This window comes from Manacus candei, unplaced genomic scaffold (assembly GCF_025592945.1).
Source record: "Manacus candei isolate 608988 ecotype Guabito, Panama unplaced genomic scaffold, ASM2559294v1 h1tg000013l, whole genome shotgun sequence".
In the NCBI taxonomy this organism is placed as follows: domain Eukaryota; kingdom Metazoa; phylum Chordata; class Aves; order Passeriformes; family Pipridae; genus Manacus; species Manacus candei.
This window is the reverse complement of record NW_026138061.1, coordinates 2,175,553-2,752,268: the sequence shown is the minus strand read 5'-3', so window position 1 is coordinate 2,752,268 and position 576,716 is coordinate 2,175,553. Positions and strand designations below refer to the sequence as shown.

The window sequence follows — 576,716 nt, the reverse complement described above, 5'->3', positions numbered from 1 at the left end:
GAAATTTGCTCATTTCCGAGACTGTCCTTTTTTAATGGCGTTTATTTAGAAGCCCTTATTTACTGAGAAGCTTTGAGATCTTATTTAATTTATAGATCTTGTGTAGAACAATACCAGTGGCTCAGGCTGTGAAATGCCACTTTGTTGCTTTTCCCCACTGCTGCCCAGAGTGTGAATGCTCCTGATGGTGCCTATTTGGCTTCAGCATGTCAGATGGACCAGATAGAATGCTGAAGAAAGAAACTGGTGTCCTTCATTTCCAAGGCCTGGCTCATTACACATTCTGTGATGAATTTGCCCTGTTTATAAATTCTGCAGCTACTGCTTGCAGCCATACCTGTCACGAGCTTGAGGAAATGTGAGCAGAGCTAAAACCATCTTCCAGGCAGTTGATTTTTCAAGGAAAATGTTGCATGGAAAACTTAGAAACCCAGAATACATACAGAGTAAGTGGCACGAGTGCAAACAGCAACCTGCTTGTTAAGATCTTTTACACGCTGGAACCAGTTGGACCAGCTAAAATGTGAGGCTGAGACTGCCCCAAAGGATGACTGGGATCAGACATGAGTATTGATCTCTGCCTGAGGCAGCACATTACCCCAGCATGGGACCATGTAGCCACTGTGATGGGTTGCAGTGTACAACAGTCCTGCCCTGCGTACAGCACGGACTGACTGCGGTGAGAGCAGCCTGTCTGAAAGTCTCTGCTGCAGTTGGTGGGAGACAGAGATGTGCTACAAGGAGGCAGCAGCCCAGATATTCACAGGTAAAACTGGAAACACTTCTAGACACTTCATTATTTGCACTTCTGTAAGTATCTCTGTTGGAAATGGGTCACCGACTCGCCCGCTCTCATAACTGACCACATGGAGCTCTCTAAAGCAAGATCACCTTGACTTCGGAGAAGCAGCACACTTTCCAGGGATGAAATTAATGCCATGGCTGAAAGCTGGCTAGGACCAAACCACACAGCAGAGTGCTGACACTAGTGACTACTGCGGCGGCTGGCTTTCTGCAGGGAGCAGTGAGGCTCTTCAGAGCTAACAGAAGGCACAATTCACTGGTATTAACAATACGTGGATTAAGAATTGAGCAATTCCAAAAACTCATATCAGAGAAGTAGCCCTGTGAAAGCCAAGAAAAACCAGGTTGTTCATTAGCAGGGTTTGCTACAGCATGAGAGAGTATTTACATGCAGCCAGGGCAGCTTTGCCCTCCTGGGTTTTGCCGAACACCAGAAGCAGCTGCCTGTGTGCTGGCCCCACACCATCCCGCCGAGCCGCATCTGGAACCACTCAGGACTTCCAGGCAAACACCGTCCTCGGGTTCAGCTTCAGTGCAGCATGAGAGCCACCTTTCTCAGGAAGGTGCTTGGGCAGAGGGGACTCCCCCTACCCTAACATCTCCCCCCCCTCCATCACAGCCACAGGACACACATGTGCTTTGTAGGCCCTGAGGGAAAATAACAGGAATTGCTTAGGAATTGTCAGCTGCTGCTCTTTCTTTCCTCATACCTTCATCACCTGGCATGCTATGGTTAAATCCTTGGCTCTGGACAAGCTGTATCCCTCACCTTTGAACTACTGTGATGTTAAGGTTGTGGTCTCAGATTCACCCCCACTGTGAATTAAAATAATCTTATTTCCCTTACCTAATGGCCAAGCTTCTGGTATAGGGTTGCAAGGAGAAACAAGCTCCATCTGCACCTTCCCTGATCCTGGTCTATACTTGCTACTGGGGAGAGGTACAAAGGCTTTGGATCATAGGTCTGGGTCTCCTTCAGCACAGTGTTCCTCCTGCAGAGGAGTTTCTGGCAGTCTTCTGAGATCAGATTCTACATAATGAAAAGCATGGATGTCCCATATGAACTATCCTCTTCTCCATTTCTGTTGTCTTTCAACCATCACAGCTGTCCTGCGTAGCTTGACTAGACTAACCTCCAAAAGAATTAGTAGTGTTACTAAAGAAAGAGCATCTCAGGGAGTCCTACAAGCTGAGAATACAGGAGGGGATGGCCAAGGTTTAAACTGCAGACAGACCTTGTCTGTGGATTTCCCCAGGAACCAGGTGGAGCCTTGAAACAGATTCTACATATATTCAGACAGCAGCAGCTCTTACTCAGTTGGTTTCTGGTTTCTGACACCAAATATCTCAGCCGAATTCAGTTGTTCTTTTCTCCCTCTGAGGTGTACTGCCTGTTTTAAACATAACCCTGTATAAATTTTATTTCCTTCCCTTGAGCCTCACAAATGAACTGTTTTGCGTTCAGCTGGTGGGGAGAAAATTCTGCTGTGTGAAGCCACATGGGACACTTGGGTCTGCTTTTTACATGGTGGCCAAATGCAGTTTACATTATTTTATGCAACTTTTTAATAGGTTTTCCAAATAGGTGCTTTCAGTAAGGTAAAGAAACTGGATTTGATTCTGGGAACAAAAGATTTGTTCTAGTTTTGCTATGATATAGCTGAAATTTGTTGCATCATTCATTTTTTCTGCAGACATTTAATATAATACATACTTTTGGCTTTTACTATTTAACATGAAAAGGATATTTTTGCATTATTAGCTACCATCCTGTAAAATTCTTTTTTTCTCAGTGTTCCTGACCTGCTGTCTGCATTATCTACTCTCATACACTGAAGTTATAATTTGAGTCTCCACCTTCAGTTTTCCATAGAATAGCCTGTTCCTCACCTGAGGAGGTGTGTCTCTAATAGGTCCCACCTGGAATGTTGTATGGTAGTGCCACTTCTGCTGCCATTAGTGGTTCATCTTTCTGTTCATCTTGGCTTTCAAAGTGGTCCAGACTTTTGAAGTTAGGAGCCAGATGCCAGTTTCAAGACACCTATTCCATTGTGAGAGAGACACCTAAAAATGTAATAACAGGATAGAGAAAAACTCCTGCCCCCATAGGTAGCAGACCTTGGGACTAGAGCCCTTTAATCTACAAGTTTTCAAAGTTTCTTCTGGCGTTATGGACAGATGAGTAGCATGAAGTCATGGGCAATGCTTTTCCTTTCTGCTATCATAGCAGTCTTTCTGGAGAACATTTCACTGTTACCGACAAAACCCAGACAATTAGGGGAACATGCTCTCAGTTTTTTGGGAGGTAGTGTTGGTCCATGGGCAAGGTATGATCCACAGAATTCCAGCAGACAATGCTTAGGTAATAGGATGGGAGCTCTAGGTATTGCAGGAATTAGCTCTTACACAGCCATTCCTCTTCCTAGACTACAAAATGATAAGACAGATCACCACAACTTCCAGCCTCAACTTACAGGTGGTAAAATCAAGGTACAGAGAGCTTGGAGATCAGCCCAAAGTAATTCAGAAAACAAGCTACAGAGTCAGAAACTGAGCCAATCTCATACCAGCCTGTTTTGTGCACCGAGTTTACCTTCTCAACTCTATAAGAGGTCATAGGAAGTTCCTCCTAGAATAGATGACTTCTTGCAGACAGGAACAGGCTCCACTGCAGACAGCCATCATCATCTTCAAAGGCTGGGTCCATGCCTGTGTCTGCCAGAGTCAACAGAAACACTAAACACCATTTGAAAATAAATCGCAAGAATGGTTAACCACGCACATGGGTACGTGCTGCCCTTTGTACCCACTGCATCTTACCCTGGCTGACAATGTTTGCTCACATGAAGAAACACTGGAGGTTCACTGGAGGCTGCATGAGAGTCTGAGACCACATTCTCTATGCTGATAGTCTACCATCCAAAAGCAGGCTTCATCAACATCAGATTTTCCTGCAACCTTTGCAGTTAGGTTTTCCAGATGAAGCCTCACAGATACTAGAGTTTGGAGACAAGAAGGGAAGAGTGGAAGATGGAGCTGCCATCACAGGAAATAATTCTAAATGGGCTCAAAGAAGTCATCTAGCCCACCCTTCTGTACAAATGTAATTTTAAAAACATGTACTTTCTCATATATATTGCCCCTCTCAGAAAGTGACCCCTTCCTTTTTTTTCTTAGTACTCTATTCCAGATCTTATTTATCCTCACTGCTAGAAAACCACTGCTGCTGTCAAGTTGGATGTTTAGTCTCATAGCTTCCTGTCATTCATATGTTTTTGGAGAAAAGATAATTTCTTTCGTTTGTTTCTTTAGCAGGTACACTGCTATTATGTCTGTACCAGGAACATCACTCAACATGGTTATTCACATTTCACATAAACAGTGCAGTTTGCTGCATATTATTGCATAGCAAAGTAACTGGATAAGCACATTATGTAGACTGTGCCATTTTTTATTGTTGTGAAAATAAAATTAATTTATTTTGCAATTAATGCTCTGTGATTATTATTTTTTTATTGAATAGTGGTTTGTTTTGTTTTTTTTTTATTAAATGATCACCTATACCAACTCCACCAGTTCTTCACCTGGAGACTAAAAGATTAATGGAAAAACACATTTCAGGGACTGTGTGGAAGAACCACAACTGTGGGGAGAGTTCCTTTCATTCTACCTTCATTTCTCATAAGCTTTGAAAAGTCATAACAGGAAATAAATGTAAAGGCATCTCAGGAAGCCATTTAATCCATCTTCCTGCTCCAGGGCTGAATTTGAACCGAGAATTTATAAGAAATAATGGAAGGCAGCCTAGAGAATTACTTTCTTCCTGAGTCACCTAAATTTCCTTTCTCTAAAGGATTCCAGAACTTTGGTCTAATTTTCCCCTACAAAAGCCATTTTTGTGTCTAGAAACACTAAAATTATGCTCTTCCTTCTGTTGAAGAAGTTTTTTTGATACTGCAAACCTCCTTGTACAACTAGTATTCTGTCAAGACTATGAAAACATGCAGGTCTTACAAAGCAACATCTTAAACTCTGAGTGACACAACCATGTCCTTAAAAAGCCAGAGATCTTGAGGAAAATTCATGTGAGGGGTCTCCAGGTCATGTTGCTGACTTTACATGCCAAATATTTCTGTCCATAAATCTGATAGAAGTTGTTACAGACCTTCACTGCATCAAGGTATTGACCTAAACAAATGAACAGGGGACCTAGGCAGACATATGAATGCCTTCTGAAATATGATAATAATAAAAGTCATTGAAACCCAGTATCCAGGAGAAATCTGGGTTGCATCTGTAAGAGTAAACTTTATTCACTGATTAAAATGCATAGAGGTTACTTGTTGTAAAGGACTGTAAATGTGGAAAACAACATTCTGGTATTTTAAAAATGGTCAAATCAACAGAATACCAGAAAACTTCCCCAGACTGATGCCCAAATCTAGTAGTTGCAATTTGAACATATTCATGACCTGGTTGAGCAGGGCAGTGAGAAGGTTTGATGAGAATTCAGTATTATTCAAGGTAAGCTGACTGTGAGGACTTTAAGAGACTGAAGGATTTGCTGATGACCAGGAGGTTTGAAACACTCATCACAGACAGAAAAAAAAGGTTCCTTCTGTTTAAAGCACTTGAGTGCAGTTTCCTTAGGCCCTCCTGTGGCTTGCAGGGTCCTTGTCCCAGCCACTTTCTGCCAAGCCTCTCACAGGTAGGGCAGAGAAAACATGCCCACTCTGGGATGCCCATGGTGTCCTGCAAAGACTTCAGTCTTTTTTCCTGAGAATTTTATGTCCCCATTAGGGGTTTTAGAGGGAAAAAAGGAAAAGATTCTGTGCTTGCAGCAGAAAGAAAAGGGACAAAATACAATACAAAAGTGTGAGACAGAAAAATTCTCTCCTGTTTATATGCATACCAATTAGTCTGGTGAAAGATTGCTTCTCCCTGCAAACCTTGTCTCTTCTCACAAACAGTTGGACTATCATTATTACTCTACAGTAATGTAAAATACCCTTTAAGATTTTTTTATTCCATCTGTTACTGTAGGGATTGTAAGGCAAACAAACTGATTATCACCTTGCCAACACTTATCATCAGGTGGCTGTGACTGTTTATATTGCTGTCCAAAGCCAACAAGAAGTACCTTAACAGAGAACAAAAGGTATTGTTTAAAAAGTCAACAGTTACCATTAAGCCCTCATGATATAGATCAGATAAATCCAGTGATATTGTAGTGATCATGACCTCTGGGTTCCCCACCAGGCTCATTTCAACTTTATCTTATCATCACTGTATATCCTAATAAATCAGTGTGTGCCATAAAAACACAGCAGTTAGCATTGCCTTTCCAAAGGCTGCTTTGCAGCTTTTGTTGCTTTAACTGCACATTCCCTAATTGTTTTAGATTGGTTTAACTGTACATTCAGAGATGGGGATTAGATTTTAAAAATCTTTGGAATGAAGTGGGTTCCTGCATATGAATTTCTCCAGCTGTGTTAACAAACCCGAGAGGAAACAGATAGGTGGCAAAAACATACAAGGCTCAAAGCACTGCATTGCTTGGGCAGTCAATTAGCACCTCCAAAATTTATGAATGCCTTAATAAAGTGAACCTTCACATCTCCTGAAGATCAGCTGGAGATCACAACTATTGTGATACGTCAACCTGTAAAAGAGAAAATCTGTCTTGCAGGATATAGCTGTGTGTGTACAATCCCTCTGGTTTTTGGAGGATATTCTGCTCTCATGCCTGTGAGCCCCAAACTCAGGCATTTGTCACTGATTTGCCAGACACTGTTCCTTGATGGTTGCAATGACCAGATTTCCATTTTGGCTTTGAGCTATTTAGGGCATCCACTGAAAAGGCAAGTAAAGAGACACAGGGAAACTTTCTGACTGGAGCTAAACAAAGCTAAGATCAGCCAGATTTGTGGGGTTTGTTGTGAAGGAGAATAAATATTTTTATGTCCTCTTCTAGCATTTCAAGTAATTTAAAGATGGTGCTTATCTTGTTTTCTGTGTTAGTGGAAAATTTTGATGATGATTTATTAATGAGTACTTTGGAATTATCTCTTCTTGTTTTAGGGAGTTTCAAAGTAGAGAACTACAACATTAAATTTAGGCATGAGGTTCTAAGAGTCTAAACTTGAAGAGACTAGGGGAGAGATAAGGAACAAATAATAATAGGTTAACAAACTCAGCTATATGCAGTAAGAATGATTCCTCCATTGTAACCCATTCCTGGAGTTAACAACCCACTTCTGAGACAGAAAAGTATGTTTAAATAGTTTGAACAATTTAACATAAATTAAACAATTTTCACTGAAACAGATGAGATCTGAGAAGATACCCTTTATCCAGCTTTTCTTGGTCATTAAACAGTGACTTAAAGGAGGAGCAGTAGTGGCAGAAAACCGTAACATCTTGAACTACTTCTCTTGAATAAATCTTCAATGTCCTTCAGCACAGAGGCCCTTCAGCAGATTGAGGTTCAACCAGCATTTATATGTAACTAGGATGAAGCTCTATGCAAAAAGCATGATTGAATCCTCAACCCTTTCAAGGCTGGCCCCTGAAGTAGGTCAGGTGGTTCTCTCATCAAGTCTGAAGGATCATGACAAGGAAATTTCCAACCTTGGTGTTAAGTCCATTTTTCCTATCACAGCTATGTCAACAGGCCACTGACCCATTAAGTAGTTTAGGTTGAAGGGACTCAAATCCATGGCTTTGTCTATAAGAAAGTACCTAAACCATCTGGCTAAGTAAGATTCCCTCTGCTTTTCAGTGGGATCTGTGCCCTGATGCAAACAAAACCACAGAATCTAGGGACCTATAAAGAAAGGAGGTTCTTTCCCAGAGTGTTTGGAATGAAATGTTCCACATTCAAGCTAGGGAGGTTCTGGATGAACCCCATTGCCATACATACATGACCACTGAAATGTACATTCTTGGACTTGGCTTCTTAAGAACTTTCTCAGATCTGATCCTTCTGGCCTTTTTGCTGTCCCAATAATTATCAAGAACACAGAGGTTTTTACTGTAATTAAATTATCCACAAATGTTAATGTTATTTGCTTAAATCAAGTTCCTGAAGTCTACAGGGTGGACAGAATAGCGGTAAGAAAGAGCTCAGACTAAATAAATGTGAGGGCAATGAATGTCAGGGTTATTAAGAGAAGCAGTTGGTTAGCAATTAAATTGACTTGAAAGACTTATCTAAAAAAAAAAAAAAAAGAGACAGAAATCTCTAGAGGACTGGATTTTTAGGGGATTTTGACATCCTGTGTTCCCAGACAGGCAGCTGGCAGCCCAATGGATGGTCTTCTCACGGTGCTTTGGGTTGTCTTTTTCCATCAGACCAGGAAAGCCAGAAATTGTAAACCTTACAGAGAGGATGTTGATGTCCTCAGAGATCCTTTGGCTGCACTGTTTCAAAGTTTCAGAGAAATTTGGTTGAATCAGCTCATGTGAGGGGTTGGTTATCTGACTTTCACTTTATCGGTGCATTTGGTTGATCAGTAATCGTGTGACATATCCACCCAGCTGTGTCCTGTGTCTGGTGACCCACAGTCTGAACACTCCTATGTCAACTGCTTTTTATTAGGCACTTATTTCTAGGCTTGATGAAAGGTCTTGCTTTCTTCTGCATGTTATTGTGCCCAGTACTCTTTCGTCTTTGCTGTTGTCTTGCATTCAACAGAATAAATACTTGACTTTTAAATAAATGAGGTCAAATTCTTACTGTGACCAGGGAAAAAGGGAGGGCAATAATGAGAGGATGTCTTTGAATTGGATCCACAGAGGACTTGCAATCATAGTCTTACTCAGAATAGTCAGTCAATTTTTGCTTTCTTCTTAGCACAATGTTTTTCTTTGGGTTCCTGATGAATTCAGGGTCTAGATAAATTCATTAAGTGAACAGATGATATAGCTCAAGATATTATTCCACACTCTCCCCCACAGCTAGTTCAACCCTGAAAGCTCTGTTTGAGCTTCCACAGGAGGTGGCTGGAGCTAAGCCATCAGATCTGCTGAAGGAGCTGAGGACTCTGTCCTCAAGGCAGCAGTGTCTTAAAGGAAAGCAGCAGCAAAGGAGATGCAACAGCCTGACACACCACCACAGAAAACGGAAAATTTGTCTCTAAGTATTTTCTCTTACAATTCTTTTCTATTTGTTTGTTTGGAGATAGAGACACCCTTATTACTAGTGACAAGTGCCCACAGGAATACACCCGGCTCTACTTTAATGCATTTGCCTATGTCAAGGGGTGGTGAGAGCCCAGTGTGGATAAGCCTGTACAAATGGCCAGTCATACACCCAGTTTAAATTTAGATATTTACTTGTACAGCATCCCAGATCCAACCAAATTCAGCACAGTTGCACCCAAATGGAAGCAGCCTGAAGGTAGGGCAGAACTTGAGTATTCAGAGACACCAGTGCATCAACAGGAGCCTGAGGACTGTGCTTTAACAGAATAACACAAAGAGAAATATTTGCAGATATTATTTATGTACTTAACAGCTGGAAGCAAAGAGCTACCACATAACCTACAAATATTGCTGAGTTTGGGAATATCCACAGATAATGGATATATTAAGCCTCAGAGCCCTAAGAACAGAAATGCTGTGGCTGGAGGTGTTCCTTCTGTGCAATGTGAAAGGGGCTGGCCCCGCTGTTTGCAGAGGGTTGACACACATCCTTCCTGTCCCACAGATGTGAGCACAAGGCAGGTTTGATTCCCTCACCTCTGTGCAAGGACCAGCAGTCACAGGTCCCGCAGTCAGAGGCAGTGAAGGACTATTCAGAGCCAGGTGATGCAATGTTAGATTTTAGCCTCCATTTCATTAAACTTTCTTTTTATACTCATCAAAACAACATTGCTGGATACAGAGTTGCGTATCTGAGTCAACAAAAAGCATATGTATGATTTACAGTGCTGTCTTTCACTACAGTCTTTTGTAAGTAAATTCATGCTTGTGATTAGCTTTCCAACAGATGTCTGAAGATTGTCTATTAGTCAAGGGACAAATACAAGATCAGCATCACAGTTTCCCTTGTACAATCAGCATGTCTTATCTCTGCACAGGAGGTACCAGTGCCGACAAAGGGGCTAATCAGTCCCAAATCATGGGGCTTCCTGATGCAGACGCATGACGCTGGGCTCAGACCACCAGCTTTCTCCTCCCAAGCCACAAGATGTGCTTCAGAGGGGTATGATATTCTGTTCATAAGACAGAGGTGAAAGGCTCTATATCCTATTACAGATCCCCTGGGCCAGCTAGTCTCCTTGTTTACATTTTTGTCAGAAAAAATCAAGGATGTTTTTACATTTGTGAATGGAAAGGCAGCAACAGAAGTGCATGTGAAGTGGTGTTCCTTAGTCCCACCATCTGACTCAGTGTTGGATAGCAGCCAAGGAAGGAAGGCAATTGCCAGCTCTCCAGCTGTGAGCACAGGGCCATGCTAAACCAAAGATTTCTCTGGCACCCGATGGAAGCAATGGGGAATCTCTGAGTTCCTGAAGTCACCTTCTGAGCTGATTGCTGTAAACTGGTGACCATGCAAGTCTAAGATACCACACACACAGAACCAAGAGCATGTGCCTTCTGGAGGTTTCAATAAAAAGTATATCTGTGGTGAGCTCTCCAGCCTTGGCTCCAGCAAAGTAGTCCAGACTTGGTGAACTTGACTCATCAGGTTCCCTCTATGCCCTTTGGAAACAAGCTTCTTTCTCACACTCCGATCTGGGATCATTACATCCTGAAATACAAAAGGATGCCCGGAGTCCTATTACTACTGAGGTTACAAGTACTTAAAATAACCTATGAATGATCCTTCTCAGAGTAAATCAATAAGAATAATTCATAGAAAAACAGCATTAATGTTGGTATAATGCTGAGTTAAATAGCACCACACCGTGTTCTCGTTCTTAGTGATTCAACCATCTGTGCTGTTCAACCAGTAGACTTGTTCCTGACAGGGTTTTTGACCTGACTAACTAGCTTTTACCAAGATGAGAGAGAATTGGAGGAGCTAGCACATGCCTGGGAGCACTGCTAGTCTGCGTGCAGACCTTTCTTTGCTTTAGGAGTCAGGAGAATCTCTTTGTCTGTCTTTCATAAGTTTGTATGTAGGTTTTGAAAGAAGAAAAGTATGTGTGCAAGCCATTGCACACCAGCTGGCCTTAATGGCCAAGGACACTCCTAAGTCCACGTTACTCAGTGGGACAGTTATAGCCTAAATGTCTGGCTTCAAAGACCAGAGCAGTGCTGTGGTATTTGCTGCTGTTGCAGGAAGCTTCACAGCAGCCTGCAGAGAAGCACCTCTTCTCCCATATAATCAGAGATGCATCTATTTCACATGCCTTGTGCAGGTGTTCTTTGTCTTACAGACATGTGGGCCTCCTTCTCTCGCCTCTTTATATGAGAAGCCAACATCTTAGTCATAGGACATGACAGACTATGTGCCATAGGTTGTGGGGTCCTCCGGAAAGAGGCCTGCAGGCATTGTCCTATGCATTGTCCTTTTCTGTTCATCTGCCTCATGGTGCAATTCCCCCCCAGCTGTGAGAGTTATGAAGGAAAAAGTTCCCTGAGGGCAGGCCAGAGGTGGAATGAACAGTTCTGGCAGGGCTGACTTGGACCTAAATACAGTTTAAGGTCTTTGATGCCTGTTATCTTTCTGAAGATTTTTAACCCTTTCAGTTCACCCACCATACCATAGTCATTCTCTTGAAGGAACTAATTTAAAACACACTCCCTTCTTTGATCTGAAAACAGCACCCTTATTTTAGTTCTATTCTCAATTATTCATACCCCTGCCTCCTCTTACTGCTGTTCTGTTGCCTCTGCTCCATGTTCTGCCTCCTCCTTCTCTTTAGCTCTTCTGCATCCTCATCCTCATTGCTACCACTTTTCCACCACCTCCCAGAAATCTTCTCCAGCTCCTTCTTCCTGATCTCTCATTAGCCAAAGCGTTTCTCCCGTTTTGTTGTTATAACTGCCTGTGGGCAGGATCACAGCCCAAAGATTTCACTCTGCTGAAGCATGTGGGAGTTTTGCCATTGACTTCCCCTGACTTTCCCAGTGGAGCCAGATTTCCCCTGAAAAGTTTTGATGATTTCTTTATTCTGCAAGCAAAGAAAGACGTGTGTGAACCAGCTCCTCTGTCTGATTCATCAAAGGCCAGCAGTAGCTGATGAGTGAAAAGTAATTAAGATGTGATTATAGAATCAAACTTACAGTTTAGTCCACTTCCTCTAAATTTTCCTAAGTTTTCAAGTTGACTTTGTTTATGTGTAAATAGTTAGATATTATGGAATCCAGGCCATCTCAGCTGTTTTGGTTAGTTTGTGTAAAGTTATAGGAAAGGTACTAGAAATTACGGCTACAATCTGCCACTTTGGCCCAAACATAATCTGCACTAGATTGCCTGAGTTTCTGAACTTCACAGTATCATAAATTTGTGCAATTATAAATGTAGAGGCAAGAAATATGTAAGCTCAGTGAAAACATCTGAATTAACATCATGTAACAATAAATAGATTCCCATAAAACTGCTACAGACATCTCCAGAGAGTAGCTCTTAAACAATAACCAGAAAAAAAAATACCCCATACAGCTAAAAGCTTTATATGCTGTATTACGAGGTTTTTTACCCTTTAAATGATGTACATTGGGTTATGGCTATGAGGTCTTAGGAAAATTCTAAGTGGAACTGTTTAATGCAAAATGTCCAAAGTGCACCCGAGAACAAATGATACCCTGAGCCTCCTTAAATGGAGTCCAGTAAGGTCTCTTTCTTCCTATGAACACTGGAAGACAAAGTTAAATCAACTAGAAAAAAATCTAAGCTATTAAAATACGCTTTTGCTTATAGAAAACTTTTGTCTTTGTGGCTCTTTAACCACTGCTAGGAAAAGACCTTCATCTGCTCCAGTTTAAGTCGATGGCTATGTCCTGATTGACTTAAACAGGGAAATGGCTGGGCCACAAATGCAGAACGGGAGGAAACTGATTGAAAATGGGTTCATATTTCTGTCAGAGCAAAGGAAAATATCTGTAAACAATTTCCTTCTAAGGCCTTTTAGAACCAAAGTGATTAATGGAAAGCAACTGGCAGAAAAGCAAGAGCCAACCCACTGAATGGAGCAAAATAAACAGAACATATACACAACCATCTTTCCAGGGCAGCCAGTGTCTTTCTCACATCTATATTTACTTTTTAATGGTATCTAAATATGAATACATTGAACAAATATAACTTTTTTCTTATTTTCACAGCATCACCTTTTCTACCTTAATTTCCAGCACCACTAGGACTGCTTAACATATAATAAGGCACTTAGTAAGCTTTGGCTGCTTTGAAAATTATTTAATCTTATATTGTTCTGTTGTGACTGTTAAAAAAGTGAGGCACAATGAGTGTGTGAGCATAAATATTAATTGCAAACACATTCTGTTTATCCTGCAATGTGTAAATGAAGAAAAGATAGTGCTTAAAAGGAAAGCAGTCTTTTCTTCTGTTAAAAAAAAAAAGAGACCTCTAATGTTCTTATCTTTCCTGTTCTTATCTGGTACAGAGCACTTTCAATCCGTCAAGACAGTACTCTTCTTGTCTAATCGAACTGCTGAGAGATAAGAGGTTTTAGGGTTTCCTGACCATTGTTTGAACCTTTTTCTTCCTAGCTCAAAGAGGAAAGTCTTGAAAGTCTCTAAAGCTCCAACTGTAACTAATTAGGGAATCTGAGGAATATTCAGTTCAATGGAGAGGTTAACGAAAAGGAAAACTTCAAACCACTACAGAGATGACCTTAATGGGAGATTCAGATTTGAATTAAAGCTGTAGTAAGCTAGTCACTGGATATTCAAGCCCCTTTTCTTCTTGTTTTGGAAAAGTTGAAAAGCATGTAAAGAAAAAACCTCCAAACCTTAAAAGAGTTGCCCATTTGTATCTATTTTTATGTGAGTATTGAGCCATTTTAATGGAGATGAGCAAATGGCTGGGCAATTAGTGTATTAGTTGTGTAGACTTATAGCTTGGACCAAAATGGTGAAAGACGCCAAGTGCAAAGGAAAAATTAATGTTGTTTTTTAAACAACTATAACTAGCTCTTAGAATTTAAGTGCCTCTTACAGTATAATATGACATTTCAGAAAAAGGCCACTACATTCACTGATTTTATTCCTTTCTGTTATAATATTACTTGGCTATGTGAGAAGTAATTTTAACCAAACACAAAAACCATGTAAAAGTGAAATATGCTTGGCAAACACCAAGAGACAGTGAACAATAGATTCCAGATAGTTGGATGGTTTGGATTTTTTTTTATCCCAACTGACTTTCAGTTCCTTGTAGTATTGACTACAATAGACTAACATTTAATTAGAGAACCTTTTAAAATTACCATGTCTCCCTGGATTTAATGGCAAATTAAAGAGGGAACACTTCTCAGAATTTAGTTTCCTGCTTTTAAAATTAAAATTTTCTTGTTCTGTAGAATTTAAAAAATGTCATCAGGCTTTTACTGTCTGCAGTTTGTTATGAATCACATAAAACTCATTAAACACAGCATTCTTCATCATGTTGTGTGTATATTAGTGAAATCATTACAAATATGTTTCAATAAATCACCACATCAACTGCCATAGAAAAGTCAACAGGAGAGTTAAAAATAACTGTTCTTTCATGGTTTCCCACAGTAATGCAACTGTCTCAAACTCTAGGCAATTTATTTATAGTCCTTTTTTAATAGTAGCTACTTAGTTGAATTTCCGCCTTCATATTTGGGTTGTTTCATCTAGACATGAGTACCAGTCCCAGCCTGATTGTTTGGATTCAACTCTAATTTCTCCCAGATTGTCCGTGGAGCATGTACATTACAGAACTTAGTGGATAAAAAGAAACACACACCAAAAACTGTAGCCCAATAACCTGCACAGAGGCAGGATCAAGCAGACTAAATCCTCTTCAGGAGAGGGTCATCTACCTCTTCTTGAAAACATTCAGTAAAAGGTTTTTCACACATAACTTGCCAGAGTTTCAGAGCCCGCACATATTTAAAGTTTTTTTCTTTTCCAATATAAAACTTTTGGTTATGAACAGACTTATTCTCTCACTACTGAACATGGAGCACAAAGATTTTCTATCCTCCCTATAGCAATATTAACATACAAGAAGCATGCCATGTTCTCCTCAACCTTCTTTTTTTAGGTACCCAATTCCTTCAGACTTTCTATATTTGTGCTCTGTGTCCCTTATCACCCAGGCACCAGGCTTGACCTTCACGAGCTTAGCTACATTATCTAAACCTTGCTATGACACTCCCGACACTCCTGAAACACCTCCCTGATGAAGAAAGGCTGAGGGACTTGGGTTGTTCAACATGGAGAAGAGAGGGCTCTGGGGAGACCTCTTTGCAAACTTTCAGTATATAAAGGGGGCTTATTTGAAAGGCAGAGAGAAACATGTACCAAGGCCTATGGTGACAGGACAAGGAGAAATGGTTTTAAACTGAAAGGTTTATGTTGAACATGAAGAAATTTTTTACTGTGAGGATGGTGAGGCACTGCAACAGGTTGTTCAGGGAAGTTGTGGATGCCCCATCATTGGAAGTGTTCAAGATCAGGCTGGATGGGCTTTGAGCAACCTGATCTAGTGCAAGAGGTCTCTGCCCGTGGCAGGGTGGGGCTACGGTAGGTCACCTTTGAAGGGCCCTTCCAATTCAAATCATTCTGTGACTCTATGATTCTAATGAAACCTGGGTAACAAACAGAGAAAAATAGTTGGAACAAGAAAGGTGTTGGTTCACAAGCAAATGACATTTTATGTTCTTATTTAATTTTAGCTCTATCATAATCTCCAAACTCACTCTGCTGTACTGTTTTCATTGCCAATTACTCCAGCTTTACATATGTGAGTTTAATCCTTACCCCAAATTGTACTTTTCACACTCATTCTTGGAGAATTCCCACCTGTCTGTCTTGACTCACCTACCCAATTTGACAGACTCTGTATTCCCACAGAGCCCACTGGGTTGTCACTGTCAAAACTGACGGGGCTCCACTCATGTTGACAAGCCATGGTTCAGAGGTACTGGTGCATCCCACAGGGACTGCAGAAATTCAACTTATTGCAATATTGGTCCCTTATTTATATGCTGTTCCCTTTTACCTGTGCCAGAAGCAACATGCAGGAGCTTCTTTTTTCTACAGCTGGGGAAACACTCCAAATCCCCAATTTTGCTGATGCAGTATAAAACATACAAGCTAATGCTGAACATTTTAAGGTTCAGGAAATGTGGAGCTTATTCCATTAAATGTATAAAGCTACTAGACCTTTAAAAATTGTTTATAGAAACATTTTGGCTGTAGGAGGTTGATCATAGGCACTAAAGGACTTCTTCCTCAATTGAAAAAAGATTGAGACATAAAAGGAATAAGACTTGCTTTTGCTAAATGTATTTAAGCTGCCCTTTTAATAATAAAAACCAGTTGTCTTCAAGAGGGATAACTTTTAAATATAAAAAAATAACACACCACAGGGAGCTGAAAGGAAAAACAAATTTAATTATGTACTCAAGGCCATCCAAACCACCCATCCACATATTAAGTGTTTTCTGGCTACACAGACACTTTGGTTGCCATGGCTAAGCCAATGGCCTTTGTTTGAAAAGTAAACACCTTTGTCAAAAAATTAAAATATTACATGAAGTGAATAATCAGACTGTTATGGCAACATCCTGCTCCCTCTGAAATCAGCAGGCTACTTTCAGCAGGATGGATGTTAAATTTTTTCTTGTCTGATTAACAAAAGCCGGGATAGCTGCAGTGAGGATGTCAGGAGCTGTGCTGAGCTGACAGCTGGATGCACGGACAAAGAGCAACCACCTCTGACCAAGGGGCTCAGGGAGGAAGAGTAGAGGTTAAGTCAGAGGTGGCAGGATTACCAGGGGTAGGCTGTCAGAGCCACTGTGTTGATCCTAGTGAATTGAATGTTGGCTTTAGTTGTACAGACAGTCAAACTCCAGTGCCTGGGAGTTTTTACTGGCATTGTTTTATTTTCTTATATAGATGTAGCTCTTAAGAGAGGACTGTCATTTTATCAATGGGCTTGAAAGCAAACTGTCTCCAGTGCAGTGTGGCAGATGCACATGGCAAAGCAGCCATAGATTACTTCAGCCTGAATGAAATACTGATTAATATTCAGTTTGTGTGTCATCATACGTGTCTGAGCCTGCTGAAATTCAAAATTACAGACATTGAGAGGCCTAAAATTTCAATGAGCAGAAGAATGAATCTAATAGGGCTCTGCACAAAAAGCCTTTCCTAATAACCCTGAAATGAGGGGTTTCAGCCTTTTGCAGTCAGCAAAGTTTGCAGATGGTATGGAGGAGCCTTGCTAAGTGGGAAAAGATGGGTCGCTGCAGCAAGAGAGATGAAATATTTGTTTATATATATATATATATATTCTGTCAATGAAGGCATATATATATATATATATGGTAGCAGGGTTTTACTAACTGAAAACTAGAAGTGATGGCAACTGATACCAGTTTGGTCTTCAAATAGGGATGCTTTGTTATGGTACACACAGTCTAAAGCCTTTTGGAGCAGGCAATCGAAGGGATCAATGCCAAAGCATATTCGCCTGTTATCTGCAACCATCTCTGAGAGGATGCTGATTTCAAGTTGTCATGTACATTTCTTGGTAGTTAATATTATCCTCTAGACAAGAAAATATCAAAAGTGACAAAAATTATGTGGGAAATTGCCATTTATAAAGCTGTGATTTGCAAAAGCAGGAAATACAAAAGTACTGGGATTCGGGGAGAGTGAGATTTTGATGGTTTGTGAGGGTGCTGTACCAGATGAAAGGCACAAGTAGCAACAATAACAAGCAAGAAAAAAAAAATCTTGCAATGGCAGGCATTCAAAAGCCCCCACGCTGAGAGAAAGAGACATCAAGTCCATCTGAAAACTAGCGAAGGTAGATGGATGCCAGCAAAAATAATTACTTTGTAGAGACAGAGACAAATTTTTGGAAACAAACTGACAGGCTACTGGAGGAGTCATTTGTTTTAACTTACCATGTTCATGGAGTCCAAAATACATGTCAATGCAAACAAAATGAATAAATTAAAAATAAAAAACTCTTTACAAACCTAATTGCTTGGGAAGAGCCAGGGAAGCAAAAAGTATGTACCAGCAACAGTGTCCTTGCAGGTCGACATTCCTAAAGAAATAGGGGACAAACTCTAGATAGATACAGTACTGCTATGCTGAAAATGCATGTTAATTCATTAGGACATAGTTTTTCAGCAAGAAAAAACACCTAGAAATGTGGAATAGAATACAGCTAAGATGAACTGCTAGATCTATATGCCTGTCCTGAGTAATCAGTCAACTGGTCACTTCAGAAGAACCTAGAAGAATTAAGGGTATGGAAAAATATGTTGAAATAAATGAATGCTGTTAGGCACTACAACACAACTTTGCAAATGAGACAATATGATGCTGATATGGTAGTGACTGGACCAAGAGAAATACTGCAAGGTGAATATGTCCATGATGGTCAGATGTCTTCCAGAAGCCTAAACCAAACCAAACTGAGGGACATGCCTTTTTTTTTTTTCATTATTTGTCAAATCTGATTCTGCTGTTTAAGAGGTGAACAGAGAGTGAAGGGTTGGCTGGTGTGACTCCCTAGAGACAGGGGGTCTGATAAAGTCCATTCGGGCACATGTGTTCTGCTTCCCCCGGTTTTAAGATTCCATGTTGCCAGAGCTTCCGACAAAAGTAAGGAGCTGGAGACTGAGAAGCACTTCCAGAAGAGACCTTTTTAGATTTGCCTGAATGAATTTTCAGAGTTTTTGGAAGCACTGCACAAACCCTCTGCTGCAGGAAGTCCCTGTTCTATAGACCTCCAGAGAGCTCAGTTTATGTTAGCAAGGGATTTTTCTTAATTCTGTTCCCCATTTGAAAGATTTCAATTACTTGCCAAAATCCTTCTGGGGTACATGTATGGTTTCTTTTACCAGGAAACCAGGATTTAATCTACAGTCATACTTTAATGCCCTAAAATCAGAGATTTGTTTGAGAGAGAGAGAGAAAGAGGGATATTTCATATGAGAGATCTAAACAAATATCTAAAGATCCTGCTGTCATGGTACATACACAATTAGACAGAGATTCCCTGAGGGATAATGGAACATCAGTCTGACCCTGTTAAATTCAGCTTTTGCATTCATTCAGTAGATGCAGTGAAGATGTGAGTATCTTGGTCAAAAGTAGATTAAAATGTCTTGAAACAGCTGGGTTAACCAGGCATTGAACCTTGTATGGAACCAGGAGAGTAATGCTAGATTTGGTTTGGGGTTTTTTAATTCATAATAAATAAATAGTATATTCATAAATAATAAATACTGAAATGTGATTTTCTGGAAAAACAAACCCAACATAGAAAAACATACAACAGACTATAATAAAGATTTCTGATTCTATACTGAAGTATTAAAATAAATTTTTTATTCTTATTCATTTTAATTATGAACACGGCTCCTGGATGTTCTCCTAAAATCCTGGAGAGAAATTGCTATCCCTTGACAGCAAAATATCCTTTGATTTTTTTCACATAAGTCATAAGTGAGTCTGTGTGGGAACAAAATCCCACCTCGCAACATAGGGCTGGAGAACTGATCAGAACCTTTTTTTGCAGTAACTTTCTATATGATTTTTCCTTCTAGGAATATCTGGTAATAACTCTATGCTTTCCAAACCAGGAAACCATAAACAAAGAAGACACTAGTCCAAACTATTATGTGTTATGATAAGTAATAGTCAGAATGTGCATTTGCATTCACACAAATACAGTGGATGAGGGATGTTGACACAAAACATCGGATTTTCTTCCTGTCTATCTAAAATGCGTCCTTGCAAATGAATGCAGAACCATAAGGTTTTGAAGACAAAAAGACTTCTTAAAGCATCTAGTTCCTCTCCATGTCAGTACAAGATTGCTCCTCGATATACAATCCCATGTGGGTTGTTTGGTTTTACCCTCCGTCCTTTTGTCTTACTTCACATCTATGTGAAATATTTAATTAGCAGCAAGAACGTCTGTGAAGCACAGCACTGTGGTACTAGAATGTGGTAGAAGTGACTCTGGCTGAAAGGAGCTCTGCTGGACAGTCCCTCTTGTACTCTTCCTCCGCCTTCTCAAATCCAACCAGAAGATCCAGCCTTCACATGCCAAGATTTTTGTCTGTGAGCACACACAGGTTTTCAAGTAAAGCAGTGCCAAGGAGAGACTGCTGCAATTAATACAGTTCACAGAAATCCAGAACTCTGACTCCCATCCTCAAAGCCAATCCGTCCTTTCAGGAAACGTCACCCCTGGCTTCAGACGCAGCAGAGCAGTCCACGTGTTCCTGGAGTTTGCTCCGTCGCAAACAGCGTGGCTCACATTTCTGGATGCTGTGTGTGTCATGAGCAGGCTTGTGCTGGGAAATTGCATATAGCAATCAGTATCTCCCCGACACCCGACCAGAGCTCTTCTAGCAACTCTGGTGGCAATTCCAGGAATGATCCTGCATGTGAATGGGGAAGTTTGGTCTTCCTGAGAAGCAGGAACCACCGAGGGATTACAAGGAGGGGCAGCATATCTCAATAGGAAAGTATCCAGGAAGTGTCATTTCCAAGAACCAGCTGGTAAACAGTTCAGAGCGCCCTGTTCACATCTGTAACGCTCAGCAATTAATGAGGCACTCATGTACCTATAAAATAACCAATTCAGTCCTGTTTATTTACATCACTGATTGAGCACTTTGTCACTGCCTTTGAAGAGGGAAAACTGGGATGAGCCTCAGATACAAAATTAGGGAGTGCTGGCATGGTAAAACGGCTTCTCTCTCCTGTTTAACAAGCAGTGCTTATGGTCTTAGTTTAATGTCAAAGGTATTTGGAGTGGCCATTAACAGGTAATTAATAGCCTGAAATTCCCCAACGTATGAGAGTGCTCAGGATTATACTGTAAAGCTAGCTCAGAGTTGCTAAAATATTTATCAGGCAATACGCAGCCTCAGAAACCTTTCCCACCAGTTCTCCCGAGCCATATGCACCGGGATGTGCGCAGCTCCCATCCAAAGCACGAGTTTGCACTGGGAAACCCTGTTCAGACAGTGAAATTAAGTTTGCTTTTCCGCACTGACCCAGAGCCCCTGCACTGCAGAGACAGGCGACCTTCGGCGGGGTCCACGTTAGAAGAATACAGCTGCTCTTTTCTAACAGAAGGGAAGAAGGAGGCTTTTATGGCTGTCCCTGAAGAGAGCCCTCTTACAATGCATCGCAGTGTCTAAATAGACCTACGTGCTCTGATCCCACTTGGCAATAATGAGGGACTTGTATTCCTCAGGCTTCGGGGACCAGCTCGCCCGTCGGGCTGCAGATGCCGGCTCTGGTTACAGCGGCGGCGCGCTAAAAACCTGTGACATTTAAGCGGGGATGAAAATTAAAATTGTCTTTAGCCATTGTCCGTGTATTTACCCTTTGCTTTGCTCTGTTTCCATAGCAATAAAAAAAAAAAAAGAAAAGGGATCACATGCGTCCCCCTCGGAGGGGGCGGGAGGGGGACGGACGGGCGGCCGTTCTGCGGGCAACCGCGCCCCGCCGTGGCTCCGCAGCGAGAGCGGCCCCGCACCGCTCCCCCCGACACCCCACACCGCTCCCCCGCGCCGAGAGTGGCCCCACATCCCTCCCCACACCCCCGAACGGCCCCGTGCACTGACTGCACCCGGTACTGAGGAGAGGGGTTGAAGGAATTTGCTGCAAGCACTGTCAGACACCGTCTGGATGCTTTGCACCATCAAATCACAGAATCGTGGAATGGTTTGGGTTGGAAGGGATCTTAAAGATCATCTAGTTCCAACCCCCCTGCCGTGGGCAGGGACACCTCTCACTTGATTGGGTTGCTCATATCATATTCCTGACCAACGTGACCATGAATGTTTCCAGGGATGGAACATCCAGAACTTCTCTGGCAACTTGTTGCACTGTCTCACCACCCTCTGAGTTGAGAATTTCTTCATAGTGTTTAATCTAAACCTACCTTCTTTCAGCTGAAAGTCATTACCCCTCGTCCTATCACCGCATGCCCTTGGTACTTGGTACCACAGGCCTTCCAGGTACTGGAAGGCTGCTATAAAGTCTCCTTGGAGCCTTCTCTTTTCCGGGCTGAACAGGCCCAACTCTCTCACCCTGTCTTCAGAGGGAAGTTGTTCCAACCCTCTGATCATCTTTGCGGTCCTCCTCTGGACTCACTTGAATAGGTGCATATATTTCTTATATAGGAAGCCCCAGAGCTGTACATATTAGCCCAGGCAGGGTCTCATGAGAGTAGAGTAGAGGGGCAGAATTCCCCCTCTTGACCTGCCTCTTCCCTCACCCTGCATCAGATTCCACTTACTCAAAATGGTGGTGCAGAGATAAACATTTCAGTGTAATGCTGAGTCTGTTTCAGGGCCCCTTTGTGGGGCAAAAACTCCACTGACCCCATTCAGTGGGCCAGATTAAAAAAAGTTGTTGCCTGACTGTAAATTCTGCCATCAGCCTTTGGCCCTGAATATTTGATGAACTCCAGGGAATTTCTACCTCTCTGAGCACAAAGACAGTAGTCAGACAAGACCAACAGAGCATGCCAGCTGCTCCCCCACTACCTGTTTACATCCCATCAAATATTTTATTATAGTATCATAAAGGATAATATGTGGTTCCTACAACTTAGAAATTAAACTTCATAGACAAGTTAGAAGGATCGTGAAATAAAGAAAAAGCTTCCCATCAAAATAGGATTTACAATTTTCAGAATTTTTTAGCATTAATCATTTTCAAATTACCAATTAAGCTGATTCTGCAATTTTGTTGTTATAAATTCTATCAAAATTTAGTTGTAAGAGACCTCAGGAGATCATCTAGGTCACTACCCTCCCCAAAGCAGAGCTAACCCCCAAGCTTGTCACAGGACCTGATATCCAGGACACCTTTGCAAACTCCAAGGGTGCAACTTTGAGGGCACCTCTTCCAGTGTTGAACCATGTTCAAGGTGAAAAACTTTCCCATTATGCCCAATTTGAATTTTTCTCTTGCAACTTTTGACTCTTGCCTCCCACCCTTTTACTTTCCTCATCTTTGCAAATCCCCTTTATGTAGGGAAAAGAAGATCCTAGCATGCAATCCCTGACAAGAAGAACAGTAACAGGCATGAGCTTTCTCACTCTCTCAGCCTATGCTATTAGAGCAGATGTTAGATGAATGCAGGAAAAGAAAAATACCAATTGTAAGTGTATCACAGATCTGTCTTTTCAAAACTTTTAACATAAAAAATAATCAAGTTTCTACTAAGTAAAAATGCTCCTTATGTTGATGGTCATTGCAAAGGAGTTCAATGCTTTTAAAGAAGAGAATGAAGACACAACTTTCCTCGATATATGGAAATGATTTAGTGTAAGAATCAGAACCCAGAACTGACTTTTGCCTTGGAGATGTTCACATGGTGGACAGCAACATGGTTGCCTCTGCTCGTGTCTAAAAGTTTGTTTGGGTTGATACACAACTGTCCTGATTTTGTCTGGGATAGAGTTATTCTTCTTCCTAGTAACTGGTACAGTGCTGTGTTTTGGATTTGGGATGAGAATAATATTGTTAACACACTGATGTTTTAGTTATTGCTGAGCGGTTTTTAGACAGCATCACAGTCTTTTCTGCTCCTCACCCAACCTCAACAGCAAGGATGCTGGCGGTGCACAAGCAGTTGTGAGGGGACAGAGCTGGGACAGCTGTCCCCATCTGATCCAAGGGGTATTCCATGCCATACAGCATTATGCTGAACAATAAAACTGGGAGGAATTGCCTGGGGGTTGGTTGCCCAGTGCTGGGGGACTGGCTGGGCATCAGTCAGTGAGTGGTGAGCAAATTGCATTGTGCACCACTTGGTTGCGTATTCTTCTATCATTACTATTATTTCCTCTTCCTTTTCTGTCTAGTTAAACCGTCTTTATCTCAACACACGAGTTTTACCTTTTTTCTGATTCTCTCCCCCATCCTGCTGGGAGGGAGTAAGTGAACAGCTGTGAGGTGTTCAGTTGCCTGCCAGGTTAAACCACAACAACAAAACATCTATAGTCTTCAAATAATTTTTCTTGTTTCTTGGAGAACTATTTCAGACTGCAATGAGCTCGGTGGCGTCAGAGCCAGACTACTGCTGCTATCCCAGCTGACTTCTTCAAGGCTAACATGGGCATCTTTATAGTTCGCAACTTGTAGTAACTAATTTATGAAACATATAAATCAAGTGCATTGGTGGGAAGAAGGAAACTCTGTATCTTATAAAAAAATTATAGAGGCATAAATTATAAGTAATCCATTGTTTGGAATGAATAGAGAATAATCTAGGTTTGGAGCATGTTTAAGTAATTTTTTGGTTTTAGAAGATACTTTCTATTACAAACATAAAACTGCTTTTCAAGAGCATTGTTCTTTGGTTTCAGATACATCTCAAACAAACACCTAGTCAGCACTTATTTCAGTGGAGAGATACGGCATAAGGGCATGAGGAACAGGGTATTTTCAGATTATTGTTCAAATTGAGATCTAATACAGATATTTTTGATAGTTGTGAACAGATCCATAGCCTTTTACTAACCAGAAGTTTTGCACAACTTAGAAGTGCAAGCAGTCATTTATTCTATCTGTATTTAAACAATAAGAAGAGATTCAAACTGCATTAAAAAACCTTTGACCTTCTTTTGAATAAATCAGTGGGTTTTTTCTTCAAACAGCAAGAAATTTTGCTGCAGGACATGATAAATTAGGGAATAGAGTTTATTGAAACTAAAAATAAGTTTTATTAGTTGATCCAGTGTCTTTTTCCAAGGACTGAGAACAAAAAGCACATGGCATTTGTAGCTCTGTGATTTATATGGTCATATATGAATGTAAACATCCTGAAGACCACACACATTTTTGTCAACTCACTACCACATTTTTGATCCTACAGTCCTGTCTGATGCACAAGCTGGCAGCTAACATCAAGCTTTTTGACTTGCTGCACATGTCCTTCTGGGAAAATAGCCATTCCTGGTGAGGGTGTTACAGATCTATGTTTAGGTCTTCCACACAGAAGTGAGGGGAAACTCTAGAGTTACATAAAACAAGAACTCTACAGCCAGAGCTTGAAGAGAGATTGGTGGAAAAAGCAATACAATTTCAGAAAAAGAACAATGCAGGACCAGGGCAGTGGCTGTCCCCCTGTACTTGGCACTTGTGAGGCTGCACCTTGAATCCTGGGTTCAGATCTAGGCCCCTCACTTACAAGAAGGACATTGAGATGCTGGTCCAGAGAAGGCTAACAGAGATGGTGAAGGATCTGGAGCACAAGTTTTATGAAGAGCAATTGAAGGAGCTGGGATTGTTTCCTGGAGAAAAGGAGGCTAAAGGGAGACCTTATCACTCTCTACGACTACCTGAAAGGAGGTTGTAGCCATGTGGGGGATCGGTCTCTTCTCTCAGGTAACAAGTGACTGAACCAAAGGAAATGGTCTCAGGGGAGGTTTGGATTAGATATTAGGAAAAATGTCTTCTCTGAAAGGGTGATGAGGCACTGGAACAGGCTGCCCAGTGCAGTGGTGGAGTCACCATCCCTGGAGGTGTTTAAAAGGTGTGTAGATGTGGCATTTAGGGATATGGTTTAGTGGTGGACTTGGCAGTGGTGGGCTAGTAGTTGGACTGAATGATTTTAAAGGTCTTCTTCAACCTAAGAAATTCTATGATTCTATTATTCTATATTTTGGAGATGGTCTGTAAGCCTTAGGCTTGGGACAGGAATCCTCCCCCAGCTGCCATGCCTACTGTATGAAAACTTATACCAGGAAAAAAAGACAGATCTACTCAAACACATCAGTGTAGTCCAAAATGTCTTTTGGCTCTTGTGTTCAGGAGAAGGGAGAAGAACCTTAACATTTTTTGCCACCTTTTTATGTCAGGAAAGGTCTAGCCAAGGAATTTCTGATCCATGCACTGCCCATGACTGGGGCTAAACCTACCCCTGTTTAGACACTCCTGGCAATCACAGGCTTTGGCACTGTGAGAACAGGCTACCAGGAGCATTTAAGGGTTGGAGAATTACACAGAGAAAAGTGTTTCCTCAATGAAAGAAGCAGAAAAAGACCAAGACAAATAAGCCAGACAGCATGTCCAGCATCATGGCCCATATAAACACACTGCCAGACGTGCACCGGATGCACTGTGATAACACAGTCTGCCTGTGCCTCTGGACCAGAGCACTCATTTCTGAAGAGGGCTTCAGATTTATTTTTTTTTTTGACATTTTTGTTCCTCAGGCCTCCTGCTGCTTGTCTGAAACTGAAAGACTCCTCTGCCTCGTCTGTATATGTGATGGAAACAGATGAGTCCCAAGAGAGAACAGAGCGACCTTTGCACTTCAGCAGCTTGGCAGAGGTGCAGCAGAGCCCTTCAGATCCTCCTCCAGAGCCTGGAGAAGCCCTGGGATGTTGACAAGGTTCAGAGGGGTTTCCTTTCCGGTTCTGCTTTCTGCAAAAAGAAAGTGCTGGTGATCAAATTAGAAAAAATTATGTCACTCCTCATTTGCTGGCAACATACAATAGCAGATTAATAACTCACTGGCACATTTTTCCTTCATTTTCTTTCTTTTTGCCTATTCTTCAAACTTTAACACAATAGTAGAATAGAAGAGAGATGGAAAAATGGTCTGACTGTTTTTCTTTACAAATGACTCTTTAAAAAGGAAGATGTTCCTTGAAAAATCCCAAAGATGATGTAAAAATTCACAGCTGGTTAGGAAATTGGAGTGAAATTGCAGTAAATTCACTATACTTGTGTTCCATCTGGGATTCTTTTCTACTTAGGTATTAAAAATATATATACACTTCTGTAAAACTCTTGTTTCTTTAACCTCATGGTCATTCCTGGAAGTTTAGGGCTATGTTTTTGAAACCCAAGACCAAAATTTCAGTAATTTATCAATAGAGTTACTAAATTACTCCAAAAGCTCAATGTTCACACCTTATCTGTTCTGTCATGAGCCACAATAAGTTGAGCATGTTAAGAATTATGTACTCACTTATACATGGATTAATTTTGGAAGAAGTTGTGAGGGACTTGATCCAATGGAAATAGTTATGATTTTCATGGGTAGTTGATCAGATCAATCACTCCCTTCCTTCCCTCTATCCCTTCCTCAAATGTTCAATCAATTGTTCAGTGAAAAAGACTAAAGCAGAGAGTTTAGGAGAGTGATGGGTTATCAGAAGGTGGTTTGTGTGGCAAAAAGAGTTGAGGGAAAGATATAACAGAACTCAGATTATTCCCTACTTGGAAGAAGTCTTGACCGAAGCCAAGATGCTCATGTCTAGGTCCTCAAAGACTTGTGGAAACTCTGATGGAAGTCAGTCATACAAATAGAAAAATGTGTTTAATCACCTTTGAAGTTCTTGGAGTTAAGGTTTCCTAAAACTGATCCTCCAATTCCATTTGTCCCATTAGAGACCCTTATGTCAAGGAGCCTTGAAATAACACATAAAACTGAACACAGGTGTAAAAGCTACAATAAAGAATTGCCATGTGAAGCCTCAAACTATACTGAATTCAGCTGGCATCCAGACCACACAGCCACAGTCAGCTCAGAGAAGCCCTTCAGCTCCCTCAGAAGCTACAGTGGACAGATCTCATCAACAGTTAAAACAGGAAATACTGCCTGTAGTGGAAATTCACTTCGCATTTGTTGGGAAGTCTGACAGAGCAGAGGTAAGGTGTTTGTAGCACATGACAGCAGTTGGGTCAAGGCTGGAAAAAAGTGATGTTCCTGTTTCTGCAACAGGGAGATCTTTTGAACACTTTAGAGGACACCTCCTATGATATCGATGAAAGTCAATATGGCTATTCTGATTTAAAAACCAGAAGTCTCCATTGAGCTCTAAGAAGCTGAAAGTAGCTGTAACAATCAGGATCACAATGAGAAGGTCTTTTTTCCTGTTGTTGAGCAGCTATGGGCTTTGTTTCAGCATCGCCCATCTTTTTGTCCTGTCCCCCTTGAATGCATGTCAAAAAAGAACCAAAAATAACCATGTGGAGAGAACATACTGCACAGAAAAGAGATCAAAAGGACTTGAATTTCTGGATTTCTAATCCAATTTCTGTTCAACCACACAATGAAGTTGCCCTTCAGTTGCAGCTGTGGGCCAAGTGATGACAGATGCTGTACAAATGGATTGTAAAGGACAATCCTTAACCAACGTGAACACCACCCTCCCCAAAGTAAGACTGAATAAAGGGCAAGAAAAAACATGTGGATAAAGGCAAATTGCAAAGCCCAACAAGACCTTCACACCACTATGCTGAATGTGACATGGCCACATTCTCCTATCTGTGCTACTACAGCCAGGATTTAGGGAGCTTGCTGGTTTGGGTGCTGGAGGGCTGCCTGATTTGCAAGAGATGAGGTCGAGAGCAATCTGTCAGCTATTTCTAAATTCAAACAAATGAAACATAGCATGAGTGTGATTTTAAAGCAGGAGCAATATAAAGAAGTAATTTCAGAAATTTTAGATTTCAACAGCTTTGCCAGTAATTCTTGTCACCTTATTTTGGAGAACAAGAGAATTGACAGAAACAACATCACAAGATTATGAAAGAGAGAAAATTATAATCTTAGAGGTGGGCAGTGAAAGATGCTTATTTTCCCTTATGAAACACAATTTTTGGGATAGAAGTTAAAAGGTCCTGTGAGAACCAGAGGAGTGATGTAGTGACATGATAGAAAGCCTGGACTCTCTTTTGTCTAGTCCTGGGTGGTAGAAAAGTGATTTGCAAAGGTACAAACTATTGGTTTATTCTAAACAATTGGTTTATTCTAGCTGTCTAGCTAGACAACTGGTGTACTCTCTAGGAACTGCTGTTCCATATAAAGTGTTATGAATTATGTCCTCTGGAAAAGGATGGTTACCTTTGGAAAAGGTAGGCAAGCGGCACTGGGAGACCTCTGGAATTGTGGTGTAAAGAGGTTGCTTGGATATCACGTGGAACAAAAGAGGGTAGATATGTAGTGAAGGGAAGGGAAATGAGACAGTGTGGGGAACACAAGCAGGTAGGCTGAGGTCCTGGAAGCTTGCAAACATTGCAATAGAAGGTAGGAGAGACATGAACCCTAATTTTGATAAACTAAACACAGTAATAATTCATCCCACTAACAGCAGCTGGGACCTTTAGTTTGTGCTTTTGGGAGTGTTTGGAAATTTCTCACAGTGTTTCAAGAGACAGCAGATATTAGACGACAAAACTGTATGTAACAGAGCCAATTGAATCTTGAGGGAAAAGAAACAGACTCTTCAGAAAAATAAGAACAAAACCTGAGCCATTACAGTAGTTTGAAATTATTTGGAACAAAAGAACCTTTGGACCAGAAGTGAGGTGTTAAAATGTGCATGGTAAATATATTCAAAGTACACTATGCTGGCACTGCCTTGTATGTAGCATATCTAATATCAAGCATATCTATATGACACTACACAGCTATGGCAGAGAAGCTGCTCTGATGAGTGACTGAAAAGCTGAGAACTTCAACATTTTGTGCTGTTGCAGCAACATAGCAGAGAGGATTAGTATAACTTAACACTGAACTTTTTACACTTTCTTACACTGAAGAACCCTACATAAAATACCATGAAGTGTTGAAAGATCATTTGGCAAGTTGGCTCCAAAATTAAGAAAACAGCTTGGTTTGACTGAAGCTTATCAAGTATTTCAGCAGTTCTTTTCAGAGAACATTGAGACCCTGTTTTCAGTGCAGTTTGTCACTCGTCAGTGCATGGTAACATATGAAGAAATAATGCAATATCAGTTTTGACACACTAATTCCTGTTTTTAAGCTGATGTTATTGGCCCATCTATGGTAGTGGTTTGGAGAAAAGCAATGAAGCAGTGATGAGGCAATACCATAAACCCCCTAATTTTTTAAGTAGAAGACAAATGACTAAACCACATAAAAAAAAGATTGGTTTCTTTTAAACCCCCATTTGTGTCACTAACAGAAAGGAATTTGCCATGGCCATAACATAGCCAGTAGTGGTCATGTATCTGCATGACACAACCAGAGGCAGTTCAACATGTGGACTCCGTTACCTGGAAACAGACTTCACCTCCAAAGGCTGTGAGCAATTCCCAATGAAGTCATCAGGTCCAGATTTTGTGTCAACACATTCTGCCTATCTAGGTTTTCTCTCCAGCCATTGGAGAGACATAGGTGAGACTGACTGGTCTGAAAATGTACCACTGCTTGTAGCACTACTATGTAGCTCTACTTCTTTCTCTTAAGATGAGTGATCTCCTGGAAACAATTATTTGCTGACTGTAGAGAAAACAATGATTACCTTCGATTAGAAATCTAACTTTTAAACAGATTGAAAAAACTGAAGTGATTTCTAAGACTCATTAAATCTTCCATGTGTGAATTGGCCTGAGGACACCTTGTAAAAAGCTTGAGTGAGAGCTGTCTAGACAACAGAAGACTTGAAACTGGTAGAATGGATCTATTGCACAGACAAATAGCAACAAGACCTAACAGTATGGGGAAATCTCCCCATTTTTTGCTGCATAATTTCTTGCATAAAATGCATTTAATACGCAAAATTTCTTGCATAAAATATTCCCTCTACATGGTTGTGTTGCTAATGGCCATGTGCACATTCCTTGAATGGTCCTTGTAGGATATATGCTCCCATGCAGGAAGACGGATATGCACGTAGCATACTGAGATGGTGTTTTAGTCCAGTCTCCCAAAGGAACGAGATTTGCTTCATCGTACTCTGTGTGTGTCTATCCCCACAGCTAACTTTTAATAACTGCTCAATTTTAAGAAAAAATGACATCAAAGTACTAGTTCAAAGAAAATAGACAGATTCTGGGTGCAGAAGGGCTTCAGCAGCACTTGTTAGTTATCAGCAAGTCCAGACAGAGAGCACACATTTCGAAGAGTGCACAGTTTTAAGAACACACATGAAGAGCTTGACTGTGAGAAAAAAATCAGTAAAACATTTCCCCTTCACTGGAGGAGCGGAAGAACCCAGCCATGAAACCAGTTGCATGTATGTTGACTAACTGGAGAGGAATCAAATATAGGGTTCAATATAAAAACTTTCATGCCTTCAAATATGAAGGCATAGATTGTTCTTTAATGCATTAACAATTATGGTTGGAGTACAAAAGAAAAGGTTGTCATTAGACTTGAGAAGAGGAAGCTGTTATGTTTGATAGCTGCCAAATGTTTGTTGATCATGCAAAGCCTGCAGTGCACACCCTACACGATGCACACACGTGCGTGCGTGCGCATATTTAGTTCTCATAACTCTACTGCAGAACCAAAGAGGGAATGACATGAGTCGTGATCTGGGATAAAGTACTTCTACCATCAGGTCTGAAAGTTCTGCTGGGATTTGAAAACCAGACTGTATACTTGTATTATTCTTGGTTCCTGCTGGTGTACCACTTCCAACAGTAAAAAATCAAAGATGGTTGGAGACAAATTTTAACTTCTGCATGTCTTGCTTTGTTTTCTCTTCTTTTGATCAGATCCCAAGAAACCTTCTCTCCTTGCAGAGGCACAAGTCAGAAAAGTATTTCGTCTTGCATTTGCAAATCAGTTAACGATTTGAACAACAAATGAGCCAAAGCCACAATTTTCTTTTCTACAGTGTTATAAAGAGAGATCTGAGGAGTTCATTCACAAGTACTGAGGAAACGAGCATAAGCATTTTTCATCAAAGTGTAACATTTCCAGTCACATTTTCCTTTGAACTCACATCCTCCATTGTGTCTGCAAAGAACTTCAAGAATCTGCAGAAAACAAGGCAGAAAAGGAAAATTAGACTTTTTCTACTTTACAGCAGCGAAGGGAAAAGTCAATATTAACTTGACCTTATTTCTTACTTTACATCTAAGACTAAACTGTGCATCTTGGCCAACATCTGGAAAATCACAAGTTATCCAGGAGAGGATTGTCTGTTGTAAAGTCCTCAGTATTGTAGAGATCATCTATCATTTGTTTTTGTCTAACACCTTTTAATAGAAGTAACAACAACAACAAAATCTCAGGTTTTAGTTTGGTTTCTCTTCTATCATAACTTGAACTCAGACACCTCTGGTATTTTAGGTCAATTGAGCAGGAGACTGTGAAGGAGTGAGAGAAGTAAGTCAAGTTCTGCTACTTCAGACTAATTCAGTTTATCAGTGTCCAGTTTGGTTGAGGCCATAGGGGTAAATCAAGCCGAAGAGTGTTTAAGTCCCACATTTAAGATACTCCTTTTTTATAATAATAATTTGTGAGTTTGTCAGCCACAAAGATAATAACCAAAATAAAAACAAAATCAAGAAGCCAACAGGCATTCCTACCGATATAGTCAGAAAAATTGTTTCTGACACTGTGGTTCTAGCTACCTACTTCAAGTTAACTGTCCTTCCCACAGTTCTTTTTCTTTTGGGGGAAATTATTTTAAGACAAATACACTTATTTCACAATAGAGAAATGATTTAAGACATAAACTACTTGTCAATACTGTGGTATTATATAAATATATTAATCATAAAACTGTAGAATCAACTGGGTTGGAAAAGACCTCTGAGATCATCAAGTCCAACCCTTGATCCAACACTGCTGTGGCTACTAGACCATGGCACTAAGTACCACACTCAGTCTCATCTGAGAAACCTCCAGGGATGGTGAATTCACCACCTCCCTGGGCAGCCCATTCCAATGTCTGATTACTCTCTCTGTAAAAAATTTATATATATATAAAATAAATTTATATACATATATGTTATACATAATTTATATAATACTGTAGTATTATGTAAATGTGCTTATTCAAAAGAATGTTTTAGAAAGAAAATAGCACGAAGCTCTGAAAGGTTTTCTTCACTGTTTTTACTGGCATTTAGATAGCAACATTTAACATGTGACCCAGATGACCAGCAACTTTTACCTTTGGTGGAACGTTATCTGGTATATATGCAGATTTTCCCTTGGAATTAAATGTTTCAACATGTTCCCAGCATTTCTAAGTATTTAGGGAGATCCACAATAAAGGGTGTGATTCCTTCCTAAAACACCACCTTCCCAAAGCAAGAGCCTAAACTTCCCAAAACAAGAGCTTAAACTGGAATTCTAGCTTTCATTTGTAAAAAAAAATAAATTTAAAATCTTACATATCTAGACACTACAGTCACAGAGTTGAAAATCTTGACCCGAGGCAAGAAGCCAGACAAACAAGCACAACTGCTTGCTAGTTAATTCTTTTGTCTTGGTAATGCTTTGGAGGACAACTCATAATTTTTAAAAAGCTGAGATTGACAATACCAGTTTTGGGATACAATATAAACACAGCAAGTGTAAAAACCATCTGCACCATCATGTCCTTGTTATGTTCATAGCAGAATAGGCAGAGAAAGGGAAAGTATTTCAGTGTTGAGAATTTTTGCATAGTAGATTGAAACATAGTTTGGGTGCGAATAATTGCAGTAGGAGGCACGAGCAGCCAGGGTAATTACCCAAAACCCCAGTGGGTTAAACTAGGGACATGCATAAACCATCTGCTGTGCAGATGGGAACAAGGATGGGCCCGTGCCCTGGTCTTCTACAAATCAAGTACTATCTCTGGTCACTGAATAACAGCTGAAAGGATGTGCCTATAGGTCTGAAAGCCACCACTTCCCTAACCCACCATAAGTCTTATATATAAACCTCAAGTAGATAACGTTCCCTAAAGACACCTATCTCCAAAAAGAGCAAGATCTTTGAAAAGGGGAGGAGAACAATCCAGCACACGGGCATGTGCCCATTGGTCCAAATACCTTGATTTCCAGCTCCAGTTTACACCAGTAGAGAATCTGGTGCCATCACAGATGCTATTCCCAAGCCTTCTGTGCCTACTCTGGAGCAAGTGGCAAATTTCTCCAACTCGGCTGACTTGAGTTTCCTGGTCTAGAAGACTGTGATAGTGTTGTATCTCTTTTAGAGCCTCTTCTTTAAAAGAAAGGTGCTAAACATATCCATAAGCAAATATAAATAACAGGGAAGACACTGATGAGAGAGCATGGCTGAAAACAAGGCAGAAAAGTTACAAATGAGGATAACGCAGCAGGGAAGTCTGCAGCTGGGAGAGGGAGGAGGGGTGTGTGAAGAGAAGATAACTTTTATTTGAAACACATGTGTGTTGGTTAATCACGGCTGGAACCTGGGATCGGGTGAGACTGTAGTGGAGAGGGGGTGGCAGACACAGGGAAATTATTTTTTATTTCAAACAGATGTATTAACAATGGCCTTATGCTGATGAAACTCAATAAAGAAGAGATTTAAAGAGGAGTATACTGTGATGGGAATTTGTAGCTGAGAGGCAGAGGGGAAAATGATCATTTGCAATAGACGTATGTAATCACTGTGTGCACTCAGTGCCGAGACGAGGGTGGGACTGCAGCTGCCAGAGCAACTGAAAGGAAAAGCCTGGCTGCTGCTACAGCAGAAAATGGGAAGAAGGGATAGGCTGGTTCAGCAGGAAGGGAGGAGGAAACATGTGGTAGAGGATGTATTTTTGTATTTACAAATGAATCCTTGCAAAGCTAAAATTGTTACTTTAATGTGCCACATTAAAGAAAAGTTCTAAGGCCTGTAACTGTTTTCTGTCTCATTGCAGGATTTCTTGTGCCTTCTTAGCATTTATAGCCTGATGCCTGAACATGAGCCTTGTGTTTTCATCAATAAATTTACTATCATTGTCATTCAATGTGAAGTTAGAAGTTGCTCTTCACTTTTTTCTTTTTTTTATTTGCTTCCTTGTTTTTTTTTTTTAACACTATGTTAGAAACTTATGTTCCTGATTTGGTTTAAGGTGAGAGTTGTTGTCAGCTTCACCTCTCTGGGGAGTCTCCATTCGCAAGCAGCAAGTGATTTTACTAAGAAACATAAACAGATATTACCATGAGTAAATGAAAATCAAATTCAGTACAGGCAAGACTTGAATAGTTTGCCTATAACAGCAGTTATAAAATTGGTGAAAACCATGATTATGTAGATAACATGTTCAAAACTAAATAAATATCTACAGCTAATTTAAGTTTTCATTTGGAGAATGCCAGCAGACAGAAGGAAGTGAAAATATCTTCCCAGAGTCCAGAGGGTACCCAGAAGTACACATCCAGATGAGCGCAAGGAGTCTCAGCTTTCATGACGGTCAGTGAAGATCTCATCAAAAATGTCACTGCAGACTAGGACAGGATGCCTTGCCATTTGGAAGTGTTTCGGTCAGGATGAGATGAATCCCACTGTATCCCCATTGACCACATTAACTTTTGCTTTCTCACAGTGATGTATTTTGCAAGATATACAACACTAACCCTTATTTTCAGGCATCCAAGGTCTTGGATAAAAGAGTCAAGTTTCGATAACAAAGAGCACATGCTCAGCTACCATGGTTTGATGGATATGTTGACTTGTTAGCCCTAGAAAATTCATTGCACCCCCAACTCTGTCATAAAAATAGCTGAATTTTCAAGAGCTTTCAGATAGGCCACAGCCTTGAAACTGCATAAAAATAAAACCGTGATACAATTAATGTTGCTTTATTCTCATACAGGGGTGAAAAGTGCATTTTTCTTATGATTTGCCATTGACTCAATAAACAGAAAGAACTGAAGGTGCATGATGCTGAGCTGCCTCAGGAATGGAAATAGCTGCTCTGACCTTCCAGGGTGCAGACTTCCCTTTTGGGAGCTCTCTGTTTTGCTCTGTGCTCTAAAGAAAGCTCTCTGAAGGCTTTTTTTTTTTAATAATATAACTTTTTTTTTCCATGCTTTTGGATGTCAGGAAGAAAGTACAACTTATGAAAAAAAAATCAGTATTTAAAAGAGAATTCCGAGTATGATTTTTGTCCTGTCCTTTTAAATAGTGCTGCCAGCTTGCAGCAAAAGGCAAAGTAGAAATCCATGGGAAAGAAAACCAAACTTATGTTGGAGAAAAGCTGTTTGCTATCAGCTTCTGCTGGTTTCAATCCACTGCATGACTAGAACAAGGCCATTTTATGCTCTAGGTTTCCTTTCAAAATCCAGACACAAGGGAAGTGCTTGTCAAAAATTATTAACATCTTAAACAGGGTTTACTATAGACAAAGACATTAAGATACATTTGAAAACGCCCACATACATTATAAAAGTTGGTGAATTATGCTTTTTCCAGTGCTCTTTTAGGACAGAAAGGAGAAGTGTGTATTGCATATTTCTCTTGGGACAGATTCACTAGCAGTGATTTGACCAGAATGAAGTCTCCTTCACTTCTGCAATGTATAATGAAGGAAAACTGAGCTGTAAGTTAAAGATGAAGGCAAAAGCCTGACCCCAGTGAAATGAATGGGAATTCTGCCATTGATTTCAAAGTGGCCAGTGTTTCAACCAAGATATAAACTTTATTTTGTTCTGCCTCATTCTGGGAGTTACTCAGGAGCAGTGCTATGCATGAAATTGATTTTTTTTTTTGGTGCTCTGCCCAAACTGAAAAAAAATAAAAAGAAAATAATCTTCAATCAACCAAAACCCTTTGTTTGCTTTGTTAAACCAAGAGAAATTCAAAATGCATTTTTTGTCAACAGAGGTATTTCTTCTGACACAAAGTGTATTGTTTGTGGGACTCAAATCTCTCAGTCTTCTGTCTTCATTTATTGTTGAAAGCAGTTTTTCAAAAACCCCAAATAAATGTCTTTGTTTAAAGATGTCAAAACAAATTGTTTAGGATTTTCTAATCCTCTATCACCCAATGCTTTTGTCCAAAAACAGTCATCAGACTCAAACCCGATTCCTTTGTGTTCTTCAGGAACATTTTTGGTATAAACTGCTTTTCTGGGAGAAAAAAACCCCACAATACAAATCTCTTCAGGATTACAATATGGTCAGGACTACAAAGAGAATTTAGATCAGTTTTGAAAGTATGATCATATTAAAACTGCTTTACCTGGTAATGAATTTCAAATAATATTTTCAATATGAAAAGTTGCCGTTCATTTTTTGTGTGAGCCACAAATAAGAGAGGAGTGTAGGTGAAGTTTTGATGCAAGCAAAAGAATCAAGTACAGTCAAGATCAGGGTGCCTCTAATTCTGAAAATATACTCAACTCTAATTGCTTCAAAAACTTTTATCAAAAATCTTCAACTTCATTCAATTATAGACTTGAAGGAGCAATGTCACAGTAGCACCTGGACATGGACATGGTCACAGCACCACAACACAACACAACCACAGGCATGTGAACTGGCAGAGTTTGAGGGTTTGGGGCTGATAGGGATTTTTGCCCCCCCCCCCCCCTTTTTTTTTTTTTTGGTTTGTATGTCGGTGTAATGTAGGTTTGAGCAATCCAGACTTTAAACTGCTCTAGTAGAAATGGAAAGTCCTAACCACAGATTAAATCATCTGTATTGTATTATGAATAGTCAGCTCTGTTGAGTAAGGACATTTGACTTTGCAATGTGGTAGATATTAGCAAACACTTAAGAGAAACCACAAAACTTCATGTATTTGCCTGGAGTAAACCTGCAACATCTGCTCGAACCCTTCTGGGTCTACACTGTTAAGAACATAAGTCAGTTTGTTGGTCATTCCTCTGAACTTGAAGCCAGATGAGCAAATCCAAGCCATTTCATGGTACAATCACTCTAATCATTTCAGCATGGTTACTAGAGTTTTTTTACAGAGGACATGAGCTTCAGAAAAATATTAGGCAGCATTTGCAACACTTCCCTCCCTTACAAAGATTAAGTTGTGTGAGCTACAGAGCTCTGAGAAAAAACCCTGCTTATCTGTCTGTCTGGTTTATCATTCATTTATTAGGTCACATTCCCAGGCCCTGTAGTCCAGTTTCACGTATTTAGCACTACTGGCTTTTTTGTTCATGAACATGTTGTATTTTCACTCAAAGGAATTGCTACTATATATATATATGGATTACAATTTATAAGGATAATTTTTTATTGTATAATATTTTCATAATTGCTATGAAATTGCTACAAATACCTCTACTGGGTGGAACTGGATTTGTTCAGTTGGCAAGGTCAGCCCTGACAGGTGAGTGAACAGGGATTGTTTTCCTTGGCTGTTGCTGTTTGTCAGATGTTGTGTTTCTAAAGTCACAGGTAGACACAGAATCATGGGACTACCATCATAACAATTGTGAATGTACAAGCAGCCAGTCATATTGCCATATTTATACAGAACCACTGATATCTGTGTCAGCCTGTGAAATTTTAAAGGCAGCTCCTGATTCTACATACTTCACAATCCAAAAAAAGCACAAGGTGGTAAGGGATGGTCATAGCCAACGGTGCATGGCAGGAATGAGAGAAAAGCACCACAGGAGACAAAACCCAGATTTTTTTGGTACAGTTTCAGCTGGTTTTTTAGGTACTGTTCAAATCTCCTCTTTTATTCTGCTGATTTCTTTTGGAACATTTAGGTTTCCTCATCACACAGACATAACTTAATGGTAATGGGAACAAAATTTGTTGTCCTATTAAGACAAAAAATGAAGTTCTCTGACTACAAAATGACAAGTTTTTCCAGTTTTGTGTCATTTTGGAAATAATAAATTCCAGGTGTCTGCATACAACTTTCTGTTTTGAAAGGAGGTAGATAAAGTGATGTTTCTTGAAACCTGAGTATTGATGTATTAAAGACATATTCTTAGGGGAAATTTTAAAATCAGGTCCAAACACTTCATATGGGAATTTGGTCAAGGTTTCTGCAGGGGCCGAAGACAGATTAGAATTCGATTTGTAAAGAAAAATCTTTCTTTATGAAGTAGAAATTCCTACCCCTTCTTAAATTTTCTTCCAATATAGCAAAATTCAAAAAATTGAAAAAGTTAAAAATATCTTTTTTTTTTTCCCTCAGGAAGAAAAAACTGGGAGAGGAAAAAGGAAGAAAAAAAATTTGAAAACTCCAATATTTTTTAAACATTTTCTTGCAACTGAAAGAATTAAGTTAATGTACAAGTGTGTTCCACAAATGCTTTTCCTCTCAATAGCCACTTTTGGAACTCTGTGAGCAAGTGGGTGTCTCATATAAACAATAGCAATGACTGGACATGAATGAAGTTGAATAAAGGTTATCTCTTCAATGTTCATCAAGATCAAAAGAAGTTCTTATAAAAAGTTGGATATCTTTCAGTAAGGTGAGAAATCTAATATTTTCCAACTATCTTTTGTCAAAAGTAGGCAATCAGGACTATTTCTTTCAATGCTTTCCAGAAAAAAATACTTTTGGCTCAAGTTTGAGCAATGGGATTTTTCCAAAAAAGAATTGAGGGAAGTTGTGGATAACTGGCCATAAATTTGGGTTAAAACAAAAGAGGTCTGTCAAACAATTATATCATTATACCACTGCAATTACTGACAAAAGTTGAAAATCACAAGTACAAAGTAATGATCAGTAGGATCAAAAGAAAACAAGCAGGAGGGCAGGAAGGACCCAAATGCATACAACATCCACACGCGCTGTACAGGAACAGCAGCAGAATGACGTGCTGAAATGGTGGTGTTGAGTCAATGAGTGGCATCCTGCCAAGCACAAACCTCCAAGAGAGTTTGCCCTTAGTCAAGATAAAAATGGAGTGCACTGGTGGCTTCTGTGCAGCAGCTGCCATGGAGATCCCCTGAGGACAACACAGGAGAAAAGCCCTCAGGAGGTGAGGTGGTGCGGGGTGTGTTTTACTGCCCACACAGTGTGTGTGACTGTGACAGAGAGGTGGCCAGGACAGTTTGTCTCCTCCCTTGGACATTCATGAAATGCCAAGAATGGAGAAAATATTGATTTGAACTGCCAATCCTGTTGATTTTGCAATAGTCTTGCATGACTTTTCCAGAGGAACATCTGAAGAACTGACCACAAATATACACATGTTCTGGTCAGTTTTGACTTTGGTAAGATGTCTCCTGCTCTCACGTCTCATACCTGTATTTCTGTCAACTGAGGAAACATATTTCAGCTGTCACAATTGCTCCTTGACCCTTCACAACTACAGGAGGAAAAGTGGAGGCCATTTTATCCCCACTTCATTCCCTGTAGAAGAGAATTCAGCTGGAGCACGTGCAAAGGTGTATTCCAGATCCTTTTGTTATTTTGCAGCAGACCTACAGTAATAATTTTTCTTCTGCACAGGAAAAGGATACGAAAACATGACTGCAGTGAATCAAATGAGCAGCTGTTTACTCTCCAGTTTTGAAGGCACCTCCCAGTTTATTGCTCATTGTTTCTGGACCACTTTTATCTGTTCTTATCACCCCTTCACTGCCACGAGGGAATCATTGCAGACAGCATCCACAAACCATACTTTCCTCATTCCTCTCACAGCTTCTACTAAAGCCAATTCCTAATAGCTTACACAGAAACCTGATACATCTTCCTCTGGTGAAATGATCCTTAAATTAAGCCACTGGAGGTCTAAAAGAGAAAACAAAGAAAACTCCCCCCAGGAGGCAATACAGAAACAACGCTTGATGAAAAAATGGAGTAGATGAGCAGTCTCAAAATTGGTGATAGGATCTGCTCATTGATTGCAGATAGCCACAGTATTTGATATTGTGCATGTGTGAGCAGCCCACAACACAGCATGTTAATATGAGGGAATATTGTACACATGTGCTGCCTGCTGCGGGAGTAAGTTACAGGCCACCTAAGCATAATGGAATTGCCCTCCTCATCTCCTAAGGGCACCCCCACTCTTGTTGCCAGTCACCACCTCACTCAAGAGCTGTACCTTTAGCTGCTGGAGGGGTTTAAGGGCCCTTCCAGTTCAGCATGATTATCTCAGCAGGTTTCAGTTTAATTTGACAGATCTGCTCTCTTTCAAAGGAAAGAAGAAAGTTAACAACTGATCAACCACTATTCACAATGCAGGTTATTCACTTAGAAAAAGACTGGAAATAGAGTTTACATGCATGAGGATCAGGCACCTCCTTCAGTGCAGGTCTCTCTCAAATGTAGGGCAAAATTTTGTAAGTACTCAGAGTCAATATAAGACATTGCAGAATTCTTTAATGCATGTTCAGTTCTTCTTTCCCTTTTTAAAAACAAACAAACAAACAAACACAAAACCAACCAACCAAACTCAAAAAAAACCAACCAACAAAAAAACCCCCCAAACAACTAAAGCAAAAGCAAAACCACAGTGATGTTTGTTCTTCTTCTCTTCCTTTAGAATAAAGTTTCCACAGCTTGATCTCCAGTCACATGAGGCTTCCTGCCTATGAGGTCAGGAATGCAAATCCCCATTTAAGGTTTATAACATTAACCCATTAACCTGCAAATCGTTTTTTGTACAACTGGTACAGGACATACCTTTGGACAGAACATCCTTTTTACTTTTTACTTGTATATACTTTGCTTTGCTTGCAGATCAAAAAATAATTAGGAAGTCATAAAGACACTACCTGGAAGGTTTCAAGGTCTATTGCTGTAAATTAACCAGAAATCTGCCTCTCTCAGATGTCCGAAAGTTAGATTTGAAGTGAGTGCCTGTGTGCTCTTTATAGCCAACAGAGGAGGAACTGTCTGCCAGTCTCCAGAGGGAGGCCTATGCCAAACTTGTGTCTAAAATCATATGTATTAGGGCCAGATCCCACCCTAGGTCTCCATTTTAATTTTAGCCCAGCCCAGAGAGCTCATACATTTTTAAGACACTGTTAAAATCAGAACTTCTCCATTTCTTGCCCCATGTCCTGTGTATTTTACCTTGTTGTAAAAGACCATTTATAAAAACATCAGCTTCCATTTACACAGCATTAAAAGCCACTAGATTCTCAAAAAACTTAATGAACTTGAGCTTTAAAAGAAAAGAAAAAACCTTTTCCTAGGGATACTGGGAATTCGTAAGCACTGAAAGTTTCTGTAATTTCATCTCTAAAGTTACATATCTTACAGGAAAGAATCAGAATCTTCTCAATAGTCCAGTGTCATGAATAATTCATGATAAGAAACTTGTCTGAACCTAAACTACTGTTCTCAACACACCCTAACTTTGTCTGGTTTTACAGTCCAACTGATCTCAATATCTGGTTTTGTCCTAATTCCAGTGGAATAAATCCACATTTCCTTTTCTGAAAGGTTCTAGGTTACATTCTGAGGTTTAGGCTGCCTTTTACTTCTAATGGCTGTGGCAGACTGAAAAATACCAGAGCACAAATCAGATTTCTTTAGGGGCAAACACAATGTAACCAAATGTTTAAAGAAATTGATACCTGAGCAGCAACATGTTTTTTTGCTTCTACACATAAAAGAAATTTAGGGAAGGTCTGAAGTGAGACTTGGGTATCTAAAGCAGAAGGCAGGTACAGTCCAGATGCAAAAAGCCGAAACTATCTAAAAAATCGCTTCTCAGTTGGTTCTGTGTTATCTTTGGTTGATCTGAGAGCATCAGGTCTGTGCTGCTCTGCTCCACAGCATTGCCCCAAAGGAGTGGTCTGTGCGGGCCTCCCCCAGCCTTGGGGACACACATCAGGTTCCTCCAAACTAGCCAGCGTACAGCTTTAGTCCTTTTCTAGATGAGGACTGAAGAGAGACACAAAAGTATGCATTTCTGAAATCAAGACAGTCCTCTACATTTGGCCAGGATAAGTGGGAATATTCTCATCTGCAATGTAGCACACTGAGCAGGCAAAGCACTTCAAATCCTTTACTAGTGTGTTCATTAAAAGCACTATCTGTAAAGTCCTGGTGCTCATCAGTGCTGACACTCTGATTTTGAGATACTATTCATCTTCCAAATACAAAAGTCTCCAACCATTATTGGTAGGTCCTGTGCTGAGCAGCTGAATTGGAGACACCTCCATGCCCTGGGAGCTGCAGACAAAGGGTCAGCCAAGCCAGGCCTTTTTACTTAGAAAGATTTTCATTAGGAGTTGAACTATTCTTGGACACATTCACTTGCTTTAACCAAACAGCTATGTTGTGCAATTTCCCTTTTCCAAATGCAGCTTCCACGCACAGCCTTTTATCAGAGAAATGCTGACGCAGTTCCTGTTATCACAGACCCAGAGGAGGATTCAGTGGTGCATATGCATAAAAAAAGTAAGTAAACTGTTAGCTGGTGTGGTTGGGCTTTCATGCAACAGTTAACATTTAAAAAGTGGTTCTCTTTACCCAGTCACTTGTGACCATTATAAGGGTCCTCTTAGATGAGTTTAATTATTGGTAATAGCTCTTTTCAGAGAGTAATTGGGTTGTATGTTTAAGTACTAGGCATGTGTTCGTTTGTTAAACTTTTATACTTGCTTTAGAAGAACGAACTTCCTTGAGAAGGTTCCTTTTTTTAAATGTTTTTTTCCCAGGCTAATGAAAATCTATAAATGTGCTAAAACATTTTTGGTATGAGAGGTTATTTGTTGGGATCCAGGCAAAGATAAAATGTTTATATATTGAGACCAGTACCTGGAGTTTTGATAACCATAATAATCATTACAAGGCTTAATAAACCTTCTGCTTTAGGGCACAAGTTAAGTGGCTCAGTAAAATCATCATTTAATTCATTGAAAATATTTCCAGTAGCTTCAGATGGAGTTGTTTAAACTTCAAGTCTGGCAGACTTTTTTCCTCCCCAATCTAAATTATTGCTGAGCTGGAGAGCAGCTTTACCAGAAGATAATGTTTCTTCATTTGCAATTACCACTACTGATTACTCAGTAATTTTCAGTGTTGAAGACAAGCTTTTGAGCTGGATGAAACAACAGCTTTATTCAATAAAATATTTTTTCTAACTCAGAATGATAAACTAGGAAAATATATCATGAACTAAAGCTATTTTCTACTTCATGGATTAGCTTTTTTCATAAATATTTATTCCTCATATATTAAGCAGAAACAATGAGTAAACAAGAGATTGCATGATTAATTTCTAGAATAATTTGGAAGTTATAACATTATGCCAAAAAACAACTATGTTTTTTTCACAGTAGTTGGACAATACCATTGGAATAACAAATAGTAGTACTTCCTAATCAAAAAAGATTAAATAATTTCATTAGTATTCCCCGTATTTTATCAAAATAGACTCTGAGCTCTGTTAATGTGTATGGACCATAGGAAGATGCTGAGTGTGTTGCTCATAGAAACCCAGGAGTTGATGTGGGGAAACTGTGAGACTACATAATAAATAAAAGCTCTTAAACACAGAGTCAGTTTCTGGCAGTGTTAGTGTCTGGCTTATCTCTGTTTCAAGCTAGTTTAAAATTTCTGTGATTATAGCACATGTTAATAATCCAAGCCCTGCAAATGTGCTTCCTGCCAAAATAGAAAGACACTGCTTCTTTGGTTGGTATCAGGAGACCAGACCTTACCAGAGCACAGGAGGCAGGACCCGGGTCACTAGCCCAAGGCAGCTTATGCTTGTTATCAGTGTCCACACAGCCCTGTTATACTAAAACTAAGCAGCTTTGAAAGACATTAAAAAGAGATGTTTGCCTGGTTTTTGCTGTATATTCAATTCAACCATTTGTCATCTTAGCCCCATTAGGATCCCAATTCTTGATCAGCTTAAAGAGACATTTAATTTCCCTTTAGGCCCACACCATGTTATTAAAAAAAAAGCCAACAAAAAACCACCAACAAAAAAACCCCAAAAATCAAAAACAAAACAAAAAAAACAACCCCAAGGAAATACAAAGTTACAGATAAAACTTTTCACATTCATTAACATTCATGTTCAATTGCCTTGCAAAAATAAGTTAATAACCATAGAATCATAGAATCATCAAAGTTGGGAGAGACCTACAAGATCATCCAGTCCAACCATTCACCCAGCACTACCACTGTAACCCTTAAACCACTAAACCATATCACCCAGTGCCAGATCCAGATACCTCTTAAACACCCTCAGGGATGGTGACTCCACCTCCCTGGGCAACCTTTTGTCATGCCTCATCTTGTTACATATCCATAGAATGACAGAGTGTTCTGTGAAGTCCTCCTGACAGAGTAGGTTTTGTCATTGATGTTTAAGTAATTTTTTTTCCTGGACTCTTTTAAGTAGAATGCAAAATGAATTAAGTAGCATAAACGCTAAAATGTAGATTATATTTTAGTTTTTTTTCTCCATAACTTCAGATAGAATAGCAATAGAAATTCAGGATTTACTTTGACAGTCAAAATAATCCATCTGGGTGAATCTGTGCATTTATGCTATTCATAAACCAGGATGGCTTCTGAAATCGTAATCTTTGTAATCCCACAGTTTCTACCACAGTGGTATGTGAACACCTCCTAAAGTAGTTTCAGAGGTAGAAAAGGGCAATCTTCATTCCTTAGATGGGAAATTGCAGAACAAACAGTTGCTTTCTGGAAGCGTCACCAAGCTGATACCCTCTTTAAAAATGTATATAATTTTAGGGCAATCATCTGAACACAGTGTGTATAACATGGCCTAGGAATCATACCAGTATAATACATATATTTTCATTTTTGATCCTTACTCTAGAAATTATCTCCATGAGGTGAGTCTAAACCACACTGTATTAATATTTCTGAACTCTCTGTTACACCAAATTACTGATCCAACCCAATATTCTCCAATTATAAAATCACCTATTACATTTATGATCCTAGATGATGATATTTCCAGCCAAAAGGAGTAAGATTTCTATCAGCATTTATACCTTAAGAAGCTCATGCCTGAACAAGATTAGCAGAAATCAGGTGTATTCTTAGGAAGTGCTGTTACAAACAACCTTCACTAACACAGACCTTTCTGCCACCAGAGCGTCTTCTTCTCTCTCCAGCCAGGAGGAATTTTTACAAAAAATTCTGATATACAAAATAGCAAGAATATAATATTACTAAGAATTTGAATATTATAACAATTGTTGACATACTAAATATTATGCATAATTCATAGGAAATGTTTAATATCTAAATTGAAGTTCTAGTCAGTGATGCCAATGCACTGGGAACATTGGCCTCTGCTTTTGAGTGCCCTAGAAAAATCTCAGGACAAATATCTCCAAATAGTTATGCACAACATGAACATATTTCAGTACCTGACAGGGATTCATGGTGCTGCTGCCCAGGCAAGGGTCAGACCCAGAACAAAGTGTTCACTTACACAAAGTCTGAATTTGGTCCCGAGACTCTCTCAACTACACTTAAAAAATTTCTACAGTGGTTTACTAAAACAAAATCAACAAGAAAAAAACCACAAACCTCAACCCTAAAACTAATCAAATCAAATAGAAATTCAAGTAGAAGAATTACTTTCAGATTTAAAGAAAACTCAGGCAGACAGCAATCCAGACTTTTTAGCCTGAAGGCAGGGGCTTATTCATCTTCTGCATTTTAATGATCGTTTCAATGGAAAGCTAAGGAAATTATTGGTTTTCAGCCCTTCTTCTATAATACTTTGCAAAATTAGTATAGTTTTTAGAAATCCTTTATTAAAAAACCAGCATGCCACAGCCACAGCAACAGCCCCTTTAACAGACTCACAGTCAGCCTGTTTACTGTCAATTTACCACTTGGAAAACCAGTCATCTAGCATTAACTATGAATCACCTTCAAATCTTTGTGGTGTGCAAAAAGAAGCACACTTGTAGTCTATGCTCTCTAATATCTGATTTTTATGGTCAGAGAAGACAGTATCAAGGAAGTTCCCCATGTTCCTGTTCTCAAAAAGGCAATACACCACACTGTAGCAGAACAATTACATGAACCGATTTTTTTTCCTTTTTAATCTTCTTCCGTGAGGTCCACCTGGCTAGAATCTATGAAGATATTTTTGCAAGAGAAGTGTCTCATCTGCTAAGAGTTTTCAGGAGGGAAATCTTTTGTGTTGTTCTGTTTCTGCTGTGCTTGTCTGTGTTAAAATTTAAATTTTATTTCAACAGTGTACCATAGTGTAAACCCTAACCAGTTTTCTGCACCAATGAGGACACTGTTGCACCTGCAACACGAGGAAGGAACACGAGTTCCTGTGTCACCTGCTCTGGGTGACCCCGCCTTGGCAGAGGGGTTGGACTGGATGATCTCCAGAGGTTTCTTCCAACCCTAACAATTCTGTGATTCTGTATTCTGAGTGTCCCACCCTGAGCATCTTCGGAGAGAAACTTTTCCTTTCACATATATGCTATTCCAGTTTCTAAGCAGTGGTGTTGCAACCTGTGGCTGATGCCACAGGGAAAGAAAATGACTTATTTTGTCAGATCAGACAGGAGTGACGTTTATTTGATTTAATATAATATGGACTCTCTCCATCACCTTAAAATAACTAGATAAGATACCTAAACATCTGAAATATTTCTGTAATAATTCCTTACTATAGACAATGTCTCCCAGCTGACCTTTTCTCTCCTCCTTACATCATCATGGCTGGGCTTCGCGAATGAAGATTTAGGAAGGCTCTATCCACGTTTGTTACAGGCACGCTGGTGACTTATGAGGCCAATACGAGATAGCCTCCTTACAAGCTGGCTATTATAACTCCATAGTTTGGAATAATTTGGAATAAGTTGTAACTGATGGAGACTACAAGACCCAACACTTCCCCATCTTTGAAGGCTGTCAGAAAAGAAGTACCTTCACCTACCCACTCTGTGGGATCTGCCCTGCGTGTCAGGGAAACCATTATCATTGCTTGGCTAAGGTTTTGAGGACTCCTACAACAGCCACCATTACATATTTTTCTTTTTCAGTCAAGGAACAACTTCTCTGCTCAATTTTTTTTTTCCACCTTTGATCATCCCTCCTACTCCTCCCCCTTCAATCCTTTTTTCACAGGGTCAGGCAGTGAACTACATTAGACATACAACTGCTTCCTGTGGATCAGTCCAGTGTTTTGTCCTCTCCTGGGTCCTCAGTTCATAGAAACAGAAAATGTCTCAATTTTGAGTCACACTAAAACAAAATACAAAAGGTCCTCAGTTCATAGAAGCAGCAAAAATCTTAATTTTGAGACAACTTAAAACAAAAAGCAGAACCAGGTGCCCTTAAACTAGCATGGTTTTGGGAATTGCAGAGAAGCTAGTTGCTTTCCACACAAAGTAGGCAATTGACGTAATAATATAGGGGAATATGATATGTCTTGTTTTTTTTCCCCATAAGTATTGGTATTGAACAGCTAAGGGTGGCTGTAAAAAAACCCTCTCCAAACATGCTGAGAGAGCTGAACTTGCACAATACTCTTCTTATTTGTCAGTAAACCAAACAAATGCACAATATTCAATATGGAAAGGTAGGTCTCAACTAACTGGCAAGCCAAAGCAGGAAAAAGGTCTGTTATTTCCCCAGAAAATAATCTCAGTTTTCCCTCAAAACTGTGTTGAAGTCAGGGAAGCACATGAGAAAACCCCTGTACTCACTCAGTTTACTGTGATCTCTTCAATCCATGACAAATCTGAGATCTCTTTCAACTACCCTGTTACATAGAAACCATGGACTTTCATTCAGACAGAGAGAAGACACAGTCATCAAAACATTAAGCTCTCATGAAATCTCCATTTCCTTATAGAAACGACCGTATGGGATCTGAACACTGTCCAAACCATACAGCTGTTCTGGACCTAGATTTGAAAATTTGAACTCAGAACTACCTCTTCTTGTTGAACACTTTTATGTTGACACAAACAACATATGTTATGTATTTGTCTCCTTTCCCCCCTTTTAAGTTGGTTTTTCTGATCAGTGGAGCAAAGATACAAGAGGAAATTCATCTGCTGTACATAAATGTCCTTCATGGTATTTAAAGTCTTTACCAGATCTGCATGGGTAGGAAGATAAGTATGAACTTGAACATACAGCTTTGGGAGGACAAATCCTGAGGTAAAAAAAAGCTTTTTTTTTTTTTTACCTTGTTTGATAGAAATTAAGGTTATCAGCTCAGTTCATCAGGTTTAAGTCATATTTTTCACAATATCATTTATAGTCACAAATCTCAGCTTAGAGGTAAAATTTATTTTTATTGGGAACTAAAAATACTAAACACTCACAAGAAGGTAGTTGGGTTGATATTGCTGTATTCATTTCACATTTGCTAGGCTTTGAAACTGTTACACTTTGGCTCTAGGTCTATTTTGACAAGCCATCCAAATCCAGAATAAAACTATCCAAAGCATGGCAGAAAAAACAAACAAACCGAAAAGAATGGAAAAAAATTTCTACCTTTCCCCAAGTTTATGAAACCGATGGTCAAAATAATTGTTTACAAAATTAAATTCTTAGACAAATTATTAAAAATATCAGAAATATACTATAATACTTTTTTTAGGTTAGATTAGGGATGCCAGCTGAAGAAGTGAAGCTGTTCCTTTTTACCTGTACTTTTAATGAGCTGATATTGAAGAATTTCAAGAAGTGTTTTGATGATTCTTTGTTTAGAGTAAACATGGAGTTAAACGCAGTAATTTGTGTACATTACATAGTCACTGGTTTGAGCAATTATTGAAGGATTTGCTAAAATATCTGCAGGTAATACCTAAAATGCTTAGATTGTTGAAATCTAGATGGAAGTTTTTGCAGAGACCTTATAAATATGTATAGTCACTAACTAAGCCAGAACAACATTGCATATTTACAGATAAACCTAGACCCTCAGTGACTGGAAAGAAGTGCTTTTCCTGTAGTTTCTGAAGCAATAGTTTATTTGGAGACATTTGTCTTGGGGCAGTCTACAACTGCTTTGGTGCTAATTATTCCTTGTAAAAAGTGAAGGATGAAGTCAGATAATAAAGGTAGAACAGCAGCACATATGTGTTGAAATAGCTGTTCTGTAATTTGTCACTGTTATGGGGAAAAAGCAAAGCTCCAACCTTCGGCAAGGGAGGTAAAAGTCATGGCATATAACTTTCATTCCAAGGTTTTAATCATAGAATCAGAATGATTAAGGTTGAAGAAGACTTCCGAGATCATTGAGCCCAACTTTTGGCAGAAAACCACCATGCCAACTAAACCATAGCACTAAATGCTATGTCCAGTCATTTCTTGAACACTTCTGGGGATGGTAACATAATTCCCTGGGCAGCCCATTCCAATCTTTGACAGCCCTTTCAATGAAGGAATTCTTCCTGATGTCCCACCTGAACATCACCTGGCGCAGCTTTAAGACCATTTCCTCTTGTCCTATTGCTAGAAGATATGGAGAATGCAGGGAGTACTTTGACGTATTCATTATGCAAGTGATGAAGCTTATTCCACTCTGCATTTGCCAACCAATTTCCCCATGCAGACAATCCTTCAGCAGCTGCAGATGAGCCTCTAGCTCCTGACTATCTTGAGTGGATCGTTAGAGATCTTGGATGCAACTTTGGTCAGGCTACAGAAACAGGTTTTCGGGTAAATCGTGATTCTGGATCTCTTCCACTTTCTGTTTTGTGACAACTAGATAGCAAAGACTAAAGACCTTGTTGAAACATCATGGTTCTTTTTGACCAAGGTAGAGTCTTGAGGCAAACCATGCCACCTTGCCCCAAAAACGGTAGTGATGCCATTTGCCAACACATTATCTGAAATATATTCAGAAAAGAATATGGAATAGCCTAAGGAGACCATAAAGTTAATTCCAAAGCTGAGACTTCATAGGATGTACAATTATGAGTGCATTCAAAAGGGTATTAGAAGATAAAACAGGTAGATCCCATTTGTAGTGCAAATGACACCAGGTGTAGAGGCCTCAGAAGTGTGGACAGATAAGTAGACCTGTGAATATGAATGCTCTCTGTGATTGGTTTTCTTGACAAACCTTCTAGAATTCACTTCTTTCTACATTTGTTACTCAACACATTGCAGATAATTCATCAGCATCAGCTATTTCTCCCCTTCAGATGCCCTAGTAAATGAACACATTTAAAGTCAATAAAGAGTAATCTTCCTAGAATAGAGAAAAACCAGTTTCTTGCTTGTAAGGAACAAAATTATTTTTCACATTCCAAGTAGTCTGTTTTCTGTTTTCAAATTGGCAGGCATGAAGTTGAAATCATGTCTAGATGGGTTACATGAGAACTACAGGAGTTTGGAGGTATTTTATTAGGGAAAAGAAAACCAAAACCAATCAAAAGTATAACAAATAGAAGCTGTCCATATCTACAACATTTAAATTTGGGAAAAGTGTGAAATAAATATGGGTTAAAAAAACCACACGATCAAGAAAATCAGGCTAGGAGCTGTGTTACATTCAGCTTTTTCTTTATTCTTGACTTACAAGTAGGTACAAGCTTTACTCAACTTTGTATTGAAAAAAAAAATCTATATTAAAACTAAAGCAAGGACTAGCCCTGCAATAATAACTTTGCAGCACTTCTTAAAGCAAGTGTAATTGTGGTTTTACACTAAGAATGATGGAATACAGTCACCATGGTTAGGACACTGGATACATAGAATAGAATCATAGAATCATTTATGTTGGAAAAGACCTTTGAGATCATCCAGTTGAACCCTTAACCCAGCACTGGCAAGTCCACCATCGGACCACATCCCTAAGTGCTACATCCATGTGCCTTTTGAACACTTGCAGGGATGGGGATTCTACCACTTCCTAGAGTGGCCTGTTTCAATGCCTGACCACCCTTCAGTGAAGACATTTGTCCTAATATCCAAACTAAACCACCCCAGCACAACTTAATGCCATTTCTTCTTGTCCTATTGCTTGTTACCTGGGAGAAGAGATCAAACCCCACTTGGCTAAAACCTCCTTTCAGGTAGCTGTAGAAAGCAATAAGGTCCCCCCTGAACCTCCTTTTCTCCAGCCTATTCAGCTCCAGCTCCTTCAGCCACTCCTCATCAGACTTGTGCTCCAGACCCTTCACCAGCTTCATTGCCCTTCTTTGGAGTCATTCCAGCACCTCAGTGTCCTTCTCATAGTGAGGGGCCCAAAACTGAACACAGGATTCAAGGTGTGGCCTCAGCAGTGCTGAGTACAGGGGGATGATCACTGCCCTGGTCCTGCTGGACACAATCCAGGATGCTGCTGGCCTTCTTGGCCACCTGGGCACACTGCTAGCTTATTTTCAGGTCCTTTTCTGACAGGCAGCTTTCCAGCCACTCTTCCCCAAGCCAGTAATGCTGCATGTAGAGTGCAAGAGCTCTTTATACTAGTGTGTAGGAAATTGAGCCAGGCAGGCTGGAAAACAGCATGGCAGGACAAGGGGAATGATCACTCTTCTGTCCCTCAAATGGAAGAGTAAGAAATGCACAGCCATTGGAAGCAGGGACAGATGACCTGGGGAGAGTACAGGGATATAATTTTAATGTGTAGGGATCGGATCAGGAAAGCCAAGGCAAAACTGGACCAGGACTTGGCAAGGGACATGAAGAATAAGAAGAAGGGGTTCTATAAGTACATAGTCAGAAAAGAAAGGCAAAGGACAATGTACCTCCCCAATAAGCAAGAAGGGTGAATTGGCGGTGACTCATACGGAGAAGGCTGAGGTATTCAATGGGTTCTTTGCCTCAGTCTTCCCCGGCAGTCATGCTTCCCACTTCTCTCACATCCCTGATCCTCTGGGTGGGTGTGGGTGAAGTTCCTCCCACTATAAGTGAAAAGTGGGTTTGGGACCACTTGATGAAGCTGAATAGCCACACTTCTATGGGACCTGATGACTGTGACAGTTTTCACCCTAGGTCTTCCTGGAGACCAGCTTGTAACCAGGAAGGCACTAGGGTAGTGACTTAGGAAGTATTCCATGCTATTCCTTTCCATAACACAAAATATAAAAAGGCGCAGATAAGAGAGTTCGCTCTCTTCTCTCTTCCAGTGGCTGAAGGCGACAGGTGTCTCCATAGATGGGCTTTGCTTATGTAGGCCAGGGCCTGCTACTCAGACCCGCCATTATCTCTGGTCTCCCTGGGAGGCATGGGGGAGTTGGCTGCTGCCTTGCACAGCTCTGCTGTGCCGATCAGGGAAGTATTTAATTCGTTTTTATATTTATTGACCAGCTCTCTATTAACGGGTATATTTAGGAGATATTTGGTTTTAGGCTTCTTTTTATCCCTGTTTCCCCCTCCCTTTTCCCTTTTTTCCCCCTCGGGAGCTCCCTGTCGTGGATAATATATTCAAATTGTATATATATAATTGTAAATATATATTTTTGATAGAATTCGGTTTCGTTCAAACTTCTTTCAGTTTTTTTCCCTGTGGTTCATTTTTTTTGTTCCCTCTCTGGGAAGCAGGCCTTGTTGTCAAGTTTTGGAGACTTGGTGGGAAGCCAGCTCGAAACTTGCACAATGACAAATATCCCTGGGTCCTGAGAGAACGAGCTGATGTGGTTTCCAACTACTCTCCATCATATTTATAAATTCATGGTGGTCAGGCAAAGTCGTCGGTGACTGGAAGAAGGTAAACATCACTTCCAATTTTAAAACTGGGATTGTAAAGCATGAAGAAGAGAAGGCTTCAGGGAGACCTCATTGAAGTCCAGTACCTTAAAGGGCATTTTAAAAAGGAGCGAGAGAAACTTTTTATACAGGCAGATAACAACAGGACAAGGGACAATGATCTGAAACTGAAAGAGGGCATGTTTAGACCAGATATTAAGAAGAAATTCTTTACTCAGAGGGTAGTGAGGAACTGAAACAGCTTATCCAGAGAAGTGGATGCCCCATCCCTGGAAGTGTTCAATGCCAGGTTGAATGGAGCCCTGAGCAACCTGGTCTAGTGAATGACATCCCTCTTCAGGGCATGGGGCTGGAACTAAATAATCTTTAAGGTCCTGGGCATGGGAGCTGGAACTAGATAATCTTTAAGGTTCCCTCCAACCCAAACCATTCTATGATTCTATGGGGTTATTGTGACTCAACTGCAGGACCTGGCATTGGCCTTGTTGAACCCCACACAGTGATCTCAGCCCATCAGTTTGTCCCAGGTCCCCCTGCAGAGACTTCCTACCCTCTGGGAGATCAACACTCCCATCCAACTTGGTGTCAACTGCAAATTCACTGAGGGTGCCCTTGATTCGCTCGTACAGATTGTTTTAAACAGGGCTGGCCCCAGTACTGAGCCCTGGAAAGCACCACTTGTGATCAACTGCCAACTGGATTTAACCCCATTTGACACCACTCTCTGGGCTGGGCCATCCAACCAGTTTTTTACCCAGCAAAGGGTACACCTGTCCAAGCCATGACCAGCCAGTTTCTCCAAGAAAATGCTGGGGTAAATGATGAAAAACTACCAAGCAATATAAGCAGCTAAAACAACCTCTGCAGATCCTTGGTTAGATGAATATCATGTCCTTTATCTAAGTATATATATACAGCAATTAATTTTCTTATTAATCCTCCAACATGTTCATGTTCTCTTTGACATTTATTATCTTTTGTGTGTACAGGAAATACTCATAAAGTGTGCATTTATAGACACTGAATAGATAAGTACATTTCCATGCTGCACAGCTTTCCCTGCAATATTAGCAATTGCTGTCACATAAAAAGGACAGTTGTTAAACATTAACAGTGGGATCCCCAGGAATAGGGACCACACTTTTTAAAAAATGAGAAGTTTGTTTCCTCCAGGGGAACTCAGCATTCTCACCAAAACATAATAACAGAAGGGGAGGGAGGGAGAGTTGTTCTTCAGCAGTAAAAGTGTCCTCAATTCCATCTGTATGAAAATACAGACTAATATTATTCACATTCATGAACTATGTCTTTAACACCTACAATCACTGCAGTCCCTCTGTTGTGGTGGCTGATGCTCTTACACGCTGCTGTCTCTCTGTAGGTTTGGTTCAGGTTCCAGTTTCCCAGCCAGATCATTGCCAACAGTACTGACCTGATCTCCTAATCAAAACCTTTCAATTCAACACCTTCATCTACCCACATTTCCTAGCACACAAGCCATACTACCTGTCCTTCTGCACCCACTTCCAGTGGTTTTCTCTCTGGTTTACATCACATGCTACCCAATGAGCCCACTCTTTTCAGTGAGCAGCTCCCATGCTGCCCTAACTCTGCCAAAATTTGAAGTTATGATGTCAATAAGGCAGGTTCCAGCAGCGTGCACCTCATGGCCAGATGTGGACTTTTGCATGTCCCCCTTCATAACTATCTGAGAACATATCCTCCAAATGCACTTAAAACATAGTTAAGGTGGGACAGTTAATAAAACAGCATGTTTGTGTTTTCTCAGTACGTTGCTAAGGAATGCCAGAACTAGGACTATTATCTAAGCAGTCACTATGTTTACAAGGAGAAGAGCAAAATGACTGAGGTCTTTCTCCCAAACATCCTAAAAAGACACGATAAGAAACAACAATATCATCATTTGCTTTCAGCACATTAATTTCTCCAGTGTTGCTGTTACGTAGACATTAAAATCTTGATCTTTGCTGAAATTTACCATTTAAGCTCGAACAGTATGGACCTGGTGAAAATTCTGTCATGAAATTTCCATTTGCTTTCAGGTGCAGTTACTTATTTAAAGCCAATTAAAGCTTTGAACACCTCTTTTTCAAATGCAAGTCACTTCAAAAAGATATACTGATTTGCAACCTGAAACACAATGACCTGACGTCAGTATTCAGGCACTTTGCATTCCAAAGCATTGTCTTTTGTGTTTAGAGACCTCATGATATTATCCCAAGCCATAGACCAAGCAACCAATTTAAGATTTAAAAAATAATAACACATCCATTAATTTGGCAATTTTAACATATAAATCTACACATACAATGAAACAATAATCTTCTGATCTTTTGGACTAACTCCTAACGGGAAGGGTTTTAGCTACGGATGAGAACATAGAGAACACAGTGCAGAGGGATTAATGAAGTTATTGTTTTATACAGATGTAAAATCTATGAAGATCTTCGTTACATGCCAAAATATCAGTTAGTGATTTTCCTTTTCACTGGCTCCTCTTTTCCTTCCCTTCCTTGCACATTATACTTTTCCATGTTCTCACCAAGTTTTTGTCCTAGCAGAGCAAGGGAGAGGGCAGAGCAGCCTCTGCAAAGAACCATTCAAACAGTATATTATGTGTACAACTCGCTAGCCAGCTGGTAGCATATAAACCTCTGAGGTCACATCCAGTCCATGCATACATGGCCTCAGAGCATTGTCCAAAGCCTTTTCACTGACCTCAAGGCACTGGTTTGTGAACTAAAGCAAACGTAATATCTGTAGATAAACCTTTGCCATCCACCCTTTGACCATATTTGATTCATTGAGGCATATTCCCCCACCCAAAAATCTTCAAGCCAAGTGAAGAAACAGTACAATTAAACACATGACAAGCAAAAATTATTTGGATTTTCAGGAGAGAAAAATCAAGAGTTGTGTTTGCTGACTAGCTTACACTGTGTACTTTACAAACAAAACCTCAAACAGACTGGTCATTTCATAGAATAATAGATAACACTGGCCAACAAAGCTGCTCTCTTGAGAAAAGGAGCACTGACTAGATGAATCTTTTCTTACAACATGGAGACACAGGGTAGACTTGAGATCTTTAACCTTCCCTCCTGGACAACCACTGAAAAAAGGCATCAGGGACCTCAGTTTATTATAAACAACTCCTCCATATTACACTGCACCTAACAATACACCACACACTGCTGCTGCTGCACTGAAATGTCATTATTGGTTACCAGCCCAAATCCCTCTGTGGGACCTGACCATCTGTTACAGAGAACAGGACACAGTTTGATGCAGCGTTATCTGCAGACAGGAAAGCAAAACCAGTAACAGCAGAATGAGGTGGTTCATAAACCATGAAATACCTATAAAGCAGGAATGTACCAACTTGTTCTTTTATTTCATCACCTTTCAACTGTGGAGAAGAGATTCTTGCCCAGATCCTCAAAAGGAGCCTGTGACATCTTTCAACGTTTGCACCCAAGTAATGTGAGCATATCCATATGTCCCAGTTTTTCTCTTCCCAGACTATTATCCAAAGCCTGTGATTTGCAACTGATACTTTGAGAGGGCACATCTTCTTCCAGAGGTACTATAAATCCCTGAAGCCAAGTGAGGTAAAGAAGCTAAGTAAGTTTCAGCCAAAACTGATAACTGCTTCCTTTGGATCTTTGGAAAGGAGGGAAAGGAAGGAATGATATAGATGAGTTTGCTGAGTTGTTTCTTATAACTTAAAATGTGCATTTTAAAAATTACTTTGGAACAGTCATCTTTAGCAGACTGGTAGCTTTTTTACAGACAAATGGGTAACATTAGAATAATGTTAGAATAATTATCAAGAAAATTGCTGTCTTGGAAGAAGAAATGTTTACTCAAAGCAGTCTCTTCATGCAAGGAACAGGAAATCAGATTTCCTTGACTGTATTTTCAAGGATACTCCTGTACAACTTTTCCAGCTCAGCTAAAGCCAAAACTACAAAACCAAAAAAATGTTATCCAGTTCAAAGCCAAGATAATGGGATATGGAATTGCAACCAGATTTTGTGATGATTATGGCACAGTAAGTGTCAAATAGGATGAAGTTTTACCATCATTAATGTGCATTATGGAACTTGAAAATAAATTACTCAGCTGATTCATGTAGAATAAAGAAACAGTGTTTACCTCCCATTTTTGTTTCATTGGGTTTGAAAAAATTCTGCTTTGTTCTTGATCCATAACCAGGCTGAACACTGTTTTCAGCTGATTTGGGTTTTTTCTTCATTATTACAATTTGACAGTAGCATGCTAGAGTTCGTTTCTCAGTTATATTGTTGTATGGAAAAGTCATCACAGACTCTGTGACCGCATACTTCTGAATAGACCTTCTCTAAGCAGGGTGCAAATGTTTTATCAGCCCTCCAAAAGTTATCTACTAGAAAACAGTATTCACTGGCCTGCTTTAGGCATGATGTGCATAGGTTTTGAAATGTCTTTCTTTACTCTGTTTCAAATTTGCCCTTTCTAATCCTGCCTTTTCTGATAAGAAAATGGCAAGAATTGCTCAGAATCCCTGCCAGCTGAGCGACCTACCCTGGCTTCCACAACCTCTGCGGGACTCCAGCCTCTCATCCACCCCAGGAAACCCTTGCAAGGCATAAAAACACATCCCATAACCCTGTAGCAGGATTCATTCACAGAATCTGTGGGGGGTTTTGAGCTTATAGCAACAACAGCAAAGTATTGCTCACATCAAGTACACACTTTATTTGTACAGGCTGTCACAAAAGGGAAAGAGTCCTTGCTCAATCACAGCTGTGCTTACTTTACATTTTTTCTTTATTCTATTTTTTTCTTCACACTCATTCATTTAACTGAGTGATTAAAATAGTGCTATAAGGAATTTTATTTCAAATATAAAATTGCAAAAAAAATAAGTCAACAGTGCTGGGTGAATGCTCTGCTTCCTGCATACTGTATTCAAATTAAATTGTAGATGGTAGAGGGGAACGACAACTTTATTATCCTTGCATTACTCCACTGAACACTTCAGTGTAGTAATTTGGAGTAGTTTCACTCCAAATTTAGTTTAGATTCATCTGGTGTCCATCACCTGTGTGATTTCCACCTTTTGTTCAATTAGGTCAAGTCTTTTCAATATTGACTTTTTACTCATAGGATCACAGAATCATAGAGTCATCTAGGTTGGAAAAGACCTCTAAGATCATCAAGTCCAATTATAAACATAACATTGCACCACTAAAACAGTGGTACCACCTCTGGCATAATGTATTTAAGAAGGGTAAGAAAACTCTGCACAACTGCAGCCAAAGAGCGGAGAATATGTGAGAGAAATAACTCCGCAGACACCAAGGTCAGTGAGGAAGAAGGGGAAGGAGGTGCTCCAGGCACTGGAGCAGAGATCCTCCTGAAGGCTGTTGTGAAGACCATGGTGAGGCAGCTGTACCCCTGCTACCATGGAGGTCCATGGTAGAGCAGAGATCCACCTGCAGCCCGTAGAGGACACTACGCTGCAGGTGAATGCCCAAAGGAGGTTGTGACCATGTGGGAAACCTGTGCTGAATCAGGCTCCTGGCAGGACCTGTGGCTTTGTGGAGAAAAGAGCCAATGCTGGAGCAGGTTTGCTGGAAGGGCTTGTGACCTGTGGTAGACCCACAATGGAGCAGAGTATTCCTGAAGGACTACACTCCATGGAAAGGAGCTCACACTGGAACAGAGAAAGAAGTAAGAGGTCCTTTCACAGAGGAGGAAGGAGTGGCAGAGACACGTGATGAGCTGACCCCTGCTCCTATTCCCCATCCTCCTGTGCCACTGGAGAGAAGAAGGTAGAGAAAATCATCAGCAAAGTTGAGCCAGAGAAGGGAGGGGTTTTGGTTTTATTTTCCCATTACCCTACTCTGATTTGTTTGGCAAAAAGTCAATTAATTTTTCCTCAAATCAAGTCTGTTTTGCCCGTGATGGTAATTGGTGAGTGATCACTCCCTGCCCTTGTCTCAATTCATGAGCCTTTTGTTATAGTTTTTTCTCCCCTGTCCAGCTGAAGAGGAGGGAGATAAAGCAGCTTTGGTGGGCACCTGGCATCAAGCCAGGGTCAATCCACCACATCAGCTTTGGGTGTCCCATTCACCTGTCATATATGCAAGCCCTTCTGCCTTAACAGCCATTGTTATCCAGGCTATTTTGCCAAGGGCAGACCATAAGGGCATCCCTACAAAAAGTCTTAACTTCAAGAGGTGTATATTGTGTCACAAATGCTTTTCCCTGTGCACTGCTCAGGCTAAGAACACTGCTGTCATCCTCTAAAAAAGTCAGAAAGCATTTTCTGTCACTTGCTCTCCAAAATAAGCTCAGCTAGCAGAAACAAAAGACAACTACCATGAGATTTAATGCAGCAGATGCAGCTTTAGAAGTATATGAGTGTTTTTAACAAGAATAACCGTTGGAACAATTTACATATTTGTGATGCATCATCCATCTGTTCATATCAAGACAAGCTACTATTCTTAGAAGATACACTGTGGGTCAAACTGAAATTATAATACAGGAAACTGATTTTTCTTAGCTTTTGTTGAAGAAGTCAGAATAAAGGAGACTAAGTACAACTGCCATATGTTTACATTTTCCAAATATGTACTATCTTCCACCTATAATTTAAGTAAAATCCTAATTGAAATTAAAAGATTTGGACCCTTTTCCTAGCCTGCTGCACATGTAGAGGACTGCCTGCATGCTGTGCTGATAATATGTGCTTGTCACATAAACCCAAAAGGCCCTCCTGAAGTCTGACTACAAAGCCCCAGGTCAGCAATACTTTTTTTTACAGCCCTTCCGAGATGTGTCGTGTTCACTGTGTATGTGTACATGTGCTGTAGAATGCATATTTCTGCCTAGGAAATCCCACCCAAAGTTATGGGAAGCCATATCACAACAGCTATTTCCACTCTAGGGTAACCGACGTTTTTTAATTCAGTCCTATTCTTTAGGAAGAAACTTTCCTGAGATTGCAGAAAATGCTGTCAGCCATAGGCAAACGAATAAAAGAGAGTACTCCATGAAATGGGTAGAAATTTGAAGGACAGCATGATGTCATTTATATAGGCATAAACCAGGAAAATGAATTAACAGTTAACGGTTTAAAAAACCCCAAACCAAACCACCTTTCTTTCCATCCCCTTGCTCAGCAGACCATGTTTCTCTTCATCTGCTTATTGATGAGTCTTTAACCTGACTCCATTTCCTCTAGGTTGGCCCTGATTAGGAGAGTGAAAAGTTTTAAAGAATAGGTGAGGGTACTCAGACAGCTCTGTTTCTCCAGAGTACGTAGACATAGCTGTCTGACTGGGACTTCTTGTTTGCTCTCTGTGGGTTTTATTTAAACCTTCAAGTGTTTCATTCCAGCTGTGCCTGAAAGCGGAGGGGATGGTTTAGTCCCTTTAAGCCAAGTTCATGTGTGGTATCCGCTCCTACTTTCTCTTCTCAAAATGGGAAGACAGCCAAGGGACATCTAAGTAGTAGGAAAATGATCTTCAGGGATGCTTGAGCAAGGATCCATCAAAGTAAAGAGCCAATACAGCTGGAAAAAATAGGAAAGAGCAAGACCTCACTGAAAGCCAGATGTTCAATGCACATTTGCCTTTCTATTTTTTTTTAATTAGAATTTTTTAACAACAACAGAAATGTATGCTACTTTTTTCTTAAAATACAGGCAGGAAAGGAGACTGCCTATGAGTTTAAGTTAATGTGTTTTATTGTTCTAATTCCTTTGAAACAAGTATAGACATAAAATGTTACTGATTGGAGAAGAAACATATGCTTCTTGGCTCAACAATGCTCAATGCAGTCAGTGTTAGATTTTTTTCTATGTACTTTCACAAGATGCCTGTTGGTTTTGAATTAGTTGCATTGTAGATTTAAATTTATATGAAGGGATTTAGCAGACAAAACAAAGACCCTTTACAAAAAAATGTTTTCATGCAGATTTTGATGGAAGAAGAGATATAAAATGATGGGAAAGGGTGTAGTTGAAGAATAAGAAGTCTATAGGGAAAGTTTCCCTGCATGGTTTAAAAGCTTGGTAAATCCAGCACTGAACTAATTTACAAGGAACTGTGTCTGAAGCAATGCCAAAAGGAAGAAGAAGGGGGAATCAAATGTCAAAAAAACCGAGAGTCCTATTGAAGAACTCAGTTTGGGATTAGAACGGTAAAAGAACTTGGAAGTAGAGATGCCTCGTTTGGGCCAGATGTCTCAGTGTCTCTGTACAGGTGTGACTAATATTTCCCCTGATACACAAAAAACTTAAGAAGAAAGAGCACTCAACAGGGATTTGACAGTTCAACTCTTGGCTCCATTATTGACCTTTTCTGTGTGTACATCAAGTCCTGATTCTCCTCCTTTACGTCAGTCTCGGCTTCGAGCTCTCCTGGAAAGAGAGTGTGTCCTGTCATGTTTGCAGCTATTTGGCTATTGTATTGATGGGACATGTTTTTCAGAAGCACAGCTTAACTCTTCTATTCAGAAAAAGAACTGATAAATTTCACAGTTTTTAATCAAGAAGCAGGCACAAAACTGGACCGACCTCATCTACATGGACAACAGCAGTCTGTTTTTATTGAGACATTACTAGTGGAAATAGTTACTGAGGATTGTTGATGAAAGAGATGGGGGGAAGCAAGAAACAGTTTTGAAAGCCAGGAAATGTAGCCTGAAAGGCACATATTTTGAACTCAGTCACCTTGGGACATGTCTGCTTAATCACGGAATAAATTAACATTTTCAAAAATGTCAATTAGGAATTTTTGTATAAAATCTACTGGCAACACCTCCAAATTTTGTATCAACACAGACATGACAAAAATTACACCAAAAACTGGTTGAGAATAAGAATCACAGATATGGACTGAAATCAAATCAGGTAGCATGAAATGCATCATTTGGAAAGAGTTGAAGATAAAGAAATATGTACAGTTTTTATCAGTGGATGACAATGAGGTGGTGGGTCACTGATATGGAAAGGTGATGCAACTCCAGGAAGCATGGAGGAACTATTTTAGGCACACATAAGGGAGTATTGACAAAAGTGGTTCAACTGCTGAAGGCGTCACCTTTAGGAGACTAGAGGTATAGAATCACCAGGGTTGGAAGAGACCTTCGAGATCATCCACTCCAACCACCCACCCAGCACTACCACTATAACCCCTAAACCACTAAACCATATCACCCAGCATCAGATCCAGACACCCCTTAAACACTTCCAGGGATGGTGACTCCACCACTTCCCTGGGTAACCTATTCCAGTGTTAACCACCCTAACGGTGAAATTTTTTTTTCTAATATCTTATATCTGAATCTCCAATGTCTCAGCTTAAGACCATTTCCTCTGGTCCTCTCATTGCAGGCACAGCAGAAGAGACAAGTCCCTACCTCACTACAACCTCCTTTCAGGTGGTTGTAGAGAGCGATGAGGTCCCCCCAAGCCTTCTCTTCTCTAAACTAAAAAAACCATCTCCCTAAGCCATAAGGTTGAGACATGTTTTCTAAACCTTTCACCAGCCTTGTTACCCTTCACTGGACATGTTTCAGCACCTCAGTTTCCTAAACTATCATTCTCCTTTTTGGAGAGAAATTTAATGAAAGAACAAGAGCAGAAGCAGGAATTTGAGTGATATAGGGAATATATGGCTTGCATGCCAAATAGCAGCTAAAGAGCTTAGGTAGTTTGCTCTTGTAAAGGAAAAGCCCCCCCCCCCAGCCCCCAACACACACCACACAACACACACACACCCCCCACACACATACACACGCTCCAAGTGAAAAGACCTACTTGTATTAAAAGCAGTGTCATCTTAAGAACAAGGATATACAGACTAGCAGAGAACCAGGCAGAAATTAGAAATCAGAAGAAAAGAAGGTTCCCAAATGCTAGAAAAGGGAATTTTTAATAGGGTAGTAAATAAATCATAGTAAAAATAAAAAGAAAATTACGATATGTATGTTATCTGTTTTTAAGATAGGATTCATTGCATTTATCAAATGGAATTGAGGATGACAGGGACCAAAGAGAGAACCCAAGGGATCCCATCCCAGATTATCTTTCGGCTTCCTGCCACAGCTTCTTTTGTCCTCCAGGAAATGTTCCACTATCATTTTATCTTCAAAGCCATCCAATTCCTAAATTATCACTGGCTTCCTTTCAAGACTTTTATAGCCCTTTCCTCAAGCTGTATGACTACCCTTCCAATTTGTCCACCCTGAGATCTTCATAGTCTTCCTACTTTGTCTGAACATTTCCAACTTCAACCCCTCCACCTTTTAACTCCCTCATCCAAAGAGAAGGAGCTTCTCATACCTTCCCCTAGGACCTATACCCTAGCTGAGGCCTTTTTTTTCCTGTTCAATAACTCTCAGACTAAGCTCACATTTCCCTGAAGAATCACCCGCCCACTCAACACCTTTAATCTGTCTCAGGTGATCTAGCTCCTCCAAAAAGCTTTTTTTTTGGGTGAAGAGGGAAGACTTTCTCAAGGCTTCTGGTCCTGAAGCCTTCAAGGTCTCTTCTACTTCTAAACACCATCTTTTCCTTAGGAGTAGATTCTGCTTTCCCAAGAGTTCTCTTTGTTCTCCAAAGACACTCCCAAAACAAGCAGTTTTGGGCCTTCATGCATCCTTTCACAACACATGGAATGGGAATCATTGGTGTTGGACAACTCCACTAACTTCAGAGAATCAGTATCTTATTACTGCACATTAAGTAGTTAATTTTATATCAATGATTGGTTGTAACACTCATTGAAAAATACATTTTTGTTTCAGCCTCTGAAAATGAAAATTTGAGATATATTTGATATAGAATAATGTGAGTCACAAAATTTTTTTATCCCTCATCTACTGACAAGCACTTCTGGTAGATTCTAAATGGCAATCTTGCTAGAAAGAGTGATATGGTTATACTTGGAGTTTGGAATCATAATTATTTTAATTAAGATCAGTTATTTGTAGTAACTGAAGTTCTACATTCTAGGGTAATACATAACTGAAACTAGAAGTTTAGAGATCTCCTTTTTATACATACAGTAAGCTGTGTACAGTGTTAAAAGACTTTTGAGACTATTCTGATTCAAGTGCTCCCCCATATCCCAAAAAAGCATTGTACATGGTGGGTACTGTGAGATTCAGAAAAAAAAAAAAAAAACTAAACCCAAAACAAAAAACCCTAAACAAATAAAACCAACCAACCAACCAAAAACAGGAAAAAAGAAAATTATGGTTGAAAAAAAACGAGGAAGAACAATGGCTCTTCTCCCTCCCACCTCAAGGAACAAACAGGCTCTCCAAGGACTGACTGCAGTTCTAACAGAGAGTTTGCATAGGTCATAGTTTCATGTGCACTGTAATACATGATGTACATTTTGCACATATTTGTCAGAAGTCTTTAGCATGCCCTTGCATAGCTCAGCCCTTTAGTCAGACATTTTATGACATGAAAAGAATCACTGTCTTTACAATTACTGATTTTGGTCTCAGAATCAAAGTTTCCAGCCAGTTTCTCCAAACCTTGCTTCTTGAAACCCCCTCAATCCTGTTAGTGCTACTGCCTTTTCATTACACTTGGGTTACCAGAGCTGTGATTTCACATAGTGCTAGTACTTTTCTGTGCTGTTGATACATTCAGTGAAAAGCTAATTAGTCCCTAGAGAAAGAAAAAAGATAGAGAGGAATGAACAAGATAATAGCATCAGCCCCACACCAGTAGGTAGGACACGACACAGGGACACTTTTTGTCATCCCATGTAGGCTGGAAGTCTGGGGAAGTCACCTCATTTCTCAGGAGAGCAGTGTTTCTGTAGGCTAGAAAAAAATCATAGTGATACTCACAATGATACTACATTTTCACAACCCGTTGGAGAAAAAGAACTGTTGTTTGAGAAATTATTATGTACAGTTGTAAAAACTGGAAAATGTTCATATTTTATTGGTACAGCCAATGTAAAATCAACCATCCTTACACTACTCTGTAAAAATATGAGACATAAAGGACTTCATCTCTTGCTTATGTAGCAGGTATAAGGCATAGACCTATTGTCTTAAGGAGAAAATAAATCTTCCCCTCAAGTGGACAGTATGAAAAAGGGATGAGGAGGGAAAGGAATCAGTGAAGCCTTTAGCAAATATGACAGCTTTACTAGAGACAAGTAGATAATGCGGGTGAAAGAGAAACAAACAAAGTGTCTGTTTTGTTTGTTTGTTTTCTTTGCTGGAAGATATGCAAAAAGATAAATCTTTGCTGATAAATCCCTCTTGTGCTTTCTGGATTCCAACTCTTGCAGGATTTGAAATTTCATGATTGTATAATTTAAGCACTTTCTAGACATCACTGAGAATGGATGGACTAGTCTCAAATACTTAGCTCATGAAGATTATTTTCAAGTACAAGATTCCATGGAAGATACCAATAATTCTATGCAATCAATGCACACACCCAGCTTACCTGTGTGCTATCACTTTCATCAACCAGGGCAGTCCTGACAATTCCAGCTACCCTTTGTAACTCTGAAATCTCAGAGTGGCTTTTCCAAAAGTCTGCTCAGTCATTAGGGTATCACTTTTAAAACCTACATTACTTTCTTCTTTTTTTTCTTACTTAAAAAACAAACAAACCACAAAAATCACACCAACAAACAGATTTTTAAGATGTACTCACAAATCTCAGTGCTCATTGGGCAAGCCCTGTACGATTTCTGAGATGACTGACAGTCTCTCACATTAACAGGTCTAGCACTGAACCGTTCATTCAATAATCCAGTGTATTCACACACTTACATCCTGATAATCAGACCAGCTGGCAGTACACATAAGTGATCACAAAATAGATCTCAAATGGTATAGGATTTTTGACTGTGGGAAAAACATCAGTGATATCCTTAAAATGACAAAACATTTTAGTGTAGACAGTATAAATGTTTTCATCCTTCCACTTTTAGTGCAATGTAGCATATGCGAGCAGTGCAATATTTCCAAAGTGCAAAATCTTAAGTCACTGCATGGAGCACATCCCCATGGATTGGCTCACTCCTCCTGCTGTATGATTCTCCCTTCCAGCACTGAAAGCTGTCACTTACCATACAGATTTGACTCTCTTCAGTGTGATCACACAAATGTCGTCTAAATCATCACTTGAACACCTGGAATCTCTGGTAAGAAAAACTGTTGGTGATTCCCTTAGAAAACTCTCCTGGGATGGATAAGTGACCACAAATGATGGGAGGGCAAAGACAGATTTTTCTTTCAATTGCAGTGCTTCATGGCATGTGTTTGAGAACATGCTAACATACTGTAACCAGAGCCACAATTCTATGGTGAAGTTGGTGCTTTAAGCAACAGGAAAAAATATCTGCTCAGACAAATGGTATGCTTAATACTTAAACATCAGTTTCGTCCATAATCTAAGCTCAGCCAATCTGTACAAGATCCTTTCCTGCCCATGGTGGGGCTGAGGCACAACTGAACTGTGAGAAGCAGTCCACAGAATTTCTGCCCAACACTTAGGACCTTAAACCTTCCCTAGAAAGCTTTATGGTGTTAAAAGTTATACCGTGGCACATTCCCAGAGATGCCATCGCCTTAGTGAAGAGGTTACACAAACTCATCAGACTCCCAAATCCCTGAATTTTGTAGACGCTGCATCCTGTCCACCAAGGAACTCACCTTTGCACATGAGGTGTCAGGAAGTCCTATACAAGGTTTTACCACAATTTAATACATAGATGTGTTCTTATTCTCATGAGACAGCAGCCATTCTTTCAGTCATGGCTAGGCTTCACGAACAAAGATTTGGGAATTCTCAAAATTCTTTCAGTATAAGAATGTAAAAAGCAACAGTCATTAGTGTTCTGCAAGTGTTCAAGCTGCCAAGGAATGTTTAATTAGCATTAACTGCCAGCAGTAGCTCAGCTGGGGCAGGAAGTGTCACCAAAATTTACATTAAGAGTTAACCATTGCAGCTGGTTTTGCCCTCTGCTACCCTGGAGGAACCCAGGTCTTCCAGCAATTACACTTATCTGAGCTGTTTTTTAATTTAAATATGCAAATATGGGGAAAACTGTATGAAGACACATGAGGCAAAAGAGAGCAACACTTTCAGAAGCTGGAAAAAACCCCATTGTTCCAGAGAACTCATGCCTTTGGTGTGGGATTGTAAAGTCCATTGTCAAAGCAACACTGATGTAGCAGTGCTAAGGTTATTATGTTCAAATCCCTTTATTAATCTGGATTTATGTGCCTAAAAGTTATCCATAAACTATAAAACAAGATATTCCTCAGTAAAAGGTAGATAAGTCTGAGATTTCACCTCACTCTAGGCAAGTGACCCTCCAGTCCTCACAGAAAGGGCAACTCTTTCAGGTAATCTGGTGTTAATGACCAAAATGTTTCATCATCCAAAGAAGAAAACCATAAGTGGATCATAATTAAGTAAAAATAGTAATTTCCTATGTTAGATCAATTCAGAGGTTACCACTTATAATTTTAAACTACAATTATCAATTTATAATGGAAAGTCAAGTATGTCTAAGTTACCACATGGGAGTATCTCTTTCACAGAGAACATGTTTTAAAATTATTTTATTGTGTAATAATAAAACATGACTATAGTAAAAGATTCACATAACAGAATATATATGCACAGCATTTTACAAATGTTAATTTAAACTCCATAATTTTCCTTTTTCTTCTTAACATTTATTGTATCATATGCAGGGGACAATTTTGAATAAAATTACTATTAAGGAAATAAAGTTTTACTGAGAGCTATTTTTGGTTAATATTTGAAAAGAGCCATAAGGATATGTTCGTCCTCATTTCCCAAATAGAGATTTAGTGGGTCATAATAATGAGATTTATTACTACAGGATTCATTTGTGCACAGGGGGTCTCAGATGCCCCAACTATAGCTGAGATCCTAATTGGACTACGAGCACAAATCAAGCTCCAGAAAGCTCCAAATATAAAAATGTGAATTTCCTCTGCCCTTTATATTTCTTTCCCCTACAGCTTGCTCAGAATTCCCCTCCTCTGGGCTCCTTCACAAGATCTTGGCTCAGACTTGCTACAACTCCTTGCTTGCCTCTGCTTTCAGATTTAAAAAGTTTTAGGTATTATTTTCAGCTATTCCTTATGTTGAATATTGCTATCCTTTTCACCACCTCTTGTCTGTAGAACATTTTGTGCTTTTATACTCTACATTTTCTCATGGGAGGGTTTCTGTCCCAGCAGGAGTGCTGGTGCAGAAATACCCTAACATTGCTAACACTGATGTTCAGCTATATATTTAACTAAACAGCTCAGCAATGGTTATTTCTATCAGCATGAAATCACATTGGAAAAGCCCATTAACACTAATAAAGATTTCCTCTAGATGCAGGAGTCAATGATATAATTACTAAAATAAGAGGTGTGAAATCTTTTATTCATCTTTTATTCATACTCAAAGCTAAACTAGAAAACAGAAACTTTCTAAATGGTCACCTATTCTCTCTCAGATCTGATGGGGGGTAGGGAGGATATACTGAGTATTCATTGACAGATATTTTTCCCGTATTTGAAGTCTAACTGCAGGTTCTTTTGAATTTTTTTTTTCTGGAAACCCATGCAATCAGCCAGCCTTGACACAAAGTGAAGCAGCGGACTGCACTGTGCTATGGAACATGCCAGTGATAATTGCACTCCACTTCAGTGCTCTCAAACCAAATATACCCTTTCAAATGGTTTCCTGAAAAAAAACCACCATAAAGACTCGTCTAAAAAAAGGGATGAAAACAACAGTGGTCACTTGAGTTTCTTTCTTATCCCCAGCTAATTTCCCAGAGGCAATTTCACAAGAGTCAAGAGACACTATAAATCATGAATGTGCAACCACAGGACCACGACTCTGTATTGTAGCTTTGAGAGCATCAATCTCTCTATCTGAGCCAGGACCAAGCAGTCTTGGAGGAGTACCAAGAACACAACCTTTAATCATGACCTAAGATCACTTTTCCCTTTTTCCTGATTTTTCTTCTTTCAATGAAAAAAGCTGTAAAAACTCCACACTTAAACAGAATTTTGGGAAAAGCCGCTGTTAACTTTTTTGTTGTTTTTGTTTCTGGTGCTTATTCTTCTACTATTAAAGTAAAACAAATAAATAAATCAGTTAAAAAATAAGGCTATTTTAAACCAATCTTACAAACTTGGACATCTTTCGACATTCAAAACGTAGTTTTCTCCATCAAGCAGAAGATCCTTATTAGCTATTTATACATACCCAGGCTGAAGAAAAGTTTAAAGTTGGGAATTTTTGTCCCGTTATTTTGCAACACATACAAACAAATATGTAGTATTTGCCAGTTTCCAAATAATGGTTTTCTGCTGTTTATAAATAATTCTATTCTTATTTCTGGTTTTCTAGGATTTTATGCTTAGCTTATGCTCTTAGGAGCAGACAGCCTAATATAACTTGCCATATTGTTTCTCTCCATGAAGCAGATGACCCTGAAAGGCATCAGTAATTCCCACTACAGATTCCCTATTATGATGATGCATCTTTAGGAAGCAACTGATACTTAGAGTAACGTTTTTTTAATGTTATGTCTTAAAAAAAGTCAACTTTTGTCATGTACCATGATAACATATATCTGTGTCATTGGTTATAGGTCTAATAAATAACAATGATGTACAATAAAGAACATAGATGTATGGACTTAAAAGCATGTTTCCAGTTTAGGGACTCTCTTCCTTCTTATTATCACTGTTCTTTCCAAAGGTTAAATACTTTGCAATAGAGATCATTGGGAACACTGCAGATGGCTGATGGTAGAACTGCTGCAGTGCACTTTCTCACTTGATAATGTGTGGCTCCCCTCAGCACCTTTGGAGCCATGTTGTTAACTTTAATTTGGCTCAGGTAATTTGGGCCCTTACTGCTGCCCTGTTATATTAAAAAACTATCTCAAAAGTGTGTAATGTGTGTGGTTAAACTCATAAATATAATACATAAGGAAATGTTAAAATTTGTGCACTTTCTGAAAAATGTACTTTTGTCAACTAGCCAATACCCAAATAATGGAAGAATAAAGTGTAATAGAAATGAATGTACATACAGTAGCTTGAACACATTATTAGCTTTTTCCTTCCGAAGAGATTAGTCAAGGGCCAGTTCATTACACACAGTTTAGTACTAGTCATAATTATGGTTAGCCATAACAGCTAAAATTCTTTCCTCTCAACACTTTGAACTAAACACATTAAATTCCTTGCTCCTACCCTATTAAATTTTTTTTTTGTCTGAAAAATGGAGCAGGCAAGTAAATAATGAACACAGGGACCAAACGGTTGCATCGTGCTAAGGTGTCACGGGGTACCTTGGGTTATTATCACAGCCAAAGGAAAATCTACCTCCCAGAGAACATGAAGTGTGTTGTAAAGAGGATTTGGGTTACAACACCCAGGACCATAGTGCACAAAGGCCTCACTTACGTTCTAGGTAATTCAAAAAGCAAGAAACACCTAAAATTTTGCCTCCAAAATTGCATAGGCAGTTAGGTAATTGTAACAGAACACTGTCCCTGGGTGGGGGATACAGCAGCTTGAAATTTGTCTTAGAATTTTATTAGTGATAGCCTGAGCAAATAGGATCTGCTGATCAGTGCAAGGAGGGTCTGCTGTTCTTAGTGTTGAAAAATGCTGAGACCAGTTTGACCAGACTATCAGACCCCACCACGAGGACATGCAAGACACGCTCCCTGACTGGGGCTGGGAGCAGCAAGGATGTGCAGGCCCTGATATGGAGCTGAGAGTCAGGAGTGTTGAGCAGAAGAAACTAAAGTGTTGCTTACACCTCTTTTAGCACAAAGCATATTTTGCTGATTAAATGTGATAACACATAATCTAAGAAATGCATATGACTGACAGTCACTTTATACTCTAAGATGCCAGTCCCACTTTTGCACAGGGAAGACTTTTAGCATACCACTCTAAGGTGTGTGAAGATCCTTCTTTTGAATGGGAACACCCCTTGAAGTTACTCCTCAAACTTGAGGAACAGGTGTTGGTATGGGTAAGTAATATGAAGTTCTACTTAATAGAGCTTTATTAAAGTTTTGCTAGCTTTAATATAATTGCTTCAATATTGGTTTAAAAATAGTGCATTATACTAGTAGCTATAGCTATACATACTCTTTAGCAAATAATTCTGATTAAGTTCTTTTTTTTCTAATCTTTATAATTATTGTAGTCAATTAAAATAAGTAATTTAATAAATTCATATAAATATATTTGGTTTGCCATCCTTAATCCTGCAGGTCAAAATTGTTTAAAAGTTCGGTTACGTCTGTTAATCGTTTATGTCTGAAGGATTATACAAAGTCTGGGGCTAAGATTTGACCCAGCCACACCTGGGCTCGTCTCTGAGGAGTTTAGAAAGCAAGAGGGTCCTTTCTGCACCTTGTGACTCCACAAGAGAATTTCTCTAATAAGCTTTGCACGAAGCACCCACTCTGCCTGCAACCCATATTCAGCACAAAACCTCACAATCACAGACAACCCTTTCTGCCGCAAAGAGAGATTTTGCTGGCCTTTGTAGGCAGCAATCTCACTGAGGCGCTATGACACCTCAGCAATGTTATTTTGGGCTCCTATCTCCCAGAAAAGGTGTGCTAAACCCTGAGCTGAAGGCAAGCCCGGAGAAAAGCAAGTCCCATCCCCTCTCTTGAAGCTGTGCCTGTCCAAAGAGAAGACTGTCTCCTTTGCCCAGGAATATGATTATTTTTTAATTAATTGTTTAACATAATGCACTCCACTGACAGATGGGACATTTGGGTTATATCTGCTTGATAAAGCCTGAAAAAGCCACAGACATTAAGCATTATTCAACAGACTGGAGTAATGAGAATGGGTACTGGGGTGAATTATGAAGATTACAGTTAGCTACCTGCATCTTCTCTTTTCTTACAATGATTGTGCAAATAATTTGGGAAAACTCCCCATGACACATATTAATGTTTCTGGATCTTGTCAGGAGAGGGGTTTTAGCTACACAGCTCCATTACCTATCATTTTATCTTTGATATATTTTCCCATCTGCCTAAGGGACTTCCAAATAGATGTGATCCTGAAGGCAGCTTATAAAGCCAGGCCAGGCACAGAGGAAATCATGTGTCTCAGGTCAATGAACACTTATTTGTGGAACAGTGCATAGAAGAGGGAGGGGGACAGACTCTTTGAGGAGGTCCTGCCATCAAAAGTAGTAGTTGAAGAAATAAGACAGAGAGCAAATCAGAGGGCTAAAGCACAATTACGCCAAAATTATCATTGATTTAAACTGGTCTTCTTATCATGGAGGCGGGTCTGAAACAAGTAAAGTTCTGCATGCTGTCATCACAATTATGTCATTTCACAAAGCATGATTAGCAGGTTCTGCTTTTATATCCAATCTACAGTTAGGTCTATCTGAAAAAAATACTATCTTGTGATTTTCAAATTGTCTCGCTTAACAGAGAGGTTGACCTCACAACAAATCGACATAGTACTGGGCATACTGACTAAATTGGTAATAAAGAAATTATGAATAAGGAGGAAAGAAACTGAATTTGAAGAGATCCCAAAACATGAAAACATGGGATCCAAGGTGGCGTCATCTTCCAAGAAAGCAAAGATGAAAGAGTTAGTTAAGAAGTAGCTCCATAACTAGGAAGCAAAATAACATCTTCATAGCATTTCAGCTGCAAAGAGACTACTAAGGGACTCTGAAGTGTTAGGGTGTGTAGGGTACATAGATTTCTCTTCATTTACTTTGTCTCTTCTCAAGACATTTGCAGCAACATCTTTTCTATTTCAGCTTGTGAATACTTTCCCTATTCTATTTTAGTGCAAGTTGCGCTGGGTTGCGGGTGTCTTTTTGATAATAGGGAAGTTGGGATAATGGAAGTTCTTCACAGCTAGTCATGAAAAATCCCCTTTGGCAGTAGGTAAGGGACAAAAGATACAAAACAGAAAGGAGCAAAACATATGAAACAGAAATGGCAAGGTGGGACTGATTAAATCGAAGGGCGAATTAGGATTTCTGGAATTAAACAGGCAAATATAATAAATCTCATTCTAGCAATCAATTAGGCAAAATGAAATAAGAATATTAACAATGCTAAATGCAATTAAAGAATTAATTAAAAAATAATTACTATAATAATAATTATTAATTATATAGATACAGTCAGGTAGATGTTCACCCATCTCTGCTCTGGTTCTTTCGCTTGTGAATGACTTTTTTTCCCCTGCACACTTTTATTTTCCCACTTGCATGTTTCTGTCATTTTTGACTGAAAAGCCTTTGGGACAGAAGCCATCTTTCACATTCTGACTGAAATCCCTGGGCTACACTAGAGTAATGTAAAATGAATAATCCCACCAAATTTAATAAAAAAGTTTTTTACCTCTGTAGAAACCATAATTAAAAGGGCATTTCAATTATAAAAGAGAAGGAACTATTTTATCCTGATTCCATAGCTGTCAAAACAAAAATTGCCTTGTCTTTCAATAAAGCCAGAGTTACCCTTCATTTACTTGAGAAATAACTAGCTCTGGATTCACTGAAAAGATGGCCTTTTCATAAAAGGAAAGCCTAAACACAGGGTCATAGATTTCCTGTGTTTGTGTTTTCTGTCTAAAAGACAGAAAAGCTAGACAAGGTTGCAGAGGTCCTCATACTGTATCCTTGCAGAAATATGGAACATGTTGGAGTAAAGGGCCAGGTTTACTGACCCGTGCAGTATTTCAGTCTTGCATCTACCATGTTTGCAGGCTCCCAGATGAGAGTGAACTGGCAGGAAGCTTTGTAAAGGAGGTCATAATAGTAGGATAATTTGGCCAACATAACTGTGATCTTTCTGTATTCATATTCTACGTTATATTTTTATGTGCATGAAAATACATAAAGGAATTATTGCTCCATTACATCATCTGGGTAACCTTTTCAACCCAACATTATCCATTCAAGATTCAAAAAAAGAGTTGCTGAGAAATTTTTTTGGGAAAAAAAATCAAAATCCTAGAGAACTGGAGAACAATAAAGACCAAAATATTTAGAGTAAAAAGTCCTAACATTAGCTCCTTCACCAACTCTCTCTCTGGTACGCTGGTAGACACTGGTTGTACAATGAGGATTCTCCAGTTTACTAAACAAGTTTCGTTCGACATGACAGGCAATTGTAAGCCATCAACACGTCCAAAAAATCAAGGATATTTTCTGGATTTTCTTAACCATGGTATTTTCTTAACTTATGATACAATTTCCAATCATATCCAGGCCTAGAATTTTTTCTCTTCCCCCTGCTTTGCTATAGGATCCAACATTTGCTACTATTTGCTGTTCTCCCTTTCAGCTGACCTCTCAGTGGTCACCATATCTATACCTCCCTCTATAAGGTAGCAGAATTACCCTTTGCTTTGTCTTTGTTCTGCTCCCAATGGACAGACAGAATGATTCCTTATGCCCTTTGCTAGTTACATCTCAGTTTTGTGCCTTTCTGGTTTTATACCTCCCTTCCCTTTTATTTTTTTATTTTGTAATTTTTGCCTGACAGACTTTCTAGGTTTTGTATACTTCTGCTTTATAATTGGGGTGAACAAAGTGGTCATGATTTAGTCAATTTGGTCCCATAATGGCCTTCAATTCTCCCTCCAATTTGGGATGAGTTGTGTTTATGTCCTTCACCTGGGGAATTACTGACATTAATGGGAAAAGATTAACAGTCTCTTGCTAGCATTTAACTATCTCGTCTAATCCCAGTTTCTCTTATAAATGCAGCCCCTCCCCCTGAGCCCTCATTATGGTGTATCCAGTCAGCTACTATTTTGTAATGCATCTTTTGCCATATATATATATATATTTGTGCAAGGGTTTATTAGGAAACTGTCAGCCTGTTGATTTCCCCTTTCCCATCTCTCCTTTCACTTCTTGAGCAAACGTTTCAATCACCTGTTTTTTTATCAAGCAGTTAAGTAACTAGTGCCCCTTCCCCCTTTGAAAAGCTGGTTTCAAGATACAAGAATGTATGCTGCTGGTATCTGGTATTAACCTAGAACCCTTTACAAACCACCAAAGGCAGGCACAAACTTCAATAACATTTTCAGATGTTTACAGGGTCCAACTCTGGGACATTGTAACAGGCTTGTTAATAATTTGGTTTCCAATGATCCAACAGCACCAGCAAAGTGCAGACGCCCACAGTGTTCCAGGTTGCACAGTGGAAGAACCACACCATGGCAATTAACTGGCTGAAACAACCCAAATCGGTATTAGCCTTTTCCTCAGGGAGCTTTGGAACTACTCAGGAATAGTGTTGTCCCATTCTGTTAAGGGGTAGAGATGGAGCCTCCTTCCTGTGACAAGCTGAATCTTGAAATGGGTACAGAAATGGAAGCAAGATCAAGAAGCTAGAAAGTACAGAGAAACACATCTAAAAGACATGAGGATACAAAATTAGCAAATTCTGTGAGTCACTAACACAGTATTTATAAAACAGAAAACTTACAGGGTTTATGAATTTTTAGGTATATTTCTAGCTGTTGATTATAGATAGGTTTTACTAAAGCTGTAGGTATAGAAATAAATACAACAATTTGAAAGCTTTTGTATTCATGATAAAAATAGTGGAATTGACAATACATTTCATGCGGATTCAAGAAAAATATAGGACCCTTGTGTCCCTAGAAAGGACACCAAGCACATAAAATGTCCAACTTCCTTCTTTGCTTCCATAGCTTCTAAACAGTGGACCAATTCCCACAGTCTTCATCTGTCTGTTTCGGGACTCTTCCACAAACTTATCGTTGGAATAGTCGTTACACATGAGCTCACTGTTCATTGGTCAGTCCATCAAACTGATACACTTTAGGGGGATCTTTCAGCATTTCAATATCTTTCAAGTAGGTTCCTTAAAAGAATTATAGAACTGTCTTTCCCAAATAAGAAAGCCTTTCTGGTCAAGCATTTTGAGTGCCTCTTACTTTATTTACTTGCAAGGCAAGCTGTGAAACCATAGAATTTGTGAATTAGGCTTTCATTGCCATCTACTGCATTCCTAAGTGTCTTAATCAAGGCATAGCCTGCTCGTACTTGCCCATAAATACTCTGTATATTGAACATTTAAAAAACTGTTGGAGTGTACTGTCCATACTCAGTACAGAAAGCAATTAATTATGAAATTTGATACACTTTCTCTTGTTTTCATGAGTTAAGCTATTGTGCTATATTTCCCCATGTTACCTTTTAATAACAGTAGGTAAAATGGTGAATTTTCTCTTTCCTTTTCCCCTAGCAGTTAACCAAATCCCACTTCCTAGCCAGAGAGACTGCAGAATTTGCACAGTTAAACTGCAGTTGCTTCTCGTATGGGTGAGCTCCAGAGACGTTATGAGAGATTTGAACTGCAGGAGGAGTCAGGCGCAGAAGGAAAACAATCTGTCTCAAGTATTTTCCTACCCTGTTAGTTATTAGAAAAACTTACAAAAATTATTAAAAAATCTTTCATTAAGTTTTCCATGTTGTTTTTTATCTGTGCTCTCATTTTTTTTTAATTGAAGAATTTTAAATACACATTCTTTTCAGTGGTTTTAAAAAAGGCGACAGAAAATGTCACACAAGTATGTTAACACATAATTTGTTCACCAAATAAATTATATGTACTTTATAAAGTAAGAGAATTTTCAAACAATATGCAAAAATTGCCAGCTTTCTATAACAGAACTCTAACATAAATTAGTCAAGAAGAGGATACTGACATCATACCTTTGAGATTGTATCACTTAGAATGGTTGGCTTTGTTAAGTGAAGTTTTACTGTAAAATATTTGTCATCATAGAAACTAATGATGCAAAAAGGCTTTTTCCACCTCCTTCCTCTCCCATGCCAGCCAGCAGAGTTCTTGAATGAACATTTAGCACCCTTTTGCCTGTCTGCTTGTAATAGGACCAAAGAACTGATCTCCCTGAAGTACATAATGGCCACTAACACCCCCATTATCACAAATTTTGCAGTTTTCAACCTTCTTTCCCTATTTATCTTCCATTTACATATGCCAAAAGTCTCATTTCCCATAATTTCGATATAGCTCAAGGAATCAATTTGGGAGAAATAAGAGGAAAAGGTGTTAATATGTCAGAGTCAGATATTTTAATTTTTTTAATAGTTTTATTTATTTAATATAGAGTATAGATTACACATGAAAGACTCATAGGTGGCTGTCTGACCCTGGAGGTCACTGATATTTAAGACATCCCAGCATAGCCTTGTTGAGGTCTATATCTCTCAGCACTTGCTAACTTATTGGAAATGTGTGAGGCTGTGCTTTTTTGACACCTACAACTTCCTCGGTAATTATATCACATGTAAGTCCAAATAACATCAGAAGAAGAATAATTCTTTCACCAGCCTCAGAGAGGAGCCAAATCAGGTCCGTGATCCTTGCATTCAATCTGCCTCCAACATTCCTTGCTCAGCAGTTCAGGCCCTCATCCAGAATATGGAAGTCAGGAAAGCAAAAAAATATGCCCTGGCCAGAAAAAAGCAAAAAAAATAAATTGACATGCCACAATATGAATGGCTGCAGGAACTCAATGTAGGACTTTCCTGTGCCCAGGCCATTCCACTTGAATGGTCATATGCTGGGGTCTAAATAAATATTCAGCTGGGAGTAAGTAAGCTGTACTGTAGTGTTACGTTTGATCCACTTACCAGGTGCTGTGTAATCAGTTTAGTCCCTGCTCCAGTGACCCACTTGGTATAATACTGTAAGGTTTGTGTATGAACAAGGCCTTTAGCCCCTTCCTGGTGACTATTCAGGAAAAAAAATTAGCAGAATTTATTAGGAAAAATACAAAATCACAAAATCTCACTTTCTGGTTCCCAAAATAGCTAAGCATTTCTCACAAGGTTGAAAAAACTTTGCCAGAATTATTTGATATTTAGGGATTATTTCAGAAAGATAGGAGAAAGTTTCCTAAAACCAGGAGGTTGGACAAAAGGGGGAAGGAGATATTTCTACATCTAATACTTATTTAAGAAACCTGATCCACTTCCCAGTTGTCTGCATGCTTACAGAAATAGAAATTACCTTAGTAGAGTCAGGTAGTCTACTTCCATGTGTGAAGGGATATCGATGATTTGCTCCTTGGAAGATGGGATTATGGCACTTAATTTGAGCTGATAGTTTATGGCAGGACTTGGCTGCTCATATTGTATTGCCTGTAAGCGAAGGTCCCAGCATTGAGAAGGCAGTGGAGAGCAAGGTTGAATTCTATCAATCAGGTGAATATGTTCCATGTTAGCCACTACAACGATATCCTTCCAAAATCAATTAGGCTTCTGTACTCAGCTTTGGTCTTGGAAATTTTCCCATGCATATGTAGAAATCCCTGAAACTGCATTTACTGTGTATTAGTCACCTTAAATGTAATGAGGTACCTAAAATTAAATGCTATTGAATTGCAACGCCTAAATCATTTCAAGAGTCTAGTCTGCCCCTGAAAATTCTGCTATCAAATAATGAAGAAATTTAGAACAAAACTGCACCTCTTATAAGCCAGACTGGTACTCCCTGGATTTTTCTGCCTTATGCCAGCATGAAAAGTCCACAGGGAGAAGATTTTTGTTACCTATTTCAGAGACCTGAACAAAAAGCAATTATTAATAGCAAAAGGTTAAAAAAAATCAAACAGACCCAAGCCAAATAACTATCTAATATAAGACAAAGAGTGGCAAAGTGGAAGAAAGCTGATTTTCTGAGGTAAGAGAATAATACACGATGGGAGCAAAGGGCCAAAGGAGGGTGTCTTTAAAAGGGAAAAAGTTTCCTGAATGCAAATTTGAAAGGCCTTGGAGTTCTGGGCAATCGTTGTCATTCCTCCGAACAGCATAAAGCATCTTTGAAAGAGAAAAATAAAATGGGAACAGTAAACGAGCAGGATTGAAAACGTTCCAGGATCAGTGAGTTTGTAAACCATTTGCAGGAAGTTTGTTACTGCCACACTCTCCCAGAGAGAGTTTGCACCTCAGGGTCTCCTCTGAGCTCCTGCCAGCACTTTCGGGGATAGACCCTTCCACCCAGCAAAACTGCCTCCCAGCCAGCAGTGCAGCTGTGTGCTGGTTAACAGCTGTCTGTGCAACAATGTGGATGTCATTATTAACTAATTGCAAATTCAGTAGATGACTTCCAAAGAGAGTACAATAGTCTATGAAAATGCTGAATAGTCCCAGATTCACAACAGACAAAAGTTCGGAGCCACACTGAGTGCATATTGAAAGCAAGCTGTTGCCAATCATTTTCTGAGCACAGATTTTTATCTAAAGACATACTATGGTTTTGTTCAGACCTAATTTATGCAGCTTGCTTGGCAGAATACAATAAAGGAGAGCTGTGTTAAAAAACCCCAAGATGTTTAATACTCCTTGCTTATTTTTTTCTCTAAATCCTGCTATTGAACGAATCTTAGTTCTTTTGGAGCTGTTTGACAAATCCATATGAAACGTAAGTATCCCTTCCCATCTTCTTTCAGATAAGCACTATGTTTCGGACAGCTTGGAGCAATTTGTATATGGTACTCAGAATGATTTCCACTAGTGACCAGTGCTGAAAAGACTCTGGTTTAGGTTCTGGTGGTGCTTTTTGTGATGAGTGCTTTACACTCAACTTGACCTTATGTGGTGGTTTGAGACCACCACAAAAATCCAAAATCCAATTTCCAGGCTTCCCCCACCCCTTCCCACAATTTTACCTCAACGTCGAAGAGAAACTTTCAGGCAAGAGGTTTCTATAGGGGAAAAGGGGAAGTATATATACATTTATTACTGTACAAATAAATACTGTACAAGCTAACAGCAACTATATACATAATATTACACACTTCTATCAGTCCCTTTAAGCTGCTCCCTTTAATTTTAGTCCAGGAAAAGCTCTTCAGGCTGATAAGTAAAGCAGTCTTTCTCTCGTGGGAGTGTTCAGGGAAAAGGGTTCACTCCCTCCACCAACCTCCAGCTGTTTGCTGAAGTCTTTTCTTCTTCACGAAGTCCAAGAAGATAGCTCTGAGTCCTTTCTCCTTGGTTCCGTGCCATCTCTGCTGTGTCATTCTCTCTCTCATACCTCTGTTCCGTGCTGCTGTAGTTCAGTCAGCTTATCACACACACACGTCTTGGAATCTTCATTCCTTCTCTGAGTTTTCGGCTGTCCTCCATTTTAATCACTGCAAGGACATCCTCCATGCCTTTCTCTGGTCCGTCTGCAATTTTGCCTGGGGTTATCTCCCTGGCACCGGGCTGCATTCCACCCGTCCACTTTGGCTCGGCTCCAATGCCAAGCCGAGCCTCCACTTTACAGTGAAAGGGAAAGGAGAAGCCCCCTCCGCAGTCTAACTGCAAAGGGGGGGGAAAAGGGCCTGGCTCCTCTCTCCCTCTTACCTTCAGGTGTTGTGAATCCCTTCCTTCACAACACACACTCACTCCAATGCTGTCTCCAACCCTGGCTTAGGCAGAGCTGGGGGCCGCAGGGCCCCCTTCCCCGGAAGGGAAGAAAGGGGGCCCTGCCACCCCCTGGGCCTTCTACACCCACACAGCAACAAACACAACAGCAGCCAGACAGACAGACTGATTGCCAACAACTTCCACTGGTTGTGTATATATGATTTTTCACAGGAGCGAACAAAACGAGCAGTGATCGACCCCCTAGGGAAGACTGTCCTGGCACCCAATCACCTCTAGGCCCCCCAACTCCTGGGGGGGGCAATTTTCAAACCATGACAACTTAACAATGGCTCAACTCTTTGATGCAAAAAAGGTTGTTGGGAAAAGGAATCGCCATTACACTTAAGATAAATTTTTAACCTGGCCGATGAATAAAAGTGATGACAAATTTCCCATTAAATTAGAACCCAGAGAGCTTTGGTGCAGAAGTGCAGGAAGTTTTGAATTGCATAAAACTCAGTTTCACTTCTAACAAAAAAAATCTTCCTTCTGTGTAGTACTTGCCCTGTGACGGATCAAAAGGGGAAATGGTCTCACAAGGTTGCTACCATTGAAGGGGCACTGCCAGGAACACATTAGGTGTCTTCACTCTCAGACTATACAGAAGCCTTGGGAGTTACTGAGCCCCTTAGGCAGGCACAAACCCAAATAAGTAGCTGGGGACCTCAGTCAGTTTATGTCCCTTGACTATTCTGTGCAGGCATATATGTCTTACAGGGATTAGAAGTTCCCAGTGAAAAATTAAAGCAGTACCACTTGCATTGAGCCAGGTGGAGGAAGAATTATAAAAGCATTCAGTTAGCTGATTTCTAAAATGCTTTAGGGCCATTCAGTCAATTTTCAATTTTAAAAATGTTTTAATGCAACTGGATGCTTTTCTCAAGTATCCTGTGTCCCCTTATAACTATGTGAATACACCAGTAGGGTAAAAATAAATGTGAATTGTTTAGAGGATACTTCAAAATTTAAAGGTCAATCTAGCAAACATCTATTTCTTCCATTAGATGATACTGTCTTTGGGATTCCCACCTTTGAAAGTTGCTTTTTTTTTTGTCTTGCAGTTAGCCCTGAGCATACAGTGTAGAGCATAAGAGTCTGTAACTTACCTGGGGGATTTTTTTCCTGGGGTAAGCAGGGACTATTGAAGATGTGACATTCATCTGTGTCATCTTCTGGGCAGAGAGGAAGAATCAATAAGGTTTTGCCATGTCTCACTATTTTGCACTTCATTGCAGCTGCAGTCTGGAGCAGCCTGGTCTCCCTAGGGCAGTGTCAGCTTCTGCTACATCCTCTGGGACAAAAAGTGCTATACTTAGAAAAATACAATCCAAATCAGGGAAGGCAGAGACACCACAACTTTTGCTCTGACTTAATTCAAGATGAGTTGCTACTTTGAGTTATAAAACAGGTTTTTTGGCAGGAGCTTTGTAAGGCAGCAGGTGGGAGAATGTATGGGGTCAAACCTGATCATTAGAATTCTCTGTCCTAAGAAGAGAAAAAAAAAGGAGAGAAAAGAGGAAGAAGAAAATTAACAGGAAATAGAAAAATTCCTCTTCTTGTGGTAGTTTAATTTAGTCCTTCTAAAAAAAAAGAGGGGGAACAAAAAGAAAGAGCCCAGAGCAAATAGCCTACCATAGACTTGGAATGACAGCAAATAACCTCCATATGGATATAATATCACATAATTGCTAGGGCAACAATTAATGATTCTGTATGCAATACTTCAAAACCTTTTTTTAATTAAAAACATTTCTTTGTGCAAGTTATTCTGCTTTTCCCTTTCAAATGACTTGGCTTCTCTGTGGCCTTTAGAGAGAGCCATAAATCCAATTTGTTTTCATCTGGCAACAAAGAGGAGCTGCAAAAAAGAAAACCTTCCTTCTGTGAGGATGGGAAGTTGCTCTTGGATAAGTGTTAACATAGAGGAGTAATCCAAATGCTTAAACACACCCCCCCCCCTGCCAAAATGCAGCAAAGATTACCATTTATTCCAATGAGGTTTAGTTCAGGGTCCTAATGATGTTGAACTCTGCTAACCTTGGGCTCGGAGTTTCTACCCAAAGCCCAGCAAAGGCTCCATTCACATACACTGTGAATGTTGTGAAGTGAATTTCTTCCACTGCTCTCTGCTATATGTAATGTGTTCCTGCCTCCTAGGAGCACGTAAGCCTGCCTTCAGGAGCTGTAGCAGTTTGGCTTGTAATCAGAGATATTTCCCAGCACCAGGTATGAAACCTTCCAAAACCTAAACTCTGAATGATGTGGGGAGATCTACATTGCAGGAAACGTGTGGTTAGGGAGATAAAGAAGATTGTATATTATCCCACAGCATCTTGTGCTTTGACCTGCACAAGAATGCCATACTCACAGCAGAAATGGGCACAAAGTGAAATTGCTCTCAGCTGGTCAGGACAGGGTCCTAAAATGAGTTAGGGGATTTCAGCACCAGAAAGTACAGTGTACAGGTCATGATCACCTCTGTGCAGTCCTCCCATCTGGATAGGGAAGAATCCATGTTTTATGACTCCAGAAGTGCCAGCTGCATAAGGAAAAGCACCACCAGTAAACCCCAGGTGATCCAAACACTGCAGCACCAGACACATCACAGAGGAACCTGCAGATCTCTGCTTTCCTGGGTACTTGTGGTCTCAAGTCTGAAGGGCCAAAATCTCCCTTCTTTAGAAGATCTCCTGCCCCTTTCCAAGATATAGAAAAGGACAAGGACTGTACTCCTCATTGTAAAAAGATTTCAATAAATATAAAATTGTCTTAGCTCATCCTTATATTGCTTTTCTTTGACAGTCCTATGCTCATTTCAGTGGTAAAGAGAGTGGCAAAGTGAGCTGTCAGAGCACTGCAGGCACCAGCACACCACCCATGGCTCTGTCAGAGACCATATGAGAACATCTGGAAGGGCCTGCCAGCTTCCCTGAATTGTGTTTGGTCACAAATACCACTAGGAAAGCAAGCAGCAATCTCCTTTGCCGACCTTAACGAGGTGCCAAAGATAGGAAAGAATATGGCTTTTATTTTTCAGCATAACTTAATAGTATGTAAGATATGAACAAGCACAAAATCAAGGTGATACTGGAGTGAAATACAATACTATGACATCAGCTGTTTTTCTGGTATGTGGTTGACAGGCCAAGACAGATTTCATTTAAATTGTGTTGGAAGCAGCTTTGTAGAGAAGGACTTGGGGGTCCTGGTGAACAACATGCTGTCCATGAGCCAGCAGTGTGCCCTTGTGGCCAAGAAGGCCAATGGCATCCTGGGATGCATTAGGAAGAGCACTGCCAGCAGGTCGAGAGAGGTGATCCTGCCTCTCTCCTCAGCCCTGGTGAGGCATATCTGGAGTGCTGTGTGCAGTTCAGGGCTCCTCAGTACAAGAGACACATGGAGCTCCTGGAGTGGGTCCAGTGGAGGGCTGCAAAGATTATTAAGGGACAGGAGCATCTCTCTTATGAGGAAAAGCTGAGAGAGCTGGGCCTGTTCAGCCTCAAAAAGAGATGACTGAGAGGGGACCTTATCAATGTAAATAACTATCTGAAGGGAGGGTGTCAAGAGGATGGAGGCAGGCTCTGCTTGGTGGTGCCAAGCAATAGGACAAGAGCCTCTGGGCATAAACTGATGTACAGGAAGTTCCATCTGAATATGAGGAAGAACTTTACTGTGCGACTGACCACACACTGGAACAGATTGTCCAGAGAGGTTGAGGAGTTTCCATCACTGGAGACATTCAAGAACCATGACCATGACTTGAGTGTGGCTGTTGATGACTACAGGCTGTTCAGAAGACAGAAGAAGAAGGGAAGGTGGAAGAGTTGTCCTCTACATCAAGAGGTGGATTGAGTGTTGAGTTGTCTCTGAAGAACAGCCATGAACAGATCAGAGGCCTGTTGGAAGGAATCAGAGACCAAGGCAACAAAGGGATCCTAGTGGTCAGTGTCTATTATAGGCTACCTGACTAAGAGGAGCCAATTGACAAATCCTTCTTATTCCATCTGCAGGACTGCAGTGATCATGCATTGGTGGAGTTTGCAGTCCTGAGGGATAGGAGTCAGGTAAGAAGTAAAGTTAGGTCACTGAACTTTAGGAAAGCAAACGTAACAACTCTTCAAGAACATAGTCAGTGGGATCCCCTGGGAGACTGCCCTCAGGGACAAGGGAGCAGAACAGAGCTGACAGACTTAAGGAAGTCTTCCATAGCAATAAATTAATTTAAGGACACCTGGGTCAGGGCACCATCTGTTATCAATACAGGCTGGGGGATGAACAGATGGAGAGCAGCCCTGCTGAGAAGGACTCGGGAGTACTGGTGAATGAGAGGCTCAGCATGAGCTAGCAATGTGCACTTGCAGCCCAGAAAGCTGAAGATGTTCTGGGCTGCATCAAAAGCAGCGTGGGCAGCAGGGTAAGGGAGAGGATTCTATCCCTCTACTCTGCTTTGGTCAGACCCCACTGGGAGGGCTGAGTCCAGCTGTGGGGTCCCGAGAAGAGGGAGGGCATGGACCTGTTAGAGTGAGTCCAAAGGAGGGCCACCAAGATGATCAGAGGGATAGAGCACCTCTCCTATGAGGAAGGTCTGAGAGAATTGGTTTTGTTCAGTCTGGAAAAGAGAAGGCTCTGGGTTCTAATTGCAGCCTTCCAGTACCTGAAAAGAGCCTATGACAAAGATGGAGAGAGACTTTTTACAAGGGCATGTAGTGATAGGACAAGGGAGAACGGGTTTAAATTGAGAGAGACTGGGTTTAATTAGATATTAGGAAGAAAATCTTTACTGTGAAGGTGATGACTCACTGGAACAGGTTGCCCAAAGAGGTTGTGCATATCCCATCCCTGGAAGTGTTCAAGGCCAGGTTGGATGGGCCTTTGAACAAGCTGGTCTAGTGGAAAGTATCTCTGCCCCCAGCAGAGAGATTTGAACTTTAGGGTTCCTTTCAACCCAAGCTGATTCTATGGTGACCCACTGTGGTCCTTTCCAACTGTACCCATTCTGTGATTCTGTATTTTAATCCCTCTGGATTTGATATCATGTCCCAAAGATGTATTTTTCTCTGCCTTGGAAAAATACTGCTTTTCCCAACAGATTTTTGGTACTATTGTATGGACTGTAGTGTCTTTGAAAGTATTGAAAGGACAGATATCGTGTTACAGAAAGAGTGGAAAGATGCCACCATGAATGTTCACAAGGTTAGGGTAATTAAAAAGAGAATTTTAAATCATGCCAGGTGTTAAGTCACAGGAGAGAGGAGTAGGGAGTTAGGCACAATGTATATAAATGCAATCCATTCTGTGGATGTACTCCAGGTTTAGATATTTTGGAAGTAGAAAGAAAAATTGAGATTAAAGAGTATCTGCAGAAGAGTCACATTGAAATTCAGCAGCTTCCTTATGGATTTTGGATCACAAATACAAACTTGTGTCAAGTGAATTGCTTCGCTGAGGTGTTGTTTTGACAGGATCTGAAGAATCATGGACTGTGATGTATGAACAAAGAAACAGATTACAGACTCACAACACTAATTGCCAAGCCTCCGGTTACCAGTCTTCACATTCTGATGAATTCTGTAGATTTATAATGGCCAAGGGCCTGATTCCCATTTGCATTACCCAACGGCATGAAGTGAAATAATAGTAGAATAAAGGGACATGAATGCAAGTGAGAATCTGGCCAAATACCTGTATCTTTTGAAGTTTTGGCTGGCACCCAGAAATAATCGTGAGACTGAATATTCCTGGTTATTATCCAGTTGCTGTAACCCAGATGTGCTCAAACACGGGCACAAGCCTACAGCTGGGGAAAGGACAATCCCTAAAGGGATGACAAACCTGGCAGGACTTTATTGATTATGCTGGTGTTCAGCTGGCAAGACAGAGATATGGGATTTTGTATGAGGCATGAGGGTGATGAGAAACAGCTCCTTGGACTGGTCTTCATCTCCCTTACAAGAAATCCGATGGGATCTCAAAAACTGATCAAACTTCCACATTTTTCCCTAGGACAGATGGCCTTCTCAAAGCACTGGAATCATTTTGCATCATATTAACAAATTTATCACAAAAGACTATTACAAAAGTCACTCCACAAGGTACAGCAAATCTTTCCCCATATTTGTGAAATGCTTCCAAATCAAATTGCTTTATACTATCCTGTGCAATGGCCTTCACAATAATTACCTGTTCAAAAGTTGTTTTTTTCCCCATCTCTCTTAATGAATACAAAAATTGAATCTTCCAATCTCAAGCAGTAGCTGCATATATGCAGCCCTCCTACAGGAAAGCAGAATTTTTTTCTTCAAGGTAAAATTTTTATGAGTTAAAACCAACGCTGAGCTCATAGCTCTAATTGGTAAGGCTCACATTACCCTTCAGCATGACCAGACAAATGTAGATTTATATGCTCTACTTGGCTTGTGTTTTAGATCTGAAGAAGGGCCTGCATATAGGAAAAAATATTTTTCCAATTATATCCAGTGTGGTGATGATAGATCTAGCTCTCTCTACAAACCTTCATTTGAATCCTTAGGTCACCACAGCAAAGTGGGGATTGAGTGCACCTTCAGTAAATTTACAGCTGACAGCAGGTTGGGCGGGAGTGTCGATCTGCTTGAGGGTAGAAAGGCTTTACAGAGACACCTGGACTGACTTGATCAGTGGGGTAAGGACAATGGCATGAGCTCCAACAAGGTTAAGTTCCAAGTTCTACACTTGGGTTGCAGCAACCCCGTGAAGCACTAGAGGCTGGGGAGAAGTGGCTTGAGAGCTGTTTGGCAGAAAGGGACTTGGGGCTGCTGGTTGACAACCGGCTGAATATGAGCCAGCAGTGTACCCAGGTGGCCAAGAAGGCCAATGGTATCTTGCCCTCCAAGAAAAGTATAGCCAGCAGGGCTAGGGAAGTGATTGTGCCCCTGTACTTGGCATTGGTGAGGCTGCACCTTGAGTACTGCATTCAGTTTTGGGCCCCTCAGTTCAAAAAGGACATTGAAGGGCTGGAGTGTGTCCAGAGAAGGGCAACAAGGCTTGTGAGCAGTCTAGAAAACATGTCTTATGAGGAACAGCTGAGGGAGCTGGGCTTGTTTAGTCTAGAGAAGAGGAGGCTCAGGAGGGACCTCGTTACTCTCTACAATGACCTTTAAGGAGGTTGTATTGAAGTGGGGACTGGTCTCTTCAGCTGCGCCTGCTGTGAGAGGACCAGAGGAAATGGCCTTAAGCTGAGACAGGGGAGATTCAAATTAGGTATTAGAACTCTTTTCACTGTTAAGGTGGTCAGTCACTGGAATAGGCTGCCCAGGGTGGTGGTAGAGTCATCATCCTTAAAGGTTTTCAGGAGGCATCTGGGTCTGGTGCTGGGTGATATGATTTAGCGGTTTAGGGGTTACAGTGGTAGTGCTGGCTGGATGGTTGGAGCGGGTGATCTTGAAGTTCTCTTCCAAGCTTGGTGATTCTGTGAAAGCAAGATCTTTTTTAGTGTTCTCGAACAATGTCTGCTTTTCCAGGAAGGAGTACTTTAAGTCTTTAAAAAAACCCGCGTGACTTCTGCTGGTCTGTCTTAAGCACTTGAAGTGAGCTTTTTCCTGTTATGCAATGTTTGAGGATCACTTTTTGCTGCCTTCATCACATTCAGAGAGACTGGAAGACGCATAGTTCTCTTTCCACGCATAATGTCACAGAACAGAGACAGGAGGTGACCTTTCAAGAGCTGAACCATGTCTGGATGTACTGACTTGTCTGCGTCAGAGTCCCAACCCCAGCTGGAACACTGTACACAAGACCTATAGCACCAAACATCAGCCTACATATGTACACCAAAACTCACTGAAGATCAGTTTATCTCTTAGTTAGCAACAAGAAAAGCAGTGACCACAACTATTTTTCAGGGAGAAAAGCCTCTGGCTGATAAAGCATTTGTTTGTTCTCCTTACATCCATTCCTGTGAGTGCTTACTTCTGTTGTCCTTTGCCATGGTGACACACACTATAATGTGAAGCACTTCACATTAAGGACTGTGTTTCCTATTTGTCTGTTTGCTCTTTGTGCCCTCATAACCTTAGTAATGACAAATTAATCTCAGCAGTCCCTGCAGATAAGCAAGTATATAAATGTCCATGGACTACATCAGCCTTAATCCAATAAAAAAGGACCTTCATGCATGTCAGGACCATGTCAGTGATAATAGAATTCTTTAATCTCATGTTAAAGGAGAGCATAGGGTGGCCATGATGCTTAGGTTTTCTTCAAACTAAAGGAAAAAATTAATACATGTCTTCATGAGTGACTATAAGAGACTGATGGGAATTCACAGCATTAGCTGTAGTGACTCTCAATGTTCAGAAAAACTAAGTCATAGCTTTTGGTCAGCAAAGGACAGACCTAATCCCTTAAAGTGGTGAGTTTCCGAGACAGTTTACGTGGATCACACTGAAAAAACAATGTCTTGTGGGGAATACTGTCCTATTTTTAGGAAACTAGCCTGACACTCAGTAGACCTTACATATTGGAACACCGGGAAAAAACTCCTCTAGCTCAGCAATAGTAGGTGAGTATTTTGTTGGATAGCTTGGGATTGCTTTTAGAGCGCAACACGTAATGTCAAATGCTTTCCCATACCCTACAATAGTATGGCAATGATTTCTTCAACTGTGCTGCAGCACAGTGGCTGTACTGCATGGTATCCTACAGGCTGTGTAACACCAGCTTCTAAGGGGAAAAACCACATGATGCTCTTGCTGTGTTTGTCCTAGCAAAAATCTAAGAAGAGAAAGTAGATGGCAATTGTATTGACAGTTCAACAATTTCTCCACAACTAAGCAATCATTAAGGTAAATATGCATAGATTATATTTTCAAAAACTATTTCTTCATTTACATTAAACAATATTCTTCTTATGGAAACAGATGCAATTATGAAACATGGAATATATGAAACAGGACTTCTTTTTTGAAAATCCTGAGGGTCTGAATGAAAGCCCTCTTTAATCCGTGGCAATCTCCTCACTGACTGCTGTGTTTACTCTAATGGATTTTATTTTGGGAGTTGTTCTCACATGGACTTCTGGTTTGACCAACTATACCTTATAAAAGATTATTTATTGATGGTGAATATCACTAGGGTGGTAGACAAGTGATCATATATTCATATTTTATTTTTACAAGTCAGGAGACCATTTGCAATATTCATACATACATAAATAGCAGAGAAATTCAGATCTTGGGTTTTGACCACAGTCCATGTCTTGTTTACAGGGAGCTATCACACAAAGAGAGCTGGACTCCGCTCTCCTGTTCAGAGGGGAGAAAGAGCAGAACTTCTCACTTTTGCTGTAAGATAAGATCCATATTCCCAACAAGAGTTAAACGGGTACATATGGCAAGTTTAACAACCATCAAAGAAGACCCAGAACAACAGAACTTCCATATTTCTGGCAACAATTTATGTCTAAGTTACTTTATAAGATACCAAGATATCAAAATTATCTCACAAGGTGGCACAACCTATACTTTGATTTTCAGCCTTCCATATAGTTTCACAGACAGTTGTTCCAGGCACTCCTGTGACTGTGTAGCACGGCTGTATATTAACTCTGCATGCAGATAATTTGACAAGGATTATATCTTGATCTTAACTGAAACTAAGATTGTCAGAAAGTCCCATCCTCTCTAGCTACTGGGAGGCACTCGCAGACTTGACATTATCTAGAGAGCTGGACATATCCTTTCATGATGGAAGGAAGCAAAAGAATGAATAAAAAATTGCCTGAAATAGCTTTACTTTCAGACAGTCTTTGCGTCCTCTGTTTTAAAGTGGTTTAGTAATGAAGAAAAGCAGGCCTAAAACTCTGCTTCATAATTAACATAGGATCTTAGAGGGTGGAAATCTTCTAGAAGTCATCTGCTCAAGACAAGACTATACTATTAGACTTTTCTTACCATTAGAATATGTTTCCTAATATGTATCCAGAACCTTGTGTACTGTCTTTTAAGCCATTTACATCCTGTCTCCTGCACAGTCATGAAGAATAAATTAGTCCCTTTCCCTTGTTAGCAAGCTTCTACAACTTGTCTTTCCTTGTCCCTCCTTGTCCCCAAGCTTCTCTTCTTTAGCTTGATAACCTTGGTTCTGTTTATCCTTCCTCATGGGATAAATTTAACCCTGCCAAAGTGAAAGACCTCGTTATTGTTCCCTTGAATTTTGCCCTATCATTTTCTTGATTATTTCTGCAGCTTGTCAAGATCATTTTGAATTTCAGCCCTGTCCTCCAGTGTACTTCTAGACTCCACATGACTTACAAATTAATAACCACACACTGTATTTAATCACTGCTATAGCAACAAAAAATATGAACAGAATCAGATATACAGGAAAAACCTCCTGAATATTCACTATCAACTTCCTTTTTTTTTTTTTAACAGTCAACCATTGATAAAAGCTCTTTGAAGGCATTTTTTCAAACAGTTTTGTGCCTCATACAAGTTCCGTAGAATCATATCCTCTTATTTACTAATGAAAGTGATGTTTGAAAGAGTTTCGGATCCCTCTTACTGCTTATATGACACTTACAGCTTTCCCCAGTTCCCAAAGTCTGCTTCATATCATATAAAAATGTGACTGTTTTGACACGAAACTTTATTGACAAAGATATGCTGGATAATAGCAATTTCTTTGAGCATTTGTACATTCATATCTGATATTTATCAGTCTTTCAGCTTTTTCAAGTGTTCTCAGCTTGTTTGATTATGAAATTCTTTCTCCAAGAAATGAAGTTAGACTGATAGGTTCCCTCTTAATTTTTCTTTTTGCTTTTAAGTTCCATATTAAAAAAAGTAGATACTTTTTCCCAGCCTTCTGCATCCTTCCCCAGCTATCACACATTCTTAAAGGTCATTAACAATGTTGCAGAGATTGCTTCATATTATTTTTTGTTGTATACTGTGTAATAAGAGCAAAACTAAGTGTGGAAGCTTGTGCTAAGGCTGATTGTGTCTCCATATGCTCATTACAAAATGAACAGGAACCTGGGATCACTAAATCTGTGCAACCTGAACTATTTTCTCACTCCTCTCTATTCTGAACATTTTTTTCTCCATCTGTGACCAAGGGTAGGAAATAGCCCAGGTACCTGCACCCCACATCTTTAAGTTTCCTTGAAATGTTGCAGCAAGCAAGCTCTGCTCTCACATGTAGCTCAGAAGCCAGTGCATTCCTCCTCCAAGTCACTTCTCTTCTTTGCCTAAAAGGTGGTGAATGAACCATTGTCCCCCAGTTTGCCACAGAGTCCTAATCATTGGACTCAAACTGTTCTGGGGCATATCTGACAGGGTGAGTCTTCCTTGGAAATCTCTCAGTTTTATATAAAAGGAATTTATTTACTCAGGTAGAAAGATAACAAAGAGTTTAGTCTATTGTAGTATTTATGGCAACCCTCCCCTAAAAATGGGGAAATCCCTGCTTTAATGTCTGATCATATATTTATTCAAAGGTTTCTTCACATAAAATATACAAATATCCTTGAAATATGGAAAGACTCTAGGGATAGTTGTCTCATACCCAGCAAAGAAACGCGAGACTGGCAGGAAAACGCACTCCCCTTCAGCTCAGCCTTGACAGGAGGTGAGGAATAGTGGTCAGTGTGCCATCACCAAAGAAAGGTCTCCCTCATTACAGTTGAATATCCTAACCATTGCATGTCAGCACACTAGCACCACACATTTTTTCATCCCCTTTATGAAAAGTGAGGTCTCCCCATCTACCCATATGTAGTTTTGAACAAAAAGCCATGGGCAGGGATGTATAGCCAGGGAGAGGCACGAGCTGTTCAGAGTGTTCCAAATCCAGCAAGGAGCAGGAATTGAGTCCTTGTTCTCCATCTTCCTATAGCCAGCAGCTCTTTCCATGGGCTGCACCACGTTTTGTGGTCACACTTAGAGGCCCTCCCATGCACACTGCATCCAGACACAGTTCCAGGTTTTCCAATTACAACTAGATGGCTGAAAATCAGTGTAATCTGACTCAAAGCAGAAGAGCATTCAAAACAAAACAACAAAAAATGCTTTCAACCTGGAGGTCAGACTTTCACTTTCTTCTTTTCTTTTTGACTTCTCTGTTTCTCTCTCTTTGTGTCTTGATATAAGCTTTTACTTATGCTTAACCTGGCTGTCAGTTCTGTTGTAGCTTCCATTTCATTTTTTCTCCATAACAGAGATCAAAATCGTGTTCAGAGTGTTCTCTCAGTGTTCATTTGCAGACTTCCCAATGCTGTCTTTGACTCACACCCCCGATACAGACGTTTTTCCTAGCAGACTTGCCCCACACACAGTGCTCTCCTATTATTCCTGACGGGTTTGCTCTTTTCTTCCTCCTTATGAATGTCACAACATCCCTGTGCTCATTTCCTTCATCTGCAGACAGAGGCCAAGGCTGGCTCAGGTGCAGCTCTCTCACAGGGCTTGCCCTTCCTCCTCCTCCAGCCTGATTCATTCAGATGTCACAATCCAATGTTTATGAAACATCGCCATGGCAGTGAGTCAAACGTTACTGACACTGCATCATCGAGTGAATCAGGCAGGAGAAGGATATAAAAAGGGAGAGCTACTATTTATACACAGACATTATGGTAATCAGCAAAGATGAGAACACACAGGGAAGGCAGTCACTAGATGTCATATCCATCACCTTGGGGTATTCTCCAACAGGTACCAGGAACAGCAGGAGTGCTTCCCCCCTGCTCACCAGACTCCCCACACAGCATTTGTTTAGGCAGCTTGTGTGTTCCTGGGAGGGAACACAGTGAAAAAGCAGCTGGCTCAAATAACCGCAAAAACCACTGAGTGTGGCTGAGTGCAGGGAGCACCTCAGCCAGAGGCAGGTTGTAGGAGCACGAGGGAGGTGTCCTTCTGGACTCACAGCTGTCTTGTTTCGTGATATCTGGCTCTGAGGGGTTTGCTTCAATTTGGAGTGCTCGCTGGTTGTGATAGAGGGGGTGTTCTCATGTTAAAACATGTAAGTTTGTAGGGAGGAAGGAAAGGGAAATCCCTTTCAGAATTTGTTTTTCTCACTTAAAGTGGTGTCATAGTGGAGTAACTCCACCTGACTCCATGAAATTATCACTGAATTACACTGGGACAAGCCAGAACCAGACCAGTAGTCGGTCAAAATTGCTGTTTCAAATTTCATCCTTCACCTGTGATACAAGACACATTTGTCTCATGGTGTTTGTACAGCATACAGTGAACTGGATGTCACAACTCAGAGGTCCACTCTAGTTCCAGGTCTCTATGCTTGTTACCAGGAGTATTGTCAAAAGAAAGGAGAAAAAATAAAAAGAAAAAGCGACAGTCAACCTCATTTTCATCCAGTCTTATGTGCTCTTTTGGGGTACATCTTTAAGCTCAGAGCAGCTTCCCCTCCAAAGCACTTGCAACTTTACAGGGCTGATAAATCATGCTTGTCAAACAAGGGTTTCCATTAGTTAAAAATATCAGTTAAATAGATAGAAGTTAATTTTTTTTTAAAATTCAAATAGAGGAGATTAAGAGAGTCTTTTTGATGATTTTGCCTGATGCAGACACTAAAAGAGCCTGATGGAAATTGAGATTTGACTTGATAATAGTCCAAATCAGAAAAGATTACACGATATCATTGTTCTTTGATTATAAAACAACAAACCACATGTGAACACACAAAACCAAGTAGAGTTTAGAGCTTGAAAAGAAATAATATTTTGACTCTGACATGTATCAGTGAGCATAGAAGTGGTTCATTCTGAATTCAGATCTCGTATTTATTTAAAGAAAATCTTCTTGGATAAATAATACAACATTCATGTGTTCAGGCAAACAACTTCTGTCCTGAATTCCAGGTTGAAGAGCTCATTTAAATGCAGCACAAGCTGAGATTGGCTTGAATGGAGTTTTCATTGTTTACAATAGGACTATAAGGTCTGTCCCATCAGTTTATACTAAATTATTTTAAGAAAAATAAGTCAATTGGAACAAAAAGCTCTTCTTCATCAAAGTTAACAGAATTAGACCTGCTATCTTTCACATCGTGGGTTTCCCCCTTGCCCAGTGCCAACTATAATAAACTTTTGTTTTATGTTGTTCATCCCAAAGTGGTACAGCAGGATGGATGCCAAATGGAAAGAAATCTGCCAGTAGGCAATTAAGTGCAAATGTTCTGGGTGAGAATTTAGATAGTTATGAACACCCAGCTATACCTTCTGTTGTGAACAGAGCAGAAACAAAACCATGCTGCATAACTTTGAAAGTGCAGTACTAAAAAGGCCACAAGGCACTGACCAAAATAGCTCTGGCACCTCTGCAGAGGGCGGCAGATGTGCGGCGTTCCCACCTGCAATCCCCATGCACTCCAGGCTATGCCAGCCAGCATCTTTCTGCTGTCAGAGTAGAGGCTGCAGATGAGCCTGAGGAGCAAAAAAAGGTACCTGCTCATGGGCAGTGTCTACAGTTGCAGCTTCACAGCTACATGGTGGAGTTGCAGAGGTTCCTGCCAAGGTGTGCTCTGCCAGAGGGCAGTAACTGCATGAAAACAGACATAATGTGAATTTTCATTCTATTACCTAACTTGTGTGAGGCAGCGTGATGCTTCTATGAGCAGGTTTAGGATATATCCATGTGGTGATTTACTCTACCTTTGTGTCCAATGGATAGATGTGAGCTCCAACGTGGAAGCCATGGAACAGAGAACCTGGTCAGCTGGCCCTTCAGGGATGTGAGATGGGGACCACCTCTACTCTAGTGCTGTTAGTAAAACTACTACAGCATGGCAGGGCATGGAAACTCTTAGCTGCACTGTTGGTGGGACTGCTTTATTTCTCAGTTCTTCAGGGTTTTTTCCCCTATCACAGGACAGGCTTCCAAGAGCAAGTGGACAGGCAGTCAGGTAGAATGCCACTAGAGACCATGCAGGTATGGTTGAACGCCTTGCTACAGTGAGTCTTTTTACCATCAATATGCATCAGTCAGGTCTCCAAAACAAAAAGGGACATGAGTGGAATTTATGGCCCCCCCTCCTAACATTGAGGCGTGCGGGTATGTTTCTGTGTATACAGGAGAGCTTTTCAGTTTTCTGAGCAACACGAGGAATGCATCTGGCAGAGACATCCTTCCTGGGAACACTTCAGTGAAGGGCATCCTACTTGATAACAGAGGGCTGTAAACACTGGCAGAGATCTTGATCTTGATGGAGGACTTGCAAGGTCAGCTCCCGAGAAGGAAATGAAGGAACTCACAGGCACTCAGGTGATAAGAGACTTCAGAGTACTCCAAAAAAGCAAAAAGTGCACTCCAAGAAAGTGGATATGGACACTTAGATGTGTACAGTGCTTGTTTAATGCTTATCTTTTCATAAAAAGGAAATTCCTACTGATATCAAACAACTTGGGACAACAAATTTTATCAGTGAAAATAAAGACTATATTTAAAACATTTGCATGGGGTGTTCAACTTGTTACAATAAAACATCAAATTCTCGGTACAAAGTGAATTCTCCTCAGAGGCTGACAACAAAATGTAAAAGTTTTTCTCAACTTCTGAGTCTTGGTCACATCCACAGAGTATCTTCTGCAGCATCTCTGTCTCTCCACAAATCAGCTTCCTACAAAAATCTGTCTTTTAGGTCTCTTAAGGAAGTCAAAAAGAAGGATTTTACTCAGGTTTGTAAGACTGTTTTACCAGGGTGTTGTCTCCAGTGTTGATCTCAACTTTTCAGGCTTTTTTCTCCACCAAATTCTGGGATTTTTTTACTTCTGTTTGTTCAGTTACATCAGTTGAATCATCAACACTTGCTCTGATGCTGACTTCCCACTTTCCAGCAGCCAGATAGAGGGAGTCCTCTGGTAACCATTGTTTTTCACTGTGTGTTTGCACTCGGTGAGGTCTGGTGCTATCAATTTCCAGACTCACTTGACCTTCTCTAGCTGCTCTAAACCTGGTTCTGCATCTCCAAGCTCCCAGAAGGTCTTACTTACACACCTCCTTCACACCTAAGTGTTTGGTTTGTAGGTTTTTTCTTATGTGCTTTGTATAAAATTGTTAGCGTTATCTTCCTTTTATTTACCTGGACTAATTTTTCTCAGATATTGAGAAGAAGTACAACTCTATACCATTTTAACTAGTTGTATAGGTTTTTCTCTTTTTTTCTCATGTAATAAATATTGTGTGACTTCAATGAGAAACCAACTAAGTCCTCAACAGAAAGTTAGTGAATTAGTTACTGTACTACAAAAGCAGTGAATATTTTGCCTTACTCAATTTCTCCCTAAAATTCAGGATTTTTAGACTTCTATGAAAACCACTTCATTATCACTTCTTTAAGCTGAAGATTTCAGCTTAGTTCCCTATTTCAATTCTCCCAGTTTGGAAAACAGTCTGTATGTCTGTATGTCTGTTGCTGCTTTTCTTAGTACCTCTTCAACATCTGTGTCTTTCCTGGAAACAGAATAATTACAATCATGCTCTGAATCCCAAATTCTGATCCATTATAGACTTGCAGAATGGCACAGCAATTTCAGTTCTTTTGCCATCCATTCTTAAAATCTTTTGAAGTCTATTTGCCTTTATAATTGCTTACGCTTTCAGAAAATGATCAACAATACCTTTTCAACTTTTTTGCCAAGTAATATTTGATGATCCCACGTTTGAACATCAGTGGTATTTTTCTAAATGTGGGTTACTTTGCTTTGACCTTCCCTCTGCTTGTAGACACTTATAATTGTAAGATCATTCTGAGCCTTTTGGGTTTGACAGTCCTAACCCACTGCCTTAAGTGTTTGTGTAATCATAAAGCTGAAAATTAACGGAAAGACCTGCCACAGAACCTGAGACAAGCAGGACTAGGAAGTCAGAGAGAATGAGTACTACCGAGACATAGAAATCACCTAAAAAACAGACCTTCAGCTCAAATTGCTACATAATAGCTATTATTTAATTCCTTTATGCTATACTTGATGTTCTTAATTTGATTATTTTATATAATTGTTCTTCTTTTCTCTTTCAGTTAATTATTTTTGTCTACTTTTAGTTATATTAAATGATGAACAAGTCTTATGTCCTTATGAATGTAATTTTCTATTAATCATTTCATTGTAACTGTTCCTCAGGAGTAATAGTGTAAACAAAAAATTGTAAGGAACTTTTAATTCAAGAAATAAAAAAAAAAGTGCTGCATTCTCGTCGTATGTAACAGATCATAACTTAACCCATATAGCCTAATGTTTCGGTAGGATGATGTTTATGCACATGGAGCATTGTATTATCCTGAAAGTATTTTCATATAAACACAGTTCAGTGGATATCCAGTGCCAAATTACACGCAGGTAAGTACAGTACGTAAAATATTGTCACATTAATTTGGTGGTCAAGTAGGCTCAGAATTTCTCCTACTGTGAAGCTCAGAAAAGCGATGCCTGTAACACCACAGATCACCCATGCCTGTCATAAAGCACCAGAGATTCTCTTTAAATTTGTGTATTTGCCCATTTTTCTCTCTAAGAAACAGACGACATGTAACAAACTATGGGGCATCTTCTATTCATGACTGATGAATTCAATCTTTGTCTCCCTGACATTGCAGCTCTGATTTAGTCCATTGATAAAGAAACAATTTCTGAGAACTGCAGGTTCAGTGTCAATTGGAGAAGCTGGTGTGATCTGTTGACTTAGATTCTGCAAGATTGGAGACGTTTCCCAGACTACCAACCTTTTCTTTACTGTTTCACCAAGGAATCACTCCCTTCAGTGATGAAGGATCTAGAACAGGCTGAAATTTTTGTTCCATGCAGATCTGCACACAAATTGTATCCATACAGGATTGGGGCAGGGAATATCCAGCACACAAAGTTTGCTTTACAATGAATGTGGACTGGCATGCACTTTTCTTGAACCCCACTTGGAGAAAGGAAGAATTTCAAAGCTCGGTTAACAACTCAGAGGAGGTGATGTAATTTGTTTTGGTGATATTTCTCAGTTACCACCTATTTAAGGTTGGCAGTTTTAGATGATTTGTGGTGAACAAATGAACTTTAATAAAACTTCCTTTTTTAAAAAATAACAGAATCACGTACAGCAAGTTGACAGGGAAAATATATAAGTTTAATTGGGGAAAGTACTCTGGTTATAATGCTGGCTGGAATACCAATTCAGTTTTTAGTAAAAGACTATCATTTGTGCACAATTGTTCAGCATGTAGAAAAGCTGCCAGAAAAAGCACATTTGAAAACATTCATTTAGGAAAAAAAAAGATATAGCCATATGTGTCCAAATTATTCAGCATTTACAAAACATAGCCAAGTATTCTTTGTTTTAAGTTCAGAACCCACAAAGAACACAAACTGATGGATTCAGAGCCTCAGCTATGCCACCTTCCTATCTTGAACAGCTGCAAGGAAGACAAGCTTGTGAAAAACTAACTGCTGAAGGTAATCCCATTGCTGAACCAGTTGCTTAAAAGCAGGGCAGCGGTCTGCAGCTCTCTGCTCTCTCTCTGAGGAGCTGCCCTGCTGTGTTCAGCTAAAACAAAAGCTTCTCACATTCTTCCTCATCTGCCCGCATCTTGCTCCTGGTTGCTCTGCTTTCTTGCCTGGGCTCAGGTCATTGTGGAACCCCACTACTGCCTTATTCCCATTGTGTCCCCAGCCACCTTCCACTCCCTGCCCCCTCGTTGTGTCAGATTCGTGGTCTTTTGATGGGACGCATTCGGCTCAGGAGAGGAACATTTTCTAACTGAAGAACTCATGAGCTTCCTAGACTTTTCAAGTCTCTGAAGAGATGTATTCACAAGAACATCTCTGTGTCCTATTATTTAAGACACAGTAGTGCAATATTCAAATCCTCAGCCTCCTGCTTCCCTTCCTCAGCAGCTCCTCAATTCTAGAATTACCTAAAATTTCAGAGGCTTCTCTCAGTGAAATTACCCGGATACTAAACGATCTCTTTCCAGTCACACCCAGAATTGCTTAATTCTTGACAGTGTTGAGGAGCCAGGCACTGAATTCATGTCTGAATTTTGTCAAAATTTATAGTCCAAGCTTCTCCCCCATGTCTAGCAGCACAGCACTGCCTTTTCTGGGTGCATGCTGCCAGACAGTGCCTAACAAAATGCAGAGAGATAAGGAGGTTCTACACACCTCCTCTGCTTGACCCCAGCAATCAGGTCGCTCAGCTAAGACATGGGAAGATTTATCAACAAACTAAAGGAACTGTAATTTCTCTGGCTCTACAAAAAAATCCCCATGGTGTCAGCACCACCCAGCACAGCATAACAGCAGACTTGCTTCTGTAATACGTGACGCTGTCGAGAGCAGAACAGCCACCTCATTCACGCAGTCTGCATCTGACTCAGTGGTGCAATGCAAATCCTTAATCCTTTATAACTCACAAGCTTTCCAGTAACTGCAGTGTATCAGAGCATAGGAAATTCTCCCACTGGCTGACCTCAGCCTTTCCTACCGAGACACTAGCACAGCTCCCTGTCATCATGCCTGAGAGCCACAAAGTTCTGTACCACTTGTCATACTTCTGCTCTTTCTGTCCCAATAAATATTTCATGTTTTTCTATAAAATTAAATCTGTGCAGCTTTAAAATAGTACTCTGACTGTAGCAGGGCAAGAAGTGCCTTGGAGCTAGGTTCTCCAAGGTCTATGCCCTTTCATGGATCTAGGCCTCCATTCTGATGCCTTAGTGCATTTCAAAAATGATGTTTCTGACTTCATAGGTACAATTCAGAATGGGAAAATAGGGCTTAATCTCCTTATCTCTTTTTGGAAACCTGACTAGGCAGTAATTTGGACTTCTTGCTTTACATTTCATTTGCATCATTTGCATTTTCACTCAGATTCTTTCAGGATCTGACTATGGAGCATTTTTGAACATGCTATCCATGCATCTTTTCACTCTGTAGACCAATGCCTAAACACAGTGAGCCAGGACAAAAGTGCTCATGTTCATCTACATGACTGAAGGTGCATATTGTTATACCAGGCTGGCTTCAGCAAGAAATCTTTGCTTTCTAACTCTTTTATGTTGCCACGTGAGATACCCTACAGGCAACTTTTCTATCAGTGCAGTTTCCTGCCTATTTCAGACAGATGTGAGGTTGAGACATTAAATCTCAAAAGGAGTAAATCTTGCATCCCATTATGCAGATTTATGTGAAGACATATGCATTAAATGCCAAATTAACGTGCTGAGTTTTATACACAAAGGCATGAAAATAAACGGAGGTGTTCCAGCTTTCACTTCTAAGGCTGCTGTTCAAGCTAACATGGGGACGTTTATGAGAGAAATGTTTGCTGCAATGATACTAACATTCTTAATTAACATATTTATTGTAATCCTTCCTCTTGTTTCATGTAACTTCTTCCTCTGCCTTGCGTTTTATCTTCTTTTAACTAGATTTCTCAAGATTTCTCATCAACAACCAGAGAGTATTTTTGTTTGCAGTATGAATGAATTTTCAGTGTTAGATTTATTTAGCTCTATACTGCTGTGTATTTGGTCTGATTGTTTCTGGATTTAATATGTTTTTAGTTCGGTCTTATTATCCACTGCTTTATTATCCAGTGCTATGACACCTACAATTATAGGTATCATAGTTAAAATCATAGAATCATAGAAGTTGTTTGGAAGAGATCTCTGAAGTTTGTGGTCCAACTTTCCACCCACAGCAGGAGTATCACCAAGTAGACAAGGTCAGCTGTAGCTTTGTCTAATATTGCATTGAAAACCCCTAGAAGAGACTTCACAACCTCCCTGGGTAACTTGTTCCACCTCTGCTCTAGCCACACAGCAGAAAAAGACAGTAGCTTTCCTTGATCTGCAGACCAAGATTCTCATCGTGTATCTCAGTATGAAGTTTGCTCTGTTTGCAATGAGAATGCAGAGGTGGCTCATGTTCAACCTGGCATCCACCTCCTTGATCTTGCCATTGAGCCTGTCAGTTCCCAAACTACAGCCGAGCAGGGAGTTATTCCTCTAGATGTTCAGGTTTTCTTTGCTGGTCCTCATGGGGGCTTTGCTGGTGCAGCCAACTTTAGTGAGGTTGCTATGCCAAGTGGTCACATCCATCAGTCCCCTTGGCTGAGGGCTGTCACAGGTTTGCTGAGGGTGGACCCGCTGTCCAGGCTGCTGGTGATGCTGAACAACCATGTGCTTCAGTATCAACCCCTGGTGTGGTCTCCCATCTCTGATGCAATGAGATGCGCTGTGAGACTTCACCATGGTAACCCAAGATCCAAAGCCTACTGAAGCAAAAGAGAATATTTTCAGTGATTCTGCCAATGGTCTACTGTTTGTGATCCCCACATATGATTAAGATTGGTCTTGTAGGTCCAAGCTGCCTTGGCACAGGCAGCAGCAGCAGCAGTTTCAAGCAATTATTCTCATGATTAAGCCACAGACAACAGTGTGTAAGATGTGGGGCCAGAAATTTTACTTCTCTGGGCTAAGGGCCAGGTATTTGGTGACTAGAGGCATCTTGTGCCAAAACATATCTTCACCTATTATGGAAGGTGATAGAATGAATATTTCACTAGAGCTTTGCTATTTCTCAATGAAGTGTGGAATACTGTAAGATTACATTTTGTTCATTACCAGATGAAGTACTATGCTACAACCACCAGCGTCAGTTAAAAGGGAGAGAGCAAGATCACATCATAAATTAATAAGGGAACAGCTAATGCATCATAGTCCAAACTGTCCTGCTTTATTTTCAATAACAAGTTAGTTTTGATTCTTCATATGTATGGATAAATCTGAAGTAGTATATTTTCCTTGAAGTGATTAAATTTTATGATATGGGGAAATTTACATTTTCCATGAAAGAATTTTTTTTTTTTTTGAGAAAAACCTCATTCAGTGGGGACAGCTCTGTGCTATGCTAGGGACTATGAATTAGTTGTTCCACTTCAATATTCTCTACACTTAAGCTCATATGCTTTGAAAAGATGTCTAAGTTTAAAAGAATGAGGTTCTGCTATTCTGCACATGAAATACATACATATCTGTTACTCATTTGCCATTAAATAGAGCATGTGGTGGAGTGCAGCAACTCTGCACAAAATTGTACATGCCTGCTTTCATTGTGAACTCCATTTTCTGTGGCAATTGCTCGACTTTAGTAATAACAATTTTTTCTATTCCCCTAGGAAGGAACAGAAGAGAGAGGGACACCTGACAGTGAATTAGCAACATGAGTCCTTGAATAACTCAGAAACAGGACCAGTTCTGAGGACAGTGATTTGTTGGGATTGGTCCATCTGGTGGCTGAAATTCAGTTGTGTGAAAGTTCAGCAAAAAGTTGAGCAAAATAAAGTTAAATTCAATAAGGAAATCCAACTGATAAAAGAGAGCAGCCAGACCACATGCCAGAAGACCAACCTGGAGGAAGAAAAAAGAGAAGCAAACTCGCCAAGCCTAGGACACTCTCCAAGGAAAGACTCACAGGAAGAATGAGGTCAGAATTGGAGCAGGGTGTGCAGAGTCTAGGAAAGGGGTCTGTAACTTTTCTAGCACTTTAAAAAAAAATAGTAAAAGTGAATGTGCTTGAGAAACTCTTGTGGTAGTACTGTTTGTCTCATATGTCCAGCACACAGCCACTGAAAGTGCTGATCAAGAACCAGGATACACCCAGCTTACCACTGGCCTTAGGGCTGTAGAGTACAAAACAGGCAGAAAGTTTCACATTCCAAAACCACCTTGGAAACCTGAACTAAACAAAACTGACCTGGCTTTTCCCAGGCCCACTTGGCTCACAAGTACATGGGATTCAGCTATGATTCACAGAGCACTGGTATTCATCCAGAGCCAAGCTGCAACTTCTGCACATCATGTTCCCTGGATGGATACACGATCTACCCCAGTCAGTTAACAAACTGAAAGCATCATTCAGCTCATTGTTCCACTGCAGCAAAGCTGGGTGAGGCTTCATGGACCTGTGCCAGTTTACAGCCACTGCACTCTGGCCCCACTGAGTTCACCAGAGTGAAAGATTTTATTCTGTAGCTTCAAATCAGCTAAAATTTTTGATTATTCTCTTATTAGAAACATTAATTACTGTAAACAGTTGTGACTAAAGCCAGAAACTCTTAAAAAATATTAGTAAACCAGAATATTTCAAACTGCTGCATCAGCATTGTAAACAACCACAATTACATTAACATGTACTCCCTTCTCTATGCTGTCTTCTCTTGGAATGTCATCTCAGCCTAAAGATCTTAGTGCTGTCCATAAACTGCTTCCTTGGCACTTTGGTACTTTTTGGTAGTGTTGTTCAAAGGGCCATGTTCTAGACCATAATCAAAACCACTACAACAGACTTTTTGCTTTACCGTAAATTTATCCAGGCAGCCAGGAATGGACATTTCTCAGAAACTGGTCCATGGTTGCAGGAAAAATCTTGGAACATGCACTGATCTGAAGGCATTCTTAAGTCCTATTCTGTGGAGCCATTCATGGAGTAAAGAAGTTGAAACTGGGTATGAGTCTCCCAGATTAGTTTTATCAGAGACAGTGGGGTTGCTCAGAATAGTTTTGTTGTGGTTTTCTTTTTCAGTTTTCATTTTGTCCATTTCCTTTGGAACATAGGCACGGCTGCAAAATACTGCTTATATGCTACACAAGAAAAAATTACTCTTCTCTCTACATATTTTTTCCCATTTTTAAACCATCAGAAACATTAAAGTCTACGGCATCCAGGTGTTTCCTACAGCAACACATACCTGATATAGATCTCTGCTGCCACAGACTGCCACTTTTATATCCACAAGGCAGAGGAAAGATCTGGACTAATGATACTGTTTTGCACAATGTTAAAATCTATGCTCTGGAGAAAAAACAGCTGCAATATAAACACCAAGCTGGTTGCCAGTTGGCTCTGCTTGCTGAAACAAGAGCATATTCCTTCTAATGTAATCTTTACTTCAGGAAGGATGAAAAAAAAAGACACAACTAACATCAAACAGTGTGAAGTATCCCTGTGTTATACTTTCCAGCTAGCCAGGGAACAGCACTGTAAAGTTGGTTATTAGCCTTTCAGACTTAAATACACAGACACAGACTAAATTATAAGACTGCAAGCTTTTCAATAAAAAAAGCAAGAAACACTTTTCTATGTTCCCTGTCTTGTCTCTCAAAGGACCACAGGGGTGATTTCCCTTTTCATTCAGAAATAACCTGCAATGGGCAATTCCTTACAGATAGTAAAAGCATCTTGTTTGACAGGTGGTTTTGGAAGGGACAGAGGATGTTTGTAAGAATGATGAGTAGTTGAAAATGAGGACATGGGTGTTGAATCTGTTTCATGGGTTTTCATTCCAATCAGCTCCAGGCTGCCTCTAACAGCTGAGGCTCACCACATATACCCTCCATCGCCTGAGGCCTCTCTGTAAAGTGAAGCAGAGCATGGTTTGCTGGGACAAGTAGGAGATAACCCTCAAACCTGCACTCTTGACCCAAACTGCCATGCACAACTGAGCAACTTCTGCTGTGAAATATGTCACACAAACATACTCACATCCGGAGGAGGAATTTGCAAGAAAATTGGGAAGTGTATCTGTTTCAAATCAGTGAAAATGTTGGTAAGAGGAAGCTTTATTCCCTGTCTTTATAATATTTTTCTTTCTCTGCTTTATTTTCTTCCTCTTTGTCCCAACAACAAAATTAATGCTGTTCTCTTTTTCCTTGTCATAGATTTTTTTTTTTTTAACACAGGAAAGGACTGTGAAATAAAATTTTGATTGATAACTAGGTCTTCTTTTGTACAAGGGAGTCACATGGCTAGCTGTGATTTTTAAATAAAAACTCATTTGAAAGATTGCATGCAAAGGGGAAGGAAAGGTATATTCTCTTTAAGTTAATGGTTTTTTTCTTTCTTTCCAGGCACTGAATAGCACTTTTAGCTATGGCACAGACATTGCCATGCATGATGTCAATGCATGATTGTGGTCTTCTGCCACAAGTAACAAAAACAAATCTGCTGTCTCTCTTCTCTTCTGCTGAATCTTTGTGGTATGATTTTCACCTTCTGGGGCTTTTGTTACCAGAAGATTTCCCGTACTTAGGAAGAATGAATACACAATATGTACCCCAAAATACTGAATGCACATTAAACAGAAGGTGAGACTTGTCAATGACACTCAAAACTGAAGATTCATGTCAAACACCAACAGCTTGAAAAATATTTTCAGAGAATTGTCAGAAAAAATTATCAGGAGAAGACTCCTGGAAAGGTCTTATTGCTGAGGGATTCAACAGCAATACCAGCTTAAGGAATTTCATTTCTCCTCCTCACAAAACTTCTCCCAATTCTTCTGATTTCAAAATAGCTTTGGAAGACATAGAATGCCAGAAATAGATTTCATTGTTAATTGTACCCCAAATACCTGTTATAGTGATAAACTTGCTTAATGTGAAATAGCCTGCCATATGCAGTGGTGGACACTATTCCACTATATATTCATGCAAGCATCCACTTCCTTTTGGAAAAAAATTTTTCTCACAGTACTAGCTGGTCAGTCAGCCACAGGGCCTGGGTAAGGAGCTTTTTAGTGTCTTTAAAGAAAATTAAATGTAGATTACCTCAACTTAAAACAGAAAAAGGAAGAAAGAATAATAGGAAATTGCCACCAACGTCTGAAAGCTTTGTTTTGTGCAAGCCCATTGAAGTCACTCTATTTTCATCAAGTTGACTTGTTGGGCTGTCTCTTCATCATGGAACTAGCTTTGAACAGGCCATTCAAGGCAGTTTGCCAAAATTTTAAATGTCATAACATCCATTAGTGCAATTGTGAGTGGGTAAGGTGGTGGTTATGAACTCACAACCCTTCTACCCTCTAATACAGTTCATATGTCTATTGTATCAAGGGGATTCATTTCACCCACTTGCAGTTTTGTACTTATCTGAGCAGACAGAAGTAATGACCAGTTTCCTTTAGTCTTTTAGTGCTATCATACTGGCCAAAATCTAAGGTATCTCTTTATTTTCAAAGTATAATGAAAAAAATGGATGAAATAAAATAAAATAAAATAAAGTCAAATGAACTTTGTGTGGCAGTATTCAGACTACATCCATTGCCTCATAATTCCTAGGCTACAGAACCACATTGATCTGCATTTAAGAGACTACAGGAGGTTATTAAACAGCTGTTTCTTACTGAGAACTTTAATCTAATATAAAGAGTGAAGCATTAAAAAAATAACATGTATCTATGGAAAAATAACAGAATCATGGAATTCGTGAGTTTTGTGCTCTTGTCTGCTTGTGGCCACTGAAATGCAATGATACAAAGATGTCTTACTAGAAAAACGTGAGTATGACATCAGTGTTCTTACAGAATCACAGAATTGTTTAAGTTGGAAAAGACCCTGGAGATCATCAAGTATAACTGTTAATTCAGCACTATTAAGTTCACCACTAAATCATGTTCCTAAGTGCCACCCCTACACATCTTTTCAATACCTCCAGGGATGGTGACTCCAGCACTTGCCTGGGCAGCCTGTTCCAATGCTTTAGAACCCTTACAGGGAAGAAATTTTTCATAATATCCAATCTAAACCTTCCCTGGTAAAACTTCAGGCCATTTCCTCTGGTTCTATTGCTTGTTACTTGGAAGAAGAGCTTGGACACACCCTCCCCCCCCCCCCCCCGCCCCAGCTCCAACCTCCTTTCAGGGGGTTGCAAAGAGTGAGAAGGTCTCCTCAGAGCCTCCTTTTCTCTGGGCTAAATACCCCCAGCTGCCTCAGCCACTCCTCATAGGACTTGTGCTCCAAACTCTTTACCAGCTTCGTTGCCCTTCTCTGGACATGTTTCAGCCCCTCAAAATGGCCTTGCTGAAGCAGCCAAGTCAGGTGGGCGGCTTCCATCAGGCACAACCAGTGCTGTCTCCTCCTGTAGAGCCCTTGCAGCTTTGCTTACAGAGATTTAAATGGATTTCAAATTTCAACATGAGATGCTAAAATTTGACATGCTGTGACCTGTGAGCAGCTGGAAAAAAAAATGGCAAAAAAGTGATATTTTAATGGTATTTTTTAAATTTTATCTAACTGGAAGAAAAAAGTACCAGAAAATCTGCATCTAGGAAGCTTATGTTCTCTAGTCCTGTGAGCTCTGGAGGAACATCAGAAACTGTGAATGTATTTATGAACTCTTTTCTTGCATAATTTGGTTACATCTCACCTGTGCTTGAAGTCCACTCAAAGACCAGACTCCTACTCTATCCCCCATACTGTGTTCTCGCCCCTCCTGCAGCATCCATGTGCTAATGAGTACCTTCCACCCCGGGGTCATGCCCTGAGGTAGAACTGTGGTGTCACACACTGCCATGCACAGTCATACTCAGGACAGTCCACTGCCTGCTCCTGAGTCAGCTACATGGACAGAAAACTGGTGAGGCAAGTAGACAAAATGATGCTCACAGCTGCTCCAGGTCATCATCTTCTGTGTAGATGATGGTTGACTGCCACAACTTTGTGTTCCACAAGCACAGAAGAAAATATGGTTGAAACTTTCTGGCACAATATGTGCTAATACATAGATGAGGAGACAGGGTTACAAGTGTCTTCTGACTTTTCAATGGCATCTGAGAGTCCTTCAGGTAAAATCAGCAGTAATTTCAAAGTTTTTGGTTGATTTCACATAGTTGGCAAAATGTTTGGAGTACCTAAGGTACTAAAAACCTTCCATCTGTACAGACTTGATGCACACTATCTTCCTCTGGTGTGATATGTTTTGGAATTTCAAGATGTATAGTGTGATTTATGCTCTGTAGAAGTTGTAGGGGTATTCACTAGTCAACAACAATTTATTGTACTCCCATATGGAAAAATAAAATTTGGAAAGAGATAAGAGAACCATGATCTCAGAATGGGGCCTAATAGAAGATAAGGATCATGATTTCCCATCCCCCTCCTAAGGGATTTCATTCAGACCTTCATTTTGGATATAACTCACAGAATATGCATGAAATTAGGGCCAGTTCCATTGAAGAAGAAGAGGGAATTGGGGTTGTATCCCTGGAGTAAAATTCAATCACTCTGGGCTTGTGTAGCTACACTGTACGTGGCAGTCCCAGGCATCATTGATCCCAGCAGGAAGGGGAGGATGAGTATTTCAGAGCAAAAGGGGAAAGAAATCAAATCCAGATAGAACAAGATCACACATTTCAATTTGCATCTGTATCATCTTTGGAGTTGTGGTTGCAATTATTGAACGGAGATGACTGGAAATGTCTTTCATACCAAAATGTCTTGGTTGCACTGAGTTTCTCCTTTAGCATGTCAAATCAATTAGCTGGTGTTTGGACAATGCTTTGAAAAGAGGAAGCAAGATATTACATACAAACACACATGCACATGTCTAGTCACACAGCCTTCTGTGCAATTAGTATTTGTAAGGAATGGAAATTGATGTTTTAACTAGAAGAAGAAAGATACAAAACAGATATTTAAGGCTTAAGTTTCTTTGCAGATTTTATTAAACATAACAGAACAAAGAAATCAAGTCACTCGGAAAAGAGAAAAAACAGCAAAAGGAATAAGAACAATATACTGAAAGATAAAGGGTTTTAAAAGTTTTCATTTTAAACCAAGTTTAAGACTGTACAGGTACCAAACTAAATCTGCAGCTCACTACAGTATTACAGACATTGGAAAGTAATGTTTCTGTATCTTATTTCATCATTCCACTGTGTTACATCAATTTACTAGTCTGGTAGTACCAAGGCAAATGTAGCATTTTGCTTTACTTACCATGTCATAGTCAAAAATAAATGGCAGTGTGAATAACTATTAATCCAGAAGTCAGTACAAGTCAAATAATGTAATAAAAAATATGTAACAGTTCTTGATTACACGTACATAGATATCTTTTTTTTATCTCTCTATTCTCTCCAGTTTCATTACCATCCATGGCTGCCTATGTAAGAGTCAGGATTTAGCTAGGTGAAAAGTATGGTGAAATTTTAAAAGAATAAGTTTACTACAAAATACCTTAAGATTCAAGAAGACAAGGCAGATCTTTGAAATCTGTTACATTCAAGATGCTCTTGGTTGGCATACTCTAAGGTCTTACACTGCAGGTTCAAATTAAACCTCTGGCTCCAATGTTATAAGTTTTTCCATAGTGTTCCATTTGCTGCTCTCTAAAAATCTATGCCTGGCAGTACAAACACATATGTAAAAGGAAAGCATTTGTCTCTTCTGACAAGTCACTCTAGGCTGATAAACATCAATTTATAATTCAGATCTCAATCAGAAAAAAAATATTACCTTGGAGAAATATTTATGCATTTTCTTAATTTCATGTCATAATGACAAATTGTACTAAAGGTTCTCAGATAATGAGGGTGTGCCTACTACATAAGCACTTTAGTTTGGCTCAGGAGGACACTTCTGACGTGAACATCCTAATAGCCCCCAACATCACTTACTGTGTTTCACATCACAGAGCAGTCTCAGAGCACACACCATATTCCCCAAAGGAAACAAAAGCAGAAGGTGTGCTCTGGCTGTTAATGAGCTTCCAGGTCATGGGACCAGGTTAGAGCTAGCTGGAAACAGCCCCCAGCACAAGGACACACCTCATACAGCAGGTCTGCAGAACCATTTCTCTGCTTATTTGCTCCTGCTAGGCACCACTACTAGCTAACGTGGAAAGCCTCAGAGTATCACTTTAGTTCCTCTCACATTCCCATCCCTCTGCATAAGGTTGTATTTACTAATTCATATCCTATTAATGTATATTTTCAAATAGCCTCGGATCCCCAGTGGAATCCCAGGATATAGCTGCATTAACTGCCAACACAGAAAACAAGAGCTTCTCCCTGGAGAGGTTCTAATGAGCTAAATAGAAGACAGAGGATTAGATGGAGATGAATAGACCAGTGACCAAGAAGTGACAGTGCAATAACATGAGTCAAACAGGGCTGATCAGAGAAAGAAGCCACCTTCTCAGTACTGAAAATCAGATAGGTGATGGAGATTAGGCCAAAAAAAACACTGAGAACAAAGAAAAAATTGTATTTGATGTGCTAGAGAAGTTGCAGCAGAAAGGACAGAAAGAGAGGTCAAAGCTATGCTTTAGAAAAACACATTTTACAGCACTAGTCTAGATGGATATAAATGGTTCAAAGCTAAAGAAACCTAACACTGTACCCAAAATGCTGTCCAAGTTCTGCATGACCTATACTAAGGCACAAACCTTTGGCACACGATAACAATTCCTTCTTCTATCGAGAATCACTTCAGAGATGGAAACATCCCCTTTAACACTTCCATTACCACAGATATTCCATGTCAACAGCGGAACTATAATCTTAAATAAAAATAGAAATGTCCCTTGTCACTTGAAATACTTGGACAGTGGTGCTTTCAGTTGGAGAAGTCTTGTGACATAAAGGGACCTGTGAACACTCAAACAAAAAAGACTATGTAGCAGACAAGTGAATGAGGATATTGATAGCGTTGTTATCACCACAGTGAAGTGATTTAGAAGGCATGAATTTAATGTACCAGCTGTTCCATTTACTTTTCCTGCTTTCAACACAGCGCACATAAGTAAGGACACTAGGGAGCTGTCTTCTCCTGCCCAGAACAGTAACATGTCCTGATCTATGAACAAGAGAAAACAAGAACTGTGAAGACACTGAGCTAGCTTGGGTTTCCTCTAGTGACTGAGCCTCCCTTAAACTCACAGCTCTTCAGCAAAGGACATCTTCAGCAAAATGAGCACTTGCTTCAAGTGCTCAGTATATTTCCAGGCTCACACAAAAGAGCCTTAGTACAAGCAGGAATCAGGACTGTAAGTGCAAAACACTTTACTTGGTAGTATTTCTTATTTTCAGTGAACAGCAATGAAGAACCATATTATCCTGTGCACATTCAGCACAGGAAACATTTTTCAAATGGCCAAACAGCTGCCAAAAGGAAGTAACATCATTCCCCATTTTGAATCCAGACAATATATATGGTCTGTCTTTTACATCTGCAGAAGTAGATCATTGGCCTTATCAAATCAGATTTATTGCTTTGGGGGTTTTTTTGTACTTCGGGCAAGAACTATTGATTTTAATTTATGAGTTAAGGATGAAATTCAAGTTTGTCCTGCAGTCACAGCTGTGCTGCAGCTGGTATCAGGATGCACACTTAGGCACTGGTTCCCTGGGTGGTCCCAGAACTAGTCTCTGCAGAGGTGACACAAGGGACTGAACCAAGAAATGGTGATCAAACTCGCTGCAAGCTTCATAGCAAAACCTTTGCCTAATTTCTGCAGGAGAAGTCCAGATGGGAATTTCAGGTAGTCCTAGAGATTTAGTGTTAGCATCTAGAATGGAGAATCTGGCCCAGGCTGAGGACTTCTCCAGGCAGTTTCTGCTGTATAATTAACAAAAGAGTATACAGATATTTGTAAATAGTCAATAGAAACTATTCCTGTAGGTGCAGAAGGGGTCATGTAGTGCATTCATTTGTACATAACCAAGACAGAATTTTTAAGGACTTTGCTATAATGTGTAGTGCAGAGTCGTGCCTGTAATGGAGTGGTCACACAGACCTCATAGCAGTCTACAGCATCCTCACAAGGGGAAGTGGAAGGGCAAGCACCGATCTCTGCTCTCTGGTGACCAGCAATAGGACCAGAGGGAATGACATGAAGTCATGTCAGGGGTGGTTTAGGTTGGATATTATAAAAAGTTTCTTCACTCAGAGGGTGGTTAGGCACTGGAACAGGCTCCCCAGGGAAGCGGCCACAGCACCAAGCCTGACAGAGCTCAAGAAATATCTGGACAATGCTCTCAGGCACATGATGTGATTCTTGGCAGTGTGCTCTGCAGTGCCAGGAGTTGGTTTTCAATGATCCTTGTGGGCACCTTCCAACTCAGGATATTCTGTGATTCTGTGTAGGACCACAGACCCGCATAGTTGCATGAGCAGAGCAGAAGGAAGGTTCAAGGAATCTCACTCTGTCTGGCTGAAGATTGCCATTGCAAGGACACTCTCAGCAGAGACTCCCATCACCATCTAGGCAGTGACTGGCCTTCCTGTTCAACAGATTTCACTTCTTGGGTGAGGGTTACCCTGTCCAAAGATCTCAGTAAATTAATTTAGCAAATGCTTTGTCCATGGATGATGGTGTAACAACTTAATCTTTCTGGTTGTGTCCCCTCTCATCCTGGCAGCTCCAGTGATTCACAGGAAGCACTGCTCTCCCTGGCCTTCTGCTTTGCACAGCCAGGCTCTCTACAATACACCTCTGAAACAGGTAAAAATTATCAGATATCTTTTTTTCTTTTATACACCTTAAGGAATTTCTACTCTTAATTCCTTTGTATGTACACAAAGTGCCCCACCCAATTAAGTCACTCACCCCAAACTCACAACAATAGCCATAGAAATACATACATAGCCTGAAACTGAACTTTTAGCTCTAGTTCTGTGGTTTGGACAAAGATGATTATTGCTTTCACTGATATTTGATGAAAGTGTTTATCTACCTCCTATTTTCATCCTTAATGAAAAGGTACAGGACTATTAAGCAAGTTTCACCCAGTTCCATCACAACAATTCAATGAAAAGTCCAATAGAGCACTTCTTGGCCAAAGTCCAGTTAACATTATGCTGGTTTACATTACTGCATTATTCTAACTGACAAAGGATAATGCATCAAGTTTAAAAATTAGTGAGTAATTCTGAATTTCTTTGGCAGCTTTAACCAGAATACACCAAAGGTGTTTGTTGTAAACATTAGGATCACTATGGATTGTTACTAAAGTTAGATACAGATTAATTCATCGAATCTATTGTATAGGATATGGTTGTCCAAAGCAGTATTTTAGCTAAACTATAGCAGTAAGAGCTGGTTTGACTGTGAAATTTGCTTGTAAAGCAGCAGGGTAAGAGGAATTCATTTCTGAAGTTGTCTGTGTACGGGTGGACTAGGTTCACTGCACTCGTCTTTGCAGCAATATTAAAGGCTCCCTGTCCAAAAATCTATCCTTCTCCCATGCTCCCACTAGCACTCAGAGTCTGAAGAACATAAAGCTTCCCAGAAATGTCTTTTTGGTATCACACTTGTTAATTACAGCAGCAGTTTCACAGTTAATAGCTGTATGTCTGTTGTCCTGGCAGCTCTCATTGGTAGCAGTGGTTCCGGTTTCGTGTTACACTGTCCAGCACAAGAAATCATCAACTCTTAAACGCTAGTGTCATTAAAACAAACCAAAACAAAACCAATAACAAAAACAAACAAGCAAACAAAACAGTAAAAACAACCCACAAGTTTTCTAATGCTAAGTCTTAAAGCACAAGTATATGAAAACACAGTACACAAACATGATAAAGTAGCACAGAAATGTCACATTGGTGGCTGAATTCCTTCTGAGACGAGGTTCATAAAACCTTTATTTACCATCTGATGTAAAAATTACAGGTTTGATTTTTCTCTTAGAATCCACTGTCTAATTTAAAATCTGTTTCTCATTGTGTTATTTTGCATTTTAGAGAGTAGTCACACAAAAATAAAATTGTCAATTAATAAAATGATACATAACCTTTTTCTGATATCCCTAGACAGCATATGTATCTTATCTTCCTGAGCACTATGCATCTATTATAGAAGGTAAAAATCCATATACTTCCAGAAGATCGATTCCTATGTCAGTGTAAAGTTGCAGACACCTCAAAAAAGAAAAGTAAAAAGAACTGGGATCTGGTAGAAATGAAGGAACCAAAAAAGATCTGTCCCATGAAAAAGACAGAAACTATATCAGCACAATTGCCACCACCACCCACGTACTAAGGGAGTGTACATACTTTTGTAACAATACCACTGATCATTGGAACAGCCAGTTGACCAACAATACTGTAATTAATAACAGATGATCACACAAAACACTATCACAAACAAACAAAAACTCCAGGGTGCTTGATATATGTAGCTTAAAAAGAAGCCTTAGAATAACTGCTAACATGCCACGATTTGTTTACTGTTGAATTTTAACCATTAAAAGATACCAAGTACTAAGCCAAAATAAAATCTAAGAAAAGAGTTATCTGGTTTTTCTTATTACATTTCTGTAGGAAGTAATTTTCCCACCTTGAAAATCTAGTTGATTTTTTAAATAAAAATGTATGCATTCTGCAATGTGATAAAACCAGGATCTTCCACAGGGTTTAATGAAAACAAAAATATCTGCCTGAATAGCAGGTTACAAAGGAATTCACACTGGATTTAAATTAGCAGCAAATTCAAAACATGAACTTTCTTCAATTTCTCATATTTTCCCCAAGGGTGCTATCTTCACTGGACCATGCTCTGTTCTATTGTCTTTATGTTACTGTCATCTCTGGTTTGGACCAGAAATTTCATCCTGAAAACAAGCACCTTTTCTCCCAAAATCACATCTACATATTGGTCTATTCCCACACACAGAGGGGAAAAAATGGGAAAGAATATCGACTTTATTGATTTCACATTGCAAGGCATTTTCCACAGAAAAATCTGACTAGTTCCTAGAATTAGTTCACAGCAGGTGATAAAATAGCGTCATCACCATTAACTCAGGGTCTTCCTCTGGGCTTAGCAAGCAGCCTGGCAGAAGTACACGCTTTTATAACTAAGCTATAAATCATCAAGGCAGGCAGCTTAGTAATTGTTTACAGCTGGTCATGGAAATTAGCTATTGCTCTGAAGAAACAGCAATTTTTCCTTAGTAGAGAAACAAGGAAAATGGATTTTTTTTCCCTACACATAAGACACATTGTGTGACCCTCTGTGACTTTACAGCAGTATCATATTGGCCTAACTGTTTATGTCAGCTAGTTGACAAGGATATCAAACTGGTGTGCTCAAATAAGGAATGGCCCTGATGGAAAAATCTACCCTGAGTATGGGGAAAATTATAGATCTGATAATAAAAAATCAGCAAGCCAAACAGTGGCATGCAGTAGGTAAGAGAGCTGATGTAGGTTCTACCTTCACCCCATCACTGGTGTCCAACTAGAAATCATATAATTATTTAATACAATCAGATTTTACGAAGGATATAGAGATAGAAGGAGGGAAAGGAGGGCCTCTTTCCCTTTATGTACCAGGGCACAGTGTCTTCTTGTCGCTGATGGTCACTTCCAGTCCAAAGTATTGGCATTGTCATTCTAGCCATTGTAACGGAGGATGACAGCACAGTAATGAGCTTGAAGCACAGGCAACCTTGCCTATGGTGCAATTCAAAGCATCACTCAGGCCCTGATGGCCAGATGTCTTCCTGATCTTCCTCATCTTCCTCTTCTCCAGCCCGGGGGCATGCATCTCCTCTTCAAAGGTGCTTTCCACACCTTTATGTTTATTTCAAGAGAATGTTCAGAAATGTTGGTCTGGGAAGGGGTCCCAATCAGACATGCCTGAGTGTGTATCCTTATAGTCCATTTCTCAGCTCTCACACTCCTTCACTGCATGGGAAGTACAAAATGAACAGCTCTCAGGAGCCAGACTACAAACTTTAAGGAGCTCATCAGCCACTCTCCCAGCTCTTACCTTTCTTTCCAAATAGAGGTCAATGTCCTGTGCTAAAAGTTCCCTTTGTTTGCAATGCAGTGTTATTTAAGTAAGAGAGAGAGCACAGAGGCATATCTGCACTATGAATGCATGTTGGAAAAGAAAAGGGTATGAGATCAACTCACTGAAAATGCAAAGATTCCCAATCTTTAGTAGGAAGTATTGCTAGTACAAAAAAATTTAAATTGGTAAGGCTCAGAAGCTCTAGATAAGTTGTTGAATAAATGATGTGAAAGCCAGTCTCTCTTGCTCATTGTGTCCCTGCATGGTGGATCCTTTCCTCATCCCTTCCTCTGTGCTCCATCATTTTTCAGTGTTCTTTTAGCTTGAATAACAGTCACACCATCCTCTTGTTGTACCTAAGAAAATTTTCTCTTCACAATCCATTTGGCCCAGAAGCTTACCCCTTCTCCTGAAGGGTTTCCACTGCTCTAGCCAGGTTAGGGCAAACAGATAAAACCCCACCAATGGAGACGGCACCATCTTTATGAGAGCATCCAGAACACAGTACCTGCACAGCAGGTTTCAAAACAGCACATGAAACAGCTACTGCAAACCTTCTGCCTAAAGACACCTTCATGTAATTTTAAAACACTGTAGCTAGATACGTCAGTGGCAGCTGAAGGACCACTTTCCTGGGTTCAGTGCAGAAGCTGAGATAATTGTATATTTTACACAAAGATGAAGCTCAGATATGTTCCCCACTTGCAGTGATTTAGAAGTCATTAAAAATTACACCAATGGAAACCACTTCGATCTGAATGTTCAGGCTTGTCATATACAAAACAATTTGGTAAAACCTTGCATTTAGGGAAAGTTATCTAAATCACATAACTTGGTGGTAGTTTGTGCTGCATATGCAGGAATTACTACTTCTCAGTTGACCTGTAGTAACTTGTTTAGATCATGGTAACCTGATCACACATCAAGGTCTCTACACAGCATAAGAAATATGCAAAGGCTTGTAATCCATTCTGGTATAAACGTGAGGAAAAACTGCAGAAGTCACTAATACAAACATTCAGGAGTTGTACTGAAATTTTACTGACTCTCCCATTGTTCTCCAAGCAGAAGCCTTGCAAGGACTACATCAGGATGAAATTAGGAATTTGGAATTCATACAGTGAGCTTCTCAGGGAAAAAAATGAGATGACGAAAGGGATGGATAAGATCCAGTGCTATTAGACAGTAAAATAGGATATGCAAACATATAGCTCTGTAAAATAAACATGAAGAGTGTCTGCAAATATGTGTAGCCAAATTAGACCCATTGGCTAAGCATTGGAGGAAATTTACCACAAATAAATTATTCTTTTAGAAGACATGCTTTAATAAACATATATTTACAATGAGTTCAAAATTCAGTTACACAAGAAAAAAAATAAAAAAAAAACAAAACCACTACTATTCACTCAGGCAGGCTCTACAGAGCTGAAAAGATGTCCATTTTGAAAACTATCTGAATGTTGTCAGTGTAAGCAGTGTGCTGTGTCCTAGAACAGATCCTATTGCTCCTCAGTTCCTACTGCTTTCCAGATGTTCCCCTGACTGCTCCTTCTGGCAAGCTCCACGACAACACTCACTCTCTGCACACTGTCTTGTGTGCAGCACTGTAAGCATCACCCCAGGTACCCCTTCATGCTGCTCCCTGCCCAGCTCAGCCTGATGACCCAGCTAGTGGGCCAGTGGGCTCTAAGCTCAGCTTATCTGGAGAAAACTCTATAGGCAGGTGGCTTAGGTGAAGGCAATATTGTGTTAGTAGAATAATATTGCTCCTTATAAATAGCCTGGTAGGTAATTCAGAGTTGTTTGGGGTATTTATGTGTGACATTGCCTAAGGTGTCACAGCACACCTCAGGATGCAGGTCCATCCTCATCTCTAGTGAGCTCTCTACCTGAAGGAGGCTGAATGAAGGTGCTGATGTCCAAGCAGAGAAGCCGACATGTAGGTGTGAAAATGTGGCCACCGCTTAAGTTGATTTTTTTCTTCAGCTCTGAAGTAAAAGTGAAAATATCTACTTGTGGCTGGTTGGAAACTACTTACAGCCAAATTATCAGGATAGAATGTACATATTTTAACAGCAAGGATAACTAACACCCGGTACAACTGGTTACTGGTGAATCCATCCCATGTGTAACTTTTTAAAATCTAGTTATTTTGTGAAGGACAGGCAAGAATTCAAAGGAGAATTCATTCAAAATGGACTTGAACCCTACTGTCCTCGTTGGTCCTTGTGGGCCCTCCTGGCCATCAAATGTAAGAAGTCACTCAACATATTAATGGCAGAAGCTTCAAGATTGTGGTTTGAATGTGATGTCAGAAGAGCAGGAATACAGTTTAGAAAAGGATAATGTGAAGTTTTCCAGGCACTCCCAGTAGAAAGGCAGGTGGGTTCAGGCTGGCTGCTGACAGGGGGAGTGGCATGCAGAAATACTTCTTTGACTCCCAAAACTCCACCCAAAAGTTCAAGTCTTTAATCCAGTCCTTCCAGCTGCTCACATCACTCTGGCGTTTGAGATAAAGTTTTTGCTTTTCTAGGGATGTTACAAAGTAGCTCTTCCCCCTCCTTTCCTAGTTTACTCTCACTGGTTTTTTTTAATTTAAAGTTCCATTTCGAGATTTTGTTTTCTCCAGGACAATCAACTGCTCTATCTGGCTGCACCATTTGACTAGACTTCAAAATAAAATATACTCAGCCGAAAATGACTTCCAGGCTCTCCAAGAATCAGGTGGATCCAGTGCATTCAGGGGACTCTGGCTAGGACTGAGTCAGCAGAAGCACCCGCATGTCTTCCTGGAGGGAGCGCAGCTGCAAAGCAGAACACAAAAACAAAAACACCAACAATAAGAGCTTCCATGCCAGCCAGCTGAGTAATAGGAACATTTCCACAGCACACAGGACACTCTGCTCTTATTCTCGGTGTCCAAGAAATGTGCTATTCAACAGGTCTCCATAATTACCGTGTAATACCTTTACTGCTTCGTGTGGTTTTAAAGACAAAATAGTAGTTTTGTGCTGTTAAAGTAAAAAAGAGGTCCCTAAAAGTGTGGGAAAATGGTATCTTTTTCTCAACCTCTGAAAGTTACAAGCAGCTCCTTTTTCAGTTGTTTAGCTCAGTTATGAGTCTTTAAGGAGCTTCTCAGTCCCTGAGGGGAGTCATGTAATGAAGAACAACACAAATGAACAGCATTTGGTCTTGATGCCTTGAGTGTAGGAAGCCTAGATGAAACTTCTCTTTTTTCACCCCTGAGGCCTGCCACTCTTGCCAGCTGAAGTATTGTTTTCAGACTTGCCACAGGACAGCTCCTGTCCCTGGAGACTTCAAATCAAACCTGGAAGTCCCTCAAAACTGAATCTATACTGGAGTGTGAATGGCCTGATTTTTTTGGCAAAGTCTCAACCTTGTTTCTTTATCCCCACTTTTTTTTTGCTGGGGACATCTTGCTTCCCCTTTTCTTTTCTTGAGCAGTTTTGGGGAAAATGTGTATGCTCAGCTGTTTGTTTCTTTCCAGAAGCACAGTAACTCCACTAATGCATCCTCCTGTCCTGCCTCCCTCTTGATCTTCACAAAGCTGGCCAGACAGCCAATTCCCAAGTACACAGATTCGCCTGGTACCACCACATAGGCCAGTACTTCATTCTCCAATGAGAGTAGTCAGTAAATGCTCATACAAATCCAATTATTTGTCCTCTAAAACATCTGGAAGTCCCATGACCTATTCACGAGACTAAAATTTCATATATATTTCATTATTTATCCCATGAGAAAAAAATTGCTGTCATAATTCTTGTAATTCCCAGTGAAGCTCATCAGTAAGTCGATGAAATTCATGAAAAAATACATGGTAAAATCACTGGACTGACCAGGCTGTCAACTTTTTCTGCCTATATAAAAGAGATTTCTGTGTCTGTCTCCTCACAAAAGCAGTTTGGTTTATCTAATTTCATGAAGTACAGTGTAAAGCCACTACAATGATGAGAATAAAACCAGTAGATCCAAAAAACATAGGACTGCAAGTGCTTTGACTACCCTGTGTATTGCTAAAAACAAAGCAACTTCCGAAAGCATCAATTATTTTATTGTGTCATTTGCAAAACTATTATTTATTGACTGTCATAGGATTATCTGCTAATCTGCATATTCCTTGCAGTAGAACTGAAAATATTTAAAAATAAATGTATGTAGATTAAATTCCTCTGTGAGGTATTTCAATGAGAATATTGAAATACTTACTGTTCGGACTATATTCTTTAGGTTGTTAGCAGAACGACAACACATATTCCAGCCCCAGTGAGCTAAAATCCAGTGTCCCTAAAATCCATTGATATCCCTGTGTGTTCTTCGGTCACAGTGACAGAACTGTACCATAAATTACTTGGTTCTAGAAATGAAACAAGTTAGCCTGCTGCATAAGTTTGAAGTGCATGAGAAAAAACAAGACTGCAGCACAAATGTTTGTTCAGCTCCCATGGTTATTAAAAACATTGACCTAAAAATGAGGCGTTTGCACTGGAAACAGCAGCCAAACCCCACAAAGGAGCAGAGCATATGTAGCGGTCAGATTGCGCATTGCTCTCTGCGAGGTCATCGCTGCAGGGTGGGGGAGCCAACATCTGTGATGCAAGATAGACCCCTTGAAGCGCAAATAGCTTTGGCATATTTTAGGAAGAGAGAGACATCTCCTGGAGAAACTGTAAATTTGCTACTCATTCCTCTGTGTGTTTAATAACATACGAAAGAAGTTAGAATTATCTGAAATATAGTTATATACTACACAGGAGGAGTTCTCCTGGTTCCATGTTTTATCATTTCAAATTGATTTGAAAGTACAGTGTATTTGATATCAGGGGGAACATAACGCTGTGTGTACAAAGAAAAGAAAAATGAGTTTTAGGATCACTTATGGATCTGTGGAAGGAAACACTAGGGCCATACCCTCTCTGAATTACCTTGTCTCATGCCAGCATTACTGCAGATCATGAGAGTAATATTAATGTTGGGTCTGGAGACAACCAAGGAGCAACAGTGAGAAGTTACACAGGTGCATGTGGCAATTACTGCAGCATTTCTAGAGATTTACTTTGGAAAAAAATGAACAGGCAAAGACAAGGGGACAATGAGTGCAAAGTCCTTGCTGGTCAGTTGTGAATGTCAAGGATTTGCACCCAGATCCCTCCCACCAGGGTTTAGACAGAATCAAGTTGCTGCACTTTAAGGACCCTCAAAATTCAATCTATCATTGTAGGCAAGGGAGACAGAGAGGCAAGTCGGCCTACCTATGTACTGATTTCTGCCCAAGATGCACCAGTGTGTTCAGTCATCCTCCAGTGACACCATCTTGCCTTCACTAGGGCTGTAGCCTTGGAATCCTCTCTCTGCATTAAGTTACTTGGCTAAGTATCTAAATCAAAGTGTGATAAATCTCAGCTTTTGCTGTCAGTCCCGAAACAAAAGCACAAAAATGCAGTCACAGGAACAGCTGCAGACAGAAAGTTAGTGCATCTTTCTTTGAGGTTTAGGTTGATTATGATGTTTATTTATACTCCCTAAAGCCAATGATTAGATAAAAACACATTAAGACTAATGCAGTGGTATTCATACAATTTACCAGACCTGAGTGAATCTGGATTGTGGATGAAACTGTTTACAATGAGTTCAGAATACTATTGTGGGAATAATTTATTAAGTAACAGCTTATTTTTCCAAGTGCTTTCAAATTCATGTGCACTTCCAGACTGCTTTGAAAAGTTCTGTCCCTCATCAAAGTTCCAATCAGGCTTCATGGCCTTGATTTGTTACAATTTTTTTCAATGAGTTTCCAAGATACATCATCCTCAACAAATGGGGTCTCAGTTTCCTACTTGCGGTTCAAATCTCTCCAGTTTAGTCACACACTGTGCTTTGATTTTGGCACTCACTGCCACTCTCAAAAAAATACTTAAAAAGCCACAAATGTGTTGGTTGCATAAGACAGTTTTCTACTACCTCTTGACACACAGTGATGTGGCAGAATCAAGGTAGTTTGTGTGCAGATTGGTCTCAGGGTGGTGTGTTGCAGCCCCTGAAAAGGATATCCATGTATTGACAGTGCAATTCCTACTCTGCCTGTATCAGCATCCTTGAAAATTCTTCTCGTGGATACACCTAAGGTGGTACATCCAAGTAAGAGACTTTGGCCAGACCCTGCTGCCTGGTTGTGACCCAGACTCCTGAAAAAACATTTCTTCCAGCCTTATATGCAAAACCAGGCTTCAGCATAGCCAGGCTATGCTGGGGAACACAGATGAGACACACGGTCCTCCTAAGAAGCTTTTGGTCCAACTGATTCTGCTGCCTTTCTGACATTAGTGAACACATAACTGGGATTTAGCTTAATTATACAGGATCACAGAATCACAGAATGGTTGAGGTTGGAAGGGACTTCCTGGAGTTCATCAAGTCTAACCCCTTGCTCAGGCCGTGCTGTCTAAAACAGGTTGCACAGGACCATGTCCAGATGGCTTTTGAGACTCTCTGAGGAGGGACACTCCACAAGTTCCATTTATTGCTTTTGAAATGAGAGGTTATGTTAACAAGGATTATGTCCATGTTTATGAACTCAGGAACATCAACACCAGCATAGCTGAGTGGGCAGCTAATTGGAACAGGGAGAGAAAGAGTGTAAAGGATTGTGTAGCCAGTGGGCAGGAACTTTTAAAGTCAGCTTTGTCTCTGGGGTGTTATTCAACTACACCATGAGTCTGAATGGGAGTCAAGTTCCTGAAAACAATAAATCACAACCCTATTCAGGTATAGAGGTGGAGATTTGCAGAGAAGAATACCTGGGAGTCTACAGCATGCATTCAGCTTGTTGGTACTGCAAACTGTGGCCTTGAAGTATTTCTAGAGATAAGACAGATGGGGGCATCTTGGAAGGGAGAGAACAAACCTCAGAAAAGACTATCCTTCAGGCTCAGTGGCTGGAATGAGCAAGCACCAAGAAACCTCTCCTCAGTATGCCTTAGCTCTTCTTCCCCTGTCAATCTCCCTCAAAGCCCTCCTGAAAGATGAGGACTTGGAAAGAGAAAGAAATAGGGAACAGTACCTAGTCCTAGCCCTTCCCCCCTTTGTTGCTCGTTCTACCAAAAAGACTAGCTTCCCTTTCAGCCTCTGTCATGTAAAACAAGAAGCAAGGACTCCTCCTACGAATAACAGTAAGTTCCTTTGATCCCTCATCCCCATACAATTCTTGCAGCTTTCCAGTATCCCCTTTCAATGCAATTGACATCTTTTTCATACCAAGAGTAAGGTAGATGTATCTTTGGTGCACAGAGATACTAGTAGGTTTACGTATAATTTACTGTGAGAAAAACCCAAAATACTGATTCTGAGAGTGGCAAAGCTGAGGCCATACAAGCAGGGCAATTGTACTGTAACTCTACCTTTTCCATTTTTTTTTCCATGAGCTTGACATCATCATGTGGCAGAAAATGAGAAAGTACAAGGCCAGTGTAACTCCTGGCAAAGAGATATAGCAGTTAATGAGTCTAGAAGAGAGCTGGATCATCAGGTTTGAGTTCTGATAAATTTTCCAGGTCTGACCTTTCTTCTACCATGCACAGGTTGACTGCTGGCTTGCCAAATACATTTGGTCTTCATGGATATTACTTTATTGCTAGACCATGTGCCATGGGTTAGTCCAGCAGACAGTGAGGGACAGTTCTTTGTGGGCACAAGCAATATATTTATCCTACAGGAGAGAGAGGGTCAACCTACTACAAGAGCTTCTTGCCTTCTACTTCAGCACACTTCCAACCCTTCCCAAAGCCAAGATGAATTTTTCTGAAGTGCTCTTTTTCCTCTGATTTTAGAGCTCCCCATTCCCAATAGTTCTTGCACAAATCTTAGTGGACCATTCTTGTTGCTGTTTTTTATCAATCAACAAAGAAAAATAAAGGTACCAGGTACTGCTCATTTCTCATTCCTCTTCCCAGGACTTTAGATCTGTTCCATAGTAACAGTCCTAATAGCAGTTTTGCTATCTGCATTAATTGTCAGTTTGGGGTTTTCTTTGCTAGAAGAATAGAAGTGTGAAGGATATCGCAGTGATGCATGTGGTTGGCTTTCTTGCATAACCATTTATCATTTGCACTTTATGACCTTTTGATTAATGTTTTATTCTACTTGGCTTGTAAGAAGTTGCAGTGGTTTCCAGATTTCATGTCTCTATGAGCCATTAAATGTCATACTGGCTTTCCACTTCTCTGCCTGATAATGATGGATTATGGTAGCAAAGCCTCACAGTGAATTAGTGCATTGGCCATATTGACTTGTAATTCTTAACGGGCCTGTAAATGGAACAATCTTGTTTTTCAAGACTTTATGAGTGACAGGACACTTTTAAACTTTATATAGTCTATGAGATAGTATGCATGTAAGTTTGATAAAGCCATTATATTGGACTACAATATTTTCCAGAACTCCTGATTGGTTCTGAATAGTCAAATCATTTTCTTCTCTCTGAGAACATACAATAAAAACTCATGTTCTCAAGAACTTGCCAGTGATTTCAGAGTCAGTCTTTAATAGCAGAGGAGCTGTTGCTTTCAGTGGTCAAGAAGGACATTTCGTACTTCACAGGTTGGAGATCAGCAAGCAAATCTCTTTCCTCAAAGTTCTGCCAGATCTCATTCAGATGAGAATGAGAAGTTTGGTCATCTGGAAACCACAGTCCTGACCACCTATGAACAATAATGGTATCATAACACATTGCTGCAAGGAAATACATTAATCTCAGTGTGTGGTTGTGACCCCATTCATTCATTTGTGTCTGCTCACTGGACTTTCTAGTTTTCTGTACGGTACAACCCAACTCTGCACACTGAGCACCACACTCAGTAGACAGGTAAGGCATTACCAATATATTGCACACTGAGCACCACACTCAGTAGACAGGTAAGGCATTACCAATATATTGCACACTGAGCATCACACTCAGTAGACAGGTAAGGCATTACCAATACATGGGTATTTTAATCCATTTCCCACACAAGCTTCTTGGTCCAAGTGTCCTCTTGGAGAGTAGGTAGACTGCTAATTATCTTTAAATTCAGAGTTTTGATTTTCCCACTAGCTTTCTCATGAATACTCATTCTACATACACCTAGACCCATTAATCTTTAGATTTGGCCAGACAAGTGCAACAGTAGGTCCACTAAGCCAAGCTTGCTACCACCAGCCAGTGAGAGAGGGGTTGTATGGGATGGAGGTTGTTTTTGCAGGCATAGGCAGGTGATACTCCAGAGGCACTGCCGTCATTTCTGTCATCCACCCAACAGCAGCAGAACAGCAACAGCTATTAGACCCTCATGTCTCCCTGGCAGGAGGGGCTGGGCCCAGTCTCTCATCCTTGTTAAGTTCAGGAGTCTGAAGTCAGCTTCATTCTCCCCAAAGACAAGCCTTGACTCATTATGTATAATTGAAACCATTCTAAGGGCTATAGAGTTGCAATGAGAAGTAACATGAAATATTTTACCAGTCACACTGAATACACTTCTCTAGAGTGATCCCCCCAGTAATTTTGCAATGGTGTTTGCTCTAACTGAGCTGATTCTTGGGGACAGGTTGTTCCCAAGTGTTGGACATTTGGTTCATTAATTTAATTTCATGAAAAATATGTCATATCACATGTCACAGAAAGAGAAAATAGCTTTCAAATCTACTTTTGAGCCCATTGGTTAACTGAAAAAATACTTTGTGGAAAAGTATTTCATGAGACCCAGTACTTTCCCTCTAGGACCAGCAAAATCCCACCAGAGCTGATGTCACTCTGAACTGGTGAAGGACATGTTCAATCATCACTGAAGCCTTCCTATCCCTGGGTAAATCTCCCAGCAGTTTCTTTAATCCTGCTTCATTGCAGTGAAATCTGTTTTCCAGGCAGCACTTCATTTCTAATGGCTCTTTGCTTGGTGTTAGATACAAAGGATAAAGAACAGTGGACACCATGAAGGAATACTGCCAAAATCCTGTTCTGACCAAGCATGATCTGAGAATTTATCAGGTTTTCTGGTACATGTTAACTACTTCTATTCATTGCAAATTCAGAGAAACGAAAATAGCATTTTTCTACTTATAATAGGCTCTCAGGGGACAGTGAAGAGCAGTGTCCATATCTGTGTGTCTGTCAGAGGGTCTCCATAGTGCCTCTCCAATGTCAGTGTCAACTGGCTATTTCACAGCTCGTGCAACTGCCCAGTTGTGGGCTCATATTTCCCCACCTACTGTGACACAGGCAATTTTGAATTTCAGGCACAATGTATCAAGAGTTTATTTCTGAAGTTGAAAAGTCTTAGTTATTTCTTATAACTTTACAGCACCTTGGAGTTTCTGGATATTTTTAGCAAAACATAAATAAAACCATGTGATGAAATACAGAAGAACAAATGTGATAGAAAGAAAAAGAAAAATTATGACAACCTTGAATTTGATACGTAGAAACAATGCCAGAAAATGCTTAATACATCACCAGGAGAAGGAAATAAGAAGATATTTCTTTATGTGTTTGACATGTTTCCATATTTGTGTCTATGTTTCTGTGCTATACGTAAATGGATCCATGATGCCCAAGTCATGGAAGAACCAAGAGTACAGTAGTCACAAAAACATGCACTAAGAATCATATTGCAGAGTTATATTTGTTTCTATACTGTGCTCCCCAGAACTCCAGGCTTTTGACTGGCATTCTAGTTCAATTGAGTGCTATATCTACACTTGGCCAAAGCAAATAAATCAAGCTGGGCCCAAGCTGCCTGTATAGAACCATCTGGAAGTCTCTTGAAGGTGTTCCCTTGTGGTCCTTTTCTGCTCTGGCTGTGTGCCAGGGTATAAAGTATTACTGGGCAGATCACCTGCACTTCATGACATGGCACCTGAGTACATACCTCCTGCAGACCACACCTGACCCTGCACAAAGCCAATTTATGACTTTTCATCTGCAGAAAACTGAGCCAAAGACTGGACAAACTGTCGGTTAGTAATCATATCTTAACTGTATGACAAAATGCAATTACATTTTCTCTATTGATAGCTGCCAGAGACAGAGATTTGAGCTATTTAGAGAGTTTAGGTTTCAAAAATGTTGGCACTCGATAATAACAATCTTATTGCTTACTTTCGTATATTTGCTTCTGTCGATACAAAAGTCAAAAAATAACTTTGAACTCCCATCAGCCTGCCTTCTTCAAGAATATTGAATATAAAGAAGCACATACTAAATCTCAGAGGTAATGTAGCTCTAGCCCAGGTCCTAATCTCTTGAAGAATCAAATAGTTTTGAGATGAGAAATGCCACTTTCTAACTGAGCATGAAACTGCAGGTTTGACTCCTTCATAAAATGTGACTATCCAGGTGTGTCAACATTTCCCCTCTGCCTGAGGCAGGATCTATGAATTCACAGTATCACAGCTGCTCGGTTCACTTGCCTAGACAATAATATGTGTCATAAGCTGATTTAGTTGACGTTCACAGTCACATTTCTGTTTCACTGCTTTGAACAGGCAACAGGATACCTTTGAATAGAATTTATGATTTGTAGTAATACAACTTTACAGTTATTTGGGCAATTTTAATACACAGTGTCAACAAAATTCTGTTGTGTGCAGGACAGAAAAATAAATTTCTTTTTTTCTCAAAGTTTTAACTATGAAAAGAATTTTTCATGGGAGTTTCTAAGGTGTCTGTCACTATGGTGTGTCAGTATAATTTAGGAATTATAATGTAGGAATGAACTAAACTAAGATTATCTCACAAACTGCCTTCTCATTGACAGTACCAGCATCATCAGACATGACAGACATTTAATATTACCACCAGAGCAGTCTTAACCAAATTTAGTAGAAACATTGCAAAATCTCCATCCTGCCATCTGGAGTTTCTCAATAAAAACGTAGATCTGAGCATGCACTAATTCAATAGGATGAATTTATATCTCATTACAGGTCAAATCTCAGCGTATTTTAGCAGATTTCTTAAAAGGAGGTACTGGTATTAATGTCCACACAGGGAAAGACTTACTCTGGCTATTCATTATAGAAAAAATTTCTTAAGGTTGAACAAAGAATAGAAGACAAGTCTTCCTCCTCTGGGGTGTACACTACTAGGTCAGCATATCAGTGTCAGGCACAACCCAGCATTTTAAAACAGCAAGTCATTCATCTATATCCAATCCCAGGATTTAGACCTCAAAGTGCAGGAAAGGCAGTGGACCTACGAACGACAGTCTCATTGAGACACCTAATTCATAATCCAGGGGACAGATAGACAACCTGTCTCCTGTCTGTTGGTCAGTTAAGATATCTGTTCACCAACTGAGTCTACTGAGACTTCTTCAGACAATTAATTTTTCCAGCTCTGACAGCAGCATAGGCGCTTAGTTGGCACTGAACAATTCTGCTGTGAAAGCAGAACAGATACAATTCAGGGAGATGTTAGTTACGCCAAAAAACATCAGCAGAAAAAAAAAGATGAAAGCATGTTTGGCCACTCCTACACAGATCTTAATGCTTAAGGTTTCTTCAACCAGAAGTCATACCTAGGCCCCTGGAACCCAACTCTCAAATTTGCTGTCAAGATATATGTGACTTTTTTATCCTCCCCATACTCAACGTCCAAACTTGGATGCAGATGTGTTTTCATTATGTTGGACTCTTTTTCATTTGTTTTCCAAACTTTGTCTTCTTTTTTGCTTTGAGTTCAGCCAAAATCCACCATAAACCCCACATTATCATCTGGGGAAAAGTCATGTGGTGTAAATGTGTTGATGGTTCTGGTGACTCTATCATATTACAAATCAATTTGCTGCACACGTGGAGTTGAAAAATTGCAGCATCAAGTCTAAAACCACTACTGTCAAACATATCCTTGAGAGGCACATAAATTTCCTATGCACTTTTACAACATTCTTAGTCACAAAGTTATTCTAAAAAATGGTAAGTACATTTTGCATCTTACATGGCCCTTTGGTAAGATGCTAATTATTTGTCACAAACTCAGCTTTTGGACTTCTGTGCCATTTTTTGTTTACAGCTGCAAGCCTGATCACAGCAGTGATCCTGCAGCAGTGGGGTTGCAACAGAGAATTTCACTGCAGTCAATTCATTATTTCTTGTTTTCCTTCAGTCTCTGTGAGGTACTTACCTATCAACTCCCATTGTTATCTGTACACTGCCTACAAAGGCAAAGAACACTCTGCTTAGGGATCATCTTTTTATTTTGTATTACTTTGTATTTCTGCACAATGCCTAAATTTTCTCTTGGGCTCAGACTAAGTCCTTCTCATTTTCCCACATTTTAGCCGAGTTCCAGTGTCAGAAACAAACGCATATGGTGCTTTTTCTGTTTCTTTGAGATTAGGCATGTTCTGAACAAGACATTGTTCATTAGACAGTTTTGTGCCTGGTGTTTCCAGCTGGTTTCCTATCCAAATACCAGTGACACATAGGGCTGCTGGGGCTGCAGGATCAGGAAAGGGCAAAACACATTTGGCCTGGTGCAGCCACAGCGCTAAGTATGAGAGCTAAACAAGCCACACAGGACAGCTGCCACTACCCTCTTCGCTAATACCTGGCACCTCATGAAGGCAATTATCTTTGCTAAAACTGTGCTTTGTTTCCCTACCATGTTACTGTAAAGGCACATGAATCTTTTGAAATACCAACAATAAAAGTTTCTAGGTCTCTCCTTGTAATCCTGTGATAAATGGGGAACAGGGGGTTATTATGACTGACTTCCAATGAATTGTTGTACCGAAATCCCTTACATGCTCTAGAAATTCTCTTTCCACCATGGACAATACTACAAACTGACTGAGGTTTACTTCTCCCTGTTCCTATTTCTTTGCCAAATTTAAGCTGTGTGATATGCATTAAGGCCATCTGAGAAATGCTTAGCAATATTAACATATGTTGGCATGACCCTGTAGAAAAAACAGAAATATATATTATACTATAGTACTTTTGAATTTCCAGCATATTTTTGAGACAAAATATACACCAGTATGTTCATTCATTTTTTTTTCTTCCTGCACCAACACAGTTAAAAACACCATTGGTTTCTGCAGTAACTCCAGTAGGATATATATAAACTTATCACCAGTGTTTCCCCACAACACCAGTGGTGAAACAGCTCTAACAAAATTTAGTTCCCTTTCCAGCCATGTCTATAAAAGTTCTCTATAGGTGGGATTAGCAGTATTGACTCAAGTTCCCCCACTGAAATTTGCCCTTTATGCTTTGGCATAGACTTGCAATTTTGGCTTAGGTTTGCCAAATCAAGGGGTTGCACTGAGCCTGGTATGGCTAGACTGAAAATCACATGGGAAATTAATGTCTATATTTTTATGAAGAAATTGTGAAACTATGGGCAAATCTTTTTTTCCCCTCCTGTTTTGTCAGTTTTTCTGGTGTTACCAAATGAAGCAAAACTGCAAAAAGAAGCTTGTATAACTTTCCAAATGAGGGGAAAAAAATCTCAAAGTACAGGATGAATTTGAAACATCTGCAATAATCCAAATGAACCAGTCACAAACTAAAGGGAAGGCCATAGACAGATTCATACTGTCACACTGTTGCTGCAGAGGACAAAGAAAGCATATCCCGGCAGCTGGTGTTGTGAAGAAACAAGGTCACAGATCTCTGCTCCTACTCTGGTGAGGTCTAGGAAGGGACTTTCCTAACAGTCCATGTCAAACAGGAACCCCCAGCAGGTCCTAGAGCCTGAAATGAAAGCTTAGCAGCATGCCTGCACTTTCAGGAATCACGATAAAGGTGCAGCCTTTTATAAAAGCTCTGCCACAGCTGGGCAGTGTGTTAGCTGCACTCCACACTGGACTCCAAATTTGTTATTCCTGCCGATAGCAGCCGTTCCCAAAGCAGAGGTGGGTAGCACGTGGGAGGTCACTCATTCCTCCCAGGTGGCCCTCAGAGCTGTTTCTGGCACAGTGATGAAGCATCAGCTGATCTTCCAGTTGTGCTACTTCCCACTGATGGAAGGCCAGGTGAGGACTATTTTGGGGAATTCAGAAAACCGTTTGCTAGTTACATTTGTCAGGAGTTTCTAGGGTGTAAATTCCCCTAGAGACACACTTCTTAAAAATGCCACAACTTTACGAGAAGTAATAAAGTCAGAGTAGAACAGACCCCAGCTGCAATGGTATGACCAGAGGTATAGCACAGCATGGGCTGCAGGCAATGAACACAGGCAAAATGTTTAGACCTGTATAGCATTACACTAATACAGTCAATAGGATATATGAATATAAATAAACAGCTGCAGCCATTTGTCCTAAACAAACTGATATTCCACTGAATTATTAGATGTCCAAGTGCAAAACTAAAGCAGCTACAAGGGCAAGATGAAAGTGATATCAAAAAATAGGTTGGAAGAAGAAGACTAATGGGATGTGGACTTTCTCCTTTCTTTTATAAATATAGGTGTGTTAGAACAGGAAAAGTGAGAATGGAGCCACCACATAGGGAGCTCCACTTACTATACGTGAGATGGGAGTGATTTTTTTTTTATAGCAGTATTGTAAAGCAAAAATTTAATTTGTTGGGAAATTACAGGAAATTACTAAAACTTTTCATTCTTTATGAATAATTATGTTTTCGTTCTAACTTCGTGATTTGGAGGAGATTTTACTTTTGGGAGGAATCTCTGCAGTTAATGTTCCCACTCTGATTAAAAAAAATTTACACTGAAAAGTAAATAAATAAGTGGAGTCTTGTTTGACTACACACTGACGTATCACAGGGAGACTGTTCCCAGTGATTAATGGGTTTTGGCCTGCTGAATAATTCCATTAATCCACTTATCAGCACAACTTGCTGTCACTTTTCTCAGCATTGGTTTCAGAAGCATATGCAAACTAATTGCCATATAGAACAACAGGTTATGGTGCACAAACTGAGACTGTCTAACCCAATTTAGAAATTTCCATCTAGTTTTTATATTTGTTTTTTAAAGAAAAATCTCACTGTCATGAAAACCCTCCAGGTCCTACAGAAAATGTATTTAGAGAACCATAAAGAACTTTTAACCCACTTTTCCCACAAGGAAAAAATAAGTTTGAAAACTATTCTGTACCCAGTATGAGGAAAACAGGAAATTAAATATTGGCCACAAGACATTTTTCTGAGTTTTATTGAAGTAAGGGTTTTAACAATGTGTTTAACTGTGTAACACATTCAGCAATTGTTAGCATGAAGCTCCTGCTTTTCTGTACGGCATTTACTGCCCCCACTTTAGAAGTCTCCACATCACAAGGGGTGTAAATGTTCTTTTTAAATTTAAATTATGCTTATTAAAACCTTCAGAATTGCCAGCAGAGCCACTGTGATGAAAACCCTCTTATGTATTTTTTCAAGAAGATTTACAACCTACATTAGACACAGCACTCAGCCATAAAATCAAGAGAAATGTGCAGAGCTGACACACTTCCTCTGTGCAGAAGAAATTAAAATATATATCACATGAATGTTGTCATAGTAACATGTGGGAAACATTAAAAGAAGTCAACATGATGAACAGGTATAATTTATATTTCTCTAAAATCTTACCCCACACACTGCTCATAAATCATCCAGCGTGGGTCTGTATTACAGAGATGTTCAACTTTCCATCCTCTAGTTGTACTGTCACAACCCACAAAATAAGAATAAGTGCTGGAAAAAATGACTCAGTGTCAACTGGGTCTTACAATCTGCTCAGTAATAGAGACATGCAAACTTAAAAGCAAAACCAAAAAGGTTGATGTCATTTTTACAGTTTCTAAATGGATACTCTATATTTTGACATCAATAGGATTTACTTGTATGTTTAAAATTAAGTGCATACACAGGGTTTGCAGGACCGAAACTTCAAACAGTGCTTTAAGCACATCTGGGGCAATATATTCCCATGCAGGCTTTTGGACCCCTACATATTCCCTACAGCCCATGTTGCACACTAACAGGAATCACTGCAAGTGCTTCTTGACCCAGCATTACAGACCACTGCTACCTACCATTTCAGATGACAACTTCCAGCAAAATCTTTCAGAAAAGACTAGTGATCCTAAGCATGTCTGGGTTTGACTGTCCCTTCTGACAGTGCCATAAATCTGGGTATTCACATGTGTATCTGCAAGGGAGCTCCTGCAAGAGGGGAACGCAAAACCTACAGTACTTGGAACCCAGGTGAGCAAATCTTTCCCAAATGGTTTAGCCAAATGAATGGTTTCTTTGGAAAGCCTTGGTCTAATTAGCTGTTTAAGACTTTCCTATTCCATAAAATCCATGTGGTTCACCCACCTGGAAAATTAAAATAAAAAATTAGTCAAAGCACCTGTAGCCTCACCTTATAGGGAGTTTCATGTGGTCCTATAACTTCAACAGCCATCAGTACACTGACAGGATCTGGCTGGGGTCTATAATGGTCCCCTCTGAAAATTAAAGTCTACTTCCTATTTTTATGCCCAGAATAATTTAGTCCAATTTAATTTTCATGTATTTTATAGTCTATATTAACAATAAAATAATTCTGTACAGTCGATTTACATAAAAACTACTTCCTAGACTATCAAAAGAATAAAAGACTTAAAAATATCCAACCATTATTTCACAGGCTGTAACAGTTCCTAAAAAGCAGTCAAACGTTTGACACACATACAAAAATATTTGCACTGCTTTGTGGAGGATACTTTGCATATTATTTGATGTGTAATGATAGTTATGACATTTATTTTTAGTTTTTAAATCACTATGGGACTAAAATAATGACAAAGGAAACAATACCACCGGAGATAGAGGAAAGTACCATAAAAGGTCTTCCTTAAACTGACTGAAGTCTGGCTGTTCAAAGCCAAGCATGAGAATCCAAATTCAACTCAACCCATTTGAGTTAATTTGAGTTCTGCTTTTTCAGAAGCAGAAGGGATGGGGTCAGTGAGAAAGGCACTGGGCCAACCTTCACTGGAGCGAGCGGCTCAGCTATGGACTATCAGCAATGTAGTGGAGCTGCTGACCCAGCACTGGACCAAGGACAAGGTGTGGACAACCTAGCCAGTTACAGCATCAGGAGAGGTTGGCAGTGGATTCATACCAGCTTTAACCCAGTGGTGTTTGGGGGCTTTGCACCCAGCTGTAGAGTGAGCTCACACATGATTTTGCAGGGAAAGGAGACTTGCCTGAATTTTCTTTCAGATGGGAGAAGAGAGGACAATCCTACAAATTTGTCTAAGAGCAACACAGGTTATATTGCTGCTTGCTTGTGGTGCCAGTAGCATTTGGCACATATTGCATCCTGAATGCACAGACACCCCAAAAATCCATATTGCATCCTGAATGCACAGACACCCCAAAAATCATCCCAGGAGTACCTGAGGGTTCACCTGCTTTGGGTGGGATTTTTAACACTGACCTCAGAAGGGCCAGGAGGTGTCTTCTGCAGAAATCCACAGTGGTCAGATCAAATCTATTTCATCTACTGTCCTTTCTACATAGTGGCCACCAGCAAAGGTTAAGTGTTTAAGGGTATAAGAGTTTAGGAGTGTAAGAGGAAGGTTAGTTATAAAGATACTCCCTATATTGCAGTGATAAATTTTCTGAGTAAAACCTTAATATTCTTTCAGAAGTTTTAGCCTAAGGTTGTTACATTAATTGTGACAGGATATCTTTAGATTACCTGAAAGGCCATATTCTCATACAATACAAGGACTGTAAGCAGAAGTCAATATTTTTGAAAAAATCTTGAGCAAAGTATCTCAGACTTGTAAACATAAGCTTAACATAATTGTGGTCTTTTGCAAAAAAAACCCTATACTAAAATAATCTGTAAAATAATTCTGTCATTAAATTACTATACTTCTCAGCAGAGAGACCTATGCTTCTATTCACTATATTCTTTTGAAGTTTACAATATAAATTACTTCTACTGGCTTACTATATTTTAAAAAAAAATTAAAGTACCTGTAAGCCTTCCTTACGCTTTTCAGTAGCAACTACTAATATGACTTCAATTTGGGGGACAGTATTTCATAAAGGATTCTTTTTGCTTTGGAAGCACACCATTCTGCTGGGGTTTTTTGGTGTTTTTCTTACCGAGTTCTTATGCAAATACCTCTGAAGAATATGGCACTTCTCAATGTTTTATGCAAAAGTGCAAGTTTTTCATGTGCTGCTTGACCTACGTTCTCCAAAAGACACATCTTTTCCTGACAATCCATACTGAAATAAAATTATTTCCTATGAATTTAATTATGCTGAAAGCAATTAACCACAGCCCTTTCATACCTATAAAAAGGAAAATCCTAGAAGACCACATCACATATACATGATGCAAACCATTAAGCCATACTGATTTATATCATCTAAACTGCTTTGCTCTATTTTGAATTCTTGTGTCCATTTCCAACAGTTTTACAGAACTCCTTTGTTTTTTCATCAGAAAGAAACAGAATTCTGAAATCCTAATTTTCATTCAACTGGATATGTTAGGGAAAAAAATGAAATATTAGGCATCTAATAACTGGGCTCTTACCCGTTGTTACAAAAAAACCACAGAGTTTGGAGAATGTCCAGCCTTAAAATTAATGACTGAGTGTGATCCATAGAGAAATAACTTTAACCACAATTTGGCTAAACCTTAAAGTCTGCATTTTTATTGGTTTTGGCATCCGGAACTCCATTTCTAACGGATTCACTTCTCTTGAGATAAACAGTGAAAGAAAGGTGGCTAGTCCTAAACTTGAACCTTTAGTGGTTTCCTTGCTTTCTTTTCTGAGTTTTAAATAGCATTAATTACAGTGTAAGCAGAAAAGTCTGACAGCATTTCGTTTTGATTCCAAGATGTGAGTCCTAGTGCTAAGAAGAAATTATAGTCAAATGGGACTTATTCCAACACTGACAACAGCTTTGGAATCAGCACTGTAGTGGCTTTTGGCTCTCATTTCCCTTGAATGTGGCTTGTGTAAGCTCAAAAGACCTGTTGAACACAAGACAACCAGTACCTTCAGCAGCCATTGACATGAATCAGATGCAAATGAAGAAATCAGAGTAGTATATAACCTGGTGAAGCCTTGACCTTCTCTTCCTGATGGACAGAAATGCTGAGAAGGTGATAACTGCAGGTAACCACCATGCTTTGTTCTCCATGTCATTTTATATTGCAACAGGACTATGAAAACATCAGGAAGACCTTTGTGACCACCACTTTACCCATGAGAAATGGACTGCAACCACTGAAACAACACACAGGGAGGTAAGTGGACCTCTGCACAATTCTGTCCACCAAACCTGGCACCAGACAGATGAAGGTTTTTCTTTCTCTACAGCTAACAGAGCCATGCAAGCACAAGGTTGGGTATTAATGGGACACTTCCCCCAGACATCTGTTTGGCATCCCATTCCTAAGGAGAAGGGAAGGTCCAAGATTTGGAGATGCTTGTGGTCAAAAGGAATGACAAAAGTCAGAGGATCAACAAAGCTTACTAAGTGAAAGAAAGAGAGAAAGAAAGGAAGAAAGAGAGAAAGAAAGAGAGAGAAAGAAAGAAAGAAAAGAAAGAAAAGAAAGAAAAGAAAGAAAAGAAAGAAAAGAAAGAAAAGAAAGAAAAGAAAGAAAAGAAAGAAAAGAAAGAAAAGAAAGAAAAGAAAGAAAAGAAAGAAAAGAAAGAAAAGAAAGAAAAGATTCTGGCTCCACCATCACTCCAGCTGATGCAGTTTCCAGGGTTCTGGGGCACACTCACTCCGGGGCTTCAAGAGGATACCTTTGTATAGGTAAGTAACTTCTCTCCACCCTGGAGACAAATTTCTCACTTTCTACACAAAACAGTTCTCATGCACAGTCCGTTCTTCTAGACCTTTCTGGAAATGGGTCAGAGGTCTTTGGGGCCTTTGGTGGTCTTGATCGCCCCTACAACTCGTGCCTTTTTCTCAACCTCATTCCTGCACTTGTGCTGTACTGTGTTGTGCTTATCTCCAGGAGACAGAGCAAGGATGTTTGTCATAGAAAAGTGCTGCCTTACCTCTATGTGGCCTCCTTCTCCAGCCACATCCTGTTCTTTCTTACAGCATATTATTACCCGCAATCCTGGGTTGGCTCCACAGCCATCCAGCTGTTGGTGTTTGAGACACACACATTAGCCCCCTTATCCCCTAGGCTTCTACAGTCTGTCACTAAGGGGCTGCAGCAGATGGCAGAAAGTGGGACCTGGGGGACCTGCAGCCTTGAAGTCTACATATGAACTAACAATTCATGGTTTGCCTTGTATTGCCTTGTGCTGCCTGGTATTGCTACTCTGTGGTGAAAATGGGAACTTTTAGGGCATCATTGATTCAGATGCTGATTTAAGATGGGATGAATGATACTCAAAAAAAATTACCATTTACTGCTGCTGCTTAGTACAAATTGTTATTTAATAGTCTTTAATACATAAAGAGAATCAGACTGTGATCTCAGGCCTGTGCTTATATTCATTTGCTCACATACATCTCTGTTGGGCTTGAGGAATCTCACCCAGACTCCCCAGCAAGTGTTGTGGGCAAGTTTTAGAAAATACATCTGGAAAACAGGCTTTTTTAGATCTGCTTTTCACAGCAGTAAAATCATGGAATTGGCAGGTAGGGGATTAGAGTGACTAGGGAAGGTTAGTGGGTCTTCTTGTAACAAACAAGAAATATGGAATAAAATCCTTCAAAAAAAGTAAGAAGAATAAATTCAGAGAGCTGGCAGTTAACATTCTGCAGAAATATATGTAAAGGAAAGGGATCAGGCAAACTGGCAACCCCATTTAAAAATAAAAATAAGGAAAACTAGAAGAGACCTAACCTAAAAAACATACAAGTCCGGCTGCTTCTTCTTATCAAATACCTTAGAGGAAAAGTGTAAACACATCTTTTCTGGTTAATTCTACCTTAGGTAAAAAATTCAAAGTCAAGTAGAGCTTAGAAATTCCAGAGACAGCATAAATAGATGATAATTTCCTTGTTTTGTTCAACATTGTCAAACTACCACTGAGCTTCAGTACCTGTCTAGAGAACCTGGCTTTAGAAAGCTCTACTATGCTGAAAGTTCTACTCCTGTAGGTATGAAGTGCACATAGTAAGCTGGAGAAATAATTTAGGAAAATTAATTAACTAAAATTCAAGCTCTTTTTTTTCTTTCTAAAGATGTAATAATGAATTTATTCAAAAAATGTACCCTCTGACTTCTCCTCCTAGTACAAAAAAGGTATGTAATTATGAAATAAGATTAATTCATTTACAATTTGTAAAGGCAATTCCTAAACCATGAAAGTGCTAGACTTCAGATTGTCCTTGTCACACTAAATTGGCCTCCCTTTGCTGATGTATCATGGTAAAATCCTTAATTACGTGAAGGATTGCTGCCTCATGTAATGTCCCCTATGGATTATATTAATAGTTCAATATATTGTAGACACAGGTGGAAAGAGCCAGTCAACAAAGCAAAAGAATTCTGTAATTTGCACAGAATCCTTCACTAGAATCAGAAATAATCCAGAACAAAAGCACAAGACCAATGTAAGTTTCAATGAATATATCATTTAGAATTTCAGAATTGTGATATCTGCAAGATCTTGAGGCATGTACTTTGCGGAAAGCATGAAACAAACATTTCACATTGAAGTGGGAGCATGAAGGAATACGTAACCACAAAACATTTTCCAAGTGGAAAGGTTCTATGAAGGTTAAAAGAATAACAAACTATCCCCAGAATCTTCATGGGAAGAAAAACACTACATTCAGATTTTTTACAAAAATTACATAAAATTAAGCAGTTATATATGGAATGTTAAAATGAAACAGAACTAGTATCATTCTTTCATACTTAAGGTTATTAGGCATCCTGGCATTTCATACAAAAGGGAAGGAGACAAATCTGACTCCGACTATATTTGAGTCTTTCCTCTCTCTTAAAAGAGATAAAAGTTCATGGCATACTTATAATACTAAAGGTTCACACCAGAACTTCTGAAATCTTCAAAATTGCTTAAAAAAATAACAAAGTCATCTTCATTTTTACAATTTGGAAAGGAAATTAAAAATTCAAAACTTCAAATCGTGAAGCTTAGGAACAGTCCTCCTCAGTCTTCAAGGAAGACTGCATTTTCATGGGATATTTTCCTGATAGTTGAGTGGCAATATATGTTGAAATGAAAATGTCCTCTACTCATCCTATCACATTCCTTCAGCAGAAGAGAAAATTAAATTAAGTCTTGGTATATCGTCTCTCTGTGCCTAGCTACTCATGGTAGGATCACTTTTGCTATTCCATGTCTTTTCTGCTATTCATGTAATTACCCTTTTTCATCGATATGCTGCCAAATATCAACCCCTGCTGATTTGGTGAGGAGAAATGAAGATTGCTCTGCACCCCTGAGAGAAATAGGAAAGGCTGTGGGATGTGGGAGTATTACACAGAATAGGATGGAGACCCAAGCAAAAATCCATGACACTTAAAGAAGTTAAATGCAGTAGTTTGCTGAATTGGGCTGTGCTACCTCTGCAAGAACCATGCTGTAGACAAAATCCCTTTCTTTTTCCATGCCCATCACAGAGGATTGCTGGGGAGACATGCCACAACAGATTGTATGCAACTTTGATCTGTTTGCAGAAGACAGAGAAATATATTAGATAACCAGATATCAAGGATAACTTGCAAAGACCTTCAAAGTCTTTGGAAAACTAGATTTTAGATCTTTTGTAGAGAAACTGTGATGAGCCACACCATGGGGCAGGGACATAGTGATGCTTCAGAGCTGCTTTTCTTTCTCCTTCATTCAGTTTCTGCACAGCTTGTTTAGCCATAGCCTTTATAGATAGATATTAAGAAACTAAAATGTTTCAAAGACACACTTAAGAAATATATCTTCTGTAAAGAGTACTTTAAAAGTGTTCCGGCTTCTGGTTTTCTCTAGTCCCAGCAATATCTGAGTGGCAGAAATCCAAAATATTTCTAAATACCTTTAATTTCTAGAAAGGTAGTATGATATTTACTCCATCATATACATTCTAGGAAAGATGTCTTCAAGACATTTACATTAACCATCAATTTGTATATTGCTTATTGTTTAGAAATGCTTGGTCTTTGTGGATGTTGTCTTTAAGCAGGAAACATTTTGTTATCTGTAACCAGTTTCTAATTAAAAAAAAAACCAAACAACAAACAGTATTTCACCCATGTTAATTTAATACAGTGGGGCTTTTTCAAGTTATATTCTTCTTTTTTTTTTTCAGAATGTATTTTCTGAGTCTGTTCTAGCCTTCTATCACATGCCCTAGCTATAACAGGTCAGAAAAGTTTTGTTGAAATTCATTTTAAAAGCTGAGATTTAACTAAAATCCTTTAACTGAAATACCTCAAGTTTCTTATGCTCTTGGTAGACCACAGGCATCTCTCTGACAGAAACTTGCCTGGCTTCAGAGAGTAATGACAAGGACTCAATGCTTCTACAAGAAGTCAGAGAGGCTCAGGCACATATTTCTTCCCAGCCCTGTCCTCCAGAGCCAAGACCTGGGATCATTTGCCTATGGAGACCTTGGGGCATGCAGGGCTGTGACTCCATGGCGGGTTGGAGTCCCTTGCATGCATGGCTCCCTCGATGGTGCCTCTGGTAGGAGAGATGACAGTGCTGTGAATTCGGCTGCCTGAGAACCACAAAGTCCTGGCTCCAGCCACAGGTCTCCAGGTTCCCATGTTCTGATCACAGAACCAGGATGATGAAGCTGGAAGTAGCTGCACAAGCTCTCCTGCTCCATTCCAGGAAAAATCCCACAATTTCTTGATCATTAAAACTTCACAGCCTACCACATCAGCCTTAAAATCAGAAGATAACGGTCCAGGAACCGGGGAGGATTGTACCTTGCCAGGGAATGTGATGGACAGTAAACTTGGAGACCTCTGGAGCCTGTGCATTCAACGAACACTCCTTTCTTGGCAGTGAGGAAAGAAACAGAAATGCCACTTTTTTTCACACCGTGGGACCTCTGTAAGCAATTTTTGGGTTCAAAGTTTCAGCTCACTAGATATTTTCTAGCAACGATTATTACTGTCTGCCAGCTTGAAATTCTGTACTTTGTCCAACTCTCAATAAACCCGAATTGAAGTAAAACCTAAAAAGTAAGGACATGTAAATGACAAAATATACCTAGAGTGGCAATGTTAGAGTCATTCTGAAGGCAACGGACTGTGTGGGGTGAGAATCCTGTCTATTAATTTTCTTAAAGCAATGAGTGGCTGTTAACAACGTATTGAGGTCTTCAAAGGGCACTGAAATTATTTAGAGACCTTTTTTTCCACCCCCTTTTACTTTTAACATCCATTGGCAATATTAAATGTCTAAAAGGATGCAGAAACCAAATCATGTGCCAGAGTTCATCTATACCAGAAGCAGCAGGCAATTTAGATTACCAGTTTGGTTATTATTAACAGTGCAAAATTGCTGTGAATGAGGCAAAGTAAAAATACTCTCACAGACTTTTCCATTTCATTCCATTTCCTGCATTTATTTTGGAGGTGAATTTTGCTGTGTTTATAGCTGAATCTTACAGATAATTATATACTGCCAGCATTTAGTTTCATTATTTAAGCACAAATCCTTCTAGCACCTATGCAGAAACATAACTTTATTCATTTTGAAGTTCAGCAGGACAACCCCTTGTATATGAAAGCAAGCATATGAATAAATCCTCAGAGCCTTAATTTGTACAAGAAGGATTAGATGTTAGATTAATCTGTTGCTGGTTTAGTGAATGTTATGTTCTTCCCAAAATACCAGATGTGAGGAAGAATGCCCAAAGAACAGACATGACATCACCTAATTATCACTGTAGAAATAACAACAAGTATGTACCGTAATCCAACACATGACAGATATGGACAATTTGATTTAATCTTTTTTGTGAAACCAAAGTAAAATTAATGTAAACTGTAGCTAAATAGCCAACCCATCAGCCAGCGCATCAAGTCCATTCTTAAACAATGGCAGATTGTTTAAGATGAAGATTTCTTCTCTTAAAGTGAGTTTCAGTTCTCCAGATAAAACCAGTTCACTTCAAACTAGGATGCTGATCTTGCCCAGATCAGGTCATACATGTGTTGATCTAGCAGCCCAACTACCCTCATGTAGCACTGCTTCAGCCTCCCCATTGGGAGAAAAGGAAAATGCTTCTGTTTAGAAGTTATGGGGCCATCATGAAACCCCTCTACAACAAGCCTCAAGCTGCTATTTAACTTTTGTCCCCACCATGTAATCACTGGAAGCACCCACTTTTCCTGGACCAAGCTGAGCCCTCATAAGGGCTACTGAGTCCTGGATGCCCAAGAGAGTTAGCCACCCCGCAAGTGTACCTCTCTGAACAGGTAGTGTTGGAAAATGCTAAATCCCAACTGGAATGCAAATATTTTTCTTTGATATTAGCCTTATGTTAGGATTTAAGAGGAGCCTGAGCAGGTTTAATCCTATTTATGCTGAAACAGTGGCCAAGTTGCTACTGAATTAGTGAATGTAGGACCTGGCCTGAGTAACCGCTGTACTGTGAATTACAAAGGAATGATGCAGCTATTACCTTGTATTTCTCTTCAAATGCATTTTTTTCCTATTTTAATTAATGAGTTGACCAACCTCTCTGGTGTGCTTTACTTACAAATGCTATAGCTATAGAGAATTAACTGTCATTGCTATGCCTAAAAATTCCTGATGAGCATAGCATGGATTTGCCAGCTGGTACCAACTTCATCTTCACACTGAGCAGCAGCGGGTAGACTGCGATATCTTGGAAAAGGTGCAGCCCATTTGTGTGCTCTTGGATCCAAGCTGACAGCCCATAAAAGAAAAGTATTTGCATAACCGTGGGGTTAATCCATAACCCAGGTGAGCTTCCAGGTGTCACTGCTGACATGATTATTTTCAAAATCCATTACTTAGTCACTTGATTATACACCCAAAAAGGTGAATACTAACTCATTTTTCCCAGTACTATTCAGCTCAACTTTTTTTTTAAATTTTGCATAATTTGACAATATTTGATAGCATTTTGGAAGTGAGAAATGAAAAGACTGCATTGTAATGATAAGGAAAACATCTGTTGAAGCCTTACAGATATCCAAAGTTGCTTATAACTCTTTTAAGTTTTAAATAACAGGCAGCAGTAAAAGTAGAGATTTGAATTATTAATATAATTAAGGCACTGGTGTTTAAATAGCAGTCAAAATGAATTCCCGTGAGCAATGCAAAAGGGGTTTAAAGCCTTTATTTAAAAGATACATTCCCATTTAAAAGATATCTCCCATTATGATCATCTTCATTTCTTTTGGGTTTGTTTTTCAATTTCCAAAAGCTCGCAGAGATGTTCCTGTCCTTTGGGGAGGATGCCTGTGCACATGCAGCTGCTGTGAACCCATTACACCTGTAAGGTATTTGCTACCTCTGCTTAACTGAGAAATTTGACAAAGTGACTCTGCTGGGGATTCTCTGAAGTTAATGGGAGATTTATTAGCTACTTCAACACCAGTAGGATCAGGCTCTTTGACTTCAGCAGGCATGTCATCTATCTTCACATGAACAGGTTGACAGGACAGGAATTGAAATTTCACAGTCTGTGGTATATTTAGAGATTGTTTAGATTGCATTAGGCTATGAAAAATACTGTGTTGACCAAGATAATCATCCTTCAGATATTGATCTAACCCCTGTCTGCTCAAATTTGTTCTTCCAAATCATATTGCCTGCAGCTGCCTACCACTGTCTTAGAGTAATACTGCAGTGACACTTCTGGGATCCCTGTTTTTTCCCCAGTGAAAACTGACAGTGAAACCCCAGCTGACTTCAACAGTGCAGGATTGTGTGCTCTGGATACCATTTTCAGCACTACATTTCCCACTAAAATGGGAGAGTGTTTTAAGCTACGATGCTGAAAATCAGACAATAATATCCCAACTCAGTCCAATAATACAGTGTTTAGCCTTGGGGCATAGGAAGGAAAATACATTCACAGAAATCATACCTACAATACTACACAGCACTACTTAGACTAGCATACCTGAACAAATTAGTGGAAATGATCAGGAAATGTGCCAAATTCCAAAAACATTGTGACAAGGCTAACATACATGACCATAACAGAGCTAAAATGCCCCCAGGAGACCATTGTACTACCATGACCATAACTGCTTCCAGCACAGCATTAGCTTGTTCCAAGACAGCTAAACTACCTCTGGGTGGTGCTGCCTTGCCATATTTTGATTTAGACACGTTTTTTGACCATTGCTGAACTGTGTCTAAATAAATTCTAGTAGAACAACTCCATAACCAGGATCTCCATTACAACCACTGATTTGGAATGCAACTGTAAACACTTGCGATGGATGAAAAGGGCACACAAAGAGAATGATTATCAGCAGCCCAGAAAACTGGGGACTCTGCCAGCAAGGCATAATGTGGAATAAGACCAACAGTACTCTTAAAGCTGTACCATTGCCTGTTAGGTAAAAGGCAGGCATTGCAAAGAACTAATTGCAGAAAGAAATAATAAAATATCATGTCAGTTCTCTAAGTGCAATTCCTCCAGCAACAGAGAGATACAGATCACAAGACCCGGAGCTAGCACATGACCTGAGCAAACAGGTCAAAGGATGCTTCAAAAATTAAATTTTGTTGGATTTCCATAGCATGCTTTGGCTAAAATGCTATGTGAATTCAAAGCACCTTTTGTCCTGAAGGGAGAGAATGGAATTAAGGTGAATTGAGTTTCTTCTTCTAATACCTTACACACTGCACAAAATAAATATAAGGCTCTACCAAAGCTATACAGATTTGGGATTTTGCAGCATTGTAAATTATTGCCTCCAGGTCAGAGCAATAGGCTGCCTGATCCTTCTTCCTAAGATTTGCTGCTAATTCAAATAACACTACTCTCCTGAGTCATGCTACTTTTCTTAGATATTATGTTTAGCAGATCACATAAGAAACTAGAGATTTTTATCTTTTTTTTCTTTTTTAATTTAGTTTGTGGTAGTCTCATGAATAAGACAATTCAGAGATGGAGCCGGGCTTGCAATGGGTTTTGGTGTAATATTACTAGGTGTTCTCTGAGGTCCTGTGCTAGTTCTAGATCTTGTGATCTGTATTTCTTTGTTGGTGGAGGTGTTGAAGAATTTGCTCTATCTTTTGGCCTCTTATATCCATTTGTGAGGCTCAGGGCCAGTGTCAGCAGCACATACAGTGCAGTTCAGTGCATCAGGTTCACTAGACTTCAACAGCTCATCAATAGCTCGTTCCAAAAGCAGCAATACTCCCCTCAAAACCCTCAGCATACTCCTACACAGCATTACTCTTGATCACAAAACCTTATCTTCACAGTTTGTGCTTTCATTGATTCCATGGCAAGGGTAAGACATCCTGCCAAAACACAGGATTTTCTCCCAAAATCCTTGTACATCAATACAAAATTTTCTTATTAGATAACCTCCTCTCTTGAAGCATTCCTCCCCAACTCATCAATGGCTTGGCAATTTTTGTCAACTCTTTCAAGACACATCTCTTTAGCTTCTACATCCTTCCAAAACAGTGGCAAGGAGGGAATATTCAGAGAATCCTTTATCTAGAAAAAGCAGCAAACTGTGTCAGGGTCAAGTAGATTTTAGAACCCGTTAATAACATTTTTAATAAATCAGTAAGAGATGTAACTACAACACTGGCTCATATTTATTTATGAGTTTGACTTTTTCTTCATTAAAATTAATCCAAATCTGTCATTTTGACATCAAAAAAGAAACTAAAATGGTACTCCAGAAAGTAATTTTAGAAAGACAAAAGTTCATTTTGTATTAATTATTCTGAAACTGGGTTTTAAGTACATGCTATGTTTTCCAAGTATATTCACAGTATCTCATTTCTGATATTTTTGATTTTTATATTTTGCAAAAATGTAAACATTTCCAAGGATTTTCTTTACTGGTTTATATTTGATTAAGTTAAATATTTGAGATAACTAGTATAAAGTTTTATTGTATGTATTAATGAAAAGGTGTTATCCGATTGTAATTTTGGAGTTTATTTGCTGCAGCTAAATAGGTGGGATGCCCAAAGTCATGAAGATGTCACAGCAGAGGCACACAGACTGAGATCAGAATAGAAGATAAAAATAGGCAAACACTTATCAATATAGTAATAAAAATGACATAATACAATTATTTTTCTTCTAACTCAACTCAACAACTCCTCAGCTTTAGATGAGTTGATTGTTGCTTTGTTTTGTTCTTGTACCATAGAGCTGTCAGAGTGCTGAGTAGAAAACAGGCATCATGCTTCCTCAAAGAGTGTTTGATGTCAGAAATGGGTCTTGGTCTATAGGAAAAGGTCTAGAGCTTTTGGATGCGACGAAGAGAAGCAGAGTAAGATACTCAAATACTCTTGGGAGTATTGGAGTATCATCAAATCATAAAAAAAATCGTGCTGGGGAGCAATTCAAGGCTTCGGTCAAATATTTTGGAATTTCTGTCATGCCTTGCCTATCACCAGTCCATCAGCCACCCTAATGTGGTTCATAGAATCACAGAATCATAGAATCAACCGGGTTGAAAAAGACCTCTGAGATCACAAGTCCAACCCTTGATCCAAAACCACCATGGTTACTAGACCAAGTGCCACATCCAGTCTTACCTTAAAAACCTCCAGGGACGGTGAATCCACCACCTCCCTGGGCAGCCCATTCCAACATCTGATTACTCTCTCTCTGTAAAAAATTTCTTCCTAATATCCAACCTGAACCTCCCCTGGCGGAACTTAAGACCATGCCCTCTTGTCCTACTGCTGGTTGCCTGGGAGAAGAGACTGATGCCCACCTGGCTACAACCTCCTTTCAGGTAGTTGTAGAGAGTGATGAGGTCTCCCCTGAGTCTCTTCTTCTCCAGGTTAAACAACCCCAGCTCCCCCAGCCTCTCCTCATAGGACTTGTGCTCGAGACCCTTCACCAGCCTTGTTGCTCTTCTCTGGAGCTGCTCCAGCACCTCAATATCCTTCCTGAACTGAGGGGCCCAGAACTGGACACAGTAGTCAAGGTGTGGTCTCACCAGGATTCAATGTCCAGCTCCTGCCATTTCCTGCCCAGAGTGAAAACAGATGCAGCTCCTCTCACTGACTTTTCAGGCATGCTCAGAGGCTAAAACCTGACATCTCCTGTCCACAGATCTGACAGAAAGCAGCTGTATACCTAATTCTGCCTCCCTGTGGGCCCCAGCTCTGGTATCCTTCAGTGTTTGGAGCCAGCTCACAGATCCTCTAAACATATGGATAACACTCTGGGCCATGATGAGGCCTCCAGTTCCTTGAAGCAGGCACAAAGATACAAAAAGTGTTTAAAGCCTCCAAGAAGTCATGCCAGAGTCTCTGTGAGCCACGAGGTAAGTGGCAGAGAGGAGAGGGCATGTTGCAAGGAGGTGAGGCAGCAGAGACACATTCCTCCTTGGTGGGAGCGCAGTTGGGTTGGGCTGTTGCACAGCAGCTAGAAGAGAGAAGGGGAGGTGGCAGGTCCCCAGATCACGACATGACCAAGTCGTAGACTCAGATCATCCAAATATGAATACAGTGCCACCACTGCCAGGCCTAGCTGAATGAAACCGAGAAGTGGGGTTTAGGAGTTAGCACCCTTGCCTAGGGTAAAGAGAAAAACAGTCTGAAAGAACAGGGACAGAGGTGAAGATGTCAGCAGCCATATGCAGGACTGAGGTTTATAAATACAACCCTTTCTCATTTCCAGCCTTGCAGGTAGAAATCAGATTTGGGCACCAACGGAAGATGCTCGGGCTGTCACAAACACGTGTATAGTACCACCCTCCAAAAGGTGACTACAGTATGCACACATTTCACAAGCAGGACTGCTGTTTTCTTACCACAAGAGGGTCCTAAAGCCTCACTTTCCAGAATAAGACTCTGCTGTTAAGGCCAGTGAATAACTATTCCCACGCTGCCTGTAAGAGGCCACCACGGGGTACAGATTGTCACATACTCAGCACAAAAACCATCCTGCCTGTTATGAATGTGTAAGTCACCCCTGAGACTCCTTCTAAGCCACAGGAGTACGATTTCAGCCACCGCAGGAAAACAAGACTTGATAAAAGAGAAATAAATAGTTTTCAGGGACCCTCAGTTAGAGTTGAAAGGTGCAATTACACAGGACCCATTACTTAAGTGCCACAACCTGAGAGGGACCTGTCCCAGCTTGTTTTGTAGAGTTGCAAACACAAGCAATCACAGATGAAAGAAAAAACACACAGTATAAGCAGGATTAATTTCAGCAAGGTGTATTGCAGAAGTGCATCCACTAGCAGGACAACACACAGAAGTATTAGGGATGTGAAACAGACGATGGCAGCCAAGCTCAGGGCCACATCTCCTCAGCTGGCAATGCTGACATGATGTCCTGAGTGAAAAACAACTGGAAGAAGCACAGACCCTGGCTGGTCCCTCTCTCACCATCTCCTGGGCTCTCTGGGGGAGTCCCTTGCTGAGGAGGCTGTAAGGGCTCCTGGCAAGAGAAGAGCAGAGCAGTCAGGGTGAGACACCCAAAAGAGACACCAGTCCCCTAGGAAAACTCAGTCCCAGCTCCTTGCAAAATACAGACACAAAACTTGACTCCTGTTGCAGGTCCTAGAGAGGCCAGATAGGAGCAATGTCTTAAGCAGTGCAATGCTTGTAGAAGCTTTTCATTTCCCCAGATGTTTCTTCAAACCAGGAGCTGGGTCAATTCCTTCCCACAGCGAGCTGTAAGTGAAAACCAGTACAACATATTTCCTCCCTGTCATTTCTTCTCATTGGTGTCTGCTGGTCTTGCTTTATCTAAAAGGAAGCAGGATCAAACTTCAAAAATAAGTTCCAGGCATTGCAAATAAACTTATTTTTTCCTCCCCAAGTGCACTATTTCTACTACTTTTAATACCAGCCAAGAGATTCTTCTACAACAACTTTTTCCAGTGCTGGAGGGAAAATAATTTTTGACAGAAAATGTGTCAAAAACATATTTCATACTTTATATGTCAAATTGTTCAGCTCCATTCTTATTATTTCTCCCTTAACTTCAGTAAAGCATTAAAAATATTTTTGAGGAAGATTACCACAATTGGAGTCATATGCAATCACCTGATATAAAACAACCACCATAGGTACACCACTGACTCCCTGTGCCCTCTTGAACCTCAGTAACGCTTTTTCAGAAAACCAGTGGGATGGTACAACCTCAATCACACTGTAAAATTTCTCTTGTTGTCCTAACAGTTACAAGAAAGTTATAAAGGGAGAGCTGCAGCAACTCTCAGGACTGCAGATCAGAGCAGATACTTAAGAGTGTTTGCAGAACAGATGAACAATAGACTCTTGAGGAGTAAAAAGAGCAAGCAAGTGGAACAGCCAGCCACGCTCAATACACATCAATCCCAGGAAAAAATAAATGTTTGCACAAAGATGCACAACCAGCATGGTCAGCAAGAGGTTTTTTCATCATGTGTTTCATATATTGACTAATTCCAAGCATTTTTTTCTTGGGTTCACTTCCAGGTGCAAGGACAAAAATCAGCCTACCTCACAACAACCAAGGGCTCATTCAAGCATGGTTCAAAATGGTCAAAATTAACAACTTTTCCAAGGCTTGTGGAAGTAATATTTTTGCCAGACTATTGGTGCAGTGCATTTGCCAACCATTTTCTGCTGCATTGCTTCATATCAAGTATTTACTTTTATTCTAAATATTTTTATTTGTTTATCAATGATTGAAATGTTATTGTGGAGACACTTTGGAAAGAAGTGGGCTAACAGCTCGTAATTAAGTTATTTTAAAGCACCATTTGCTTCAGACTCAGATTCCTGTTTCTATATAGTTTCTTTTACATCAGCTGCCCTCAAAAGCCCTTGTTAAAGGAAAAAAATAAAATTAAAAGTGTCAGTTCCCTCTTTACATTTTGTCCAAATTCAGGAAGTCATGTTTCAACTACCTCTAGCCAGCAAAGAATTGAAGACAGCATTTGATTCTAAATGCTTGGTAATATCCCACTGAAAGAAAAATAAAATATATTCCTATGCACTGAAGTGGATTGTCTATATGGCCACAGAGGGATTTGGCCATTAAAAATATAATGTCTAATTTAAATTAGAGATTTCCCCAACCATGAGGAGAGAGACATAAAACAGTTTCCTTGACCACTCATCCGACACGCCTGCATCAGGCATGCTGAGGGCTCCCTGGATGTCTCTGTCTATCCCTGGGGTGGCAGAGGGACAGGCAAGCCAAGGCTGTCATCTCTCCCAGTTGTTGTCTCCAGTGCAGGATATGCAGATGGACATGTCTCTGCCTAATGCCTGTACATGGTTATATTGTGCTCAAGACCCTCTTTCTGTTAAAAACTAGAGGAGCCACAATAGAAAAACAACAGAAGTAGCACTTATTTAGTGAAATGTTAAAGTGATAGCTGTGGCAAGTTGTGCCACTCCTAGAATCCTCTGGTATTTGGGTGTGGGGTCATTCCCACCAGACTGCCATAGCCACTTCCAACTCTCCTTTATTAGCTTTTTACAGAAGGAACATGATATGAATGATATTGCATTTACCAGTACCAAACAAAAAAATGTAACGTCACTTCTTGGGGTCACAATTTCAGTTCAGAATTATCCTCCACTTCCAATTTTGTCTTCAACTCCTACTACTTTGACCAAGATTCAGAATCCTACAGGAATAAATGTGTTATAGAGAGATATTTCCCCAGTCCATGCTAATGATTCAGAAAGCTATTAAAAGAGGAGAATCAATTGGTATTTACAATAAGTTCCCAAGCTCTTCTGCCTATTTTATTACCTCTAGACACTTTCTGTCTGCTTTGAGATTCGCTGTTGGTTATTTAGGTCAGGTTTATAAGCTAGTCTCATTCCATGCTTCTCTCAAGCATCCTGTGAATCCTGTGCAAGATTCAATTTGCTGAAGATTTATGAGTCCTTCCCATTCCAGACACATATACATCATATGGAAACAATTGAGCAATGGAGAGCTTCAAGGAAGTCCCTCCCTGGCTGTCTCCAGAACAGTGTTACAAACTAATAGCTTCTGAAAATAACTACCATAACAGTACCCCAGTCTTTTTTCCTGTTGATCTTTTTAAATTTAATTAGGCCCATTTTGTCTTTGCATTTGAATTTTTTCTAACCAAGTCCTTGAACATTACCGGGGAAGAAGGGAAGGGAAAAGAAGATAGAAACTGCTCTTTGGTTTCAGCCACTGGCTCCCAGTTAGGGCAAATGGACTGAAATGTCCAAAAATTGAACCCCCTGAGGTTGTAGTCAGAATATTGGCATGTGCATATTCTAGCCCATCATCTCTTTGAATGAAGAGTATAAACATTGCTTTTAAATTATCTAACCTCTTGTAACTGGGTTGTTACCTTGTCCGTAAAGAACATTCAATGCAAAGAGAGCAATACACAAACTGTATTTGTATGGGCTTTGTCCAGCATTCAGATATAAATACATACTAGGGAGAGACTCCCCCATACTCAGACAACAGACCTACCTAGTGCAGCAGCCAGCAGTGATCAGAAGCAGAAAGCATATTAGGAAACAGGACAAATATAAAGTGGTTATTGCCTGGTCTGCATTACAGCCTCAAGCATTCAGAAGGGTAGTATCCAAACCATTATTTTTAGTAACTAAAGACTAGTGTTTAATAACAGTGCTTAATCCTCCTTAAATTTGTCTTTACCCATCTTCAGTTTACACATAGATCTGAGCTAAAGGAATGCATGTCCAAAACACCATAAAATGTACATACTATTCTACAGTAAATTATATTAAAAAGTCTCCTAGAACAGTGGTTTGTAGTTGAAATGTTAATTTTTCACAAGGGCTGAGTCATTTTGTGGATTAAAGTACAACTATGACTCTGGCAGGGCTTTTTTTGAAACAGAATAATACCTCATTGCAATATTTTACCAGAATACTTCAAAACATGTTTTAAAATCAGAATTAAACCTTGTGAAACCACTGCATCTTTTTTATGTAGATAAAATTGATTTTTCTCACTGCCATCTCATTCACAGGTAAAGCAATGACTCACACAAGAGCACAGGAGTCAGTGTCAGAGCCAGGAATAAATATAGGAATCCTATCATTCAGGACCTTGCACTAGACATTAGGTTGCATTTTCTTTTCCAATTTATTACATTGTGAGATTGAAAAAAAATGGAAAGCCTTTAAGTGTGTCCCTGCTTTACAACACAGTGTCCTATGAACCCTTCCTTGTATTCATTATGACTGTGGTTCATGACAACTGCATAAAAAAAATCTATTTTAATTCCATGTGCATAAGACACTCTTTGTGAAATGATAAAGAATCATTTTCTTTCCTAATACCTAACTAACATTTTTTAGTTAGGCTGACCAAAGTTTACCTACAGTGCTATCCTGGCACATAGTTAATACTTCCAGCGAAGCTGCTTTCTGACTGAGAGAGGGTATGAGCTTTTTTTGTCCCAGACAAAGCAAGGGTCATGTGTACCTAACCTGTACAGGCTGGGCCAAAATGGGAGACTCCCTGAGAATTAACAAATGGACTAGCAGGTATGATTCTAATCTCAGTGCAAGAAAGGTTCTGATTAACCTCTCTTAACCTATTCAGAAATGTGTTCTTGCACGTGTTTGATGTGAAAAGCTTATAACAAGAATTCTATATTTGCTGAAAAAGGATATTTGGCATTCTCTTTGGTAATGATGCAGAACATGTGGAACAAGAAGTATCTCAGACTGTGCATTTTTATCAGATTCTTCTCAATTTGACATCAATGAACCATTTATAAAATTTCCTTTGGCATTTTTCATATGTAATTTACCCTGGAATTTCCAGATGCCCTCACTTTTGTCACAGAAAAATCCAGGTGATCTTCTGAGTGCTCTTTTCATTTAACCAACAGTGGATATTTACAACACTTAATCAAAATGGATGTACCATGGTAATTTATACCAGCATTTCCAATTTAACATACTGGCTGTTTTCCAAATAGTAGAGCAGAACTAATAAATTTCATATCAGATTTCCAGTTTGCCCACTCTTTACATTATTAACTGTCGAAATATTTTTGCCAGGAATAACCAACTGCAAGTAGCACTTGCACAAGATTTCACATGCAATAACTTGATCCACACAGTAGTCTGTCTGGTTTTGGAAATTTTCTTACTGTTCAGAGCACCATAGGAGCTATTGCTTTTCTAATTACTACTGAAAGCCTTTCTCACTAAGAGAAGTGAGGCAAAGGCAGACAAGAGTACCGAAAAGGAAATTATTACTAAAATAGCACTGCCTGTGTACATGCTGTACCCTGCTCCTAAAGGCTTATATTTGAAGGTCAAGAGCTGGTATGTCAAAACCTTTTGGCTTTTTCAATACTAGCAAACACTGCTCTGGTATCCCTGTAATATATATGCGCAAAGGTTGCCAACTTTTGCAATTCTATCTCCAGTCTCATCCTATTCTGTAGTTTCCTGCCCGAAGGCCCCAGTGGTAGAACAGAGATCTTTCCCCCATGACTACAGGAAAAAAACATTAAGAGGAAAAACATGTGCCACCAACGAATGGGACTTTGATTCATGGCTGTCATGTATTCGGAAAGCAAATTTTCCAATCACCCGTATTTACTTCACGTTGGCTCAGTTTGCAGAATAGTTTTGTCGCACATGAACTAGGCTCCTTTCAGGGGACATTAAACTACACACACCAGAGCTCTCCAGGCCCTCAAGGAGGCAGGAGGTGTGACCAACTCTGCAGACAGAATCAATTCCCACACACACAGGGTGCCAGTCAGGCCAAACAACAAGACTGAGTTTAGTCCCAAGCAAAAGCCCAGAACCACACAAAGCGCAGATGAAAAGCCTCAGCACCCACTGCTCTATATACTGAACCTCTCTTACTGCTCTGAATTAACTTCCACCAGTAAGAATTACTGATTTAAAAGTGCAATATATTTTGTCATTGACCATTTAACTCAAAGAAGGCAAATAAGGCAACCGATAAACCCACAAAACCATGCTGATGCCAATCAAACTTGCTCCTTTGTCCATCTGCTCCAGCCCTGGGGTCAACAGCCTGGCTAGATCTGCACTGGGCCACTCCCTGAAAATCATCCAAGACACAAATTCAACACTTGGGAACATCCAAAGACTTTAGACATCTGTCTTTAGATAGTTGCAAAAACATTACAGCCATCTGGAAAGAAATACAACTGAGTTCTTCCTTCCTCACTTGGGGCCATTAAAGGAATGGTTAATATTTTGCTACAAAGCTCTTGCAAAATGACTAGTCACTTGTCTCTCTGTGCTGCACGTCCCCAACGGTACTGCTCTGCCCTCCTGCTGCTTTATCCCTGCTCTGTGCAGATACACCAGGTGCAAGGTGGGGGATATTAGAGAACCAGGCAGGAGACCATCTGAACCACTAATTCAGATTTTCTCTTCTAACGTCAGAAGATTCAGCCAAATAATTACAGCACACAGCTGGTGTCTGCTAATACACTTTAAATTTGATAATCTGTCCAGAAGTGAAGAACATTTTTATTCAGTGCAGGTTGGAAAGACAAGGCAAGAGAATTGAATGAGACAAGGTATTTTCTACGTGATCTTTTTCATTACTGTGCTTCAGCTCTATTGACTTTAAGACTAGAACAGCAACTAGGCAAACAAAAGACTTCTTTTTCTTTTTCAGAAGTTACATAATTTAGCAATAATGTCTCTGGTGTTTTTTTTTCCCCAGACTGGCAGGGTCTTAGCAACTCTTCTTTGTCAAAACAATGTCTGCTCTCAACACCAAATTTCCTTAATTGTTCCACCTGAAGCAGAAATGTGCCAATTACATTCTTGTCCTGATTATCAGACAACTCACTGGAATGTGTTGTACCAAGAGAAATTCACTTCTGAAGACAAGCCTATGTGATGAACATTTTAAAGATACATTGATATATACTTATGTATATTAAAAAAAAAAGGTGCAAAACCAACAGTCGTAATAGCATCTGGAAAAGAAAAGACAAAGCAGCTCTGTTCTGGCATGGAGCTTGGTGCTCAGGGCCTCCACATCCTCCTGGAGCCCACCTGATCCATACTCTGCCCTCACAGAGCCACCAAAGGGTTCAGCCCTTAGAGAGGATGCATGAACCAAAGATCTCAAAAACCTTTGTACAAATATTTATCCAGTCCCCAGCATGGCTGAGAAATACAAGCAAATGCTACATTGCCCACTGTACTGATGGGCAGGTAGCAGAGAAACAGAACCAAGGAACAGAAAAGGAAGCATTTCCCATGAAAGCCAAGACTCATATCTGCACAAAGTGTCCCTCTTGCAGTGTCACATATCCAATAGGATGGAGGTCCCCGGTGTTGAGAACCTCTGGTAGGGCTGAGAAGGATCTCCTCATCCTGAGGTTTCACACTATTTAAATGAATGCTGCAAAGGGAGTTTTGATATCAACTAGAACATTTTAAAATTCTGTAGTAAAGTGTGTGCATAAGACTTCTGGGACTCTCTTCCTTATAAAATCCGCTGACATGTAGTTGTAGTTGCATGCATAGAGAGTGAACTCTGTGTGTAGAGAGCAAAATTTACTACCTTATTTTTAAGGCAGTTCTGTTAAACAACATAGTCCATCATGAGAACACTGCTCTTAAACTATGGAGAAGAACTAATCTTTATTTGGATATCCGGATGTAAATTATACTTATTAATATATATTAATATCCACTTTATAGGAAGTGTCATAGGGTCATGCCGACAAGCTGGTGTGTTGGGAACAGCCCAGTGCAGAGTCACTCTCACAGGAGGAACATTAAATGATAACAAATCAATACTCCATCAGCAGCCCTAATACTCTTCCTCCCCAGATTAACCTGCCATGTCTTCAGATGTTCCTACTCAAAATGCTACAGGATGAGAAGAAGGTGAGGATGAAGGCCATCTCCCCAGAAGGGTTGGAGGGAGGTGCCAGGGTGGTATCTGAAGCATCTGAGGGTCCAGCAGACACACACAGGTTACAGGCAGCCTCTGCCAGCGAGGCAGAGGATTTGATGATACTGAGCATTGCCTGTGAAGCACTTGCTTGCTTGGCAAGAAGTTCATTCACTGGGAATAGAGAAGGAGCCTTTCTGTTCAGGCCTATGGAATGTTTTAAAATAGACCAGTGGGATATTAAATGAAAGTAGAAAATCCTACTAAAATATGTGTAATAAAATTGAATCTTTACATGAGAAAAAGATTCGCGAAGTTGCAGTTATTTAAAAATAGGCAATTTTATAGCTGCATGAAAATGCTTAAAGTTACTAAGGAAAAATAAAATAAAGATATTTTACTTCATTATATGATATATTTAAAGGTTGGTTATTAAACAGTCCTTTTAAGTAGCCATGCAAAAACGCAGGACATCCGACGTTACCAGGCACAGAGAAGCTGTAGAGAGGTAAAAGAGATCTTGAAAGCTGCCTGGTCTCTGCTGTAATTATTCAAGACTCAGAGCTGCTCTCATTTCAAGACAGCTGCTGACCCAGTGTTCCCCAGCTTTGGAGGGTGGGCCCCTCCTTAGATGAGACAGTTTTTTCCAAACACTTTTTATAATGCTTCTTTGCAGCACTAACAGTTTAAATCCCTGTTTGCCAGAGACAGCCCTTGTAAGGGGGCAGTTTGTGGTACAAACCAGGTGAGAAGTGAAGCAGTTTGAGCTCCTATTGCTCTGATCAAGGACATGAGGCTCAGTGCACCAGAAACACCCCCTGCCCTTCCTAAAGCACTTCTGCACAGTCTAAGGAACCTGGCCTTGTGCCATGCCATATATCTCCCCCATCATACAAGCTCCTCAGACACACACACGGAGTTGTCATTCCGCCTGCACTACAGGACTTCCATTAACAGCAGGAACCTAGAGAAAAAAAAGGAAAATTTACAATAACAAACACATAAACACAAAGAAGAGACAAGCAGATGATGGCATGGAAAAATATTTTCCACAAAGCAGTAGTGGGACTATTTGTAACCTGGGGTAATGAAGTTAAAGTAGTCAAAAAATATGAAGCTAAATTGAGGAAGTCAACTTCACAAGAAGGAGAAGTCAGGCTAACTTCTCTGATCCTACACATCATGCAGAGACTAGCAAACCCCAAAAGGAATAAATATATTTTAAAATTAACTTATTTCAGATCACTTTTTCCTTTGCTTATCTGTCATGATCAGAGATTGGACCTAAGGCTATCTATCACAGTACATAATATCTTTGTTAGAGTGGCTGAGGTAGCTCCGCAGGCTCTGGAAGAGAGCTCTGCACTGCTTTAAGTGTTAGTGATGGCCATGACATGGATCTTGACAAGTAACAAAAATTTTAGTTTGCTTTCAAAACCTGCTCAGAAGTGAAGTGAAATGCCATTTATCCAGCTAAACAAGCTTCAGCTTTCTTGATAGTCGCTCTGCTCCACTTTCATTATTTATTAGTATATATTACTGGGATATAGGAATGCCTAACAGCTTGAACCAAGAAGGAATTCTCATTATAAGAGGTGTTGTACAAACACACAGCAACAGACAGCTCCTGCTCAGAGAGCTTCTGATCTGACCAGAAAAAAACTGGCACATGCTGGGAAAGGCAAATTGACACACGCAGTGAGAGAAGTTTGCTTTGCAGAGAAGCCAGGAATGGTGACTGAACAGCAAACACCATTTTTACACTTAGGCTCAGGGTTTTCAAGTGTTTTCTGCCTTGCTGGGGCAATTTTAATGCAAAAGATCCCACTTTCCTTTTCCTACCTGGGACCAACCATGATTATGAACATCATTAGTGAGTTGGCTAAGTTTCTCCTCATTCCTCAGTGCTTTTTTGGCCCAATTTCCAGCTGAATTATGTCATTAATTTGTTGAACAGTCAGCTCCTTCAAAATATTTTTTGAATCTTTTGGCTTGCAGTATTCAAATTTAATAGAGGGATAAAGGTCTCAACATAATTAAGCTTCTGACAAGTTCTGTAGAAGTACTAAGTAATCAGAGAGAGGAGAGAGACCTCGTTAATACGCCTACCAAGAGAAAGACAATAGTGTGACCTCAGCTGCTTTCAGAAACTCAGCAATTGCAACAGAAGTTCGGCCTCAGAAGACAAACCCTTAGAAAATTATTTGCTATGAGTTCTGCTGCTCCTGGGACAATCTGGTTGTGCAAATGCTGATATTTGGATGATGTGGCTGACAAAAGCAGAAGAACAGAAAACTCATATCATGTTCATTGCAAAGATATGTCATTTTACCTTCTGTTCCAGGCGTCCCACCCTTTCTCAAAGAAGATATCATGGAAAATCACTCTCCTGGTTGCACTGGGACAATCCAAGCTGTCTAAAGGCTCCCCAGACACGCAGCAATAATTGGTGTTTCCCAGCCATAAGGATAAATATATGCAGTCCTTATCCTCAAGAGAGCCCTCTAATTTATTTTATTAGTGATAGCAGAGTTGATTCCCAGACTGTGAAGGGAAAGGGATACTGTGGAGAAGGTAGCTCTGCTGGATATTGTAGAGCTGGGGTTGTTTAAGATGCCCACTGGGCATCCTTATCTGCTCCCCAGTCAGCTCTTCCTGAATCCAGCCCCTCCATCAGGACCCAGTCCTCACTGCCTCCCACCAAAGCTGGCCCCTTTTCCCTGCCGTGTAGAGGTGGTGGTGGAACAGCTGCTCTTTCCCACATTCCTTGTGTCATGGCTGCCACCATTTCTCTTGGCAGGACTTTCTTTCCTGAACACTGAACTGATCCTGAGTACAACGGTTCTAGGAGACAAACAAAGTATTTCAAAGTATAATTTAGCCTGATGTGGGAATACCTGCTCACATGAGGACAGGGTCTGTGTTTTGACTATGCAATGCTGTGCCTCGCTGCCTTACAGAGCATCCCAAAACACATCCTCTGCAGAGGCAGGGATACGTCCCTGAAAGAATGCTGTAAACACCACATGCAAACCAGCTGTCTCTTCCTCCACAGCCAGAAGGGCTGGATACTGGTATCAAGGCTGCTGACCAACTGTCCAGTGCTCCCACTATTTTCTCAGATGCTTCATGTGCAATGGCGAGGCAGAAAAGGAATGATTTAAAGATGAGACAGCTACAAACGGAAACTCCTGAGGGTCACAGGGTTTTCAGTATTTCTTTTCATGGGTGACGGCACAAAGCATTTGGTGTAGGAAAGCAACCAGAAAAAGTCATGCCTTGTGGGTGAGGTACAGAAGAACTTTGTATATGGGAGGCTTTGGGAGGGAAAGTGAAGGGTTTGTGTGACTCAGCAGAGCAACAGAGACAAACAATGTGACCAAAATATGCTGATTTATTTGAAGCTACAGCCCTAATGACAAAAAAAAATTCAGAATAAAGACATCTTATTGTTGATTCACTCTCCTTTACTGCTCATTCCTTTCCCACTCGTGCCACCGGGAACCTGAAGTCTCCATGACACCAGGAAAATTTTGTGCCTCTGTTTCAGGACAGTGGGACATACTCTGTACTCTCCTGAGTGCAAAATTCAGTACATGGCACCATCTTGTCAGCTCAGCTGACCTTCCTCTGTAAATCATTGTCCTCAGCAAGTAAATGACCATTTTCATTTCTGAAAAATAATGGATTATAGGTAGGAAAAGGATTATGAAAAAATGAAAGGAGGATGGATTTACTTGTGCAAAATATGCTCAGCTGGGTATTACTTTTGTTTTTTGGTGTTTGGGGGGGGGGGTTTGGTTGTTGGTTTTTTGGGGTTTTTTTGGGTTTTTGTTTGCTTTTTACCAGAGTTTAGTTTAGCTCCAACTTTTGGGCCAATCAGATGGGCAGTCCCACAACTGAGGGATTTGAAGTGAGCAGTTCCAGCACTGAGCTTTCTCCCAAAGGCCAGTAGCAAGTGAATGAGCCACTATACCAACAGAAATTACCAAGAATAGAAAGTCTTCCTGCTTTGCAGTAGTTTTGTTTTCCCTCGCAGTGGTACCAGTGATTACCTTATCTGTGCATACCAGCCAGCCACACAATGAAGGAAAAGCTACCGTCCAAGAAATACTCATTTAATAAGTCTTGGCATATTCCATGCAGACACGGGAAGGCAGGATGCTGCACAAGAGTATCTTCCTTCAGACAGGCTCCACAGTGACAAATACAAACCTGCAGATATGAGGTAAACCACATTTCCAGGAAGGGAACATCAAGTAGGAAATCTATCCTTTCTGAGAGAGCTTTGCAAAAATGCTTGTTTCTCCAGTGGTGGAAGTTTCTTTCCAGTCTCTGTTACAGGATTTTGGTCTCCAAACTCATGTCCTGAGGTTGGGGCACATTTTTGAGTACCCATTGAGCCTCAGTAGATGGGTATGTGAACTGTATCCTTTTTTCCATGTCGCAGCTCATTAGGTGTCCCCACGGTATGGCCATTAGAGAACTGAGTGACATCTTCCTCCATAAGACCTCCAACTATTGCACATATTGGGTAACCAAAATTTAACAGTACCAGTGGACCTAGAAAAGCATATGTTGGCAGAAGACCAAATGGTTATGAACTATCTGTCCATGAATAGATTTAGGCTGGAAATTAGAAGCAGGATTCTACTCATTAAGGAAGTGGGGATCCAAAACAACTAAAACGACAGCCTGTAGCTGGACAAGACTGGACACAGAAGCACACGAGGTCCCTCCCCTTCCTATGCTACTATGCTCTTGATTCCATTTTGCAGGGAAAAACAAAACACTCCTGACTTCTTTCTAATCTCAGTGCTATCCACATGCCCTGAAACGCACAAACAGGACTTGCATCTCAACAAGGAAAGCAGAGAAACACAGAGAAATGCTGTCACAATCTAAGGATGCGCTGGACCTTTTCCTCCTGCTGACTGAAGTACAAATGCACTTTATAGCGATCCAAGACCATTATAAAAATACACTGGAATGAGCACTCTGATGCCTGATTACTCTGCTTTACAACTGACTACCTATTTATTGAACTACAATGTCTGTAAGTCACAAAATGCTGTTATTGTATCATTGAAGTGGTCACTTTGCCTCTACTTCATTACTATTAATCTTGGTAGGATATTGCATTTCTATTATTTACCATGTAAATTGCAGTGGTATCTAGATACCCCCCTTATGTTAGGACTCCATGTGCTGAACTCTACACAAACACGAGTGACAATTTTCCCTCTTCCTGCAAGATATCTAAAGCCTACATAACATTGTACCCGTTAAAGCTCAAGCCTTGCAAACAGCTCTGTAGCTGAGAAAACAGAAATATATATATTTCTATTTCCAGAAACATAGAACGGCTTGGGTTGGAAGGGACCTTAATCTAATCTATTTGATTGTAGCGTGGTTAAACAGTCACTTCTGCTCTGACAGCACAGTGCTGAACAACTGTTGGGTTTCCCATCCTCAAAGCTGCTGATCCCAGCAAAGCCTTCAGCAAAGACACTTTATCCTGCAGTGGCTTAGCAATATCATGCTGTCACTCAGCAGAGCAGAGCTCACAGGCAGGACCACCATATGTTTTCAAACTGTTCATCTGACCTCAACATTTGAGCAATGTGGGAAGAGGCTTGAGCCTTCCTGAGCTAAGGTATCGTGTACCTGAGTACAGTGCGTGCACAGGGCTCCCAGCTCTACAGTTACATATGTTTGCACTGCTTTGAGCTGAACTAGCACAACTTTAATTTTGGGGTAGATCAGAAAAGACAAAATAAACAACAAATACTCAAATGCTGAGAGAACAGGGTAAAGCTACTGCTGGAAGTGAGATTCTCTGTCGCCTTGTATCTCACAGAGTGTCTCAGGTGGAGACTGTCTGTCTCCCATCAGGCAGTGTAACACATAGAACTTTGCCCTGGAGAAAATGACTGCACAAGGTTCGGTGGAGATCTGACCCCACAATGGTTTGGCCCAGCAGAGTGAGCCTGAAGCCTTTAAAGCAGCCACATTATCCCACCTGCTATCTGTCAGCAGCAGGTTTTCTCCCTCCTTACTACAGAGGTGAGCTTTAAGTCTAAGCTGCAACTTTACTGTATTTTTACCAGCGGTGATTACACCAAGGCCCACTGTCATCAGGCATTGGCTGTTTAAAGAGAGTATCTTTGAGGAAAAGTGTCTGAGACTGAAACAAAATGCACAGATTTCATGGGAAAAAAACCTTAATGCAGCTCATCAGAGAGGCAGATGGCAGCTTCCCTCCTGACAGGCACCGTGGGGGCTGAGTTTGCTCAACTCCCTCTCACTGTACTCTGATGTATTCCAGCAGCTGTATGAAATTAATTCCAATAAATTAAACCTCTTGCAGGGACAAATGATCCGGATGAAAACTATAGTGCTAGGGGCAATCAGCCATTTGAAACTTGGTGATCTCAGAGACAGGGAAGCAGCACTCTTGTTGGCTGTATCACAGGCACTTGCTGAGGCAGCCAGAAAAGGCTGTCAGCAAAGGAAACCCAATCAGGATCCAAAGCTCCTTCTCTATAACCACAGTAGTGCCAAGCCTGAAATTGTGTGGGATCTGCTGCTCCAGCTTGATCCCTAAATCTATGGGGCCTGATAGGATTCATCCCATAAACCTCAAAGATCTGGTTGATGTCATTGCAAAACCTGCCTTGATTTTTGAGCACTCTTGGGAATCCAGAGAGGTCCCAGCTGACTGGAAGTTGGTAAATGTCCCAATTTTCAAGAATGGCAAGAAGGAGGACCCTGGAAACTACAGGCCTATCAGTCTCACCAGTGCCTGGTAAAGTTATGAAGAAGATTATTCTGGGAAGTATTGAAAAACACCTGAAAGACAATGCAGTCATTGGTCACAGCCAGCCCACCTTCATGAGGGGAAAGTCCTGTTTATGAAAACTAATTTTTTTTTATGGCAAGGCAACCCACCTAGCTGATCAAGGGAAGCCAGTTAGTGTAATCTTTCTGGATTTCAGCAAAACTTTTGATACTGTCTCTCACAGGATCCTTCTGGACAAAATATACAGCCCACAACTGGATAAACACATCATGCTGTGGGTGAGCAATTGGCTCATGGGTCAAGCACAGAGGGTAATAGTGACTGGGGGAACATCAGAGTGGCGACCTGTGGGGTTCCACAGGGCTCTGTCTTGGGCCCTGTGCTCTTCAACATCTTCATAAATGACTTGGATGTAGGACTGGAAGGGATGTTGAGCAAGTTTGTAGGTGATACAAAACTGGAAGGAGCTGTTGACTCCCCTGAAGGCAGGGAGGCCCTGCAAAGAGACCTCCACTAATTAGAGGACTAGACAATCACCAACCCTATGAAGTTCAACAAGGGGAAGTGTCAGATTCTGCACCTGGAATGGGGCAACCCTGGATGTTTGTAAAGACTGGGGAATGAGATGCTGGAAAGCAGTGCCACAGAAAGGGACCTGGGGGTCCTGGTTGACAGCAAGTTGAATATGAGTCAGCAGTGCCCTGGCAGCCAGGAGAGCCAACCATGTCCTGGAGGGCCATCAGGCAAAGCATCGCCAGCGGAGAGAGGGAGAGGATTGTCCCACTCTGCTCTGTACTGGGACAGCCTCACCTTGAATATTGTGGCAGTTTTGGGCACCACAATATAAGATATAAAGCTCTTAGAGAGTGTCCAAAGCAGGACAGCAAAGATGGTGAAGGGGAAGCCTTGAGGGGAAGCCGTATGAGGAGCGGCTGAGATCACTTGGTCTGTTCAGCCTGGAGAAGAGGAGACCTCATTGCAGTTACAACTTCCTCGTGAGGGGAAGAGGAGGGGCAGGCACTGATCTCTTCTCTGTGGTGACCAGTGACAGGACCCAAGGGAATGGCCTGAAGTTGTGTCAGGGGAGTTTCAGGTTGGATATTAGAAAAAGGTTCTTTACGCAGAGGGTGGTTGGATGCTGGAACAGGCTCCCCAGGGAAGTGGTCACAGCACCAAGCCTGACAGAGTTCAAGAAGCATTTGGATGATACTCTTGGGCACATGGTGTGACTCTTGGGGATGGTCCTGTGCAGGGCCAGGAGCTGGACTCGATGATCCTTGTGAGTCCCTTCCAACTTGGCATATTCTGTGATTCTGCACTTCTGTGATTTATGGTGATAAAAAATATACACAGACCCTGAGAGTTGACCTTCCTTAAGCACCTTGAGGAGGCTCCTTGCTATAAATTCACCGAGTCCTTCAAAAGCCACTCCAAGACCAACTCAGTAGGAGGAAGAGTGACTCAACCTATTTGAAACACGAGTCTAAGTCTGACATTCAGCTTAATTATTGCAAATTTAACTTGGAGTGCACCATTGTCTTTACTGCACTTATCCAGCTGGTTATGTGAGTTGTTTGCTCCATTTTAGGGCCACTCCAATGCATATGACAATATACAAAGACTCAGTGTTGAACAATAAAGGAAGAGCATCTGGAGTAGGTACCCATGTGCTGTAATTTCTGTGCTGTCAGCACCAATCTCTTCTCAGTTGTGTGGCAGGCAACCCTTACATTTTGCAGGGGTATTGCTGGATGGCTTTTCTCCTAAACTTTAGGAGTAGGATAATTTTTCATGAAGCTTGTGCCCACTAATTTCAAACTTGTTTTTTGTAAACATCATAGTAACGTGCCCAGAGATACCAAATCTTCAAAACAAGAAAGAATCTCTGTGGATTTTTTCTAGTATTTCTTAATATCAATCTGCATTTCAAAATGTCTTTTCATTTTTCACCTTGATGATTCTTTACAGTTTTAAAGAATTGACCCTTTTATAGAATTTTTATACATTTGAGGCATGAAGTGCCTCAAACAGAGACTATAATAATTTCTCAAAATGAAAACACTAACATAGTGACAGCACACGAAGGAGTCAGAAAACTTGGTGGCTGTCTTTCACCTCCCAGCTCTGCTTCACTTTGCCTGGCTATTAACTGGATACAAAAAAGTTAAGCACCCACTGATGGTGTGTCCTGTCCCTAGTTATACAATACCTTAAGGTTGCTTGACTAAAAGTATTAGCAAGGGCAACAAAGCACTTGCAGCAAAAAGAGAACTTGTTACTCTTTTCTGTTCCTTTTCAGGAAAAGTGAGGCAAATATGCAAATTACTCCTCTTCTAAGGAGATTTTAACTCTTTCCTTTCTTGTAAGACCTAAAAAATTGAGTTGCTGAGAAAGTATGAGAAATGTGCCTCTCAGGGCCAAATGGCCAAATAAAGTAACCTACCACAGAAAAATTTAGCCTAGCAGATCCTTATGGAAGCACCTAAATATAAACTCATAGGCTATTTTTGTTATAATTTATCACCGATAAACATGGCAGAAATCATAAACACAAACCTTTAAGAGGCAGAAGAAGGGGCTTTGTGTATATTAATGTGAAGTAGCATTTTTACCCGAGACCCTGATGGGATCTATCCCTGCTTATGGTATCCTGGCCCCATTTTGTCTTAATCTCTGCAAAATAATAAACGCCAAAAGTCTAGACTACAAACCACCAAAGTATTTAAATGGGTCACAGTTTTAACCCCCAAAGTCTCAATTTCATATATGGATAGGAATGATGTGTGTTTAATCATCTGCTGCTGTAACTCACTCACCTACTGATGGAGGATTTTTTTTATTAGTATAAAGTGAATGTTAACAGTCTTGTTCTTACTTAAATGATCAGAGATGGTCTCTGAAATGACCATCTGAACAAGTGTCAGAATAGTCTAACTGTGAGAAATGAGGGCCCTGGATTTTGAAGCTTGATTATGATCCATTTGAAACTCTCCAGACTGATAATTCATCCTGGCTGCTCATTGGAGTGGGTTCCTCTGGTATCAAAGGAAATGACTGCCCTTGATGTTGAAGTGTCACACAGTGGGTGCCAACACAGCAAAAGAAATATGAGTTAGAGAGACAGTAAAGATGACATGTAATGGGAAATAACCCTGCCCAATGACCCCCATTAACAAATGAGTGTGCAGAGACTAGTGGATAGAGTGTGCCTGTGCAAACAGCCACAAATTACACAATTAATTGCAGTGCCAGACAGGAAAGCTCTTTGCAGCACTTAGTCCTGTTCTGCAACTTGTCCCCTGCCTAGCAGGGAAGTGGTATCGAGCTGCAAGGGATCACGTGCCTGTGCCCCGAGAGCAATGACACTGCCGGCAACTCTCCTTTTCAAGTCTTTTCTATCATCTCACTATTCCTCTCCAAAAAGGACAGGGAAAGCTGTAGTGCTTCTGTCTTTTGGTGTAATTCTCCTTTCTTCTTTTCCCTTCTGTTTCTTTGTTTTATCCTAGGAGTCACTAGAACAGCACCATCCCAGCAGTGGGAGATTTGCCTGCTGTGGGACATTTTTAGGGAAAATGTTTCTGGCAGGCAAATCTGAAATTTGGAGCCCTCCTCAGCTCCTGTCTCTTGAGAGGATGAGTGCCTCACAGAAGTTATTTAACAGCTCGTATCCCCTAGCAGCAAACAATGCTAAGATATATTAAGGGTGAAATCCAGCTATTTCATACCAATGACATGGAGTGGGATCACCTGGTGTGCCAATCTGAGCTGCATCTGACCCCCAAGTCTTAAAGGATTTGCTACTCCACCGAATCTTGACCTAGCCAGGTTCTTTTAATGTTGTCAGTAACACCTGCTTGTACGTGGACATTAAAAAGGAGCCAATCAACCCAGCATGCCTATGGTCATTTCTTCATCAGTTCAAATCCCACTGGTGCGATGCACTTTCCCACAGGTGTTCATAAGCCTGTTCTAATCCCCTGTAATTTATAATTGCTTTTATAAACAATCTACCTTCTCATGGACATTCTAGGACCAAGTTCAATAACTAACTGAAGCTACAGGAATGAGATGTGGAGAGATATTCAGAGGTGGGATCTAGAGCACTAATCCCTTAGGCCTAGCTGATACCTCCTCCTAAATCTGCACGGGGATGGGATTCCACTGTCCTAGGCAGATCAGAACCTGCTCTCACTATGGTCCATCAACCAGGAATTTCTCCTAAAAAGCCCCACCGGGTGATGTTCTCCCATATCCCAGCCTGCATGCAGATAGCACTGGAGGTCACCATGCTCTTTTAAAAGCTGGAGAAGACGGTGTCCTCTGTAACACTCAGCAGCCAGGTAGTCAGAGGACTTACCAGAAAAATAGGATGTCACACAACAGTCATGTTAACCATGAAACCTACCCACATCTTGGTTTTCAGATAAACCCTAATATCATACCTCACTTGCTTTATGAAGTGTGACTTTTGAATAAAGGTATTGTGGACAGTCTGGCAGCAATTCTGGTGTAATTCATCCTCTGACAAACTTCACACTTTGCTACTAATTATTATTCTAGCTAAGTCTAGGGGGAGGGCTCCGAGAAAGAACTCGAAAAGTTTGGTAGGTTAATCACACATGAAAACAGGGAGATAGGCGGAGATTGAGCAAGGAAAATAAAATCTGGAATTGCCTTTATTCCGTTTGATTACTTTTGGGGTATAGGACTATGAGTATCCCTAATCTGTTCTCGATTTGCTGAATTAATTTAAACAAATAATTCCCACTCAGAGAAATAGACGGAATGAGGAAGAAGAAGGGAGAGAGAGACAAGGGAAAGGGAGAGAAAAAAATCACATTTTCCAGAAACTGTGACTTGTTACCTGTAGATACTGCAGAATCTTGCAGATCAATGGCAGGATCTTCAAATACGCAACAATAGTTACAAGGGTTCTGTAAATCTAGCATAATCCTCCTGCCTCTTCTTATGTTTTGGTACACAAATTTACCAAATCTCAAACACTGAGTGCTGGGTGGGATTTAGGGCTAAGCAAGCCACAGGTGGAGGGCGGCTGGGCAGACAGAAAGACAGAATAAGTACAGGAGGGTGGAGTCCAGTGATCTTCAAAAGGCAACTGAAGTACAAACAAGAAACTTAAGCTAACTAAATATTTGATACAAGATTCCAGGATCTATCATTGAGATGCAGGAAAAAAAATACAGAATTTATTAAATTCTGTATTAAATGAAAGTTGACAATAAACAGTAGAATTATGAAACAAAAAGTGTGGGCAAGGGTTTATAATTAAGCCTAAATTCAAGATTCCTATATTTCTAAGCTCATTTCTAACCTTGTGAAAACTGTACAAAATTATTCCATTTACTGGCCTCTAAAATTATTTATTACTGATGCTCTATTCTTATATTATTTTTCCTATCTACTGGAAATATTACAACATTCAACTTACTGACACAATCACAGATAATTCAGTGGAAATTCTGCCTGAATAAAATCCTCAGGACTTAGCCATTTTGACAGCCTGACTGTGGCATTATAAGTTTGACATAAAAGCTAAAATTATATAGATGTAATACATATAAATGATGTAATAACAGATGTGGGGAAAATAAAGGCATAAGAAGAAACAGAAAAATCTCTGGGCTCTTTTCTAAGAGAATTCTCTGTGGATGAAGCTATTACAGGAAAATAGAATTAAATGTGACAAATACATACTTTAAAACACAGGAAACTGGGAGAACAATGTCAAGAAAAATAACCATGAGGTGAAAACATGGAGAAGGACCTGATAAAAGCACCTATGTTTTGCTGCAAGTGTGTCTCTTTGGTCTGCCTGTACCTATTGCAACATGGATGATAATGTTTGCTCCCTGGATGGGAGTTGCAGAAGACAGGCATGTGTGGAATTCCCCAGCCGTCCTCAGGGCATCCGCCTGCCTCACTGCTCCTTTTTATTTTTTATAGGCAAAGTGTGGATTAGTAACTTTGCATGCTCAAAATTGCCAAATTTAATCCACAGAGCCCTAAATCCATACATATCACACAGCATTACAAAACCTTTCTTCTTTACAAGAGTTTGCTGGTGTTTTCATTCCAGATGACTTAAGTAAGTAATTAAAGAGATCATTAGCAAAGAAGTGTACAAAAATCCTTAAGCCTCTCATGACCGGTCTACTCTCTTAACACGTGGAATTGACACTCCTACTGCCCCATTTAACGTAGATTGTTCTGGTCAAATACCATGTTTTCTTCCTAGACTCAAAACCAAAACATCAACTGATCAGCTCTGCTGTGTCTCCACCTTGCTTCAGTAATGAGTCTGTCCTTAAAATGATTTACAGCTCCATCAAGGGCTTCCTAAGTTACAACTTTGGCTAAACCAAGCATTTATTCATTGCTGTAGTGAATTATGATCAGCTTTGTCTGTTCAGAAGCTCTTCCAGGCAGGGACAGTCTCCCTAAAAGTATGTCCTGTACATAGCACATAGGTGTTCCAACGTAGTTTGAGCCTCAGGAGGCTTCTGCAATGCAAACAGTAATAACTGAACAATCTGCTGATGTGATAATAACAGTGTCTGCCATTTGCCTTTAAATAGAAAATTATGGCCTTGTCCTGTGTGAGAAAGGGATGAAAAATCACACTATCCCTGTCCAGTAGCAATACTATCATGTGTCCCCATACCATGTTTCTCAGCAGCTTCCCCGACTTCTAAAGAGCTCAAAAACAATAATCTTACCCTGCTGAAGTTATAAAAGCCCTACTATTAGTTTGGGTAATCTCTTCAGGGTAACTGTGGAAGCAGCCCTACCAGCTCTCTCCACCGCTGTCCACCCTCTCAGCTGGTGACAATCATGTTGTCACCAAGGTAACCAAGGAGGGGCCATGGTCAGGCATGATCAAGAGCCAGGCTGCGTGCAGGCTTGCTGGGCACAGTCCTGACCATAAGGTGCCTGTTCAAAATTTATCCCTCTCTTTGAGCCAGAGCAGCCCTAGCTTTGTTTTTGTTCCTGTCCCCTTCTCTGCGCTCATCCCTAGAGAGCTGAGTCTCATCTCCTCCTCCCATCAAACCTAGTTTAAAGCCCTCTCAATCAGCCCTGTCAAGTCACAGGCTAGAATCATTTTGTCCCTATTGGATAGGTAAACCTCACCTGTCTCCAGCAGACCTGGTGCGGTATAAACCAGCCCACGACCAAAACAACCAAAATTCCACTTATGGCACCAGTGGAATTTAAGTCACTTGTTGTTCACATGGGTTTTCCAGTTCCTTTCAGTATTCATTCCTTCTACCAATGGAATTAAGGAGAACACCACCTATGCTCCTCTCCCTGTAACCAGGTGACCCAGTGCCTTGAAGTCCTTTTGGACTATCCCGGTACTTTTCTCATCAACCTCATCACTGCCAACCTGGACAACCAGTAGTGGGTAATAAACAGAACAGAGGAGCTGCAAGTCAAACCCCTTTTCCATGCTGGGATTGCCTATGCAGAGGGGATGTTCACTGGGAAGTGTGAAAAGGCAGGAAAGTGTGCTGCTGGCCAGATGAGTGAAAGGACATTTTGCTTATGGAAATTGCTATACACTATAAGGTGTATAATGGCTGTGCTGCAAAAGCTCTCTGCAGCAGCAAGGTCTGACTGACAGGATTTTGTACAGCATTAAGGGGAAGTGAAAAGTCTGAACCACAACAAAATGCATTTATTTCTTAACTCAGGCAAAACACCCATTTGCTTCCATTCGACCCTCTCTGTCAAAGTTCACATTGTCCTCATTGAGGGCTTCAGCTGAGTAGACTGCCCCTGCAAGCTTTAGCTCCCAGTGAGGAATTAATGACAGACACTTTTCAATGATTAACTCATACAGTTGATAGTCATCTCCCATTCCTGTAATTAAAGAGATAAAGGTGTTATGGTTAATGAGTGCTTTAGCATGAGCTTAATTGCAAATCCTTTCATCAATGAAGTGACTTATTGAAACACCTGTGGAGCAGTGAATAATTTGTCTTCACTTTGGAAGTGCAAACTCTGAGACATAAAAGAGTTCAGAAAATTCACAACCACTGTCAATATTCCTATGCAGCCACTCGGCATCCTAGGTCTTTTCCAGCTCCCCATTTTGTCCTTCAGGATTGAATATATTTCAGAAACTACAAGACTTTGCCTATTGAGGTGAAGGAGAAAAAAGAAAAGAACCCATGTTGAATTGCTAGTGTAATTTTGTTCCTATTACTATCTTTCTACTCTTCAGTCTCAACAAACACAGTTCAAACAAATTCAGAGCAAACCTTTGAAAAATCAGTATCAGCTGTGTATAAGCCTTTGGGAGAAAAACTGATTTTTTCCCAGTTTTCACAGAAGACATGAGCTTCCTTAGCTGTCATATTATATCTTCAGGATATCATCTAGAAGCATTAAAAGGTCATTTGAATGATCTCTGGTCTGATATACATTGAAAGTGACCACATAAAGCATATATTTTTGATAAAGAAAACAAACTGGAAGTGAAGGAAGAGTACCTCTTGGTGATCATCTCACAGCAAAAAAATAAGCAGGGAAATTTAGACACGTTTCTTTTCTGCAAACAGGCAGCAGTGTTTATGTTTGTTGTCTACCAAAGTCTATTTAAATAGCTGGTCTAAGAAAACTTGTTTGAGCACATTCAAGCTTGTGAGCTGCTTGCAGACTGAACATTTATTTCTGAGATTCAAGCTCTGCCCTTGATCACCTAAGATATTGATTCCTTTTCTGACTGGAAAACTTTGATTTGATTTTTGTCACTAACGTGAATAAGAGCCACGACTAAACAAGTCCTGTCTGTAAGCTCAGGCTGCAGGCTTTCTCACACGCCCTCCACACACAAAAATCTCTTCACAGAAATGACCGTGAAAAGTACATGGTCTGAGTGAGAGCAGCCACCTGGAGCCTCCCGATTAAACCTAGCCAAACACAGGTTTCCAAAATACTACTGAGAAATCATAAAAATGCCAGTGATTAAACTTGTATCCCTCTACAGGCAACTCAGATGGGAAATCAGGGTGGCACTAACACACCTGCCTTTTACATGCAGCAGTTTATCTCAGTGCTGACTGGGATTTAAGAGCAAAAATTGAGGATCTATTCAGCACAGACACTGGAGTAGTTTAAGGCTGTGGCAGCACAAACTGCAGTACAAAACTGTGCAAAACTCCAGCTTATCCAATATCCTTAAACCCTCTAAATTTATTGTAGAAGATACATGTATCCAATGCCTTTTTTTATGAAGAGAAAAAAAGGGAATATCACTGAACAGAGCAATGATCTGAATCTGAAATAAAAGAAAATAAAGGAAGAAAATAAAAAACAACAACAAAAAAAAAATAACACCAAAAAACAAGGGGGAGTTTCACCAAAAAGTTTCATCTATTGCAAGCAGCAGAAGCAGAGGCTGCTGCCTTCAGCATCAGAGGATATGGTCGGCCTTGACCAGACTTAACACTGAACTCGGTGCACAAGCTGCAAAACCAAGGCTCAGAGCTCAGGCTGCAAAGGCATTTTGGGGAGACATGGCACTGGGTCCAGCCCAGCACCTCCCTATTCCCTCAGAAAATCTGCTAGTGGAAGACCACTAGTAACCTTCTCTGTCCTGTCTTTCAGTCTGTCCTTCCCTTCTCTTCAACTTCTTGTGAAAGTTAGAGCCTTTCCTGATTCTGGTTTAGTCACACAAGAAATGACTCCTTCAGAGCATTTAATTAAATTATTTTATCACTTGGAGGTTGCAGGGTTTTCTGGCCTGTAAAAGTATGAAAAAGGGGAAAAGAAGCATGTGACTGTCTTTTGACTAACATACGCAATAGTCTAGGACAGAAGTCTCAACCGAAAGGTCAAGGAGCGATATTCCTTTCACTTCACTAAAAGGCATTTCACTAACCATGGCATCCACCACTGCAAAATGTCACCAGCCACGCAGCCCAGGGTTGTGCTCCTAGGTAGGGCACAATCTGTAATAATAACTAGAAAATAACAAATCAGGTGGAAAAAAACCCCTCTACTTTTATTCTCTAGAGTCCATTGTTTCAACCAGAAGCTGCTTGCTACAGAAACAGTAGCTGGCAGCTCCTACTTTCTGATCCTGCCTCCACAGATGCTTCGCTGCACAGACCTTAGAAAGTTGCTCAGCCTTTCTGCACCTGCTATTTTTCTTCATCTCTTAAATTTTAATTTTATTTTGTGCTCGTGCTTCCCAGTGTAAAAGCCCTGCACTACCCTGCTCATCCTCATCAGAATGCCCCTCCACGGCAGATGAATATCAGTGTTCCTGTTTCAATACAATCGAGAAATTGAAGCATGGAAATTAAATTACTAGTCCACAGAATCAGGCCTCTCTGAATCAAAACAATATCTTTTTGGTTTGTAGAGGTGTCCTCTTGCTACAAGATCATTTCTTTCAATCTAGTTCAGAGATAATAATATCTCTGTAACTAATCCCTATGGTTGTTGTGAGGATCTACTGTTCATTCTGTTGAAAATCTAAAGCAGTATAAAATATATTACTGATTAAAGATGATGACAAAGTCACAGTGAAGGTGGAAAATGAGAGTTATTCCTCTTAATTTTTAGGTTTTCATCTGCAGCAACATGACATGTCTCCTGAAGCCTTACCACCCTCTGTTATTGCTATAGTGCTTTTCCAGGGGAGCTACACAGTGGACTGTGCTTGAGGAGAGGACTTTAAAAGATAAAGTGTTATTTCAGAAGAGGAATGGACCATGAAAATGAGGTAAATTTTTAAGATACAGACAGAAAAAATGATGATCAGATTATAAACTGGAAGGGATAGTAGGAGGATTACCATTGATTTGACATAATTCAAGAATAATGTTTCTGTAGTCAAGAAAATTCTTTCTAAGCTTTCCTGTCCTTCCCTGCTGAATCTCTCAAGGGTTAAATGACCAGTGCAGCTCTGCCATGGGACCAGATTCCAGGGAGCTTGTGTAAGCCCCCAGGGACGCAAAACATTAGAGGCAATGGTTTCAAAATCAAAGAGGGCTGGGCTGTATCAAAATGAAGGGATGAGGGAAGATGCTGGAGCTCTGGTCAGTGATTTTTAGATCCCAAATTAAAAGTGATGCAGAGTTTCTCCAGATGTCAGCCAGCACCTGGGCCTGCTTACAGCAGCTGGCTGTCCCTGCGGACAGGGAGGGGCTGATTTTAGCACAAAACGCTGAGAAAATCAGACAGCTTGGTGTACAGACAGCAAGCAAACAAACACAAAGAATGCACAGCAGTAATGTAAATTTGCCTTTGTAGCCAAATGGGGTAAAAATTGGCCTTTAAGACATAAGATGGTGTTGAACTTGGCTCAGAATTCAGGACGGGTTTGTCTTGTTTACAGCTAAAGTTTTTGCTGGCAAGAACTATGTTGTTTGAAAGCATGAAGAATTCATACCCCCAAACAGTACATCTGTATATTGGAAGTCCTTTAATAACAGGAGTAATAAGTTATTTCATGGGAAATTGGACTTTTTTTCTTTTTTTTTTCTCCCTACTTTCCCCCCTTAATTCCCAAGTATTTTGTAATGACCAAGTACTTTCTTAGAATAAGAAAGTGTGCAGAGACCTTGTATGCACCAGAGGAAGTCTGCCAATCAGTTCAACCATGTAGATATACAAATCCTCTCAGTGGAGACACAGTTTATAAAGACAAAGGAGATGTATATCTAAATGGCCTGCTCATAACAGCAAACTCCTTCTAATGTAGACAAAACTACTGTTTATTTTGTTATTCTGATAAGCACTAGCCCGTGACACAATGCTGAAGTATCAGACTTAAAGTTATTAGAGTTTGGCCTCTAGCTGCTCTGCCACTTGAGAGAACAAATCTTCCAAGAGATCCCAATTAGGAGCAAAAGAAAAATTCAGGCACCAAAATAAGTTAGATTCCAAATAGTTTCATCATGGATGAGATATAGCCTTTCATCATTTTTGGGAACTTCCCTTTTCCAGTTAGAGAATACAGCTGCTTGAATAGTGTCATGTCTGTTCAGCAAGTAGCAGGCACAATATGCAAGCACTTGTAGCATCAGTAGAGACCATTGTTCAGAAAATATTGCCATTGAAATATTGTAAATGTGAACAGAATTAACTTCCTCTTCATCTCTTGCTTTCACACTCTGTTTATTTTACTGCATTGTCTGAATGAAAGCACAGCCTCTCATACACTCACAGGTCCTGTTTCACCTAACAAACATCTGATTGTTTGCTGCTCTTCCCTTCCTTCCCACTGAGCTTCCAGCAGAGATCAGGGCATTAATGAAACCCTTCCCCAAATTGTCCTTTTCCTGCCGAGAATGTTATATAAGGCCTAATTCTTCTTTATATTATTCTCTTCAAAACCCTTTATATTACTCTTCTACTCAAGGAACAAAAGACACTTGTTCGGCAGCAGCAGAGGAGAATCAGAAGAACATATTCTTTCAGGTAATGGCACGTTTCTGTTAATTGGCTACTTGGTTCTTGCTGCAAAAGAGAGTAATATGTCAGATCTCAGAAGAAGTTAATCACATCTGACTAACTATATTCTGTTCTGAATTATGAGTATCATGAAACAACACAGGTTCATGAAACCAATATTCCTTGATCACTTAATTTCTTTTATAGCCTTAACCTTCCAGCTTTCCCATGGTGTTCTTGAAGATTTGAAGCAGTTTTTTTATCTATAATGAACAGTCTTATTCTCTTATTGACAGTAAATATGCATCTCCCTTTTAATTAATTTTAGCACTGCAGGATTTACAGTACAGAACTGCAGATACGACAAAGGAGGTTGCTTGTGTGTGGGAACGGGTGTGCTTTTATCTGATGGAGCACTGGAAAAGGGCAGGGCATAATTCTGTATGGAGTTATTATGACTTCTGCCTCTAATGCTGCACATTTTTTTAATCCTACTGTTTTCATGGGACCTCTATCAAATCCTATTATGTGGGTGGGAATCTTACAATGTACTTCAGTGGGAGGTGGATTAGATCCATGTCATAAACAGTGTTGACGGACAGTCAACATAGTTGTATCTATCACTTACTCATTTTCCAGCATTTGCTAAAAATAGGAGAGACACTGCTGATATGCAGTGGAGTGTGCTCTGCTGCCCTGCTGTCTGTGAAGAACAGGCCGACTGACGTGGCTAGGAAAGCACAGGTCTTCCCTGACTCTATCTTCCCTTTGCCTAACTCAGAGTCACAAAATCACAGAACTGCTGGAGGTGTCTAGTCCAACCTTCTGTTCAGAGCAGGGTTAGGGCTAGAGCAGCTCACTCAGGGCTCTCCTCTTACATGTGCTTCAGTCCCTGACAATCTCAATGAACCTATGTGGGGCTTACTCTAGTTTGTTAATGGGTTTTTTTGCACTGAAATCTGTAACCAAAACTGGTTACACTGCTCCAGATGCATTCCTAAAATTGCTAATTAAAGGAAGAAAAATCACTTCCTTCCTGCTAGCTACGTTTTTGGTAATACAGCCCAGTATGTCATTGTTGCAAGGACACACTTAAACTAGACCCCCAGATCTTTTCTGCAAAACTGCTTCCTAGCCAGTCATACTCCAGTCTGTTTTGGTGAAGTGGGTTATTCTGGTCCAGTTGCAGGAATGTGCATTGACATTTGCTGAACTTCACAAGTACCTGTCAGCACACCTCTCCAGCCTGTGCAGGTTCCTCTGAATAGCAGCCCTGCCCTCCAGGGTATTGATTGCTTACCCACAAACTCACTGAGAGTGCACATCATCCCACCATCTCATTAATAAAGACATTAAACAACATTGGCTCCAGTATTAATCCCTGAGATACCCCACTGGTAACTGGCTGACAGTCATTCCAGGTCACAGATCACTAGCAATCTAATTTTCCACCTACCTTGTCATCCGCTCATCCAGTCTGTATCTCAGCACTTGGGCAATTTTAGTGATATCATGGGCAACTCAGGGAAACCTGATGTATACGAAGATCTATGGGGGAAAAAATTATGAGTGTTGTAGACTAGGAAAGCACAGAAAGGGAATTTGCTTTATTTACAATCTTATACTCCCTTCTGCTACACTCATCTATTGGACAGTGGTGTTCCCTTCAAAGCTTCCTGGGAAACCAAAGTAGTATTTCAAGAAAATTACAACGAACCTTGAATTTTCTTTTTGCTACTGGGGAAAACCTTCTGAGAATAATTCCAAGGATCAGAAGAGAAGCACAAATCCTTTGTGTTTATCAATAAGTGAATCTCAACAAAAGCTGACACATTTTTTATCCAAACATGTCAATGCACTGTGTCCAAATACAATGGCAGTTCGCCACAACCAAAGTCGGATTTCAAACAGAATCCAGAAGTGGTGCAGTGACCAGGACATGGATTAAATTTGCACCCTTAAGACAAGCTTGAAACATGGACTTAGACTACCTACAAATGTCTACTGTCTGACAGACAACTTGAGCCCTCCCACGAAGAACTGTCTGCTATCTTGTCTCCTGATACTGCTGCAAGGGCAGATAAGCGTGTGGCCTACCAGGCACAGTTCAGCAGGGCACATCCCACTGAAGGAAGGTATGCATAGTCTCCCTCCCTTCCCTAACTCATTCTTTAACACACCTTGTCTTAAAAACAATCCCCAAGGAACTCCTGCAGCAAAATGATGGAAACAGAAGTTTTTGCCTTGAATTTACCACTAAAATTGATCTAAAAGAAAGTGCAGAGGTGATGTTTCACTTCCAGGGTCTTTGGCTCTAATCCCAGGGCTTCATCTGGGACTCAGAAGCAGTTTATAATGCCAGGACTTCCAGGCCTTTTGCAATGGAGCCAGAAGCCTTGTGTGTTAGTGAGTTATGGAATTTAATTTACAGACATTCAAACCTATAGTTACAGCTACAGTGCTGCTGGTGCCAGGGCTGCACCTGGGTGCACACCCTGTGCACTAAGGCATTAGTTCCCTGGGTGGTTCCAAAGCTCTCAACTAGTCTCTGCAGAGGTGACAGAAGGGACTAATCAGGCAAGGTGATTGCCTGAGCTTCTGGATACCCTCACAGCAAAGACTTTGTCTAATTCCTTCAGGAGGAATTAGGTGGGAGTCCACGTGGGAATTTTTTGACAGGCCCAGAGATTCTTCCATGCAGTTCTTGCTTTACTTAGATCATTTTATAGGCACTATTTGATGTGTCAATGCGTTAGTATATAGGATGACAAATCTGCCCATGCTGGGGACTCCACCAAGAAGTAATGGCTCCAGAACTGACAGACTTACATATTGATGAGCTACTTCTAAATACTTAGTAGAAATTGTTCCTGAAGTTTCAGAAATGATCAGGCAGAACACCCTTCTGCACATAGTAAGGACAGATAGGGGATGTTTTGCTCATGGTTTAAGATAATCTGTAGCAGGTCATGTAGGACCCCAACCCCAACAAAGTAGGATGGTGGTACAGGGAGTCTCTGATATGTCAGAAGACACTGTTGCAGGGACCCTCACAATAGCCACTCCATTTGCCATGGGGATAGTGAGCCAAACATCACATCCAAGAGACGTGATTTCCCACGGGAGCATTACCCTAAGCCAAGACCCCAATAAGTTAAGGGATTTTCTTAAGGAAACAAACACTCTCCATGACACAACAGATGTTTCACATTTGTTGTGCAGATGTGCAAGGCTTGAAGCCTTAGAGCTCTACAGTTATCCCCATCTAGACCTTCTTGTCCATCACTGCACCAGAGATTGTGAGAGTCTCGCAAATGTCAGGGAGGGATGAACGCTCAGAGCTGCCAGACTGTCTGCAAAAGGGCACACAAAAGTCTGTAAGTCTTGGGTCTTTTGGGCCTGGGGATGTCTGGTTCTTACAAACCCTGGTGAACATTAACAGCTGTTCAGATATATGACTGTTCACAATGATTTTGCAGCTGCTGCCAACAGTGGGCCAAGAGAGCTTCCTGGCAGTAAATGGAATTGGAATACAGTATTGTATGAACAAAATGTAAAAAAATAAATAAATAAAATAATCCTGCCACCAAATAATGTTGGTTTTCAGTAAGATGTAGCTGCTACCCTCAGATAGGGCAGGGGACAGCTGTGAAAGACTAGCAGGAGTCACATATTACACTGCCCACCAACAAGTGGATCTTCATTCTGCAGCACGTGGTGTATTTCCCGATGCAAGACCTTCTCCAGATCTGTGCTCCATGAATTCAACCTCCACTGCCCTGAATTGGTGCTACTGATCACTATGTAGGCTCTTTCACAAGGCTAGAGTTGTTTTTCCAGACTGCTCCCCGCTCTGCTGGTTGCAGTTCCCTACATTTATTCTATCCCAGCCTTGAAACAACATTAAAGAGTCTGGATAAAAAAACCAAACTCATTCCCACAGCTCAAAACAGCACTATCTTTAGGAATTTTGTGTTCCCTGGCCAAGCACACACTCCAATTATACAAGTTTATCACTGTTATCATGAATGCATTTTTACTCTTATATTAAATGTTCATCAATCGTGCTTTTATTGTTATGTTTTAATAATGGATTGCCACCCAGAAAAAAAAGAGAAGCACTGCTGTAGGCAACTGGGAAGTGGTCCAGAGCTACCCTCCTGTGTGTTCTTGGTGCTGTATTTCAGAGGCTCACGCTTATTTGTCTCAGTTCAAATCTAGTGAGAAAGTTGTTCTGTATTTGCATTAGCACGAAGAAACACATTCTGCTAAAATCACCCCCTTCTCCCCCCTGTGTTTTTTCTCATTTGTGTGGTAGAACCAGATTCCCAGAGGAAGTATACTTGGCTAAATAACTGTGTTGACTATCCCACCAGTTTTTAAATACATTATGCAATTTCTATTACTACTCTCATTTTAACAAACTATTTTTAATTTATACTATATAAATACTAAACGAAACCCAAATATTTCAAAAACCACCCAGCCTTTGAAACTATGTTTTCCACTTAGTGTGTTTTGCACAATCTAACTAATATCTCCTACTTAAAGACCAAAATTCTTATAAAAAGATGGAAAAAATTCACTTTCACTATAATACTAATTTTAAAAAGGATTCAGTCTATTCCACCCTGACAGAAAATTAGTCAGCATGTTCCATAATAAATATGATTTTTAATTCTGGATTAGATATTAGTTCTGGGTTAAATATACAAAACCAGATCTAGTTAGTATGTTACCTGTATCAGTGATGTATCAGAAAGCTCCAACACCAAGAGCTTTACATCCAGGTACACTCTTTGGGCAGAAGCAGTGACAGTGGCAGCAGTGAAAGGTACACAGAATGGATAGGGTAAGGTAGGTTAGGGTAGGGTAGGGCAGCCTGTGTCCTTATCACACAACCAAGAGCGTGCACAGGATGGAAAAGCTGATGGGGATGTGGTTTGGCAGTACAGGGTGGTGAGGAAGAGATAACATCTAGAGGCTCCTGCATCCTCCGTGACTTTCTCAACTCTTAATTTCACCCTGAATATTGAGAAATGTCATTGTGAGCTCATATCATAATTTCCATTAAAGAAAATTAAAGTACTTTAAAAAGAAATCCAGTATTCTTTTATCAATTAGTTGATAGGGAACTAGGACACAAAATAAGGATTTGTCCATGGCCAGGCAGTTCAACACTGGCTTTCAGAACTTGCAGGCCAGGGCTTATACTTGAAAAAATACTGACACAAAGACAATTCACAACCAAACAACAATCAAAAAAATTTGCTTAAGGAATCTTTCAGGCAGATGGGCAAAGGGCTCAAACATCTGTCCAAGAATGCATTGTGCAACAGGTGGGATTAATAAAGGATGCTTTAATGTCACAGAACCAATCTCACTTAGATTTCAGTGTCAAATACCTTCACAGTTTCTCAAAATGAAATTTAAATCAACTTTGTCTATGATTTGTAAATACAGTGGTTTTACTTCCAACAGAAATATCTGATTTAGCAAAGAACTTTGGTCCATTTTACAATCTTAGCAGTGAATGTATCTATTGTGTGTACAGGATCTGCTCCTGCCCTGCCTCACACACCTTCCCTGCCTCGCTTGGGTCTGACCTTATTTTTCTTTCAGGAGGTTCCTGCCCATGGAACACTAACTCAGACTGATTACACCAAAATAAGAACACACGTTCAACGTTTCCCTTCTAGACCTGCCTTATAATTTGATCTGGGCAAAGAAGTGCATTGTCATTAGTCCCCTGAATGTGATGGTTCCCATCTTAATTAACTGTAAGGACTTTGTGTCTTATTTCTAGAGCACAGGAGAAACATCCAAGAATCAAAAATACAGTGAGGCTGATTCTTATTTCTCTGAGATCAGTTTTCCATTGCCCTGCCTGGACTTACACTTGATTTACAACGCTGTGAGAAGAGAACTAGCACAGATATTGTGTGAAGCAAGAGATAGAACTAAGTCGTTGCAGAGCTCAAAAGTGAAACAAACAAACAAAAGTGAAAATGGCACCTACACAAGCAAAATAATAGAATAGTATTATAGAGGACCTGGAGGTGAGCACTATTATTTCTAGCATTCCAGCAATACTTCTGTACTCTCTTATTCCTTGATGGAGCAGGCTTTCTGTACATCACAAGGCATTTCTTGGAAAATCCACTACTTCCTCTCTGATGAGGTCCTGCCCTGCCATGGGAGGGAGCAAGGTCCCAACTGCTGGTTTGCAGCTCACATTCACTGCATATTCACTGTGCAGAGCTTGGAGGAACTGTCTGACCTCTCTGCCTTCTCTTGTGATGGCAATGAGAAAGCAAGGTGCTTCTGGAGAACACAGAATTGGGACATCTCTACTGCCTGGAGTATCAAGTTGCTGCTTCCATGAGGGCAGGCAGGTAGGAGAGCCTTGCTAAGGTCCTGAAGGAATCCTAGAGAGCCCTTCTCCTTTGGTAACCAGCAGGACCATGCTGTTTCCCTCTCTTGGGCTGGGGGATGCTCTTGGGAGGCAAACTTGTGCTGAAGTCACAGCACGAGCTCAGCATAATCTCTGCAGGACCAATCTTGGAGAATAGTCTGTTTCCAAATTGCAAACTCCTCTCTTCATTTCCCTTCTGTCTGAGCAATCCATTGCTGTTTTTCACCATTGTAACAGATTGATTTATGACCCTGGGAATTGCATGGAAAGGGGGAAAATGACCTTAGTTCACCTGTGACAGGGTACAGCTGGAGCTCTAGGCTACAGAAGGAGCAAACTAGCTTTTCTAGCTGAACTACTTTGCACAAAGGAAACAAACACTTCTGGCACCTGCACAGCAGCCAGCTTCTCTCCTGCTGTCAGCAGCACGCTGCAGGAACAGATGCCTGGGGACACCCGAGCAGTAAACACCACAGGAGATCCCAGGACAGGAAAAGTCCAAAGACCTCGTGGACAGTGTGTTTCAGAGGCACCATGGCAGCAGCAGAGTGGAAGGCAGGACACCTCCAAGTGAGACTTGCAGGAATGCACAGGATTTGACAGGTTGAGGACAAGGGCATGAAGTCGTTGGACTGTGGGGTCAGGACCACATGTTGTAACGCACAACATATCTCACCCCTACAACATTAAAAAACCATAGGTTAAGACCAAGAAAGAACAGGATAGTAAAAAACGCTTTTGTTGCTTTGACACCCAAACAGATTAATCTGCTTCTGATGAAAATGAAAACCAGAGCTGAAACATGTTGGATGATATCTAGGGTTCCACCACCTTTTTCATTATTTATTATATGTTCAAGAATTGCTGCAATGCGAACCTCTCACCTTGGCATTTAAAACATCTTGGGCTTAGCTTAGGGAGTGGGGGGAGATCGGTATGCAAGAGATAAAAAACCAATTCAAGAAACTGCAAGATCAAAGTAACTTGGAATGAAAAAGTTAAGAAACTAATGCACTGAGAGAGATCTGCAAAGCAAGTGCAGGACACCAAAACAGGACAAACTCTGCTATAGTGTCAACACTATTATATGAACCTTTATTTTCAGAATTTTTTTGTTTTAGTTCTTTCATAAAATTGCTTGAAGGCAAGGCAAAACTTTCTAGAGTTCTGAGCTTGATCTTGTCTTTTTCAAAAGTCATCTTAACTGTATCAGGAAACAGCCCCAGTTGTGAGCGCGCAAGAAACCTGAACGCTGCCTGGCACCAGCTTCTGCATTCACTTGTGCCAGAGTTGTATTTGCAGAAGGGATATGTTCGTTTGCAGCCTGGCCCATACCTCCCTGGCTGTGGGAACATTTTCTCAGTTTACCTAGTTAACATGTGACTTAGGTAGGTGCACATAGAGATTTCACACAGATACTTCTTTCATGTGCACACAAGTAGGTTCCTGCTTTGAAAAACTGAATGCATAAAGCATTTGTTGGCAAGCAGCTATGCATTCATTTTATTTCTAAATACCACGATGTGTGGAAAAACCTGGATAGCTTCAAACCAGTAAAAGAAAAACAATGCTTCTGTAATTTGGAAAATAAGCCATAATGCAACCTCCGGGTTACGAAGATCTTCAGGCACTCTTGACATCCTCATAACCCCACCAGCACCAATGAGCAATGATTGGTCAATGCTGACTTTAAAGCCAACAGGCTCCCTTAACACTGAGAAAGGGTGGATAGCTTGTGAGGATTAGTGGGACTGCCTGCCCTCCACCAGCAATGCCTTTTGGAAGGCATGACCCTGGCCAAGTGAGAGGTCCCCCCACTGTGCAACAGGGACATCCGCATCAGGCTGCTGCATCCCATCCTGCACAGACATAGGAGGGGCTGCCATGGGGGAATTAGTAGTTCAGGCATGTTCCTCAAAAAGGAACTTAAACTTGGCTGCTGAACAGTGTTTGGGATCACTGGAGGAACTGGACTCCTTTCCAGCTCTCTCCTTTTTTGTCGGGTTTCCAGTACTGGCCTTCTGACACTGGACTTCCTTCCTGTCTAGATCCGTCTGCTGAGCTGGTCGGTGTCAGGGTAACAAGATGGGAATGTCATTATCCAGACCTGATTTCTTCCAACTTCTATCATCTGAAACATGTTCAAGGATCACAACCCTGTTGTTTCCAATGTAAAGGAATTTCAGCTGAGCTGGCTTTGAGCTATTGTTGCAACACTAATAATGCAAAAACAAAGAAAAAAAGACACCAGAAGGGTTTGAGCATGTCCCAAAAGTCCTTCAAAAATTACATCTCTGCTATAGAAAAGCACAGACAGTCATAAAGAAGCCATGGCTATAGAAAGGCTCTTTTGTGTCCTTACCTTCTCTGCCTGTGATGGGAGTGGGAGCTGTGTTCCCTGCACCACTATGTGAGTGGTGAGCTTGCATATGAGGCTTTGCAATGATTTTGCTATCAGGAGGACAGTTTATTTATATAAGATGTGAACACTGACCTCTTTGCCTGAAAACAGGGGGAAAAACCCCATGAACAGGTAGGGTCCTCATTCTATCTCCAGTAGCCTCTCCAGTAAAGCTGAGCCTGAAGAACATCCTCAGTGCCACACTCACAACCCTTTCTTCATGGTTCTTCTTGTATTTCTGTTCTTGCATGCATGCACAGATCCCAAATCCCTTCACCTTGCTTGGACACCTCAGACATCACTGCTGCCCTTTATGACCTGGACATGCCTTGGTGCTCCTTGTCCCGGGAAGCCATTGCTGTGTTTTCCAATGCACTGACTTCTTCCAGTTTGCTGAATCGCTTCTTCCATTTGGCCCCTTGACTTTAGCTGAGCCCACAGGCCCCCCCAGGTCAACAGCAGCTATTAGCATTATCTTGCCTAACAATTTGTTTATACAATATGAGAAAGGACACTAATCTAGTTCAAGCTTTTACACACTGCTAAAATACAAACATCAAAAGATGATTATTGGACTTTTTTGAAAGGCTCTGCTTTTCACAGCAGACTCTTTCAGAAGGACAACTGATGGAGAGAGACTTTTGCTAAGCTTTGTCTGTGCTGAAAGCCTTTCTGGTGACTAGAGATGGGAGCTTGGAAGTACTGAGTCCTCTGCCAATCCCACCATGCATCCCAGTTTCCTTGCAAAGAGTCTCACTGAACACTGCAATTGTCGTGTGGATATTTATAGATGATGTCAGAAACATCGCCAGGAGAAGCTTGCAGCTGAAATTAGGAGATTGCACTCTGCTATGCCTTGGAAACTACTAGGGACCAGCAGCTGACTTTGAAGTAACAGTTTTATTTGTTGCAAACCTGAGCATCCAATAGCTGTAAACCAAATTAAACACCTGTTTTTATCTTCTGTTTCTGCTCTTGCTGCATGAACCTGAATTTCAGAAACTACCCCTCCAGGTGTGACTGGCAGACCTGAGGCAGGGCTGGGGATAGTAATATTGCCAGGGGTACCAGCAGAGAAGTCTCAAAGCACCTTTTCTTTCTCACCTGTAGTTCAGCAGCTGGAAGTTGCTCTTGGGGTACACAAAGACTCAGGGTACACAAACACAATTACAAGCCTGCACTCCTAGGACAGAGAAGCACAGACATCAGGTATCAATTGCACTGTCTCCAGGAGGGGAGATGATCTGGGACACTGTTTGCCTTGGATCTGTGCCTTAGCATCTCTTATACTATCTTCTTTCTACTTCTATTTTCAAGATTAAAACATCACCTCTCTTTTCTTATAGCTCCAAGGTGGGCAGGAAAGGGGAAGAGGAAGCAATGGAGACTGCTACAAAGCCTTTTTTGTACCAGGGACCCATATATAACATGCTGGCCTTAGGAAACTTTATTATTTACCTGTGCTGGAATAGGAAAGGAAAATAGCTGGAACAAGCACAGCTCTCGGATACATGCAGTGTAATTGTCTACACCAGGCAGTTCCACAGGATCCCCACTGGAGAACCAGACACACTCAGCAAACACGGCCCAAACGCGCAGTGTGTGGAAGAAGTGTGAGGCATTAAACATTAACTTTCCTTTCTCTATTACCTTTTCACAACAGGACAGAAACACCTGAATATCCTTTCCTTATGAATTTTCTGAAACTATGTTAAAAAGATACATTCCCATTAGAAGCAGCACTGATCCTTTAGTAATTCATAAAGAAGAAACATTAAATAACTGGTAAGAGCCAATTTACCAAGCAGAGGTGCCTGATTTTATAACTTGGCCTGGTCACTTGGGCTTGGAGCTATGCAGGAATATGAGTGCTATGACAACTGGCATCATAGCATTCAATTTTTGCAAGCCTGTCTTTTCCCTCCCATCCTTCTCTCACCTACCTGAAGCTGCTGCAACTGAGCAAGCACATTCATTAACTATGTTTGGCACCTGGGAATGGTATCTAAAAAAAACCACCAACCCAAACATCCAGAGCGTTATACATGAGCTACCTAAATCAGGTAGTGAGGAATTAGCTGGAGAAAAGGATGTGTTGTGTTTTTCTCCTGTGTAGGGATTAGGTGCCTTGTTCAGGTTTAACGGGACATGCTTCTTTTCACTTTGGATTCACAGTCCTGAAAACTTAATTATAGCTTTTCACCTTGCATTAATTAACATGAGAAATGAAGAGACCTCTCTCCAGACTGCTTTTTCTCCACCCACCCATTATCCTTGAATAACCCATTGCCCGTGGATTCCCGCTCTCCCTAGGTGCAGGGTTGCATTCCTACTGGGAGGAGGGACCTGCGCACAGCCTGGGTGAGGCTGCAGATGAAGGAGGATTGGGGCCTCCTTCTGCCTTCCTTTGGAGGAAAGGGAATGTGTTCTGTGTAGCTCAGTGTGAGCAGCGTGGTCTGACAGACTCCACTAAACCAAGGCAAGCTTTTCTGGGGAGAATCCCACATGTAGGTCCAACCCCATGCTGAGAAGGTGAATCCCAAATTGCCCAGCCCACATTAATCTGGGGCATGTGTGAGTACCTGGAAGTAAAACCTTGGTGTCAGAAATTAATGGCATCACTTCAGAGAGGAGCAAGATGCTGTATTTAGGGACCCACATGACTCACATGGCCAAAATGATTGGGACTAATAACTTCATTAGCTATCCCAATCTTCCCAAAGTGTTGCTCCTATATACACCAAATGGTTCAGAACTGCCGAAGTTTTCATTCCAGTTTAGGAAGAAGCCAGAGCTGCTCTGCAAGGAGCAGAAACAAAGGCAGTCCAGGAGGTGCTTTGTGTCTGTAGAGTCACATTGCTGTGGGGCAGCACCTCCAGGCCTGCTGGAGACATCTCCAAACAGGAATGTGAAAGCCTTCTCCTCTCTGGTGCCTAAGCTGGATCTTTGTCAGGCACCTATTGCTTCCTAGGAGGGAAGGGTGCACGGGAAAAGCTGCAAAATGACAAATGTGGACTCCACGGGCCTTTAAAATTCGTAGTCAAAGGGCATAGAAACAGTTTCAAAATGTGCAAAAGTATCTGTCATAAGCACTTAACATCTCCATCCCACAAAGCCGTGAAACAACTTGAATTTTACTTCCATGCTGTTGAAATTTAACTACCTTTGGGCTACCTATTAGTTTTAATCCACTTTATAGAAAAAAATCCCTGTGGGGAAAAAAAAAAAAAGGAGTTGGGGGTTTTCCTTATCTCTTCCCTGCCACCAGTTTCCTTCAACTCCTCTCTACACCCCACTGCAGACGGCAGCTGCCGGCGCTCCGGCGGGGCCCCTCCAGCGCTGGGTGCCATCACACCCTCAGCTCGAAAGGACCCGCGGCTCAGCCAGGGGTGCCCCGAGACGTGTCCCCGCGGGAGGGGCGGGACACTCATGGCCGGGGCGGGACACCCTCGCCCGGCACACCCACCCACCCCGCGGGCGGTGCCGCCAGGTGCGCCCGCCCCGGCGCAGCCCCGGGGGGGCGGCCGCGGCTCCTCGCCCCTCCCCGCCGCGCCGGGAGCTCGCCGCCCCCCGGCTGAAGTCCGGGTCCGCCGCGCTGTGCCGAGCCGGGGGTGCCGTCACTCGGCGCTTCCAGCATGCTCCTAAGATGGCGGTAGCGGCGGCGGGCGGCGGCGGGGGCGGCCGGGCGCAGCGCAGCGGCTGGCTGGAAGTTTTGGTGCGGGAGCGCTGGCACAAAGTGCTGGCCAACTTGGGCGGCGAGGCGCTGGTGCTGAGCGGCGAGGAGCGCCCCGACGGCGCGGCCCACAACGGGCTGGGCGGCGATGGGACGGCGTGCCGCGGGGCCGAGGGCGGCGGGGGGGCGGCCGCGGTGCGCACCGCCTTCACAGACCCCCCCGAGCAGGTGCCCGAGGCCGTCTCCAACAAGAAGCGGTGCGTGAAGGTGCTGAAGCAGGAGATGGGCGGGCTGGGCATCAGTATCAAGGGAGGCAAGGAGAACAAGATGCCCATCCTCATCAGCAAGATCTTCAAGGGACTGGCAGCCGACCAGACCCAGGCCCTCTACGTGGGCGATGCCATCCTGGCCGTCAACGGCACGGACCTGCGGGATGCCACTCACGACGAGGCGGTGCAGGCGCTCAAACGGGCCGGCAAGGAGGTGCTGCTGGAAGGTAGGGGAGCGGGGACGGGCCGGCTCGGTGCGTCCAAGAGCGGGAGGCTCTGGGGCGGGTCGGCTCGGCTGCCGAAGGGGCGGCAGAGTCGAGCCGGGGGTTAGGGGGTAATGCCGCTCATCTCCTGCTGCTCCTCCGGGCGTATTTCCAGCGGGGAGAGCTCACACTCTCTACCCCGCGCCGCGACCCCCGACGGTATGAGTTACGGGTGCGGCCCCTCGGGAAGGGGCGAGCGAGGTGCCGCGGAGCTGGGCTTGAACTTTCCGCCCTCGTATCCACCAGCACAGCCCCGTCCGGGCGCGCCCGGTGGAGCCTCCGCAGTCGCGTCTGGTCGCGGCGGCGGGTCGGCTCCCGGGCTCTGAGCTCCCGGTGGCAGCCTGGCCGACACCACTCCCCTCCACACACGTCCAGGGTGAGCGATCTTCAGGATCTGCCGTCTGGACGTTTTCGCATCTTTTCAGCCCGGGAAAGGTGGAGGGAGTTGGGTACCGTGAGAGGAGGGGTTAAAGACGTAAAGGCCCCCCGTTCTCCCGGTATTAAAGGAAGGGCTTGAGTGACTTTTCCGTAGTTACCTCGAAACGCCCGACACCTCCCTCTGTCCAGTTTCGCCTTCCACCACCCCACTCCCGACTAGGGCAGTGGGGGCTGCAAAGCAGCTTAAATGAAGCTGATGGTGCCTCACGGACACATCAGTCATCCCTGCAAAGCAGTGCCTTTTCCTTTCGCAGGGGTGACTGAAACAGTTTTGTAAGAAGTAGCCTTACAAACCGAGCCCAGAGAAAGGAGCAAACGCTGGTGTGCGTGGAGGAGACGTGAAGCGAGGGTGTCCCCCTAGAACGGGACGGATGGTGGGGAGGGAGTAAGAAGAAGCAGAGCCACATTCCCAAGACCGCGAGTTTATGAGGAGGGAGGCGTGCACAGGCGTTTGATCCCCGTCTCCTCACAGAGACTAATGTACTTGCTCCACCTGAGAGAACGAACAGCTTCAGAAATGCCCTTGGCGCGTGTTTGATAAAGTGATTACATATTTGCCCAGAAGTTCATTTAACCGGAGGTCAGTGGCATTTGAAGCATGCTGCGGTGTTGCCTTCCCCTGTGCCATCGCTTTCCTCCGAGCCACGGGCGCTCCCACCTTACTGTGCCTGTAGCCCTTTCGGTACCGCACGTTTTTTCACGTGTGTCTTTTTGGTGGTTATTCCGAGAAGCAAAGGAGGTGCTGCTGGCGGCTGGGAGGTGCAGCTGAGGATCAGCCGTGAGCAACCAACTATGGCATAAAGTTACAGGAAAAGTTTGAAGGGGAGGGAAGGTGAGAAAATGCATTCTTCAGTAGCGTGTGCTGAGAAACTGTTTGGTTGTCCGCGTGATAGTGAAAAGTGTGGAGGAGTTCGTGCCCCGTGAGGATTTAGGAAGGCGAGGGCAGTTGTGTTTCCTCCCTGTGAGCCCCGCGCTCCCCGCGGGACCAAAGCGCCTCTCGTCCTCCCGCACTGCAGCTGCATCGTTTACAAAGATACCTGTGAAGTCTTAATACGGACTTCTCTGTGGGGTCTGAATTGAGGCTGTTGCATCTAAATTTTGTCACTGGTTTGTTTATGCAGTTTAAGGGACTTCCTGGGGTGGAGACCGGGTAATAATGTTTGAGCTTTGCTGTGATCTAATGAGTAAAGTATACAGTGCTTGTAAGTCTGCCTCCCTCTGTTAGTGCCTGCAGTAACAGCACCTGAGCACACTGCTGCTGTATGAGTCTTTAAAACACATCAGTTTTCTTCCTGTTTAGGAGTGAAGATGAAGCCGTTTCAGTGTGTACTCAGCACTCGCCTTCGCTCCTTTTGACATCGCAGCTGTCTCGCATTTCTTTGCTCCGCGAAGGCTGATGTGCCTCAGTAGCTGTTTCCACGATTGATTTTGTAATTTGTAAATCGAGAGCATATTTCAGTAGTCAGCCTTATGTAGAATTAAAAATTGCCCCGAGAGGGCTGCTCCCTTCAGCAGGGACCCACTCTACGTGAATGGCTTGTGTAAACAGGCAGTTTAAAACAATTCTCTGTGATACTGTTGCCCAATTTGTTGCTCATTCTTTAGTAGCACAGTCTAAAATGGTATTTTTATTACTAAAGGAAGGGAAATCCAAAATTTCTTTTTACCCTTTAAAGTACAAGAGGGCAAGACTTGATTGTCCTTTCCTTCCAGACAATAGGAATTTGCCATTTCCTGACTTCTTAGAGAGTTATATATGGCAAAAAGCAGTGTGTGCTGGGGCAGGGCAAGACCTGTGTGCAGCTCCTCTCTAGACTCTTTCTCCAATTCACAGAGCAAAGCCAGCACGTGTTTCCAGCGTCAAAATGCACCATTTACATTTTTGGGGAGTTTCTGAGATTTGCATGTGACTTCCAGCCCAGGAAAGCTGAATTTACAAAGGCATGGCAAGGTGTGAAGCACAAGAGGCATATTTCCCAGATAGCAGGGCTCTGAGTATTGCCCAATGCACTGGGCATTCCTGGAAAGGGTCTTATGGTTGAAAATTTCCTAGAAGTTATTGTAGGGAAGATGTGGTCAGTGTGGCTCAATACACCCAACCATCAGAGTGCCAGAGTCTGCCCATTATATAGTGTCCTGCCTAAAATCGCTTGCTCAGTGAAATGAGGCATTTACCAGCTCAGCACTAAACTGTAGTCTCTCCTGCATTCCTGTGCAGGGAGGAAGGGAGCTGAAAATCCCTCTGCAGACCTATGCACCCTGTATGGGAGGCAGGGCTGGCACCGGGATGGGTGGTGGGAGGAGGAAGGTCTGCAAAGAGAAGGGATGAGAGAATGCTTCGTTTTAACACTTGCCCCTTTTGCTGCATTGATCTCTGTCTCTGAGCTGGTGGAAACAGAGATTTGCTGAGGGGTTAGGGCTGACATAGCTGCGGTATCTGTGCTGGTGAGGGGAGGCGGGGCACAGCTGTAAAGCCTGGTAGGAGAGATCCTACTCTAACAAATTTAATAGCCATGCTGGGTTGTTCTGTCTTCTCATTTTCCATCCCTGAAGGACATCAGTCTGTTGCAGTCTTCACTTGTATAGTCCACCTATTAAGCTAAAGTTCCTTCTTATAGGTGTGGGGTTGGCCAGGAAGGGAAATAAGATAATAGGCGATACTGCCATAAGAGGAGCTGTAAGGAAGAAAGGTCAAGAGGAGAGGGAGGTGATGGTGAGGAAAGGACTTGAACCCTTAGAAATATTGCTGTCTCCTCGTCTGCAGGAGTGAACTGCTTCTGCTTGCAGGTTTAATTTCCTGTGAGCTTTCTGTCACAGCTTGGGCATGGGTGTGGGGGAGCAAAGCAGGCAGAGTGAGCAGGGACTGGTGTTGAGCTTGTCAGCCCTGGGTGGCTTCTCAGGTGTTCAGTACAGCAGGATGGAGCTTCTCACCAGCATTCAGGAGCAGAAAGAATTTCCTGATGTGAGAGACGAGGTAGCCTCCTTGTACAGTGCTTATTTGCAGGTGTGGAAGGAAGCTAAAATAACCATGGCAGCTATTGTTTATACATATAATTTCCCTGTGCTTCTGTTAATTTGGACTTCTTAAATAAGCACTTTGGAAAATCAAGCGGCCCCTCTTGTGCTGTGTAAAGCACATTACATTCAAGTGACTCTCAAGACACAAAAGGTGTTTGTTTTTATCAAAGCATCCTAGATGAGAGCAGTCCCTTGGCATGCTCTCTATCCGAACTGGTTGTGCTTTACTTGTATTCTCTATGTTTGGTGAAAAAATGAAAAATTGAAGTAGCCTGTGCTTTACTGAGATGTGAAGAAAAACCCCCCACATTAGTGTTATTTGTTATCTGTCTGCAGGGTATTTTTTCCTAACTTGTTTAATGTGTGTGGACGAGCTAGTGATGTTTGTGGTGGAAGGTATGTAGTGGGAAAAGGAGCATCTTCTTAGTGTTGCTAGAGTTTTTATTGGTTTTCAGTGCTTCCCCGTTAACACAGTTGCAAAGTCCCTGGAGAAGTGGCTTTGGCAGCCTTTTTGGGGTTGCATAAATTTCCCACAGGGAGGCTGCCCCCTACATAGTGAATTTTGGCATATGGACAGTAGACTATAGTTATCTTCTGTAGCCTTCTTGGGAGTAATGCACAGCTTTAAAGCAATGTAAGAATATGCATGATGCAGTTTGTACTGTAGTAATATATATTATTTTCCAGACAATATTTCTGTAAGAATTGCAAGGATTCTCCCCTTCCCACCCTTTTAAATTTTTTTGGGGGGTGAAGCAAAGCACTTCTGCCTGTTTGAATTACATGTTGAAATAATATAAAATAGGCATGGGCAGCTTGTTGGCTTTAGTTTTCTATCTTATCTGTGGTTTTGTGTTTCTTTCAGTAGGGTCAACAGGAGATTTCTAGTGTTAACAAAATACAATATTAATCCAAAACCTGTGTCTCTTGCAAGTATAGAGGAAAAATGAGGCACAGGGCGCTTACAAAATGCATACGTGACATTACTTACTACAGTCAGGTCAGGGCTGTAAATCTCAGTGATTGCAAATTGTATGTGTAGTTATTCTTTATACTTTGAGTATAAAGAATGGAGAAAACAGTCTTTTTTTGTATGTGTGTGCAGCAAATATGCAGTTAGGGAAATGCTTTGTATTTAGAGGCTATACCATATTTCATAGCCTGTGTAGCTGCTCTTGGCGCACATGAGTTTAAAAGTGAAATTGAAAGGGAAAGGAACAGGTAATCTTATTCTCAAGAGTTCCAGGTCTATGCAATTCCTGAGAATCTCAGTTTTGATTGTTTTAGCTGCTTGCAGCTGATGGGGAACCTTGAGTGGCAACACTTGATGTGTCTTTCTTTGATTAGATTAGATTACAGGCTAATTTAGCAGTCCAGACAATCTGTATCACCTTTCACAGACAAAAATCAGTGCATCCTCTTTGCAGTAATTCTCATATGAGTCCTCTTTCTCAGTTACTGTAAAGAAAATAAGGCAGTTGTGGGCAACACAATTCCTGGATTTGTTTGGACCACGTGCAGGGTGCCCTGTCAACTTACCCACCTTGGAAATCATATACTAAGCCCTATAGAAGTAACTTACTGCCATCTCCTTAAGGATGTCAGAAGATTAAATGTCTAGAGATCTGGGATTCAATTGCACATACAGATTATACGTGTTAAGTATCATTAGAAAAGAAAAAAGCCTGTTTTAAAATCCCAGCAGTACTTCCTTTGTGGAATATTAAATTGAAATCTTGGTGTAACTCTTTGAAGAATCTTTAAACCATTAGAGTAAAATGGAAAGCTGAAGGCTTTTGCTGTGGTTAATGAAACAGTGTTTGTGTCTTCATTTTCCCACAGCAGGTGCCTTTTCTTTGGAGATGATTTCCACTCTCCCAAGAAGACATTTTCACAAAGGTGATGCCAGAGGCACTGGCCTTTCCTCATCTCTGCTGCGCACTGGGTTTGGGTCAAAAATGATCACTGCATATCTGTCCTGAGAGAGCTGATGAGGAGTGTCTGTAATTCAAAACAGTTTGGGTTTGGGACAGGTGCTGATCCAAATAAGTTGATAGTTTCAGGTGTAAGATAGGAACGATATTTTTTTTTTTTTTTTCTCTCTTAATCTCACTGTTTTTATAATACATGGTGTGGAACTTCTCTTGTTAGTAATGTATCTGTAAATTTGGCTTTAAGTATAGCACGTACTTTTGTTCATTCAGAGTTTGTAAGTGTTGGAGAGTTTACCACATCTATTTGTAACCCTTTCCAGTAGGCATCTAATTCCAGGTTTTAAGAACACATTATTTCCATTCCATTTTTCTAATTTAGATTTCTGATAATAGGATTATTTTGTAGTTTATTCTGTAAAATTATGTTGCCATGGCTACTTATTAGAATTGGTACAGCTACTTCAATAGAAGGGAAATTGGAGGAAACAGTAGTTCAAGAGAGCAATAGCTTCAGTGAACAAAATGTGATGGAGAAAAAAGCTGTCCCAGTACTGCATATGAGACTCTGGCTTTCCAAGTCTGAAACAATTCTTCAAGCATTTCAGAAAAATAGTTAGTGGAGAAGGGATTGTAGTGGTACTACAATAATATAAATTTAACTATTTATAGTGTACAGTTTGTGAGTAGCCCATAGAACACAGCTTTCCTGGCCTTGACATGGTGGGTGGAGGTGAGATTCTGCTCTCCTACCCTCACTGGTGTCACTACAGCAACTGTAGCTGGTGTGAAGTAGGCTTCACTTGGCTCAGCTGTGACACCTCTTCAGACCCAAAGCTATGTTGAGCAGAGAAAAGTACTGCTGTCAGCATAAGGTGTGTCTGCTCTGAGGATCTTTGCCAGGACATCTTTTCTTAGAGCAATCAGGGAGAGCATCTGTAGTGGTTTGAACTAAGTTTTCAAAACTTAGTTCAAACCACTACAGCATCGAACTGTTAGGGCAGATTGGGAAAGAGCTAGGACTTTGAATAGGAGGAATAGTCTTGTTTTGGCAGGAGCACAAAGCTTGTTGTAGAGATGGGAAGGAACATCAGGGGAATGGCAGCATTTGGTACATGCCTTGAGGAGTGTCTCTGCAAGCAGGGAGGGAGTTTAAAGATGTTCAAGGTGAGACATGGCTGATTTGGGCTAGAGAACTCCGTGAGGAGCTACAAGGTATATAGAAAGCATGGAGTGCTACTTGCCACTCACGCCACTTGTTGGAAGGTGTGTTGTGAGCCTCCTTCATGCTCTTAAATAAATATCTGTTGGCTGCTATTTTGCAGGACCAGGAAAGCTGCTCTATGAGACCGTGTCTCTGTCCTTTATAAGATGATTAATGATCCAGCCTTACACTTCTGGGAGAGAGAGCATTCATTGAAATTATGGCATACAGCATCTTGTAGCATCTGAGAGTCCAGCAACACTGAGTAATGAACTAGGACACCAAAGTTTTTACCTAACTTTGCTTGCAGGAGAAGTTGGGAAAAGACAAAATTGGTTTGTTCACCATCCATTTAGCTGTCAAACATACTTTTCTTGAGAACACAACAAACTTGCTTACAAAAGATTTAATCAATTGTGACTAGTTCTTCAGATTGCTTCAATACTAGATATGGCCTTGCTGTAGGGTTAAGTTTGTTCCTTCACATAAATTCAATTAAGGGGCATAATTTCCACATAACTCTTCGGCAAACATGAATTTCCAACTCCTGCTACTGCACAAACTTCTGTTACAGTCTGGCTTTAATTTGAACTGTCTAGAACTTGAACTACTGAACTGGTTACAAATTTTGTTGTGCATATGCTGAGGGCAAAACACAGTCGGTCACTGTCAAAGGAGCACATCTGTATTGTAGCTATTGGGTAAAATTGAATTTTTAATTGTAAGGAAATGAGCCAGAAAAGTAGACGTGGAGAAACTGTCTCTGATTAGAAATGATTAACATACAGCACACTCCTTCTAAAAATGATGTGCAGCTTTTTCACGAACTGTTGGAAGTCATGTTTGTTGGCACAGTTCTAGAAGTCATCAAAACGAAAACTGTGCTTACATTTATTCCTCACTGCTCTGGGATATTTTCTTCTACAGATGACTGTATTTGAGCAGTGAGGCTGCTTCAAGGCAGCACACAGGTGAGTAACTTCTGTGTGTGTGCGTGTGTCTGTGTAAACAGCTTCTGTTCACTTTAATGGCACGCTAAAAATGGTGAATTCCTGCTTTGGTGTAAGTACCTGAAAAACAGGATCCTTTTTCCAAGCATCAGAAAGTTAGAAATATATCATAACATTAAAAGAAAATGTAAAAAATTTTCTTTTAAAAAAGCTGTTATCAGAATATAAATTCTTTTCTGACAAAGGAGGCACAATTTACCTGATTTGATCCAACAGATAACATGACCTCTTGGGAATATTTATCAGCCTCATGTGTCCTTTCGGGGAAATAGGGCCATTAGTTAAGTTTTATGTTCCATTTGCCATAGGCATATACAGCTGGTGCAGTACCTGTTTGGCTTTCGACATAATCAAGTGGTTATGGGAGAGTATGGCAAGCTGTACCATGGGAACAACAGTTCTCCACTTTTGTCTGAGTTATTTCAATAATTGCTATTTCTAGGATGATTTACCATCCTGACATGTTTTAACTGCCACTGGCTCTGATTCTGCAAGGGAAGCAAGAGACAGCTGTGTGAAGATGAAGATGCTAGAGAGGTTTAGTGTTATCCAGCATGTATCTTATGAGGCTGCTTTAAGCTAGTGGTTTTAACTCAGACAGTGAAAGTTTAATCTGTTTATGCGGACTTTGGGCTTTAGTCCCTGCAAAACAGCCTGGAAGAACAGAGCTGGTAGCAGGGCTGGCAGGATGTACTGGCAGACACGATTTCCCTCATAGAAGGTGGCTTCCCGTTGGTCTTACTCTTCCCAGGTAGGAGCCAGAAGCATCCTTCTCTTCCTGACATGATGCCAAATGAGGTATTTAATTTCTCGATGTTCAGAAGTGTTTTACAGGAATAAGGTGAGCAGGGTTTGCCTTCAGTACTTGCTGGTTGAATTATTTTTGAGGGTTTTCTTTTGTTTGATTTATTTTGTGTGGGTTTTTATATTTGGTTGGTTAGTTTTGTGATTCTTTTTTGTTTTTTTTTCTGTTGAGGATGCTGTGGACAGAAAAAAAGGCTTCCAAATTACAATTGTTTTCCAAAGAACATGTTCTTGGTAACACCTGCACCTTTTAACTTACTTGCCCTGTCTCACGTAAGTGCCAGAGTTTCCTGATACCCAGTCTCCTTCATCAGTGATGTGTGGCTGGGATGGAGGAATGTCTCCGGAGAACCAGCAGGATTCCTATCACATAAGTACATACTTGGGCACGGGAAGATGTGTTTATATACATACTCCTCTAATTAACAGTCACATCAACAGGCATTTCTTGTTTGGTGCTTGACCTTCATATGCGCTTAGGGCCAACATGGTTGTACCAAATGCTGGGCCTTTGCCAGGTCTGGAGAGGCTGAGCTGATGCCTGTGTTACCCATTGGGTCTCTCTGCTGTGAGGGTGGCATGGTGGGCTGTCCTAGCTCAAGACTGCATGGAGAGGTTGTGGAGTCTCCCTCACTGGAGATATTCAGGAACCTTCTCTGGATGCAGTCCTGTGCAATGGTTGAGCAGCGAGGCTGGACCAGATGACCCCACTGGTGGTCCTCTCCGACCTTACCATTCTGTGATTCTGTCATTCTGATTCTGTACGTCACCCTGGGAAGCCTTTTCCAGAGCGGAGGATGTGGCTGGTTGTGAGCTCTGTAATATAAAGTCACGAAGATGTGCTTACTGCAAGAGAAGGGGAGCAAGCTTCAAGCTGGAATGACTCGGATGATGGCAGCAGGCCTTTCATTAAGAGCTTCAGGTGTTATTACTGTGCTCTGTCTAAATTAAACCCATCTAGATTTTAGAAGCTCAGGTAAATGGCCAGTCAAATGGTTAACATAGCCCAAATTCTTGAAGTCCTGACCACGCTGATGAGGAGAAACACAAGCAACACTTAAACCTGCTGACAGACCTCAAGGTCCTGCAGATGCCACAGCTAATATGCTTGAAGGCACTGTTGCTCTCCTGGCTTTTGTTACCCTTTCCTTTGAAGGAGCAGTCAGGTTGGGGTTGCAGGCTGATGCTCTTGTGATGTTTGTAAGGCACAGCTCTCATGTGACTCTTGGGAGGAAATCTCTATTCCTGACTTAAAAAAGGGGAAAAAACCCCTCATGGTAACTTCAGTCTTCTTCAGGTTTGTGGAATGCTGGAGAAATGTCAGGCCAAAAAGGCAATGAAAGAAAACCACATTTTAATTCAGGAAGAATGCAAGTGAAAGCAACTAGTTTTAAGAAGTTCCCTGTCCATTCAGTGGATGTCTGTCTGTATAAATAAGTCAGACTTAGGTGATGTATGAGAGTAGACCGGCCGTGAAGAAAGCATTGCAGTAACAAACCAGTGGAATTTCCACTTAACACATTAAGATCAACCCTGAAAGGCTCCATTAAGGAAAGCCATAAATTGAAGTTCTAAGAGATGGCATATAAAATTTCAGGGCATATAAAATTGCCCTGAAACTAAAAATGATCCTTTGTCAGTTTTATGTTTCCCTTTCACTCTGTTATATCTACTTTAATAAACACGTGGGATAGACTATCAAAAGAGCAGCACTTTGACTGTGAAGCCTTGAGGAAATAAGTATTGAGTCTGGGCATATTATAAATTACACCCAATAAAAATAACCTGAAATGATTCTGGACTTTGCCTGTGTGAGGACTGCATTGCGAGGATCATTCTGTGTTGATCTTGTTTTATATATATTGAACTTATCTGCTAGGCATATCTTGAAACATTAGTATTTAATGCTTGAGTTTTTGTTCAACTACTGCCAGAGCTTTCTGTCTATATGCAGATACAGTATTAAGACCTTAGAGAGGTTTCAAGGTTCACTCTCTTAGCAAAACACTGAGGAACAAACACCCTTTGGTTTTTGAGGGAAGAGCTGACTTGAAAACACGCAAGTTTCTGTGGGACTCTTTATGATGTTTTAATGTGAAATGGTATTTTGTATCTAAGAATAAAGCAATTTGCTTTCAAAAGACTGATTTGAACTTGCATTGAAAACCTTTTCTAAGTAGAATTTTCTGTGTGGAATAGCAGAAAATTACCCAATGTACCATCTCCTCATAGAAAGTCTTTGCAATCACATCACATTAATCACAAGAAATTTTCATAGCCAAAAAGTTTTGAGCAACTCAATGTAGTACTTTTCTCCCTTTTTGTTAAAACACATAGTTAGCTTCAAGAAGTGCAGGTTTTTTTCAGTTCTTTGGAAACTTTAGATATGCTGTTCCTCAGTCGCTTTGTTCCATTACTTTTCTATCAATATGCACATTGTATGAAGTGGATAAGGATGTATATTTGGTATGAACCAAGATAGATGTGCTTCCAGTGGAGAAGTCACAAGTGAAACGTTATGTGAATTCCTGTAAGACGTTCACGTTTGATCTTTTCAGTTAGTCATAGTTCTGGGGCTACGCTTCCTTGTTTCTGTGAAACTCACAGTGGAAACCTTGAATACAAAAGGAAATAAGGAAGAAACTTCTTAAGTCTCTAAAACTTGCATAAAATAGCTCTTCTAGGTGTAATTTTAATATCTCCTCAATGCAGCTGTATATTAAGTTGACCTGCTACTTTTTTAGCTTTTACTGTATTAAAAACTTCATGTAGAACTCTATATATGAGGGAATCAAGTGTTCATGAAACCATAAAGGGTACGAAATTATTTCTATGGGGGCAATGTGCAATATGTTATTTATTTCTTTATTTTCTCTATTGCACTGGCTGATGTTGGTTTAGGAATACCTTAAAATGTAGCTGTTTAATTCCAGAGCTGACCTAGCCCTAGTGTGGGCACAGCTGTAAATGCCTGTCAGCAGTATTGCATAGGCACAAGATGCAAGTGGGCACACACATACAGCTTGCATGCATGTTGCACATGCATTTGCCCATATCTAAGACAGAATTTGTTTGTTGTTAGTGCAGTGTAGATTAAGTTAATTGTTCTCTGAAAATGGAAAAGTCTTGATTATAGCTGCCCTGAAGGAGTCTCTGGGTTGATTCATTTGCTGGAATGCTTCACAGGAGACTGCACCTGCAATTTCGGTTTTTCTCAGGGTCTGTGTTCTCCACACAGACCCTGCTGTCTGTGTCCCCTTGTCTGGGTGTAGCACTGTCAATGCATAGACGATTCTTCAGCAGAAATTTGAGTTTGCTACTACCTTCCTGTCATTGCAGTGTATAATGCCAGACCGTGACAGTCATCGGAGAGATTCTGGATTTGCAGAGTACACCAAGCCCATAGTCTCTGCGTGGCTTGCCCCTGAGCCAACAACATAATGCTCCTCTTCCCATTGGATTTTTCTGGATATCATTTGCCTCCTTTCTGGCCTCTGACTACATCATTTAAGATTTGAGGCAACACCAGAAAAAGTTTGATGTTTATCAGCCTGATTATGTAGGAAAACCTGCAGTTGTAGCTGAACAAGTAATTGCATAATCAAAACGTTGGCTTGCTGCCTTTGTCCCGGCTGGCTGATTTGTGTATCTGAACGCTGGCAGATCCTTGCTGGGGGTGAACAGTGCTTCTGGGCAGGCTCTGTCAGCTGCTGATGGCTACCTGGCTAACAGCCAAACCTGATGGTTTTCCTTATCTCTAAAGAGGTGCAAAGTTGTGACCCCAGTTTAAGGGTGATGGAAAAGTGACAAAATGGTATCATCACAAGAAGGTACAAGTCTGCTGTATTTTGTGTCTGAGTTCTTGGGAGAATTTGGATTAGCTCAGGAGCCCTGAGGTTTCCAGGCCTGGAATGCAACCCAATTTCCTTATGGGATTTTTTTTTTCTTTTAAATATAGGTATCATTAGAAAATATAGTAAGTTGAAACTAAGCTGTAATGTTAAACCTGTAATCACAGCTTTGGCAGAGTGTTGCAAAGAAAGCTTTTTCAGTATTACATAAAAAGTACCCAGTTAAAGCATAATAACTGATTCTGAAAAGTCAAGTGAGATGCAGCTCTGCAAAAATAACTAATGCCTTTGAACATTATTTCCTTTATAAATGCTAGGATGAAAAAAAAGTCTGATTTAATGGCACTTCAGCTGCAGTGCCTCTGGCATTGACTCATCTGGGGTTCAGTTTTGGCTAAAGGACCCCTGTGGTGCAGCTTCAGCCCTCTGAACACTCCTGCTTCAGAAGGACATTTGTGTATTAGCCACAGTGGCCAATGAGGCTGGAGAAAAGAGGGCCTGTTAGGCTCAGCTTGCTCTGGAGGCAGGAAGGGTTTATAGAATCACAGAATTGTTTAGGTTGGAAAAGACCCTTAAGATCATTAAGTCCAATTGTTAACCCAGTGCTGCCAAGTCCACCACTAAACCATGTCCCTAAATTCCACATCCACATGTCTCTAAATACCTTCAGGGATAGTGACTCCACTTCTTGTCTGGGAAACCTGTTCCAATGCTTGATAACCCCTTCTGTGAAGAAATTTTTCCTAATATCCAGTCTAAACCTCTCCTGGCACAACCTGAAGCCATTTCTTCCTGTCCCGTTGCTTGTTACTGGGAGGAGACCAACCCCCACTTTGGTACAACCTCCTTTCAGGCAGTTGTAGAGAGAAATAAGGTCTCCCCTGAGCCTCCTTTTCTCCAGGCTAAACAATCCCAGCTCCCTCAGCCACTCTTCCTAAGACTTGTTCTCCAGACCCTTTATCAGCTTTGTTGCCCTTCTTTGGACATGCTTCTTATCCCAGAAGCACCTACCACCATGTCTCTGTTTAGTATAGTAGGTGGTGGAGGGGATGGAGCTGTGCAGGGCACTGGCAGCCCCCCTCAGACCAGCCTTTCTCACAGCTGTCTTGTGCTAGAGGGTCCATGTGGCTAGACCCATGGCTGCTGTGCACAGGTACTCCCTGAAAGTAAAGGAGTACACACAAAGCAAAAGGGAAAACATTCCACTTTATAGGCTGAAGCAGGGTGGGCAGGCAGCAAAGCCAGGCAGAATGCCCCGTTCTGCTCTGCGCGGTGTGTGTAGGCTGAGGTTTAGTGTGTACAGGCTCCTCTGTCCATGCCCTGATCCTGTAACTACATAGATGAGGATGACCTCTGCGTGCATAAGTCTTTCGCATTGATTTCATTGAAGCTAAGTTTGGGTAAGGCTATGCAAGATGAAGATTTTGTTTTCTTTCTCCTATGGGCACGCCCGTGCTGACTGTACTATATAAAGCTGCTTGCTGCTGAGTCTGTCCCCATTCAAGGTGAGGAGAAAAAGTGTTTGTGTTCTTTTTATCATTCCACCCTCCCTCCCTATGCTTCACCAAAACAAACAAGCAAATGGTAGTGATTGCCAAGGAGAGAAGCAGTGTTTTGCAGATCATAGTTTTTTCTGTTGGGAAAAACATAGCCATGTTTAACTTCTTTTTTGAGAGTGACAATATTGAATATACAAATTAAACTCCAGTTTACACAGTTGAGATTTCCATGAGCGCTTCACACAAGCATTCTCAAAGTGCAACGTTTTTGAATAATGACATTTCCTAAGAACAGTCTTTAGGGAAGTGGGACGACCCTTCTGTTTTTACCCTTCCCCCTTTGACGCCAGCCTGTGTCAGCCAGTGCTGGGAGCCAGGCGGGAGGGCTGTGGCCAGTTCTGAACAGATCAGCCTTTGTGTCCCCAGCACAAACATCCCTCTTCTTTCAGAGGGAATGGGCAAAATGGGTTCTGACCCAGCAAGACCAGCTGTTTGCAGCTTGTTGGTCAGCAGGAGAGAGACAAGTGGCTCCTCTGTGTCCCCATTAAAATGCTGCTACAGAGCAAACTGTCAAGCAGGCAGTTAAACAGTTCAAATCTTTACAAGCCAAAGTTTAATATCAACCATAAGGTACTTCAGCTGTGTCACAAGACTGCCCAAGTTGCTCTGCAGAGGTTTTCTGCTCTGGTTAGAGGCTTGGAGCTGTGCAGAAGTGCATCGGTGCCCACTGAGGTTGTTTGTTTTCTTGGCAACTTAGATCTTCAAGTGTTTAGCGGGAATAGCTCATGTGGGAACAACTTAAAAATTACAAAGCCAGTAATAACCTCTACCATTGTTACTTTGAAAGGTATGCCCTTGTGAAATTTAGGAGGAAATCTGGAATGATGTAAAGAGTCTAATTCTGCCCTTTTTAATTGTTTGATGCCTTACATTGATACTGTTCAAGTGCTTGGTATTTTTACTATTCCTAAGTAAACTCAGACTTAAATTACTTCCCAGGGCCCAAAACCTACTCAGCATTTTTCCTGAGCATGGTGTAACTTGCAGCACCTTTTACCTTCAGCACCAAAGAGATGGGATGTCTGAGACTGTAGTTTCAGGCTTTGCCAGGGTCATTGGCATGACTCCTTTGGGTTCATATCAATAATGAACCAGATGAGAAGAAGAGGAAGATGCTTACAAGCCATTGCTATCCAGAGCACTGCTCAACTGCTGCATCAGTTGGGATCCCTGCTGCCTGCCCTTGCACCTCAGCCTGGCACATTAAGCTGTTGAGGTTAATCGGGCTCAACCTATCTTTAACAAAATGTGGAGTATTTCCATCACCAGGGCCAATGCTTTTCACACCCTCAGTGCTGTGTAGGAAGAGTCGTCTGATTTCTGTGTTTGCTGGTTGTGCTCCAGATCTTTCTGCCTCAGTTAATGGAGCCAGGCTTGGAATGTGGGCAGCCATGAAGCTGGAGCCTACAAGAAAATGTGTACATCACCTCCAAATGTCTTTTTCTTTGCAGCAGTGGTGATGGACTGTGAGAGGTGGGCCCAGCTGTTGCCTGCCAGGGTAGGCAGTATTATTAATTTTCAGTAACACTGATTAAACATCGGCTGCTGAAGAAGATTTGTGCTGGAGTCAGAGTCCATTCTGTGTTCCTCTAGCTACCTTGTTAGAGACTGAACCTTCTCTGCTTCTCTGTGGTTGTGGGCTGGGCTGGACTTCAGCAAATAAAGCCAAGTGAAACCTGTCTTTTTAGGTCTAGTTTGGTATGTTTCCTTCTGGGTCATGTTTTTTGTTGTTCATGCTGTAGAGACAACAACAAAGGGAAAATGGAATGATGATGCCTTGGCCTATGCAGTCCAGGCATGATCTTCCCTCTGGGGTGGAGGATCTCTGAGCCAGCACAGTAGGAGACTGAAATGTGGCTCGTGTGCTATCATCACCCAGTGATGTTTATCCTCTGAGGCAGGAGGGAAAATGCCCCACTGTAGCACAACTGCCAGAGAAATCTGTCTCCTCAGTACTTTCAAACCTTGCTGGGCAGCCAGACTGCAGCCCAGGCTTCTAGGTAGACTTTAATTTGGTATCAAGAACTATCATATTAATGGCTTAATTTCTTTTAAAGGAGCTTTGAAGGAGATGTCATTCTTTTTGCACTCACAGAGTACAGAAAAGAGCCCTTTACTTCCTAAATTTTTGATGTTCTTGAGTAATTGTGAGATATGCTAACAGGGAATGTGTTTTAACAAGGATGCAGAGCTAGAGACCGTGTGAAATGAAATCTTAATTAAGGCTTCCATCAAGCTGTAAAAAAGCATTTAACTTTGTTTTGAGAGGTAATGTATGGGATACAACCTTTGCTTTTAAAGAAAAAGTATCTAATTGCTTTGGACTTTTGGTTGAAAGGATAAATCATTCTCCCTTTTCCTCTTTTTTTTTTTTATTTTTCCTTTTGTTTATAAAATGGGCTTGCTTGTATCTTTGAGTGCTTCCTTTTGCTGGCTTATACTGTGCTTTTTTACTGATTGTGTAGTGACCTTTGCTGCCCCCAAAACCTTAATTTCTAATTCTGAGCAGTAGAGGTAATAGACTGAGAAAGGTGTTTGTGATTTTGGTTTTGTTTTCCCCTTTCTCAGTTGTGTTCAGACCTTTAGAGAGGATTCCTCTTACATTGGGCATTTAGGCTATGCTGAGCATCCCTGCTCTCGGAATGGGCAGCAGAGAAAGGAGCAGCCCGAGTGTTCTTGGGCGATGCCATTCTGCTTCCTCACCTACTACAGGGATACTAGCTTGGCTTCCACTTACACCTCTTAGGTGATTAAAGCTATGTGATATAGATTCCCTCCCTTATAGTGTTTTTCCAGCTTTTTCTTTGCAACCCAAGGACAGTTCTGTATGTCTCAGTTCTCACTCAGTTACATGGTTGTCCAGAACTGGGATTTTGTGTAGTGCAGGATATAATCCAAAGAGTAGAAAGTGCTACATACCTTTGCTGCAGGAAATATGAAAAAAAGATATACTGTTTGAGAATATTACTGTGTGATTGTGTTGTATGTTGGCCTTGGCAAGAGTCTTCAATGAGAAAAGCCCATTCTTGTGCTGCAATGTACCTCTTTGTGGTTGCACTGATTTAACTGTGTGCGATGCTATGCCAGAGGCAGATTATTTTTAACTTACATGGGCTAGATGTATGCTCCAGAAAAGATGTCATCTCAAGTGCTTACCTTTTCCCTGATGGAGTTTGCAGAGCAGACTGGAAAGCAGTTGTGTCAGCAGAAGGACCCAAGCACAAGGTAGAAGTGCTGAGGTTAGAGGAAGAACCCAGCAAGATGGTTTTGTCATTGAAGCCAGCGTGTTGTGAAACTGCAGCCTGAGCTGACTGGGACTTTCCTGCCCTCCTCCTGGCCTCGGCAGCTCATTCCTGAGTTCTTCCTCCACCTGAGCTCTGACAACTGCTCCCTTGTGGCCATGCAACATGTGTGTTCTAGGTCTCCAGGTCGGCTTACTGGGTGGCAGCAAGGTCATGGGAAGCTTGAGTCATTGGGGGTCTCTTTTGCAGGATAGCTCATATTTAAGATCTGTGTAAAGCCATTGTGAAACTGCACCCGTCATGCTGAGGCTTGTCTTCTTGTTGTCAACATGCAGTGGCCCCACTGAAACCAACTTCAAACGCTCAGTGATGGAACAGGGCCAGGATCTCTCTCAGTGTGGCAAATTGTGCCACAGCTGAGAAAAAAACCACTTTTTTTTTTTTTTTGAAGTGCTAGACTTTTGAGTGACAACCTTGAATTTTCAGTGTTAATTGTGTCACCTACAAGTTAAAGTGTGCTTCTTACCTGCTTTGTATTCTGCATATCCCAACTTTTATATAACCTTGTGTTGCTGTACAAAGGATGGATATAAATCTTTCATACACACTGTCTCCGGGATTGTGTGTGGGAGTGGGAAATTCTGCAGAAGTTAAAAGTACCTGTCCTGAACAAAGACTGGGTTGATTTGATAGCAAGAGCAATGATCTTACAGCTGAAGTGAGGAACAAGAGCTAGAAAGTTAGACACCACCCACTCCCTCCGATGGGTGAGAAGAGGGACAACCGAGTCGTGTGGTGCCCAGGAGCAAAGCACAGACTGAATTGAACCTCCTGAGCTGGGCATGTCTTAAGTGTTGATTTGCATCAACGCAGGAAGGGAGACTGAAGTCCAGCAGTTTTACTTGTATACACCTTGCTTAGGGAACATGCATCTTATTCATTAATTGGGTTAATGTACAAGTAGTCCCCTAGTTTCATGCTGTCACTAGCTATACATAAACATGTCTTAAAAACTTCAAATTCACTATATTCCTGGGCATGCTAAATTTGGTCCACACTGTGCAGCTGGTCACACTTTAAGTGTACGAATCCTGTGGGGTTTTTTGTGTTTTCTTGGCTCTCAGATTGGGATGACTTGTCCTGTGCTATGCCCAGCCAAGCTGTATTTACTGTGCCTTGAGGCCATTTAAATACATTGACTCTCGTACCCATTTCATAGCTGTCAGAGTTGCTTTCTGAGGTGTACAGCCTTTCCAAATGCTCTAGTTTATTTATGTAAGATTTTCTAACAATACTGTTTCCTTCTGTATTCAGTCCCTGTCCTATTAGTAACAAATTTGATTTTTTTAAACCTGTTGTTTATCACTTCTGTTGTTTATGCCTTTTTATTTTTGAGTCTTGGTGACTCCAGCCTAAGAGTGTCGGTTCTTTGCACCTCCACCAGTAGTTTGCTCCATTGCATGCTCTTCCAACGTAGTAATTAATCTGGCAATGCTACCCAGAATACCAGATGTTTGAATGCTTAAAGACTTCCTTTCTTGAAAAAATATTTTTTAAACAAAAAAATCAGAAACATCCCCAGAAACATAAGAAGCTTACCTTCATTAACTAAGTTAGAAAATTGTATAGAGTTCCAGAGATATGAGAAAAAAAGCCAGAAAATACAACAAAAAGAAACCCAGAAAAAAAATGGGATTAGCAGGCTTGGAAAGCTCTGAAAGGCACTACTTATATTGTGCAAAGGGGTAGTGACCCTTAGGTTTGGTTGCAAGACTGAATGCCTCATACCCACAGGATGGCTTTGCATGTTCTTATTCAGGAGTTACAACATATTTCTTAGCATGAGGCTGATTTACAGGTCAAGGCTCTTCCAAGAGATTTAGTGCTGCAATGTGGAAATGCCATTTGCCATGATCTAGAGACTTCATTGTATTGATCTGGGCTTAGTTAATGCATATTGGAGAACTTGGGGTGTGCTTGCATTGCACTTAAAACTTTTCAAATGGTTGCTACCATGGCATTGACCTGCTTCCATCCCCAGCTGCGTGTTCCCGATTCTTCTTTGCATGGCTCAGTTCTTTATCTGAGTTTCTAGGGGTCTGGTTCAGAGAATTAAGCCAGCAATAAATTGGGGCTGTTGCACTGGCCATGCAGCCCTGAACTGTCCCTTATATGGATACTGGTGTTTTTGCAATCAGTCAGGGAGTTGGTTCACCCAGCTGAACATGAAGAGTGTTCATGTTGTTTCATCAACATTCATCAATGTTGTTTCAAATGTGAAAAAGATTCCACACCTGAACATCTCTTCTGATGCCTTTACTGGCTCTGGCCCTGGTATAGTTTCTCCCCCAGTATATTACCCTCCGTGCAGTGGATGGGTTGGCAAACAGTGATTCATGGGTAGGACTGAGAATTTGGTGTGGCACTTCTTAAACTTGCTAGAGAAATCACAGTAACCAGTTTCAGCAGGAGAGCACATATTGTGAGCAGCTACTAAATGCGGTGCTTTTGCAGGCAACAGCTTTTTTCACATATTTAGACATAGTTCTGATTTGATGTTTTATTTCTTTCTCCTTAACTGATATGTTTTACAGTAACATCAGTTCATCCGAAACTTTCAAATTCTGGGAAAGCACGAGAAACAGTGATTAGCTCTTTTTTTGGGAGGCTGTTTGAATTAATTGACATGACTGAAAAGCACTAGAATGGGGAGGCCATGGAAACCCCTTGCTGCCATAACCCAGATGGCATCTCTCCAAACTCACAATGTGGGCAGACAGACTGCAATACTCACATGTCCCTTTCCATGCTGTTTTATCGTGGTTTTTGAGGAATGTGCACAAAAGCTTCCCCTCTGGGAGAGGACTGATCTGCATCAGCCCTTTTCTGAGGTTTTGTGTGAGGACACAGCCAACAAGCCTGGAGATCAACCCAGCTACATGAGTTCCTGGGTTCAGGTTACCTTTCAAATATCCCTACACAGTGTTAGGTCCAGTGCCCATAAGAAAATACACAGTGGAGGCAGTCAGAAAACCGTCAGGGAGCGTTAGGTGTAGAGCGGATAAATAGTGGCACTGTGTTGGTTTATCTTAACAGTCAATACAGTAAAATCACCTTGTTTTTCCCTCCTCTCTCCTTGTTTTCTCCTCCTTTTCCCAGTCCTCAGTGTCTGGTCCCTTTTGTTCAGAGATGCTGTGGGTTGGTGCCGGTGGTACACGGTACAAGGCGAATGTAGAGGACCAGACTATATAGTTGTGCTTGATTTTTTTTCTGTCCTTCTCTTCCGTATATGAAGATCAAATCTTTAGTTCTGCATCTCTGCATATATTCCTGTAGTTGTTCTTGTTCTTCCAAGCTCTTTTACGTGGCTCTGCAGGCTAATTTGTCTAGACTCACAAGGTTTATGTCATCTCTCCTTCTCCCTTTTTCTTTCCTTTTTTTTCCTTTAAGCTACCACCAAGGTGCCTAAGCAGCAATTTTCAATAAAAATCTTTGCTTTCCTGAAGTTGCACCCTCCATGTGACCTGGGCTGACAGAGGTCTGTGCCCTTTCCTGGAGGGGCAAACCCAGGTCTCAGCTTTAGCGGAGGCAAAGCCAGGTCTAGCTGCACCTTTCTCAGCTCCTTGGAGAGAATAAAGCTACTGAAAGTTCAACATTTCAGAGCCTATCAGTTTTGCATAAGACAGAGAAGGTGGGAGGCTTTGGCGTCTTTCTTGCAACAACAAAGGCAGCAAGAGGTGCAAAATGTGAGCTTGGCTCAAACATTTTTTTACTTTATCTTGAAATTAAGCAGGCTGAATCTGGAAAGGAATTAAGACATTAGTCTGCCTTAAGTTATTTTGGCAAGAGGGTAAGCGTTCTTTGTACCAGTAATGTTCCTCGAGGAACAGCATGGACCTCAGAAAATATGGTTTCATATACCATAGCAATTTGAATATTATAATTTTGAGGTGAGCGAACTTAGCAGAAATGCTAATAAATATGTCCAGTATTGATATCTTTGTAAGTACTGATGTTTACCCCTGTTGATAAAGCTACAAATCTCCTGAAATGGAGATGCAAGTGGAGAGGTGGTGAATGTATCCTTTATACAGAGAAGCGTTTCTGAGAAAGTAAAAAGCACATCTCCAAATCCAGTAAAAATTAGAGATGAAGAGTCATTTGTCATCTAATCCCAGGGACCTGCCAGAGCGCAGCAGTGAAGCTAGCAACCCTCTCTTCAGTTCAGGATTTCTGATGATTTAGCTTGAAAATACCATTCTTAATTTCCATGACAGAAGAATACTGTTTTACAAATGTTTTCAATTCACACATGAAATTAGGTAAATGGAAATTTTTACCATTTATGAAAGCTTCAAAGGAAGTAGTTATGTTTAGTTAATTAGTTTTGCTGTTTAAATATCTACAATCCATCCTTTACTGGCATATAAATTAGTAAAGAATCCATTATGGAAACGATAGCCTGGGGGGAGTGTCTGTCCTGTAAACCCTTTTAGCTGATGGCTACTATGAGTGTATGTGAAATGTCAGCTTTGTTCAAATGCAGGAGTAAAGAATGCTTTTGTAATGTATATTCTCTTAATCGGGTGCTTGATCAGAGGTTTTGCCTTCACAAACCAAAGCAGTAGAGAGAGTGAAGAAGATAGAGTGAAGAAGCCTTGAAAACAAAAAGGAGCCAAAGCATGTTCCTTGCAGAATATTTGAGGCTGATACCTGTAGAGTTTGGCGGGAAGGACATGAGGTCAGACCAGCACACCATTGTCTTCATGTGGTCTGTCTGCATCTGTGAAGTACTCTGTGAAGTGAGCCTCCATCCATGTCTGTGAGGACCCCACCAATTCTCCATTTGCCTTTTCTATCTGCCTTTGTGTCTTCTGGGTCACCACTGCTCAGATGTTTTTTTTCTGGTGCCTTCTCCTTCGTGTCACCTGGTGCAGCATCATTTCACAAGCCCTCATTGCCTCATCCTCACTCAGACATGATTAAGCATATCCTGGAGTTTGGACAAGCTGCTTACACAAATGGATTGGAGCTGTTTGCTATGGCTTTTTTACTCAGAAGTTGAACTGCTTAAAACACCTGTTATTTTGGCCCTACACTTTAAGTTATGAATATTCTTGCTCCATCTGTTCTATGTTTGCTTCACAGTAAACATGTAGTTATCTCTGCCCTTCACAAACCTACAGAAAGTGCAATTTATAGACCCAGTCCATGTTTAAAGATTGGGTCTGTTACAGGCTGGCTAAGAAAACTGTCCTCTAATTCAGAGCAATGGTATTTTCTACTGCTTTATTTTTTCCCCCTGAGTGTCTCAGTTGCTGAAAAAAAACAGGGAGAGTGCCTCCATCAAAGCAGCATATTACAAAGTCAGTATTAATTGAAGGCTGAAGTTGTGCATAGAGGTGTTTGTGCATTTCTCTGCAAAAGTTTAATGTCTTCAAAGCTGAGCAACAGAAATGTGCCCAATTTTAAAATCAGCAGTCACTTTCAAAGATGTCGATTTTAATGGGACTAAAGTACATTGAGGGAGAACCAGTGATGGAAAATGAAAGCAAGAAATAAAGTCTGCAGAAGTTGTTCTGGCAAAGCCTTGCATCTACTCTGTTTTTAGTAATGAAATTAATCTTTCCTAAATGGCAAGGAAATAAATATTATGGTTCATTTCAATGGGATCTTTAAATATGGTTAGTGTTAATGTACTTAATTTGCTCTAAGAATGATTTTTTGATTACATCATTAGCGGAAGATCAATTAGATTCCTTTGAATGCACTATGTCTGTAGGAGATTAAAAATGAAAGAGTATATGTGTTTCCTTGAGTCTCAATCACATGTTGGAACCTAATTCAAAGCCTTCTTAAAGTGATAAGTAGAAAGGAGTCTTTTCATTGACTTCAAGTTTCCTTGGATGAGTCTTCAGAAGAAAAAATCATTTGGACAATTTCATTCTTGTTACAGATATGCAAACTTAATTAATATATGGAATTGGATTTGTGCCTACACATTTTTAAGCATTTTGGTTGTTGTTTAGATGGTTAGGAGACAAAGGGGAGGTTTAGGTTAGATATTAGAAAAAGGTTCTTCACCCAGAGGGTTCTAGAGCAGGCTCCCCAGGGAAAGTGGTCACAGGACCAAGCCTGACAGAACTCAAGAAGTGTTTGGATGATACTCTCAGGCACATGATGTGACTTTGGGGGATGGTCCTGTGCAGGGCTAGAGGTTGGACTCAATGATCCTTGTGGGTCCCTTCCAACTTGTGATTCTGAGAAATAAGATTTTACTGGTGTGAAAACATGTACGTTCTTCAGGTAGGTACCTTTGCTGATGAATAGGATTTTGTACATTTTTTTCTTGTGGCCTCCTAATAGACTGTTGGGAATGGGGCACCCCATATCCTTGGCAGTTTCAGTGCTCTGAACGTATAACTGAAAGACCTCATAAGACTCTTCCCTTATTTGTGTGGCTCTTAAACTGAAGCAAGTTTTGAACAGTTCCGAGCTTCCTCTGTTTACTCAAGAAAAGTTTTTTTGGAACTAGCCCATTTTTTGTGGGACTACTAAGGGTATTGGTATTTCAATCACCATTATGGTGGCTAGGAGAACACTAATGTCAGGACCAATTTGATTGATTTTGTCAGTACTTTTTCACTACTTGAAGTAACAAAGGCTTATTTAGAGCTGTAGGGGGACTAAGAGAAAAATGTCCTGCCTTGCAATAGTTTTCGACGCTTCTGGGAGATGCAAAGTGTTTTGTTGACCCAGCCCAGCAGACAGACCAGAGATGTATTTCGTCTTGATCTCGTTATTGTGAAGGTACGAGATTACCTCTGAGAGGAGGAGAGCTAGAGAGAAAATTGGTCTTGGGGCTTACTCAGCCAGTCCATCTCCAGCTGAGTCATTTATATTTGTCAGTACAGTGTTGCCTTGGGGATTTTTTGCACTTGTTAAAAATAAAGACAAACCTCAGGGGGGTGGGGAGTCTGGACAGCATCGCATCAGGGTATGGGAACAGCGTGGGCATTTGGCCTCCTTGCAACATCCTGTTTCCCCAAGTTATCACAGTAAGTCTTTGCTCTTTTTCCAGCCAGGCTTCCTGAGTCCCTCCTCTCACCATGCCGTCCCACCTTTAACTCTTTTTCTTCCTACCTTGGCTGGGAAGGAGGAGGACATGCCTGCTGTGTGTAAGGCTTTTTTTTGCGTCTGTTCCTGGAGCTGGAGGATGGAGATTGAGAAACTTGCCTGGTGTGAATCCAGAAAATGGTGGCTGGGTCAGGCCACTACCAAACCATAGGTCCTTGGGGGAAGGGAGATCTCCTGCAACTTTGCTGGCTGTTGACATCACATCTTTTTGGGGGCACAGCAGTTGGTGAGCACCCCAGAAGTGCATCAGTGAGGGAAGGCTTCACCTGTGGCCTGGGATGGGTGGTGAGCACACCTCCAGCCACTGTATGCTCTCTGAAGGATTTGTGTTGGCAATATGTAGGAAGCACATAGGACTCCTGCTCAAGAGCAAGCTGCTTTCCAAAGCTGTGGCGAAGATGTCCTTGTCCTGCAGGTCCCCCTGGGCTGAGACTGCCCTTAGATAAACCTCGTTGTAGGTTTAGTTCCATTCATGGACATAAACATCCGTAGGAGTATGACTGTATGCCTGCCACCCCAGGATTCTCTCTTATACTGGCCAATAAGGTGATATTTAGGGGGTGTCGTGGTTTAATCACAGCCAGCAACTCGGCCCCACATAACACTCACTCACTTATCCCTGTGGGACTGGGGAGGGAACTGGAAGAGTAAAAGTGAGTAAACTCATGAGTTGAGGTAAAGACAGTTTAATAGGTAAAGCAAAAGCCACACATGCAAGGAAAGCCAAACAAACCAAGGAATTCATTCAGCACTTCCCATGGACAGGCAGGTGCTCATCCATCCCAAGGAAAGCAGATCTCCATCACGCATAACAGTGATATGGGAAGACGAGTGCTAGCATTCAGAACATCTCACCCTTCCTCCTTCTTTCCCCCAGCTTTATATACTGAGTGTGATGCCATGTGGTATGGAATGTCCCTTGGGTCAGTTAGGGTCAGCTGTCCCAGCTACGTCCCCTCCCAGCTCTTTGTGCACCCTCACTGGTGTGGTGGGGCGAGGGACAGAAAAGACCTTGATGCTGTGTGAGCAGTGCTTAGCAGTAACAAAAACATCCCTGTGTCATCAACACTGCTTTCAGCACAAATCCGAAACACAGCCTCCACAGCTCCTATGGAGCAAATGAACTCTCTTCCAGCCAAAACCACCATGGAGGGGGAAAGTATAAAAATCTGCCTGAGGGTGAGGTGCTGCTCCTTCCTTTTGTATCCCCTTCTTCCTGCCTTTGGGCCGTTGGCAGCTTGGGACTGCTGGAACCAGGCATTGTACCCCAGCCACTGCATGTCATAGCCCCCACCAACCTAGCCCCCACGGATTTGTTTGAAGTCCTTTTTTAAGCTTTGCAATACCCAAAGCTACGCCTGCAATACCTTACAGCAAGCACATGTATTACGTGGAAAAAATACTCTCTTTTAAGTTGCCTAGCTGATAATTTCACAGCATGCTCATTAGTTCTCTGATAGGAAAAAATGATGAATAGTCGTTGTTTTCTCTGTCATTTCTATCATCAAACACTTTTTTTTAACGTGTCCTGGTATATTCAGTCTAATGATATGTCTGGAAGCTGGCATGCACTTTCAGTCATCCTTTTCATTCTCAACGTCTGTTCTTATTTTTCTAAATCCTTGAGATGGGGTGACCAAGAGTGAATACTGTGTTGGAGATGTGAGTGTATTGTTGATGTGTTTCTGTTTTTTGCAGTCCCTGGTTCTGATGTTCTCTGAGCCTTTTCCACTGTCACCTTTTGATTTCTTCACTGAGTTGTAAGAGCTAATGTTCATCTCATCTGTAATCCCTTATGGGGATTACAGATGGGAGTATCTTGATGACTGTCCAGATTGGTTTAAAATAACCTTGAAAGACGTTCTGTCTAGCGTAGGACTGGGAGACAGATAGCATCTCCACGAAGAACAGAAACACCAGCATCCCCAGCAGAGGGAAAGCAGGGGGATTAAGAGTTGATGAGTGAATTTAACTGTCTTTTGAAGAACTGCTGCCAGCTCTGTTTGATAGACATGCTAGAAATAATAAATTTTTTCGCTTCACCCCTGGAATAACTTCAATGACCATGGCATACGGGACATGGGGAGGTTTTATTAGTTCTCTGTGACCCCCTGATGTACTTCTGTCAGTGATTCCCCAACTCAGCCCTTCTGTCTCTGACCAGATTCTTAAACCCTGACACAGACCCTTTCTCTGGTGATGAGGCAGTGTATTTGTTCTTTTGCTGTATTTGAGCATCTAAATTACACCCAGAGGAAACTTCTCTTGAATTCATTGAGTTGCATGGCACAATTTCATCCTCTATCTCTGAATGTCATGAGGAACAAGGATGGAGTTGGAGGGATCTGAGATGAGGTGAATTCCTTCAGCAGACAAATAGAAACCCTCTGAGTTGGAGGCCACGTCATGAGGGCCTTTTGCTTTTAAGCCTCCTATAATTTAAGTTTTTTTAATTAAACTACTAATCCAACTGGAGGGAGGAGGAGGAGATGTTGGCCCAGAGTTGAAGGGGAGGAGCAGGACAACCTCTGTGGGGGCCCAGGTGAAAGTGCTCTTTGTTTAATTGGAACAGGATTTTTTCTTATTTTGTCTCTGGATCTGCAATGTCATCCAAGCCAAGAGTGACAGAAATAACGAATTTTGGTAATTAGAATACTTATGCTGTATCTGTTTATCTTCTTACAAAGAGAAATGTACCAAATGTAATGTCACAGTATATAGCTGCATGTTGATATATTTTGATAATTCAATGCTCACTGTTAGGTAGCTTTCTTTGAGAAAGAAAGCAAGCTATAAATTGAAGATTCAACTTTATAAAACAATGCAGAATAGGATAAAAATATGATGTTCATTTAAATCAAGGCTTCTCACTGCCTTCATTGCACTAGCCAACCTCTTCCCATCATCTCAGACAGTTGAGTGTACTCATCTTTAAGCTTGTGAACAAACTGTACTGCTAATTTATTTGCAAGCTCTTAGTGGCCTGTAGTGGTTTGTTTTTGTTGTTTGGTAACATCTCTTAATTAATGAGTAAACCTGTTGGAGAGACTCATGAGCTTATCTGTTGACAAACATCTGACCCTTCTGACTCTGTTTGACAGCATAGCCTGCCCTGGCTGGGTCATGGTACCTGGTGAAGGTTGGGTTGTCAGCACCCAAATATAGGGAGGAGAAGTGTCCCTTCTTCAAAGTGCCCATAGTCTAAATAAACAATACCAGTGAGGGAGAGGAGGAAGGGGAGGTAAAACAGTATGTGCCAACATGCTGAGTGTTAGCTCCACAACTTTTGTTTTATTTTTTTAAATCCTCATTTATGGCTTTGCCCTTGAAGTAACAGACTTCAGGAGCCCATGTAGCAGCTGGCACCCCAGCTGCAGCTTTTATGGGAGCAGGCAAGGCCATAGGTGGTGCAGTGCCTGAAAGCTGGAAGGCAGTCACCCTTCTCCTTCTCTTTGGGCTAATACATGGGCACATCTCTGCTCACAGTGCCTGGGACTTTGTAGAAAAACCAGATGCTTCCTTTTCTGTTTGAGGTATGTGGGCTCATTACTGGGCAGACCAAATGCCAGTGTTGGAATTATCTCTGGCTTGGTTTTTGCTTCTGCTTTTTTCCTTTTTAGTGATTTCAAAGTAGTGGTTTGAAAATTGCATCACATGAAAACAGCCCTTTTCCTTGGAAAAATGCTGTTGAGAGAGACTTGAAAATAAGCACTCAAATCCCTGCTCCCAGTCTTTCTGCAATTGAAGTAGGTAAATATACTCTTTAGATGCATCTTAGACACTACATAAGATAAAACTCACAGCTCCATTCCACTTACATTTCTGTCTATACCAATCCATCTAATCTTTCTTTTACTCACAACTGGCAATTAGTGTTTTCTTCACGGGAGTTCTACTGTGCTGGTGACCATGGCCGTTTTGGGAGGGTCTGCCAAAATAAAGATATTTGGGTTCTGAGGATGGTGCACTGCCCTCAACCTCATTTCCAGAAGACTTGTGAGGCTTCATGCAAAGCCTCGTGGTTGAGCAGAAAACTCGGACTAAAAGGTGCTTGAGTGTCTGTGCTGGCAAACGGTGCTGATTTGACTGTCCCAGAAGACAAAAACTTTCATCACAAGAAACTTTCACCCTGTACTGTTATGGTACAATCTCTAGATCTTTCCCTTTGGCGTACTGCAGACTTCCTGTGCCCCAACCTGAGATGTATCCCTGTTCACTTCTTGGCGTGCCAGCAACCTTGACAAAGTTTGGTGGTTTAGTAATGAAATTGAGAATACAAAAATAAGGCCTTTCACTTGTGTTTGAAATTCAGTTCATGTCAGCAGTGAGTGAATCCTTTTATCCGATGGTTGTTCAGTGACCTTTGGAAATTAATAGCTTCTTGCTTTCCTTGTAGTTCTCAGTAGATACTTAGGTTACAAGGGATGCTTATTTATGATACTTTTCGGATTTGTCTCAGGATGCTGGGGTGTGTGTTTGGGTTTTTGTTCTTCTCCCTGAAGGATTTCACCTCTTTTGCACTTCTAGAGAGAAATGATCATTGAATCCAGTTTTAGGAATGGCTTATCTATACAAGCTGAGCCATAGCGAGGGCTTGCTGAAGTGCTGGTTACATTAGTAGGGAGACATGGTTATTTATTAAAGATTTGAAAGCTAATGCAAAAATATCATCCTGCTGAACACAGGAGGGGTGTGGGACAGTACCAAAACCAAGGTCCTAGACTAAGGAGAGCTTAAAGTTATGGTAGAATATGCTGTACTGGCTTAGAGGCAGTTGTGGACTCTGTCAGAGAGGGCTTTTTTTTTTTTTTTTTGGAGAGGACCACACTGGATTTGAATCTGATGCCCTTTGTCCTGCCAGTTGCAGATGTGCAGCTTTTTTTCCTGTCTTTCTGAATCCAGGAGGCAGCCAGATGTTCAGTTCCTCTTCCAGTCCTGTTTGCAGCCTGTCTGCTGCCTACACCAGCTCCTGGCTCCCAGACTGCTCACTGGATTATTTAGAGCAGAGAAAAGCCCTGCTGTTGAAGCGTAACAGGTTATGTAAGCGTTTTGAAAGTACACCCTCTAGCACTTAAAGTCTTTCAAGTGTTTTTAAAAAAAAATAAAAATTACAGGCTTGCTGGGTCTTCCTGCCTGGGCCTTTTATATATGTAAAGGTAGAATCCTTTCGTAACATTATGTTCTGCCCTCCCGAAAGGTAAGTGGCCAAGCTCTTTCTGCTGCATTCATCAGTGGCTTTATGCAAAAAACCAGAGATCAGTTGCTGACTAACTTGGAAATGAACCACTTAGAACTGGAATAGGTTGACAGATCATAGGCTTTTTAGCATTTCCTTTTTGAGACAAAGCTGGAAATATGAAAATTAATAAGAACTAAGTATTCTTTTCATTTGTCTGTAAAGTTTTGTAGGAAGTTTTTGCTTGGGTATAGAATTTAAAATGTAGTTTAATTCAGCCTTGCGGCACAAGAACTGCACGTTGTATTTCCAACTGAGAGACATAAGTTTAGGAGCAGACAGACTACTTTAGTACCACCTACCAATAATAATAATAATAATAATAATAATAATAATAATAATAATAATAATAATAATAATAATAATAATAATAATAATATCAACCCTTCAAAACGTCTTTAGTCATTTGATTACCTGCTGTGTATTTAATGTTTTATTCATTTCTTATGCACAGTTTTCCTGTCTCAAGTACCAGATGATTCTACTCATGCCTTGGCTGCAGATTAAACTGAGTTGGATTTTGGGGTCTTCATCACTATTTTGTATATAGTCCTAAGGGTTTTCTGTGAGTGGATAATAGTAAGAGAGCATCAAGCTGTCTGTTGAAATGGTCCAATTCCTGCTTGCTGCATTACAGGCATCATTTTGTTAGCAGTGTGAGGCCAGAATGGCATGATGAACAGTCATTGCAAAGTCAAAGTGTCTGTGGTGGCCATAGATTTCAAAATCCCAGCAACTTTGTAGGTCTTAGTGGATGATGAAATGCAATTGTTAATGTGACTGAGGGACAAAGAAATCCAGGAGTCATTTGTTTCATGGAGGTCGTGTTTCGGCTGAATCATCTGGGCAGGCTTGTTTCTCTCACTTTCCTGCTTTTCCGTTCAAGCTAATGAGATGTAGGTTCAGAGAAGAACCTTATCTGAATAGATTCACTGCATGTTCTGGAAATCTAATGATGATAAAATTCAGCACTTTTATCATATTATCACCTAATGGTTGTTCTAGACCTACCATAACCTTTTTGTACCTGAAGTACCTCAATAATCTGATATCCCAAGCTGAATTTTTCATAAGGATTAGTACAGCAAGTCCTAGATCCATGGTTCCTGTTCCCTAACAATCTTGACCTCAAATGATTCAGTTGTCCTCCTTGTAATCCACGTTGTTCATCTGTCTTGAGGTGAACATTCATCAAGATGACTGTACTGAAGTTTGATATTATGAAGAACAATCCAAGAGATCTCAAGAATTAGAACACCAAAAGCCAACATTTTTCATGCTTTTATCCTAAAGAATGTGTTTTGCTGTTCCTATTTGCCTTATATCAAAAGCCTGAGAAGTTTTCTGGAAGACTTTCGTGTCTTGACTGTAAAAGTTTCAAGGAAGGTCTTCAATATGTCTGTTTGTTCTGCACATTCTTCTGTATTTCAGTTTCATCTTAGGAGTGAACTCTTTGACTTGTCAGCATTTAAAATCACATTTCTTTACAGACACATCTTAAGCAGAGTGAAAATGTAGACTTAGGCAGTGATACCTTTGCAGGCTAAAACCAGCTTGGTACTGTTGTGCTGGTATTGTTGGAACCTGATGAAACAAGTGGCAGGGTGTGCAAAAACCAGCAAGTGACTTCCCTGGGGAAGAGGAAACATCCCTATGCTGTTACTCACTACTGAACTGAGTAAGAACTGGATAGGCAGCTTATGGGTTTTAGTTTTTTGTTTTGTAGGTGAATGTAGTTGTCATTTTTGCTGCATTGAGCAAATAGTGTGACTTGAGCTGATTGATCTTTTTAAAGTTTTTTCTAAAAATGATTCTCTGGTCTGATTGATCTCTAACAGAGACAACTGAAAGAAAAAAAATAAGATCCTATCACATGCAACCTAAATGTGTGATTCACGACTTGTACTAGATTTTCCTGATGGAAATGAGGCAAGGGACAAACTGTCTGCATCTGATTTATACAAACTGATATATATATAGTTTATACATTTGACATTCTTCCTGCTTTGGGAAATAGCTTCTAATATTGTCTTTTAATGTTGTTGTCTTGACAAAATCTTCCAATTTTTTTAAGAAATAGAATTCTCAATTGACACTGTCTTGAGATGAAAATATACTGGCATATTTTACTTGGGTCAGTATTATATTAGAAATTACTGTCAAACTGTAGACGTGATACCTTCTGATATGCAGGCTTACAGCCTGTATAAGTCAACAAAACTTTTGAAAATGTTCAGACCAACTCAGACAGTTGTTCTGTCTGTTGTGGTGTTGACCAGAGTTTATTTGGTTTCCTTTAAAGTTTGACTTTTAAAAAAACGTAGTTCTGCAGTTGAAAAGAGAAACATCAGGGACAAATTGAATAGTGCAAGCAATTCAGAAGCATTTTCTGCACTGTTTCATTGCATCTGGTAATTCTTTGCATAATCTTCTCTTCAGAAATCTTATCTAACCAATTGTATCCAGGCAACATATTTTGAGCCTTTAATCTTCAAAATCCACAGCGTGTGAAACTTAAAAATTTCCTAAAGAGTTGATTAGTGGTAGAACTGGATACAAATGCAGACAGAACAGAGGCTCCTCACGGCACTGACCCAGGCTATAGGTTGGAGCCACGGTCAAAAGCTCCCTGGGCCCTTGGCCTAAATACACAGATCAGCTCTGGTAACAGTGGGAATGACCATGTGTGTGTGTCTCTACTACTTAACTTAGTCGATGTAGACTTTTTTTCTTCCCCAGTTCTTCTTTCCCATCTGTGTGCTGAGGAATTGGGATTTGCCAACACTTGTAGTTCTTAAGGCTTCAAATAGCCGTAGTTGATATTTTTTAATTTTGCAAGTTGAAACAAGGGAAATTCCAATTCAATATAAGGCAGAAAATCTTCAGAATGTGAGGTCAAACACTGGGACACGTTGCCCTGCGAGTCTGTGTAATTGTCATCCCCAGAGGAATTCAGAACTTGCCTGGGCAAGGCCCCGAGCAGCTGGTTCTTGACTGAGGTTGGTCCTACTGTGAGCAGGGGCTGCACCAGGCAACCTCCAGAGGTCCCTTCCAACCTCTACAACTTTGTAACTTCTGTTCAGTGATTAATGAAATTCTTCTGAATGCTGACGGAATGAGCCCAAGATAAGGAAGGTAAATGTAGATTCGTTGTATTCATTTATCATCACTTTCATCAAAAATTGAGCATCTTACTGCTAGTTAAAGAAGATGTTTTCAAAGAAATATGCATGAAACATAAAGAAGGCAGGAATTGGTAGAAAACAAAGTTTTTCTTTTGGTAATTTGCTGGTAATCACAGAATATTAGTGCAAATATTGAAAAGCTAGGGAAATAGACTACTTGTCTTCCTAGAGGAACCTGTGTTTGCTGGCTTTATTCAGCCTTTTCTTGGGATTGGCAGTGTTTCTGTAATTAGATTCTGTATATCCAGATTGTTCTTTATGTCTCTGATTTTGGTAAGCCTGCCCACTGTATGTGCTAGCAAAGCTTGTATCAAGAGGATATTCAAAGTCTTTAATCTTGTAAAGAAGTAGCTTACAAACACATGCCCAAGAATTCCTGCATGCAACAGCAGCATTTCCCTGAAGGCCTCTTTGTTGGTGGCAGCTAAGCTGAGTTCTCCTTTCAGCTCTGGCTGTGACAAGATTCTTCATAGAGAAAATTATATGGGTATTTTGTGACCTTCTCTGGGATTAGTGGGGTTTTTTTCTCTCTGTGTACACCAGTTTCACATTATTGTGTTTCAGAATCATAGAATTATCAAGGTCAGAAGAGATCTTCAAGATCATCTACTTCAACCATCAACCCAGAACCACCATAATCACCCCTGAACCATATCCCCAAGTGCCACATTCAGATGCCTCTTGAACCCTTCCAGAGATGGTGACTCTACCATGTCCCTGGGAAATTTTGCTTGTACTATTTGCTGGGTTAAAAACTGGCTGAATGGCCAGACCCAGAGAGTGGTGGTGGATGATGAAGAATCTAGAAAGTGAGTCCTAAGAGAAGTGGCTGAGGGAGCTTGGAGAAAAAGAGGCTCAGGGGAGGCCTTCTCTCTCTCTACACCTACCTGAAAGGAGGTTATGTCAAGGTGAGTCAGCCTCTTCTCCATGCAACTAGCAACAGGACAAGATGAAATGGCCTCAGATTGTGCCAGGGGAGGTTCACGTTGGACTGGAAGAATTTCAGGAAGAATTTCTTCTCTGAAAGGGTGGTTAAGCACTGGAATGGGCTGCCCAGCGAGGTGGTGGAGTCACCATCCCTGGATGTCTTCAAGAAATGACTGGACAAGGCACTTAATGCCATGGTTTATTTGATAGGGTGGTATTTGGCCAAAGCTTGGACTCGATGGTCTTGGAGGTCTTTTCCAACTTTAATGATTGTATCTGTAAATCTGTAATGATTTATGTCTGTGAGCAAAAAGACTAACCAAAACAGAGAGGATGAATTAATTTTGGTTGAACCTCAGCAGCTGTATTGCGTCTTCATAACTAGTGCTTGGTCAGCTCTGCAGTTGTCAGCGGGGCTTTCGGAGAGAGCACCAGGAAGGGGTGTGTGTTGTGGTTTAGCCAAGGCATGTAGCTCTCTGTAGGAGATTAACTGTGATCTTGTTTCTATTGTAACCAAGAGACTGTCTCAATAGAGGGTCTGTCTGGGCGCAGAGAGGATTTGCTTCATTGTTGGAACAACTTTTGGCCCCTGAGTGTCTCCCCTACAGCTAGGAAATAAATTCCTTGGAGTTCTGCATTTCTGACCATTATCTTTACCATCCGTCCTTGATTGAGATTATGGCAGGGAGTTCAGTGCCCTGTTTTTATTGCCAGGAAATAAAAAAGGTTTTCTATGCAAACTAAAATATGTTCCTTCATGCTCTGGTCAGCTTAGACATCTATATGGTTTTGGATATAGAGTTTAAAAATTTTGGGTTTTCTTTTGGTTTTATTTATACCTTGCCTGTTTTGAGATTGATTTCCTGTGTATTTTTTTCCCATGGCTTTGAGGAGACTGAGGGGAGACCTCATTGCAGTCTACAACTTTCTTATGAGGGGAAGAGGAGGAGCAGGCACTGATCTCTTCTCTGTGGTGACCAGTGACAGGACCCGAGGGAATGGCCTGAAGTTGTGTCAGGGGAGGTTTAGAAAAAGGTTCTTCATTCAGAGGGTGGTTGGGCACTGGAACCGGCTGCCCAGGGAAGTGGTCACAGCACCAAGCCTGACAGAGTTCAAGAAGCATTTGGATGATACTCTCAGGCAGATGGAGTGACTCTTGGGGATGGTCCTGTGCAGGGCTAGGGGCTGGACTCGATGATCCATGTGGGTCCCTTCCAACTCAGCATATTCTGTGAATATCTTACTTGTTAAACACTCACGTCACTCTGACATTTGAAAAGTCAAGTTCTACACTCTCCCCTTCTACATACACTTTTTAACGTTTGGAAATGAAGATCCCAAAGATAACTATTGCTTGACGATCCATATTAATGTGCCTTACCTGCAGAAAACAAGTCTTGAAAGACCTCAGCATATAACTTTAACTTTTAACTTGTCCCTTGAAATTGTGCATATTAGACTGGAAAACATGCAGCCATGTGAGCCCAGGGAATTAATGTGATGAAGACCTTGGGCACAGGTGCCAGTTGTCTTAAGTGGCTATTCAGAACAAAGTGCCAATGTGGACACTGGAGATTTTCACAGGTTGAGTGAGTTGATTGTGCTTTGAGGGTACTAGTCATTATGCTTGAATACCAATTCAGACTAAATGCTGCTATAATGGTGTTCCAGACTAGTGCTTGCATTAGAGAAAATTAATTTATAATAGCTGGAATATTTTTGATTTTGAAATAAGTTGGTTCTGGTTCTCCTGTCCAGCTAAGACTAATAATTGTAATTTTCCCATAAAAAATGGAATAAGCGGGTAGCTGATTCAGTGATGGAGGAGGGTTTGGAGTACAGTTCAGATTTCAGGTGTGTAAGTAAAATCTCTTTATTCTTTTAAACAGAAAAAAACATCAATTAAAACACAGGCAATGCATTATCTGATTCCTGCAAACTTTTTTCCTTTTTGGTAGTGCTAGATTCTGAGTTTAATTCTTCCCTGCAGACAGTCCTCACTGTTCAGTGCAAACTTATGAGTTCATTGGTTTCAACAGTAAATATCTTCACAATAATATTGGTGTTAATAGTAAGAGAAGTTAACAGTTGAATTTGCAGGACTGTGTGTGACTACTCTGTGTTTTGACAGCTTGACTTTTAGTATTGGGTGTTGTTAATTTCATTGGGAAGCATCACTGGTCAGAGCAGTGGAGTGAAGGCAGTCAGAGGCTGAAAATCTGACATCCACTCATGGGCTGGGGAGACTGCCCAGCGTTGAGGTTTGCCTCTTCAGCCCTTAGGTTATCAGGTGTAGGCAGTATATTGCCAGGGCATCACTTATCATTTTTGATTTGTGAAGACAAAAAGCGGGACATTTGAAAACCCTGAGGCTCCCATGAGAGATTTCCAAGGAAAAGAAGGCATCTCTGAGGGGCTGTATGTGAAAAGGTGGTTCCTGAACTGTCGAGATGCATATTAAGTTGTATAGTATATTGGTTGATGACAGGGATATCTGTGTAAATCTTTATGAAAAAGGACAGTGCATAGTTTATTTTTTGATGGTCATGATCTTTTAAATTAATATTTCTATTTAGTTTTGTCTCACAGGGATAATTACTTTAAAAGTTTATTCAATTTCACACCTGCTGAGAAAAGTAAGTCTTTTTTTTATCATCCATCCCTCATTGTCTGTGCAAGATGCGATCAAAATAAACCTGCCCAGAAGAATTCCTGAATGTCTCTGTCCTATCTCTGCTTTTCCAAGCTTTGTGTTGGAAACAGGGTAATCCATACCTTTGATTTGGAATAGGTTTGGGAAGGAATGGGGAAAGAAGGGATGGATGGGTTTGAGGTTGGGGTTTTTTTTGACATCCATTAGTTGGGACTTGCGAAACATAATGAACTTCCTTGCCATCTCTGATTATGGTTTGCAGTTAAAAGAATAATGTATATGCATGTGATTTGGGTATGGTAATGTAATCAAAAAAACCTTATGGAAACTCCAGAGCATTTAATTTACTCTTATTTTCCTGTCTCCCAAGTCTTTGCAGTACCACTTCAGCATTTACAAATTATAATTGAATGATATGACCTTGGATTTAAAATACTGGATTTGATGCAAAATCAAATAGAGGTTGATCAAGTGGAGTCTCTTGGTCTGTGTAAAGTTCATCCCTCTGAACTTTAGCTAACTGCTGGACAGCTAACTAAAACAAGATACTTACTCTTCTTGATTGTTAACAGAGAAAAAGAAAACCTGGCAGCTCCAAAAACTGATTTCTTCCTACTTTACAATAACTGCTGCATGAATTGCCCTCTTGAGAGGACTGTTTCTCTCTGTGAACTACAGAGATTGCCAGTTTCTGACATAGTAATTTTAACTCAGTGGATGCCTCCCGTTATGCCCACGTTGTTGGCTGTTTTCATTTTGCATTTTAAGTTGTATTAGATCACATTAAAGGCCTCCTTCTCCCCCCAGACTTCTCATTTTTAGTCATTTGATTTTGCTAACTTGATCACCAAGGGAATAGCAGCAGCATGTGTCTACCAAAAGCTAACTGTGCCAAAGCAACAGAGACAATTAAATCATCTCCTGAAGTCTTGGGAGCTCAGCCAATGCCTGGTTTCTGCTCTACAAGATTTCCTTGTATTTTTCCTCTTAAAAGACCAAGTCACCATGCTTGGTTAAGCATGGGGATTGATGGTGTTGGTGACTCGAATCCTGAATAGGGCCAGCTGCTGCACTGGGTGCTTGTGGTGCCCAGCTAGTGCCATGCCTCTGAACTGAAGGGCACTTATAGAAAGAAGGGGGTTTATGGCTCTTTAGGCCTCAGTTCTCTACTCAGCTTCCATCAAGGGCTCCATCTGGCCCGGTCTGGAGCATTGCTAAGTGGGGATGACTGTTTATGGGTACTTCTGGCAAGGACTTGACAAAAGCTGCAGGCAGCTGTATGTCTTATACCAGTCAGTTTCTTCCCATTGCAAGGGAACAGATTCCTGCTCAGGCAAACTGTTATTTGGGGCTTGGACTCCCTCTGTTAATTCTTTGAGGAATCCAATGTTCTGTGTTTTTTGCTGTGTATGTAATTGGACTTCCTGGTTATTTGCAAAAAACCTGAAGTCTGACAGCCCCAGAATTAATGGAGCCTGGTTTTCAGTGAATCCTGTTTCATGGTTGATTTACTTCTTAATCTAATTAATCAGCTAGAAATATTATAAGACTGTGGTGGGAACTATGTCTTGTAAACATCAGAGTCCAGTGGCAAGAGTGACAGTTGTAATATCTTAACAGAGGAAAAGTTTTGCTGAGCTTTTATATCTCTTTACCAAAAAATCTGCAAGGGAAGAAAATATTTCATACCATTTTCATTCTGTAGATCTTCTGACGTCTAAGGAGGGTTTGCCTCTGGTTATTTCCTTTAGCAGGCCACTGATAAAGTCTCTCTACTTTGCTGTGTTTGATCAGTATTTCCAAGGAGGTACAATATATTTTCCAAGGTTGAGGTGTGTTTTCCTTCCTCCTGACCCTCCAGCTTTCAGCGGGATTGCTTGGATGTCTGTAGTGGTAGCAACCCAAAAGCAAGACAGACTTTTTTTCATCCTAACAAACATCAGGATCATATATCCCTGCAATGCCAGGCAATACAGAAGGGAGCCAGAGGAGATAGTGCTTTGATTGAAGAGATCAGCATTTAAAGATGATGAGAATTCAGGAGAAGTAAAACAACAACAGAAACCCTTGTGCAATTAAGATGAGAATAAAATAGGGCTGAAAGGTGAGAATATTAGTGAAAGAGGATGAGCAATTACATAGACTTAGTTTTGTGGAATTACTCAGCCCTGACCTGCCTAATTGATTGATCATATGAAACAAATCAGACAGTAAAATAGAGTTGATCTCTGTTCTTCTCCCTAGTGGTTACCATCTGGGGAAGTCCTGTAGGTTTTGTGTCAGACACAGAATACAAGCACAAAGAGGTATCCTTACAAAGGAATATAGTAAGGACATTGAAAGCAGAGGATGCTAGGAAAAAGTCATTTAAACTGAATGCCTGTTTGAGGCTGCTGAAGGACTGTAGAGTAGCAAACAGTATGTTGTGTTGGAGAATATGTAGGAAAAAAAAATCACTGTATGTGTCTCTGTTTCTGCATTGGTATTTCTGTATCTGAAAGATGACAGGAACAAGCAGTGCTGTGTGAGCAGCTGGGCCTTTGTTCTGTGCTTGCTCAGGGTAGTGAGCAGGATGGCCTGTGAGCGGGGCTGCCTGTGCACACACTACCTTTCCTCCAGCTGGAGGAGCAACTGTGGAATTTAAAGAAAAACAGTGGTTCTTCTAAAAGTGATAGCCCATGCAGAGGATTGTGCTTTTCATCGAAGTGCAGAGTCGAATGCTTGACTTCAGACAGCTGTAAGTACAGCAGAGGTCTGCTCCAGCACAGGGGTGAGGGGGAATGGAGACAGCAGTAGGGACCACCTGGTCCCTGTGTGCTTGGACCTGCCTTCCTCTCGTCTCCCCTGTGGGACGAAGAGACCCTAGTGGTACAAGAACACTTTAGGAGATTTGTTTAGTAAGAAGTGTGGGTCCCTTTTTTCACTCAGCCATGTTGTTCAAGAGATTCTCCTCTACCACGAAAATCCTGGTCACAAATTTTGAGGTAAATATACACCTGCTCATTCTTGAGCCTCACAGGCAAGTGTCAGCCACACACTCCTGAGTGTGTATTTTAATAAACAATTTTTTCTGTTCCCAAGTAAGAAATAGCAGAATCAAGGGTGCCATAGGAGTGGAAGATGCATGTCTGGGAGAGGAGCTGTTGGTGGCCCATTGGGTTAGTCTTGCTGGAAAGTGAAATATGACTTAATTGCACAAGGGTTTCTGTTGTTGTTTTACTTCTCCTGAAGAACTTCTTGAGCTTTCCATCTCCTGAGCACAGCAGGCATCTGCACGATTACTGCAGCATGATGCAAAGAGAAGGGGGAGAAACTGTTGACTGGGGGATCCTGACAAACATTGTTTAAACCGTTGGAGAAGTGCAGCAGATTGGACTCCCCAGCCATCACTGCTGATAATGCTGCTCGTAGAGCTTGTCAGCATTCCAGCTTCACATTTTTATAACCATTTAATTACTGCCTGTATTGAATATAGCTGGAATTCACCATTGCAGCTAATGCTCTGGAAGTGCACTGTAGACTATAGGAAAGTGGAGAATTTCAAGGAGACAGGCTGTAATGAGTTTGCTCATCCTATTAGGTACCATCTCAGTAACAGCCCAAATAACCATTCTGTTTGTTTTGTATCTGGGTGGGTTTTTTGTTTGTTTTTTTTGTTGGGTTTTTTTTAGGATACTGCGTCCTTGACTTGATGAAATTTTCTGTTAAAATCACAATCCCTTTCTCAAAACTTAGTTTGACTGTATATTACTAAATATGTTTTATCTTTAACTTTCTTCTAGCTCCCCATACTTGACAGGAGGTAGTGGTGGGCTGTGCCATGGTCTAACATGGACACCTCATTCCCATTTTATCCAAGGCTTCCCTTCATGTGGAGCAGTGCAGACCTACTGCTGCAACTTGATCTGACTGTGGTGGGTGCTGAGCTGCTGTGAAGTGATCTGAAAATACTGATGCGTAGAGAATGCTCTGAGTATTGTAAAGATATTTTGTCAGGGAGGCAATGTTTCTCTGTAATGGTAGATAGAATTCCCGACATGAGCACGTTGGCATCATTCACCACAGTACAACACGTGGCTCATGGGATGCTTCTGCCCTTGCTGCTGTGCTTTCCAATGGAGACAGAAGCTGCACAGCACAGGGGCTTCTTGCAGCACCTGCCCCAGCACAAGAGACTGCTGGGATGAGGGAGGCGCTGGAGTCCAGCATCAGCTGCTGCTCCCTGTGTGCACCTTGTGCACAGAGCTAAGGGAGAGAGGGTACGGACAGCCCGGCCCAGCAGCACTGCTTATCTCTGCCTCATCTTTTCCCTCCTTCCCTCCTTTGCAGAAGAGTTTAGAGGCTGCTGCTGTGAGAGGGAAAGGGTAGAAGCGAAGGTGAGGTGTTTTTTGAGGCAGGGAGGGAAAAGATTGGTACTTGTTGGGATGAGTGAGAGGGGTGTGCAGTGTGTGCCCATGAGAGGGAGACAGGGAAGGGGCTGGGGTAGATGCTGGCTGAAGGGGAGACTGCTGTTGCCAACCAGTTCCTGGCAGAGGAACACATCCAGATTTGGTCCCAGAGGTTGAGGGGGTAGGACCACTGTGATCAGGTAACAACTTCTGGAGGAATGAGGAGCCAGAAATCTCTAGCTGTCTAACAGCACCCAAGGATATGGCATATGTTGAGGAGATGCATGTATATCTGCATATATTTGAAATGTCTATGTATTGCTATATTGGCTTGCATCTATATAGTTGCTCTGTTGTATATTTGTTGCTGCTAAATTATCTCGTTAACACTTTTGTTGAAGAGGCCTTTCTGATCACTGATCATTAATGTCACTACATGCTAAACATGAACCTTGTAAACCTCAAAGTGTGAGCCAGGTCTAGTGTTTGGAAACTAAACTGAGGTGCAGAGATTGTGCTGTCAATCTGGAAGAATCCCATGAGTCTTCTAGTCCTGCCTCTGAAGGTGATGATGATTTGTCCCTTCAGTGGGCTGAAACAAGGCAGTGCAATATAAATAGTGTGAAAAACAGTCTTGAGGAAGCTGAAGTGACCTAGAAACACTCTATTTACTGGCACATACTTCAGAACTGGTCTGCCCTCTTTGCAGTTAATAGGCTTGTACACTCTTTAATCTATCATGCATTTAATAAAAGAGTTACAGAATAACCTTTGGTTAAACAAAGAGTGTATAAAGCACTCCAGTATTCTCAGCTCCTAACTTGGGATATCTATTATTTACCCACTGGATAAGTTTCTAACACTTCCTGTGGTGGAAGAGGTGGAAATATCACAGGCATAAATTTGTCATCAGCTAGATTAACATCCTCTCCTAAGTCCTCATCTTTTTTTCTTATAACCAGTAACTGACCAGGCAGATTGGTCTTATGTTCCTCAAAAGTTTTGCTTTAGGCTCTCAATCTGCCACCAACTTTATTTCAACCTCTTATGGCTTCTGGAAGGGGGGAAATCGCAGAAGTGGTCTTTAAGAGTTGGAGATGAGCACAGTGTACATATTGAATTGTTTATCCATTTCTGACATATTCTGAAATCTAGGGTTTCAGACTTGTCCTTTTATAAACTGGAGCACAAACCTACAAAGGCAGTTAGCCCAAAGGTCAGCTTACTTAAGTGAGTGATCCCTCTAGAAATATATGTCAATAATATTCTGACAACCTTTGGCGTACGAGATGAGAGGAGAGTCACCCTGACTGTGGGGACACAGATAGGCTGGTGTTTGTGATCTGCACTGAGCTGTGATGTAAGGCTGAAGTCAGAGCTCTTTTCCGGTCATTCTGTTTGGGATATCTCTTGTTGAACTGGAGTTCAACTCATGCAGCTACTTGCCAGGGTTAGTTTTCCTCCCACTGCCCATTCTTTCCTTCTTCATAGACTATTCACATCTTCAGCTTTGACCCTTGGACCTGATGTAATTCCCACTGAAGATGAACTCAGTGACTTTGGCAGAAGTTGTAAGTGACCTTGAGATCGGAAGCTCTTTAGGGGAGAAACTGTTCTTGATACATTTTTTCCCTCTGTGCCCATCAGTGCTGCTGTTAAAAAATAAAAAAATTTAAAAAAAAAAAAGAAAAGGAAAGCAGCAGCATTGATATAATCTGATTGAGCTCTCTGCAAGTAGCAAGAGAGACCTGCCCTTGAGCTAAATAAAGCAAACAAGCCTCAAACAGATAGTTATCCCTGTTTTGTATCCCCAAGCCTCTGTAAAAGCATAGATGATCTGGATGGGAAAGCTGTGCTTTCAACTCCTCATTTCAAAGGTACTCCCACACTGGAGCATAAAGAAAACCAGTTATGCTAATGGAAGCATACGTGTCTTATCCTTTGCTTTCAGTCTGCCTTAGCCTTGCAAGCTTGTTTACTTTTGCAACAGGATTATTCCCAGGTCTTACAGGACATTCATACAGGCAAGGGTTTTTTTTTTTTCCCTTTTGTGGGAATTGGCCTGAACATATGAGGCCAAGACAGAGATTGTGAGGTTTAGCAGAGCTGCAGTTAATCTGCACATGTATTGAGGACTCTTCATTATATGTGCCTCAAGGCACATATAATCCTGGGCATCCTTGTCTGGCTAGCTGCTCCTACTTGCTTGAACTGTCCTCGTTTCAGACAAATGCTTTTATATCTATATCTATATCTATATCTAACAGCAGAATTCAAGCAACAATTCCAGTGCAAAAACCTTTTACACCTGAGGTGGTGCTGAAAGTTTGTCTTGATGGATCTCTGCTTGGGAAGCAGCAATAACCACACAGGGAAAATTCTTGCTACTATTAATTGCAAATGCATCCTAGCAACTGTATCACCCTATTCGGATTTCCTTTTCTTCCCCACGTTTTTCCAGTGTTTTTACAAACGGCACCTGCTCCTGCTTTCTGCCTTACAGAGAATACAATACAGCTGTAACAACACTGGGAGATACATGCATGATTTTTACCGTGGGCTCTTCTGCCTGCTTATTTCCTTGTCATGTCTCTATTGTCCCTTGTACTTGATTTCTAAGATCTTTGGGAGGGAAACAGCTTTTTTGTTCTGTGTTTGCACAGCATCTGAGGCTGTCATGCCCATTTGTCACCAGTCCTGGTAAGTGCTCCACTAGTACAAATGGCAAATAAATTTGAGATACAAGCAAATTAGCATTCTTCTCACCGATTAAACAAATGATTTTCTCTGTGATGATTTGAACCAGGATTGCATTTCAATACAGCCCTTTGAAGCTCAGTTTGAAATTGCCAGCTTCTTTTCCAGCCTCTCTTATCAGCCTCCTGTACTAGTTGACCAAAATGTACTTGGCAGGCAGTTTGCAGACTCTGAAAAACAATAGGTTGTACTATTTTAGCCTGGCTTTGACCTAACCTGGAACAGCCAAACTGGCATTTAGCATAGTGAGCAAATGTGTTTTGATGTGCCGAGTCAACTGTACTTGCTGAGAGCAACCTGTGCCTGTCTTGCCCTATGGAGGGGTGGGGGACCATGCTGGCCCCAGCATCAGCACAGTACCAGGACAGTCTCCATAATTCTCTGTAATAGGGCTTGAATGAAGCAGGAAATTACTTTACCCTTAAATTGAAGATTAATGTGATTTTTTTTCTAGGACAGAAAACATTGCTTGTTTTCTGGAAGGATAAAGTGTCCACTGAAACGGGATTATATTTACATTATTATTGCAGGGTGATCTGTGAAATAGGCTTTCTGTTCCTCAGTAAAGAGCCATGACCCCTCACAGAGTTATCTTTTAAGCTGCATGCTAAACCCACAGGGGCTTACGGCTCAAAGCTAATGGGGATTTAACTTCTCACTGAAAGGAATTTGAAGCCTAACCCTATTTAGATGCTCTTTGCTCTCATTGATTAAATGCCCAGTGCACTGCAAGAAACCTAATAGAATCATAACTGTATAAATTTTCCATCTGACAAAATGGATGCTGGGAAACTCTATGCAATATTTATTAGAAAAGGAGTTTGATCTTAAAAAGACATTTTAAATCAAAATGTCAATTCACAGTTCTATTTTGTTTGTAGAGAAAGAAAAGAATTTGAATGAAGATGTATTTTTCAGAGCACCTCACAAAATCATTTCATGGAAAAGAATCAGATTCTGAATTCAGTATTTTTTTGAGGATTTTTACTGCTTCACTTGTTCCCTGTGTTCAGTAATTCATTTTTTGAGATCCTGTCTGCAGAATAGTTTTAGATTATGCTATTTAAAAGTAATAAACCTGCCCCTCCCCTAAGTATTTCCTTTCACCCCAAACTGCATTATGCACTTAAGTTCCAGGAGGGCCATATTTCATCAGGGATCACTGGCATTTTTTAAGATACAGTAACTGTAGCTCCTTGGGGATGAGAATAGAAGAGCTGTCATCTTGGTAAGAACTTTTCACTGCAAAGAGCAGCACATGATGCCATCCATGGTCCTGTGGCAGCACCGTTGGGTTTCAGTCTCAGTCTCTTTGTGTGCTTCAGTTCTGAGAATTTCCTGTGCTCAAAGTGGAGGTGCTTTCTGAATAACTTTTAACCAGTTCTAATGACTAGTGTGCTTATTCTTTAATTGTTGTAGTTTGTTGTTAGGTTTTTGGTGACTTATTCCTAGAGAAAACCATAATCCCTGGGAGAAAAGAGCTCCATTCAGATGGAAGCCAAAGAACTGAGGCACAAGGATGTGGTTAAATGTTTCATTGTCAGTCTCTTTTCATCACCCTTGCTGGATATATAGTCCTGCTTCCTTCATTCCTTGAAATACAAGAGGTGGTGTCATGTGAGTTCTGTCTCCCTTCCTGTGCCTCTGTCTGCTTCAGGTAGTTTTCTCCAGGTGATAGTTGTAGAGCCAAACCTCATTCCAGGTCTGCCACTCTCATGCTGGGTCATCTTGCAAATTACTTTAGATGGAGTAGAGGGAGTGTGAGACTGTGCTTGGACTTCAGAACCAGGCAAAGGTGGTCTTGAGCTATCATTATGCCACAAAAATAAATGAAAATAAAAGTTGCTACATGATGCCCACCTCTGATCAGAAACACTCATCCCAGTTCACCATGATTAATTTAGAGACCTCCTTGGATTTGTATTTCTTTGTCATTGAACTTCAATAGTGTTCATATTCTTTCCTTCCTGCTTTCCTTCCTTCTTACCTTCTTTCAGTACCTCTATGGATAAGTATTTATAATCTCTGGCACATGAGCATTGTGGATATAGCCGTTGGTCTGTCCTGTTGGTAAGGGTACAAACTAAAGGATTACAAAAAATAAGGACTTGCATGGTGATCTGATGCCTTTTGGTGCACAGCCCAGACACAGGAGATACAGCAGGTTCTTTGCTGAATGTGTGCCCTGAGTTTGTTCGTTTCAAAGCTCTCAGTATTGTCTAGTGAAGAATGAAAAGGACGAACTAAAATTTTGCAAGTGATTGCAGCCCTGCACTTTAAAAGAAATCCTGGGAATCTTAGAAGGTCTTGAGAGTTTTCTGACAGGGAGAAGACCATGGACATTGTGAATCCAGTTTTCACTGACACTGGGATCTCTTTGATTTGTTTAAAAAGCAAAAGTCATGAAGGGGTAGAAATTAAGTTTAATGCTGAGAACTCTGCCACTGACTTACTGCATGACTTTGAGGAAGGCATTTTAACTTGCCTGTGTCAGTTTAGCCATCTGTAAAACAGGTACAGTCATACACAGCATAATAATTTCCCTCTCAGTGAGTGCCATTTTCAGTCTATCCTGTAGTACTTAATGATTTGTGTGACTGCTGAAATAACAGCATCCTCTAAAACCGTAATATCCTTACGTATTTTTCACATAATCAGTAGCAGTTGAAATATTTGTTCTGACACTTGAGATTACTCATGTAAATAGAAAAATTATAGCATGCTGGCAATGCCAGACACCTTGAATTCCATCTGAGTGTGTGGGTGATTGGAGAGGGATCTGTAAATACTAACAGAGGCGGGGAAACAAACATGAGCAGCACACAAGAAATTCTGAAACGAGTTATTCCTGAGATTTATGTAAAAAATTTTAAAGTATAATGTCAATTTCAGGTAGGACGTTGCCCTTAGAAATCTAAGTACTGGTTCCACTGAAGAAATGTATTTCACTCCATTTCCCTGCTTTACATGAAGTCACATTTTTCTCTTGTACTTTGAGTAGGGTTACAAGGAGTATGATGACCTACTTCTAATATCAATTGACTAAAACCACTTTTTTTTTTTTAACTTAGGAAACATTCTCCCTTGGAGACAAACAGAAGCTCCAGTTTTGTTATCAGTGGTGACTCACGGGTCCTACAATGCTTTTTCTCAAAATGTGACTGCTAATATCCATGTTCAGCTCCCAAATTGCCAGTTTCAGATGTTTTCCACTGCCATTATGAAAGATCTGCGTAGTTCTAATGGTAGAGTTGATAGTGTCACGTAACAATGTGGCAAATGAGCTGTGTAACATTTTACATAAAACTGTAGTAAGTTAGCTACAGCTTGCAGGTTTAGACAGTAGTCTTTTTCTATTTGTAGTTTATTTGAGAAGGGACACTTGTGCAATGTAACTGCTTCCTGTTCTCCACTGAGTAGTGTTTCTTTTGAGAACAAGTTCTTCAAGATAGCATCAATGTCTCCTTCTAGATCAAACTATAAGCATCTCCCTTTTAACCAAACATTGCACTTCTGGGATTTACAGGATATGTACAAGCTAAAATTTGTTTTTCACATTATGAAGAGAGAGATATATCTGCTTTTATTTCAAGGAAGTACATAAAGTTTTTGAAAGATAGATGAATAACTTATGGGACTTTGCCAGTAAAATTCATGTAATTATCATTAGTTACATATCAAAACTCAGAACTAAATACATCCAATTGATTGAAACAGAAACTTTGAAATTTAAAATAAACTAAATAACTTGAAGGAAACTGCAACACATTCAGTGTTGTAGGTATGTAATGGAGACCTTATAATGGAAATTATAGAGAAACACCAACTGGAAAGAGTCTGCCTTTAGTTTATTATTACTTTACCAGTCTGAAACTTTTGTGTACCAGATTACTGACAGCCTGTGACTGCTTTTGATCACTCCATCAGCTCAAGTGCTGATGTCACGTGTTTAGAGCTTTGATCCAGCCTCCGGTTTCATTGTGATTCTGTCTGACACAAGTTTGTGTCTGTTTAGTTTCTGTTAATCTGTTTTAAACAGAAATACAAAAAAATCTCACCGCAGCATTGAAACTCGTCCTGCTTCCTTGAGCACGTGTGCTGTTAACTTGGAACATCGAGTTGATTATTAGACCATGGAAACATAACTCAGAAGGGAGCTGAAAGGGGATAGTTAGCGGTGACGAGCTCCAAGTGACCTCAGGAAGAGGGGGTGGGAAATGCTGACTGGAGGCGAAGTTTTCAGGCTGTCTAATATTGGCTGTGTGCTATATTCATGCTGTGGAGTATAAAACTGTAGCTTTGTTGGAGGAATGAAAACGGATTAATACTTACAGGCTTTGCAGTTAATGAAATTGATATGCTGCATAAGATAAGAAGATGTGTAAAGCCTTCTCTCCCTAGAAGACATTTGCTAAGGAATGTCAGAAAGAGTTGAAGAAGTGTTTGCTAAAGGGGAACATCAGGCCTAGGGAATTGGTGACTGAATCAGCCCATATCACAGGCAAAGTCTCAGGGAAAGGAAACTGAGGAAAAGTAACTGTAGAATTTTTGATGTTATACAGAAGCTTGGGATGGCCTGGGAATGTAATCTCCAGCTCCTACAGGTGCTGAAATCAGAGCAGAAAAGGGAGGCCCCTGGTGCAGGTGGGAAGGAGAAAGCATCCATAGAGGCTGCCCATGACTCCAGTCTGGACTCACACTGGATTTCCCCCTGCAATTTCTTGACTTCTAAGACATTTTTGGTGGTGAGTTACGTTTTTTGAAACCTGATATAGATAACACAGGATAGCTGGTCACTGTGACCTATTCAGTTATCAAAACCATGAGATTTCACAAAATGCACCGTTGCATGGCATCCCAAGAGCAGCCCATTTTGTCCCATTTTCTCCTGTTTGATGAGGCCCAGACCACAAATCTCCTTGCCTTATTGACAAAGAAATTCTCTTAACCACATAAAACTACATATTGCAAGGCACTTTGAAGAGGAACTGCCTTCATTTTTTGAGTGCAAACATGTGATGGTGCTTATAGCCCTGCTTAACATTGCTTCACCTCTTCTATAAAAGCAGCTGCTAATTTTAATTTACACTGTGAAGTATTCCTTGTATTTTTAAAGTGAAATTGTTGATCTTATTAATCCAGCCTGTTTGTAGCCCTCTGAAAGCTCAAAATTGAAGCCTGTGATTGCTTACCAGCCACCTTTTGGCACCAATTGCTAAGGTTCTCCTTTCAGGTAAAGCTTGTCTTAAAGATGTGTTTGTCTCCTGGATCTTTCTGAAATTATTCTTTCAAAACACTCATTCATGTTTTCCATATAAAAAGCATAATAAGTGCAAACATCGAATTTTTTTAAAAAGGATTTAAAAACAGCCATTTCCTTACAATTTAGGTCCAAGCTGTAAGGACCTTAAGAGATGAATACAGAATATACTGAATTCAGTAGAATTATTTTAAAGACAGCAGAAAATGGGAAATTGAGTATAGTCTCACTATACAGTATGAGAAATGGCCAAAACCTAAAGGAGATTTGTGTTCTCATAAGGTGTTTATTTTAACTAATTCGTATTATCTTCCAGAGGCGAAGATCCGATTCTTTTGGCAGATCAAGAGGTTTACTATTTTCAAATCCCTTTCAGCATGGGAGAAAGCAGATGATGTTAATGGATGTTACTTGTCTGAACGTAGCAAGAGATGTTTGTGTAGGAAATGTAGTGGAAACATTCACAGGCAGGATTGTTGGCTGCTGTTTGGTTTATGCCCACATTAAAGCTGCTGTAAGGGTCATATCTTCATAGATTATCTGATTCATAAACTCTTTTCTTCAAGTATTTGGGTCTTAAGCTGCTGGTGCCATCATCAAAACTATCTCAATTTTATATCCCATTTTTATACATGTGTCTTTACTAAGGGGTGTGCAGTTGGCTTGAGTTTAGTGGAAATTTGATCTCTTATGTAACACCTAGCAGGCAAATTCTGGTATCGTGGTAGGGGACACACTGTGCTTTTCCCCTGTGAAGGGGAATTCCTTGATCAACTGTCTTCAAGCAGATTCAGTGATGTTGTTCCTTTTACTTTCGTACTGTAAACCTACACATCCTGTCCTCATTCCTCGAGTAACAAAAGAGCTTTCCTCCGGCTCGCTGGCTTCTCTTCAGTGGTCTTTGTCTTCCCTCCTAGGAAACAGTTTGAATGTGTCAGAAGAGTCCCAGTTCCTCAGAAAGGCGTCTGGCCAAGAACCTGACCAAGTTGGTCTGTAGTATTTCTCTCATTAAAAGCCTGTTTCTTCCCCCCAAAAAAATCATCTGTGAACAGTAACAAAGGATTAATTGTGGAGTCTTGGGACTTGGCAGAAGTGCATATAAATGAAGTGCTTTTTTGGAAGCTACGTTCCCTGTCTTGCAGATCAAAAAATATATCCAAAATATTTCAATGTGTATCAGTGGATTAATTCATTTGATTGCCACTTCCCTTCCTCTTCTCTTTGTGGGGAGGGGCACTTCGGAGATTGGAATTTTAATTGCTTGACCGCAGTTTCTTATTAGTGGTGCACCAAAAGGGTATGGATCATTAATTAGGACTAAATATTAGGATCTCTGAGGTTGAGCTATAGCATCAAACAAATGAGTTTAGACAACTCTCGACTGAAATTACAGTCTATCAGTAAATTGAGTTATAATAATGAAACCATTAAAATTTTTTTCTGAGTCACTGCATGTTGGTTTCTGTGTTTGCAGAGTACATTCTGGTGGTCTTACAGATATTGGTGGGTTTATATAAATATATATTTAATATTTGTGTATATAGTAGACATATGTATTCTGAAGGCATATACATGTATACATACTTATAGCCTAGTTATACATAATTCAGAGTTGCTATACAATGGCATGCCTTATTTAGTTTTATTAAATGTTTTGGAGGTTTAATCCATTAAGTAGTTTCATTGGCAATGTATAAAAGCAGTTTTCTTGATAGTCGCTTTCTTTTTCAGTCAGTACCTGAATTTATGCTACTGTATCCAAAGGAAAATCTAGCTCTTGAGTGTAGTGGTCTGAAAGCAGAATATTATCCACATTATTGCTTTAGTGTCCAATAATTTGTATCATATTTTCCTGGTTTTAAAACTTGATGATGGAAGCGAATTGTATAACTTCAGTTATACTTTAACTTTGCTGTATCCATGACTCTCAGTGCAGTGTGGAATAGGATATTCCAATATAAACTTGTTTTCTTCTGTGTGGGTTAAGAGCTGGTTAGTGCAAAATGTAACATGTAGGGGGTCACCCTAAATTGCTGTGTATGTAGTAGGGTTACTGGTGCATTGCTATAAAACAGCATGTTCTTCAGTATTTGCATCCAGAATTTAGAAGAAAATAGGAAATAATTGCTCATAAAACTTATGAGTCATCTGAACACTGTGTGCCTTATTTCAGCTAAATTCATAAACTGAACTTTGGTTATGGACATGTTATGCATGTTGATGAAGCAACTGGAAAACAGTGGCTCTGAAATTTAAATAATAACAAAAAAATTTATAAATGGATCAAGTTCTGCCACCTGTTGCACTCCCATATTACATTTGTGCCTTTATGTGTATTCATTTGGGGACTTTTAAAATATGAAACATGTTACAATATGCAACAGCCATAAAGTCTGGACTGTAAAACCCAGCAGAATTTAGCCATGAGTCTAGAGCTGTGCTTATATTTAGTAGGACATAATTAGTAGAAACTACCAAAATCCTTTTTTTTTTTTTTGACAGAAAACCTATATCATTTCATTTTTTTATTCTGGGAAGAGGGTTGTGCTTCTGCTCTCTCTGCCTGCTCCTGCTTCCTCTTTCATGGAGGTTTCTGAAACATTTCAGCTGTCTGCCATGAATTCACTGGTGCATCACATGGAAACTTGGCTTCTTGGCACCTGGAAGGGACGTCTCTTTTCTTCTGTCCCATCTCTGGGGAATTAAATCCACATTTTGTGTTCCTGCTTAGGTTTACAGCCAAATTTTTTACTTCAGCTTCCTTCCTCCCCCTGCCCCTCTCTCTTTTCCTTAATTAAAATATGCTAAGGTCGAATGCATATAGCTGCAACTGAAAAAGGACGAAAATAGCACAGATGAAACAGCTACACTATTGAGACCTGGACCTTTATTTAGCATTACATTTGCTGGCATGTCACTGTAACAGGGTTCAAAAGCTGACAGGATTACTTTTTTCAACAGATTAATTGTTAATCTCTAGTTTTAAAGAGAACAAAATTTTGTTTCCAGTCAAATGTGATTTTTACAGCTTCAGCTGTTCCTCCCATCTGAGTTAATGACAAAGTCGTATTCATTCAGTGTAAACAGGAATAGATTCACCACATCTGTATGTGTTCAGTTTCTCTGCTTATGAGTACATACATGAGGCTATGAGTACATCCAAACTGAGATGCCAACTGCTGCAACCGGTATCTCTATGACACTGGCTAGAACTGCTTATTTTCAGCACCTTTGAAAATCACATAATTTATGGAGTACCCAAGGATGAGCACTTGTTTTGGGAGTTAGGTAACTCAGATTTTTAGATAATGGACTTCAGGTATGTGTCTACAAAAAGATTAAAAAAATAAATCACAACACTTTTTGTTTCAAATAGTTTCTGGAAGCCTCATAGAATTCTGTGCTAATTTCTCCCTGAATAGGGAACAAATTAATTTAAAAAATGCTCAGAATAGGAGCATCGAGCTCAGAATAGGGACAAGGAAATCAAAACACTAGTGTTGGGTAAGACAGCTTTTCTGATAAATCACAAATGATTCTTCTCACAGAGGAATATTGTGTAAAATACCTAAACAAAGAAGTTCTTGTAGCTGAAGTTAACAAACTTTTTAAAAAGCAGAGAGTGAGCAATGGCAAGATGTGCACTAAGCCGTTTTAGAGAAAAGATGGCAATAGATGTTAACAGAGCCTGGACTCCAGTTTTGCACTGATTTCTCTCTTGGTAAAACTGTTATGAAGTGCCTTAAAAATAGTGATACTGCAGTTATCTCTGGTTTTGACAGAAAATCTGTTGTTGTTCTTCTCCACTCTTCTGAATGCTTTTGTTGCTTTCTTTTTGAACTTCAAAACTTCTCTAGGCTTTCCCTTATTTAACGTCCTTTACCACAATGCTGCTTTGTAGTTTACCCGCCCTTTTGTTAATCAGTCCTTCACAGCTTCTTCAGCTGAGCTGACACAGTGATCTGCACCATTTCCTTGAAATGGTCTCTCACAGCATTTTAATAACGTCCCCAAATAATTTCACAGTGCTCCTGCCCTTTCAGTTCATGTCACTGCTGTCTGAGTCCTGGGTACAATCAAGTGGCCACAGCCAGTTAGACAGCCACAGCTGTATGCAGTGGGGATAGAGACTAAACTAGGGCACTTAAATGTGAGGTCTTTTCTTGGCTCAGGTTTATGAAGGAGAAGGAGAAGGAGACTGTGACTGGCAAATCTGCCAAGCATATGAAAAGCAAACGTAATCTTGAACTACCAAAAGAATTAAAAAGCAGAGAAAAATGTTGCAATATTTGCCTGCATAAAGAGAGGAGTATGAAGTACATGTGTAAAAGAGGTATTGATTTTTGAATACATTAAGATAATTGCAGAATCCTACGTTCCCTTTTCCTATCCATACTGGAAAAAATCCTGGAAGAGGCTGAGAAGAGATCTAATCTGACACCTCCACTCTCACGAAAGGCTGCAACTCAATTTTATTTCCCCAAGAGAAATCTAAGAAGTGAATTGGTTTTTATTTACTCCATATATATATATGTACAAGTAGATTAGCTAAAACTGCTTCCCAGCAAGCAGAAATAGCTGTCGAGATCGGTGGTGTGATACCGACAAGCATGAACCAGAAGCAAGATGTGAGTTGGCAGCACTGGAAGTATTGTTGGAACATTTTAGATAGGAGTGTAATAGGTTCACTGTCACTTGATTGAATGTCTTTCTTAAAAAATTCCACGTACCTCAGACAGCCCATGGCTTCTGTACGTAGGAATTCCTGCATGACTACTTACAGGCTGCCTATAGAGGTGGGATGACTCTCCTGGCCTTACACCAGCTGTATGTTCTATTTTGCCTATTCTGTTCTTCTTCCTCATTTTACTTATTGCACCATACTGAGACTGGCAGCAGTCAGATTTCCATCTCCTGCATTTGCACAGCTTCCAATGCTGGGATGCTGGGTGAGCAGAAATAATGAACAACACTGGGAGTTAACACCAGCTCAGAGAACTCACATGAGGATGCAACTACTGAATGTCCATTTATTTATTGCTTTCCTTTTTTTTTTTTTAAATTTCTCTTTTCCATAGTGAAATACATGAGAGAAGCAACCCCCTACGTGAAGAAAGGCTCCCCTGTGTCGGAGATCGGGTGGGAGACGCCTCCCCCCGAGTCCCCCCGCTTGGGCTGTGCCTCTGCTGACCCAATGTCGCAGCTTTCACTCTCCATCCACAGAGACAAGAAGACAATACCACTCAAGATGTGCTACGTGACACGCAACATGACAGTGTCAGACCCTGAAAACAGGTGAGCTGGGGATTTGCCTGGGGTTGGGATTTTGCATTTGTGTTGAATCGTTGTTGACCTTTTCAGCGCTGGGATTGGTGAGCAGGAGCTGGGCTCTGGCCACACGTAACAACCCAGCAAGGGAAGCAAGCGCTGATTTGGGAAGGGTGGGTAGTTGTGTCTGAGACATGTGATGCTGGGTTCAGCTTTTGGGTGTGCTAAAGAAACTCTTCGATGTGGTAATCCAGCATTTTTATTAGAAATAGAATCGCAGGAGTTTGTTTTCATCCTGATTAAGTGTCTGCTTTTGAAGGAAAAGACACTGTACACACTAATTGGTTACATCCTCCAGGCTGGCTAGATCTGATTCCACTAAATTGCATTTTCTTTCCTTTTTCTAATGAATATTATTTTAAAAATGGTCTGTTTTGTCCATTCCATTCTGGACATTAAAGTCAGGAAGAAGAGAAAAGTTCCACTTACAAAGCATTTATGGGGAATTTTTGTGACTTCTTGGTTGGCTTTTTTTTTTTATGATGTTAAAAATAGGATGAGCTTTTACCAGCCCTTATTTATAACATATGTGGAACAGCTGCACAACACCAGCACACTCCCTGATCCTTGCTCTAACAGCTGCTAATAAAAAAGGGACCAGTCAAGTCAGGGATGCAGACTGATTCTCCATCCAAATAATGGCCTTTTTGTTTCTCTACAGTGTGCTGCCTTGCCCAGAAGCTGGGTGTAATGTCTTTGATTCTCAGCACTTACATATAGGCGTAAACAAAAGTTACATTTTCATTTGCAGAGAAGGTTAAGGAGAGGAGCGGAGAACAGAAAGGGGTCTGAGGAGAATGGGTTCCTTTGTAATCTCTTGCACTGCAATTCAGAAACTTTATTAGTATCTGTGTAATTTTCCGTCTTTTTCATATTTGTCTGACCTTTTAATTTTCACCCTCCATGCTTTATTGTTTAGTATTGATTTATTCTCCTTCTAGTCCTCATCTCACCACGTGGTTACCACCATAGTTGGTGATAACTGACAACTACAGAACTGCAATTGTAAAACAGAAATAACCCTGGCAGTCTTTCTCAGTTTAAATCAAGATGTTTACTGATATTGGCCACCTTTTTTACCTATATCTGTATAGTTTAAGATGTTGAGGTTTGACAGCTGTATCACTTACTTGTCTGAGAGTTTGTTGTTCTCTCTGCTATGGAGTGTATTTTAAAAATACCCGTACAGGTCACATTGTTTGAATTGATACAGTGTAATGATACTTTACATGTGTTGGCTTCATTTTGTCATAATTTTTCCCCTTTTCTTTGGACCATATTGTAGTTTTCAGCTTCTGTCACTCTCCTGATCCTTGGTTTGGTTTGGGGGCCAGGAGGGCTGACTCAGAGGGACACACACTTACTGCTCATGCTACTTCTGCAATGTAACTAACTTTTTTGAAGCATGCTACAAATGTGTGTGTTCTTAGGTGTTACTAGGAAGTAATGTGTGGGAGAGCCATTTTGCTTGTTATCATGGTTTTCATTTTGTGTTGCTGTCATTTCCTGTGGAAAGATAGACTTCTGATTGTTACTATGGTCCAGCACAGTGTGGCCTAAGCTGGATTTTTCCATCAAAGCCCACAGTACCTCACCACTGTGGTAGCTGTAGTGTAGTAGCAGCACCTCATCGATTACCATCTTTACCAGTTTCAGGGTTTTTTAACAATTCTGAGTACTGGAACTCGTATGTCCCAGGAGAAATGCTACTACAATGCAGCAATCCCTTCCCACTGGAATGCATCCCAAGACAGTAATCTGATTCCATAAAAATAATTTTATCTTCATTCACAGCGGAGTCCAAACCATGTTCTTACGTGCTTACAACGCTTCTGTTTCATAACCCAGTGACCTGACACACACAGATTTTATAACTGATGGTGTCACTTTGCTGGATGACTTTAGGAGAGCGCTGCTGGCAGACTGCGAAAGCATATGCTGGCCATAGAAGGGCTCCTTTGGATTATAGCTGAGCTAATTTTCATCTAAGAACAAACATGGGCATGAAAAGCCTGAGTTTTCCAGTGCAGCTATTTCTTCAGCGCAGGCTGAGGATAATGTCATAGCAGCATTGTGGAACCAACCTGGACTAGCTGGATGTTCAGCATGAGAAGATACATATATTAAAAGACCTAAAAGGAAATATTTGCTTGTTGGCAGAGAATTATCTCCAATTCTTAGAAAGCTGCAGTGAAATGTGAGTTTAATGGGCATGGAGGCGAATTGTTTTTGCCATTAGAGCTGGTAGCGCTGCATAGGATTTCTTCTTCTCCTGGAAGACTCACACTGGTTAAGAGATTCTTAGGTCTGTGTCTAATCTCAGCTGGTTTGGTCAACTTGTTATGTTGGAGCAGGAGTGAAGTTTGGTGCTTTTAGAGCCAGAGGTTCTCAGATGTCTCCGTCTGCTACGCTACCTGTGGGTTCACTCTGGAGGAGGTAGGGAATTGTCTTCTGTGTCACCTGATTAAAAAAGCTACGATAACAAGGAGAAGATCCTTAATACAAATTAATGCCATACTTAATGTGTAGGAATTTTTTTTAATAATATAGACATGGCATCAGGAGAAAAGATTCAGAGCTGCTTAGTGGCATTTGTGTCATTCTCCTCTAGATGCAGGGCCCATTGTTATATTTTAGGCTAGAAAAAAAGCTTAAAATAATTGCTACCAAAATCAGTTGTTTACCTGTGTTTTCACTAATAAATGACTTCTTTGGCGGCAGCAGTAAAGGTTAATGTCAGGCCTCACAGAGGAGCATCCCCTCCCAATGAAGGGACATGTGGGAATGGTCATAGGTAGTAATACCAATAAGCAGTAAATCTTACTGCAGTGTAGAAAGCTTTTCATCAATTTCTGGTGATGATATTAGGGAATAGGAGAAAAAAAAATAGGTGTCTGAGGTGAAATTTTTCTATTGGTGCTTTTAAAGTCTTGGGACGTAATACAGTACCCGGCACGGGAGACATGACATTCCCTGAAGGAATGAGACCATACTTTGTGGACTGAAAAGATTTTCTTGTCTGCTTTTGAAGTCACCCTAAAATCCTGCTTACACTTCTTTCAGCTAAACCCAGGATGTGTGGGCCTGATCCTGTCAGCATTTAATGTGCACACATCATGTTTTTCCGGTGTCAGGAGTCCAGAGCAGTGTGATCCTTACAGGCAACTGTGCCAGGGTCCAGTCTTAATGACTGAGTTATGCATTGGCTGGATTTGGCCCTCCAATGGGAAAGGTTTGCTTTGGTCTGGAAGCAAGTTAAAATGGGCCAAGACAGATTCCCAGCAGTGTGGTGCCAGCTGTCAGCTGCACACAGTAGCAGCACCATAGCAAGTACGACTACAGCTCAGACTTCACACCAAGGACACATGGAGAAACAGATATGGAACTTTCCTTATCTGTTGTGCATTTCAGGGTTGAACTGAGAATTAAAATCAGAAGGTAAAATTGAGCAGGTGTGTTCTATAGGTGTGTTGAGTTTGCATGGCCAGGTCCTGGTAGCGTGGCAGCTACAGGGGTGGTTTCTGTGAGAAGCTGCTGGAAGCTTCCCCTTGTCTGACAGAGCCAATGACAGACAACTCCAGGATGGACCCATCCCTGACCAAAGCCAAGCCAGTCAGGAATAATAGTAACACCTCTGTGATAACATGTTTAAGAAGGGGGAAAAAAGTTACTGCACAGAAATAATTGCAACCAGAGAGGAGTGGAGTGAGAATCTGTGAGAAAAACAACTCTGCAGCCACTAAGGTCAGTGAAGAAAGAAGGGCAGGAGGTGCTCCAAGTGCCAGAGCTGAGATTCCTCTGCAACCTGTTGTGAAGACCACGATGAGGCAGGAGTGCCCCTGCAGCCCATAGAGGTCCATGGGGGTGCAGAGATCCACTTGCAGCCTGTGGAGGAACCAATGCCAGAGTAGGTGGATGCCTGAGAGAGGTCTGTGAACCCATGGAAACCCATGAGGGAGCAGGCTCCTGGCAGGGACCTGTGGATCCGTGGAGAGAGAAGCCCACTCTGGAGCAGGTTTCCTGGTAGGATTTGCAACCCTGTAGGGGACCCACGTTGGAGCAGCCTGTGCCTGAAGGACTGCATTCCATGGCAGACTGATCAGCAATTGATGGAGAACTGTTGCCCATGGGATGGACTCACACTGGAGAAGTTCATGGAGAACTGTCTCCCATGGGAGGGGAGCAGGGGAAACAACATGTGGTGACCTGACCATAACCCCCATTCCCCATCTCCCTGCACTGCTGAGGGAAAGGAGGTAGAGCTCAGGAAGAAGGGACTGGTGTCGGGAAGATGTTTTTAAGATTTATTTTACTTCTCATTATCCTGCTCTGATTTTGTTAGTAATAAATTCGATTAATATCTCCAAGTTCAAGTCTCTTTTGTCCGTGACAGTATTCAGTGAGTGATCACTCCTGGTCCTTATCTCAACCCATGAACCCTTTGTTATATTTTCTCTCCTCTGTCCACGGGTGGAGGGGAGTGATAGGGCAGCTTTGGTGGGTGCCTGGTATTCAGCCAGGGACAACTGACTACAGGGTGGCTGAGGAACTGCCTAGTATCCATTCATTCTGGGCTCTGCACACAGAGCTGTGTCTGGGCATTACCTGAGCTTCCCAAGACAATGGGGAGGTGCAGGACAGGACAGACTGAGACCTATTTACTCCAAAGGCAGCAATAGAGTTAAGCAACTTCATTATTTTATTTTTTGTTTTTGCATTAGGAAATACTGATTCACTGAAAGAAGTATTTGCAAGATTTATTGCAAAGCTGTCGCTCCCCAAAAATGGTTCCTTTTGCATGCATTCTTTTATAAAAATATTTTTTACTTTATTCAGTAACATGTCAGTAATGCACAGTAACAGGGTCAGTGAGATTTAACATTTTGAAATGTAATTGGTGTATAAGCATGTAATTTATGCAAGCATGAAATAACCCTGTGTGATTCTGAAATGGCATTTCAAAATCTTAAATAGAAAAAAAATTCTGGTGAATTTGCATATATTTACTTTTGTTACAATAAGATGTGAAAACAAAAGTTAAGCTTCTTTTTTAGGGCAAAAACTGAGTTTCAAACAGATTTAATATGACTTAGTAGAAACAAGTCCTTGCATCAAAAAGTGTAAGTCATGAATGCTCACAACAAATGTAAGAATTTACCAGAAGATTATAAAGATGCAATAAAAAGAAAACATCTTGAAGTAAAAGTCAAGGATCTGGGATGCTAGTTCAGGACAGCAGTGTTCAAAAATTTACTTCCTGAATCTTTTTCTGGTGCATTTTTATCTGTGAGGCTCAGTATGTGTTTATAGAGGTGATGTCTGGAGTACTAGTAGAAACTCCATGCCTTTTCAGTAAAACTCTACAAAACATGACCACACATAGTTCAGGACCTGCCAACACTCCCAGTTTCACTACTGAGACAAAGTACAGCTAATTTTCTTTAAAAGGATTACAAGACTTGAAGTGTTCAAACTGGACATGAGGAAGCATTTCTGAACTGAGACAGTGGCCAAACCTTGGAACAAGCTTCCTAGAGAGGTGGTTGATGCCCCAGGAGAAATGCTGTCAGTGTTTAAGAGGCATTTAGACAGTGCTCTTAATAAGAGGCTTTAACTTTTTTTTGATCAGCCCTGAACTGATCAGGGTGATGGACTAGGTGATCACTGTAGGTTCCTTGCAACTGAACTATTCTGTTCTGTTCTGATTCTTTTCTATTCTATGAGGGGATGAAAGACCGAGGAGCTCCTGTATCTCTTCACGTTCCTGCCTGTATAAGTTAAGGGCAACTGAGGGGGCAGGGAGGCAAGTGGAAAAGAATCTAGATGTCTAAATGAAAACATGGTCTCGCTTATGCCTCCACCCTGCCTGTTTCCTGCTTAGTAAACAGGACCATACGTTGATGCTGCCAGGTATGAGCAGCCACTGGTGCACAAAGCAAATGCTGGATTCTCCTCAAAGAGCTGTGTGGTTTAGGTGTGCAGCTTTGCAGCCTGGGTTTTTCTTTGTTGTTGGGGAAATGGTTCCCCTGAGTCATGTGTGTATGGGGCTCGCAGAGGGCAGAGCACTGCCACAAAGTGACCATAGTACCAGAATGATTTACAGCTGCTCTTGGAGAGCATAGATCACATTTATCTTGTTTTCTGCCTCTTAAGATGTAGTTTGATAACACTGGGCACAATCAATGACACTGGCAGTAGCAAGCACAGATGGGGTTAGGTGCTGGGTAAAGGCTGGACCTGGACCCAGGACTGAGGAGATGATGAACTGCTTCCATCACTGTGCTGGCACTGCTGAAGCATGCTGGAGCTGCATCAGTCCTGGGTGGACATCAGCAGCTCTGTAGGGCTTCCTGGGGAGGTGAAAATTTCCTTTTCCTAGTGGGTCTTTTTTCTGTTACTGTGTGTTGTATATGGGCGATGGAAAGATAAAGGACTTAGGAATGCATGGGGTAGAGCAAAGGTGAAGATGTATAATGGGTGCATTACTAGTATTAAAAAATCCCCCTCCACACCTCCTCAAGGAATTGCTCCTTATGTTGTTATTGAGCTGCTCTCTGGCTGTAGACAAAACCTCTGTGAAATGGAGAGACCGTACTTAATTCACAGTGTTGTTGTGAGCTACAACTTGAGATCCTTGGATGAAAGGCACTTAATTATCGTTATTGGTACAGACATGTTTTACTATTTGAATATCAATAAGTCCTTTGAAGAAGTTATTGAGCCTGCTAGAGTCAAAGTCCTGATTTATATCAGGAATTTTTGTTACTTTTTTTTTTCCCCTGGTGGGCTGTGTTTGTTATCTATTTAGATTACCGTATCAGCAATCCAACAGTAAAATAAAGCAACTTGAAAGAGTGTAATTCAAATCCAGAAAAGAACAAAAATGACAATAATCAGGGTGAAACTCTGGTTGACTCGCCCCTCATCATTAAACCACCCTGTTGTTCTGTGCTGTCGCAGTGTGCACAGTCTGTTTGAGAAGGACACTGTGATACCTTATACATCCTTGCCCACAGAGGCTTGTGAATTTAAGGTCAAGATGAACATGGGTTTATAACCTTAGCTCCCAACTGTTTTACTATATTGGATCCAAATCCACCTTTTGTGTGAAGTTGGATGTCTCTTGTGTTCTTGTTTATAGTATTGTAACAGCTAATCTGCTCACAAAATCCGCTCTTTATTGGAAGAGATGAACAAGTAGGTGGCTTTTGAGATTTATCTACTGTTCTCTCTTTCAAGCTGAGAGACATTAGGCAGTTTAGCTAAAAAGGCATTTGCCGTGTCCCCTTGAATACCCGGAGGGTAGGAGAGGGAAGAAGTTGGGGTGTGAGGAACAGGAGTGAAGTTGTGGGATAGGCCATGGGGAAGGCCTCCTCTTCCTCCTTGATATGTTTCATGGCTATGAGACCCTCCTTGGTAGCCAGAGTCAATGCATTTAGGGCTATGTTTGTCAGATGTGAGACCTCTAAGATTTTATTTTTTCTCTTATAACAGAATTTTGGGGCAAATCATTAACTGCTAGAATTAATAATTAATGGTTCGATAATTGGGTGTCTAATGGTCCTCTGTCATCTACATCAGTTGCTTTTTGGGCAGCTCTGTGATTGCTGGTACATTTTGGAAGCTGCAGTCATCCAGCTTGTTAACGGGGCAGTTTTCCAAACCTGTAGGAGCTGGAGCTCTGAAGCCTCTACAGGCAGAAATGGTGATTTTTTTTTTTCCAATTATTAGGAATAGTTGCTTTCCATCATTTGTGAAACTCCCCAGCAGCCAAACAGGTCATTGGTTTTACTCTGGGTCATACCTATTTTTATCTATTTTGTCTATTTTTTTGAAAGGCCACTGAGATCAGACACCTCTGTAGGATTATCTCTTTCATAGAGAGGAGTGGTTTTGCCTCTTCTGAGTTCAGATCACCAGCTTTTTTTTCCCCTTCTTTTTGGAAGAAGGAAGAAAATCCACCAGACAATCTAAAGGCAGTTTTCCACAGAACAGCCTCCAGGGTATCCAGCATATACACAAATACATTAACAAACTAGGTTGAACTTTAGATGTTCATTACTTTTTTTTTTTTTTTACTTTGGGTGTAATCCTTGTTATGTTAAATCATGTTAAAATAGCTTTCTAATGTCCTCAAGACTGCTGTACTCTCTGGGCAACGATTTGAGAAGGGTATTGCTGGGGGAATGTGCCAGTATTTGGAGATACAGTGGGAACTGCTGAGCTTTCCTGAAGGATGTTTGGGATACCAGTGTAGAATTGGATAGTTACAGCATTTTGTGACTGATCTTCAATTTGTGCAGGTCCTGGTGAATCTGGAATTAGTTTTGTCTCATTTTCTTGAAGGAGAAAAAAAAAATGTCCCATCTTTTCCCCTGACATAATGACAGGGGGCTTTCTCCCTTCCCCAGGAGCAGTGTGAGTGCTACAGGGCAGGACAGAAGAGAACAAATAGTTCATCACGTTTTTGTGTGTGTCTGTTTGTAAAGCTATGTAAGTGGTGACATCCACGTTGCTGCTAAATAATGTTGAAGAGCAGTTTTAAGACTCCTGAGATCTTCCAAACAAAGTAAGTTGAGATGCAAGAGTTTCAGTTTCCTGCCATGCTCCCAGTCCCCAGAGTCCTTTGTATTACGACTTGGAGACAGTGACAACCTCAGACCCTTTGTCCTGCCCAGCTGTTGTCCTGTGCTCAGTGCTGGGCTTTCCCTTGCTTATCAGCGGGTCTGCAAATTGGATTTCAGTCTTACAGCTCTGATCTGGCCTGACCTACCATTAATTAAGGAGCAGGAATTTCAGCTGGTGTATTTAAAGCTGCTCCCTCCTGCACATTGTGTAGTCACTGGTATGGCAGCAAATTACATCCTCAGCATGAGCCTTGGGTGGTGGGTTGCCACCATAGGTGCCTCAGCTCAGTGTTGGTAGATGCTGAGGCTGATCTTTAGTGCTTAGGTTGTGGATACATTGCCATTGTAGTACCCTGCATTCTCTTCTAGCTTTCTTGCACATCCATTTCTGCTGATGAAAATTCCTGTTTTACTGTAGTAGGAGTTGTGGTGAAGTTGTTACTTCTTCTCATCACTTATGTACAGCTTTTCCATCAATCCCTGAGTCTATTCGATGGGAAGATGAGTTCACTGCCAGTAGAGAAAGTCCCCAAGGAAGCTGTCAGTATCTTCAGGTGGTGCTTCTTCCCACAACACTCAGAGGCCAGTAATTGATCCCGAGTGAATTTGTGGCTTTGTTGTCTTGGTTGTCTGGCTTCTGTTTTGCTTCACTTGGTAACTAAGCAGTGATTCCTGGGATTCTTGATCATGGAAGCCAAAAAGTAGGTATTTGAAATAATGAGACATTGAGACGTCCTTCTAGATAAGGTGGATGGGCTCTTTCTCTCCTTCAGCAGGACTTTCTCCTGTGACAATTCATCCACAAGTCAGAGCTGATCTATCAGCAGCCCTACTCATTTTTCCTGTTTCCATATCAGTTTTCACCCAGGCTTGTGGATCTGTCCTCTTCTTTCCCCTGGGTCCTACTACAGCACTGCCTAACAGGAACAGTGGCGTTCCTTCTCAGAAGACATCTAGTTCTTCTCCAAGACCACAATCTCTTATTTATGCAGCAGCATGAGACCCTCCACCCTCATCTCAATTTGAAGGGGTCATTTGCCACTATTACCAGCTGCTGTCAGGTGCTCTTTGCTTAGCCCAGATGCATTTCCAGCTGCAGAAGGTTTGCTTTGTTGCAGAAGATGCTTTGAGATTGGCTTTGCTTCAGGTAAAACAGCTACTTCAGGAAGCTGTGGTCAGTGTGTTGACCACACCATCTTCTGGCCTTAAATTTTCAGACAGAATCTTCTAAAGGTTAAATCAAATTCCTGCCATGCCTATGAAACAGTACTGTTTGTGGGGTTTTTTTTCTCCTCAAATAACTGACCCCAGCTGCTCCTTGAAACAGCACTTTTGCCATTGTTTGGTGCTGAATCCACTGTGAAGAAGGCTGGACTGTGTATTCCCAGGTTACCAATTCTCAGCACTATTACAATCAGACCATAAAAGAAAAATTCAAGAAAGTAAAAGATAAGAGGTCTTTTGGGCAATGTGGGCTAAGAGTCCTGCTCCTTAACATATGTATACATTTAATTCCTTTAATATACTATTCAGTTCCTTTTGTACTTGTTTTGGGTGGAGAAGGCAGTGTGTGATGTGCTCTGCAGATAGGTCGGCATCAGCACACCGTGGTGTGAGCAAGTCCATTACAGAAACAAAGCCTTTCTTTACTTGCATGTGGCACAAGTCTGCTGATATCCCTTTTAATAAAACCCAGCTGGTGGCAAATAGAAATGAAATCAACTGTGACAGCTCAGTACCGATATATACACCCTCTAGTTGGACTTCCCTCTAGTCCAGCTCTCAAGGAACAAGTATCTACATACTTTTAGCACTGTAAGTTGAAAGTCATCAAGTAACTATTAATACAGCAAATGCCCCTGTGACAGTGAGGGGACAGAGGAACTTTCACATAGAAAAATTCCACTTGATTACCAAATAAGGCTAGCTTAGTAAAATTGTTTTCACCTCCATTTAGGTTAATCACAGGAAGATGCTTCTTCAGAGTATGCTGGGAAATTCATTGTGAGCCTAACAACCTCTCTGGAATATTTTCCTTGCAGACTAAATGCAAAGTATTCATTTCTTAATTTTAATATATTTTGTTCCTGGTTCATCTCCTGATACTGCATGTGGAATTCTAAAGAACCTTAACAGTTTTTTAAAATTTATTTAATAACAAAACTTACAACTATTTAAATATAAATCAGATTGTGTTCCTCTAAGTCTACCTTTTTCCTGGAAAGGCTCCTACTGTTGTACACTCAAAAATAAAATTACTTACTGTGGTTTCATGTGCAGACAATGATGCGGGAGATGGAGTGAGCAGTTTGGCCTTTGATTCATTTTTAAGTTTGCAGAGTCACTGACAGACTGTTTTATTCCTGGCTATGCCGGTGCAAAATCAAAGTAGCGTGATGGACTCGAATAACTCTGGCTCCAGCTTATCATTAACTTCAAGGGATTTACTCCACACTTTAATCAGTCACTGAATGTATAATCTGACCCAGGAACAGGCATGAAGTGTAACTCAGTGCCTGATTTGGTACTGAGCCAATGCTGGTGGGAGAAATGCTTCCAAGAGTTTTGATAAAAGTTATTTCTTAAATAATGAACACTCCTACAGAAAGAGGCCTTATCAAATGGGGAATGAGTATGGTCTATCAAACGTTTGCTTTCAGCTTTTTCTGATCCTCTTTAAAGTAAAAGTCTGGATGATGAAGCGAGGGATGGAGTTTTCCTCTTACGTGCCAGGTTAGAGCATTTGGAGGCACTGGGTTTTGTGTCACCTCCGTATTTTGCAGGTGGAGAAGGGGATGCTGGAAACACTCCTTGGCTCAGTGAGACTCTTTGAGAAGGAGAGAGAAAATTACTCTTTTATTATAAGGTTTGCCAAATGATCTCTGAGAAAATGTGATATCATTCATATGCATTGCCAAGCTGGAGAGATGCCGCACATCTTGGCAGTCATCTAGAGCTAACATATAATTCCTTTGGGTTGGTATGGGCTTTATCAGAAACAGCTCCATATGCAGTATTTACATAACTGTGGTGGAGTGTGAGAATAAACACAGCTGTGGCATTGCCCTAAATATTTCAATTCAGTGGGGAATTAAGGGAACTTTATCACTGAACTGCAGATAAACAGAAGTCAGTAAGCGGTGGTCAGTTTAGCCAGGGAACAAATCAAAACTACAATGGCTGGACTGCTGGAAATGTTTAAGTGCTTTAGTCTTGCAGTTTACTCAGGTCGCTGGTATTTTTTTGCTTTTCAAAAAGTATGGAAATGCCATCAGTCAGCTGCTATACAGAAAGCATCATCCAAATGGTCTGGTGAATCAAAGCAGCGTAGGCTGAAAGGCAGAAAAGGGAAGAGTTTATAGGGACACAGCACTTTCAGCATCTGATTGCTGTCAGAGCCCATGGGTTTCTGGGAAGATTTTAAGTTTCTTTTAGTATCTCCATCCCAGTTGACTGTGGAGACAGGAGTCCTGGGTCTTCAGTGGAAATCTGCAAGCTCGGTTTCCAAAAGTTTTCTAGTGATCAGGCAGTTGAGGATTTAGACTGTCATCCTTAAGGTGTGTGTAAATAAAAGGTGCCCTACCTAGCAGCTTGCACAGGAGTGATGCTTGCAGATGTATTTCTGGGACTGAGCAAGTGCCATGAATAAAAGATGCAGTTTCAGAGCTGTCAAAGCAGCATTTATTCGTGTTTTGAACTAACTTTTGAGAAGTGTAACATGTATAGTCCAGTCATCCTGTTACTCAGCTCAGGGAACAAGGTAGACTTTCTGCAGTTATTAGTGTATCACCAGCAAACTTTGATGGCTGACAAGCATTCCCCAAAACAGCTCCATTTTAAGAGTTTTTTTTCAAGCATGGCTCAGTAGGTGTGTATGCATATGTATACTAGAATATATACTTTGATATCACATTTGAACGTGTAGGTATTAGAATATGCATGGTTTAGAACCCTGAAACAGAATTGTTAACAGCTGTCTAAATGTTCATTGTTGTAAGTATTGTACAAATACTTAAATAGTCACCATCAAGGGAAATACACTTCGATGAAGGCCCAAGTAGCAAAATAGTTGTTTGTATGTTAATCCACTTGCTTTAAGGAAGAATTTACAAATTGGAGGTAAGCAGTTGCCATTTGAAAGCTCTTTCAGATCTAGATAATTTATTTTTAAACCAAATCCTGCTACAGTTCTAACTTGTAAAGAAATCACACAAGTTTGCTGCTGCTCCTTTGCAACTGAAAGAGCAGCACATTCTTCTGACTCTTTATAGTCTGTGTTCAGCACTTTGTTTACTGCTTGATGTGCAGTGACTTTGTAGGTGGCAGTTCCCGTATAGAAACCACAGGCTTTGTAAAGAGCATTGTTTTGCACCATCCATATGGTGCATTAACATTTTTCAAAACCAGCACAATGCTGGTTCAACAAATGTTCCAGTAATGTTCAAATAATTTTTTTTCTAAAAGAAATATTAAAATGGGAGACAGAGTGCTGAAAATCCTAATTGCTGCTCCTGGCCTTGTCTGGGTTCTTCGCTGTTCTGCTTTTTTTGGTGGTGAAATGGGGATGCTGTCACTGACCTCATTTGTACAATGCTGTAAGATCTCCTGCCAAAAAGTGCTCTGTAGATAATAAGCAACATTTCACTGATTACCACAATGTACTTTGAAAATCCAAGCCTGCATAAGTTTGTTTTCATTGATGGCTGCCTACAAGAACAACCTGAAACTCCATTCGGATGGCAAAGAGAGCAGTGTTTCTGATAGGAAGACAGACCAAGTTGTGGTAGCTGTACATGACCGTAATAATCAGTGAACACAAGTGGCTAAATCATAACTATCAGGGAGATTACTTCTTCTCCCAGTTCAGAAAAAGTGAGAGTGTGATTGGGAGCATGCCTATCTATAAACATAGTTTTCTTATTCACCAGACTGGCATCATCTGACAGGGAATTTTACTTTTGGTACCTGAAGTTGAATGTTTGGTGCATCCTGGAGCAGCTAAATAAGAACCTTTATTTTCAGACAGCGCTGAGCTGCAGCAGCTTTACTGAGGAAACATGCATTGCTGTGCTGGCTTAGCACTTTCTGAAAAATCAGCCCGCTTTTTAAGCTATCCAGTGATTTAGGACCCTGAACAGTTCAGCTGCTGAGTTTGGAAAATCATGACCTTTTCTATCTTTAGAACAGTGTCTACATGGAGACCTCCCCTTCCCAAAATGGACAAACATGAAACCAGTGATCCTTGCTCTCTGAGCCCCAGAGAGCTATGCAGATAGTCACCCTCTGTTCTGCATTCTGCTCTGGTTTAACCAATTAATTAAAACCTTTTAATTGTTAGTTAAGCTCCAAATTGCAGGATTTTGTAATTGCATAACAAACATTTGCATTACAGTACTGGTTTGAACCTCAACCTGAATAAATTCCACTGAACTAATTAATTTTCTGCTGCAGAAAGGAGTCATTGTGTGTCCCAGAGATTGGGCAGCCATACTCAGGACAGAAGTATGTACTTAGGCTCAGATCCCAGGTCGAATTTGTGAGGGTAACATTCGGGGGCAGTCACTGTACCTTTATAATGAAAATGCACAAATGTGATACAGAGTTGAGTGATGGGCAATGACCAGAGCTTGGTTTTATAATTGCCACATAAAGATAAACAAGACTATTACTTTGTGGGTTATTTAACAAATGTTCAAGTAAAAATGGCCCACAAAGGCTATAAAGAGCACACAAAGCCCTACTAATAACTAATAACTTCACTGAGAACAAAGCTGAAATAGCTGCAGCTGCCTGTCAAAGCATTTTTGTTGTTGTTGTTAGCAAAGGTGTTGGCACATGTCCCATAACCACAACGAACAGGATTCATTTTCCTGAAAACTGTGTTTGTTTGTGCATTTCAAGCCACAGTGGTGGGGTGGAAACCCACAGGATGGTCTAGTAGGCATAGTTTTTTTTGAAAAAAACTCATCTCTTTCCACGGGAGTTTGAAAATCTGCAAAAAATGCCTGCCAGCAGCAGTCATATGGTTGTGGTTAGCACTTTCTTGCTGCCACTGTTAGCAGGATCTAAATGGAGCACTGAGGATGCTGGTAACTCCTGGAGAAGGCCAGTTCCAGTAGCCTCTGGCTAATGCATAGTGGTGTCACTGAAACTACAGTGCAATCCTAAGAGAATGTCTGTGCTTGGGAGGAGGAATGGTTTTCATTTATCTCTGTAGGTGTAAAGTAAACAAAATGAAAAAGTCTGATTGTGCCATGATGGCCAGCTAAAGAAGGTAGCCACTTATCCCTGGCTTCTCCCCAGTCATCTTCCATGCGTTTCTGGGTGGCTGCCATGTGAGTGAATGCTGCTCTTGCCTACATATTTGAAACTCCTATTGACATGCTGTGTATGGGGTTGCATCAGCATTGGCAAATCCCCTTCTCAAGGATTTTATCATAATACCACTACAGACCTGGCTTCCGTTAAGATGATACACCTGAAGGTGTATTCAGGTGTTGTAAAGGTAAGTTTTTAGTGCTAGGTCTCAATATTAGTATCGTTCTTCTTAACTCATTGATATCACTAAGTGAGGTAATAAATTTAGCTGCCTAACACTGTATGAACGAATATAATGTTTTTCCCCCCATTTTTCTAGAATTATTGAAGTTCATTCACCTGATGCCAAGCACACCGTGGTGCTCAGGAGTAAGGATTCAGCGACAGCCCAGGCCTGGTTCAATGCCATCCACTCCAGTGTCAATGAGCTCATCCCCAGGGTGATTGCAGAGGTCAGAGACCAGCTGGGTAAAACAGGGATTGCTGGAAGTCGAGAGATTAGGCATCTAGGCTGGCTTGCAGAAAAGGTAATGAAAATATTCTTCTTTTCTTTTCTAAGCTCTCTGTCTCTTGCACTCTGTTCCTGAATTCAGACGTGTCTGGAAGTGGAGAGACTAAATGAGATTCTTGGGTTTGATTTAGCATTCCTTGAAGACCTTTCTTTTCTTAACATGCCAGTTTTTGTGCTTTAAAAAACCCAAACAAATAGAAAACTAGAAGGTCCCCATAGTCTTTGCTTCTGTATGCCAATTAGCAGTGACTTTTCCAGGAGAGCAGAAAGTGTCATGTCAAGTTCAAGTATGGGACATGAATCACAAAAACCGACCAGCCCCAAGCTCACCTGCTGTTATGAGTCCCATGATGTATGAGTTGTCACCTTCCTGCTCCCAGCTTGGGAAGTACCCACTTACTTGGTCCATGGTCTACCTCTCTGCTGTGCCTGGCCACAGGAGCTGGGCATGGTCTGAAGCAGGAGGTGGTGTCCCCATTAAGCCTAGGAGCTTGTTCTTTAATTGCAATCCTGCGTTTGAGCTGAGCATTGTAGAAGGCTAAACTTGCAATGGCAGCTTTCACCCATCTTGCAAAGTCTGAGTATCAAAATGTTTTACACCACAGGGGAAACCTGGCGTTCAGTTCAGAAGTAGTTTGGGATCTGTTGGGCTGTGGAATGACCACCCATTGAATGCATCAGTATGAAATGATCTGGTTTTAAATCAGTAGTCTCAGAATTTGTTTTAGGCACTGTACCAACTGATAAGTGTGGATTTACTTCAGTAACAGTGTTAGAATTGTGCCTAGAAATAATTCCCATCCAGCTACTGCCTGGGCAGCTGTTCAGAGCATCTGTGCCTCTCCAACTGGAGTGTGTGGAAAAATGGCCACTATGTACACACTGCCCTTTCAACCCATGCATCCAGGACAGATGTGGAAAACTGACTGCAATTGCCCTGAAAAAAATTATTTTATGTTTTAATTCCGTTTTGGATTTTGTAGATGAAAATATGGGAGCCACAGGCACAGGTGCCATATTTCTATCTAGTGTCCTTTAAGAAGGCGGCACACCATTAATTGTTAGCAAAACACGGATCAGTCCATGCCACTTGCAGTGACACAAAGATTACAAAACTTTTCAGGCACATTTTGTATGTTTTCCTGTCCTTCCCTCCAGGCTTGCAGAGTAGGGATGACAACACAACTCTGTGGCTTTGTGCTATAAAAAATGTAAAAGTTTGGGGAAATAATTTGGTGTTAAAGCATCAAAGAATTGGTAAGTAAATTTTAACAGTATTAAACTGTACAGCCATGGAATCTTTAATCTTGTTTTCCCTTTTGTATTTCTATAAACTTATGAAAAGCTGAATATAAGAGGCTTTTCCTGTTGCAAAAGCCTCTCCTCTGAAAGGGTAACTGCTTTGTAGCAGGTCACGTAGATCTTGTAAATATAATTTTCACATATCATCTTGAATGGACACATGGCATGCTTCTGGTTTATGAATTTCCTCTTCTTACTGTTAATACACAATATCCCATTCACATGCTTTTTTCTGCTTTTTTTTTTTTGTGGACTGAAATCTTATTTCATGTTACTCATTATAGACCATTTCAAGGTCTTGATGAAATTTAATGGTGAAACTTGGTTTGCCTTTATTAGGGTCATGCTGTGGCTCTGTGTATGTTCCAGTGCATTTACAGTGGCTGTCACCAAAAATTAGCCTTGAGAGATTTGCAGTGACATTGTTACTAAAAATCCAACATGTTTTTCTCACTAAAAACCCTGAAGAGCTGTGCAGTAGTAGTGGAGTGAGGTCAAAAGTTCCCACCCTTCCCTCATGTTGGACACCTGTTGAAAAGTAGAGAAAATTCCTACATACGGTAAAAAGCAATGTGAAACTCCTTTTCTCTTGTTAGTGCTACAACTGGACTGTGGGCTGGAAAGCCTGCATGAAAGAGTGATAACCTGCAGGGTGGGAGAAGAAGGTGCATATCCTGTATATGTGAAAACTCTTTATATACTGTTTCAGAGGAGGTGTTCAAGGCAGCTAGATGATGTGGTGACGACCGATGCTCCTTGTGTGAAACCTGGGTTTGTCAGCAGAGAGGGATTAAATTCTGCAGTGGTTTGTGGGAGCACTCTGTGAATACCAGTGTGGTTGGTTGACCCTGGTGGGACACCAGGTGCCCACCAAAGCCGCTATGCCATTCCCCCTCTTCAGCTGAATAGGAGAGAGAAAATAAAGGGAAGGCTCATGAGTTGAAATAAGGTCAGGGAGAAATCACTCACCGCTTGCCATCATGGTCAAAACAGACTTGACTTGGGGAGAAATTAATTGAATTTATTACCAAACAAGCCAGAAAAGGCTAATGAGAAAATAAACCCAAAACTTGAAAACACACCTTCCCCCTGCCCAGCCCTTCTTCCCAGACTCAACTGTACATGAGATTTTCTCTACCTTTCTCCCCTCCCTGTGGCACTGGGGGATGGGAAGGGGGGTTGTGGTCATTTCATCACACATTGTCTATTCTGCTCCTTCCTCCTCAGGGGCAGGACTCCTCACACTCCTCCCCTGCTCCAGCATGGGGTCACAAAATCACAGAATATGCTGAGTTGGAAGGAACCCACAAGGATCATAGAGTCCAGCTCTTGGCCCTGCACAGGACCATCCCTGAGAGTCACACCATGTGCCTGAAAGTATCATCCAGGCACTTCTAGAACTCTTTCAGGCTTGGTGCTGTGACCACTTCCCTGGGGAGCCTGTTCCAGTGCTCACCCACCCTCTGGGTAAAGAACCTTTTTCTAATATCCAACCTAAACTTACCTTGACACAACTTCAGGCCACTCCCTCAGGTTGTGTCACTGGTCACCACAGAGAAGAGATCAGTGCCTGCTCCTCCTCTTCCCCTCATGAGGAAGTTGTAACTGCAATGAGGTCTCCTCTCAGCCTCCTCTTCTCCAGACTGAACAGACCAAGTGACCTCAGCTGCTCCTCCCTCCCCAAGGAGACAGTTCCCCATGATCTTCTCCAACATGAGTCCTTCCCATGGGCTGCAGTTCTTCACAAACTGCTCCTGTGTGGATCCTTCGTGGGGTCTCAAGTCCTGCCAGGAAGCCTGCCTCAGGGTGGGCTCCTCTCTCCATGAGGCCAGTGGTCCTGCCACGAGCCTGCTCCAGCATGGGCTTCCCACAGGGTCAAAAAAGCATCTTAGACTGCAACTTTTAAGACAGTTATTATGGCATCATATTATGTTACTGACATAGCATATCCTTACAGTGAATTCTCAGCAAAATGAAATGACTGTAAGTGAGATGAATTCCTCTGCTTGTTTGGGGAATGCAAAATGTAATCCATAGATATTTCACTGTAATTTGCTGTGATTACTCTCTGCTTTCATTAAGCTATTTCCTGGTTTGACATTTTTTATATGACTCTGCTCTAAACTTAGCTTTAAACTTCAACCTTCATGATACTACAAAAATAGATTCATTAGGGGAGCCTCCCTCAGTGGGTAACATTAAAATAAATAGTAGGTTATCTAAGGTACTAAGTAATTGAATGCTAACAGGATTCTACCACCTTAACTGAACTTCCCTGTGAAGGCAGCCCTAAATTTGTGGTCTTCAGCCTGAAACATCCATCTTGCAGATCCACTTTCAGGTCCCTGGCTGTGCCCTGGGGTGGGCAGCGAGGATCCGTCTGCAGGTAAAGCGAAGAGCTCTGCATGACTTTAAGAAAGCAAATACTCACTGTGGCCTTCTTATAGATAAGGAGAAAAACAACCAGAAGCAATCATTAGAGATACCATAGTCCCTGTTTTTATTAAGGAAGCAACCTTGTCCTGACCTTGACCTTATGAGGAGGGTTTCTAAAGCTGACCAAGGATTAGGGAGTTGTATTAGTCACCACCGTCCTCAAACTTCTCTTCTAACTAATAGAAATATCAAGTACTGGTTTGTAATGAAGTGTGTGCACTCCTCATCACCCTGTATTTTCTGTATTTGTCTTTTCATTTCAGCAAGACCTGTGCAATTAACAGTTGTGCAAGCATGAGGGAACAGTTACATGTGGGTTTTAATATTTCCAGGCTCTTTTTTTACTGCTCTCTATAAAGATACATTTAGCACCTAAATTTAAAAAAAGCAAGTTAGTAATGTCATCAAGATTGAGGAATTTTTCCATGTGTATGTTAATTGTTCCTCTTCTTCCCAGAAATGCTTCCAACCCTTGTAGAAATGTCTTCTCCAGCTTTCTTTCCCCCTTTTTTAAATACTTCTGTACATCTTATGACTTAGAGAGGAGCTGAAGCAGGAATTGCTGCTTTTCCCCTTATGCTTATCCACCTTCCACTGAGTTCCTTCACGAGGAGCGAATTCTGAGGAGAGCTAAAACACTGAGGAAATTGTAGTTTATTTTATCACTCTCTAACATCTGCTCCAATAGACCAAGATATCATTGGCAAAAGCCTTATCTAAATTTTTGCCTCTTTAATGCAAACACAAAAAGGTGTTCTGGCAAAGGGGGTTTTGCAAAGGTAGCTTTTGCCAATTCAGCAGTCAGCCACACAAGCAAAAGCATTACTGGCTTCAGGGGCAGCTGAAGCTGTAGCCAGGCACCAGCTTCAAGCTGGGTCAGTTAAAAAAAAAACAACAAACTAAATGAAACACTGAGCTGTGCATCTCTCCCTGTCCTCTCTGAGCCAGTGACACTTTAAATGTAGGTTTGGAAGAAGGAGAAAGTGCTTCTGCAGAGACTCTTTTCTTCTCTGGAGGTCAAATGTCTTACAAGCAGTGGACTTTTAAAAATGATCTCAAAGCTCATTTGAGAACCTTAAAAATAGGAAATGCTGCAAGTTGTCTTCCAGAATGTTAATTTTTGAAGCTACAGAAAAAAGGCTCTTATGGGCTTTTCTCTTTAGATTTTAACTTGGTTCCTGTTCATGTTGTTCTGCCTGGGCAGGGCAAACGTGTTGCTGCTCCCTCAAATCTGATGTGGGTTTTAGAGGTAAGAAAAGACCTGATATTGGAGGGGAAATAAGCAAAGCAGCACGGTGAATTGGAGTTGTTTTTCAGCTCCTGACACTATCTCCAAAATGAAAAGTGTGCTAATGTATTACAGGCTGTTCAGTCTCCTCAAACCTTAGATAACCATATCATTGTGTTAGCATTGAAGCGTGAGGCACATCACAGCAGAGTGATCTTCTTCAGTATGGAGCTGTATGTTGCAGTATTATATTTATCTTCCTGCTCTCACTCTAACTCAGAGGAGTTAGTGATAACAGAAATATTGTGAGACGTGCAAGCTGTCCAAACAAGATTTAGGCAAATGACATGGAAGTGTATTGAGGTTGTTTTTTTTCCCCAGTGTGAAGTGAAAATTTTTCTGTTTTACCATTTTCTTTGGAAGCATGTTCACTGGTTAGCAAAATAAGTAGACAGCAACAGAGCTGCATTGTTATTCTCATCACAGACAAAAGACTTTTCAAAGAAGTGGAGAAGATCTTCAGTTTTAAAGTTTTATATAATTTCCAAATTGTAAAAGTGAGTTTAAAATGTCTTTGCATGAGACAACCACCAGCCCACCACATAGTTAAAATATTTTGCCATTATGTAACATTATGAATCTGACTTTATCTGATTTTATTTATTTATATCTGACTTCAGCCACCTTCTCTTGAAGCAAAGCATCTGCTAGGCAGCATTTTAAAAAACATGGCACAGCCATGTCTGTGGTTGTAGCTGGTTCCCCTTAGCACTCTCAGCTCTTCCATCATTCTACCAGCAGTGCTGGTAGAAAACTCCTTACTTTCAGAGGGACACCATTAGCTTTCTGCAGATTTTATGACAAAGGCAGATCCCAGTGCAAGACAAGTCGTGAGAACCTGTGGCCCGGAGGAGGGGATCGGGAAACTGCTGCTTCATTAGGCAGCGTGTAACTCTTCCTGGGGGGTGGCTGCCTCGTCAGGCTGCGCAGTCTGAAACAGCAGCATTTTTGGGAATAAAATCCAAGTTATGCTAATCCCCAGGTCTTTTTTCTGGACCTGGAAAATACCTGTGCATGTTTAGGCTGAGATTGCAGCAGGCTCTGGGTTGTACTGTTCTTAACCCAGTACAAATCAATGTATAATTTAACCAGATAAATAGCCTGCTAGAAACATGGGTATATGGTCAAAAACTTATTACTGAAGTGACTAACTTATTTGCAAGTAAATTACACATTCCTGTAATGTGGTCTTCTTTGAAATGTCTAGTCTCTACAGGGATTTTTTCCCCTCTTTTCTATAAATCCCTGTTTTCTTTACTAATGATCTGGGCAGGTTTGGAAGTATTACCCACCTATAATGCTCAGGAAGAAGAACAAGGCAATCTGGCCCTGGCCTCCTGTTTTCAGTAGTTAGAGAAGGATGCAATTTCTCGTATTGATAATATATATCTGGTCATAATCTTAAAATTAATCTGACCTTTTGGAAATTATACCTACCTCAAATTGGAAAATTGTGTCCTAAATTAGAAATCGCACCTTTAAGTAGCAGCTAATGACTTGCTGTGGAGCACCCACGTCCAAGTGAAGAATCCTGCTTTTTTCCCCATGTCACTTAACCTTGCAGCCTTTCATACCGGAACTTATTTGTTTGTTTTGTAAAACACCAGAACAGAGCTCTTAATTACATTAACAGTCTCATTATCTGGGATAACGATCAGCCTGTTCTTAGGAAAGACGTAAACCTGAAATAGCATGAAGAGTAATTTCCTCTTTCAGCTTCAGCGAGGTTCCTCCACAGGCCACTTTTATCAGCAGTGACATCGTTCTTTTCTTGGCTTTAGGTGCCTTCAGTAAATGGCTACATTAAAGAAAGCTCAGGCTGAAAACAGCCTTTTCATTCACTGTACTGTTTTAAAGGCTTTGCCAGTCTTTATCCATAATACACATGCTATTTTTTCCCATGCCAGTGACTGACAAGCAAATCATAAAATTAAGTCAGATGGACGTGCTGCAAGGGGACTGGAAAGAAGAATAAGTAAATAATGAGGAATTATAGGAAAATGATGGTAAATGCATGAAAGACGTAAACTCGAAAGTCTGTATTTCTGCAGTACGGTTGGCTGTTACAGTGAAGGAAAACCCCTCTATTAGATAATTATGGAGCACAGTTAAATAGCAAGTGAGCACTCCTGTGCCTGTGGTAGCCTTCAGGCACGAGATTATTCTTGCAAAACTGAGCTGCAGTTTAAACTGGGCCCTGTCCTCTTGCCCTTCCCATGAGGGCTGCATTAGTTCTGGTTGTATCCCAGCAGAGGTAAACATACCCTTCCCATACTCCCTCTGCCTCAGTTTTAATCTAACCATCCTTATGGCTGACTTAACTTTTTCCATAAAATATAGTGTATTGCTATCGCTATTCCTATGAACCCCAGGAATGATAAGAAAGTTCCTTTTTATAGTGATCCCGCCCTGAAGCTTTATTTAACTTCTCCCTTCCTGCATCAGGAGGAATTCTGAGCCCAGAGATGTGGCTCCTGCTCTGGCACATGTGCCTGTGCGGGCAGGGGGACATGAACTACATGTGGGACCCATGGTGGCCTGTGGCTATGCTGTGAGACGGACCTCTGCAGATGTCTGGTCAGCAAACCCAGGGCAGGGTTTGAGAGGGGAAATGATAGACTGTAACTTGGATGGAGGAGAGGATGCCAAAAGGAAATGGGGAGTTCAGTGCCTCCTTGGGGTGTGGGAGCTGTTTGTCTCGCTTTCTCCAGCATGGTAAGGTGGTGGGACCATGTCCCAGTGTGGTCCAGAACACATCCTGATGTGGTCCTGAGCACTGGTTGTTTTAACAGTGTGGCTGCCATGACATGAATACTTAGCTCTTTCTTCTGGATAACCCAAACTGGAACTGCTGTTTGGCTGGACTGGATTTTGCTGGACAAGGTGCTTTCTAGATTTTGGTAGATGAGGAATTTTGTTCCTAGATCTTGTTAAGTTTTCAGGATGTTGGGCCTCTATCTTTTGCTTTGGCAACTGCAATTGAATTTATCCAAAAGGGTCCATCTGCCCTCGCTCACATGTTGGGTCAGCTCACCTTTTGGGGCTTCACAGGTTTGAAAGTCTGTGTTTGAACATATTTGCAGTAAAGTTCAGTTGGAAAAAAAGCAGCAAAGGTATAGGTATGATGTGAAGGAAGGCTTTGATCCCCTTCCTTCAGAGCCAGGAAAAGGCTTCCTTTTTTCTCTCAGCCTCTGACAGAAAACATTGTAAGAAAGACAGTGAAGAAATTTGAGACAGTGATGCTTCTTTGTTTTCAAATGTGATTTAAATGCAACATGATCCCCTTAAAAAAACACTTGTTGCATAAGGAAGCAGAGACCTCTACTGAACCCAAATCCAGCCCTGCTGTCAGTGGGGAGCAGAGGGTGCCCTTCCCAGTTATTTTAAACGCTTAAGTACCAAAACAAATGATCTGCTTCTGCCTCAGTGTGTTTCTGCCTCCTCTCACTGATGCAAGTAAGGTGTCACCAGTGGTAGGGCAGAAAAGGGGAGCATCTGTTCTTGCCCAGCTGTGGGATGCAGGGTGGGAGAAGGCAGACCAGCATGAAGTTGAGGAAGGTGTGGAGCTCATCCTGGGCGTTTGGAGACGCTGTGGAGTGGTTGTCCAGGGTGAGGAGGCTTCTATAAAGGCTTTGGGGCAAACTCAGCTGAAACAATGAGCAAGGCAGACACAGTCTGAGCAAGAGGAAAGCCCTGAGCCTCGACCCCACTGACTGCACTGACCCGAACAGCCCTATGGCCACCCTTCAGCCCCTACATCCCACTTCACTTGTATGTAACATGCAGACTTACTCTTACATTCCCAGGGCTGATCTACCCTGAGTACATATCAGTGTGATGTGAGGGGTGCTGGGAAACAGTTTTGCAAGAGCTGTGCCCTTGCACTCTGTCTATTTGCTCATTTGTCTGCATTTCTGTGATTACAGGCTGCATGTAAGAAGCTTGAAAGGAAAGGGATTGTCTGTCTTAGAAAATCCTAGATTTTTCCAAACATTACGTTCCCATCAAGCTGCATTTTCTCTGTTCAAAGTTACCTTGTTCTCATTTGCTGGTTTTGTCTCCTGAAGTTAAAAATCACGTTCAGGGGAATGGAGGGGCCCATTAGGGTGTGTTGACCTTCAGGCTTTGCCCAGTATGAATTTCTCTCACCCCAGTCATCATTTTGTTTTTTTTCTAGCACAACAATACTCCCATTTCAGCTTTTTGATTAATGGCATGAATAAATAGATCAGAAAGCAGCAGAACAGGCCATAAAAAAGCCTCTTCTCTCTGCCCTGCAGCCATTCTTTCCCCAGGTCCCTAAGCTATTCCCTAGGGAAAACTTCTGGCAAAAATAGAGCTATTCTTAGTAAAAATATTTAGAGGGAAACATTTGGGTTTTTTCCCTATCTTTTTGTATAGTATTGCCCCATCCTGCTCACCCACTCAGCTTGCAATCAGAGGTGTACTGTCTCTACCCACAAGTGCTTTTAGGACAGATGAGCTGATTAATGTTCGAGGGGTGTTGCAGAAGAGCAGAGTGTCACTGCTGGTTCAAGCAGAAGCAGCATATGTCTTGTATGCTGTTTTGCTGAACAACTTTTAACAGAGAAAAATAAACAGATTTTCTAAATATATCTTGAGGAGAAGTAATGTTCTCTGTTGGAAAGAGGGATTGACCTTTGGAAGAATAAGAGAGCTAAAAAAAGTAGTGAAGAAGGAAAAGTTATATGCGTTATGATTTTCAACCTGGCAAGACATTCACTCAATGCAATCTCTACAAATCCAGTTCAATTTTAATACTCAACTTCTGTTTATGTAATAAGTTCCTAAGGCTATTAATACCAGCCTTTTACCTTATTATCAAATCCTGTTAAAAATAAAATTATACCCATAATACCATGACAGCCCTTACAAAAATGTGCCATTAGACAATTGTATTGCAACACAGCAACTCTGTAGACTGCAGGGAGGTATTTCTCTTACAGTCTAATTGTTGTATCAATAGCATTTTCAACACCCTTGGTTACTGGGGAAGAAAGAACATGCTGATACCATATGTAAAATAGCATATTTTGAAGTTCTGATTTCAGGGCCTGACTGTGGCAGAAGTGCTTGAGTTATGAGTAAAATCCTTGCAATTACTGTAGTTTAAACAAATCCACAATTGAAAAGGTTTCATGTATCATTCCTCTCCTCTCTCCCACTCTTAAACTAATGATTGTTTTATTTTAGTTATTTTAAGATGGGAAATGCTTTGACAATGGAGTTTTAACTAAAAGAAATAATAGTGCTGATTAAAAAAAAAAATCCATTTATTTCCTTCTCTGAGATTCTTCAGTTCTGAAGATTTATTTCTGCCTGCAGAATTATTCCCTCTGCTTAAATGGACAGTAATTGATAGTGCACATCACAATAATTAGTCTAATGAGTCTCCTAAACCCCAAACCCCACAGCTACCTCTAAGCTCCACATTGTCTTTACTGTAACGTAAATAAAAGCTTTAGGAAAGGACTGAAAAAAACACTGATAGTGAAGGAGCCTCCTTACATTCTCCAAGGGATTTCCTCTACTCATTTTTAATGAGACCTGTATTAGTTGTCATTTGTACCTTCCCTGATGAATAGTTTGGAAGAAAAGCTTTCTCTGTTCACAGTGAAATTTGTGCCAAGTTGCTGACCTTTGCTTTTGGTGAGACCTCATTTGAGTCTTAGTCCCAAGCCCAAACATATTGTTGGATCAATCATGTTGATTTTTGGCTCAGATAGCAATGCACAGCTAATTGGTTGTACTGTGTACACATTAACCTCAGACCCGGCAGAGCTTGTGCCAGGCACAGAGCAAAACTGTGCTGGGGCTGCAGGAAAGACTTACAGTGCTGGCATCTTAATAGAAGGAGACAATTAAAAACAGTAGAACAGTATCCCAGGTTCATTGCTTGTGGGATGTAGGATTTAATCAAAGCTGGAAAAACAAACTGCCTTCTCTCTGTTTGGAAAAAAACCACCCTCAACACCATAAAGGTGCTTTATGAACTGTGAAATAGAGAGGAAAGCCTGAATGTTTAAACAGTAAAACAATGATTCTACTACCTAAAGGGAATCTACTTCAAGGAACAACCTTTGAATGACATTAGATTTAACCTTGTCAGAGCTTACGATCTATTGACTATCATGGCATTGCAAGGAATTTGGGAACATTGGTATTTTTTTATTTTATTAGTGATACCTTATTTAGCAATAGTTTAGAAAAATTCTCCTTTCTTTGCAAGTAAAATTGCTAAGACCAATTGTTGAATTACCACAAACAGCCAGCATCACTGTTTCTGATAATTTCAAAAAGTAACATTTCTCTTGAAGGACCAGATTTTGACCTCATTTTACAATTGTAAATCGAGAGAGAGACAGAAATTATCCTCATGGAGAGATAGACCATAGACCGAACGTCCACAATATCCTTCTTCTGACTGTTTTCCTCACTTAAAGGATTAGGAAAGGAAAGAAGAGTTGGTCAGTTACTACATAAGAAAACAACATTTTCAATTTCAGGGTAAACCCTAAACAACCAGTTGCAGGGGACAGAGAAATAGAGACAGAATAAATTTGATTTCTACAGATCACACACAATTTTGTGTCCTCCTCTTTGTGCAATGAAAACTGATCAATAAGGCTGAAAGACCATTACTACTTCAGATAGAAAATCCAGTGAAATCAAGTGGAAAAAACCCCAAAGTACAGAGAGATGCAGTCTTTGGTGTTCACATTAGACTTTGGATGAAAGATAGGAAACAGATGAAAGGGACAGGGTGAGAAGGGGGATCAGTGGGTATGAGTATGCAAAACAGAATCTTCTAGAAGAACAAAGTTCTTCAGAGGTATGAGAAACTGCCCCATCCTTACATTGTTCCTAGTAGAGCTCCCTAAACATGAAACATTTCTGTGATCTGAAGAGGGTGGACGTGAAAAGTGGTGAAGTAGCCTCACACTCACATGAGGCATTGAGGATGACACATGACTTCTCTGAGAGACATACAAGGGGATTAAAGAAATTAGATACTGTCGTGTCATACCTGACCTCTTGGAAGAACCTGTTGGAATTATACTGTTTTTTCCAACACTAGCATGGCACACAGAAGTCATGACATTTTAACAGCTGTGTGGTACACCATCCTTGGTAATAGCCACTCAATAGGATCCATAGAAGGCTCTGCGGTTGATTTTAGAGCTGTGCTTGCTGAAAGGGCCCATGAAATCAATTTTTTTTTTTTGGTCTAATAGTGTCATGAAGTATTTTTCTCTATTTGGATTCCCAGAGTTTCAGGTGCTCTTACAGTAACAGTAGCCCTTCTGGAAGGAAGCACCTGGGTTTTAATCGCTAACGACACATCACAGTGAAGATTCCCAAAACTGTGTGAACGCATCGTGTTATTGTTGGAGTTTCTTTTGTGTATACATTTCTGCTGAGCAAATGTTGCTGTGCAAACATTCATTTGTTGATCTTGTGCTGAAAATAGTTTCAGACATTGGCCAGAGTAGCTGCCGATATGTAGTGTGGCTATAGCTGCTTTTTTGTACTTCATGCTGGAAATGCCAGTGATGTTTATGGAAATGGCTCTAAAAGGTTCACTTTGAGTAGAAGCCTGCTATGGGAATAAAAGCATACCTATTGGTTTGTAAAATAAAAAGCTTGTACATTATTATGAAGTGTTTTATGGTGTTGTGTCTGACTTCTTTCACCCTGGGAGATTTAGCACTGGTCTCTTCAGGTTGGGGAATACATTAAAACTTCATGTTTGAACACACACATGTATTCATTCCACTTAAAAAATGCTTATTATTGATATGTTCTTTGGATCTCTGAATCACAGGATTAAAGACTACATTAACATTCTCCCACGTAAAATTTCAAAACAGAGGTTTAAATCTGCTTTCCCAAAACTGTAGGCACGTGTTTACAAGGCAAAGGCAACTGGAAGAAGTGGAAGAAGCTGGAAGTATTGCAAAGAGAAGTGTGGAGAGGGGTTGCATAGCTGCATGGGGTAGCGTGAGAACCTTTTATGTGATGTTTTTGTCTGGATGCCCCCTGTTTTTGTGGGTTTGGGGAAAGCTGTCTATTGAGGATAAGCTGACTTGCTGTTGGATTCTTTGTTGTTGCAAGAGTTTGAAACAAGAAAGAGAGCATCACTGATTCCAGGGGTGAATGCTGTGGTTAATAATATAATATTAATAATTACATTAGTATAAGAATACCTAGGGAATAGCCAAACATGGAATGCCATGGTGTGAGATTGCAGCATAAATAGTATCAATAGAAGCAGACTCTGCTCCAAACTATAAACATCTGAGTAGGCAAGGAGAGGAAAGAGGAGACATGGAACCACATATCAGACGATGTGTCTCTGCTGTGATTTTTGTTCTTGTGGGACATAAGCCAAGTGGATGAATGCAGAAAGATGAGTTAGAGCCTGGGAGAAAGGAAGTGTGGGACAGTACTTTTCATAACTCTGTAAGATTAATTCTTCACAGCTGCAAGGAGATCTCAAAGAGAGGAACTTTAGCTTCTCTGTCTTCTTGCCCTTCAGATTAGATAAAGGGGGCTGTCAGCACTCATCAAAGGTTGTGTACCTCATCAGTTTCCATTAGCCTGGACACATCAAGTAAAACTTCATTTTCTAACCCCTTCAAATAACTTAAAACAGCTGCTTGGGTATTTGCAAACACAAGCAGAAGGAATGGGTTGTGTGTACGGGATCACATCCAAGTGAGTGAACAGTTCTGAAAAACAGTGACAAGGAGTCAAACACTAACTGATAGTGGTTACACACCTGTAGCCCTGTGTGGACCTGAAAAGGGGTTCACAGTTTTGGGAACAATAGCATTACAAGCTGCTCTGCTAAGAAATGCAATGTAAGAATACCAGTCTCAGAAGTAACACAGATCTCAGGCTGCTTTTCTACCAGGGAAGCAAATAACAACCATGTTGCCTTGTGTCAGCCCCAGAGGTTATCAGCGTAGTGCCCAGAATTCAGCAGCAGTGAGGGTTATGTGCATGAGCAGATAGCAGCAAATGAAGTTTGCTCCAGATCTCTTCTTTCTTTTCTCCTTCTCTCACTCCTCTGCCCCATCACTTGTCTGCCCCTTCCTCTGATGTTAGCTGGGTTATGCGAGCATCCCTGCTGTCTGAGGGATGTGCTTTTGAATAAATGGTGCTTTTGAAGGGATGCTAGTTGTATGCATGAAAATGTGGTAATAGCTAGCCTGATTTCCATCTGGCATAATTTAGGAGTAAATCTATTGACGTCAGTAGAATTGAAAGGATATAAATATAATTGAAGTCAGATCCTATATTTTTAAGGTTAAGCCTAAAAAATGCTGTAACTTCCTTTCCCCCCCTCCACCTTCCTTTCTTTTCTCTTTCAAGATCTGCCACAAATTTAAATTTCTTAATTGGGATTTCATCTATTTCTGCCCAGTTCAATCAAGGATCTGTCAGTAGGGAATTTTAGGAGATGCAGAGGTGAAGCCTTGCTGACCCCCTACCTATCTTTAGAAAACCTTGCTGGCTGCTGGTTCTGAACAACCGTGGCAGCAGTTGTTCTTTCTTGCCTTGGTCAGTTGTGTCAAGCCATGTATCTGTAGCTATGTTTAGTTCAGAGCACAAACATGAGGCAGGAATGGAAGCTTTTTGGCAAGCAAAGAACATGATTTTCAACCTATTCACACAGAATGGTGTTAATTAATAGATTGTTTTCTGACGAATAGTTAATTGTGCCTGACTGTTTTCCATATGGCTAAGGAAATAAAAAAGCCAATGAGGACATATTATTTAAAAATCTAGAAATTTTGGTATGAAACTACTGGTATGATATCCAGTGCAATCCCATTTGCTATACTTCTAAAATGGGTTATGTGAATATTAGCATATGACCACATAATGAAATACAGTTTCTAATTTTCTTTTTGCAGTGTTACTCAACTGAACTACTTAAATTTTTTTATACAAGTATATATAAGATGTTTAGCCAGTACAAACTACAAAAGAGATCTCAATGAAAAGATAAATATTTATCTCTACCTTAGGAATAAAACTGAGAGAAATAATTTGTAAAATTTCCCAGAGACTTCAGGGCAAGTACATTTCTAACACCAAGGGTGGAATTAGGTGCAGTCACTTGGTAATATTCACACATATTTGTCTTCTTGGAGTTTCCACTTTCTTGTAGGTAATAGCAGCTCTGTGATGTTCGTGTTATCCTCAACCAGTTCATCCTGTAAATGCCTGGCACTTGCTGGCTGGGGTGATTTATTAGCCCACAGAAGGAAAGAAACTTCCATTGATCAAATCAGTTGGTTCGTGAGATTGTATGTCTCTTGTGCCAAAAATACTTTCCCTTTGGATATGTGATATGTTTATTAAGAGATCTAAAAGTCTATTTACTGTTACCAGGAAGTTCTTAATTTTATTAAATTAGGTATTGCAGGAGTAGTTCTTAAATCTGAAATCTTAGTTTCCCATCCTACAGGTACATAACCTGTAGCATGCAATCTGGTTATACTAAGTTTGGAAATTAACTTTATTCCTCTGAAGTTTTTCTTCTAGAAGAATGTTCAGTTCCCAGTAGAATTTCCTGTGAGTAGTTAAATGCTTTTATTACTTAAAAAAATATGAAACACTGAGAGTTAGAACCAGATAAAGAGCATTAGCTTTCAAAATTGCATAGCTTATAGCATGTAATTTGCTGATATTTGTAGGATTTGGATCTGTAGATTGATGGCCCTAATTGGGTATTTTTTAGTAATCTGGATGACATAACATGGTGCAGTACTAAATCCATTTGTCCTGGGTGGCTAATTTAAAGCTCAGCATAGGTAACTGCCAAGTAGAAGATTCTTTATTTGTCTTCCTTATGTGGCTCTGTTGATTATTCATAGTTCCTATTAACACATCCTTCAATAATTGTCCTTTTTTTTATTTTTTTCGTAGATAGTAGATTAATTGAAAGAGTTGTTGCCATAAATCCCTGGGCTGTGATCTTGTCAGGTCTTATAATATAAACAGTATCAGATCTGGGAAAGTGGTCCCTCTTGAGAAGTGTCAGCTCACATCCTGACCGTAGGTGCAAACCTCATAGCTTGAATGCTTTTACTTTAGGGATATTTCTTTTACTGCATCTTCTGAAATAATGAGGCTTTATGAAAGCTGAGGGGCCCCCTGGTGGTCTAGTGGTTAGGATGTGGTGCTCTCACCGCTGCAGCCCCGGTTCGATTCCCAGTCAGGGAACCCCTCCGGGCAGATGGAGCTCATCAGCCCTGTAAGGCCATCCATCTAAGAGAAGGTCACTCTAAACAAACCTACGTCCTGAGGACCTCGCTGCCACCGTCCGAGCTCGCTCGGCCCCAGCAGATGAACCTTAGGATTAAAGGGTGGGCTCAGTTCAGCGCACACTGTGTCTCACTAAAAAAAAAAAAAATCCACTGCGCAGGCTCGAAGGGTAATGACCTTTCCCAAATCTTCGTTCACGAAGACTGGCCCTAAAATAATAATTAAAAAAAAAAAAAGAAAACTGAGCTCTCATTTTTATTATATGTTCCTAGCCACAGAGAAAAGCTTGAAACTATGGCATGTCAGCAAAGCAAAAAGGCTTGATGTATCAGCAAGAATTAAAAATGTATTTTAAATACCAAGCAAACCTCAGATGGATTTTCAAGCCCCACTTGACATCCCCAAGGGGGCTTTGTCTGGCTAGAGTTGGTAGTAGTGGTTTCCTATTAAAGCTACCTTGTCAGTTATTTTTGCAACATTAGGTATGTGTGTGTGTTTCTTCATGTACCAGATAGTTAGTGATGACAACTGTCCAGCAAATCACAGCCCAGTGACAAACTGGAGTTATCCTCTAGCTCTGAACTTTCTCTCCTGCATTCTTCCCACTTGTCTGTTTCCTCTGTGGCCACTGCTCTCCTGAAATTACTTTGGCAGGGTTAGAGTAATAACCATCTTAAAACTACATTTAGCTAAAAAACTCCCAGTTTTCTGCTAGTCTCCCAAAGCATGTAATGATACCTGAACTAACAGTATCCCCAGGACCACAGTGGTGTGTGCTCTAGGATGGACAACAATTTCCTAATGGTGAGACTGGCCAAGGACTACAATAGAGTAGCTGGGAATTTCTATCAGGGAAGGTTTTACAAAACAGTCTAGGCAAATCTTGGGAATAAAGTCTCTTCTCTCCTGAGCAGAGTTCAGCTTAAGCATCTAAATAAGTAGATTTGAATTTCAAATTGTAACTGATTTTCACCAGATTTTTCAGACATCTGTGGCTGTTCCACATTTTTGTCAAAATTAAACCAAATTATTAAGGATTCTACTTGAATTTTTGCTTTTTCAGTAAGTCTTCCAAATATTTCTCAGCAAGTTCAAAATTCCAGTTGATGAAGCACAGCATACAGATTTTAACAGTGGTTTTTGAAGATAATACGTTTTTGTACCAGGCGTGTAGTGAATTCACTCATTTGCTTGAGGTCATTAGTTGCATTGAAGTCTATCAGTATTACTGAATATTGATCGATGACAGACTGAAATGACACAGTATTCTGGACTGTTCTTCAGACAGCATAATAACAATGAGAATGAAACATCTTGTTCTCTCTGTATTGCTCCCCTACTATTTTTCTTCAAGCACTTGTGATTTATTATGACCCTTGAGTAAAGTAGTCAGATCTGTCAGTCTTCAAAAGGTACCAGTCATGATGGACCATTATTTCTGAGGTGGAATATTAGGAAAGACAATTTTATAGAGAAAGGCACAGAACATCTCCTGGGACAGATTTCCGTCACTGTAGTTTTAATGTAGACATCGATGATTACCCGTCCTTCACCAAGCAGACACTGTAGTAATTTCAAATTGCATTTTTCATGTGTCAGCCATCATTAAAAACTGCAAACTGCTTTCAAATCAAAAGTCCACCTCCAGCGTTTGTATTTGATTGGAAGCTGTTGAAAAGTGGTTTTGAGATGATGTTCCGAAATCCACACAGTTTTACTGAATTGAAAGATGACACGTGTGTATCTTTTGAGGCAATGGGTATTATTACTCATTTTTTCTATTGTGGTACCCACTTGATCAGCAGAGGTCAGACTCAGTTGTAAATTACAGTCTCTTCAGAGACACTGAGTTGAAACTATGGTGTCTGCTATGAAACTATGATTCTGCTGCTGTACAATTACTGTTATGCCTCAGTGATGGTGATGAGCTCCCTCAAAAAATGCTTCACCTTGGCCTGAACAGAAAACTCTACTCACAGCAGAACTCCAGCATATTCTATAGCATATATATATAGCATAGTATATGCACAGCATATATATGACCTGTAGGTCATAGCAATGATTATGGTTGGTCTTGCTATTCTGGAACATACCCATTTTCCCCACCACAGAGTAACAATATCCATTCTTGAGTGGTAGAGCTTCCAAAGCTCCCCATCTGTTGTCATGCCTCCTACACAAAGCCACTCACAGGTATGACCCCTCTTCTTCTATGGCTGATCCTGATGTGCAAAACAGCTCCATGGACTAAGTTGAAGATAGACAACCATGCTGCTCTCCTTCTTAGTTTTTCCCATGGCAAGTCTGGCTTTCTGGAGGAAGAGAAGTACAATCACAGAATCATAGAATCAACCGGGTTGGAAGAGACCTCAGAGATCATCAAGTCCAACCATTGATCCACTACTGCTGCGGCTACTAGGCCATGGCACTGAGTGCCACATCCAGTCTCATCTTAAAAACCTCCAGGGAAGGAGAATCCACCACCTCCGTGGGCAGCCCATTTCAATGCCTGATTACCCTCTCTGTAAAGAATTTCTTCCTAATGTCCAACCTAAACTTTCCCTGGCAGAGCTTAAGACCATGCCCTCTTGTCTTAAGGATAGTTGCCTGGGAGAAGAGACCAACCCCCACCCGGCTACAACCTCCTTTCAGGTAGTTGTAGAGAGTGATGAGGTCTTCCCTGAACATCCTCTTCTCCAGGCTCAACAACTCCAGCTCCCTCAGCCTCTCCTCAGAGGACTTGTGCTCAAGTCCCTTCACCAGCCTTGTTGCTCTTCTCCAGACCTACTCCAGGACCTCAATATCCTTCTTGAACTGAGGGGCCCAGAACTGGACACAATACTTGAGGTGTGGCCTCACCAATGCTGAGTACAGGGGAAGAATCACTTCCTTGGACCTGCTGGCCACACTGTTCCTGATCCAGACCAGTATGCCATTGGCCTTCTTGGCCACCTGGGCACATTGTTGGCTCCTGTTCAACTTCCTGTCAATCCAAACTCCCAGGTCCCTTTCTGCCTGGCTGTTCTCCAGCCACTCTGTCCCCTGCCTGTAGCACTGCATGGAGTCGTTGTAACCAAAATGCAGGACCCAGCTTGGCCTTGTTGAACCTCATCCCGTTGGAATCAAACCATCTCCAGCCTGTCCAGGTCCCTCTGCAGAGCCCTCCTGCCTTCCAGCTGATCGACATTCCCCCCCAACTTAGTGTCATCTGCAAATTTGCTGATGGTGGACTCAATGCCCTCATCTAAATCATCAATAAAGATATTAAACAGAACTGGGCCCAACACTGATCCCTGGGGGACACCACTAGTGACCGGCAGCCAACTGGATGCAGCCCCGTTCCCCACCACTCTCTGGGCCCGGCCCTCCAGCCAGTTCCTAACCCAGCACAGTGCCCCTGTCCAAGCCATGGCTGCCAACTTTTTCAGGAGTATGCTGTGGGAGACGGTGTCAAAGACTTCGCTGAAGTCCAGGTAGACACATCCACAGCCTTCCCCTCATCCAAAGGCAGGTCACATGATCATAAAAGGAGATCAAGTTGGTCAGACAGGACTTGCACTTCCTAAACCTGTGCAATGTTTTCCCCCCAGTACTAGGTTTATTGTTCTTTGGGGTCCAGTGATTATTTTGGAAATAACACAGCTGCTCACCTCTCCCAGAATTAAGCTGCGTCTTAGAGGTACAGTTTCTGCCACATTTTAACTTCGCGATTTTTATTTTAAATATGCCAGCTTTTTGGTGATATGTTCATGAGACATGTTTCAGAAAGCAAGTTTAGAGCCATTCTCACGTACAGTCTGAAGAGCCCTGACACTTCATAAATAAGCTATGCATGAACACACAACAGATTCAAAGGTGTCTGCTAATAGCAGCTTCACTTTTATCCTGACTGTGGTGTGAGCGTGCTGGAAGAGAGAGAGATTGATGTGTGAAACCCAGGTGCTGGTAGGTCGAACAGTTGCTGGCAGGCCATGGAGGTAGGGAGTTGTGATTGCCCCACTTGTACAGAGGTTTTTTGCTTTTGTAGAGCAGTTTTGTGCTCACCTCCACTCTCCAAGCTTTCCATTCATTTGTTCAATCAGTATAACTGATTAGAAAATACTGAGGTTAATGGTCTTTCCTTTCCTTTTGTCCTCTTTCCCCTGTGCCTCTTTTATAAGCAGTACTAAAAATATGACCTCTTCCAGACCAGGTTTGTTCCCAGTCAAGCTTTCTTTGAAGGTCAGTGGAACTTCAGCTGTCCACTATCTCTTGATGAGCCTCAGTGGCTAGTGGAGCTGGGCTGTGCTGACCTTCCTCTGTGTCTGACTTGCCTTTTGTTTCTATCCTGGTGACTTACAGGTAGGGCAGGTTTTCCTTGCCACAGCCAATGAGTGATGAAATGTCCTCTTCCCTTTCCTGCTCTTCCTGGCAATTTCTGAGAAGCAATAAAAATGGGGACAGAAAAAAAAAAGAGAAGAAAAAAGCAGCGCACAGGTTTTTCTAGAGAAATCATTTAGTTCAACACTGGATCTTTTCAGGAGTAGACCTTTGCTATTTGCAAAGCCTTGTTATCATGAATTACCACGACTCTGATTTCAGAGAGTGCTCTCATGGTCTGAAGATTCTGCTATAGAAGAAAATGTGTTTTATGCAGGAAGCATCAGCATACTTCTTAAAACACAATAGTCACCTTCTCTAAGATGAAAAGCAATCAACGTCTTAACAAATGGTGTGCGGCTTTTGCCATCTCCTATGCATCCTGCCTGTTTGTTCTTCCCTGGAAGGACTCCTGACATTATCAGAAAGTTAGAGTCCCCTGTCTCACAGCAAAATAGCTCTTACTTATAGACCTTCAAATCTCAACTTCAAATCTCACGGTACAGATTTCTAAAATAAGTGTATTACCATTTTTTCCCTTTTTGAGTCCCCTGGACTTGGATTTCTGTGTATTTAGTTAACCAGTTTCTGTGGATTTTAAAATTTTCTCATGTTGTTGTGTAATATATTTTTACTACAAGTGAATAAACTTTATATGATGCTGGGTTTTTCACTCCCTTACATTCCTTACCTTTGGCAAGGAATCTAAGGCAAAGGAAATGCAGTGTGTTAGACTCTGTCAAGTCAGAAGGATCAAGGATGTACATCTTATACAGTTCTAGAGGATTTAAGGTTCAAGGTGACTGCAAATCATCCTGCAAACCCTTAAGCGCAATAACTGTTTTATATGACTACTGCATTCATACTGACACAACATCTGTGCAACACACGTGTACAAAAAACTGCATGTGTACAGAATAATTATACAACCAGTTTTAACTAGGGCAGCATAAATGATGTCAGTCTGATCCAAATCTGGACTTCTTCCATTTTTTCTGTTGTTTTATAGCCTCACAGAATAATATCAGTTGGAAGGGAGTACCTGGGCTTCGACCCCTCTGCTCTAAGCAAAGCCAGCTAGCTTGCTTAGGCCCTTGCCTAGTCATGTTGTGAGTATCTCAAGGGGTGGCTATTTCACAGTCTGTCCCAGTATTCACCCTCCATGACACACTGAAAAAGTTTCTCTGAATATCAAATCAAATTCCCCTTCCTTCAATTTGTGTATATTGAACGCCATCCTCTCACTCTGCACCTCTGACAAGAATTCTCTGTAGCATGGGAGACATGCAGCCCTCCAGGCTTGTTTCCCAAGTGCCTAGTCTGAAACAAAAGTTACTAGAAAAGCTCCAGCTGACTTCACCAAACTCTGGAACAAACCTTTACTGTAAAACTGGGATCAGGCATTCTCGTTTGGCTGCAGGAAAGGTCTCAAATCACCTGCCATTCCTGCGTGGGTGAGTCCAGAGTACTCAGGTGCTTCTCTTGCATTTAGAAGTATTTAGATATGAGCCGGAGCTGTTTGAAAATCCCATTAGTCCAGCAAGTCGGGACATTGGCTTAAAAATATTGCTGTGTTGATGTGGTTGACTGTGTCAACTTTGAGAAAAGTTGGCTTTTGTCCTGTCATTCTGAAGGATATTTAGAAGGAGTTCAGACTTGAACAGACCTGTCTTGAGAATGGGTGTCTTGTCCGTGCTCAGCAGTGCTTGTAGCTGAGGCTGTCAATGCATCCCTGGGCTCTGCTCAGGATAGCACAAGGGTTGGATCCACGTGGTCCCCACCTGATCTGTGTGGCTCTGGCTGCTTGCATAGTGGTGGTACATGTGTATCATTTGCTGCTCACTGCTTACAGGAGGCAAATATTGTACCCTTTTGGGGATTTTCATGTGTGCATTGACTCTAATCTATATCTGATAATGGCACAAGCCACCTTTGACCCATCATTGAGGTCAAAGACAGAGAAGAACAAAACCAGACACATTTTCATTAGCATTTTTTTCTTTATCCCTAAACACTGTGAACATTATTTCCTGTTTAAAACTAAAAAGTTTAGCAGCAAAACACATCTCATCTACATGTGGTGTGGAAGATGTTGATATCCCCTGCCTATGGCTGTCACTTACATCCACTGCTGCATTGCAAATTGCCTGCCATCAAATGAGCTCACAGAAATATCAGTGTTGTGGCATATGCTGGGGTTTGCAGGATGTATTTCTGCATCCCTGCTGTTCATCTTGCAAAAATCCTTTTCAGTCCCAGCTGTTATTTTCAGGAACTGCCAAGTAGCTTTTTGTAAATTAATCAAATTTATTCTGAACATGGATGTAACCCTTCATCAAAAGACAATGAAAAGGCAAGAAATACATAGCAGAACATATCCCAGCCTGTGTCAAAGCTGGCTTGTCAGCACGGAGAGATTTTAAATAAAGGAGTAGGGAAAGTAGCAAAAAAATTCTTTCTTGGTTGCTCTTCCTGTGCTCTGTGTAAGGGGATAGTGTAGGTCTGGAATTTGGGAGGAGGTGATGGAAAAGGGATTTAAACAAACCACTCACTATAAACATAAACTTGCTACCTTCACAGTGTCTCTGAAAAGGCACATTCTGGACACTTGCTGCAGTTTATAATTTGTTTACTAAACAAGGAATGTAATTGAAATATCCCTTTTGAGGTAATGAAAATATAAAACAGCTTTTCAGAGAAGACCAAGGCCTCTAATTTAATTATCTGTGAGCCTCATAGATCCTTTCATCCATGCCTGGCAGCCTGAAGTAGATGAATAACTGAAATTCAGAGAAAACCCTTTTGAAAAGGAGACCTGGCAGATGAAAGAACAGAGGGCCAAACAGTTCGTAAAAGGATTTATCTCCACTGAGATGCCCATTGTCTTTATGGCAACAAATTATATGTGAAAACTGTTAAATGTGATCCCCATTGAAGGGGACAGGGGTCCCCATCGCTTCAGGCAAAACAAGCTGGCTTCTCTGAAATACTGTTTGCTATGTATCAGAGGAGTTATTCTTTATAAGGGTACATTGTGAGCAGTGGCCTTAAGCACGTGAGCAGTTACCAGAAAACAAGCAGGAGCAGTCCTACAGGTGGCACTGAGCTTGTGTCATCATGTGCAGTCAGTCCTTCACACCGCAGATCTGGCCCTAAAGCAAAGCCTGGAGCAATGCTGCCCCACCTCTGCAAAGGCATCCAGAGGGAGCTGCTCGGTGGGGCCTGGTGTGTCCTAACCCTGCGTGAGCCGCCTGCTTTCTGCATCAGAGCACGTTTGCTTCTGTGTCAGCCAAAGGCTGATGGCCAAGTCTCCATGTAGCTGCTTGAAATACAGCAACTGTTCTTGCACACTTTTTGTCCGCCTCCACATTTACTTCTGTTCCTGCCGTGTGTGTTACAGGAGCACTTGACACCCCAGCAGAGACTGCAGTGTCCATACGGAAACACACACATTTAGGCTGACTTTGCAGAGGAAACCTATGGCTGAGCAAGTCGTGGACACAGGTCTCCTCTGGAGTCATTCCAGGCCCAGCCATCATGTTGTTACGCACCAAAAATTTAGATTTTATCCCTGCCATACATGGAATATTTTCTGAATTTGGAAAGGTAAACCAGAGAGGTGCATATGGGAAAAAGTGGGATTTCAATTTAATGGGGTGAATAATGAGGAGCAAAGAGGTTTGGAGTAGCAAAAAGGATTTTTCACTGCACTTGGGTTTTTTTTCTTACAATATGTTCTCCCTTTTCAGGTTGGTGCTTGAAGACTTTGATCTAGAGGCACAGTGTGTCTAAGAAAGAAAGAAATCAAGTTTGTTTGTGGTATAAACATTTATAGCTTCATTGACTTGAAGTAGAATTTCTTCTGGGAGTATAAGCAGTGACCTCAGTGACACAGGGAGAGGGAACACTGGTACTTGTTGCTTAGAGGTACTTGAACAGTGCCCAGAACATCAGCAAAATGTTTGCTGATTAATTTTTTTCGGGAGTACTGATTTTTCTTTTCCATAGTTCATCTAGATTTGACCTAATGATTTTGACTTTGAAAAAGGGTTGAGTTTGAAAAGTTTTTTAGAGTGGATGGTGATTTTATTTGTCTACAACAAAGATCAATGCACTTTGAATTTTATATGTACAAGTGGGAACTGGAGCAAAGAAACTGTAGTGTAAGTTCCAGAATTCTGCAAAATTCTGGCTAAGAAACTGCCCCTAATCATTATCTAAAAGAGTGCCTCTAAAAGGTATCTCAGATGATACTTAAATTTATTTTTACAGAAGTATTTCATATTATCTTTCTGATATGTCAGATTTTAAAACCTTTAACACTTGAGCAAATCCTTCACTTAGCTGCCCATAAGCAGTATGTTGTTTTGCTTTTGTTTTGTAATTTGCTATTATACTCATGCTTGGTATGACACTTGCTTGATCTGGATTAATTTCCCATGCTGATTTGTGCTGAATGTGCCCTGTAGGCTAATGATATATTTGCAGCCTCTCTTCTTCCTTTGTAAAATCTGCTATTACCATTTACAGGACAGCGTGTTCTTTCTGACACCTCCCAGAAGTGCCAACTGCCTGTTGAACAGCACAACATCAGCTGTTACAGCCTGATCCAAACCCCAACGAAATAAGGGAACAATAATGCAATTCAAGGTTTTTTAAGGAAAGGCAGTATCTTTTATTAGATCAGCTGTTACAGTTGGAAAAAAAACAGACAGGCTTTCAGGCACACAAATCCTTCTTCAGGTCTAAAATAGCAGCAGTATTGCTTACACCAGCATTCCTCATCAGTGAGGCAGCTATGGTCCCAGCAAGGTTTAAAAAATGTGTTTAAAAGTGTGTGTGTATTGCGTGGCCCTTCTCGCTGGGGAGGGCTTCATTGCAGGGCACAGGCAAACATAATTCTCCTCCTTTCCCCTTTCCAGTACACATCCTACAAACATGGAATACACCTTAGAAGGAGAGGTAATATAAGGTCACTTATTCTTGAGAAAAAATCTTCAATACCTTGTGACCAAGCCACATTTTCTCCACAGTCACCCTGGTATGGGGAAGAACTGGAGCAAAGCTGTGGGATTCACTGTGCAGGTGGTAACCTCAGGGTACACGGTGAAAATTCTGTCTCCTAATGTTTACAGCTGTCCAGCAAACAGTTGTGGGACCAGCTGGCAAAATGAGTTTTGGGCTCTTTCTTGTGGTTACTTTACAGGGAACAGTGTTTGCCAAAGTTTCTGCAGTCACAGTTGACTAACCAGCCACTTGATAGCAAAGCTTGTGATTGAAGATACTACACAGGCAGAGTGGTTCTGCAGAAAAGCTGTGAGCAGCTTCCCATAGTCTTTGGATTGCTTGTGATCAGAGAATTAAAAAATAAGAAGTAACACCCCAGCAGACTGCCTGCTTACTTCTCCAGAGAGTGGATCTGAACATCCTGCTGTTTTATCCTGTGAGAGATTTCATATTTATCTTCCTTTTTATTTTCTGGAAATTTTCAAAAGTATGTACTACTTTCTATTTAAAGAGCATAGGCAGGTGCTCCAAATTTAAATGTTAACATTAACCATAACATTTATTTAGTGATAACTGTAACACTCATTTCTATATTCCCACACTAGGAACTAGAGTGTTAACTGTAGTTAATAGCTGTGACATTAGGAAACCGAGGATGCTTTTTGCTCATGTGAATATTTCCATAGTACATGGGCTCTGAGAACTCTGAATTTTGCATTCTTTCTGGAGTGTCTTAATAGGTATGTAAATTATTTGGCTTCTCTGTTCAGCCCTATTTGAAAATGAAAGGTTGTGTTTTAAGAAACTGTCACCACAAAAAAATTGTAAATAAGTGTTGAGGGCTCTGAAGAAATTGAAGAGATTTCAATTTCAGTTATGTTGATGACTTTGATTTGTGACCAGCCAATGGGCAAGTAATGCTGTAAACAGGAATATGATTATTGGAAAAGCATCATTCAGAGGGAAAAAATGCATCTTGAAAATTATGCAAGATAAAAATCTTAGTTTGAGATCTGCTTTGGGCATTGGTGTTCTGGTATGAAGTTATCTTATATCAGTCTTGAAAGCCCTTAAAAGTTTAGAAATTTGTGGGACCTTGTCTTTATATAAAATACATGTGTTTCAAATGTGGTTCTCAATCTGAATCCGTCACATAAAACACATCGTACTTAAGGATCTGAACTACCGTTCCTGGCTGTGCCACTCCCAGTCTGCCCAAATTTTTATCCCTTTTATATGTTTCTCCACCCAACAATGTTCCCAGTGTCACATGCCCATGGCAAGTAGGCTGGCATCAACCATAAACCCGCACAGACAGCTGCTTCTGTATCTCAGGGAAGGTTTAATGGAGGAGTTGTAGACAACCAGATTCTCTGGTGAATCTCAGAATTTGTTTCATTTCATTTGTTTCATTCCCTTTAGGTACCTAGCCAAGACGTTTGAGTTTGAAAGCATGGCTGTGTTACTGTGGGCTCGGGCTTCTTTTTCTTTATGTTTACCAAATGGAAAATGATTGTCTGTGAAAGAGCTTCATTCTTACTTGAAACTAAGGTCCTTTCATATTCTCGTCTATTTTAAGACACTTTTATGCTGCCAGAGTAGAATAATTAGAAACCAGAATCCATACTTGGTCCTCATAGCAGTAATTGTGTAACCACATGGACTATCACACCTCTAACCTGCAAAATATAATTCCACATCTGGATTCTGCAGCGAGTAAAGGGCTCTGATGTCTCAGTCTTTGGAAATCTTCGATGTATGGGTTTGAAATGCGGAGCAGATCCATCACTGAGTCAATGCTTGAGATCATCCCCATGTTTAGGTTGGATCTCTTACAAATAGGCACTTGTAAAACTGGAAGAATGGTATGAAAGAAGGAGAAGCAATGCAAACTTGAACTGCTGAGGAAAAAAGATCTGCTCTCAAAGCACTAGGTTTTGCTACCTGTCACTCTTTAAGTGATGACGTTGCAGCTTTTTTTCACTCATGAAAATACAAACAGCAGCAGCAACATCCAGCATTCAGATTAATGTGCCAGCTACATGTGAATGGTGCACATCATAAATATACATTAAACATCCTTTCATGCATACCACAGCTAAGTAACAGCCAGCTCCACCTCAGTGTTCTTCCACATTTATCAAGTAACCCATGGTAAGGGAAGGCTGGAAATGGCAGTGCTGATGGGACCAGCAGATGACATTGCACTTTACTCCATTTCTGCTGCATCTGGTTATAAATCCATGCGGGAGATGTCAAAAAACCAAAGAAGTCAAACTCCCTTTTGTTCATTTTCTCACCCAGGACTCAACATGTCCTTTGGTCAGGCTTTGCATGATGGTAGCTTTTTTTCTTGTTGCTTCATAGAGACTTTTCTCTTTTTCAGGTGCCAGGAGACAACGAGAAGCACTGGAAGCCAGTGTTAGTGGTTTTGACAGAGAAAGACCTCTTAATATATGAGAGCATGCCCCGGATGAAGGAAGCTTGGTTCAGCCCTCTGCATACCTACCCCCTGCTAGCCACCAGGTACCTGTGCCTTTTTATTATGACCACTTCAGGAGCAGTGGGAACAGCTGAGTCAGCCAGGAACAGGTAGAGCTGGTGCACAGCTGTATTTCACACTTGAAATGTTGTGGTTTGAGAAGCAGGTTCTTCAATGGGCCAATGGGCTGAGCTTAACTCCCTTCTTCTCCTCCATTTCAAGTTCTGGCTAAGGCTGATGGCCAGGAGCACACCAGGATTATGGATGTGACCACTTGGCCTGGATACAGAAGCGGGAGTGCTGAAAAAGCCAAGAGCTTGGTCTCCTGAGATTTCTATCTCACTGTGCAGACCTTAGGGCTTAGCAGAAGCACTTTGATTTCTAGTTGCTCCTCTAGACTGAAACAAAGTGAAATCGGCCCTAAGTTGAACGTGCTGGTGTGGCAGTTCTGCACCACCAGCATGGGGCTTTTGGAGACACTTTCAGCACAGCTTCTCTTCCTTGTTCTAACAAATAAATTCCTGGCTTTTTTTAGCTTAAAATGGTAAGCTTGGAAGACACACTCTTGAAGAGAGGTTGGAAATAATAATTTGCATTGTTTTTGAGGTATCCATCAACACTAATTCAGAGAGAGCTTTCCCATGGTCATCGTTATGCAGTGGAAACTGTCTGTGCTTCTTGATGTGAATCTTAATCATGTTTCTCTGCAAGTATTGTCAAAGGGCTTGAGAAAGAGCTCTTGTTCCATTGTTTTGGCCTTGCTACAGGCCTCCATTATACCATTTTCAATGAGTTCTAATTCAGAAGGGCTGATTGCACATGGCCAAAAGCAGTGGGTCTCTCACTGCACTCTCATTAGTTAATTTTTGTTCTCTGTCTCTTAGTTGTCTCCTCAAATGAACTGAGGCTTTGCTGCTTAGTCATTATATTAAAAAAATGAAATGCAACTCAGTGAATTACACTGATGGTTGTTTGTCCCAGTCTACCCACCCATGATGGAGTTTTCCTGAGAATCCAGCTTCTGACTCACCCTTTGTTACTGTAACATGAGGCAAGAGACACAAGCTTTGCAGCTTGCAGCCTGCTGCATGGTGTCGTGATGAATGTTGAGAATTCCAGGTGACAAGTCCCAGTGAAAACTGGGTAGTGTTGGAGCTAGAGGCTGTGTCCATGTGTATCACTAAGCCTTACAATTTGAGAAGCAAGAGTACCCCAGCAGAAGATGATGCATTTCCTCCCCACTGTTTTGGAGTTTCATTTGTATATGGACTCAAGTCCTCCTTAAAGTGACTGGAGATCCTGTAGTGCATCCTGCCCACATGCTGTCATGTGTAAAGACAACTCTTTGGTGAGTATTGCCAGCCCTCATCATCATTGACCTCCAGATTACTGCATCCAACAATCCAAGTCCTCATCTTGGAGAACCCGTTAGTAGATTATTTTTCCTCAGGAGGTCACATTTGATAACAGACTGGATTGCCTTGGCTGGGGATAGTCATCTCCCTGTATGATGGGATACCTGCCTGAGCAGAGAAACATTGGATTTCAGGATGGAGGGGAATGAGAAGTTGCACAGCACATGTGTCAGGCTGATGAAGGGTCTACAGGCTGGGGAAACGGTCTGTAAGAAAACCAGGATGCAGTTCAGAAAGGGCAAGTGGAACGTTCAGTGCTGGGGAATAATCCACTGCACCTTTGTGGGGTGGAGTATGAGTGACAAAGTAGTTGCTCTGCCAGGAAGCACCTGGACAGTGTGGCAAAACTGCTTAAATCTAAGGTATTATGTTTTTGAGAGGGGATAATAAAGACAATCATCTTGGGTTATAGCAGAAATGTTGCATGTTGGGCAGATGTAATAATCATACCTAACTAGAGACCATGAGTAAAGCCTGAGGTGATACATCACCTTCATGTGAGGAATTGCACTTCCAAAAAGTGCCAGTTAACTGTGGCAGGTCTAGAAGAAATCAATGCAAATATATAGAAACACTTTCAGTAGGGGAATTCTTAAGAAACCTTAGTTGTTTAATCTAGAGAAGTCCATGGAAAACATGTCAGTAGTTTTCAGGTATGAAGATGAGACACAAGTAGGACAGGGGAGCATCTTCTCTACATCCCTCCTGGATACAACAGGAAGTAGTTGACTGCACTTGTGGCAGGAGAGGTTTAGAGTAGGTCCTGGGGAAAAACTTGGTGTGCAGGTGAGGTACTGGATTAGGTTCCCTAGGAACGGTGCACAGTTCTCATCACTGGGGACTTTGAAGGATGGGTGACAAAGCAGTGTGTCAGTACAGTTAGCCCCGCTCTGTGAAGGGGGATTTGCTGGGTGACCTGAGAACTGCTCCAGCCCCATTTCTGTGATTTCTTACTAATATCACTGTGAATTTAATATTCAGGTAAAAAGGCAGCAACTATACAGAAGCTGGCATTCAGAATGGAGTCACGATGTGATAAATACATATAAATACATGAATCCTCAAGATGAGCAGATTACATAAATGGAGAGATTCCCTAAATTATTACCCCTATTGTTTTGGATGATTCTGATTAAAACCCTGCAGGGTCCTGCTTTTATGACCTGTCACACTGAGTACAGTTATACCAAAAAAATAGAGAGGGTTTGCTGTTGGCATTGACTGCTGTGTTCATTCTCAGTCAATGATTACCCTCCTCGTGACAAGTTTTTTAATCCCCTCTGTGCATTGATCAGTGCAATTTAGAACTTTTCACCTGGAAAGTTTGCAGAGTCCATGTTGTAATCTTGGCTGCTTCCATCTTTCAGATTTTTATGAGTCCTTGGAAAAACATTTTTGCTTAGCTAATGCATATTTGAAAAGCTGCTGAAACTGGAAAACTTCAGTGCCAGATACTGTACAGAGTCATGCTTAATCTACCCAAGACATAATGAGCAGAGAAAATTGGAAAGTGGTAGAAGGATTACAATCTACTTACAGTCCTTTAACAGCAGAATTTCAGCATGCCCTTTTTGTTTGTTGATAAGTTTGCCTTCAACCTCTGGATGCTATTAAGACCTAAAAATATTTTCCAGTCAGTCTTTTCCAGCTTTGTGTGGAATATAAGTAATAGCTCAAATAAAACTGAGATCAGATTTAAGTTGTTCCTTTAAATCTCTGCACCAGGAGGCACAGAAGCTGGCACACAGCCCTGACTCCAAGGACCTTTTTGTCATAATCTCTGTTTCAGTGTTTCCTTATGCCTGAATAACAGTGCCTCCCTCTAGCATGGGAATGGGGCTTAGGTAATTACATCTTAAATGTTTGCAATCAAATTCTGTTATCTATCATAGCCAGATATGAAATGAAAGGGAAAAAAAGTGCAGTCCATGTTGGGCTCTGATTAAAGATCAGGTAAGTAGCTTTTGTGTACAGCTGAGGTCTGTAATCAGAAATTATTAAAGCAGTTTAATAGCTAATGACATAAAAACTTGGGGAAGGGGTTTGGGCACTGATTAGTTATCTGGGAAAGTGGGCAAAGGGACAGGCAGAGAGCATTGGGTTTCCTGAGAACCCCGAGAAGGTGTATGAGGTGCCCTGCAAGTTCTCTGCTTGTCTTTCAGAGGCAGTGAGGGTGGTTGTGGCTCCCTCCACGCAGATGAATTGAGAGCATGTGCATAGGTTTCCAAAGAGTACAGCCATTCCAGAGTGGTGTTCTAACCAGCAGAGCTGCATGAGTATCTGCACGTGTAGCATGGTCTCTTCTGAGATAAATCTTGAGTGAGTGAGCAGCTGAAGGCTTCCTTTGAATGTCAGTGCAACTGAATGTCAGTGCTGGTTTCACTGTCCTTTCTGAAGAGGCCTCTAGATTTGGCTGTTGCATTACATTGTTGAAGCTCTTTCCATAGCATTAGGATGAGAAGCAGGTCCCAGTGCATCTCACCCTACACCAGCAGTTCATGTTCGATCCTATCCATCTTGCTATCACACATTTGCAACAAATAATGCTGAAAAGGCCCCCGGAACGTAGAGAGACAAGGGAAAAACGAGAGAATATTAGAAGTAGAAACGAGAGAAGATCAGAAGTGTCTCCCTGGCTCCCTGGAGCGCGCCAAGAGCGGTATTCACAGCCGCTCCAGTTCCCTGTGCTCTGTGCGGAGGCTCGGTCCTGACCAGCCTTCTCCTGCCCTCTCGCGGCTCTCGCTGTGCCGGGAGGAGCGATCAGCGCTCAGTGCTCGGTGATGGGAGGTGGGGGCGAGGGGAAGAGGTTTCTAAGGATATTTTTGCCTTTTAAGGTAGTTTTATGGTCTTTAGGATAAAGTATCTTCTCTGTAAATGAAACATCTCACACGAATGTAACTTTATTAAAGCTTGGGAATCCTTTGATCTGTGCCCAAATACATTAGTACTGACACCTGGTACATACTATCAAATGTTCCCCTGCATGTTTGTCTAGTTCATGCTTAAGTGCATGACTTTACAAAGCACTATCTGTAGTTGTACGATAGAAAAGGGTTTTTTAAATAGTGAGACTCGATTTTTAATAATGAGGGGATAGTAAGAGAAGGCAGGCAAGAATTAATGTTCATGTTAGATGTCTACATACTTTAATTTGTAAAGTATATCTTCATTCTGTCCATATGCTGAAAAACCTACAATGCCAGTGTTATGGATAAAGCATGAAGGTATGGAGGTGGTGTGTGTTTTTAGAGGAAACAAAACATTGGTATCATCTGTTTGTCTTGCATTCAGTGTTGTAAGTATGAGTAAACAACTTTTAGCACAGCTGATGAGTACTGCATACAAGAGAAGGTATGACCCAGGGAAAAGCTGGAATAGTTTTATTTCTGTTGACAAACTTGATGTGATTTTGTAGGCTGCTTTCCTACAGCCTGGTAGCAGAAGGCAGCATGAAAGGGGTGGCCATGCCTATGGCTGGGTAACTGGCTGGGGACAGGCAGCAAGCAGATGTCACTAGAGATTTCAGTTCCTTGGCTCCTCCCTTAATTATCAAGATGCAGTTTCTGCTCAGAGCTTGCACCCTCTCACGCCAAATGAAAGGGAATTCAAGTTTTTGGGTTGTTTGCTTGCAACTCACTCCCCGACTGCAAAATCTGCCCAGAGTGCACTTAGGAGGCCCTGAGTATCAAAGTTGAGTGGGACATTAACTCAGCCCTTCTAGAGGGAAAACAGCCTTGCCAGCCTGCCCAGACAGAGGGCAGGGCAGCTCTGACCAGGATGCTCTGCATTTCACTTCCCAGGAGCTCCTGGGACCATAAAATCCATGAACCTGAGCATGAACAAATCTTGCAAACCTTCCAGCAGGGTATGAAAAAGGGGCACATCTGTTTGGCACCATGTGCATCCCAAATGCCAGCACAGACCATCAGGGAACTGGGGAAAATTTCAGTTATCCTGTGATTAGTGTTTCAGCAACTGAAAAGCTAAAGTTGTGCTTTGTTTGTTCTTTCCTTTCTGCTTTTTCTTTTCCTACTAAAACATCCCTGTTTGATGGCACACTCCTACACTGTCAGCTAACAGGCGACTACTATTCTTGTAGACACAAAACAGTAATTGGAGGGTAAATTAGCATTCAGTAAATGATTAGTATAATCTAATGTTTTATCCTTCAGCACAAGTGTTCTACTACCATGTTACATACTTTATAGTGTCATATGAAGTATATTGTTTGCCTATAGAAAGGAAAACAGGAGACACAAGACAGAAAAAAGCTTTTCAGAAGAATTTCATTTTGTGATTGCCTCAGAGGGTTAGTCTCTGAATCTCAAAGAGTGATGAGTTCCTCTGGATTATTCTTTTCAGAAGAATCAGTGTTGTGTTTCTGAGTGAATTTTATATTGACTGTCCATGCTTCTGCAGAGAAAAAAACCCAACACAAAAGGGCAGTCTTAAAGAAAAATTAATAACTATGAAGTACTGGTTTTCTTACTCAAAATTATTCTGTGTGATTTGTGTTTGCCCAGATGAACAAACCTTTCCTGGTCACAGGAGATCAGCCGGGCAAAAAAATGTTAATTGCAGACAAATGTGAGAGAATTTCACATTACAAGTAGCTGCAACATTTTGCATTTTACAGGTTTCTTATGGGAAAAGTAAGTATGAGACAGTACTTGGTATCTGCATATTTTACATATGCATATATATACACATATTTTATCCAACAGTATTTATCATTGAGTTTGTCTGCAGATGTTTAAGGTTTAGGGCAAATGTTGCTTCACAGTGAAAGATGGATTCAGCTGCCTCATCTGAGTGAGCACTTGTATCTGTGGACCAAACTCCATCATCACAGACCAGTCAGTGATTTCTCTCAGTTCCTCGTCCAAAGGGGTGTTTTGTACAATTCATTAGGAAATTTTGGGACATCCATGTCATCACCTGCATGTCCAGGTGCTTCTGTGCTCACTGTCATTGTTAGAATTCCCTGATGTGTATTAAATCCAATTGTAGGTTGGTTCATTCTGGCCCAGGAAAAGGCTCACCACAGTCAGGGATGGATTTGTCTTTTGCGACCCGTACTGGCACAAGGCAAGGGATTGAAACCCATCTGTTCAGGACGGAGACTAGTCGAGACCTCTCACTGTGGACGAGGAGTGTGGTGCAGGGCTGCCACAATTCTGCAGAGCTCATCACAGAAATCACCACATGTGAGTAACACCTGCAGCGCCGTCCCCACACCCTTCTCGTGACACTCATGGGAGTTGGAGCTCCTTCTGCTTGATGTGATTCATTTAAAAATGTGCCTGTTTAAAATACTGTCCCCTTGGTTTCTGAGCGAGTCCCAGCTGGTGTGCTACCTGTGGCCAGTCACTATGGTGCTGACTTCTGGTTTTATTTTCAGCATGTTGTTTTAGACAAAAGTCTGTAGTCAGCCATGTAGGCTTTCATGTCATGGAGGAATGATGGTCAGAGGTTTGTCTAGAAACCATGAAAAAGAGCATTTTTCTGAGATTCAGGAGACTTCTGCAAGTCTGGCAGGAGTTTCTCCTGCAGAGGGAGGAGGCAGAGGAGGACTGGCACATTCACAAGTGTGAATTGGTCATTTATTCACCCAGCTCTGCACACTTGAGTAAAAAAAAAAACAAACCAGCTCAATAGCCACATTTTGATGGGTAGTCGTTTCCTTCCCTGAACATCAGGGTGTCATTTCTCAGCACTTCTGTACATGCAAAATCGACTGGAATAAAAGTAATCAGCTGCAGGTGCTCTGGAGTGATGCCCTGTCTGGTCAGATATCTGCTGGCCTGGGGTGGCTCTGTGGCTTTGGGGCTGTGCCTTTCTCCTAAATGCCCCCAGGATTTGCAGTCCTTTCCTGCTCACTTTACAGCTGGCAGGGCCGTTAATGTTGAACATTATCTCCACTCATATCCTAAAAATGTGAGAGCAGGAGCCAAAGCACAAATCCACCCACAACAGGGGGCAGTTCTGGTTTCTTGAAGCATCAGGTACAGCCATGTGCTGCTGAGCACAGGGATTCGGGCCGGTAGGCACAGGGAGTTCAGGCTGCTTTGGGAGGGCCCCTGACAGAGAAACCAACCGGAGTGCTCAGGGGGACACGTCCGTCTCCTCAGCACAGTGACATGGATGCCAGTCTTTCTGAAAGCAGGAGAGCATCAGCCCCTTCTTTTATAACAATGCTTTTATCTCAGTGCCAGTGACCTTCCTTGACAGAATTGGTCACAGGAAAGTGATGGAATAGAGAATTTGGGATGTGAACACCAAAACTCTTCATTTTCTTATTTGGATCATGGCCTCTGTTTCTGAGCTGAGAGGAAGATGCAGCCTTTCTGCTGCAGTAGCTATTATATACAATTATCTGGGCCCTTTTTCAATTACCACGACACTAATGAGGACTCAGGAGTGCCTTCATCTTTGCCAAAATACTTTAGGGAAACCCTTTACAGCTTCTAATTTTCTCATGCATTGTGCGCCGCATTTATTGATTTTGGCTGTGTCTGTCAGGCACAAAAAGAAGAGTAGCTGTGACTTTGTCAAGGTTTGGAGGGAGGAAACACCAGTCTAAGCCTTCTTAAATTTCAGTGTACTGGTTTTTTGTCAGCAGCTGGATGTTTGCTGCAACATGAAGAATGAAGTTAGTAACTGAAAGGATGACATCAGTCCTGCTACTGCTGAGCAGAGTTTTAGTCTGTTGTGTTTACGCCATAACTTTGCTTGGACCTTGCACAACAGGATTTCAGTTGTTTTTCCAAACCTGCAGGTTGATAGAGGTTGACAGTTAGAGCATGATTAGCCCAGTTTCAGGAAAAGTTAGTTTTCCACAAGATAGCATTGAGATCAAATGCCAAATGCAGGTATCTGCAGCCAAATGGAATTTGGTGCTTTTAGGAACATTACAGACTAAATTTTGATTTCTTCTGCAGCTTGCACATACAAAAGCCAGGAGTGCCGCCTGACCATCCATTATGAACATGGATTCTCTCTTACAACTGAACCACAAGATGGTGCCTTCTCCAAGAAAATTGCACAGTATCCCTACGAAAAACTGAAAATGTCTTCAGATGATGGGATAAGGATGCTTTATTTAGACTTTGGAGGAAAAGATGGAGAAATTGTAAGTACTACTTTTAGAAAAAGGATTCATGTTACCATCTCTTTTGTGATCCTAAAGGCTCTGGGTGTGGAGAAGCGCTAATGAAAGTTGGACTAGATGATCATTGTAGGTCCCTTGCAACTGAAATACTTTATTCTGTTCTTTTCTATTCACAACAGTTGGCCAGTGCCAGGTTCCAGTACCAGTATTTAGATGCTGTGCTTTCTAGTACAGCATGACAATCTGGTTATAGAAAGAGATGAACTAAAAAGACAGTTAAAATCATAAAACCATACAAAGAGGGATGAAAGATTTGCTACATTCAAGAACAAATTGTACCTCTAAATAGCCAGATATTAGAATTTTTGTATGTATCCACTTCACTTTTTAAATGATCAAGGGTGAAAGAACGTAAGAATGAGCTCTTATTAATTCCAATGGGCCCTTAGGGACTTCATGTTACGACAACAAGCTGTGTTAAAACATTTTTGAACATGTAGTTGCTGAAAAAAACAATTAAGGCTACAGATATAGTGCAAACTGTCTGCTTAGGCCTCTAAGCTGTCACAGTGCCTAAATACAAGGCACATATTCCAATGAGCAGTTTAAATATCATAAATTATGAATGTAAACATGGTCTTCCCTCACAAATTTTTTCAGCAGTTCCTGATCACATTGGGTGCTTAATTCTTCGCATAATTTTCGTTAACACTTTCCAAACTGCTTATTGTCAGGCTTTCAAAAGGGAGTTTGTTACAAGCTCTCAGTAAAATTGATACCGGTGGAAAGGCAATTTTTTTTTCTTTTGGTGTGACTGTTGTTGAACCTGCTGTCTACACTGACAAGCCTGTCATGCTTAGCAAGAGTGTGGTGAGATCTGAACCACGACTATGTAATAAAAAAGACTCAGTACAGTGTCACTGCTGGCTGTGAGAACAGAGGAGCAACTCTGCAGCACCAGCTGAAGGTGCTTCAGCTGTGAACAACAGCAGATGCACTGGGTATCAGACAGTGCAGTCCCACCACCATCCCTGGTCAGAAACGGAGCCTGAGAAGACAGGAGGGGTTGAGCCTCTTGGAAAACTGCTTGTAGCATCTGTCTCAGTTTTCTGCTGCTCACCCAGGTGGATGCAAGGCCAGAGGCACCAGGATCTCATCTGCTCTCAAGATGCTTATTACTTACTTTGAATAACCTAAATATTTGCAGCTGTATGCAAAAGAAAAGCAATATGTTGTAGAGAAGGGCTGTTATTAATAGAAGCCTGTTCAAAATACCAGACAGCAGTTCATCAAGTACTTCATAAATTATTCCTTCTTTGAGCTGTAATCTAATCTAGTAATTCTCAACTTGATTTTTTGTTTTCTGTACTTTCAGCAACTGGACCTCCATTCCTGTCCAAAACCAATTGTTTTCATCATTCATTCCTTCCTGTCAGCAAAGATCACGAGACTGGGCTTGGTGGCATAAGTGGGATCCATCTGTTTCTTCAAAGAGAGACAGAGCAACCATGCTCATGTGAAGTACAGTCAACAGCAGGAACCCGTCCCAGCTAGCAGCAGACACCAGCCTGGGGTTCAGCACTGGGCCTAGGTCATTTCTGCAGTCTTCCAAGGCCCAGGTTTCATTTTGATCAGCTAAAGAGATGGCATGACAAGGAAGACAGGGGATTTCACTGTAAATAATGAGGTTTTAAAATCCCATGTGAGACTGTAAAAGCGTGTAGTACCATACGTGTAAATGTTTCAGAATCATAAATTGTGCCTATTTCAATGTACTTGTTTATAAAGAATAAGTAAAGGGCTAAGCAGACAAGAGCATGTTGGCTGTAATGCAAACTCAAGATTGGCTGAGAAGTTCTCCAAACAAGATTGTCCCAGCACCCAAAAGTAAAAGATTCTTTTAGTTGTAACCTGTGTACCACTTACAGAAAATTTTTATTTTGGAGCTCTGTCAGAACCTGTTGCATGAATGCCCAGCAGAGCATTCAAATACACGCCTTTGGTTGGACTCTCTGAAGCAATACAGCTGTGGTCAGGGAACACCTGGAGGGCCCCTGCCCAGGGCAGTTTCAAATTAAACAATAAAGACGTGCTACATGTACATTCCTAGGGATGGAGCCAAAGTAAGACCAACTCTAGGATGTATTGAGAACTGGCTGTCAGTGGGCACAGGTAGGACTGTCCTGTATTAATGAACATTAGGGATGCATTTTTATAGTGACTTCCCAGAATAGCTTAATGAGTTTCAGTTATCTGTGATCCCCAGCTCAGGTAGAAGATACCTGAATCCATGTCGAAGTGTGATGGAAGCTTCTGCCAGCATATTTCCATGGCAGTTTTCCAAAAGAAGGCCATGTTAAGCTTCCTGTCCTACCCCTACTGTGTCACCTGCTCAGACAAGATGTGTGGTGTTTTCATAGTGGTGTGGGGGTGTGGTCTTCATAGAAGAACAAATGTGGTGAAGGAAGAGGACTTGATTTTATGAGAGTTTTCAGAAAAGTTATTCAAGCAGCTCCACAACAGTGAGGAAAAACACACCAGAGTGGGAACATGAGCTGTACTCCTTAACATGGAACTGCTCCTATGGGCATGACTTGGCAAGTCCAGATTTCTTGCTGGTGAAACGTAAGATGTTCACCTCCATGTCCCTGACTTACTAGTTCCTGTTTTGCACCACAACTTACTGCTTCTAGTCAAAGTATGCAATTCACTGAGTTTGATACTTGTTAATTACCTTGGGCAGCACAAAGCAGGCAGGAACATTGACCTTCATCATCAGAAATGATGCACACACAGTTTGAACCTGGAAGTAATAGAAATAGAAATAGAAAGAAGCAGAACAGGGATGGCACTTACATTGCTCTTCCTTTATAAACAGAACTGCTTCACACCGGGGTGGGGTTTTGTCTGCTTTTAGAGTTTTGCCCTAAATTCACACTTTGAAAGACATGTACAGGAAGTAATAAATTTAAAGTTTGTGGGCATTCGGTTGTCATATTACCACATTTCTTTTATTCCTGAGAAAGCACAGCATCACTTGGCTGGCAAAGAGGAAAATTAAAAACACAGTTTGGCTCCATGTTGTTTTTAAGCTAAGTTTGAGAGTTAAGTGTAAGTCATGCTGTTTATTCGCAGCATAAGAATTAGTTCATTGTGGTTTCCATAGGTATCTTAATCATAAAAACTAACTAAAAATTTAGGATGATAGGCTGAATTCATAAATACAGAAAACAGTCATTGAAGAACAGCTAAGTGCCCCTTTGGAGGAGCAGCCCCTCTGCCAGCACCTCTCACCACTCACAAGCACACCTGGGAGGGGATTCACCTCGCTGTGAACATTGTTTTTACTGTCACGGTACTTGCACTTAAAAATTAATTCCTCATGTAAATTCACAGGGTAGGAAGCAACATGTTACGTAACTTACCAATAATTTCCAGATGGACATTTCTCACTTAGTGACCACTGCCATCCATACAACTTTCTGTGGGCAGTTATGTGGGTCTCCTTTGGCTTGGAGGCTCCTAGAAGAGCATCTCAGAAGCTGAGAGCAGTCGGTACGCGGGGGACGGGTCCTTGGGTAGGAACTCGTGTCACATGATCAAATAAACTGTTACAGCAGTTGTGTAGGTTTTAAAACAGTGAAGGTTTTACAAATTCAGAACATTTAGATCACTGTTCCAAAGTATGACTTAAAAATCTGGACGTGGGCTCCTATAAAAGTTCCAGAGGTTAAAGTGAAAACTTGCATTCTGTGGGGTAGGTAAAATACATCTGTAAACTATACTGCACTATTTCCTTACTCCTTTAACACTTAAAAATCACTGGAATGTTATCCTTAACACGTATGTGCATTGTAAATATTACAAATTCCTATATTAGTACCAACAATTAAATGATACAAAATGTAATCTAAGGTGCTCAGTACTATATGAAGTCTAAGTGAATAACTAAGCAGTTTGCAAAGAAGATTCATATATATATTTATAGAAAAAATAAATGATAATTACAGATGCTATTTCTTCATTTTCAGATTTTGAACTGATTCATATTTGGATGGGATAGACAAATTAAATATGGACCTACTCCACATTTATAAGAGTATAGTGAATATTTATATTTTAGAGGAAAAGAATATATTTAATAAAGTCATTTATTGGATTTTTGTGAGGTGAGCTTACTTTGTACCCAGACAAACTATTTGGAAGGCTGTTCTTTGGTTTTGGGCTGGGGAAAAAGACATTTAAACTTCAGTTCTTTTGTTAAGAGTTCCGTTACTTGAGAGAACTGTTCATTGCATTGATGGAATGACTTTTAAAATTTAAAATTAAAAAACCCTGAAAGCTCACAGGGATGTTCCAGGGCAGGTCATTCAGACTCCTCTGCTGAAGTTACAATGCTTTCTCTGTTGCTTATACTGCACTAGGCAGTTACAGAAGTCATAAAAAAAAAAAGAAATTTCTGCTCAAGCTTCTGCATTCAAGGACTGAGGTCAACATATGCCGTGTTTCTCTTATGAACAGTTATAGAAAAAAAGATGGTTTCCTTCCCTTTAACTTAAACTCTTAATTTAGTGGCCCAAATAGAAAACCTAACTGGAAATTTAAGCCTGTTTTTTCAGTTTGACCTGAGGTATAACAGACCAGCCTCATGGAAATCCAAAAAAGGAATATTCCAGAGTCTCACTCTTTTCACAAAATACCGACTGTAAATTGAACAGTCGGATCAGAAAGTTTGTATAGTGGCTTCACCGTTAGTAAGATCTGGATACGTATGGGAACATAAATGTCATTGGAAAAATGTGATATAAAGTGTTTGTTAAAAAGAAAAAGGAAAATAAAGCTGATCTGATTGCATTCAGGGAAGCATACTGGTGTTTCCTAACAGTCCTGCTCTTCAAATGGAACTAGCATCTCACTTAAGGTACTTTATAAATCAGAAGACAACTCATCATGTGCTACCAAGTAAATCACTACCATGAACATCATCAGAATTGGTCTTTTGCAAATAACAAAACAAGTGTTTTCTTTCTGCAGAAGATTAGTATTCCTTCTTCCCACAGGACATGGGAGCACACTCCATCCAGCTCTTTGCATTCGGAAGCACAGCTGATTGGAAGGAGAGGTTGATCTGATTCCATCTGGAAGAGTTCTCAGTGTCCTCTTACCTATGTTTAAAAGTTAATTGGGAGTTTCTTTTTCTTCAGCGGAAGCAAAATCAGAGCCTAAACAAATGATGTGCTCCAGATCATTAGGCTATCACTGATTTCCAAATTTATCTTATTTTTCATAGAAGTCAAACTGGCAGGTTTATAATTTGATGTTTACTGAGGGTATTTACTATATAGAGAGACCATTAATACAGTGTGTGATATATATATAATATTACATAATAATATGTACACACTGTGTATATTATTACTATGAAGTAATTGAGAATTGTATCTAAAATGGACACTTTTGAATTCAGTGATGACTTTGATTTTAAAGAGCAGATATTAATAATATGCTAGCAAAATTTTGAGAAACTGAGCCTGCTTGATATAAATGGACCCCTAGATTAACCAGAGCAAAAGTTTAATTTAAAAGCATGACGGGGAAAACATTTTAACAAAGGTGATGACCTTTTTCCCCACACAGGATTAGCTTTTCTTCCTTCATCAGAATTTCTGTGCGTAAATAAATAATGGGAGGCATTAGAAAAAAAATTCAGAAGACAAATCCCAAGGGAGAACTGTGAATTTGGAAAAGGAAGTTTGTGAATTTGACAAGCATTTGTGCCCAAGCTAAGTTCTGTGGTAGCCCAGTGATAGCCATCCTGCAAATGCTGTAATACTGCAAGCAGTTCTATCACCAAGGAATTGCAACCACACCAAGTGTTGTCTTACCCCAATCCTGCGGGTAATATAAGCACATAAAAAGGATGGATTATATGCTTATAATACATAATGTTATTATATTATGGTACATTATGTTATGTGCTTATCCTGTAGTATGGATGGATTATGGGTAAACTATAAATGTGTCCTGGTGAATATGACTTACATCCTGATTTGGAAAAACATGAAAGCAAGCACCCAGAGGATGCATAGGGCAAACTGGATTTTGGCTTCAGCAGCCCGAAACAAGAAAATAATCTGAAGTTCAGAGGCAAGAGGTGATGTTCTGTTCTGCATCACGTAAGTTGAAACACATCAGCTGGTGGGAACTCTTGGTGTGAGGTTTTTGAACTACAATAGAGTATGTTGTAGTTATAATTTGCTGTAGTGCTGTTACAGTAGACCAGGTCAAATTATTTTGCATGTTTTTTATAGGTTAAGTGTTTGGACAAGGACAGTTATCACAGCTCAAATGGGGCACAGTGTTACTAAGCCACAGTAATAAACCAGCTGCCACGTACCCTAAAAAACCACCAAGATAAAGAGCAAATGAGACATGGGAGCAGTGTATTAGTTCAGGACTGGGAACCATGCAAATAAACAATACATTAAAATGCTTATGTTTCCCTAACTGCTTTCCTGCTTATTATTTCAGACCAACCTTTGAGTCTGCAGAATTAATTAAAACAATAACTTTTGGGCTCTATTGAACTAGAATAAAACCAGTTCAGGAGTATTAATTACTTTTCTGAAAGGTGTTTGCTTTGCTTATGGCAGCTAGCCTCGAGGATTTTATGAAATGTAGAGTTCCTGTACTTTTGTTTATCAACTTAGGCATAATTTATTAACTACAAAGTTTTTGTAATTACTCATATATAAACCTCTCAAAATTAAGTAGAAAATACAACTTTCAGTGACTTGCTTTAGTATTCAGACAAAAGTATCAGCATTCAGGCTGAAGAGATAAGGCTATAACTTACAGCTTTTCTCTGTTTGGAAGTAGAGACTTCCTTTCTTCACTAAAAGATGTTAAGGAAGATTAATGTCTTGATTAATTTCTTGTTTTCTGTGTTGAATGCGAAGAAATGTGAGCCATACACAGTAATCATTACACTGGAGCAATTTCATGCATGCACTTATCAAATCATTATTTAAGTATCTCTCTTCATTGCAATTCTATTTCACCAAATCAGTAAAACCAGGATGCTGTGGATGTGTGGCATTCTGCAAATGAAATCCATCTCATAAGTAGTTATGTTTGTCCTGGGATAAGATGCACACGGTACTCACTAGAGCCCCCTGTCACAGCAGAACAACTACAAAGGTCTCCTCTTGCAGCTCAGAGTGCAGTTAAACCATGTACACACTCCCCCTACAAAAGGTCTTGTAGAGTTCAGGGGAACAGTAAACAGAGAGACAAAGGAACAGATTAACACAAGATCTTGTTAGACACGAAAAACCTCCTTAGGGCTAGGCTTTACATGGAATAGAATTAAGCAAAGAATAATGCCACAAAATCAGAAAGGCTTTTTAGAGAATGTGTAGATTTTACAGTACTTAGTCTAACCTCCACATGGTTTAGTTCATTTACTTTTTCATCACATTAGATTTCATTTATATTTGTATTGCTTAATCCATTTTCGTGCCAGGGGAATATAGCAAAACAAAAGCAGTGCTTCTCTATCAATCATATTAGTTTATATGATGAACAGGAAATCTTTATACTGAAAGCTGTGAAATCTGTTTGTTTTGGTAGGAACTCCTCATCTCAAAATAATACTAACTTGAATAATTACATTAGTACAAGCCAGGTACATGCCTGAGACTTCAGCAAACTGAGGCTGAATTTAGTCCTTTACTGTACTTGCAACACGTGAAACAGGTAGAAATTCTTTCCATTACATTTCAGCACAGCTTACCAGCTCTTTGCCAGCTCTCACCATCATCATTACTGCTTTCGCTTTGATTTTCTCCTCCTCCAGGACATGAGATCTCAGACCTCTCTTAAGATTTTTTTCTAAGGAGTGTTACAAAGAGCACGCAGGAAATTATACCAGAAATTCAGCTTGTAAAGCGATCCTTTCTTTAATGGGACCTCCCATCAAGTTTCAAAAGACATTGTTTTTTTCCTGCTACTACAACACAGAGATAATCGTGACTCGAATTCTAATTACCTTTGCTTTCACCTGCAGAATAGAAACTGCTCTTAATTAGCTTACGAAAAGTTAATGGCCAATGCTGTAAACAGCTGTCTATACAACAGTGAGCTGTAATAAATAGAGTGGAGGTCTTCACACAAAAAGGTAAACCAAAGAGGCTGTTATCAAAATTAAATCTGTTGGGGTTTTTATTCACATAAAAAACATATATACTGATTGTAAAACATACAAAGCTTTATCAAACCAAGTTAAGCTATATTCCTTTTAACAAACATAATAAATATGCACATAAAATAAAACCTTTTTTCATATGAATTAGAAAAAAAATAATTAAAACTTCCAGTATAAAAAGTTTCAACTCTTGCTACTGTGCTTAAAGGATGAGTCTGTATAATTACACTGACCACCAGTGTGCAGATCTGTATGTGTGTGCCTCAGGCAGTACAATGCTTTTCTTGTAGTCAGAAGTGCTCTGTCCCCACAGTTCCTAGGAAGGTGTGAATAGCATCCACACAGTACTTCTACTTGCCAGTCTTCTCCAAAACCCATTCAATCACCTGGGCAAATAAATGAGAAAGCAAACCATTTTCATAACTCCAGGTCTCAAAAGTAACTTAATAATATCTCAGACATTTTATCAATTCTTTCTTTATCGCCACCTTTATCATCATCTGTGTGGTATTTACTAAACAGCAGAAGAAAGAATAAAGGATAATTTGTGCACTGCTTTATCTACCACCTTTTTTACTGCTGCTTTCCAAGCAGGGCAGTTGTTCAGACCACTGATTAGTCCTTGGCAATTATAGTTTACATAAGGTAATTTCAAAATATTCTCCAATACAGGGAGCAGTGAGCAGCTTAGGAGAACACCAATTTTAACGCTTCTTTTGCAAACAGCAAACATTCACAAAACTACCTGTTTTCTCCCCAGACAAAGATGGTGGTGAGAAGCAGTGTATCAGGACAACAGCCCAGTTCAACACCAAACATCACAACCCATGCAGTTTTTTAAACCTTATCATCTGTAGGAAGCAATTCACAACAGAGCACAGTACAGAACACAGCAAATACTGCTCTTGTAGAATAAATTCTGCGAGGATCTAGCAGTTTTCCTTGAGAGTTTGGGTTTTATTACTTAACTATGCCAGTTCAAATTCTTCCATTTAATTTATGATTTTGAAAACTGTACTGTAATTATGCATAACACTTTTTTTTCCCAATCATGGAGTCACTTCAGTGTATTTTTCAGAGTCAGTTACTTAATTTCTGGAGGGGTATTTACTTGTATGATTTACTCTCTGCTACTGTTCACATAAGTCTCACTTTACACACAAATAAACTCACCGGATATCCCTTGTGCTTACAGTTACTCCCAAGCTTAAAATTACTAATTTTCATTGCTTCTTTTCAGAAGTTTATTTCCTTTTACAGACCCTCTTATTACTTCCTAACCTTTGAAAAGAAATGTTATTTACTTCAACACAAGAAGAGAACAATTCCCTAATGATCCAGGCTTCCGTCTAATGAAGAAAAATCTCATCTCTCATTTTTTTGTTTCAGTGATGTAGAAACATTTATTGCCTTCATTTCCATTTCTCAGTGTGGCACATCATATAGGCAGCTATAACTAGAATACTATCCAAATCCTGAATATAAGCAACTGGAAATTTTGCCATGGGACTACTGATTGAGAGGAAGTTTCTGTGAGATCGGACTGAAACAAGACCCACAGCCAAGGTAGAGTGTTCTTCACTGAAGTATTCTCTTCATCTCTCAAAGCTGTGGACTAAACCATCCTACAACCAAGTTGCCATAGCAACATTTAGCCTTGGCTAGTTACAGAAACAAACAAATGGTCTTACCTGTTTAGCATTGCTATTTGCTGTTTTCTTCATTTCATCAAGAAGTCCCCTAGAAGTTTTAAGATCCTAGATATGAAACAAAAAGCCACAGGAATCAGCACACTTGTATGGTAACTCTAATTTGGGTTATAAGAGCCCCAATAACCAGGGTGATATTACACTTTCATCACCTTGTTCTGAGCAACGAAGAATTATTTAACTTTGCTTTTTTTATGAATAATAATACAGGATCACTGTAGTATTCTTCCTTTTGCTCTTCTACTTGGAATGGAACCATGAACCCATCTGATCTGCCCTACTCACTCATCCCTACATGCAGCCCTTTCTGCTTTTGGATTAGGAGACCTTCCTAATCCAAAGGTCATATTTCAGTGAGATCCTGGAAGCACTCACAGAATGACTGTGCAACTGTGTTCCAAATTGTGAAATGTGTTCCAATTATTTAAGAAGTTGGTGTTTATCAGCAAGATGTTCAGATTGTCCGTGTAAACAATCAGCCCTGTTCAACTGCAACTTCATTTACCTTAAATCACCTCTACTGAAGTTGTCTAAACTTAGTTCACCCAATAGACATAGGCTAAACACATGTAAATGAGCAGGAACAGCAGCTCAGCTTGTGAGCAATAGCTTTTAAACACCCCATACTGTAATTTAACTTGATTTTGTGCCCAGACCAAGTAACATGGCTTAAGCATTGACTCACAAAGTCTCTTAGATATTGTGGAAAGAATTCTCATCTCCTTCCAAAAATGAGGTTGATGCAATTCTACAGGGTGCTGCCAAGCCAGTATGTGTGAGATAGCTGTGCACATTTGCAGTGACTTCTGTGAGCATGTCAGAGAACTAGAATTTCTGAGTCAGTTCTGTAAGCTACTTGTTGAGCCAACAGCCTTAGAACAAGGGAGAAGTTGAGCTGTCACAGCTACAGCTGTGAGATAGCTACAACAGCTAAGGAAGCAATAAAGTATGACTTGACCAAACAGATCCATGCTTTAAGGTGTTATCTCACATAGAAGAGTACTGCTTTATAAGGTTTAAAAACAAATAAGACACCACCAAAATATACTGTAAAACTATGTTCTGCATTGGACAACAAGCCTAAAGGTTTATCCACACATTCTACACACTACTAATATATTGGGAAATATTGTCTTAATCAAGTGTGAATATCCCACAGACTATCTCAAGTTTTATTCAGGAGCAGACTTACTTAACTAAGAACAAAGAACTGTAAGAGCATGTCTTCTAGTTACCTTTAAGTAGAACTTTGATATCTCGAACAGACGCTGGCTGCATGATGCAAAGCACTTGTGATCCTCTGCAATTCCATGTTTCTGAAGAGTCTTAGCAACCACCTCCTTCAGCATCTTGGAAACAGCAGAAACACACTCAAAAGTTCATCCCAATTATTGACAAGAAAAATTGTCCAATGGAAGTAAAAAAAAAACGAAAACAGAAAACCTGATCTTTTTTCTTGCCTCTTTCTTTAATCCATTGCCCCAACACCATCAACCCACTGACCAAATCTGAGCAGTTATTTAACAATCTATTTCCATTCCCTTCATCTAAAAAATTAAGGAAATTTTTACACGTCAAAGCAATGTAAAGGATCATCAAATATTCACATGGAGCTTGGAAGACAAAAAAATTGATATTGGCTTGGATTTTATTTCCTCCAAAATAATAAACAGATAACTTTTCATTAGACTGGTATTTCCTTCTTTGATGCATCCATATTAAAAAAAAAAAAAATCTAAATCAGACACTAAAGTCATATTGGAAAATTTCCTCTGACATTTTTTGTATCAGAGATGTTTAAACTTTACTGTAGGTCTGAATGAGTCACACCAATTTATGCTTACTTGGGCAATCCCAACTTGCCACTCACAGTACATCAGCATTCTTGCAGAGTCCTCTCTGTATCCTGGGATTAATTTAAAGTTAGTATCATGCCAGAAACAGTTTTGTGTACTGTAGTTTAAAAATGGCATTCCTAATATATACAGCTATTAAGTAAACATTATTGCACCAAAGTATTTAAATGTTATCTCAATTAATGGACTTGTACAACTATTGGAATATCTTCTTATTCTCAGAACAGTCTGTTCTTCCACAATGGCTTCGACCCTTCCAGTACAGGTATTTCTTTGGTGCCTTTAGGTTTTATATTAATCTTCTACATTTCATAACTCCATTGATATTCATTCACACCTTTTTTATTCCTAGTTGTTATCCCTCTCAGCCTTAATTCCCTGGGCATAATAAAATACTCCTTTACATACTTTTTCATTCCTTGCTTCTGCAGCACTCTCCACAGTGCCTTCAGGATTCACTTGCACAAACGGACAGAATGAAATTTAATAACAAAGAGAGATGAAGACAGTTCACTTTGAGTTAAAAAATGTAAAAAATCAAGTCCCATGGAAAGAAGTTAAGCCAGATGCTTCTTCACTAAGCAAACAACATAGACCTTTACCCTTGTATGCTTCTGGGATCTCGATTCCTTTGCTGGCTTTAAGGTCTCAGGTTGGGCAGCATTTACACGACTGGCTGAGCCAGCCTTAGTGGTCACTTTGTGGGGTTGGCCGGGCTGTTTCAGTGGCATCCCAGCTACAGCAGCTGATCTTTCAGAGCTCCTCCTTGTTACCGCAACCGCACAGTGACTCCCGCTACTTCCACTGGCCTGAGAGAGGAGGGAATCTGTACTCTCAGATTTGGTTAGCCTAGAAGGAAGTTAAACAAACAAACAAAAAAGATAAAAGAACTTTCAGATTTTTTACTGACTCTTTCGGTGCCATTGCTTCTACTATGGAGGCTGCTGCTTAAAAGAAATAAGTGCATTCTTGCAAACAGCATCTGAAAAGAGCAGACAAGAATACAGGATTCCATTATATAATATTTTTTGTATTAGAAGAACACTCCACTGACTGGATCGGTCTCTGATATACAGACCCATTAAACCTCTGATTAAAAAGTTCCAGAAACAAACTGAAGAAACCACATAACGATGAAAATGAAACTCTTTGGAAGAAGGGGTAGTTTTGCATATGGACCCTTCATCTAGAGAGCCAGGAAGAACAGTGTTTGCTGGCCTCCAGTCTTAGGATAAGAGAGCTTCTTGAAACTACCTCATTTCTTTTGGCTCTGCAGGAATGTCAGAACTCATCTTTAACTACTGGAAGTTGGGCATTATAGTTCTCTGGGAACATTGTAATCCTTGATCCTTCAACTGTAAGAGCGCTAGTTATTCCAAAACTCTAATTCATGAAATGTTAGATACAATCACATTTTCTTTTCTAACTATTCAGAGTAGGTTGCAAAAGATATGAATATTCCTAAAACCATACCTCTGTTAAAGGCTTGGTGTGATTAGACTGCAAAGGGTATCAGACTGGAAAGAAGGATGAAGTGAAGTATTACAGTAAAAAGTGCATTCAGAAATAGTGTTACATAGCAGCTGTTTTTCATTGACACAAAGACTCTGCATCTTCAGAGTGAGGACAAGGTACAAAGGAAAATCTTAAAAACTAAAGTTGCAGAAAAGACTTTAATAAACAAGGCTGACAATAAGATTGAGTTTTGGTAGGTCATCTTATGCCAGCAGTCCTTTGGATTAGCAATTCAATTATTCTGTTTGTACAGTACTTGGCTTTCCAAACCTCTAGTTGTTTATTTGTACTGCAGCAACAGTGACAGTTTCAGCCCTAGATGAGGCTATCTGTCATCTTTTCAAAGGCACTTGAGACTCTGCAAGATACAACCCCGCATCTCTTAAATAAAAGCTGCCTGTGCCACATGGTTTTTGATTAATCTAATGCTATCAATGAGAGGTCACACTTGAGAAAAAAAATGAGTCCACAGAGGAGGATTAAACAACTAGAACATTTGTCTAGATAGTTTCACTAAAACATTTTGAGATGAAAGAAAAGATGCAGTTCACAAGAGACCACTGAAATACTTCATGCTAAAGATTCATTTTATTCAGTGCATTACCTTTTCTTGGGATAAAAGCAATCCAAGTCTTTTGATCTGCGCTTTAGCCTTGATGTCTCTGTTTTGAATTCGCTTTGCAAAGACTCTCCATCAGGGACACTTCCAGGCTCTGACAAGACTGCGGGAGATGGGAGAGGACTCAAGACAACTGGCACAGGGCAGCACTCTTTGGTGCAAGTAGTCTGAGTTTCATAGCGAATAAGACGAGTTTGAAGTTCAGCATATCCCACATCTCTCTCTAAGGCTCTTCTGTCATCTAGACAATATCTGAAATTGAAATTGGTGAGAAACCTGTGAGAGAAAGTCTCTGCTTTATTACAGTCAGAAAAACTTACTTTTGACAATCGTGTGAACTGCAAAACTTTTTTTCATTTGAACTGGTGTATTGTTCTGAAAGATAATTTATAACCGCCCAGTAAATTAACACATACCTTATGGATTTAGCTATACTTAAGTCCAACTCCAACAAAGAAGCTGAATCATATATTCTTTGCAAGTCTTTACCCTGTGGTCTTATAAATAAGATTTCCATGGACATTAGCAGAATTTTTTCCTTAAACAAAAAGTGTTTGCTAACTGCACCTTTGAAGTGAAACCTTTAGCTTTGTCCCAGATAAACAGTGCTGTATGAGAGATTCACATTTTTTAAATGCTAAAAATACAAAAAAGTGTTTCTTATCAACTACAATGAATAAGCAGTTTAATCAATGAAATCAACAAAACAAATTGTATTAAATACAGTGGAGCTGAAAGATACCAAATGAGTATTTCTAGTCCAGTGAAACCTACAGAAGAGATTACAATACAAAACCCATCTTAACTAACTTTTCTCTGGTGTAAATGATTTCCAAGATTCCTTGGAAGAGCTCAGTGTTTCATCACCCAGAAACTTACATGACCTCTGCTGGGGAAAGGTAACAGTATTGTCCAGTATTATTTCATCCTTTTTCTTATGAAGTATTCTGAACAGTGTGAGCTATCACTCAGCCCACCCTCCAAGCTGCTCAGCAATGTTTCCCACTCTTAGGAACTCCAGACACATTCTTTACTTTTGTCTCTTAACATGAAGTCATGTTAAAATGCTAGATCTGATTTCTCTACTTTCTTCAGAGTATCTTCATATTCAGGGAGAAATTCACTTTTCTAATAACTGACTGATGAGTCCATTTCTACAGTTGAGTAAGACTTTCCACTAGAAATAAATTCATTATCTGATAAGAGAGTAAGCTCTCTTAACTTAAAAATTTCAAGGTGTTTAATTTTCCTTATTATATTCTCAGTCCCCTGAGTAGTCACATCCCCTATAAAGATAAAAAAATCTATTTAACTTTACAAATTAAATTGCCATTTTACTCACTGCTTTAATGGCAATTACTTTTTCTTTGCAACACAAGATTCAAGTGTCTGGCACACGTTCATTACACCAAAAATTTAATTTAATCATAAATAGGAACAGCCTCACCAGTCCTGGTCTGCATGGGGGACTTCAATCACCCCAATACCTGTTGGAGAGATAATACAGCAGGGCATAGGCAGTCTGGGAGGTTCCTGGAATGAGCTGATAACTTCCTTTTCTGAGTGAGGTGAGATGCTCTGCTGGACCTTGTTCCCTCCCACCAACAAGAAGGAGCTTGTTGGGAATGTGAAGCTCAAGGGCAGCCTTGGCTACAGTGACCATTAACTAGTGCAGTTTGAGATCCTCAGGGCAGCAAGGAGGGCACACAGCAAGCTCACTACCCTGGACTTCAGGAGATTAGACTTTGGCCTCTTCATGGATCTGCTTGGTAGAGTATCATGGGATAAAGCCTCCGGAGGGAAGAGGAGCCCAAGGGAAATGGTAAATATTCAAGGAGCATCTCCTCCAAGCTCAGGAATGATAGGGAAGAGTTATGCTGAATTATTTACTCTAGCATTTCTGTATGTCTTTCCTCTTCTCCTCAATGTCAATATTTCTGTTTTTCTAAACTATTTTTATACAGCTACATTATATGATGAAGCTTTAACAAATAACTATTTCTGGCTGGCTGGGACTAAACACAGTCCTAATCATATTGATCCTTTTGAACATTCTTACCACTAACACTTGCCTGCTGGAGTTGTTTTCAGGTTCCCTGAACACACAGGTAGCACCACAGCAGGTCTCATAAACCTCCTGACTGTTCTAAAAGTGTCTACAATTAAATATCAAAGTAGGAGCTATGTATGTACTTCACTCATGTGCTGCCCCAGGAATTCGATATGTACTAATGAACCCTATTTTCCCTGACACTTTTAGTTCTGAATTAAAATTTACAGAGACACTGAGAATAGCTACAACAGTACAGCTTAGAAAAAACTTAAATGTTTTTACATTACCATCAAGGCAGGAGTGTTGCAATTTAAACCAGTAACTAAAATAAAGGTAAGAAAGGGAGAGCTGGCACGTACAAAGTTGTTCCAACAAAGAAAAAGGATACATAAAATTTTCCATAATTAACACACATGTTGCTTGAAACATTTCCAATTATACCCAGACTGGAAACTAAAAAATAACTCTGGGAAAAAAAGCCAGGACACTTACTCAAGTCCATGATAATGGCATCCAGCTGCTTTTTCAAAAGGCAAACCTCTGAGCTTCCGAGGAGTAAGCTCTGGTGTCAAAAGAAATGCATTTTCACTGAAAAAAAGAAAAAAACGGATCTATTTTAACAAGCTACAGTCAGGATAAATTATACTTCCAAAAATCAGAAAAAAATGCCATGGTATAGGAAGACTAAACCAGCATGCCAGCTTTGGCAAAGCCTCTGGGGTAAAGCATCAATGGAAAATTAAATGTTTATTGAAGTGACAATGTAAGTTCAACTAACTAATTCCTACTGAGCTATTAATATTACAGAAGCTCTTAGACATTTCAACCAGTTAAGGTCACTGCTCCAAATAACTTATCAATAAACCCAGGTAAATATCATTCCATTTCACAATGGGACACCTGAGTAGTAGAATGGACTGAAAGGAACTGGGAACTGACCTCCCATTTCTCAATCCAGCACTATAGCAGTGAATTCCTTCCCTTTAGCTTGTTGTCTCACCTCACAGTCACCTTTGCCAGACTTTATAACTAACCACTTGTCTCCTGTGATATTTCAATTCCAGCTAGAAACTCTCTGCAACTAAATCACATGAATGCATTTGTTTGAAAGTATTTCAACAGAATAAGCCATAGTGAGACAGACAGAAAGCATTTGCTGCCAGATCCCAGCATACCCTGTCACATCTCATTTATCTCTAAAGAAGGGAAGAGATGAAGGCAAGATGTAGGAGTATCTGAAACGTACATATTGCTTCAAATTTTATTCACACAGACTGTCTCTGTACCATTACCACTGTAAAAATTATCTGGGAAAAACATCCAGGAAAGATGTGATACTGAATCCAGCAAGATGGTAATTTAGAAAGACTGTCAGCCAAAACTGTAATCTATTAAACTTCTATTTAAACTCAAACATGTAAAACAAGTGAACATGCCTTTAATTCATCAGTCTCTCTCAAAATCTCTTAATTCCTTCTGTTGGTCTAACAACTCAGTAGAAGATTCTCAATCTTCATTGCATATTTTCTAACTTGCTTGAATTCTCTGCTCAGAACATCTTGAGGCTAGTTTCACAACTCCAGTAAGTATTTTACAGAAGTCTTAAGAATCCTACAGAAAATCCAAAATATTACAGTACCTTTCCCTCTCAGAAGCATTCCTATTACATATAATGAAGTCTGAAAAAGGATCGAGGGCTGTATCAAATAAGTCCATTACAGATTCTATTATTCAACGTTAAAAAGGTCAACAAACATAATTCTAGTGACTGCAAAGATTGTCTTGCCTTACCTAGAAATCTGTAACACACTGCACAAATAATACAGGCAAACACTATCTGACTCTCACACAGTTTGGCCTTAACTCTAACAGATGTTCAGATCCGGAAAATTACTCCATTAACTCCATGTATCAATCTTCCTGCTGCAAAAGTACTGGTTAATACACTAATACTTACCAGCAGACACACTAAGGATAAATACTTGTGAAGCCACCAGAGTAGATAAGCTTCCTTTAAGGAGCACTTTACCACATAAAAATATAGATAGGAATTCTGGGCCAGAATGACAGGAGACGAACACAGTAAAACAGGCTCAGCTATTGCTTTTCTACACTGCAATTTTCTTCCCACCTAGACTCCCCCCCACTGAAAGAAATCACACCAATAAAATTAAAGTTCTGCCACAGTATTTCTGCTTGGATAGAAATACTATTTTGAAAATGCACACATTTCAGCAGCTTGCCAGGAGTCCACTAGCACGTTTTTTCCACTTCAGGTGATTATTTTGTTATTTAAATGCATAGGACAAACATCATCATCATCTCCAGCCATTTCAGATCCTGAAAGAATTAATTAGTAAGACTGGCTGGAGGAGCAAAACAGTTGATTTCACTGGCAGGTATGTAATGCAAGGATGTTACAAGTTTTAAACTCATATCCAGCTACACCATTCTGTGACTCTCAATCAGTCCTTATTTGTAACTCCCCTCCATCAGCTCTGAGTATGGTCTGCTTTAATATGTTGGATTCTTACCGCTTGGGAATTTGGAGTGGCTGAAGATCACCAACTGGCAGCCCTTCTGGTGTAAAATATTTCAGTAATTCTTTAGCATCGAGCAATGTCAGTGACTCCCGCTGGCTGTCTTTATGCCCCAGCAACTGCTCAGATGAATGTGCAAACAGAGAAACTCTGAAAAAAGGAAAAAAAAAAAAACAAACACTAAAGACCAATCTAAGATTTTTTTCTTTTCTTTAGTAATCTCATGGTATTAAGAAAAAATAAATTAAATAACTGCTAGTCTGGAACAATTAAACTATTGCCAAAGTAAAACGAGTAAGCTTGCTCCTTGAAAACATTCACACCAATGTTCATGATAAACTATATTTGATGCAAATTCTCTAGCATTCTGCTAAAAAGAAGTAATTTCTTCAAGAATTTAGAACCATAAAGCCACTACTGCATGCAAACTTCCACTCTTTTTTAGTGTCTTCAATCAAGTACAGCAAAGTTCTCTCTTTTCTACTGTTGAGCAATATGCTGTACACTGAGAGAGGATAAGAAAGATCATCATTCAGAATACAATGAAATAAACACTGACTATGAAACAGAAAGGTCCTTCAGGAAGGTTTTTGAAAGCTAATTAGAAGGAAGAACTTTACCTGTCTGAGAAAGAAAAGCCATTAATAATAATAGCAGCGACAACCACAAAAAAGCAGAGATCTAATGTGAGAATTCCTCACATGCAGAACTCCAATCTAAGCCATGGCCAACTATGGTATTTGAAAGAGAGAAATGGGATGGAAGTGATTAAGAAAAATACAGTTGGACAACTGGCTGTAAAGGTCTCCCAGCAAAAACATTAAGACCAGCAAAGACTATTAAGTCTTATATGAAGTGAGAACTAAACTTAAATCAATAAGCTGTATTAAGTGACAGAAAGGTCTACAGGTTTCACTTGAACAGTACTGAAGGAAAAACAGAACTAAACGTAAATTTCAAACATAAAGCCAATAGGATCTTCGACTTTAAAATTACTTGAGACATGACTTAAGTACTGACTATCTTGCAAATACAAGGAGATTATAAACACATGCTCACAAAAAATGCTAAATTATCTCTATTACTTAGGGCATGTTGGGAGAAAGAAAAGCTTCTATGTGTTTTTCTGCAAAGGCTACTATTTTCTAGAAGTGTCATTTTGGTAATTCAGTTTTAGAACTATGCTATTTTAAGCTAAATTTCACTTGCATTTAGTCAATCATATTCAAAACAATACTACTTTCAATACCCAGAAAATACATCTTTGGAAATTGACAGAAAATTAGTTTTAGCTGTAAGCAATATTTTCTTTGAAAGATTATAATATACTTGAAAACAGTTTACACAATGGCTATCAACATTTGAAGTTCCTCTACAGTAATGTTCAGTGGCCGCTGCAAAGAAAATCTTCAGTATTTCATTATTACCTCGTTTTTTGTTTGTTTTTTTCAAAGTTTTCCAAATTCTGAAGAACATGTCTTTCTGGCCATTCCAATGGATTTGTCTCCATTAAATCAGGCTCTGCAAGAAATATATGGTGGATAACCCTTAATAAGCAATCTTATTGTTTAAAGAAATATATATGTATAAACTCATATATATATACACATTCCTTTATATATAGATATTCCTTAAGGCATATATATAAATTACATAAATAAATGGAAAATCTGTCTGATGATGCAATCAGAAACATTTTCTGCACAATTTTTTTGTTAAGGAAAAGAAAGGAAATAGGTAAGGCAAGGGTCATTTCAGTTTGCAAAAAAACCCTAGAAAGCTACTTTACTTTTCCTTATATGTTTTCCTCTTTTGGTAAAAGTAACAAATTGACGATCAGTAGGAAAAAACATCAAAAGAGAATAAGCAGCGTATTTCCTAAATAACAATACTCACCACCAGTCACAGTGCATGACATAGTTTTATTGGAAACCTTCTGTAGATCATGGTTAGGAAGACTAGTGTTGCACAGGTCCAAAAAACATTCTCTTGTAAGTTTTAATAAAATTTTGAACTCACTGGTAGAAATAACCGGAGGCTTCTTAGTCAATTCCTTTCTCTCTATAAAAGGAAAAAGAAAAGGTACTGCACCTACTAAGTAACAAAGAACAACTGGACCCTGCTAAAAACTAACTAAACAAGAAAATATCCACCCAAACCCAATAACACAAGTAAGTTAACTTAATATTTACTATTGTACCCTTTAGCAAGACATGGGTGGTTTATTCCACAGACAACTGAGAATAGCTGAAGTCACACGTGAATCCCATTTTTACAGTCCTTTAATTTCTGTATACATGCATTTCTGAGTACATCCAGGTTTGGATTCCCCAGAGACAAATATCTCGGACTTGCTGAGCCTAAATGTGAAAAGCTGCAGTCTGCAGAGCCTCCCACCCACCTATTTTTGCTGCTGGTGCAGGAGTGTGGCTTCAGTGTAACTAAGAGCCTGCACTGGTCTCTTTGGTCAGAATATCAAGGGCCAGGTAATTCTGGTATGATTAGGGATGATCAGTCAATCCCAACTGCTCCTATTCAGTCTTCATCCTAATGGAAATGGATGATCCACTCGAAATTAAAACACAAGCTCTAAAGCAGCCCCAAGCTCAGGGCTGAAGGTGACAGGACTCTGGGAATAACTGCAAGCTGGCAGGGGGCAGGGGGTGGAAGACGAGACTATTAGCAGGAATCTTCTTTTCTTTAAGCTGCTATTCTGTTAATGATAATACACTTATATTATCTTCACAGAATGCCATTTTCTATAAGCCAGCCAATCTCTCAGAAGCATTTTTTCTTTTAATTGAGTCTCCTAGAGCAATGGACTTGGATGGAAAAAATCAGGACACTCAAATGTACTTCTCTGCAAAGTCATGAAAATCTACAGAGGATGACCTTTCAGCTGTTACAAACAATGCTTCATGATAAATCTAACAAATATCCAATACATATTTTTCCTCTGCTGTTGAAGACTTTTGCAATAAAGAATAAATTTTTAAAAACTCTTAAAAATCAAAAACAGAATTCTTATTTTTGTAGAAGACATATCCAGCAGTAAGGGTTTTTGGGGAAATCATCACAGAATTACCACAAAATTATTCCAAAACTATGCTCAAACAGAGTAACAGTGTAACAAGCAGCCACCAACCTTAATTCAGTGTTCTCTTTTTCATTATCTGACACACAATCATGAACATACTACGAAGTTTCTTTTTAAACCTTCACTATTTCTTCACAAAGTGATCAACTCACTTCGGTTTTGTAAACTGAGCCATCACATTCAGTTTGACATAAAGAGCTTTCAAATACTTTTAATGAGAATTACCGGTGCTTTCCCCATTACTTACTGAGATATTCTTTCAAGGCAAACACTTGGAGATGAGACAGTTTCATTTCTCTTTGTACAATCTGCTCTCCACAGAAGCGTGGCAGCGACTGGATAAAGTCAGCAATACAAAAGCCTGTACAGATTAGGAGAAGTTTTTATTAAGAATCTCTCACAGGACTTTGGAATCATTACTTCTTTTTAGAAAACATAAACATTGCAGACAGAGAAATTTCATATTAAAAGGAAACAACCAGACTTTCAAATATGGTTAATCATTAAAAAAAACCCAAACAAACCAATTACAATTGAACATCAGGATAACTTGGAAGAGATGCCTGACTAGCATTTTTGAATTTCTGTACAAAACCAATATGACAACACAATTAACTTAACTAACATTTAAAGAGGGTAAAAAGATCCTAAGTTTGATACTTAGGATCAAAACAGAAAAGAAAGAAAAGTTTTCTCCCAATATGTGGTCAAGGACTTTCAGTTCTCTGACACTGTACTAATGGGATTTTAATTAGGATAAATGGCAAGTAGTCAGTCATATCACACACTGATTTATTTCAATAATAAGGAATTAAGTGGATAAGATGCAGGTCACTGTGTTCTTTTTCTTTGTCAGCATTATTGAAACAAATACAGGAATTAGTAGAGTTAACTAGTATGTGTAGTTGTAACAGGATAACTATTCTAAGATAAATGTCTAGATACATGCTCTTACCTAGTGGAGCAGCTATGATACATCAGTGAAATAGGATTTTCAACTGATATTTACCTAATTTTTTGGTGCGGGCTGGGCAGTCTTTACATCAACAATACATACTTTTTAAACTTTAAGTTTTCAAGAATTTGATTTGCCCTAATATTACCTGGATGTCCCTTTAAAAAACAATTTTCAACTAATCTCACTGACTGTAACTTTACATAGTTGATTTAAAAAATATGGTAGCAGTAAATTCTGTGAATAAATAAGCTCATTATATTTTTTTTTTAATTTGACAAATATTGCTAATAGACACATTTATAAAAAATGTAATATTCTTCCTTGTTTTCTCCATTTTAACACTGACTGGAATGAATAAAAGGAACATATGAAATTGAGTAGCATTTGCCTGCATTCAGATATTCTTAAATAAATAAGCAATTACTCTTACTTGACTCTGTTTCTTCTGCTCTTGTCTTTAACCTTCCATTTACTGCAGCAAGAGTGGCCATACCATTGATCTGGCCAGCTGAATGAATCAGGGTTGCTTTACATCCTCCAGAGCCGTTGCCTTGTAGCAAGAAATAGTATCGGCAAGATTCTCCTTTCAGTTCAACTTCTGGAACTTCACAAACATCAGGACATAACTGTGAAACACCCTCAGAAAAACAGCTTTAAAACAAGCTATAAACCACCATCAAATTTCTTACACTTGCTCTCTCCTCTTCTGTGAGAAATCTTGCATCTTTTGAGGAGAAACAGCAACTACAGGTGATATTTACCCCCTGTAAAGCTACAAACTGAAGAGCATGCAAAATAAATGAACAACAGTAGCAAAGCTGAGCTGGACAATGCTGCTGCCTTAAAGCCAGCACATTACCAGCACCCAACTCCTGTGACTGTCAGGAGGGCCAGCTTTCTAATGCAGACTAGAGTATAGCTGGCAACTCCAACCACCACTCAGAGAAGTTCTTTAACTGGCAAAGTTACATTTCTACCATGAAACAGTGAAGAGAAGTTTCTGTTCTGCTAGGTAAAAAAAGGCCTTTTTTCATATGTGCATTGAAATAATATAAGTGTTCACTGGAAGAACATACAACTGTAGAAGAAAAGGAAATACTATACTCTCTTCCCAAGGACACTGCATTATTCATTAATGGAAGCTTCACTCCCTACTTTACCCTTGTGCATAGTCTGCGTGAGAGATAAAGACATTCTGTTTTTAAACACTGGCATATAGTTTGCAGTTTTGAAAATAAATTATTGTGGGACTTGACAGAAAAAGTGGAAGGATGGGTTTGCTATCTTTTTAGACAGAAAACATTTTATAGCACCTTGGTAAATGCAGCAATTGAGAGAGTGAATACTTCTTGATGTACTAAGCTTTAACAGTCAAATAATTTCATACTTGCAATACTATCTCAATAATTAATGCAACAGGAGCTTAATATTTATTAGCATTATAAATTTTTGTTAGTAACAAATATAAAATATTCCAGTATTTATTGAAAATTTTAAGCTGGAAGCTGAAGGAAAGAGAAGGGCAAACCGTGCTACCTCAATATATAAATCCAGAGAAAGAAAATAGAACAATAAAGTGAAAAAGATTCCAGAAATATTTTCACTATTGTCCCATTCCCCTAGTAATTTGAAATATTTTCCTTTTCCATTTTATCTTGGCATCTCATAGCTGATTCCTCACAGGTAAGTTTTTATTTTTGACTTTAATCTTAGCATTTGAGAACTACCAATTCCAAGAATTACACCTTCCCACAGATCAAAGACACTAAGGATTAACAAATCTTAGTATGGTCAGATTAGTAGCAGCCACTAAAAAAAATCAACACTTTTCAACTAAATAAGCAAACACGTTTAAATGGTCATGTTTCTCCTCCTATTCTAAATTTTATTCAAGAGGCCTAATAAAGAACCTACTGTATGTTACTGATCATATTATAGTTAATATTTGTACAAAACCCTTCCACTGGAACACAGGACAGAGATCTTGCAGACATTGGGGATCTCGCACTCATTTGACTGCATCAGTAGTATCTCTCCAATAAACATAAATACTGCTGCTGCATATGTATATACATATATATATATACACACATATATATGTACATATATATGTGTGTGTGTGTATATATATATATCTGTGTATCTCACACCCTCTCTACCACCTCCAAACATGCAGAGATAATTTTAAATCTATATACTTCCAGTATCCATTCCATAAAGCTTTTTGCCCTGTTATACAACTCTTCCTAATTCCTCTCAATTTTTTCCTACCTCTAGAGGTGAAATAATATCAGTCTGCCAGCCACCCTCATCTGCATACTTGTTTATAAAAGCTATCCAGCTGGCAACAAAAACAGTCAGTCTTAAAAGAGAAGGGAAGCACCTAACTGAAGCAGGCTGGAATTCCATCTGCAGAAGCAAACCTCTATGCCCATGGATTTTACAGTCACCTTACAAAGGTGTGTGAAAGCTGGATCTTAGCTGAGAGACAGGACACAAAAATGGTTTAAAGAAGATGCATTTTCCCCAAAGCTTGTCATGATGTTATTATCCATTTTTTCCTGAAAGTTTGCATAGCTGAACTTGCATTCACTAAACCCTTTTGTGTCAATGAATACAACAATCACTGACCTAATTTCATTGAAGACAAAAAGAGAATCCCAAATGTATAGGAAAATCTCACCATATATATATACACGTACACAAATAGATATACCCACAACAAAATATACCTACCAGTAATGACCTTGGGTTTCCTGGCCATATATTCCTTCCATTTCTTAGTACTCAGCTGGGCAGGAGATGGGATCACTACACTGCTTACATTACATGGCAATGTAAATAAAGCTCCCACCTAAATAATGAGAGCAAGTACAACACATGCAATATTACTGAAACCTGTTTTATATTTCAGTCTTGAGCTATCGATTTGGAATTATTTCAAGTGTACTTCAATTGATGAAAAACATCTTAACACATCTGTCAATTCACATCAATCAAAATGGAACAGCATTTGACATAGAAGCTGCAAAAGTTTTATTTACTTCTTAGTCCAGTTGAGAGATCATTAACCGCTGAATTTCTATTTTATAGATAAAAAGATATTTATTACCTATTACAATTCTTTCAGTATTCTGGCTACAAACACTGCTGTAGAGTAGTATCCAGAATGAGAACAGAATTCACAGATATTAGCTGGCATCAGTGACTCTGCATTCCTTTGAAAAGCAATTTTTTTTCCTTCCTACATATTACCCTTCTCCATTAATCAGATACTGGACTATGTTTATGTCTCTATATAGATTCCAGGTCAATAAGCACTAACAGAAAAAAATGCACATGTATTAGAATACTCAAGCAATAAAACAATGCTATTACAGTTATTAGAAAAGCCTACAGATGCACAATATTTCCAGCAGCAGACTGAAAAAAAAATCCCTATGAGAAACTGTTATCTTCAAAATACATTCAATTCATCATGTGCAGAGTCTAAAAAGTAATGTGACAATGTGTTTTGACTGTTTTGGCTTCTACTTTAAAAAAACTAGTGGAAATGCAAGCTCTTCGACTGTAAAAGATATTTGACCAAATATTCAGTACCCTTAAGTAAAATGAAAATTACCTGGGATATTTACCAATATAAAACCATTCTAGAAGATATTTTTGGTACAGCACTAGAAAAAGGACCTTTTCCTTTTCTGGTTAAGTATAATGGAGAATGGAGAGGCAGGGGAGAAGAAAAGTCACTAAACCCCTAAATAATAAACTGAAATGAAACATACAGTCTGATAATGGGATACCATCTCCATAGCAAATAAAGAACATAAGTTATTAAGAATAACTGTACCAGCATTTTAACATTGCAGGTTTTGTTTTGATTGGCATAGATTTATTTTATAAACACTAAAAAACTTCCCTAAACAAACATGTATCACCTTTTATGTAAAGGTGATATTCAGGAAAAACATCTTCAAAACAATACTGTGGCTATGAATAATCACACTATCATTCCAAGGCAAAGCAGGGAGGGGGAAAATAGGATTGTAAATGTTTCATGAACCCTTTTTATCCAAAATCAGAACGTAAAAGCAGAATATGCACACGTAAAATAAAAAAGCTTACCACTTCAGAGTAGCTAGATATATTTTGTAGGCTGCACATGTGCCTTTTTAGCCTTTTGCTAAAAAAATCAATAGTTCAATTATGATAGCACAGAAATTATCTCTCAGGATATGATTAAAAGTTGCAAAGTGTTTTAGCAGATTAAAACTTAGCTAAGGTAAAGAGAAAAACATCTTTAAAAGCTCTATTTGCTTTAGAGCTAAATGTTGAAGAGGTTTACACAGAGACTAGGTTTAAAAATATTATTCCTGTATCTTTTATAGACAATACACATACTTCCATTTTTCTGCTATATGTAATTAAAAAGAAGTTTTCACCTTCCCGGAGAGAAAAGAAATCTGGTCCAAAAGCAGCGTAGATGTTTTCTTTGTTCTTGACAGGCTCCTGAATGGAACAGTTTAAGGAACCTCATCTTCACAAAAAACTGCATCTCAATTTTGCAAATCAAGTTCAAAGAAGGACTGCAAGTGTTTAAGTTTTTATGCACTTTGATACAACGGTATCATAAAACATACAAAACTCACCACAGATACTTATAGATTCAAAATCATGGAAGACTTATACATCCTAAGCTACTGTTGTTTCCCCAAGACTAGTACCCAAAGCACATACATTTAAAACCAACCTTGAGATCTCTGCAGCATACACACAAAAGAAAACTGCTCTGCTACATCTTGCCACAGATTTTGCCCCTGCACAATAAAAACATGATTTGTGGGCAAATGATCCTATATTGTGAAGCATGCTACATTCATTAATTAGCAAGGCTTCAGGGTTTTTAAACTCACACAGAAAAAAACATTTCTCTATTCTTTTCCCACAAATAGCATGCACATCAATAGACAAATGATATGTGTGATAATATCAACACTATCTGGTCATTGTTAGAGTAATTTAAATTTCAAAATTAAAAAAATCCAGTGGTGAAGAATCACTGACTATTTTGGCAGGCTAGAATGGAATGAGCCCTTGCAATCCCCATCTCTCTGTTGTTTGCACAGGTAGATTCTGATTGTTTTTTTTCTGCTATAGACAATTATCAGTAGTAGCTTAGATCCTTAAAAAAAGGATACAGTTCAAATTCCAGATCTGATATAAAAATGGAGGGTAGATCAGAGAGCAACACCATCTGTAAAAATTCTAGGGCAGGACCATAGTAATGAAAAACCTGAAAAGACATCAAATCAAAAAACCTGTAACACAATGTATGATGTTATCTCAGTATAACTTTCTCAAGTGTTTTGCTAGGGGCATTTCCCTTACAGATAACATCTGAAAGAGGTATAAAAGATATAAAGGAATAGAAAAACAATTCACAATATTATATTAAACATAATTATATAAAAACCAAGGAGGGTATTTAATTCTGTTTAATAAAGCTTACTTCCTAGAATGTCAACCACGTGCATCAAATGAGTTCTAACTCTTATCCAAAGAAAAATAAGTTCTGCCAGGAACAGACAAATGCAATCCAAAATGTATATATTTTAACAATGAAATAACAAATTCATAATTGATACCAATTTTTATAAACACTCATTTTTGTTTTCATCAACAGATACAATTCTGGAGTTCCTATCAACGGTCTACTTCCAGTGGAAAACATGAAACAGTAACAGTGTAAAAAAAACCAAAAAATCCCAAACTTTTAAAATTAAGTGGAAAAGGTTAAATTAATACAGAATTCATAAATTAGATATTTTGAGTATTAAGATTGAATAAAGTCTCAATTTCTACTTGGAAAAATCTTGGTATGGTATTTCTACGAAAAACAGATGAAATTTTAAGGACCTGTTTTGATAACACACATGAACAAAAGAAGCATTCCTCAATCTTATCCAATCCAAACTTTTATGTTTAACTTTCGGTTCTGACTAGAGTTTCCCCAGTTACTAATTTTCTCAGGAAAGTAAAACAGATGAATTCTAAAAGTAAAAGAAAGATCAAGAATAATACTTGCTTCTGGCAAAGCATCAGTATTCCTTGATTGCTGCTCTTTTTTACCAGCAAGGCAAGAACTTAAATGTGCAGTGCTGAATGTCTTTGCTGAAGTGCTTTTTATACAAAATTCTGGAAAGTCAACTCCTGATCCAAACTGGAGGGAAAGAAAGACAATAAATGTGTCAAAAAAAGAGATAAAAATTATTTCTTTTCAGCCAGTTAGATGTATTATTATTTTTAACAATTAGTATTATATTTGTTTCCATCAGATCTGTAAAACTAAGTAAAAGTACTGCACTTAGATAACCAAGTACTAAATCCAAAACCTTAATACTGAAAACGTAAACAATGCCTTTCACAGTCACAAAGTTTTCAGTCTTTGCTGAAACATGAGATGTGCACTTGCAACAATGACTTACAATTACAAAATAATTATTTGTGATAGATAGAAAACAATATACTTTTGAACAATAAGTTGTCTCAACAAATATTTCAGAGGAGAGCAACTGGATTTCAAGTTCAAATCTTGATGCATTAACCTCATTTATCCTTTCATCATGCTAAAAAAGCAAGTTATTCCACCACCCACCCAGACAGATTGCACACTAGTTCTTTGAATTACACTGTCAAAACCAAATCTGGCTTAAAGCTTAAAATGCACTGTACAATACACACTCTAAATGAGAAACATAGATGCTTTAAAAATTACCACAGCTGAAAAAATTATTTTACCTTTCTTTCCCATATCTGAATCTTTCCTCTCCAGAGTTCCTTTAAATCAATAATATTCATGATATCATCTGAAGACACAAAGTCTGCTGATAGATAGTCTGCAATCTTTTGCCAGCTACTGCAAAAATATGGAGTTAATCTTACTGAATTTAGTATTACAAATTAACATGAAGTGCAGTTTGACTGAATTTACCTATCACCTCTTAGCACTGAACGGTCTTGTGTATGTTAAGACAGACATATATAGCTTTGTATTTCACAAAGTAAAAAATATTGCAGAATTTCTCATTCAGGCTCTGTAAAGGAAGGTGTTCACATGTTCCATGAAGGTGACAGCAAAGAACTTTGACAGAAATCAAATAAGACTGGCAATGGCAAGCTGCAGGCAGACCATAGTAAAGCTGGGTGCTAGAAGCTGCAGCAAAGTCAGGTAGCCATCATTGGGGCTATCACTGGTCCCTCTAGATGGTTTGTAGTTAACCTTCTAAGCAGAGTAAATAGACTGCGGCACAAGCATTACCCAAATTCAACAAGAGAGAGAACAGTCAGTATCTGTGGGTTCTAGTGGCAGTCTGTCTTCTAATTGAAATCAGCATCATCAGCAGAACAGGAAGAATAAGTGAGGTAACTTTCACCAGAGATACTCTATGCCCAAATGGCCTCATTTTACATAAAAGGTTTCTCAGACAACTGCAAGAGTGGTGTAGGGAACAGAATAAAGGTCTCTATGTAACCTTTGTTGATCTCACCAAGGCTTTCGATACTGTGAGCAGAAAAGGTCTATGGCAGATTTTGGAACGTTTAGGATGTCCCCCCAAGTTCCTTAAAATGATCATCTCACTCCATGAGGATCAGCACGGCCAAGTCAGATATGGTGATGCACTTTCTGAGCCCTTTCTAATAACCAATGGCGTGAAACAAGGTTGCGTTTTGCACCAACCCTATTCACAGTCTTTTTCAGCTTGATGCTCCAAAGGGCCATGGCAGATATCAATGATCAGGACAGTATCTACATTCGATACCGTACTGATGGAAGCCTTTTCAATCTAAGGCGGCTGAAGGCCCACACCAAGACCTTAAACCATCTTGTCTGGGAGCTACTTTATGCTGAAGACGCCGCCCTTGTTGCCCACATAGAAGCAGCTCAGCAGCGTTTAACATCCTGCTTTGCAGACGCTGCTGAGCTCTTTGGGCTGAAGTCAGTTTAAAGAAGACAGAAGTTCTCTATCAACCTGCACCTCAGGAAGTCCCCCATCACCCCCACATCACCATTGGCCAATCAGAGCTCAAATCAGTCCAGCAGTTTAATTACCTAGGTAGCCTCATCTCCTCGGATGGTAAAATTGATGGAGAGATAGACAACAGGTTAGCAAAGGCATATAGTGCTTTTGGAAAACTCCATAAAAGAGTTTGGTGTAATAAACACTTGAAGAAAAGTACCAAGATGAGTGTTTACAAAGCCATAGTGCTGTCTACTCTCTTATATGGTTCCGAATCATGGGTCATCTACCGCCACCACCTGCAACTCCTAGAACGCTTCCATCAACGCTGTCTCTGTACAATCCTAAACATCCACTGGTCAGATTATGTGACCAATACATCTGTTCTAGAGCAAGCAGTAGTCACAAGTATTGAGGCCATGTTGCTGAGAACACAGCTGCGTTGGGCAGGGCATGTCTCAAGGATGAAGGACCACCGCCTCTCTGAGATCTTGCTTTATGGTGAACTTGCCACTGGCTGCTGCAAAAGAGGAGCCCCAAAGAGAAGATACAAGGACTCCCTGAAACAATATCTCAGCCTTGGTCATATTGATCACCATAACTGGTCCACTCTGGCCTCAAATCGGGAGGCCTGGAGACACACCATCTATAACACTGCTGTCTCCTTTGAGAACACACGCAGGATCACTCTCGAGGAGAAAAGACAACACAGAAAGAATCGTGCCATGTTGAATATACCACCTAAAAAGTCTTTCTGCTGTGCCTTTTGCAATCGAACATGTCTATCTCGCATTGGCCTCATTAGCCACCAGGGTGCTTATAACAAACGTGGATAGAACCCTTCCTAAATCTTCGTTTGTGAAGCCCAGCCATGATGACATAAAAGGCAGCAGAAGCATTTATTCAGTCAAAAGCTGATTCCACAGGATGATACCAATGAGCACTGAGATCAAATGCTCATGGAAGTCCCTGCAGTAAGTTTATCATCCTCCATATACCTCAGAGAGTACTATGTAGTAGGTATATTGCTTATTCTATCCAAGGACTGAACATTCAACTTTTTAATTTTCAACAGTTTTATTAATTTAGGATTAAGCTTAACCACACATTCTACAAAGCAAACTTGAATCTTTTGGGCATGGAGGGGAAGGGAAGTGGAGGTAACTTTGCCAAGTTATTCAGTATCCACACAATCATTCACTGTGTGGGGGAAAAAAACCCCAAACTACTGTGATTTATCATGGCCTTTTTATGTCAATTGGAGGAGGGCAGTAAGGAAACTACTGGACTGAATTTCAACTTGAATTAATAGCCTCAGTGACTCTTCAGAACAATAAATTCTTCAGAAGCATATAGGAAGTAATTGAGCATTTATACTCCTTTTTCAGAAGGGACAAATCAGACACTATTCTTCCTCCCTGAAATGTAATACCAAAGATAATTAAAGTAATGTAAAATTTTAAGTCAAATCAGCAGAGGTATGGATTCATTTAAAAAAAAACCTGGAAAACTAAAATCAATATACAAGTTATTATGTAGCATAGTACAACAACTTGAAAACACTGTATGCACACTAAAGACAATAGGGAAGAGAAAAAATTTAACCTTTTCCTCCTAGAGAAAACAAGAAGTTCAGAGGACTTGCTTTTTTGCCTGCCTCTCTGGTTAGGGCATGTATTTACAACAAATCAGCATGAGTAATTCCTGCCCTCATACAGTAATAGACTAATCTATATATTTTCAAAGTAAATACGTAAAATATTCAAGATGCTGTTTTGATTTAAAACCACTGACCTATGCTAACACAAAACAGGAGTGACCTTGTTTACAGCCCTGAAACAAATGCCATACCCTTTTGCATCATTTGCTGCAATAGTGATCTGTGCAGAGTGCCATTCTCTCAGGTGTTTCAGGGCACCAATAGCAGGTAAGCAGTCTTTCAACTTGGGTCCATCTCGTTCAACAACCTGCAGTATTACATCAACCATCGCTCTGCCTATAAAAACAGTTATATATGACTCAAAGTACCATGATTCAGGAAATTATTCAATCATTTAAAGATAGAAAAGTTCTGATTATCACTGATTGCATTAAAACGGGCTAAAATATCAGCTTCAAGTAACTTCAGTGAGATCTAAAACACTTTCCATGCATTTTTAGCTCATCACTTGCTGCTCCTCTTAAATGAACACAAAACATTTTGCCATTCCCTCAGTGACAGTGGTTCTATACCTTTCTCCTCTCTCACTCAGCACTGACAGATGAGAGTTGTCTCCCATACAACTATGCTACTTCATTTCCCTTCTTTTAACACTCTAATCTCTAGATTTAATAATCTAGATTTAATCTCTAGATATACTTTCTCATAGCACTGAGAGGCCACACATCGAATCCTGTGTCCAACTCTGTCCTTCCTCAGTTCAGGAAGGACATTCAGGTGCTGGAGCAAATCCAGAGATGGGCAATGAAGCTGCTGAAGGGTCTGCAGCACAAGTCCTACAAGGAGCAGCTGAGGGAGCTGGGGTTCTTTAGCCTGGAGGAGGCTCAGGGGAGACATTCTCACTGTCTGGTGAGACAACCTCCTTTCAGGTGGTTGTAGCCAGGAGGTGCTTGGACTCTTCTCCCAGGCAATTAGTGATAGGACAAGAGGACATAGTCTTAAGCTGCACCAGGGGAGGTTTAAGTTGGACATTGGGAAGAATTTCTTCACAGAAAAGGTGATTAGATATTGAAATGGACTGTCCAGGGAGGTGGTGAAGTCACCATTCCTGGAGGTGCTTAAGGAAAGACTGGACGTGGCTCTTAGTGCCATGGTTTAGTTGACAAGGTGTTTGGTCAAAGGTTGGACTCGATGATCCTAGAGGTCTTTTCCAACCTTAATGATTCTATGATTGTCGTTCTTCCTACATTCCTTTGCTATCCCAAATCAACCACTGCAACATTACGTAACCCTAACCTGCAAGGTGATACTTATCTCCAGTTTGTAAAATCTAAATCAATAGTTCTGATATATTTTCCTTCTCAGCTTCTTGACTCCCACCCACAAGCAGTCAGCTGGCAACTTAGATGTAAGCTTGATGTCAACATCTTCCTTTATTTTCATAAAAAACTTCCTGTTGAGTTTTGTGGTGCTTACTACTATTACGACTTCGACGTCATGTTAGGTGGAAAAATTAATTATATCAATATCCACCTTAAGCTCTACTGACATACAGCCTTCCAAAGAAACAAGCAAACTAGTCCATAAGTTGATTTGCAATGCCAACCATGCTCAGTTCTTTAACTACCTGCAAGAGCTGCATTAAGGTAATTCAGCTAACAAACTAATATCCTCTGAATTTTTTAATTTGACTATGATTTTACCACACGAGTTTTTAGAGTAATAACTAAGAAGATAACCTCCAATGAGATTGCTTTTTAAAGAGAGATTACCTGGGGCAGGCAGTTTATCAGCTAACTGATGCAGACTTTCAGCAGCTTCATCATAGATACTGAAAATGAAGAGCAACATGGTTAGAAACAAAATATAAACAAAATCATTTAGAAACCAAAAGGTACAACTAACAAGGACTACCTGATGTAAGTATCTCACATCTTTAAAACTCTGCACAAACATATACCTAGGCAATGAGAAATACTTATCTCCTCTTTTACTGAGGCAGAAGTAAGCCTAATGACATCAAAATAATCTGCAGTAAAACTGGAAGTAGGATTCAAGATGGATTAGCAAGTAATTTTTTTCTGTATATACAAATGTCAGCTGTTAGGAAACTGTTCAGTTACCCTATAAAAATCATCTGTAACTAAAAAAATTAAAGCTATGTTAAACAAAATAGAATTATTTTCAGTAGTAGTAAGGGATTACTAGTTAGCATAGTTAACTGTTGCTTTGGTAGTTACTTTCACTTGTTAAATTTTCTTGATTCCCTTGGGTTATTACTGTTAAATGTCAGATCACTACACTTGCAATTAAAATATTAATATGCATACTCAGTCAGAGACAGTGACTCCCGACTGTTATTGTCATCTTCCTCCAAGTTTTGTATGGCTCCCAGGTATTCATCAATGCTTGTTTGGAGAGAGTCTTCAGTTTTCTGTGTGTCAACATTTACCTCCTCCCAATCAGAACTGCAATACTAACCAAACAAAAAGACGTTATTAAGCAAAAAGAATTTTGAACATCAGAGTTTTAACTTGCTCTACAGATAGGCAGACAGTTAGGGAACTTATATTCTGAAAAAAAAGTGTATCTTACCTGATAATAACCACATATAACATGACTTGCAAAATACCATTTCTTTGCACCTGGAATACCAGCCACTGAACATGCTGCAAAGAGATACAGCAATTATTTAAAATAATAGATCCACTACAATCTATTCTTCCTATTATAATGAACATCTCTGTTGAAAGATTCTCTATAAGTCATTTAATGTGCCACAATGACTTGAGTTCTACTTCCCTTTGGCATTGTAATTAAGTTCTAAACATATTACGATGTAGATAAGTGTTTCAGCAAGTGTCTTAACTATCACTGACCTTCTGACTTTTAATAAGAAAGAAAAACTTTTACCTCTTCTCTCTTCTGGGTAATAATGCTTTCTATTTGCAGGATCTGTATCATACCTGAACTAAATCACACCTTTCATAAATATGGTTCAGAGAGTTCACAAAATGAGATATTCTCAACATTTCTATGCAATAAAAGCACAGAAGTTGAAAACAGCTCAGTGTTCCCATCTCCATGAATTTTAAGAGCTTATAATGGTTTCCCCACACGAATCCCAATAATACGACAACTGTGACAAGCTTTTAACAGCTCAACAATAGATATCCAAAACAAGTAAAGAACTAAGAAAGCATTTATTAAACAAAACAGAACAAAACCTGCAAGGTGATATTTATCACTTATCACATCTGGCCCATCAAAGTACTAAAGCAGATCTTAAGAAATCTACTTTAAGATTATAAAATGACTTAATAAATACTCATGGATTAAGATTCCGAATTGTTACCCAACAGACAAATATTGCTTCCACTGAAAAAATTAGATTATAGGAGCAATGAAAATATCATGCTTCCCACCGACTTGAGAAACAAGCCCTTTTCTACTTTTCCTTGTTCAACTGGAATGAAATTTGTCAACTTTTCAAAACCTTTCCCTTTAATTTCTCATGTCCAGTCTATCTAATCTCCTAATACCTTAGTTGCTGAATTGTCATCAATTCTCCACAGAAAAAGGAACAGCAGGAGCAGTCCCACACCACTGTATTTGGATTTACTTTCATTTCTGACTTGTTTCCCCTCGATCATAAGCTGTGCCTAGGTCAATCCCCGGTAATGCTCACCTTACTGTCCATTGCTATATTTACCTGGGAATGCGCTCACATCTGTGTTTATAGATGTGTTACAGCTTTCTTTCAGGAACTGATACATATCTGCAGCAGTTCCAGCTGGAAAAAAAAAAAAGTTTTTTCTTTTAAATTACTGAATTATGGAAGTTAAATCTTACTTTCCTGGAAATACAGCATAAAGTTTGGTGTAATATTAGAAGTTATGTCTGATTATTTTTTTTAAAGAGAACCATCAACTGCAGATTTACAGGAGTTTTAAAAAGGCAAATTTTGCAAAATTCTCATTAAAGTCCTGCTCATGAATCGCACGACGGAGTTACATGGCAGCGTCGAAGTTTCTGCAGGTTAAAGTCACCAAGAAACCAACGCGGGGTTTAAGCAAGCAGGATACAGGAGGAGTGTAGGAGGCGGGATCCGGAGGGGGTTCAAGGAAGCAGGATCCAGGATGGGTTTAAGGGGACAGGACCTAGAAGGGTTCAAGGAGACAGGATCCAGGAGCAGTTTAAGAGGCAGGATCCAGGGGGCATTCAGGAAGGCAGAATCCAGGAGGGGTTCAAGGAGGCAGAATCCAGGAGGGGTTCAAGGAGGCAGGATCCAGGAGGGGTTCAAGGAGGCAGGATCCAGGAGGGGTTCAAGGAGGCAGGATCCAGGAGGGGTTCAAGGAGGCAGGATCCAGGAGGGTCCGCCCGGCCGGGCCCCGCGGCCCCGGCCCCGACCCCGCGGCCGTACCTGGTCCGGGCCCGCCCGCGGCCCTGCGCTCCCCCCAGCTCAGGAGCAGCACGTAGCGGTCCATGGCCGGGCGGGGACCGGGGCAGGAGCAGGGCCGGGGCCGGGGCCGCTCCGAAGGTCCCGCGCTGCCGCCCGGGCGCCGCCCCTCGCAGGGCAGCGCTTCCGCTTCCCGCGGGCGCGGCGGCCCCGGCGCTCCCGGCCCTCGGCGCGGGGCGAGATGGCGAGTTACACCAAGGCCGCCCAGGTGAGCCGGGGCTTTCGGAACCCGGGGCCGTGAGGGAGCGGGTCAGCAGGCCCCAGTGTCGGTGCTGAGGGTTCCCCTGGCAGGAGCCGCCGTGTGCGGCACGTCCGAGGGACAGAGATCCCCGCAGCGGCCGGGGCTGTGCGCGGCCCGGGAGCTGCCTGGGGGAGCTGTGCCCTTCACCGGGCGGGACGGGGACGTTGGGCATTAAATATCCTGCAGCGATGTTGCAGTTCGAATAGCGATAATGGGTGCTTCCAGCAGGAGATCTGCATTTTTGAAACAAAATCCTCAGGGCCTGTAGCCTTTCAGTGGTGTTACGCATGTACATCGTTCTGTATCGTGGTGCGCCGTCCCTTTAAAGGTTATTTTAAGGGGATGTCGATGGGAATTAATTTCTTCCAGTATTTTTGAGTGTAAAAGAAGCGTTGATTTAATTAAAGAAGCTGGGTTGTGATATCGTGAGCTTTTACTGTTTTAAGTACTGCCTCTCTTTTTCTTCAGCAATGGGCCACTTTTGGCAGAGCCTGGTACCTCCTGGATGCGAAGATGCAGCCCCCAGGAAAATTAGCAGCTGCGACTGTAATGAGACTTGAAGGCAAACATAAACCTATTTATCATGCACTAAGTGAGTGTTGCAGTGGTTGGAAGCAAATTTGCTCTTTCACTTGTATGATTATTCCAATTTCAGTTTTAAAATCAAGCCTGATATAAAAGATTACATTTTTCCTTTGCTTGTAAATTATAAATTAATTAGTTTTCTTTCTCATCTTTTTTCATCATACCCCTCTACAACTTTATGTTGTTTCTTTACCAATGCATATCAAGCATGTTATGAATTTATAGTTTAAGTAGCTGAATTACAGTGGGTTGTGCTTTCATTATTTTAAAAACATCAAAATATGTTTCACTGCATTGATTTCAGATGTAGAGATTTAATTCACAGTGCACATAATGAAACATTGATGCAATTCTTGGTTAGATTTTCTGAATGCTACCTTTCAGTATGCACACAGCACCACAGTCTTGGAGTGCTTCTTCATTCTGAATAAGGTACAGAAAAGTTCTGTCTTCATTAAGTAGTGGGCACAATCTGAAACACAGAAGGTTCCCCCTGAACATCAGGAAACATATTTGTGAGAATGACTGGAAGTGGTTGTCCAGGAGGTTGTGGAGTCTCCATCCTTGGAGATTTTAAAAAAATGCCCTGCTTTTAGCAGGGCGATCTGATGACATGACCTTCAGAGGCCCCTTCCTGTCTTAGACGTCCTGTGATGATCAGGCTGGAACCTTTCAACAATGACTATGGGAGACATAATCATTGTTGAAAGATACTTTCTTGTTTAAATAAAACAATCATGTTACTTTTCTACAAGTTAGAAGATTCAGCAGTAACAATGTATCTGTGCTATTGTTCATTACTTGTAGTACCGTAGTGCCTGTCTCACAGGAATAAGTGTTTTATAAATAGTAAAAGGTTGATCCCTCATACTGCTGGTCCAGTGTTTCCTTTAACACCCATGCAGATTTTTCAAGAGACATTACTGAAACATAAAGGAAACCTTGAAGTTTGTTCATGCATGTGAAATGTACATACTAAAATTATACTTGAACTGTTTCATAATAGAAGGTAGGATTTGTAGTTGTCTAAAAATGTTTTAAATACCAGAGTTCTGCTGTTGCAAATTTTGTGGTATCCACAAGATGTCACTGGAGACTTAAGGCTGTCTGAAAAACAAAGCAGATGCTGAGAGGAAGGTTTTGATTTTTCTCTGGGAAAGATCTTTGACACTTCTATGTCCATGAAGTTATAAAGTCCTGGAAAGTCATTTCAAGGGTAACTGTATTTGGTTTGAAGTATTCTATAAATCAGTACTAAATTCGCATTACACACGAGATTGACATTGAGAGGTAACTACTACTGAGACATTTGATATTCCCTATGAGAGCAAAGTATGCAAAAATTCGTGGTTGATGTACTTAACACTTTTTTTTTTAATGAACTAACAAATCTTTTAGTGTCTTTGAAATAAAAATTCCTTAGACAGAATAACATTGTAGGGATGTTTTTGTTGTTTTGTTTTTAATTTGGTATCCAGATTGTTAATTTGGTGTTCATGCAAGTGGAAAACCGTTGACAGAAATTTCTTTAGATGAGCTTATTCTGTCATCTTCCCAACAAAAAAAACCAAAAAATGCCCGTTCCCTGATATTTATGTAGACACACAGTATTTTTAGAGCTGGACTGTCAGTGAAGATGTTTAAATTGCATTAAAAGAACACAAGATTAAAAAATTGTAAAAAAACTTAAATAAGATGTGAAACTTGCATTGATTAATTATGTGCTGCTATAAAAAAATACATGCTCAATTTAAGCCCTGCTTTGTACAGCTGCTTTGTTATCTACTCAAAAATGTTTTAATCAAGTGAGTCTCTTCAAATATTTGTGTTCTAATATGGTGATGGAAGTGAGAGTGACCTCTGGACAAATAGTTTTCCAGCTGATTGAATGTGTGGTTATGGGTTATATAGCTGTTCAAGATCATTATTTCTGAAATGAAAAACTACTCTTTTCTCATATTTCTGTGATATTTTTGAGATAGTTTGGGGTTTATTAGCACTTTATTAGTATAGAAGATCTAGTAAAATAACTCTTTCAGGCAGGGTGATAGATTATAGACTTTGCACTTAAAAAACTTTTGATGTTAAAGTTGCTGATATATAAGTCTAAACATGTGTATGTGCTGTAACATTCACTTCTGTTTGATTGATGAAAATGTGGGAGTTTTCCCAACAGAGCTATTGGAGGATTTTTTAGGGCTTTTCTCCCTCCTCCCTCCCCCTGCTCCCAACACTAAATTTTTTTTTCTTTTATATATTTAGACCTAAAGTGTAATTATTTAATAGAATTATTTTACTTACCCAAAATGTTCAGTCCTTCAGTAAACATAGGTACTGTTTTTATGAAATAAAATAAATATTTTGCATCATTTGGAACTAACCTTTTTTTTCCCTGTCTTTTTTTTTTTTAAATATAGGTGCATATGCAGCATAATGTGTTGAGTAGAATAATACGCTTGCCTGTAAGCCACATTTCCAGATCTTAGCTAAATAATTGCAATGATTTAATTATGTATTCTGGTGGTATTTTACTTCTCGCCTGCCTTCTAACCTGACAGTACTAAAAAATATTGTAATTAAGGTTGGTATTTAGTTGCTGATTTGGATAGTGTGACTCAAAAAGCTCAGATCTTTAAATTTCAGCTTTATGAAATGTGTGTTTATGTGCTACTACATATGTATCACACACATAATAGTTGTTATTTTGGTTGATTTCCCCTATGGTTGTCTTTAATATTTTCCACTTATTTCTAAACCTTGTAGATGACTGTGGAGATCATGTTGTCATAATAAATACCAGACATATTGCCTTCTCTGGTAACAAGTGGGAGCAGAAAGTATATTCTTCACACACTGGGTAAGATTTATAGTATATAATCAAATGAGCTTGTGATAAATTCAATGTCATATTTTCTTGATAATGAAAGTCTTTTTATAGCATATTGGTTCAAAAGGGAATTCCTACTTATGGTTTTGGGGGGTTTTTGGTTTAGATTGCATGTATTACAATGTTTAAAATGATGCAAACCTTTTTCTTCCTTTTTTTCCTTTTCTTTCCTTTTTTTATCCACAGTGTATTGTTGTTAGGGACATCATCTAACTCAAAAGTAGTTAGAACAACTGAATAAGTAAACAGATTTGGTGAACCAGGTTGTGTCTTGTATGAACCTCTGGACACAATGATCTGGACTATTCTGTTTAGTGTGTAATAAGATATTTCTATTGACACTACATATTTATTTTATATATAAATACAAATAAAATTAATTAGATGATGAAAAAATTGGAAAAACTAGTAAAAAATGAAATGCTCTCAAGATGTACTGATATACACTACATTATTGCATACAGTAGTGTACAATATATTATTCTGGCAGACATAACTTGTTTACAGATGGGAGCACAATAATCAATTACAGACAGTGTGGCAGTGATCCCATCAGTGCTCCTATTTTATACAATGATACTACTATAAATAATAATCTCTAAGTGTCAAAATGTATCCATTTGGGAGATGTATAAATCGTGTTGAAAAAGCTAATTTTGCTGGTGCTAATGTTGCAATCCTGAAATTTCTTTGCTGAATTGCTGAGAAATTCTTGTTCAGAGTTGATGGAAATAAATGTGTGATTTTTTTTCTCCACTCCCCCTATGACTTCTTAAAATTTTCAGTAAAACTGATGTGTAAGTTGAAGCACTTGCCTAAGAATTGTACAGTTAAAACTAATACTTAATTCCATGTACCCTTGGGAAGGCCTTACTGATGCTGGGCTTATTTTCATTTCACTTAGGCTGATACCTAATAATGTAGTTAAATCAAAATGAAACCCAGCTTTACCTGACTTCTATGTAATTTCTTACTTCACTCTATCATTCATTTAAAGCTTATGTATAAATCTGAATTAGTGCAGTTTCAACATATCCCATAGACTTTAGACAAATGGATCCATTGCAATAAAAGTAAAATTTTACAACTGTAGATATGCCAAGTCTTGCTAAGGTTTATTTAAAATAGTAAGAAATAATAAATACTACTCAGTATGGATGTCTTGTATGTCATCCACAGACTAGTTTTGAGTCTTGATCGTCAGGAAATATTTCCAGGTTTTGCATATCTTACTCCCATTGTACTCTGTAGCTGTTGTGGTATATTTAATAAGCAGTTTTAAAGGTATATCCATCTGCTTGTGAAGCACAGGCTTTTTAATACTCAAGTGAATAAGAAATTACAAATGGTGTCAAACTTGGATAGTTGACAGGATAGAATCTTTCAAATAAAATACAGGTTTTGGCCTCATGAGAACAACTTCCTTTTTTGAGGGCTTCTAATACCATTACACTGTTGTTCAAGATGTAGTGATACCTGTGTTAGTTGTTGTGCTTGAGCATGTAGAATTCAGCTTGTATGTTTGTTCTGTTTTTCTAGTTATCCTGGTGGTTTCAAACAAGTGACAGCAACTCAGCTCCACTTGAAGGATCCAACCGCTGTAAGTTTCCCCTTCTTCCCTTCCATTTGTGAAGCTGGTTTTTTTTCAGTTAATTAGTTCCCCTAAACAAATGGGATCAATTACCTGCATCTCTAAAGCTGAATTACAGACATTTGGCTAATCATTCTTAAAAGCTTGACTTGTGATACCATTTTTGTAAGCAACATGTTTTCGGGGTTAGATTGTAATTTGTATTTTCGTTGTTCTTCCGTGGAGTCCAAAGGAGCAAATCAAGCTTGTTTGCTTCACTAATTTTCCACTTATTCACTTGCTTTTAGTTTCTCATAAGTGAACTGCCTCAAATTTGACTTAGCTAAGCTTCAGCTTAACGACTCTATTGCTTTTTTAAGACCCAGCAAGAATAATGCTAGTCTTAAAAATCTTAGAAAGTGCACCTGTGTCTTTCTCCCAGTAAAATTCAGCTGTAGGTTTTGTTAATTGATGCTGTTTTTTAAAATCTGTTTTGCAATGCTGTGCATTCATGGTCTGTGAAAGAACTGGAAATGGTGATTACATTGAATGTAAACCTCTTTACTAACTGTCTGTGTTAGACTGTTATAAATCCTGAACATCAGTGTTCATATGTTTGTACTGATTAAAAAATTGAGGAAGATATGAACAATTTGGTACATTGACTTACACAGTTATGAAATTATGTTTACTAAGGTGTTGAATGGTCGGCATTGGAGTATTGAATAAGTACTAACGTTTCAGAACATGATTTGAGGCCCACAGAGATTAATAGGTACTTATGTTTAATTTTGACTTTGAAATGCTTTCATTTGAGTCACCTTATATATAAAATATAAAAGTGCTTCTTCCTTTTCCTAGAGAAATTTTATCTGCAAAATTCTTGGGTTTTGTCAGTTACTTATTATCAGTGATTTAGAAGTCCTGGATTGTCCCAAGACTGCCTTATTCAAGATGTTGAGCAAGTAATCAATAAAAAAAGTAATCCATATGAACTTGCCTGTTTTTTTTTTTTCTGCTATTGCAGTTTCTGTATCCTACAGTTCAATATTATGTTCTGTACAGAATTTTTTTAAAAACAACTTAAGTGCTTTTGTGAACAACCTCTAAGATAGTTGTAATTCCTTTGGGAACTGCTGGTAGTTCCATGTCTAAAATGGATTCTTCAACCCATTTCATTTGAGCTTCAGGCAGATGCTGTGCACTGGGAGGCAGTGTAACACAACTTGTTTGTTAGGGCATGAGAACTGGATGTTCTATAAATTACCTTCTGGCATTCATTCTGAAATACCTCTTTTCTTGCCAAACTCATAGATGAATTTCTCTGCAAACAGAGGAGGATTAGATGCATTGCCAAAAACTAAGGCATGTTGGACAGAGGCTCAGCAAATGGTGATGTGGCTCAAGACTTGGTCTAATTTAATGAGAGACGCTATTTTTTTAACAGAATTGTGGAGATTCCTCAGCAATTAACTCTATCATTCTATTTAAGATGAAGCGTTCAGATGTCCCTCTCATAAAGATATCTCAGATGTGTTTTTGTCATAATTAGTAGCAGTGAATGGTAATTTGGCAAGATATGCTCTGTATGTGTAGCTGTTGTATTTATTTACTACTTGAATTGTTTTGGCGTGAAATACATTGGGATATGACAATGATGGAAATTGTGATGGTGTTTTACTGACAGGTTTTATTTTTGGAAGCAGCTTTTAAAACCTGAAAAAGTAGTACTGTAAAGAGAACAATGCTTAGCCTAAGTAAGATATGTATCTTGAAATCATGATACTAGTTAATGTGGAGGTTTCGATAAATCACTGTATTTCACTTCTTTTCTCTTTTAATCATTTTAATCATGTTAAATTCAATTCCTGGGAAGCCAGTGGAATTAGACAGGTTGTAGGAAGCAGACTGTATCTTCCTGTGGCATCAAAGTCTTCATTCTGTAAAGTGTTACAGGCTACTGCATTTTCTCTGCCCTTGGACTTAATGACTCCTTATCTCATCCTGGTAGTGCTTCATTAGATGAGTCAACACTGGTTTTGGAAATAGTGCTCTTAGAGAAATTAAGGCAGTAAATTAATGGAGGAGACTACTTCCAAGGAAAAGGATGTTGTAATCTTGCTACATAGAGATTTTGCAATGGATATGACTTATTTTCACTTTATATGAGACTCGAAGAGTGTGTGTTTATAGTAGGACTGCAGTACTGCTTAGCATTGTCTTTACTTACATATATCTGAATTCAAACATACAAATCCCCAAGATAAATATTTTTCTATTATAGTTTTGTTTCTAGTATACAGAGAGACTGTTTTTAGGAAAACCTGGTTCACAGCTAATAAAAAGATTATAATGAGTAATTTGATGCAAAATGCTATAGTTTATGCTTTCGTGGGGGGCTGAAAAGTCATAAGTATAATTGTCAGAATTTAGACAAGGTTACTGTAGTGTCATCCTTGATCATTTCTAGTTCCTTCATAAGATACCAACACACGATGATGAAATGATATTCTCACTTAATGGAAGTTGACCTCATTGTATCTATCCTACTAACTTTGAAATTTTGTATTCCTTGCAGGTGGTAGGTATTGTTTCAGAAGGATTTGTGCAGAATTTGAATGTACATGTGCCTTTTTTCATAGGGTCATTGGATGGTTCAAGTGGAAGGGAGTCTCAGGAAATCTCTAGTCCAATCTCCCACTCAAAGTAATGTTGGCTGTTATGTCACATAACGCTGCTGGAGATTCATCCAGACACGTCTTGAAAGCCTTCCATGGCAACCATTTGTAGTTTTTCCTTTGTTGAAAAGAATAAAAAACCCAATCTGTCCAATCATAAATGTTTAATCTCAAATGTATAATTTTGTCTCTGAGATTGACAAAATATTACTTTTTTTCCCACTGCTAAGTATCTTTTATGTTAATATGGGGCAGGGAATACAAAAAGAGGTCTGCATAGTTCATGTTTTGTATAGAGCTTAAAGTTCCGTGTTCATTGTGCCAAGGTTTTCAGCACTTCAGAAAAATTTGGTTTCATGGAAGGGAAAAAATGACAAAAAAGATACGGAAGTACACAGTCTAACATATTTTTACCTTTAATACCTGTGAATTAAATTGGGTGGCACGAGGAGGGGAGTATCTGTGAATCTGTTTAAAATTTCTAGTATTTTCAGTTGTGTGCTCTTCTGGATAGCTGTGATCTGTTGGAGTGTGCTGGGCTACTTTAGGAAGTGCTTACTAAAAAAAAAAAAGCTTCTTCATGTTTCAGCCTTTTATTTGTCTGACTTAGTTTTAGTGTAAATTCTTGGACCATTCATATGCAAGAGTATTAAATATGTTCTTTAGGTGCAACATAACTATTGTTGTAGTTTGAAATAGCCACTCTGTTCTTCAGTTAATATAGTACTAATATTCTGTATGGTAGGAATAATCCCTTAGAAGATTATTAGGCAGCATTAATTTCCATTGGAGGTTGCTAAGAAAAATCTGATTGAAAGGTATGGTGCATTTTCTTTGCCAAGAGTCTTTTGAAAATAAAGGAAACGTATAAACCCTTTGATGTGAGATGCAGCTGTTTGGAATTCATAGAAGTTTGGGGTTTTCTTGTTTGTTTTTGATAAAACCTGCAGAAGTTTTGTTTAGCTGGAAAACCACTGATAGGCATGGGACCAGCACTTGCAAAATTAGGCTACTAAGTACTTGATACAGAAAGACTAAAAGATGTACTTCTAAATCTCAGATTTGAGAGGGAACAAAAATTACTTGAAAAAGCTTTCTGGGAAAATATTACAGCTCTTCATTAAAATGCCTGCAAAATATGTTTACAGATCTAATCTGTAGAACCAGATAGTAATCCTGTCAGGACAAAGTTTTCAAGCAATTGTTATTCTGTTTCTAATTCGAAAGGTAAGCAAAACTTGGATTGATTTTTTTTTTTTTTTTTTTTGGCTGCATCAGAAACTCACCTCAAAAAAAAAAAAGAAAAGAAATTACCTTTGGCTAAGAACAAGTGCTCAGTGAGAGGACTGACCTTTGCAGTATTCAGAGGTTGTATCACCTTTGACAGAGAAATAAGAGGCAATAATTGTTCAGAATGAATGTTACCTGATAGGGAAGATTATTAAGTGAAGCAGAGTAGCTCAGTGGAAATGTGCTGGGAGGGAGCCTCCGGGGGTGTCAGGGTTCTGGTTTGTTCAGCTGCTGGCACTGATTGGAAGGGGCTTAAAATGTTCTAATTCTCCTTTTGAATGCCCTTTAGCAACTGCTTGCACGTATAGACTTGCTATTGTATCTGCATAATAATGGTCTTTTGAAGAGAAGCTCAGACAGAAAACACAGTTAAATCTTGCTGTTGGTATTTGAGAACGTATTTTCTTTGCATCAGTAAGGGATACTCGATACAATAATACATACATGCTACAAGCCAGTTACTGAAACACTAGATGTAATAGGGTTTTCTTTTATTACTGTGGAATAATGTTTTTTAATTAAGTAGAGCAAAACTTCAAAGTCTGACTTAGCACGCACACAGAAGTTAGTTTGGCATGGGGAAGAGAATATTGTTATGGAACATGTTATCTTGAAACCTCTAGGTGATCTGAATTAGTCTTAGAGCTGACTTGGTCTTTTGGTTCATAATACACAAAAATAAATACTTCTATTAAAAAGATCTTAATCTGTTCCTTATTTGAATATGCAAGGCAAGTTAGTATATTAATTTAAAGAAAACATTCAACTTCTATGTTTTTAAGTGCTGAACAGTAGTGGAAAGCCAAATGGCATACAATGGAAGTTTAATTTGTCTGTGACCAAATGATTCTTATGGCAGCATTGAGTACATTCACTGTTGCTGTACTACTTGTACAACTGTCAGAGCTAGAAAGATGAAGTTCTTTATATGTTTTTATAACATGTGGTGAAAAGAACAATATTGTATACAGAACAGAAAACCATGAACTGATAGAAGGAAGATGTAGTATCAAAGTGTACCTCTGAGAAACTGGTGTATCTCCTGAAATTCTTCTAGGGTTTTTTTGGTGTGCCTTGTAATTAAAAACTTTGTTTTCTCTGGAGCACTGTGTCCTTCCCATGTTCTAGAATTGCTTCCTGTTGATTACTGGACTTAATTCAGCTATTATGGTAGACTTTCTCCTGGAAATTCAGCCAGTTATTTTGTGCTTCTAAGTACCAGGAGTGGTATTGCTCTGTTGATTTTCATCTTTAAAGTATGTTTTATCTGGCAAAGAATCTTTCTCAGAACTTGTTCTCCGTTAGACGTAGTCTGCGAGTTGCACGTAAGCCAAAGCTTGTCACAAAAATTGAAATGTTTAAGGCCCACGGTGTTTCAAATAAATACATTTTAATTTATTTGTACTCATAAAATGTAGTAACATGCAATAAGGGATTGAAAGGGCAAGAGTTTTAATAGAACAGCCTTCAGATTTCTCTCCTACTTAGCCCTTTAAACTGGAAACTAAAAGCATAGTATCGTGTAACTTATTAAGAGCATGTCTATGCCGTGAGTATATTAATTAGCAAACTTGGGGAAAAGGATATTGCAATATTCAAGATGACAGATGTAATTAAAGCCAATAGGAATTTTGTAATTCAAAAGAAACTGGGGCAAACAGCATTCCAGTAGTACAAAAATCTCCAAATATTAATGCTGTAGTGTCTGTATACATCTGATGGTGGATGTCTTTACCTGATGGAGAAAGTTTCATGGTCTTTAGGAGTGAGTATTTATGAGGACATGGAATTTTACACATTACTAGTACTAAAGATAGAGGACGGGGGGAGGAGGCAGTAGGAATCCATACACAACTGAATAAACTGTTAAACTGTGCTAGTTAGTTTTAAACTGAGATCAAGGTTGCCTTGAACCTGTGGGTAGGTAGACCTCTTCACCAGTCTGAAATCCCACAGAAATCACTGGGTTTTATAGCTTTCATGTAAAATTAAACTCTAGTTACTTTAATAGTTCAAAGTAAGCATAATCACATAGAAAACAATAATATTTGTCTTTTATTAGAAGTATATTACAGGCATATAGAAAGATCTGTTGTTATTGTTAATTCCTGAAAGAAACAACACATTCTGATGTGTGTTTTCAGGGAGCATTGAGTCTGGGTTTGGGTTTTGCATGGGTTCAGTAGCAGACTTTTTCTTGCAATTCCATACTTTTTTATCTTTTTTATTTAGGGTTGGTGTATTTTTAATAAAATTTGAGCATGTTCACGTAACATGAGAGCCCTTGCTTACCTAACACCCTGTAAGTATTGCTGGTTTTATCTGCCTTTTCTGCTACACAACCTTACTCTAGGTGCAAAAGCAGTTTGTGCAACCTCAGTTAGGCCTGTGCTTTACTGGCTTCTTTGTCTTGTCATCACACCAGTTAGAGTGAGGGTGTAGGCAGAATTTTGGGCAAGGACTTGGATGTAAACTTTGTCTTTCCAGGAGCTGGGTTTGAATTTGTTTTGGCTCATAGAAGAGTCTTTGAGGCAGAAGTTACTGTGAAGGAAGCTAGTCGTTTTCCAGCACTGCTTTCTGTCCTGGCTCCCTGTATGGTCTTCTGTTCCACAGCTGGACTAATGACCTTGCAGTAAATCACAGTCCTGGGTTGCATCAAAAGCAGCGTGGCCATCAGGGTGAAGGAGGTCATTCTCCCCCTCTGCTCTGCCCTTGTGAGACCCTGCCTGGGGTACTGTGTCCAGCTCGGGGCCCCCAGCACAGGCAAGACATGGACCTGTTGGAGCAGGTCCAGAGGAGGACCACAGAGATGATAAGAGGGATGTAACACCTCTCCTATGAGGAAAGGCTGAGAGAGTTGGAGTTCTTCAGCCTAGAGAAGGGCGGACTCTGGGGAGACCTTATTTTGACATTTCAGTGTATAAACAGCACCTATAAGAAAGATAGGGACAGATTTTTTTATCAAGGCCTGTAGTGACAGGACAAGGAGTGATGTTTTTAAACTGAAAGAGATTTAAATTTAGATTGGACATATAGAAGAAATTTTTTAATGTGAGAGTGGTGAGAAAGTGAAACAGCTGTCCCAGAGAAGTTGTGAATGCCCCCCCATCCCTGGAAGTGTTTAAGGTCAGGTTGGATGGGGCTTTGACCCAACCTGGTCTAGTGGAAGATTTCCCTGCTGATTGCAGGGGTTGGACTAGGTGACCTTCACAAGTCCCTTCCAACCCAAACCGTTCTATGGCTCCATGGTTTCCTGGCAGTAAAAAGTGGGTTTTGCTTCATGTGAGCATGATTTTTCTGTGCAGGGTCTTGTTCTGAACTTATGAAGTTATGAACTTCTTGCATGTGTGAGAGGACAGGGGAAGGCAAATGAGTTCTTGAACAGCGTGGAGATTGGCCAATGTACCATAGGCATGCTTTGGATCATGCTTGTTGCATTTAGCATACTTACCTACAGAAACCATTATTGGGTATATGGTTATCCATGCTCATTCATTATCCATTAGCATTCTTCAAGCCCTGTTTTTATGTAAGTCTGTCACAACCTGAGGTTGTCAGTGCTGCAGTGACTGTACACAATATTGAAAGTATTTTTTCATTGTTAAAACTTGAGCATATAAAATCAGTAATTCTTTACAGAGTGGACTTTTTTTTAATAGGCACATTTTTACTACTGAACTGTTCTCTTTTGGCTAGAAAAATCAGAACATATTCACCAGTCAGAAGTATCTATAACCAGAACAGACCAGCTGTTCTACCACACTGGTTCATTTCAACAGGTGGCTGTGCCACATGCTGCAGAGGAAGATCAAAAACCAGTCATGAACACTGGTTGTTTGAAGAAATAAAACTCTGAACATAATGTTCATTAAAGTATTTTAAAGTCTCTCTTTTCATTGGACTGAAATCATTAAATAACTAGCTCTGTGTATCTGTAGGTCAAAGGTAACATGTTGGACTGTGTGTGTACAGTTTATTAGTCTAAGAAGTTATTACTGGTTCTATCAGAGCCTGAAGTTAAAAGTAATTTTTAGATAAAGAAAAAAATCCCCACAGTTAGGCAATGTGTTGTGAAGTCTCTGGGATTGCTGGTTTAGATCTGATGTATTTTGATCTTTCATTTGCTATAAGGAAAAATGCTGGATAGAAAGGCAAATAAGTGTACAAAATGAAAATTACTAATGGTAAGAGGGCTTTTAATATCTGTGTATTTTCTTGTATCGTTTTGGTGTCTCACTTCGTTTTCAGCATTCAGTGAAGTAAACTGGTGCACTTTCATTTTCTGTCTTCATCTTGCCTTTGTCTAACCCTATATTGACCTAAATAAACTGCAGTTTGCTGTACAAGCATGAATAATTTTTATCCCTCAAAAGCATTAGTTTTCATCTTTGGTTTTTAATAAATACTTATTAATTTTTATTAAAGAAGGTATCAACATTATAGATTATTCTGCCTGACCTATATATTTCTTCTGTCATCTTGATTTACTGTATTTGTCCATGGATCTGTGGTACTGGCTGCATAACACCTGAAAATCTGTCTTAACTACATGGTTCCAGCTGGGAACTCAGTGATTGTCTCTAAAATTTCAATTGAACTCCTTTAGTTAATGTTATAAAAAAAAGCAACTTTGCTCAATACACTTTTCAAAATGTCCAGATGCCTGGAAGGTTTTTTTGTGCTTAGTGCCCTGCATTTCAGTGTGTCTTATTGACATGAGCTTAACATTGCACTAAGTGTGCCTGGGTAGTTTCTGATTTGGAAATAGTTTATGCCCAGGTGGCTTGGAACACACATTTTACCTACAGAATTGCATGTAAATCTACCTCTAAATGCTTTGCTGTCCTTTTTAAAACCCTTTGTGTCTCCTACAGTCATGTGCCTTGTTTTACGTGTACAAATGTTCCCCGTCTGGGTGAATTCCATAACAATGTGTTTTGTATTTAAATTAGAGGCATCTATACTGGAGTCCAAGGGAAAATCCTGTTGAACTTTGTTTACTTTTCATTGAGCATTATTTAGTGTAGATGTACAAATTCTATTCATTCCTGATGCTCAGAAGTGAGATTGTTCATCTGTAACTAATCATTATAAATATATATAGTATGTTCATAATGGAGTGTGTTGGTATGTCAGCTTTGCTTAAGATACAAAGCATTAATTATAAAGCAGTTTCAAACACAGCAAATTACACTGTTAAACTAGTTGCTGGGAACACTTGGGAAATGTGTCAGAGCCTATTTTATTTTTTTCCTCAATAATATGTGTATATAAATGTGCAATACAATATGGAGTATTGTAGAGCTATTGTAGAACCACAAGCTTCTCAGTTGTTTTTGAAGTTGAATGATCATATGCAATCGTCCACAATGCTAAATATAACTCTTAACTTTCTAAGCTGAAATTTTCTATATGGCTGTCAGAGTAACTCTTTATATGATGGGGAGTAAGTATTTCTTCTTTTTGAATTAGTCTAGAGCACCTGCTGAATGTGTTCTTCAGCATGGAAGAAGGTGACTGCAAAATGGTTTAGTGACTAATGGAATGGACAGAGGGAAACACAGCTTACCTTTTCATATTATCTGTAACCTGTCTGATTATTTGTTACCATGTTATCTTTCTACAGATTGTTAAACTGACTGTTTATAGAATGCTTCCAAAAAACCTTCAGAGAAGAACTATGATGCAGAGGCTACACCTGTTCCCAGAGGATGTGAGTAGTCATGCAGTTACATTTTCATTCATGTGGGATTTGGAGGTGAAGAGGGAGTGTTAGCAATAGCACTTGTGTCCTAAGAAGGTAAATGAAAAAAAAATCAAGCTGATTTTTTAAATATATATATGTGTATATACACATAGTTGAAATGTTGATGCTTTTTTCTTTATTATTTCACAAAACCGTGAGATCCATGACATGTGTGAGATTGTCTTCTATATTTAGTTCAGACACTTAGCATGAAGAATGCAGTAGTATTGACAAATTTTGGTCTGTCTTTGGGAGTGGTGTTGTTTTTTAAACTGTGAGATAGTTAAGACTGTTCTCACCTGCCTCAGGTTATTCCAGAAGATATACAGAAGAACCTTCTGCAAGAGATTCCTCAGCCACGTGCAGTCCCCAGGAGGTTAGATGAATATACACCAGAAGAAATTGCTGCGTTTCCAAGGGTTTGGACTCCGTAAGTATCTTAGATTTTTTTTAAAGGACGCTTTGAGTGAATATGTGTTATGTAGCCTCTCACATTATTAGTAAGAAAAAAAAAGTAATGATTTTTCTGTTTATGTCATCTCTTTTTGGAGAGAGGCCATCATTAAAACGAGGAACAGTGGTTGCTAAGCTTTTTGTATTTCTGGCCTTTATTTTAATGAGAAAAGCTTTACTTGAAATCATGTTTTCAACTCTTCATCCAAATGAGTAAAAAACTTCATGACCCAGTTCGAGTGTACATGCTCTATAATGCATAACTGTGGCTCTATGAGCTTTCAAAAGCTTATTAAAAGCGAGTTTTCTTAGGCTTCTCATCCTAGATGAAACTAAAACAAAGTCTTTGCGTCAGTTATGTGTAATCAAGGCACTGTGTTACAGTCTGTGTTGAAGAGAACAGAATCCAGTAAATGCTTTAAGTCCTCTTCGGGGCTGAAGCAGGTTCATTGGGTTTGATGTTTTCTAACCTGTATCAGTTATACAAATTGTTGTGTTTGCTTTTATCCTCACTACGGGATGGAGTTGAAGATGCTGATATGTCCTTGTTCCTATGAGATTTCAGTGGATTAGCCCTGAAGAAATTTAGACTCTGCATCAATGACCAGAATTCTGCAGTACATTAGAGTAAAGCTGATAAGCCTCTCCTGTCATATGGCATGTTATAGTCTTGTATAACTGTTTTTAATGTTAAAACTTATAAAGACTCTCTCATAATAATCTAATGGGGAGCTGACACTTAGCTTAGCTAGCTAATTGGGAGTATCTGTATTGTCAAAGGAAGTGGTGTTATGCTGCCAGAGCTTTTGAAATGCGTTTCTTTGTCCCCCTTCACTGCCACAGTCTTGGTTGAGTTCATCTCCTTAGCACTAGGGCACCTGAAATGTGTTGACTCGTAGGTGTGTGTGGCAAAGGACAAACTTGATACCATCTAATTTAGTCATTGTTGTCAAACTGAGTTTCCTAATATCTTCATCTTAGCATTGAGAAGGCTACTTCAGCATGTTGATCCTTGAGGAAAATCTGCAGGTACAAACACTATTGAAGCTAGAATTCCCCTCACATCATTTCTTGGAACCATTCCTTCTGGAGGGATTGAAAGCACAGGGAAAATAATCATTCCCTTTTTTTGTATTTCTCTCCTCTGCAGTCTCATCCAGACTGATTGGTGGTAACTGCTATCCATATACAGTCTTTTTGCTTCTTGCCAATTATGGAGGTGGGGGAATACCGCTGCCTTAGAAACCCTGCAGCTGCAGCAGATTTGGAGGCTTTCAGCTCAGGGGATCATAGTGCTTCTCCTATGGGAGGGCTGGGGAGCTCAAGTGGGTACTCTGGTGAGAAGAACCAGAGGAATAGGTGCACCTGAGAGGAATGAAATAGTGGGTCTAAAATGAGTGTGAGAGAATGCCAGAGAGAATTGGAGCCAGTGAGGTCTGGATGGAAAAACAGGGGAGTTTGGGAGAATTTCGACACTCTTGAGTGGAGAGACTAGGCCAGAATTTTCCTTTCAGTCAGCTACTCTGTCTAGAGCCACTTTTAAGGGCAGGAAGGCATATCTAACACTGCTACCATACCTTTGCCATGTTGGACTTTAGTCCTACCTTCTTTTCTGTACTCAGGAACTGGTAAGACCTAGCAGAGAGGTAAGAGTGAAGATGGTTATCTGCTGTCTCTCTCCAAGCCTCAGGGCTCATCACTGTTGGATTTCAGGCTTCTTGTTCTGGCCTGCAGCCAGACCATTGTGAATCTCAGATATAAATGTCAGATAGCTAAATTTTAATTTAACCTTCAGCTCACTTTTTTTAGCAGTTTTGATGTTGGGAAGAGTTTCCAATTTGAAATAATGAGAAAAATAATAATGCTTTTCCTGTCTGAGGGAGTAAGTGTATTATTATGATTCTCTAGCATTCAGAGTGCTATGTGGAGAAGGGCTTAGTTGTGAAATAAAAGATAAAGAATTGAGCAAATTTGGTAAAATAACTTTTTGATGTGGTAGGTAAAATACAGAAGTCTGTGAAGGAGACTCAATTCTAGGTGAATTGTAGCGGTCACTGTTGCCAGCAGGAGTGTCTGAGAATAGACAACTTTGCACCAAATTCACTAAAAGAAAGGGTGTATGCATATCTAGCTGTAATAGACTCTGTGTTCTGAGCTTTTTCAGTGTGTGAACCCATGGAACAAGTAGTGTTTGCATTATTCCTTTGAAAGACTGTAGAAGTGACAAAGATTTAAGTATTTACATATTCTTTTTAGGGGCATCTAGCAAAAACATTCTTCAAAAAATGAGTCAAAAAAGGAGACAGATTTGTTCAACAAATCAAAGTGAAGTTAGTTAAAATATCATTGTATAAATCTGATCATTTGAGATGTACCAAAAAAACAACTACCTGACAATATTTCAGAAGAGAAAATGTGAAGGGAACATGAGTTATTTTTTGGAAATCCAAGTATTGCAGAAACACACGTGTATCTCAGAATGAAAAACTGACTCTCTGGGTTCCTCATCATTTTATTCTTTCCAGCTGACAGGATGCCCAGAGAGGTTTTAGAATCTCCAGCCATGGAGATGTTTTGAACTCACCACACGGTTCCTGAGCAACCTGATGTAATGTTGAAGTTAGTCCCACTTGGAGTGTGGTCCTTTCAGATGCAAATTTTTCTATGGTTCTTTATGTATGATGAAAGTAAACAAACACAGATAGTAAAATAGATTAGTATTTTAATAAATTGTGTTAAAAAACCCCAGTGCACTGGTTGCTAGTAGTGCACTAGCACTAGTAGTCCTGTTTGGCTTTTCCTTGGGCTATTGTTTGTTATTCTGTACTAGGATCTTAGTTCTCTGTGTGAGAACAAACACATGGTGCTAAAATGAGTAGGCTGTTCTTGTCCTCTGTGTCCTGCATTCTGCATTTGGGATGTAAAAAGCCTTGTTGTAGACTTGGGTATGTGAGCTTCTGCAGAACCTATAGATAGCTTCCAAGCAGTAAGAGTAGTCCTTACAATAAACCAGAAAATGAAGGATGCAGAAAAGCTATAAACTCAGTTTTTTTCTTCAGATGGTTTTATTAATTCTTCTTGCCTTATGTGACTTTTGTTTTTAATTATTATGTGTCTTCCATGAAGTTCTGAGCCTGGTGACCACCCTGTTTAACAAAGGGTAGAGGTTCAAATAGGAACTAAATACCTCTGAGAGTGATTTTAAAAAAGGAAGAATTACAGGGAAGCAGTGTTTGTGGTTCATCTTCTTTCTACAGAAAAAAAAATAGTTGATATCAGCCTTTTAAAATAGCTGTATGCTGTAATGAAAAAGACCAATTGAAAAGCATAGCTTGCTTAAAGGTATGTAAGGCTATAAATACAGGTAAACACAATTATAAATAGAAAATTAATCTTTAAAGTTTTACAATAAAACTTACACCCAAGAAATGTACCTCACCATATGTAAAATAGCCATAAGATAGATAATAGGTAATTAATGTAAATAACTGAATTTATATGAGAAATTACTAGTTCTAGGATGAAAATACCCTTTTTCTCTTTAATCTGAAATAATAATGTATATAGTTTTCATTTGGAACGTGAAGACAACATGGTCAGTGCTGCTAACAGTCTCATTGGATATCTAAGTGTCTTGCTGTAGATATGTTTTTAAGGGCTGTTTTGCTGGTAATTGGAGACTGATCCACCACAGAGAAATATGCAATATCCACGTGGAACTCTAAAACAGAGAAACAGTTTTTAAGGAAAGCACAGGTCTGGTGTGGAAACCCAACAAATCATTTGGTGTTCAGAGTGGAGAGCTTTCCCATCACCCCTCCTTCCACCACAGCAGAGTTCATGATGGGACATCAAGCAGGATCCTGTTCCATGAAAGTGGAGAATTAAATGTCAGAATATTTCTAGTCAGAGAGGCTTTCTTTGAGCATTCTTTCCTTTTATCCATAATGGGAACCAAACGACTTTCCAACTTGTGCAGAGGTTCCTACTGGTCTGAAGTTAAGTGTGGTGGAAAACCATGTAGATACAAGTTAAATTATGTCTTTTCCCCAGACATATTTCGAGGGGGAAAAGATCAAAAACTGGTTCCTTTGACAAAGTTCAATTTTGTACTATGAATGAAACCATTATTTCAAGTGTGTTTGAAGTTTCAGATTGTATGTCTTTTTAAATGAGTTTTACACAGAAATCATTACAGAATTTACCAGTCACATATGACTAAGCAAACAATTCTGTTCCATAAAAGTAAGGACACATCAGATTCATGGGTGAATTTTCCTGTTATATACCATTTTAAAGTTTTTTAACTGTCTGGGTATATATATGTTTTGAGACAGTTTTAAAGGCAGGAAATTGTTTTTCAAGAAGTATTTAAGTAAGAATGTTACCAGATATATGGAACAGCAGCTCTGTGTTGGTGCAGTAAGATGGATGCATTCCTGAGAGTTTCCCTTAAGAAAGCAGAGCCATCTGATTTGCAGGAGTGTGCTCGGGCTGGTGCTGCCGCATACTGAGCGCCTGTTCCACTGCCAGCCCTCCTGGGAACTCCCCTCTGGCCAGACAGCCCCTCCCTTGTCCTTTCGGGGGAAAAGTTCTTGAACACTTTTGATGTTTTTAAAACTTAATGTATTGTAAACTTTGAAATCTGGTTTAAGAAAACCAAACACCTTTTTGGTGTTTATTTTTCTGAGTAACTTGCCTGATTTCCACCCCCATCTGTACATCCTGCTTTGAGGCAGCGGATTGCAGAACCTGGTCTGAAGCTGTAGTTTTGTTTCAGCTGAGCAGCATGGGCTGGGCAGGGTGCCAGCACTGACACTGCGTGTCATCCCCACACCATGGCACAAAGATTCCTGGTAATTCATCAGCAACACTCCGGGGCTTTGAAAGCAGAGAATCACAATGTTCTCAGAAAGAAAAGTTTGTAGGTGATGAAACACAAGCATGTTGGATGCCTGTGAACTGCAGGTGGCTCTGATAATGCTCATGCACATTCTGTGCTAAAGATAACTGCTACTCCAGTTCCAACCTGGTTTTGTGTCCTTAAAACCAGCCTTGCCAGACTCAGCCAACCAGAAGCCAACTGTCATGTTCCCAGCAAACAAATTTGTGGGCATCGGTAAACGGAAAGGCTTCTGGATTTACAGATCCTCTCAGCCACAGCTGCCCTTTGTGATTGTTTTCTTACAAGAGCTGCAGCAATTGTTGTCTTGCACAATTCTACAATTTCTAGTGTAGGTTCCTATTTTTAGTTACCCACATTATTTCTGGGATGGAGTAACAGAGCTGAAGAAGCCAGGGATATGCTGGTTATGTGGCTGAAATGATGTTATGAACAGTACTTTTATATATGCAAAATGCTGACAGGTTTTTTTATGAGTTTTTTTTGTCTGTTAATGTCTTCAGATAACTTCACAAGGAGCCAACACTAAAAGACATCTCACCTCACTGCATAGAGAAATTATGTTTGGAGTATTTCCAGTGATGTGTTGTGGTTACAAATTATAACTTGCAGTCATTACTAAGTTTATAAAATGCTTTTTTTCCTACTATGAAATATAAATAAAGGAAAAATTATGGGATTGGTTACTCTAGTTATATGGAGAAGTGCAGAGAGAAAGCCATAAAGATCTCCTCCAGAGATGGTGAGATCTTGAGCTATATTTATAAGGACCATCTCGAGTTTATTTATTAGCCTTTAAAAAATCACTACTAAAATAAGTATTTCTCCAGTCTTTTTCTTAGTTACTGCTTAGTTGTAGAATGTGGCTGCAGCTTTTTGGGGTTTGAATTCCAAGTGTCTCGCATGGTAATATTTGGTTCTTATCTTTGGGCTGTGGGGAATAAGTACTGCCCCTCCAACTGGGGTGCTCATCTTCTCTCACAAAGCAGGGCTGGCATGTATCAGTGCTGAGAGAAGAGGTGGCCAACACAAACTTCTGTAAGAAAAGACTGGAGCTGGTCTTACTTTTTCCTAAAAGCAAACTATAAACCAGGAAAAAGCTCTCCTGCCAATAGCCCAGTTCTGTTCCAATGTACTCTTTGAGGAATCCCTCTGGAAGTTTATTTTCTGTGGCTTTTTCGGTTCTCGTTAAGAATTACATTTACTAACTGGATATCATTAACCCCCAGTAAAATCTAGGAACTATCACTGGTGACTTTTTTAATAGTAAGGGCATAAAAATATATTGGGATTTTGTGTAGCATTTTGTTTAACAGGAGATTTGAAGGTTACCAAATCTCACACTTCAGACTACCAGAGCTGGATCTACATTCCGGTGGACAAAAAGCCACACAGATACTTAAGAAGCAAATTTCTCTCCTCTACATGAGGTTTTAACTTCAGGCAGCAACTAAGCACTAACTGAGAAGGGTCAGTAGCTCAATCATCTTAAAAATCCAACAAATTCCTGTTCAGATTGTTTAGCCAATTGAAATTAATTCCTGGCTTTTCTCTGGCATACCTGAAACACATCAGTGCTACTGATTCCCATACCCTTTACCTGAGGGCAGCTTACATTCTATCTAAAATTAGAGTTGAAGGTCAGAGATAATGAATGGGTAACTGGGCCCTTTTACTTGAGCTGCCTGAAGAGGCTCCCAAAAAGAAAGTTCTAAAGCTACTTTTCCCTTCCCTTAAAATCTGTTGATCTCCTGTGCTAAAGTAGAAACTAAATTAATGGAAATTTGACAAGCAGTAGGAAAATGGTTGTAAATGATACTGTTGAACTACTTGCCCAGGTGAAATTACAGTTAGATTATTTTTTAATTGCTCTTTTATAAATGTCTAGATTTCCTTTTTTCACTTCTGGTGCTGACAGCAAGTCTGGAAATTATTTCACCATTTCTTCACCCAGTCCTCTATTTATTTGAAGAATAACGTAATTCTTTGTCCAAAGCCAAGTGTGCAATGCTGTTCTTTCTACAATCGTACAGTTTTTAGCAGAATATATCACTTAAAGAGAAACCTTTCATTTGCAAAAAGCATTGTCATACCAAGATGAAATTTAGGTGTACTTTGCATTGATTTAACTTAAATCATTTTCCAGTCAGAAATAATGTAATCCACGTCAAAATTTGGGAATTACAGTAATTTTTAAACATCTTAGATCAGTTTTGCATATTTTCTTTTTATAGAAACTGGGTTGTGGCCACTTTATTTTAAATTGTAATAAGCCATTCTTAATTTCACTAGGAGTACCTAAATGCATATAACATTGGTTTAGGTAACTTGACTTAAGGACACTTGTTAAGAATTAAAACAAGTGCTAGTTTTATGTAGAAAAAAAGAAAATAAGCTGCAGCTGAGGACCACAAAAGGTAAATCTTAAGTGTTTGTGCAGAAGAGGGTTAATCATGATGGCTGTACTGTCATAGCAGTATCGTCTTTTCTTACTCTATTTTGTTACAAAAAGCAGTTTCTGTAACTGTGGTTTATTCTCCAATCAAAATTAGTTATACTTGTAGAAATGCTTTTTAGCCAAGATAATAGTCTGCATGAGAACTACACCAACATGGAAAAGGCTCTTGTGCCCCAGGCAGAACAAGTTCATGGTTTAGGATAGGCCACAGTGGTTATTGGAAATTTAATGATAGTTTAAATGTCATTAGCTGTTTCACTGATTATTTTACCAGAGGCACAGAGCTACCCCCCCCCAGCTCCAAACTGTTGATATTTGAGTGCAACCACATAATTTGGTTTTACAGAGAATGACAACCATGTCTAATCCTTGTTTTTTGATTTACTAGTGTGGTTAGTGAAAAAGGTGACATATTCAAAAATGCCCTTTAGCTATAGTGCACTTACCTAATATCTATTGACTTTGGCTCAACTTGCAAAGTGTACCTGAAAAATATATATATGTCTTTTGTTTTAGAGTTTACAGTAAATCTTGGCTCTCTCTTGAAGTTTGTCCATAAGAAGGAGTCTTAAGATACTCAAAATTTCATAGTTTATTCATAAATTAACCTTAAAATATGTGCCAGATGGACCTCAAATTTCATGGTGTGTGTATTGTGCATGAGTTTTATACAAAAACAAATTATTTGGAACCCTTTCTTATGAGAAAAGGCTAAAACCCACCTCTTGCCCTTAATAAGGGAATATGAAAGTTGAGCCATAGAACTATCCTGTGTAAGCAAATGACTGTCATCAGTTAGCAATAATTCCACATTCCTATAATTGTGATTTCCATAATTACGAAGAAGAGCATTGCAGTAATACAGATCCAGCGTGCCTCCTACCACAGACTAATTGGATCAAAGAGTGGCTGAGGGCTAAATACTAAGTGGCATGATCAGTCCACAAAATCTTTTCACTAACTGATCTTCCCCTATCTGTCATCTCTTTGAAACTGTGCTGTTTATAAACTCTCCATAACGATACATTTATGACCCAGTGGATATCACTGGTTAACTACTTAAAAAAAAGTAGGGGTAGTTTAGAAGTACTTTAACACCAATTAAGCCACATTTCTTTGCATGTTTTAGATTTTCAGCCAAGTTTAGAGAGATTTTATCCTTGTTTCTTAAAATTCTTGACATTTGTGTAAGGAAATCACGGAGAGCTTCTGTAAAACTACACAGTCATACTGAAGACTCCTTCAGTTGTTTGGGGAACTCTCCACTGTTCAGCAGGAAAGAGGGTGGGAGAAAGTGGAAAAAAAAAAAAACAGTGGGAAAAAAGCTACCATAGCAGCCACAGACCTAAAACTCTCCGGCATGAGTTACTCTTAAAACATTTCAGTAACTGTGAGTTAAGACTGATACTTATTTGGTTTTGTTTTTGATGGATAACCCATGCAAGTGGGAAGCTTACCAGACATAAAATTTTTCAGGTAATAGGGAGCATTGGGAAGACTGTGAATGGAAGAGAAGGATGTGCCTTTCATACAGGATGTTTATTAATTTTTAGGGGGGGTTTAATGTATCTGGAGTGGTTTCTCTATTCATGGAAACAGTAATATCTTAACAGAATTCTAAGCCTATCCTTTTCAACTTTTGCTCTTGTACCACTGCTCTCATCTCTGTCAGTTTATTAGCCTGTGGCATTACTTAGCCCTAAGGCACTGACCTTTTGCAGTGCTGAAGCAAGGGTAAATCCTTTCTGAACACTCTTTGTTTTTGCTGGTGAGATTGCAGAAAGTCCAGGGAACCCCAGCTCTCTGGGTCACGTTCTCCAATGGTGAGATAATTGCCCACAGATGAAGAGAAAAATGCAATTTGAGATCTTCAAAGTTTCTGCACCAGGTGTGCATTGCTGAGTCAAGAGCAGGTATTGACAGGTCACTCACTTCTTCTGCAGCACTGACAGTCCTATTCCTCAGCAGAGGCATGTTTGAAAACATAAGTTAGCAGTCATTAACGCAGGCTTGCAAGCACACAGATTACTGTAGTTAACTCCATGAAATTTGACTTCATACAACTTGTTTTGGAAAGTATTAGACAATGGAAAATATCAACAAAGCAGTGTGGGTAGGGATTGTTTATGGAGAGATGACTGTCGAGGGGTTTTGAGTTTGAAAGAAGATAGGGTCATGTTATCAAGTGCTATTTATCAGCAGCATGTGGTTGAAGAAACTAGGCAGGTGTGTAACTTCTTTTGGAAGAAGAAGGAAGGGCAACGTCTGCCATAAATTATATGGTAGAAAATATATAGCTAATCCCAATGCATTTAGAAGTTCTAAAAAACAAAATAATTTGGGTTAAGATATGTAGTTTTGAAGAGGTATTCTGAATTATTAAAAATTCTGAGTCATTAAAAATTAAGAGAAAATATTTTAAAGGATTGGATTGTAAAATGACTGCTTTACATATAAAATAGACACTGTCATATATTACGCTAAAGTCTTAACCTTATTATTTCTATGAGGTAAGTAATGCTATTTTTCACTTGTCTGCTGTAAGGACTGTATCATAAGGTGTTCTCTTGCTTGCTGAGAAATAAGGTGGTGAAACTGTCCTGTATATTTTTGAAATCAAATTAGTTGCAGTATAACACTGACTGTTGATCCCTTAGATTTGGTGTTCACGGAGTAACACACACACATATACACCCCTCATTTTATTTTTTCTGAGGCTGTTTTACCTCCACAAAACATTGCTAGGCAAAAGGAAGCATCATTGCTGGAATGTGCTGACAAGAATTTAATAAAGATGGAGCTGTGCAGCAAGTCTGTTCAGAGTTGATGTAAATAAATATTCACTCCAGGAGTTGAAAGTTGAACACATTTAACTATTGGAAAGGGTCTCTGTCCTGTCCAGTTTGACAGGAAAAATACCCTTGGAAAAGGACATTTCACATCACACTGAAAAGAATATTGAATGTTCTGTGGAGTGGGGGGTCCCATCGTAGTTGCAACTATACAAGTAGTTCTTTCTGTGCTGTTAGTTTCTGTTTGCCCTCTGAGATATTCAAAGGCTGAGGTCATAGCTTCATTAGCATTTTTTCCAGCAAAAAAGCTAGGTTTTAAATATCATCCATCACTTTTCCCACCTTTCCATTCTGCTTGTGTGGCAACAGAATGGAGAATCAGGGGACTGAGCTAGATTAAAGATAAGCTTGTTTTATGCAGCTCCACAAAGTGGTGTATGTTAGAGTTGGTGGGGGTGGTTAGGGAAGCACATGTATGATCACCAGATTTCAGTATTAGTCAAACAGGTAGTCTAAACTCCATTTGGAATAACTAGAATGAATCTTTAATTAAAGTATTCTGGGGAAGTCCTGCCTTTCTTCACTGACTTTAGAGATGACTTGAAAAGACTTGCGTCCTTGAGCTAAAGTTTGCCATTTTAAATTCTGTCTTCAGTGTCTAAGCAGAATTCACAGTTACAGTTTTGTCTGAAAAGCAATTTTAACTGCATCATTGTACAGAAGGCTAGGATTAAGTAGTTGGGACCTCTGGAGGTTATCTGGTCCAAACCCTTGGCTCAAGCAGGGCCACTTAGAGCCATTTGCCCAGGACTGTCGCCAAGGATGGAATGGAGTCTTTCTGACTCCATTCTTTCTGCTCAGTCTTTCTGAGCAACCTGTTCCAGTGCTTGGTCACTCTCATAGCAAAAAAGTGTTTCCTGATGTTCAGACAGTACTTCCTATGTTTCAGTTTGTGCCCATTTTCTCAGTCTTGTCAGTGTCCTCCACTCTGTCCTCTTCACACGCTCCCTTCAGGTATTTGTATACATTAGTGACATCCCCCAGAGCCTTCCTTTCTCCAGGCTGAACAGTCAGAGCTCTCTCAGCCTGACTGTGTGAGGTGCTCCAGTCCCATAATCCCACAATTAACTTTGTGGTCCTTTGTTGGACTCTGCAGTGTGTTCATGTCTGTCTTGTACTGGGGAGCCCAGAACTGGACACAGCACTCCAGGTGAGGCCTCACTAGCACTGATCAGAGGGCAGGATCACCTCCCTTGACTTGCAGGCAGTACTTAGCCTAATGCAGCACAGGATGACATTGGCTTTCTTGGCAGCAAGGGCACACTGCTGATTCACGTTCAACTTGGTGTCCACCAGGACCCCCAAATCTTTTATGGGTGAGTGGTACCTGAGACATTTGCGTATCTGAATTATCCCCTCCAGCTAATCTTTTGAGTATCTTAATATATCTGAATGACTCTTATTTTGAGAAAGAGTAAGTCAGCTTTGTGATTCAGTGAGATTTCACAAATTGCTCTCAATTTTAAATCACAAAAAATAACCTGGATATATAGGGTATCTTCGGAATCCCGCAAGTATAGCACATTATTTCCGAGAGTTTAAATAACTGTTCCATTTGATCCTTAATTCCACCAACATTTTGTATTTTCTGTGGATCCAGCCTTTAACAGTTTCTTCACAAGTGGACATTTTATACTTTACATACAGTGTACAGTTAGCCTGTGATTTGCATTACATTCAAATAATAGGTATGAAAAGACTATCCAGAGTTACAAATCCTTCTTGGCCACAAGGGCACACTGCTGGCTTATGGACAGCTTGTTTTCCACCAGGACCCAAATTAACTTTGGGGACCACTAAGACCCTTTTGTTCTCCATCATAAAAACTGATCCTATGAACTGGTCGTACGTGCAGGTTTATCTCTTTTGTGAAGTTCAGTGACTGTGGATTGTCAGCATTTACATCAGCTGTATTTGTCTTCTGATAGCTGTGAGTATGGATAAAAGTTGAGAGAATTTACAGAATCACAGAGTTGTTCGGGTTGGAGATCATCCAGTCCAACCCCCCTGCCAAGGCAGGGTCACCCAGAGCAGGTGACACAGGAACACATCCAGATGGGTTTTGAATGTCTACAGAGAGGGAGACTCCATGACCTCCCTGGGCAGCATTAAGGGGTTTAAAAGCTGTAATCAGAGCATAGGACCAGTTCTTCAGTTCCTTTTACTTAGTGGTAACATATTTGTTAAGAGAGAAGCACTCAGCAAATTAAATTAACATCCTGTTCATTACACCAGGCCTCTAAGTATTTTGCCTAGAATTTGCTGAACTGTGTCTTAAAGTTCTTTATGTGGAGTATAAAAATGTTAGTGGGACAGATATTTTTTACTTTTTTGGTGGCAGACATCTACTGCAGAGACTAATGTTGCATATTTTCAGTGAACCCACAACACTTTGCCTTTCAGCACAGATTTCAGGGATTTTACATTCTGCCGCCTATTTCCCCTTGCCTTGGAGTCTGCTGTCAATATACAGCAAAGTTGTGGTTTCTTCCCCCCCAAGAATGTTACTTTAAAAAAAAAACAAACAAGCAGCTATGTGAAGTCTTGCCTTTGCCTGGATTTCTGAACTGTCTCTTCGAGAAGGTTGCATTTTCTTTGTTCCAAATGCATAAACTCAGGGCTTTGCTGAGGAAGGGCAAGAGCACTGCCATCGAAGAACACTCTTGCATGGATTCATGTCATTTATCAATGAGCAGTCATCCATTAGTGTTCACAAGTAGTTCATAATTCTCCCTGAGTAGACAAGGGTTTTGTGGTTCATACTCTTTGTCTGACAAAGTGCCTATAACGCTTTTGCCAAAGGCAGAGTTTTTCAAGGCTTAGCTTTCCTAGTGCCAAGGACTCTTCAAAAGCAGTCCAAAAGCCAAGTACAAGTACTGTGGCAATAGAAAAGGCTTTAAAAACTTTTGTATTTGTTCACACAACTGTTTCAGTATAGAAAATCCTGCCTTTAAGCTTCATTAACTTTGTAAGACTGCAAACTAAGAGTCCAGTGTTTCATGCATTTAACTTTTAAGACAATGGGCATTACAGTTGAAATGCAGACTACAAGCAAGAAAGAAAAAAATGGATTTCCACCCCACAACAAAGTACTGTGAGACCCATAGTTCTGCAGCACTGAAGCATAATCCTAGAGTGAAGTTTTAAGTGAGCTATTCATAGAAAAATGCAAAATCCTTTGAGCAACACACAAGAGGATGAATTGGCCTATGAAAAACCAGAGTAATAACTGTAAACTGGAAGACAAGGATGTCTTTGCCATGCTGCGTTGCCCAAAATCTTTCAGCACTGTCCACCCATCTAGGATGGATGCAGTGATAAAACTTTTAAGTCACTGCTGATAGGTTTTCAAAATCCTGCACTCTTACTACTCCACAAACAGTTTGATACAATTAAATACCTATGCTGGTGTGCGTGGCTGAGATCTAAGTGACAAAATGTGGAATGGCTGAGGAGTTGGAACTAAATGATCTTTAAGGTTCCTTCCAACCCAAACCATTCTGTGATTCTATGAATATGTGCAAGTACTGAAATCCCAGATTCTATGAAGTGTGACTTGACTTTCCGGTGTGTACCAGCCACAAGGTACACAACGTGGAGTATATTCAAGTCCAACATTAAACAAGTATCTAAACAACATATATGGAGCTTACAGCAGTTCTGTCTTGCACAAAAAGTACAAGTCCAAATGTTAGAATATGCCATTTAAATGGAAAACAAAGAAGCCTTGTGATACATCACAGTATGAACACTAACTCTTTTTTATGGTTGTTCTGTAAAATTTATACAATCATCAGATTTTATACAATACACTTGAAATAGCACAGACTGATTTCCAGAGTTGCTTTCACATAAGAACCTACAGGCTCATACAAGAATTGCGTGAATGACTTTGCAATGCTACTGCTTGAGAAATTCTAGAACAGCAACATAAGACTGATTAAGTATTGGATTTCTGTATGGCATCTCTGCAGCCATGTAAACTCTCAATCTCCAAAGTAAACTGCCTGCTTCCATTGCTGTCTGCCTTTCATTTCTATTGATGAACAAAATTCAGCAGTCTGCTGCTGTCTGAATTCAGTTTTTCACATTTGTCATCCAAGCAGAGGGGATTGCAGAACCTTTAAGATTCAAAGTAGGGTTGTTTTTTTAAATCATCAATTTTAGCTATTCCAGCAGTGTTGTGGTGAACTGTGCTGTTAACTTAAAACTTGCCATCTTTTGCGGAGATTGTTCAGTTTTTAAAAGTGGAGACAAATTAGTACCAGTGTTTAAAACACTGTGAGACTGCACTCAGTTCAAGATGCTTTTTGTTTTGCTTGGGAAAGTAGGAGTGGCTTGTAAGAAACACCTTGACCAACTAGTCCTGATGTCTGTAAATTCTTAGAGGTCTTAGGAAATTTCTTTAATTTGTTCTGTCTTTTTTATTTAATCCAGAAAATATTCTTTGTCAAAAAACTTCAAGCACCAGAATAAGGAAATAAAACTAGACCTGGCTGCTACTGCAGCCTTAAAGCAAAGCCACTGTAGTGCCACACATTTCTTAAAACACTTTTTTTTGTTTTTTTCCAGACCTAAAGATTTTCGATGGAAGTAATAGCAGTAAGTGGAGAAGAAGTGCCATCAGGAATGTCTCTCCTCCTTGAAAGAAAAGTCTTCTAACATGGAAGCATCTGTGCATCTCAGTCAACTCTTCTATACTGAATGTTTCTAACAGCTGTTAGCAAACTTGATTTGGCAAGATTATGAAAATGATTGTATTTGAAACAGATAAAAATAGATATTATCTTGTTAATACCACCTGTACTCTGCATTGTATGATCTGGTATTTATTAGTGACATTTGGTTTGATACTATTATTAAAGAATTGATACCTTTTTAATGAATATTTGCATCTCATAGAAACAGTACATTGATTACTAAAATGAAGTATCTCACTCTAAAAGCTACAAAACTTGAATTCTATGCAGCAAGAGCAGTCAATAATTTTGGTCACCAGCCATGGTTTTTCATCCTCAAGCTTTGACCCAGCATAGCTGATTTCACTAAAGAGCTTGTTGAAATAACAGGCAGTAAAGGTGGATTACAGGGAGATACTCTTCCTTTTTTCCACCCTTCAGCACAAATCTGATTTTGATTCAAGCGACCAGAACACGATTACTTACTTTAAAGAACATATTACAGAACAAAGCAGCAACATTTTTATTATGAAAACCAAGTGAGGAAACTGAACTTAAGTGTTGAATGATGCAAAAAAGTCTTAAAAATTACTTTGCTTTTGCAAGCTACTTCCCTGAAATTCCTTACTGCTTTTCTGCATGGAAAACCCTCAAGCCAAATCTGTTGTGTAAGTAAGTGAAGCACCTGTTGTTTTCAGTGTTGTGGAAGATGTTACCTGCAAAATTTGGCAATGTTTGGTGAGGAGAATTTGAGTTTTCTATATTTGTTTTATACAAGCATCATAAGGGAAGAAAAACATTGGTTTGTTTATAATCATATTTCATTACATGAAATAATGGTTTGCTATCAGGCATTTCTTTGGCATTCAGGTGGGCTTATCCTAGGAAACATTTCTACCCTGTGAATATGCAGCCTGCATTTCCAAGTCAGTAACATTTTGTTAACAAGTGAAAGTATTTTTAAAAGCACTAGGTTGCAGTAAATGCTCTTTTCTGTCCAAGGACACCGTACAGAGGGTGTATTGGTAAGATATGGGTGGCATCAGCTATTCATTATGTGCTGAATACTCCAGTCAGCAACTTCAGTTCCTTAGGTGGTCTGGAAAAAATACAAGACACTCCTGATTATTCAGAGACTGGATTTTGGAGGAAATCTTAACTGTCTGTGTCTTACTTTTTTTGGCAAACATACAAATCTTGAATAATACTTTTATAAGTTGGTAGTGCCCACCAGTTAGTTACTTATTATTACCAAGGCATGCCCAGCAAGTGACTGTACGACCAATGACACCAGAAGTATTCTGGTCAGTGGGGTGCCAGTAAATGGCATTTTAGATATAAAGTTTAAACAAATTAACTAACAGGAGGCTCGAAGTCTTTCTGAGACAACACAGGCAGAATTGCTTGAAGGCTGATTTTCCATCAGTGACCTTCTCAGTCACTTCCACAGGACCTGCAGGTCACCCACCATGTCTCGGAGAACACTCCAGACAGTGTCAGTACAACACATGGGCAGGAGTGTGCCAGCCAGGGATGGCACAGGGAGTTCACATTTGGGGTAAATTAATGTGGGTGTTCACAGCCAAGTACCAGTAGGGAAATTAATCCTGTGGCACAGGCATTACCTGTATTTAGCTGTAATAATATCTTTCTGAATGGCAGCTGTGTGTGCCAGGCTCTCCCTGCACGTGTGTGCAGAGAGCTGTGCTCACTTGGGGCCTCAGTGTTCTGTAAAAACCAGGGCTGAGCTCCTGAAGGATGAGGTCCATAAACTGCATTATAGTTTTCTACCACATTCTACTTTAAATGCAAGTGCAGGTAAGGAACTGACTCAGCTCACATTCCATCAACTTTTATCACCTTTCTCCAAGAAAGTAGTGGGAGTTAGGGATGAAAGAAATTATGGGAAAACAAGCACAGCCTACAAAGGTATCCAGCCCCCAGGCAGAGCTTGCCCACGGTTAATCACATGTACAAATGGTGTGTGTTACTAATGAGGTTGAATTCTAGGTGAGATAATTGGAGATTACACAGTAAAGGTACCTGTTATCTTCCTCCTGGTGAACTAAGGGAGCTGCTGGGGTGGCCAGAGGTGAAACCTGACAAGTTTTTCTTAATTGAGAATGGAGAGACCTGCACAGGGATGAGCAGGAAGACAGCCCTGGGATGCATAGACCAGTCTCTCCATTTCTGTATGAGGCTGAATTAGAAGTGTCCCAAACCCGTGCCTTCAGCTTAAATGGCCATTTTGAGCTTAAATGGCCATTTTGAGCTAAGTCTTGCTTTGATGCTTAGTCTTCGGTGCTGTTCAAAACTGTTTATTGAGTCACTTCATAACTTATCTTGTTTATTTGTAGATAAGGAATTGCTCTGTGCTCAAGTGATTGGGTTGGCATTTTTCCTTCCTCTCCTCATTAGCTGATCCAAGTTGCCATCCCAACTACACCTGCCAGTCTTTTGACTTTGGCACGTCAATATGTGAAATCTCACCTCCACAGATGGTACAACCAACTCATCGCACAGTTACTCTCTACATTTGTCCATATATAATTTTAAAAATAAGGCTAAATAATGTTTATACTAAGTGCCCAAAAGTGTTGAAAAAGGGGAATGTATTTATTTCTCATTGCAATCTGTCCCCTAATCTAATGCAACTGTTCAGAGTTAAATGAATACAGAATTACCGTACAAAAGCCTGCCACTTTTATTTGCATACAAAACAGAAATGAAAGAGGTTCACAATAAATTATCAGTGTGCTCCCACAGAACATTCTTGTGTATTTATATCATGTGAGTTAGAAAAAACAACACCCTGTTAACATATGAATTCTTTGCAAAAGGGTAATAAGCTGGGTTCAAGGAAACCTGATTATGATTGTTCTCCAGTGAATTTAGTCGGGTTACTCTGCTAGTAAAGCAATTAATCCAAAACCAACAGAACATAATCAACTAGGAAAAAACTGATAACAAACATAAACTTTTCTGGATGGTTCTACATATACCAACTAGCTGGACGCATGTTTTTATACAGTTTGAATAGTGAACGGAACAGTACTCCAGAGAAAGGTCTACAAGTGACCTTTCGTCATCATCTAGCACCAACCCACTAACAACTAAGCTTCTGGCATGCAAGATAATTACCATTATTTGTTGTGTCAACCAGCCATGTACACTTTTTTCTCCTTTAACATAAGAGCCTGTAAACATCTTCCGTGACAGGTGAGGCACCTGGACAAAAGGCCAAACAGATGCACATAAAATGTTTCCCTTTTTTAAACAGTTCATTGAGAGGGTTTTTTTCCATTTGCCTTTGTGCGTGCTGGAGTCTTGGCGCTCCTTTTGGCTATCCTCCTTGCGAAGCGACTGATTCCTGGGGATCTCAGTTCAACGGCTTCCATCTCTTCTTGAACAGGAGTAAATTCTGGTTGAGCAAGATGAGGTGATGGATAGGACTGGGAGTATGGGGATGGTAAGGGGTAGGACCCGTGAACTATGTACGGCTGTTGCTCACCATCATAAAGGTCCTCAGGGTCATAGATTTGGTAGGAGCTATGTGGCAACTGCACTACTGGGATGTCTTGATCAGTTGGCTCACCGTATCCACCTTAACCCACCACCACCAAGAGTATTCATATGGTTAACACAGGAGAAGGGGAGTAGAAAATTAAAGCATTCATTAGGAAATTGACATTTTATATATAGATATATTTCTATATCGTGTGTGAGTATATATATATATAATCTTTAAATACACATCTTTTATTCACATAAAGGAACAATGAAAACATTTAACAAAATTAATAAGCTGGAGCAATTGGAAACCCACCAACAGACAGCCAAGTTAGTTGGAAACCACCACCAGAATTTGTCAAATGTCCAGTTGTAATACTGTGCTCATTATACATTGCAAACTCTGCCTGCTTTAGCTTATTCCAATTGTGGGCAAGAATACATGATTAACAGGCAAAAGTGGGTCAGCCAATAATTTTTAGCAGTGCCAGGAAGCCAAGTGCATGTACAGCAGCTGTAAGTTCATTAGTGGTAGTCAATATCGTTGCTGGAAAGCACAGAGCAGTTCAGCATCCATCTCTGACCTTCAGCCCAATGAGACCTGAACCAGAATGAGCCTTTCACCTTCTGGATTGGTAGCCATTGTAAGGGATTGGGCCTTAAAACAGGAAATGAACAACAGGGAGGGGAAGTGAGGAGAAAAGGATAGGAAGAGACGACAACAAAAACATTCAGGTAAGTAAAACATACAAATCAGCTCAGGGCAGATTAAACTGTAAACATCAAACAAATATGCTTTATGTGTAACATCTGTAGAGACTAGTGCTTTACTAATTTCAGTTTTAGCTTGGGTGACATAATTGTTGGTAATGGTGTTAACTTCCTCCTATGGCCTCTCCGTGCTATAACGAGAGGGGAAAGTAGGATACAGAGAAGATGTAGAAAGAATCATTTTTCCAGATGGCTTTCACTGGTTAATGATGGACACGTGCATCCCTGTGCCAGGTTACACTACTATGGTTTTAGTAAGGGTCATGCTCTCATGCCACTCAGAGGCACACGGAAGGGGAAGTTCAGCAACACGTCTGAGAAACTACAAATGTAAAAAACTCTGCTGTCACAAACATTTCATGGTGGGGGTTCAACACAGAGACCGCTGAGATGGAGCAGGCTCATACAGCTACACAAACACGTACAGGACAAAACCCACTAGGCAGGATCTGTTTTACAGGCCGGGGTCAGATGGTGGACTTCCTTTGGTCACTGTGCTGGGGTCACCTTCTCTTTGTGCTGCAGTCCCACAAAGTACAGCCACACTGGACATGCAGGTTTTTTGAGAGCTGCCACATTTTAGCACAGGGTTCACCAGTAGCCTCCATCTTACTTTGGCTGTTAGAAAATGCCACCCTCGCCTGTGCAGACAGCAGCTGCCCCAGCTCCTGACTACTCACCTCCCATGCCATAACCAGCGCAGGAGGACGGATCACAGTACCCAGGGGGACCAGAAGGACCCTGTGAGCCTGGGGGTCCCATGTGACCAGGGGGACCTCGTGGGCCCGCTGATCCTGGTGGTCCTGGGCTGCCAGTTCGACTTTCTCCTGGAGGTCCTGCATAGAAAGGGGGAGATGAAACAGTTGAGTAGTGTCTTTCATGAAAGCAGGGATTTGAGGCCACTTTCCTTGGCCTGGAAAACATGGCACTGAGTGTGCTACAAACACTTCCAAGACACAGCCTGAGCAGAGCAGCTGGGCATCCTGGCTCTGACTCCCCTGGGCAAGCTGAGGGAAAGACTGCAGCCTCTGGCAAGGAAGGCAAAGCAGCAGCCCCAGAGGAGACCTGCTCTCCTTCTCTGGTCGCTGCTTCATCTTCCTTGCCAGACATAGCTTTTAGCCAGAAATTTATACTAAAGCAAATGTTTCACCAAGCATCAAACTTCCAGAAAGGCAGTTTCATGGGGGAGGGACAGTCCTGGATGCCTGTGCAGCTGTTGATTTCCCCCACTCCCTTTCCATACAGTTTCTGAGTAATGCTGTGCCTTGATACTGGTGCTCTCATGGCCAGAATATCCTAATTAAGTCAATGCAATTTTACTCCTGTTTCAACAGGACCTGGATATCACTCCTCTGCTTTTTCAGGAGCTAAATATAAATCCCTGTGATTAATGTGCTTAATTACTATACATTTCTTTGTCAACTCATGCTTAGGTATGACCTTAAGTCAATGAGAAAACAAATGCAATTAGTCCAGACTACTTTCTTCCCCTTCAAGAACCCATATCTAAAAATAATACTTAAAAAAAAAATAAAAAGTTGGGTTTGGAGAAGCAGTTTATTACAGGGAAAAGGAAACTACTCAAGTGACTGACAACACCATCATGTGGCACATCACAACATATATTACATAATAAGAAGATTATGACAGTTAAGGTGCCTGAACTGCTGACTTCTGCTGCTTGAGCCTTAGAAGCGAAAGACAGAGCCAGTCTGAGCTGCTTTGCACTTGGGTCAGAGTGGTCTAATGCAGATGCTTCAAATGTAACTTTACCTGTAGATCCTGGTGGGCCTCGGGGTCCTTGCGTTCCAACACCTGGATTGCCTTTTTCTCCTTTCTCACCTGGTAAACCTAAGGAAATAGTATTTGGTCACACTTTGATCAAAAGTGTGGGCAGTGTTTATTAGTTAACCAGGATTACAGTTCCATATGTTATTTTTCATCTAAAACCAGATGGCAGAGAAGGAAGGAGGTGAAAATTAAAAATTATTTGGTTCTTTTTCCATCCCTTCGCTGACAGCCTCTCAAGGGAAACATGTCATTCCTGAGGTCTTAAACATTCCTGCTGCCATGGTGGTTTCATGGAGGTGGTATGCAGAGGCATCAGCCAGTTTCCAGGCTGCACTTCCTGCTGGAAAGCTGCCTCTGGTCTATAGCAAGGTGCAACGACTGTAAGTCAGAAGAATCCTCAGAGCCTCAAAGCTGTTTATAAATTACTGTGTGGCCCAGAAAAGTAAAATTTTTAATTCTACAGCCAATTTTTCTTCAAACGTTCACCCACTAAAGAGTGGTTCAGCACAAGATGGTTCTACACACACGTGGTGAGAGCTGTAGTGGGTTATGGCAGAATCTTGCTGAAACACAAGAAAAGGAGTTTCATCAAAAATCTGTCAACATCTGTCCCCCCCAAATAAAGCCCAATCCAAGTGTTTCCCAGTCATAAAACTCTGATGTTCCAACATACACAGCCAGTGAGTTGTGTTCCTGCACTTGCTCATGGCACTAAATTTCTGTCCTTGGGTCTGATTCATGGAGGTCACAAATCTAGTAATTCAGAGAAAGTAGTGCCTTTTTCCAGCTTTCCATCTCCTTCTGTGCTACCACTATGGCATCCTATAAAAACACTTTCTATATGCAGCCATCACAATAAGCGGTGTCAAACTATAGTAGGTGTCAAAACTATAAATTCCAGACCCTGAGTTTCCACGGATGACTTGGAAACTCTCGTAAAGTCTGTGTTTGATTTGGATAGTTCAAAGACACCAAACTCAGGCTGGTTTGTGGGACTTCCCCCCCATTTTCTTGACCTCCCTCCCAGCACTGGTAATTGCTCTCCCTGCTTCACAGCTTACCCAGTTTCCAAGCCAATATAGGGCACCTTCATCAACACAAACCAGAGAGAAAACAGCTGCTGTCCTGGGAGAAGCGGTATCTACAATTTCAGCTGATTCTTTCCTTCCTCTCTGCTCAGGTAACTGCTAACTTTTAGGGTAAAGCAGCTGGAGAATACTTCATTATTTCAAGGAGTCATAGAGGATTTTTTTTTATCTTCATGAGCTAATGTCTGATGGAAGCAAGTAAGTAAATACAAAGTCTAAGTGGCAAAAAAATTGTAATTAAAACCCCTCACTGGCACAGAATTGCTCACATGAAGTTTATCAAATAAGAGTCTGCTGAACTGCAGGGGATTCAGTATCTGCTGAGGAGTTCTGGGTCTTCTGTGGAACAGGAGGGCAACATATCATGTGACTCAACAAGGTGGAAAACACAGCCCATACCTCTGCAACCAGTAACTCCACACTGAGCACAAAATTTTCAACCAAATCACGATGAGCTCTTTGTCTTACCTCTACAAGGCTCTTTGCCACTGTCCTAGCACAGTTAAGGTATTTCTTGTTTCCCTTTAATGCCTTTTATTTCCTTCAATTGCAAAATTTGGAGGGGAGGGGTGTTTTTTCCCAGATACCTAAAATTTGCTTAGCCCTGTTTTGCTTCAAACATATGGAGAAACTCATCTGTTGCAATGCTCTGCTTGTGCTGCATGCCTTGTAACAAGGTGAAGGTATCCAAATTATCTCTTACCACTCAAGACCTGTAAGGAAAGGCTTGCAATTTGCAAAAGGCAAAGTCTGTATGTGTGAATTGCTTTTTTCTTCATAAGACTGGCCCATGACAACCTCCTGGAATCTACACAGATGTTTATTACAACAATCACTGCTTATCCTACTGTATGATAACATTACTTGGTGACTTCAAAGACAAGGGCCACAATGTTTTCAAATGACAGCCTTCAGGCACTCAATGATTGTTCTTAACACACACAGAACCACATACCCAGATGTGATGTTCACAGAATAAAATGACAGTAAGAAATGCTAAACATGGAACAAATCTACTCAGGCTAAGAATAAAATGTTCATTCTGGAACAAGTGATGAAGCTCTTGCGCAGGACAAACCTCCTTTGAAATCACATGGATATCAAGATCTTAAGCAAATACTGAAGGCCAAGATAAAAGTCTACCTTAGGCCTCTTTTAGTCTAATTTTCAGTAAAGTTTATCCAAGTTAAAGAGAACATAAATGCTGAAGCAAGAATATCCTATTCCTAAGGCAAAATGCTCATGAGTTAAAAATCAAGCACTCTATGAGCTTCCCTAATGGACTCAACAGACTCACAGACCTCTTGGTTTGCTCCTAATAAATGACAGAACATTCAAAATTCACCCAAGTCACTTTTGCTGTCATTAGAGCACGGCTTACAGAAAGCCAACCAGACAAGCCATCACTCTCTATGTGGGTTCACTGCAATGATTAATCACCCTCAGGGATGAAAGTGGGTATCAAAGCTTGTCATTTGAGCCTTCAGATCCCAGGAACTGCTTTCTAGTTTGTGCACTGGACATACTTCAGCAATACCTTCAAATTGTCTCTCCCCCTTCCCATTAACCACGTTTTCATGTCTTGTCCCCATCCAAACTAAGCAATGGCTTTAGTTCAGCCCTGTGGAGATCACAAGCAACTGAAATCAATTATTTCCAACGCTCCTCTAAAGATAACTCTGATAGTATCAGTCATTAAAAACAGAGCCAAACTCATGAACACATTCTCTAGCAAAGAAAATTAAATTTCCATGGTTCCTGCACCAAAAGGAAATCTCAGGTATTGCTTATCTAATTTTGTCTTTAAGAGAATACTGTCCTGCAAGGAGAACTGCAATTCTCCTGAGAGAAGAATATTGCAATTAAGAAAATGTTCACTTTTAAAGATGTTCAGCTGTGACTATAGTGTATAAAACACAGGATTGTCATTTTTTTTTCTTTTTTAATCCAGATGAAGCTAAAATTGGAAATAAAAGTATTTAATTGACTCAACTGGCAAAATTTCCATTTAATTCCACTGGAATTTTGCCATCACAGCTGTAAACATGTGTCTTTTGATAACACATGTTTAACTGACTCTTTCATATGAAGCCAGGAAATAAATACAGATCAAACTGTGCTTGAGAACAGTGACTTTCCCAGTGACAGCCTAGGTATTTATTGTACTTTAATCATAGTGGGATGGGGTGAGTAGCCATAAGTTTTATGCGTCACTTCAGGCCACATAAGAGCCGAAGCCCACCCAATAGTAGAAGAACTGCACTTTCACAGCATCTGAAAGCTAACAGTACCTCAGAATAATTTTTACTAGGGCTTTTCCATTTTTCCTCGAAGTTGAGAAAACTACCCATCTATTACAAAAATAATAGAAAACAAAAAAAAAAAAAAAAAAAAAAAGAAGAAAAAAGCATGCTGAATCCTTGGGGATTTTATATTATTTTGTTCCTGGGCACCCAGAAGCCAGCCACAGACCCAGTTCATAAACATAAAATCAAAACAAAAGATATTTGAACTAGCTGAAATGAAAATAGAAACCAGTGCTGTGAACCAGTTAAAACAGAGATTAAATAGAAATTAAAATTAAAATAGAGATGCGTTGATGTGAATAATTAGCATTTGAGTTTGGGGTTTTATGTATTTATGCAAATAAGTAAGAGAGTAAAATTCTAGTAATTTATCTGAGAATATGTACTGTAGGGGTCTGGTAATACAATGTGGCCTCTCAGCTGGCAACAGACACTGAGAACTGAATCTGTCAGGAGAAATGACTTGTCTTTTCTCCCTGAGGTGGTCTTTCTTGGAAGGACCAGCTCAGTGCTTTATTAGTGAGAGAACACATCCAAGAATGGGACATCCTGGACCTAGAAGTTCAAGTGAAGGTTTCAAACAGAACTCCAAAACACTCTCTGAATCCCAGTCTCTTTCCAAAACATCTGATTAATGCTTGGCAGAGTGACAAGGTAAACAAGGGAAAAGAAGCTATTGGCCAGGCAAGTTATCAGGGAAGTTCACTGGTGTCTCTCACTGCTGACATATTCCAGTAAAGGTCTCTTTGGTGCACGACTTCTGACCAGTCCCACATGCTGCTTTCCGAAGTGCCCCTTTCTTACAGGTTGGGATTGAACAGGCAGGAGAGGCGAGCAGGAAGAAACATCTATCCTCCTGTCCCACCTTTTCTCTTCCCACTCTACCAACACCTTGCCACTCAGCTCAGAGCCAGTAACACATTCTTGCAGCAATCCCAATAATTTGAGGGAAAAAAGCAACACTACTAAATAAGCGGGTGTTGTTTCCTTCTAATGCCTATGACTTCTCAGTACACTCTGCAGCAATGCATTTTCTGAACTTAAAAGGTGGAGCCTGACTTTCAGAGTTGCTGATCTGGCACTGGTCTTGAACATTAAATTGACTTCATATACAACCAAAATGTTGATGACATCAGTGAAAAGAAACACATTGTTCATAAAGACTTCCAAGTGGCTGGCTGGAGATCTTCAGGACAGGACTATACATCGTGTTTGCCAAACAAGTTAAATGCAAACAATGCTTCAGAACACACCAAGGGATGGGGTCTGACTCCATTTACTCTCTTCTCTGTAGTTCTTGGAAAATTAAAAACCCTTCCATACAGAAGAAGAGTAATTTTAGTCTGCTCCTTCCCTGTATGATATGTAATTAGGAAGCAAGTGATAATTGAGAATGCACGAAAAACTTCCAGTCATTTTCCACAAGCATGAATCTGGTTACAATAATTTTTAATTTTCATTTCTGCATTTTTGGGTTAGTTTAGAGAAAATCCTTAGAAACAGATTCCGAAATATCCCGAAGGTCTGTAGCAAAAGTCCTGCTAAATAAAGTGCTATTATATCAAACACATCAGAATAAAGACTCAGTTGCTTCTGAAGAAATTAAATCCCCAAGGACTAATAAATTATGCTATGCCTTTGCCTACTTTCTGAAGGAGCTCCTTCCTCTTTCTTCCCGATTCTGTTTAAGGCTCCAGTTACATGAACATCCTAAAATCCCATTTTTACTCCAAATAAACCAGCCAATTATTTTGTCTTTTAAGTTTACACGTGGATTCTTGATTCTTGAAACAATCTCATTTTAAGCTTTAAGTATTGTAAAACACTCCCAATATTTGGCATCACGTTTCATGAAAATCTGCAGAGCTCTGGCTGGCTGATTGTAATTCTGAAGGATGCTTGAACAGAACTTGCTCTCTAATTATGAAACTCCCCACAAGCACTACCTGTCAAAATCAGTCCCTTCTAACATCAGTTATCTATATAGAGAAGAAAAGAGTAATAAATACTCTTTTCAATGTGTTTTTACCCTATCTGTACTCACTCTGTTGCCAATGCTGCTTCTCAGACATTATCAGCAATGAGTTAACCCACATCCTATTTCATTTAAATTACTGTATCTAAACACTCTGTGATTTCACAGCAGTATAACATGTGTGTCTGGGCCTCAGCACAACAAATACAATGGAAAATGCTGGACGGGTTTCCTTTTTTGTAGCCTGGTATTTTGGTTCTTCCATTCCCAAAGTCCTAGTTTAAACGATCTATTCCCAAGAAGCCATTTGATACATGCTAGTATTAGTGTGGAAGCAAGTACCCTGAAATTTGCATTCAGTCTCTCCAGGTCACCCTTTTTAAAGTCAGTTCCTCACTTGCTTTCTCTTCCAATCTTTTTTTCTACTTGTCTCATTCCTCCTTCTTTCTGGACAGTGTCTGGATTTTGCTCAGCTGGAGCAGGCAGGCATGACTGAGGAGCCAGCACCTGAAACCTTGACTCTTTTTTTTTTTTTTTTTAAATAATTGGAATTACAGTCTCACAGGTTCACTCAAAGACTTTCTTTTCAAAACAATGTTTTAAATGTGAGCATCATGGCTACTGTGAACTGGAACTATTAAGCTCCTGAACTGAACTGTTCCTGAACTGCACAGCCTTCATAGCAATTAATTTTTAAAATGCTAGATAGCAGATTTTGTAACAGCAACACCAATTCACTGCTTTTGAATATCACATACGTCTCTTGGGTTTCTGGACACCTCCTCATGTCACAGTCTTCAAAGCACTTTCACAATTTTAGATCTACTCAGTATTACCTCTGTGAGATTAGTGCTACTCGGGGACACCAAAGATTGCCAGGGTTGCACAGAGAGAGAGTAAATCAAACATGGAGCTTGTTTCTTTATTAGACAATGCTGGTGGAGGAATGGAGAAGGGGATCTAGCCTACACATAAGAATACAGAAGAGAATTCTTGTAAATGTTAAGTGTATTACTTCTCTCTGACCTCACCATTTCCATAAACTAAGAATTTTTTCTTTTCCTTATCAACCTTGCTCCATTCAGACAATTGTGAGTCAGAAATTTCTAGATTGACACATTTCACGTTATCAGAAAAGCTCAATCTTTCCCCAACATGCACCTGTCAGTTTTGCATTTGACGTTCTTCAGCAGCTCCTTTGCTGATATATTTAGAGATTCAGCTCACTTCAGAGTCCTACTAAGCATGATGTGATGGGATGTGCACAGTTAGGTCCCTCCAATCTTCAGCAGTTTAAACATTAAACCTCTGTTTGATCCTGCAAAATCACACTCAGCAAAGCCTGCATGACCTTCATGACAGAGATTCTACAGAGCTTTCATTATGGTCTGTGTTAAACTCACCAACCAACTAGTGAGAAAACTGTTGCTTTGATATAGATAGGAGACAAGCCATCAGAATGTATCAGAAAAAGGAGGTATAACTTTGTATGTGTGAAGTATGAAGCCTACCTCTTTCTCCTGGTCTTCCAGGTTGACCAGGGCTTCCTGGAAACCCTTGCATGCCCGGTGATCCTTGTTCACCCTGTGGCCCTGGAGCTCCTGGCCGACCTGGCTCACCAGGAGGTCCTGCGATGGTTCGTGTTGAGACAGACTGGCTTGGAATCTGGTTCAGAATTGAGTTATATCTTGCCATATGACCTGTCAGGAAAAAAAAATCATAATTTTCAAGTTGCAGTGGAAAATCTGGTTCAGCAAAGTTTGAACAGAGTATTGGCAAGTTCTCAAGGCTGTGGTCTGTCATACTTTGATATTATGTGCATGAAGTTGTGTGCTTGTTGGTGGAGAAACAGGGGTTTAGGAAGTACACAGAAAGTGGAAAAACTATTGTGTGGAATTTTATTTCTTTACTTTGGTAAGGGTTTGGGGTTTTTTTTGTATTTTATGTCTATAAAAATTTAAAATTGTTACAGCAGAAGCTTCTGTATACTATAATAGATTGGAGACAATTCTGGCTTTTCTTAGATGGCTGATGCTAATCAGCTCTACTTGGCTATAAATCCAGTTGAACATAAATCCTGACTGTCTAGCTTAAAACAAACAGATCCCCTTAGATACTTTGAAAAGCATCGTATTTGTAAGTAATGGTGGCAGGAAAAATCCATTCTGGAGATAGAAGCATATGAACTATGGATATACTTGCCCTGGATGAGCTGTTCACACACTTGACGAGCAACAGCACGAACCATTGCTTGGGACTGAAGATCGCCCTGGATAACAACAGCAGCGGTGTCATAAAACAGTTTGTTGCATCAGTTCTGTGTTGAAAGTGCTTAGAGCAATGAAAGACATTTATCATTGCTGAGAGATATATCCTCACAGATGAGGAAAGAAAGCCAAAGAAATTTCAGGATTTCGCTGGTTCCCATTACTGTTTCAGCCAGTAAGCCAAGGTCTGAGAAGATAACCCTAATGAGAGATTTGCAGACATGCTTGATGCCTCATATTTCTCGCCTTCAAAATATGAATGTAGCTATATGTAAGACCAAGTCTGGAAAAGAAGGAAAGTTTTCTTGACTGCAGAGAGAAAACTATTGTGCCTGTAAACACAGCAAAACATAAATTGTTGGAAAAAGCTTTCATAAGACAGAAGGCAGACAGGAAAAAAAGCATGGCTAATGTGAAAATGGACTTACCCGCTCACCCCTTTCACCCTTAGCTCCAGGAGGACCCTATGAAAAGATTCAATACCAAAAATTAATTCCCATTTTGTTCTGCTCAAATTTTCAACACCTAAAACATTGTCTCCCTTGCAGATTCACAGTAAAGGGAGGGAAAAAAAACGATAAACAAGGTTTCACTGTTATGTGACATTGACAGATACACTTCCATTTCAGTACTCAACAAAATGTTCACCTCTGGCAACTACATGGGAACAATTACTTTCTCATGTGTTTGTCACACACTGAATTCAGTTGTTTAAAATGGCAGCAAGGGCAGGCATGCATTTCACATGGCTGAAATTGGTCTAATTATGACAAAATAGCAGTCTGAAATTTGTGACATTTACTGCACTGAGACTCTTCATCCACTATGAACAGAGTCAGCAAAGGGGTTAAACTGCACAGAAAATTAAATATGAGAATGTGGTAGTTTGGTCTAGGCCTTCCTTGGTGACCAGTTTGTAGCCAAGGAAGAGCCCAGATTTACCCAGTATTCCCTACAATTTTTACGTAAGCCAGGTTATGAGAAGAAAGGAGGAGAGGCCTTCGCTCTCTTTCCTTCCGGCGGCTTGGAGGTGCAGGTTCCCTGCTGTTGAGTCTGCCGTGCTGGAGAGCGAGGCCTGGTAAGGCCTTGCCGACCTTGGGAGGCAGAGGTTGCCGGCGATCGTTCTGGAGCCACTCTCGGTTGTCCCAAGGAGGGTAGTGAGATATTTCTTTGCTAACTCTTTTATTGGGCTACTAATTGGAATATATATATATTTTATTTTGGTTTTGTTCCTTTTTCCCTTCCCCCTTCCCTTTCCCTTGTGAAATTGTATATAACTGTAATATAAGTGTAAATATATTTATATTATGTATATATATATTGCTTTAGCTGTCCATCTCTCGTTTCGGTTCTCTTGGTTGTTTTTTCCCTCTTCTCCCTGAGGTTTGGGGGGAGGAAGGGGACTTCTTGTGGTAAGGTTTGGAGACTTGGCAGGGAGCCAGCTTCAAACCATATCAGACATTAAAGATAATATAATACTGTAATGATGGTAAGGACTATTACGGATTGGAACAAGTTGACTAGGGCAGTTATAACTTCACCAATGGCAGTTTTTTGGGGTAGCAAGGAAAGGTCTACCTGAATAGGTAAGCAGCTCACTGATATATGGTTAAAGCACAGCTTAATTCTATCCTGGGAAAGAAGAAACTCATACAAAGACTTCAAGATTATTTCTGAGATCTCTTTTTTATTACTTTACCCTTTGAGAAAGACAGTTATTAAAGCTCAGTAATTTTTCACCCATCTAGCTGTTTTTTCTGAACACAGTAGAGCTCTTACATGACTCATAGGAATATCTACACTCTAGGAAATTTGGTTCAATATCTGGAACATGCATCTGGACAGGAACCGAATAGCCAACATGTTATATATTGATAGTAATAAACACCATAGTTCATCAAATCTCCTTAGTGGATTTCATGATATCACGAAGAAACTATGCAGAACTGGGCATTAGGTTATTATCTTTGCTTATATATTATACATTATCAGTCAATTTAATTTCATTTCCGCTTAACCAAATAAAAATGCTTGCATTGGCCTAAATCTCCAAACCAAATTGGATCTTGAAAAAAAATTTCTAGTCTACAAATAGAGTCAGAAATACATACTACCCAATTCTGATGTCTTTAAAAATTAAATAGAACATTTACTGTCATATATGGAAAAAAACTGAGCAGGTTTTCTAATTAACCAAGTTGTCAAATGTTTAAATATGAATACACAATATTACCTGAACTGTTACAGAGAAAAAAGAGGTCCACTATAAATATTGTCTTTTATATAATTTACACACTGACTTCATAGTTGTATTCCTTTCTTCCAGTCAAACTGTTTTGTTCTGGGTTGTTTTGATAATAATAAAAAATAATATCTGAAAGACAAACTTAATATTGGAGGTTCCTAATACTAATTTCAGTTATAGAGAATGTAATTTTCCACTCAAAGAAACTGACAGTCAAATTTATAATAATAATCTAAAAAAAGCCCTGGTCATTAGTCATTTGTTCTGATGTGAACATAGAGTAACCACAAAAGCCAGATTTTTTTTCATGCAATATTTTCACAGTTTGAAAATCAGAATAATATTTTGGAAATATTCAGGTTAATAAATGGCATACTTGAATTTCCCAAGAGTTGCTAGAAGTGTAAATGAAAGAAAAGAGAAAGTAATTACACAAAGACTACAAATTCACATAGTTATGTTTTTAAGTTCTGTGTTTTGACTCTATAATCCCTATATTCCAAACACTGTATGTAAGATCAACAAATAAATTTAGTTACAAAGAATGAACAAAGAAAGATCAATATGATGTTTCATTTAGCCACTAACTGTAAACAGATCATAAGCTATAAATATTGAGGAGTTCTGTCAAACAGTGAAGCTAAGATCAGAAACCAACTAATATACAACAGGAGATAAAGAAATATTAATTAATTTTACTCACAGGAGCTCCAACATCACCTTGTGGCCCCTGGCTTCCAGTAATACCTGGAACACCTGGAGCACCAGGTATGCCCTGTATGGAAAAAGAGAAAGAAAACAGTGGTGATGACAGTCAACATCCGTGAATCTCGATGAGCAAAAGTCCACAAAGTAGCCAGTACACAATCAGTTCTGTCAGTCAAAGACTGCAGATGCCAAGAGAGAGGACTGAGAAGTACATGCTGCGGGAAAAAGAGCACCAAAAGCACAGCTCTGAGAAAAGCACTTGAGAAAAATAATGTCGGTTGCTTTCCGGAACAGGAAGGAATTGCTGAACCACTAAATCCTGTGATGTTAATACTGTGTTGAAGGGGCATGACTTGGAATGTTCTTTGTAAAAACCACAGGATGGCTTGGAGAATACTCAGCTTCATGTAACATTTTATACTTATCCAGAAGGCATTAACTTTGCCTAGCTGCCCAGTAGTTGAGAAGGCTGACACTGATTCTGAAGGCAACATACATCTTACTTTGAAGGATGAACTTGGACTCTGCTGTCTTCCTTGATTACTCTGTGAGAGTACCTGCACTCACCTCCAGCCTCCAGACCAAGCAAAACGTGGCATTTCCCTTCAACTAATAGTCCTAATTGGAATTTTTTACAAAAAGAAAGTCTTGTTTGAAATGTTAAGAACATTCATTCCCTCTATATAGTGCAGCTACTTGCCTAAGAACAAGCTATCAATCTATTGACAGAATAACCCTCTCTCCTTCCCATGGGAGACATTTTTTCTGGAGCTAAGTAAGAGTGGAAAGAAATGACACTGGACAAGCAGCTATCTGCCAACTCCGTGCGTCATGAGAAAATTAACTTCCCTTGGCCTTGGTCTATCCACTGTAGCCTAGATAACAGTGTGACCTATAATCCCCCCAAAGCCTGCTGACTTTTACAGTAACAAATTCCATAGGCAATACTCACCATTGGGCCAGGAGGTCCTTGTGGGCCTGTGGGTCCATCTTTGCCAGGAAGGCCCTATAAAAGAGAAATAAAGGCAATTTTATCAGCTTCTTATATGAACTTCATGAATCTGTTCTGTTTCATCTAGATGATATTATTTACTTTTTGTTCTTCAGTTTTGTTTTGCTTTGTTGATTTGGTTTTTGTTTGGGGAGGTTTTTGTTGTTTTTGTTTGGTTTTTTAATTAATAACTGTTGGTAGTGGTTTCTTAGAAAAAAAATTCCCTTATTTGCCCTGGGGAGGGTTTATTTCTGAAAAGGAACCATAGTGTCACCAATATTATTAAAAAAAAAAAAATCTAGCTAGTCTCACAATACTTTTGAAATAAGAGGTAATGCAAAATTCTTCATACTGGCCATTTTCACCTCTGAGTGAATTTCACTTCGAATGCTTCTGTAGCAAGATAAATGAGAGGGTTTGCTGTCAAACCTTCCTACCACAAGGTCACGTTTCTACATCTGTTCTCACTGGTTGCAACTATTCACAGTCCCACTGATGAAGTGGTGAAAGATGGCAACTGAGAGTCGATCTCTCTGCCCAGCAATACTGTACATATGCACTAACTATCACTGAGGTCCTGATTCAGGAAGCACCGGGAATGCTCATGTGGTTTACATTATGAACATGCCTCAGAGCTTCCAGAAATGGGAGCCAAAAACTAAAGATAACTTGGAAACTGGAAAGCAAGCAAATCACAAAAAAAAAAAAAAAAAAAAGGACTGACCAGATGTAGAGGAAAATACACTATTAATACAGTATTCTTGCAAATTAACCAATATGCACACTTTGTATCCCTATGCTATAAAGCATGCATTGCATGCATTTCTGACCAGCCTGGTGATAAAGCATTCTTTAATTACTACAGCCCCTACAAAGGAAAAATATGGTCTTGTTTCTGGTTCAAGACCACTTTGAAAGGTAGTTTAAGCTGGAAAGTGTTTGGTTTATTGCTGAAAGGTTTGAAAGTGTTTATGCTGACACATACAGTAAAGAACATTCCAGGTCTCAGTATCTCAGAGAGCTTTTCTGGTTTGTATTTTTTCTGAATCTTTATTTCTGACACAGTTTTAGTAATGACTCCAGCATGAACTACTAGTGTTATGCTTTTCATAATTCAGAAACTATTATTCATATCTGCAATCATATGGCATAAAAAACTGCCTGGGGAATATTATCTGCCATGTACCTGGAAAGGTTTTTTAAAATTCCACCAGAAGGGTGTTTTGATGATAAAATAAGCCACATAGTCAACTCACATTATGTCATCTATACATCCTTAGAGTTGATAAGGAAATACTTTCCTGTTTCACAGGATTTCACCAGATGGTTCCTGAAGCTGCAAGGACCAAAGCAGCTCCCATATCACAGTAAGAACTAAAGCAACTGTAACAGCTAAGCGCCATTGAAGTAAAGATAGTAGTAGAATCTTTATCACAGTAGTTTTAAGAGATACACAGAAAAAGGTTGCAAGCCTAGCTCAAATATGTTTGCAAAGGAAAGTGTGTTCATACTCCAAAACTGGTATTCCTAGAGCTAACAGAGAATGGTATAAGGAAAGAACTTTGAAATGCATTGAAAATGATAAAATAGGGTTTTTAATATTCTCTGGAAGAAGCATTTAGTTGTGAAAAATGCTTTGAAAAATTCAATGATAGCTATTCACATTTTTACAATAACATGGAAGTTCCTAAAGGTAATGCAAGCTAGACTTCTCTTTGTAACAGTAAAACCTTCAGGAAGACCGATACCTGCATATTTACAAGCAGGTTTGACTTTTTAAAGCAAATATGTAAAATCTGCATTTATTTTTGACCAGTTCTAAAGCAGGATGAAAACTGGCTGGACTCTTTCAAGGGCGTAATTTAACTATGAGTAGGGAAATATAGAGCTTTCCACTGACTTCCAGGATCTAGAGTGGATTCCCACAAACTTCTAAAGGAAAACAATGCTGTAGGTCCCTCCCTTCTCCCATCCCAGTCAAAGAGTAGAATTAACGGTATGATCAAATTACATTTTCTTGGAATATATTTCACAATTTCTTTATTCTGAGCAATGTTTTTACTGTTGGCTGCTCAAGAATCACCTCCTGTCCATTCTCCTAAGGTTTATTTCTCTTGGCATTGTGTCTGTATTGCCCCCAGAAGATCACCTCCTACTGTATTTGCTAGATGTGAAAACTGCTATATGTAAATGAAGTCAAAGTGAAACCTGATTTAAGAAAGAGTATGACAATACCTATTCTCTCATGCAAGTAAAAGACTAAAGATACTTATTTGTGCTGCCAGTAGGGTTTGAAGATGATGTTACTCAGACCATCTGATGGCCAGAATGGATCTGACACTCATTCTGAACTTGTGAGTAGTGCATAGAGATTAGTACGTACCAGGAAATTGGCAGGAGGACTGGGAATGTATTTCTTCTGGCTCTTTCTCTCATTATTTTTGGTGTGTGTAATGTAGAAGAAAATAGAGCACTGTGGGAATTCACAAAGATGTATTCTGAGCACTGAAGCCTTAAAGATATTATCTAATCTCCCATTTATTGAATTCTCCTCCTTGCTTAACCATCTCTATTCCAATGGGAATGACTAGAGGAATTACATAGCACAACAGCACTTTCTCTCTGTCACATCCAGGACAGAAATGACTCCGTACAGAGCCACTGAATCTCCCCTATGTAGCTGCATGTCCAAGAGCAGGATGGTACAGATTTTGATGTGTGACCTAGGATGTAGATCCTAGAATCAAGATGTATATTATCTTGGAAAGTTAGCTCAAATCAAGACATACTTTCCTAATGGTATGAAAAAAAAATTATGGAGAAAGAGTGTAGCTCAGACAGAATTTTTATAAGGGATTTTATTCGCTGAAATACAAATGGCATTGTGTGTAAAATCTCCGATCTGCTGACACCATTATAAACTCCTGAGCTTTCAATAGCCTGGAATTTGTTTGGGGGACTTGTGGAGAGGTGATTTTTCCAGTAGGACTAGATACTGGCAAAAACTTAACTGAAGCTACTGAGCCCAGGATTGAAAGAGTTTCCTGTAGGGCCTTTTAAAAAAACCTTGCAGCCTGGGACCCATGACTGCCTGACCCAGAAAAAGCAGAATGTGTCACATGTGCAATTCAAGCTCTATCTTTCAACATGAAATGCTTGGGAGTGTTCAGGAAGAAACACGATCTGTTCTTTTTAGTAAAACCTCTCTATACTGGTAGCTACAAATACGGGCAGCAAGAGAGGACACCAAAGAACCACAGCTCCAGCCATAAAATAAAAATAAATAATTTTCTATTTTATAAAATCTTTTATGACACTCTTTTATAAGTGGAAGCAGATAAGAGGGGAGGGGACTGTTCCTCGTGTGGAGGTTGAGATGTAGATTTAAACCAGTTACCAGATAGGTATAAAACATTATCATGTATATTCAGAATGTTTGCTTTATTATCAGAAAATGGAGGTTTTTTACTCTGAGTCAGGCTTCACACAGTACTTTTATTACATTCCACTTTTTTTCATAGAGTGGGTATGTCATTATGAGAGTGATCTTTGTATGAATTCACAAAACTGACAGGGAAGATGTTCTAATTCTGGATGATGTACTAAAATGCAAGATAAAGCAAATAAACCGGAGACTTAAAAGCAGAAGTCCAGAAATACAAAAAGAAACTTTACAGACTAAGTGTTGAATTACAACATTAAGAAGGGAACAAACAAACCCTTTTCTCAACTGATTTCAAAAATAAAACCAGAAAGTATGAACACTAGAAATCAAAATCAAAAAAGGAAGGAAAAAGAACTGTAAAAGTGAAGTGATTCCAACTACCAGTAACTGGAAGAAAAAAAAAAAATCTTCATTCCAGGACTTCATGAGTCTAATACCACATTACACCCAGTTCAGCAAAGTTCTCAGAGATCTCCCAATAAATACCAGTCCCATGCATAACTCCCATTAAAATCACTGTGATTTAGCCATCTGTTTAAGGACTTTACAGCACTGGTATCACTATAATTAAAATATTTAAATGATCAATAAATACTAAAGAGGAAGTGATAACTAAGCTAAGAATAACATAGAAGAGCTCAGTTCTAGTAGTGTAATAGTTGCAAAACAGCTTGGCACCTTGGCTAACAGGAGGAAGTCCAACAAAAGAAACATTATATGAAAAGGCAATTTACTTCTCAGGAATTTTCCAGTTGCCCTTTGCTGCTGCAGTTATGCCCTTCAAAACTGTGCCTCTCTCAAGCACTGGGTCTTCAAAGAGACTGCGGTGAAATAATTGGTTTGAATCTTCACCCATTAAAAGCAATTTTATGTTGTCATAACTTCACAGGAATAAAATGAGTTACAACACCATAAAATTAGTATAATATAATTATTTGTTGCCATAGAAATAATTACTGCAGGACAACATTGCATAAGGGTCGCACAGAGACAATAACAGACCTCATTTTATGAGCTCTAGGCTGTTCATCCATCTCCTGTGATTAACAGCAGAAGAAAGGCAACACACATGAACAAAGCATTACTACCATATCTATAAAGAACAGCAATTTATTTAATTGCCCTACCTTTTTATAGACAACACTGGGGTATTCTAAAGAATAAGCACCACGTGACCTTCCCAGGATGTATCAAAAGCCTTTGTTGCATTAGCCTTCCTCAGCTTTTCTCTGGAATACCATCTCTCTGCAACAACATGCTGACTTCCACATGTAGGAAAACTAGACCACTTCTGAACTGCTGACTGACATCAAGGCCTGTCTGAGGGCATCCACTGCTACATACAAAGTCAGCTACAGAATAATATAAAAACAAGTTTCCTTGAACTGCAAACCCCTCGATGTCCCCCATGATCAGGAAGGCAGAGCAAGGAGGCACACACCACTCACATGTACAGCATTTACCACCAGGTCACCTCAGCTTGTCCACGACCAAGATCAGACAGATCATGGCAAAAATCCAAATGTTCATCAAGCTCCAGGTCTTTATTAACCTGGAGATGAACAGGTGACACCAAGCTTGGGGAATTTAGGGGGAAATATGCCAATACAGTCAAAAAGAAAACATTAAAAACATGCAAAAGAAGAAGACATCACAGTATTATAAAGTACAAAAAAAGAAGATATATACCTTCATATTTCACCACAACTTAATTGAAAATTAGAAGGCTATTCATCCAATTATTCTTCTGATGATAATGTGTAAATCTTAAGAAAATTTTTTTTCTTGATTTTTAGAGAAAAAAGCATATCTATGTATCATCCAAATTCCACAGTAACTTCAGTGGATTTACTTCTAGACATAAAGATATGCCAATGTTTAAATTCATAATAGAGAGTTCAAATACACATTTTGCTACAGGGATGAGGTTTTTTATAACAAGGTCTAAAAGTAATGCCAGAAAATCAAAGAAGGTCCAGATTTCTCTGAAGTTCAAGTTACATTAACATACTCCAAAAAAGGATCATGAATATGTAAATCTTGTTCAAATGAAACTGAAAAGTCATATTTAATAATGAACTTCTGCTGTAGACAGAAACCTAGTACTATGCTAACAAAAATCTTCCAGTGCCTGACTAATAATGAAAAAAGAGTCTCTTCAAGGAGACAAGGAGGAGGACTTAAATATTTAACTGCACAAATGAATATGATTTTTTTTTTTATTGCTTCCTAGGCAGACTGTAAGTATCTTCAGTTCCTTTACAAGAAACAGAATAAGGTTGAGTAAATTTTGGTATTATTCTTCACCTTCCCCTTTTCCTCCTGTCAACAGTTTCTACAGGTATTGTTCTAAATTCTAATATTGAATTTCCTTGTTGTTGTCTCTGTTACTCAATTATTAGCTAGAAAGCTAACTTACATCATTGCACTGAATTGCATACTAATTATGTACCATTTAACAACCACCTAATTTTAAACATATAAGCAAAGAGACTAATTAGCAGTGCTGAACATGAGACATCTACTTCTATCAAATGCATTAAGCACAGCCATTGTGGATGGCTCCTGTCACTAGTCTAGTATTTCTCAACCCTCATCCAGCAGATGGAAGAATATCCACCCTGCCTCTGACTGCTGTGCTGACTGGTAGAGATGATAAAGGTGACATAAATTAGGATATATCAACCACACTGGGAAACATACCCATTACAGAATGGAAATAAAACACATAAAACATGTAAAACCTTACCCTTTGACCTTGAGTTCCATCTCTTCCGGGTGAACCTGATGCTCCTGGAACACCCTAAGCATGATCAAGGGAAAGCAAGTTGAGTTCAAATTAACAGAATCCAACTAAATCATTTTCCAGTGAAACTGTATGACATGCTTTTGGATAAATGTTTTGGATAAATGGAACTAGGTTCAATAATGGGTAGGGTCATAAAAGATTCAGTAAAGAAGGTATTTCTGTGAAATGAGATGGGTAAACAGACATTGTTGAAATGCACAGGTTTTGAGCCTAAAGAGACCTGATTTCAGTGTTAAACAAGAAAATAACCAGTTCCTCAGGCCCCAGATGAATTGGTCACTGCACACCACCATACCCTGTATTCCTTCACTTTCTAAAGCTCTGTTCAATTCACCCCAACACCACATTTCTCAGCAATTTGGAATACATGCCCTAAACTCACAGTGATGTCAATTCAACATTCAAGCTTAGTAAGAGACAGTTTAGACAATAACTTAGGGAATACCTGCAGGCCAGGAAAACCAAGATCTCCCTTCTCTCCCTTTTCACCTGGTGGCCCCTGCAAATTAAGAATCACACATAGTAAACCAAATATATGGTTACTTTTCTATTTTTAATAGTTCCTTTCCTTTTCTTGTGAAAAAAATAACAAAGCAACCAATAAAAAAAAAGACTATTTTTCCTACTGAAAGCAAACATACAGACTTTTGTTTACAAAACTGCAAATGAAGAATTTAAAAATACAGAAAATAAAATTCATTTTAAAAGAATTCAGAATTAACCTGACAAAATTATAGCCATTATGTTCAAAAAAAAAAAAAAGGTAGCTATTTTCTCTTCAAAGGAATCTGTTTCACTTCAGGCCTCAGAAGTATTTCCTACAATGACGAAACCAAGGGTTTTCTATGGAAAATAGACATGTTTCTACATTACATATGCATGACAAAAAAATATACGTTGCTACATAATAAAGTAACTTCAATGAAATTTTATATAGAAACAATTTCTCTCAGAAATAAATATTCTTATAATTAAAGTATTCTGTATTATTCTCTGATGACAGCATCATCAAGAATATACAGTTTTGGTCATTATATTGTACAGCAGTACCATACAGACTGGATAAAAAGAAGAAAGTGGATTACAATGTAGTAAATTTGAAAAAAAATCTTGCAGAAAAAGATCTGTATCTACTACATTTCAAGGCTTGTGTGTCCCCATCTACTGAGAAGTATATGAAACAAGATAAGTGCTACCAATGTTTCTACCAATGTTTCTTTATGATGAAACTCTGCGACTTATTTCACAACAACATTTCAAACTCCAGGCCTAATCACCTCCTCTGATGACAGATTTTGTAATGAAATGAACATTATTACTTAATTTTGGCAGAGAATATGGTGCTCTTGCTTGGGTATACCTGTCAAGTTAGAACTGATCTGCAATGAGCAATACCCCAACCAGAAAAAGATAAAATATTAACACGTTGGTTTGGTGTCATGTTACGACCCCCACTGCAATTTTTTTTCACTTGTCTTCAGGCTTGGATGCTAATACCCAGGTCATATTGAACCTGTGATCACATACTTTCAGCTGACCAAAAGTTCAGATCAAATAAAAAACCAGAAATGTTGGCATTGAACCCACATTCACTACAGGTCAAACCCACATCTGTGATTTCACCTCAAATGCTGAATTCAGATTCTGATCACAACACTAAAAGCTATTTCAGTCTAGTCTATTTGCTGTTTTAAACATCACAGGAAAGAAGCCTATTGATTTTTTTAAGTCTCACTGGAGGCCCTTGAATAGAAAGCCCACTGGGTCCTTGTGGTCCTGGAGGTCCTTGCGGTCCAGGAACACCAATTTCACCTCGAGGTCCATCTGGTCCCTAAAGTAGCACAGGACATAAGTTAAACTCTTATCATATGGACAAAGGCAGCTTCTGTTTGAAGAATTAAATACCAATAGACTCAAAAATATCTGAAATATGAGTTAATATGTGATTGAGCAGTTAGGGTTCAATTTAAAACTGCCTGGGTCCTTTATAAATACTAAAAAAAATGATTATTTATGTGGTGAAAGCAGAATTCTAAATTTTATATTTTATCAAGGAACAAACAGGACAGGCAATTGTTATGAAAAGAGCCAGACCAAACGCCAATGGCATTTCACTATGTTTTTTCCTCAACAACACCAGAGACAATCTGGAATTAATTTCAAGGCTTACATGCAGCAAAGATAAAGCAAGAACCTGTACATTTATCAAATGTAGAGTGCTGTACAAAGTACCTTTGGACCTGGATCACCGCGATGACCTTTGGCACCTCTGACACCTGGACCACCCTGTGAAGCAAAAGCACAGCAGTCACTGAAAACCGAAACTCTCAAAAACGAAATCCAGAGAAGCCCAAACAGCCCAAACTCCTGTTCCTAAATCAGCATTCAAGAATCAGTAAATATCCTGTCGCTATCCCTCCACTGGGGTAATTAAACTGAGAACATACTTGAGTATGGCCATGCACAGGAACAGATTTAAACACAGATGTGACTGCTTTCTAGAGCCAAGAATGCACACCACGTAAGCATCAAAATAACACTGAAAGCTACAATACGGATGGAAATGTGGTCACGGGTTCCCTTCCAGTTGCTGAAACCTCCTGCACATATGTCTGTTCTCAGCGAAATTGTATTGTCAAAGGCTGAGTTTCCAGGAAGGCCAAGAGCATTCTGGCTTATATCAGAAACAGTGTGGCCAGCAGGACTGGGGCAGCGATTATCCCCCTGTATTTGGCACAGGTGAGGCCGCACCTCACATCCTGGGTTCAGTTCTGGGCCCCTCACTACAAGGACATTGAGGGGCTGAAGTAGGTCCAGAAGAGGGCAATGGAGCTGGTGAAGGGTCTGGAGCACAAGTCTTAAGAGGAGCAACTGAGAGAGCTGGGTTTGTTTAGCCTGGAGAAAAGGAAGTTCAGGGGGAACCTTATCACACTCTGCCTGAAAGGAGGTTGTAGCCAGGTAACAAGTGACAGAGTAAGAGGAAATGACCTCAAGCGGCACCAGGGGAGGCACAGATTAGATATTAGGAAAAATTTCTTCATGGAGAGGGTTGTGAAGAATTGGAACAGATTGTCCAGGGAAGTGCTGGAGTCACCATCCCTGGGGGTATTTAAAAGATATGTAGGTGTGACACTTAGTTTACTGGTGGACTTGGCAGTGCTGGACTCATACATCTTAAAGGTCTTTTCCAACCTAAACAGTTCTATAATTCTTTGATTCTAATGACTCCAGAATACTTTTCAGCAAGGACAACTCTAGAATTTACTAGATCTACCATGGTTTAATTCAGAGCTACTCTTAGGTAAAATGCTCTTTTGGTCATTTTTCTCTTTTTTGCTTTTTTCAGTAATGCTTACATCTGTTCACAATTTATTAACCAACTGTTGCCTTTTTTATTAGTATCATCTGAGACACTGGAGTAGCATATATCTATGGATGGCTGCCATGAACGTGTTTCGCAAAAATATGCTGCGTGTGCTTTCTGTTCTAGGACAGCATAAATTTTTTTTTCACTTTTTTTCATATCAATTTCCCCCTCTTCTCCCACCTGAACATATTGCTTAACCTATTGGAATATAAGCTTTACAGGTATTCTGCCCTTCTTTGTACTCAAAAAGGATCTTGTACAACTACACACCATAACTGAATAGCATTCTATAGAGGCTACAATAAGTACTTACAAAAATAACAGCAGTTAAATTAAAGACACAAAAACATGTAGTATCTATGAGACTTTAAATAGGAATGCAAATAACAGAAATGTTTGGAAATGTTAGAGCACTCTTGCTCTTCAATAAAGGTATCATGACATGGTCTTCATATGTGTCATCACAGAGCAGTTTTCCACTGCCCCTCTCAGCTTCCTCAGTCTTATTGCCTCCATCCCACAGGTCTATGGCCACTACCCATTCCACCATAGCCAGCTCCAAACCTTAAAATCTTATCCCATTCTTCCACGGAACCACATCTCAATTGCCAGTTCCAAAATTCCAGATACTTGTATTTCTACATTCCAGCCCAGTAGCTCCCTCCGTCCTTTCTCCTCCCTCTGCCTTTCTCTTGAGACTACTCTCTCTGAGATTAAAAATTCCTCAGAACAATAACTGCAACTTTTTAACATAAACAAAACCACAGAGTTTTCTCACATTTTGTTCTCAGAAAGAGACTGCATTTTTACTAAGAATATATACTTAAAACCAGCCTGATGCTGAGACATTAAATCATACACTTTGAGACCCATGCTGAGGTTGATACATTTAGCCATGTGCTGAACCCAGCAGCCTTTGCTTGGTAAAAGTACAAGTTCCAGAAAAGCATTTATTTAAGATGAAAATATCAGAATAGCCCCCCTCAGTTTTCTCATAAACTTGTATTGGTGGTTATTTCCCAGCACTACTAAGCTTGTGTGACTAATTTCAAATTTTTCATTTCTTCTGCCATTTCTTCTTCTAGCCAAAAATTCCTGTTATGCCTTTTTCCCTTATTTTGAATAACTTTTTAATAGTCAGTGCTTTCCCCCAGAAACAGCCTTAATCAACTGTTATCAAGACACCTCCTTATTCCTCTTTAATAGTCAAAACCTGTGAAGCACTGAATGCTGTTTCTTGCAATTAAACTTCTGCAATCCTCCAATATTTTTGTTTATTTCACCTTCTTCAGTTCTGCGGCACTCCTTATAAATGCAGGCATTGATTTTGTGTGATATCTTATTTTTACTTTGTGTCAGGAATTTCAGACAGCAGGATCAAATTCTGGCAAAGATGAAGCCATAAAAACAGTATCCCATCATGAAAATTGCCAGATAATATTAACTCTAAACAATACTTTGTCTTACCCAAAATGACCCGTTTACTAAAAGCCTAGAAAATCTTTCCAGAGTTACTATCCCAAACAAATGGAAGCCTTTTCTTTGGAGTCTCTTTAGCCTAATGTCTAAAACTGGCTACATGGTAGAATCCTGATCTCTTAAACAGAAAAATCCTTGGCTTAGAGAAAAGTCACATGACATTTTAACAACTTGGAGCACTATTGACCAGACATAGCACATGTGACTTTCTGACTTTTGGTTGGCACAGAGATGAACGCTGACTTTATTCCTTTGCTCTGCTTTTTCTTAGGCCTTGTACTTTTTTTTTTTTCCCAGAGCTATGCCATCTAACTGTCTGGCAAAAAAACATCACTTCAAACACACTGAGTTCCAAAATCACAGACTGCCTGCCTTGGCAGTGATTTTTCTGCTTGACTTTAAGCCTCCTCTTGCATGGCACTATGCTATTCAAAACATTGTTAATCCTAAATGTAATACATAGAAGTACATTATTTTACTGCTGGGTTAAGCCTTAGCAATTCCTGATTCATATATCTTTTGAACTATAGCAATACACATCCTTCCAGTCAAATAATTTTCAAACAGTTTTCATTTTACTGTGAAATGTGGTCAAACTACTCAATTTCAGTGACATTTTTATGTGAACTATCTGTCTTTGTCAAAGAACACAAATTGGATGCTAAAATACAAAAATTAAAACTTTAATCCCTACTTGATTTATAACCTATATTTAAATAGGGGAACAGAACAATTTCTCCTTGTTCAAGACACATCTCTTCAGTGAATTTTCTCCTGAATTCCTTTCCAGGTTTTTGTACCAGAGGTTGAAGAACCATTCTTGCAGAAAGACTAACCTCTGAGTTGTTAGTAGGATTAATGCCTGCTAGGATCAACAACATGAATGTCTTATGTGCAAGTTAATTTTGTTGTTAAACATGTATCTCATGTAATCAGTGTACTTTAACATTTTCAGAAGCATTTTCCTTTGCATTCCTCACTGGCTCTTTTGTTTCAAAACATGATCTTGGAAGACACAGGACTCAGTATGAGCAGAGAAACACGCAGCTCAAACCTTTCATAGGAGAGCCTCATCTCAAACTAACTTAGCAGGCAGCCCTAAGATGCCAATCAGAGTTAACAACCTAGTTGTAAAAAAAGAAACCACATGATCATTCTATCCCAGTTAAGATTCTTGTTAAATCAAACCAATAACAGGCCACTGTAAACAGAGGCTGCAACTTTTCTAAAATGATAAAAATCAAGCCTGGAATGTGAGATTGAGTTCTCAAAATTTAGTGACCTGTATCTCTATGTCTTATACACTGAGTTTCCACAAGTTTCCAAGAAAGGAGATTTATTCCATATTTCAAAGATCCTACACTGAGATGGAAGGAAAGTGAAATAACTGGCTTCTAGAAAAGACTATCTAGTTCCACTGGTTATGCAAGGAACTTAGATACACACTTAACATTTACACAGTAAAAACTTAATGAGTGCTATTAAAAGAACATCAGAAAGTAAAGGTAAAAGTTGTGCCAGTGTGCATTTCATCATTCACTGGTAAGCTGGAAAAAATTTTAGTTCAGCTTTCACCAAAGCAGATCATTTCATCCTCTCTTCCCTTCAGGGCTTTTGGGTACCTCTCCGCCTCTAGGAGGTCTCAGAAGAACCTACACTTACAGTTGTGCTTTCCAATCAATACTGTACTTACCTAGGGCTTTTAACACAGAAAAGTCTTCTTTCATCACATACCATACAAGTGGCATTGTCATACCCCATATCTTTAATTCATAAGATACTGTAAGCTGAGCATTTCAAAAGGTAAACTCCAAACTACATTTAATACATATATATTATAGTAGACAGACAGAAGGTGATTAAAATTTAGAAAACAAATGGCACTAACTATGACGTATCTACTAATGCTACAGACAGGTAACAGAGTGCAAGGTCTGAAGAATACCACAGCTGCTTCAGGTCTTGATTAAACCATTAAAAATTTGACTGACTGACTATGTAGAAGGTTTTTTACAGCCTAATACTTGACATCTTTGCTATAAATTGAATATAATTCTATCTCTTCACAAACACTTAAAACCCTAATTTAACCTTATTAGTTTTACATGGGCAATACATGTTTTGGAATAAAGGTGGCCAGGGGACTATTTAGTACAGTTCACTAAAAACCTGAATAAAACCTTACCGGTGGTCCAGGAGGTCCAAGAGGACCCTTATTGGCTTCTGAACAGGAACAAGCATGAGGAAGGGCAGGGCAGTTTTCCTCATCTCTCTAAGGAAAAATTAAGATAGGAGAAGAATGATGTCAAAAACTTTAGAAGTTAGGGATTTTATGAATCTAAGACAAAGTACTGTGTGGATGCCTCAAAAGCACCTACTTGATTTAGAAACATATATGTCCTTGACTTTCAATAGGACACATAATCCAAGCAGACTTGGACTTGTTTTGAAAACACTTAACCATCCATTTCAACTAAAACATTTACTCAATAAAGGGGAAAGTAAAAGGTAAATTCTACAGTTATTGGAAGAGATTTCTTACCAAGCCAGGAAGCTCACAGCATTTGTCTCGATTGGCCCATGAGGTAGCACAAACAATGTCAAACATCTGTAACTGCAGCTGTTTCAAAACAAGGGTGATGTACAAAATGACTGTTAGGTGTAAGAGCAGTGCAGAATGAAGCTATCAGCAAGCAAAGCCATCTTTATTTAAAGCACTCAGATTAGACAGAAGAGAGACTATTGACTTTGAGGAGCAAGCCACAAATACGTCACTTAAATGGTAAATCCACTGCTTTTAACCAAATGTGTATTCTAAGCAAGTCATCTGAGCTATCAGATACTACATGAATTGAGCAAGCTGTTCAAGGTTAAATGCTGCACTTGTTGGATTATCCCCCACTCCTTGATTAAATTTCTGATTTTGCACAATGTTGCCTCCCAGTACTTTTTATATAGCAAAGGAGGCATCAAGAGTCAGGCAAAAGAGAGCTCGGCTTCTCAAAACTGAGTAATTCCTCTTAACCCACCGGTCAGCTGATCAGATTTTATCTGCGACAAGGTCTCCTATAGCCTATTACTTACACTGGAGCTGAGCCACAGATAATATTTATAGTTTTCTCCAGTTTAATTTTACTTTAGAATATGCCCTCTCCTGTCCTTATTATCCCCAGGCAACAATAGTTTAATGATGGTGAAAAGTGACAACATTAGACAGAAAATTCCCATCACAGGTCTGGGAACATGGTTTGGACAAGAATTTAATCTACAAGAACACACATATTTGCTAAAAATAGTGGCTGTTAGATACTCAGAAACAATATACTAAATAGGGCTCAATGGTAAGACCAATTGTCTCCTTTACAGCCTTGACTCAATAAAGTGGTCTAGAGAGATGAAGCTTCTGTTACTATTTCTATTCTTTTTCCATGCCTTGTTTATGTGCATATTGAATACAGAGGAGAATGGAACAGAACATCCCATTAAATTAACCCCACATGTTAAAAAATTTGAGGAGCTGCTAGAGATAGAACTCTGGTTTTGCTCCCATTATTATTTTCAGTGGCATTATTTTAAGACCAGAAGAGAGGAATGAATTTAAAGATTTCTTAAAACCGTATTACTTTCAAATCTGTTTAAATGACCTACATATGTGCACCTTTGCTTTCGTCTCATTCTTTTTCTTATATAGGTCAATTACTGTATTTTGAATAAAGGCATACTTTCACATAAATAGACATTTTCTTCACCTTACAGCAGATTAGCTGGTTTGTAGATGCATACTCACACGAGCTGGGTCCATGCTAAACACCTCAGACAGCTGAAGTGCAGCATGAAGGCAGCTTTTGGACCCTTGGTTTGGGTCCACAGAGATCCACTCTGAGTCCAGCAAGTCTGTGTCCCTGCCTATGTCAAATGCAAGCTGGCCTCATGTGGAGCCACTTAAGATGCCTCCCTCTTTGCTATACATCTCTAAGCTACCCATTCCAGGATTCCTTAGCTTGTGAACATGCATGAAGACACTGTTCGGGGACTCAGAATGACCCTGGGCATTTGCATGATACTGCACTTAAGCAAATAAGACATCCCAGAAAGGGGTGCAGCAACACATGAGCTGGTTGTGCAGAAAGCAGCTTGGGTTCAGAAGTGAAGTCGTATTGCCATTTTTTCCCACAACCCAGTCCATCTCAAGCTATTCTGTTATCCTGAACAATGGAAGGCTGACAGTACTAGCTAAATTTATACAGTCCTACATAGGCGTGTATATGCATTCATTTTCTCTGGACTAGACAATCTAGAGATCCATAGAGATAAAATATGTTGTTGTAAATTAAAGAGCAAACAGGCATTTTCTGAATTGCCGTATTCACTAACCAAATGTTGAATGACATGGTATTCTTATTTAAAAATATTATGTGGGTTGCTCTGACTCAAGCTAAACAACAAAACAAAGCTTTCTTTGCTAGTGTTAAACATTTATTTATAATTCTCTGTATTCATAGTGATTTTGCTTTCTAAATATCCAGCCCTCTGAGCAGAATCAGTAAAATGAGATGGAAAAGTCTACCTATCATCATCTAACAAAGCTACAGCTCTGCAAAGATTTTTCAACAGCAGACCGCACTAGGCATTACTTTTTTAACTTTTCATTAAATCTCACTGAAGGAATAAAAAACATTACTTGCTGCATGTCACAGTCAGGTTTCATTGCTCTGGTTAGCTGGAATGTCTAATCCAGAGAAGCTTCACTATTCAGGAATGTTAAAAGGGTTAGGTACTTTTAGTCTAATGCCCTTTCTGTCTTATCTATCTCTATTTCTGCATGTTCATTTTACTGTTGCACACCATATGCATAATTGGGAAAAAAACTCTAGTACAATTACATTCCCTCAAAATTGAAATGTTTGGCAAAATTCAGGTGATTGCACTATATTAATTTAATTAAAAAATACTCTAAAAACCATTCCAACAATGCTAAACACGTGAATACAGTTAGAACAAAACATCTACAATTTTATTCCAAAATAACTGTCTGCTTGTTTTTATTTTATGTAATAAGTATCTCTAAAACTAAGAAGTTTACTTGTTGTGAGAAGAATCTCCATCCTGCCTCCTACTAGAGTCCTTTGATGTCCTTCAATATTTGGACTAGGAAACCAACTCATCTGTGCCTTAAAAGTGACCATTCACACAACTCCTACTCAATATGAATAAACTGTGCAGAATGGAGACTTTAAAGAATGGTATTTGGGTGCTTTCTTGATTTGCTTGTAATTTGGTAATACCCAAAGAGAGCTGAACACTACTATAAAGAATTTTCATCCTCAGCTACATATTTTTAGTCTTACATGAGTTTTACAGTTCATTTGAACAAAATCAAATTTTTCAGTGAGTGGGCAGTCTGACTTTTCTTTTATAGATTCTTAGGTTCTAACAAAAGACACCATTTCTTTCCACTTCTTTACAAAGCCTTCTCTAATTCCAAGATTTCCTAAGTCTGCCCTTTTCTGTTTCTATTGGAATGTGACTACAAGGGTTTCTCTATGTAATTGTCTTTACAGGCTTCACATAATTATTATCCGTAAGTTTGAAGGTTAAAAGCACTTTTTTTTTTTGTACAGAAATATATTCTGAAGGCTTATTTTTTACTAAACAAGAGTATTTTCATATATTAACAAGTAAATACAGTTTTGAAACCTCATTCCTATTCAAATCAAGCCTTGAGTTCAAGGTTCATATTCTCTGTTAACCTCATTCTAGGGTCAAGAAAGTTCAAAGAAAATTAGCGAACAGTATCACACAATGAAAAAGTCAAAAACCCCAAACAAATCTTCTTTAAGACATCTGAAACAAAATAGAAAGACTCTCATTGGTTGTCATGCAAACAGAATAATCAATTACTGCTTCTAGGAGAACAATTTCAGAGGAATGAAAGAGTACTTAAATTTTTGGGGGATATCTTTCACATTTAAATTTTTTTATATTATATAAGAGCTAGATATGCTAAGATGAGAGCTTTTGCTTTTGGGGACTGTCTGTGCTAAACCAGCTCAATTATTTAATTGAACAGACACTGAGCTAGGGGACAAACAGAGAGTAAGAGGGGATAAGAGACATGGGGAATAGTTATCACTCAAAACAAAGTTTAAATTATTCCAGGCAAAGGAGTTATATATTGTATTACTCTACGTAATGAAATCTGAAACACAAGTCATATCTAAACATATCAACTGTGTTTACATATGTGTTTGAGAACGTCTGAACAATGATGATCCCGTGATTTCATTTATTAAAATAATCAAAAATGGATTTTGCCCAAAGTGACAACTATTGCAGACTTCTGCAGAATTTCTGAAATGCTGAAACTTTACTATTTAAAATTTGAGTTCACTTGTCTTCAAATTAAAACTAACTGCAAAGATCCCAAACAGTTTTCTTTAGGATATTTTAAATGTTTTAAAGAATTGTTATTGTTCTACTCACTGGTGCAGAGTTGTCTCTCGGTCCTCTGGATCTCACCATTCTCCCCAGCACTTCTATGCCATCAGAACTAATATTCCCTGCTGCATTAATGGTCTTCTCACTCACTTGTTTGCAGTCAATAATTATCTTGGCTGTAGTCTTGCTGATAACAACATGCAGCTAAGCAAAAGAAAAGATGCTTTAACATACAAAGGAGCACATGGGATATATGTGTTCTTTCCTGGGAAAAGGGGGCACTTTTTTGAAATGAGATCCTAACTCCATGCTTGCTAATGAAACTCATACAATCATCCATAGCAAATAACCTAGATGACCTCTAGAGGTCCCTTCCAACCTGAATTAGTCTTTGATTTTAATCTGTTTAAGGAATTTAGTTAATTTTTCTACTTATGAAATAGCTGCATAAAAATTGTCAATTTATGGAATTTATTCAGTAAGAAAATAATTTATCCCCAACAAAAGATCTACACAATGTTCATATACAACTCAGATCCCACAGAACTCTTGGTTTATGTGGTCAGTAATAATTCCTGGACTTTGTATGATCCTGCTATCAAGCACTGGATTTCGCCAAGACATCCTTTATAGCCAGCCACTTGCATAAGCCAAAAATGAACAGTAAAATTTAGTTTGTAAATTTTACCATGCAGTAAAAGTTGTCTTAGTGAAGTTTTTACACTGAAAAAATCAAATCACACCAAATGCAGTACAGAAAGAAGAACACAGTGACCAAGTACCTTCCTTCTGCCTTGATCACACTCGGTGGTCCCTTCTGCTGAGCAAAGCCACTCCCAGCAGAGAGTCCTGTCATGAGCAATCTCTCAGTTAAGCAAAGGAAAGAACAATTTGGGGATGGGGTTAGGGTAGGAGGAGACCAGATGAACTGCTGGTAGAAATGTAGCATCTTCCCTATAACAGTACACTATGAGTAGATTGGAGCCCAAGGATCAAATGCCACGAAGGAGTCCTGCTTTGCTCCAGGCTCAGCTGTAACTAAATAACTGAAAAGTTACTATAAATCTGCCTTGTTTGCACCTTTCAAACGTGTTTGCAAAAATCATCATTTGAACATCAGAAAAATGCTTAAGAGGAGAATTTCCTAGAGCCTCATATATTCCTCCAAACCACAAATTAAAAGTCAGAATTTTACACCAGCTCTGACCTACCTTCCCTTTCTTGCTCTATTGACTGAAAAGGAAGTACAGAAAAGCTAAGCTCTGTAAATACTATGACCTTAATTCACAGTCCCTTTTTTTTATTTTTTGTTGGGTTTTTTTGTTTGGTTGGTTTTTTTGTTTTGTTTTTGTTTCGGAAAGAGACAAACATCGGGAATAAAAGAGAACAACAAAAGCACCCTTCACAACAAATACATGCTACAATCCCAACACTACTTCACCTGCTTTCAGAAAGAACATTACAAGTCCTCTAGCAGCCAAGAAAAGTTAAATATGGCATAGCCCTTAAAATATTTTTAAAAAATATAACTAATGGAAAAAGGATATTTTTTTTTGCTGGACTTTTTTATTTTGAATGATACTGAGAAACCAAATCTTAAAAGGAAATGCCAATTTATTTCTAAATTACTTTTCAAGGCAGGTGTTTTTAAATGAACTCTAAAGTTCAGGCACAAGGCATGAGATGAAAATTGAACACATCAGCTTCATGATAAAAACTATGATTTGCTTTATGTTAATCCAATATTGCAAAGAGATTTACAATAGTAAGGTACAGGATGCAAAATACACTTCTTTTGGCACCAGTTGATCTCATGAAAGATGATTTCAAAACATGAAAAACTCCCAAAACTTTATTCAGAGTGGGGGTTTTTTCCCTATTACAATTACTAACCTTATGAAAACTCCCATAAAACATCTTCCTTATTTCAGGACCTTCAAAAGTCACAGTTTGAAAATCTCCTTTGTAGTCATAGTTAAAGAAAGTCAGTGTTTTACCACCATCTGTGTGAGACAGAAATTAAGGGCTCTGGGTTAAAGGCCTATACAAGACTTGAAAGAGTCAATTTTGCATTTAACAAAGCAGACCAAAGATGACAGTTCAAATGACAGTAGAACACATTCATAAGTGATATACTGACCTGGAAGTAACAAGTTGTATCAGAGCAATGCTGTCTCCTGATTTGACAAGAAGGACAGGACAGTAGTTGTTTATCTACCTCACCCATGTCTACCTGGTCCTACTAATTCTTTGCAGGACTTGCACAAGAAAAACACATCCTCAAGCCAGCTAAATGCTTAATTCCCACCTATTTCAAGGTGACATACTGGCAGCTATGAAGAACAGCTATCAGAGTATCTTCATCTTTTCAATAGTAAATATGAAAACCCTCTGAATTATAAACCCTGTTTTACAGTTGTTGAAGTCAAATCAAATAGAAATGAAGAGCCAGCAAGGGTTCATGACTGTCTGCTATCTACCAGACTGCACTCCCTCTGTGTGTACTTCGTGTACCACTGGCATATATCAAGATAGATTCAATTAGAATCAGATTCAGAGCACTGGAATTTTTAAAAGCAAATTAGTACCTCACATCAAATTACATCTAGCACAGCTCTTTGGATTTCAGTATCGTTCGCCGCAGTTTAAAGCAGTTAACTCAAAATTTGACTCTAACTCCAAATTCAACTCAGTTAAATTGAATCTAAAAACCAGGCATTAGAAACCAACACCTTCCGGATTCAGGTCGTTTTTCTTGCAGCAGATTGAAACATTGGCAAAAATAAATCTAGTCACAGAATGAATAATTTGTACAGTTAAAGTCACTAATAAAACACAAAATACGTACTATCTAAAATAACTCCAACCAGTGGTTCATATCCTTCATTTAAAATCTCCCAAAGAGCAAAGGGCTCCTGAGGTGTGTCAGGGAGTATACGAAAGAGAAACGTGATGGTGTAATCAGAAGGGAGACCTTCAGGATGCAAATACCTGTAAAAGAAATAGTGTCTTTTAAACTGAAACAACATTAAATCTGATGATTTACTTATCATATATTCACTTGACATGCTTTTTATTACTCTGTATATTTCTTTAGAAATCAAGACTGAGAAGTGATATGAATAAGTGTTTACAAAATCTACTCAACTTGACAACTACTAAAAGAATACTTATGAAGAAAGGAGAAGTTATAGTTTCCCTTAAAATTTACAAAATTGTCCTTAATTATTAACATTTTTTTTAATTTGAAGATGAAATCAGAGCTCGGTTGGAAATAAAGCTAAAATTAATAATATTAAAAGCTTTTAAAAAACAGTAAGACCTTTGCACCTGTCTGATTCAACAGACAATGAAAACAGAAATTGCTTGGAAGACCAATCTCAATAGACATGTCTTGTCATTAAACTGTTTCAAATGGATTAAAATTAGGAGTGACACACTGTTATAGGAAGCTTTATAAAATATGGGGAACAGAATTTATACATTTCGAAGCCAATACATAGGAAAGTGAAGTCAAAACAGATCACATACAGAAATACAATCTGGTTTCCTAGAATTTTTTCAGAAGAGAGAAGAAACTTATGATATAAAAGAAGTATGTTATTTTATGTCATTTCCAAAAATTTGTTATTTAGTACTTCCAAATTAATTTAACCTTTTCTTATCAAATCCCATAGTGGGATGTTTGGACAAGTGTCTGAGACAACTGACTGTATTTTAAAATGTTAATTAGTCTGATTTCTTAAAATCATAGTAAAGGGATCTGAAAGAAGCCTGAAGAAGTTATTTAAACAATTTCTTTTCCCTAAATACATCCCATTCCTTCTAAAGTGCTTCTGGCACATATAAGATGTACAGATATGAATCATGCTGAAAAGGGAGACAGATGTGATATATAATCAATATATTCTGCACAGTGTCAGTAGATGATCAAAAGTGATATTACACTGCCCACTTTGCATAGAGAAAGAGAGGGATATCAACAGGTAAAAGAAAAAAGCCTTACAGTGTGTCCACTGTACATGAATAAAAGACAATTCAATAAGCAAGGTGGGTCAAACACAAGGTTTGGGGATTCAGAGCTCAAAAAGGAGAATAACATTAACGACATTCAGTGCATAAATGAGACAACAAAGCCAAGTGGTATTATTCAGACATACCTGCAGATCATCAAGAGAAAGGTGTTCTCTGAACCATGAAAAGGAGTGAAAGCCTATGAAGCAGTAAGACTGGGCTGGGGTGGCAGCTAGAGAATAGCATATAAATGCAGCAGATCCAATTAGAAAGAAGCAGAAAGGGAAAAAGAAGTGAGAAATGCTAATCCCTTGACATCTCAGTCCATCTAGGCCCAGAGGGAAACAAAACATGAAGAACATGAAACAGCCCCAGGAAGTATAGCTCCAACTGGGACACAAAAAGACTGACATGATATCTAATATAAACCTTCAATGTCATTTCCTGCTGTTTTTTTTTCTTATTTATCTCAGCTAAAGAATACTTGTTGTTACATCTTCCCATGTGTAATCCACAGAGCCACTGCTTTTCTCAGGTGCCACTTAATAAGAAGTGAGGGACTGGACTGAGAGGAACGAAACACAACATTGTGGTAGTTTAGTCTGGGTCTTCCTTGGTGACCAGTCTGTAACCAAGGAAGTGCCCACATTTACCCAGTATTCCCTACGATTTTTACGTAAGCCAGGCTATAAGAAGAAAGGAGGAAAGGCCTTCGGCCCTCTTTCCTTCCAGCGACTTTGGAGGTGCAGGTTCCATGCTGTTGAGTCTGCTGTGCTGGGGAGCGAGGCCTGGTAAGGCCTTGCCGACCTTGGGAGGCGGAGGTTGCCGGTGATCGTTCCAGCGCGACTTTCTGTTGTCCCAAGGAGAGTAGTAAGATATTCTTTTGCTAATTCTTTTAGTTGCTACATCTTGGGTTATTGATCGTGTATATTTTATTTTGTTTGTGCTCCTTTTTCCCTTCCCCCTTCCCTTTCCCTTTTGAAATTGTATATATATTTCAATTGTATATAACTGTAATATAAGTGTAAATATATTTATATATATTGCTTTAGCTGTCTCTCTCTCGTTTTGGTTCTCTTGGTTTTTTTTTTCCTCTTCTCCCTGAGGTCTAGGGGGGGGACTTCTTGTGGTGAGATTTGGAGACTTGGCAGGGAGCCAGCTTCAAACCATATCAAACATACACACTGTCCATCGAAGAAATAAAGAGTTTCCATCACTTCCTCTCTGAGGAAAGACTGTAAAAGTTAAATGGAAGGATTCCTCATTGCCTTAACTCTCCCATGATACAGTCCTTGTGACTGAAATATGTGGCTCCTCCCAGGAAGGTACTAGATGGAGTTCACACAGACTCACTTCAGCATAAAGGGATAATCTTCCTTTGTAACCAGTGAATGGACACAGACTGAAGTAAAAGTGACCAAGGACAGCTAAAGAAGGTTCTCATTCTGACCCCCACTTCAAAGATATTCTGAACTTCATGAGACTTCAGCCTGCATTCCAGAGGCGTCTTTCACAAAGTAATACACACTGGAATCTTCCCAGACCTATGCCTGCATGAGACTGGTGGGTGCTGGCACAAGCCTGAAACTGGCTTATGTGGAAAACCCAGAGTAGCCAGTGGGCTTACATACTTTTACCTACAGTTGTTTTTGAATTAAACTGATTGAGGACTCAAGACACCAGACACTCTTCCTACTCATCAGTATAACATAGATATATACTAGTGCCTCTGCTCTTCTGACTTAAAAATACTAGTCCCTGAAATGAATAATTGACTGCACTGGAAAATTATTTTCATGTTTTTTGTGAGTATTTACATGTTAATACATACTTGGTAGGCTGTGACACCAGGGCATCCTTGTGCAGTCTGTAACATGGGTAAACATTAAATGTACCAGGTTCCATTGAAACCCCTTCCACAGCGGAAAACTCCTTTTCAACCAAACCAAACATTTCCATCATTTTAAATCCTGGAAGGTATCAAAACATTTTATTAATTTAAATTAATACTGCATTACAGTAAACAAAAAAAGACAAAGCCAGTTGTATCAAAGAGTTTCATTCACCAACCGTTTAATACCTGTTAGCGTGAAGGGAAATTTATTGCCTAATATTGTGAAAATCACATAATAAAAATGATTCCATAAATCAGAAACAAAAATTAACACAAAAATACTGTACCTGCAAAATTATTGCCATCTTTAACTACCAATGGGCAGGCTGGAAAAGAAGAAAAAATATATTTAAGGATACAAGAGATGTCCCACTGGGTCAGAACAATGATTCACTCAGCCCTATACCGAGTACTCCATCCCCAACAGCAGCAAAAGGAGATGCTGTTTCAGAAGGGCATGCAAACCTGGCCACCTGACCACTCCATTCAGTTGATACTCCTCGGGATCCACAAGGGTTGCAGCAAAGATATTAAGAGGTACATTACTATGTGTTCCATATAATATCCTATTAAGGATTTCTCAACCATGAATTTGTCTAATCCTTCTAAGAAATTGCCTTCACAAACTCTTCAACAAATTCCAACTTGTTGAAAAAAATTCACTGCCTGCTGCATAAAAAAAAAGTATGTCTTATATTGGGTTTTAACCAAGTGTTTCCTAATTATCCTTTTGTGAGCTTCTCCAGCCTAACCCCATCTCAAGTTCAATTATTACAGCTGGCATTCTCTGTACCTTTTCAAACTCCACAGTAGCTTTCATGAGCAACAGAGACCAGAATTGCACACAGTCCTTAAGATGTGTGCACACATTTTAAATAGCTGTAAGTCTGGTTTATACTTTTCTTCTGGCAGGGAAGAGCACACGCTAATCTCTTTCAGAAAAGGTGCCCTGGGAAATCAATAGGCCTAGAAGAAGTATGTCAACCAAAGATAGCACCCCAGGATACTCATATTTGAAAATCACTTCTAGAATACAAGCACAAGTGACCAATAAATGCTACTGTTGAGTATTCTCATGTTCAGCATTCTCTCTATGGTCAAAATCTCAGAATTGATGGTTCAGAAGCAACATTTTTTGTGCTTACTAGCTCTGATAACTCAAGAGTCTCATGATAACTCACAACCCCGTGCAGAACTCCTCACAATCGCAAATTCCTGTACTTCCTGGCTTATATACAAGGAAATACATTGTGAGCACACACCTAAAAGCATATGAATTATTGACCTCTAACCATTAGGTGCTGCTCTAGAATATATTTCCTTTAATTTTCATAAAGAGATTGAAATGGGTTTTTTTGCAGATTTCAGAGTTTGGGTGTGTTTCATGCTTTTCCTTAGGCTACAACTCAGCTACCTTCTCTCATAATACAAACATGAATGATTGGTTCTCCATTGATAAATTAACCATGTGACTGGAGTATTAATGAATGTAGCTAACTCTTACAGAGGTTTAAAGTAGCCTAGAAAATAAAATATATTAACCTTTTATGATTCTGAACTATGTTTCACATCTGAAATAAATTTTTGACAACCAATGGCTGCATTCTGGATTTACAGCAAACAACCCTTAATTATTTTGAAGTCACAACACTTTCATTTCCTTAATCTTTTATGGAAATAACATTAGAATTATAACATCAGCAGTAAATTATATTAAAAATATCAAGAATACCTCATAATAGAAAATCATCAGTTATAAACCCCCCAGCATTTAGCAGTTATTTTAGAAGCAAACATAAATCAAAGTGGCTAACTTGCTGATGCAGTTTCACAAACAAAAGTGATCAGTTCATCTTCAATCTTTGTAAAGGCATCAAAGTCATCCACAAAGAAGACGTGTCTTTCACTGGGCTTGCTGCCAATATTCACTAACTCTGAATAGTCGGCATCAGCTACTCCAATAGCAAAAAAGCTGAAACCTGTAAAACAGAAAAGAACAGTCTTGTGAGACATTCATTAAGAGAGTGGAAATACAATATGAATACAACTGTATTTGCACTGGCTCCTTTCCTGATTAAATACAAAGGTGGACATTTTATTTTTATCCTATAGCACAAGAAAATTCACTTACGTAATCTAAAATAAAGCTAATACATTCTCTGTGAAATATTTCTTTTGGTTAAGTTAAGTTAAGTTAAGTTTAGTTAAATAAAGTTAAACCTTGAGCATTTTCTTGAAGATATATGACTACTCAGCAGTTTAAAGTTTTAGCATATGTTTAAATGCTTTCCTACACAAAAATATCCATGTATCAAGTATATAATAAATACAAAGCAGAGAAATTAATTTCTTGTAGGTCCTTTACAGATTTTTTTCTGTCTCATATATTAATATATATAATATTTCAAGCCACTGCTGCCTCATGAGTGAACACTGAAATAAATGCATTCTCATTTCATCAACAACTTAACTGCATTGGTTGAATCTGTTCTATATATTCAGCATGAATATATTTCAAAATTTGAGCCTGACTTCAAAGATTTAAATGAAATGGAAATTGTATCCTATATGTTTCAGGAGCAGCAAAATAGCTAAAAGTTTTTCAATATTTTCCTTTCCATAAAAGATGAAGGAAAAAAAACCTCTCTACATCAGGCTGAATCTATTTAATGACATACTAGTCTTGTATGGTTCAGTCCCAAACTTACTCCAGTCAAGCAATATTATCTTTAAGTTTGACTGAAGCCCGGGGCATTCATCACCTTCTGCAGAGCTTTTAGCATAACAAAACTTTGACCTAATAAATTACAACAATATCTTCATGTCTCATCCAAGATCAGCACCTCTTCATGCCAGTTGCTGTCAAACATACAAGTCAGTACCTGCTCCAACCTATCTGCAGCCTCATTGCACAGCACACTCAAGAGGACAATGGAGAGGGGAACTCATCTGCCAAGGTGACACATCCTAGTCAGCACCTGAACCCTCACAATACACCCTCCCCTCTCAAGGCTGTTGCCAGTCTAATAATTAATATATGCAACTGCAAGACTTACCTGACAGCTGAACGATTTTTGTTCAGCTTAGATATAGACTCCAATTTATTCACAAATATAGGGTTTTCTTTACTGCTACTTAAAACAAGTTATTCGAACTCTACTATTTTGTAATATGCTTTATTTATGAAGGCACTGCACTCAGCATCTAGCAACACAACGAGTAGGCAGACAAGCTGGATGATTACATGATCCATGATATACACTGGGAACTTCACAGCTCTCAAAGTTAAAAGCAAATAAAAAGCACAAATGTAATTTCTTGTTAGATTGCTTCACATTAATAGGCAGATCGGTTTTTTCTTCCAACCTTTAGTTTTGTTCTGTGTGGCACACTGTGTCCTTTGGGTTTTGACACAAATCTCTACAACAATTAAATACTTAGACTCACAACACAGTGTGGCTGCTTAAAGCTCTAAAATCAGTGCTTTAAAAAAAAATTCCTAAAGGTAATTAGTGTAACATGAGAGCAATCAGAGACAGTAAAAGAACACATGAAAGAATTTTCAAAGGACCTCTTATATAGAAAACAAAATAGTTCAGTTTGCTTGTAACCACAAGACTACACTTTATAGATGACAATCCAGATTCTCAGGCTCATATTCCCCAAATTCTTCATCCTGGGAGCAATTCCATTGACTACCACATGATTTTTAGCACTGTTGCCAAAATTAAAACTAATGCCATTAATCACCAAATATATCCAGAATCTAACCACATCCTAGTGTTATTCTGTCTTTCTCAGGAATTGCTGTTTTCTTTAAACTTGAAAATCTTCCTGGAGGAAAAGTTACGCTTACCTCATGCCCACACTTACAGAGATACAATTAATGAGAAAAAAAGGAAATGTGAGTAGTTCTTAAAACTACACATTTTACCATCTAGTTGCATTTCTCTGGAGACTTTGTTCACATCATCTTGTGATCGCCCGTCAGTAATGACAACCAAAACCTTTGGAATGCCCCTTCTCATGCCTGCCTCTCCAGTAAACAAGATTTCTCTTGCATGTTTAATGGCTTTGCCTGAAACACAAAAATTGACAATATACTTTCACTGAATGTAAATGCAATTTCTATTGGCTACTTATAACTATCTTCTCATATCTTCTCAGACTTATTTATGTTGGACATAAATAAAAAGAGAAATCTGCTGGGTCCTGGGTAGTCTGTCAATCAGTGCATTCTCTAGTTATTAAAGCCAAGATTTAGAAAAGTTTAATTTTGACCCAAACCTTTGAAAATTTGATGGCTTCAGCCATCCATTTTTCAATTCAGAAGGTGAAGATCAAAAATATGAAATGTGTGGGTATCCTGGTTTTAGCTGGGATAAAGTTAAGTTTCTTCTTTGTCACTGGTACAGTGCTATGTTTTGGATACAGTGTGAGGATAATGTTGATAACACTCAGATGAATTGGTTGTGACTGAGCAGTGCTTACCCTGAGTCAAGGCCTTTTCAGTGAGGCCTCTATCAGTGAGGAGCTGCACCACAAGACTGGGGGAGAGCACGACCAGGACGGCTGACCTGAACTGGCCAAAGGCATATTCCACACCATAAAACATCATGCCCAGTATATAAACTGGGGGAGTTGGCCAGGAGGGGACAATCACTGCTCAGATGGGCTGGCCATCGGTCAGTGATTGGTGAGCAACTGTACTGTGCATCACTTGGTTTCCTTGGGTTTCATTCCTCTCTCTCTTTGTTATCTCCCTTTTCATTACTATTATCATTATATTTTACTTTATTTCAATTATGAAAATGTTCTTATCTCAGCCCACAGGTTTTAGCCTTTTCTGATTCTTCTCCCCATCCCATGGGGGGTGGGGGGGGGCGGGCAGTGAGTGAGCACTGTGTGGTATTCAGCTGCTGGCTGGGTTAGAGATAACAAAACCTTCCTTTCTGGATTGTAGGGCACAGTCCACATAACAACTGACAGTGCCATTGTAGTAAATGGAAAACGTGTTATTTTGATAATACTGAGACTGGATGCAATGCAACAGCTGCAAGAAATTTCTGTGCAGTCTGAGAATAATAAAACACATGGTTTCCAACTAAAACAGATTTTAACCCTTTCGGCACTCATCTTTAATTTCTTCACATCAGAAAGCTATCCTAAGGGATTAATTAAAATGCAACCTCATTCAGTTAACAGACATCTTCCCCCAACCCAGTCTTAAACATCCCACTGAGACTTAACTGACCTGGCTTATAACCAAACAGACCCTCCGCTCTCTCCAGTTTTTGACATGCTCTGCAAACTCCCTCCCACCCTCTCTCCCCTCCCACTTTTCTATCCACTTGCCAAGCTGACGTCACATTACTCCCCGTTCCACGTTCCACTGTCCCCAGAGTCATTTGCTTTTGCCCAGCTGTCTCTCTCTGCCTCCCTGATCCTTGCCATCACTGTTGGTCAGTGGGGTGAAAGTGCACCAGTAGGGGCTGAAGGGCGTAAACTACAGATTGCAAAGACTTTCTAATTTCCGTGCCCAACCTTTCACCTCCAGTGAGGACATACCATGTTCTCACTGGTTTTGCACTGATTAATTAAACCACTTAACTAATGGGAAAGAAATACCACACAGAGAGTAGCAGGGAGAAAATCTGCCTCACAGTCATGACCTTTCTCACCTGTTTTTGTATTTCCTCCTTTGTAGGCTATTCGCTGAATAGCTTCAAGAAGAGTCTCTTTTGTTTTGTATGCATTCAATTTAAATTCTGTCCTGGGATCATCGCTAAACTGAATTATTGCCACCTGTGCATACAGAAGATGTTCATTACAAAAGCACTACCCAGTGCATAAGCAAAAAGTGAATCTGAGCATTTAAAACAAGGATTTATCTTGTAACTTTGCTTCATCCTTCAATTGAAGCCAGATTTTTTTTCTCTTTAAGAAAGATTTCACTAAATAAAGTTCAATTTTATTCTCTGAAACCTTGGCAACCATCTAACACTTTCTGGTTTCATTTTGCAGCAAACAGGATGAGAAAAGTAATACCCGCTTTGGCAAAGCACTCGCAATCAAGCCTCAAAGCAAAATCCTGGTTACAGCTGCTCACACATGTACAGTTATTCATATACAGAACTGCAGGGACTTTATTCAGTCTCCACAAATTAATAGCTGCACTTAAGTAACTCAAGCTAGGGAGCAAGACTGAAGCAAGTAATAGAAAGATTCAAGAACATATTCTGAAATATTGCCTCTCTCAAATACAATGCTACATGAGTTCAGACCCTGTATTTCAATACTATACACTAAACCCCTACAACTCACAAAGCACACATTGAATTTCATATTCTATAAATGGTGCCTCTGATTTAAAAGGAGCTATTATGCTTGAGCTTGTGCCTAGGTTTCTGAAGCACCATGAACTATATTCTTGGAAAATAGATGTATAGGAAACAGTGAAAACTAAGTATTCTTCAGGGTTTGGAAAAGTTGAAATTAATTTTCCAATGCGATCCCAAACGACATATTATACATGTAATACAACAGTAATATATTTGCCAATAATTTGTTCTGGAGCAGATTCAAACATCTCTCTAAACAAATACATAAATAGAACAATCATTGTAAACACTACATTTTATTTCAAGCACTGTAGATTCTGTAGAGCATGTGATTTTAAATAAAAGAATATTTACTTTTCCTTATCAATGCCATTTTTAGCTTATTTAGAAATCAACACCATAGTGAGTACCAACACCAAAAGCATTAACACAACATAATTGTCATTGTAATGATTTAGAGGAGACTGAAATTATACCTAGCCTTCATGCTACCAAAATCCATATCATAAAATTTATCATATGTTGTGCATAAAAAGATATTGAAAAAAGATACTATCCTTAAGCACTTTCTATTTTCACAAGATCTGTGAAGTTATGTCACTTACTTTTTGATTCATTTCACTTCTGGTGCTAGTCTAAAATAACCTGCCAAGTCCACGCACCCTTAATCTCTCTACATTTGATTACCTGTGTTCCATCAGGACCAATCTTATCCAAAGCTCCAACAGTGCTATAGAGAAAGCTTATTATTTTATTGAAATTGTCATCTCCAATACTCCATGACCCATCCACCAGGAACGCAAGGTCAGCTTTGGCTGCTTTGCACACTGAGAAAGAAAAGTAAAAATTTTAGAATTAGAGCAATGCCTTAACTCCTCACAAAATCTCATAAATCACTTAAGAAAATGCAACTGTCATGAAAAGCCCTTGTTTAATGTTAGTTAATAATGCTTTATCAAACAGACCTGCTGGCATTGACTGCAGTGCAGGTGTAGAACCAGCTGAGCTCTGCAAGGAGTGAATTGTCTGCGCTGACAGATCCTATCACAGAATATACTTCAAGCAGTTCTTTAAAGTCTGGCTAGCCATTTTTATTTTTATTTAGATTTTTAAGTAAACTCACACATGAACTTATACAATGCCAGACTCCTAGCGTGACACAGTAAGCAAGATTAGAGAATCTTGACTGCAGAAGTTCCCAAAGAGAAACTAGTCCATTCAAAAAGTTACCCTGAGTTCTGTAGTATCTAATGCACTTCAACTGCACTACATAAGAGCAATGCAAGTTTCACCCACCTCTGTGTTGTTGCAGCAAATGCATTTTAAGATCCACTCCCCACAGGTCTAAAATACTGTCAGAAGCAGAAAAACATTGCATCAACACCTTAAAATTACTATAAACTCACACATGCAGCACTTACCTTCTTTTGCAGGTGGGATTGTAGGTGGTGGAGGTGGTGTTGAAGGTGTTGTTGGTGGTTGAGTTGGAAATGGTACTGGAGAATAAAAAGAAGGAATATTCAAGCATGCTTAAAAGCCCAATATATTCTATCTATAATAAACACAGCATTTTCTACTCCTCTCCACATATAAAATTCATTATCTCTAATCTACTGGTTATGCAATTAGAAATAAATATAGGTGAGTGTGCGCAAGTAATGTCCTCCTCTTCTGAACACCCAAGAAAGGACACTACTATTACAAAACAATTAATGGCTGCATTTCAATGTGAATGATACAATGATACAGCTGAACTACTACTGGAACTGCCCCTTTTTAAGTTTCCCCAGTGTAGCAGACCATGTGACAGCTCTATTATTGACCTAGAATCCATAATTCATTTTTTAAAAGGTCAGTGTCCTTTCCTTTTCTGATCACAACCAGTCCTCAGTAACAGAAGGTTACTCTGTGCACCCTGGAAGGAAGAAAGTATTAGTCCTGCAATCCACAATACAAAGTGCAAAAGCAAGGTAGTGCCTGCACTCAGAGCAGATCACAGTCTGCTCTGAACAAGATTTTTCTGAATTTGGTGAAAGACTTTGTTATGTTTCCAGCTAGAAACACAGTTCCAACCATAACTCTACAGGATTGTGGCTTTGTTGCCTGCAGCAACTTCTACTAAGGTTATTATACAGAGTTTCTGAAAACGTCCTTCACACTTCTGAAAATTAACTTTGTATGACAACCTTGCAGAGACCAAGCTGAATATTCAATCAGATTGACAGGTTTGCTGAATGCAAGAGCTCTATTTCGTGCCTTTCAATACAGGTCAGGTAAATTCTCAGAGACAATATGCACATGCGTTGATTTCCACAACTCTATGTAAGGAAAAGCTTCTGCTTTTGTTCAAGGGCATTTTTCCCGTTTTTATTCAATGCATTCAGCATAAGAAGTTGCAGGTGACAGAATATCAGTCCTTCAAGTAAGACTAAACTTGTTATTTGCTATAACACGTAAATTACATTTATAAACAACTGATAAGAGTTAGATATGACAGCCTGAGAAAAGACACCTACATTTCTGAAAAATTAGTGCAAACGGGATTCATTACAATCCTCATGTCCACATCCAAGTGGACTTCCACTGCAACTGGTGGGGCTTTTCCCACTGGCTTCAATAACATAAAGGGCTAAGACTGAAACACCTACAAGGAACCAATGCCCAGGACATCCGTGGTCGCAGCAATCCAGGACCAGACCCATTTAGAAAGGGTCACAACTGCTGTAACATGATTTGAAAGGCTGCTATCAGCACCAGAGAAGTACAGGTCACCTTGAAGACTTTCTTTCTTCAAAGAGTTTCCCTCTGAAGTGATACAATTATTTGTCTACATCACAAACCATCTTTCTTAAATGGACATGTAGGCCAAGGTGTGTTCTTCCTCATGCTTCCTAACTCCCTTAACTGCAGAGCACCCTAAATGCACTCCCCAAAAAAGCTGGAGAAGCTTGGCTTGTTCCTCACTGTCCTGAGAATGAGCCCTGGACAACTGAGAAGTGGAGTCATGCACCTGTGCAGGTTTTTGCTATGTGAAATCAGAAGTGTGGGAGGAAAGGAAGAAAAGCATAAACATTATCTATCCCGAGAGAAAGGTAACAGCATTGTGGTGTATAGCAATACAGTATGAGAAGAAGGGTACCACTGAGACTGGAAACAGGTTAAAAGAAAGATAATGGTGAAATATTTGTTCTGTTATTCCTGTACTTTGTTTTGCAGTATTTTGAACTCATAAGAGCAAGATATTGCCTTCATAAATAGTTGTGATGTGGGTTCTTTTGTTTCTTAGCCATGTGTTACTGAGAATAATAATAAAAAAGATTGGTTGGTTTGTTTTAAAATACTTAAGTAGATTGGGTATCAACGTCCCATTTAACTGTAAATTATTCAAACACTGGTAAAATTTTACTAAATGACAAGAGCTGCAGACATAAAACCTTCTCTGTTTACTTCATTTTTCTGTCCTTTTTCCCTGAAGTCACAGATATTCAGAGTATCCCCTAGTGGGACTTTTTACAAAGAAAGCTAAACCCTCCCTATTTCATTCTCATTAAGAAGTACAATACAGTTGGTGAATGTGACTTCACAAGTCACAGCAGTGGGGTAAGAATCCTGCACTTCCATGGAGGAGTCATAATGTAGCACATCTGTGGGCAAAGGGCAGAACATGAGAAGCAATGAAGCATTATCACTGCTGGCTGCACTCTGCTCTGTTTTACTCACATGTTGTCTCCATGATGCTTACAGCAGGGCCCTCGATCTCCTGAAGCTGTGTATGAACACTGATTTTATACTCAGTTCCAGGCATCAGCTCAAAGAAACAATGTCTAGGTGTCCCTCCACCAAGATTTACTTCTCGTTGTTTTCCATCTGAATTACAAAAGAAACCATTAATATACTTTACTGTTTTATTGAATAATGTAATTTAAATCCTAAATAAGAAGAGGACGTGACAGCAGATGAAGGGCAAGTGGTTGACATAAATTAATAAACTATATGCTGCCTTATTTTTAGAAATTCACCTCTATGCAGAGGTTCCTGTAAAATCTAATTCTTCATATTAAATAGGAGCTGAGGAACGTGTCAAACATCTTCAAGAAAAAAAGATGAATTTCAGCCCATGCACTGAAGTTAATACAAACACGAACACTGTCATCAATGGGCTTCAAATCCGGTCCTAAATTATCATTCTAATGAGGAATTGCTGCATCATGTAATTCTATGGCAACCTTTGTCAATGCCTCTGCTTCTCACAGTCTGTAATGTGCTTAGTAATTGGAAGAGAGACTGAACAAGATATTGTATTCCACTAGTAACCACTTAACAGGATGGTTAAGGAATAGTGTTTACATGGTTCCAAAATTAATTCTGCTAAATTCTGAATTGGAAAGCATGCTGTCAATGGAAAAGGCTAGGGTACTGGAAATAGAATAAGGCATGTTTTAATGATAAGAATTAAAACTTGCAGCACAATTCAAAATCTGTAGCAGAATGAAGTGAAATACAAGCAACTGATCTCACATTTTACAGTGAATATACAAAAAATGCCAAACAGTCATTCACTGCCAGGGAGAAAACACCTGATGTTAATCAGATGCTACACTAGTATAAAAATAATACTATTATAATATAATAATAATAATACTATTATAAAATTATAATAATAATAATTGCTCCCTGAACGAGACACACACCCAATCTGACAATCAAATCCCATCATGACAGATGCTAATAAGGAACATTTGTTCATACTCTACCTCATTCTGTTCACATTTAGATGCTTTCAGCTCAGTTAAAACAATTCTGGCAGTTCTATATGAAGAAAGCAGAATGTTGGCTAGCTCCCAGACCAGAGGGAAGTCTGTGCTGTCTTGTGCCAGCCAAGGTCTCCGTGATCTGAACAGCTTGTCTGTTTTCCAGACCTTCAAACAAACCCTACTGCCATCCACTTGCCATGCCACAGAAAGGTCATTACTTCTTTGCCACCAAATCAGTGTTATTTTTCATGGTACCTTTAATACATGCGATTAAATGTTACTAACTGCACTTCTCTCAAGTTATCCAAAGCTTTCAATTTATCACCATTTAAAATATCACTGATGGCCCCTTGGGATAAGAGAGGTAGTCTGCTCTAACAGTGACATCCCCATAATGTCTTCTGGCTACACCCGAGAATAAGTGAGATAGAAGAGGCTGCAATCTACCCTCTACATAGTCAGTGATAAAAGCATCAGGACACCTTGTGTGGCTACATAAAAATAGGTCATGTTTGTCCAGATGAGTAATCTTACTACAAGCTAAAATGAACAATCAACAGAATGAGAATAGACAAAACTGGACATTGTTCTGACTCTGTGAGCATGTTCTGGATTTAATCAGCGCTTTCCTTACCCTTCTGCCCTCCTCTCCTGTCCATCCTAATCCTACAAAGCTGTGTTGATGGTTTATTTACAAACTTAGATGTATTCAGTTTATCCTTTATCCATCTTCTGCTCCTCACACCAGTGAAAACCTCAGGCGATCATCTATCTTCTATTAACAGATGAAAGTCCCTTCCATAAAAAGCACAAGTTATCAACATCTGTTTGATGTAAAAGGACATAAATGCTCCTGAAAGTTTCATTGTGTACACAACTCTCTTCTGTCTGTCATTTCCAGTATTTCAGGAGTCACTCTACAGGTCCGACTGCACACAATTTCTTAGCTATGCAATTCAGATCTCTGGATTGGGCTGCAGCTGTTTATCAAATTATTTAGTAACTTACCCACAAGTGACTCTATAACTACCCTGTATGCAGTTGCATGTCTATGAAGTTGCCACTGAGCACACAGACTAGTCATGCGGACTTGATAGGAATCCAGATTTGTCACACCCAGGTACACTGAAAATTAAATATAAAAAAATTAGATTTAGGCCTCTAATATACATAGATAAAAAAATGATAAAATAACTATAGTGAAACACATGTGCCAATTAATTTTTAACAAATAATTTTGATAACTGCTTAAAAGAAGTCAAGAAAATCCAAGACAGAATTTAAAAAAAGTGAACCCCTAAATCAAAAGTCTGGAACTTTAGTTGATTTAGTTAAGCTAAATAATGAACACTGCTAAAAAATTCAGTTACTAAAAATAAGTATAAAAGTATCATAATAGCAGCAGCGTTTCTGTCAAAATCCAATTTTAAATTGAGCTTTAGATACATAAAGACCAAATAATATTCTATATATGGAGCCAGAAAAAAAAATAGATAGCCTTTCATTAAAGAAATTTTTATCTACTATTAGGCAAATATATTTTTGGCTGATAAATAATACCCACTTTATGATCTTTGTCTTGATAATATCTAGCAGATCACTTTAAAGCCTGATATAGTCTCATAAAAAGAGGGACTTTTATTTCAGGAAAACAATTTGCGCATAACTGAGTAAGTCTTCCCTGTGAAAATTTTTTCTGGGAGCTGCACAAACCCATAGTTATAACAAAAAGCAGCCTGTAGAGATCTGAACAGCATGAAATCATTCTTACAGGTTTTGGCTACGCCTGTTAGGGCATCACTGAAGCCTGTTGAGTACGAAGCAAATACTTTAACACTGTACTCCGTTCCACTGAAGAGATTTAGAATGAGAATGGTATTAATATCATCCCCTACAAAGGTCTCCAACGCAGGACCAGGAACTGCAAAAAGTGAAATAAATCAGAAAATCATTTGCTCGTCCACTGAATTAGATACATCCAAAAACTGTGCTCCTAAAGTTACTGCTATTTTTTGGCTCCCTTTTTTTTATCATACACAAAAACAAAGACATTCTCCTCAATTCTTGCATGTATAGAAAACACAACACACTTGGGAAATTCAGCAGTGGGATTCATTAAGGCAGAGCTAGACACTGGCATCTGTTAAGACCCTTTTGTTCTGCTTCACCCAGTTACTACTGCTCTAAATAGGCAGCCAAAGATCTCCTCAGTCTGATGGTGTGCCAGGACCAACAGGGGGCACAGCAGATGCCAGCCAGTAATACAGTCTCTCGGAGGTTCTTATACAACAGCATCATTTAATACTGTGCAAAAATGATAATGAAAATAGAAAAGAATAAAACTTTCCCAAATCAGAATAGCAAACAGCTCTTTTGTCATCTCCCCTAGTTGTTCTGGATACACTTCAGAAGCCAGGCAGCAGTATTGTCTTTGGACAGTGTTTTAGTCCCTTAATGGTCACATATTTGTGTTTTGTTCTCAATAAAGGACCCTGTTTTTCTAAAGAAATCTGAGGGAATTTGGCTGCCTTATCTAGCTGCAATGTGCAGGTGGGTAAAGGATGCAGCACACACAAAATGGGCAATGAATAAAATGTCAAGTGTTTGGGAAGAAACAAAAACTTGGTATTGTGAGGGGAAGGAAGTGAAGAATAGGAGAACACAGAACAGAGGAACAGGAAGAGAGTAAAGATAGTCTCTGAAATAAATAGTCATGGTAAAATGACATAAAAGAACTGATTGAAAGACTTGGGATTGATCAGCCTTAAGATGGAAAGGAAAGACACTTCCACAGTAACAGTAGTAAAAAACTGGAAGAGATGCATAGAGCAGTTTTAAAATCTCTGTCCTTGGAGATATTACAAACTCCACTGGATAAAGTTCAGAAAAACCTGTTCCAAGCTGGCACTGTTTTGTTCAGGGAATTGGACCAGATGATCTCCAGAGATCTCCCCTAACCTGCATCATTCTGTGACTATGAAACTTTCATATCCAAAACTCAAGACACCTAAGTAAATGGCACTTTCAAGGCTGTATCTGTAACTGATAGATTTAAGTACAAAATTATTCAGCAAAAGGTGATGTCAAGACCTTGTACAGTCAGAAGCAACCACCAAAAAAAATCAGTTTAAAAACTCACTGTTGATAGGTTTGTAGACAACTCTGTAACCCATGGTTGTTGATGGTGGGGCATCCCAACTGATGCGTAATCTGTTGTACCATTCATCTGAGACACGCAAATTTCTAGGAGCAGACAGGGGTACTAAAAGGAAACCAAAATGGCCTTTTACAAGTTTATCTCATAGAAGCACATACAGAAAAATCAAGACATGGAAAAAAAAAAGTGATAGCCAGTACTCTCAGATTTACAGGTAAAATTACCAGAGTGAAACCTTTAATCAAAGTCATCCTTTGAATTACCTCAATGGATTAATTACAAACTTGGGTCAATAATGATTTTTTAAATTAATTACAAACTTTGTCAGTACATTTAAAAAAATATATATCTTTTTGGTAAAAATGTAAAATAGAGATAATTATATATTGCATAGTTTCTTCCAATCCAAGTTTTTAATGCATAAATCATGCTCTTTTGAAAACTTAACCGCATCAAATGGAATCAAAGGAATGATTTATAACTGATTTAAGTCTCTGCACAAATAGCACTTCAATTTAGGCAGAAATTACGTAAATTAGGAGAATAATTCAATAAAATTATACTATCATGACTAGTAGTGCATAATGAAATGGTTTTTTCAATATCCAGTAGAGAGGAAACTAAAACTACATCTGAGTAATCGTTTGGTACTTGGTCAGATCTCTAGAAATAATGCAATCACTTTTATAAGAACTTCAGCAGCATTTCTAATGACCTTTAGGAAATAATGATCTCACACAAAAGAAAAGCTAACTGTACAATTGTTGGTTTGATATCATCTCAGCAGGCATTGTTTATTTTCTGTATCAGTTTGCTTGTCCTTGGTGGGTTAGTTATCAAGGACTTACCAGCTTTATTACTCAAAAGCTTTCTGCAAACTCACAGTATTTGAATATAAAATATAACTTGTTAGTTAGAAGAAACCCATTGTTTATAAATCAATCAACTGAGATTTATATAACGTTCAAGACCTATAAATCATGCAAAATAAGCCCACATTTATACTAAAATACATTACTACAGCCAATGAAAAAAGGTAACAAGAGCAAGCCTTTTTTCATGCATATCCTGGCCAAAGACAAGCAGAAAGTTTGTACTTACGAGTTTTGCCAGGAGCTGAGACACTGACTCCTTCCCCATCGGCATAGATGGGAGTTATGGTAACTTTGTATTCTGTATCAGGCAGCAGAGGGTGAAGTAGAAGAGTATTTTGTCTCCCAGGCACCATTACCTGAAGGGTCAGAAAAAGCAGAAACAACCAAACTTAATGACTGGAGCCAAAAAGCTTTTTTATCTTACATCATCTCTGACACTTCATTCCACTAGCATTGCTGTATACTTGCATTTTCAAATATTCTTGATGTTCTACAGTAAAATAAAATAATTACATTATCCATCCTTTAACAGATCTACTGTTGTACCCAACCAAAATAAAAAGGAGAATGTGCCTATGTGATAATACCATTTTATAAAAAACCTATGAGCCACTACAGCTCCATAAACCATATACTACATGGATAGTTAGTACTGCAACAATTTTACTGTACAGACAAAATATATCCTCTATTTTTATTTATTCTATGACATTTCTAGATTTTCTGAAGCTATGCACATTAATAAAGGTTGATTGTTATGTTCTTTGGAGACAGAAAATTCTCCTTCCCTGGAAGGAAGGAAAATCAGTTCATGAGATTGGGAAGCACTGAACTGAGCAAGCAGGAATAAAACATGTTTGTCTCATCTTCATCTAGTCTGGGAACAAGCAAATGAAGGCAGATATCTAGGAGTAGGAATACATCCCACAAGTACAAGAGGATCGCAAACTGCTGTGAAATATGGAAGATCTGCAACACAAGTCCAACCAGAAAACCTGGTAGAAGTAGAGAAGCTCTAGAAATTCCTCCAGGCAGCTTTTGGTGTTCTAGAGTAAATGTTTCAACTCAGTGAATTAAGCACAGCAAAAGGTTTCCCCATAAGCAGCTACTTCTAAAACTCTTCAATAGAATATAGTATTTAGCCAGAGCCTCAAAAACCAGTGTCACAATAGTGGTGGTAGAGGTGCCAAGCAAAGCCTTGCAATCACTTAAATTGTCAGTAAAATTTTAATCTCAGAGAGACTCCAAAGCCTGAGTGGGAGCCACCTGAGTGGGAGCACCTGGAGTGGGCATGATAAAAAAGAGAAACTAGTCCTGTGTTTCCTGCACCGACACCTGTGCTCTGAAGTGATGCTGTTGGAAGTGACAGTGAATTCACAGTGAAGTGTGAATCTATCCCCTGAGCCAGCAACTGCACATATTTGGCAAGAAGTTGAGAGAACCTTAAGCCCATTAATCTCAGGGGGAAAAGCAGAAACTAAGTCTATAAAAGTATTTTGCTGTTTCAAAGAAGACTGATGAATGTGATGATGGCAAAGTTTTGAAGCACATACACAAGAAAAGAAAGGTCTCACCAGTTTCAACACTCCAGGATACATTCAAACTACATCTAATTTTGGCAAGTGATACAAAGAAGGAAATTTATCTAGTTCACACAGGTGTTGAGATTTGTCAAAGAAGTGCTTCATTCTTTGATCAAAACTGGACTTAAACCATCTAAATACATATGCATAAAAGATGTCCCTCTTCCATATGTAAACTCAAAAAATACAAACCAAGTTTCTGAAAAAAAGCCCCAACTTTTTTGGTTTTTTAGGGTAGAGGATGCAAGCATTGAGAACTCTCTCCTTTCCACATGTGCAAATCAGAGACCTCCTGCAGACCAATACAGTTTTCAGCAGTGAGAAACACTTCTGGCTTTAAGGAAGAGAAAAAATTTCATCTTTCCAGTATGTACAGCACACCCAAGAACATATATGCAATTTAGGGCTTGACCTTTCTGTATTCTATTACATTTTCTCGTCCCTGATTTTCAGCCAATTGCATAAAGAATTATAAAACTTATTAATATTTTTATGGAAAGGGAGGCATAACTGAAACTTATATCACTGAAATCAGAGCCAAAAAACTTAAGCATTCACCACAGAACCGTCACGCTATAGTACATTTAAGCCCAAATTCCACAAAACCTTTGGGTTCTGCTTAAAATATGTACTTAAACATATAAGGAGTCCCCTAAAAACTGAACATCTGTGTTGTTTTATTGACATCTGTGTTGCACCTCTCAGGTGCTTGAAGCCACATGATAAAATGCATTCCTTCCATTTAAAGTGTGCTTAATTTTAAGTATAATCTTACATAATTCCTTATTCAGTAAAGTATTTAGGCATGTGATTAATTTCAAAGATGAAACAGGGTTAATCTGTTTGCTGAATGGTAACCAAAGATAATAAGACTTGGGAGTGTACTTAAAATTAAATATTTTGTAGAATTAGAGCCAAGTACCTACCCAATCATATAGTTATATAATTTTCTTTAATGAGGTTTTCAATCAGGTCTAATATCCTTCTGATAGCCACAATTTGAATATCTTTCCTACAGTTTTAATTTAATTTTAAATAACAGTCATTGAACACTGGAACAGAATGACATTTATACCATCCAACTGAACTCGAGAGTTGAAACAGTAAATCTGAGATCTGAATTTCAGAAATTTTGGGTTATTCTCAGAAGAACAGTACAATTTGTGCCATTACACTGTGCAAGTTTTCCACCATATTATATACTATACTAACATATAGTCAAGGTAAATTCATAAAGCATGTTTCCCAGTCCAAAGGGACACCACTGCATTGAAAACTCATTTTCAGATTATAGTTGAAAGATGGCTAAAAAGTAAGTTTCCAGCAGGGTCTCATAAAAGATGAATGAAATCAAAATGTAAAAAACTGATTCATATTTTCCTAGGAAAAAAAGATATTCAACTAACTCCTTTTAATATTTTTATTGATATATTCTGATATAGGGCTAAAAATGTCAGCTGCTAGACATCAAAAAGAATAGCCCATATTTTTGACATAACTGTTATATCAACAGAAGTGAGTTCACATGGCAGACACAGAGGGAGAATGATGTGCAGAGTACTTTTGCATACTGAGCTATTTACTAAGAAAATAACCTTGAAAAATATACAGTTTAATCTTTTAAATGTATCTACATAGAGCCATCCCAAAATTTTATAACTTAGTTTTAGTGGAAACCAAGCACTGCAAAACTAATATTTCCCCAATTTAAAAATAATTTAAAGAGGCACTTGGTCTCACAGAATTCGGAAAGTATCTCAAAATTTGTGAAATCTTAAAATAATACAGCTAGGGCTTCTTGTTGGTTCGTTTGTTTGTGGTTTTGTTTGTTTGTTTGTTTGTTTCCTATATGCTCAAAAGAGTACCTGCAGGAATCTTCATTCTTTCAAATATTTTCCAAAGTCTAGATGACCAGAAGCTTTTTCTGTGCAGGACAACTTCAATTTTGACCATCACATGGTATTAGAAAAAGAGCAAATATTCTTAGGCGCTTAGGTTAAAAAGTGCTGTCCTTACTGTGACATGCTCAGGTCAACTAGAAGTATGAAAACTCTGCATTTGAACTTTAATTACATTGCTTTAGCATAACATAAGACACTTCAGGAAGGAGTAAAACTGCTGAAGGAAAACCAAAATTACTTAGGACTGTCCTGTACAAATATTTAAGTGTCACTTAAACAAGAGAGAAAAAGGCCTAGGAATAAAAAATAAAATTAAACATAAAACGATAAAAAACCAAACTTGGACAAATTTTAAAAATACAGGAAAAAGAGGACAGCCAGCCTGTCTTTTAACTGTGACTTCATTAACCAACTGTGTGACTGGGCCCTGATCTTACATTTGACTGCTGCTACCTGCAGTGCAGCAGGTGCTATACAATTAGAACTTTGAAGTTCAATCTCACAGTAATACCAAACACAGATCCTTTACTAATTGCAACAAAAGTGTCATATAAGAACAGATCACATCCTAGCAATTATTAAACAAGCTTATGAAGGCAATTACAAAAGCCATACAGACCATTCTTACCGCTTCCTCAGAACGGTCACCCTTCGCAGTGAGATAGGTCACTCTGAACTGCTGGACACTATAATCTGAAATGTCCCACGTCACCCTCAGACTTGAGGTTGTTTCATCATCTATAACAAGGTTTCTGATTCCTGTTCGAAAAACTAAGTCCAAAAATATTTAATTAATATTTTCTCAACTCTATTTTTAGATTTGAAATAATTTAGATATTGTGCTAATTATCAACAAGTAGCTGCAAGCTCTGCTGCAGTCATGGTGGGTCTGCAGGTCCTTCATGGGGCAAACCCATACACTTCAGTCATACTTGGGTTTAATAACATAAAAATTGTAAGCACTTATTCAAATAAGTTATTCCATACTGCCATTAACATATATTATCCTATCTGCTTTGTTTATCTTACTTGGATTATGGAGCTTTAGAATAATCAAAACTACAACGCTTCAGAAGATAAATAATCCAGAAACATTATTCCTTAAAGGTCAGTCTAATTCCAGGGAAAAGAAACAGAACACCCAAAACTAAATTCTGAAGAGTTTCCAAGCTCATATTTATAAAGGGAAAGATAAATTCTATCTTAATTTTCCAAATTAATCTGTGTACTCCTACATAATACCACTGGTATCATTCAGAGTCCCTACACTGTGTGATGGGTTGGCTCCTCATCCACACGTGGCAGGTGCAGGAAGTTGTCCACACACAGAAGGGTGGTGCAGGAGAAGTGGTGTCCCTTCCCATCAGAAAGTGGGGTTATCAGCTCCTCAGCAGTATCACAGCTCTCTGCTCCCAGACCTAGTGGTGCCTGTGGGGAGCCTCAGTGCTGTGCACTCAGCATTTAAACTGCTGGCAGTTGCTCTGCTTACCTGCTGTGGTGGGCTCAGAGGTTGTGGCACTGGTAGTAGTCGCTGTGGAAGGCATTCTGGTAGAACTTGCAACTGAAAAACAGTACTCAGCTCACTAACAATTCAACAAGACATGGAAGTCACAGTATTTTTCTTGTATTTCTAACTATGACAATGAAACTATTTGCTCACACATACAAGTATTCCCCACGCTTCAGGCATTTCAGAGACTACAAGGGAATTATTCATTTAGGTTACTTTAGGCCCATATATTTGCAGGATTAGCACTTAGATCTACAGATAAGACACAATTATAAACTCTACAATTAAGTAACAATGCATATATTTTCCCAGATTTCTGGCTGAATTTCCACCTTGACCATTTATTAAGGTTGTCAGATTAATTAAATTGAAAATTTTTTCAGAGTGTTTTATTTCTGTCCAAGTAAAAAACAGAAAGTACACTCAGCAACACTGGGCAACATTAGCATAATTTCAATGGGTAAGGGCTCTTGCTTAATAGAAGGTTCAAGATTAGGCCTGCTATTAAGTTGCTGAAAATCAAATAAATTTTTGAACTTATACATAAGAAATACAGCTGTTTACTTAACCAAGTCATTATCCATAAAAAGAGAATAGAACAATCTTCCTGAAATACTGGCCACTGTTTTGATTATAAACCATAAAATACACTGTACATGACTGTCAAATTTTATCTTTGTTACTGTCATATTTATGTCACAGGATGCCTATGTAAGCTGTTTTGGACCATTATTTCAGGCAAGAGTGAATACACCAGTGAGTATAAATTACATAAATAAAAAAAGTAAAAAATTACATAAATAATAAAAGTAAAAAAATACTGAAAATTCCAAACATCTTAAGTGAACTTCCTGTAAATTATTTACTTTAAAACATTTAACACAAATCTCTTCCAAAATCTTATATATCTTCTCATAAGGAACTTTGTTCAAAGACTAAATATTGAAATGTAAGATGGAACAATATCTACCCAGCTCCAAAGGTTATTAATACCACAGGTCAGACAGAGAGCCAAACCACCATTTTGATTCAAAGCCATCTCCACATAATATTAAACAAGAAAAGCAAAAAATACAGTCAGCAAAGCCCTGGTGCTAAACCACCACATTCTTCAATATTATAGCTACCCAAAGCTAACCATATTTTATATATAAGCTATAAGCATCAAATCTAAATCACTTAAACATCTTTAAAAATTACAATCAAGAGTTTGTCTTACATGTAGCTCCCAGAACAGCAACAACTTCACTTTCAGTTTCATCATCAAAAACTGCCAGTAAAGAAACTTCATATTCTGTGTCGGGCAACAAACCCTCTATAACGTGACTGTCTGCATCTCCATTTATGACAACCTAAGTAACACAGCAAGATTAAAGAACATCAGTTCTGCATTTGATTCATTTACATTAACTGACTAAAATGAAGGAAGGAAAATTAATTCTCCTTTAAAATAAATTATATCTACACTCAGATCTGCCCAAAAAATTTATTAGCCATATTGAAATAAAAAGTATCACAGAGTACATCTGGGAAAAAAACACTTAAGAATATTTTAAATGTATAGTCTCATGCTTTCACCCACAACTAACTAACTAATTGCTAAAGCTGAACACATGCTTTTTTTTTTGAAAAATTACTACAATTCAAAACAGTTATCAATTAAAGCAATATAAAAAGGTAGATTAACTTTCATTCACACCATTCAAGCACTGTTACGACAAATGCATTCAGCATCTCCACAGCCTTACAAAATGCTGTTTCTATACCAGAACTGTAATCCCAGTTATGATTCCACATTTCTGAATGCAACTTGAAAGAATATCTGCTGCAGACTTGGAGATTAGGAGAGATGTCCTGATGAGAAGTTTGCTATATGGTGTGAAGTGTTAAATAGTAATTTTCCTTATTTCTACCTTTGACAGCAGCAGAAGATTCACATGTGCAATGTTAACTGTAAGCAGAAGGTTAATCACTTCGGATTTTTTTGTGTTTCCTTTATTTTATTTGAAGATATCAACAGATGGGGAGGAGCTGGAGCACAAGGGACTATAAAGCAGAGTGCTTTAGGAGCCTGAGCAGTAATTCTGGCAAAATGGGCTGACCAGTTTTGGGAATAGTTTTTAGGTTATGCAGACAGATACTCCAATAAAACAGCCTTTTTCTAGGTTAACACTGCCAAGTTTTTAAAGGTGGTCACTATATACACAACATCAAAGTTAGATTTATAACGAAAATCAAACAATAGATATGTGCTGCAATCTACCGCAGTGGTTAGCAGAAACAGTGAATCCCACTTCATTCTTTTAACTACCACAGGAGATTTCCTGAGTTGGTCCTGGGGAAAAGGGACCCATAACACAATTTGAGATCAGACCTTCGGAACTCAAATACAAAAATCAAAAGCAGAAAGAAATGAGTTGGGGCCATGCCTTCTACAACTATCAAGTAATGAATCAGGCATCCCATGCTGCGCACTTTCTGGCACAGATTTTCTCAGGAAAATTTCAGGAACAAGCTTTGAGTGAAATTAGCTGTATACTAAGTAGATACAGGCAATGCCTTCCTTTTCAACTCCCCAGAGCCTCTAGTTGTGTATCAAATATTTATAAAATATCTATACATTGTTACTGTCTCACACTTAATTTTGGCATACTTTCTGAAGCATCACCCTCCACTCCCTGCCAATGTAGCCCACAAAAAACCATCACAAAGTGCTGAACTTTCAAGTGGGCAGGACAAAAACCAGAAAAAAGCACACAAGTATAACAGCATGCATTCTCTACTGTAAAGGTCACTCTTAAATTTATTCTGGCTCTTTAGTGCTAACACCCCACTGAACCCTCCTTACCCATCAGCAGTGTGGGTGAAGTGAACTGAGAGGTGTGTAATTCACCACCACCCCCTGACCCCACTCAGCTAATTGGCAAGTTGGGTCTTGGAATAAAGACAGAGGGAGTGCATGTTGTTTCTCTGCATGACTGATCACTTAGCTGGGAAAGAAGCTTAAAGAGGGAACAGCCCGGAGGTATTGTGCTATCCTAGACCTGACCCCATTAGAGAGGTCATGCAAGGAGAACAAGAAGGCAGCTTGGGCGTTTTTAATATTTCAACATGCTAAAATATTAGGGCCTCCAGCAGTTCATAGTGAATACAATGAAGAAGTGGAACCTTAGCAGTTCAAATATTTCTTAATAATTTATTCTCACACTCAAAGAACATAGATACCTTGAATTTCACTTTAAAAAGCACATGTCTTAAAGGGGTTCACTGGCAGCTACTCACTGGAACTTAAATAGAAACAAATCAGTTCATCTACTGCAGAAGAAAGTGCTAGAGAATGACCTATGTCCACTCACTCATCTGCCAACTCCTTCTTTTCCCTGCTCAATCCTCTAATTTCTTTCTTTCTTGCATGAATACCTCTCACTAGGTAAAAGGGAGGAAAAAATTAGGCTAAGTTAAATTTACAGAAAAAAATGACACATAATCTAAGCTAAATCGACTGCTTTCTGCCCTAATGGATGACAAAACAATGCATGAGACCTAGGGCCAGGTGGGAAATGTCATCTTTCCCCCTGAGTTCTGTACCCAGATAAACAGTTTGCAGATGTGGCCTCTTCTCACATTGCTGATGCCAAGAGAGCAAGATGTTTGAGAGTCATTAAATACTGAAAAGTACAAAAGAAGCCAAAATGATGAGTAAATAAAGAAGGAAAGGGAAAGAGGAAATGAGGTAGACTATGAAAATTTGGGAAAGTGAGAGAAAGTGTCTGTTTTCTTCTATTTGGAAAAAGATAATAAAAAAGGAAAAGCTAAAGGGATGAAAAATCATTTAAAAATTCCATCTGATGAAAAGGGCACTATGGATGAGACACACAAGGGCTTAAAGCAAAAGATACAGCATGAGGGGGAAAAAGAGACAGAACTGTAAAAGAGGAATAAAGGAACAATATAATAAATTTACTGTCTGTAAACTTTTCCCTTTGTAACATTACATAACTAAGGCTTCACAGGCAACTTTACTGTGGCAAGCACATTAGACAAATTTTGAGCTTTATGCTACTCTTGCTCAGCTACTGCCACCATTTTTACAGCAAAGTGAAGAACATGAACGTCTGAAAACTGAAGTGACATCAAACAACAATGCTAGTTCTGTGGCAGTTGGAACATTACAGATAAGATTGATCATTCACAAAAGATCTCTTCTTTCCTCACTTCCTCTTCAAAACGAAACTGGAATATTGGTTTGATTTTTGTTTAGAGAGCTTTGCAGAGGGGCAGAGTTCTTTGTAAATCAGCTGGACATATTTAAATGGCAAAAGTTGCAGCATAGGTGTCATTAGAATGGAATTTGCTCTTCCTTTTCACCCCCTCAGAAAATTAAGGCAATTTACCTCTTCAGATTCCCCCCCATCCAAAGGAATCCATGCCAATCTGTAAAAAGCAATATTTGATGAGGTGGGCTTCCAGCTGACCCTAAAACTATCTGTTGATGCTTCATCAATTTCCAAATGCTGGGGAGCTGGAACTCTTTCTGCAAAATATTAGACAAAAGAAAAGTGTGAGTAAATTATTCTCAGAGACTTCCATAGATGGCAATGTTAGACACATACCATTTTACCTGCAGTTTGTAAAAAAGAGTATAACATGAGAGGTAGGCAACAAAGGTACTAGAGAATTCTTTACACAGTTACTTGTACTTAGGGAAGTGGGTCTGTAGTTTGGGAAGGGGAGTAGACTCTACCTATTCTAACTGGACAAACCTCCTTGTCCTCTCTTCACTGATGGAGCTGCATTCAACCCTCAGTCCCTCTCCTTTGCTCAGAGCTCTATGCACCATGCTCTTTCCTTCCATCTCAAAGCAAAGTCCCAATCTCTGCCCTTTTTTGGACTCTGTGTCTATTTCCATTTGCACTTTGCATGTGAGTATCAACCTCTGTTCCATACCTATCTTGTTCCTTCCTCTTTCACCTCATCTTTCTCTTTCCTCCCTCAAAGTCTTTCTCTTCCCATTGTTATGTTGGAAAGCATTAATATGTGTCATTGGCTGTTTGTTTGATGCAGAACTACAGTTACAGAAACTATAACTATGCTATACAAACTACAGGAACCTTAAATGCCTTATATTTTCTCCTTTTGATGTAGTTCATCTGTACGTATATAAGGTTCTACCCTTTAGTGCCTAAATAGTTCACTGGTTAAATGTATGATTCAAAACTCATTAAACTTCAGCTGGAGATACAAATACCATCACACTGAATAACGCTTCAGAATGCTGTGGAGATGTTTTCATGATGTCAAGAGATTACTCATGTGAGTAAAGAGGCAATTGACTCCACAATAAGGGAGCAAAGAAGCCAAAAACACCAATGAAAATAACAGAAAGTATTCCATATATCTGAATTCACAGCCAGAGACACTTGCTGTAACTAATCTTACTTTCCAATAACGTAAGAGAGTATAAAATTTCTTCTTGGAAAGCCTTCAAAAGCTCAGCAATACTTACTCGTGGTAAAGCTGCCAGTAAGCGGTTCAGATTGTCCTTCATCATACAGGGAGAAAATTGCAACAGTATACTCTGTAAGGGGTGCCAAACTTTTCAGAGTATGGGTTGAAACACGACCAACTTCCACCTAGAGAAAGCATAACTTGCAATAGATATTGACCACACAATACATTATCAGTGTCTGAAATTCTGCTGGGTAATAATCATACAGAAAGAGAATGTCATGTAATCAGTAGAGAAATTCTGTGAAACTAGTAGCAACTCAGGGCCATAAGAGCTGACAAAATCAGTTAAAATAGACAAACTACAGAAAAGGAAAATTTTGCTTATGACAAACCATGGAAAAGGAAAATTCAGACTTGGTAGCCTAACTCTAGCTAGCATCAGCACTGATGACTTTTTGAGCTATTAAATCCAATCCCTTATCATGGACAAAGACTGCATAAACCGTGACGTTTAACATTTGCCAAGAGACAACATGACAGTTACACCTGGTCTCTCCCCAGGATGCAGTTAACTGACTCTGCCAGGGACATAAAACTCAAAGCTGTATAAACAGCTTATCTGTCCAACTATTCAGTGTCATGTAGCTCAGCACCACAGAGGAAGTGCTACCAATGCAGAGCAAACAAAAAAATGCCACCTGCTCTTTGAACAGACGCAAAGGAAAAGTGAACTGAACATTCACTTGCAATAAAAAGCATAAGTATCGGGAGCCTGAGATGTTCAAATACCACTGTGAGGAGTACAATCAGGCATATTATCTATATTAAGGGTAATCAATAGGAAGAGGTCAAATGATTTCTAATTTAAGTTTTAAGGGACCTAGAAGACACAAAAGACACAAAACATTGCACTGGTATGCTCCCCTCCAAAGCTGCCAACTGTTTCTTCAGGTTCAATACAAATATTCCATCTCATATGGATGAAAGGCCAGATATGTCCCAAAAGAAACATAATCACAGATAACTACTATTAAAGACTTTTTTTTATTTGAGGTCTAAGTTATCCATGACAACTTATTTTGTAAGGGATCTGGACTGTTTTCATAATCAAACCCACTCTTTAAAATTTCTGTATTTTTTCAGATTTCTGCATTAATATTTCTGTATTAATCATTCCACCACATTTTTCATTGTATCACAGAATTTATGCTGCTAAAAGGTATTATAAAACACCTTCAATAACAAGTCATTACTAAATACTGCATAAGCAAATTATTAAATGCAAGAGTGTAAGTTAGAACAACTTGGTATCATCTCAGCACTCTGTTCAAGCCAAATCCTTTTTCTAGGAAGAGAGTTTTCAATATATAATTAGAGCAATAAATGTTAAGGAAATGTGATGAAGCCTTCAGTCTTTTTGAATAAGCTTGAGTCCATGACATGATACATCAAAAGACTTATAATCTGAACTGAACCAAGAATAAATATTTGCATACCATACATTTAGTCAAGATCATGCTCGTACAGACCATTGTTCACTTGAGTAGTTTCCTTCAGTAGTGCCCCAGCAAATGACTGTTCTGACATGTAAGAAGTTCAGAGTACTGTCCCCCACAAACACATATATCCAATACCAACAAACTCTTCTTTGCACCAAGCTGCAGAATTCTCTAGTGAATCTTTTTTTACAGCTTGTAAGCTTGTAATTTTTCTTTATAAACATTATCCTTAATAATTACAGAAGTTTGGGGAGGTTTGAGATTGGTTAAGGAAAAAGAGGTGCTAATAATTTACCTCATTGGTTTCTGTTCCATCTGTTTTAACATACATGATGCGATAGCCATTTACATTTTTGGAAGCAGGATCCCATGTTAGCTTAGCACTACTGTGTCCAACGTCAGAAAATCTCAAATTTGCTGGTGGACTTAGAGGCACTTGAAATGAAAAGAGATAAAACCATGAAAGTGATTCCAAGTTTTAGCTGTGTCTTGAAAATAAATAATACATTTTCCATTCAAAAGTTTTTATCACTAACATTTCCATTAAAAGACCTACATCAACAGAGATATAAAAGTACTTAAAGGCAGGTAAAATGGCTTAGCTCTTCATTGGCACAGAACTTTCAGTTTTGCTAAATGCATCTCAATTTATACTGAAAAACAAAGAAATTATGCAATTGTTCATTGCAGATATCACAGTAAGACCTAGCTTACACAAAGCTTGCAATAAATTTGTGTTAGTATTTGTGAATTAAGTTAATTCAACTAGATCTTTATCCTATATGCGTTTGTTTTTTATGTGTATCCCAGCAAAAATATTTCTTGACCATAGTATATTGGCAAAAAACTTTCTGAATCCTAAAAGTTCCTGACATAAAAGTAAGTTTGTCCAAAAAGTATAACTAGCTCAGAAGATTTCCAAACATGCTATTTTTTTACCTTTACTTGATCTTTTCTCTTTTACTACAGAAAGAAGCTGTTTCCTAACGGCAACCCCAGTCAAAGACATATTTATCTACTATTTATTCCTTGACTGTCATGGGCTGAAGGAAAATGAGGTCATGCAAGAGAAAGTCTCAGATTTCACCCACTTTTCTGTCACACCACAGAAAGCAATTTGTGCTGTCTGTTACTCTCAGCAGTAGGTTCTGTATTAGCCCAACATCTGCTACTTTCCACTGAATTGTGAAACCTCTCCCTATCCATCCTGCCTTCACACACGCACTCCTCTCCAATCCATGTGGACAGATAAATATCAGCACTTCAGAAGCTGCTTCCCTCACACAAGAGCACATGGGAAAAAGCAGAGATTTTAAACCCCTCATATATTATGTGGGATCTTTAGCCATGTATCAATTCAGAATCTGCAACCAGCCGAGGAACAGTCAACTTGGTTCTGAGAATAGAGAAGACGGGAACACACTGGAATTGTACTAAATGGGTTTGCCACACATTCTGGCATTCAGTATATTCCTCTGAGTCTAGTGAAGGGAGTATCACGTGCTGGCTTTCCTTTCTACTTTCTGTCAGTTGTGGAATGCATTTCACTCCACCATCCAGGTCATACAACAAAATGCTTCAGTCTCAGCTCTTTTTTGGAACTAGTCTCCTGACGACTTTGCTCTCAATCAGACAGGCAGTCCTGATGCCAGACTTACGTGATATTTACAGTGAGTCTTGGATGAATCCTGGCCCCAAAATGAAATTAAGCCCCAGAAGGAGCTTGATGATCATATCTCTGTTTGGCATGGAGAAATGTTTTGCTACAGTAACCAAGATGATACAGTGTGTAGAATATTATTTACTAAATACAGATTATCAGATACTACACGTAATACTACAGCAAATTTGGCAGATCACTCTTCAGGCAGATATAAACTCCAGGAAGAAAATACTAAGAAGCCTATTCAGAAGTTGTAAGCCAGAAATAACCACTGAAAGAAAAAAAAAAAACTAAAAATAAAAAAAGTAGTTTAAATCAGAATACGGACAGTGAAGATATTAGTGTTGAACACTGACAGGTGTGATCACAAAGAGCTTTCTTCCTCCTAGATTGCCTCGCTGCCTGATCCATCAAAGCCTGTTAGCAGAGAGCTTAATTGAATAGCTGTATATGAAAGAATCAATCTTTTTTCATATTACAGTGCTAAAGATCAGAGATGGCTGCATTTTGTCAGTCTAAAAATAAATGAAGACTGCAGAGGAGTTAGGGTTTTTTTTTTATTCTGGTCTGGTAGCAGCAGTAATATGATGGGCTGACTAATATATGTTACTAGCTTCTGTGATCAGACAGCGGCCAGGAAACCTCAGTTTGTGCCAAAGTATCTGGAATTTGTATGTGATCTTCCATCCAATGTGTTAGTCAGGTTTAGTGCTGTGCAGTCTCCAAGATCATATGGTATGAAGTGAATTCAGGCTGGCACAGTCATAAACTACATAAACTACTGTTTAGGAGAAATGAAAACCAGATATTGGGCAGATATCAACCAAAAGCCAGAGTGGGGGGTGCAGGCATGGAGGCGTGTGTGAGACAAGGAGTGCGACACAAAGAGAGGGAGAAAGGGACAGAGCCAAAAATTCGATCTTCCAGCAGGGAATCCTCTACACTCATTTCAAGTCCACAAACATGCCCAGGTTGCAGTAATTCACTATTGACACTTGTCTGTCTACAAATGACCTACTAGAGAAGACCCAGCAAACACCATTCCTAGAGCTCCTTCCCCTATTGCTTGCTGATCTTACAAGCAATTGCTCTGGGCTTTCCTTTTCTTAGCATTCACATGCCCGAACTTCTCTCACCTATTAAATGCAAGTCACTTTCACATTGCCCAAGTCACTCATGCCAGGAGTACAAAACAAGAGGATGCACTCACTCCACTGCTGGGAGCAACATAGATGTCACTGAATGCAGTCCCAGAAATAGCCCAGCAGCAGCACAATCACTTATTTTCATATCCTTTGTCTTCCAAATGCTGAGGCTTTTTAGGGAGTTGACATAAAGGGCTGTGTACAGACTGCAGAGGACAGAATTTAGCTGGCAAAATTCTTGCTGCTTATTAAAAACACATCATCTATCATGAGTGCACAGGCACTTTCCAACCCTTTGTTAACCAGATGTTGGGCAGTAGGGGTTGGACAGAAATCTTGTCTTTGTTTCTTTTCTGTCTGTACTAGTACTGAGCCAGAGCAATGACTTTCTCCTTCTGAGTAGGCTCCCCCACACACCTGGTTCTCTAGCTACAGGAGGCTAAACAGAGCAATCTCAATTTAGAGCCAATCAATTTAGAGCTATGCGATGACCTTCAATCACCATCGGCAAGTTTGGAAAACTGTCAGTAATTCCACCAAGATCAGCATGGGTAACCGTAGTACCACTACCAACAAGAGAGACAAGTTCACAATTCTGTTGCAAAAACAAGCTGTTTTGTAGAAATCCTCAGCCTCTGTAAATTAAGCATTCACTCAGAGAAACTGAAGTACAGTTAAGAGCCCAATGGACTATTCAAATCAGATTTTAAAATCAAATGCCTGGTCTAATATGTTCAGAGACTGTTTGGAAGGTCTATTAACACTGAACTGATAGATGTATAGATATGTGCTACCTACATGTAGTTTCTTGTCCTGTAAGGGGATCACTGGCTTCTTCTCCGAACATGGCATAAACTGTGACTGTATATTCTGTATTTGGCAACAGTCCATCCAGTTCAAGATCTGTTGAGGCCTCCCCAATTTTTATCTAAAAACCACATAAAAAAAAGACACATTATTTCTGAAACAGTTCATAATAGGGAAGAATACTAATTACACACTTGAAATTAGATATGTGATCAAATGCTCTGCTGAGCGTTTGTCTGATACTGTGTCTGCAGAACTTTGCTCAAGATTTGGGGATATTGCACAATAATTGAAACATCAAAATTGTCAAAAAGCCAAACACATAGGTAAGAGGGCTTTAAAAGTCACTACTCATACTAGCAAAAACAAAATTGCTAGTTCTCCAGAACTAAGGTCTTTTCATTTCCAGCTACCTTTTGTTTCATCTTCGGTCACAGACCTGAAAATCACATGAAATCACTGGAGGAGCTGATTTCCATTCCCAATGAGGCTCAGATTTGTTGCTGTTTGAGGTGTGCATCATTTTCCTTCTCCACCTTTCACAGAGAGCCATATGGACTGACTATATTTATTTCTTTAAGGTAAAGCTTAGGCCTCCTGAACCACCTAGTTCTCAGGGAGGCCCCATTTTTAACAGAATACAGTGCTCACAGCCACTCATTTATCAGACAGCACAAGTCTATACCAGCTTTCAGTAGCTTCCTGCACTGAAAGCTCACATGCCCCTGCATGCTTTTGAGTGTTTTTGCTTGAACGCAGATGTTGTACATAACCTTAATTACACATACAGAAACTTGAGCATAAAAACTTTAAAATCCTAGATCAGAAGTTCCGTTGGAACTATGCTAGCAACTTTAGAAAAGTCTATTGGTTTTACTATTTTAGTGACAAAAGACTAGACTTTGCCCTGTCCCACCTTCTTTTCCTTCTAAATAATGTGTTCTAAAATCACTTTTGATGGAAGGCATTATTTTTAAATTTAAAAGTAAAGGCTGAACAGAACTAAAAGAAAAAAACAATGAAGGTCAGACCTACAAATGGTATTTACATTTAAAGGCCCTGATGAGAACAAAAGCTAAAGTTCATATTCTTCAGATAGCACACTTAGAAAATATCTTAGTTTTACTTTACTTTCTTTCTTCCTTTGAGTGTTAGTCTTATACAATGCTTACAGTATCATCTCATACATAATTTCAAAAGGGTCACTTAAATACAGCTGAAGTTGTTGCATTTTTATGACAACGACATATAAAAATAACCAATTGGCACTTGCACTTTATTCATAGTCTGTGACATATACAGTACTTGATGTAGTCATGGAAAAAAACTGCAAAGTATTTGCCGATCAAGTTGGAGGTTAAAGGACACATACTAGTTTATTCTTTAAAAGACTGATTTTTTTTAATAACTGCTATACAAATGAAAGCACAATACATCACCTCTTTCTCATCTGCTGCCAATCCTTCTGTGAGGGGAGCATATAGGATCATGTAACCTGTGGCACCCGCTACTCCGTTCCACTTCACTCTCATGCTGCCCTGCGACACATCGTACAATTGCAGATCCGATGCCATTGGCAAGGCGACTACAGTGGAACAAGAGAGAGTCAATTCAGTTGTCTCACTTGAACAACCAGCTATTATTCAAAGAGTTTATTTTACCCCAGGAAACACAAAGGAATACAGCTATCTCCACGCATGGGAGTACTGTCTGTATGCTACAACTATGAAGAGATGATTGGTACATAAGAGATCGCAGAACTAGACAAACAAGGAAATTATGACCTAAACCAATTCTAATGCCAGGGAAGAGCTATGCCTTAGAAAGCATTTCAGCTATTTGTCCTAAATGGCTCTGAATACTTCCATTAGGAGGACTGCTGTTCTTTGAGCACCAAATTGCACCAATTGCTCTGTTCTGATCTCACCCTTCCTCCTCCCTGATCTGAAGGAGGATTACCAATCGCTGTTGAAGAATATGCAGGGTTGCTATTAGGAACCAGTAGCATTTTTAAGGGATGGCTCTTGCTAGGAATAGGAATAGTTCCCAAGCCAGAGTATGGGTGTGACAGCCACAAGGTACAAAATCCTGGAGAAAATCCGGGATGAGAACATTGCAAATGTCAAAATATTTAGACTATAAACTGTTGCATGTTTAAGGCCTGGACTGTTCAAACTGGCTCCCAGGCCTGTGTCAGTGGGATAATGCAAATATGGGCAAGATCATCCATTGCAAATCATGGTGAATAATAACCTGGCAAGTGAGAGCAGGCTGAGTGATATTCAACCAATATTAGGAGGTTTACTTGTGAATTTAAGGTGCTGATACCAGAACATAGCACCAATCTGGGTTCCTGAATATTTATTTGCATTTCTGTAACTCTTTAGAGTAGCATTTTGCACTTCCCTGTTGTCTTCACTTTCTTCCTCTCACAAAATAACATCCCAAGGTCTCTTAACTGCTGTTACACCATTTACAGATCCCACCAAAATATCCAGTCACTGGAGAGATATGAGGGAACTTTGACTTCTCTTTTGGAACTTCTAAGTCCCTAAAATGACTGAAAGGGTCTGAAAAAAACAGAGGGCTATTGCTAACTGATATCAAGTCTTTAATATTAGGAACTCAGAGAGACCATAATAAGCTGGATGTTAAGCTGCTATTAAGCTCTTCTTTGTATACTTCTGAAGAATCTGATCTGCAAACAAAGATTCAGCAACAAATTCTAACTACAGTCACAGAGCTTCACTAATCTCCTTGTCCAAACAAAAACTGCACCCTGTCTAGTTGATTTCTCCAAGAAATAATTTATCCCTTACACTGTGTTCAACAAGCTCTAACAGAGCTCTTAACTCCCCATGTACAACACCAAGCTAGCCTCTTGTTCATTGAGGCCGTTCACTCAGTCTGTAAGTGGTGGCAGAACTTCAACCTACGCCTCTCTTTAGGTTTCTACTTCCAGGTTACCCATCTACATTTCCAAATCTTTAATAACCTACCTCCATCCTATTTAAATCCTTGTTCTTGTGTTGATTTATATTCCTATGAATTCTCACAACTCCTCTCATTACAGGGAGAAACTGCCCATGAATATTTTCAAGTGTACTTCAGACTCTGCTCAGAGCTCCATTCAGATCTCTGATACTTACAGCAAGAAACTACATGTTGAGATATCCTGAAGGCACTTGGTTCCACAGTGTCTCATTCCTACTCAAACTGCCCCAGAATCAGAGAGAGAGTATCCATCACCTGTCCTTTTCCTTATTTTGACTCTAAAAATCCATAAGAAAAATATTTCCTAACTTGTGACTTGTATTTTATCTCTCAACAGGAACTGGAAGATATCCTGGCAATAGATATATTAGATAATATATCTAGATAATAATAGATTAATGAAGAGGTGACTGGAAATAAAACAGGATTCTTATGAATCCGCGCCTCTTACCCTCGATTCCGATATGATCAACTCATACATTTGCTTTGAAAAAACTTCTTACCCCTAACATTAGCCTTATGCCTATGGCATACCAGCCTTCCTATCTCCTATGCAGGCCTACCCCCCTACCTAAGACACTCAAGGAAATGTGCCTGAATCCAAAAGGGTTACTATGGTATTTTCTACTGGAATTTTCAGCTGAGGAGTTCAGAATCTCAAATATGAATATCTAGTAGATAATGCTGGTTTAGTTTATTCCAGTTGGTTTTAGTCAGTTTAATTTATCCATGTTACTAGAATAAACTAAACCAGGTAAAATATATATTTGCAGCAAAATTAAAACATGAACGGATTTCATATTTATTTCAAATTAGAAGCAACCATTAAAGTCACAAAACATTCTAATTATCTGTACATTATGCATATACATACATCTGTTTAGATACCTGTAAACCATTTTCAGTGTTCCATATGAACACAAATGCAATTGGTGACTACTTTCATCTGTCAGTATCTCACACAAAGGCAGGAATGTAAAGTACAATTTTCCATAATTCTCCATTAGGATAGTAAAAAATACTTCAAAATTGCAGATATTTTAGCATGTGGAGTGATTAATACTTGCACATGTCAAACTATTACTTCCAACACACTATCGAAGACAGATGTATAAATTGCTTGATGCTGCATGACCCTGGGGTGTGATTTGATCACATCTCAGAAAGTCAGCAGGACTGGGCTCTGTCAGAACTTGACTGGGTGACTTCAAAGGAATTCCAGGTGCAGTACAAAACAATCCTGTTGGCTCAGTATGTGACTGCTCCCTCTGCCTCAATAAATTAAACAGGTCCTAACATTGTGTTGTGGGGTGTAGTATGGTTGGAGATGACATTTTGGGAGACTGAGACCAATTGAGAAGTCTCAAATAATTTTATATTATTATGTTTTATTTTCAGATCACGAAGATCTGCACTGACACAGAATCAAATAACCATTTAGTATGAAAGTCACCTCTGGAGATCATCTGGTCTAACTAACTTTCCTGTTCAGTCAGACTCAGCTAAAGCAGGTTGCTCAGAACCTTTTCTAGCTGGGTTTTAAATATCTCCAGAGATGCAGACTCCACAGCCTCTCTGGACAACCTATTCCACTGTTTGACCACCATCACAATAAAACTGTATATTCTCCTGTTCAAATTTAATTTCATGAGTTTTTAATTTGTGCTTACTGGCTCTTGTCCTATTAGTGGGCATCACTGAGAAGCATCTGGTTCACTCTTCTTCATTCCCTTGCATCAGGGATTTTGACATAATTGGTGAGATCACCTGGGCTTTCTCTTCCCAAACTGAACAGTCCAGCTGTTTCAGACTCTTCTCCTACAAAAGATGTGCCTATCCCTTAATCATTGTGGACTTTCACTGGAGTCACTACAGTAAGTCCACATGTTTCTTGCACTGGGGAACACAGCACGAGACCCAGCATCCAGCTATGGTCTCCTCAGTGCTGAGCAGAGGGCAAGAATCACCTCCCCCAACCTGTGACAATCATTTTCTAATGAAAATGATTCATTTTCAATCATGATCCAGAAGGCTCTGGCCTTCTTTGTGACAAGGGTGCTTTGCTGATTCACAGTCAACTTGTTGTTTACCATGACCCCAGGTCCTTCTCTGAAGAGCTGCCTTCCAGCTGGTCATCCCTCCGCGTGTACTGACACATGGGGTTGTTGCTTCCCAGGGCAGGACTTTGCACTTCCCTTTGTTGAACTACATAAGGCTAAATTTGTTTTCCTCTTCACATTGCTTCCCAGATTCATCTCCAAGTTGGCCCTGGCTTTCCTACACTTATCCCTGCAAGATCAGACAGCAACTCTGTACTTCTGTGTCATCTGCCTATTCTTCCATCTCTTATAAACTTCCTTTTATGTCTGAGCTCTGTTAAGAGTTTCTTGATTATCCATGCTGGTCTCCAGTCACTTTTGGTTGATTAGCTACTTGTTAGTAGGGACCTTTCTTGACCTTGTAGGATGCGATCTTTGGGTATCAAGCCGCTCGTCTGGATCCCTCTTCTCTCCAGGGCCATATCCCTTCAGCTTCTTCCCAGCACATCTCTGAAGACACTAAAGACTGCTATCCTGAAATCCAGAATTGTGGTCCTCCTTCTTAAACTCCTCCCTCCTCTTAGAATCCTGAATTCTACCATCTCATGATCATTACAGTCAAGGCTACCTGTGACTTTAACATCCTCCTCCCCACATCAATTCTTCCTTGTTTCTAAGTACCAGCTACAGCAGAGCACCTTCCCTTGCTGGCATCTTGACCAATTGTGTCAGGAAGTTGTTGTCAATGCACTCTAGAAGTCTTGTAGATTGCTTTAGCCCTGTGCTGATCTTCCAGCAGGTATCAGCTATTAATACATCCCATATGGACATAAGTCCACATATGGACTTCCAGTCTCCTAGTCTGAACACATAAGTTCCTCTTTACTTCCCTTCCTAGTATCTGTAATATTTTCTAAAAAAAGTAACTGCATTTCGTATACAAATACCCAAAACTGTAAATGTATTGTCTTACAATATCCCAAATCACCATTTTACAGACAGAAAATAATTGAATCATTGATGAAGAAACGTACAGAAATCTTTGAAAATCTTTGGAAATCACATGCAGGTATTTCTGGTCCCACCTAATCCTCCCCTCATAAGATCATCTTCAGCCACAAACCTACTTCATAAAGTTTGGCTCCACACCCAACACATAGGAATGTTCCAATTTAGGGTTCAATACAATTGACTTCCAAGTTCATCCCAGAGATAAAAACTTTCTCAGTGTTTAAATATTCACAGAGAATTTGGACTTAGGAACTTAGCCCAGAATTAATTCAAACTAAAATTAATTTAAAGCAAATGCACTAAAATAAGCTAAATTGAAAAAGACTCCCTTCTGTATTTCTTTTTCAAAAAGACTAACACTTACACAGTTTGATAAAATGCAGACAGTCAAATCTGCAACAAAGATGCTAAAGATACTTACGTGTAGTTTCTGTTCCACGGAGGCCCTCACTAGCAGCATTTGAGTATATGGCAAATACAGCTATCTGGTATTCAGTTAAAGACATCAGGTTTTTCAGAACTGCTGTTGATACGCTTCCATCTACCACAACCTGTTTAAAAGAAAATTTCACTAAATATGCATTAAGCAAACTAACCATATTATCCTCAAATCAATCAATTCCTCTTCCAGGCAATTTTTACATTGGCATTTCTAGTAAAAAGGAAAAAAGGAGACAAAATATAATCTTAGTTCAATCCCTTTGCCCTTTGCCGTTGCACTCAATTTTATAAGCTGTCAGATAAAGCGAGAAACTTGTTCCACTGCATTTTTCCCTGTCTCCAGAATGCTCAAGTCCTACTCAGATAATCACCTCTCTCCAAATTTTGCATGACAAATTGTAAATGTCCCAAAATGTACACACATATCATCTTCTTTTATGAATAATTATTTTCTTAGAACTGAAAATCTGCCTTGCCATCAACTCCTACCTCTTCTGTTCTTGTAAACAGATGGGTGCAGGAGGAAACTACAGAACTGGTTTAAGTAACTGTACGTGTAAGAAAAATGTGGAGATTTTACCCCATCCCCTGAAAGTGCTTATTTTTACACTTTACTCCTTTACTTTACATTGTAGACAGAAAAGCAGCCTAGCTACTACCTAACCTTCGTCACCATCCAGTGTGATCAGTCTCCTTTCTGTAGTGGGCTTCAGAGCCCACACAAGGAATTTCAGGGTAGATTTAAAATAAGACCATGGATCTCCTGTCTGGTTACTTGCTGCTGTTGCATTAAAAATTTCTGGGAAGCTTTTCCTCCTGTTACCTCTTCCGGTGGTCCTCCTCGAGTGGGATAGTACACAACCCTGTATTTTTCCACTTTGCCTGGTGCATGGGTCCAGCTAACCCGGAATCCTCTAGCTGTTACCTCTGATGTGACCAAATCCGAAGGAGCCCCAAGTGAAGCAATTGTTCCTAGGTTAGAGACAACAAAATTTTTTTATTCCCTTCTGCATAATGATTATTTGGTTTGTTGTATTTGCTGAAGCTCTAAAGATCATTCCTCATCAGTAGTGTGGCTACTACACACTCACTTAGGTTATTTTCAAGGAAACAAATAAGTCATAATGAGTACTGCACATGGAGTTTCCCTGGGACTAAGCTTCCCCGGTCTTTCATAAACCTTTAAATGAAAAAGACAAAACACAAAACTAAGCCTTCCTGTCCTTCCCCACATCACTTTATCAAAACCCTTCCTTCTGGTTTGTTTTTTTTGTTCTAGGTTGCTTTCTTCCCAGTTATGAAGAACATAGAAGTACGTATGTGATCTTGTGATCTCCTGTGCTCCTCTGAGGATGGAATCTGATATGCTGTCTGTCAGCCAACTGAAGAGATGCAGTGAACAGTCATCTTCTCTGGCAATAATTCCTTTCCACAAAGATGTCTCATCTCTCTATGGTTTTTTCATCCTCTCCCTCTCAATTTCTCAACTGACTATTCCCTCTACAAGACACAGCTAGTGTTCTGTATTTCTTCCAGTTTTCAGGTGAATAAAAGAGCAAAAAGATGGAATGAAGCCTTACTAACACACACTTCTTCATAGCACAGGTAGAAATACCTGTGAAAGACAGACTTCCTTACTGATATATATTTCCAGCTTACTGAAAAATCACTCAGCATTTCTCTGATATTAAGGAATCAGAAACCAAGAATACAAACAAAATCCACTGGAGCCTTTCAGAAAGAATTTCCTCACGGAGAACTGTTTCTCTGGTAAATTGCAACATTTTTGCATGGCCATTTCTTTTGTTCAGAAAAGCAAAAAAAACTGTAGTCAGTGGAAACTTTTTCATGTAAGAACAATTTTCTTCACCACCATCTTTTCTTGTGTGCTGAAATATATTTTGTGTGTGTTAAAAAAGAGAAAAAAGCTGTCATCAGAAAAGGACAAAGCAATCTAAATAGTTGAAACTTCTGAAAACTTATGAGATAATAAAAACAGTAAGTTAGGAGATGGAAAGTACAGCACAAATGTAACAATTCCATGTGCAGCTGTTAAACTAATTTATCCCCAGATCTGTGTATAATAAAAAGAATTTCCTTACCCACCATTTTGAAATAATTACAGCAGACTGAATTTTTGTATTTTTTGGTACTACCAAATACCATAATATTTACCACTATCAGAGAGCAAAAAGATCACAGATATCAAAGCAAGAATAAAACATACCTAGGAAGATAACTTCCCTGACAGTGTACCTTCTTGCAAGCAACAGAATATACAGCACGACTTAAGAGCCAGAAGCCAGCCTAGAACTTAGACTTGTAGCCCTAAGTTCATCGTAAGTTACGTTACGTTTTGTTTCTTATTCACCTTTGATTTCCTTTTCCTGTTCCTCTACTCGTGAGCACACTGTTCTGGTAAGACCTTCAACAATGGTATGCATGAAGTTAAAGTCAGCCACATTGTAGACGTGTGTGCTGTCAGGTTCAGAAGCAATCTCTTTGAGTTCATTTATATCTGCATTCTTTACACCTTTTATCGGAAAGAAAAATGAAAATATTCGCAATGAAAAAGAAAAAATCCTGTATACCCAGGGATTGTTAATAAAAACTTATTAATATCCAGTTCTATTCATTTTAATGACCAACTGCAGATTGTTCTGTTGTTAAGATGTTAATTCAAGACTTCCATTTCTGCCAGCACAAGTGGCATCTTTTCAGCTGTCTCCTGATAATGTAGCATCCATATATACTGCTAAATTCCAATTATAGCAGCAATGAATTGGAGAACATATTAAAATATATAAATTAACAATGATACTTACTTGATACAGACAGAAAAGAACAGTTCTTTAAATTAGAGAGCAACAGATACAAATACACCAGGGTATAATGGGACACAATATATGGATATGGCAGAATACACACCAATAGCAAACAGCTCAATGCCAGCGTCTCGGAGGTTTTTAGCAGGAGGGATAACATCATCTTGGGACTTCCCATCAGTGATCAGTATCCCAATTTTAGATACTCCAGGTCTTGCACCTGCTTCTGGCTTAAAGCTGTTTTCCAAAATGTAAGTTAAGGCAAGACCTAAAACAGAAAATATTTTTAAAGACTTTAAGAGGTGAAAATGTCCATTAATTTTGCTAATATCACAGTGTTCGTTTTTCCACTCAATTTAAAAATTGAGAAACCTTTTGATGAAGAATAAGTACAAAAGAAGAATTTATTTACTGAAAGATTAAATTCCAACAAGGAGCCTAAACTACAAAGAAGATGACATTTATTTTTAATAGCCAGTTGATCAATCAATGTACTTCAAACTGGCTATGGAAACCTAAATTGATCTTTCTGCAAATGCATCATCTTTTTTTTCTTACTCTACCAAGCTAGAACAGGAAGTTCCCTCTCCTTCTACCTACATTGCTTATATGAAAGCACATGTTCTGAATAGCTTAGTAAACCCCCATGATACAGACAATCTTAACTTTTGTTTGTTTGTTTGTTCCTTCTGATTTAAAAGCTGAAGAAGAGCTTTATTTAAGCTTAGGGAGAATCTGATTTTAATAACTGCTAATTATTTAAAGGGAAAGAAGAACAACTCTAGGACATGTCACAATGAGCTCCTATCTCAAAACTCTCTTAAGTCTCCCACAGCAAAGGTTCCTAACTCACTTTCTTCTAACATCCACATAAAATAATCATGATAATTTACTACTTCCCACCATACAGTAATTTCATTCCTAGAATCACAGTAGAGTCCTTCTGCCCTTTGTCCCTGTGCAATCATTCCTTCTACCAAAATAAAGGCTGTTGCATATTCTTTCTCCCCTTCCCTACCCACTCGAAGGAAAAAAAAAAAAAGGAAGACAGTACTTTACTTAAAGCCATGTCTGGGTCTTTGGATATATCATTCTCCTGGCAAGACAGCCAACATCAATAACTGCTGCTTTGATGACACTGGAATTGTATTCAGAGACTGTCAGACATCCCCCCTTTATCCATCACTAAGTGTCTCTGGGGCTTAAGTGCTCTAACTACCCAAAGGTCAATGGAAATCTAAAAGCCCCAGGTGCTTATTTGAAAAGTTAGGACGGCCAGTTGTCAGATATTAAAACAACATTCTTTCCTTCTACAGAATAAAGCTCTGTGCATGAACATTATGAATGGATTTTACATTTTCTTCCTAGCAGGTAAAAGATTTTACTTCTAGCACAGAGAGTTCATGTACACTTTGTTTTATGAGACCCTACCCTGATATCCAGTAAAGCCAATGGACAAGCACTTAGAAAAGACTTAAGGGACACTGGATAAAGCCATTAGCAAGCTGCAAAACCCCTATCCTTTTTGCCCTTCATAATAAGCACTAACACTTCTTAGTCTGTGCAGCAGAACATGATTTTATTACAAGGAAAAAGCTAAAACATACACTGTACCTGTTAATGTATTCCCTCCCTTATATGGTAGATTCCGGACTGCATCCAAAACAGCATCCTTTGTGCCATAGGCATTCAAATGCCATTCGATTCGGGGATCACCACTGTACTGTGCAAGACCTAAAGAACCAGAAATTAGGGTAATTCACTGGACAACAGAGTGGGTTTTCTTGATGTATCTACACTTTATATACTTGATTACCAATACCTTACTACAGCAAGCTTACTGTAAGTAGCTCTGCTACTATACTAGAAAAACTGCATTGGTTGACAACAAAAAAACAGTATGAAGTTGTTCTGGGGGACAACTCCTCAGTTAACTTTCAAAGTCTTTTGCTCAAGTGCTAAGTAAAGGAGAAGCAAACAAGTACACATCTTCTTCGGTTTATTAACAGTTCAAGACTTTTTTTTTTTAAAGGAAAAAGTGTATTTTACTTAATACACTTTTGAACAGTAGTGGATTACAAATATAACATTTGAGCCAGTTTAAACCAAAAGAAAAGCCATCCACTGGCACATTCTTCCTCTGAAAATTAAACTGCAAGGATTTGAGCTAATGCTGACTGAAGTCAGTAAGACTGTTTCCACTGTTTTTATTTTTCCACTGACATTGCATTAGCATTTACCTAAGTTGAGGATCCCAGTAAACTGTGAGGAATACAAACATTGCAGCAGCACTATCTTATGATAGAAGCACTAGTTCCAGACGAGGATGAATCTTGCACAAAAGAAGTAGCATTAAGCTGTTAACTCTCCTGAACTGGTAACATTTTTACACTGTTAAGAAATATTGGGGAAAACGATGGCACCTTACCTACTCTTGTTTTCTCAGATCCCACATTGAAAGCGGAAACCAGGTTTTCCAGGAACAGTCGAACGAGCCTGAAATTGAATCTGCCAATACTCCAAGAACCATCTACTAGTATCACAATATCTGCAATTGCTGGAGTTTTACAGGTAAACAGGCTTCCTGTAAATCATTAAAATTAAAACAATATTATTAATTCAACAATAAAGTTGTAACTCAATAAATATATGCCTTCTTCCTCCCACTAAGCTTAATAATTAAAGCTTTCTTCCATGGTCCAAGTGAGAAATAAGCAAAATTACTAAATGTGTCTGTTCTATATTCAGTAATAGAACAGTCTGGCCATTATCTACTCCATTTCTTTCATCAGGGTGTTCAAAATTACTGTTGGGAGACCCACGAAAATAAATCCTTTTCCTAAAAATACAATACTTGAGAAAGAAAAAAAATTAACTGCCATATAACACAACCAAACCAGCAGTTCATTTTCATTCCCAATGTACATATACAGTTTCAGTCCCAGTACACAGTTCATGACACTTAACCTTAGGCATAGACAATGCAGAGAGAGCTACCTAGAGATGCAGACATCCAAAACAGTTATCAAGGCCCCTTTTACAGTCAACATAGAAAACCAGGTGTTTCTATACATCTCAACAGCTCTGTAGAAAACCATAAGCTGGCACTGTAGACTTGTGAAGTTAGAAGTGAATTTCACCCCTGGGAGTTTAGAGCAAAACTGGAAGTCAGTTGAATCTGCTGTATTAAACCTAAGTAGGAGGCACTCAATACAGCAGAGGTAAAATGCAAAGACCTCAGATTCAAATTCACAGTCTCTAGAAGAATGAGCACCACATGAAGCTTTAATCTTACAGATATACGTAAAACACAAAAATACAAGAGCATTAAAAAAATGATGAGAATTAGCAGAGATGCATGTTAATGGTCTCAATAAGGTTTAAAAAGCTAATGGGTAAATCAGAGGAAATGGAAGTAGAGATTAGACACAAATTGCACAATAAATCAACTGAGAAGCCTAAACAGAAGTGCCAGTTTGAGAAAATGACAGGAAGGGAAGTAAGAGAACAGAAAAGGTTTCTACAACCTCAGACACGACTGCCACATGCAACAGAAGTGTTTATGCGACTGTGAAAGTAAAGTTGCTGAAACAGTGGACACATATTGCAGGAAAGGAAAGCAAAGGAATGATGTTACACAGGTGTAACAAGCAAGAGCGTATATTTGAAGTACAAATAGAGTGAACTCCCCAGCAGACTGACTCTAGAATAAGGATGGAAGTAGGAAAGCCAAAGTAAAGCAGGTGAGTAGAAAAGACATGATGCATCATGAACCATTTAGGGATGAAAATCATGGTCCTGAATACAGTAAAAAACAAATATAGATTACTGAAATAAGCTGCAGTCCAATTTTTTTCATCATTTGTGTAAGGATCCACTTCATAAATTAGTTCACAAAGAACACCAACACCTAACATGGTACTAACAGGAATCACCAAGTACACTGCTAGAAATTAACTGATCTTGAGCAGAGATGTTCAGCAAATAAAAGAAGTAATTCAGTAAGAAATAATAAAAAAGGTGCTCGCATTAGTTCACAAGAAGCTCTCCTGTTACAGAGGGAATAAACCACATGGCTAGCAACTGAAAATTCTGACACCATATTATCAATGACAATCTTTTCATTAAATACAAAACGATAGCCTCACAAGCAACAACAATCTGATGTGCAGAAGGTCTTCAATTGGTAATAATTAAGTTAGATCCGTACTATAGTGAAAATCCACTGAGCATTAAATCCAGTCCATAAAGTTACAGTTAATGTCTTAAACATGTACTACAAATGTTTTTAGAAGAACAGGGAACATTTCCTACGTGCAGCTAGCAGTGCAGAATGAGTTCTAAACACATGACAAAAATTCCACTTACAAAGATGCCAAAACAAATATTTTATTTTAGTTTTTACAGTACAAGACAACGCTATTTGAATTGGCAACACATTTTAATGTATCAACACTGGGGAACATTTAGTAATCATCAGAAAAATGATCTTAAATTGGAAGATAAATCCAATGGAGGTCCAAATCTTTATGTCACTGAAGTCAACAGGAAAAATTCCCTTGATTTCAGTGGGACTTGAATCTGTTTTGTGATTTAATAGGAACCTACTGGTCATGGCAAAATTAATGTTTTAAATATCTTTGCCAAATAAACTTCCTGTTAATCAGTCTGCATTACTTGCAGTATTTGTCTTCCATTAACAAGCAGTTCAATTGTGCCATTCTCCCACTGGCCATGATCAGCATCGCCAGCTTCAAAAGAACTCCTGGCAAACTAAAATGCTGTTCAACACCAGGAAGAATGAAAGCACTGGACCCCTGATTCACATCCAAGCAGCTGTACTACAGCACAGATGTACCTTTTTAGTATTATCACAGCAGTTTAATCATATAGTCCAATGAGAATAACAGGATTTGTGTGGCTGTATTTTCCTTCTCTACTTCTAAAATCTTATGCTGAGTATGAAACCCAGTTATTACTCTGGGTCTTAACCATTTCATATCAACAAGTTTTGCCTATAAGGCTTCTTTAATCCTGCAGTGATGGCTTTGTGAATAAAAGCTTTTATTGTTTTTTTAAATCCATTCAGCTAGGCAAAATCCAAAGAATAAAGAAAACAATAACGACATTCCTTTCAATATTTTATTTCCACATCATCAGATCAGAGCAAATAGTATAATGCAATTATTTTTTTGTTAAAGAAACATGTGGTTTGATCCAAGATTGTACTGCAAGGTCACAGTGTGAAAATTTGATTCGTTCTTCGTAGGTGGGAGATACTTGTTGAATCTTTTCTGCATAAAACATTTAGGTTTTGTTACTTCTGTACACCCACTATTTGCTTATGTTTTCTCCTTGTTGTACTTAAAAGAATTGTAGAAAGTTCCCTAAAACGGAATAAACAACAGTGAGATATTAAACAGAATAACACACTGATAGAAATCTTTACAACCTGATAGGAATTCAAACACCATGACATCCTAGTTTAGAAAGTTAGTCTAAAAGCCACAGTGGGTAGCAAATAATTTCTGCACCCCACTGGGATTAGCCAGTTTCCATTACCAGTTCTTGCAAATGTCTTTTTCAATGATCTCTCCACATAACCATACATGGTCATGAATTCCTGGAGAGTTTGAGCATAATTTTGAACATTTCAACTATCTACACATAACTTTAATAGGCAATTTTCCCAAGAATCTTTCTTAAAGGAGGATGACAGGAGAGTATTCCATATAAACACTGACTGTTGAAAGCTTTATAAGGTCCACTACAAGTTTCAATAGTGCACTCAGGTTATGCTTATTTCCCTTTTACTCAGTCACCAAGAAATGAGCAGTGAGAAAGAAGGTCCCACTTGCCTCTGAATTACACAATACTCACCACTTCCAAGAGCAGGACAGCAGGGAAGAGATCAGGTATTACCCAATTTTGCATAGTGTTTCCAAATGTTATTTAGAAAGCATTATTATACTTCAAGTGCTGCATTCCACAACAAACAATAACAGAGCCTGTGATTTTTAGGTAAGCAAAAATAACAGAATTGCACATATCACAAAGTTAGAAGAACTTATATATTTTACAACAGCAGCTGTCTTCAGTGCATCCACCTACAACTGGTGGAGAATTTTTATGGGGAGAAAGTAAATTAATGGACTTTCTATAACAAATATACAGTCTTCCTAGCATTACTTGGCAGAAGGAACTTTCCACTCTGCCAGGAAGCTAACTGAGGAGGCAGGGACTTGGTCTGCTCATTTCTGCTTGTCACAGATGAAGGAACAGGCTCAAAATTTCACCTTCAAAGGCACCAGCATACAACTAAAGGCTACCAGCAATGTTTTATGGCAAGGTATTTGCACAAAATCTGCTTCAGTGTTGCCAAAAATCATATCATCAAGAATTTTTGTTCCTTTTTTTCAGGGAAACCTTTCGAAGAATAGCCAGCATTGAAGGAGCTTTGCATCTACCAAGTTAAGTTTCCTACTTTTGATTCCTCAAGCCCCAGATGCTAAAGGTGATGCTTTTGCTTGCACTTCCAATATGCAAGTGCTACAGCACTATCAAGACCATGTCAAAATTTGGCTGAGAGTGAAGCCAATGATGGCAATACTGAAAAAAAAAGATCCAGCTAGAATTTCCTGGGATAGAGGGAGAGTTATTGGAGCCTGCAAAACATGACCCTTGAGACATCCTATTAAAGGGAATGGAGTGCAGTGAGGCCTGGGAGGGGCTCTGGCAGGGCAGGGGTTGCACAGAGCACAGCAGGGTCTGCAGGCTTCTGGAAACACCGACCACCTCTCCGTTGGTGCATTTTCTACCCATGGCTGTTCCCTCACACATGCATTCAGTGAGCAAGTGAGCAATGGCAAAAAACAAAAGTTGGACAAAAAAAAACCTGCAAGCCTTACTTAGACAGAAATACAAAACCATGATTTTTAAACTAGAGTAGTGGCTCTTTGACCCTTGGAGTTAATACAACTACTCTTTCAAAGTTCCTTGAAAGTCAAAAGGAGAAGCAGCAAATATAGGCACTGCTACATGGGAGGACTCAGTGCCTTAGACAAACCAGTGCAATTTGCATTCAGTCATGATATGTTTTGCAGAAATACATTTGATATTTTGCCTCCCCTTGGTATGAAACCCTGTTCTCATTTTCAAGAGCCAAAACACACACTTCTGCTAGAAGAAGTTAAGACTATAATTCTTTCTGAGTCTGCAATATGTCGTTTCCTTTCTTACTCCCTGTCACAGTGGAAAAGTCAAATAATATATATATGTAGAAGAAAGTTCAAGTAGGGGTCAGTAATAATACAGTATGAATAGAAGACTCATTCATGGCATAACAAAGCACAAAATGCAAGAAGCTTGTTGACAGAAGCAAGTGAAAAATACCTTGTGAATAAAGCATGAATAACAGAGAACAGCCAGTCCTCCACAGGGATTGACAGCACCACAGCTGAGCAGAAGCACCACTGAGGACAAGGGCAATGTAAATCTACATCAGCAAAATGTCACTTCTTTTTTAAAAAAAGGGTTAAAAAAATACAGGGACATGAGGCAGTGTTCAGCTCCAAAATTGAGTAACTCACTAGTCCACGCTCCTGACATTGATATTACTGCACTGTGTTGGTGATATCATCATTGCACTTGGACCTCAGTTTAACACATCCCATATGTCAGGTCACGGACCAGACAATTCCATACAGCGTAACTGTTGTTCTGTGAACTAGATCCAACCATAGCTTGAATTTGAAGGACTCGAATGCTGGAACATCATTAGGCTGAAAGAGCAGCCCAACAAGGTTAGAAGTTTGTCCATGTTCTCTAGGAAAAAAAAAATAAATTAAGCAGCCAGCCTTTTCCCATGGAACTTACTCTGTTCCAGGAAACCAACAGAGGCCAACTGGTATGCCTACAAATTTGTTATTTGGGGGAGTTGGAATATTAAGACTTACTGAATCTGTTGCGTCCAGTCATATCACATTTGACTGTGAAAGCTGTAGAGTTCAGTAATTTTGCTTCTTTCAAAAAGTACACAGTAGTAAGTAAATACTATTTAAAGCATACCTTCTGAATTTAAAGCCACAAAACCAATTAAAGCAGTAGCTGATAACACATTAATTACCTACATACACTGGTGATGATTCTCAAGTGTGAGAGAAGGAAGCAGCCATTTTCTATGCACATTTACATACACACTCAATGACAGTTGTACTTCAGAAGTAATCAGAGTTTAGAAGAACTTTTAGAACTTTCTTCCTAAATCTGAACTTTTTAATTTACTTGAGAGACAAAATAAATATAAAAGGTAACTATGAAAGAATGCTGATCTTTTCTTGCAGACCATTGTTGATTGATAGCACTGAAGCACCTGATGTCTGCTGCAGCTTACCAAATAGCAACACTAAACACTCTTGGTCTGTGCACATGGATAGGAAAATACATTTTAAAATCCCTCTGCACTTATACTGAGAGTTTAAAACAGTTGTTTTAATTTCTCTTCCAAAGGGCAGCGTGTCAACACAGAACAAAGCACGCTGCTGGTCTTTCCTGAAACTGAAGTTCAACATGGCAAGATGCCGTGTCCATTTATCCACGACTTACACTGAAGATGATCTGTGACCCTCCTGGAAAGTAAACGAAACCTATTAAACTCTTCTGCAGATTACAGTGATCATTCTCTACTCTTTCCTCTCACTTCTGCAGCTGAGTGCATGAATGTTTTAAATGAAACAGCTGTCTTAAAGTCTACATTACTTTTCAAGATGGAAAACTATAATTTTTTTTAATATGGCCATACTTATTCACCATCATTCATGTAACAAATATGCCAGGATTTAAAAGGCTTATTTCTCCCTTTGCTTTAGTGAAGCATGAAATCCCTGATACAGTTTTCTCTGGCTATCTAGAAGACAGTTAATCAGGGCACTTCAGACAAAACTGGTACTCAGATATCCTCAACACTAATTAAAGTGTAGATATAAATCCCTCTAACCATGATAAAGAGCTGCTCTGTGCCTGAGCTTTTAACATAACAGGTAAAGTAATGGAAAAGAGCCTGCTGAGAGAACAAGCTGTATACCTACATGAGTCAGTAAAAAAGAACTAATTAAAAACTAGTTGAAGCAAACTGCTACAGCACTATTAAATTACAGCTCATTATTACAGCTCTAGGTACATAGGACGTTCTGGTCAGTGTGTCTAGCAACAAAAAGGATGGTGCAATAGTTACAGTGCAGAAGACTTCCAAATTCAAGGCCCTATATTACCTTCAAGCAGTTCTTGAAATAATATTTTCATAATGTAACCAGTGTAAATGTGTGGTGATCTTTAGAAGCATCACTAATTTGGGATGTCACATGTCAATCCACAAAATCCCAGGATGCCATTCATGCCATCTTGAATGTAGCAATTCTTCCATTCTCTAATTAGCAGAGATGTCTGAGTGACCACTTAACTCTAAGAAATCTTTAGCTCCCAGAATCACAGGTGGGAAGGGACCTCTTCAGTCCAGTGAAACTGCCCTGATCAAAGCAGAGACCACAATGGTAAATTGCTTCAGGCCACGTTCAGTCTCCAAGGATAAACCTGAGTAACCTGCTCCAGTGTTTTACCATCCTCACAGTAAAAGAAGTGCTTTCTTTGATTAAATAGAATTTACGGTTATTTTAGTTTGTGTCCACTGCCTCTTGTCCTTTGACTGGACTTCATCAAGAAGAATTTCCACCTTCTTTATTTATTCCAGTGTGTATTTTTACACATTGGAAAGGTATCTTTCACCTGCTGTCCTACAAGCTGAATACTCCAGCTATCTCAGGCTCTCTCCTCTTATGAAAGATGCTCCAAGCTCTTAATCATCATCATGACCCTTCAATGGTCTCATCCCAGTAAGTCCATGTCTTTCTTCTACTGGGGAGCCAGCCCAGCACTGGACACAGAACTCCACATGTGGCTTCACCAGGGCTGAGCCGAGGGGAAAAATCATCTCCCTCAATCTGCTGACAACTTTCTTCCTAACATAGCCCAGGAGGCTGTTTGTCTTTTTTACTACAAGGGCCCATTGGTGGTTCATGGTCAACTGGATGTCCACCAAGACTCTCAGAGCCTTTTCTGCAAAGTTGCACTCCAGCCAGTCGGTCACCAGCATGTCCTGGTGCCTGGGGTTACTCCTCCCCAGGGGCAGGACTCTGTACTTCCCTTTGCTAATCTGCCACAGTTTGACACTACCTCCCTGCCTATATATTGAGCTATATTTGAAAGCTGAGTTTGAAAGATTTTGAAGGTATGCAGAGAAGAGATGATATATGAGTGGTATTTCACAAGCCACAGGAGATACATCCCTGTGCTCACAATTTACTGTTTTCCCTTCCTTTATCATACTAGAAAGATCAGTGCAAAAGACCAGAAAATTTACCCCACATTTTTAGCCACATAAACAAATCAAACACAAGCAAAGACCCTGTTGAGACTAGCATTTACTTCTGAAACAACTGTCTGCATCACTACATAGCCCTAATTCTTCTAACTTTCCTGCATACAAGGAAACTAAATATGCTCAGGTATCAAGCTGGTGCTGGGCTCCACAGAGGCTCCTTTGGGCATTCCAGGAGAGCAGAGCACATGAATACAAGGCTGTGCTTACTGGGGAATAACGAGCCAAAGACACACACTCCAAACCCAGCAGTCAGATAAGGAAACAGGACTCCATGCAGACAGACTCATACAATCAGTACAGCTAACTACCCAGGTGAGAACACTTTTGAGGTAAAAAACTTGGTCCCCTTAGCCAGCTAAGTTCTGTTACAGGCTACTACCTAGCACCTTTTAACCAAGGGACATAACTCAGCTGTAACACCAAGGCTTACCCAGCACACAGGGCACCAGGCAAAAGGTGCTGACTATGAGACAGCCCAAAGTCAGTGGTCACAGCACCAAGCCTGAGAGAGTTCAAGAAGTGCCTGGATGATACTCTCAAGCACATGGTATGACTCTGGGGATGGTCCTGTGCAGGGCCAGGAGTTGGACTCCATGATCCTCGCGGAACCTTTCCAACTCGGCATATTCTGTGATTCTGTTTATTAAAATATCTGTCTGCTACCACCTTCTCAAAGCTTTTTCTTGTTCTTCCTTCAAGGTTGCCATACAAGTTTTAAAAAGTGGTAGGAGGTTCAATTTGTTACTATGTAGCTTCAGTTTCAAACATGAGGTACTGTCTTACATCAAAGAGGAGCATCACTCATGATTTACTGAGATGTTTGCCTAGAATATACATAGTCCTGAGCAAGCCTACAGACTTCCAATTATGAGAATTCATGCTGCCAGATGATGAAGAACTGTTAAGGAATGTCTCAGCAGGGTAATAATGAAAGTGTTTCAATAATGAAACATGTCAACAAGGACCCTGAATCTGGCTTAAGGGAACATTTCTTGCTGCCAGCAGAATCCAGCCATGCCAGCACACTGTGGATTGGATAGATGCTCAAGAGCTAATGACTTGAAGAAATGAAAAGCAGTCTGAAGATAATGAAAGACCATTCATTCACCTGAGCTTCTATTAATCTATCATTCGAGGATGTGAATAGCAGTCTCCCACTTCAACTAAGAATAGATAACACAAAAAAAGGTCAGTGCCTTAGGAAAAGCTACCAAAGAAAAAAAGAGCCCAGACAGGTTTTCATTTACTAATGGTTCAGATTTACCAAGCATTATATGGATTTACTATGCAGAGATATAAGGAGAAACATAACTCAAGGGTTATGAACCTGAGGATAAGCATCTTTTAACTCAGCAGTTGTGAACCTGAGTAGTTCTGGTATCAGAAGGTAGATCACTTTATGACAAAAATGAAATTTGCATTTAGGTCCCAGATAGGCTGTCTCTTTTTCTGCTCAGAGAGTAGAAAGAAAGCTGTAAAGTTGCTTTCTTTTTCTGAACTACAGATTCTTTAGATATCTATGTCAACACTGTGTCTACTCTTAAGTGAAGCAGATGCATTCAAGGAGAGTTCCTAAAAAGGGACAGGGGACAGGGAGGGACACTGTGTATAAGAGAAAGGCAATCTGTCCAATCTCCAGCTTCTGCCTAGCCTGGAACACTTGTGAGAGGCAATACACAACCACAGCCATTCATATGACGTTAACATACTGACAGATAGAAGAAAAGCAGTTCCTTCTCCAGAAAGGAAGAGCCAGGAGATAAGCAAGAATTCCTGGTTAACAATGGAAATTGGCCATCATTTCTAATGCCAAGCCTTCTATTTTTGGAAAAAAGCAAGGGTTTGCAATCTGGTATATATATAACAACCTCCAAATTAATACTCACTCTGAAACTAGGCTAAGGTAAATAAAATTTAACACAATTTTACACATATCCAGAATAGACAAGGCAGTTACAAAATATATACGAGACCCTTCTTATGTTGAAATCAGTTCCTTGCTCCAAATCTCTCTCTCTGTTCTTCTTGCTTCCCTGACATCACTTCAATCAGGGATTTCTTCTGTCAGGATCAAAGTGCACAACTCAAAGTGAACCCTTTCCCAATTCCAACTTTCATAGCAACTTTCAGGTCTTAATTTTCAAGCTTGTTTTCTCTCAAAAGTATATTATTATCTTATTCGGACTATTTCAACACACTTGCAAATAAACTAATGGCTATTTGGCCAGATGGCAGATGTAAATGCTGCAATCTCTAAATGTAGCTTGCTTGGTTTTCTCCAAAGCAACTAACAAATGACAGCAAGGGGAAAGCACATAAGAATTCTGTCCATGTCAGTGCTGATACTTCCCATCAGGTTTTTCAGCCGTGGGAGGCATGAAGGAGTCTTCCAAATCACCCTGGCCAGGTCCACAGAAGTATTGCCATTGCAGAATGAAATCCAAGTCACAAGTCAAAGGACAAAAAAGTTATTTCCTCCAGAGAAATTCTTATGATGAATTCATGGAATAAGCATTGATCATCCACAGCACAATGAGCTAAATTTTCTGGACAGTAAAGGGGAGTTTACCCAAGAGTTTCCTTGCAACAGAATCCTTCCATAAGTCCTCCAGTGACTAACAAGGAATTTCTAATACACAAAGCTCTGCATGGCAGCTCACAGGTTTATAAACTAGCCTGGAAAATTAACGGATGCCTCTCATCAAATTCTACCTTTTGAGAAGTACAGAAACCAGCATGGCTTGTATGCAGTATCCTAAATTCATATATCAAAAGAAGCAAGGGTACATTCTGACAAGTCTACTTCACCTCCTGTTTTTAACAGATATTTGCATCACCTGAAATTGAGAGAGAAGATGATGTCCAGGAGGAGTCACACAGAAGAATGGAAAGCCATCACAACACTTGGCACAAGTTAAAAAATAATCACTCTCAAAAAAACCCCATGCTCTAACACGGGTGGGGGCCTGCTGACAGGATTGCTGGGCAGGTTCTACGTGGAGTCCAGTGCAGAGATCTTCTAGCACACACCAGGATGGAGATCTGACTAGCAGTGAAACCACTGAAACCACGGTCTTCAGGCATTTCAGTAACAGTCCTATTGGCTAAGATCAGGTGGTTAGGTGCACCTTTCACTAGTGAAAGCTGAGATAGGAGACATCATGAATCCTCTGCTTGGGCTAAGATTGGGCAGAACAAAGCCAAGTGAGTCCAAAGCCAAAGCGTCTTAAACCAAAATTAGATCTAAAAAATTATTTCTGGGCTAAGTAGCTTCAGAGTGGTCAGAGGAGCATGGTGAGGGGAGCATAATTCTAAATGCTTGCCAAAGCCTTGTGGTGATCCAAAATGTTCTAAGAATGCTGCAGCATTGTCCAAGCATTCCCCAGTCTTCTCAAGGGAGGTGTGGGGATCTGAGGCCATCCGCTCTAAAGAAGCATGGAGGATAGATTCATTTCTATGTTCATATCGCTTTTAATTGATTAGTAAATGCTAGAACAACTAGATATACACCACACACTCAAGCTACTCATACTCAGGTCAAAGGACCACATGTCACTGCATGCTGCACAGTGCTGAAAGGCAGTTTTTGGTAAAGACTAGAAAAATATCTGTCAAGATGGTAAGCACAGAACTGAAAAGTAAACTGAAAAGAAAAAAAAAGTCCTGAACAGCCTCCACAGAGCATGTCCTCAGCTGTGAGGCAGTTAATGACAGCAAATGTGCATCCCATTTCATACGTGACAAGGTAATGCATCCACATGCCCCCTACAGACACTGCAAAGATGAAATATTCAAGCCTCAGTACCATGTATATACATCTTTTAGGGAAATGTAGACAGCAGCCTACCATTGAGACAAATGCAATCAATAATTCGAAACTTCACTATAATTTGTGATGCAGACTTTAATCTACAAATGTCCAAAAATGAAACTTATCATATAGAAAGACTCCACAATGTTTAAAGAACTTAAGAAATCCCCAAGTAGGAAATGTGTTTGTTCCTATTCTGCGACATCAAGAAGGTGATGCTATAGACTAACAGTGAGGGTTATGTCTACACTTTGTAATGGAGAATAAGGTAGAACACCTTGAGCTAGCTAGTTCTGAGCAGGCTAGCACATTCACCAGGGAGAGTGCTGTACTGAACAACAGAGCTGCACTGCTCTCTGTTTTGAATTAAACGTGGTTGCATCCAGCTCAAGCAATCCTTTGATACGATATAGCACTGCACTGGAACAGAAGAAAACAAAAGGCAAGCAGAAACTTTGTGTTTCCCTCTTGTGGGAGTCCAGCATACGCCCAAAACTAAATGGTAATTACACGATCTCATGAGGCTGTCTCATGAGGTATCTTCCAAAATCTGCAACTCATTTTTATAACTTGTACTCACATTTTGATAACTTGAACTTACTTCAACAACATGGTCTGTTGATGGTTCAGACTGTTGGGGATTACTGCTTAGGGGGTAATGAGACACGGGATACAGGAACAAGCATCTGGGAGTTGTACAAGATCCAGTATGAGATGTTTAGGGGAGGAACCAAAAGCATTGAAAGGGAGGGATCAAGGTGGTTTGGAGAAGAACATGCATGGGAAAATAGGAAGACAAAGGGATCAAGCCAGTGGCTGGTTAGTAGTACTTGCTTGGCCAAGCCCTGTGCTTGATCACCTCAGACCTAGTGGGATTACATGCTTAGTCTTGCTACTGGTTGGGGCTGGGGCAACCCTGCACACTTCTACTGGGCTAAAGGGTTCAGTGGCCCCCAATGCAAGACAAAAAATAAATGGTACTGAAAGTAGAAGAGCCAAGTACCTTCCAATAAACTTTGCTTTTATCCTCTGATTGCAGAATCAGATAAATCTGCAACGGTTGAGAAGACAAGGACTGTTTAGGAAGAACAGAATGACACTGGGGGAAAATGCCCACACAGCATAGTTACGATTTCTTTTTTCTGCAGCTCATAATCAAGAGCTAAAGTGTTCTCCAGAAAGCTCAAGAAAACACTGCTAATAAGTCAGATTATAGGTTGTATAAAGACACAGTTAATGAGTTCCATAGCCAGGGAGTTCAGCAAGTAAAAAAAAAAAATAGAAAAATGCCATGACTAAAACCAACATTTGCAGTTACACTAGCCGGGATGAAGTGAGTTAAACTATGAAACACTGCCAATGGAGCAGAAGTTCAGAAGGTATTCATTCCTGTAGCTTAGTCAAATACCTCATAGCACTCATTTCACACTGTCTAGTAACACTTACTGAAGCATCTGACATTAACTAAACAGTCAAGTTAATAAATTAGATAATTAGTGTCTTCTCCTGAATAGTATCTTAATATACCTCTCCCTGGATTTCTTCTACTCTGCTTAAGTAGTGCCATTCAACAGCTACAAAGTGAATGTCAAAGTTTATTTGCATCAAAGGCGATAGGAGTGTTAGAAGAAGAAAGCAAATCATTGGATTTTTTAAGCTTACTGCACCTCTCATTTCTATCACTATCCAAAGACTGATTCAACCTTCAGTGCAAGAGTTATTATAACAGAAACCTCAGAAACCACGTATACCACGGCATTTTGAGAAATTACATGCCTTTTGCATTACTTGATAGGTGCATAGCACTGGAAGAAAAATATGTTATTAAAAAAAAAAATCATTCAAAAACATATACGTTGAAAGATTGTAGAAATAATCTAAATAATAACATCACTAAAAATGTACAATACATTAGGAAGACACAAAAAAAAAAAAAAAAAAAACAACAAAAGCTATTCCACTGCAAGACAAAATAACTGCAGATATGTCTACATAGTTTTTGCAGGGAGCTGAGGACTCCACCTATGTTCGAGGCAGAGATTAGGAAGTTAAAAGTTATGATCACAAGAAAAACTACAAAAGATCCAGCACCGAAGGGACATTGTTTCTGCAAGATTCAGAGCACTGACAGATCACACTCACCTGAAAGAAGCTGCTGGTTACCTATTCCTACTTAGCAGGTAAGTATCACATGACTGATGGTTTCAGGTGTCACTCCATGACACTTTATGATACTAAATGCTGAAAGTGCTAAAAACTTGACATTTAGTACAATATAACCAAAGTCTCTTCTCTGTGCAGCACTGAGTAGTGAAGAAAACAAAGAGGAGAGTGGAACCAGCATGTGTCAGAGGGAACTCTGACTGAATGAAAAGCCATTCTTCATAATATTTATAACTTATGTGTGTGTATATATATCTGTATGCACAATAATAATAATGATAATGTACCACTAGTAGCGTTAAATTCACTAAAGGTCCCTAATAATATTCAATTCTTTCAAAGGAAACATTTGTTTATCTGTTGGAGTCCGAAAATTCAGACACCAGAAAAGAAACTGCTAGGTTTAAACAGAAAACCTTGAGTCATAGAAGCTGGAGAAAAACTCTTTTCAATGACCTTATCACTGTGGATTCTTCCTGCCTTCTCCAGCAGAACCGAAGAGACTCCTTGCATGATATTATCACATGCCCTGCCCAAGCCAGAGAGTCCACACCCTGATCTCATCAAACCTGTGCAGAAGACCTATTGTATCTTATCTCTCTCTCTGTGTTCCCTGAATCCTTGCATCCCATAGACCTGAATACCTGTTCCCCCCCTGCAAAATCCCCTAAGATAAAATGGGTTTTCCCCATGAGGTAATTCCTAAGACCAAGATTCTGCCCTATTACTTCATCTCTGTGAAACCCCCAACTGTAATAGAATGAATATGCAAACCCCCCGATGAATATGTAAACCCCCTGTTAAATATGTAAACCCTAAACCCTTTAAATATGAACTTGTAAGTCCAATAAAGGATTCTAGCTTCTTGCCTCTGCTGGGATTAAGTAGATATTGACTCGCTACATTTATCCTTACAGGTAATTTTTACCCCTCTGTCCAAAAAAAATTTATATTTAAATTAATATACAAATGCAGGAATATCGATCAAGACACATGAAGTCAACTATTCACTGTTTTTAACGTTAGTTCAGATTATATTACCTACACACAGATTATGTAACCTGGCATCTGCACCTTGCTATTATACTTTGTGGCTGCCAAGGTATGGCATCACACAACTCATTATATAGAGCCTCTGCTTTTCTATCTCTAAGGTCCACTATGATTTCCACACTGTTTTTCACTCACCCAGTGCCTAATTTTTTCCACTGCCAAGTTATCCTTTCTATTTTCATGGCTCCGCATATTAGCTAAAAAATCTCTTCCCTGAATTTCTACCTGCTTGTCTCAGTCTTCCACAATTAGAAACTCAGATCTAACTTTAATTGTCAATTGATTTCTCCCAGATCTTTCTCTAATATGCCTTTTGGGCACAGAACTGAGGGGCAATATCTGTTTTCTCAGATCTTCCAGTTGGCTCTGCACTGGCCCAGAAAGCTTGGGTAATGTTCTGCCAGTTTGGCTCCTGGCACATGGTAAAGGTGACTCCATCAGAGACACGCATCTAAGGGATTTAAAAAGCTACAGTTCTCCCAAAGTTCAGCCACAAAGCATTAGATTTTTATAGAAATCATTGAAAAAAACACACCTACCCCTAATGGACTTGCTCCAGAGATGAAACACAATTTTCAGCAGGGAAGACTGAATGAACCACCATGTTCTCTGCTGTGAAGACCCCTGACCTCCCTAACAAGTCATATTTAGTGTATGACTACATTATATGTGCTTTACGATGAGAAAGTAGCTGTAACATTGTGATATATAAATCACAATCTTTTATGGGAGCTTATTTCTCATTGTTTTAATAGTCTATAGCCTGTAAAAGGTTTATCCTGACAACACCTGATCCAGAAGAGAAATCTGGCCCATGCATGCTCTGTGCAGTACTAAATCTTCTTTATTGGATATTTGCATATGGGAATTTCCAAACAGGATAGGTTAAAGACAATGTAAAAGCTTTACTCAAGCAAAGCACTAATAGAGCATCTCTGGTATTGGGTGTTTGTGGCCAGGTTTGGCAGGAGGGAGGCTGCAGAGGTGGCCTTTTCTGAGAAGCAGTCACATGTCCATGGACAGCCAGTGGCACTTCTGGAAAAACATATTTAAGAAAGGACAGAAAATTTCAGGCAAAGAGAGGAGGAAGAGGGGAAAAGGAGTGAGAAACAAAAGATGTAACCCCAGGGTCAGACAAAGGAGTGCTCCATGGCAAAGCAGATATTCCCTGCAGCCTGTGGATGAAGTACATTGGAGAAGAAAGGTCTGAGACAAAAGGAATGGCAGACAGAAACCACTACGTCCCAATTATAACCCCAAAACACCCCTTTTGTACCACTTGCTTTCTCTCTGAAGGGACTTGAACTGAGTATAACTTGCAGTGATAACAAGGGAGGAGGAGAGGAGTCTGGGAGAAGGTCAAGTCGAGCCTGGGAAAATGGGGAGGAAAGCTGTTGTTTTAGTGTTTGTCTTTTTTTGTTTCCCACTACCCGCATTAGCAATTTTTTTAACTGGTAATAAACTAAGTAAATCTTTCCCCACTTGACTCTGTTTGCCTACCATGGTAATTGGTAAGCAGTCTCCCTGTCTTTATCTCAATCCACAAACTTTTTCATTCCTGTTCTTCCTCTCTTCTCTCCAATCCTGCTGGGGAGAGGAGCGAGCAAGCAGCTAAGTGCGATTTTTGGCTGCTAGCCTAGGATAAGCCACCATACCTCTCAAATAAAAAAAACCCAAAAATCAAATCAACAAGCAAGATGATAAAACTGGCCCTCAGTGTTTTATTGTTTTTATTGAAATAGGTAGCTACACCCAGTTCAGATACATAAATACCCTGCAGAAAAAGATATAGTCACATATTTGCCAAAGGATATAGTCAAAACACTGTGATTCTCCCCTCCCCAAAGGGATTTGATTAGAGAATCAGTCAAAGAAGCTCTCTGAGAAACTGTAAAACATCCAAGAAGGCACAGAATGTATTAACCCCTGTCATTGTACAGAAAGGAGCTTTGTACATGAGGGAGTTGGCAAAGTGCCAGGGTACAAGTACTCAAATATCAGTGCGTGCTGAAAGAAGCTGCATCTGTGAGCTTCTTCTCAACAGAGAGAAAGAGAGAAGGCTTCTGACATTATTAATATGAGTGTACCTAGCAGTGATAAATCACTAAGCTGAAAAATGACAGGTTCTGAAAAATATAGAAAGGAGACTTAAGACTTGAAAGTGGATGTGCAGAAGAGTTACAGAAAATTTTTGGAAATCAAATATAAAGTGAGCATTTGATGGATGAATGTTACACATTAAGCCTGAATTAATTTGGCACCATGACATCACTGGATATACACTGGAGGTTTGCTTGCGATAAGAGCATAGTACTTGGAGCAGGAAAGGAGCACATCTTTTCAAACCACTTGAATGGGTAGGACAGAATAGGTGGAAAATTTTAATCTAGGTTACTGAATCTGCTGGAAAAATGACTAGCAAGCCATACAAGCCACCAACAGCGTTCCATAAAGACAGACAAAACTCTAATGCAATCTTCTGTCTTCAATGACTAAACAAGAAGGTAAATTTGGGAGTTCAGGAGAAGGCATACACACCTGTCAGCACGGCAGAGCCTCAGGTGAAAACTGCATAATCAGTCCTCCAAAGCAAAGATGAAAATAAAAGTGAGATGCTTTGGAACCATCTAGAATCATTAATACAGATAACCATCTTGCATTTCTTAGCAAGGAGCTGGCTTTGACGAACAGAAGGGTTATGGTGAAATCTTTTTCCATTTGAAAGAGAAATCTTTGGGCTTTATTGTGTGACCCTGATGAAAGTATATTAGCTAAGTATTCATAAACAAGTTTATATGATTATGATTATGCCTCTTCTGCCTTTCAGGAAAATCAGCAGGATACATGAGTTATCACAATCCACAAGCTGGAGTTTGTATTATTGACAGAGTTCACATGCTTTTTCATACACACTGACAAGTATATTGCTGTGCTTCATTAGTTTCGTCCCAAAACAATGATTCCAGATTTTCTGGCCTACTCAATGCCAAATCTGTCCTAATATTCATGCTGGAGAATTCTGTCACATAATTCTCCATATGCAGGAGAATGATATTTGCCTTTCTAAGGCTTGCAAAGACACTCTAGTTTCTTCTTATGTAAGCATCCTTCTGTAACAAGTGAAGCAGATGTTCACAGAAGATACCTCCTTACATCAAAATTTGACACTAATAAATGAAGAAATAGGATTTTGCTACTCTTTCACTCAAGGCAAGAGCAGAAGCCACAACCACTGACAATACCAATCTGGACAACAGCTGTTTTCAATTCTTTTTATGGTCAAAGATTGCTCTTGTTTACAGGTAAGATTCTACTTAACTCAACCTGGCCACTATCATACAAGATAAAAAAAATTTCTACAAATACATCTAGTTAACAGCAAGTTCACACACAATACCACACTGGTTGGGAGTGTTGATATGTTGGAAGGTAGTAGGGCTCTACAGAGGGATTTGGACAGGTTGGATTGATGGGTCAAGGCCAACGGTAAGAGGTTTTACAAGGCTAAGTGCCAAGTCCTGGACTTGGGTCACAACAACCCCATGCAGCGCTACAACAACCCCAGGCAGGGAAGGATGGCTGGAAAGCTGCCCAGAGGAAAAGGACATGGGGGAGCTGGTCGTTAGCAGCTGAACATGATCCAGGAGCATGCCCAGGTGGCCAAGAAGGCCAATGGCATCCTGGCTTGTACCAGTAACTGTGGCCAGCAGGACCTGGGCAATGATTATCCTGCTTGTACTCCACTGGTGAGGCCACACCTCACATTCTGAGTTCAGTTCTGGGCTTCTCACTACAAAAAGGACATGAGGTGTTGGAGTGTCTCCAGAGAAGGGCAATGAAGCTGGTGAAGGGTCTGGAGGACAAGTCCTATGAGGAGTGACTGAGGGAGCTGGGGTTGTTTAGCCTGGCGAAAAGGAGGCTAGGAGGGGACCTTATTGCTCTCTATAACTACCTGAAAGAAGCTTGCAGTGAGGTAGGGGTCGGCTTCTTCTCCCAGATGACAAGTTATAGGACACGGAGAAATGGCCTCGAATTGCACTAGGGGAGGTTCAGGTTGGATATTATGAAAAATTTCTTCAGGAAAGAGAGGTTAAGCATTGGAATAGGCTCACCAGGAAGTGGTGCAATCACCATCCTTGGAAGGGTTCAAAAAACAAGTGGACGTGGCACTCTGTGAGACAGTTTAGTGGGCATGGTGGTATTAGATCAAAAGCTGGACTTTATGATCTTGCAGGTCTTTTCCAACTTTAATGATTCTAATAACTTTTGTGCTGTTAACTCCCGTGGTCTTACCAACTGAACGAAGGATATAAACACAGCCACAGAACGTATCAGGGTTGCTATTAAATCCATCAAATTTAACCATACATTAAATTGTTATGAAACCAATTAACTGCTAGCCTGAATTCATTTGGTCATACTCAAATCATTTCCTGTCAAACATCTGCAGAGGATGAAGTTATTATTCATGGTTTTGCCATAAAATTTGGCACTTACTTATTTAATCCATTTCTCTCACAGGTTCTTCCTTATTTGTTTGATTCAATTTCAATATGATGTGAAACAGTCTTTATATATTAAACTAGGAAGGGTTTGATAACATTACTCTGAGTATCAGTTCTGAGTTCACTTCTACCCCAGCTATACATATTTTGCTGATGCTGTTATTTTTGCTCAGTGTTTTTGCTTGGAATCTCACCCAGCTTCCACTGAAGTCATTCAGTTGGAATCTCCATCACTTTGAATAATCATTATACTGCGCAAAGGGAAGAAATATGCAATATCTAGTAGGAAAAGGGTCCATTACTTTACAATAAAATATAGCTGGGTTGGGAATAGGGCTAAACAAATTCAAGAATTCATAAAAATTAACATTTTTTTCTTTCTGGTCAGGTTTGCTGATCAAGAAGTTCATATGTTTTGTCATTGTTTCAAATGTATACCTCAGTCTTCTAGTAAAACCTGCTACAGTAAGAGTAAGGCAATAGTTTTTCACAAGTGCTAGAGGGAGATGTATTTTGCTCCGATACAAACTGCCCTGATAGAACAGAAGTTCAGATAAGTAAAAAGTATATAGTGCATGGAGGAGGAAAGTGACTGAGCTAAAGACTTCACAAGTAAACAAGAATCCTAAAAAGGGAGAGACTGCAGATCCAATCTCCTCTTGCCAATTGTATTTTTGCCCCTACGCCATGAAAAAGCATAAATTCTCTCCCACAGTCTGGCAGACACTTTCCTCTGTCTGCATTTAATCAACATTTTCCTATTACAGGCTCAATTTTCCCTCCTTCAACTTTTATCACTTGTCCTTCATTAAGAAAGCAAATCACATTTTCCTTCTTTAGTTTCTTCCAACTCAGTTTTCCTCCAGACATGATGTAGGAAAGATCACCTATCCACTACCCCATCATGTACTAGCAGGTATAACTTGTCTCTTTAAGTGTTGCAAACTCTAGCTAACATTTTTCCCAATGTACCCAATGGAATTCAAGGGTGCTTTGGCTTGAGAAATGCTATATGGAAACAACTTTTCATAGTGCTAATAAATAAAACATGACACAAGTATGTGTGGTAAGAATAAAAATCCACTGAAGTGAGAAAAATTTGCATGGGCTTCAAGGAGCTTTGGGTGAGGCCTTTGATACTTGCATTCCTGGAGACAGAGCCAAAAGGGAAGGGGGGAAATGGCATCCTTGAAACTGTCCAGTTCATTCACAGACAGACTATTTAGGCTCATATTAAGCTCTTCTCCTCTGTGCTTGTTCTGTACACCATAAATAATCACTGAAGGGAATAATTAATTTGGGGTTACTTCATAAAGAAGATGCTATTTGAATTTTAGAATAACAGGAAATAGAGCTGTATATTAAGCTTGAACTAGATTTTCATCCGTATTAGACAAACTTCTCATGGCAAGCAATATCACATTTCACCAGAAGATTGGCTCCTTGCAACCAGACAAAATTAACTCCTTTTTTTTTTTCCCTCCCTCAAAATGTTTCAAATGCTTTCATATATATAACCTGCATTAGGACAGCTATCAAGTTATTATATGCCTAATTGAACAATAGTATCAATTTGATTTTAGGTGGGAATCAATACTGCAAGACTGTCTTACAGCCAAGATCATATGAAGTCATCATTATGTACACACACATATGCACAATTCTTCCACTCCTCAAAGTGCACCCATGGGGGAAGTACAGATAACAGGATTTTAATAAATTTTTGTCTATTCATGGTGATATTTAGTACTTACTTTATAAAGTGGTAAAGCAAAACACAGATCTAAAAGCAAACCTCTGTTGTAGCAACTCTCCAATAATCTTGAAAATACTGATTTTTTTCCCTTTTGTTTAATTTAACCTTGGGAACCAGATTTAAAGTACTAACTTATAGAAAATCTCTACAATGGCCAAGTTAAATAAAGAAGCTGATTATTTTAAGAATATCACATCAGTCATATGTGTTATAATCTGACCTTCTGGAGCTGGTTTACTCGCATTTGTTTTTTCTGGATCCTTCACCTTGGGTTTATTTGTTTCTTTTCTTCTCTCTATATCTTTAACTGAAAAGCAAGAGGGAAAAATAATCAGTGAATCTAGAAACAATGTAGTTAGAAGCATGTCATTTTCTTGTTCCACATAAAGTAGTTGCACACAGCTTCTTAAGATACGCTTAGGTAACAAGTGACTGTTTCTGGTTTCTCCCTCCCTCCCTTTGAGTTTATTATTTTTATGCAAAGTTCCCCATCCTATCATCACTGAAGTTCTCAAAAGTGACTCTCCTCACACGAGAGTCCAAATAGTGACATCAGCACCTAAGCCCATGCAGACAAGCTCCCACACTGGAAATATAGTCCAGAAAATTGGCAAAGCTAGCTGGGAAAAGTCCAACATTGCTGAGTTCCACTCCAAGTCAACACAAAAGCACATAAGCCAGCTGTTACACTATCCTCTTCACAGAATCAGCTTAGATCCCATGCCCAAATCTGTGTTCAGGGCACCAAATACTCCCATGAGTGCAAGGTTGCTCCAAAGCTGAGACTTCAACAGCTTCCTGTCCCACAAGTGGGTGGGATACCTCCCTTACTATGTCTCAAATCTCTCACAACACCCAAGCAGAACCCAGTTTGGTTAGCAATTCCTACTATTACATTGGTAGCCACTATTACTAAACTAACAGTCTGAAGGGTTCTGGCAAAATCATAGCTAAAGTCACATATGAGGAAAAAAAACAACAGAAACAACCCCTTCCAAAATTTCCTTAGAATGCTAATGCACACCCCAGCTGCCTTCAATGGCCAGGAAGAGCTTAAAACAACGAATCTGAGAATATCTTTTACAGAAAATAAAATTCTACTCCGTTTAAACTCTTTAGTATGACTGACATTCATCCAAGCATGCACGGAGCCTTAGCCAGGACCAAAGTCCCTCTGTGCTGCATCATTCAAAAAAAAAAAACACTGAGAAGGTGAAAGAAGGTTATCTGTCTCTTGACTATATGAGAGACAGCATCAGCACTCTGTTGTACATAAGTGGAGCCAAAGTGAAATGGATTTCATTCATTCACCCAATACTACAAGGAGTATCTGAATCAACCAGGAGTGCTCCAAGTGCCACTCAAAAATATAAGCACAAGATCAAGGTCTTAGGAATACAGCAAGCCATCAAAAACCTCAATGTGATCTTCTCAGTGTGATAACCCTTTGCAGAACCCCCAGTCCTTATATTCTAGGTATAGAGGTGAGAACAACACCTCTTCTTACTAACACAGCATGGGTACCTGTGCATCACCTCTGCCTTTAGTGAGTGATTGCAAAACTGATGAAGAAGCAAATTCAAGTCCACAGGCTTGCTGAGGAGATCATGGTTATTAGCTGGGTTACAGATACCCTTAGTCAGAGTCTGGGTTTAATTCTTAACTGAACAGGATCCTGACTAAAACAAGAGAGGTCAAATAAGCAGAATAATGTCAGTCAAAAAGGATGCCATTGCTTAACCTTCTAAGAGCATTCCTTTGAGAAAAGGTTAAGAGCAAGCTGAGGAGATGCTTGATGGCCTCCTCTAATGCTCGTGCTATCGAGAGGCAAGGCTCCGGAGAAATAGTATAAAAGGCTGAAAATGCTCAAAGGAAACAAATTTGTCACATCCTGAGAGAGATTTCTGGATTTGGGAACTGTCAAATTATAACCACATAGGAAAAAGAGACAAGGAGACACTAGTTTTATTCAAATATTTACACTGACAAAAAAATTTATCTAGTGCATGTTTTTACATCTGCATTATCAAAGGAAAAAAAAACATTGCTCTTAGTTAATTAAATATTTTGTACTAGAATAAGAATGTATACCTGGCTATATAAAGAGAAACACTCTCTTAACAATAAAATTTTATTATAGGCTTGAGAACTCTTTGTACATCAGTTACAATCCAGCAGTACTAAAACCATACTTCCAGTGCATGAAACCAGATGATATTCTCAAAGCTTTTTATACGTTTGACCTTATTTCATCTCAAGAATTAGTGGCCATGTGTCAGAAAAGGGGGGGGAACTATAATACAGGGTAACAAAAAAGAAGGATTTGTATATATGCTGTATCTGGTTTTACTCATGCAAGGCATCATATTGTAAAATGAAACTCCAGCCTTATTAAGTACTACATGTTTTCACCTGCAGCAAAGAGAGTATACTAAATAGAGCACTACCCCAGATTCTTAAATCAAGCTGCCAGCTCTACTTTTCCTAAAGAGTAAAGGTCATTTAAAAACCAGCCACACCCAGTATTATAGAATTTGCTGTAGCCTTCTGTGGGCTTCTCCTTAATGCTAAAGTAATCTGTGGTTTGTGGGTTTCTTAAACAGGACAGAACTTAAGGTACTACACACACAGTTGTAGTGATGAAAAGCTAGAAATACTTCGACACACACCACATCAAGCACTCAGCATATTTTATCTTGTGCTGGTTTTAAGAGAAAGACAGTTTAGCAGTGACAGTGAGAAATGTTCAGTGTCAAGGGAATTCAACTTTCAACTGTAGGCTTTCAACTGTACTCCTACACTGTCACATTTTTGTCTTTATGGACCAAATTCATGTTTAACATGAAGATCAAGATAAATCAGTTGACATATATATATATACACCAGTAAAAATTCAGCCTTTCAAAGTATTGAACTAGCAACTAGTTGCCAATTGGCACAGCTGTAACAATGTTTTCCTAAAAAGGAAATATTTTAAGTATCAGAATATAGCACTTCCCTTCTTTTCACTCACTGAAGATTCTTTCCACAAGATACCAGCTAGTTTCCTAATGGATTGAGGAAGAAAGGGACACCAGTCCAATGGAAACAAAGATAGCCCAATGTAAGAATCTCCTACACAATGAATTCAGGCCTCCAGTTGTATTTGTACCAGTTAAAATCTGTGGCTTTTAATTACCCTTCTACCACAGAAGAAACTGTTTTTCCATTATCCCCTTTCTGTCAGACTTGTTACCATTTAAAAAGTTATACTAAACATCTGATAAATTCTGCATGTCAGGTATAAGGAGACACATACTTCTGAACTGGCCTTGTGCTGGCTTACTCTCCTTGTCTTCATTGAATGCAATGATCTGAAGAGCATAGTTTTGATCTGGAATGAGACCTTGAATAATTGCTTTGGTTGCAGTGTTTTGAAGAATTAATTGATTTGTTTTTCCACCTGTAATAAAGAAGACAAAAAAAAAAGCCCAAAAATACATAACTTTGTTTGCTATTCTTATAGCAGGGCAAATGTAATGACTTAAAAACACCTCAAGCTCTATCATGACCCATGCATTCCCAGTTTTAGGACTATCCATACAGTAAGACCAGAGACCATCCCAAAAAAGCAAGAAGTCAGGCAGTGTAACCACATTTCTTAAATAGAAACACTCTAAGATCTGGGCCTCATGAAATAGCCGCAGTGTCCAGTAAAGATATTAAGAAATGAAACATTTTACAAAAAGCTGGCATATTTGGTAGCATCATACCCATGCTCTGTGATTGGCTGCCAGTTCCAACCCCATCATACCCATGTAATCTCTGAATACTCTCTTCAACAATTTCTTTGGGCAAGGAAATTCTCATGTATAAATACAAATATTAAACATTTCTCTGTGCATTTATATACATAAAGATTGTATACAAACATGCACAGATAGGCATTTTAGCTCTATGTTAAAACTTGTTTCTATATCTAACTTTAAATTCAAATGTACAGAAGTAGGACCCCTATAGCCCTACACAAAGTAGCCACTTTTTTGTCTACCTTTTCAACTTCCATTCAAAAAAATTTTTATAGGCTGCTTGTTTCTTAATTCTTCTTGCTTTTTTCTGGAGAGCTCACTATGGGATAACAGCCAGGGAGATCCACCTCAAAACTCTGACCAAATTAGGGTTCCAATGCTTTCCCTTGAATACTTCCTAGACTTCCTTACACCCCACTGGAAGAAAGGTAAAGGCAGATCAGTCACAGTTCCCAAAGACTACATACAAAGCTTAACTAGCATTCACCCACTTCTGACACCTCAAGCATTTGATTCACATTTTCTATGCCTGTGACCACCTTTTAGTGAAATCAGTCCATCTCTTCTGTTGACCAGCTAGTCAACTCCATTTTCCAAAGCTTGCTCACAGTTTCTTAGTCCTTAGGGAACGACACTAGCCTCTGAAAAGTTTTAAGCCTTAGGAAGACAGTCCTTTCACCTTAAAAGAGAACATACAGACTTTTACCTGAACTTGGAGTGACAAGAAGCTTATATCCAGTGAATTGCCCTTTGGGGGCTTTCCAAGAGATCTGTACACTGTCAGGACTCACTACATTATATCTTAGTCTTGTTGGTGGGGACACTGTAAGTTTGGAAAGAAAACAAGATTTTAAATTCAAATAAAAAGTAACCACCAATTTTAAACAAAAATATACACATATAGGAAGACAACACAAAATTTTAATGATAAAGGATGCAAGTTATTTAAAATGTCACATACATCAGTTTATTAGTTTGTAAAATGACATCCCCAGGTGCACTACTTCCCTCAGACAGACCTTTTATTTATCTCTTCACAAAAACAAACTAAAAACCTAATAGCAGAAGACAGAAAGACAAACCAGGTTAGATGTTAAGACTCTAGTTTAGCAAGCAAAGCTGGTAATAAAAATGCTCTTTGTTAATATATGGGAATTAAAATTGCTCTCCTTGCTTACACTGGCAATATGCATGACCTGGACTCCTTCGCCTCTCATTACCATAGGCACTTATCCACATTTCATGTCACTCAGGGCCAAATTTTCAAATCCACGTGAAGAGAGAATAACCAAGAGAAAAGATAGGTATGCACAAGGCAGAGGGAACATAAGCTGCCCAATTTGCAAACCTGGCTTAAGCAGCACAAAGACTTACAGCTGCAAGCACTGCTTCAGTGTTATGAAGACTAGCAAGCATGCACAGGCAAATCAAGATTTCGACCAGGGCAATCTGGATGGTAAGCAAATCTGGTTTCTATTTATATTGTGCCATCACCTAGGTTTCAAATTGAAGCAGCAGGTGAAATGAATAAAAGCATGAAATGATTGAGAAAGAGGTGATATATCAGTGAAGAAATCCACACAAGAACAAATGTGAAAACTGCCCCACACTGGTACTGTGATATCAGCAACTTTGTGCCTCTGCACATACACTAGTTTTTCATGGCCTTGCATCCCTCTGCTCAGTCAAGCTCCACTGATGCTGGACAACACTCTACATAACATTTCTGCTCTACTTCAGGGAGGCACATCCCTCCTTCACTGAACAACTGCAGCAGAGCTGCTGGCAGTGCAGCCTGTGGTATCCAAGGCTGTCAATATGGGGAAATCTTCATTCATTTGAATAGGGTTTGGCTCAAAAAGAACAAACTGATCTACAGGGAGAGGCAGCCAGGGAAACTTCCCAGAGGCTGAACTACAAAAAGGGCTAGAAAATCTTAACAAACACCTCCATCAACCTTATTGCTCCTTTTCCTGGTGTCTTCACAGCCCCCTGAACTTTCTCCTTCATTATTCAAACCCTTGGTGTCTCTGCCACTACCACCCTTTAGGTTCCTGTTAGGAAGTCTAAGAAATAAGGTAAATCTGAAGCAGAGAAGTGGCAGGTTTTTTTCCCCAGTGCTACAATAGCTCTTAATTGACTAGACTTATGCCCACCATTTGTTGGTCCATTAGATAAAATAAACCAACAGTTTTCATTATACTTCTGAAATTTAAGGCACATGGATTACAGCACATGGAGCATCTGAGTCAAGAGGCAGAGTGTGCTAGCCAACAGTCTCTGGCCTCTCCATTTGACCTGCTACAGCCAATGCAGCTCTGGCACCAGCAGCAGCCAAAGACCCGTCCTGAACCGATTACTTTTTCCTACATGCTACTTTTTCCAACAGTTTGGGGGAAGACAGAAGGAAAGAGGCAGGCTGTAGTTTTTTGAGATTTGGGAGTGCATGTTTTTTCATGTCATCTACCATTAAATACATTTTGGACCTTCAAAGTAAAAATCTGGAGATTTAATACAAGAGATGCACTCCCTTGCATCAGCCTCTCGTTCCGTAAGTGGCAGTTTTGTCAGACCAAAGGCAGGTTCTGCAGTTCTCTGCCTCAAGGGACTTAACACCAGAACACAGAAAAGAGAGTACATAAGTATCAGGAGAAGCTTAGTACCACCTCCACACTCTCAAAGAGTTTAGAGAATAAGCTCAAGAAAAGCAAGGGGACAGAAACAGCAAGCAGCACACCAACTCCACACACTCAAAACTGTTCTGATTTGCAGCACTGGGCTTACACCCAACCTGTGCATGTCCTCAGTTGCTGGACACAATCTTGTCAGACCTTGTCTTCAGTCTGCCTGTCACCTCCCTGAAGTTTAGACAAAAAGAGGCTTGCAAGTGAAAGTGCAGGAATTGCTGCAAATACAACATCAGTTCTTTGAAAATTTGGCCCTTGTATTGCAAAATGTTTTGCTGGGCAGGTTTCTGCAAGAACATTCAGCATGCTATAATTGTAAAAAAAAAAAAAAAAAAAAAAGAAAAAAAGACAGAGACTATGGCAAAAAGTTTTTAAAGCCAAGCAGACTGTAATTATGGATTACAGCTTTTAATTCATTCTCAAGATTCATTGTGTCTTTGAGCTATACATAAATCACAATAAATTTGGGCTGAATGAACCAAGAGTGACAAATCATACCTACAAGTGTATAAATCTGCAATTCCTTTTATTATTTATTTTGTCTCAGGAATAGCAAATAAACTTTTAAATAATGACTGTATGCAAGTGCGAAAATGCTGCAGATTTTACTAGGATTAAGGGATAAATTTGTATGGGGATTAAGAGGCAGAGTAGAGAGCAACAAGGTACCACTAAAGACTGACAAAAAAAAAAAACAACAAACATGTCTAAGAATTTCAGAGTTCATTTTCTCTGCCATCTTCTTCCTTCCCCATCATTCCTTTCCATCCTACTTTCAACTTGACATTTATGAAAGTACCTTCTAACAAAGAAGCATAGTTCTGGCCTAATTGCTATTAGCCATCACCAAAACAGGTAAATTTTTGAGCCCCTAAAAAACAATCACAGATCTTACAAGCAAAGAAGGACACAATCACCAAAAGTTTTTTTGTTTACTACAGAGTTACAATGTGAAAGAGTAGAAAAGTTGTGCCAGAGTAGTCTTTACATAACTGGTCAATTTTCACTGGGTACTTTTGGTATCAAAGGCAGCAGTACAGGGGAAGGGACATTCCCACACAGCAATTAACCATAAGAAAGAAAATAATTATTCACTAGACAGATAATCAACTGTGTCTTAGTTGTGCAAAGACTAACGTTCTGGCATAGAGAAGTACATACAGCTAAGGAAGTTAAAAATCTAACACTCGAACAGACAACAAAATATTGATGGGAATTACTACACATTCACCAACCTGAAGAGGATATCTTTATTTCTTTGGACCTTTATTGTCTGTGGAACAAAATCTCACTTCTTGTAGAAAGGGAAAAAAATTAATCGAAGCTGAGTCAGTTAACTGATAAAAATCAGTAGCTAGATCTCGTTAAGTGGTTTTACAGGAATGCAAAAGAGAATGGCCTTCAGCAGCATTAGAGCAGTCACCCAAAAGAAAACTGACAAGTTCAAGACTTTGGTTTATGCCACCAGATAAATTACCACTCCAAACACATAACTCCTGCGGACAACTAGGGAAAGAATGTTTTCAACTATTCAGTATCTTAATGAAAAATACCATAAATCGCCTGTGTACGGTTCTCCAAGACATCCAATAGTCTAAGATTGGATACTAACTAAACCTCGTGGCTTCCAATTTACCTCTGTCATAAGAATTGAGCAAGTTAATATGCACTACAATTACTTAGCAATTACAGTAGTAATGCTACTGTAACATGGAAGTTATTGCTACACAAAGGAAAGTTTCCATCTTTAAATACATTGCTCTCAAAACAAGTTACTTTATGAACAAATGAAAAATTCTGAAGTATTTTTCTTGCCCAGCACTATTTGCATGTCATCATATAAGTAGACAAGAGCTGTTATTTATACGTTACACTGAATGCAGAAGAAACAGCAGTGGTGAAAAAGTAATTGTTGAGTAAAAACTGAATGGCACTATGTGGTTTGTTAGTCATTCGGGCAATAAATGAGACAGAACCACATAGCTCAGCTGAAGAAATAAGTTGTAGCTTCAGGCATGTTGGCTTCAGTCTCCGAAACATATTCTCCTTTCCAAGAAGTCACATTACACACCTTTACCTGAGCACCTTTGCCAAAGGAAGGAAACACAAGCTGGAACTAATACCAGCTCTTCCTACACCTTGGCAGAGCTTACAGTTTCTTAAAACAGACAAACAAACTATTAGTGTTGTATTAAACTGTAAATAGCTGCACGAAGAGCTTATTGCAAGGAGTGGCAACCTTGAGAACAGAAAGGATTTGAGAAACATCTTACTACTTTAAGTGTAACAAGAAATATTTTTTTTCTGTGAACATAGAACAGAGACTTCATATCACTTCATTCAATAAAATAACAGTCATGTTGGCCAAGGCATTAGTCCACTTAGCTTAATATCACGTGCTGACAGCATTCCACAGCTGATGCTTGCTGAAAGAGTGGAAGAACAAGGGAAGTATTGTTCTTTACCCATCAAGTACACCAACTCTAGCTTCTGCTAGTGTGATTACCATGGAAAAAAGCATCTCTGACCTTCATTTCATTGCATTAATAGTTGGAGAATTTTTTCCCTTTACATATAACTGACTAAATCAAAGTTTAAATAATAACAAGAAGCAAAACAAAACAAAAAAAAACAGTGGGGAAGAGAATAGTTTTCCAAGGTCAAGGAAATTCACAAAACTTTGTGGAGATGGATCTCAACCCTCAATCTTGTTTTGTAAATCTTAACCATATGTATTCAGACTGAAATACAGAGAAAGGACTAACCATATGCTTTGCTTTATTGGCTCATTAAGTCACAAACATTCTGGACCTCATTTCTGACCAGAACAACTGATGCACTGAACATTGGGATCATATATTTCTTCATTCACCTCACATCGCCAACATCAAATATTACAGCTCACATGTGTCCCTAAGTTCTGGGAGAGGCTCGTAAAGTGCTCACAGATTCCCAAACATACAAGATGGTATGCTTACCCAGCCCTTTAGTGCCACGCAGACTGGACAAAGCTACTTGCATTTACCAGAACTTCAAAAGCCCCAGGTTGCCAATAGTCTCTGAATGTGCCCATGAATAATGCATTATACAAAACACTTAAAAGAGCCCCAAGAACGAATTCTGCTCCCAGCTATGCCCATACAGTCTCATAGCAAAGGGATTTCATAAATATAGAGTTGAGAGAAACATCTTTCTTTAGAAATCACAAAAACTCATTGGCATTCTTCCTCCCTTCTTCCCCAAGCAACAGGATAAATTTTCTCTAGAAGTCAAGCCACTGTCAATACAATCCAACATGTACGTAAGCCTAACAATCCCAGCAATATCCTTTAATACTCACAAAGGATTTTTTTTAAAAGCTGTAGAAGTAGTCTGTGACATTTAGCAGATCCGTGCAATATGGAATGATATAAGTGTTACAACAGCCACTGTTCCAACAAAGAAAAAAATATATTCTATACAAGCTTAATATCAGAGCTGATCTTTCAAACCTTCTTGATTACATAGAGCACAGTCACAGCAATTTCTGATCAGTGCTTTTATATAAATAAGAGGAAACAATGTTGTGGATAACTCATTTCAACAGACATAAATTTGCACAAATATTTATGCTATTTGAGATAATAAGTTCAAAGAGCACACACGAACATGTAATTCTACTCCTCCCTGCCCCCCAAGATCAGCAGCAAAACTCCTGCTTCATTTCAGTAGTACTGGATTCAAACCCTACTAAGAGGAAAGTAACACTTGCATTTGAAATAAAAAACTATTTCTGCACATCAGAGTGAAAAGCTCCATCTTCTTATTTATGACTTACCTTGGCCCTGGGCATCACTGATGAAGAAAGCTGTGACAGCTAGAAAAGCCAAGAGGAAACAGCTCTGTATCTCATACCGACAAAGCATCTTCTTCCTCTCAAATGTACACAGTATCAGCAGGTCTGAAAACACATAGATCAAAAAGACTTACTCAACCTGCAAAGATAAGGCATCCACTTTAATGAAAATTGTGGGCAAAATCTGGATTCCATTTAAAAAAAAAATAGGAATTTATCACAGTTATCAGTGGAGCCAAAATTTCCAGGCAATAATTTTATAATCAAAGCATATTTTACCTGAAAGGGACAAAGAACTGCACTTGGGCTACTCAACAGTTCTGAAAACTTGGCCCAGATAAAAAGAAACAGTATATTCCTTGCTAAGTATACACAAGTATTGGAAATAGAGTATGTTATGCACAACGAGGTACAACATGTATCTCTATATAATCCAGTGTTGCAGCATCTGATTATCAAGATACCTGTGGTAAAGAACTCTGAAGCTTGTAAAAAAAGGCAGAACTTTGTTCTGAAGGAACACAAGTCTTCTTTGTCCTCTACAGCCTACTTGTTTTCCTTTTTCTACCTTATTTAACTTATTGTGTGCTCTCTCTTGTACTACCTGCACTCACAATAGGTAATATCATGATCAAAACCATTTGCTCTAACCTGATCAGTTGGGAACATCAACACTTTAGAATGCAGCAGTATATGAACACTCAGTGTAATCCTAGGTGAACTAGTTGGGTTACAGGAAGCAATTCTGGTGCTAAAGAACAAGTTTGAGAAAGGATCATTTATCTGTCCACAGAAGATACCTTAAAAACAGTACCAATTTCATAATCTGAACCTGGCCTTTAACACTTCCAAGTACAGTTATTCAACACACACAGAAGTATCTCTCAAGATGCATCAACATGTTCCTAACATTGTACATTTATCTATCACTCAACTTCAATGCACTAGTTTTAGTTGATTTTCTGAGCCAAGAAGAAGAATTTTTGCTGCCCTCTCCTGTTAGAATTCTACAGGAGAATCAAATTAGGATAATTAATAGTAGATTTCCTGCTGTCAAAGAGACAGCATTTGAAGGTTTATGGGTAAATTTGGGTAAATTTTGGTTTATGTATTTCTGTGTTGCAGGTTCCTCCCATTCACCTCCTGTGTCATTTTCTCTAATATGCCCATCATGCTATCACCGTATTTGCCTTCCATGTTTTCCTTCACTACTGAGGAAGGCACCAAAGTGATTAGTTTAACCATTATCTAATATAAAAAGCAGATTGAAGCACTTAAACCATTATTAAACAGATAACATGATAAAACCTACATTTCCTTCTCTTTTCAAGTATTTCCAACCTGCCATAGTTATCTCAGGACTTGATAGGTCTACTGTCACACATTCCAGTCATTAATGCTTGATATAATTCCTAGAAATATATAGGGGGGTTATACATGGTAAATTACATCTCTACAGGAGGCTATCAAAGTTTTAGCCAACAAATTTCACATTACTTAAACACATATTTTGAATCAATCTCTTAAGTACAAATCTCTTAAGACAGAGGCAAGTAGCTAGATCCAATAAAAGAGATGTGCACCAGAAACTTATGTATTGGTATGCCTGGTTTTTAGGGCACATCCTCCAGACAGAATTCTGAAGCATGAGCAAAGTGTCCAGGCTTCCTACTACATGAACCAAAGAGTCAGACACCCAAGGACCACAGTCAGCAGACAGTTGCCTACTGACAGGCAACTGGAAGAATGAAGAGAGTCTTAAAACAGTCTGAAATCCATCCTTTGTGCATCTCACATTGCGTATTTATTCTTCTCCCCTCACTCAGGAATACACCTGGATTAAGTAAATATAAACTCTTCAAAGAACAGAATACAACTCATTCTTCCATGCAGTCATCACTAATGATGTGGGGATTTCTTTCCATGTAATAACCCAGACATTAAAATATTCATTCCCAGTGGTGGTTTAATTCCCCATCTGCTAGATTTGACATAAACCCTCCTCCCAAATAAGAGCTATAAATACTACCTGACTAGTAATCCTGTGTAGAAACATTCTCCACTGCTCCTTTTAGAGAACAGCCATTGGGCAGAGAAGTAAGATTTATTGGGACAGACAGAACTGGTGCTGGATCAACTAGGTACAAGTTCACCTCTGCAATGATCTGCACATAAAGTTCACTCAACCAGGAAAGGCTCGTGGCTGACATTGGCTGGGACTAAAAAGAAATATCCTATTCCTCCTGCTTTATATATATACACACACACACACACACACATATATATATATATATCACCTTTCAGTAAGTATTTGGTAAATCATTTATCTGCCAGAACAGCGCTGGGAGCAGACACCAAACTCTCCCAAACCAAGAGCCCCGCCACGAGGTGAGCCTCCCGCCCCGCGAGCTCGCAGCTCCTCTCCCAGCTGGGCTCCAGGACGCCTCCCTGGGATCAGGGCCCTTCTCCTGAGGTAACAACCTGCCCTCGAGAGCTCCCAGCCGGGATAAACGCCGCACACATCCTTCCGAACTGCCCTGGCTGCGGACGTGCACTCAGTGCAGGGGAGGAGGCTGAGCCGCCTCCACGCAGCCCTGGCTCTCTCCCCAGGGCGAGCAGGTTAGTCTGGGTTGTTTTTTTTTTTCCTCCTCTCTGAGTGTCTTGTTACGGAGCGGCGCGGGAACAGCCACGCGTTCCTGTCCGCGTCCCGCTGGCCAAAGTCACAGCACCACCTCCCCCGGCCCCACTGGGGGAAGGCTGCGGAGGGACCGGGGCGAGGCGGAGCCCCGGCCGTGCCACGACTCGCCCGCCTCCCCAGTGCGACCCAGCCCGGCCCAAGAGGGGCGGCTCACGGACGCGGGAGCCCCAGGTCCCAACTTCCTTCGGGCGCTCCCCACCATCAGCGCCCACTCGTGTGAAACCGAGCCTCCCCCCAGCCCAGGTGAAGGGAGGGACAGCGGGGAGCTCGCTGTCGAGGAATGTGCCCCCCTGAAACCCAGGGGCTGCCGGCGGGCGAGACCGAGCTCACCGTCCCGGGCAGCCCCCGCTGGGATAACATCCCCCCTGGGCACCGGGTGTGCAGAGCTGGGGCAGAGCGACCCGTCCCGACGCGCCGCGGCAGCGAGCGAAGGAGACAGGCAGGATGCACCCGCGGCGGGACGCAGGCATCAGCCAGACCCTTCGTCACACCACCACTGAGACTAGCTGAGGTTTTTTTAAATTATTGTTATTTTTAAAAGTAGCGCCTTTGCAGGAGTTTCTAAGGGGGGTTCCCCGCCCCAGCCCAGGCTCGCCACTTTCCACCTCTCCATCTCCTCCTCTCTCACCCCATTGTCCCCCCGAGGTTCCGCTCCCGCCGCCGCGGGGGTGGCCGGGCAGGTGGGCGGGAAGCGTTCCCGTTCCCGCTCCTGCCCCGGCCCCAGCCCGCCTCCCCCGGCCCCCGAGGGAGTCGAAGCGGAGCTCACACCGACCTGTGCGGGCATCGGCCGCGGAGCCGCCGGCGGGGAGCGGCCGCTCGTTCTCACGGGGGGCTGCGGGTGCTGAGGCGGCTGCGGGAGAGCCGCTTCCCTCCCCGCTGTCCGCTCCGCATCCGATAAGGCGAAAGGGGAGCGAAAGGAGGCGGGCAATTATAGAGCAGAAGGTGGAAAGAAGGGGGGGAGAGGCACGAGCGATGCCTGAGATCCCACCCTCCGCCCCCGAGCCCGACCCCCGCGGCGGGGGCGCGGCCAGGTGCGCGGGAGGCAGGGCCGGGGGGGCACAGGCAGCGTTCCACGGGCAGGTGCTGAGCTTGCCAGTGCCCTTCGTCTTCTGGGTTTGTTACCTGTTAACTCATTTTCCTCTCCCCGAAGTTCCTCATTCACTTCGCTTATAAATGATTTAGAAGGTGCCTATTCTGCAGTACGCCTTGGAATGCAAGTATCCCCCCACGCCAGCTATTGAGATGTGTGGATTAGTGATTCATCGGGGAAATATTTATATTAAAGTGTTCCAGCACTTGTCTGGCTTAGTATAAACCTTGATTAAAAGTGTTGTAGTACATTTGTACATTTTTTGCCATATGCATGGACACTGCAGTGGTACATGGAATTGCAGAATCTATATTCCTGTAGAAATATGAGTTACTCTGTGGTATACCCTACTGAATTTACAATTAAGGCTACTACTCACAAAGTTTGTAAGTCCTGAGAATTTAAGAGGTGAATGAAGATATTCATTACAACATGCCTGGTCATCTGTGTAAAATTACAAATGAAACCACCAAAGGACTGCAGTTAAGAAACAGGCGTAGGTGATATAGAGATGTGCATCCTTTCTTAATATAAATAGGAGCCCCTCCTAGGGAAGGAGAAGGCAGTAACTCTCAGGGAGATGACTTTAACTAACTGTAAACCAGGACCTTCAGCTGCTGAGTAGGATTCCAAATCCTGCAGACTCTTGCCCAAATTCTCAGCGCACAGATATCTTTCCACTGAAACTGCAGAAGTGTTTGACCTTCAAAGAAACTCTTTTAATCCAGTTGTTTTCTATAGCAAAGTTTCAAAAGCATTCCCAGATCTAAAAAGCATTTACCGGATTCCTAGTTCCTGTCACTTATAGTTATTCTACTGCACTGCCAGCTGTGTGCAGTGGCCAATGATCATACCAGTCAAGTAGAGTAGCTTGCAAGATAACAATTTCTCTGAAACAATAAGATGTCCAGCTCATTGATGCTAAATGTAATACAGTTTGTACCTTTTCAGTCCCCAACTTATGTATTTAGCTTAAAAGCAATTTCCAGAAAACCAGGAAATGGATCATAGAATCATAGGATCATAGAATATACTGTATTGGAACAGGATCATCGAGTCAAACTCTTAGCCCTGCACAGACCATCCCCGAGAATCGCCATGTGCCTGAGAGCATTGTCCAAACACTTCTTGAACTCTGTCAGGCTTGGTGCTGTGACCACTTCCCTGAGGAGCCTGTTCCAGTGCCCAACCACCCTCTGGGTGATGAACCTTTTCCTGATATCCAACCTAAACTTCCATTCACACAACTTCAGGCCATTCCCTCGAGTCCTGTCACTGGTTGCCACAGAGAAGAGATCAGTGCCTGCCCCTCCTCTTCCCCTCATGAGGATGTTGAAGACTGCAATGGGGTGTCCCCTCAGTCTCCTTTTCTCCTGGCTGAAGAAACGAAGTGACCTCAGCTCCTCCTCATACGGCTTTCCCTCCAGACCCATCACCATCCTCGTGGCCCTCCTTTGGACACTCTGTAATAGCTTAATGTCTTTTTACATTGTGGTCCCCCAAACTGCCACAATATTCAAGGTGAGGTCACCCCAGTGCAGAGCAGAGCGGGACAATCCCCTCCCTCGACCAGCTTTGCCTGGTGCTGCTTTGCCTGATGCCCCCCAGGACATGGTTGGCCCTCCTGGCTGCCAGGGCACTACTGACTCATATTCAACTTGCCATTGACCAGGACTACCAGGTCCCTTTCTGCAGTGCTGCTCTCCAGCCTCTCATTCCCCAGTCTATACACACAACCAGGGTTGCCCTATCTCAGGTGCAACCCTTGTTAAACTTCATATGGTTGGTGATTGCCCAGCCCTCTATTTTATGAAGATCTCTCTGCAGGGCCTCTCTGCCCTCAAGGGATTCAACAGCTGCTCCCAATTTGGTTTTGTTGGCAAACTTAGTATTCCTTCGAATCCTGAGTTCAGGTCATTAATGAAGATGTTGAAGAGCACTGGGCCGAGGATGGAGCCCTGTGGAACCCCATTAGTGACCTTGCACCATCCTGATGTCATCCCACTCATTTTAACTCTTTGTGCCTGACACATGAGCCAGTTGCTCACCCATCATGTAACATGGTTATCCAGCTGTGTGCTGGACATTTTGTCCAGAAGGATGAGAGACACATCCTTTGTGTGATACTGTGTCTGTGAGAGACCCAGTATCACACAAAGTACAAACATATTACATCTACAGGCTTCCCTTGATGGATCAGTCTATTTGCAATGCTCTTGAGGAGACAGTAAATGTAGAGGTAAATCCATGACTGCTTGCTGGCTCATGTATGTCAGGGCAGGACAAGGAACAGCCTGCCAAAGGGAGCGTCCAGCTCCCTCTCTTTATCTTTTTTTTTTTTTCCCCTCCTCACAGATTCGTAATATGGTATCCGAAGTCCATGAGCACCATCCTGTGGCTGCAGCTAGTCAGAGTACTGTGAGAACAGTAAAAGGTCCTGAGGATCCCAGTGGTGGGTAAATAGATTCTCTAACTCTTTGTAGCCTTCAAATGACTTTAATTTTTAATCCTCTGTTTGCATCAGAATTGAAATTAATATTTTAAGTTTATGCAAAGTGTGTGCTTTCAAGAGTAAGATGGCTGATTTTATTAATGTTGGTTTATTTTCCTGATTTACAATGCTACTTTTACACTATTTGATCACTTTTAGAGTTAATGATGCTTATTACTGTTGAGTTTACTCAGCTTTCTCTGGAAGGCACCTTTAACCTCTTTACGTAAGAGCTCATGTTGTTCACAAGTTCAAGGTAAAAGTTAAAATGTAAAGCTTCCTTGAAAGAGTTTGTATAAGGTGCGCATCTGGAAATAGAGCAAAATCAAAATATGCTTAATATTAATGTACAAATGATTTACCACTATTTCCTTCTTGTGTTCCATTAAAAAAAAAAAAAGACAAAAAAACCCACCACACTGATTTTTAAGAGTAAATTTACTGAATATGAATTGGCCCCATGAATTTACCTTTCACTATTTTGAGTCAGACAAGCCTCAGTGATTTCAAAAGAACAAGAACAATTTACAGCCACCACATTTTAAAAGTATTCACATCAGCAAGATACGGACCATCCTTTGCTTGGCTAGTATAGATTCCACAAAATTTCTATAAATAGGATTACATGGCAATGATATTGAAAATACAGCTGGGAACAATTCCACTAATCCAACACAAGAACAGAATTAGTGCAGGCTCGTGACCACAAAGTGAGCTGGCTGAATATGTAATGATGTGCTTGAACCAAGTAATGGACCACCGACAGCAATACTTGTGCGAACTAAAAAGAAACCAAAATAATAGATGATTTTGGTGAGTGTGGGGCAGAATTGCACTGTAATTATCAATCTTTATCTTTTTTTTAAAATATCTTCTGCTTTTTTGGATATACTTAGACTATTTCTCTGACTTTTTTGATATACTAATGAATGCAATATATACCATTTTTCACAAGACTTGGGAAATGAGAATATCAAGTTTGGGGGATATTTGCAAATGGCAAATAATTAAAAACTAATCGCATCTTTTATTCTTTTATTAAAATGATGTGTTTAAAGCTGACTAGCATTTTTAACTCCTAAACTAAAATATCTTACAAAGAGATGTACACTTTTAAATTCCCTTTCTTCCCCAGCATCCAAAAACTCTAGTCACATTCAAAGATTTGAATCACTCAAACTAGTCCCTAGGCAAAACAACAATTCATAGATTTTTTTAATTATTTTTTTTTTGCTATTAAAAAAACTAAAGAACACAAGAATAGAGGTAATACTTGAGATGATGCATAGCTGTATTTTACATTTTGTAAATATTATTAAGTATAATGGAACATACAATGCTCCTTGAAAAGTGGTTTGCCAAGATCAGTCTGTCAACACTTGCAGTAATTAGGTGATCTATGAAGTCATGCACTGATAGAGCAGAGAAGGACTTAAAACTGTATTCTGCCCAAATTAAGAATAGAGAAAAAATATCTTAATTGTGATCCACCTTCTCTAACATATTAGTCATGCATGTTTACTTTTTAACTTTTGTCTTTGTTAGTTAAGACAATTTCATAATTATTTTGTGATCTAAATATGCATTGAAATGACTTCTGAAAATGGTAGCTATTTTTTGTGAAATATTTTTTTCTAGTGGCTTTCTTTGTGCTACAACTATTTCTTTGATATCAACCCCACAAATGTGACTTTTTACATCTCTGTTTTTAGGCAGGACTGTCAGGGTAGTCCAGCTTTGCTTCATTATTGGTTGACATGTCAGATGAGTCATTTTCATTTCCTTGATACTTTTTGGATTTCAGTGCTGTCAGCACTTTAGTGAGCTGCTAGGTTTATTCATCTGAAGCTTATTACACATAATGAGGTAAGTGAAAGGTATGCATAAGAAACCAGATTGATGCCATGACCACTGAAGTGTAACTGTTCATGTTTAGGGTTGGTCTTGCTCCTCCAAACGTGCAGGAAAGAGAGCAAAACTGTGCAAAGGGAGCACAGGGAGATGGAAAAAACCCCAAATCTTACTCAGTCGTGTATTTTTCTGTTCTCTTCTCAGTAGGAGGGTTGGTTCCAGAGGGTAATGGGAAGGATGACAAGGTTAGTGTTTCATAAATTTAGTTTTTCATTCTGCAGTCAAAGTAGATCTCTTTAGATTTGTGAGGTGTGATTGATCTATCCCGTGTTTATACTTCATCATCTGAGCTAGTTTCTGAGCCCTTGTCTGGCCAGTGGAACAACCATGGCTGTATGAGCCTGGCAACATGGCCAGGAGCTACTTTCCTCCTTCTTAGCCTCTGACATGTGCAGCTTATCCAGATCCATTTAGGGGAGGGAGTTCAGTCACATGTTAAAATCTGTGAGCAGAGGGGAGTCTGAGTTCAGCTTGCTGAGAAACTGAAGATGCTAATTCCTGCACCCACAGCCTCCTCAGAGCTGAGCACCAGAGAAGTGATGCTATCCTCTCTGATGTGCCTATGTGCTCACAGGGCAGGAGCCCCTCCTACCTCACTGGACAGGGAGGGCTCGTGTGTGCTCTTTCTCCCTCAGGATGCAAGGACAAGGAATTTCCTGGTCTGTTTCTGGGCAATGTTCTGGATCCATGAGCATTACACAGGATCGTAGAATCTCTGGAAGGTGCCTCTGGAGAACATCTAATCCAGCCCCACTCTGTTCAAGGAGGGTCAGTTAGAGCAGGTTGACCAGGGCTATGTCAAGTTGAGTTACAAGTATCTCCAAGAATGGAGACTCCACAGCCTCTCTGGGTGACCTACTCCAATATTTGACCACTTTCACAATGAAGAAGAAAAAAAAAGCCAAAACACAAATGTTTTCTTGCACTCAGATGGAATTTAATGTTCTTCAATTTGTATCCATTGCCTTTCACCCTGTTGCTTGGTACAAGGAGAAGAGTCTAGCTCTCTTTTAATTCCCTCCCATCAGTTATTTATTTATCCATATGGATAAGATCTCCCTGAGCCTCCTCTTTATGAGAGATGCTCCAAGCCCTTAACCATCTTCATAGTCTGTCACTGGACTCACTTGAGTACTTGACCCAGCATCCAAATGCAGTCTTGCCAAGACTGAGTAGAGGGGAAAGAACACCTCCCTCAACCTTCTGTCAGTGCTCTTCCCTGTGCAGGCCATGAGGCTGTTTGCCTTCTTTGCTGCAAGGGCACATTCCTGGCTCATCAGCAGCTGTGTCCACCACCCCAGGACCTTTTCTGCAAAGTCAGTCAGCCACCAGTGTGTACTAGTGTCTGAGGTTATTCCCCCCTAAGGGCAGGAGCTTGCAAATCCTTTTGCTGATTTTCATGATGTTCCTATTTTGCTATTTCTCCTGCTGAGTGTGCTCCAAATGGTATCAGAACCTTTTTATGCATCAGACACTCCTCCCAGGTTTTTTACTGTCTGCAAACTGGTTCAAGGTGCATTCTCCACCATTGACCAGTCCAGTAATGAAGAGTCAAAAACAGTATTGGGGCCAGTATCAACCCCCTGGGTACATCTCCAGTGACTGACCTCCAGCTGGACTTCATGCTGCTGATCAGAACCCCTTGAGCCCAGAAATTCAGCCGGTTTTCAATTCATGTCACTGTCCACTTATTTAGCCCGTGCCTCATCAGTGTGTCTGTGAGTAAGTTATGGGGAAAAGCATTACTAAAGATTGCAGTCAAAGTGCAAAATCTGTGATCACTGCTCCCATTTGCTCCCAGGCTACGTGCTGAGAGTTCATCGACCGTCTCGAGAGAGCGCCGAATCTGGTGGGCAGGTCCTGGGACACGGCCAGCATGGAGGTAGGGTGCCCTGAGTAAAGAAGAAAGACTAGACTTCGTGATGTTTGGATGTACCAGCAGCTGGAAATAGGTAGGTACAAATACAACATTAGCCTGGCAAAAGCTCTCTCTGGAGTATGCTGCACTGCAGAGTAAGTTGCAGCCCACCAATGGTACAGTGTAACACAGAGAGGCAAGGATTCCCCCATTTTTTACTGAATAAGCAAAAAAGCTACAGATTCTGGCTGGCTGTGCAAGAAGTAATTTTCTTTGGAATGAGATCTTGGCTGAAATGAATATTTAAACCCAGTAAGTGCTGGAAGCTATACCATGGTGGTCTCTGTAATAAATACTGTGAGTAACGAATGCAAAAGGTGTCTGGAACAAGGAAGAATTCTTTTCCAAATAGCACATATCTTAAACTATTACCTAAAAGAAGCAGAGTTTCTTGTCCATTTCCTACTGAGCTTCTACCCTGAGCTCCTACTCTACACACCCTTGAATGCTGTAATTACACATCTCTGGTCTGCCTCGATCTACTTTAAGAACTTTTCTAGTACACGTTTGATATGAGGAACAAGATAGATTAAGTGCTGTTCAATGATCTGTCTTTCCATCTTGTAGATTACTGAAAAATTAAATTTTCCATTTTTCTAATCTGCAATTTTTAGAAAAGCATGTCTATTCATTAGACTCTGAAAAATAATTAAGATTTGTCCTAGAACAATATCACATGACAACACACAGGATTTTTTATGCCACTGAATAGACACCCAAACAACTCTCTCCTTTCAGATAGTACTTCATATTGCTCACAAATTTTATTCATCTAAACTGATTCCTTTGTTCAGTTTTAAGCAGCCTGGTTCTCTTTGCTGCTTTTGTTTTAAGGGATTTGAAGTGGATGATGAAAGTCAGAGGTGGGTACTTTGTTCCCCTACACATTTTCAAGTGTTACGATTGGAATTTTCAGGAATGGACTTAGTTTTCCAATATTTGTTTAAGCATATGTTAAACTTATAAAGTTAGCTTTCCAGGAATAAAATATTGAATTGACCTTAGCGGAAATTTTATTAAAGAGAAATGGTACTGTGATTTGCATTTGCCAAAGAAAAGGCAAAAAAATTTTTGTAAAAAGTTTTTTTAAAAAATCGTAGCCTGTGTTTCAGAGTAATAAAAATGTGAATAGAGAAAACCAAGAGAAATATTTATATTTTTATTTGATGCAATCAGCTTAATAAAATTGCCCCCACTCAAATACTCACTGAAGAAACTGAGTATGCCTTCCATATTTATATTTCAGGGGCATTTAACTGTCAGTACTTTTTCCAATACATATCAATACTAAAAATCAGTATACTGGAAATCTCACTTTGTCAGATATGAGGAGAAGAATTTACAGCAGTTAGAAACATTTTTTTTCAGCTGTGAAGCAATAACAGAGGGGGGCAGTCTTGGACAAACATCTCTTCTGTGTATTCGCAAACCTCTATCTTTTGAGCTTCTGAAGATCCAAATTCAAGTACTGTGTCTGCTGAAACACAACCCTTTAGTCTACATTGTAAGAGTCAAGAAACTAACAGCTGTAAAGACCTGTATTACTCTGCTTCTGTGCAGAAGGGTTCTGCTCAGCCAAAGCCAGCTCATATGAAACTCCTCCATGGAGAAAAAGGTGCTGCCATGGGACGGACTGTGGTGCTGCTCAGGGTTACAGCTAAAGTCATAGAGTGGTACCTGCAGTGCAAGAGTATGTGTGACTGTCTTCAATGAGCAGTCCCTACGACTCAGAATGTCATTTGGTTTGCCAAGAATTGCTGTGATAAAGAGAGGAAGGGGTTGTTCTCATTCTGCCCTGCATCTGTTGCAGAATTAGCTTTGAGTTGCATGTGCACCCAGGAAGTGCTTGGACACTTCCCACTGAACACGATTTAAGCACCTTAAATATAAAGCAAAAAAATAACAGGAAATTACACAGGAGGAAAGCAAGTGTATAAACTAGCCTTAAACAAATAGCCAGCAGTAATTATGCTCCAAAGTGATTGATCTGATAACTTAAAGAATTATAGAGTATTGTGACAAAGAATGAGAAAGCGGAAAAAAGGAGAGGCAGTAGTTTACAACCACAAAAAACAGATAACATCTCAAAAGCTTTTGGGTTAGCCCTTTTTCTTTTTTTCTTTCCCTCACTCTCAACACTCAGATTCTGTATTTTATGCTGTTGTTAAACTTTTTGCAGCATCTGAATCTTGCCCTGAACATCACCTCAATTATTTTTTCCACAAAACTCAGGTAAGAACAGGACATTTGGCAACACTCCATCCGTGAGTCCACCTTTTTTTAGTATTTGTTTATTAAACTGTAGTAACTGACTTCTCACCTCAGGCTTCTTGGCCTAGCACTGTAATCCCCATGTCATTGCTTTTTTGCGGTTTCCTTTATATTTTTTTTTGGTTTGGAACCTATTGTAATCTTTAATTTACTGGTGGCAACCTTCATGAATTCTAGTTTAAATGTCCTTGTAGTATTGGCACTGGCCACGGTAAAGTTCTTTGTCTTGCAGTGCACAGAAAAAAGTTTGTCTACGACTTGTTTAAATTAACACAGTGCTTAAGGTCAGACAGGTTACAAGGCTCTGACGAAAATAATGTCTGTTTCTTACACAGTGTTTCTTACAGCATAATCTTCAGAGATAATGATGGAATAGTACATATTCTTCACTATCTTACAGAATCAAAATCTTGTCCTGTGGTTTGCAGTCTTGGAAGAATAGCCCAAACACCTACTTTAGACCACTGGGCTTTTCACAATATTGTTGTTGTTGTTAATAATAAAAATATTAGCTAATCATAAATCTATTATTGCTGTTATTGTCCAGCACTTGGACAGGAATTTCTTCTGTTTGGTCCATCAGCCAATCTGTCCCTTCAAATAGCAACATTTGACCTGGAGAATTAGTCCTTAGAATCTGGAAGCTCTGAATGCTTTTGCACTGAGAAGCGAGCATGTGAGTCCTTGTAGTAACAGACCGTATGTTCATACTGCTTTGCATATGCTGTTTTGTTAGATAATATTAGCCTGTGGAAGAGACTGAGTATACAAACAATTAGACAGCAGTTCAACTACATCAAGATGCATCACAATCCTATTTTATCTTGTGCGATTCTTTTTTCCCAAAGCCAGCTGAAGGAATACCTTGCCTTCCTGTCTCTCATATAGCACAGGTAGCTCTCCATGGGGGAGTCAGACTATTCTGTGACTGATATTAATCTTTGGAAGGCTTCTCCTCTCATCTTCCCTGCACTCTGTCACTATTCAGGCTGCCAACCTGGAAAGTCTGGGAAGCTGAACAGGAGAGTGCGGTTTTGGACAATGAGCTTTCCTCAGTAAAATAATTCTGCATTGGACCTAAAATATGCAAACTGTAGGATCCTGCAACAGGGACTTGAATCTTTGCACTGATAAAAGCGACCTGGTTGGAGTTTCACTGTGTTCCATTAGAATCAAGAGCAAAATTCACTGGTGGGGAAAAGAGAGAATAGGATCAGCTTATTTCAAAGTGAGCTATAAGCATCTTTGAAATTCTGTAATCTTCTGGCTCAGCTCTCACACACAGGACCTCTCTTTGAGCAGTTTTCCACCAGGTGATGCAGAACCATCTAGATATCTGTCCATTAGCTGCTTCCGTACTGTATCAGAGAAAGAGGAACAGGCATTTTCTTACTGGCATCAGTTGTGAAGCATAAAGGTACATTCCCTAAAATCATGTTTCTGCCCTTCTTTACAGTCTGAAGTTCATTTTCTTTGCATTATATGTGCTGATATTTTTAAAGACTTCTGTAGTTACTGTCTGCACACTAAAGAAAAAAGAAATAACTGGAAAAAAAAAGAAGAACAGCTTTGTTTCTCCATTGTGTTACATTCTTACTACATTTTATCTTTAAAAAAAAATCCACCTATGGCCATTTGCCATGTTCAGAAAGTATTACATTCGTAAGACAAGTAAGTTCAGATTGCTGTGTAGGTTCTGTTAATTTTCAAAAATTTTCCTCATGAAACTTATAAAATCTTTCATAGGATATAAAATTTTCTCAGCAGAGTAACACTGTGATAATGCAATGCTGTGGCTTATTTCTGGTGAGAGCCTAGTGTGCCACACTGAAAGTGGCCCATTAAAACAAGTGCCTGACTTGGTGCTTTAGTGATGCTGAATCACTACCTCGTGTATCAGTGTGTATTGACACGAGGATAATCCACTCTGGGTTTTGTTGGCTTTTTTTTCTAGAGCGATTTAGGGAACCATCTTAGTCCAATCTGTGCTTCTCACATTCAGTAGTATTTCTTTTTAAACCAAGGCTGCATTTGGTGGTCAAGTCCAGTTCAGACTTACAAAATAACTTCCTAAATATGAGTTGTCTTATCTTTCTGCTGTTAAAGTCAGCCTGCCAGTAAGAAGTCAGATTGTAATTTTACTTCTAATCTTATAGTCAGGTGGCATTTTTGTACACTTAATGGAACTATTCCTGATTTTTGAGTGAGTAAATAAAACAGAAGCTCACCATAAATATTTATAATCACTATTGTTATTTGCCTAACTGCATTCTCAAACAATTTTCAACACTATTTGTTAAACTGGTGTTAATTTTCTTCACTTGCTTAGTGAGTGTGTAAGATTTCTAGGACTTAATGATTAATGTCGATAACAAAATTAGAATTATTAATGAAGGTAACATTAAACATCTGAACTCTTCATAATTTGCAATCTTTTTGCAAGAGTGAAACCCACATTTTACAATTGTCATAGTTCAAAAGATGTTAACCTGTCATATTTATTTACAAAATCCCACTTATATTATTGTACTGAAAATATTGTATGAGGTGTAGCAATACTCATGGTTTAGCTATGCAGTTATTCCTTTGAAAAGGCTTCCCGGTGCTTGCTTTTAGCGACAGGCAGGAATGTGCCGGACAAACCGAGCCCAGAACTGAACATGCTGCTGAGGGTGTTCTGTACAACTGCCTTCTCTACAAACCACAGGCTGTTCTTGTGGCTTTGCTTGGGTAAACATGGCTCTGGCTGCGCCGGGAGGTTGCGCAAGGCAGTGCGAGGTTTGGCCTCCACATCCTCCCACACCTTCCACAGCGCCCGGGGACCGGGGCCTGATCCAGCCCTCGGCAAGCTCAGCTGGCAGCCTGTGGAGCTTGGCACTGGGGCTTGCTGCACAGGGAGCCTCTCACCAGGAGAGGTTGGGAAGAAGCAGAGCTTGGGGAGGAGCTTGAAGGGGACTGTGGAGCTGAGGAACTTGCAGGTTGACTGCCCGTGTCCACTGGCACACTGGTGACAAGAATCTACCAAAACTGGACATACAAGGTTGCAAATAACAAATTTATGGCTACAGAAGATTCAAAATACGTAAAGGGAAATATTTTTCTACAGCCATGGAGTCTGGGTTGCAGTCAATACAGGGGATTGCTGTCTTTTGTGTTGAAGGGGGTGTGCCTTGCTTCCCCTCTGAAGGGTTGTCCTGCAGGCTGCAAGCTGTCCAAGGTCTTAAGAGACTGGGTTTCAGCTTTGCTCCTCTGCAGGCTTCCATGATGGCCTTAAATATCCAGGTCATCCACATGGATTTTATGGTGGAGCTCATTTGGTGGTACTTGGAGAATGGTGGATTTTGGGAGTGGGGGACCCTGAGCTGAAAAGCCATGAAGAACATGAACATGATGAACACCATAGGCCAGCTAATAAAGCTACAGTTACAGAACATTCGGTAACTGGTGGTGAAGTCTTCAATGCCAATGGCCCTCTAAACACCTGTGTGGGTTAAAAGGTATTTTTAAATTAATTTATTTTTATGTCTGCACCTAAATTATTTATAAATTTCACTTTGAATTCCTGATTTGTTTTTGGACACTGCCTCTGCCCCCCTTCTGCTACAGGGAGTGAGCAGAAGCTCCCCTTGCACCAAGGGCTGAGATGTCAAACACTGAGATGGGACTGACTGTGGTGCAAGAAACATAGTAGGGAGAACCATTACTGAAGTGTGTGGGCGGTATATAAATACCTCAAGACACCCAAGAGCTACAATACCTGTCATATTGCAACCAGTGCAATAAAACTCAGGTTTATGTGGAAATACTCAGCTGCTTCTGCCTCTGTTCTCATCTTCTGTGACTGCTGTAGCTGCTACTCCTTCTTATGATCCCATTTCCCTAATGGGAGCAGTTGCTACCTTTCTGTGTCTCCTTGGGTAAAATTAATGCTTTTCAGGACAGCTTAAAAACAGTAACACCGAAAAAGCAGGAAACATGCAGAAAGTAATTATATATGATCATTTATATATGCAGATTAGAGCTCAGCTAACAAATGGCTCTGGTCCCCTTGACTGGCAATAGACAATTCAGAAACAAAAGAGATCTTTGGGTGAGAGGCCACTTTGCATCTTGACCAAAAGCACAAGAGGGAAGGAAAAAGAGACACATTTCTTGGGAGATTTAATATTGGACATCATCACAGTCAGTTCTGTGTGGTACAAGTGTGCAGTAGCTACTCAGAGAACTCGCTGGACAGCCAGGATGTTCTTTTCGATCAGCAGTGCTAATTGAATATACTGCTGGGTCACTCCGAAAAATTACCAGCAGTGAGACAATTGAATTGGCTGAATTTAAGTGGTGGTTATTAGGGATGTCATTCAGGTGTTCATGCATAGGTGTCTAATGCAATTTGAAGTGTCCTACAGTATTTAAGACATCCTCTGGGACTTAGTCTTTAGATGTGATTTTGAGGGGTCATGGGCTTCCCTGAAGGTCCTCTTTTCTACATAAGAATGTCTCAAATGCCCTAAAAGCATCTTCGATGGCACTTGACATTTATGTGTATGCCACAGAACCAAACCCCTGTTTTCTGAGCTCAGATTCTAATTAGATAAGTAGAAGTAGATGCCATCACCCTGCTGTGATGTTTTCTCAGACTATCTGCAGTTCTGGGAAAAGAGCACTGCATTAACCCACGTTCCAAAGGTCATCTTTGCAATCACAAGCCCATTGTTAGGAGTTAATCATGATAACTACTGGAAAAGGGTATCATCAAAGAGCCTTTAAAATGTGGACAATTTGGTCCCAATCATAAAGTTTTTATTCCTGTATTATATGACTTCCTGAAGCTTTGCACATTAGACAGCATTGTCTGGTTTTTGCAAAAGAAACAGTCATCAGTGAGAGTTAAGGTAAATGTTTTTTGTGCCTTCATCTACCAAATTACAATTTCTGAACCAGAAGAGATGATTTTTTTAATTCTCTAAATATGTAGGAGGTAAGGTCAAGGGGATTTATATTTAAATGGTCTCTGGAATTGAATATGGATGCTGCTATAAGGAAGGTGAATCAATAACCACCAGAAAATAATCTTTTAGGAGAATGAACAATAATACAATCATGTACAATGGTTAATGAAACAAAATTTGAAAAGTCTAACACACATTTTATCATGAAAATCAAACATTTAAGAGAGTAACTCAGCACCGTTTTGTAAATGCATCTTTTAAACATGTTTTGTAATAGATGATTTGTCTGATGGAGTGTAATAGAAATTGAAATACTGAATTCTTTCATATTCAACAGGGTCTTGTTTATTCTGGCAAAACAAACTAAGCACACACACTTCCCAACTGTGGTAAAAAACAAAAGGGTGCAGTAAGTCATCTTTAAAAAGCAGTTGAGCTGAAAACACTTACAAAACAAAACAGGCAACAGGAAAATGTTCCACCTGCAATTTTTAAATGAGCTTTAAGAAAATCTTATCATGTTTCCAGAAAAGCTTTGCAGGCTGTTAGGGCACGTTGAGAACAGAAATTAAATGGATTCCTGATCCTGCAACATACTAAGCACTTCTTCTGAATGTAATCACTTAATATTTCCCAGGCTTTGCTCAACATCACGCTTAATTAAACTTTTGCTAATAAACATGAAGAGCTTAGTTTAGCCCCATTGATGGACTCCATTGACAAAACAGTTGTTCAGTCAAGCCTGCATGTGTATTTATTTTTGGTTGATAAAATGTTTGCACATATATATAATATTTTATAAATAGAAGATATTAAAAAAGTTTTAATTAATTCATAAAGTAAATTAAAATCTTTTTCTTTAGAGGATGTGTTTCCTTTGAGAAGTTTGTTATATTTGAAACTGAGATATTTCACAAACAAATGTATATCTTTACTATGTTCTTATGTACTGTGTTCTATGCTTGAATGTTCTTAAATGCAAAAGCATTAATTACAACTTTGTTCTTATTGAGAAGACAGGGTTAAGAACGTAAATTGTAAATTTACTCATAAAATTACAACATATTTTTTCTTTAAGTGATGCTATTAAGAAACTTAACAGGACATTATGGGAGTGTCCCATCTCTGGCAGTGTTCAAGGCCAGGCTGGATGATGCACTGAGCAACCTGGTGTAGTGGAAGGTGTCACTGCCCACAGCACAGGTCCTGGTCGATGGCAAGTTGAATATGAGTCAGCAGTGCCCTGTCAGCCAGGAGGGCCAAGCATGTCCTAGGGTGCATCAGGCAAAGCATCACCAGGCAGTCGAGGGAGAGGATTGTCCCACTCTGCTCTGCACTGGGACAACCTCACCTTGGATTTTGTGGCAGTTTTGGGGGACCACAATGTAAAAAAGACATTAAGCTATTACAGAGCGTCCAAAGGAGGGAAATGAAGATGGTGAAGGGCCTTGAGGGGAAGCCGTATGAGGAGCAGCTGAGGGCACTTGGTCTGTTCAGCCTGGAGGAGACTGAGGGGAGACCTCATTGCAGTTACAACTTCCTTGTGAGGGGAAGACAAGGGGCAGGCACTGATCTCTTCTCTGTGGCAACCAGTGACAGGACCCAAGGGAATGGCCTGAAGTTGTGTCAGGGGAGTTTCAGGTTGGATATTAGAAAGAGGTTCTTTCCCCAGAGGGTGGCTGAGCACTGGAACAGGCTCCCCAGGGAAGTGGTCACAGCACCAAGCCTGACAGAGTTCAAGAAGCATTTGAATGATACTCTCAGGGACATGATCCTGCACAGGGCCAGGAGTAGGAGTCGGTGGGTCCCTTCCAACTCGGCATATTCTGTGATTCTGTAATTCTGTGATCTTTAAGGTCCCTCCCTTCCAACCCAAACTATTCTATGCTCTATGACAGAACCTTTCCACACTACACCCCATCACTTCACCTGCAGAATGGGTGCTCTTCTGGGGGCTACATTCATTTTGCTTCTACTTTAAAATCATTAACCAGAATTTTAATACAAGCTAACTTGTTTTTTTGGTTTTGCTTTTTTTTAAATAAAAGTTTGTACATACTATGTATTTTTCAGCTACATAATAATAGGCATCATACGGAAGGTTTTGCTCAGGTAATATTTTCCCAGGGAGGCTCAGAGGAGGTTTTCCTGAGAACTGCAGGTAAGAACAAGTATTCCCTTTGTATTTGGGTACAAAGAGAAAAGTATGATTTCTGTTCATCACACATTCCACCAGAAACATAAGGAGGGGAAAGGAGCATTTCTTCAGGAGCATTTCTTAATTGTATAGACGGAGAAATTAATTGTTTTTCTGTTTAATAAAAGAAACTGTAAAACCTGAAGGGGAAGGCATAAAATGGAATTATTAAAGTCTCTAGTCATTTACAGTCAGCAGTGTAGACATGAGTTTATGTGGTTCTAACCCCAGCTATGGTTGGGAGGCTGTGCTCCAGCCCATATGTGATGGAGGGAAGTCTCTGGTAGCTTATCCAGAAGGTCAAAAGAAAAACCACTCTTTGGAGGCCCCTCATCTTTTCTCTCATAATCTGAGAAAGTCCATGAAAGCTATGGCCCATACTGTGTTATGAATCATATGCAGGTTTGTTATTAATAGATGTGGTGGCATTTTTTATCTCACACAAATTTTATTCCATCATTATGATAATTTGGTCTTATTTTGTTCTCTTACCTCAAGGCTTTTTTTATTTGTGAGTTAACATTTGATAGTAAAGCAGCAGCCAGTTCACCTGTTTTCCTGAAATCTTAGACTTGATAAATAAGCACTGCTAATTTATGAAAAGCTAGTGATGGTCATCATAATAAAGAGACACTCAAAAACAGACTAGTAAAAGTACAAAAAAAGCAGGGTCATCAAGATCTTCCAGAACCAATTTTTGAGCTGGAAGCAGAAAGTGGGACCATTACTAACTATGTGGCAAAAGAAGTAGAAGAATGGGAAAGAAAATTAAATATATCTATAAATCACTGGTAAAGGCAAAACAGCCTGGTGGGCACGGACTGTCTTTTAGACCAGTGTTTCCCAGTTTGGCCTGCTTGGGTGCATGCAGCAGGAGCAGCAGCAGGAGCAGTGGGAGCACTTCTCAGGAGAGGAGGCATTCAGCTGCTCAGGCATGATGTAAAGGACTCTTTGAAGTGGTCAGTATACCAATAGCTATCTCTGTACCATGGTCTAGTGACCATCTTGTAGAACATCTCTGGACCTAAGTGCCTTAGGAACAGAAGTGGGAAGTTGCACATAAAAAGAGAATTTTCCTCTGCAAATGAACTGCAAATTATGAAAAGAAATTATTATTATTTGACAAAGCCATAAAGAAACCAGCAGGCAACTGTTGTACTCCAAGTTCAGCAAGAGCTACTTTGACATAGTATGGGTATGTGGCAGCATTTTTGTATAAGAGGCATTACAATGATTTGCACTTCCTAGAGTACAATATCTGTTTCAAACATGTGCTCTTAAAGCTAAACATTTAATTTCAAGTGTGTGTTAATGAAATTTGAGTTTTGACAGTACTGGAAATTCATAGCTCCCATGGCCAATATGAGAATGGAGACCTAACTGCAAAACAACAGCCATTTTTCTAGAGGACATTCAGTTTGACAGTTACAGCTATTCCCTTCTGAATATTTCTGAGTTTTCCTGAGAAACTGCAAGTACAAAGACTAAGTAACTAAACATGACACTGCCTTTATAGTATAAATTAGTTGTATCACTGACTCCTGTGATATCCTTTGACATTCTTAAATTCCCTGTTACATTAATGGCTCCTTTTAACAATTAATGTATAAATATTTATTTATGTAGAAGTTTGTAAAAAAAGTTAATGGTTTAAAATCACTCAGCCTCTCTTGGACATTAATGGTATTTTTATCTGCACTGTGTGTATACAAAGGGAATTATTGCATTGGCAGTTACTACTTCTGGTTTTATAAGTAACACAAATAAGTGAAAAATGTAAGTCACATCACTCACCAGATAAAGAAAGACAAATTTAAAAAGGGTGGTTTATGGAAACCTTTAATGGCAGTTTCATTGTAAAAGGTTAGAAGTTCTCTCACTTTGTTTGAAGAGTGGTGTGGTCTAGCTGTACTTATACATGTGACATACACATACTTTTTTACTTACACAAGTGGTCTAGTTCTAATTATACACTGGGAAGAAAATACTCATAATTGCAACAATTGATTTCTTGGTCTGTCTTGCATTAGGCAAACATTTTTGCAAAACACGTTGTCTCACTTTTCCTGTCTCTAAAATTAGAATAATACTTATTTAGCAAAATTAACGTTTAAAATTAGTATTTAATTCCAAGTATTATCTGAAATTATTAGAGTATTACCCCATAATTTGATCATTCTCTTTCCATCCATAGGGAAAAGGAAGTCTCCATGCATCATAGCTGTCAGCGCAGAAATCAGTTGCTTCTTCTTCCTAATCCTCAGACTATTCTCTGTGACTATGTCTATGTTAGTACATAAAATTAGGATTGTTCTCTGGTCCTAAGGCCAAGAGGCACAACTAAGCCTGCACCCCTGTGCCCAAATTCAGATCTCACATTATTCTCTGAACTACACTGGGGCAATTTTCTTAGAGATCTAGACTGTGCTAAGGGGACCTGCTGACCATTAAACCACTAATTGTGGGACAGCATTTGACACATCCCTAGCTCTCTGTGATTATCAATGAGCATATAACCAAAAACCAAAGAAAAACACCAAGAGAAGCAGTCCTGCTGCATGACTTCTTCCTCCCAAACCTCTTCCTGAAGGTAATCTCATAGAAGAGGGTATAGTAGGACAGACCCCCTCGTATTTCAGATGTTGCCATGACACCACTATGTCTTTTTCTGAAAATTTTTTTTTCGGCTTCTATGGAGACCTAAAATGCAGAGAATTAAATTCTGATACACCTGAAGTGGTTTATTGCATCATTTCATGAATTAAATGCCTTCCATGAGATTAGCTGTGGAAACAGTTGTATTCAATCCTATACATATGGTATTTAATCTTGATGAAGATAACAAATATAATGTATCTTGTAGGAAATATAGCAGAAGAAAAATACAAGAAATATTGCCCTGATTTAATGCTCCAATTATCTTAACGGCTACTTGAATTTAATTAAATATTATATTGCTTGAAGATGTTTCATAAATGCTTTGCAAATGTACGTGTGCAGAGAATGAATCTGTATTATTACGGCGTAAAGATTTATTAGAGGATCTACAAGATCTATAGTAACCAAAAATGTGATCACATAACAGAGTAAGCCTTACAAAAATGCCTATCTTTTTAACGAAGCTATTACAGCTGATGCCAGGGGTTTTTTTCCTTTTCTAGTTTCTTGCTTCAGTCCACACTGTGATATTCATGCATCTCTTGAAATGCCTCACTTCTGTGAATAATCTTACATTTCCCCTGGCACTTTGCAGGAAGCAAGGTGGTCTGATATATTCAAAATTCTATGCCCTCTGAAGTGCATGAGATTTTGACACTGACTCCTGTGGGATGTCTTGGAGCATATGCAGCACTGTGTGCAGACAAACTGCAACTTAATTGGAAATGATACATCACATAGCTTAATTGTTTACTTTGCATTCTTTTTTCAAAAATACAAAATTTCATTGCAGAGATAATTTGAATACCTTTGTCACATTGAAGAGGGAAAGAATTAATTAAAATCTGGATTGCCAATCAAGTTGAGAACACCATATGGAAATCCCCATTAAAAGCAGGCAAGTAGCCGTGCTCAAATTGTGATAGAGACTAATGTATTTTGCAAATCAAGATGCCATCTTCAATCTGTAACACAGTGAAATGCACAGATTTTTCCCTGCCCCCATTCCCACTCTTTTTGCTCCAGTCTAAAGTGCACTCTGTAATGCATTATTAAGCCCAATTCTGACCCAGTTTCTTAATTATCTGTAAGCTACAGAGAACTTGTAGCAGAATATTAACTAAGGCAAGAGATGTAATACAGAAGAATCCACAATGGCATTAGAGAGAATCGTTAGCATTTTGCTAAGAAAATCCTTTACATTTTAATATTTAACTTAGCCTAACATGCAGAATTTATATTTTAAAGAGGTACAAAGTATATACCACTCAAACCACCAAAACAAGCCGGGGGGGGGGGGGGGGGAGGAAGCATTCCTGGATTCGCAAAATCAAAAAACTTGTAGCGTACTGAAACATTTCTGGAATTATTTTTTCCAACTGTTCCAAGTGGATACCATCGACAGTTGTTACAGACTCATATATCATTATGTGCCCAACTGTTTAGTTTAGATGAACTGACGAAGATAACCTGGTATGGGTTGTACGTACGTTACAAAATTTTGTGAGGTACAATTGGGACAAACAACTGTCATAGCAGATGATAGTGTGAACAAATCCTCCAAACACTCTTGTGCCTGGTTAATATCAAGTCAGCAGGTGCAGTTTCATACTTCTCTTCACTGCTGCATATTAGTGGAATATGAGAAGTTTTCATGGTGAAAAATCAACCACAGATATACCGTATCAGGAATAAAGAACACCGGGACTTCTACCTACAAAGTTGCAGGCACGTGTGAGTTTGAAGACTTGCCGTATCTCTGATGTAAAAGTGTTTGAGTAAGTCAAAAACATACTGAAAGAGCAATTTATTTAGTGAGAACAATTTTTAATATAAAACATATTTCAACATTATTTGAGGAAAAAATATTTCCCCACCCTGTAATTGAATGATTTGTGGTATGCGCATACAGAAAGTCAAGCTTTAATTGTAAAATTTAGACAGCAGAGAAAGTCTGCAAAATACATTTATAATTTTGTGGAGAAGAATGTATTTATCCCATTCAAAGATCAAAGAAAACCCATGCAGTCCCCTTGTCATCGAGCTGAGGAGTCACCTAACTGCAGAATATGGAATTTGTATAAATGGGGTTTTTTTTATCAATGAAGAAACCCTACTGTTTGAAAAAGAGTAAGAGTCAAATACAATGTTTTATTAGTAACAGTGTCAAAAGCAGCTCATGTGGCAAGCTGGTTCTTTGCAAAACATCAGATGATTGGAAAGTGCTGACAAGCTTAATGTACATTCAAGTACATTGCTTCAATTTGAACTGTACTCTTGCTAGTGGAACATGTGGATGTATCATTCCTAATGCTAACACTGTGAATTTTCCACTGCAACCTGCCAAATATTCTTCTTTTAGGAATAAAGGTGTCCAAAATTTCTCCAAAGTGATAAACAGCAAGCTTGAGGCACCTTTCATTTACAGATATGGAAAAAAACTCAAAATCAATATCTTATACTCAAGAACCTAAACCAGTGTGCAGGCATTGTAACCAAAAGACCAATTTTCAAAGGCAGATTTTGTAAAAGTACCACACGTTTTTCCATTTTCTTTCTAGACTAACCCGTGTATTCAGTTAGGCCCAGACATTCAGGCCAGAGTATCATCTACAGAGCACAGACACCTTTTTTTCATGCATTTGCAGTTCATTTGTGTTTGATTGCAATCAAGCCAGCATTTAGTCAACTGTCCCTTGGCCCAAGGAGAGAGCAACTGTGACTGCACATGCTCCAGGGACAAAGCTGGACACCAGGTCGATGCTTACCAATGTAAATATGTCATGCAAACCATCTGTGACATACTGACCCCATCATGTTTGGCTCTTTCACTTCCTGAAGTGCTCTGATCCAGTGGTGGACTATGAGATAATATGCAAAACTTCTTAGGTTGGAAACCATTCCGACTGATGCAGATATGGCTGGACAATCTAAAGGCCTTAATCTTGTTTCTGTCAGGCAAAGAGAAGTCTGTAGTGAAAATTTGCTGGTATCTATTTTTCACATCTTAGCATAATCACCAGTGGTATTATTGTTAAATGAAAGAGAGTCCCCTCCCCTAAAAGCAAAGTCATCTATTTAGACACAGCAACGTCCTGCTGCCTTATCTCATGTCACTTCATGGTTGTCGCCATTTTTCTCACAAAAATATCCAGTAAGAGGGTTTTTTGCCTTCTCAGGCCTCCATTTCTTCCATCACTTCCATCACAATTGTTCGAGGGCCAGTCAGGATAAGGTTGCTCACTGTCCTGTAATCCACGTGGAGAACATTGAGGCCGTTGACAGATACAACAAACTGGCAAACCTGAGGAGAAAGCAAGCACCAAAACCAGTTAGGCATTAGACTTTTTTTTGTTAGGTTATTTACACAGATGTACTATCAACTCCTGAGCAGGCAAACCCTCCAGAACTCTTCATACCATCTCATTCAGCATTCTTAAAAAACCCCACATTTCTTAGAATTAATTTCACGAGTTAATTTTCCATATTTTCTTTTGAAATATCACTGCGAGTTTCAAATCTGTGGAATTTTGAGGTCCCACATCAATAATTTTTCTCACAAAAAGGAGATTTTTCTTCTTATAACTGTGATATTTTATTATATCAATTGTGGGTTGCAAACAATATGGGACATCCAGCTCTGGGGTCCCTAGCACAGCAAGGATATCAACCTGTTGGAGCAACTCCAGAGGAGGGCCACCAGGATGATTAGAGGGATGGAGCACCTCTCGTATGAGGAAAGGCTGAGAGAATTGGATTTGTTCAGCCTGGAAAAATGAAGTTTCAGAGTGACCTAATTGTAGCCTTCCAGTACCTGAAGGGAGCCTACAAGAAAGAGCCTACAAAGGCGTGTAGTGACAGGATAAGGGGGAATGGAAACTAAAAGAGAGTAGATTAGATTACATATGAGGAAAAAATTCTTTTTGTGAGGGTGGTGATGCACTGGATCAGCTTGCCCAGAGAAGTTGTGGATGCCCCCTCCCTGGAAGTGTTGAAGGCCAGATTGGATGGAGCCCTGAGCAATCTGGCCTACTGAAAGGTGTCTCTGTCCACAGCAGAGGACACATCTTTAAAGTCCCTTTCAACCCAGGTCATTTTATGATTTTATGAAGACAGCTCTGGCTATTACAATCTGTTGTCCTTAGTTTGTCTTGAACATTTTCTTAGAAAACATTTTAGTCAGTTCTTGGTAGTCACATTAAAAATATGCATCATGTTTCCAGGCTTAGGGCAAAGTCTGCATTGATTACTTCACTAGATCAAAGCATCCAAATTCTAGGAAATAATATCATGGAAGATGAAGTCAGTACTAGGAGAGATTAAAATGTCACTGCCATGTAACTGGTTTTAGTTTCCTTCAGTAACTATGGCTTATTAATTAATTTCAGATATGCTAATTTTTTTTTTTTTGTAAAAGCTGTAACAAATTCAAATATAGGAAGTTTTGTATCATTGTAGGCCATTTTCAACTAAAAAACTCTTGACAAAAATACTCTGATCAACATCACTGTATATCTTAAAAGAGTTAATCAGAGAAAAAGTCACATCAACATTGTAAAAAAAGTGCAGGAAAAAAAAGACAATATTGATTCCTCAAAGACATTAAGCCTTCTTTGTGTCTAATCATAATATTACTGTGTTTGGTAAAAAGGTCAGAAAATGTGTGTAGTGTCTAGATCTGTGTTTTTAATGATAAAAATATGGAGCCTAAAGGAACGATAATATCATCCTGATGTTTCAATGAAAACAAGAAGGTTATCTTACTCATACGTCATCTTGAGTCTATAAGAAAGAAGCTATGAAGCAAGTATCGCTAGAAATTGTCATGCTTTATTTTATACAGACAGGCTGGATTGATGGGTCAAGGCCAATTTTATGAGGTTCAACAGGGCCCAGTGCCAGGTCCTGCACTTGGGTCACAACAATGCCAGGTCCTGCACTTGGGTCACAACAATGCCTTGCAGTGCTACAGGCTAGAGGAACATTGGCTGGAAAACTGCCCGACAGAAAAGGACCTGTGGGTGCTGGTCAACAGCAGCTGAACATGAGCCAGCAGTGTGCCCACGTGGCCAAGAAGGGTGTGTGCCCAGCAGGACCAGGGAAGTGATTGGCACTGGTGAGGTCACACCTCATATACTATGTCCTGGGCCCCTCACTTCAAGAAAGCCATTGAGTGGCTGGAGCGTGTCCAGAGAAGGGCAACAGAGCTGGTGAAGGGTCTGGAGCACGAGTCTGTTTAGGAGCAGCTGAGGGAGCTGGGGTTGTTTAGCCTGCACAAAAGGAGGCTCAGGGGAGACCTTATCACTCCCTAAAACTACCTGAAAGGAAGCTGTAGCAAAGTGGGAGTTGGTCTCTTCTCCCAGACAACAAGTAACAGGACGAGGGGAAATGGCCTCAAGTTGCACCAGGGGAGAGTCAGTGCCATGGTCTAGTTGACTCGGCGGTGTTAGGTCATAGGCTGGACTCGATGATCTCATAGGTCTTTTCCAACCTAATTCATTCTGTAATATTAAATGAAATTTCTGCACTGAACAGGTGGTCAGACATTGGAACAGGCTGCCAAGGAAATGGCAGAATCACCATCCCTGCAAGCATGAAAACCCCCATGTGGATATGCACTTGGGAACACGGTTTAGTGGTGAACATGGCAGTGTTAGGCTAATGGTTGGACTCGATGCTATTAAACCAACCAATCTTTTCCAATTTAACAATTCTATGAGTCTATGATTTTTTACCCTTCCCATTTAGGTAGAAACACAAGACAGAAATGGATGCAGGAGAGGTGGGAAGCAGCTCTAGTGTCCTTCAATGCTAGCTCTAAAATAGATTTTCTTACATATGAAGTCATTCAACTTTTGTGCATCAGCCACCTTCCCTCACAAGTAAAATGTGCAGTGAAACTCAATTAATATTTGTGCAAAACGGACAGAATGTAGCTATCTATGTTTCATTTAAGGAAAATTCTAGAGGAGGCAAAGCCAATCCAAAAATGTAACATTTCATCAAAAATGTCACAAATTATTTTAATCTCTTCTCCTTAGAGCAGGAGTAGCAGCCCCTGAAGGGAGGGCTGACCTCTCTCTTGCACCTTACCCCCTATCCTCCAAACTCCTCTGCAGAGCTGAATATCCTAGAAGTCAGCCTTCCTGGTAGCTTAAAGGATCAACAAAGTATGGCAATCGCAATATCACTGAGCCAACTCCCATGGCAGTATAGATGTACCTTTCCTCTATATGAATATTTCCGCTGTAAATAGCATTGGGAAAATGGTTCAGTTTTTGCATGCAGACAAAGACTTCTAAATGTAAGGACTTTTGTTGAAAAGGTAACCCTTCATTCTCTGCAGTGTGCTTCAATTACTATTTAAGTGGCATGTCTATTTAGTTTAAAAATGCAGATTCTTGCTGTATCTGTAGGTCTCAACTTCCAGTGGTATTTCCTAAAGCTTTCTATGGCTTTCCAAGATTGTATCAAGTTTTACTGAATTATAGCCCCAGCTTCAGAATAATACTTGGGTTGATTTAAAACAGACCTTCAGAAACAACATTGTCTCTTCTGGCTTAATGCAATTTTTGGAAGTTGAATGGCTGATGTTTGTTTTACTGCTGCATATTCTCAGACTTCTTGAGTTACTGGAATCCCAATGCATGGGATTTGTGTTTGGCCAGGGACAGGCATGCAAGTGTGTGATGGATAAATCTGCATGCTGGATCATGTCAGGGGCATTCAGGGGCCTCCAGGGAACATCCCTGGCAGAGGAACAGACTTTCCAGACAAGCCACTCACCCATACAGGGCTGCTACAGTGTAAATGTGGATGGTGCAGGCTCGACCATAGTGTGAACAGCAGTCTGGATGCCAAAGAGTGAATTTCTTACGCAGAAGGCAAGAGTTGACACGTCTGTGTTCTCAATGTGTTTGTTTTATTGCATGCCCTTGGCAGTACTATTAACCAGCAATGCTGAGAACAGTCCCCTTTGTGCCATCCTTTGCACTGGATCCAAAGGGCTTTTTAGTTTCATCATTTCCACTGGAGAGGATTAGATGCAAGAAGCCCACCCAAGCCAGATGAGAACAGAAATGCAGAGAGGAGAAATGCACTCAGAGAAGAGTGCAGTCCTGTCCTAAAATTGTATGAAAAGACTCATGAGGAACAGGAAATTGTAATGAAGGGCCAGCCAGTCTGGGGCAGAAAGCTCTCTCCATAGTAATTGCTTGACTAGTGTTCCTGAGGACTGAGTCTCTGCAAATTCCAGATCTGGCTCCCTCAGGGATAAAGAAATACGGAGCCATTTGCTGTATCCTCCAGTCCTAAGTAGGGGAAAGAGGGTTTACACAGTCCTGAGCCCTTCATTATGCTGAGTGCCCTTGACTCACCCAGTTTTCTTCTCCCCACCCTGATTTCCCATCCAGCACAGCATCCAGCAAGGTGAAATAAAATGCAGTGCTGCTTCGTGCACTTTAGCCATCATCAGCCCTGCCACCAAAAAGCCCACCTCCTGTGTTGCTCTATTGGTGGAGTTGGAAAACAAGTGAGAGCAAGCGAGTACCCACAAACCAGCCCTGACTGAGTAGATCAAACCACATATTATTATCTCAGGAGTTTTCTTAAGGCAACTGGTTTACAAAATCACAATGATTTAATGTTATATTTATAAAAACAAATTTCAAAAAGCTGTAAGTGCTCAGCCCATAGCTACAGCTGTTAAGGGCTTTGTAACCATAAACATGTAAAGTATTTCTGTTGGTTTCCACACATCAGTAACTATAATAGATGATAAACTACAGTTAAAAGAGCCTCAAAGAACCTTTTATTGCTCATTTCCTCATAGCTCTCCAAGGAGCTTGACAGGAGATAAGCATCCCTTTTCATCCCTTAGACTTCAAGAAATGATACAGCCCAGAATAAATTCTGACCATTTTGTTGGTCAGGATGTGGCAACCTAGAAACCACAGAACTAATAACAGTTAAATAAAGTAACAGTCAAATGAAAAATCCTCCCTTAACTGATTTCAAATATTTAAGTGTTACAGCAATAAACATTTATTGTTGAGTATTTCAATTCTTGCCATGGGAAACAGCAGCCCACAGAAGCAAGGATAGCAGAAAAGGCACCTCTGTCTTTCTGTGGGTTTTCCATGGCATGTACAGAAAGTTTAAACAAATTCAGGTGTTTCCATAAAAAGGTAATCTTCCAGTTTGGGCTTACATTTGAACAGAAAGGATCTGGAAACCTGTTGTTTAAGGAAGATAGCAAAGATTTGTCATGCCATTTACCACTGGACTGAAGACAGCAAGAATAGGCGAGAATAATCAGTTACCGTAATGTTTACTGGCCAAAATCAGGATTGTGCTGTACTTGGAGCTGTACAACCCTTCCTCCCCCTCACTGGTAATTGCTCTTTCCTCCACAGCAAGCCTTGGCTGCCTGCCTCTCCTCAGCCTTGCCAAGCTGCCCTGCAGATGTACATCCACACCCCTTGATTTTCCTGCTGGGAGAATCGCCCGCTGGCCAAACCAAAGCCCCGCTCCCTCACAGGGAGCTGCCTGCACCAGGGCTGGACAGCTGAGCCGGTGTTGTTCAGGAGCTGGGATGAGGATCACTGCAGGATGCTTCTACGGGATGTCGGAGACTGACTGCACGCACGGGTGTGGAATTGCGCAATTACCTTAAAGCCAAGTATTAAAGAAAAGCATTGCATACCTGTCACTAATTCTGAGTTAGTTCTGCCTGGGGATGACCTTAATATTTATGAATGCAACAGGAATGTTCTTGGAGGATAGGCAGTTAGCCCAGTTCCTTGGATATTCAGGCACTGTTTGTGCTTTAGGCACTGTAGGCTTTAGTTGCCTCTCCCTATGGAGCTAGGCCTTGCTTGCTGGACTTCTTTGAATTAACTCTATTTAAAAGTCCTATTAAAATTTCCTTTCTTTTTCAAGGCACACTTTTTAGAAGGGTGCTGTAAAAGATTATGAAGAGCTGGAAATTCCCACTGTAGAGCTTGGCTCAAGAGATAATTGCAAAGTTCTTTGGGACAGCCCTAAAAATCATTTAAATTTACAGATGCAGTGAGGCCAACCATTCATCATGGGTTGTGAAGGAAGTAACAAATACGCACAGTCAACAGAAAATGTATCTTGAAAGAGTAGAATAAGACCATGATTACATGCCCACCTTACTTTGACATAAATTTAAAAAAAAAAAAGCTTAAAGTGAAGAGAAACATGACTGGCAGGAGGCAGCATGGCTGGAGGTGGCTGAGGAACCACCCTTTCCACAGCAGCAGATGTGTGCACCCCACTCCAGTGGCTGGGGGTTAAGGCTCTAATTCTCAATGGATTCATCATTTACATTTCAGTGCCAAGATTTTTTTTGTTAACTTCTCTTTAAGAAAGAGAGTATAAACACTGCTACAAATACAGATCAAATAGGTACCAAAGAAATCAATGTTACTAAATACAATGTAGGCTTGAAATTCTTGAATACAAAGCTAGATTATGCAATGACACAGTAAAGATAGTGGCAAAATGCTATTTTTCAGCAGCACAGATATTTTACACAATTATCTAGGCAGTAATGGGAACATTCAAGGTCTAAGACTGCAAAGCACAAATTCTGCCGGTACACTCAAGTTTTCTCCTCCAACAGCACCAAGGTCAAATGGAAAGGTTTCACGGGCTGTTTGGTACTGATAGCTGCTCTGGCATCAGCAATTAACAGCATAAAGAGATTCTGAAAACACTGCCACTAATTAATTTCCATTGACGGTGTGAATATTACTGTACATGTGCAACTGTATGAAGGAAAATATTAAAAAATGCTGCACTAATCTTTCACTTTGGAGCAGCCAGGATTTCACTCCTGGACTCTGTGTGTATCTGAAGCAGATTTCTAGCAGCTGACAGCTCAAACTAAGGCCATGTCCTACTGCAAGGCCTTTGAGACCAGGGTACTTCAGAAGTTATTAGCACATTGCACAGAAAGAAGCAGTAGTTTAGAAAGCTGTGTTTGAATCAAGGCTGGCTCAGTCATCCACCATGAGACAGACTGAATTTAACCCTTTGCCTATTGTTCATGGTTTGTATGTACACTGACTTACATACAGTTATTGGATAGTTTAGGACATGCTTCCTTGACTACTATTTCTTCTTATCATCTGGTGTGATAATTTTAACTTTAAGGCAAACCATTCCCAAAATACATGGAAAATGTATGGGTTTCTTTTCAGTCTTTTTTTTAAACCTTATTAGCATCAAATAGAAATGACAAATTCAGGCAAATGTAGGAGTTATTTTCAACCTTGGAAAGTTCTTAAGCAATTTTCCCTGTGAACTAAAATAAAAGTTTCTAAGTATAACTTCTTTCAGAGCTGTCTAAAGAAAAGTGTATTTTGACAATTTTACAGAATAAAATTCATACCAGAATTGACAATCTAACTACTTCAAGAAGTATAGCCCAACGTTAATATTTTTGCTTTCCTTCATGCTAATGCAAAATTAAAACTAAATCCATTACAGATGCAGCCTGCTTAAATTTCTTTTCTACAGACATCCTCAATAATTATAAATAAATTATTTTTTCATGTCCTACTAATCCTGCAGGGACAAGGATCAGCTGGCCAGTTTGAGTAGCTCAAACTTATAATTGCTTCATTATGATATTCTGAAATTCACTGTGATCTTCCAGAGGAAAGTTCTCCACATGTGGTTAGCAAACCAATCTGTTCCTTACGTATAATCTACATTAGAGACCTGTGAGAACCTGATTCATATTAAATATCAGGTCATGCTGTCAGTAAGAACCCTTCCTTATGGGCACCCATGAAATCAGGGCTGGAGGACTTACATTTTGCAATTGTTAGTGACCTGGAGATGTCTTCAGCCAGATACCAAACAAATCAAACTTTTCACACTTTATAGATATTTTTAAAAGCTCTGGACCAGTTCTGAAATGGAAAACTTACTGGTTGGTTTGTGTGGTATGGCCACAGCCCTCAGCTGGAAAGGTTACTGAACTCCTGAAACTGAGAAGGGAAAAGCAAAGCCAAAAAAAAAAAGGAAATATAGTCTTTGCCACAGCTTGTTTAAAGAGGCAATATATCTGCTTTGGCTTTTCTTGTCTTGCTGACAAATTTCAGCAAAATTTGGACAAGGCTTAGGTGCTACAAGAACATAATATCTGAAACACAGCTTTCCAGCTTTCAGCAAGGAGGAAGAGGACATCCAAGCTTCCAATGTTTTAAAGGACTAGGTATCCTTCCAGTGGGATCCTTCCCTCCTTGCATTCCCCTTGCTCCTCTGCAGATGCTGGGAACAACTGCTCCCACTCCCGCCTCCCGAGCACCACTGCACTCTCAAGTGAACAGATGGAGATCAAGGTGTCATTTTTTTAAACCTAATTTAAATACGAAGGAATTGAGAAAAGATAAAAACTCCCATTTAAGGCTCTTATTTTGTCACAGTGGAACAAAAACTTATGCTGTTTGTTGCAGTTACCAATTAGAAAGGGAGCTATTTACAAGTTGGTAACCATGCAGGTTTGCCCTGCCAGTTGTTAGATCCCTTCAATAAATCTTCCAAGCTAATTACTATATCATCACCTTCTACCTCACACACCATACCATGGATTTGTACACAAAATCCTTAGTGACAACATCAGAGAATGAGGTTCCCCTCTCCTCAGGGTGTAAAAAACTAATTTTACTTTTAAAAGAAACATGGAAAGAAAAGGTTTGCTTATTAAAAGCTGGATCAGTAATCTGATCTGGGACCTCACAACCCTTTCCGCCAGTAAAAAGCTCAGCCTGAATTGCCAAGAAGTCTGTGGATCCGGATACCAAACCTCTTTCAAAGGAGAGGAAGGTTAATAGCAGGACTTAGTGCCTGTGGTCCCAAGAGGTGCTCTTGTCCCTTTGTGCTGGCTCGGAACAGTGCACCAAAGCCAGGCACTGCTCCCTTTTCATCTCGTGCCAGCAAAAATAAATAAATGAAAGGACTTGTCTCCAGGCAAAATAAGTTCCTTGATGTGCCTGACATGGATGGAGGAAGGAGGCAATAGATACATATCTGGTTTGAGGCAAAGGGAAAGAGGGAGATGAAAAGGAGGTGAAGATAGAATCGACCCTCCTAGCAGCAGCTTACACTTAGATCAGTAAACTTCAGCTTGAGTTTTCAGATAACTTAAAGTCTCAGTGAAATCAGTGGCAAGATGGATGTTATGGTAGCAGGAACAAGTATAGAGAAATCTGGGGCAGGTGAACTACGATGGAGGAGTAGACGGAGCAGGGCTCAGCTGCTTCTTTTACATACTTACACATGGAATCCACATTTTTGCTGATACAAAGTATCTTCTATTTTAATAGGTCACCCATAGCCATAAAACAGAGGAATCTCCATGCTCAGCAAACGTCCCAGGCCATGAAGATGCTGAATGCGCTGCCACAAGAAAGCCCAAGACCCAAGACTAACCTTCCACATAAAAGCAAACACAGGCAGAACTGAAGTATTTGCTCCCACTCTGCTAAAGCTTTACATTGTCACATTGGAATGAGGAAAAGAGATGAAAATCAGAGGTCCTAAAAGCTATGTTTCCAGTTAGATTTTTATCTTTGGGTGTTTTTTTTTTTAAAGAATTCATGCAATCTTGATAGGATTAGTAAAGCAAAGCTGGAACCTCACAATTCGCAATCTACTGCATGTTGTTGGAAGGTTAAAAAATCATACAATGGCCTTTCCTACATAACTGAGGTAACTGGATGGAACAGAATAAATTACAGCTGTGTGTTCAGCTCTGTAAATATCTCTAGCAAAAGTGTAATTGGCTGTAGAGTGGGTGGTGTGGGAGTAGGCAAGTATCCAGGTATTGCATAAACACAGGATTTTCTCTCTCAAGGGGTGAACTTCTTCAGTCTTTACACTGTTCCATCAGTGGGCTAGAAACTGGGTACTAGCAGAGCACGGTACAACACATAGCACAGAAAACCAGCTCCATTTACAGAATTACAAAAATAAGTACATCATTCTTGTGCTCCATCTTGGTCTGTGACTGCAGTCTGCTATGGAAGGTTTGCCTGAGCAAGGCTTCATTACATATTTTCATTATGTGCACTTATTACATACTTCTTTTGTTTTTAAAAAAGAGTCTGAATTTTTTATAGTATTCAAACAAGTTGGTCTGCAACTGAAAAAAAAGCATAAATTAAACAACAAACTAAAAACTATATAATCAAAAAAATCATAAATGCATCTAATAAATTAATATATATTTTATAACATAATAAGTCACATAATATAAAAAGTTGTAGAAGGGCCTAATTGTTGGTTCAGATAGTCTCTCCCTCCCTCCTTTCCCACTGATGGGAATCAATGGGAATTTAAGTTCTTTTTTTTTCACCAGGAAGAGAATAAAACCACTGCTGTGCAAAAGCCACAAACAGAGTGGACAAATTAGGGGGGGAAAAGAGCTGACCTAAGAGCCCATGAGAATAACTCTTGTTTGGAGTGTGAAGCTTTTGGGCTTCACACAAGTCTCAGCTCTGCAAGTGGCAGAGTTTCCCCAACTGATCAGTCAGACAAACACTGACACAGCAAACTGGAATTACTCATGAAGGTAAATTAACATTATGTGTAGATATATGGAGAGTAATAACATAAGGAGCTAATACCCTGAAATGCAAACCTTCCATAAATATGAAATGGGGAAATATAGGTCACTGCTTTCCATGGCTCTAATTGAGAATTGGTGTGTAAAATCACTGACTTAATGTGAGTCCCAGCGAGAAATACCCACAGGTAAAGCTGAGCCAGTCTGGGCCACATCAGGAAAGCAAACCAGTGACTGCATGTCTAACTTTATAAGCATTTTTATTGTATACTGCAATTTGATACCTACCACAGAACAGCTCTGAAAATGTTAAATAACTCAAATGGCTAAAGATTGCTCTGGGTGAAATACTGCATCAGAGTCAGAAGAACATAGAGTCTAAGCTTTGAAATAATGTCTTTTTATGCTTGGGTTGACCTTTGGGTGTCCTCTTTTTTTTTTTTCTGATATATCTATAACTAAACTAGAATTGCTAAAATAAAAACACACATAATGAATAAAGAACTTAAAAACTATATATCGGTTTACTTACATGGTCAAATATAATTATGCTAAACTAACTAAATGTAGTTCCTTCAAGGCTCATATTAGGTAAAAACAGTCCCTAAGACAGTCCAAACAAGGGAGTTACAAGGGCAGACAGACTCATGCAGGGCACCCTCAGCACCCTCCGTTATCCAGCCTGTCATGAGCAGGAATGGTCTGCGCATTTGAGACAAACAGCTGCTCTCTGTTTGCACAGACAAAAGTGCAATTGTTTTTCCATGTGTTTGGCTAGCTAAACAGAGCCTTGGCTTTAATGCAACATGTTTCCCAAATCACTTGCTTATATCATGAAAGGAAGCCACTTTGTGTCTTGAGCAACGACAAGGAAAGACAGAGAAGTGCGGGGAAGTATCTGTAGAGCAGCAGCTGGGGAGCAGCAGCATCCTTGAAGTGCTTAGGGCAGAGAGCTGAGATAGATAGCCATGATCCTGTAAACCTAACAGCATCTGAGGAACACATAAAGGCTTCAAGTGAAATTGATATTGCAACTAAACCTAATAAAACAAAATGCTTTTCATCCTCAATTGAGAGCAAAAGCAGTTCAAAATGCCAGTATTTTGCTGTACTGGCCTCTAATTGTATGTCTCTTTTAGAGACACTTAGGATAACCTCTTCTAAGATTTCAGCCATTCTGCAGGCCAGTTCTTCAGATGACAGTATTCTCTTCAGTGAGCCTGGACTACCTGGGAGTGACCTGCAATAGCCTACAACAGCTTGAGCATGGGTAAAATCCCAGCTGTTCTGGCAGGCACCAGATCTCACCATTCAATGGGCTATAGATCACACTGGAATTTGGAAGTTGTATCAAAACACAAGCACAGCCCTGTTTTACAGTGCAGCTGAAACCAGTGCTGCTGTCTCTCGTTCTGAATAGCTACAGCTGTAAGACTTCAGAAACTATCAAGAAAGCACTTTCATAAAGGCAGGGTGTTCAGATATCTGGGTTATTCTGTTATAAACACCACTTACTTGAAAAGAATTTTTAAAACAACCATTTATTAAAATAATGTGACTAAATTTTAAAAATCCACTGACCTCCAATTATGAACCTGCAGGCAATATTTTTTGGATTTGTATTTGCTATTGATGAAAAGGAGCCAATGTACAGACACCAGTATAGTGGGTCACTTGTTTCTCAACAGCATTTTAGGTGACTGGTCTACAAGCAAGTTCAATTCTAATGTCAACTACGCTGCTGTCAATGCAGAAAAAAGAGCTCTGAGATATTATGAAACTTTCTGTATTCACAGAAAGTTTCAGTTGTTGCAAAGAAAAAAAAAGTAATTTTATTGCCCAGTAAAACTCTCTCTGTTAAAAGACTCTTTAGGAAAAATCACAGAGCCACTGGAAACCTAATACTGCACTGCAGGCAGAAATTCAGGTCTGGGATAAGCAAGTAAAACCTCACTAAACCTCTGTCTTGTAAGTTTATGGGTGAAAAAAAGCTTCACAGTTAAAGGTGAAATTTAGACTGAAAAAGTTGAACTCACTTGTTTAATATTTCACCTAGGAATTCTCACTGCCTTAATTCCTTTCTCTATAGTGAAGAACTAAATTTTTCTTTAGAGTATTTTTGAAAAATTTCTACAAGATCGAATAAATAATTTAAAAAATAATCCAAACTGTTCAGCATTATGTTCTTTCTATGCTCTTAGTACATCCTAATGTGACAACCACCCTGCTTGAGAATGACTTAAATGATGTTCAAGGCTAATGGTTATCCTACTCAGCTCACTGTCTCCAGTCCCTGTGATGGATAGTAGGACATGAAATAGGAGGTCCTGGTTACTGCTGCATGAAGTGAAACACAGAGTTAAAATTTCTTTGAATTTTCTTTAGTTTTGCAAAACCAGAGGTGATTTTATGGTAAAATACCAAATCTGATTGCTTAAAATTAGATTTTTCTAAAGCGATATATGCTTGAATACATCTTCCATGTTTCTGTGGAGGAGAATGGACCTTTATGTTATAGTTTATAATTAAATACTATCAGAAAATGAGGCAGTCACTTACAGAGACATGTCTGAAACTTATATATACATTTATATTGAAGCCCCACAGTAGTGGCATTCATCACACACAGTACTATGCACGTTTAGCTCTATTTATGGACACGCTACAAAAGCAGTTTGTCAGCAACTTTTTCTGAGTGTTCACATTACCAAATACACTCATTCTGAACTCACTTTAATGTAATTATCAAATTCAGCGGCAAGCTGATAGCACAGCTAAAGGAAAATCCCAACCTGCCTCAGTGTTTTCATGCTGTAATTGAAAACAGATGGTGACTCGTGTAATTTATGCTTTTCTACAGTCAGTAACATGTTAGTATAAGATAAGAATTCTAAGACTGAATTGCATCTGCTTCAACAACACCATATGCTAGTGCACAGTATAAATATTTATCCAAACCGACTTCATCTTCTCATTTAAAGCTCAGTTCCATGAAAAAGTGAAAGTACCCTTCAGATTCCTTCAATCAGCATTGAAGCATCTCCCCAGTGCTTCAAAGGGTCAAAGGCCCAGCACCAAACACAGAGGTATCTTCTCTTTCCTAAGCTTCATGGAGAGGGTTAAATGGAGGCATGCATATTGTGCCTTATTTATACAATATAAATCCCAGTCTTCAAGCTTCCACTACGCTGCTTGTAGGAGTTACAAGGAAGTTTCTCACTTATGATATCCATGCTTCCCTACTTTTCCCACTATAACATAAAACACTGGAAATTGGCCACAGCCATAAATGGGATATTTTTCCTGGAGGAATATTTTTTTCTAAAAGGATTTTTAGCCTGGTTTATCTTGCTTGTCAAAAAGTTAAGCAATCACCGTGTTTGAGGTCAGACAGGCAAGGACCATGGAATAGGTTTTGTGTTTCTCTGCAGCATGGAATATGTTCAACCTCATGAGAATCTCACAGTTCAAATTTCTTCCAGGGAATCTAAGACATTGGCGATTCCTCTGACATTGCATAGTTTCGGGTTGTTTTCCTCCCACTTGACACCTACAACATATACATTTTAATCTTTTATGTTACAAATCATTGTGGCAGTACTTGTACTCTTTGGACTAATCAGATGGTACCTGTGTTCCTTGGATTGCAGGGAGACCGGGCTTGATGACCTTGATGAACTGACACCAATCAACTACTTGAGACAGTGTAAACCCAATTACACTTGAGATCTGACTCTTATTCCACTAGTGAAATCACTTCAGAAACTGGACCTGAAATAATCATTTGTGAATGCAAAGACGATGGCACAGGCAGAAAATTATGAATCTGATCTCCTCCCTGAGCCAGCTTTTAAAGACCAGGAGAGCAGAACCACAGTGAAAAGGTCCTCGCTCCATACCACAGTCCCCAAGCACAGCTCTAAACAAAAGAGGTTGGTGCAAGTGACTATATGTGGTCCTTTAAACTTCCCAGTGCTGACTGAAATGAAGAACTAGAACAGGCTACAAAAACTTGAGTGGTCATTGGCAATTTATGTGATACAAGGACCTTAAGTACAACAGCTATAAATACTAATTTGCTCAAAATCGGTTTAAGGAATCAGGCATTCGTTAGCGTTCCTCAAAGGTCTGAGCCAGTGGGAAAACAGATAATCAGCAAAATGAGTGATTAATTTGTGTCTCTCACAAGCCTCACACTAAGCTAGATCTGCTCATTTTGTCACACTCTGTCCGGTGATGTCATACTAAATAAGAACATGTGATGCATAATTTAAGTCACTAGTTTGAAGTCAAATTGCATAACTTCTCAAAGAATACTTTCACCTTAAAAACAGAAATGAACTTACAGAATAAAACACTGAGAAAAAGGGAAAAAGAGTTTCCTGAAAACAACTGGCAATCTTAAGCAGAGTCATCTGCAAAGAACCAAATTTTGTAGCCAGTCAATACTGAATATGAAAGCAACCTGAGAACTTCAAAATCCCGCTGGTCCTGTCTGCCACTGCTGAGGACAGCAGACAGCTAAACAGAACTGCAAATAACTTAAAAGTACCGTTGCAACACTGACTCCTTTCATAGCCCCAAGTCGCCTCCAGCTCCCACTTGTTAATGTGCTTACAGCAACCACTCTCTTCACAGCGCTGTCACAAGCTTCAACACTTCAGCAAACCAGGCCAAAAATACTTTAATAAAGCTAATTAACAAGTTATTTATTGAATTATTTGCTCAGCTTCATACCTGAAACCTCAGACTGCAAACAGCAGTCCTATTTACCAGCCCCAGAAGAGGTATCAGGACCTAAAGCCAAAAAACATAACACCTTCTCACACATCTTCAGCACTTGTATGCTTGTATGGATTTTCTCAGAAACAAATTGTCTGAAAATTCCTCCAGAAGAGGATGTCAGATATGGTGGCCAGTGCTGCCACACCGAGGTGCATGTGTGTGATGGAGCACTGTGACTCCCAGCTGCCAAGCCCTGTGCCCACCGTGCAGCCGCTGCGTGTGGGCAGAGCTCCGGCCCAAGCTCATTGAGATTTCCACTTAGACTCCCAATTCACAGCACTTTGGAGCAGGCCAGGAACACAGCCAAGGTCAAACTGAAAGCAAGCCACCACAAAGTCCTGCAGGTAGGTTGAGCCTGTTTACTGATTTCTGTAATACATGGTAGAATTTTAAGCACACAAACTGAGGTCCTACAATGAGATTGCAGGTAGCAGTCCTCTCTTAACAGTATGTCTGGCATAATCCAAAGACAGGAAAATAGTGGTCTCCAAAAGAGGTAAGTGCAAAATCACAAGCTTTACAAATAAAGACACTTCCAAAAACAACTACAATGGATGCATCTCCTTAGGAGGAAAATCCTTGCTGCTACTGCCAAGAACTTTTCTACAAACTGCAACGCCAAGTCTTGGCTCTTCTTCAAATTCTTGCCCTTTTCATCATAGCCAACTTTCCTTGTTAGCGCTTCTTTGGTGTAGCACTCTTTTTGCAGACAAAAGCCTCTTGCACCAGCCCACCAGAAGTTACTGTGCCCAACAGCCTATTTTCAAAGTGCCCTTCCTGCAGCTTCCACACAGAGGAAGGTTTAATTTCTAGAAGCTGTCATCTAAAGCATGTCATGCGATTCCTTTACATTTGCCAGATTGAAGAGTTCTCTAAACAGATGGATTAAGTGACATAGATTTTTTAAAATTTCAGATACTTCACTATGATTTACATACTTATTGCCATGGGAACATCTCAACAAAAGCCATTATTTTCAAAGAAAAACACAATTTCTTCACTAGGCTAAAGGTATTCAGAATTTCCAAAAATGGGGCACCAATTTTGGTGTCTAAACAAAGGTTCATCTAACATATGGACATAAATTTTTATGTTTGATTCTGCTCTGAAAAGTGATTTTACATAAAGATAACAGCTTCAAAAATAATCAGATCTGTCCTTTGTGTAAATTCAACATAATATATCCCAGTTTTACAATACTGTTTGCTCCCCTCAGAACAGCGGACTGTTTTGCATTCTTATGTCTTGACTGGTTCAGGCAGACCTCTGTAACCCCATCAGATTACACATATGACACCAGAGTGTTGTTTTTACAAGTCAGGTTTCGGAATAGTTCTACCTTACTGCTAGCTGCTATATTCAAAGAACAAAAGATGCTGTAAAATACCAACCCCCCAAGTTCAGGATCTAAAACATACACATGAATAAATTCATTATTTTTAAATTTAGGTCCTTTAAATTTAGGGCAGGATTACTATTTGAAAATTATACTCTTCATATAAAAAATGTAAATATATATTTAGGCATTGTATGAAATGTATCAAAAAATTCCAGCTCCCTCAGGATTCAAGCTGTTTGCCAGCAGGATGTGTTTGGGTGCTGCATGCACCAACAGGCTCTGCAGCTGCCATTCCCTGTCCCAGGGCTTTTTCCTGCCCGTACTCAAAAAAAAGAAAATGTTTCAAAGACAGTGTGTTCTTGCAAGTTTCATTAAAAATAAAAAGCAGCAGTCAGAGAGGAGAACGCCCTGTAGTGCACTTGTTAAGGACGGTGCCATAGCAGGTCTGGCACTGTGTAGTGGGCAGGATGGACATCCCTGGAGTCGTGGCAGCATGTGCTGCCTCCAGCTTGGTGGGTTTGAATATATGGGTGAGAGGCAGCTGGGGTGAGTGTGATGGGAAAGGAAGCTGAATAGAAGGCTGGACAAAATTTGTGGCAAACTAGGATGCATGTGGAATACACCTGAAACTTTCATCTGTGTTGTTGGCATACAATAAAACATGACATAAACTGATAATTTAGTCTTTCTGTCTGGCCCAGCCTGGATATTGGAGCAGGTGTAGCAGCTAGTTTCCCTTTCTTGCTTTTACCTGTACTTGATATAATGCTTTGCTTTTATTTTTCACGTTGTACAAGGCAGAGATTAATTCACAGATATATGCAGGATGTGATCCAAACTTGCAGGTAAGTCAATGGGCTCTGCATTAGCAGTGCAAAAGCCTTCACATGGAATGCGTATTTATTGATTCTTAAATCATGTATGAAACTATTTGAACTCTTTATAAAATGTGAAAGTATCATTCGTCCTTCTTTGCAAAATTTCTTGAATCTTAACTGCTGTACAGTGAACAATGGGCTATGCTTGCTTCACTGTCACTAGGTATGTCTGACTTTGCCTCTTCTTATATGGATGAAGTCCAGAAGCTACATACTAGCAACCACATAAATGGCAAAGTAAAAAGGGATGCTAAAATTGTGCAGAGTTGAAAAAACATGATAATAAAATTTAAAAAATCAACCAAAAAAACCAAAACACCCCCCCCACCAAAACCAACTGAAAAAAAACCTGCCCCAAAAAGAGAAAGGGTCAAGAAAGAAACTTGGAAAGGATAAATAAGTTTCATGTGAAAAAGAGACTTCAAGAATCCCAAGGACAGAATGGGTTGAAAGGCAGCAGAACTCACTGTGCACAAATGCCTACAACTGAGACAAAGGCACTCAACGCTGGAAACAAAAGCACCTCTCCCTCCCCAAGAACAGGCAGCCCAGACCTTCACTGTGCACGACAAATTCCCCTGGGAAGTCATTCCACTTTGAAAACCAACCTTCATCCCAGCTGCAGCTGCTGGCCCACTGGGGTCCACAGCCTGGATGTGGCAGGGCTTGCTCCCCCGCACCACAAAGCCCCAGCCCACCGCGTCCCCGACGATCTGGAAAGAGAAGAGAAGCACATGATAACTTTCAGGCAGCTCCATGAAATTCAAGGGGACAACATATAAACGGTCCAAGACATCATTTCAACATCTCTATACTTCAAACACATAGTAGAGGACGTAGCCTACAGGCTGCTATGTCACTCATGAGAAAGGTTCTACCCAAATTATTCCTCTTGCTTTCCATGAACTTTTTTTGTTGAACTAGGAGGCTGTAAAAAGAAATGCTTCCAATGACTAAGTTCAAAAATGTCTTTACAGAAAGGCTCTAAAAGTGTATATGAGTCAAATTTCTGTCACATCACGTAGAAAGACCCTGGTAGAAAACTTTGTTTTGGGTAGGTGATCCACTCCTGCAGAGCACAGAGTATTATCAGGAACACAAAGTCTAGATGAGTTTGTATTATACAGATGTTATTGGCTTTATGTAATTTTACACTCCTTTTAAGTCAGCAGTACCACATTGGCATAAAGACAGGATAAACAAGTGCAGAATCAGACCTGAAATGTGTGGAAGTACTGATAACGGAGTTTGGGATTTTAAAGTACAAACCTCAGCAAATGCAAATAAGCTCTAATTATCCCATCAGAAAATGTCTGTTTGGACTGCCTAATGCATACAGCATGCAGAAAATAAAGAAAAATACTGGAGACATACCGTGAAAGTTTTTCTCACATATGGGGCTCCAGGCATTAAGAGCTCATCAGCAGTCACAGGTCTCTTTAATACTGTGAAGGTATAGAAATGAATATTAAATATAACCATTCCTCTGGAGTTTCTCCTAATAAATAAGATACAGTGTTGGGATACAAATCTTTTTGGTCCCATTTCCCAGACATGCTTTCAGTTCTTGCAGACTTGCTTGAAAGTAATAAGAGAACAAGGAAAAGCCTGCAGAATGAGTATAAATGATGAGATCTTTGGAAAATTGGGGCATTTAGCCAACAGACTTTGTTGTCTGCAATTAAAATCCCCTAAACATTATCACAAACGTCAAAAGTGTCTTTTCCTGTGTCCAGTGTTGAAATCTTCCTGGCATGGAGCTGTGATTCTTCCCGGCTTGCTGTGTGCTTGTTGGGTGCTCTCTGCTATTTCATCTGAGTTGGGTTTGAATCACAGACTTAAGTAACAGGAAAATCCTGGTTGTGTCAGCAATTATCTCAAGAGATTTCTGCAGTTGTAGGCACAGACCTATAACTCAATCTTGTCCAGGGACAGACTAGGTAACCTATAGCTATCTGGGATTTTACATGAAAGGAAATACCAGCAAGTTTATGCAGGTGAATCCCCATTGCATTGCTATGTAACGGGATAACTTTCCTCTCAAAAAAGTAAATTTAAAGTTTTGACAAATCAAATTAATACCATTTTTTATCTGTCTATAAATGCTTCACAAGACAGAGAATGACATAAAGATATATATTGTTCATCCTACTGGCCTGCTTCGCCCTTAAAATGATGGCTGTTTTCTTTTAGTGATAAATAATTTTGATGATGTCTATCTTTTCAGTTACAGGTGGGATGCAAAATTTCCCACAGATGGTATTTGAAAACATTCTTGGGTTTCTTAATGGCATGCATTAGAGCAGGGAGAATTCTAGCATACAAATCAATACCTTTTTTTTTTTTTAATTTTCCCATGGATTTTGACAAACTGTCATTTAGCCAATGTTACACATTGCAGAGCATGTCTGGTCAACGTAAAAAAACCTGAATGATTGTGCTCATTTAACAAGTCAGAATCAGATAAATCATCCGTGCAGGTCTCCCTTATGTGCCTCCCTCCATTATACCTCCAGAAATACTTTTTTGTTTGATGATTGGTTTTCTACATGATTGGTCAAGTCACGACCTGGGTGTTTTTGAAGTGTTTGCCTGCAAGAGAATTCATCTGACAATAAATGTACCTCTGCCTTGTGTTTATTAGCACGTAGTTCAGAGATACATTCTGTGTCTGGATAGCAGGAAACTATTTGTGAACAAAATTGCTTTATAGTCCAGCAGAGGATTAAGAATTCCTTGCAACATTTACATCTGACAGCCTTATGTTAACCTATGTGAGCTGACGTGTGGACTTGTACTTGCGCTACGGGAGAAATAACCCTACACTGCCAGTAATTGTATAATTCCTAAGGATCAGTCTGTTTATAAACCCATTGCTGTCTTCTTTCAAATATGAGTCTGTTAAAGCTATTCAGAGTTTGAAAATGAGTCCTAAGGGAATACTTCTTTAAAAAAAATAAAGAATTCATGCAAGAGCAATATCAGCCTATCCTTTTTCTTCCAGTGTTGTGTAATCAGCTGCATTAAAATAAACTTGTTCTCACTACTCATGGGTTGACACTTCATATAAAATCAGAACCATAAATGAACTGAATAGTTGGCGTACTTCAGATAACACACACATCTAGGGACAGTGCACGAATGCTGTTTTATCTGTCCCAGAAAATCCTCCAGGATGTAATTAATGTGCTGGGGACAAAGAGCTTCCCATACAAAACCTAGTAGAGCATTTCTGAGCAAGTATACCTGAGAGATATTCTACCAAAGCATGATAATGTGGCACTCTTCACACAGAGGCAAGCTCCTTGCCTGTACGGATAAGCATACTGGAAGGTGGTGCTGAATGCCCAACAGCCCAAAGATGCAAAGACCACTAGCACTGACAGCATTTCCCGGTCTGCTGTAGGGAGTTATGGCTTCTGAGCATACTCTCCTACTGAGTCCTTTCAATTTTTTTAATTAAGAGCTTCATACTGAATTCCCAGCAGAGGCTAAGGAGAGGGAAGGACATGTGCTAAAAGGAGAGAGAAGGAAAATATCCCTATAAATATGTTTCCCTTTTTGATGGCCACTCTGCACAGCAGGAATGAAATGCACTTTAGTTCACTCCTCTCTGAAGTGAATGGTCAATGTTTAGAACAGCATTCATCTAGTGCTTGAGGCACTCTCTAGTAATCACTTCAAATGCCAGCACCCCTCTGAAAGCAAAGATTACACGTATCCACTGAAGCCTTACCCCATTGCACAGTACTCCCCACAGCACCAGCAGAGACACGGCAAATTTGAAATAATAAGGAGCTCAAAGGGCAGAAGGGATCTTGCTTTGAAATTTGTGGCTGTTTCTGAGGGAAACAGAGAGGCTGAAACAATATCTATCTTGTTCTGTTTTCCTCTTCCCAGATGTACAGTAAGAAACAATTTTAAGTGAATTGTGGAAGAATGGGTGTGTTTAACCTTCCGGCTGGAATAGGAAATCCTTTCAAAAGGAAAATAAGCTTCAACACTACTTTTACCTTTCAAAACAGACCAATGTAAAACTTAAACAAACAAAAATGCTAAAGTGGTCCCTGACAGGCTGAAACAATGCTGCCTCTCTTCTTTTTTTAGAGGCTTCTGTTTTCTCAGTGGTGTTATTTCAGAGCAGCTCAAGCAGTCACTGGATAGTTAAACTCTCCTCTGACTTGCACCAAAGGAATGTCTCTATGAGGAGATTTGAATTGGTTCAGAGCTTGGCAATGAAGAGGCAAATCTAGGCCTCTGACTGCATGTCCTCCTAAGAGATAAACTGCAGCTCAAACCACAATTATGGACTTGACACAGATATAACTGGAGGCAGACGTCTGGCTTGTGTTCAGCAGGACTTCAAGCTAGAAGATGAGACTTCAAGCTAGTCCCTTCTGGCCTACAAAACCTGTGACACTGTGAATTTTTATGTGTTCTTGAAAACATAAGCTTAAGTGTGATGCTGGGCATTCTCCCCAAACAGATGTCTGCACCCTGGCTCCTGTGCATTGTAAGTGATCCTGGTGCTCACCAGATTTGGGGTTGCAGAGCACGGGGGGACTGCTGCTGAGAGTTGGGCTGCTGCTGAAGTACCCGCTGCTGCCACAGCTGCTCATGCTGCTCCTTCGCACTGCTGACACGATCTTTATCTCCTTGGTGGGACTCACTACAAACAGAGAGAAAATACAGAGGGAAAGGGAACTGGTATCAGTTATTAAACCATTTCCCTGGTTTCTTTGAAACAACAGCAACAATACAAGCTTTCATTGACAGCACTGGAAAGGGCCAGTGTGTCCTATATAGAAGAGTCACTGCATGAGTGTAATGTGGTAGCTAACAGGATGGCTGAACTGCTCCTATTGCAGTGTCTTCTAAGAGGCATTGCAATGTAGGGAACTAAGTTTTTCCAGTTTTACTCCTTTCAGTTCTTACTAGATATTGCTGTACATAATGCTGCAGGGCCCCTTCTCCTCACTTTAACTCTTCTTGAAAACTCCACATAGAATGTATAACAAATTACTTTGGGCTTGGGGGATTTTACCCTGTTCTGGTTGTTCATGGATACCAAATTCTGATCAGCATCTGAAATGATATTGATACAGTTATACCCCAGGGAGTTAAAGATTTGGTAACTTGAGGGAATGGACAATCCCTATGAAGAGGGACACATAATACCAGCCCTGCTCTTTTCTTCGAACAGTGACAGGAGTTACCTGAGAGAAAACTGGTGTGTTTTCTGTTGTCATGGTTCTGTTTGCGCAGGCAGAACGGGCTGTCATGGCTTTCAGGCATCAAGCGGGATTTCTCAGTGAGGAGCTCCATTAATCGCCGCCGCCGGCGAAAGTTCATTCTGCACTGATAGAGCAAGTTGCTGTCCATGAAATGGTGCTTGTTGGACACTAAGAAAAGAAATGGATAGAAAGTGTATGCCTGGTAGGATTGAAATCAGAGCATATCTATCTGCAACACGTGCACTACAGGCCTTGCTGTAAAGAAGCAACACTCAGAGCTCTCCTCTTCCCCTCTGCAGACTCAGAAAGAGGAGGAAGGTGGGGAGCTTCACACAGGTGGCTTCAATATACACACTTTTATAGCAATAACAAAGTAGGAATTGTAGTGGTCAGTGCTGAGAGGAATCTTTTACACTACCTTGATTAATGACACATACTTCTTATTGTCAAGTGGAAATAGAAGTACTTTATCTCCCCATGCCCAACTGAATAGTGGTGCACCCCCATATGTGCTTCCTCTGTGTGCTGTTTGCTGCTACTGGTCAATAAACACCACACTTAGCACTTTACGTTGATTTTTGTGTAAATTCATCAGTACAAGGCAGCTCCTGGGAGCTCTTTCCAACTACCTTGTTCAAAGCCATAGAGCAGCAAAAAAAGCAAGACCTGTGTATTTCCTCTTGTCTTGTTCACCACAGACATCATGTCCCAGACATTTCCTGCAGGCCACTTCCCCCCTTCACACGGATACACGAGGTTCGAGAACAGGCAGCTGGCCAAAAATCATTTCTTACATAATGAACAAAAGTCTTAATTGCAACCTGTTTTGGCACTGAGAGCAAATCCCAGGCTGCTGGTGTCAGAGCAGGAGCACCGAGCCTACCCACAGAGTGAAGCATTGCCATAATGTCTGTGTGTTTGCTGCCACTGATGCTGCATCTTCACAGCGATATAAAATGCAACAGTTGTGGATGGAGCTCTGTGCCAGGTCCTGGAAGTGCTCTGACTCTTGCAGGGTCTGACCCCAGGAAAGCCCTCTGGAGTACTACCTGCATTAGTACTGCAGCATGTTAATAGCTGCAGTAGGTGTTTGGGCAGCATTTTCTCCATCTTCACATAGCTTCTGTGATCATGTTACAGAGAAATCAATTCCTACAGTTGACCTTTACCATGAAGGATCTAGATTTTGGATTTACCTAGTTTATAAACTGCATTTCTTCCAATACTGAATCATAAGAACTGGTGGGCTATAGGTAATTGTATGTAAAGTGTAAAAAACAACACAGGTATGCACTGAGGTCAGTCAAGCCTATGAGTACATACATAATTTACTCATCTGGCCTCCTACTGCAGATACTGAACTTCTGCCTTGCTCTTTGCTCTGCCCAACACATGAGGTCCAAAGGCAGCAAAGTCCAAGGTACACAGGACTCAGAGCCTGGAGACCTACTGGCTTGCCTTCCTTTCATTCCCCTCCCCAACAGAGTCTTTCTTGCTCTCATCCCTTCTTAACACCTCCCTGTGTCTCAGGTTGCTCTCCATAGGCCCCACCGAACTATACCACACACATGACAACCTTGCAAAACAGGCTGTATTTAGACATAAACTGCCAGAATGTCATTTGATGCCTGTGAGCTGAAGAAATAACCTCAAAGAGGAAAAAGTCCAGTCACCTTCCCCAGGGATGCCAAGTCACCCAGACAATAAGGAAGACTCCAGTCGTAGACATGATTCTCAGGGCCCAGTCTTCTGTATGGATGCAGAAACTGCCATATGAGGTCAGATCATTTACCCACCTCGCAAAGCAGCATGTCTCTTGCCTGTCTGGATCACTGTCAGGGAGTCCACTGTCTGTACAAATGGACTTCTGCCTTTGGGACATAAGGAATAATCAAGACACAGGAACTTTCTGAACACAAGCACATGCTTGTGCCCAAACTGCCACACAGATCATCTGCCCCAGAGTCCTCCAGCATGGCATAGGCTGTAAGGCATCCCTTAGGATTCTGAAATGCTATGTTTTTTCATTAAGAAAATAGAAAGGTCATGCCAGTCAGCCAAGCTGCAATTTCTCAAGTACCATCTACACAAAAGACCCCTAACCCTAGATCACCTAGTTCTGTCGAAGATCTTTGGAAGAGCCAGGGCCGCTTGGCTTTTGTCTGCTTCACTTTCGTGCTGAAACTGTTGTGTCCCCAGATCAGCCACATGCATCCTCCATAAGCAAAATGGCTTTGCCAGTCCAATTTAACATTGGAAGCAATTTGTTACTGTGTCCTGACATGTTAATTATTGCAGGCACACGCTGCTGCTCTGCTCCTCATTTTGGATACATATAGTATGCAATACTATTGAACAATGCTTACTAATAGTCACTATTTTTGAAGAAAGGAAATAGAGGAGGAGAGATTTGGAAATTTGCCTACATCCCCAAAAGGATTTGCTATCAGAGGCAGAGTTAGTACGTAGGTGTTCACAGCTACCAGTCTTATTTTAAGATCACTGACACAATAAGTAAAAGTAGCAATATCTAGCAATATTCTACCACGTTATTAGGATAACCAAATTTAAATACAAAAAACCCTTTTCTTTTTGAGGCCATCCTAATCTTAAAAAGGCAAATTCTACTTATTCAGCACTACTGCGATTCATAATATTAAAAGACAGGATTAGTGTAGCCAGCCACTTGCAGTATAAGAAATATCAGTATGGTTTATGATTCAAGTTAAATATTATGACACTATGGTTTCTAAATAAAATTATTCTGTTGTTTGTGTCATTAACTGAAGTACTCTGACAGTCCTCAGAAATTATGATAATCAGAGATCAACACACACTCGTGCTGCAGACACCACAAAACATTCTGAAATTCAGGAATTACTGACCATGAACTAGATAAGGTAAACATTTTTATGTCAAGCTACTGAACATATTTTAGAATAACAATACTTGTTTTGACTGAAATATTGTAATATTTATATACTCGAAATAGCAAAGCTTAGGTTTTCCATTGAAGTAATTAATCTCTGCTGTTATCTATTTTAGTCCAAGAAAGGCTAATTTTTATACAATAAATGAATGCAAGTGGAAAAGGTAAGACCAGTGACTGGTGTGTTGGAGAATATTTTTGTATGCTTTTCACAGCAAAGGATTTGCAGCCAGAATGCTTAAGACAAGTAGCCTGTATACAGAATCTGGAGCGCTCATTGACTTTCATAGTTTAATTCCTCATTTCTAAGGATAGTTCACATTTCATGTGAGGGTGATACAGCATCCTCAGTTTGAGCAAATAACATGTTTGTAGCACCATGTAACTTTTTGCATATATAAGAAGAAGCTAGAAATATAAACAGGAGTAGTATAGCTCAAACAGCCTCCTTCTGCATACATCATCAAATAAAATCTCTCACCAAAATTATTACTGTGCCCCTTGGGGTTTTTTTTTAGTCATCTGACTTATTCTTGATTTGTAATGAAATGTCCAGGCTGTGATTCTGACTAAGCATAAGTGTATCTGTAAGGGTGTGGAAAAAGGGATTTCCAGAGCATGGGTCAGAAGAAAGAGACTGAGGAGGGGGCAGCAGACATAGATGTTGGCTGCCTCTGAAGTTCTCCTCAGGTGCTGTAGCTGAGTTTCAGCAGGGGCCAGGAGAAGCTGCACATGCCCTTGTCCTTGATAAATCACAACTATGTGAGTGCCAGAAGCAGAGCACACACAGAAGGTTGGTTTTGTTGCGCTTAGTAGTTGCCAGGTGAGAGGTGCAGATGCAGGCACGGGTGCTCAGCTCAACCGCTTCAGCATCCCGCGTTTTGCTGCAAACAGCAGATAAGAGTGGGAGTGAAAAACTTCTCCAAACTGATGGCAGAATGCTGAGAGGGTTCCACAGACTTTCTCAAGAGGGTTTCTTTAAAAGTCCTTTAGAGATTGTTACCTCTGGGTGTTGACTCAGATGCAGTAGCAGATAAACTTGTGGCACTTGACAAGGCTCTTGCTCCAGGTGTCTGTACCTCTCCTGGAAGCTGCTGCCCCCAGATAGGGATTGACGTAACTACTCCTGAATTAGTTCACTGCTCTTCATAATACAGCATAGAAAAACAAACTGGCACACATTCCAATTTGTCTTAAACAGTCAGGCTGTGGCTGACCAGTGTCAGGACCTGTATTTGTACATTATGAGGGTGATGCAAAGAGCAAGGTGGGGTGACTTCATGTTTCTTGTTCCAGTTTAATTCACTGCTGTTCATGTGGCAACATGTCCGTGTTACAATGTGCACCCTTATGCAATAAAAAGAAATGTACCAAGGAGAGTAAAGTAAAACTGTGGCGACTGGCAACCACCAAAATCATAAAAGTGCACAGGAGCATTTATGGTCCTGGAGGGAAAGGCACCAACACTAAGTCACAGTCACCGATATCAAACTGTGGAGGTACTGTCACAGCCCACCAGTCTAATCTCCCACATACACACACAGACCACAAAATTTCTCCCAGAAACCGAGTTTAAAAACTATCTTTAAATCTTACAAAAAGTTTAGTTTACTTGCACCTTATAGTAGTCTGTAATGACCACTTTACTCTTCCCCTTACGAGCTCTTCAAGCCTTCAGTTACTTTCCCTGCCAGGCAATAACGATTTTACTCAATGCTGAATTTGTTCAACTTTAGCTGCTAATCCCTGGATTTTGTCACACCTTCATCAGAAAGTTACATAAGATCTGGTCGTAAATCTTTGCAAAGAAGTCTGTGAAGAAATGAAGCCAACTCTCAAACACATTTTTTATCAACTGAATAAATAACACCCCTTAAATTCTGACCTTTTTTTAGCCTTCCTTGAGTCCTCTTCAGAATTTCTTTATCTTTCCTAAAAATCCACCTACCAGAACTGCATGTCCACAGTTACAACCTCAATCCCCTTCTATTACTTGCTGTTGTCCTTTTTGTACATCTCAGGCTCACAGTTACTACAACTGTAATGCACAAGTAGCATAAAATGGGAAATTTGTGTTCTGTATATCCTCTTTTCCCGCACAGCACTGCTTCACAGCAACTAGTAGAGCCTGTATTCTCATTTCCTGGGTGTATCGCCTTCTAGTTACACCATTAATTACACAAAAATACATCTCTTCTGGGGTAATGACTATTTAATTAATAGAGTTTACTGTCTCATCTGTCCCTAGAGTTTGAAAATTTCATTGGCAAGGATTTTATCTGGTCATTCCCCATTTACATTATTGTTAAGACAAGAAAAATCACAATATTTATTTTGGATCTTCTCTGATCAGGAGCACTTAATGTTGCAGCTTTGGTGCTTCTTGTGCCTGGCTGCTTCACAGTTTCTGTTTAGATACACAAAATATAAATAGCAACATCCATGCAAATCTTCTTTCAGCTTCTGATTCTGACATAAAATCCTAGGATCTGCTTGTAGCTCAAACAGGCTTTTCTTTTCCACTTTTTCAAGGAGGCTGATGCACAGCAGAGATAGAAATATTAGCTTTACATCGATTTCAGAGAACTGAGGAGGCTTTAGAAAGTACAAAAGCCTGTTTTAATAAATGGTATGACTCATGCCTTAAAAATCAGGCCATTTTCATAACTGGCTTTTTCCCTAAATCCCTCCCACCACTTCAATTCCCCATGACTTTTAGCACTGATAATCTGTGTACATCTCCACCGCAGTGATTAATGCTTTCTACCAGCTGAAAGCTGCAGTCCCCAGTAGGCCACATCCAGTGATGCACTCCAGCTGCTTTGCACGTCCCCAGAAACAACGCTGTCACCAAGCAAGCTTGTGGCTGGAGCTGGGGAAAGGCTGTTCCATGTTGAGGGAGCAGTGAGGAGGAGATCAAAGTTCCCCAAGGAGCCAGATGAGCAGCTTTTCTCGAGAGAGCAGAGGACACACTGAAGTGTGTGCCTGTTTGTGTGAGAGTGTGCTTGTGCTAGGGTTAAGAGGAAGAGGTTATAAAAGCATGAACAGACTGTATCGAGTTTTCAGCATGGATATGTCGTATCTTTCACCATTTAAAGACAAAGGCAGCACTGAATCTTTTCAGCAGCGTACAATATATTTCCAAGCCTTTTGCTCCACAAGGCACCAGATCCAGTCTATTCAGAAGTACACTTTATCCTTTTAATGAGGTAGTTTCCTCTATTAAAATTATGTGAAACCTAGTTCAAAGCTGCAGGAGATTATTTTGGACTTTCACTACTACTGGCTGCAATAGTCTGCACTTTCATATAGCAAGTCACAGATGACCATACCAGTTTTGACCTCTGGAGTGGCAGGATATTGCCCCAAAAGAGTTGATGTCATACCAAAAACAAATGCAGGATGATGAGACATACACTGGAGGGCTGCAGGGACTTACAGAGGCCTGCTGGGTTATCTGAATGAAGGCATTGCCTGAGCTGCTCCCACCAGAACCCAAAGTTGCCCAGGGAAGGGTCTGGCTCCTGCTCCATGTCATTTTGCTTCCTCACTCCCCTCTCCAAAGCAGAACCAGTGTTGAAAAGGGAAGGAAACAAATCAACACTATAAAATACTAGTTCCTTAAAAAAATGCCTCTCTCTGTGGATAGCACACAGTTTGCTGAGCCTGTCTCTTCTGTGCCTCAGGCCTTTGGCCAGTCCAGTTTTGGTCCCTTGCCAGAGAAATGGTGGAAGTGTGTGTCCACTTTGGTTTCCACAGAGCGATGGCAAGTCCACAGGCTTGGCAAACACTGACCAGCTGCTGAGACCTGCCAGGGTGACGGCGCGGCTTTCAGCCAGCCCTGACTCAGCTCCACGTCCACACCTCTGCCACACAAACCTCCCACTCCTGCACCATCCCTCATCCACTCCTGCCTTGCACTGACACACATGTGGGTGGAGGAGAGTCACTGGTACTTTATTTGCCACTGGACAATGTTTTTCCCATTCCTCTCAAAGCCTTCCTGTTTTTCTGCTAATCTGGCACAGCAAATGCATTTTAATAATGGCACCTATTCAGATTAGTTTCCTTTTACACACTGATGAATTCCACCTGCTTGGAGCTCCCACAAATCCAGGGAGAGAGACTACAGATGTTCAGTGAGCACAGTGCCCTGGGTCTTGGGTCTTGGATTCCCAGCACCATACGAATACAACACTTGCATTTCCACCTTTTATGAATGTTGATATGCTACGCAGACTGTAGATAAGCCCACCTGTGAATGTATTCAACTGGTGTGTTAAACTTTCAGCAGTGCAGCTGTACGAAATCGTATGTTTTCTCGTTTGGATTGCAAGGAGTTCACTTTGAACAGACAATGGATCTAAGCTTGAACTACTCTTGTTTCCACCAATCCTCTCATACAAAATTGCAAGACAGGTCCCAGCCCTGAAATACAAAATCCAGAGAGCTGTTTCAGCTCATCCTAGTAAGGGTGAAGCCAATAACCATGTCCAGAAATAAGTAGGTCCTGGAACTGTAAGGAGGCCCAGAAAAAAACATTGTGCTATAATTAGGAACCATGTTCTCTGAGCTGTTTCAATGAACTGTGGTATATTCACATGCACTGTCTTTAAAGCATCAAAATTACAATAGAAAAGTGTAAAAAGTTCCTTGGGAACTGAAATTCAGAGTATCCCACTCTTATTAAAGTGGTATGTTCTGCTCAGCACATTAACATTTCAGTTTGGCTGCCTTAAAATAGTTATGCGGATAAGTGTTTCTATACACATTTTGTCTTTTTAGTCAGTTTGCCACTTATTTGTGATCTATTTTCAAATACATATTACCTGCTCTAGCATGAAAATCCAGTGTTGAACCACATGCATTTCAGCAGTCTTTTCAGTGTGTATATGAGGATTTATCATCTTCAATTTAGCAAGTGTACAGAACATAGCCAACAGCTTTTCTTTGCTTCCAAATAAAGTATGGAAAGTACAGTCTGTGGCAAGGAAAGCAGAAGATGAAAAGGCCCATCTGGGTATCTTTCTTTTTGTTGCAGCTGTTAAAAACTGAAACCCATTCTCTGTCAGAAAAATAGAATTCAGTAGTTAATAGGAAAAGAAGTCTTCGTATGTTATTTACATAAAACATAGAGCATGTGGCTCTTTCAAAACCAAAACCCATTCCTGCTGTAGATAAAGACAACTGCAAGAAGAGCACAACAAGAAGCTGACAGACAAAGAAGCTGGGAGATTATAAAATTACATATGAAGTTCTTATTCTTTGACTTTCCTACAAGGGCAAAATCATGAAAAATATGCAAAGTGGTCTCCAAATTTAGCACAAGCAGATGAATTACTGTGGGTGAGGTTACTGTTCTTGTGTCTGGGAACTGCTAGGGAAGAACTGCCACACAAACAACTGAGTGATTCTGCATGGTGTCAGCACAGGGGGAACTGAGCATATAATAAAAACAAAGTTGTGTTGCAGGACTTCAAAGACTAACTGAAGGCTTGTGATTTACTGAGATATAGCAAGGCATCACCTGTAAAAATGTGATGTGCTATAATTTGCAGCACAATGAAATCTCGGATATATCCAACAGCTGATACAATCCAGGAGTGAGATCAACTAGAAAAATTATATTAAAAAATATATGTGTTAATTTTGGAGAGAAAATCTATGACAAATTAAGTCAAGGATTTATGTATGGTTCAATGATACTTATAAATTGCTACATGCAGTTGGTATTTCCAAGAAAGGGGTTCCAAAGAGAAATCTTGAATTAACAAAGAAGTGGTATTTCACGTATATGGCAAGTTTTCACTTACAAAGTATGAAATATCAGCAGTTGGACATCTAAGGTAAATATTACAGCACATAGTTCATTATTTACGGCAATTATAGAAAAGAGGGAAAGCTTTTCAGCAAAAGCAAGAGAAATAATACTTTGTTAGATACTTAATCTATTTCCACAATTATAACGAACTTTCAGCTGCATCATGTGTCTTGATACTTAAAAGTTAATGCACTGACCATCTTCATAAAGGAAATGTTGTTGTATAAAGGTACAGAGTTCTTGCAAACAATAGGGAAAATTAAATATATGTATAGGACTTCTCTGCAGAGACATGGAGATAGCATGTGTCAATATTTACTGTTCTCACTAAGTCACTACAAAGTGTTTGTTTTCATCTCTGAAAGTCATTTGCTGATAAAAGATTAACTCTTGAGAGATTATAAACACCTGCTTCTGTGCTAAGCCAGCAGAACATGTGTCTGCCTTGAACACACCAGGTCTGGTCAAGTGCAATTACCTCAATAAAACTTATAAAGTTGAGGTGTTTTAGAGGAGGATGGGGGCAGAAAATACTGATATCATGCCTAAGACATCTTACTGCATATTTACTACCTGTTACACTCCAGACTTAAAACCATAAGCTGCCCAGAATGGTTACATTTTATTTAAGACTTTTAAAAAGCCTTTTGGTTTGTTATAACCTCACATTTGCTTCCGGAGAAAACATCACACACACACTTCTCTAAGAGAAATTCTTTTAACCTAGTGAGAAAAATTATATTTTGGCAAAAGGTTTTACAGGAGTAAAATACAACCAAGAAAAAATATTTCACTAAAGCACTCATTACAAAGATGCATTCCACAGAATACACCTATTGCAAATAATCAATATATCATCTTCAGTAAAACACAATCCATTGGCTTTAAGTTACCCACGAGAGAGGGAAAAGAGTAAAAGAAGAAAACATTGAAAAAGTAAAGAATAAGAGAAGAAAGAGAGGTGAGAAAGGAAAGAAAAATGGTTACCGACAAGATTTGAGGATTCACATGGTGCAGACAGCAGGAGAAAAGAGAGAGTAAGAAAAGGAAAAACAGTTACTGACAAGATCTGATGGTTCACATGGTTCAGGTTGCAGGAGAGAAGAGAGAGCAAGCTCAGGTGGAGTCTTGTGTATTTATACAGTTTGGTTTTCCCTCCCAGGTAGGATATCTGGCCAGTGCCTTCCAGACCAGAGTGAGATGAGCTGTAGCCAGTCAAAGGCTGCAGGGGCATGGTGTGGGCAGGCTACCAGGCAGGTTTGCCTTGACTGATAGCCTGGCTACAGGGCCTTCAGTGACACCACGTGCTCTCAGCAAGCCTCATTTGGTAAGGCAGGCCTTACTATGTACCTGCAGGTCTAGGCCCAGTCCATCCCCACATACCCACAGCAACATGGACAGTGAGTTGGTTCTGACCCATAGCAATAATTCAGTGACATTCACATCCAGTATCTAACACTACCATCATAAAATCCTAGCGCTGATAAAATCATATAATCCTTTAGGTTGGAAAAGACCTCTAAGATCATCAAGTTCAACCATTAACTCAGCACTGCCAAGTCCACCACGAAACCATGTCCCTAAGTGCGACATCTCCACATCTTCTAAACACCTCCAGGGGTGGTGACTCCAGCACTTCCCTGGGTAGCCTCTTCCAATGCTTGACAACCCTTTACATGAAGAAATTTTTCCCAGTATCCAACCTAAACTTCCCCTGGTGCAATCTGAGGCCTTTTCCTCTTGCCCTGTCGCTTGTTATCTGGGAGAACAGGCCGATCCCCACCTGGCCACAGCCTCCTTTCAGGCAGTTGTAGAGAGTGATGAGGTCCCCCCGAGCCTCCAGGCTGTACATTTCCAGCTCCCTCAGCTGGTTCTCATCAGACTTGTGCTCCAGACCCTTCACCAGCTCCACTGCCCTTTTCTGGACACACTTCAGCACCTCAATATCCATCTTGTAGTGAGGGGCCTGGAACTGAACACACGATTGGAGGTGCGGCCTCACCACTGCCCAGGTCCTGCTGGTCACGCTATTTCCAACACAAGCCAGGATGCCACTGGCTTTCTTGGCCACGTGGGCACACTGCTGGCTCATGTTCAGTCGCTGTTGACCAGCACCCACAGGGGCTTTCCCTGGGCAGCTTTCCCACTACTGTTCCCCCAGCCTGTAGCATTGCCTTGTGACCCAAGTGCAGGACCTGGCACTTGGCCTTGCTGGATCTCATACCACTGGCCTCAGCCCATTGATCCAGCCTGTCCAGATCCATTTGCAGAGTCTTCCTACCCTCCATCGGATCAACACTCCCAACCAACTTAGTGTCATCTGTGAACTCGCTGACGTTGCCCTTGATACCCTCATCCAGATCACTGATAAAGATATTAAACAGGACTAGCTCTGATATTGAGCCCTGGGGAACACTCTGAGCTGGGTCATCCAGCCAGTTTTTTACCCACTGGAAAGTGCACATACCCACACAATGGGAACACAGTTTTTCCAGGAGAGTGCTGTGGGAAACACTGTCAAAGGCTTTACTGAAGTCTAGGTGGACCGCATATGTCAAAGAAGATAGCTGCTAGCTTCATCTCCAAAAGAGACTTTTTCAGGAAAGCAAAGCCTTTTGAGAACTCATCACATCTATTCTGCTGGTCTCAGTCTGGGAATCTGCATCCCAACCCCCTGGAGTAGAGTGAACAGCCATACAAAACACTTCATGTTGAACCATGCTGTGGTCACTGCAGGGAAGGTGCTGGAGGGATGTCAGGAGGGAAATACCACCAAGCACATGGACTTGAGAGTCAGCAGCAGCTTGGAAAATAACAAAGTAAAAGAGTCAGAATGTGATCTAGCATGGGAAGATGAGTGCTGCTGCTCAGATCCGCATTTCTCACAGGCCCAACTGGTGGTACATGCCATAGGATCTGCAATAGAGGGCAACCACTGTGCGTTTATACTCCACAATATATTGAAAGTATTTCTAAATCTTATATGATTTGGTCGCTGCCACAGAGACATGCAAGTATTCACCTTGCAACACGCACGTGCTATCCTAAGAAAGCATAGGTTCCTCTTAACAGTATTAACCAGATTTTAAAATTGAAAGTATTTATCACTGGAGATTTCAGACTGTAAAAATTTCTGCAAGGCATGTGGATGTTTCTCTATCCCCCAGGCTTCCAACGAGCCCTTGGAGGAGGACAGGAGTACTCAGTCTGTCATGTCAGTGGTGCTTTGCAGCTGGGGCTGCAATTGCAGGATAAGTTCTGCAGCAAATACCATAAGCAAGTATGAGACAAAAATTATTTCAAAACCAGCTCTGCAGATACCCTCTTTCATCCTTGGACATCAGTATCTCTGTTTTCCAAACTGAGAAAGGGCTCTGACGGTGTGGATGCTCATGCTGACCTCTGCCTGCTCCCAGCCCATCCTTGTTTGGTCTGATCTACCCTGGAGCTGGCAGAGAACTTCCTTCTCCTCTTGCTGCCTGTGAATTTTGATCACAGTAGCTAATCTGCCCCACCATTCCCATATAAAGAAGAACTAAGATAGATCCAGTCTCCTGGAAGAAAGTTTTATCTGTTAATATTACCAAGTTCTACATACCTCACCATACTAGAAATGGGCTTTTCTACAGCTAAGAAATGTGTTCTGTGCACCTTTTGTCCCTGCCCTTATTGTATGTGCATCACCTTGTGTAAAATTCTTCCCACAGCTTTTATTCCTGTATTCTGGTTGAAGGCCGTCAGTGTTCACAAAAGCAGAGTAAACTACTGGCAATTACACTGCCAACACAAGTCTTCAAGAAATATACAGTGCACAATTCCCTGGTACTTACATTTTTTTTATTCCATATTACCTGGGGGTACCAGTCCATAGGAAAGGACATCTGGGCCCTATTTGCAAAAGTGGTGGTTTATGGGTTACAATTTGTGTGCGCCAGTGGGATTCTGGAAGGAAGCAATTCAGCACTTAAGTACATTTCATCGTTTTCATATATGGCAGGGGAAGTATATGTAGTTACACAGGCCCAAAGAGATCAGGAAGATTACTTTTAAACTGAAACATTTTATACTTTTACAGCATTTATACAATTCCTCTTAAACCACTGTTTTCCTTTTTAAAATTATCATCAGTGTTTGTTTCCTGTGTGAAACCTGGTTTGTGTCTGACCAATTAAAGAGAAGATAAATGTGTCAGGAAGCTGTTTTGAATACAGTGCCTCAGCTGCAGAATACAGCTTCTCTGAGTAATTGAAATGAAAGTCAGCATCAGTAAAAATAAATTGCATAATTCAGTTGTGGCTGGAAAATTACTATTGAGATTGGCAACCTGATGCAACTATTTCTGTTACTTTCCATTGCATTAGGTAGGGTAATAAATACTCCATAAGAATAATATAGCAAGATTATTTTATTCCATATTGTATATATCAAACAATACAGCTAACAAAAGATTGCCTTTAGGGCAGGAAATGTTTTATTCTCCATTCCTGTTCAGTCAAGAGTCTTTCTGCTGGTTCTGCCAACAAGGATGCCAATTAGTGTCAAGTAACATTTTGGTATTACTGATGAGAGACAAAATAAAGGAAGCATAGTATGGTTAAATCAATTTACTGTATTAAGAGACAGAAAGATATTTGTCTTGTTTTTAAATTGGATCTAGAACTCAGTAAGATGGGTGGGAGGGTGTTGGGGAGAGAATACCGCTCCTGCCATTTCACAGTTTATACGTCCAATTCTGTACTGGGAGTTTCCATTTCGAGCTCCCTTTTTAGAGGAAGTCAGCATTACATGAACCTTCAAAACACACAGATCATATCCAGTTACTAAGCTGAACCCCAAAACAGCTCTGTGTTAATTCTGCTAGTACTTTCATCAATATTCCTAACACTATCTAGACAACTTGTTGCAGTGAAATCCAGAGAAGAATGAAATCTCCTGTTTAGGAGTGTGCACAAAGCATGTCTACTCATAAAGATAAATCTCAAGAACATAATTCAATTTTACTTTACTTCCAGTTTCCCTCTCAAATCAGTGTGAAATTCCCCACTGAGTTACCTTAGTCCCAATAAAAGCTGAGTGAGGAGGATGCCAGTGCCTTGGAGTGATAACCTGCTATTGACAAGTGAGAAGGCCACTTTCTCAGCAATCAACCAATTCCCAGAGCTGTGCCTTTACTTCATGAGGTTCAAATCTCTTTCTAAAAGGGTGCTTTACAGATGCTCTTGACTACTAGAAGAGAATGGGCAGGGGATAAATCTGCAGAAGTGGCAAAGATTTGAGTAGCAAAGTAAACCCATCTTTGCACTAAATGTCAAGTCCTGACTTTATTTCCTCTGCAAAAATATAAATATCTGCATAAATATCACTTTTCGCTTTGGTGTTTTGTTTTGGTTTTTTGTTTGTTTGGGGTTTTTTTTGGTTGATTGGTTGGTTGTTTTTTTTGGTTTTTTGAGTTTTTTTTAAGGAAAGTTTACCACATACGTAATATACAGAAAATGCTCACACAAAAATAGGAATGAAATCATTGCTGCTGTAAAGAGGAGGGGTGGCATACCTTTCCTGTCCATCAAGCTCCAAGCAGCTGGCACCCTATAAATCATAGGAAGCACAGGAGTAATTATAGAACTGAAAGCTGATTACTGTAAATATTCAGAAGTAGCTCCTAGTAATTGCAAGTTAAAGATAATGTGAGCATGATTACAACCATGACAGAACTGCGCACGTCATTTACACTCCCGTTTTTCTCTATTCATTAAAACTACATTTTCTCACAAAGTAACAAGCAACCTAGGCAACCAACCACCTTTTATACTAACAACCTGTTAATATTGTCAATTTTTTGTTCTCTATCAGAATTAGAGTTGATGTGACAACACTGAGAACACCAGGATCTGATTACTTTCCTGTTGGGCACTAAACAATGTAGATTCTGCCAGCTTGATCTGTCATCTCCTGGCACCCCTTCATTGCTCCCAGAGGCACAGCAACACATTTATGGTGGGAAATGCCCAGGGCAACTTTCACTGAGAGCAGATGATGGCAACATGTAAAATGGGGTTTAGTGTCAGGGGTGTTCATGTCTTCACCCTTGGGGCATTATAGAGAGAAAACTCTGCCTCCTCCACCCTTAACGGAAGGAGCTTCTTGAGGAAGATGCATCCACCAGACACATTGTGCTGGACCATGAAGAAATATTTGATTCCTGCCTCGAAGAAGTTATATGGGCAAGACAAATACAATAATACTTCAACCAAAAGATATCCTCTTTCTTGCACAAACATACTAGAACAACTCTGCCACATGACCAAGAGAGAAAGTTGCTTTTTTGGCATCAGACTGTGCTCTGCTCTTTCCTTCAAATAGGGAAATATACAGAACCTCAAATTTTTATTCTGCATAGAGAACTTATTTATGGTTCTAATCCCTATTTGATCCTTACAAAGCTATTTACCTCAATTATAAATATTGCTGATAGCAAGTTCTACAAGTTAATTACCACAAGTGTAGAAGAATTGATCTTCATCCACATCCTTATGTTGTTATTATACAATCTCAAATTCTAGCTGTATTCTGCATTTGAGGCAGAATTTTCTGAATTAATACAATGAGCTTTCAAAAAATCCACCTTTTACCCAGACTCCTATCTGAAATCATTTAGAACATACTATGATCAAGAAGACAAGGGCCTCTCCACTTGATTTGACCAGAAGAAAGTGCTACAGTAAGTGCAGCTTTTACTACTTGGCAGTAAATTTCTCACCATGCTGTATAATTCCGTGCTCCAAAAGCCTGCGGCCGAGCTGCTCTGCTTCAGTTCGTGTCGTGGCCTCTCCTTCCTGGATCAGCCAGTCAAGGAATTCTGATGCTACAAATGTCCGTTCATACTTGACTCCTTCCTCTTCCCTGGCTTGCAGAAGGGTGTTTTCAGAACTCATCAGCCTGGTATTGGGGAAGGGAGGGGGGGAATTGGTATGGAAAACAGTTCTTGAGAAAAGCAATTTAAGATGTATTCTGGCAAATCTCACTGATACTAAGCAAACATATACGAAGTTTTCACTGACTTACTAAATTGCTCCTCGAGCTATCAATTTATAACTGCTTAGTCAAAAAATTTAGGCTATATAACCCTGTGTGAAGTCACTGTTTTCTTGTGTTTTCACCTAAAAGAAAATTAGATTTTTAAGTTTCACATGTCTCCCAGTTAGTCCTCTAGGTTCTCTAAAAGTTACTGTATAATCAACTTTGAAAAAAAATTATCTCAAAAGCACTAGAATGTGACTAATGTGTTCAAAGCTTCCTAATTAATATTTACACTTACCAGGACTATGCCCCGAAGTCATTTAAGTGAATCTGAAAACTCTCCCCATAAGCTCTAAAACAGCTGCAGAAAAATTCAAGAGGAGGAAAAAAAGTAGTTCTGTGGTTTGGGTGGCTGATAAATATTGGGCGTACAACATTTACATGGAGCTGTAGTCAGTGAGCTACACACCTGAACACATTTTAACATCTGAGGCTCAGAGTCTCTGCACCTCAGCTGGCTCTGTGTAACACCAGAGTTCAGAGGAACCCCATGAGATGTCTCTAAATCCCCTAGCAATTGGCACATACATAGCTGAAGGATATACTAATAAAATTCTTCTCTATTCAAGTTATCTGTGCAAACGACACACTATTTTAAAAAAAAGGAAGAAAAAAGCCTATTAATGCAAAAGTCAGGTTGAAAGTCTGAAAGAGAAGACAGTTACTTTCAGAGTAACAGCTCAGAAATGGAATGGTTATTTTTTTTCATGTAAGACTAATAGGTCCCCTCTCTTCACCAACTATTTTGAAATTAAGGGCACAACTAAAGTACAACAAGCATATTCTGGAAGTGCTTAATCTTTGACCTTCTGATAAAGGAATTGAAATTCATGTAAATCCATACATGGGCCATCTGCTTCTTAAACTGCCAGCATGTCCAGGGATTACAGAATATAACCTCACCTCCTTTGGGAAGCATCAGAAAAATCTGTGCCATAAGAAAACAGAGAGAAGTTTCATTTGAAATTACAGTGAATAGGTTTGACTGGATCCAGCATCTGTTATTTCACCTGAAATATTTCTTCTCTTGACTTTAACCAGCACTAACCTGAAGCCTGAATTAACTGGATCTGACCACCAGGTAGCAGATCACCAAACCAGGCAAAGGCTGCTCAGCCACAGCTGTTTGTCAGTGGCAGCACAATGAGCTGCTCATTTAGATGTTGATGTGTCATTGCCAGCAGCTCTGAGCTGAGTAAGAACTAAGAAAGTCAAAATTAGCTGAAGTCAGGGATGAGGTCAAAAGCAAGAGTATGAGCCACAGGGGACAAGGTATTGACTCCAGCACCTTGTTTTTTAATATTTTGATTTACAAGCATCTTGCATGCAAGGCAATATTTTGTCCCACATTTTGCATATCTAATACAGACCTAATACGCTCCAAGAGAGTATCTTTAAATATGTCTTGTTCACCAGGCTTTTTCCCTCCCATTAAAAAATGCAAACCGAAAGCTTGTGTCTTTTTGTACCATCTGCTGCATGGTTACCCATAACTGGTTACCCAGGCTCTGCAGGCACCAAATAAAAAATCCTTAGGATTATGTTAATTGTTCTTTGATGAGTCTGTAATTAGTTGACCAGCTCATTGAAGCTGCAGATAGAGAGGTCCTTGAAAAAGCAATGCTAATTTTTAGAGCTTTACAGACCCACAAAAGAAATCTGGAGAAATATCAAGTGGAAAAAAGCTCAGTTTGACATTTCACACGCTTCTGCATGTGCCCAGAATAGCTGCAAAGGATTTGGACTTGTGAGCAAACAGACACGACAAATTGCCAGTTTAACAAACCCAGACACAGCAATCCATAGACTTACATCGCTCACTGAAGTAAATCACTGTAACTCCGTGGCTGTCAACAAAGCTGTACCAATTTACATCAGTCAAAAACCTGGCCTTTCATTAACCAGAGCTGGAAACTGCCTCTTACTCTTCCATTTTTTCCTTGTTTCAAGAAAACATGAGGCTATTCATGTCAAAACATATTACTTACTAAAACTAGTGTTATCCTACACTGGAATGTATTTAGTCAAACACTGAAATTCAGACTCCTTTCAGAAGAAATCTTTAATCTTGTTTTATCAAAATAACTGCACTAGAGGATAAATGTGACTTAACCGCTCATGAGTTAAAATGAAAGTGATTCAAAGAATGCAGTCTCAAAATTATCTGAAAGATTTCCTGAAATTAAAACCATAAATCTGCATTTCTTTCACTATGAAATCTGGTTGAAAAAACTCAGTGGTTGTCAGCATCATGAAATGAGTGACAGCTCCTAAACCCTAAACTGCACCAGAAACATCATCTTGTGTGCCTGACCAAAACCTACTGAGAATTGTAAACATACAAACAGGATATCTGCACAACTTTTTTTTGTTTTTCTTTTTTTTTTTTTTTAAGCTACGCAATGTCTGTGCTGGATTTATTTAAGATTTGCAGGGAGGGTTTTGTTGAACAGGAAACATGTTTATCTCATTCAATCTATCTGGTCAGTCCTGTAGAGCTTGAAAACTGATACCAACCTCAGACCTAATAAACTGTTCAACAATTTCAGACAAGACTGTAGGAAATCCAGTGGGTTTCATGTCTAGTTATAAACTTGAACCTCAAAACATGTTCACAGAAAGGTTACCAAAGTTTGCAATGATGTGTAGGGAATCTGAACTGATTTATGATTTCCAGTGCAAATGAAGGGACAATATAATCAGAGACTGATTTAAAATCTTCTAATCATGTGGGTACAGCCACCAAACATGTCCACGGCAGGTGAAGGTGGTAACGCCACAAGAAAGGAGAATCCAGGTTACGAGGAGCTTTGTGGTCATGCAGAAGAGAGACAGGAAAAACAGGGAAAGGGAGCTCCTCAGCATTTGGACAGTCCTTATGTTCCCATGTCCCAGGGCAGAGAACAAGGCTTTTACTCAAAACAACTGTTTGAATGCAGGGAACCTGCCTAATCCATCCATTCCTCTTCCCATGCAACAACCTGATCCTCCTAAAGCATTTTGTTCATTTTACTCACTGAGGGTACAAATCTGCATGGGCTGGTATTGGGTGACGTGTCTGCAATTTTGGCAAGCACAAACTACACTGGCTTCTGAATGTAGCAGTACTCCAGCCTTAATGCAGAGAGTGGAGAAGAAACAGTATTATAATGTCTATCTAAAACTAGCAAAGCCTAGTGAAGGTAAGCAACATCTACAAAATTAGACACAGATTTCCAAAATGTGTTGGATTAGGACAGATAGCCTTTGGTATAGTTGCATTTTTCTTGCAATTAGGCCCACAGGCATTTTGATAAACAAGCTGAATATGCTGGTAAGTGACTTCATGTTTGTGCATGAGTACTTTCCTCCAGTTGTTGCCATTTAGTAATTATTTTAATTGCACTGAATTAATATTTTCTTTCTCAGCACTATCAGCAAACGGATACAATGGATATATTACACATCCACACATTTCACTGCAGAACTCTTTCTGTAGTAGTCTGACTTTCAGAATTAGATTTTGAGTTTAAAATGTATCCAATGAAACTGTGAAGGTGTTGTTAATAAGTGTGCATGGACAAAGGAACCAAATAAAATCTGAAATCTCTGCACACTAGATTTGCTAAAATAAACAAAGTGAAGCCTAGATAGGTATGCCTTCTTATCTCCCATGAATATAAAATATTTCCGATGATCCATGGAGAATTTCGATTAGCTTTGACTGTCACCAGCTGGTTTTGAAATGCCAGGTATTTTTAATCTATACTATATTTAGCACTCAGGGATGGTTTTAAAAGTTTCTGAACCCTTCAGATACGTTGCCTAGGAGCAGTCACCTTGTGAGGATGCTGCTATATTTAGATACAGATGCTGTTTTGGGCATTAACTCCTTTTCTAAGATGGGAACAATCTCTACAGTTAGGAACATTTTTCTGCTAGTACCATGTTGGACAAACTGGACACTAGACATGGGTTTGGGGATAGTTCTCCATGCAGAGAAATGGTGATGGAAGCAGATACTGGTAGAACAGAGTTCTTTGTGTCATGGTTCCTTTCATGCAGAAGACTGGAATCAGCCTCACCAACAAAAACTTATTTTTCTCATGGAAGAATGGAAATAGAAATATAGACAAAAAAAACCACTGTAGACAGTCTAATCAGCTTTTTATAGTATGGGTCAGGCTTGTAGGCATTGCATATTACAGAGTCTAAAGGAGCAAATGCTGTGCTTAGTAAGGCACAGAAGACTTTGGAGGAGGCTGATTCAATCCATCTGTTCCAGTGCATCAAACAGAGGATTTTTTTTCAGTGGTGCATTTTTTTATGTCTTATACAATTTATTATTTTTTTACTTTAAACAGTCACAGTCACTGTATCTCCGGAAATGTTATATGATAGAGGCAACAAAAGGAGCGGTATTTACAACTACTTGTTTATATTTTGGTTTCATTGCTCTTTCACCAAACTGATCTTCACAGGCAGCTAACCTTGAAAATAATGTTTATTATCACCTTTTAAACTTGGGAGTTTCCTGAGTGCTTTCTTTCAAGAGGAAAACAAATTTTCTCTGGTGAGAAAACACAGCATCTCTCCTGACTGCTGCAGGCTTCTGCTCTAAGCAAGCAGGAGAGTGGGTGGTATTCAGTCTAGAGCAATACTTCAAGCTTTTTGGTAAATTACACATCACAACTTTTGCATTAATTTGTAGCATATGCTAACATGCATTTTATTCTCTCTGCTTGAAAGTCAAAATCTCCACATCCTGAATAAAAATGTCATTATGAAGTCTGGTTAAGCTATGTAGTTATTTAATGGAAGTAATCCAGTGGGATATTCAGTATCTACGCATAATAATCTGTTTCAAGTCATAATTTTAAACTACTTTTAATATAACTTTTCGGATGTAGAAACTTTGTATACTGGAACACTAAAGATTAATTTCACTTACAATTTAAAATATACCTCTTTATGAAGCTGTAGATATGGTGTCTACACAGATAAGTAGCTGCTTGCTCCATGCATTTTGATGTACTAATGCTTTAGGAATTATGATTATGCTTTCACATGACAAATCATCCTTTAGTAATTACTTTTACAGAATAGATTTCAACATACTTTTCGTACAGTCTTTGTCCTCTCATGAACACCTTCACCTCATTGTCCAGTGGAAACGTCCCGTCATCTTTTCTGAAGCGGTAGAACAGTTTGACATCCTTGAATTCTTTATGCTCATCACAGACTGAAACATAAAATAATTAAATAAAAAACCAGTCACATATATGTTGAGGAGTTGAGGATCCATTTACCAGGTACCGCTGCTGAACTTCCAAGCAAGCACATACAGAGTCTAACCCCCTGTATTTCTGAGCTAACAACTTTGCTCTGTTCTAATAACCAGTGAAAGGCTGGAGAAAACTTTCAGACAGGTAACCAAATTTCAAGATGGGGGAGATAAGCGTTTGTCAGTTTTGTGAGTATTGCTGCAAAAATAAAGAACAAAAAAGCATCCATCTGCTACATACTCAGAACACCTCTTGCTGAAAACAGTCTGTTGGCTTCTTTGTTTAAAAGGCTGCCAGGGTAGAATGCCCAATAATTTAAAGTTTGTCAAACTTCTTAAAGTTATTAGTATCAGTTAGCAATGCTGTAGGAAACCTGAGACTCACTAAAGAAACAGTTAAAATCAAAGCCTTCTCCCTCTTCAAATTATCTCAATTGCTCTGTCATGCCAGCTAGCAAATGGTAGGTACAATAAGGAGCACACTGGGAAATGCCAAATTAGGTTTGTAAGACAGCAACTGATGATGGGCTCTTGTAAATGCAGAACAGAGTCCCATCAAGGGCATAAACTGATGGCAGCCATCCCAAGCAAGCTGCTCCTAACAGAGTTGTCAGCCTATATTCATGGCCAGTCTTCGCGAACGAAGATTTGGGAAAGGTCTTTGCCCTTCGAGCCTGCGCAGTGGATTTTTTAGGTGAGACACAGTGTGCACTGAACTGAGCCCACCCTTTAATCCTAAGGTTCATCTGCCGGGGCCGAGCGAGCTTGGACAGTGGCAGTGAGGTCCTCAGGACGTAGGTTTGTTTAGAGTGACCTTCTCTTAGATGGATGGCCTTACAGGGCTGACGAGCTCCATCTGCCCGGGGGAGTTTCCCTGACTGGGAATCAAACCCAGCCACGGTGGTGAGAGTGCTGCATCCTAACCACTAGACCACCAGGGGTCCTCCTGTCAGCCTATATACATAGGGCACATTCTGCACCATAGAAGCAGAAACTGGTACCTCTTTCACTTGATACAGGAGCTGAAGCATCCTGCAGAACCTGATTGAACCTCCCTGAATTTGCCTACCCTAGTTCACTTTCTAAACTATTTTATTAGAGTGTAATATACGAAAATTTTCAAGAAACAGCTGTTCCATTTGTAATATATACACACACATATATATGAAATTCATGTGGAAGCTACAATGTGCAATTGGATCTTGTGGTAGAAAACACTTTGAGGTTGTTAGAGCTTTAAACAAGCATTCAGCAATAAAGCCTCTATTGCTCAATTAAATTAAGTCACTCAGGCATCCACGCAACTCTTCACTGACATTTTCTCAATAGAGGATTAAGTAGTCAGATTTGAATACCCTATAATTACTTTATTCTTTAACTATCTACCATGAGTTCCAGTTTCCATAACTACACAGAATTTTCATTTAATAGCCAAGTAGAAGCTGTAGAAATGGCAGTCATTCAATACGTGCATTTCTGACTCTAATTAAGGTGTTGTTAATGTACTGCAGATAGCAGCAGTATTGCTGCACATACAATGACCTCTGCATAAAGTCAGCATTTGTTTGTTCGCAGTCACTCAGTTTTCTCTTTAAAAAGAAACAAATGGTACATTTGCCTTTTTGATATGGGTAACACTATAGGCTTGAAATCGAGGCCTTGGGTCTTCTTTGCTTGTGTGCTTCCCAGCCTTTCTGTGCCCCAAAAGGCAACTAAATGCTACCATTGAATTGGAAGTCTCCTTTTCATCAGCATAAATTGTTATTCAAGAAGCTGAAAGGAACAGATCTCAAATAGACAACAAGTTTAGGAGAAAATTAATCAGGGCACAGCCGGACCACTAACTTCTTGCAGCTGTACCAGCACTAATGTTTGCGCAGCTGGTGTGAGGGACAGGGCCAGGGAACTAATCCACGTGAGAAAAATGATCTTTTTTTTGCTGGCTGATGTTTCAGATGGGTTTTTCAGCTGGAGAGCTGTGCTCTTTGGAGCAGGGAAGTGAGGGCAGCAGGTAGAGGGTAGGGGCACAGTCCAGCTGAGGCTGCTCTGGAGGCAGGGAAGCAGTATCACAGTCTCCAGTATCTTACCCTGCTACCTTGGGTCACTCTACACCTCTTCAGCCTCTCATGTCCTTCAGGACACAGGGGACCTTGCACATCAGCACAGTCCAAGGGAGGTGCTCTATTTCTGGCAGGGAAAGAATCCTACCTGTCCTATACTCAGTTGAAGAGTAGGAGTGGGATTTCCCTTTGTTTCACAAACACTCAATAAAATTTAGTTTAGAACTTTTTAGCAGCTGATATTGTACTCACCATGGTGGATAATGCTGTGATCCAGTAATTTCTGCACCAGTTTAATGGCTGTCTCTCTGTCAGAGGCCTCTTTGTGGTCAATCAGCCAGTCGATCAGCTCTTTGGCGACGAAGCAGTTCGGGTACGTTTTGAGGTGGTGCCGCCGATCTTTAATGACCTTTTCTTCATGCAGTCGGAGCCTGGGGGTCAAATCACCTTCTGAGTATCATTTGCAAAGAGCCTTTGTAACTAGAAAGACTAGGACAAGAGCAGAGCAGCACCCAAGCCCTGCTCAAAGGATGGGCTTTGAAGGGTAGAATAGGAAGGGACCCGGCCACACCTCCACTGCTGGTATCTCACAACCAGGAAACCCACAGCAACCATTTGTTACAACTTTAAACTCCATAATTGAAAAAACTTGTTTTCTGCTCAGTGGAAAAGTTTAAAAACTGAAGAACAGAACAGCATACTAAATCCATTAAAATACTTCCTGTAGGTCAATTAAACTGCCAATAATTTGGAATTAATTTTCCCACATTATCTCTAATACGTTCCATGTTACTCCTTTATTTTATAGTATCACTGCTGTAGATTCTTTTTTCTTTTTTATCTCATTCATTTTTTCAGTTGTAGTTTCTCCCTTGGTTGGGTAACTGCATTTTGCCTCCAGCTGCACAACAAGCATAGCATTTATGATTTAAAATTCAGGTGTGAAGCTGTTCCAACACAATGCTACCTGTCATTAAAAAGCTGCCTCCTACTTCAAATCAAGAACTGATTTGTCACTTGGGGACCTGTTGGCAAATGCTCTCTAGCTGCAAAATCTCCCCCATCATCTTGAAAGCAAGTTGGCTGGCTGTTTTTGAGATGTTTGGGTCAGAATGCTAGATCCTGATTAGAGTAATACCTTGTTAATAAAGGTTCTGGGGTTCTGCATCTTTATTTTTAACAATTTTTTTTCTAAATAAACAAAATAAGCAACATTACCAATAAATTAAAGCATAGAGGTTTCTAAAGTTTTGTTTAAGTTTTATGCTTTCTTGTTCCATTTTAATGAATCATATCAGAAAATCTTTTTGTAGTGCCATGCCTATACCCCAGTTCTGAGGAAAGCACAGAAACCATAATGCTTGGGCTCCTGTCACAAACAGAAACATTGCTGTTCATTTCCAAGTGGCCAGGATCCTACCTTGTAAACACTCTCAATGACTTCAAAGGGTCCTGAGTAATGCTACAATAATTGTAGGGGGTATAAGGGTGATAACACAGAAGAGTGTTAACATGAGCCTCAAGAAGCACAGAGCAATTTTTCTCTCAATGTGATTCCAGTATGAAACAATAATTTCACTCTAGAATCAAAAAAAGGGAAAATATTTGGCTGAAATCAGTGAAGAAAGTAATATTAGGGCATTAGACAAGGCTTATATAGGCATCTACCTAAAAATAGTAGCAAAGCAATGTTTCTGTTCTGCAGTATTTAGCCTTGAACGACACTGGAATGGCCAATCTGATGTTAATTCAAAACCAGCTTCGCAAACATCATTAAAAAATCTAAGAATTTTATATTAAAAATACTGATAAATCAGATTAGTATTCTGTAAAGAAATGCTGATTAATATCCCAGGCATTGTGAAATTCTCTGAGCTAAAATATCTTTGCTTATAGCACATTTTCCAGATGTGCTCTAACAGCTGTTGCCATGCTCAGAAAGAAAAGCCGACACAATTTTAATCATAGAACATGCAATTATCAGTATGTCTGATGGAGATTCACAATTAAAATACATTCCAGATTCTGTTAATGTTCATCAGTCTTATGTCACACAATAATCTGCAAGAACAAAATTATAAAAAGAGTGTATAATACGTATGCAGACAGCTCAACCCAGCTTTGTGTAAGTCTAAATGGCTGTAGTTCATCTGATACAAGAGGGAAATCACCTTCTTTGTCCACATGTTGCACAGGAGTGTAACAGTACTGGTCTGGCATTCCACAAACAAGTCAGCCAAGAGCCTCAGAAATGAGCATCTAGGTCTGCAATTCTGACTTCAGGCTTTCCTGCAGTTGATGGGCTTATAAATATTTCAATTTCTCTGCCACGTCAAAAGACACAGGTTCCCACTACAATCTTTTTACTCATTCAGACCATTCACAAAGTCTCTGTATATGCCTTTTTGCCTATATTCATAAAACTCATAAAAATGTCATAATCTTAATTACTTCCACCCACTAGCTAAAGTGGATCTGAATTTGCTAAGAGGTTATAAAATCATTAAGTCAATGACAGCATGACCACATAAGCCTCAAGAAGCCTGAAAAAACAAATTTATCTACAATGGATGTGGGAACCTTTGCTGCAGTCTATATCAATTGTATCCATACTGAATTATGGTCATGCTAATTTATTTGGAATAAAGAACAGAAGGGGAACAGGTTTTGTCCTTCGTGATGTATGCTGTTCTCTCTATCAAGGCTCTCTCACCCCTACAAACCTGCTAAAAATCAAACTATATGGAGGAGAAGTAGCTCAGTAAATTGGCATTGTACCCAGTGTAAGCTACAAATACAGAAGTCTAAGATAAAGTTATTGAGCATATATTGCAGTATACAAATCAAAAGTTTAGGCAGGAATTCAAAAAATGTGTCTGTGTTCATAAGTATTTATCAGGAGATAAATCAAATGGGTCAAAAAGGAATGAAATGCACCAGTGAATGCAATTATACTGGAGCCAATGCCCACATGAAGTTGTAAATTCTTTATCCCTTGGCATTGGGAAACAGGCTTCTCACTCAAAGTCCTTGATGTTTTTCCCTTTAAGTAACATTAATCACTTTACGTCAGCTAGTTTACATGATGACTGGAAAAGACCTAACATCAAACATATTTCTATCACTAGAAAAGTTTTTCTCAAGAGCTGATTAGGAGAATTAGCTGACGGACAAATCCTGACCAGCTTGAGAGGAGAAGGGGAGGAGAGGGCAAATAACAAGGGTAAATGGGGAAACACTTTGACTCAATAAGCCTTCAAAAAGTTGACCCTCTTTCTACAACTTAATAGCTGAACACCAGAAAACGATTTTGTGTACATGAGTACATCATCCATACATAATTCCATGCATCGGTCAAGACTACCTGCCAGATTTTGCACAAGGGGCCACAGTCTGCTCTACCTGGAGAAAAACAATGCAAGATCAAAAGCATTTGAGCAATTGCCTGTGAACTGTAACAGGCATATGCAACCCTTTAATATTTACAAACTGATATCCATGACTCTTAGTCATGCTTACAACAAATAAAGACAGGCTGTATTTGCAAGCATGCATGCCAGAACAGTTTCCTGGGGGCTTGTCCAAACAGGAGTAGCTCCTAATTAACAACATGTAGGGACTCTTGCTCCAAACAGAAGTGCCTTCCTCCTCCGTAGTATGGAACAGGATAACCTGGAAAACGCTGCTTCTGATTTGCAGTGTGTTCAGAGCTATCTGGAACAATGCTATTTGTTGAGAGGTATTTTCTTTGGTAACTGTCAGAAAAGTCAAGATAATGAAAAATCTAAATCTTTGCCTAGAAATGAAGGATCAGGCACTAACTTGGGACAAAACTGCTCTTGCAGCTACATGAAACTTGCATTTTGTTTCCAACCAATAGGGACATTTTTATTTCCACCAGGGACATTACACAGTTTGAAGTTTCTTGCATCTTTTTCTGGACCAATGGATAAGGACTTAAGAGACAGTGCCTGCACAAGAGTTTAGCTTTACTTTTAAACCCAGAAAAGGCTAGCCTGCTGGATAAAGACAGTATATATACCACTAACTGGACCATGGTCCAAATATCTCACCCAGCTATTTCCCTTTATTAAGTCTAGTAGTTTGGGCTTGGCTAACAGATCTTCCAAAGCACTATCCAATCCTGATTTCTATGCATGAAAAGAACCCTGAAAACCTCCTGCTCTTCCTGGTAATTTTCTGAATAAATTATCTGCCATTTCCTAGTACATCCGATATAGTCCCTACATTTATCCTAGCAAGGCTCAGGAACAATGTGCAGAGAACAGGTTGGTCCCTGACACTCTAAATAGACAAGATGGTATGAAGACTTTCATATGGAGCTCCACTCAGTCACCTTTTTTTACACTCCTGAAACAATCATACACACACATAAAAATGCATATATCACTGAATTGTAGAACAGTTTGGGTTGTGTTTTAGTTGTGGCTTTTAAAGGTCATCTGGTCCAACCTATCTGCAATGAGTAGACACATTTTCCACTATATCAAGTTGCTCAAAGCCCCTGCACCCTAAACTTGAATGTTTCCAGGGATGGGGCATCTACCACCCCTCTGGGCACCTTGTTCCAGTATTTCACCACCATCATCACAAAAAATTTCTTCCTTAAATCTAATCTGAATCTACCATTTTTTAATTTAAACCACTAACCCTTACTGTATTGCAAGAGGCCCTACTAAAAAGTAGGTCGACATCTTTCTTCTAAGCCCCCTTGGGACTTAGAATTGAAAGGCCTTTAAGAATTGAAAGGCCACAATAAGGTCTTCCTGGAGCCTTCTCTTCCCCAGGCTGTTTTTCTGTTTTCACAAGAGGTACTCTATCCCTCTAATCATCTTCATGGTCCTTCTCTGGACTGACTCCAACACGTTGATGTCTTTCCTGTACTGAGGACCCCAGAGCTGGATACAGTACTCCAGGTGGGGTCTCACTAGAGCAGAGGGGCTGGATCCCCTCCCTTGACCTGCTGACCACACTGCTTTTGGTGCAGCCCAGAATATGATTGTCTTTCTGGGTTGCAATCACACATTACAGAGTCACAGAATCACAGAATATGACAAGTTGGAAGGGACCCACAAGGATTATCAAGTCCAACCCTTAGACCATCCCCAAGAGTCACATCATTGTCATGTCACGTCCATCTTTTCACCCACCACCACCCCAAGTCCTTCTCAGCAGGGCTGCTCTTGATATGTTCATCCCACTGCCTGTATTGATATAGCAGGGGTTGCCCTGACCCAGGCATACACCTTGCACTTGGCCTTGTTGAACCTTATTAGGCTCCCATAGACCCACTTCTCAAGCTTATCCAGGTGCCTCTGGATGGCATTCTGTCCCTCAGGTGTGTCATTCACTCCTCTCAGCTTGGTGTCACCTGCAAACTTGCTGAAGTTGCACTTGATACCACTATGTCACTGATGATGATAAACTGTACTGCTCCCAGTATGGACCCTCATCACCAGTGTCCATCTGGACATAGAGCCATTGACCACTACCCTCTGGATGTGACCCTCCAACAAACTCCTCATCAGCTGAATAGCCCACTCATCAAATCCATCTCTCTCCAATTTAGAGAGAAGAATGTTGTGGTGGACTCTGTTAAAGGCCCTTAAAAAATCCAGACAAATGACATCTGCAGCCCTTCCCCTGTCCACTGATGTAGTTATTCCATCACAGAAGGCCACCAGGTTGGTCAGTCAAGACTTGCCCTTCGTGAAGCCAAGCAACACATATATGGCTTGGTTTCAAAGTGTGTATAAATATGTGTATGTGCGCATACGTATATATATGATATATAGAAAAAAACATATATATGCAAATGACATACAATATTTTCATTATGATATTTTGCAGTATGTAATCATCTATACTATATGTCATATATATATCATCTATATCACAGAACACATCATTTAGAACAATATTTTTTTTAATAGAAGGACAAAACACCAGAGATAATTTAAAATGGAAATTCTTAGCAGAATTTATTAATTACTGAACAATACACATTGATGTCGTAATTGGTCATGGCACAAAGCACGTCCTGCCTCAGAGTGCTCAACTGCTGCTGCTGAGTTCTAGCACGCTCATGGGTTACTGCTGTGTTACACTTTGGTTTCAGTGACTATCCCAGATGGAGCACTACCAGTCAGCATTCACTGAACTACTACAATTCTATCAAATTTGGTAAACTCTGAACAAAACCATATTAGATCCCTTGCAAATTAACAGTGATATGCAAGAAGGCAAAGCAGTGCAAGTGTTTTCTGCCACTCTCAAATTCTTTCACAAGTTTCCTGTACTTGGAACTTCTGTAAGAGAAGGATTTACTTATTTCCAAGAAAAACAAGTCACAACATCCTTAGGGAGAAACATATACAGATAGAAAAAGTATCCTGACAAAGATGAGGACAATTCATGGTGGCTAAAGAACATGGGGGTTTCACACCTCTTCTCAAGGGTTATCACAGGTGTGCCACTGGCAGGTAGAATTGCCCCTTTCTGTTGGAAACAGAACAGTTTTGTATCTGCCCAGAGGTCATAAACTTTGGCTGTTTTCTGAACATAAGCATATGACCTGTCTACAGCATACAAAAGATGGCATTTTCCAAAGTGTCTCAGTGACTAAGAAGCATAGGTCCCACTGAAATTTAAACCTCACAAGTCAGTTGCAGACCCAATTAATTACAAAATAAATGAGCATAAGGCAGCATTTTTGTATATACACAGACCTAGGAAAATACAGAACTACTTGAAATGTCCTTTACACTAAACTTTTGCCACTGCACTGTCAGCAAAAAAATAAAATAGGTCATGAGGATATGAACTTTTTACACAGAGGCAATCATGAAGGTACTCTGTGATTGTAGTGTGTGTTGCTGGGACAAGCATTTCCAGTTGGGCTTGCCAAGTCTCAGCTGAAGTGTCAGCATTTCACCGCTGAATGTTCCTCTTTCTATTTATGCTTCAGCTCTGCAATCACTTAGTTTTGTTACTTGATATTCACAGGAGCTAGAATACCCTTTAAAACATGGGGTCATACTGGAAATAGGATGAAAATATTTCTGTGTCAGTAGCTGTGGCAGAGAAGGAATTCTAACATCTCAAATGGGGTTAGAGAGGTTGTCTTCAAAGCAGCTCCTGATACCAGTTCTCGTCACTGTGTTTATCTCCACTTTTTTGCCCACAGCCATGTAGTCAATGTGAAGAGATGCCAGAACACAGAGCCAGATAGAAAGACTTCGGGTAAACCATCTCTGGGTGCACTGCAGAGGAAATCCTAAAGCTTTCAAAGTGATGGTTCACCAGTGCCCCCGTGGCTTTAAATAAAACACTGTGGCTGCCTCTTTAATGAGGTCTTTTTTATGCATTCAGAAAGCACTAAGGTCACTAAGCCCACAACGAAGCATGCACAGGGACATCCCCAGTACTCATAACATTTTAGTAATACTGTTAGGGATCACAGCAAACTCTGGGGAACAGACACAGTCATGGCTCAGGGTCTGGGATGAAATCAAAATGATGTGTCTTGGAGACACTCTTTCAGCCCAGAAATTCAGGCCAGAAATTCAGAGCCACAGGCTCCCTTTCAGTACTCCAGACTGAAGAAAAATTATATCTGTGTGTTTGTAATAATCTGTCATAAAACTAGAGACCCTTTGTAAAAGCAACGGAAGCTGTGAAGCGGCTGATCCCCCTGCCTGCCAAGCCATTTCATTTGCATTTCACTTTTAAGTAAATTGTGTACAAACATGAATAATATACATCTACTTGCCTATGCGCTTGAATCTTGAGAGCTTCTGGCTTGCTGGAGAGCATAAAACCGTATTTTACAAAGATGAAAACACAGAATACAGGCAAGTTATTATTTCACCTGCCCCTAGTCATAAGGAAAGTGGAAGTCTGCCTGTCTCGCTCCAGTTGTTTGCTTTCTGGGCTGAAGCTGTCAGAACTCAGCAACTCATAGTTCTCCTTCTCTACAGAGAAGTCAAATATAACTGTGCTTCTCACTCATGTAGGATGAGCTGGGATGCACCATGGGATGCATGCATGCAGGTCTATGTGATACTACTGTGTGGATCCCCAAAAGAACTGATGGACTTTCCACTGAAGAGCAAGCCATCTTTGCTCATATCCATCAACTATATTTTCTCCACATTACTTTTCTGTGTCTCCATTGCCAGGATATTCTTAGGCTTACCAAATCAATAATAATTTTCTCAATGATGTCTTCCCAAATCTAAACTGAAGACTTCTACCATAAACCACTAAAATTTCAAAGTGCAGACCAGAAACCACAGGAGAACTGTTGCTATAGACATCCCTTGACTGGATTAATAGGGTAGCCATAAGCCCAGCACCTCTTGTAGACTTATGCTAAAATACCTCTCAATAAATGAATTATTTTATGGATAGCAAACTTAGGAAGGAGCAGTGTAGGTCTCAAGGGAGGCCAGTGAAAATCAATGAAATTTTTGTCAGGGAATGCAGACCTGTTATCTCAGTAACATGGCTGGAGGAGGAGAACTTTCCTTTGAATGCTAAATGGGCTAAACAGGGCAAGTACAGGTCAAAGAGCACAAGCCCTACTGCTACAGCTATTGCTGCTAGCACTGCCATTCAGGATCTTGGAGAGACAGACTGGGATCTGGGGAATAGGACGCTGAACTACAGGTCTGCATCACTGGAGTCAAGAAGAGGGGCTGCAGCAAGGACACAAGGGGCTGTGAGTACCAGAAAGCCTTGCTGTGTGAAAGCTCCTCTCTTGGATGCATCTTGTACCCCAAGGAGGTAGGGAAGCCAAAAGAAGCTACAGGTTGAGGTCCCTTATGCAGTAAGGCTGACATCTCTTCTACACTTATCCAGAGAGAAAAGCTGAGCATGACCTTGGTCATTTGCAGTGCGTGCAGCAAGTTTCAGACAGCCTGAGAAACAAGGAGGTCTTTTTACCCACCCATCTCTCAGCACATCTGGGAAGAGTAAACCTGTAATGCCCAGAAAGCACCACAGTACTGAACAGGTCTGCAGTGCAAACAGTAAAAGGGGGTGTTATCTGCCAGAGATAACCCAAGAAATCCATGGGAGAAGTGAAATCAGTCAAGTGCCTAATCTCAAGTGCAGTTTGGTATTTCTCCCACCCTGTCAATAAGTGACAAATAGTTTTGCTGGGACATTATATGGCTTTGGGTAATCTCTGAGCTCAAAGTCCTTCCAGGCATGGCTGCTCTCAACCTGAGAGCCGCATACATGCAGGAGATCTTCTCCCTGATATTTTATGCTTCTTAGAGGAGCACCAACTGTTTGGACTTCTTTCAGCAGTCTTTGGCAACCCTGCTTAAAGCAAAAAAAATCTGCCTTCATCATTAATAATGCTTCATACTGCAGTAGTATCCCAACTGCTTTTACCAAGTGTTTTCCATCGCTACACAAAACTCTTATCCAAATACTGTGCTGTGTAATCATGAACGACATCAAGCACAGAGTCAGTACCTGACAGGTAATAAAAGGAGTAATAAAATACTCAGTGTTATGTACTATTGTCAACAAACATGATTTTATATTGAGGCTACAACTCAAGGACTTTTTACTCATTTCCCACAAATATGTAGGTTCACTTTAAAATGAATGTAGATGCAATACTATTCCAATATACAGTAGGCTGTATTAAAACCATCAAACTTTGTTTATCTCTTTCCATTATAAATTAATATCTTCCTTTTTTTCATCTTTAGTATAATTGCATTACTGGAATTTATTTTTATTTTGAAGGAAGCTGTGACAGCTTTAAGTGGAAAAGTACTCACTAAAAAAAGGCATTCTGTATTGAATTTCTTTTTTAAAAAAATCTTACAGCATTGTGGCACTGATTCATTTTTTTTACCTCCTACAGCTGGCATTACCACAATATGCAGGATGTTACACTGACAGAAGACGTGATGCAAGAGAGTTCTTTTCACTGTCTTCCAGAAGTTGTTGAAATCCAGTGGTTGACCACTAAACTGCAAAATAAAACTGGGATTGATTCAAATTTTTAAACACTTAAAGTAAGTGTTCCATCTGACTGGAATACCTAGAGGTGATTAAATTGTGCATAAATAGAAATGGAGGAACAGGTAAGACTATAAAATGTAAGGCTCTGCACTAACAACAAAATGCTTTGCTGAAAACTGGAAACTCAGAGACTGAAAGCAACAGAGAATAAGAAATAGTTGAATATGCTGTAGTGAAACTTGCACTGACTACAGGCTGAAAACAGGCAGAAACCATATAAAAACCAAAGTCAACCTTAGGTTGTATTAACTGAGATGTTTCCAGGAATGATGTGAAGTCCAGTTGCTCATGTCATTGTATATGATACTACAGAACACCATCTAAACATTGTGTTTTGTTTATGCCATGTCATTCCAGAACAATGAGCTCAAATAGATGCAATGATGTAGGACTACTCTAGTATGAGAAATGATAAGCCAGTCTCATGACCAGAGAAAAAAAGATACTGGCTTGGGAGTCTGGCCTTATCTAGACAGAAAATGAGAAGAAGAGAATTGCTGTTGATAATCTTTCAAATGAGCTGAAAGAAGAGAGCAAGAAAAGCTATTTAAGAGATGCTGAGAGAATGTAAGAATTAGACAAAGTTTTGAAGAAAAATTTCCTAATTGTTACTTACAACAAGAACTGAAATGACTTTCAGAGGACTGTAATAAATATACTGAAAGATTAAGTGTTATAATATTCTGCAGAAGACCTTCCAGTCTAATGTTTTATAATTACATGATTTGCACTGCTATCTGCAAATGATCTTGGGAATACTACAGGAAGAAAGAGTATCAGAGGCTGGCCTTTGAAAGCACCATACCAAGACTCACAGCCTTTCTAAAGTCCTGGTTCATGTCAGCTGCAAAAAACAAAAGTTCAAATGCTGCCTATATTAAAACATTTGTTGTTTATATTAAAGCTTTTATTAAAAGTACATATGCAGATATACATTCTTTGTCTGTTTGCCAAAGCTCAGGAGCTGTAGGTATAACGAGAGATGTCCACATTTCTGAGCATGCTTCCTTGCTTTTGCCACGGGGTGTTCCTTTCATTTTTACTGTGCACACATGCAACAGTCCTTATGTGGCTGACTGGAAGGCCAGGGATTAACTGGTCAGTCATCATCATACAGTCAACACCAAACTAGGGGCATATTTTCCTGTAACATACAAAGGAAATCCTACAACCGTTGAGACATACAACTGTGTCAAGACATGGCTGGGGATGTGCTGTGAGGAAACCCCATCAGCTGGGTAGCAGCATGCAGAGAGGCCAAGGGTCTGCTCTGTTTCCTTGCTAAATCAAAGTGTAGAAGCCAGGAGGAACTGCAGTGGCAGAGGATCCCTCTGCCAGCTCCACAGCCCACTCTGTATTTCACCCTTGGCTGAAGCCTCTACATGTCTGCACTCAGCTGGCTTTCCTGCCTTCACGTGCAACATCCACTCATCCTGTTGAGATCCAGATCACCAGGTTCGCAGGAACCTCCAGCCTCTAATCTGAGATCTTGTGAAGCTACCACAAAGAACCTGTCTACATAGTCATAGTCACCCTGGTCTTTTTAGTTTGGAATTTGTCTAATTTTATATAGTGGCATATGATTTTATTTTATTTATTGAAATAATATAGAGTATGCAATTATTAAAATGAAAAAATAAAAATAGGATAGAAGCCTAAATGGAATGATGTTACAGGCTTTTGGAGTTTCCTTAAGTTGCCTTGTTTGCTTAAGAAAAACATTGAGAGTAAAATATAAGCCAGTATGACCTTCACAGTCAGCTGGAGGCAACAAATCAGTGTAATCCTAATTAACATTCTGCTCATTTATACTTGTTCTTCTTAAAGAGAATCCTGTAATATCCAATAAGGTTTCACTGCAAATGCCAAACAAAAACGAAGAAATAAATCACTATCTAGAGATGAAAAAATGAAAAATGTCTTAGAAATCTATTGATTGCCCCAGACTACACTGAATGACTTCCAAATGCATCTATGCAAATGGTAACAATGATTTTACTCAACAATTTTGCAACATAACACTACTGTATTCATTGTCTAAACACAGAAAGGATTGCTTTCTGACACAAACATTTTAATGACAAAACCCCACCTTATCTGCTTTAAATCTCTTTCTTTATCTAGGTCATACAAACACGTAACATGAAGAATTATGGCATATGAATTTAAGGGGATTATGTAATGGCATGAAGTTGCTCACTGCCTAAATTCTGGTAGGCTAATGAAGAACTTTATCATTAAGGAAAATGTATTAATAAAAATCCTAGTTAAATACTAATTCTATTTCAAAGATTTTCCTTTTGCAAAAATATAGCCTGAGGATGGTTTTGTTTGATTAGCTCAGCATTTTTCTACACCTCATATATGACATGAACAGATACACAGCTGTGGCATAACCACTCTTTATGAATAGTTCCTTCTGTTAGGATGCTATCAAGGATCTTGTCCTGTTTGATTAGGCCTTGTCAAATGCTCACAAGTAGATAACTTTGAAAAGATAAATATTACAGAAGCAATCTTCCTCTGCTCTTAAGATTAAATGGAAATTTTCCTTTAAAATAATAAATAAATCCACAAGGACCCCAAAGAAATTCTGTTGCTGGACTGAACATCTTGCTCCCATTGCTGGGCATATGTTTGCCATTTCTCTTTCTAGGCAAAATTCTCTCTCCAACATGCAGAAAGGTCAGTGAACAGGTATTTATGTACTCTGACAATAAATTCAAACTGTGACTTCTTACTGCTTTAATAACTCAGAACATGCACCCTGACCCTTATTCACCAAGTAATGGCATCAGCTTTATGTACGCATCAGCCTAAGTAGAATGCTGCTGGATTTAGATTACAACAATATGGTTATGTTTACAACATACTCCAAACTTTGTCTCGGGCCTCAACTTGAATCCAAAACATATGTTGCACAGACAGTTAGAGATAGGCTTTAGGTGGGTAACAGGACAAGAGGACCTGAGTGGTTCAGACTCAGATATTCACCTATCATCGGTATAAATGGCCCAACACTGTGTGTTAATCTTATTCATTTACTCAAGACAAGCCCTGACATAACCTGTCCTCAAGAAGGGCAAGATCTGTAGGAGCTTGGCTATGGTTACTCTTCAAATGGTTTCAACAAGCACAGGTGGGCAGGCAGACCACAAGTGCTTCTTGTTGGAGCTGCCCAGACATATGGATACCAGAGCACGTGCCAAGGTTTCATCCATTATTCACCCTGACTTTCAGAGCACAGTACAGTGCTAATTAGGTCTTAATTTGAATGTAGCCAAAATGAGCTTTATGAATGTTGAACTATAGAATCATAGAATCACAGAAATGTTTATCTTGGAAAATACTTTTAAGATCATTGAGTCCAACCCTTAACCTAGCACTGCCAAGTCCATTATTAAACCATGTCCCCAAGTGCCACATCTACACATCTTTTAAATGCCTCCAACAGCGGCGACTTTATCACTTCCTTGGGTAGCCCATTCCAATACTTGACAACACTTTCCATGAAGAAATTTTTCCCAGTATCCCATCTAAAACTCCTCTGGTGCAACTTGAGGCCATTTCCTCTTGTCCTGTCATTTGTTACTTGAAAGAAGAGACTGACATTCACCTGGCTACAACCTCCTTTCAGGTAGTTGTGTACAGTGATAAGGTCTCCTCTGAGCCTCCCCTTCTCCAGGACAAACAACCCCAGCTCCCTCAGTCACTCCTCATCAGACTTGTGCTCCAGACCCTTTACCAGCTTCACTGCCCTTCTCTGGACATGCTCCAGCACCTCAATGTGCTTCTGGTAGTGAGGGGCCCAAAACTGGACACAGAATTTGAGGTGTGGCCTCACCAGTGCTGAGTACAGGGGGACAACCATTTCCCTACTCCTGCTGCTTCTGATACAAGCCAGAATGCCCCCACAGCCTTCTTGGCACACTGCTGGCTCATGTTCAGCTGGCTGTCAACCAGCACCCCCAAGTCCTTCTCCAATGGGCAGTTTTCCAGCCACTCATTTCCAAGCCTGTAGCACTGCATGGGGTTGTTGTGACCAGAATGCAGGACCTGGCACTTGGGCCTTGTTGTACCTCATAAAATTGGCCTCGGCCCATTGATCCAGCCTGATCAAATTGCTCTGCAGGGCCCTCCTGCCCCCTGGCAGATCAACACTTCTGCCCAACTTGGTATCATTTGCAAACTGACTAAGGTTGCCCTCTATCCCCTTGTCCAGGTTGTCCATAGAGATTAGAAGATTTCAGTCCATATGTAAGCAAGCTGTGCATATATGAACTGCTGAAACTGCAAAAGGTTTGTGGTCACTAAAGACATGAAACCACTGATCAAGAAAGGCCAACACCTTTTGGTGCCTTTTCCTACAGGTTTGTCACTCTCTGAGGTGAAATACTGATATTTTACATAAAGACATGTGCTGTCTACAGTTTTTAGCCTGCAAGTAAAATTTCACAATTTCCAGTCCACGGGATCTTGTCTTTAGCCAGTATATGTTAAAATAAGGTTTTCATTCCATGTTTATTGTGCTTCTCTTGAATAGTTTATGCAACCTTTTTTTCTTCCTCCTTTGGCCCAATAATGTGTTTCCCAAGAGTACTGTTGTTACTGGCCTCATGCAAACTCAGATGTTCCATATTCATCAGTAAAGAAAGCAATACAGAGTACAAACATATTTCATGTGAAATTATGTAGGATATGCTGTTTCAGCTGGTGTTGATTTACAGATTCAACCACAAAAAAAAGTCATATGAAGTTCTTAATATATTATATTGGAGCAGCTCTAACCCCTCTGTAACCGAACAAAGTGAATGAAAGCAATTATCTTCCAACCACCCATATTTGATTCCTTACAGTAGGACCAAAGTACAGCACTTGGAAAAACCACCACTTTATAGATAACTTAAATGGCTGGATTTTCCCCCATTATGAAATATTTTTAAATGATCTAGGCCTTGCAACATTGTGATAAAGCACAATAGCATACAGAGAAAGCAAAAATCCCATTGTTTTGTGTGTGCTGAAAGAAATGTTATTATTTTTAACAAGGTGGGATAATGGTTGGGTACATGCTTGATTTAATTACGTCTTTGATCGCATCTGTAAAGACAAGGGAATATATCTCATTACATTCCAAATGGATTACAGGATGAGACATGCCACGCCAAGGGAGGAAAGTGTTAACATTTCAAACACTTTCTTCTCCCTCAACACATGACTGAAAGCCCTCTTTCCACAAGCAAAGTTGGAGCTGCAGGACCATGCACAGGAACCTGCGCACACAAATGAACTCTGAAAGTGGTCCCTTTGTGCACAGTGTGAGAGGATCTAGAGGGCTCAATCCATCTTTAGCAACACTGGGCAGGCAGAGAGAACAGAGAAGCAGGTGGCTGTCCCTGAGATTACTGTTCCTCATGTAATGCCAACACTACACAGCCAGCAGGATTTCTGGCACTGTGACCTACTGACCTTCCAGCACGTATTACTCTGTACAATGTCTCCAATCTTTTCTCTATTCTCATCCTTCAGGGACTGTTATAAACCCACCATGTCCTAACCATTTGTACTTAGGTTTCTGTCCCCCAAGTTCTTAAGAAATAAATCTACAGATAACCTTACAGACACCTTGAAAAGCAATCTTGGTGGTCGGAAGAGTTGTGATGTTGGCATCTCATGAATCTCACATGATTTGGGGTGAAATCCTGGCCTAACTTAAGACAGTGAGGTCAAGGGAGTCAGGCTGTCACCTTCAAATCTTCCTAAAAATCTCAGTTGAAATAGAGATATTTCAAAAGTTCTTAGACATTCATTTGGGAATGGATACATTTCTCATCCTTAAATTTGCTTGAAAAGCTGGACAATGTAAGAGCGACCAGTGGTACAAACTAACTTATCTGATTTTGCACTGAAGTAGTTAAAAGGCATTCTTAGAAGCCCTGCCACCAATTCCACTGATCAGACAATAATACCTGGTTATCAGCCAGTAACAAAAAGTTGATAATATTAGCCACCATAGCTTAAAGAAGACATCACACTCTGCCTTCATGAAATACGCAACTGGAAGGGATCTCTAGAGGTCATCTGGTCCAACCTATACTGAAAGTATATCCAGTTAGTACAAGTTGCTCAGGGTCATGTCCAGGCAAGATTTTAATACTTCAGAGCTTCTCTGGGCCCCCATTCTGATTTTTTACTTACCCTTATGGTGAATAATTCTTTCCAAATATCTAATTAGAAAGACCCTTGCAACCTTTGACTATTGCCTCTTGCACCATCCCTGTGCACCTCAGAAAAGACTCTCTCCCCTTTTGCCTACATCTTCTCATTTTAGTAGTTGCAACCAGCAGTAAGATCCCTCCAAGCCTTTTCTTCTCTAGGCTGAGCAGACCCAGCCCTCAGCAGTTCCTTGTACATCACTTGCTCCAGCTCAACCCTACCCTGAGAGCCAGCCTTCCTTGGGTCTTGCTTCTTGTATGAAGACACCTTTTTCCTATCTATTTTAGAGACTTGCATAATTTTGCATAAATTACAGACAAAGAAATAAATCTTATTAAAATAAGCATCTAATAAATTTTGCTTTATTTTTTCTGTTTGGTGGGCTTTTGAGAACCCCCTTTCATTGCCTCATCTAACTAGACATGCATAGTATGATACCAATGGCTCCTATTCTTCTCATCACAGAGATGTACTTATTAACCTCATTTAACCTCATCTATTTCTGCCATTTCCCAAAAGACTTTAAAGGTCTGAGTTTGTCCAAATGCTATAAGTTTTGAAAATACTTTAATTGCCCAAGACAAGTCTTTAGGCTTCTAGACCCAAATCACTCTCAAAATGGTATTTGTATGATCTCTTTTGGGATTTGTACATGATAATGCTACTTTGAGCTTCTTCCCATCACAATCTCCCTCTGTCTGCACTGACCAAGCAGCAATTTAGCAGTTTAAGCTAGGAATTACTCCTTCTACATCTTAGAAAAAAAAAAAATTAATTTCAGCTAGAGGAAAGTATAAGTTAATTACATCCTGAGCATCAGGAAACAATTAATAGCTTTCTATTATATCACCCTGATTTCTATGCTATACAAACAATTATATGCTACTGCAGAAAAGGATGTATGATTATCAAGACAAGGATCTTTTCTGAAAAAAATGAAAGGAAATTTTTCTACCACTGACAATCAGCACTATAAATAATGCTTAGCTAATATCTTTTCAAAATTCATTTCCATTATTTGCAATGCTAACTCTGAGTGATGCATCGGCTGCGTGTTGTCAGATTCTCCTTCCAAAGAGGATAACTGTAAACAAATGTTGGACTCTGATTCCTCAGATAAGCACTCACAAATTCAGGTTCCTGTGAATATTTAGTAATACTCACCGGAATTAAATTAAAAATCATTGTTTTTACTAACCATATTGTAATCATGCCTTGCATTTGGTTTGCCTCTTGAATCAGAGCTGAGACTGGATTGTGAAAACACAAAGGAACACACAGGCTTGCTTTAAGAAGCCCCAATGCTTTGAAGACATGGGCCGCAATGCGAAGAGCAACGGATATGACACACAAAAACTTCTTTCAACTGCCAATAAACTCATTTGGTCTGATATGCAAGAAAGTGGTGCAGACACAGAGCCAGCAAATTGTACAACAGCTCAGCTGAACACTAATGGAAACACTACGGAAAACACCCATTTTGGCAACAGCACTTAGTGTGAGAAGCAAGGGAACAAACCCACACAAACCTCCACAATGCCAAGTCAAAGGCTACTGTGCTAAATGGCCTCTGTGTTACCGGGGGGTGGGACAATCTTCCAAAACCAGGTACAGAATATAAGGCTTGTAAAGGATAAATATGATAGTGGTGTTTACCAGCAGAACAACCTTGGTCTCCACAGATTCCTCACACAATGCCCCTTCCAGGACAGCTAACCCTCTCCCCCAGAACAAGTTCTGTTCCACGCTCTCCTTCCCTATTATTTTCGACCTCAAGGCTTCTTCTATGCTGTCCTTGACAAACATCATCTTGGAGAGATAGTTGCCACAGCTCTTGATCAGAATAAGTGTCCATCTCCCTGATTCCTTCTACTGCCTCCTCCTCTTCTGCCACAACAAATGCAGTATTACTGTACTTCACTTTCAAGCTCCCATCTTTGCTATCACCATCTCTTAGGTATGTTGGCTTTTGCTCTGACCAGCCATTTAGTTACAATTTCGTAATTTGGTTTTTTATCTTCAAGTGAGCATCTCTGTGCTTGCTGCCTTAATACAGGAGGCACCCTCAACCAAACAGCCACAGGGCTGTCTGGATGGAGTCACCCAAAACTCACCCAGCATTGCTATGATCTCTACCAAACACCTGACATGTAAACAAGGCAGGGGAAGAATGGATGAAAGGGGTGAGAAGGGGCTCCTGGACTGGCAGAGCTGTACTTTAATATCAGAAATTGATTCCCTGAGAAGTCAATCTCACTGTGGGGTCCTCCAGTAAAACGTGGGGTCTGTGGAGCTCCTCACTCCCTGACCCCAGGCCAGCTGACCTTACCTGTTACACTGCCATTGGTGCTGGTTTGACATGACAGTAACCTGTCTGAGCTCCCCAGACTGCTCATCTTGAGCTCAGGCACTCACTAGCCAAGCAGCAGGATCCTCAGTCCAAAGGAATTGGGCTGCTCTTTTCTGCAGCAGCAGCAGCTAGACAGATCAGCTCAACATCGCTGTAAAACCCACAGCATGACCTACCCCTGAGGCAGGTCAAAAAACTCTCATCTCCCTGCAAACTCCTGTGACACAGCTGCAGTAGCTCAGGTACTCACCTACACAATTGCAAGGAAATGGGCAATTACAGCCTTGCTATGTGAAAACCCACTTCTATATTCTCTGAATTAGCAAGCCAAACCAGGAACACTTTACAATTATTCCGAACTTCACCTTTGGGATCTGAATGCATTTACTGGATTGAGGCACTGCTAAGACACAAACTATGAAGACTATAAAAGGCTGATAATTAGGTTGGGGTTGAATTCTGAAGTAGTGCTGTCACATTGGTAGCATTGGGATATGCTGGTCATACAAATTACATAGTAAAAATTTCAAAACATATGAAATATCAGTGTTTGTACCTCCATTCATGCACAATACCATGATAAGAGCAGAAGTAAAGGTAAAAGCCTTGAAAAAGAAAAAGCCTTGGCAAATTGCAAACTTAGTTTCTGTTCCTGTCAGGTAACAATATGCGCATTGGGCACCTAAACTCAACATGATTTTTATAGTCTGGCTTCTACTGGAGTCTGAAATTTTTAAATGGGAATCCAGCAAATTAAGCCCTGGAGAGATTGCCAAGCAAACCCAGCAGTGGGTTTGCTGCCACTATTTCCCTCTCCCTGTCCTTGACATGTGTTTCTGCTGGCTCCTTTACCCCAGTGCTGGCACTCGTCTGACTTCATGCTGAACCTGTTTAGAAAGTTAAATTTTTCTTATTTGGCTTCAGCTGCTTCAGTTCCCTGAACTTCTGATCCCAGACGAACACCAGTGCGAAGTGCAAGGGAAGAGATAAGAGCGGGGCAGAGGCAGCCTGCGGTTGGATCTGCTGTATCAGTAAACCACAGCCTTAAACTGTACGTGCTTCAGTGACATGGGGGAAGCCAGGACCCACTTGTCCCCCTGTACTTCTTCAGAAAAAGCTTTTATGTGGTCATGTGGTAAATTGGTTTGTAAAACTGACCCAACTGAAATACCAGCCTTCCAAAAGCCCTGCTGATCACTCCCCCGGTGCAGGTCACCACATAGTGATGGGTCCAGAGGTGCTTAAGCCAGTCCAATGAGGGGAGGGACAGGGGTGGGAACCAGGAGGCAGAAACACCTATTTAATTCTGGTGGTTTATACATTAAAATTACTTAAAATATATGGTTTATATGTCCTGATCTTGCTTAAGGAAACAAACCAACAACCCATGATTAACATATGAAGTGCATCCTTCCCTCAACAAATGTCAGTGGTTCTGCTGAGACTTGAAGCTTTGTAGTTTCTGTCTTTATTAACATTTAGAGCCTCAACACAGTTCTTCAAGGACCAGCTACATGAACCAAACCTGATTAGCTCTTGCTTCTTCCCCAGCCTTTCATCCCCTTTGCCAGTTCTTCATCAGTTTAATCTCTTCCCACATAAGTATATTTTGGAGAGATGACTGGCCCTGAACATATAAAAAAGGTGTTTTTGAGTTAGCAAAAGGACTCATACAGGTCTGCTCTGCCAGGATGACAGAGGCAAGAGAGTTAACAGAACCATAATACAACAGTTATGAAAACAAAAAGCAGAAACTCAGGAGGATCTGGAGCCTCAGGATGGAATGTCTCTTTCTGAGAGTACACCCTAAGCCCAGAGCTACCACCAAGCCTGCACTCAGTGCCTGGAAACTTAGTGACAGGATGAAGAAGCCTATGTCAGGAACTTAGATGGACTGCAGATAGGTTAATATTTGCTGCTGTGACATCATCTTTCATTTTTTTAAGTTCTACATCACAGAAAGCACTGAAATTCTGTGAGTTTTACAGAATTTACAGTTTTACTTCAAAAAGTACTGGAGTCTACAGATACAAGAAATACCTCAATGAAAATGAGATATACTGATTCCTCCCTAGTCTTTGTCCATCTATCCAATAGTGAAAGCTGTTTGACCTTCCTCCTGGCTTCAGCCTGTTCTCTCACTTTACCAATGTGACTTTGGAGGGAGAAAAGTGCAGATCCTTTCCTGGACACAGTATCCAGAGCTCCCTATCCATCCCGGTACACAAAGTATCCTTTCTGCATCTCCACACTTGGGAGTTATTTTTCTCTGTGCTTTCCAGATGCCACTCTTGGGCTCAGTGTCTGACCTTCCAAACCAGAAATCCCAATCCTGACAGTCCCACTTTGGTGGCTTCACACAGATCATCCCTCACCGTCCAGAACCCATCAGTGCTGTAAGAAACCACTACCAACTTCAGCCAAGATTCGTGTTGCAAGGGCTTCATTCTTCTTCAGAGCATATAGTGGCTCCCTGTTGGGACCTGATAAATAGCTCAGATTCCAAGGCACTATTGCTACACAAATAGTAAATAATAATGGCAAGTGATAGGAGGATTTCTCTGTCATGGTGCCAGCCTAAAGCCACTACTCCCATAGAAGCAGGGATCATGAAGTAAATGCAAACTTAGACTGATTTTGGCATATTCATTCTGCCGTCCCTGTATGACCATCAACATGGAAAAAAGTTTCCTTCGCTTCTTCATAGGCAGCCACTCTAACATAAAATGAGTAAAAAATATTCTTGCATGTGCTACACACATCAGCTTGCCTTGCACTGCATCTTCATTTCTAGAAATGTTGAATAGCCACAATTTTACTGAAAAACATGAGAAACTGAGATTTCTGGATCAGGAATCATGTATATACATGGCACTTGTCATTAGAATTAGTATAAATGGGCAAGATTGAAACACATGAGAGGGTGTATCAAGTATCAAAGATTCTAGAAAAAAAATAACAAATTTCAGAAACACATGCTTTTCTATAAAATGATAATAATTTATACTAATTAAAATATATAATTGAAAGTGTTGTGATAGGGTAGAGTTAGTGGGAAATCTTGATTTCAGAGCATTTCATTTCGAAGCTTTACCAACCTTCACTTTGAAACCTTTTCTTTCAGTGTATCACTCTGATGGAACCTCACAGAGAAGATTGCCAGTTTTTTGGTTACTTGAGTTTGGAAAACAAACTGATGAAAATTAAATTATTTGAACAGAGGATACTGGAGCACTCTATTCCACAGAAATCTGATGATACAGTTTCTTGTGTTCTATCCACCCTGAGGAAGTCAGCAGACAAGGGCTTTCTCAAGTGAGACGACTGAAAACTACTTTTTTCAGGGCTAGTTTTGAACCCAATCAGTATCTCTTGGCTAAGGGAAATGGAACTGCTGGTGAAGAACTAAGGCGGTTGCAAGAAAAAGATGCATGGGGTACAAAAACATATCATCCCCTTAGGTGGAAGTACAATATTGAGTTGGCTCAGGCAGATTACAAAATCTCATCCTAATGAATTCTGTCTCTTCAAATGTCATAAACATTTGTTTAATATCTGAAGATCTGTCAGGAGCTGATGAAAAGAAGTGCCCTCTAGACAGTTGTATATCTCAAATCCTTACGTTTCTTTTAGAGTCTAAGCTTACACTAGAGTGTTAACACACTTTCAAACACAGTGATAGCATTTAATAAATTATGTAACTCTACAGTTTATATAATTCTATATCATAGCAATACATTAACACTAAGGGTCTTTTGACATCGTTGCTCTAGAAACTGTTACTATTATGTGCCCTGGGCTCTTTGAACCTTAGAGTGCCAATATACTTTCAATCCTACCATTATGAAAAAGAGTTGATTATTTATTGCTCAGAGTAAAAAAAACCTTACAGATCTGTAGATCCATGACTCTGAAAGTTATGCACTCCATTTTGTGTTCTTAAAGTGATAATGTTCTACTGAAAACTGGTTTGGTCTTACAGCTTCAAAATTTGTAGCTGTTTACCAGGTAAAACATCTTTTGTAAGACAAAACTCATAAAACAAACTCTGATAAAAAGGCAAACAAATTTCTGTTGAATCATATCTTGACTTTTCTCTCTTTTGAAAGAATGAAAAATCTCTAAGAAACATGCTTCAGATTTCCTCAAGCAGAAAGAAAGATGAAGCTGAATTATAAGAACTATTCTATCAAAATCATTGGCTCATCTAACAAGTCTCATAATTATTTACTCAACTATTTAACAGACGTATGAATTGGGAAAGGTGTTGCTTCTTGTGAAAGCTGGTGATAAAGAGTCTGTAGAGACATTAAATGTCATTCAAGTTACACATACTATAGAACTGCACTATATTTACAGTGGCAATTTCTGATTAAAAAAAAAAAAAAGGAAAAAAATAAGTCATTCTTTCAATATTGCTGTTTGGTCAACTGAAGGCTGAAGACCCCTGAATTACCAGGCACATTTTCTGCAAGAAATGTATCTCTTGGGAGATATACAAGATTTTGGTGACAAGCTGGCATCAAGAAACAATTAGGAGATAAGGAAGATTTCAGACACCCCTAACTTGTAAGACAGGCAGCCAGCATGTATATCAGAACATGCCCACTGAAACTGCTTTTGGTTGCCAGAGGGCAAGATCAGCTCTAATCAAGTTAATACTCAAACCCAGCGAGAGATAATACTTTAATCCTTCTGCCAAACAGTGCTGAAATGGGTACAACCTGTTGCCTTCAACGAGGAGGGAAATGAGCTTGGAATTGCTCTGCTTCTGATAAAATTCTTATCAACTTCAGTAGTGTCGTTTTATGTTCTCGTTGTTACACTTCTAACAATGACTATCCAAAGCACTAAGGATGTGACACCTTTCTTCAGGCACTCCCAGCAAGGCCAAGGAAGCCCAGGGACATTCATTTACCAGGGTTGTACCAGGCAGGGATTTGCAGGCAGGGATGTAGCAGGATGGAGGCTTCAAAGGGCTTTCCCTGTTCCAAGGAAGCTGAAAGCCCCATGATCCTCTCAAGCACTGCTTGCAGTTTCTTCAGGGGACAGTTCCATACTCATTACTTCCATCTCTTCCTCAAAAGAGAGTGCACCACTGAGCAGCTACAGGGTCTCTGAATCTGCAGCAGAACAGAGGAAGAGCTGGGGTTTTGGATGATTGGAGCTCTTAGGCAGCCAGAGCCCCTGCAGTTTGTCCTTGCAGGGTCATCAGTGCCTGCAAAGCCCACAGCCTGATCATGCCCACCCCAGCTCTCGCCTTGCTCTTCCTACTTTCTCCATGGCAGCAGAAACTGCCAAAGGATCTGTTCTGATATGTACCACTCAAAATTCAAAGGCTTGCCGGGACCCAAACTTCAGAAGTCCTCACTTAAAAAAAAATGTTTCTATTAACCAAAGGTAGAGTTATACATTTGCTCAGACAGCTGCTGTGTATAGAAGCAAAGGACACTACTGGATGTAAAACTTTAACATGTTAGCTAAAATATACCACCTATGGACCAGTATTTACATCATAGCCTATGCCAGCAGCCAGCTTCCTGGGTGCCAGCTGACATAGCACACCTCTGGGCAGAGCTCCCGAGCTCGCAAAGGTGAAACACACATCACAAGAAACCAAGGGACAGGAACAAGGAGAAAGAAAAAACCTCTTTGGCCTCTTCCTTTCCCTCCCCTAACCACTGTGCACTTGCCTAATGAGGGGAAAGGGACACGGGGCTTCCATCCCCACCACCGGCATTGCCAGTGTGCAAAGCCAGGCTTGCCAAGGTGCGTCTCAAACAGCTTTAGCTCTCACTACATCAAGTCCTTGCCAGAGAGGGACAGATGTGCAAGAGGCCACAGGAACGAGAGCTATGAGGCAATGCATGAGGCTGGGGCGAGATCGGCAGTAGGAACTTTGTAAGGAATTTAAATTAAGCAGCTCTGGCAAGTATTTAGATACACGTGCTGTTTGGTCTAGTACAAGTGTGCTTTAAATACCTACATTTGGTTGGGTTTGTGTAACACTGTGCTCACAGTTTCACTTTACACTTTTACTCCGAAGTTATGTATCCATCCTGTAGTATGCAACACTTGATCACATGCACTTTCACCCAAATACACACATAAGCACCTGTCTGTCTGCATCACTCCCTCTGGGGGCTAATCTTGCAGTTGTAAGCATCACTAAGAATAGAGTACAGTATGTTTCCTTGAGTGCATGTGTGTGCTGGTTTTCTATCATCTGTTTGCCTGCCCCAAAGGCTGCTGATATAGCCTGCCTTTGATCCTGAAAACCTGCTACATTTTCATTATACACTTATCTTGGACAGGAAAAGGAAAACTTCTTAGTGGGGTTGGCTAAAACTTGTCTACTGGCCAGTTTTCTATCACTTATTTTGTGGCTTTTATTGCCTAGAGAACTGAAGAAAACGAACTTTTTGCATAGAGTGTCCCAACAGAGAAACAAAACAAACTTAATACAAAATTGGGGGAAGATAAGACAGTTTTTACAATGCAGTTCCAGCTCACTCAACAAGTCACTGATATGCAAATGGGAGATTTTGCCTCTTCTCCACCACCTCTTGTTCTTGGTCCTGGCTTCACATTCCTACCACCTATCTTCTGGGGGTTCTGGAACTCAGCAGATCAGAAAACTAACCTACCCACCTGATCACCACATTGGATCTGTTTTCAAGAAATGCAAGAAGTACATGAGCAGGCACAAGGGAAGAGATGGGGCTACACTACTGGGGAGTAGGAAAAGGAGCGGATCCTCCCATTCAGCAGTAGCCAGACATTATGCACAGACTTGATCATGTACCCACAGTCCCAGCATATTTAGGACACATCTTACAGATTTGCAAAGGAATGTCCATAGGTAACCTCACAGGATGGCAAATAATTATTCTGTATCTGCAGATAACCCTGCCCCAAAAAAGCACCATGTTTCATGACCTTAATAAATAAAATTACAAATATCATCCTTCATTGCAATACTAATGAGCTGATTCTAGAACCCAGATTTGTTGATGTTTCCTCAGTCTTCTCCTTAGGGAAAGATTCCAAAGTTTTTGTTCTTACATTTAACTATGAGGTATACAGAAAGATTAATATGATCTCCATAAAACTTTTGTATTAACTTTAATCCTTCAACTTCTAGGAACCACAGGATTCTCATTTGGCACTTGGATGCAAAACTTTGCACCAAGTCCACCATACAGAGCCTGTGCCAGTGCACTCTTGTCATCCTAGGTTTCACTTCAGGCTACTTTGAAGCCGAATCTCAAGCTTGGAGCAGACACTGGTGTGCACCAGAGCCAGAGGATCAAAACAACATTTACTTCGCAACCACGGGCGTTACAAGCTGTCAATGCTCCTTACCTCGTGAATGCAACAGTAACAGTATCTGTACTAGCAGCAATGATGGCACCTTCCAAATCAAAGAACATTTCTATCACTTTGCAGTGTTTTTCAGGCATTTGAGCAAAAAGATTAAAAAAAAAGTAGATCAGAAAGGCAAAAAATATTCAAGCAAAAACTACTAGGAAAATATTTTTACAATCTCCTTCTAGTTAATCGTACAACATAATAGAATGGGAAATTTCTTCCTCAATCACAAGATGTTTCATCACCAAACTGAAAGCATTAAAATTTATTTTTCTCCTCTCTAGTGTATGTGTACAGCCGGCACACTAAATACATGACACAAGTTAAAAATTAACTGAGTCAGGCATTTTTGTTCAAGGTTCCTGCGCTGCGCACAACTACAGTCACAAAGCACTGTTAATTACTGCTGGCACTGACAGTAGGGATCCCCTTCCATCTGCTGGGACCAGCTGATCCAAAATAAAAACAAGCCCTCGGAGTAAGGCGCAGCTCTGCGAGGTCAGTGCCCGGCGCCGCTGCCAGCGCCGGTCCGCACCGGGGCCGTGCGGGAGCGGTGGCTTACGCTCGGCTGGGCTCCCTGTGGGGTGCTCAGACACTTTATCGCTTATGGTTTCTTCGGGGGTTTTAATCTTTAAAGACGCCACACTCCTTCTGCATCGCTTGATGCCTTTAGTGACGCAGCAGCCTCTCCCCAGCCGCCTCCCGTTCCACACAGGGAAGCAAAGGTGCCCAAGGCAGAAGCGCTCTGGGCGGTGCTTTACCTCCCTGGGCTCACAGCACTGACTGCGGCCCCCTTGTCCTGCTCGCTGCTGGAAGCGGGGCCGGAGCCCCGGGACGCGATGGAAGCAGGGCAGGTGCTCCGGTGCAAGGAAAGCCCGCGGGGACAGACCCTCGCCCTCCGACCCGCAATCCCCCCTCCCCAGCCTCGCCGTCAGCGGGGCTGCTGCTAACCCCGGGTACTCGTCCCCGGCAAAGCGGGAGGAAGGCACCGCTTACCGGAGCTGCTCGCCGGTGAGCAGGACCTCGGCCATGTGCTCCAGCTCCGCCGCTTTCTGCTGCATGCTGCTCATGCCCTCCTCCATCGCCGCCGGCCTGCGGGCACAGCACCGCCGGGTGAGGGGGGACCGGGCACCCGCCGCCCCCGGGACGCGCCGCCCCCGCCGGCAGCTCCGGGGCTCCTCCCGCCCGGCCCCGGCGGCCGCAGAGCTCGTCCAGGGGTAGGAGGCAGCGACTGCCACCCCCCGCCGCTTCGGCTCACCTGAGCGGGTCAGGTCACTTTCCCCTCGGCAGGCTCGGATCCCTCCTGCCGCTTCCCGTGTTATTGTGTCACTGGCAGGCGGAGAAACACATGGCTGCAGCCGCCGCCGCCGCAGCCGGGCTCGCCGAGGCAGCAGCGTCCCCCCCCGGCTGTCACACGGCAGGGTCGGCGCTGCCCCCGCGGGAAAGGGCCGGATCCCCGCTGGGGGCTGCGAGACAGGCGGCTGCTGCCGCGCCGCTCCTCTCCTCCAGCCCGGCCGGGGAGGCAGGAGGCGGCTGGAGGCACAGCGCTCCCCACCCGTGGTTCCCTTCCCGCGGGTGCAAAGTCCCCGGGCCTCCCTCTGGCACGGGGCTGCCGGGAGCACAGACTGCACGGAGGGGCAGCGCACGGGAGAAGCCGAGCCGGCTACGCGGGCGGGGATGCCGCTGCCACCCGCCGAGGTACTCCGGGATGCGCCTTGGCAGTGACCCTTAGAGATGTAGCACGGGGCAGGTCGCAGAAAAGGAGCTGGTAGTCTGGGGTTTCACCCTCAAACTGCTGTCTGCAGTCTGCCCTCCTGCTGTCTGCATTTCTGCTTATCTGCTACCCAGGGGTTATTTTCAGACGCTGGTCCCCTGCCCACCTCTGCTCTTTGTCTCCAGGTGACAGAGGATGCAGAATTCTTGAGGGTAGAGGAACATTTAGTCCGGGCAATGGGAAGTAAATTGCAAGATCATGAACACTGTTCGTCAACATTTTTGATGGGGTAAAAAAACCCAGTCTTTTTCCAAAAAAAAAAAAAAAAAAAAAAAATCAAGAGGAACCATCATCTGCGGTGGTTCAACCATGGTTTTCATTTACAAACACATGCAATACCTTGATTGTCTACTCATAGCCTTTATTTCTGCCTGCACATATTCTGTGTGCATGGAAATTGCTTCTGCTAAAGTACTTGCAATAGTCATCGAATCAAGACCAAAACGATAATTTCACAACCACAAGAGGAACTAAAAGGGAATCAGATGAACCTGGTAGTAATTAGACTGCAGACAACAAGAAGAAGGTGATTCTTTGCACGGCCCATAGTAGACTTGCAGTATTTTTTACCAAAAGGGGCTCTGGATGTCAAAGAATGGACTTGGAATCAAGGCAAAAAAATACTTGGAAAACAAATCTACAGGGGGTTACTAAGCAGACAGCAGCCACCTCCAGCTCAGGAAATTCTCTGTTCTAAAAATATTTGCCTCACAAGGCTACACAAATGTCACTTGTATGACATTTCATATATGCTTTCCCCGCTGTTCCCTATGCATCTGTTTATAGACACTGAGATCAATTCAGGACTAGATGGACCTTTGGTTCAATCCAGTGGAGTCCTTTTAAGAGCACCTTTGTGGGTCTCAAAGACAACTAGAGATCCATGGATGACAAAGGGGGGAAAATTCCATCTGCCTTTGTTTCATTTGTGGAATG

At 40.0% G+C, this 576,716-nt stretch overlaps 5 protein-coding genes across 8 annotated transcripts; 2 read left to right on the top strand and 3 right to left on the bottom strand.

Annotated features, from left to right (window-relative positions):
• Window positions 1-187,955: 187,955 nt before the first annotated feature.
• On the top strand, window positions 187,956-299,527 carry SNTB1 (syntrophin beta 1). Its single transcript, XM_051778491.1, has 7 exons — window positions 187,956-188,552; window positions 242,267-242,483; window positions 257,781-257,988; window positions 286,052-286,191; window positions 292,573-292,769; window positions 294,504-294,694; window positions 296,049-299,527. Exons 1-7 carry the CDS (start codon window positions 188,030-188,032, stop codon window positions 296,139-296,141), a joined length of 1,569 nt encoding a protein of 522 aa, XP_051634451.1. The 5' UTR covers window positions 187,956-188,029; the 3' UTR covers window positions 296,142-299,527.
• Window positions 299,528-301,957: 2,430 nt separating this feature from the next.
• On the bottom strand, window positions 301,958-331,461 carry MTBP (MDM2 binding protein). Of its 3 annotated transcripts, none has more exons than XM_051778466.1 (22): window positions 331,325-331,461; window positions 330,614-330,694; window positions 329,497-329,570; window positions 329,232-329,377; window positions 328,674-328,732; window positions 327,093-327,237; window positions 324,022-324,136; window positions 323,309-323,443; window positions 322,422-322,516; window positions 321,666-321,732; window positions 319,963-320,080; window positions 317,657-317,830; window positions 316,516-316,629; window positions 315,068-315,232; window positions 314,599-314,692; window positions 313,166-313,321; window positions 311,124-311,219; window positions 308,564-308,830; window positions 307,047-307,293; window positions 305,824-305,937; window positions 304,571-304,636; window positions 301,958-303,265 (listed from the first exon to the last, which is right to left on the bottom strand). In XM_051778466.1, the coding sequence occupies exons 1-22, from the start codon at window positions 331,386-331,388 to the stop codon at window positions 303,230-303,232; spliced, it is 2,628 nt and encodes an 875-aa protein (XP_051634426.1). In that variant the 5' UTR covers window positions 331,389-331,461; the 3' UTR covers window positions 301,958-303,229. The 3 variants fall into 3 exon arrangements, with proteins under 3 accessions (XP_051634426.1, XP_051634425.1, XP_051634427.1); XM_051778465.1 differs by having other exon boundaries at window positions 301,960-303,265; window positions 324,022-324,139; XM_051778467.1 differs by lacking the exons at window positions 301,958-303,265; window positions 304,571-304,636; window positions 305,824-305,937 and adding an exon at window positions 306,450-306,494 and having other exon boundaries at window positions 324,022-324,139.
• On the top strand, window positions 331,450-361,909 carry MRPL13 (mitochondrial ribosomal protein L13). 2 transcript variants are annotated; one of them, XM_051778518.1, is made up of 7 exons: window positions 331,450-331,568; window positions 332,070-332,193; window positions 334,950-335,043; window positions 336,613-336,673; window positions 346,238-346,324; window positions 346,666-346,787; window positions 361,596-361,909. In XM_051778518.1, exons 1-7 carry the CDS (start codon window positions 331,542-331,544, stop codon window positions 361,618-361,620), a joined length of 540 nt encoding a protein of 179 aa, XP_051634478.1. In that variant the 5' UTR covers window positions 331,450-331,541; the 3' UTR covers window positions 361,621-361,909. The 2 variants fall into 2 exon arrangements, with proteins under 2 accessions (XP_051634478.1, XP_051634479.1); XM_051778519.1 differs by lacking the exon at window positions 361,596-361,909 and having other exon boundaries at window positions 346,666-346,791.
• A 2,342-nt stretch (window positions 361,910-364,251) lies between these two features.
• COL14A1 (collagen type XIV alpha 1 chain) lies at window positions 364,252-480,625 on the bottom strand. The gene is made up of 48 exons (XM_051778456.1): window positions 480,300-480,625; window positions 476,812-476,934; window positions 471,014-471,130; window positions 469,818-469,961; window positions 466,740-466,826; window positions 445,225-445,380; window positions 444,411-444,530; window positions 442,900-443,064; window positions 442,343-442,504; window positions 440,795-440,943; window positions 439,952-440,081; window positions 434,926-435,071; window positions 433,478-433,607; window positions 430,167-430,306; window positions 428,428-428,554; window positions 427,316-427,455; window positions 424,141-424,273; window positions 422,901-422,972; window positions 422,040-422,182; window positions 418,154-418,283; window positions 417,035-417,157; window positions 415,667-415,816; window positions 414,904-415,020; window positions 412,862-413,008; window positions 410,563-410,637; window positions 409,829-409,968; window positions 408,482-408,605; window positions 406,735-406,878; window positions 404,615-404,779; window positions 403,088-403,126; window positions 402,738-402,876; window positions 399,741-399,883; window positions 398,786-398,895; window positions 396,938-397,096; window positions 392,997-393,074; window positions 392,640-392,726; window positions 387,841-387,894; window positions 387,344-387,439; window positions 386,054-386,107; window positions 385,549-385,602; window positions 379,316-379,369; window positions 378,359-378,430; window positions 375,839-375,874; window positions 375,346-375,412; window positions 374,655-374,843; window positions 367,757-367,834; window positions 366,664-366,819; window positions 364,252-365,306 (listed from the first exon to the last, which is right to left on the bottom strand). Exons 2-48 carry the CDS (start codon window positions 476,897-476,899, stop codon window positions 364,984-364,986), a joined length of 5,652 nt encoding a protein of 1,883 aa, XP_051634416.1. The 5' UTR covers window positions 476,900-476,934; window positions 480,300-480,625; the 3' UTR covers window positions 364,252-364,983.
• A 20,179-nt stretch (window positions 480,626-500,804) lies between these two features.
• DEPTOR (DEP domain containing MTOR interacting protein) lies at window positions 500,805-575,397 on the bottom strand. Its single transcript, XM_051778497.1, has 10 exons — window positions 575,265-575,397; window positions 575,003-575,098; window positions 548,254-548,432; window positions 545,776-545,899; window positions 540,359-540,537; window positions 524,834-525,019; window positions 524,152-524,286; window positions 520,992-521,062; window positions 520,226-520,330; window positions 500,805-502,316 (listed from the first exon to the last, which is right to left on the bottom strand). Exons 2-10 carry the CDS (start codon window positions 575,086-575,088, stop codon window positions 502,188-502,190), a joined length of 1,194 nt encoding a protein of 397 aa, XP_051634457.1. The 5' UTR covers window positions 575,089-575,098; window positions 575,265-575,397; the 3' UTR covers window positions 500,805-502,187.
• Between the last annotated feature and the right edge of the window lie 1,319 nt (window positions 575,398-576,716).

Excerpts from the sequence above, each read along its gene's own strand:
- MRPL13 (XM_051778518.1), top strand. The coding sequence starts at position 331,542 with ATGGCGAGTTACACCAAGGCCGCCCAG. Across the intron at positions 331,569-332,069 it reads GTTACACCAAGGCCGCCCAG|CAATGGGCCACTTTTGGCAG; the intron begins GTGAGCCGGGGC and ends CTTTTTCTTCAG. Across the intron at positions 346,325-346,665 it reads TACACCTGTTCCCAGAGGAT|GTTATTCCAGAAGATATACA; the intron begins GTGAGTAGTCAT and ends CACCTGCCTCAG.
- SNTB1 (XM_051778491.1), top strand. The coding sequence starts at position 188,030 with ATGGCGGTAGCGGCGGCGGGCGGCGGCGGGGGCGGCCGGGCGCAGCGC. Across the intron at positions 188,553-242,266 it reads CAAGGAGGTGCTGCTGGAAG|TGAAATACATGAGAGAAGCA; the intron begins GTAGGGGAGCGG and ends TCTTTTCCATAG. Across the intron at positions 292,770-294,503 it reads CATCACAGAAATCACCACAT|CTTGCACATACAAAAGCCAG; the intron begins GTGAGTAACACC and ends TTTCTTCTGCAG.
- DEPTOR (XM_051778497.1), bottom strand. The coding sequence starts at position 575,088 with ATGGAGGAGGGCATGAGCAGCATGCAGCAGAAAGCGGCGGAGCTGGAG. Across the intron at positions 540,538-545,775 it reads GGACAAAGACTGTACGAAAA|GCTGATGAGTTCTGAAAACA; the intron begins GTATGTTGAAAT and ends CCCCAATACCAG. Across the intron at positions 525,020-540,358 it reads GCACGGAATTATACAGCATG|TGTCCAACAAGCACCATTTC; the intron begins GTGAGAAATTTA and ends TTCTTTTCTTAG.
- COL14A1 (XM_051778456.1), bottom strand. The coding sequence starts at position 476,899 with ATGCTTTGTCGGTATGAGATACAGAGCTGTTTCCTCTTGGCTTTTCTA. Across the intron at positions 433,608-434,925 it reads TGGCAGCAGATGAGAAAGAG|ATAAAAATTGGGGAGGCCTC; the intron begins GTGATGTATTGT and ends TGTGGTTTTTAG. Across the intron at positions 375,875-378,358 it reads AAGGTGATGTTGGAGCTCCT|GGTCCTCCTGGAGCTAAGGG; the intron begins GTGAGTAAAATT and ends ATCTTTTCATAG.
- MTBP (XM_051778465.1), bottom strand. The coding sequence starts at position 331,388 with ATGGACCGCTACGTGCTGCTCCTGAGCTGGGGGGAGCGCAGGGCCGCG. Across the intron at positions 324,140-327,092 it reads GCAGCAAATGATGCAAAAGG|TAGCTGGCAAAAGATTGCAG; the intron begins GTATGGCATTTG and ends ATATTTTTGCAG. Across the intron at positions 305,938-307,046 it reads GATCCCAGAAGCATACAAGG|ATGCTGAAGGAGGTGGTTGC; the intron begins GTAAAGGTCTAT and ends GCTGTTTCCAAG.